Here is a 576,716-nt window from a genome sequence, read left to right on the forward strand (position 1 = left end):
TTGGAAAGTATGAGACCTGGGCATGACACAAATGGCATAGAATAAGGGGTGGATACTGTCCTGGTTTCAGCTGGGATAGAGTTAATTTTCTTCCTAGTAGCTGGTATGGTGCTGTGTTTTGGATTTAGCATGAGAATAACGTGATAACACACTGATGTTTTAGTTGTTGCTAAGTAGTGTTTATTGCTACTACTTAGTGCTACGTAGTGACTTAGCGCTACTAGTGTGTAGTGTTAAGTCAAGGACTTTTCAGCTTCCCATACTCTGCCAGTGAGGAGGTGCACAAGAAGCTGGGAGGAGGCACAGCCAGGACAGCTGACCCAAACTCGCCATATGACCAGTTTGGTCATATGACCATATATTCCATACCATATGACATCATGCTCAGTATAGAAACTGGGGGAAGTTGGCCAGGAGGCAGCGATCACTGCGCGGGGGCTGGATGGGCATCGGTTGGCGGGTGGTGAGCTGTTGTATCCCTTGTTTTTTTTCCTGGCTTTTGTTTCTCTCTTTCTGCCTTGTTGCTTTCCTTTCCATTACAATTTATTATTATTGTTGTTGTTGTTGTTGTTGTTATGATTATTATTAGATTTTATTTCAATTATTAAACTGTTCTTATCTCTTCCCATGAGTTTTCTTATGTTTTTCTCTTCAGATTCTGTCCCCCATCCCACCAGGGGGGAGGGTGAGCGAGTGGCTGTGTGGTGCTTAGTTGCCAGCTGGGGTTAAACCATGACATTTAGTAAAAGTGGAAGTTGTGGGAGCAAAGGGTACTGATAAGGGTGAAGGAAGGGACAGAAAACAACCAAAGGGAAAGTCTTTGTGGGAAAACTTCTACACTCCCTTTACTAACAGCTGCCAAAGATACCCACCATGGCCCTGCAGGTAAAGACAAACTAGGACACTGTCATTTCTCACTTTCACAGTGCCACCAGTATGTTGGTCTTTCCTTAAAGGGTGAATTATAGGTTGCATACATGGTGCAAGTGACACTCAGCTGGCACTTGGCAGTTTTGAAATCACAAGGGCATACACCCCTCACCCCCTTAAGTACCCAGGCGAACATACATTTCCTTCTAATGTAACAAAGGGGTCATCAGGAGAGTAATAGATTATTGATTTTTTTCCACTGGTAAATTTTATAGAGGACAGACAGATGGAGCTTCGAAGATGAAAAGAGTAACATTGTCAAAACAAACAGATGATAAAGAAGATTTATCTAGCGAACAGCTCACTTTAAGGCATTAGTTTGGGGCAATCTATGGAGTGTAAGATGAACATCTATCCTCAACATGCCATCAGTTTCTAGACAGCCTGTACTGAAATAAAAATTGACTGCAATTCCACCACCATGACGAATGTCTTCTACAGTGTGAGCATCTTAAATATTTATGTTTTCGATCATTATGGTATAGTCCCATGCTTTATTACATTTACATAGACTTGCAAACATCTAATAAACAAAAAGAAAGATTAAAATCCCAGTCCTAGAGAAATCTGGACATTTGTTACATCCTTTAGTCATTTGGGAGGGAGCATGGCAAGAGTCTCAAAGGGCTGGGCCTCTGTTGCATAGCTTATAGACAATGTCTTATCAACAACCAAAAGGTCTTAGGTACTAGTTTAGCAAAGCATGAAATGAAATCAAATCCTGATTAATAAAACACCTGAGTACATGCCTAAGTTGCACTTTTAACATCAAAGAGTTAAATGTGTCCTCAAGTCCCTCACTGGCCAAGGACATGAGGTAGGTAAATGGCTGCAAGACACTGTTAGCTGCCACATCATGCCCGACCCATGCGTCACTGCCGTCTGGCTTGGACCCAAAATGCAAGCAAAAGCATTTTCATCTCTTCCCAGCAGACTGCAACCACACCTGGAGTCCGAGGATCTCACCTGGGAATGTGACAGCTCAGTGGAAGGGCAACAGCCACAGATTATTGTCACAGGAGGTACCAACCTCCCCACACAGCTTTTCTTCAGAAAACTGAGTCTTGCTCTTTCTCTGAGAAGCTATAACACAAAGGAAAAAGTGTTTGTTTTGATGAGGTTATTGAGATGTAGTCAAGTGTTTGGAATGACAGCAATATAGCATCTAAATTGTGGTTAATCCAGCACATTGGAGTAGAGCTGGAAGTTCATTTCAGTCATTTCAGAGGTAGTCATAACGCAGATTCTTACTCGGGTCTAAATCAATTGCTTCCTTCAAATCATTAAAGGGTCTTAAATATGTACAGATGAGAGGCCAAAGTAAATTTTTATTTATTCATGAGCCTCTGTCTCTACTAATTACTGTGTTTTCAAGTATAACAGAAAATGCAACACAGTCCTTCCTTCCCTGACTTCCTTCTTGATTATAGCAAGATCTGATGAAATAATTAATTGCTGCAAAGATTGTACAATTAAATGCCTCGTTATTATTTCAAAAGGTATGAAAATAAATCAGGATTAATTTCATTGTATTAAACATGGCTATAAAATTTACATGGGTGGCATCAGTACCAGACCTTATATACGGTTAATTCAATTTCTATGTTAGTAAGCTTTGACAAAATTAGAGCTTCAAAGCAGTTTATCTGGCAGAATGTACAAATTCCACTGGGCATCCCAGCACCAATTACAAACTCCACAAGTACTGAGCTATGAAAAAGTTCATAAATACTACTGAGTTTTTAAGAAGTTCTCAGAGGTCCAAGTATTTGCTGCAGATTTCATCAAAATGAATCAGTCAGCCTCCTGGGTAGATAGTCGAAGATTTTAGCCAGGAATGAAGCAGATATTATATATATATATATATATATAGGCTAGTTTACATTATATATATATAATATTTAGGCTAGTTTACACTAGTTCTGAGACCGAGAATGTTAATTCCTTCCTTTTTCCCCTCCCTTCCCCAAAATCAAAAAGAGAATGAAAAACCTCTCATTTTTCATAGTCCTGCCCCAAAAATGCCTACTCTGATTTAGCTAAAACTTCCTGGAGAACAAACATGTTTCTCACAGGAGACCATGCACCAGAGAGTAGAGCAGAAATGGAGGGGTTCCAGGAAACATTTCTAAATCAAGCTGGTACTGCAGAGTGAGCTTTAGCCAGAGATGGCTGACGAGTTCTGCTTTTTTGTTTGTTTGTTTTTCTCACTGTTGTAAAAAAAATGTCATTTCATCAAAATGTATACTTAACAAGGAAGCCTACTGATTTTTTCAGGAAAGACTTTGGTGCCTTTCCATGGGCAAAACTGGAACAAAAGCAATTACTGTGATGCTCTGAGGCCCTATAGTTCGGGCAACAGTATGGAATAAAGGTGAAAAACAGTAGGTTCAGTCTTTCCTAACTTGTGACAACAAAACCAAACCTTGGTTCCCCACCATTTGCCTGCCTAACTTATTTTGGCTGTAAACTTTCTAAAACAAAAAGATTATGTATCCCTGTATGCGCAGCAAAACAGGAGCCAGATTTGGATTGGGGCTTCTGACGTGGATTATTTTACAACCAATCATGCTCTTGTGCATTTGTTTCTAACTGTTGCCAACCAGCTATCTGGACACTGACCATGTTGTGCATGATGTGTTCAATGGAGAGACTCTGAGTGTCTCTGCTGCTGTGGGACCCACACTGGCAACCGAAGGAGTAGAGACTGGAAACAGCCCCCAACCATACAAGGCTGCAGGTGCCATTTCGTCACAAGGACTCACTGCAAGGAAAGACTAAGGATGCTACTTCTCTGTTTCAAGGACAGAGATGAGGATTGGAGTTGACCTTAATGAATCTGCTCTTCTTAAGACACTCTGAGCATATAATATTAAGCTAGGTGCTGGCAATGCTAGGGTTACCATGGTAGTTCCTCGATATTTAAAAAAATAGAATCCAGCCTGTTCCTGATTTTCTCCCTCTAGACACAGACTCTAGGACCTTTTATCTTTGCAGTAAAATCTTACGCAGTGTTTCTTTATCGACCTCCAAACACAGTCCATGTCAGGCCAAAAAGCTTTCATTGAGAATTCTTTGGCAGATAAACTAATTTTGGCCTCGCATGTAGCAGGGCAAGTGTCGGCGAGAGTGGATCTGAGGACGGGCGCTGTTATCCTTGGATTCACGACTCGCTTCTGCTGCTGCTTTTGAAACCTGCCTTGCTTCTGTTCTCCAGTCCCCAGCCTTCAGCTACTTTAGGCAGTGTAGTGTCAGCTCGAAGTCACACAGTGACTTTAGCTCCCAGATCCAAATTTAAGCTGGTTTCTATAATCTGACTACAGCAAACCTGGGGGTTTGGGCTCAGCACAAAATTGCAGAATGTGACACAGAGAGGTAAACCTAGCCAAGGAATATTTGGGTTTGTTTTCTCTGCTAAAAAGAAGCTGTAATCCATTCAAAAAATTACCAAGGTATTTTGGAATCAAGCTAGCTCATTTCTGAAGTTCACACTGAGGTAATGTGTTATTAACCTCAATTGTTCTGTTTTAATCTTTTATTTCCATGTGAACAAAGTTCGGTTTTGGCTCTGGCTTAATTAAGAAAATATTCATCTACCATCCTGACAAAACTCAGAAGTGAAGGGAGCTGTGTGAAGGAGAGGACAGCAAAGGGCATGGCAGTACTATATTCTGCTGAGGCAAAAAAAGAGAAGGATAGACACTATTTTCCAGACCATTTAATAACATGGGCTTATATATCATGGGCTTACTCAAGTGCGCGGAGGTTGTATCTCTCACAAAGAGTGTCTGATCACTTCAACCCTTGGTGCTGGGTGGTTAACCCTCCCTGGGGTGCTCCCAGTTTGGGAAGCAGGGAGGCAGCCAAGAGGGAGGGGAGGCTGCTCTGCTCTTTCAGAGACGAACATAACGGGGAGCCTCGAGTTCTTCACACATGCCACCCCTTAATCCCCTGTTTTATTCAAAGCACCAGGGAGCATGACAAACTAATAGTGACTGTGACTGAAGAAGTTCTCCAGAAGCCACCAGTTGGCACTTTTCAGCAGTAGTTATTATCCAGGTTTACTGGCCAATTCCTTCTGAGCTGATTTTTTGCCATGTAAAATGGGTCTGCCTGCTCTGCTGCACTGATAGGCAGAAGTAAACAGGAGCCAGAAAGCCTGGGAGTGGAGCTAATGGGAAATGCCAGTTAGCACTGAGAGACGTGATGTGCTTAGTGCAGAAATGGTGGTGTTTCAGGGCCTGTAGTATGCCCCAGGTCGGGCTAGAGGATCTTAAAGACCTTCCTATCTAGGAAATATGGATAACTATTTTGCTATTTCTTAAAAAAAAATAGTTGTTTACTTGTCCTAAAAAAAAAAATCAGAGGCAGTGTCATAATCTGGGAAGAGCTTCGCCAGTTCACCAGCCCTCCTTGCAGCAGGAAGGAAAAGGTGGTTAGGGCAGATGCCAATAGGAAAACATCTGTCACAACACCTGGCAGGGCTACAAGGTGGGGATGTGGGTGGCTACATCTTCCTGAAGGGGGCCTCAGCTCTCAAAAGACTGGAAAACACTTTTCAGGACTGTGTAAAAGTCTTTGACAGTAACAGCGCGATATAGTCTACGTAGAGTCTCCAAATAGTGGCTCACATCTCTTCTCTCTGTCCTCTTGCAGATGCTGATTTCACCAAAGTCAACAGATTTCACTCTCCTTTTGCTGTTTCCTGTGAAATGCAGTTTCTGCCTTTGTCTTTCTCTCTCTTTAATTAATTCAGCATCACCCCACTGCCCCTTTTGGCATTCCTGATTTTTAATGTTCTTAGACTTATACGGTTTTCAATGATAAACCTTAAAACTGAAGTGTATAGCTACCTACTTGATCTGTTTTTCTGCATCCCTTCCTTTTCATCTGTGTAATATGATTCTCTCCCTCCTTTTTTTTTTCTGCAGTCTGCCAATGCCAAAACAAAGCTAGTCTTATTACTCTGGTCATACATTTTTAATGAATTTTTGTTTCATGCTCACTATTCCATTTTTGTGAATAGATTTCTATCTTTCTTTCATGTATTATTATTTATAAAGCTTTCTCACAGGTCTCCCTGCTGAGCCTCTTTGACAGTATGTCTCGGAGAAGTAGAAAGATGAACATTAGCCGGCGAGAGACCAGCCGGTTCCAGCACACAAACTGGCTGTTTTCACTGGGGTTGTTGGGAGCCCAGGCACTCAATACTGCATCTTCACTCAGGCTCAGAGCGACATGGAACAGAGCTCCACAGTTTCTTGCTGGAGGTAGCTCAGGTGCAGCCAGCTCAGAAGAGTGTCAGAGTGAGCATGTGTCTCTGCACCCATCGCACAACTACACCCCCATGTCATTAGTCTTAGAGGTAGACTCCTCTTGGTCCTAATCCCAAGGCTCTCTGGTGTCAGCAAAGATGGAAATCGCCCCTGTCCCCTCAGCCTCCACAACTGTATACCATCTGGAGCTGCTTTCAGGACTAGATGCTTTTTTCAAGCAGCATTGTATAGACTATCACTCTGTCAGCTTTTCTGCCTGTTAGGTGTGGTTACTCCAAGAACATTTTTTGCATGCTGCCTCCATACCTTCCATTCAGGCCTAGTTTATGTTCACTTAGTATTTTGTTTCTGAACCTCTGGCCCTTTGGTTTGCTCTTTCCCAAGAAGCCTGCAAGGGAATTTGTCTTCAAAGTCCTTGGAAAGAGTCATTTCTCCATTATGATTCTGCATCCTTTCATCTACATACTTGACTGTAATCATGAAGGTGCAAAGTCTTTGGATTCTGGCTATTCTTGCATTTCAGACAAAATAAGTAGCAGTCTTTTCAGGTGGACAGAAGGCTTCACCTTTCCATGCCAGAGAAGAACCTGATAGAAAAGTCTTTTTTCTGCTCCCCCGCCACTTTTGTGCTCAAATATTCCATTGCACAGAGATCAAATAAATTGGTCAGAAAACTTCAAATATATCACCTTCAGCAGGACCTTTCTTTAGCAGCTAGGGCCCAAACCACTGGTTTGTCAGTCCTTTTCATGACTCTAACACAGTACTATCTAATCTAATTCAAAACCCCAAATCTAATTTTGAGGGCCCTCCATGGACTGTGGTTAGCCTCTATCACATATCACATCCGTGTCTCCAAAGCCATTCTGTCTTTAAAATCTATTCAGACAGAAAGACTTATCCAAAAATTCACATTGAAGAGGCTGGGAAACCAGTCCATGGCGTCATATTTCATCTTCATTGGAGATGCGGTTCAAAATTTCATCATTGTGAGCAACAAATCCCCCTGCTTTGCCTCAGAAGCCATAAGCTAGGCTTAGATGTTACAAAACAAGAAAAAAGAGAAGACAAAAGGTCTAAGGGTGTTCTACAGTAGTATATAAGAAAAGCAAGATTCTTCAAATATACAAATATGGATTTTTCTATGTCCTTTATTTCACACAAAGTATTTAACTCATCATTTCTTAACTTCAAGTTTAAGCTATCTAGGCTGTCTTCCTGAAGTGCAATTTTACAAAATCAAATATCAGTAAATAGATTTTATGTGGACAACCTGTTTCCTGGAAGCCGGGCAAAAATGTTATAGGAAGAGAACATTCTCACAGCATTTTTACTTTTTTAAAAGAAAACTAGAGTTTCTGGAAAATTCTGCAAGTACACTGTAAATCTGGCTGCTCTGTTGGCTTCCTCTTCCAAATTCCACAGTGATACGGAGGACTTTGTACACAATGGCGGCTGACATTTGAATAGCTTGCAAGAGGTTTTGCTGTTAGCATCCCAGCCTCAAACACCCAACAGTATTTCCATTTCCCAAAAAAATGTTTAGAAGGAAAATAATTCAGAATTGAGTTGTCTGGAATTATTTTTGGCCTGAACTTGAATCACCTTTGGCATTAAACATGCCTTTCATTTTGGCACTTGAACTTTGCTCAAGGAGATGGGGAAGAGCACAGGCACAGTGCCATGTTTCAGAACAAAATACCCATTTCACATTACATTCCCACTGTCTGTATCTAATTGCATGTGAATATCTGACAGGAAATGGAACAGGATACATAGCATTCAATGCTTTTAGGAAACAGATAATCAGTAAATTGCCCTTTGCTATCGTTAAAGGAACAATTGTTTCACTGGACTGACCAAAACCAAATTGCACCAGGGATGCCAAAGAAGACTGACAATCTGTACCCTACTGGGTGAAAATGGGATAATTCTTTCTTTTTTTTCCAGTTTTTGCTGCATTTCTTTCCCTAGTCTGATGCTCTCTCCTTGTACGTGTATGATTGGTATGGAAAAAAATTTTAACTTCAAATGGTGTTAAGATAATTAGCTGTCGTGTACAGTTTTTGCTTATTCTCCAGCCAGGATAATGTCATTTATAACAATTTATCAGGGTTGGCCCTACATTACAGAAATGAGCTGTGTTCCTCATGATCATTTTCCAGCCTTTGAGATAGAAAGAGGCTTTGCAGTTTTTGAGCATATTGAGACAGTGATCTATTTGAATAATGGTAATCAAGTGGTTCAAAGACATGTGAAACGTTTTTTCTTTTTTTATTTTTTTTTCTTTTTTTTTTTTTTTCCATGCTTCCCTGATAAAGAAATGAGGGTAAAGAATCCTTCTGAAAAAGAAACTTTCCAAGGAGACACAATACTCTTAACCTCCACCTAATGGTAACTGTTAATGATCTTCCTATGAAACTTTTCCCTACAGCAAGTTTCTTCTAGGACATTCTAGTGTGATTGGTGACTCCACATTTGAATACCAGGCTTCTTCTTATGTAGGCATGTTCAACCATTGCTCAGCATGATGGGATCTAAAACGTTGTGGTTGGGTCCTCACAGGTCCATGACTGACCTACTTGATCTTTCCTTTCTCATTTCACTAGAGATCATATTCCCATCTAGTTCAATGAATTACAGAAACAATTGAAGTGATTTTTTGCTATTTTCTTTGCAGGAGATCACTAAAAAGAAGCACATCAGCTGGATGGCAACTTTTCTTGTCTTCTTTATACAACATGAACTGCAAGTGGCGCAGATGTCATTGGAGTGGATGTAGTTTGTGTACCCACCGCAGTCCCAGCCTAGGAGATGTAGCACTGTTTTCTTGGAGAGTCATCAGAACTTGTCATTTTGCCCAGTGTGGTTTTGTTAGTGTTCATCACATTAAAATATAAAACACCGATTAAGGAGCAAAATTCTAATTGAATGATACAGCCAGGTAGGATAATTCAGAGATGAGCCCAGGGGACAATTTGAGTACCTTTTGCAGTTCTAAATCATTTCCCTGACAATGAGAAAAGGAAACAGTGAGGAAAAGAGTATTGATATCTAGCAAATATATTATGTACGACTTTAAATAAGGCTTGTGGGCAGCAAGATTATATTTTACTTTGTACGTTCCTGCATGAGAGAAATAAAAGATGTATTTTAGAAAGCAGAGGTGCAATTTAGATTAAACCATTTGAAGACTGATGTGCCAGATGACAATGAATTTAATGATACTTTACAGTCTTTGGCATCTCTAACAGTAGGATAGTGAAGCACTTCATTAAACTTTACAATGCCCCTGCCAGGTATTGCTATTAGAGACGACTAAAAGGAAGGTGACTTGCCCAAGGTAGCACTACACTGGCAATAAACCTCAGAAGTCTGAGATTTATTCCCTAGCCTAACTATAAAACCTGAACTATGTCAGCCTGGTCCCTCACCCTGGGGTCTGGCAGCGTTGTCAGACCTGCATATCATGGTGTATACGGTGGCTGACTCCTGCAATCACACCTTGTTGCTGTCTCTGTCTTCCGCTGACTTGGTGTGTCTGTTTGCTTCCTAAACATCATCTCAGCCGGAGATGAGCTAATTTTTGTGGATTTTGTATGGACAACACCAAGTCAGCAATCCCTGTATGATGTATGATTGTATAGCAGCTAAGAGACGGTGTTGCTGTACGGTGAGAACATTGGCTTTTTCTAGTAGGAGCAGCAAACACAAGCAGCTCTGAAAAATGATACAGATGTCAATTTGTTTTTTAAAGATACATTAATCTTTCAGAAAAGTGTTTCTGAAGTTGCATTTGGACTTGGCTTTCATTAACATCCCATACTGCTAATTGATTTTTCTGACCTTCCCAGCCTATATGAAAACAGGGCGTCTGGGACTGCTGAGGGAAAGTATTGTGTGCTACCACCAGAGCCACATGGCCAGCAGCCAGCAGCACAATTACACCACGTGCCTGGAATGATAATTGAGATATTGCTCCCTTCTTTACTTTTAACCTTGATGTTAGCACTGATGCAGCCTTCACTTGACAGAGTGACAGATAAGACGGGCCACAAAGATTTACTATGAAGGCACTATATAGAAGGTCCTCAGAAGGCACCACAGTGAGAGTCCACTTGGGTTCACCTGATGATGGATTGCCTCTGGAGAAAAGAAGACAAATCTATGTTGTTATTATTAGTTATTACTGTTGCTGCTACTGCTGCTACTGCTACTGGTATTACTATTATTACTTGCTGCACCCAAGAAAGATCTGGGAGGTGCTAAGGTGGTAGTTTCTACTAAGCAGGGAGCAGGACAGAGAGGAACATCTTGTCCCAGGCGGAAGATCTACCATTTTTCACTCCTCCCATCCCCTTTGTACAGCTTTTCCAACCTCTCCCACAGCCCTGTTTCAGTTTTTTGCCTTCTCTCATCCCCATTTGCCTGTAGCCTGACCTCCACTCCTCATCACTGGGGCTGCAAAACTCCTGGGAAGCCTGAGGATAGTTCCAGAAGTTGGGTTTGCAACAAGGAATGAAGTCCTGAGCTGAAAACTGAAACCAGAAGTGGGCCACCAGCAAGGAATTTGGCAGCATCTTTCCATTAGACTAGCCTAGAGAATTAGACCCTTTGGAGATCTGTGGTGCTCAAGTCTGTATAGCACATAATGAGAGGCAGTTCCTCTCCTCCAAAAAATTTACAGTCTAAGCTTCAGAGGGGAGGCCAAAAAGTGGGAAATACATGCTGGGCAATAATAATCAAGGACACAAAATGAGATTCAAAGAGAGAGAAAAAACTTTGCTTTAAAATCAGAAATGAGGCAAAGGGGAGTAAACAGTGGTAAGATTGCAAAGCATTTCGTATAGACCTAGACTGAAATAGGACTTCCACATTTTAGAATTCCTAATTTTCAGAGGGCTTCTTTTCTTGTATTTTGGTGGCTTTTGGTTTTGGTTTGGTTTGTTGGGGGGTTTTGTTTGGGATTTTTTTGGTGTAGAAGCCCCAAATCTGTTCCTTTTTAATTTTTACTTTTCTTCAGGCAGGATATTTTGCCTTTTAGGTATTGAGATTTTTTTTTCCAGTAAATCCCCAAGGTTTTCTCTATCTTTAGGTTCAACATGTGTAAAAACTACTTCTACATTAGTTTAGACCCTCTATTCTCCTTAGCAGATCCTTTTATCAATATTTTACACCTTTTACACACATCTCATGGGTACCAGGCTGGTAATTTTGAAGCCCAAATTTACCATAGGAAGTCACTCCAAATGTAATAATAAAATAACTTAATAACCATACACACAATACCAGCTGAAAAAAAAGCCTCTGAGGCAACATGAGTCATAACGATCCATTACTTGCTGTCCTTTGCTTTTTTCTTCTTCTGCCTTCCACAATTAAATCCTAATGGTCATGAAGAGATTCTCTGGGGCTTTTTCACAATGCAATTTTTCTCAAAAGCATCTACAATTGCTCGTGCGGTATTGTTCAAAACATACAAATAAGCTGCCCCATCCAATATTTTACAAGTAGGATTTTACTGCCAGTTGGAGCAGGTTTAAAGCGCTCTTTACCAATTACCGTTTGAGAGAGGCCAGGGAAGAGATGTTTATAGAGATGTACTGCACTGTAGGGGTGGATGCAGCCACAAAATTCGTGGGGGCTGTGCAGCATTACTGCCTCTCCCGTCAGACTGAGCCCTGCACTGAGCACTGCTGGTGGAAAGATTAAATCCCATTAAACTACTACCATTTCTTCCTTTTATTCTCTCTCCCCCAGGATATTCGTCCTGTAACAAGGTAGAGATCAAGGCGTACAGGTCACATTTGGGGACTTCTCTGGTTTTGCACTGGGGCTCTGAGCAGTTACTACACAGACATGATCTCCCAGCTACCTCCTGACTCCTTCTCTCACTGTCTCATCTCTGCTCAGCTTCAGAAGCTGTAAATTTCCACCCACAAATGACACAAGACCTGAGTGAGGATAGCTGATTTGGCCACTCCTATTGGAAAAAAGAAAGGGGGAAGGAATATTAAAAACACATCTAATAAATACAATGCCAATGTCAATTAATTAGAGAGAGGGAATAGTTTTGAGTTGTCCAGACAGAGCAGCACTGATTTAGTGACAATTTTTTCTTCTTTAAATAATCAAAAACAAAGTGTTGAGATTTCTGGATGGGATGTGAAGGAAAATCCAGGGTTTTAAATACATAGAAAAAGAGGAAATTCAACATTCTTATGGACCTAGTCTGGCATAACACACATAGCTCAGTTCAGTATAAGCACAAGAGTTCAAGTTCAGACCAACACTCTATGCTTTGCTCATCATCGCTGCTCTCACAAAGCCACAGCCTACCATCTCTTCTGCAATACTGCCAACCTCAATGTTTTTTATCACACCTCACATTACTTCATTTTTTTCTTAAAGACCCTGCTCCTGGAAACATGCATTGCACAAGAATCTCAGCTTTCTCTTGAAGAAAATTAAGTTTCCAGATCTCACTGTTGCAGGACAAGGCTTGGAAAACATGAATCTTAGTCAAACCTAAAAGCCTCAGAAACCAGAAGGAAACTCAGAACAATCCAACCATCTCTCTCTCTCTCTTTTCTTTTCTTTAACACCTCCTTGCTTTTAAACCTGTCACATAATTGTTCTGATACCTGACTCACGACTTCTGAGTGCTTGAGGCTGGCAATCCAGCTTCCCAAGATGGGGAGGTTTGCCAGAGACAAGCCTAGCAGTTCTGAGTGAGAGGCAAAATGAACGCAACAGCATCCCAGAGCTACGCAAAACTTAAGTCCACAGGGACGACTCCTTACGTGCTTTGAAACCAAATGTCAGGCTGCATCTGCTTACAGCTTCCCTGCAGGCTGCCTTCCCCTTCGGCGTCCAACTGCATGAGCTGAGCAGGAAGGCTCTGTAAATATTTAGCAAATGCACCTGAGTCAGGAACCTCATCTATGTAAGTATTAAAGAGGGAGACAGAGGCTTCTCCAGGATGTAAATCCAATCACTTTCTGGAGATGCTTCCATTGTCTGTAGAGGAAGCCTTATGATGACCATGATCCTAATCTAGGCATATTAATTAAGTGCCTAAACTCAGGTTGAATGAATCCAGGCTGAATCCTCATGCCTTCAACAGCTGCCTCTTGGAAAAGTGAGGACTGCAAATCTTTACTGTAGTCAAGGAGTGATTCTGCAACTAAGAGACAGCTCTTAAGAAGCAGCTACCTGAGACTACATCACAGAAGAGTGTAGATAATCCACTACTCAACATACATATTTCATTTTTCAAAGTGTGTCATTTGGATTAAAATATCTGCCAGGTTCACCCGTCATGCCTGCAGGAGACCATGGTGGTACGCAAAAGAAAAAAAAAAGGTAATAACTTCCTTCAGGTATGCATTAACAAACACATGGGCTTCATACAGAGGTGCCTTTAAAAAAAGTCCTTTTAACTGGGTATTTCAAACAAAAAAATATTGTGGTGGTTTGAGAGGTACACAGTATCCCTCACAGCAAGAAGCAGGGACTTTGACTCAGGGGTCACTAAGATAGCAAGAATATGCTTTCTGCTACTCTCCATGAAAATATCTAAAATATCTCCTTCTGCACACACTCCTCTCAGACTTGCTGAGTCAGCTGAATTCAGCAGTGGTTCCTTCCACATAGGCCGTGCTCTGGGCACCAGATGCAGAGGTTGACCAAACTATTCTCCCCAGTTCCACCCCAAACATATGTGGTTCCAAATACTGGAAACAAGAACCACGCATCTCTCCATGCCCAAGCGCTGGGGAGGAGAATGTAGCGATAGCCCTGTGGGATGTGGGTAGGTGGGATTTAAAAGGATAGCAGAAGAGGTTGCAGAAGCACAGGGATGCTTAGGAGGAGGAGAGTAGCATGATCAGAGACAGAGGGCAATACATGCATGCAAACAAACAAAAAACAAGAAGCTGAACAGAAGCAAAAGACTTTCCGAAGCCTGAAGTTTGGAAATACCAGAATTAAGCTTGGCAGGGCAACCATAATTGGCCCCACTGTGTATAAGTTTTATGATACAGTCTTTAATTAGATGACCACATACTATTTTCTCCACAGGGCCTAAAGCTCATTTTCAGTGTAGGGATTGGGTGCAGTGCTGGGCGCAAAGGCTGTTGTCCCCAGCAGTCCTGCTCATATGGCAGGGGACAGCGGCAGGGACAACAGGGCAGAGCTGTGCAAGCAGCAGCAAAGATGCTCCCACGGTTGAGGAAAGCAAAGCCTCAGATCCAGCAAGGCAGGGCTCTTCCCCTGCCCTCTGACACCATGTGGGGAAATCACTGATTCCTATATTTTCACAGCCGGATGCTAACTGATGTTTTTCTTTGGTTATGTGGCTTAATAGTCCTGGGTCTAGAGAGGAATGCATGCACTTGAAGCCAGCAGGTGCTATGCTGTGGGGCAACCTGACGCATGAGGCTGACCCTCCTCAAGCACCCCGCTCCGTGTTACAGCAGGCTTTGGACAATTATGTCCTTCTAGTAAACCCTCATAGAAGCACCAGAGAAAAGTATCTTCAGGTCACTTGAAGGCTGGATGGTGCACCTTCAGTACTGGGGTCACAAAGTGCCCAGAGAAGATAAACTAGCTGCTGGGGCTTGGCAGAGAATCAGCGCAGGACCCTCATCCACACACATACAGGTGTTTGAGAAGAGGCTGCACAGCCACCTTTAACATCGCCATTACCTTTCCTTTTGTGAGCACCACCCAGCAGCGGCTATGTTCCTTTGATACTGCAGGCGTGGATATAACATCAGCACAAAGCACGTAGCAGCACTGGGCCCTGGCTATGTTACAGTGCTCCCCTTGCTGCTGCTGCTGGGCTCAAATGTGCCTACAGCCACTGGGTGACCTTATGGAGGTCATTACCCTGAGCCCCTGCATCTCCTCTCCTAGTACTTTGTCTCTCTTTTTTTTAGACTGGTAGCTTTTAAATCAGGACTTATCCTCACTGCCTTTTCACACAATGAGACATGATTTTAGTCTGGGTTTTTAAGCCCTCTCATAATCCAAGGAAAACCATCTACAGTACTCCCAGGTCTTTACTATGTCACCACTGTTACAATGGTATCGGTACTGTCATTTCAATTTTTCTGTTCAGCTCCGACACTACAGGAGCACTCTGGATGCACCCACAAGCATTTGTGAAGGCATTTTTTGCTGACCCGAAAAGGAGCACATTATTTTGGACCTTCCTTTTAAAGGTTAACACAAAGAAAAATGAAGGAGAACCAGAAAGAAAGCAAGCGGCTCACACAGCAAAATTGCTTTCGAGCAGAAATGACTCAGCCATTTTCTGCTTAAACACAAACACATACACAAAAATATCCCTGCCACATTATGCAGAAATCACCCTTATTTCAGCTGGAAAAATAAAGAGCCGCTGAAGCATTATGAAAGCAGCCGGAGCCAGCCAGCTCCTGTGCCGAATCCACCGTGCTGCCCTCCCCCTCCGCTCTGCTCTTCTGCAGCTTAAATCTGACCGAAAGAAAAGGGTTTTGAAAATCAGAAGGGGAGGGGGATCATTCCTGGCCTGAAATCAGACTTTTGCTGCCAAGTTTCAGCCAGAAGCAATTTCTTACAGCTGAGTTATAAAACTCTGGGAAGAAAAAGAGGCTGGGAGAGAGCGAGAAGGGAGGGAGACAGAGGGATTTATAATGGAAAGGCAGGCATGACCTTCGCTTCAGCAACGCCAGTGGGTGATGCTGGAGTCTTCCAGGGGCAGAAAGGTCTTGCATTAAACCAAAAAGATGAGACACCTTCTGACAGCAAATGAAAATTTCTCGAGATCTTTTCTTTCTTTCCTTTATTTATTTATTTATTTGTTTATTTATTTAATTTTCAGGCCATTCTTGGTCATTTATCTGAGTTGTTTTAAAGTACCTGTCAGTTGAACCACTGAGTCATATAATCAGATATTCTCATTTTACTGGTGACAAAGTTTCTTGAACTGTGTTTTTGGCCTGTGTTTTACCTTTGGCAATTATTGAAGACCCCCCAAAAGTTCAGTGAGCCCAAGGCCAGTAGGTATCAATTATAGTTCACCTGCAAAAAAATTGCTTCTTAAAAATAATTGTCCATGTTTACTAAGGTTCTCTATTAAATGATAAAAAGCTGGACCTGTCTAACTTCAGACCAGTGGCTCAAATTCCAGCCATTAATCTTTTTGTGACCATTTAAATACAAGGCTGTGCTTGTAATTCAGGACTCTTCTGATGCCCCAAGTGTATGTATAAACACTGAAGAACAAGATGTGCCATAGACATAAGAGGAGTCGTGAAGCAACTTGGCTAATACCACACATAGGCTTTTGGCAGATGGAGGGCCTTTGTCCAGAGCTGTGCACTTTTTATCGCTGCTCTGACCTCAGGACAGTGTTTCCCACCCTTGTTAATTAAAGGGCACACCGTTAATTTGGAAACAAAATACAAAATATACAAAGAAAAATATTCACAGAAAGTTTGCTGTAATGTTGTAGCAATGGTTGTTATTTCCAACTGAATAAAAAATAGATTAAATGTTAAACATTCATTTGTTACTTTTATTTTGCCCCTGTTTTGCTTGCTTGCATGTTTGAGGGTTTCTGTGTAGGAGGATTTTCAATGGGTGGGAATAGTGTTTACAACATTTGTGGAAACGCCTCCTGATACTGCACGCCAGTCAGCCTTGCACAAGGGTTTTGCTCTAGCATAAACTGCTGCTTAGTGAGCTTGAGGTTGACCCATGCTGTCCATGCTGATACACCCTTGCTCTGACCTAAAAGAAAACACCACAGTGCACGAAAGTGGCAATTCTGTCTTCAAGACATTTACGTCTTCGGTCTTGTGGCTTATACCACTAAACATGACAGCATCAGTGATTTAGGCAGAGGTTTACCAGAGATCAGCTACCAGAGGTCATTGAGCAGTCATCGATAGCATCAAAGAGGCAGGATCTGATTTAGTTAGGAATGGAGATTTCTAGTCATTGCTGATCTTTAAATGTTTATTAGTTGCATTGTATGAGCACAGGGCAGGGCCTCGTACTTTGCATCTTATACACAGCTGCATTCGGGCTCGAGGTACCAGAAGCACCAATGTTAAAGATAAAAGATGTCTGGCTTGGATGAACAGTTCATTTCTTTTCTGTTTTGACAATGCTGTGAAGGGCTTCATGTGTCCCTGGGCCAGTTTGGGGAACTGGCTGCAAAAGGGAGCTACTCATTGTTGGACTTTAAGGAAGCAGTGACTATGCCATAGCCTACAGAGACAGATCAGTTCAGCTGATGCTCAGGAATCATCCCATTCATCTGCTGGTGGTTGTTCATATGCATGGTCATGTGAGAGTCACTGATTTAAGGCCTGAATAAGAAATGTGAAGGAAATGCTCACCTTGTAGTAACTGGGATTACAAGTCATGAAAACTTGTCTCCCTCCTCCAGACTTGCCATATCTTTGTGTAAGACCCTTCAGTGCATTCTGCTGCTCAGCAAGCATTTGCATAGCTAATTTCCTTTATATTCTCTAAAAATAGTTCACGGGTTTGTATCAGGTACCCTCTGCTCTCTGTCAGAATTAGGAGTGGGGCCAGACCATAAAACTTACCAAAGCTACCATTGGTGCTGGAAAGAATGAAAAAAATAAAATCCAAAGTTATCCTTGGATTTCATTTTAAGACAAAGTTTTGCCAAACCACATTTACATGCTGCACAATTTGAAAAAGAAATAGATTAAAAAATTTTGAAGATCTTTCAGCACTGAAGCCCCATTTTTATCTATCACTTCAGCCAGATCTTCAAAAACAGGTAAGTGTCTTACTCCCACTGAAGTCATTTGAAGGCAATTGGGTTCTGGGTGTCTTAGATATTTAAAAACTCTGGACTTCAAAAGTGCTAGATCTTACAATTTATTCAAAGTAAAAAAATTGGGCTTGCAAGTGACTTGTCCTCACTGAAACCATTTAACTAGCATCATCCTGCTGTCAACAAGACTTGGGGTTTGAGCTAAAATGATGTCCCTTGCACTTTTTCCCTTGGAAAACTGAAAATAAAGCCCCTCTGATTTTGATCATTCATAGCCTATTCTTAGCCTATCTTCTATGCAGCTTCATGTTCTTATATCACAGCTGGTGTAAACTGCCCTCAGTCCTGGATAGAGATTCAAGGCTGAACCTCTCAGTAAGTTCTAGGGACTTGTATTGTCACTGTTTGCCACTCTAATTCCCTGTGTTTTCTTCTTTTTGAAGTTTGGTGCCAGTTTCACATGTGAAATGTCCAATCCAGGATGCTGGTTTGACTTTGCATCTCTGTCAGCTCTGCAGAAAGTCAGCAATTACATCCTAACCCAAAACCAAAATGTAGTTAAAAGCAAAATGCAATGCAGAAGGCTAACAGAAATGCTTCTGTCTGCTCCTACATTATTCAGTCAAAAATCATTTTTAGATAGCTGGCCACTTCCCAGCCTTTCCTAAATGAGAACTCAGTCAGCTCTAACTCCACTCCTTTCAGATGTTTGTCACCGAGTTGAAATCGACTGGAAAGATGCAGGACAAGAGGCTGTCTGCCAGGAGGCAGGGTTTTCATCCCACTCCTACGCATAAAGCTATAAATCATATTCTGCCATCAGATCATTATTTTTCTTCTGTTTCTTATAAACACAGCAGCAGCATCAAATGAAATATGAGCTTTCCAAGGCTGTTGGATTTCCTTGTACGTACTGTAGAAGGCAACATTTGCAGACATATGGCACACAGGCTACTCTTAGAGAAGCATTTTGAAAACTGTACTTGGACATTTTTCAGTCCAATAATGTGTAGGTGGTCTGGGTTACTAACCCTAAATCGCTTCAGTGGTAACTATTTTTCCTAGTCCTACACATCAGTCTACATGGCATTAGGTTTGAGGGGTTTTTATTAAATAGAAACCTCAGATATAATCCCCTGAAATGAACTGCAAAATATTATCTTCTGGATGTGTGGCTCTTTTTTTTATTATTATTGCTCATTCAGTTACAACACGCAGGAGTATGTGGGTCAAGCACCCACCACGTGCAGTGCTCTGGTGAACAGGCTTGGGGCAAGCTGGATCTACCCCCTGTTCCTCCACCAATTTGTCTTTCTTCCTGCCTGTTTCCTCCCCTTTTGTCACAGAGGCATTGTTTGGATAATAACACAAAATTTGTCAGGACTTCCGTTTTTATGGGAGAGGAGGGCCATGGAAGTGCCTCAAATATTTTGTTAGTTTTGTCTTCTTGGCTTACATTTACCTCCCTATCTATATATGTGGAGATATATATTTATATAAGTAAGTGGAGGTACATACACACATATATTAATATCTAAAGATAAATACACAGACCATATATTTTATAATGAATTGCTTTTACATGATTGACTTTTACATTACACTCTTCTATATGGGAATTGGGCTGCATAGGCCTTTTTGGAAAAGGTGCATTTCAGGGATGGCCATGGAAAAGAGCAAAGGAAGAACAGCAATAGGGGGGTTTTTTTGGCACAGGGAGCTATATGCAAACAAGCCTGGAGACTGCAAAGGGTGATGCAGATTGTTGTGGCAGGCAAGCAGGTGTGAAAAGCTCTGTGAAAAGACAATGAGGCAGGAACCAACCACATGGGACCTTGCGTGTGAAGGTGGCAACATCGTCCTGACAGCAAGCACATCCAAAATCCTCCTATGAACTCTCATAATCTTCGCTTCTTGCACACTCTGCCTCTGGATGCTCCAAGCTTGCTGTGAGCAGTGCAAGGGCTGGACCCAAGCCCAGAGGTCCCTGATTGCAGGAGTGGGGACAGGGCACCCTAAACTACACTTGTATCAGCATGTCACATGTGGCCAGGGTCTTTTCTCAGCTTTTGGAGAACAACCCATGCCTGCCCTGCAGAGTATTAGAGTGGCTGCACCCAAACCACCCGTGAAGAAGGACCCCTGTCCCATGCTGTCCCCCAGACCATGCCCAGGGGACGTTTAAGAGACAACCAATTTGAGCCAAGCCATAACAGTGCCGGGGGCTGGGCTGGTATTTTCACAGCACAAATGATCAAATTCCAGTTCCTAGAAATGTTCCCCAACACCATTTAAATTACTGGTGTGAATACAGCCCTTCACCTTGCTCTAGCTACAGCGGGGTCCTCAGACACGCGCCTGGGAGGAGCTCAGTCGCAGCCAGCGTTCCTCTCTATAATTCCCTGCCATAGCGCACAGCAGATGTGGTCCATCCACTGCGAGATTGGTCTGAGGCCACCTTTTGTGCTGAGCGTGCAGCCGGTTTAATCACACCATGCACCCTTTAACATGATTGCATTCATATTTATTGCTGCACTGACACAGGCAGTTTAGCTACATTGCTGATGGATGCCCTAGAAAACCTCATACATTAGCTGTTAGAAAACCTGATTTCCTGTCCCTAAGTGAATGGAGAGATGCTTTAGACGCTGATACAAATGTCTTATAATCCAGCTATAGCATACCATTAAGGAAATTGTCTTGAGACCAGATACTGCCAGATTGATAGTCTTTGTTTCATTTGCCAATAGCGCAGGTGCAGATGCTATTAACAAATGCATCGAGGCCTTTTTAAAAACACTAATAAGCGATTTGCTCCAAGGCTAACCTGCAGCAAGGAGTTCCTTGTGTTCTCTGGTTCAGTGCAGACAAAAACCCTAAATTAGAATTAATGAAACACTAGAAAGTTAACCCTGAAGGGAATGCCTGAGAGAAGGACCCTACATTGACAAGGAGATTGAGTAGATGGCCTAATATGAAAAAGTTAGTTCCTTTTCTAATTTCTGTATTAAGATTTCACCATATGTGCTCAAATCCCAAGCACATTACATGCTTTGGAGAACTTATCCAGCCCTGAGTGCCTCTAGAACTAATTTTTTCTTTGGATGTAATATTCCTCACCACTGTTTCTTTGGCCTTACTACTGCTGACAAGCCTGATGTGTGCATTCACACTCAATTCAATTCAATTAACACTTCCTGTTTGTGCTCGAGTTCATAGTGAAACAGCTTTAAAGAACACTTCAGATAAAGCATGAAATCTTATTAGTTATTTGCATCTCTTTGTTCTCAGCCCACCTCAGCTTTTTAGTCATGTCTACAGAATTATAGGTATTTAATAGTCATGAAGTAAGGAGCACAGGCAGAATCGAATGATCGAATAGGTCTTCTTCCCGGCTGAACTCTGAGATTTTAAGTGGTGTTTAAAATTCAGCCAGAGCTGCGACTGCATTTTCTTGTGCTCACTCAATCCTTGATCTTGAATTGGAAGCATTCATTATTTATCCACATCTGTCATTCATAAATCTGTTGTTTATTATGAAAGGGATTAGACACTTCCCCCATACAAATCTCATTATTCCATAGGATTTATAGTCGTACCAACCTTCTCCTTTGAAAGTGCCACTCTCTGTCCTTTAGCAACGTTGAGCAGTTGCTGCCATTTACATAAACACAGGATAAATTCCACATTGCAATGGCCCTTCTCAAAATAGCTGCACTCAGCCACACTGACCTGCATCTCACCAGCCACTTGCACCGAGTAAAGCAGTAGTAAGGCCATACACAGCGCAGGAGAAACACCTGAGGGTCCTTCCTTCCTCCCGCACATGTGGTGGGGGCAAATCAGACCCTCAGACCAGGAAGGAGGAATTGCCCTGGACAACAGATCTACTACATTGACACAACCGGTATCACCCTTGAGACACACTGGGGCAAGTGGCACAGGTCCACAGACTGCACGGGAATTAAATACTGGTAGGAGAGTAATGTCTGTAGTAGGAGTGAACAGGTGACAGAGAAACAGCACTGGGGGATCAAAACCATGGCAGACTTAGAAGTTGTCCATAGAAACTGAGCTAACAGACAGTTCTTACAGGTAGCGAAGGCAGGCAGACAACCATGCCAGGTTTTTTCACCTGATAGGAGGTTTATGGTACATACCATTCCAAAGGCAGATCTTTCTTTGAAAGGTAAGCATTAGAGCAAATATGCCTTTGAAATGTAAATTGTCTACGCAAATGTCCCCAGTCAGCAGCATAGATCTGAGATTATTTTTTTTTATTGTCACATTACTGCTGGACTGAATGGGATGACAGCACATTGAGTAACAGGGCAAGATCACTTAGTAGAAGTACAAGGAACTGTGACCTTCTTGACAACAAGCCTGTTTTCCTTCGTTCCCTTGCCCCAGGATACTGCGGAAAACTACTGATATATAGCCTGCATTCAACTACTTCTAGGCACTACCGCAGGCACTCAAAAGCAGATCTGGTGGTGCTACTCCCTGCATTTTCGAGCACGCTGTTGGCTACATGTCTGAGCTGGGTGTTGTGCTCTGCTCCTCTGATCAGCCAGCTCCACGCAGCCAACACAGCTTTCCCCCAGCAAGGAAGCAGATGGCTCCTGGGACCAGAGTCATCCCTGGCATAAGTCATTGGGTTTCACTGAGGTAGGACCGCAGCTACACTCATCCCAGGGGTCCGGACCTTGACTGCTCATCTGCATTGCCATATGCTCTGCTATAATTGTAAACCGTAAAGTAAAAACCAAATATGCAGCTTAAAGAAGCCTGCTCTGTGTGGTGTTATTTCACTTAAGGATTAGGCGAATCAGCCTGACTGAAGAAGGCAATCTCTTGCCATATGCCCGTACAGACCCACAGCTCCCCTGTGGAGGTGCTGCAGGGCAGAAGGGAGGTGCATGCTGTAAGCTATGTGCCAGCTCTGTGTCTCTCTGTTGTTAGTGCCTGGCTATAACAAATGGTATTTAGAGAAACAGATCTATCTTTAAATGGGCCTTATTGGGTAAATACCCAAAATCCAGCAAGGACTATCCTGAGCTCTCAAAGAAGGAGTCTTGCGCCTTATTAACACCAATGTCAAAATTCCCACTGTCATCAGTGAGCTCAGAGCATCACCTTCAGACTCCTCTATTTCAATGCACAAACTCAGAGCTATGAAATTTCAAAAACAGAATAACCACAGATCTTCTTAGTGTTTGCATCTCTGAGGCAGCACTTAGTTACCTAAAGCTCTCCTTTCACACAGAGGAGAAGCAATTAGCACAATGAGTACCACACCACACACAGGCAGCCTCATATATATCACTGAGCATCAAGCTGTGACAACCAAAGTCATGGGGCACCAGAAGACAAATAGGCAAGCACTGTATTTGCTCCTGAGACAGGGACATACGAAAAAAACCCAAACAACTAAAATAACCCAAACCTGCCTACCAATCAGGTACAGCAGAAAACACTGAGAAAAGATTAAAAATAACAGCCAGCTGTTAAAATTGTAGTACATCTTGGGGAAGAAAAGTTTAACCTGTGTATCTAACATGAAGACAAGTGATACTGAGAGTTTCATAGGCAGAAGCAATATCCTTTGTCAAACCCATTAGAATAATGGATAAAAAGGAGGCAGACTGGTGGGCACACAGCCTTCCTTCAAGTCTGTGGACTTCTGTAGTTGCTTTTCATGGATGCTACAAGCTTACCTCAGACTTTCAGATATGTGACGGTTCCTATCCATGTTCCTTCAAGCTGACAGAGGGTATGGCCTGACTTTGACCTGTGCAAAGCTTCAAATCATTGTCTGAAATACAACTTTGTAATTCCACCACTTTTATGGCTATACAGAGTGAATCCTTGATGGGAAACTAGTCAGACATTCCCTCCATGAGGCAAAAGGAAGAGCAGAATCCTGCTTCCCTCTCCCTGAAGTGCTGTTCTGCACGGCTAGCAGAAATAAAACACTATTTATGTGACTAGCAGTGGCATATTTTATTCTGAATCTTTGCAGGAAACAGAACTCTAGAGTAATGAAGGGACAATAACTATAGTAATTTCTTCGGAGGAGAGAGATGATTCAAAATTACAAAAAAGTACTGGGCATGTTGCTCTTACAGGAACCATTTATCTTGCATATGCTCCCTCAACCTTCTCTTGAGCTCCAATTATGTACAAACACACTCGCATGCATGGAGAGTACATATCCACATGAGTCCAATAGCCCAAGAATTAAGAGTCATGTTTTTCTTCCCTTTGATTTTGTATTTCAGCTCTTAATGCACCCCTACTTACCCTATGGGCCTGACTTCAAAAACTCAGGCTGATAAAGTGACAGAAAATCTTTCTGCAGCTAGCACAATAATTCCTATTGTCTCAAAATAGATCCCAAACACAGCCAAAAGTTTTCAGACAGAGAAGAATGGTCTTAGTATTAAAGGAATTTGGTTCATTACAGCTAGAAAATAGACAAATTTTTTTGCCATCAAATTCTACTTAGTTGGCTGTAAGACACTCATTGAATTATTTCACATAACAGTATCAGAAAACCACAGTAGGTATTAAAACAATAAACAAATGGCACTGATTCTCTTCTCATTTACTTTAATTTCATACCACTTTAGCTTCAGTTAACCAGTTTTTCAATTAATATAAATGAGTAGAATTCTATTGCAACCAATAACTCCAGAGTGATTTTATCAGTTGATGTTTAGGTCAACTGAGCTCAATGAAACTACTGCTACTTATACCAAAGTAAATAAGTAAACAATCTGGTTCCATATTTTATATTTTATTATAATTTTCCTTATGAAAATATTACTAAGTATATATGAAGGCAAGTATCAGAGAGGTAGGAATGGACAAATGCAACACATCTACAGGATTTCCTAAGCAGAAAGATAAATATGTTTTATTACGTACAATAATTAGCACTAAAAACATTCTCGGCACTTCCATGGTACGGCTCACACAGCAGCTTGGTTACAGCTATCTTTTTGAGCTTGTTTTTTCCAAGACAGTTTAGATCTCAGTGTGCTGCATAAAGATGAAAAAATTAATTTAGATTAAATGTGTCAACAGAGGTAGTTCCATCACTGAAGTGCAGTTGTTGCATCTTAGCCTCTGCAAGATTTCCAGTAGAAACATGCCCCTTTACTTGTTTCCCTACTCACTCTGTAGAGCTCTGTAGGGTATAGATAATTTTCTTGTACCTCTGTATGGCTTTGATTCTGAAAGGGAGAGGCATGGATTAAGGAAACACCCCAGCTGAGCAGCTGTTATTTGTGAATTTATCCCTCAGGCTAATCATGTAGCTCAAGACCTAATAAAGCAATGAAACAGGAGCCTCAGTGCTGGCAGGGCATTTTTTGGCATGAATTGCAACTCATCCTGACCAAAAAGGTAAAATGAGACAAAACTAAGATGTTCACTTTTAAAGCAGTAAGACATTGTTCGTAATAAACCAGATTGTGAACCTCTTACCCCCACTTTGATGAAAAAATAGAGACAGGACAAACCCCAACAGCCTGAAATTTCAGGTACTTTGGTGTACGGCCAGGAGAGATATTTTTCTGCTAAGTTTGAAGTAAATCCAAAGAGTCATTTCTAAAGCAGCAGCAATACTTTGAAAAGCATGGGTTCAGAAATAGTTCTTATTGGAAAGGTGTCGTGGTTTAACCCCAGCCAGCAACTAAGCATCACACAGCTGCTTGCTCACTCCCCCCTCACTGGAATGGGGGAGAGAATCAGAAGGGTAAAAGTGAGAAAACTCGTGGGTTGAGATAAAGACAGTTTCATAGGTAAAGCAAAAGCCATGCACACAAGCAAAGCAAAACAAGGAATTCATTCACCACTTCCCATGGGCAGGCAGGTGTTCAGCCATCTCCAGGAAAGCAGGGCTCCATCACGCATAACGGTTACTTGGGAAGATAAACGCCATCATTCCGAACGTCCCCCCCTTCCTTCTTTTTCCCCCAGCTTTACATGTTGAGCATGACATCATATGGTATGGAACATCCCTTTGGTCAGTTGGGGTCAGCTGTCCCGGCTGTGTCCCCTCCCAACTTCTTGTGCACCCCCAGCCTACTCGCTGGTGGCGTGGGGTGAGAAGCAGAAAAGGCCTTGACTCTGTGTAAGCACTGCTCAGCAATAGCTAAAACATTATCAACAGTGTTTTTAGCACAAATCCAGAACATAGCCCCCTACTAGCTACTATGAAGAAAATTAACTCTATCCCAGCCAAAACCAGCACAAAAGTTCTGCTCCCCATGTTCACGGACCCAACAACTTTCATGTGGAATTTCTGTATCTACCAGCAAAGGGAAAAGAAACACAAAAACTTTTATTTTGTAAATGGACCATATTTGATCTTATATCATCAGGAGACAATCAGAAGGCAACTCCAAAATTGCTAACATCATATTTCCAACCAGTGCTTTTTGATCTTCACATTAGACAGCTGCAATTTTATCTTACCTTCCCTTGATATTTTTCCACCAATTATAAGTCAGGAGGCACACAAATTACCAAAATCTCCAGTTTGGGAACAAAATCTGGTGAGGTCCAATGAACTAATATGAAGCATTTACAGGTTTTCTTAATTAAATGGAAAAATAAAGCAATACATTTCCATTTTGGCCTCTTTCATAGAAAAAAAAAATTGAAATAATATTTTTTTTAAAATGCCCTAAACAGGTGCTGCCACGTCTTTACTCAGTGGTTGCAAAGTCCAGCCAGGAGGTAGAAGATTGGAGTTCTGTTCCCATTTTTCACACAGAGATCTTAACCTAGAGAAGGAAGTTACAGCTATTGCACAGGGGAATATTCTGCTAGGGAACACTTTCTGTTCTGTTTTTTTTCCCCTGTTGATGTTGTTCCACTGTATATAGAATATTGAAATATTCATTGAGCCAGAGAGAACAATTCTATATCATGGTGTTTAGGCTCTGCAGCAGAGAGGCAGGACATCAGTCTCATGAATATTTCAATATTGTAAACAAAGTAGAACATACTCTATCGGAGGTATTGAAAAAAGCAACCTTTCTTCTCTCGCCCTCCCGCACTGGGAGATACTGAATGGTCTGGTGATTAGGGGCTGTTCCTGGGAAATTAAGGTGGGTTCAGATCTCCTCAGGCAGATGAGGAAACTAAAGCCTTATTTTCTGCATTTTGAATGAGTCCCTTGCCAAATGAGCTATTGAAAGGAAGGAGGCAGGTGGCTTTTAAATCAAGTAATCTATCATATATCTCTTTCTCTTTTCTCCCTCTCACCTTCAAAAATGACAAATTTATCTTGGCTTTTGGAACTGTTCTAAGCTCACTGAAATGCCACTCTTGGGCAGAACACTTAACAACCAAAGCTTACTCAAACCTGAGCATATTTTATGTTTTTTGTATGTTTTTCACAGCTTTATGTTCAACCCTAGCATTACACAAATCATGTTTGGCTTCTTTCTACACCTCCCCAGATTCTACCCCATATCTCGTTGTGCACTGCAGCTCGGGTTAGCAAACTGATGGAAAAAATGGTCCAGAAGGGGCCTCTGGTAGGTGATAATTTCTATTTGGAAGTGGAAATCTCTGATTTGGTGGAGAAGTAGATGGATGGGTTTGAGGGAAGGAAAGTGGTGCATAGAAACCCAAATACATCTTACTGTAAGTAAACAGAGATCTATTAGAATTGACACTTATGAAAAATATTAATCTGATTTCTATGTTACAGGATTACAGCCTTAAAGTTGAAAGTTACTACTAACTGTGCCAGAGACTGGAATTAGTCTATGATGTATTAAAGTCACAGCATTGGTAGCTGAAGAGGTAAAATTCTTGTGAAGTGGCTCAAAAAAGTCCTAACCGCTATTACATTTCTGTCTTTAAAAAAAGAGAAAAAAATCAACGTGCTCTGGTGAGCAAGGCTTCCTGAATTATGTTTGAGTCCACATTAAAGGCACAGCATGGTATTTCTGCACAAGCTATATGGAATATGGTGCTCCTTTCCTACCTAAAAGTAGCTAGCCTGAGAGAGTAGAATTTAGGCCAACCATTTAATTTGATTGTGAAGTTTGCTTTTATGCCTATACAGTATAACTTGGGGGCATGAATAAAGTCAGGTAAGAGCTGGAACAGCTGAGGACTTAGCAGAGCCTTTGGATGTTCAAAGCTTTAGCTTCCCTGGGTCTGAATGACAGACATACTTAGATCAGGACAAAATTCCTTCTGTTGTCTTCAGAGCTGAGAATATCTCTTTAGCTGGCTAAGAAAAATAATGTTTGGAAAATCTCTGTGTGAGATTATATTATTTATATTATTTATTTTCCCTGATTTTGTTCTGTAGCAAGCATTCTGGAAGTAATGCAAGTAAAATAACTCTGCAAGGAATGATATAAATGCAGTGAACTGTCATTGCATATAGCTCCAAGAAACACTTTCCAGATATATTCACCTAGTTTTCTTCAATGCAGTTGTCATAGGACAGTTCACTAAGAATCCTAGATGACAGAAATTTCACGCACATCTTCCTACTGCAATTTATTCACCAAAAAAAGAATCCCAGGCTCCTAAGTACCAAGGGAATCATTGATGTTCTGGGAGACAGGCTGTTGCGTAAAGGCAATGAGCTTGTATGTATGTATATGCTCCTTACACACACGGATTCAGGCTATATCTGCATTCGCGAGTGAAGTGGTGCAACAGGAGCATCAGGTTATCCTATTGCAGATTGCAATAGAAGCAAGACCATTTGTGCTAAGGACCTAGCAGCTACACTGCTCGCCTCATGTGATTTTACTTCAGGACAGCTCTAATCTGGTCCTCAGGACAGAACTCCTGTTTATTGCTGGAGCACATTAGGTGCTTGGTTGCCTGGAGCACATCATTTGGCTTACTTTCATCCTAAGGGATCTGGCTCATGCACCCTGAGACAAATGATGCAAATCAATATCTGGAGAGTGGGGACAGTCAGGAGAGTCAAAAGCACAAAGCTTGAAGCTAAAAGCTTGCTTATTCCTGACTTGAAACCCATCATCTCTACACTGCTAGCTCAACTCAGAAAAACATGTGCTTCATAGAAACCTCCAATCTCCTTTCTCACAATGGTGGATAAAATCAAACAGTATTACAAACCACCAAAGCCAGGACCACAGAGCGCATTACAGCCCAGATGCAGCTCCCGTGGTACCTGTGAGCCATCCTGGATGCCTTTGTAATGGCAATTGGAGTGTTATGGACTCCAGGCTGGGAGGGATAGCCATGGGGTGTCTGCCCAAGGTCCCTCCCTGGGGAGGAGCAGGTGAATTCATCCATGCAAAGCACTCTACCAAAATGCCACTAACGCTGGAGTCACTTCATCGCACTAAAAAAGCAATTTAGATATTCTGCTAGGATTATACAGCTATGCGGAGTTGGTGGCTCAACCACCCCAACTGGCCAGAGACTAACATTCCTGGTCAGTTAATATCAGAATGAACCTCAGACCAAACCTGTGTATGTTGAAAGAGAAGCTATTAAAATTTAAGCTAGGGATATTAAAATGACCTGAGAGATGTCTGATGGCAAATTGGTAGTGGTAGTAGTAGTAGAAGTAATACTATGATCTTTACTTATTTGGTGGTTGTGCTGAAGGACACAGTTCATACACTGGGAAACAGCTCATGCCTTGTAATGCCTAAATTGAAGCAGACGGAGCATTCACAGGGTTAGGACAATACCCAGGGAGCCTCATTTTATGTGGTTATCCAATCCTTTGAAAAATTCACATGGCTTTGGTAAACCAAAACATCTCACCAGCTTCACTGGAGGTTCAAACCGATCTGTTTTTTGTACCTATACACAAAGAAAAAACTCCATGATGCTCAAGTTTTCCATGTCAAAACAAAAACACATACACCTTTCCTTCTGCAACTCTATCCCAGCCATGGGAAATGCCCTCTTCCACTACTCAGTAACATCCTGAAAAGGTGCTACCAGAACCAGATCCCATAATTGTCTGATTCAACATATAAACTCATCTTTTAATGCTATGTCAAAAAACTACAAAGAAAGAACTTTACTTGAAACTCTTACAGTTATAAAAGAAAATTGTCCTAAAAATGCATCTAAGCCTTTTGGACTTGGGACCCACATCTTGGCAGGCACAATGGGGTTGCAGCACATTACAATGGTTCCTCAACATAAATAAAAATAATATCTAAATCATTTTTGGTGTCTGCACATCTCACACAGTAGGGATCAGACCCGACTGGCCTCCTGATGACAGTGTCATATAAATATTAAATATTAATAGTACTGTTACTGTTAATTTGGCAAAACATGATACTGTGTAAATGGAAGTTTGTCTCTTTTGGCTGTGCTGCAACAAGGAAAACACATGTTCTCAACATTTCTAGCTGGATGGCTTTCTTTTACCAATGTTTGCTTTTCTTAAATTAACATACACGAGTGGGATGGGGGGGGGAGGGGAGGGGGCCTGTTGCCTTTACCTGAAGTCTTTCAGCCCCCTTTTTTGTGAGTCACATTTACACCTACCAAAGATCTGGGCTTGGGTGACACTTGTCTCTAATTCAGAAACAGTCTGTTATTCATCAGATAAAAACTGGAAAAAGCTATCTAAAACCAAAGCTGTCTTTCACTTTGGTATGTTTTAATGCAGGTCTTGACATAAATGTAGGTCAGAAACTGAAGCTAGTGGCTGGAGCAATTAAGTGCTCCATTTGACAATTGAAAATCAAATAAAATACTTGAGTGTTCAACCATTATATATACACATTTATTCTTATGTTTTCTATGTGTTATAATTAGGAAATATTTATTTTCATGCAATCTGGAGCCACAGTATCAACAGCGAGAAATAATCCTCATGAATATGGCTATCAGGATATTTGCCAGCATTCTCTCTTCTTTAGCATAACAAAAATGTTTCTACTTTACCCCTTCATAAATGTACTTGAATCTTGGAAAATAAAGTACAGACTGGAAGAAGAAAAAGTCTGGAGGAGGTATCCCTAACCCTCTTTAAGTACATATGGGAGAATATGAATTGCACTCTTAAATAGCTCTGCTACTAAGAGCTTACAAACAGCTCTTAGCAGCAGAGCCATGGAAGCCTAAATGTTATTAGCTGGAACACAGCACAAAAAGGTGAGATTTTGTTGGCCATTTAATTTTGAATGGGGAGAAAATGAGAAATAAACAGGAAAATACGGGAACAGCTGTGGCCTCTAGAAAGAAAATACAAAGGCACAATGAAGAAGCACAAGCATGAAAAGAGTGAAAGCTGGTAATGACTCTGTGTTCAGAACTGACTATTGAATACTGGTGAGAAAATCGTGGAAAACTCCTTCATTATCTCACTGAGGAAAAGGGAAGAAACAACGCACCACAGAAAAAAGTAACAGTGTTTGTGGAGATATGTGGCAGATTAATCAGCTGAGATAATGCTCTGGCACTTTGTAAATATGATGACATAGATGCAACTGCCCAAACTGGGTGCCCCGTGGAATGCCCAGGAACAGCAACTGGACGCCAAGCAGGGCATCCAAGGGCATTTCAAGTAGAAATGCCTTCCTGATAATGAGATAGCCAAACGTAGGTGTCTACAACATGTGTGGTAGATGTCTTACATGTGTGGTAGATGTCTAAAGTCCTGTTTGTGGAGGCTGATGTGTCCAGTGTCATTTTAGGTTCTGTGGAGTCTCTGTCTGCTGCTCTCTGTCATATTGGCCAATCCACTCCGTCTCAGATATCCTAGGGGATCTCAAACAGCACTAGACTTTTTTTGAACAACAGCGTTCCCTCCTTGGTCACTACAGGCAATGGAGATTGCAGTGGAGAGCTATTCAGCCATTCTGCCTCAAAGTAGGTACCCAAAGTTGGCCGGTTGAGTTCTTTCAGCTCTCTGGACTGGACCTTCATTGACTATAATGTAAGCTTAGACACCTCATGCATGTGTAGACCCCTACAGGTAATGTATATTTAAGTGTTTTACTCTCGAGGTGAATTCACCCTAAGGAAACAGAAGCTTGGAGAAATAAATCTAAATCTGGGGCGATTCTTGGAAAATTGTGAGGGCTGCTGATCTGTTGAAGAGAGAGGATCGGACAGTAGCAGCCATGAGGTCAGCAAAGACAGGTTAAAGTTAAAGCTAGTTAAGAAACACAATACAGACCTGGCTCAATTCAATTGCCTGATGTGGCCTCAAGTTGCCTGGAAAAGAAGGCTGCCAGCCATGCAACCAGTATACCCACCTTGAGGCTGCAGGATCAACAACTGATTCATTTCCATGCAAATAGTGGAGTCAGCTGCAGTGCTCATCCCAGCAACAATAAACATCAGTATAAGGCTGCAAAAATGTGACTACATGTTGGTGGTATACAAAAAGCCATGCTAAAACCATCAGATAAATACAAACCATCAATAAGAAACTCTTACAAAATACATTGCCTGGGGTTTATAGGACCCAACAGGAGGCAGGACAATGTAAACCCTGATCTGGTAAAGCAGAGCCAGAGAATGTCCTCAGGGTGAGACAGCAGCCACTGTAGGTCAAGCACTCTAACGGACAAGAGCACAAGACAAGGAAGTGAAGCTATAAATAAACTTCTATGCAGCCAATGACACATGAGAAATGCACAGTGTAGTCACTAAGGAAGGAAGTTACAAGGCTGCAAAGAAAATGGATTATTACATCTCTGGAAACTAGCACAGACTGACTCACTAGTCTAATAGCACTAAAAGCCTCGCAGATACTTGGGTATCTGCATCAACCCAAAAACACTGAACAAAATCACAAAAAAAAGTCACTGCTGATTACCAGTAACTGAAGACAGAGCATTTGGTTAGTTCAAGGCAAAGCTGTCTGCTGACCATTGCATCAAGACGAGCCTTTTGGGGAAGTGCTGTGGATAATGAATTTTTCTGGGCTTGAGCTTAGCCTCAGTGAGCCACAGGGAGGGTCTAGTGAACACTGAATCTCTAGTGGAAGCCCAACCAGCAACAATTACACGTCTTTCAGAGTGCAATCAAGAGTCTGCTGGATTAGGGGAACCTCTCCGAGCACACAGTAACATGGCTATAATCTGATGGGGCAATAGTACAAACAGTTGGCATTTGGGAATTACGTGGCTGGCCAAATCACAAGGAGTAAATCCTCCTGAATGCCCGGCAATATACAGAAAGAGCAAAACATGCAAAAAAGTATTCCAGCTATCAAATCCCAACCAGATTCTTGGAAAAGACCAAACCAGACTTTTAAGAGGGGGATTACATCATGAGAGAGAACTTTCCCAGCTTCTAGTAGGTGGATAATTTGGAAGCCATTCAGGCAAAACTCCGATGGGGAAACAGAAAACACATTTTGCAAGATATGACATAACCAGGTCCTGTACTTAGACAATTGAGCACATGACACAGTAGCAGAGTTCAAGTGACTCAGCACTCCAAGAGAATTTTAATACAAAACCTCTTCCCCCGGGTACACACAAAGCAATAGGAAAACCAGATCAGCACTAAACAGCCTGAGCTAAACATCCATCTGGACAAAAGAACAATCATGCAGGCAAATCTGGCAGGCTTATATGAAATAGCAACAGACTTGGGACAGCAGATGAAATGAAACCAGTAGCAACAGGAGAGTGATGGCAGGGAGCTGGAGCCCTTGTAGGACCGAGGCCAAGGCCAGGAAAGCACTGCAAGATGCTCACCAATCAGCTGAGTCAGAGGAAATGGGAGGTATGAGAGGAGAAGACCCTAAGAAAGACTGCACTGAGCTGCCTGGGACAGCAGGGACGCAAATCCTGTGCTCACAGCGAGCACACACTGGTAGTGGCATCTTTCTTCAAAGACCCACGCATGAGAAGGACTACACAACTTAGTAGGCCACAGGAAAATGACTGTGAAAGGAATAACCATATACCTGGAACTTCAAGTTAGCAAATGTTTTTTTTTTAAAAAAATAATCCAAAAAACAGAGTAGTTAGTGCAACGACTGTCATAAAACCAAAAGGGAGAAGTACAGGTCGCAAAAGCAAGCATTTTGAAAGAGTCACTAGAGGAGGCAGTCTGGGTGCACGTGACTGGGGTGCTGAACCAGAGAGAGGAAGACAAAACCCTTTCGGGACCTCTGAGTAGGCCAAAAGGAAACATAAACCTGAAGCTCAGATCCCTATCTTTTTTTTCCTTTCCATATTCCCTCCTAGCTCTTGCAATACATGCTGTCCCTCTGTGCACCCACAAACTCTGTGGGTCAGTACACCAAGGAGATACCACATATTGAGCTGGAAATGCTGCAGTCTCTCTTCTGCTGCTAAAAGCCTCAGTGATACATTCCTTTTTGCAGTTCTGCTTCAAACTGCGCAGAGACACATCAGCACAGTTCCTCCTAATCCTCTCTTGCTCAAACATCCCCTCTTGCTCAGGTGCATTTAACTGCCTATTAGGCCTCCGCTACCTTAAGGTCAATCATGATTATGCCGTTCAAAACTTCCGAGTGTTTCTTTCCTATTGACTAACCACATCGTACAATGGACTAATTAACCCACCAGGTTCTCATTAAGCAGTATTCCTTCACTCTCCTCCAGGACCACCAGCTGTGCTGCAGATTTCCTCTGAGTTTAGGAAAATAACAAGATTCATTATCAGAAATGGATTTTTTTTTTCTTCAGCATGTCACGAGGCCCACAGTCAGGTTTAAAATAGCAGCCCCCAGACCCTGGGGCTTGGGGCAGGATTTAGACAGCCTCCTGCAGGAGACCGGGATGATGTTTCAGCAATGCTGTGGGGAGTGAGGGAAGGATCCCATCACGAGGAGACCTGGATTCCTCTCCACATGCCCAGGATGGAGGAGAAAGCATGTTCTACTCTTTCACAGACCATGATGCATTAAATACCACCACTTAAGGTAAAAATCTCATTTTAGAGGCCACAGCAGGTCTCCAGCCAATGTGTTCTCCTGCTCTTGGGCAGCCCTTCTACCACTCCAGAATTGATGCTCACCAACTGCCTTGTTTTCCAGAGGAAAAACTGCAATACAGATACCTAAGCCCACAAACAGAGAAGGGTGCTGAGCCCAACCCAGCCTCAATTTACCCAACCTTTAGGTGTGTAACAGCTTCAGATACTATCCAGGATTGAGCAATTCCTACATCTGGTTTGGGCACCCATTCCTCAGCATGCCAGCTGCCCTGTATCCTGATAAAGGAGCATCTCTTACCTCTGTCGAGCCCTGCTCAACCCGTGAATTCACACCCAAACTTCAGGCCTTGCAGCACAGATCATCAGGACACCAATGTCCTCTGGTCAGGCAGCCAAAATATTTGATTCTCATACTTGGTGATGAGAATCATGAGAATCATGTTGGTGGTGAACAAATTAGATGCCATTGTGTGGACAGGTGCCTCGGGTGTGAACTGGCTTTAAAAACTTGAAAAACCCTTAAAAAGTGGTTTATTCAAAACATAATGGACCATTTTGTTGTGTCTCAATAACTTCCAAGTCAGCGTGGACAGTGTTTCTGATATTGCTTGCAGCCAGTTTAAGAGAGAAGGTTTCTCAGTTTCTCAATCATTGGCCTAATGCTGTGATTTGCGGGATGTTAAGATTGTAAAGGAATGTTTATTCACCATTTAAAATATCACTGATGTGTTTCCGTAATGAAAATTTATGTTAATTTGTATTAAGTGTAAAAAAATATCTATTGTAAATAAAAATTTCTATTGGCCTGTTGTAAGAAAAAGAAAGAATTGTTAAACTAATTTGGGTATAGAAGTGGATCCCCCATTTCATGAGAATCAGCAGCATGTTCCCATTTTGAATTGCAAGAAAAAAGCCAGACTTCAAAAAGTTTCACTAAAATACAGGAAAAAAAATATTTTGATCTGATGTGTTCCCTGACCTCAGTCACTTTGAAATATTTTATTTAAAATTTAATATTGCTTAGCCATTCATGAAAATGTATTATTTAAAAATTAAGTTGTTTTGACTAAAATAATTCATTCTCAGCATGTTTTCCTTCATATTTTTTTGATTCTGATTTTTTTTGAATGTGACACTTGTAAATGAGCTATTTCCTTTTTTCACTAAAACAGGTTGGGTTTTTTTTTCCAGTTGGGCTATCAGAAAATAAAGGTATACTGGAAGATTACAAGTCCACTTTTATCCCCAATAAAAGATTTCCCTTCCATAGAAAATTTTAATTTTTAAAGTTTCTAATTTTTTAATTAAACTGTGCAAAAGGGAAATACAAGGGATAAAACACTCATAAGAAAGAAAATCCATATACAGCTAAAAGGCTGTATATTACATGAAGTACATTAGAGTATATCGATTTTATGAAGTTATCTTTCAACTGCTAATTATATATTTGTTACAGGATTATAAATCTTAATAAAGTGATTGAGTCGATGTATTAGAAGGAAGAAGCCCTTTGATTACATGATTTGCAAGACCAGACTGTGGGTTTCCAGCATCACACTCAGGCAAGGTCTGCCATGAGAACAGGTCTTCAGGCTGTGTAAGATGTTTGGGTGAAGCCAGGAGCAGCCTGATGGGGCTTCTCCCTGCCTATGGGGGGAGATGGGTGGGATTTCCTACCCTCCAGCTCTCTCTGCAGAGATGGAGCTGGGACTATTTGAAGAAGGGCCAAGCTGCAGAGCGATACAACAGCTCACCAGGAACCTAAAGACATCGAGTAACGTGTGTAAGAGGAAGCAGCTTCCTGAACACTGAACCAATGACTAAAAAACTTTTTTAACAGACACTTACAGTTGCTTGGGAATATTTCCTGTTGTTCCAAAATCCCTAGACAATCACAACTCAGTCTTCTGCAAACCATATTGTGCAGCATAAACTGTTAATTTTGAGAAAGACAAATATGCACATCCTAAGAGTACATCCTTATTCAAATACTGGTTTTAATTTGGCTTCCCCAAAAATCACAGCACCATGCACTATTTGGTGCTAAACAGGCAAAATGAGACCACTGATCCTGCAAAAATACCGCTGTGAGCCACGGAAGTCCTGGGCACTAAGAACAAGAGAGGCACATTCAAGTAGTTTTAGCTGAGAAACTTCTTGCTCAGATGACCCCAAAGTGGGATGCCTATGCACAGGTAATCCAAGAAAATGTGGATTACATAAAAATATAGTCCTGAAAGAGTAAGGACTACTTCAGTGAAGCATATGATATTGCACTTGGATCCCAACACAGTCATTCAGGGAAAGCTTAAACCAGTAGTGTCCTTATTTGTAAATGACAGTGGTTCACTTGTGCACCCTAAAAGCCACATTTAACCCAACTGGTGAACTCTGCCTAGCTCTGATTTACAGTATGTTCTGTTTTACAAAACCTACTCAGTCAACATATGGGAACAAGGACGGAGGAGGAGCCGGCAACATCTGCTTTCCTTGTCTTGGGATTGCACTGTTGCTGCGTACAGCTTTTTGCTCTGGAAGACTGTCAGTCCTGTAATACTCACCAACCACTTGGATGCAACAGTGTGCTCTGATGTTGTTGCTGTCTGTCTTCCTGCTGTGACTAACTCGGGATTTTTCTGGTTTTGACAGAGTGCTGACGTGCCTGGCGGTTTGCTTGCAGTCCTCGCCAGCAGGGCTGGTGGCCAGGGTCTCCACACCACACATCCACCAGCCACCTTGTGCTCATGCTAAAGGTCATCGATGTTACCAGTGAAACAGCTGCTTCTTATTAAAGATTTCCAATAAGATGATTCGGAAAACAACTCAGTTTGTCACAATCTATACCACTGCTGTTACTTTTCTATGTACATTTCTGGGACGAGACTATTATTTTCAAGAAAGACCAGCATTATCATTTCAGAGGCGGCAGAGAGGGAGAGGAAGCAGCCCGATGTGGCATTTGGCTTTGGAGTGCGATAGGGCTTGGGTCCAGCAGACAGAGCAGACGTATGGCTCTGGTATGGTTGTGCTGCGGAGACTGGCTGGCTTCTGTCAAAAATAAGATGTCGCCTCAAGAAGAAATTGGCACAAATCTTATGAAAGGCTGTCCCTCAAGCCTCTTCTGCCCTAGGATAAAAAGGCTTGAAATGCTCTTTCTAGTCCTTGTGGTTACATCTATGAGCTCTTATCCTCAACACCATAATTTGTTCGGAGTGCGGCAGGAACTTGACCCTTCCCTTGACAAAACTTTTGCCCCAGCACATGCAAGTGGAGCAATTTGTGCTTGTCTGAAACGCCTGGCTGCTCTTGGTCAGAATAATGTGTGATCAGCAATTGCACGGAAGCAATCCCCATGTCTCTATGTCAGGCAGAGGGCTTTCCTCAGCCTCTCTGCACACACCGCAGCTCTCCCACAAATATTCTTGCTCCCTGCTGCACTCCCGGTGGCACAGAAAACCTCGGAGGGGGGAGCGAGGGGGCTGCTCTGCTTTGCTTTATTACCTTGATGATCAATTATGAAATCAGTGTCTCCCAAGGCACAACAGCAAGCACTCTGTGACGTGTTAAATCACTGTAATGATGGCCATGAGAGATGGGTTTGAAGATGCCAAGAGCACGGCTGACTTAAGGGAAAGAAAATGGAGCAGCTCCTATTGTTCCCACAGGGCCAGATCATGCCACTCTCACGTCTGGTCCTTTGAAATCTGCAGCATTGAAGAGTCGGCAGCCTATTTGGCTGGCTGGTAGGTGGTGAAGCTAGTCGGGGCTGAGGAGTAACCTTGAGCAAGGGAGGAAATGCAGCCCACAGCCAGAGGCTCACTCAGACACTGTTTGCAGACTGCATGACCAGGATGCTCAGAGAGACACCCAGTGAGAAGCACCAGTCTGTGAACTGGAACAGATTGCTCAGATGCTGGTTGTCCCACGGAAACAAATCCCTTTCCAGTCCCATGTCCTCCAGCCAGCAGACCTGCTCCCCAAAGCGATGATCTGGGCTTCTGAGCACCACAGGGAAACAGGAGAACCGTGAACTGGAAAATGGGTCTGAGAGCAGCTGAGTGCACTTCCCAAAGCAGCCTCTGCTCCCAGCCGTGTAAGCACAGGCTTGTCTGCAGCTCAAAACTATTGAAAGTCACCACTAATGAGTATCTTCAAAAACGCTGCTATTTTTTGTCTCCATTCTGTTTCTCTCTCTCTTTATTTTCAATCTTTCTGGGTCACACAATGCCAAAGGATGTTACTTTGGTTGTCGTGCATGTTTTCTCTTAGTGCAGCAGATGAAAGGTTGCCCAGACACTGGGGTTTGTCTCCATGGCTTTGTCATATTTCTGGCAGGTTATTTCCCACATTGCAAGGTCATCCTGTACCCTTCAAGCCACTGAGCCGAAGGAGTACTTGGTCACCACTTTTCCAGTAAGTAACGACTATGATTGCAGCTGTAGAGAAATTAATATCTCTCAGGCTTCCCCATCCCTCTCCCAACTCCAAACAGAAGTGTTTGTCAGAGTGCAAAGTACAGACCAGGACACTACCCCAGGTGGTGTCATTTTTGTGTCATTCACATTTTTCTCACACCAACAGTAAAGCAAACAACGAGGCAGTTTGATGCAGGAGCCCTCGCCTGTCGCATGGCTCTGTCTTCCTGCCTCCCTGCATTAAACTCAAGCTCCAAACCCCTGCCCTCCCTCCTGGTGCATCCTCCTTCTTACTCCCCCATGTGAGCTCATACATTTATTTCACGTTGTTGATATGCTACCAGTTTCTCATCTCCCCATGTGTTGGCTTTTGGGACCCGCTGGACCCAGAGGAGGGAGCACGATGTGCCATGGAGACAGCAACCTGATGCCTAGGCAGAGCATAGCATTAGCGAGAAAAGGGGCCACAGTCCAAGATCACAGCCTCCCTCCTCCTGCCCTGCCCTACTCCTACATCATACCTGCCTCCATCCATATGTTCAGGCTCGTTTTATTTATTAGTTTCCCCGTTAACACCTGGCTTTGTTGCATTTTCCTGAGGAACCTGGTTGAGCCAGTGGGCTTTGGCATTGCTGTAACAACCAGCTCCTTTTAACAACTATCACTGGATTTTCTGAAGACACAACTTTGCTTGGACTCGTCATCTGCGTGTGTCTCTGTGTGGATCCTCTGAGCCCACAGGCCAATCTCAACCAAGTCTGGGAGGGGGCAAGACATCCCAAAGTGATCATATCATTAGCCACATTAGAGGTGAGAGACAGCTAAGGAGAAGGCTGAAAAGCAAGCTCAGCCCTTGCTGGATACAGGGGAGAGAGCTCATTAATACTTGAACCAACATCAAGAAATAAACATCAATAAGCCTCAAGGCAGAAGAAGAATTTAGGTGCATCATTTCTGATCATGAGATAACTACTTGCTTTCAAAAAGTCGTTTGAAGTCAGAGCTGCCAGGGCCCACCTATTACGAAAGACTCTGCCTGTGATTGCAAGAGCTGACTTGGCTTTCCCCAGCCCTATCCAGCACTCCTTCCTCACATGCCCCACACAGTCACACATCAGCTCTTTAGGACCAGGGTCTGTCGCACAGGGCTCAACCCCGCAGCCGCTCCAGCAGCCTGTAGGTCTCAGCGATCTCCACCTGCACCTGAGGGGCAAGGCTGACCTTTGGCTCTGGAGTTATTGGGCTTATCTGAAGGACATTTAATTTTGTTTTCTCCAGTGGGATGGCATTTGGCTTCCCAATCTTCTGTGCAGAGGAAATCTGCTCTTCAGAAAAGTTTCTAGGGGGGGTGATAAATGGATATTTCTGTTAAGTTAGAATTTTAGTTTTGTTCTCATTTAACATTGCTGAAATTCCCAGAGCCATTCCAGATTATAGCCCTCTAAGTCTCAAAACTGCCCTTGACTGTTTACACCCTGTTTTCTGGAGCCACTGGGGTGAGTGGAAAGCAGTGGGGACGAGGGTTGTAGATGGTCCCTCCAGAGCCCAGCACTTCTTGTTCTCTCACCTCCAGCTACTTCATCACCCCAGTCCCGGCCTTTTCCTTTTAAGATAGTGTTGCATAGTTTTACTTGGGGGTTGATAAAGTGGTAAAAGAGAGAGGATCTGGATCTGGGCATCCAATTGCACATCCACAAAATTATTGCAGGCTGTTTTTTAAAACTCAGTTACTATCCAGCCTGCTTGTCTTCACATCCTGGACGTTAAGCCTGAGCAGCACTGTGACCATTAAAATATTCTCAAATATTTGGCCAAACAGCTTGAAAGAAGAAAAAATGCAAAGCACTCTCAATCAATCTGTGCTACCCTGAGTGACTGACAGAGGAAACTCAGTAGCCTCAAGGATTTGTCAGATAAGGAACAAAACAACATGAAGATGTGTCCTGAGGAACATCTGCCAGTCTCAAAAATGTGTGCACATCTCCATCATGATGGTTTTCTGACACCTTCAATAAGATCTCAGTGTGTTTCCATGGGTACTTCAACTTTGATTTTTTGTGTTATCCTTCCTTCTCTGGTGCTGTCGCCTGTGCAGCCAGTAAGGAGACATCACAGTGGGCTTCTAGAGTTGGCTTGTACACCACTCTAGGGAAACAACTTGGTCTGGACTGTTGTCTCTCCTTGTACACCAGTGGGGGCCCACCCCTGGCCTTCCTAACTCAATGGTCATCCCTTGCGATGCTCCTTTGAAGCAAGGAGCCCCAAAGCCTGGTCCAGATTGAGAATGACGTGGTCTCTCTCAGCCTGCCTAGATCCTAACGTCATCCTTGGTGTTACCATGGTACCATCTGCTGAAATACCATGGTATTTTAGGCCCTCCAGGGAAACACAGGAGGCAGCTGGGTTTCTGTTCACCTTCTCCTAGAGTGTTCTCCTGTGAAAATGGAAAGGAAATGCTGGATTGAGGAAGAAAGGTTAGAAAAAAAAAGAAAAAAAAAAATCATTGCATCTGGTTTATATAGTTACACAGAATGTCTAACAAAAAACATTATCTTCATTCTTTGATTCAACACCATACACATTAAGTAGAAATGGCACCAGTGACTGGAGCATACAACATAGACTTTGTTTTATGGTATAAATATCTGAAGCTATTCTTGAAGGAGGAATGAGCTGGAGTTTTTGTGACAGCACTAGCCAAAGGACAGCCCGTAGAAATGCAGAAACCCACGCAACCAAAAGAGACATGGAACGAAACCAAACAAGAGGAAAAGGCAAAATGTTGTGATAAATGCACCAACTGTATTTAAGAAAAATTAGAAGCAATATTTTGCTTGTCTTTTTAAGTGACTTAATGATAGAGAAACATAGCAGAGGCAGCCTTGCAATTGAAAGCCTTCCATCTCGCCACAGAAATGATTATCACAGGCATTGATCCTCCTAACACAGCTTCTACCAAACATACTCCTGAACTAGTTTGCCATGCCATTTTCCAAACCAGGTAGAGCCACTAAGAGCTAACAAGCTGAAATGGATTGTCATTTACTTGGAACAGAGGTTTGATTCAGCTTTCAGAGAAAGCCCAAACCTCTGTGAATTACAAGGAAAAACTACAAATTACACAGAAATCACTGAAAGCAAGGCTTGACCATTCAATAAATCCAGCTTTAGGACACCTGGTATCAAATAAAGACCACTGCAGCTTCATAATACAAAACACTTATCTGATAAAAATTCACTCTGCCATCTCAAATTTGTTCAAAAACTGTGGGCAGGTTGACTTCACCATGATAGGCTTCCGGCTGGAAAATGTTATCACTTGCTTCTACTGCTTAACTTGATGACGGACCTCTACCATCCCAAAGCCAAGCTTAAACCTAGCATGAAATCACAGAGCCAGCCAGAACTTCATGGTGGGTGCTCAGCTAATTCAATGGAAAAGTGGTTCTCATACTTGTTTTTCTGTGCTTGGTCTCAATCAAATTTAGTGCTGCTGGGTAACACGTTAATGCACAGTCCCCGTAGTGGGACTGCAGTCTCTGTGTTTTCCTACCTCTATCTGTGGTTTGAAGGAGGTGAATTTATTTTTTTTCAGGGAATGCTTTAGAAAGATAAAGTGAACCAATGCCAAAATAACAAGCAATCATAGTCACTACAATATTATGTCACTTTGACTAGGGACAGCAGCAGCATGCCAGGTTGCTACAGCCCCTCAGCAATTTGGATTCCCTCCCGTGAAAATTCAGGTATAAAAACCGGGGCTGTGTCAGCTGGCAGCGTGCCACCTCCCTGGCACTGCACGGAGTGAAATCCCCCTCCCCGGCATCCTATTTACCGCGACCCAGCAGCCGGGCGATGGGAGCAACGCAGCCAGCAGCTTAATGGACAGAGCGGGCACAGAAGATGTCTCTTCGCTCAAACAAGCTTTTTAACCATTTTCGCCTGCAATTTTCCTCCCTTTTGCCTCCCTGTGGTAACGTAACCCATTTTGTGAAAAAAAATAATCTGAGACTCAACAGGCAATTACCCGCTTCTCTGCTGAAGTCCATGGCTTTATTTGCGACCAGCCTCTGCCTACAGCATACAACCAAACCCACCCGTGATGTGTGAGGAAACAGAAGGTCCTCACTGTCTTTAAAAATATTTTTCTCTGTCCAGGCCTTATATTCAATATCTTAATGCTGGAAGTTGTTTCTTTCTTCTTCTTTTGCTTGTCGGGGAGCAGGGTTATTTCTGAGATAAAACCGATGTGCATGTGTAGGGACATATCACATTTCAGCGCCACCTGCAAACAGAGCATTTTCACAGGTAAATAAAGAGAATCATCAGTTTAAAAAACACAATACCCATTTAACAGAGTTGGGAACTGTCTTCTAACGGCTTCTTGATACCTGAAGAGGCCACCCTAGGAAGATGCACGCATGCATTTTTGGTAGCAAATGAAACTGAAATGAGCTATTGAACTCAATGCGTTTTTCACCTGATTGAATAAGCTCTGTGAAAAGTGCTTGTGTGTGCACAGGCTCTCTGCATCCACATGCAAATAAAGAAAACAGCTACCTTCCACATTTCTCTTGGCTATTCCTTTTCACCCATCCTACAGCATTTTCTTTTCTTTATTCTTCAGGCATTGCTGGTAACAACAGCACTTTTCAGTTCTTAGTAGAGCTCTGTGCGTGCTAGAAAAGGCAAAATATTTGGCAATGGAAAAAGACTGGCTATCTCCATGTTACCAATGAAGAAACTACTATAGGAGGAGGACTTTGGAGGAATATATCTTATTTGCAGCATATTTCATTGTTCAGTTATCCCATTTGTAATAACTGTTACAACTGATAAAATAAAACTTTCCTTTCACTCAAATATTTTCAGGAACTCAGAAAAATATACTGAACCAAGATGAAAAGTCAAAACAATGAAAATACTTTGCGGATCAAAAATCCTAAAAATATTTGTGTTTGATTGCAAGCTTTATTTTAAGTATTTGGAAACTTTTAATTTAGTCTTTACCTTATTTTCCTTTTTATCTATTAGTGCCTTACTCAAAAAAAAATCCATTAATTCATATATTAATGTATCCATGAACTCCAACAGCGAGCATCTCAGAAGTAGCTGTTACATGTAATGTTTATTTAGATTTATGCTACTTAAAGTAGAAACAACAAAGCAAAACACCAATTCAGAGATTCAGGATCAGCAGAATGTACTGGTCCCATCTTTAGTTAAACAGTTAGCCTTTTTCTGTTTCTCAGCACCATGAATTTCCCTCAAACAATTCAACACACCTGGACACAGTTAGGAAGAAAAATATAAAACACCTCCCAAGTATTGCAATTAGGTTTGTTCTGGCAAGTTCTGCATCTGTATTCTGGTGGCAATTGGCTTCTGGTGTGAAAAGTTGTGCCAAAATTAATGTTTTCTTTTGCATACAACATATGGAGCTTTTTTGCTGAATTCCACCGTGCAGCATGCTTCTGGTAATGCTGTTGTCCAACCTGGGAGCGGGACAGCCCAGCACTGCTGGTTACTGCTGGGAGTACCAAGATGTTATCAGTGCTACTAAAAGGAGAGAGTGGCTTGCAAGTTGGTGAAATGGCTTTAACGCAGTCAAAGACTAACTGGCAGCAAAAGGCTTCTAGCAGGGGGGATTTCTGATCTACATGTGGTGGCCATTAGGACCCTCAAACACAGAAGGTGGAGACAGGAAGGGGATTTATTGAAATGTGAAACCAGGAAAATACTCAATTTGCAAAATTTTCCAGCCTGAGCCTGTACCTGCAAATGGCGAACCTGTGCATCACGCTGGGTGTAGCTGTATCTCTAGCTATCGAGTATTGTTTTATGTGACATATCTTTGGCCTCAAACACAAAACAGATTTTCCATGCAGAGCACTTGCAAAGAACTCGATATTATTTGCAAAATATTTGCGTTGTTTCAGTTTCCTCTTAAACTGATATTAAAGCACTTCTGAAGATGGTTTTCAGGCCTTATTCATAATGTAGTCATCGGGTTCAGTAAGAAGTATTTTCTTAATGAAACTCTTTAGAAACTGAAAGTAAATTGTCACAAGCCAACCTCAGAGCACTCATTTTTTCCTCAACTTTCCAAAACCTGAGGGTAGGAAATGAGAGTGTCACTGCACAAACTGACCCTTGGAGGGGGAGCAGCATCCAGCCCCCTCTGTGCCCACTTGCCCATCTTCCAGCTGGTGAGTTTGGGCTTGGGCCAGGGTTGAGGCATCACATAATGGTGGGACCTGATTAAAGGGATCCAAATATTACAAGAGAAGCTTTGTTGTCCTTTCTCCTATGCCCACAAAAACTCTGCTTTGTGGCTAATGTAACAGAAATGCACTTGTGGGAGAGAGCCTGATGCAGATCAATGTGGTCCTGGAATAACAGCCTGAAAGTACAGGGGAGGGATCTGCAGAGAGACTTGTGCCCTGGATTGTGCCCTGGACCTGGATGGAGCTTGGGAGGAGGCTCTACCTGCCAAGGTCTAGCTGGAAATACCCACAGCCCAGGCTGGGAGAAAGGTCTGAAGAAGAAATTAGGACTGTCGAATCTGTGTTCAGTCTGGAGAAGAAACTGGGTAATCCAAACTGCAAATTAAAACAGCCCTTTCATGTTCAGAAGCTGAGCCAACTGATCCCAATGAGATGTTGTGAGCCAAGGGAATGCTGCAAGGCAGGTTGGGGGCTTTGAGGGCCTGCAGGGAGTTTAGGGCCAACAACAGCATGTGTGGGCTAAACGTGGATGTAGGAGCACGGCAGAAGCCTGGTCAGCTTGGCTGAAGAGTAAGAAGAGTTTGCTTTTCACCAAAGCATTTGCTACAGCCCCTGCAAAAGGAGAACTGGGGCAGGAGCTGACGTGGGCTGAGGAGACGCTAAGCCACAACGTGACCTTCCTGTGTGTATGAAAGGCCCAGCAGCTGGCTTAAGATAAGGAATAAGAGCAGTAATGGGGACTTTGCCAGCTTTTAGGATTAATTTCAGTGACTCCCCAACACCCCTAAAGCAGTGGCCTGTGTGTGGCTTTTTTGCACGTGGAGTTTTTCAGTGTGTGCAAAGCATTGAGCACTGCAGAAATAGGAAGTTGTATTATTTCTGAGCAAACCAGTCCCTTTCAGACCTACAAAGCTGGCCTTCATGGGGCCCTGGTTCATACTTCACCATCTTTGGGCACATGAGGCGTCTCGAGCAACTTCCAGAGGCCAGAGACCTGTGCCGAGTGCACCCAGGTTGTGCCATGTGTCCCCACTCCTGGGAACAGCAGAACTACCTTAGCTGGCATTTTTAGAAAATGCTGGTTTTCACAGACCCTCAGCAAAAACTGCCGTATTTTAAAAGCAGGGTGTTATAGTGGAAATGTTTGGTAACCTGAGCTACAGCACAGTCGGAGGCAGCTGTAAAGTAGGGGTGGGAGAAGGCTGTAAAGCTGCTCCATCCCTGTGAGCCCTTTGAGTGCTTCAAGAACCGAGGAGGGGATTCAGTGTCCCCAAACTGCTCTTGGGCAAATCTGTGCATTAAAATGGCATTTCGTTTGCCGTCGAGAATAGATACACCAGAACATTGATGAATCCATCCTCAAAGAGATTTCTGAGATGTGAATGTTTGGCCTTTTTTCTTCTCTTTTTTTTTTTTTTTTACTCCTGAACTTTTTCTTTAACTCTTGGGTTGGAAAAATAAGACAGTAATGTTCACTTTAATAAAAAAAAAAATTGGCAGAGATAGAGGACAGCTTGGGAGCCTTAAAGCAGCACTTGGCCTCAGTTCTGTTCCAGACCCCTTAATCTTATCATTGATTGAGGCATTCTTAATGGGCTTTTTAAAAAAAAATAAATAAATGAAAATGGATAGTTCAATCAATGCACTATCTTTAATTCAATATTCATCCCAATTGATTTTCACTTCCAAGTTTCATTTTGTCATGAAACATGGCATTGTGTTAAGGAAGTTGTGGGGGAACTTGTAGGTTTTGGCAGCTGGAGTGAGGGGAAACTGTGGTTTTTAGATTAGAGGAAGGTGTGGGAATCAGCTCTTTAGCTAGCGGTCAGAGCAGTAGGGCTTGTGCACGTTGTTTGTGTGCATTTTTGTTGTCAGCCTTTAGAAGCTGTCGCTTGGCGGAGGTGAGTGGGATGCAGAGGCACCGATGCACTCACGCTCCGGCCATGGTCCTTGCTCTGCCGCTGGCTCGCTCCGCAGCAGCGATGGCACCGTGCCATCCCGACATCCCCGAGCTGCTCCCCAGCTCTCCCCTGCCCCCTTAACAGAGGCAAAGGACTTCCAGGCACCATCCGATCCCCATGCCCACATTAGCTGCCTGGGGAAAAGAAATTCCCTTTCCCAGCTGGGGCATCTCCATTTACAAGGCTGCCAAGCTCCTGAGGACTGCAGCTCTCGGGCAAACATATTTCCAGATATTTTCTGCGGCTGCACTATATATTCTGTGGTTCAGCCTCATGAGATATGCAGGGCTTTCCATGGCAACCACAGAGATAGCTTTCTTCTTAAAGAAACAGTGAGTAACAGAAAATGAGAAGTTTACACAGACAAAATCAACCAGTTTAAGGACATCAGGAAGCCCATCAAAACAAATGCTGCTCCCAGGAATGCAGCTCTGTTCCCCTAGGGAGCAGGAGTTGGGGAACAGCACCTGACAGACATTAGTCACAGTGCTGGATGAATGATGGAAAAAGGCAAATCGAGAGCAAGAGGAGCCAAGCAAAAACCCACCCTGTTTGTGCCTCGCCTGCCTCTGCACCTCCTCACCTTGCCCAGCTGAGCCTGTCCCAGTTCCCTCACCAGTGCCCTAGGGTCTGCTTTTAAAGTGCATTCACACTTATTCCCACCAAAAAAATGTGGTTTGCCTGTGCTTCACTATGCCTGCCCAAACACCTATCCAGATTGGCATCTTGACCATGATCCCAGCTGGTCTCCATCGCCTTTCTCCCTCCATGGTCTATGACCTCCATTTCTCCGTATCTCCTTCAGAGCTCTCTTGTTCTATGAAGCTCAATGACCTTCTCTCAGCCACATCAATAGTTGTCATTGCAACAGCTGGACCATTTATAATGGTCTGTGTAGCACTTAGTGCTTTGCTGCTCCACATTTTTACTGGGACATGCTTTGGGAAGGCATCTTTTTACTTTTGGGTTTGGTGATAAAAGGAAGGAGCAACCACTCCTGAATTATTCTGCTAGGTATTGTACGTGCTAGATATCATTTGAGTTGTAATAGAGAAAAGAAGTGTTGACAAATTAGAGGGAAATTCAGTAAATGACAGCAACACAAAGGGAATAAAAAGGACTAACTTAGGATCACTGAAATCTCTAAATATCCTCCCCAAGAAAGGGTATAGAAAAAGCTTTGCCCAGTTCACAAGGGCATAAGGGGTACAAACAGAAAGAAAATCCATGTTCAGGGTGGAGCTTGGAAAGTAGCTAAACTTCAGAGGATGATATTAAGAAACAAAACCCTAAGGGAAACCTTCCTCCTGGTAATCTCTAGTGACTCGTGGAGTTGCCACTATGGCAGACAGCAGAAATCTCTCTGTTGACACTTTCCCTTATTGCCAGTTTAACTGTGTGATTTTGAGCTTCCATCTCCCACCATCCAGAAGAGAACCACAGCAGCCAGTTACAAAGCCTTCTAGGATGGCATGACTTGAACCTTTCCTGTCCAAAGCACTTCTGCTCTACGAAGCAGCGACACACATTGATGCAGGGATCCATCCCAGATCCATGCCTATACCATTATGCTACTGGAGCAAAGATCCTACTACTTCTCTTTCCTATGAGCCTTTGCTGCTGCAAGTCAGTACTTACCCCCCGGGAAGCTCTGGGATGAGACTCTCTAAAATGATTGACTTGCCTGAAGTGATTTGTCCTCACCAGTGAGAGATGAGGCCTAATCTTGGCAGTTTCTGAGAATGCTCTGCCCAAGGACTTGGCTCTCCATACCTGCCCACATGGCACAAAGATCTGGAGTACCTAAACCAAGGGCTGCCACAGCTACACTCCCTTGTGAACACTGCTCTAAATGCACAATAACAGTCACCCACGTCCCACGGATGCTGAGGATTTGGACCTAAAGCAGTCTGGATTTTACCCCTGGGAATTCAACCTCAGACTCTTGAGGAAGCACCCTTAACCAGAATGAGAACCCAGCATTTCCGTAGGAGGCCAAATAATTACCCTCCCTGCATGTTTTGCCTTCAAAATATGGGTGTGGTCATTTGGAGAAGTTTATATAAAAACAGTGAAGATCATTTGTTTGATACCAAGCAGAGGATGCGATCACAGGATGCAGTGACATGGTGCACTGAGTAAATACTACGGAGCACATTGGAAAGCAAGCTACACGATTTGCTCTGACTCGCATGGAAACAGAGGACAGGACCGGCAGCAGAGCCCTGGCATCCCAGCTTCCAAATCTGAGCTGTAACCACAAAACTCTCCTTCCTTCCTCCCATGGCCGCTCTTGTGCAGCTTCACTGGGGGAGGGAAAAAAGCAGTCAGTGTTCGCTAACTGGAAAATGAACTCAGTAGCAAAAGCAATTTTATTTCCAAACTTTTAAACTACAAAGAGTCAAGAGACAGAAGGGGGTAAACCTGTAAAAACAGATAATCTACAGTGTTCTGCTAACTGGGATATACTATAATCTTTATAAGTGAACTGTTTTCCAGCTAGAATATGTATTCATCCTCACAAAATGTCTGGAGTAAGAACCACAATAAATTGTTGCAGCTCTTTTGAAGTCCGCCAAGTTTCTGCAAGCTGGGCAGGCCGAGGACCAGCTCTGGAAAACTTTCTCTTCATTTGAATATTAAGAGGGGTAATAAAACAAAGAGGACATGGCAAGTTCTGGAGGTTTTTCTTTAGTTGCCAAGGGACAATTTGGATGTGAGCATGGTTTTTAATAGCTCTCTTTACTCTAGTCCGTTAGTCGTGCTTACAGAACCAGTCACAAAGAGCATCTCCTGCTGCTTCGCAGATTAATTACCCAATGTTTGGATGAAGTGCTGTGTCAGTGCTAAGTGTTATTACTTCCAGCAGCACCACTCTGCAGTGCATGTGAGCAGCCACTTTGAGAGGGCCATCGTTGCTTCTGCAATACCTCCGTGTTTCTCAAAGCAACATCCTGCCCTCTGTTCCAGTGAGTGGCATTTCTCTATAGAGCTGGAGATACTGGCCCGATCCAGCAAGCATGAACATGGATCACAAACACCACATGGTGGTACAACCTTTTGTGCACGTTGACAGACTGAATAGGAGCCTTCAAGGGACAAATCCTGATCGCTAGCGTACACCAAACCCTATCTCACTACTCTTGTTCCCCAGCTTAGCTGCCCAAAGTGCTTTTGTTCTCACACCTTCAATTTGCTGTGTAATTGGACCCTATATAGTGATCCCCATGGAATTTATACAGCCACGGTGTCTAGTCACACTAGAATGTTAAGGTGATGGCTGTCCTATATTCCGTGACGAATGAATGGATCCTGCCATGATGATGGCTCGCTGCAGAGTATCTCTAGTGCCTGGCCATAGAAAGCAGGATTTTAGGGTCAAGAATACCTGCTTCTCACTCTCTCCAGCAGTGGCTAATTAGAGCCACAACACAGAGCAATTTATGTTTTTTCCCACAATCCTTGGGACAATGCTATCTTGTCTGCAGAAGTCCATATGTGTACTTTTACAGTAGAAAGTCATAAAAAGCCTTTTTCTCTCCTTGCCTGTTTTACTCAAAAGCCAGCCATCATCACATCCTACACTCAAGAGACGTGATCTGTGGTCAGCCTGCATGTTCCCCTTTCTCCAGCTACCTTGAACTCCTGTTTGCACTGATATCCTGGCAAGACCCTGGGAAGGTGCAGCTCCACTTTTCCCTTGTCAGGGCATTATTTAAAAGAATAGCCTTGGCAGTTTCCCCTCCTACATATGTGATGAACCAGCCCATGCACATTCGTCATCGTTTCCAGGACACAGGGGAGGAGCGTACTGAGCAGATCAGAACCAGTCTTTGTTTTCTCACCACCTTTATAGCAGAAGTCTGGGAGAAAAAAGGAAGTAGTTCTGAGACCTGAGGTTCCTCTTTATGTTTCTATAGGAATTTCCTATAAAATGGGGTGTGTATTTTCCAAGGAAATGAGTTACTCACTCAACACTTGCGCTGAGAAAGTCCTGCGGGGAAGAGACATGGGAAGGGAACACTCATAGAAAATATATCCATCCACAGAAAACTTGTATTAATGCAAAGTCACAGCCCGTTGCTGAAATACACATGGAAAAAATTTCACATCACTTTTACACTGCTCGCTGAATTACTATATTCCTAAAAGGAGCATTACAGAGAAGACGGAGCCAGACTTCTCAGAGGTGTACTGCAAAGGGACAACAGGCAACTTGATCTAACTTTGAAGCTGGCCCTGCTTTGAGAGATCTCCAGAGGTCTCTGCCAACCCCAGTTACTCTGTGGTGCTATGATATTTAAAAATGAAATGTATGCTATGGAGAATGTCTATTAAGAGGTAACATGCTTATTAAAGATGCTTGATTTTTTTCTGTATTAAGCTTCTATTTAAAGTCACGAATATCTCCCCAAAATTACCCCTGAAATTTTCTCCACTTAGCTCAAAATTTCCCTGGTTTTCTTCAGAAGTCAAAATGAATCAGCTGTCTCTGCATAAGAGCGTAAGCTCATTAGAAATACCCTGCTGTGTCAGATCCATCATCTATCTATTCCACCAGTAACAGCAGGAGATGCTATTTAGGGATAACACACAAGCCCAGATACTATCTGTGGTTTCTTTCCCTCACAATCCCTCAGCATTGACACTCACTGGAAAAGGAATGTTCAAGTTCCCTCTGGTTGCTGTTCATGGTCTGTTTCACAGTCCCCCGTAGCAGCAATGCCAGAAGTTCAGTACACCCTATGTAAAGCAATTCTTTTATGTGTTTTTAAAAGATCCTCTACTGGTTTCAGTGAGGGTCCGGTAGTTCCAGTATTGTGGGATGTGGTCAGTAACTGTTCTGCAGTCACATTGCCCACCACCGCCCTGAGGCTGTCAAACCCAATCATATCCCCCCTTCAGCTTTCTCTTCAGCCAGAAAAGATCCAGCCTTTCTAGTGCCTCCTCATAAGGCAGCTTCTCCAATCCCTAGGTTATTTTGGTTTCCTTCCTCACCACTTCCCCTAACTCTTTAATGTCCTTGAGATGCAGAAACCAGGATCACACACAAGACTCAGAGCACTGGAGCACCAAAAATGTAGCAGCAAAATGACTCTTTGTCATGACTGCAATATGCTTCCTGATGAGCTCCAGCATTTTATTGACTTTCTTTGTTTTCACTTAGCATTAAGTCAACGATTTCAGAGATCTGTCAATGATGGCTCCAAGACCTCTTTCCTGAGTTGTAACAGCATCTTTACTTTTTTTGTTACAAAAATCCATAGAGATATGTAAGAGCAAGAAAGCTCTGTGAGTAGGTGGTGTAAAATCAGGAGTACCTAAAAATACTTAACTCATTTTTAAATAATGAGCTAATAAGTTAAATAATTAAAAATAACTACTTTAGGACTACAATAAAAATAAAGCTTAGCTGCACATTCTTAATGTCCAATGTCGATAAATGAGCTGGCCTGGGCTTTACCTACATTATCACATATTACCTCTCAAGCAATACCTTTGTTCCATTACTGGAGCTCGGTTGGTTTTTCCTTGCAGAGTTACATTTCATTCTATGTACATTTTCCTTGGAAATGTTCTCACGCTTTGCTTTCTTACACTCTTTAGAAGAAATTGTGCACTCACTGTAAAGATGCCTAAAGTATCAACATTAGTGTGGCTTATTATAGCTACATACATGCATTTTACCTGGACAGTAGTGATATTCCTGCCATATTTTTCCCCCGTGCATGTCCAGCACATAAGCATGACAGATCTATTTCTCCTACAGTTTCCATAGATTAAATGTTTGTCAAGAGTTCTACTTGAAGAAGATATAACATACCCTTGAGGTGCACAGATCCACCTTGAAGTGCACAGAGAACTGAACCAAAGAAGGGTGGTCTTCTGGGTGAAAAATTGATGAACAATAATCATAGACTCTAAAACCAATATCAGAAATGTACTGTGCCTTGAACATCAGTACCTTTGTAATAAAAATGCAGGCAAATAATCAGATAATTGACTATTATGACAATGAACATAGTGAAAAAAGAGTAGGAAAAACGTTACTGAGCAGTATCTGAAGCTAAACTAAAGTAACATGTTTACTATTTTGTGTTTATGTCATCACTCAGTCACACCAGCCTGCTGCCTGTGCAGGAGATATTAATTCTCAGTGTTTGGTAGCTGCTGAGTTCTGAGCTATGGATTGTGCTGCCTGAATTTTTTAGTGACTTTTATTTTTTCATGGCCTACAATTATGAAACATTTGTTCTAAAGAGCTCTTAGTAGCTTTTCACATTGCTGCCTCTTTCATTGCCATAAAATGGGAACATACACAACCTAAGGCTAAATGCTGCTCTACACTGGACAATGGATAAGTTACCATGGAGAAAGCCTTGTATGCAACTCATTTCAAAATCTGCCTCCAGGTCCTGAACACAAACTAAAATCTTCTTACACTGACTTATCAGATTGCAGAATAAAAATGAATGTGGGTGAAGGGCAGATTCATCCATCCTGGGATTCAAGCGCCTCTCAAAGCATTGCTGGTGCTGCAAACCTGAAGGCTGGGCTGCCACACCATGATGAAGAGACACAGGAAACAACACAAAAATAGAAAACTCCATGGACTTCAGCATCAATGAGAACAGCCAAGTCTTTTATAACCCAATTTTGTTCCTCCTCTGAGAAAGTCCAGGTCACTTCTGCACTGGCAGCAAGCTGGTGTGGCAACAGCATTTCCCTGCTGCTGCTACATGGAAGCATTCAAAGCAAAGACCTGGGGGTGGGGGTCACTGAGGGTCTCTAAACCCACACTCCCCCTCCCCGTAAATTTCTTTGAAGTTGCCCTGGTAGGGAATGACTCTGTGATATGATGGCAATGGAAAGCACATGCCCAAATTCCCCAAGGGACCAGAACAGAGGATGAGTCTCATCTGATTGCTGCTAATTATGCCTCTGATGACAAGTCTAAGGATCTCAGATAACACAGTGGCATTTAAACCCCAGATGAGGAATCACTTGGTTCTGGCAGAGTCTGAACTCCCAGCCTGTCCCTCACCTGTGCCAAACACTGAACCAATGCCTTTCCCCAGATGAGGGAAATCTCCCTCCAAAACTCCATTTTTTAAGACCTTGTCTTCACTAAATAAGACATTTTTCTTTTTCATCCACTGAATGGCTTTCACAGACATACACAGAATGCAAAGGCTGATCCTAGAAATCAATCTGTGCTGGAGAAGGCATGGGGAGCCAGAGGAGTTAGGACCCTGAAGCTCCAATACGGGCTGCAGTGAGGCCGCCTGAAAGCAATTAGCTCCTGCCTGAGCTAGGATGTACTCTCCTCTGCCTTTGAAATCACTGTGGCCAGGCCTGCCTCTGCTACCCTTATGGTAACTAGCTTTAAAAAAAGATGATAATAACCAGATTAGCATATTGACATCATAAACCCAGCTACATGTGAATTAAGGGTATCCATTCTCAAGCTGTGAAGTTATTTAGTCTGAACCACTGTACCAGCAAGGAGAGGAAATATTTATTTTTTTTATGATGTCAGGATCAAGACCTGGAGTGGTTGCGGCTGGTGCTGCTGCTGCCATAAGAGTCAGTGATTAAAACAAGATGATGTTTATCCACAGCCAGCACTGAAACGAACTGTTTAAAAGGGAAGTTTGTTTACAGCACAGTAGTACCTAGACTTCCCCTGAACATACTCCCTCTTCCAGGACACATCTGCTCTGCGATGTGCAGAACTGCTTGAAAGCAGCTCAACATGGGGGCTACACTGCTTGGTGAGGACAAGCAGCCTGCTTGACTCTAACATCCTTCGATCCCTCCCCATTTAGCAAAATCCTAACATCAAACAGGAAAGAGAATGACTGTGGCTACCTTTTCAGAGGTGATGTGTTATAAGAATTTTTTTTTTTTTTTTCTCCCAGCAAATTCTGGATGTCAGAGGTTGGCAATGGATGGAGATGTCAAACAGTAGCAGGAATACTCACAAGGAAGGAGTCACACATCCACTCTTGGTGTTGGGAGAGAAATTCTTTGTGGAGATGCAACCTGAGCTCCAGGATGACTTTAGAGATGTCATACCAAGAGTGTCAAGGCAACCTTTGGAGTCTCCTACAGCTCAAGCAGAAAAAGCTTTAGAAACGCTATGGTACTTTAAGATCAAGGCATAGTCAGTGATGCTACTACAGTCCACACCTGGTGGACACCTGGCCTTACATCAGTGGTGTTTCCTGGCTCTTCTCTTGGTTTGAGGAAAGCTCTGATCAGCTCAGCTTCACACACCTTTCTGAGCCTATGTGCCTCCCTTGTTTGCAGTGTACTCTGTACATTGCTCAGTTTGTGGTGTTCATATCTTTGCTAGGAGAACAGGACAGCAACCGACTCAAGAACCACAACTCCATCTTCCACATTCAGCTTGTTCTCTATATTTCAGTCCCATCAGCTTTCAGTAGTATGACATGGCCATAGCCATCATAAGGGAGACCATTAGCCTTGCTTGTCTTTGCTAGGAAAAACATCTCTTGATCCATGGGCTGGCTACTGCTGTGGTAGAGTTAACAGTATAGCAAAACGCCTGTACTCCATTTCCTTCAAGTTCATTCTGTTCTTATGAGGAAAACCCTTTGTGTCTTCTATTAAACACCAGTTTGTGTCTTGCCATTCATGGGCATGCAAAAACAAGTGATGTTATTGCACAAGCCCATATCATACTCAGCTGCGGACACTGTTCTAGTTCATTTGGAAAAACATACACCACATCTGGCAAGACTGGTATTCCTTTTATTAAAAACAATGAGCAACATTTTGGTCTGACTCCTGTTTTGCTAAAGCTGTGCAGCTGTTAAATATAATGCATGTGAGTATTAAATAGTGCTTTCTCCGTGCTCATGTGAGCACACACATGGGGGGAATTGGCAAGTCTTCCTGCATTAAAAGACAAAAGGGAAGCATTTGAGCCTGGGACAACAAATGAAGAACTTGGACAACTGGATGTATTCATGAGCAAGAGGGAAGTTCTCTCTGCCATGCTGTGAAGTGTGGCCAGATAGCCTTGGGCAGACTTGTCACACGTACAGAGGGAAAAACAATCCATCGCTTCTTGCCTTAGCCATAATTTTCATCTGGCAAAATAACTTTCACCAAATAAAATAACTGCTGATGCTGTTCCGTACAACCAGACCACAGAAAGGTTACCCTCAGAAGCCATGTCTGACACCAGGTGGTGCATGAGACAGTAAGCAAAATGCTGGTAGACGATGCCCCACATCTGCCTTAGAAACCTTACAGCCCCACTGCAGCTCTTCCTGGAAGCAGTGAACTCCAAAATAAACCATGCTGAACATGAGGAAAAATTCTCCAAGGTTGAGCAATACTCTGTGTCACATTGCAGTCACATTCAACGTCTGCCAGCGTCCTCACCAGGCTACTGCAGTGCATCTTGCTGTAAGAGAAGCAGGACTTGGGTTACCTCGACCCCAGGACTGCTCTGCTGGTCAAGTCCTCTTAGACTGGCAGCTATACTGGCAAAGTTACATTTATGTTGGTACAATAAAACCAATCCCTTGAGGGAAACAGCCTTTACCCTTAAAACACCAGATTTTTCCAGTAAGAGCATCTACAGCAGGGGCCAGGAGAGCAGCGTTGTTACGGCCAGACCTCCACACCCAGCCCTGATGTGACTAAGCAGACAGAAGGGCACCATGGAGATATTCACCTGGAATGTGCTTCAGCTGGAGTAAAACCCCAGGGACAACATTAGGGCTATACCACTCCCAGGCCAACACGAAAGAAAAAACAGAAAGAAAAAACAGATCAGTGCTGTGCTTTCTGAAGTCCCACTGAAATATTAACACAAATCCTTATCCTCCCTGCAAGTAGAGGTGCAGGCTGCCTCTTCTTCTCCCCTCTTTGTGGCCACTATTTAATTTCTTTTGCTTGAAATAAAGTCCAGGACAACAGTGGGGTCAATATACTCCATAAAGATGGAGCCTGCTGTCTTCATTGCTCTGCAGTTCCCTGGCCTGGGACATTATCAGAAAATACCAAATTATAGACCTAGACTTCAGAATCTAAGCATGACATTTTTAAAGAAACCCAGTTCCTAGCCCAAGCAGCTGAAACAAAAATATTTCATATGTAAACCTCTTTCATTGTCCTGCAATCAGAAGGGATATTTTCTCCTCCGTTAATCTCATTGCAGTCGAAACTTAAGTTACATTTGGCACTTTAATCATGACATCTAACATAAACATCAATTCTGCTAATTCTTTCTGTGTGGTCCAACTTAACAGAAACCTCACAATAGTTACTATTATCATGGGCATATTCCACAGCACCCGATTGCTTCTCATTGCATTTGCACGTCCAGAAATCTCCGTCTCCCCCAGATCTCTGTGATGTTGCCATGACCCTGCAGTAAAAAATACTGTACTCAACAGAAGAGGAAAGCAAAATATTTAGGGCAGTGTAGAATAAAAATAAGACTTCGTTTGGCAGCCACATCTTTTTAAAAATTTAATTTGGGGAAGAAAAAAAAAACCCTTCATGTTTAAGATTTTGTTCAGTCTGTGATCTGCCGCTTAGGTAAGCTCGGTAATGCAGGTGTTTTGATGGAGAAACTAGGTCAAGTTTCTCTGAGACGTGGGCAATGCCTCAGATGTTATTTAGCATCATAGGAGTCTGTGGTACTTCCCAGCACTGTGGTGAGGAGAGGACACAGAGGCAGAACCGTTCTTGTGTGGGTACCACAGAAGACAGTGCTAGTGGCTGGGGAAAGGGTCTACAGACCTTTAATTTGCATGTCTCCCCACCCCTGGGAAATCAGCTGCTGAGAACTAAGGCGAGGTGCCCTCCTGAAAGAGCTAATTTGCATCTAGCAGAGAGCAATAGAAAATGGAGGCTTTCACTAGTTCTCTCTTTGGGTTTCATGTGTCACCTATTTAATAAAAAAAATAAGTGCAGCATGCAAAGCACCACAGAGCCTGCAGTGAGATGAAAACCAGCTTCTTCAAAATTAGTCCAGATATTGTCAGACAGGGCACAGACCAGACAGGGCTACTTCCTCCATCAGAGGCATCTGCCTCTTCTGACGGCTAGCAGATCATCATGAGGCCATCTGGGACCTGGGCTCATCCTGCATGGATGCAGGGAAGCACTGAGAAACCGTCCCTGCCATCTTCAGCCCAACCAGAAACTGCCCCGTTTCACCTTGAATGGGAAGCTGGGTCACGCCAAGAGTAGGAGAGGTCCCGGTGGTGTTTCTGTCAGGCTGCACACCCTGGCCATGGCCAAAAAGAAAACACATTGAGCCCTGTGGTTGAGAGCAACCTGATTTCCTGATCTTTCCTGATTTCCTCCCTTTCCACGTATCTGCTTCCTTTCAGAGCAGAGCAGAGAAGGCCGGTTAAGCACTCACATCCAGGTTTCACCCTGGCACGGAGGCAGAGGGACAGCAGAAGGCACCAGTGCTGCTCCACAGTCCCAACACAACCACCCTCTTCTTCTTTCCTCAGCTGTAGGTGACACCAGACTACAGCCATCCCAGCCATCTGACCGGACCATGCAAGAGTGGCACGTCACCTCGTGGCATGGATGTCAAATGCGTCCACAACACCAATTCCCCAGGTAACATGAGCTAGAAGACCCCAAGTGCTGGACCATGACAATTAAAAGATGGAGGAGCAAACTGACTGCCAGTCAGGCCAAAGACCCTTCATATTAGGTCATTGCTTCTACCCCAGTGGTCTGACGTTGCCAATCCATTTCAGGTGGTGACTGAAGGATCTGCTTGATTGAAGGATCTTCAGCAGCCTCTCCATTCACAACTCGCTGACCCAGCTCTGCTGGTGATGATAAAACATTTCCAGACAAAAGCTCCTTCTTGACTCACCCCAACTGACAGGAAAAGAGAATGAGCCTGTAAGCATGACCCTTCCCCATGCACATGGCACATGACTCACCTTCTTCACAGATCTCTTTCCCAGAATAAGAAGGAATAAAAAAAGGAAGTACAGCAAGAAGAAAACCTCAGAAACACAGCAGGAAAATAAGAAGCACCAAATACGTAAAAACAACTACTACAGACAGCTCTACAAATCTTCATTACAATATCATCACACAAGGTTATCATGAAGAATTCTTGGAAATACAGACAACAGCACGGTGCAGTGTGAGTTAGTGTTTGCAAGAAGACAGTAAATCTCAGCATCCAGGAAACTGCTATTAGTGAGATATGTCAGGCGACATTCATGCTGCAAACATCTTAGTGACCTGCAAAAAACATCCAAGGGAGAGGGTAAATGAGCTTCTGAGCTTTGTGTCACTGCAGCTTATATCCTGCTAGTAGCTAACTCAAACTCAGCTGAATATCTCTGCCGAGCCCCAGCTCACTGCCTGCAGCCCTTATGTGAGCAGCAGTCAAGAAGAACCACATCTCACCAGTACTATTGCTGGCAGTAAATTAAAATTTGGTTTAGCCAGGCATTTATGTGGAAAGGAAGGGTGGGATTCATCTGAAGAACCAAATGTAACTAAAATATAGAGAAGTGCATCTAGCTCATTACTGAGTCTCGTCTAGTAATGAAACAAGAGGAACCGACACTTGGAGGCAGTAATTCACCCATCCTAAAGCAGGCAGCAGATCTAAGGGAGCTCAGAGGGCTGATGTCTCCCCATTGGCAATGCAGGGAGGACAGTGGACAAGCTCAGGTGCAGATGTCAAACAGGAGGGGACGATCCCCATTCCCACATACACTGCAATACAGCTGGCCCATGAGACCACTGACCCCCAGGTCCAGGTCTGGTGTATGAATGAAGCCAGCCTGAATGAAGCCAGCCACCAGACTTCCATTTAAATCAACGTCACCAAAGAATTGGGGGAGTTGAAATATGTTGCCAGACTGGTTGAATTTAATCTGATTTCGTAATTTCCTAATTCTTCTGACACCTGAAGATTTTTCATTATTTTATTTCTTGAAGCAATGGGGTTTCTCCCCTTTGCTGGGGCTGCCATGGGACACCCATCCAAAATCTGACATGAAAACCACCTGGATGAAAGAAACATCAGCGGAAAGACATGGAGGAGAAAGAAAAGACTATTCAGAAAAACAGCAAAATGAAACTGCCTTGGCAGCCCTGAGCTTTTCACACTTGCGTTTGCAAAGATAAATTCCCTGGTCAATTCTGGAGTGCTGAATACATGGAAAGGGCTCTTTTTATCCCATACGAGAACTAAGTCCAAATAAATGCCAGCTGTCCCTTATGTGAGGGCCCCCCTCCTTACTCCTTCTCTGAGGAGTCTGTACTGAGCAAACTTGCACCAACTGCTCTCCCGCTGCGATCCTTTGGGAACCCCAGCGAGGGGGGAGAGAAGACCTCTGGTGTCATTACAAAGGCGGAATATGTTGCATTTATGCCCACGAGGAGAACTGCTCACTAGGCACCATCCCCACTCCCCGAAAGAGGCAACAGCTTTTTCTCTAATGCTGCTGCCGTGTGGTTTGTGCTGAAATCCCAAAGCCTCTCCTCCCGCAGCTGAGCAGACAAACCGCAGGCCAGCCACTTTCCTTGTGTTTCAGTTTTCCTCTTAGCAGAGGGGATAATAAAATTACCCAGCACTCAGGAACGTTGTGGCTTTAATTCATTAATATCTATATGGAGCTTAAGAGATCCTCAGCTATAAGGGGCTCTCTGGAAATGCCAGCAGAAATGCTTTGCATCTTGTTGCTGTGCTCCAACTTTCAAAATTTCCCTACCGAATCCACCGATTCAAATAATTTGAGTTCTGAATTTTCTTACTTGGCAAATGCAAATCAGCTTTTCACAATGATGCGAGGAGTCAAAACGTGCTCTTTGTCAGTGAGAGGAAACGGGGAGCAGCACTAGGTTATCTGTATGCTGCATGAGTCAGCCACAGTTTACGCACCTGCTGTGACTTACAAGTCTGGATGCACTCGGAGATGTTGGTTTTGCAAACAGATGGATTTTGTAAATCCTGTTAACGTTTCTGTGTTTAAGAGCTTCCCAGCAGAAAAGGAGCATGTCCACGTGAGTATCAGATCCACTTAGCCTTATAGATTTTAGAATAGCAACTTCATATGACTCAGGCTGGAGATATAAATAGATTCATCGTAGAGTGGGCACCCTGGTTGCGTTTGTGAGAATGGCGACATTCAGGAAATTAAATTTTAAATTAGCTGCTCTAAGCTGCAAGAAGGGGAGAGCTGTGTGCCTCTAAAGACACATCGGCTCTGGAGGGCTCAGTTCAACCATACTCCAGCAAAATAACCAGTTTGGAGATAACATGGGGGCTACGTGCGCAAAGTGCTTGTTGTGCTCTCTCTCAATCACAGGGTTTTATTCCAAAAAAGTTACTGGAATGTTTTGTTCTCCTAAGGTTTAAGCAGCTTAGGCAGGGAAAATTGCATAACCCGTTTGCTACGTAAGCTTCAGTATTTGATGTGTACTGAATTCCTTTTGCTTCATGCATATACAGTTGCCTTTTGCATGGGACAGGGCCAGAGAAGTAAACAAGGAAGCCGAGCCCGATAAGAAGGGAAAAAGGGTCCTGGGAGCTGCTGTTGTGAATACAGGAGAAGGCGGGGGGGAGGGCAGCAGAAGCACAGCCTGTGTGTCAGCAGTTTACACACGGAACTGCTGAAATCCTTCCATTCGCCAAGGCAGGGAGGCTGCCATGGGGCAGGGCACGCACATGCCGCGCACCTGCCCGTGCATGCCGTCACCTGCCGAATGCACTGGCTGGCCCGAATTGACCCAAAATACACAGCAAAACAAGGCAAAAATGGAGGGTGGCAAAGGTTAGCGGGCTTCAGCAATCACAGTGGGACACTCCTTGTCACCCCTGGAAGTGGCCTCTTAAGGCTATGCAGTCAGCCTTCGTCAGTGGGTTTAAGCATGGCCATAGTTTGGGAGGAGGAGGTGGGAACTGCTAAAAAACTCGCCCTTTTCTATATTTGTGAAGGGACTCTCATACAGGTAGGTACTGAGGTGCTCAGGCAGGGAGGCAGCAGTCCGGCCATGACCCCACTGCCTTAGTGCAAAGGAGATTATCGGAAGTTGCATTAGAAGTTGGTATCCAACAGGCTGAACCCAGCTCTCAGACTCGCCTCTGTTTAGAGAGACTTACTGGCCCCATACTTCCCCACATTGCTGTGAACATCAGTTATTGAATGCTAGAAACCCGCTGTATACTGTAAAATCCTAGCTGTTGTTATCGGAATTTATTATGTGGGCAATTAACATAGGCAATCCCATTACCGCTGATGGGATTTATCTGAGTAAATCTCGCGTGTGTTATTCTGCTAGAAAAACAAGCGATCAACTTTTTGGCTTGGCCTAAGTTTCCAAAGATAAATGTATTCCCTCATTTATTACTAACTACACAGCTTGTGGCCATGTGGTGTGAGTATAAACAAGCTGAACAAATGTTAGTATGGGAAGGAATAAAATGTTAACGCAAAAAATTGATTTGGTGATCTCTTTGCAGCCAGTGAGATGGATATTTCATTGCCAGGTCTGACTACGTAAAACAGTAATTGTGCGATTAGCACTTAATGACTGGAGTTTGGTTCTTTTCCTTCCCAATCATTAAAGCCATGTTGATCTGCTCAGAACATATTGATAGTTTCTGAATATATAGGCAAGCAAATTAGAAACCACAACAGCCTACTCAGGCTCTGTTTATTTCTCTGCATTGACATGCAGTAGACCTTGTCAGATAAAGATGTCTCCAGCAGGGTAGGGCAGAGGACAAAGAACAAGGAGATGGGGCAGCACCTGAGATATTTCCCCTCAGAAATACCAAGTCACAAGATTACATCCATCCAGAGGAAGACGACTGGGGCAATGCTGCTGTTAAAGCTGGGGGACAGTGTCGTATGCAGCTGCTGAGCGCACGGAGCAGCCCCCCGCTTGCCGTGCACTGCACACAGCTCACACCCCTGAGTACAAACGTTAACCATATGAGACTGCCACAACAAATCCCCACCTGTGCAAGACCCAAAACACTTTTCCAATCCATTCTTGGCCACAAAAGACTTGCTTTGCGAGGTGGTTTCATGCTTCCCTCCCCCATTACTTTCTGCAGCATTTCAAAGCTTGCAGAGCAAGGCTGCACTTCATGCAAAGGGCCCGGTGTCTCTCTGCACCCTGCGTAGGTATGCCTTTTAGCACAGCTACAGCTATTATTTTGCTTTTCACTATGTCTGTAGCATTTCTGGGAGATCTGACTCTTCACCACCACTCATGCTGCTACAAGTGGTGCTCGAAGTAGGGCTCTTGCGTACCATGGCTGGGATTTTCAAAGATGTGTAAGAAGGTTAGGTGCCTACCCGCTGAGGTTTTTCAGGAAGAAAGGACAGCTAATTCCTTTAGTTATGCCCGCTTGTAAGAAAAGAGGCTCTCCGCACATGGCATGCAGCAAGGACGCTCTCAGGCACACTGTGTACTGACCTGTGTGAGCACACTTATGTCCCTGCTCATCACTTGGCCAGGGCAAGATATATGTAGGCTTTGTGCCAAAATCACTGCAGAGATTCTTGTTCTTGTTCTGCAGGAGGAAAATCCCAAACCAGAACAAGCTACACTTATGGAGAAATATTCATCTGGCATTCAAGAGAAATGCATAGATGCATCTTGAGTTGGTTTCCATCTGTTAGTGATTATGCCAAGCGCTGTTACTAGAAGCAGAACCCAACCATCCAATTCGTCCCTATTGCATTACACCTCCAATGCCAAAACAGAAAGCCTGTTTCCTAACCCGGGTCTGCGTTACCAGGCAAACTGTCTGGCTGAGTGATGGACTTTATTATGAGAAGGAACAGTGCCAGTGCTTTGACTCTGTAGGCAGACGATGACCACAGCAAGTAGGTGGGTGGCATGGTCAAAAGGAGCAGCGCACCGCTCCTGGTCTGTCTCCTTGCTAAGGGATGCTCCTGCAAATGTGCATGGGCGGACAAACCAGACCCCACCATAGCGGTTAGAAGCAGTACTGTCACACAGCCTAGATGTAAAAAATGATGCTTGGCTCAAAGGAAAAGCCTGTATTGGTAAACAAGCCAGGATACTTCTTAAGTGTTGCATGTTCTTAAGGACAAGTGAAGTGATGCAGCTCATATCCATTGAGCTCTGCTCCCCCAAACCAGACCAGCTTCGTCCTTGCTACCTGCTGGCCCCTGTTGTCCTCTGAGCTGTGCCACAGCATCTGCGGCACCAGTGGTTGGGACAGGCCAAAACCTTTGAGGGAATGTGTTAATTAGTAATTAACAGGGAGGGTCTCCAGCCTGTGCCCTGGCCCTGTTTAGCTCACTAGCCTAGGTGTAGCCGAAGGGCCTGACTCAGGAGTCAAGCCCTTTGGACTCAGGAGTCCAAAGCTGACTTTTCTCAGCGCTGTGAGTCTAAACTGGGAATTCCCAATGGGACCTGAATTCCCCCGTAATTAGTAAGGGAGTCTGGAGACCGCGTACTGTCCCACTTACAGCCCACTTCCACTGGACAGGCAGTGAGCCCAGATGGCTGGTTTTGATATAAAACATGTTTTCCCTATTTTTGTCGCTCCCTCCCTGCTGCTCATGTGTTTGCTTCACCCGGCTGTGACTCCCTCCTTATTGCAGCCTGACTGTGGCTGTGACTCCAGATGACATGGCAGTACAGCCATAAATGCGGGGCTTAATACCCGAGTTTGAGCCAACGCACCACCGCAGAGCAGTACCAATCAATAACACAAAACTGGGTACACGGTAAAGGAAATGGATAGAAACCTCCCTTAATCCAACTTCAAAAAGCATTGAAAATAACCTACTAAAGTCACTTTATTTCTGGTTTTGTATTTCCGCTTGACACTACCGTAGGTGGACATGCAAAAAATTGTAGGTGTCCTGCTGAATTAAATTTGGAGGCAACTAATGATGTCATGTTACATTATAAATAACGTCTGTCTAAAGCAGTTGAATTCATTCTTATAATGCCTCTTTTTTCCTTAAAAGCCTGGTGACAAGCCCAATAAATTGAGAGAAGAACTCCCACTCACTTCAGTAAATTTTGGATCAAGTCCTGTGGGATTAGCCCACATGAGCTTTACAGAGCAAGGACTTGTACACAGCAGTAACAGATTAATGAGACCATTTCTGTGACCAAGCATTTGCCGACAGGGGTTAAGTTTGCATGGCCAAGCACTAACAGACTTAAGTCATCATCTTAATAGCCTGCGCATCCATTATATTGAAAGTGAAATGAGCACATCTGGGTGCCTAGAGATGAGAATGATTAATAAAGAAAAAAAAAAAAGGCAACTCAGACAACTGAGTGGGTAAAGTGAATAAACCAAATGAAGAGTATGGGACTGTCGTTGAAAGAGTCATTCTCAGCCCTGGGGAGTTTGTGGATCCGATGAGTGGCGTGTGCTCTTGCACAAACACATCACACTGACAAATGAGCCCAGTGTTTGATTTCCATTTGAGCACTGGTGTCAGAGCTGTACTGTTGACACAGAAGTGCAATTCCTGCTCGCTTTGGTAGGAGCTGCCCATACGTGATGGAGAGCACAGTGGGAGCAGTAGGGTCCAGGTCGAACCACCTAACGTGAGGAAATTGGGAGCTAAATCTAACAACTGATTGCATGTGCAAAGAGAGGGTTTAAATAAACACGCTTCAGTGTGGGGACAGGCGATATGTTTGGAAATCTGGGCAGGCTCTTTCTGCCGTCTGTGTTTTGTTTCTGAATCCAATGCTATCATAATGAATAAGCTGTTTGCTCTTTCGACTGCACACCACATGACAGCTAGTTTCCATCCAAAAGCTTTGGCCCCTGCATGTAAATTGATCCTGTAAAGTTAACTCCTTTGTTCAAGAGGTTAAGTATGTGATGTATCAATTGGGCTTTTTGTGTAAAAGCCACAGAGCAATATACTGAGCCATATGTGTATTGCAGAATAATTTGCAGTAAAGGTATGTGGAGGAGCAAAGATGGATCATACAAAAAAATGTAGGCTCCAGTTCAAGAAAGTATCCATTTAGAACAGAGCAGAATTTAAGCATATGCTTAACTCCCACTGAAATATGGTTTCTAATCTTATGTTTCAGGTTAAGCGTGTGGTTAATGCTGGCCCCAATAGGGAGGGATTTAGACACATGCTTAAAACCTCTGAACTGGGGCAGGGGTTACAAAAAGGCCTCTGGAGTCTGGGCTGACCAGACCAGGAATCCAAACTTGCACCCAGACTCTACCAAACGGGCCAGGGAGACACACAAGGGGAAGAAAAAGTCTGAAGAAAAAACCAGGATCATCTGGAGACACTTCAGAAGGCCAAAAATGCAAGCTAGGTTTGATCCTAACCACAAGATATGGCAATTACACCTCCCCGGGATGCAGCAGCACAGCCAGGAGTTGATGACACCTGGGGCTTCCCCACTCCCATGTGGACCCCCTGCTTACAGGGCAAGTGGTTGCTGAGGACACCAGCCCTAGACTGACAAGATCCATTTGTTCTTTTGACTCATGCTTTGGAAATGACCTTGTGCTACATTCCCACTGCAACACGGTGACTCTAATATCTGTCCCAGCCTCCCACGTGACAGTGGAGGACCAGGAGATGCTCTCAGACACGGGGAGCCACAGAAGTCCCTTTTGTAGATGGAAAAGTATCTCCATCCTACATCCCAGTTGCTGTCACTGTAAAGACATTCCAGGGAACAAAAAGGGCTTCTGTAAAAGCTTTAGCAGTATATTAGCCAGTATATTTAGCAGTATATATAGCTTTTGAGTATATTTGCCACAATGGAGAAAGCAGAATGAACCACGAGGGAAAATGGAATCTTCCTTGCAGGAAACGGGACTGTCTCTGCATTGTCTTCAGTGAAATCAACATTGCCTAGGTAGAATGACGTCTCCTCTGACATCTTAATCCCTGCCGCCTACCCTGCTGGCAGCGGGATCATATGCATCTTTGGCAACAGACAACTGGCATTTTCAAAACATGTTAAATTCTTCCCTTCTGCTGCAGTGCATCTGGACACAGAACGTACTGGCAGCCTCGCTCAGCATTATCATTTTATTAGAAACTCTTGAAGGAGCATATTTGTCTTATCCCTTCAGCTTTTTGTTATTTCTCTCTGGTAGCAAGAACCAACAGCCAGCGAGGTACTTTCCAAAGAAAATAGAGGCACAGCCTCTGCCTTGCAGAGCCATCAATCCCTTTAAGATCCTTTGCAATGCTGTGAAATAAGTGAATCAGAAACCTAACCCCACTGTTGTGAAAATGTAAAGGTACTTTTAATGTTTCTCTTTTGTGTGTGTCTCTGTGTGTGTGTGAGTGTGTTTAACCTTTGTCTCTTTAATAAGGAGGTTTATTTTTTCCATTGTAAATGGGTAGACTGAGAAAAGTATTATCCTTGATTTCCCTGCCTTAATCCAGTTCCTGCTCCAAGGTGGAGCATCACACCAGCCGTGCTGTTAAACACCTAACATGCTTTTCCTCCTCTGCACCACTGGATTAAGCAATTCCTACGGATGCACGAGCAAAGCCTGGAACGGCACCAGCTCAAAGGGCTTGCAGGGATTTCAGGAGCGCAGTCAGGCTCTCGTCTGATCTAAACCGGCCTTCCTGCCTTCCTCAGAGCTCTGCCAACTCGTACCAGGTGGGAATCTGGCCCTCAGCCTTTATTAATTATCATACGCGCTCAGAGATGAAAAATACGTTTACCACGAAGCAGAGAGAAACCCCTCAGCTGCGTCAGCTGCCAAAAGGGAAGGTGTTCTCTCAGCTTGGCTCAAAGGGGCATCACCTCGGAGGCACTGGGTACATACCTGCCAGGAGCAGGTTAGCTCTCACTGACGCTAACCGGAGGCGACAGAGAGAGACCAGACAGCTCTTTGGAGTCCCTCCCTGCCCTATTTTTCTATGATGTCTGTTATTTAACAAGGGATCAAGCCTTCCCCGTTGGGACAAATTATTCCAGCTAAGGCCAGGCAATGTCTTGCAGGATCAGAGGGCTCAGCGGGCTGTGTGGCTCGGTTCGGACAGGATTTTGAGGACAAAGTTAGGCTTCTGGGGATTGGAGCTACGGAGGGGGTGACCGGGAGCTCCCAGCAGAGTAGGGCAACAGGCGGTAAAGGTTATGCACAAACTCAGAGCAGCTGAGTTTCCCTGGGCATTTCTCTGCCTGGTTTGGGAGGTTTCGCATGGATTAGCTAAGGATTTGTCAGGCTGCACTGCCAAACCAGTGTTTATCCACAGAAGCCTTTTTATTTTTTAATTGTGTAAGAGATCTCTAGCTGGCATCTCTCTCTCCAAACCTGGCCAGTCGGTGGAAACAGAAGATTTATTCCCAGCCTTTGTTTCACAGCTGGGGGGGGCGAGGGGAGGGCTGAGGGTTTTTTTGTCTGACTTTAAAGAGATACCCCCTCCTCTTCATATGCTTCCAGCTCATCCTCCTGGCTGGCAGACGTGGAGGCTTCTCTGCCAGGGCTGGGGAGGGAGGGGGAAGCTGACAATGGCTCCCTTGGTGTGAGAGCATCGGTAATAACACAAGGCCCCCTCAGATGCACATGTGCCTTTCTGTTGACTGCTGTGGGAGTTGCCTGCATATTTTAGGAGACAATTAGGCCGATGCAGTGTACACTGCCTATTCACTCTTCATCTCCAACCCCAGGGTGCAGGAGGAATGATTTATTGAAGACTTTATTGAAGAATGATTATAAGAAGACTTAACGTCTTCTGGCTTTGGTCAGCTGTGATGTGAAAATAGCCTCATTGAAGGCAATTAGTATCAAACCCTAATTAAAAACAAAATCTTTTGTTGGTTTGCTCGCAGACAGCTACTGCACTGGAAGCACAGCCTTGCAGGGGGAGGATGAGGAAAGCAGGAGAGGAGGAGAAGGGGAGAGGGCAGGGACACAGCACAGAGCACCCCGAGGTGGCCCATCACCCTCAGCTCCCACTCACACTAAGGGCAAGCATGGGCTCAGCCCCTCACAAGGGATTGCCCAGCAAACGGAAAGTCTCCGCGCTGCTCTGCTGGGGCTGTGCAATGACCTGAAAGGCTCAAGAGAGATGGTTTGGGTCAGCCAGTGCATATCCAGACAGTGCAGGAGAGCTAGCACCGCTCCCCGTGACAAATCCTCGCTAATCCTCCAAAAGCAGAAACAAAAACTAAACAAGTGATGCAGCCTGAGCTTGCGAACAGGCTTGGGTGGCATTGTTCGACCTTTGGCTCCTGCCCAAGTGGGGCTGGCTAATCCCCCAGCACTCCCACAAGGTTTACACCAGCAGAAAGCCTGTCTTCCCACGGGCGCCAGGATGAGCTGCACACCCCTTTGCGCTGGCTTTGCCTGCCAGACCTTATGCCCTTGCTGCTGCCGTGAAGCACAGCATGGAGCCCCACATTAGCTCTCTCATTAAAAATGTGCTTGTTCTGCCCTTGCGCCTGGTCCTGTGTCAGGTTCATTTAGCGACACTGATTGAAACCACTGCAGCAAGGGTGTTTTGTGCCTTTGCACTTAAATTGCTCTTTGCACTTGCTCTTTCGGGTGTCCCACCCTGAGCCAGAGGCTGCAGAATGGGAGACCGTGTGTGAGTGATGGGGAAGCCCCTCTGAGGCTGGGTTAAGGTGACCAGTCCCCAGGAGCCCTGCGGTGCGGGTGGTCCCCTTGCCCACCAACCGCCTGCAAGCGAGGAGCCTCTGGCAGGGCTCCTCACTACGCACAGTGCTGCGGGGGGCATGGAGACTGCACCTACACGAGTAAATTAAACATGCCCAGGACTCTTCTCTGGCAATGAGGCCAACCAGTTTGGAACAGCCTGCACCTATACTCCTAACCTTTTTTTTCTCTCCAAAACAGTGTAATCTCTTTCAGGTTGCCTACTGGGAGAGGTGGTTGACCCATGGTAATTCCTGAGCTGTGCTGGCAAACCTTCTAACAATATAATAGTGCAGACAAGTTCCAGTGCTTGGGAAAATCCCCTGGCACTATTTAATTTATCAGCCAAGATGTAGATTAGACATTATCAGTATATTTGGGTGACTGCAGGACTTCTGTGATTGAAGAAGCCTCTCCGAAAAACCAACGGCGTAGGAGAATTTTGTAGGGCTGCTGTTCTGGGGAAAGCAATCACTGCTTGAGCCAAAGCCACTACTAATCTGAGCATGAGTCTATTCAGCATGTTCACATCCACCGCATCTGCTGCAGCCAGCAGCTGTGGGCTTCTCGGTGCACGTCCGCCCATCTGCTAAGCATCGCACTGCATCGCGCGCCGCCGCTGCGCTCGCACCTCCCTGCCCCAGCCCGGCTTCCTACACGCAAGGAAGGAGCCAGAGCCGGGGACCGCAGGTGTTTCCAGCACAGCCCCGCTGGGATGCTGCCAGCAGTGCCTCGGATGCCCGCCAGCAACGTCAGTGAAGGGATGTGCCGAATGGGCTGGTCATGCCGTCTCCTTCCACACCACCCGTTTGCTCTGCCTGTGCGACTGCCTTTGCACTTGCCGCACATTAGACCTGTGAACAGGCTGAACAGAAACCCAAAGCAAAGCTGTCCCACAAATATTACACATTGTTTCTTATATTGGAACATAGATTATTCCAAATGCTAGGAAAATTTGGATCTGGAGTCTGCTCCTTGGGCTTATTTAGAGCTTTTTAAAAATTTAATATATTTCAGTTAAGTCTCCATACGCCTCATCATAGCTTAATAAATCAGAAGACACATTGCAGTCAATTAAACCAACGATGTTACAGTAAGCAGTAATGTACAGTGTGTGGTACGGTATGCAGTAATGTATACTGTGGTAAGAGAAACTCTTTGACGAGTCTGTACTAAAGCAGGCAATCCCACTCGGTTCTGGTAAGATTTCAATATAAAGAAGAGGCTTCCTTATTTGAGGTTTCAATAAAACTTGGGTTCCTGTTCGTAAAAGGAACTGAGGTATGTCATCGTCTGTCCAATTTATTCTGAGATGTTTTTCACCTCAGGTCTGCCCGCATCCCTGTGAATCATTTCCCCAGAATTATGTGCGGACATTTAAAATGTACACTTGGCATTTTAAAAAAATGAGCTAATTGCCAGTTTTGGGTTCCTTTAGCACAGGCTACCGAAAAGATTTTGACAATTAACTGTTTTATTAGATAGCAAGGATTAGATCTTCAGCTGTGTAAACTGGGGCAGTCTCACTGCACATTCCCAGCTATGATCCTTATCTCACTAATGCATACGTCTTCAGCCTTCAGCTACACTTACTTTTTCTGCATCCTGGGAGAAATCCAATGGGAGGAATAGCATGTTATGTATCCTAGTGTGGGGGAGATACTGTCATAGCACCTGCCCTAGAGACCATTGAAGGCAGTGAAAAGCTGTGCTTTGATTTTAGTATCAGGCCTAAGCCTGACACAGTAAAGCACTGCTGAAACAAGTAATTAACTTTTACCATGTGCCTCATTTTCAGGGACTTCAACAAGACTCAGAAATGAGATTTTCCAGAGACTGATTTGAGGACATGGTAAGCGTGTTGCTGATTCAGAGCCTGGCTGCAGTTGTTTCATTTGCAGAAACTGGAACAGGGGTTGCACTGAGTGATGCTGCTAAATACCTGCTGCCTTTCCAGAGCAGATGCTCTCACTGTCCTCGGTCCATCACACGTGAGAGCCTTAGCTTTCTGATGCTGCAGTTAACCTGCCACAGCCCCTGCAGAAAAGTCCTTCACAACTTAATAGGAAATTCCAGCCTTGCCAATGCTTATTTTGGGGCTTTTAAATAATTTTAATTTTAACAGGAAATTACATATAAAATGCTATAGAATAGATAGGGAATCTGCTGAATTTCAGGGGGCAGTTCTGATTTTTTCTATGGTCCCCGATCCTTGAAGATCCTTATGGTTTTGCCAATATTAAATTCTGCAGGACTTTTCCACAGAGAAAATCTGTCATTTATTTTCTTTACGGTCCTGACTGAGCAAATACAGGCAAAATAAAGTTTACTGTGGCACAAGGGAGACTTGAATTTGAAGTTGCTTTTCAATTGCTTGACATCATTACAAATACCTGGAGCTGTGACAGATATCTCATGCCCACAGCTGAGTATGTTGCTTGAAAAATCCTGTTACATGAGCAAATGAGGAGGGGAAAGAATATTACACAAAGTTTTTCACTTTTGCAGGGTTTTTTTTTTATTTCTTCCTTTATCTGCCTTGATTTTAAGAGGCTGACTCACAAAAAGTGTGCTTTTCCTAGTAAGAGAGAACTGTATCCTCAGAATTATCACATCTGGTCCAAACTGAATCTTGATCCATGCATGTGTTACCTCCAAGCCCCAGACTGTTTCAGATTCAGGGTTGTGATTCAGATGTGTCTTCCTAATCAAGATTAATTACATATGGGTTTCCTTGCAGTTTCAGAGACCTAAAAGGCTGTAGAGAGACCAGCAGAGGCCGATTTTTAAATGAGGGAAGACCCACTGGTGCGCGTACAACTTTATAGGCCCAGTTCATATATACAAGAACAGGATGATTAAGCATTTGTCTATGCCTTTGTCTAATTGGGAGACTAATTATCCAGGTACAGATTTATAAAAAGAATGGAGAAAGAGGGCTGAAAAGAGGTAGAAGAGTGGATTATCAATTCCATCATACGTAATCTACGCTCCTGCATCCCAAACACCTACTCTATCTCCTTCCCAGTGTTGGGCTCCATCCACTCCTGCCGTTCAGGCACATTTTCATGCGCACAGAGGTGTTTTACGTTACATTGCTACGTGATACAATTCCAAACACCTATGTGCTATCTGGATGCGTCCAGCTTTGAAATTTGAGTCCTGCTATCAAAGCTGACGGATAATGATAACTAACGTAAAAATCAGATTCAAGAGGAGATTTTATGCCTTGAGTTATCATGGCAGTGCAGGGGACCATCCACGGTTTTGGAGTGGCTGCTGCAAAATGCACGTTTTGATTCAGTGCCCTGGGAGTCTCAAGTCTGCAGCTAATATTTCTTTTCCAATTATTGCTGTGAGTGGATAAAATATATTTTAATATCTTTGTGCTAAGAGTCCTATCTAGAGAGAGAAAGGTATTTCCACTGCACTGCAAGACCATTACATTTATTTGCACAATTCACTTAACTCTGGTCCATGATATCGCAAGAAGCCCTTGATGGAATTATGGTTCCATAGTTATAGCTTTATAAATTACAGGCCTTAATAGCTTTAGGGCTGGATTCTCACTTGCAGTAAATCATCAAGGCTTCATTGATTTTGTTGAAGTATTTGGAGGTATGTCAACTTACACCAGATGAAAACCGAGGTGAGATCTTCACCCTTTGAAGTCATTGGGAGTTCTGCCATCAGCTTAAAGGCAGCCAGGAATTAACCTTCAGTCCTCATTTTTCATAGCCACTTAGCTACCATGAACTGCATCGATACAATAAATTTTCGAAGATAATGATAGCACAAACCAAGATGATGTTGCTAATTAAAATCTATCATTAACGCTCATGCTCTAAAAGGTTGGACACTAAAAGGGTTTGATTCCCTACCGCTCTGCACCTTAGACTCCCTTTGCATAGACTGAACACAGCAACACACCCTCAACTCCTGCAATACCCTAATACCTTTTTATGGACGTTCTGAAATATGCACACGTAAGTATAAAGTTTCGGAGTATGTCATTGTGCACTCTCAGCTAATTTATTGTTCATACATGAGTCTCAATGAGATGAACAGATAAATAACTGAAAGACATCCAGCATTTCAGATGGCCAGCAAATGGATGGATGAGTTCACTCAGACTCCACAGGCAACCTGCATAGCCTTCTGCCAAGAAGCCAGACAGTGGAAGAGGAGGTTAAAATACCGAACGTGGGGGAAAGCATTGCACTGGGTGAAGTAAATATAATATTCATATGTAAGTAGTGAAAGCCACTCACTGCCACGGGTCAGATTTGACCTAGTATTGATCACTCGGGATGGATGCAACTATCATTCACTTAAAGAATAAGAAGTAGAATACACTGTCAAGTCTTTCCCATTAAAATAACATATATAGCACTTATATAGCATCAGTGTATTTTAATGACCATAAGACTTTTGCGAGCTTAAATTCAGCTATCTGCATTTTCAGTTATGGAAACAGAGCTACTGAATGTTTCGGTCCAAAGTAGCCATTGATTTTTTTGGCTACTAAAATGTGCACGTCTGCGCCTTGCCCAAAGTCAGTTTTGGCAGGCACATCAGAGATCAGCAGTTCCTAAGTCCAAGCAGTGAACTCTCGATTACAGCTTATTCCCTCTGAATGTAATTCCTTTAAAAATCAAAACAGGTCCTCCAGAGAAGGATTATTAGGGGTCTGTTAAGGATAGTAAAGCACAGGCCCATATTTACCAACAGATGAGGCGGCTGTGGCGTAGGCGAAGGAAGGCATAAAATGTTTATCCCTTTAAGCCACAGTGACTGATGAAGGGTAAGCTTGAGAGAGTGCTCTCCTGAGACAACTCCTGCGCTGCACTTCTCCGGTTTTCCTTTCCTCTGTGCTTATGGTTACAACTGTATTATTTGTCCCTCAGCTAAGATAAACATAACTTTCCCACATTTGAATCCGTTACGACAAATTTACTGGTTTCACTCAGAAAAAAGCTATCTGTTGCTTCTTGATAGCTCCACCACAGAAAGATAAGGGCAGGCTGCTGAAAACGTTGAACTTCTCATAACAAGAAGGGAATTAACGGCCACGAGACAGGCAGGCGATGAGGGAGCTCCTGCTCCAGGGCAGGCTGTGCTCTCCTGTGCTCTCCTCGAAGAGCCTGGGACAGCCGGAGCACCATTTTGGCTCTGATGCATCAAAGGTCACATTTGGGGAGAAAGCCATTGCTTGACTTGTGTCAGGACCATGACAAAAAGCAAAGACAGAAAGTCAGGAAAAGGGTAGAGCGCTGCAGCCAAACCATATCCAAGGAGTGGAAAACTGAGAAGTTAAAAGCACTTGGCCAGACACTTACAAATGGACATCTCAACTTAGAGGATGATGTGCTGATGCCACAAGCTACCCTGCAAGGGTAGAGCGGCTTCATCGCAGCGGGCAGCTGGAGTCCTTTCGGGTCCACTGCAGCACGAAATGCGATGGCAGGGAGGAGCCCGCTCCAGCAAGCACTCCTGAACCCACATGTTTTCATGTGAACTAAGCCCTAAAAATAACATGACAGCGATACGAAAAGTGAATTGATAAAGTCAATCCAGGGGCTTTTTTTCTCCGCTGTTGCTGGAAGGATGTTGTAAGCACAGTTTCATCTCAGTCTTTCAGTACTAACACATACCTCTGCTCATTGTACTGATGGAGGAGAGTGAATTTTTCACACAGGGAACGCAGTTACTCCAAACTACCTGCAAGGCAGTGATGAATACAGCCCCAGGGACTGCATTTTTCTGGGTACAGCGCATTAACAGAGCGTCAAGCAGGAGAACGTTAATTACATATTGTCGCTGCTGCTCACCCAAAAGGAATTCAGCCTGGCAAAACACGATCATAAAAAGGAAGGCATTTGGAACAAATTGATGTGTGTGTGACATATATAAATGCCATTTGCATCCTGCCTATGAAGGCTCCGCAAGTCTCGTGGCTTGCAGCTGGCTGCCAAGGTCTCCGCAGCGCCATCAAGCACACCCTCAGATGATGGTCCAGTGACTCTGATCTCCACTTAATGAGCGCTGACAGGGAGATTAGAACAAAAACCAAAATACCCTCTGGTAACATTTCTAGATATAAAACCTTTTCTGATGAAGCTATAGGCTTGAGATCTTTTTTCTCTTAATAATTGTATTTTAAGACAGACTTCAACATTTCAGTGACCGTGGGCCAAGACATCTGGGTCTCTGGGCTTAGCAACGTGCTGTGAGGACACAGCTCACTGAGTCTCTGCCCAATTTCATCCCCAGAGCCTCCCGACCTGCTTGAATCCACTCTGTCCCCGGGGCCCACGAGCTAGCCAGGGCCAAGCCAGCGCAGAGCACCCCAGGCACTCAGGGACCCATCCACCCCACAGGGAAGGAGACCAGGAGGTTTGGTCTGCCACGTCTAGGTCTCCTGGAGATGCCACAGCGTAGGGAGACAGCCAAGACAGTCCTCAGGGGCCAAATCAGCCCCTCTCAGTTATGGAGGAGTACATTTGGTTTCCACTCAGACCAGTTGTTTAATGGAGCACTAATGGCATCCATCTCCAGGGCACTTTGAGCAAAAGCATATCTATCACCACCACCACTACCAGATGGCCAAATAGCTGTTCAGAAGAGAAAAATGACACGTATTTTCAAATCTATACAAGAGAGGCAGCGAGTTACGTTCAACAGCTGGTTACATTACTGAAACGCTATGTTGCTAATGTATGCACGCACACGGTGCACAGCCTGGTGTGAGCGTTGCAACTTTGGGTTAAAGCCACCATCATTTTATAAATTGTGCACAATCATCCGTAATCTTTGCAGAATACAAAGTACAGTTTGCTCTCTGTTGCCTGTTCTGCACAGCCCTTTCATTACAGAAACATCTGTTAGAAGCGCTTTAGCTAAGGGTTCGTCAGAGTTTCCATTATAAACCCCTATATTCAAGGGGTTACTGCAACTGAGCCGTAAAAAGTTGCTCCAGGCTCAAACTTGGCATAAAAGGTCTCCAGTGGGAGAATTTTTTTGTTTTTTTTCTAAAACCAAAACATTAAAATACATGCAGTTAAACAAAAGAAATTCACCTTCCCTCACAGACTGCCTCTCCCAAATCTGTATGTTAGACATACTTACATGTACACACATTGTGCATGGGCCTTTAAAAGCAAACTATTGGTTAATTTATTTATTAAGCTATTTATCAAAATAAAGTCACTAACTTCACAGCCTTACTTATTCATTTAAAATATAAGTGGCCAGGTGATTTCAGATAGAAAAGCAGCAACTACTTAGAAAATAAAATAGCCTTCCACGTAAAAAGCAGGGAGGGCAGCACTTTTAGGACATTTTTTCGTCCCCAGCTTTAACTAACTTTCCTCTTGCAGACAATGGGTTTGCCCTTGGGCTGGCAGTAGGATCCAATGACCAAAATGACCTGAGGGCAAGTGGAGACAGTCTTTCTTGTAAGAGGCAGTCTGCTCCAGCAGGATGGAGGAGATTAGCAGAAAGATGTTAAGTAGGAGGAAATATGCTTGTTTAGAGAAGATAAGCAGAGGGGAGAGGCTCACCGGACTGTACTGATCGAGGCAGTTAAGGTGATCCATGAGCAGTGGTAGACACAAAAATCCTCCATGCAGCCTGGGGATAATGAATAAGAGGCAGAAACCATGGGAGAGTTCAACTTAGGAAAGTCTGCTTTCCAGGTAAAGGAAGATGAAGCAAAGCTAAAATCCAGGAGACCTTTGAACTGAGGAAGGGCTCATTTTTCAGGCTTGAGGATATGAACAGTGGTGATGTTCAGCAAGTCAGCCCTTGGTTATAGAAGGAGCAAAACTCTTGTTACACCATTAATTGTGTTGCCCCCGGCAGCTGCAGCAACAGACCTCAGTGCTGATCCTGCAGGAATTTAAGCCCATGAGTAATCCCATTTAAATTAATGGGATTATGCCTCAGAATTGTAGAGTTAAGCATATGTGTATGCATTTGCTGGAGCAGGCCCTGAACGACAAGTGCGCTTGCAGAGCGCCCAGCCTGCGGCAACACTCTTTGTGTTGTCCCAGCGGCTCCAGTCCGTCGGGCAGGACGGCTCCAGAGTGAGCTGTAAGGTCTCTAAGGAAAACCCCCAAACTGGGGGAAGTCATGCAGTTATTCACTGAGTGGCACCCTTTCCTCTGAGTCAGTCCTGAACAAAAGTCCCAGCACGGCTTTAAGATGGGAAACTACAGCTGGATGTGCTGTCCCTTGGAGGAGATGGAAAACAAACATCCTGCCTGTGACCGGCACGTAAGGTCTCAGCAGCTCTTTTGGAGAGTTCGGTTTTTCGCCCTGGTGTTTCTGGCTGAGATCCAACTGCTGTAATTTCAGCGCTCTGGTTCACCCTCCCAGCGTGGGCTCCTGCTCTCTTGCAGCCTCGGTTGGATTTCCGAACACCAATAAGCAGCTGCTGCAGCTCTGATGGGTGAGGGACGATATCTCTGTACACACAGCAGATCCCTCAGAGAATGAGCGTGATGCAAAGAAACAGCATTGCCTTCTTCACTTGCACTGAGCAGTGCTTTGGTTTGCATTAAAATCAGATATTGCTCAGCATGCTTGACTCCAGCAAAGTGGCTTCTCAGCATTCACTGATGTTGGAACAACTAAAGATTTTACTACATGCAAATGGTTCCTTTTAATTGCCTCAAAAGCTTCAGCTCTAACACTGAGCTCAGGGAAAAGCTGAGAACATGGTACAGCATCTTATGTGAGTAATGCACGTATTGTGTTCTCCTGCTTACGGACATAAGAGAGGAAAATTTCTCCACTGCATTTTGTTATCAGCATACAGCATGCTTGAGAGGCTTCTGATTCTTGGGAGTTGGCCAACCTCCTCCAGTGCTCTGGAGTCAACACTACCATCACCTGATGTCTTGTGGCACACCCCTCTTGAGCATCAGGAGCTCCTAGAAAGGAAAAGCTCAGATAAGGAGTCAGTCACTTAAGTCATAGGTTATCCGAAGTTAAGGCTACCCGTGGTTTCCTCCCTTTTTTTGTTTTCTGTAACCTTCTTCTAAGACAGTTGTCACCACATTTCTTAGATCAAGAATGCTCAGATGACCCCTCCTCATATTATTAATTATTACTACTAGGAAATCATGAAAGTCCTCTCTACTAGAGAGAATGTCCCAAATGAAAAAGCTTTAACTGGATTGCTCCCAGCAATTCAGTTTTCAGCTTTTGCTTTATGCCAACCATGCAGATACATGTTTTGACTAGTTCAATAACTCTTCTTGAAAACATAAACAAATATTAAAAATCTGACAACAAAGTTGACATTAAGTAGCTGGAGAGCTGGGATAGACATCAGCTAATAGGAATTTCCTGCTGCTACTACATGTATTTCTGCCTTTAATCACTGCCACATTATTTTCTTATCCCAGATTGTCCTACATGGCATGATAGGAGCAGACATCTGACAGGTCCTAAAGAAGCCCTTTAGAATAGACGAAACTTTAAAGATTTGCCTTTGCTGTAAGAAGAGAACAATGTTTACAAAAGTTATATACATTTCCATGTATTAAAATATTTTTCCCGGGCAGTCATAGCTAATATCAACTTTATGTATCATTCCATTTTGAAATTTCCAGCATGCCCATCTCTATAAGTCCAAGAAAAAAAAAAGTCCTTATCTTTGCACATTCTTTACCTGAAAGTGCTGAAAATCATTTATTTAAAATGAATGGGGATTGATGTGAATCTGTTACTTTAACAAGAAACAATTTGGTATTTCCATAAGCAATTAGACTATGGTAATAGTCTACAATCTATCATGCCAAGAAATGACAGAAGCAACTTCTTAACTATATAAAAGTGTCAGGGGTTTTGTTAATGTTTCTTCTTTAGAGAAAAGATAACTCACACTTCTATCTGGATCCAACTCAGCTGTTGTGAAAGAGCAGCATCAGCGTCCAGAACAGCAGAAACAGCAGAGAGTCAGAGTTCAGGTCCCAGTGCCATCCTGTTGTTTCTGCAAGAACAGGGCAAACGATCCCAGAAAAATACAGCAGAATGCATCAGGGAGAGATGTTATACTTGGCTGTAAAGCTCTCTCTTAAGTAATCACTGGGGGTGTTGACTTGCCTTTCTTTTATTTTGCTTATTAAATATGATCTGTGATCCTGTTAGCACTTTGCATGTCACACTGAAGCTTCACACTAGAAAACGGCTGGGATGGAGATTCCTTAGCTGTGGTCCACAGCGCACTGGTGAGCTCACTGTGCCTGCGGTATGCTGGCTTTCGTCCTGGACTTCAGTTGAGAGGAACAGAGCCAAGGGAAGGAGAAGAGATGAGATAAACAGCAAAAGCAGAAACCATGGTCAACTTTTACAGGAAGGTCAATACCCATATTCCTCTAAAGACCTCTTAAAAAGAGGCACAAATGCTTTTTCAGTATGGTTTTCCATGTAATGTAAATTGCCACAGGGATGTTACACAATGACTCGGAGGATAAGTGCCCATGAGGCAATTTCTTTATTGAGATGTGGAGCTCATCGCAGAAAAGCTGGAAAACACCTGTAGGCGTGGGATTGTTTCTACTCTCACTGGAATAAAATATACCCTGGTCATTGCTTTTCAAGATCTCACAGTGTACAACATCTATTTCTGTCTGTACTCTGCAGGATCCTTTCATTTTTTTCACAGACGAGACAATTTACCTGGCTTCTAGCAGAAGAAAAAACATTAAACCACACAGTTAATGTGGCCCACGATGAAGAGAAGCCGAGTGACATTAGCAAAGTGAGGAAATGAAACGTGTGAAATGCAAGATTATGCTAATCCTGAGATGCAGTGTTAGAATTGGCTTTTGATGCACCAAGGTATTTTCTCCAACCACCATATATGTTGTATTCCCCATGAATATAATAAAAAGCACAGCACTGAATGATTCAGATGTGTGACTGAAGATCACAGATGTTGAGGGAAAGTTTCCTGTTGACTCCAGTGGCCTTTGGATGACAATCTTTTGCAGGAAGCACCATCAATGACTAAAATAGCCCCAACCATATCAAAACCCTGAGAAAATTAGTTCACTAAGCTGTATCTATTTGTGCCACATTTTCTACCTTAGCTGTCTGTCTCAGGCCGACCTATTTTAAATAATTATTTCTTTCTGGAAGTTTAAAAGCTTGAGTCATTCGAGATGACGAAGTTGTAGGGAAAGCTCCTTTTCCACCTCCTCTCCCCGCCCCCATGTTACAGCACTGTGGAGGCCTTGTTCATGAAACTTCACTCCTTCCCTCCATTAGAAGAACTTGAAATTTGACTGTAAAATGGCTTTTCAGACAGAGATGTGCCTTTCACATCTTTGAAAGCCAGCATAAATGCAGAAAAATCTAGTTTTCAATGACAAAAATTGCCTGAGACACCTTTGGTACAAAGGATTTGCCAGCCCAGAGCTGACCAGGACTGATGTAGACCACAACTGGGCCAGTGCACAGACACCTGAGAGCTGCAAAACTCATCCCTGCTGAGAAGTGAGGGAGGGAAAATCAGAGATGATTCAAGGACAGAGAAACACATACCTGCATATCCAACAGGGATAGGAAGAAACTTAGTGGCCAAAGATGGCGAAAAGGCAGGTTGGCAACAGCTCTGCCCACACATCTTTAAGTGACCGATCTACAATCCCTTACAGTATGGCTATGGTACAGAGTATTCTACAGTACACACTGAATTTTCATTTTTCTGTGCAGATTTTCACAGCCTTTCCTTCCTCCTGTGGGTTTTACTACCCAAGAAGGGAGAGAGGCGGAACAAAAAGCTGCAAACCGAAGGGAGTGTGGGTGTGAGGGGGTTTATGTGTGCTTTGGTTTCGAAGCTTTGGCCTGAAAAGAGATATTTGCGTTAACAGACTACAAAAGATGGATGATTTGCTGTACTGAAAAAGTTAGAAACTCCTGCAACGTCAACACAGTTCATTGAAAGTTAAAAGGGGGGGCGTGTTATTTTTAGGTGCTAAGTAATTCACAACATTTTCTGTTTAAAATAAAATATTCATCTGTATCATTATGAGTCATCTTTGTTCAGATAGTTTACTAAAATATTCTCCTTATGTAATACTATCACCCAACATACCTGGGATCTCTTTTATTGTAAAGTTGGTGTACACCGGAAAGTCTACATATATATTTTTGTTCTTAAGGCTAATAACAAAGTGAAACAATATTTCAGGTATAGTCACTATTAACAAGTTGTAAAATGTTGACTTCTCTTGCTATATTTTCAAATACTCTGTGTCTTTTCTATTATTATTTTTCTTCTGCAGTTTATGTGCTGTATGCCTGCAGCCAGGAACATGTGTTTCCAATTATCTGAGCTTTCCAAACCAGCTTTGCGTTCAACAGCAACTTTTTTTTTAAGGTACAGCTCCTCCTCCCATAGAAGTTAATATTCCTCTCCTTTTTCACACAGCAGACAGCAGTGGCTCTTGATTTCAGGCCCATTTTAGAAATCATTTAATTTGGAGCTCCCCAGACAAGAATGTTATTTTCTTCTAAACTTCTTGTACGTTTTATAAGGCAAAACCAAGCTTTCATATTGAATGTATATAAAGTCTTGAAGCAAGAGGGGAAAAGTGATGTCATCCAGTCCACCTTCTATGACATTTTCTCTAGTTTCCTATACAGTGAAGAATCCAATTTGACCACTAGAGCCGTAACAGTAGAAATGTTAGATAGCATCCCATCTTTACAACTCATGCTTAGGCCTTACAAATCCCATCCCTGAAGCACCTGTGCAACCCATGACCTGTAGTGTACCTGAGTCGTGTAATAAGGTCATAAATTGTGATTATCCCCATTTGTACATGGAGAATTGAGGCAGATACGTTTGTGCCTCTGTGTTGGCTTAGGGCTCAAGCTTGCATTTGACATTTCTGTGTGCAGCTCTGGGCCCCACAATTTAAGAAAGATGTGAAGGTACTTGAATGTGTCCAGAGGAGGGCAACAAAGCTGGTGAGAGGGCTGGAAGGCATGTCCTATGAGGAGCGGCTAAGGACCCTGGGTTTGTCTAGTTTGGAGAAAGGGAGGCTGAGGGGTGACCTCGTTGCTCTTACAGCTTCCTGAGGAGGGGAAGTGGAGAGGGAGGTGCTGAGCTCTTCTCCTTGGTATCCAGTGATAGGACACGTGGGAATGGTTCAAAGCTGTGTCAGGGGAGGTTTAGACTGGAAATTAGGAAGCATTTCATAGAATCATAGAATCATTTAGGTTGGAAAAGACCCTTAAGATCATCAAGTCCAACCATAAACCTAACACTGCCAACTCCACCACTAAACCATGTCCCTAAGCGTCACATCTACACATCTTTTAAATGCCTCCAGGAATGGTGACTCCATCACTTCCCTGGGCAGCCTGTTCCAGTGCTTGATAACCCTTTTGGTGAAGAAATTTTTCCTCATATCCAACCTAAACCTCCCCTGGCACAACTTGAGGCCGTTTACTCTTGCCCTATCACTTGTTTCTTGGGAGAAGAGACCGACACCCACCTCGCTGCAACCTCCTTTCAGGTAGTTGTAGAGAGTCACAAGCTCTCCCTTGAGCCTTCTTTTCTCCAGGCTAAACAACCCCAGTTCCTTCAGCCGCTCCTCCTAAGGCTTGTGCTCCAGACCCTTCACCAGCTTCACTGCTCTTCTCTGGACACGCTCCAGCACCTCAATGTCTTTCTTGTAGGGAGAGGCCCACCCTTCTTTACCAAGAGGGTGGTCAAACACTGGAACAGGCTTCCTAGAGAGGTGGTCGATGCCCCAAGCCTGTCAGCATTTAAGAGGCATTTGGACAATGCCATTAACAACATGCTTTAATTTTTGGTCAGCCCTGAAGTGGTCAGGCAGCTGGACTAGATTAACATTGTAGGTCCCCTCCAGCTTAAATATTCTATTCTATTGATCATCTGCATCAATGAGACATTGGCCTCCACTCAGGCTTCTGGGGAAGACCATGGGCCACCACCCAGAGAAATTCAGGCACAGAGCTGCAAATTGAGATGCAGTCCCTACAGACAGTGCAAACAAAACCACTGTAAAGCACCTAACAGGAAAATAGACACACCCCCCCCGCCCCCCGAGGCACAGTTCATCAAGATAAGAGATGTAGCCAGAGAGACCCAGGCTGTGTCTTGCCTGAGCAGAAGGTGTGGGACAGTGTTTGAGGAGAGCAGGGTTACTGCACATCCCTGGGTCACGCTCCAGGTTGGGATGAAGCCAGAACACAACTGGACACAGCGGTTTGGAAGTGCCCTGAGGTTTGTCAGTTTAAATGAAGCCTGAGTGATTTGCGCAAGGCCAGGATAAGAGCTTGAACTCAGCATTATCCATGACTCTGCTTAATGAATCTTCATTAACAACTCAATCTGCTTCCTTTGTACTGGGAAAGGACTGGAAAAGGATCAGAAAGAGCGAGCCACTCCAAACATCATGGGCACTGCTGGGGCAGAGTGTGCTCTGGGCCCCAGGCAGCAGAAAGGCTGGTCTGAAGGTGTTAAGGTGTTAGGAATAGGTTATAAACCCCTGGCCTTTAGTCACTGAGTAACCAAAGACTGAATAGCAGATCACCCATCTGACCTCCACATGAGGAAAAGGGCACGATCCCTCATTTGTATGAGAAGCACCATATGCATGGTTGCCCTGAGCACCAGGAGATATGGGTACCTCCTTCTAAAGGACAAAGCTAGTGGGGCAATGTGTGCTACAGTTAAAAGGTAGGAAAGCAAGATGTTTACCCCCAGAAGAGTCATTCAGCTGGAGGCTTAATTCATGTTTGGTGTTGTATGACCCTTCTCCACGGATGTGCTGTGTAGCCCTAAAACAGATGTGTGGTCAGCATAATACACTGCAGCGTTTAAAACCTCCGATGATAACGCAGCAGAGCGCAAGTGAGATATCCTGACTGAGTCAGGATAAGCGCTTCAGCCAGTGAGCACTCGCGGAGGGACTCGCAGCAAGTGAGAGTGGGATGAAGGCAGCCACCATCTCCCACAGAAGAGCTGAAGGAGCCTCTCCCAAGGAGAAGCCGAGAACCAGAGCATAACCAGCCAGAACAGTGATACGATGGGGAGAAAGATGGAAATGAGACATCTGCAGAGCACTTTCTTCCTTGAGGGAAGTGCTGCAGTCCTTCTGTGACGATAACAAGTCTCTTCTCTAGTCATTACGTTCTTCTCCCTAGGAGCCGTCAGACCTCTCTGGTGATGGTCCCCAGTGCTTAGGTAGCGGAGGACAGGAGCTGCAGCCCTTCTGAGTATGGGATACAGCACTCTCTGACTCATCGGATCTCATGAAGGCAACTACACCATTTTCTCTTCACCATCCTAGCTTCTCCTTGCAAAAGTCCCATCTTCCTGCAGGAGTCCCAACCTGCTGCTGGGCCACCTCATTTTTACTTATGCACTTCAGGGCCATAACAGGTCATTTTACCCTGCTGCTTTGTTTCTCAGCCCTGTTTCCTCATGAGCATTTGAGGGTTTGGATTTTGACCACACACAGGTATGCATACACATAAAAATCTGAAGACCTGAAGGATTACAGTTGTGGGGAAACATTTGGCTTTGAGTTTATCTTCCTTGTTGTAGACATGTTGACATGATGGTCATCACCTATTTCCAAAAGCTGTAACTGGAATTAGAAATACCTTTTTTTTTCCTGTGGCCTTTTGTTTTCCAGACCCCACTAAAGCTCCCTGGGCTAATAGCTCTTGTATATAGTCTACGCTGTATACAAATATACAGTGCTTCTAGCATATGAAGTTTGCAGCATTGATACCAGTGTTGACTCTCAAATGTCTATGACAAGTTTCATGGCACCCATCCATACTTTTAAACATTCAACTCCTGGTGATAAGGGATTGACAAGAATTTTAGCACTAATTTTTATGTATGCATCTAGTCTTCATTTGTAAAAAATGCTTAAAATTATTGCTCATATGACTTCCAAAGACTCAGATCATGAGAAGCTTACATTTCTTTTTTAAAAAAATCCCATAATTGCTAAACAAATCTGGTGATCATCTGGGGGTTTGTCATAGTGTTTATTAATGTCTGGAATTCACGTGTTGTGTTTGTCATTTAAATTTTCTGCAACAAACCAATGACAGCACACCGAGAAGGCATCTTTTTCACCCATTTTTAGAAAGGAAGCTGAGGAAGACTTTAGTGGCAAAGGGAGAACAAGCCTGGTGTGACGCTCACAGCATGTCCAAGGTGTCCTCCTAACTCGGCCCTTCCAGCATGGCTGAAGGCCTGAAGCTTTATAGAGAATGATGCAAAGTGACACTCAGAAATTCAAATTTCAGCCTTTTCCTCACTCAGCAGCATTTCGTTACTACTGATGTTTGTAGTGTATAATTCAGCTTACGGTTGTCTCTGAATGTTATCTGGAGTATCCACATATCTCTGGCAAATGATGGAGCCAGCAGCTACCCTCACACTATGGGGATGTCTTTAGGTGATAGCTGTTTTCCTTAGCGCCTTTTACTGATTATATACCTATACTGCATATTTTGAGCAGAGCTGGTTAGAAAAAATTGTTTGGATATGTCTTTGGTTTCCTCTTTTCACATGCCACCTCAGAAAAACAAAATTAGGGGAGAAAAAGAGAACTACGAAAAAATTCCCCTTTTTTTGCCATTGCAACAAGGAAGGATGAACAAAACAGAGAGGCAAAAAAGGAAATGCTTTGGTGTTTTTTTCCTGTTAAAAAAAGAAAACTATGATAACATAAAAACAACTGAAAATGAAATGTGCACAGCCTCCTGCGCATAGGTGCAGCCTGTAGTTACCACCAAGGGTGAAGTGCTTCTTGTCAAAGCAGTTTCTAATGCCTGGATCTTTTCGTAACGTCAAGAGGTGCTATTTGCTTAATAAATGTACAAACATGTCGTTAAACCTGTTAGAACACAGCTTCTGCTGTATTTCACTGAATGAACAGTGGGGAAAGTGGCAACGTTTCTTGTGTAATGTAAAAGCACATGGTTTGCTGCTGGATGAAGGGGGCTCGGTGCTTTTCCTAATGCAACGTTGCCAGCAGGGATGCTGATCTCAAAAGTAAACCTCCTTGACTGCTCATTTAGGAAGGAGTGGACTAGTAATAAAATTGGCAGGGATCTCCAAGCAAACATGTTAAAACTGAAAGCCAGTTCACAAAGAGATATGTTTTGTAGCACAGCAAGAAGTCTCTAAACCAGTTAATTACTGAAGTTTTGTGAGAAAAATAGTGTTTATAGCTTATGGTAAGTTGTGTCAGTGCTTATGAAATCCTTTTGGTTAGTGTTTTCTACTCATTTTCTCTAATGTTTGCTAAGTTTTAGCATATGTTGTTGTAAATCCACACAGAGTCACAGTGTGAATGGGGAACTTTGTTTAAGCGTGTTGCAGTATTTCTCTGGCATCCAGTTTCTGGTAGCTACTGAGAGGTCTGGGATTGCTGAGCACACAGGGCTGGCCAAGCTCTAAAGGGAAAGTAAATTAGTTTCACGTGAATATCTTAAGTAATTTTTTTCAAGGGTGTAAAGGCTCAGGGTGACTGAAGGGTGAAGAATGACAAAACTGGGACCTGCGATTTTTTTTTTCTCCAAATGTTTTAATTATTGTGTTGAAGTCTTCACCAAATCCAATAAGTAGGGTGGTAAAGACTAAAGAACTGATCTTCGTTTCAAATCTATACTGGAAAAAATATTCCTAACTATTTATAATGATAAGGCTTGTCATTGAAACATGAAAAATAACAGAGCTTGGGGCCTCAGAGGTTAATGATAACTCTTTCACGAGCATTTTGTTCACAATCTCAATTATAATTCCATGTGCTTTATCTTTCACATACATAGCTAAACCCTTTTAATCTTTAATGAACTGATTTGTCTTAATTCAGTAGCTATCTTTGTGGAAGAAGTGAGAATTTTGTTATCAGCTCTAGGACTCAGGAAAGTTACATCCTGGGGATACAGAGGAAGAGGGCAGAAAGCTCAGCTGCTGTGGGTACATCAAGGGTGGATGTGCCGAAAGGGGTTTTTTCCAATTTAAAAGCAAGCATCTTCACATCTGTATCGAGTAAGGCCACTGGTTTTTTTTCTCAGGTGATGGTGGATTTTTTGCAGCTGCTGTGCCCGTTCAGGAATCTTTATCCTCTTTTAAGCTCAGATAACTCTGCTGGCCTGAGTTTGAAGTTTTCTCTCTACCCTGTTTCTGCTGAATGTTTCTGTATGGTTTATTTTTGTCAGCTTTGTTATTCTACCTACCATGCTGTCCTTGTTCTCCCTTTTACCAAGACTGACAATAACACCTTTCTGTAGAGCTTTTCAACAGAAATTTCTCATCAAATGAAACTTTTCACAATAAGCACAACCTTTTGTCACCTTTATTTTATAACTAGAAAAACAGAAAAGTATAATACTTTTTGTAGTTCTGTAGGGAAATTGTTGGAGCTGTTTTATAAACTGATAGTTTTCCATTGAACATACCAATGAAATTTTTTTCCTTCCTTTGAAATTTTTCTAGACAAAAAGCAGTTTTGCAGCAAGCACTTGCTCTTCTGCTTACAGCCTCTTGAAGCTAGCCGGGGGACGCTGGTCTTTTTAATTATTGCTTTATCCCCTCTCACCTTGACCTAACTGTGCCCTGGCAGGGAATGTTTGCCTACCTCTAACTGATTTACAGCAGATGTTAGTGGTAATAAATTATATCCCGCTTCCCCCAGCTCCTTTTTTTCTAGAGCTGCTTGAATGTTTTCAAATGAAAAGTCTCTCAATCTTAAAAGGCATTTTTTTCAAAATGCATATTTTGAGGGTTTATAAATATTTTCTCTTTTTTCCAATTATAGTGAAAAGCAAAGGCTGCTCTTTGTTCCTTTCCTCTATTTTTGCTTTCCTTTTGCTACTGGAAAGAGTTGCACTAAGAGGAAAATACAAGAAAAGGGAAGGTGAAAAAAAACGTGACAACAGAAGAACTTCTATGGAAAAAAGTGAATAACTGAAATAGCTCACTGGCAAAGCACATGGAACAAGAAGAAAAAAAGAAGTCCAACCCTGACATGTTTTAATTTTTCCCTGTTTTTCCACCAGTTCCCTCCTGACATCATCAAACAACCATTTGGTACTTGTTTCATGTAGCACATGCTAGGCAAGGGGAATGACTTCATGCCTCTAAAGCCAAGCCTTTGTTCTACCAGCTATTTGTGCAGATGCTGCTGCCAGCGCTCCAGCCACGCTCGTAGGGACCGACCTCCATCGCTGGCCTCATGCATCCTAAAAACTAGTAGGAGAATGACTGGCAATGTGAGGACCCAACTTGAAAGATGTTTCCTGACTCAGAACTGGGCTGGAGACCAGAGGAGATTTCCTGAGGCAGGGATGCCCCCAAAGCCCCGTTTTCCACCCCAGCTCTGCTGCCAAGCTCCCCGCGGCGTCGCTTGGCCAACACAACCCATCTCAGTAGACCAGGCGTGATTTCCAAGCCTGGTCACTTCCAGGGAATGCTGTAACCGATGCTGGTTTGCCAGAGCTTCTGTCTTCGAAATAATAAGCAGAAACACACCGTAAATAGTAGAAGGCGCTGAAGGAAGCCTTTTCCGATAATGATCCTATTTTGTTCCTGGTGGGTACCTTAATATAATGATATAGGTTAATATTGCATGTGGGACTTACATTAAGGCTATTTCAGACGAGTTAATTGCCAATGCCTTAAGCAAGGGCACCAGTTAGTGGATATTACCTCTGTGTCTAATTACTTCCACCAGCAAATGGCAAAGTGAAATTCAAGGTATTAATTTTTATCTTTTTTTTATTGCTAGGAAGTCCTAGGAGAACCGGAAAATTTGAAGACGTGGCATTCATGCTATGTAGGCAGGCCTGTCCCAAAAAGTCAATTTTAAGAGAGAGGAAGCATTTTTGGAAGCGGGCTCTTGCCTTAGGAGTCAGTGACCGCTGAAAAGCAGTGAAGGCTGCAATTGTCCTCCTGCAGAAAACACAGTGAAGTCCCCATCCTGCAAACACACAGGGGCTTAGTTCCGTGTGTGCGTGCGTTCTTGTAGTGCTATGGATTTCAGTCGGCCAACTCTCACGTGAACGTCACTTTGTTAATTACATCTGTGGGAGCGAGGGGTCAGCTCTATGAAATATTATTGCTTCTTCTTACTGTTGTAGCTAGCTAAGAGTTTTACATTAATAGTTTAACCAAGGTAGATATAAAAGAAATCAATTAAGCCTCAAAGAAAAAAAAAAGGTGATGATGTTAATGTTAGGGAGTGAACTACAAGACACAAAGAGCAAAGTCTATATTCCAGAAACAAGCAACCAAACAAGCTTCATCTTACTTTTACTAAGGACTGCAGACTTTGATCCTCAATTCCTTGACAAAATGGCATAAAGGGAGTTTTTAAACTCCCCTGTTCCTTTAAGAATGCTCTCCCTCTAATTTCTAAGGTGCCCCCCCAACCCTGCTGCACCAGCCCTAGAGCAAATGATCACTGGTACCCTGCAAGTATCTCACAGAGAGCTGTATAAATCTTGTGTTACAGCAAAAGAGAGGGGAAAAAACAGGTAAAACTAATTCAGGACTACCAAGTAGCCACGGTTGGTGGCACACAGGCGTTCAGGCAGGTTGCCCTGCTGTTGCAGGGCTCAGGGTGCAATATCATCTCCTTCTCAGAGGAGGAAAATCATACACGTTTTAACTAAAGCATCACTATGTAGAAATAAAGCGAGGAAAATCTCCTCGCCGGAGCAGTGAGGGAAGGAGAAGGCAGGGTTGGACGCAGGGCTGCTGCTCAGACTTTGGAGCGCTCAGACTTTGGAGCCCCCCGGGCAGCTTGTGTTTCCAGGCGTTGCATATCTGATTTCAGCCTCAGCCATGGGCAGGCTAAGGGTTAACGGGAGACGCAGCACGTTAACTGTATCTGTGGAGATTATGGCATGTTTATCCAGTGTTCAGATTTCCTGTCTGAGTGTTTGGATTTCCTGAAATCCCTGCTATCAGCCCAAGTGCTGTCCACTGAGCAGACCTTTCTCTCTCTCTCTCTCTTCCCCCCCCTTCTTTTTTTTTTTTACTTTGCTCACATGGTAGGTTTTCCTTCCTGCTCTCTTTCCAGTTGTAGTGCCTGTGTCTCCTCACCGGTTAGGACATTTATGGATGCAGCTCAACACCCTTAGACTCCAGAACTCTGGGGATTGCCGCACATTGGATTTCCTTTTTTATTATTATTATTTTATTTCACTTTATTTTAGCTTTTTGTGGCAAGAAAACCTGAAGAAACATGGTCTTTTTCAGCTGCCCATGGGAGAATATGTTTTAGTCTGAGATGGAATAATGGCCTTAGGTTCGAGGACCAAATCTGGAATGGGAATTCAGACTGCACGCATCCTGGTGAGTTACGGCGCGTTGGGGCTGAGCATGGTTGGTAACGAGCAGCTCTGAGACAGGGACAAAGGCTGAGCGCGTCCATTCAATGTGGCTGCTGAGCAAACTGCAAAAAGCAGATGGGTGACGCTAAAGTTAGAACTTTTTCCAAAAAAAACCAACTGAAGTCCATTTTTAATTCCTAAAAATACATGCTGCTCTACAGCCCAGATAACGTCTAGGTAAACTTTACTGTAGTAAAATGTATAAGGCCAGATTCTGCAAGTCCTTACTCATGTAAGTAACTTTTACTCACGTAAACAACCTCAGTGACTTTAAAAAGAGCTCATGTGAGAAGACTTGCAGAATGGGGCCCACATTGAGTAAATTGCAATGTCTCAATCTCAGCGAAAATTAATCTTAAAAGAAAAATTAGAATTTTCTGAGTGTCTTTGCATGTTTCCTTGGCCTTTTATGTTTTATTGTTGATCTAGATTTAAGTTTTAAGAAGAATCCATGTGCCAACTATTTCTCCTATTGTCTCTTAAATAAGTTTGCAGTAGGAGTGAAAACGTATTTCATGCAGCCGTGTTCCAGGAGGCCAGAAAGGGGCTTTCTGTTGTTGGAGGGAAAATGCTGAGTACTATGCTGCTCTGAATGAACTGGAAAGCTGCATTCAGACATGAGGCTTAGCTAAGGTTTTAGCTTCGTTTTTGGATGTGAGAGTCCATGACAGAATCATTAGCCTTAGGCGGTTTTAGTTAAACTGCAGTCACAAATGCAACGAGTTAACCAGTCTCAAAATGAGTGACTCAGCATTTGAAAAGAAAAAGTCTTCTTTTCAGATCTCTCTGAAGCAGATTTCATTGCTGGCACCCATGGAAGTGTTGTTGGAGTAAGATGTGGAAGATAAAGCATCACCGCTGTTGCAACTTTTATTCTGTCCCACAGCTGGAGGCTGTGGTTGCACTGAACATTCCTGAGCTGCTCCTTGGAGCTGCTCCAGGGATTCGGTTCTCTAATTTTAGGGAAAAAAAACTTGATTCAGAAATTGCTTAGATGTTAGGAAACATCTATAGGGAAAACAGCTTTCTATAGTAATTTTACTTTGGCCCTGATTTTCATTAGACTATTGAAAATGTCCTGAATCCCAGTATATAATACTACACGTCAATCAAGAGACTTTAACATTTAAATTCTTGGGGTTTAGCAGGAGAGAATACTTTCCTTTTTTATACCAATAAAGGGAAAGAGCCATTTTCCAAATTCTTTGCAGAGCTTCCAAATCTGAAGCTTTAAACTAATTGCCTGGTGTGCCAGCTTTCCACACAACCCTTTGTGATCCTGCTGCTCTTCTTCAAGGTTTTCTTTGGTATCAGTGGAAGGTTTGTGTGACACCAGCCAGACCAAACTCATGTCTTTTCTGCCTGCGAGCCTTCAGGAGTTCAGTTTTGGTTATGAACATGAGGCAACATTGAAACTGATGGCATTTTATGCATTGAAATGTCGGTTCTTGCTGCGTATGTAGGTTTGTACTCTCATTGTAGGGGATTGATCCCCCAAAAATGAAAGGGAGGACAAGGAACCCCTCACCTGAGTTAGACTGGACTGTGGTGCCCTGCCTTGCAGTTAACATGTAATTTGGTGGTCTGTGGTCAGAGATGCGATTAAACTGGCTACAGCAGAAATGTACTCCTCTCAAAGCTGGCAGAAGAGTCAAAATCTCACCAATGATCAGTGAACCGCAGAAAATACAGAGTACAGATGAGGACTCAGGGGAAATACGAAGACTTGTCTAGATCTACCCAAATCTCCTAGCTTTGGAAATTTTGTTGGCTTTCCAACGAGCAGGAGGCTTGGGACTAGGTCAGTTGTGGGTTTTTTCCCCCTTTTTTGCAGGACTGTCAGAAATTTCTGGTCTCAGTCAGGTTGGAAATGCTGTGGGAATAGTTTTTCTGGTGGTATTTTGGTATTTCCTCTTCTGCTCACACCCAGACCAGGAAGTGCAGAAGCACAACCTTCAGCTCATTGTGTACGTGTTTCTTTTTATAAACCTGAATTCTCTTCCCTCCTCCCCCCTTTTTTTTTTTGTCCTGATAGCCCTCACATAGGTTTATGGTTCTGTTTGATTTAGACTGTGGAAATTTTTTATATGTCTCCCTATAACTATACCAAGCACTAAATAGTTCCTTAATAAGTGATTATCACATTAATTTTGAATTATCTAAGTGCAGTATTCCCAACTCAGCTACCCACGGCCAATAATGTTAATGTGCCAGTATCCCCCAGCAGCTGTTTCTGCTGGCATTTACTCCTGTACCTTCAGCAGCATGAGGACTAACTGGCCACTAAGACCTATCTACTCAGTTGCCCATGAAGAAATTCTGCAAAAGGTCTTTTTTTTTGGTAACCGACTGCACCATTAAACCCTCTGAGATCAGACACTTCATGCCTTAATGTTCTTTCCCTCGCTCTTTTTCCCTTTCTGCATCAGTGAGGAGGTTCAGCTCATGCGCCCTCACTCCATGTGTCCAACTCATTCACCATCACGACTGCCAGTCCTCCTGCCTTTCTTGCTGTTGTTGGCACGTATGGATGAACAGTTTTGACAGGCATAGAGTCCTGCAGAGCTAACTTCATATGCACAGTGATGTTTCTCTGCTCAGATGATAAATGGACCAGAGGAACTAAACCACTTCCACTGAAACTGTTCCCCACATCCAAAGCTTTTAACCCTCCTTTTCGCACTGTTTTCTGCAAAAAGCAAAGAATGCAATTTTGTTTTGCACCTGAGCAAAGTGGATCATGTTTGGATTGCAGCTTTTCCCTCAAGACTCTTCTAGCCACCTAGTAGAGTCTTTAATCCACCATTTTATAAATGAAAATAAACTTAAGATGGATCTTAAAGTTGGCACATAGCAAAATAATTATCTATAATTCCACTTGGGTCCACTCTCATTAGTGCTAGATGAACAGCTATGCCAATTGTGTTTGGAAACTGTCGCCATGTAGGATTGGGTTTGTAAGACAATTTGCTCCTCAGTGGCTTCATAGTCCTCAAAAATACAAGGAAATGCAAGCAAAGGGAAATTAATTTACTTCACTAGAAAACTCTGTAATTTAAGAAGGTTTAAGCAGAGGCAATGGAATTACTGAGGGTTTCTGAGCTCTGTGCTTGTTTTGGGGTGTTTGGTTTTTTGTTGCTGTTGGCTCTAAGTCTCTCTCTTGGGCTTTGGGGAGCTGCAGTGCTTCAGAGAGAGGGCACGAGGTGGGGGAAGGAACAACAGTATGGTTCATTATTTCAGACACTGATTAGCAGCAGGGCTCAGCCTGGAACACGTATCACTCTCCTCCCATGTGGTACCCACAAGCCAAGCTCCATCCATGCTGAACAGGGCGTGATGTGAAGCTCCTCGCTTGGTTCCCCTGAACCCCAAAGCTGGGTTCAGCCCCGGCGAGAGGCAGCGATGCTTCTCCTGTATCCTCCTCTATCTCGGCTGGAGTTAACAAAATCCATCTGCCTCTGTGAGTCAGCAGAAAAGTATTCAGCTTTTATAAGAGTTAAGGGACATGGGATAGGGCAATGTCAAAGCACTGAAGTCTTCCCCTGGCTCAGCATTTGCACAGCACGCATGGAGAGGAGGTCGTGTTTTCAGTTCCCATTCACCAGACGAGCTGATTTACACCAGCGGAGGACTTGGCCCGTGGTGTACATGGCCATGGCTGTCGAACAAGGCTCCTTTCATCAGCGGTAAATGCGAACAAATGCCCAAACGGCAACAACCAGCGCGCACCGCGACACAGCGGCTGCTAGCAGCTTGGAAAAGTCAAAAGAAAACTCTATTTTCTTCTCATCAAAAGCAAAATGAGGAAGCCTCCCCCCTCCCCTTCCGCCTCCACCACTACCACCCTGGCTCAAGCAAGTTGATCCGTAGGTATTTGTGTGGGGGTTTGTTCTCAGCGGTTAACCACATAACAATTTGAAGCATGTGGCTAACTCAAAAGAAACTGCCTTTAAACGTTTGCAGACTGTAATTGCGTTAAGGAGAGCGGAGCCCTGGCCAGGGGCTGCTGGCCGCCCCGGGGACTGCGGCAGGAAGCCCTGAACATCCCACAGCAAGGTCCGGCAAAGAGGGAAAAAACCCTGATTTTTATCTCTAGGAGCTTCTCTTCTAGATGATGCTCTGCAGCCAAGGCCAGATGTTCCCCACCTCCTGTTTCATGTCTTTCTTTGGTGTGTCAGGGCGAAACACCCGGCAGGAAACAAAACGGAGAGAAAATGGGTGGTGATGGGTGTGTGGGGGGGCGTTTCGGCACACAGCTTTCATAAGTAAAGCCAGCGGAAAAATAACAAACAAATTGGAGAAGCTTTGCTGTGAAGCCGAGCGTGTCTGAGACCGTTGGGTGATCCCCGGGGGAAGCAGTGAAAGGCGCGCGGCTTGGGGCTGGAGAGCCAGGCTCCGGGGGGGACGGCAAGGAGCAACCCTGCTCAGGGCGGTAAAATGCCCCAACTGAGCTCTTCCGTCCCTCAAAACCTGAATTTGTTGGGCAGGGAGGAAAGACTGGAGGGAGGATATGTGTGAACGAGAGGTGAGCAGTTGTGTTTGTGGGGGTGAAGATCCTAACACCTGCATGGTGCCACAGTGCTCATCATCACAGAGCCACGGGGCTATAGCATCATCCAGTTTTAAAGAATTTGGAGCTTAAAGAAACCAATAAAACTGAAGATTGCAACATTTCCCCATGGGAGGAGATGTCTGTGAGACATTCTGCAAGTGGCTTGTGACGCCCAAAGGTCATGGGCTTTTGATCTCCATCCATTTCCAGTACATCCTCAGTCTGTGATTAGAAGAGCCTCTCCTTGGCTACAAACAGACATGCTCCTAAGTGTTCATTGTGCAAATAAAATAGTGCAATTAATCTTCTTCACCCAGCTGCAAGCCTCATTTGTAATTCAGCAGGTAAAAATACCGTATCTGTACAATCACCAGAATGGCCTCTGATCTAGGAAAGCAAATGACTTTTGGAGTGTGGCCTTAAGGTTGAAAATTCAACCTCCTTTGGAAAAAGGGCAAATAAGACCTTGTCAAGTCTTCTCTCTTGGTTACAGTGGCTGGAGCTGTGGTCTTGTGGCACGGGGATGGGGTGGGATTGCAGCTAGAAACTGAGTTGTGCCCCAGGGTCATGGGAGGATCTGCAACCACATGCATTTCTCCATATCTATTCTCCAGTCTGGGGAGAAAATAAATCAGCTTTTAGTTAGTGGCTTAACAACAGCCCTGGGATTGCCACCTTCTGGCACTGAATTACAATGTGACCATAGGCAAGTCACTGCATGGCACTACCCAGATCAGCAGCAGGAGAAGCATGGCTGGCTCCCCATTTCTTCTTGTTCATCTCTGGAGTAGCCAGAAGGGAGCACGTAAGTGGGAAATGCAGGGCACGTGGTTGATGTGCTCCTCAAAAGTACTGGGCCAAGAAGAGGGAGATGTCTCCTGCCAAGGCTGGCACAGCTGCATGCCCTTTTTATAGCAGTTGGCCAAATGCATAGAAAGCAATTGTCTGGCCAGAACTGCCAGACAGAGAGGCAGCAGGATGCTTCAGGCACTAGGAGAAACCTTATGGTATCTAGATTCAGCATAACACCAAGCCCTTAGCATAATACTATGGTTCTATATCAGAACATAAAACCATCGGAGCCAACACTTCAGGATCCTGTCTCCAGTAGTGGCTGTCGTGTGTAGGATGCAAGAGTTGAACAGGGAGGACATGTAGCGGCATTTTCCCAGATTATGGTCCCAGCTTTCCAGGATTTCACCTGGAGGGTTTTCTGAGTCAGAGCTCATACTTAGGAGGAACTTGTCCTGCAGATATTTGCAACATGGATTTGTAGGCTTTTTTTCTATTTAAACTAATAAACATTTTAAGCATCTATTTAAAAAAAGGCTTATATGGGTACAACAAATTGGTAGACAAAAATGGGTAGACAAAATCATGGAAGGAATTTTGTCCTGAATTTACAGCTATTAAAACATTATTGACAGTGAGGGTCCAATCCTAGTCTCCTACCTGATTTACAGTAGTGCTACAAACTGAATTTTGTGGAAATATTCCAGATTTATTTGTGGGTAAGTAAGATCTATGCCAGCACCGTGGAACTCTAATGTTTATTTTATCTATCTAATTTAGTGTGGAACTATATTGCTACTTTCCTTCTGCATTCAAATCCAAGCCCTTCAGTAGTCACCCAAATTAATATGCTTACTGATGTAATCATTTACCTAATGGTGTATTTGTCATAAAATGTGTAAGACTGCATTCTCTGCTGATGTAGGATACTGGCTCCATCCATCTGATCAGAGGCAGGTTGTAGTTGCATATCCTTTAATAATTATTTCAGCAGGTGTCCTTTTATTCTTGTTCTTAATTAGTAGCTGAGTACATAGCAAAGCTTGTCAGGATCAGAAATTCCTACAATTCAGTAGTTATGTATATTCATGAACAAAGAAGATCTCTACCTTGGTAGAATAATTTCTGATGATATTTTATTAAAACTAATGGGTACCATAATTCTACATTAAATGTAGAGCTTTTAAATTATGATGAACCAGCAGGGTATAATTCTGATCTTACACTTGTCCTAAATCAATGTCACAATCTGACTCCAGATGTAATCAATGGTAAGACAGGTCTTAGCCAGAATCCCAGATCTCATGGGTCATTTAAACTTTATTATTTTTATTTTCTGTGTTTATGAAGTTGTGGTTGAGAAGGAGCTATCATGTTCACATGTTGACCAGGATGGGGTTAAAAATCTACTTCTGACCCAAGATGATCTACAGCTGGTATTTGTTCTCACCACCTAGACAGACAAATGGGATTTGGCTCAGTTGAAACAAATTTCCTTACCATTGAGAATATTAGACTTAAAGGGCATCAGTAGCAGCAGGAACAAGGATAAAAAGGTGATTGTAAGTCATGTTTTGCTCCTGTATGCTGGAGCCATACGACAGCCTACCTGACACCTGGTCTGAATTAGAGAAATCGCTTGACTGTTGAGATTTATGTTTTTCTTTCTAGAGATCCAAGGAAGCTCAGAGCAGTAATTACACGGTCCCCCCTATAGGGTGGTATATACATGTATGCACATGGTATATCATAAACTCCTATGCTTCATCTTTTCCATTGCCTTCAAGCACAGAGAACAGCCTGGCTGTAAGGTTCCTCTTCAGCCAGAAATATCCTTCCCCCAAGGATCATTTCCAACACTAATTCTGCCCATTTAAGACCGTTTCATTTCCCAAACAGTCAGGAGGCCCTAAGCAGCTCCCTCTCAAGGCTGGAATCTGCAATACGCCCATGTCCTGTGAGTCATATTGGCAATTTCCTAAGCCAAGTCCTCCTATCGCTACAATTCGAGCAAGAGAGTTAGACTTACAAGTAAACTCCTACAATAGATTTGCACCATTAGGCAGATCAAGCACAAGAGGGGACATGACCCCAACCAGTGAGACCAGGTTTAGCCTGGCCCTAAGGAAAACAAGGAGTGACAGACAACACTTTTTCATGATGCTGGATGCTGAGGGACACCTTATCATTTAAGGGAATCTAGTTCGTGTCGTGATTTACAACCTGGGAGAAAAAAATAACTTATTTCACGGAAATTTAGATCATTTAAGTGGTGTTTACATAACACGTTACTGAGAACTCTGCAATATTTGTAGCCTGGTCTTGTGGCACGGGGCCTGTGAATCAGGCTGAGGCAATTGCCCTCGCTGTGTGTGCACGTGTCCCCCCAAGACTTTGAACCCCCCTCAACCAAGACAGATGGAGGAACAGAGCTCTCAAGCGCTCCTACACATTTTGTAAACAGGCTGATGGCTAGAACTAAAAAACACTGTTTGTAACCTCTGACTACCTGCTCCCCAACGGAAAAGCCACAACTACTGTGAGACAAAAAGAGAATGTCCACGGGAATGCTGCACTGTGCTCACCACAACCTGGGGGAAAAGCTTCCACAGGCATTTGCCCTTCAGGTGCCCACGTGGGGTTTCAGCTCTCCCAAGTCCTCTTGGTGTTCATGCAAACCTGCATGTGCCAGCGTGGCTTTCGGAGCAATAACAGTTAGGTGAAAGGCACCTGTTGTTATTTATCCCAGCACTTAAATTCTCTCTCCTTGGAAGAAATACCTTCTTGCAATATCACAGGCCATTAAACCACCATGTTAATGCGAAAAGCGTTTCCTGGGGATAATAATATCCTCACATCAGAATTGCTTGCATACTAGTGCTGGCTGCTAGTACAGCGGCAAAGTTTTGCTTAGACAAGCAATACCAGGAGAAGACCCTGTTTGCTAAAGCTGCCCATTGTAGATAAAAGCTTAAATCGGTAATTTTCAAAAGCTGGTTGCCTAAAATTCAGACCCTCAGCTCATACCAAAGTCCTGGATAAATTATTTCAATGTCCTTTTGAAAGTGAGGTCAGTTATTTCAGTCCACTAATTATGGTTTCGGTAGACGGGAGTTCAGCGCTTCCTCTTCAGTTTCCCAGTGCAAGACAATGTATCTCAGTCCTGAGCTGTGGAACATTTGTTTTTATAATTAAAGGGCCTTTCTAAATAGAATTCATCAGCTGGGCCAGACTGTTGAAGACAAGTCAATTTGCGTCTTGGATAAAGACACTGGGCTCCCTCCAGAATGTGAACTTAGACGGGAAAGAAACTCAGATCCCCAGAAAGGACCGCTTAGTGCTTTCGCTCCTTAGCACCTCCAGCCATCTGCAACGTATATTGGTTTACCAGGCTTAGCAGGAGATGGGCGGTGGTCACGAACACCAGAGCTGAACAGTCTCATCCAGCTCCTACTCCAGATGCAAACTGCAGCGGGCTTTGCTCTGCTTCCCACAGATGCAACACAAGGGAGGAGAAGGACCGCAGTGACCAGGCAGCATCTGTGTGAACGCTGGCAACACCCTCTGGTTTCGACAGTAGTTATCACAAGAAAATATGTTTCTGCTTTGTTCTTTCCTGTGCATGACAAAAACAAATAAGATATTTGTTTCCCAAAAAGGAAATAGGTTCATTCTGGAATGCGCTGGGCAGATCAGGTTCTTCTAAGCACTGAAGGATACATATGTGAGATTTCAACATTTTTAAGCCCTCCTAGGATATTTGTGCAATATTAATTGTGTCAGCTACTGCACTGTTTTTGCAGCAAACAGTAGACCTGATGTAAGGAAACCTGGCCTCATTCGTGCTGTTAATGTAGTCTTTCTTAGAAGCAGAAGCTATTTGCAAGATCATAATTTCCCTCACAGATACTATTTTTAATTGGGGAAGAGTTCTCTCAGAGGAGTAATAGTCTTACTTCTGTTCACATCTGCGCAGTATTTTCCTGATCAGGAAAGGGGATCTGAGCAACTGCTTCTCTAAGTAATAATGAACAGAGAACTGTGCAGTAAATCATAATGTGCAATAAAATAAAAAACAAAATTTGGCTGGAGATTAATGACTGGAATGGGACTTACTGAATTAAATTGGATCAGATGTTCCCTGGAAAAAAAATCTGAGTTAGATTCACAGTGCTCTATGGTTTTGGTTTTGTTTTTCACAAAGGAAGATTTAACTTGATTGTTTTGTAACTACTAACAATTTCTAGGCCTTGCAGAAGTGGTCTTAGGGGCCTGGAGGAGAGGACAGGAGGGAACTGAACATGGAGCCTCCCCAACACACAATGCCATTAACTGCTCAAGTGCTACAGAGGGCATCACATTTTTACAAGACACGAAGGGCTGACTTTAGTTCCCACCTCCAGGGGCAGATTCACAATTACAGGTCTGCTACAGAGACAGATAACCCTCAACTCTCGATGGCTGCGATCAAAGCCCAGTTGCACCTCTCGTGTTCCTTGTTAGGTGGTTAGGTGCCTCCTTCTTACTGTGCCTTCTTCTGTGAACCCACTTTTAAGTGTCAAGCCTTCCAGATGTTGGTTAAAGAGACATATGGGCAGCTGACTCAGGTTTTGAATTTTCCCAGGGACCAACACACCCAAAACCGACACTTGTGTTTCACCGAGGCTTGGTGTTTCAGTGCCAGATTTGCTTGTGACTCCAACCTCAAGTGGCAAAACATTTGCGCTTCTAGCATTGTTCACTGAAGAAACAAACTTAAAAGTGTAAACCAGTGATGGAGACTGACATTTCCTGTTGGTCCTTTTTTTAGCCAGAGATGTTTCTTGTTTTGTCAAGATCCAAACTCAGTTCATTAATATATCAGAGGAAGGAAACCAAAGCCGCATAAATTACTACTGATCGTGCTAGAGATACCGAAACTTTTTCCCCCTTTAATTAATTTTATTTGCTTAACTGAAAATGAAACAGATCCCTAACATGACAGATAAAAAGGCTCACCTCGGTAGGCACGATGCTGAAAGTAACACACACACACCTGCCTTCTTGCCTGCTCTCAGGCACCTGGCAGCTCTGCAGCAGTGGGTTTAGTGACTTTGCCTTATTAACTCAATTTCCTTAGGCTTTTGTAAAAAATGGACTTAACAAGAGTTGCCTAGAGCCAGAAGAAGAAGAGCAAGGCTACGTTATTAAAACCCAGAATGCAATACCATTTTAAAATTCATCACAGTGCTCAGAACAAATTCTCCAGAGATTGGGGGCTTAGTCATCCCAGGTTTCTCCAGCTCATTTAGATAATTGCCCCTTGAAATAGTTGTCTTTCTTTTTTTTCTTCTCTTTTTTTAACATCGGCACTTGGCAAGTATTCACTGAGAAGGCAGCTCAGCTCCACAGCTGCAGAAGGGCAGAAGAAACCTCAAGACTCCCACCATGCACATCTCTACTTTCTATAATGTGAGACAACCACATCTGAGTGCATCCAAAACAGTCATCTCACTGTCACTTGCTGAGATATTAGCAACTCATTAGCCAGTTTAACTAACAACTACTACATTGGTAAAATTCATTTCTATGGGAAGTGATTTACTAAATAATAGGAGATGTTTAGCGAGTGCAACGTGTGAGTTATTCAGTATTTTTAACTATCATCGGGGCCTGGAGACACTCAGTCTCAATGCTTTCCCACCTTCTTCAAAACCATGTGATTTAATTGCTTCTGTCTCAGTATAAATTCATGCTGTCACCAAGAAAGGCAGTCCAAGTACTGTCACGTGAGCTTGATCAGGAAACTGATACAAATGAAATTGAAAAAAGAAGGTTATTTTTCTGCTGCATCATTCTTCTCTTGGTAAAAATATAAAACTTACATAACAACATATAATTTTATTGTATTTTATTTGTGTAACTTCTTCTATCCAAGAAAATCTAAAGATCATTACAACTTCCCATTAGATTGCCAGTGGAAAGTATGTCAGCATCCACGGTAGTGCACCAATAGGTATTTTTTTCTGGGGATTTCCATTAAAAGTTTCATTCTTTTTAATTTGTTTTCTTCCTCCTGGCACCTCTTCTTGAATGTAGAATTAGGGGTATTATCTTGTCTCTGCCCACAGTATGGTTCAGGCAGAAATACGAAGGACCTTCCGCAACATACTTTGGGCGTGGAGCATCTTTGGGGTAGGTGTCTACCTCTAGGCTCAGCACCCTACTCTCTCTCTTTTAGTCAGTAGAATGAAAGAGACAGTTTAGGCTGTGATTCATCTGACCTTTGTAGACATCTAGTTTAGTAACTCTATTTTAAACATCTACTTTTGTAGGATGAGGTGAGCTGTAACCTAGTTTCAGTTGTCTGTATTGACTGTATCATCAGTAACAATAAAGGGAGCCTGGGGTGAACAGCCCAGGCAAAGACGCTTTGTCAGATACATTCCACTTTTACAGTCTAAAAGTTGAGTTAGAGCTCACTAAAGTGGATGCAAAGAATTCCATTTACAGGGACTGAGTTTGGATCAAGTTTTAAAGGCTCTGTTCTGTCACTTACTTTGAGTTAATCTCATTTTTCTATATAGATAGTACATACGATTTTAAAGAGCATGCTTATGGATCTGGGCATGAGTCCCTACAGGAGTAGATGCAGACACGAAGAACAAAAGAAGAGGATATTTAGGAACATCTTTGTATTCCTGCATTGAGGTTTCTATGTGCCTTGTATTTTGGGATATTCTGTAGAGATGCTTTGATAGTTCTGCACTCCGCTGAAGGACAGGATGGCTAGCAGTATTATATCAACCAAAATACGTGACATTTTCACAGGGCACCTAAGTAGAGCGGTACTGTTTGATGCACGCCGAAGGGGAAGGCATGAAAAACACAGCACTTTGAAGGGCAGAGCTGTACCAAGACAAGAGGGGTTGGCAGAAGACACCGTGGAGTCATCCTTGTGATCAAAGCCTGGCTCTGTACTTCAGACCCCAGACTGAAGATGAGCACATCGGGCTCTGGTTCACTTCAGGAGCCACGAACTGGAGCCCGATGTGCTCATCTTCTGTGATTCTGTGCTCATCAATCTGTGATTCTGTGATCTTCAGTCTGGGGTCTCAAGTCCAGAGCCAGGCTTTGATCACAAGGATATAAAGTCATCCTACAAATATGTATGGGATATATTCATTAACTTCTGTGAGATGTTCAGACACAAGGACAATGCAAGACCTTATTAGTGCCTGACTTATCAATGAGGGCTAGAAGCAGGAGGTGTGCCACTTGCTTTGCTTGAGTGCTGCCAACACAGAGTAGAAAAGCTGCTGTAGGAAGGACGTGGAAAGTTCATATGCACCAGACTTTTCATGCAGAGACAAGTTGATTTTCAGCATGGCTACACCAGGTTTAGTTTCTAATTTTTATAATTACTTCTTCCTAAAAACACATTCAGCAAATGGTTGATATTGAATTCAGCCCACAATCAGTGGCTATTGAGAATGAGTGGGGGCAGTGACAAGAGGACTTGATGTCACATTCAGATTATATTATTAATCTATTATCCATATACCATGTACAGGATATTTTGCTATAGATGACATACTGAGTAAATAATTAAGCAGTGACTAACCTTACAGAGAGGGTGGGAAACACTCTCATGTGTAATTAGCCCCTCACAGTCTTCAGAAATGGATTGTAAGTAACTCAAAATCTTGGACTGTGGATGGCGGCCTTGTCATCAAATATAAAAAAATACCCTCGATGAGATCAGTGAAAGCTCTCCAGAGGTCTGAAGCCAGGCAGCAGGCACTCTGAATAGCTACTAACTCCAGAAAATGAAAATTCTTCCCTGAGCCCAAGAAACAGCTGATGGATGTAGTCAGAAGTGATAAAAGGTCACTCTTAAGTGGATACAAGGAGATTTAAGTCGCAATACCATCATCCTGAAGCCCTCAGACAAATAACAAAAGACAGGCTTCAAAGACTAGAGAGTCCTTCAGTCTAAATACTTATACAAATCTCTTTGTCATATATCTGAGTCTTAAAGAAAATTCACCTTTGAATGAGACTGCAGAAAATTACCAAACAAGTACGCGTAAGCCCTCTGGCCCTCTATAGCAATGTATTGTAACATCGTACACCAACAGAGTTGGTATATTACAAAACTGTTCAGTCTTAGAATTATCATGTCTTGCAGCATGAATTCCTAAACCAGACTTAAGCTGTCCAATGCAGCTCTTCTATAGCACTTGCACAGCCCAGATATCCTATCATGACCATTTCACAATCATATAACGATCATATCATCAGATGAGGGTGGAGAACTAACTTCCATACTAACAGTAATGCCATCTCCTAAAACTAGATTCTTTTTTAATCAGCTGTTATTTCTAAGAATACTGTCCAAGAAACTATCTGAATTTTTAAGTTGATTTTCCATACATATTCAAACACATGGGTATTTCAAGATGAATGGAAGAAAGCTCATACTTTGCCAATATATTTAAGAGTTCAGTGGAATGACCTGAGGATTAATAATCCTCTCAGCCTGACATCAGTCCAGTGTAAAACACTGGAATGGCTAATTCCAGGTACTATTCATAAAGAATCAGAGAAAAGTAATGCAATTCATGCCAATCAGTATGGAATTAAGGAACATACATTTTATTTCAAGAAAACTATCTTGGTATTTTTTGAGTTTTTACATTTTCCTGAAAAAAAAATCAATACTATTGATGTAATACTTTTGAACTCTGGTAGAACTTCTGGCACCAAACAACATTTTGATTAAGAAATTAGAGTTACCTGAAGTCATCAGTGTAATTATTTAATTGATTAAAAACTGAGCAATTGACATTTCTCAGAAACCATTATAAATAGGGACTTATCATCAAGAGGCTGTCAGTCAGCTCTTCAGGGTCACTCCTGGGCTCTATGCTGGATTCAACATTGTAATCAGCAATTTGTAAGGGAAACAGAATTATCACTGGTAAAATGAGCAGGAAATGAATGGGGCAGTTGTAAATCCTGAGCAGAGCAGGCGGTCAGTTTGCAGTGCTCTGACCATGCAGTAAGGTAGGTACCAGTGCACCAGGTGAGATGAAACAGAAAGACAAGTCGTAGATGTTGTGACAAGAAATCCAGTCCTGGTGGTCGCCAGCTGCTGTGGTTTTTGCTGAGTACTGCCTTTCCCTACCTTGAGTGCTCCGACCAGGCAGGGACCATGCAATGCATTTTGCGCTTGGATTCCCAAAGGTCAATTACAGCAACTCCTCAGGACCTCTTCAAGTCCTCTGTTAGTGACAGCTATGCACGGACATCCAGGGTAAACCAGACTATTTAATAAACACATACATATACTGCCTTGGTTAGTGCAATTCAGTGATGACTTTTCCATTATTATTTCTTTCAGGATTTAGTGCGTGCCTGTAAGCATGCTAGTATTTTGATGGTGTGTTTTTATGGAAGCACTGAAAACACATAAAACTAATGCATGAGGTCAGGATGGAGCTTCTATTGCTTAGGACATACTAAAATCAAATCTGAGGTGACTTGTCCACAGACAAATATCCTCAGGTTTGCTTCACTGAAGTTTGTTAGACCACATCCTAATAGTGTGACCAAAATCATGGATTAGGGAGAAGCCAAAGAACATGTTTGTTACATCTTGTTTGGATGATACCAACACAGACACAAACAGAACAAACCTACAGCAGATTTTGGCATGAAATGAAGGACATTTTCTTTAATCTCACAGTTGTTCAAGAACATGTCAGTTAACCCATGAAAATAGCTTCAATAGCCTTTGCAAAACGTGATCTGAAGACAACCTTTACATTTGTAAGATATGCTTTTCAACAGAATATAGATAGGGCAGTGACTTGATTCTCTGTAGTTCAAATAACCAGCTTAATTTTTTCATTTGCAGGAAATAAGATTTTTTCTACCTGCTTTATTTTAAAACTTCTTGGGATATAAAAGCTTTCTGCTCAGTCATTAGCTGTAAATTGCAGAATGAAGCAGTATCCTACAGCATTTCCAGATGAAGCAGTCTGTTTATACAGAAAGCACAAGAGCTATAATTACTACATGATCACATTTGTATATCAAGGTCAGAATTCTGTGATTCACACTATTGTTTGGACATAAAGGGAGTTGATTTTCAGCATGGTGGTGTACAACGACTATTATTGTTACATCAGTGACTGTAGAAACAATATTAACTTTTGCTTGTTTGAGTTTTTCTAGTTAGGTTAAATCCAGTTCAAGCATACATGAAAATTGGCTGGTTAATATTTGTCCTAAAATATTCATTAGACATGCAAAATATGTATTTTTTATATTATTGCTGTTCAGGTTGCGTATTCTACTATGAAAGAAAAAAAAATCCTCCAAAATAAAAAGCAAACCAAAATAGGTCATTAAATAACTTATGCATGAAGTCACAGAGAGTTTAAGCAGTATCAAATGCAGGTAATTGAAGAGTGTAAAAATATTTCCTGATCTTTTCCTCTCCTCTGTAAAATCCCTGCATAAGATTTTCTTCTTGACTATTATCCAATATATTGGCAATTTTTATATTCCATTCCTGAGAATCTGTTGGCTTTCCACACTATTTAACCAGTTCTAAAAGCTTAAAAATATGGGGATTTAATTCATTATACTTACTAGTTAAAAGCGAGGGTTAGTCAAGCACTTAGATTGTACCAATTAATTCAGTATGATTGTATGTATTTATAATCAGGCACAAGAACAAACGCTTTCCTCATCTGAGGACTAATATAATTTGCTATTGTATTATTGTATTGAATTGTCACCCAGCTGCCATTAAAGTCACCCTGTTCTCAGCTAGGACTCTTTCTTACTTAAGCCCCAACTAGTCTTTCTCTTTTCAGGTGTAGGTGTCCCTATGTAAAAAGCAATCACATTTCCCCAGCTTTTCATTGTTCTCTATCTGTTCTGGGGTATTATATTTCCTATTCGCTCCCTGCTCCCACTCACATACTGTCATATATAAGGACTTTACATAAATCTGATAGTGTTACCTTCACATTGCCAAGGATGGTTGGAAAGCACTGTTTTTCTTTTTTTAGGGGGTGAGAAACAGAGTCAAGATGCCATCTTGACACAGTCCGAATTCTACTACTGTCCTTGGGTCGAGAGTTTCATAAAAGTTGTATTTAGCCTCAAAAGACTCTTTACCCAGACAAAACACTCACATGGGCATAACGCCTGAGGAATTTGTCATCTGAATGATGTCCTAATAACTTGTCCGAGGTCACCGAGTCGGGATGTTGAACCCACATGAGCATATTCATCACTGGGCCACCTTTCTTCTCTCTAGGAGAGCCACACATGTTTCCTTCTCAGTGTTGTTTCTCATCAATCAATCCTGATAACTTCAACCAACTTGATTTCTTTATAAATATTTTTCTGGATTTCTTTCATATTTCATTTTATTTGCTGGTTGCTGTAGTAGTGAGAGGCCCAGAAATTAGTAGGAAACCTAGAAAGGGAATATAATCATCCTGAGCCACTCAGATCGAACCACAAATGCTGGTAACGCTGCCTATAGCAAATGGGTAATTAAATAATATTCGGTAGCTTATTATTGCAGACGTAAGGAGATTCTGTGACTTTTTGGACTTATGAAAAATAAATTACCATCAATTCAAAACATCATGTAATGTAAATCATAGTTACTTGTGAACTTAAGTCAGCATTCAATTTAGAAAGCAATGAGCCATTATATATTTTTTCTTTTTGCTTTGATTCGAATAGCATAAACCTATAATCACGAAGGTGACTGTTTTGCCTAAGGAGATGGATAATATCATTAAAAGCAACAGATGTGCTGTGAAGTTAAACAACAAGCAGACATGTCATCATGGGTTGAGCCAGATCCGGGGTTGCCAGTGGCTATGATTTTGTAAGACTGTGGTACTCGGTTGTCTGCTGGTGGAGGCCTTTCCCAGCCCACAAAAACCAGTGCAGCGCCCAGGTCTTCTTCTAACACCTTTTTCCTGCATGTAACGTAATATTCAAGCATAATATTCTTGGTTTAAGGTAGATACTTCCCTTCTTACACCCTTGCCTTCATATCAAAGGACACACCTCTTCCTTATGGGTAGAGCCCATAACCATTCTTCTCCTGTGCTGCCAAGCTGGTGGCATACTTGGTAGAATCTCAGATCCTTTCCAGTCAGTATGTAAAAATCTGAAATCTGCTGGCAGGCAGAAGGCAAAAGGGCTCTTGACGACATCACTTGAAAGTATCCTAAAGTCTCAGAAATAGAAGGGAAAAGAGATAAAGTAACATCCCATCCAAAAACGTTTATGTCGCAATTTTTAATTGAATCCCATGTGTCTTGGAGACAGGGATTATTCTGTTATTTTTAATGTTAGGGGTTGGCAAACCTCCAAACCCACATGACATATTTGGAAACATAAAACAAACAGAACAAAACCCGTAATCAATCTACAGCAGTCTCTGGGGAAATAGGTCAACAGAAGTAACAAGACTTCTCTTAGAGAGAAGGTAAAAAAAAAGACTTATACAGGAGGAGATGTGCTTTTCCTTATGGAATCAAGTGGTATGCTCAAATGGAAATGGGCAGACTGGCTAAGCAAAGGGTATGATCTGGAGGTGGCCTCCCTCCTGCTCCCCTTCTGCCTTGGCCCCTCTGTTCGATCCTCATCTCATCCTTATGGGTCTTTGTCACGTCTCCTGTTCTGCCAGCCTACCTGGTCCACATCTCTCTGTCTCATGTGGCTTGTCCCAGTCTCCTTGCTTTACCACTTCATCTTTAAAGGCAGCGGCTTCTGGGTAGCCTTCTTCCCAGTGACAATATCTGGCCCCAAGCCCTGGTCAATCTTTTTCCACCTTGTCCCTTTGGACCTACCATGGAGATCAGCCCAGCAGGTCTCAAAGTGAAAGGTATGTCCCAGTCCTACCCACCTCCTCCAGAGGCTTTACAGCATCTCTATCACCTTCCTTCTACCGCAGCAACGCAAGTCTTAAACTTGAAATAGTATGCAATATAATGGTGGAGAAGTCTGAGGAAAAACTGTGAAACCACTTGTCCGTGTCCTGATATGACCGTCTCCCCACACCCTCCTCCCCTGTCCTACACGCAGGATTCTTCCCTGTCAGGCCACTTTTTGCTCCCAGTCTCTTTATCCTTCAAATCGTATCTCCATCTTCTAAAAAAAATCAGTCTGGTGCATACACCTGACATGGAAATTTTCAGCCTGAATGGTTAGACTGAAGTTATATCTGAAAACAGGGTCTTCTGAAGTGTCAGACAACTTGGACAGGCGACGTTACCAGCTCTGCACTCAGTGCAGCTGAGTGAGTAGTTGCCACATTTAGTTAGACGAAGAGTTTTCCCCGTCAGCTAAAATGGAAGCTCTCATGCAGCAATTTTTTCAGGAGATTTCTAAAGGATCTGTTTACAACAATGAAATTCACAATATCAAATGCAGTAATCAAATAACGTATGATAAATTGCTGTCACTGAAGAATTAATAGACATTGTTTCAAACTGAGTGTTTGAATACGTGGTCTTGTCAGTCCTATAGCTTTGGTCAGTTTTACTTACTTGACCTTTTCTCCTCATCTAGGTAGGTTTCTGGTCGTGACAGATGAGACATGAGATCGTCAGCTTCCAGGCTTTCAAGTTTTTCTTCAAGAGATTCACTATGGAATCGGTAAGAAAGAAGAAAGACATAAATACAAATAACTGGTTTAAAGTGTAAAAAAGCAGACCAGAATCTTTGAAAAAATTATCCCAAAAGAAATTGGTTTTATCAATCAATTGCAATACCTGCCAGTGGTTTTTTTTTTACTGTGCTTGATGCCATTTTGGACATGACTACAGTGGGTGTTTTTCAGAGAAAGTCTAACCTATTGATCCTTCCAAGGATCAAAAAAACAATAAATCAGTAAATCCTTAGAAACCATTGACTGCTTGAGCAAGTACTGGAATGAACACCAACATTTATTATGTATTTTGCTTTGCTTTCATAGATTTCAAAGCTGGATGGGGGGGCAGGGTATAAAAAGGACACTTTTTGTAACTCTTTTCAACTCATCTAGATCTGATAACTGATGTTGTTTTAACTTTGAAAAAAACAAATCTCTGAGATCAGCCTGAAAAATCTATGGCAAGATTTGTGCGGGGGCTTGAAAGAGGAGGGACTCTCTTCTTCTCATGATGTAAAGTGCTGAATAGCACACAGTTGTCTAAATACGCTTTTGTTTATTCAGTCTCTGGATGGTGAGTGCTCTTGTTTTAAAGTTTTTACTGTGTTTCATTGAACCACTAAAAGCTACATTTGGATTGCCTGACTTGAACCCCCTACAACAACAACACTGACGGTTAAGGCTGAATTTTTCTTTGTACCTGGTGCACTGGCTGGAGCTATCCTGGCACAGGTCACTGCTCCCTGCGTGGCCATCGCAGCAGTGCGGGACTTTCATCTTTTCTTCTTCCCTGGGGGAAATGGTTCACCACCGGGGACTCCAGCCCAGCCAAGAGGGGTGAATCACTGCTGCTGATCTTCTGAAAACTGAATAAATCTTCCTTTGGTGCATTTGCTTTGTCACATGGCTACACATACTTTTCCTTTTTAAGCCCATGATGCCTTAAATAAGCAAGAGTTCAGAAGTCAAACAATCATCTTTTGAAAAGTATGAAGCTATTAAGCTGGATATTTCTGTTTGATTTTGAAACAGGACTTAATTTTTTATGTCCTATTGCTCCTAGATTTTCTTGGAGTAATATAATAAAACACAACCACCACCAAGCAAATAAGTAGTGGTGAGATCACTGACATTAATGAAACCTGATTTCCTACAGATTTCGGTCTTGATTGCAGCTCCTGAGGAGGTGCAAAATATCAGTGAATCTTTTCCCATGATTGGGACGCTTACAGGATCTTTCTCCTACACCGGTTCTCTTGATAAAGAGCAAGATGAGGGTGAACCTTTTCTGTCCATGGGGGCAATAAACATATTTTTCCTCTGCTCATTTTTATTTTCCCACAAAACTTCTAGGAACTGAAGAATTTTGACACCTTTCCTGCTCCCCTTTCAAATTTGCTGGGATCAGCAATGCATTAAAAAACTCATTAGAGGCAGGACAGATGAGGAGATGATCACCCTCCACCCTCTAGTCAACGGAGAGCCAGTTAGCTTAGGAAGCAGCAAGCTCAATTTCAGTGGTTAAAAGTAGAAGCAAATGAGTAGTCAGAGAGAGGCGCTGCTACGATGGACTGAAATTCCAAACCTCTTTATTTCATTTAGCGCCATGTGAACACTGACCCAATGGAGACTAGGTCCATGGAGCAAGACCAGTTTCCAAAAGCTTCCAGATGGTTGTCTGCTGGCTTTTAACAGAACCCCACAACTACAACATTCAAATGTTTACTTTAATAAAACATTCAGATCCTAAGTTTAAATTTGAGTAATTTTTGCTTGATGACAAACCTTTGAGCATTAAAGCAGATATGCCTCAAATTATTTCAGGTCTTATGTACTGTCAAACATATTGATCTCCTTAATAAAACAAACAAACACCCCCCCCCCAAAAAAAAAAAAAAACCCACCAAAAAAAACCACCCCACCAAAACCCAACAAGACATCACTCCTAAATTAAAAATTCCTATGCTAAGTTCAAGTCTAGAGTCTGGCCAAGTGATGCATCCTTGAAAACAGAGGCTTATATAAAGGAAATGCAGATGTGCTAGTAAGTTCAGTGGCTGCAAGGGCCTTTTTTATAACATCCAACATCTGCAGATTTATTTCCAGCATTTCTCTAACAAGATGCTTTTTAGGAAATTAAGAAATGAAGTATGCTCAGTCAACACTATAAGCCAGCTTTTGAACTTCAACTCAGTAGGTCCATACACATGCACATCTGCAAACTGTGTCTTAGAAAAGCTTGCGTAAAGCCACAAATGACTTCTATGTATCTGTTTAGCATGGTGGGGTCTCAGTCCCTCTTCTTCCACTACATGCTGCTCTAATGCTAATAAATTCATCATACAGAGGGGAAAAAACCCTCACAAAACCAGATCTCTCTGCTTCATATTTTCACATCATGAACAACTGGTAGAAAGCAACCCTTTCATTTACCTGCCAATCCTTTTTGTCTGTCCAATAAAATGCTGATGAAATTGTCTGGCCTGAGAGCCCTTCTCATCCTTCAGCTGTTCTTTGAAACTCTTACAATAAAACATGTAATAAAAATACTTAGTTCTGAGATAGCACTACTCAGCTGGAAAAGCCCAGTGTGCTTTCACCTAGAAAAATAAATGTAATTGTCTGCATTCCACAGATTGAGAAACGATGCACACAGAGATCAAATGCCATGTCAGAGCCATGAGTGGCAGCTCAAGGACATGATCCCAGTCTGCAGAGCCTTTATTTCATTCTCAGACTGCTTCCCAGGTTCATTTTGGCCTGAACCTCCAGTTTCGCTGCAGACAAAACGCATGCTGCCATCAGCATACATTTAGCAGCTTAGGTAGAACCAGAGATGTGCCTGGATAATGACACAGCCATATCGTTTCCAAAGGGAAAGAGAAAATATTGAAATGTTTGCAGTGCGGGTTGAGGCTTTATTTCATTCTCTTTTTATTTTGGAGAGCCTGCTATGCCAGCTGCCCTGCAACATGTTCATTTCTGCAGTATCGCTTTCTGATTTTAGTCATTCCTATTTCTCTTATTAAAAAAAAAAAAATGTATTCAGCTACTATGATTCCTGCTTTGGAAGGACTCTTATTTCTCTTGTTTTAATCACAGAATACCCCTTCATGATATATTGGCTTTGCCTTGTGCTTTGCAATCCCACTAGCATGGCCTGCTCTCATGCTAATGTGTCTGCTGTGCCCTTCCCGACAATCCTCCAAGGATTTGGTCAGGGTCAGGGATGCAAGGATAACCACACACAGGTTTCCTCCATGCTCGTCCTCACCCTCACTGACACGGCGTTGGGGGAGCTGCTGGGAGAGCAGCTCCCGTGGGGTCGGCAGCCCTCACACGACTGTCTCCGTGAGGAATGAGCAGGCTCCCATTTGCACCGCGGGCAAGGGTTAAATTTGCCAGAGGCTCCACTGACAGTTTTCTTATCCATCAGCATTCATAAGAGTTTGCTATCTTTGGACTCTCCAAAATATGGTCCTTCTAGAGGAATATACTGCTGCATTTTTATATTCCGTAGATGTTTTAAGGGCTTTATTTGAATCTGATCTCTCCCAACACACGCAGTATTACACTCCCTATGAACTGAAGTAAGGTTTCTTAAATGAGCATCTCTAACAAAAAAACCTCCGTGCAATAAAAAAATACCAAATTCAGGACACCTGCAACAAAAAAAAGAGCATGCCTTCCCTGTCCTTAGCCTGCTGCCTCTTGCTGCTGGTGAGCATCTTGCTGTTTTTCTCTTTGGAGGATGCCGAAGTTGCAGGGGAACAGCCCGTTGCTTGTTGTTGTGAGCCTGGAATGCCATGACGTGTTTGTCTGCATGACTCTTGATCTTGCATGACAAAACCAAAAAACAAAGGCAAAACTGAATCAGCAGATTAGTCAGCTTAATCTTGTGTAACTCAATGCTGCACTTCATTTTCAGTGCTGTTATTTTCAGATGTCCTTTGAGATGGCTATTTGAGCTTACCTATCATTCAGTCAAGCTCCTTGCACAGGACATTCAAGTAAATAAGATGCAAAATATATCATTCAGTGGCATGTTTCTGATGTTTTGATTTAATCTTTTTCGTTTGGTACATACAGTGTTAAAAATGCAAGATCTTAATGTTATCAAAATGTCATTTATAATGAGAACACAATGGGTTCTCTTTTTGCTATCATATTAATATTGAAAGAATGCAAAAAGAACTTTTTGTTTAAGCCACTGTTGCTAGTGCTAAAAGGCTTTTAAACTAATACTGTCGTTTCTGAGAGAGTTACTTGTGTTTTCTTATGTAATTTTAAACACCAAATAAAGACAAATCCTCGGAAATGCCAGTATTAAAATTGAAATCAGCTGATCCTTGTATTCAAAACAGTCACAGCAGCAGCAGAAATTGTTGATGCAGCTCATGTAGTCCATAAGCCATATTGCTAGATACTGTCACTTAAAAATACAGAATTGCAATCAGCCTGTTTGCTGGGTCTGGATTTTGGTTTTCTGCATTTACAGTGATATGATTTAGACAATAACATTTTACTTTGACTGGAAAGTTACCTGACGATTCTGTCCCGTAACATAATAATTTCAAAGGTTTGTTTGCAAATGTCAAACCCAACAGCCTTGTTTCGCAAGTAAAAACACTTTGCAGTTTACCATATAAGTTCCCTTCAAGCAAATTAACACCAGTCACAATGTGCGATGTAGGCTTCAATGTTTAAAATAGACTTTGCCTTTTCCTGTGAGTACATCATGCACTTATGTGATATTAAAAGTGTAAACATGCTGCAGGTTAAAGTATGTAGTTGTTACATTTCATACAAGGCTCAGTCAGCCGACGGGACTGTCCTCGGAGAGGACACTGCTCCTGGAGCTAAAACTCCTCCTGACTAAACATTTCCCGCTGAAGTACAAAGTGATGATGTTACGTGTCCTTACATAAATGGGGTGGTTTTATTTCTCAAAACAAAACTAGGGGACTTCCATCAACAAAAAAAGTTTACCAAGTTTTAGCACATGAGATACTCCAAAACCAAAAGCCAAACTCAGCCTGCTGAGATTCTTGTTGATTTGAAGCTCCTTTTATCCTCCAAGCCCAACATTCAACTCAAATGGGAAGAGCTGATGTTCAGAAATATTTGTGGATATTCTAGTACTTATGGACACAAATTTAAATAAACATTTCCCATTAATTTTGTCAGAAGTTATCTGGAAATTAAATTATAAAAATGTAGCAACAGCAATTTACTATATATATGTTTTCTCAAGGAATGTCAAACCAACTTTTTTGGGGATCAATTGCCATGGCTGCCTTAAGCCATACAGTGATCCCACACAGTGAGCTAGGATAGGAAGGAGGATGGGAAGTAATGCTGACTGCTGTGTTTAGCTGAAATGGATGAATAGAACACCAAACCACAAATTTATTCAGAATAGCAGTTTAGTAGAGCAGCATAGCCTAAGGATATTTTCCTGATGAATTTTAGCACGCCACTAGTTCTGTTGCTATTTGCTGCTGAGCTGGTGATACTCTGCATGCTTGTGAAGATGCTAAGGAGCATAAAAAGAACAACTATACAGTTTACTAACAAAAGCATACGTGTTTCAATGATTTGATGTTTTAATTAAACACTAATGCCTGATCTACACCACTTTTATCAGCAGTAATAGCCAAGATGGGAACCTTGAAAGTAAAGAAATGGGAGTAGGTGTAAACCCTTACTTGCAAAGCGGCATCATCTCTTTCATACTTGGGAAGAAACAAAAAAAACAATTTGACATGTGAGATCCTGGCATGACTATGTCTGTACTAATCAAGAGGAGTCATCTGCACAGTAGCCATGTGCACAGTGATTTCCGTCTTCAGCTAACAACTCACTTCACCGCCACGCTGACAGGTTGCAAATGGCCCTGGAGGCAGCTTGTCTGAGCATGCTTGACAGCATATTTGGTGCACAGCCAGGGATCCGGGTCAAGCTTGTTTCCAAAAATCAAGAAGCAACCACACCTGAGCTTGTATTTGTGAGCTATGCTCACTATCTATGCAGCAGGCAAGCGTGGCCTCGGGGCGGTCCCGGGGCTGCTTGCTGCGGGCAGCGTGATCGTATCCCGCGGGAGATCCGCCACGGGCTTCAGCACAGCTGAGGTGTTGATACCCCGAAGAGCTGACTTTGCATGACTAAAGCTAGACAGCCAAAAATATAGCCCTGCTTTTGGTCAGCAGGGCCATGGCCTCCTGTATCTGTCTCCTTATCTATAGTGGAAGGATAATCTTGCTGTTCTCTACCTCACCACTGCGTGGTTTAAACAGTTAATTGCATTGACGACACGATGAGCTGTGCCAGTGCAATGTAGCTGTTCACCCCTGGCACATATCTGTAATGTTTGAAAGTTCACAGTGATGGCAATAGTCATCATCACCTGATGACTACTGCTCAGCTCTTGTGAATGAACTGATGATCTCAATCTAAACATGACTAGAGTACTATAAAATGAAAAATACCGTAGTTGCTATTCAGCTTATTGCAAAACACCTGTGTTAGTAGTTTGTGCTGTCGTTGCTATGTTCCTTAGCCTCTCCCTAAGCACGGTGACTATCACCAATATCGCAGAAATATTATCAACTTGCTGTAATTAACTCTCCTGTTGGCACTCACAGTAAAAAAGTCCAGGGAATCAAATGGATTTGTAGACTGAATCACTGGGTGGGATGGCAAGAGAGCACAACTTCCTTGACTGCAATGTATCATCAGCAAGGAGTGTGCTCTCCAGGGCTGCTTGGACTCTCCTCACCCGCGCTAGCTTGTCCCAGGATGGGCATGGAGATGCATTTCACATCAGAATACCAGGAGGAGTGAGATAAGCATAACTTCTACTGGCAAGCCTTACATGAGAAAAAGGCTGCGGCACAGCCTCCCCCAGGATCTAGCACAGACTAAGATAGCATTAGAGCAGACGCCGTGAAATATAACTTTCACACTCTGCTGATTATTCTTTGACATTTGTGAAATGAAACAGTGATTTCAGTTAGTGACAATTTATAGAGAGGTGCATCTTACAAATTTAGAAGTGAATCTCAGATACTGATCGCAATTCAAAACAGGAAACATGGTTAAACCTGAAATCCACTAGAAGCTATCTGAAACAGTTATATAATTTGACTAGTTTAAATGTAAGCACATTTTTACAGGCAAGTTGTATCATTTATTTTTTATTAACATCATATTAATTAACTAATCCTGCTTCCAGTGAGTTGAAGTGAACATAATCCAAGCCTAAAGAGGTCATCCCCATAGGGTTATTTTCTCTACTAGCATTTGTATAGGGGAAGAGGAAATGCTGCTTCAAAGCAGCAAAACCGAGCACCATATTTTCTTTAATGGAGTTAACAATTCCAGAACTGTCAAAAAACCAGACTAATAGGCAATTATGATCAGTAGCTATTGATCTTCCTTTTAAAGGCCTTGTGCTGTTCTCTATTTCCCAGTATTCTCCTGTATTCATGCTATTTTTTAAAAGAAAATATTAAATATATAAAATATCATTTTTTCCTGATGAGGAGACATAGAAGCTCAGCTATTGTTACTCTCTGCTATGCCTTCATTTCTGTCACTCTTCACTGCTCCACTTTCCCTGGCCTGCCTCCTCCCTTTCTTTCTTGTACGTGCTCTTCAATTCTGCAGTTTAAATTTCCTCTAAATGGTATTAGAGAATTTATGTCTGTAGCAATATATCCAGCTTTTGTCCACACTCTTTGGGGTAGGATTTGTTTAAGATAGCACATGAGGTTATTTTAGAATCCAAAGACTAGTGCTCAAACTCAATAACTTCAGCCTGAAGAGGAACAATTCAACTTTAACAGTGGGAGTACTCAATCATTTAAACCAGTTTACCCAGCAGTGCGATGGATTTATCCTTACTTGAAATCTGCTAGAGAGGGATCGGGACTCCTCCTAATGTGAACGCTGTAGCTGACCCACAGACCGTAGGTCTGGCTCAGAACAGTTGTGTGACAGCCCATGATCGATGTTCTGCAGGAAATTACAGGGGTTGACCACAGAAGTCCTGTTTGGCCCTCGGGCCATATCCCAGCCCCTCACCCATCCAGTTTCCATGCAGGCTAGGCACACTGAAACAGCTCTTTCTGATACTACTAACAGCTCTTCCCTGGCCCAAACCCCCAGACAGTTCTTCACTCTCCTTTCCATACTGCTTTTGATGCCACCAGCCATTTTTATCTTCTTGATCTTTCTTCCTCCTCCACTGCTCTTATGAACACGATCCTCAATTCATTTTCTTCCTACCCCTCTAGTCGCTTCTTCAGTGCTTTAATTTTTTTTCGCCCAAATCCATTTTTCAGTGCAACTCCCACGCGGATCTTTTCTTGGCTTCCTCCTCCTCCTCTTGCCTACTCTACCTTTCAGAGTCTCATGACGTTTAACAATCATCTGTACGAGCCCGCAGCTTTGTGTCGGAAAGCCAGATCACGTGAAGCAGCAGCAGCAGCAATCACATGGCCATATGGAGGGCTTCTGCTAAGGCAACGAAATCAAAGAAACATGTTCAGGCAGGACCATTTCTCAGGAGTATTGGTCATATTTTTGCTGGCAGAACTGCATGCAAATCATTTTTGATGGGTATACACAAATCAGGTATCTCCTTTTTATGCTTACTCAGGCATCGCAGCCTTTGGTTGATATTTTCAACTATGTTTGATATTTTTGAGTTGTACAGGCATTTTATTAGAATTACATAGAAAACCGTGTAAAAGCCTAAGCACACTGTAATACAGGAGTAGGTCCTTATATACAGAACATTAAAACCTTTGAAATGGACATATCCAGATAATATTGCTCTTTTTCAATTGTTCAGATTTGAGAATATTTACCAGTCCTGAATTTCCCAGCTTCTGTGGAGAGAATCCCAAATACAAAGAGAAGGAAAACACATAGTATGACTACATAAATCAGACTGAAACAGCAGATGACCATAATTACTTGAGCCTCCTGAGACCTAGCCTTCTTTAGAAAGGCACATATGGGCCCCCAAATCTAAGCTTAAAAAAAAAAAAAAGAATAAAAAATCTCATTAGTGCTGTCTGTCAATTCCCAGAGTTACATGATGCAGTAACGGGTAAAGGGTATTTTAACTTACTCAGAAATACTACTTGTGGGAGGATGCAGGACTGGTAAGCAACACAAAGGAGGATACCAGGGATGCGATTAAGGTTTCAGGCCAGCGTTGCTGCTGCTGTTTTCTCGGTTGTAGGAGGGCACCGTGGCGAACTGTGCAATACAGCCATTTCCACAGTACCGCGTCCCTCTCCCGTTCTCTTTGAAAAGGCTCGGGAACAGAATTAGTTAATACATATCAGGAATAGCAGCTTCAAGGGTGTCACCGAGACATAGCAGGACTTCTTAAAAACTACCTAAGTATACGGAGGGTAAAAATCTATGCAGTCAGATTGCTGCAAGGGATGACTTTATGAGCAGCGGCTGTAAGAAATGTGGTAGCTTCACGCTTTACATCGTGGAAAGCTTGTGGCGCAAGGCCTGGAAGCAAAAGGGCTTCGACTGGCTGTGACGGGCTTAAAGAAGGCAAAGAAAGAAGCCCGCTGACTTGCCCTTGGGGTTCACCCGCCGTTGAAGCCGGGGTGCTCGCCGGGCCGGGCCGGGCCGGGCGGGCAGGGCCGGGCGCTGATCCGCCGCCCGGGGACAGGCCGAGTCCCCGCTGCCACACGGCTGCCGGCACGGGAAGCCCGCTCTCCCGGTCGGGGACGGAGCTGGAGCCCAGCACCCCCCCGACGTCCTGTGCTTCCACGGAAAAGCCCTTTTTATAATAAAACCGCAAGAACAGGAGAAAAGAAGCACAGGGACCCCGCGGGCTCCGCGCAGCCTCCGTGCCGCCCCCGCGCCGCAGCCCCCGCGCGCGCCCCGGCGCGAGGCGCCCCCCGCGGGGTCGGAGCAGGGGGAGGTGGGGGGGGGGGCGTGCGCGAGGCCGGGGGAGCCGGCGGTGCCGGCGGGGGAGGAGGGAGGGGGAGGCGGGCGTTGGCGCCTGCGCAGAGCACTTCCTCGTTGGCCCACGTAACGGCTGCGGGCGGGCGCTGGGCAGCGCGTGTCAGTCACCGGGTGACTGTCAGCGGCGGCGGCAGCCCCCGCCAGCCCCGGCCACCGCCGCCCCCGCCGCCTCCCCCGGCCCTTCCCCTCCTTCCTCCCGGCCGGGGGGCGCAGCCGGAGCCCGCACAAGTTAGTGCTCAACTTGGCGGCGGGCGGGAGCGGCGGTTAAGGCGAGGGGCGTGAGTGGGGTCGGCAAGCGGGTGGGGAAAGGGGCTGAGCCCGGCGGGTGGGGGCTGGCGGGCGCCGCTCCCCTCCCGCCCCCCTCCCTCCCTCCCTTCCTCCCGCCCGCCGCCCTCCCCTCAGCGCCGGCGGCGGGGCCGGGCTCTTCAGAGGCGGCCCCGTCCTCGCAGCCGTCGGGGGGCCGCAGGCAGCCGAGGGAGCGCTCCCCACCGGCGGGGCCGAGCGGCGCGGGGCGAGGGGGGACGTGTGGCGGCCTCTCCCCCCTTCACCTCCTGCCCGGGAGGAGGAGGGGGCGGCCGGGGGAGAGGCTGGGTGTAGAGGGCGAAGCCTCAGCCTCTCTCTGCGGCTCCGCTGCTTTGATGCTGCGGGTCTCTGCTGGCTGTTAACATCTTCCCTCTGCTTCTTTTTTTTTTTGTTTTTTTTTTTTTTCCTTTTCTTTTTTTCCCTCCACCTTCCCCCCAAAACTTGGTTACCCCTCCTGCGGATCTGTGTGCTCGGCTCCTCCTGGGCTTTACCGGTGGGGTAGGATCATGCCGGACCAGATCACCGTGTCGGAGTTCATCGCCGAGACCACAGAGGATTACAACTCCCCGACCACCTCCAGCTTCACCACCCGCTTGCAGAACTGCAGGAATACGGTCACACTGCTGGAAGAGGTAAATCATTCCTCCCCCCCTTACCCCCCCCCCCTTTTTTTTTTTTTTGTCTTTGAGAGAGCATCAGGGACGGGGCAGTACCACCCGCCCAAATCCACGGGGACTAGAGGCATTGGTATGCAAGTAATCTGGTCTTTTAATTGTGGGACTTTGCTCTTGTGTTGAGCTAGTTACAGAAAGCTTTCCTGCCCTGGCGTCTTAAAGATTAGTGCGTAAAGCAGTTGCCTGAACTTAAATCTTGGTGTTTTTGGTGTTGGCGGTTGTTGCAGTAGAAAAAAGTGTGAATTTTGGGGTTTTTTGAGGGAAGATGAAGGTTGAGTTTTGTTTGGGAGCGCTAGTAGAGGTTTTCCCCAGCCACTCATTAGATCAAGTCAGTGCAGAACTCTGACTCCAGAAACCTGCCAAGGGAGACTTCATTTAAGAAATGAGGTAAGGAAGAAGGGATGAATGTGGAGTGAGGAAAATTATACGAAAACAAAATAGGTGGTGGAAGGAGAGGAGCAAAATAATGCAGCAGAAGTGATTATACAGTCTCAGTGTCTCAACCTTGAAGCCTCAGTGTTGGGTTTTTTAATGCTTATTATGAGCGTCATTTAAATGTTCATCCCGCTTCGCTATCAAGAAATAGGAGTGTGAAAACAGGTAAGTTCCAGAGCTGGTTTCTACGGGATATCAGTCCACTGCTTCCTATTTGAGGTTTCAGTGTGATTTCCTATAGGCTAGGTCAGCAGTTATGAGGAAATGTCTTCCAAATGACTTTAAAACAAGACAGTGTGTAGCTCTTCTCTTGCCCTGCGCTTGGTTGAAGGTACTAGCATAATGACACTGAGATAAGACATTTTTTTGCTATTGTTTCATAGATTGCAGTTAGTTGTTGTTTTGGATTAGTTCTTAGTACTTTGGATTATACACTTAGTTCATCAAGTATTTATCAATTCTTCAGGAGCCAGCGTGTATCTAGGAGGTGGATTTAATAGGTTCTTTTTATTTTTGCTGAATGTGTTGGCATGAGCAAAGCATTTGGTATGCAAGGAAAGAGTATTAATCATGGCATTCTCCTGATAGTCTTGGGTATGGAAAATCTAATTCCATAGGATTAAAATTAGTTAATGTTTGCTTAGTAGAAAAACTGTCTGTGTTCAAGATTTTAACAGTGCCATTGTTTGCAATAACTGACTAGGTAATAGAGTGATTGTAAGATTATGTTTAGAATTATATATTTTATTTTTATTATGTAAATTAGATTAAATTCTGTAACTTTTCCATAACTGTAACTGCTTTTTTCTCATGTAACCAAGCCATGGTTGCTTACAGATTTGTCAGAAATCAACCTGTTTTGGTTTGTGTTTGACAGTATTGCTGCCCCCTGGTCTTAACTATGTGGAATAGGTACAGCCATTGGTATACTTATTAGTACAGTTGACAGCATTCATAGACTGAAGTAAAAGTATGTATTCTGCTATCACTGGTGACTTCTAGGGTAAGAATACAGTATAATGCTTTCATGATTTGGAAGATACGCCAGTACAGTCTGAGTGTGGTAATGCCCGTCCAAAGAAAACCAAAATATAGAAGATAAATACACAGTGTTCAGCACCATTTGTGTGGATTGTGCGTATTTTGAAAGTTTTTATGTCTGATTTGACAGCAGTAAATCAGAGGAATAGAGAATAGTGGGTGCTTCTAGTGCTTGCGTTGCTATTTCTTGGATTTCTTTTGTTTGTATAACTATTTTATGTGCCCTGTTTAAACTCTTTGCAGTTTAAATTGATTCTGGACTTGTTTTGTATTATTTTTTTATTATCTGTAAATATAAAACAAGCTTTATTTGATGGGAAACAAGATATAAATATGCTCAACTGTTACATACTGCAAAAAATCTGCAACTCTCCCAAATCTGTTTTTATTGATTTGCATGAAGAAATGCAGATGGTCAGAATGTGGCAGGCGAAGTGCTCTGTTAGTCTTTGACTGTGTGTCTTCACTGTAGTTGTAGCTTGCACAGGCAGTTCTGCTGCTGCTACTTTAAAGCTAGGTAGGTTTCTGTACCTCTGCCTACCTAAGGCTGTGATTCATATGAAGCAGGGGATCGAAACTGAACGGTTGAAGTGGCTGTTATGTAGCTCTTATTACCGTTGCTATTGTCCATGCATCGTGGATGACTGAAGAGCTCTTCAAGCAGCTCCTGAACTTCAATTTTGAGCCCACTATATTAAGGCAAAGGGGGTGATCCCATCTTTGAGCTGTTTGATTTTTAACTTAATGTTGGATGTGGGTTGGAGCCCTCACTGGGCTTTTGCAGGCAGTGTCAAGCTCTGTGCTGTTATGGCGCTGCAGCCTGAAGTATCTTAGGTTGTTATTTTAAAGCTAACTTAATTCAACCCAACCTGCACCTACCTCAGTGACTCTAAGGTGGTTTGTGGATAAACTAATTATTTTCTTTATTCTAAATAAGATTGTGAACTAGAACTATTTTCTGAACAGAAATGGTAGGGAAATTAAACAGATGTAACAAAAGTTAGATCTGTTTCGTAGCCTCTCAGTCAGGTGTAATTCCTACCATAGCTCAGATCAGAACCACCTTTTCATAAAGAATGTGACAAAAAAGACATATTGTTTTGTGTCTGTGTCTCTAGTTCCGTAAAGGCATTACAGAATTGTGAATTTACTGTTCCTTAATCATAATTAACAAGTTTTCTGAAATAATAAAATAGATGATGGACTCAATTGCTTGTTTTTTCACGTGGTTGTCCTCCAGTAGAAGTGCAGTTAGTTCATCTGGGTGGTTTGATATATATTATCTCCTAGTTATGACTCTCTTCCTATTATAACTAAAATTCTTTTCAGAGGAGACTTTGGATCCAGTTAGAAGCAATTTTGGGACCAAGTTTCAGATGGAAAATCAGAGCAGGCATTTTTATTGATTCTGATGACTTTGCATTTGTTAAGTTTTTAGTGGAAAGCCCAACAAAATGTGAAGGCATACCTCAAACAATCAGAACCCTAGGAAAGATTCTCTGAAGGACTTCTGTGTGTTTGTGGGTGACTTATTAAAAAAAACAAAAAGCAACTCCCCCCCGCCCCCCCAAAAAAAACCCCCAAACTGTAAACTTTTTTAAAATCTGTTGTAACATTATCAAAGGAGAAAATAGTAAGTACATGCTGCTATGTAGCGATTTATTGATTAGAAAGGTTTCATGCTACATTGTTTAAAACCAGTGAAACTTTTGAAAATTTGCAAGCTTTTTTTTCCTCTTAAGAGACAAAACTTATGGTTTTTGTCATCCAGTCACACCAGACCAAAAAAAAGACCCTGTCATCTTTGTAGCCAAGCTTAGGCATCTTATACAGTAGTTACCCAAGAACTGCAAGTTTTATTTTTTTTAATCATAATTTTTTTAAAAACATGAGTGTTATCTAATGGCCATCAGTAAACACAAATTTTAAGGTTCATTCTATTGCTAAAATAATTTATTTTTTTTTCAAACTCGAAGGGGAGGGAACAAAACCATTATATTGTAGTCTAGGTATAGTTTGCAGTCTGTACTCCTTTTCCATGTTGATTTCTTCAGCATAATGTTACATTAATGCAAGGAAGACATTTTTAACTTCATATTTCTGCATGAAACTGGGAGAAGTTTTTTATAGTTTTCATATGAAGAGGTGGATTATTGCATATGTAGATGGGTGGTTAATTGCTTAAAAAAAAAAAAGTTGAAATCCTAAGATAGTATAGACAGATTACTGATACAGTGTCTTAAAATATAGCCTCTGCTTTGTTCTTACGAGACCTGCTTTTATATCCACAGTAGCTCCATGATTTGTGTTACTCAAATAGATTTTGAAGGGTTGATTTTAATCCTTGAGTTGATGTTACTGTGTGAGCTAGTTGGAATTTTTAGGGAATGATGACATCTGTTCTGAGAATAAGTAGTGCACATGTGGGATCACCACAAGACTGTCGTGATTACCATTCCACTGTGTCCCAGCTCCAGCTGAAAGGACATCTTTGCACTCAAGGGATAACTTAGTTATCATGACCAGGCAGTTCTGACTCTTTCTCCTAAAGCAGCAGATGTTTTTCAGGACTGTCTTGAGATACAGAGGTTAAGCTTAAATGTTTAAATTCCCTTTAGGCAGGCTGGTAGATAAGAAGGGACAGTTAGAAGCTGATGATACAATAAAGAATAGCTGCAGTTGTTCCTGATGCCTGTTTTACTGTTATACTTTTGTAATACTTGAGCATCTTTAATGATTGATGTTATTTCTTTTTTTTGCTTTTCAATGAGAAGTTGAAAACTTAGAATGTGCTTTCTGACAATTAGATCTTGTCATATGCATTCTTTTTTAATAAATGTTTAACTGATGAGTGTAATAAATATGGCTGCAGATTTTTTTTTCTTTTTTTTTTATTAAAAAACCCTAAACCACCATTCCTGCAATGACTGTTGCTCATTTTGTTTCTCATTGTGCTGATCTGCTCAAGCTTAGAGGTCTGTTAGTCTAGACTGGTCCTGTAGCAGATATGTGCATGCTACATCAGTGAAAGAATGACTGTTTGGCTCCTGCTCAGCCTAACATAAATTGTGTTGTTCTCAGTGCAAGTCTGGTATGATCTAACATAACTTGAAGGGGGAAGATTCCTCAATGTTCTTCATCATGTCATGGATGCTTATCCAAGATTAGAGATGGGCAAGGGGAAAGTATGGGTGTGTTTTTTGTTTTGCCCCTTTTTTTTTTTTAATTTTCTTTGGAAGTATTTTGTGTAGGAATCATTTTCACAGTTTCCCGTGTGTAACTTTACCTTCGTGCTTCAGTTTCTGTGAGGTTTTTCTTATTCTACTGGGGGAAGGACTTTTGGGACAAGGGTAATGGGGCAGGGTGTTTTCTCCTTATGATTTTGTAGAAACTTGTGTAGCACTGAAACTGCTATACAGTCAGTTCATCTACCGTGATTTAATATACTTTTCTACCACAAGATCCTTTTCCAGTGGCAAAGTATTCTATGAAGGGAGGCAGGTGAAACCATGCAAGAGAACAGGAGCACTTCCATTCTAAATCAACTTTTTGTTTTAGTTGGCAATACGTACAGACTTTGTTCATTAGCCTGAACCATGAAAACTGGCAAGATCTATTTTGTGTGTGTATGTCTGAAGAGAAATAAATTTTTCTATCGTTTCTATCACTTAATTTCCATTCAAGCATCACCTCTATATAATTACAATGTGTAAATTGTAACATCCTATTCTTGATCCTTCTTTACTTTTTTAATTAAAATAGATTTGGGGGGGATGGGGGGGTGTGGAATCCAGGAGACTCCAGCAGCACTAGACGTAAAACCAGCTTTTCCTAACCTCCTAACCTATTACTTAGGGCAGTCAGAAACAGCCTTGCATCATTGAGAAGCTTTGTACTTAAGAGCTGGTCCTTACGTAACAGCCCACAAGCAATCTTCAGTTTTCGAAGAAATATGCTTTTGGTAGCAGACCATCCTAAAGGAACCAGACAAGAAAAGTTTATTTGACTAGTAAATAAAACTCAGGATAATTATTACTGTTTTTACACTGAATGGCAAAGTGCACCAAAGATGTAAAAATGGATACATGAGCGTTCTAAAATACAGAGGCCACAGTGACAGCTCGTGGGTGACTCCTGATCATGATACTGAAAATGTGATGAAGGAGGAGACTTGACAGCAATATCCTGTATTTACAATAGCGTGTTTCACAAAAATGCAGTTGAGGGTGCTTTAACACTTACATGCTACAGTACTTATTCATTTAGTATGTAATCGGTTTTACCCTTCATTTGATAGTAGTCGAAACATTTGGTTGTAGTGAGCAGGCAATCTCCTTTTACCTAAATGTGACTGATGAGAGGAAAACAAAAAAAAAAAAATTCACTGGTAGCTGAAAGTTTCAGTCATGGCAGATTAATTAGCTTTGCCTTTTGAGAATTTGTATTCATTTTAGACACATTTTTGAAAGTACTTATTGCTTTTTGGTAGCTCATATGTTTTTTTAGAGAAGTACTGCTTCTTGTTTTGAACTCCCAACAGGCTGCTTCATGTTTGCTCATCAGTTAGGAAACTGTGAAAGTGCTCTTTGGTGCACTCTGTTCAGTATGCTGTTCAGATAAATCCTGACAGAGTGTGTACCATGTAGTCATGGGAACGTGGGCCCTGATGGAGGAGAGAGACACGCTTAAAGTGGTTTTAGTGTTTAGTGACTTAAAGTTGGTTTTAGTGTTTAGACAGGAGTCCTGTGGTGGTATCTTCTGTAGTTAAAAAGCAATAAAAGGGAAAAAGTTTTTTGAAGAAAAAAGAAAGGGAGGGAGGGAACAACCCACAAACCCATGTTTGTAATCCAGCATGGTGCCACGGAAAGACTGCAGATGAATGATTCGGAACAGAATTAGAAAGGTTGATTTAATTTCTGGTATTTTTCTCACTCCAATGAGTAAAACTCAATTTTTATAACTGTTGTTGTTATTTGTAATGATGTGAATGAAGGTGTTTGTTAATAATTTTTAAAAACAAATGTGAAACAAATTTACAGAGGAGAACTGTAAGAAAGAACATAAGGTCTAACTTTGAATGGAATAGTACCTTGCAAAAAAATCATGAGGCAGAATCAAGCCAAGAATGCTAATTATTAGTATTGTTTCAGGTGCAGAGGTAGGCAATATAAGCATGTTATAAAAAATGCCCTAAACTAATAATATATTTTTATATTTCATGGGAAACTTTTCAGAATCCAGTTAATAGCATGTGCCATGGTACTTCTCTTAGAGACTGTTCTGTCAGGTTTGATTGATACTGGCCAAGAGGCCTAAAGTTTATTGGTGAGTGTGAAGGAAAACTCCTGAGATAATAGCATGAGTTTCCTTTCCTGAAGGAGTACAGCTGGAAGTACATTCCCTGCTGAAAAGTGCAGCAAACAGTTATTTTATACTTCTAAAGAGACAGTATTGACCTGTGTTATATATATTGGGTTTTAAATACCAGTGGGCTAATGCTGAGGTTTTGTATAAGCATTGTGACAAGTAAGATTTTTGAGGACAGTGGGTATGATTGTGTGGTGATTATGGGAAACTTTTCCTTTAATGCTCCTGTGAAAAAGCAACAAAACGCTGTTGGGATCCCGTTTCCCCTTTTATACACATAGATGTGCACGTGGGCACACATGCAGCCTCCTTGTCTCTTTCACTCACTGGTGAAAGGATAGGCCTGAAGTTGTGTTGTTACTATGGTTAAGCCAGAGGATGTATACCTCTTCTTTCTTTTTAACAGCTACCTCTATCTTGACCTTACTTGTTTTATCCTTCTTGTTACGTTTGTTATCAGGAGAAATACAGAAGTCTTTCTAGTGCAGAAATAGATACTTAATGATACCAATAGAGTCTTTTCTTTTGTTGGTTTTTTCTTGCCTAAGAACTGAAAATCTAGTGTGATGCTGGAGATAAGTTTCTGCAAAATAAGGGTCTGTAGGACTGCAAGGCCTTTGACATGGTCTGCTCTGGTAGCCTTCTATCCAGGTTGGTGAGAGATGGACCAGAATAAGTGACTTGTCAGGTGGGTGGGACATTGACTGGGTTCCCAAGCCCAGAGGGTGGTGATCAGTGAAGCAAAGACCAGCGGTAGCGGATTGCAAGTGGCATCCCTCCAGGATCAGTTTTGGGGCCAGTACTATTTAGTGTCTTTTAATTGTCTGGATGATGGGCTGGAGTGTGATCTCAACAAGTATATTTGGATGATACCAAGTTGCTCGATACGCTAATAGGTAGAGTCACTGTTCAGTGGGACCTGGAGAAATGGTCTGACGGAAGGAGCCTTGTGGGGTTCCGTGAAGAGAAATGTGAAATCCTGCTCCAGGGATGGAGTAGCCTCTTGCAGCAGAACAGGCTGGCTAGAAGACAGTGTTCCAGGAAAGGACCTTGGACTCTGGTGGATGACAAGTTGAATGTGGGTTGGCAGTGACAAAGGCCAGCCACATACTGAGCTGTGTTAGCAAGAGTGTAGCCAGCAGCCAGAGAACAGTGGTCCTTCCCCTCTGTTCAGCAGTTGTGAGGCCACATCTGAAGTACTATGTTTGAGGTTCATCAGTACATGAGAAAAATGACATACTGCGAGGTCCAGGTGAGGATCACCAAGATGATTAGGGGCCTAGAACACATCACTTAAGGATGGGAAACTGAATTTCTTCAACCTTAGAAGAGAGGCTAAGGGAAGTTAATTTTGCTTTCTTCAAGTGTGTAATGGGAGGAAACTGAGAAGGCAGAAATTCTGATTAGATTTGAGGGTTGGGGGGGCGCTGTTTTTTTAATTATTATTATTTGGGGGGGAGGGGTTGTTTGTTTGTTTTGAACCATGAGTCTGTTGAACAGGTGCCCAGAGAGGCTGTGGAATGTCTGTCTACAGAGACATTCAAAACTCCACTTGAAGGTAGAAGTAGTCCTTCTTAAAATTGTTTGGACTGCATAATTTAATCTTTTAGAAGATACACAGGCAGAGTAAAGTGGTTATTTAGTTTCGTGAATGTGGTGTTTGTGTTTTCGGGTAAAAGTTTGCACTGAGCTTATTCTTGGAAAAGCTGCACATTTAAACCTAATAAAACTGATGTAAGCAAAGCTGATAATTTTTTTCCTTCAATGAAAGACTTCTTTAATAGAGGAAATGGGATCACATTTTTACAAATTTGATAAGCTTTCTGAAATACAGATTTGGGGTTTTGTATGATTTGTAAGAATAGTTTGAATAGTTACCAAGTGGTTGACAAAGGTATAGTTCTTTTAAAATGATCAACCTGCACGTCTAGAAAGTCAGCTAATTTATTCTGCAAAGTGGCAACTATGTTACAGCTTCAGTATGTCTCTGCTGGATTAACTTTACTTCTATGAGGAAGGTGATCTGAATTTTGACTTCTGGAGCTTCCACCTTCAATTTAGTACACTAATTTCCTTTCCTCTTGTATTATAGTTTACTTTTCAACTAAATTATCTCTTGAGTTTTGGATTCACAAAGCAAGAGTTGAAGAGAGAAACATACTTGAAGAAGTGTTCTTGATACACAACTTAGTCTTTTCCATAGCACTTGAGAAAAACTTCTTGGGGATGAGGCAGTGAGAAGGAATAAAATGTAGCAGGTTTTGTTTGCCAGGAGAGTTGTGGCTTTTTATGAAACCACTAGGATTTAGATATCCTATTTTGGTTAGATCCTTAAGACTTCATTTCTTTAAAACAAGACAGAAACCCCCTAATGATTACATGAAACTCACTTAACATTTTTGTTATGCTGTGGTCCTGATACATAAATGTCAAAGTTCCACATTTTATTTTAATTATTTACATCTATTTTAGAATTCAAAAATTTTCCTGTTGAGCATATCGCCGAGAAAGTGTTGCAGTATTTAAATCTCAGTGTGCATGCTTTTGATGCTATTGACGGAATTTGGATTTGTTTTATTCAGGTCATCTTAGAATGAGACTGTGTTACTGCTGGGTGTAGAAACTTGGATTTCTGAGATACTTCAGGTTGTAGTTAATGAAGACTATTTTTACTCAAGCAATATTTAGGTTATTACACATCTTCTGGAAAAGTGATACTTCTGCTGTACTCAAATTTGGATTGCATGGCGGTTTTGTAGAGCTGTTTTTGGTAGTTCTTAGTCATGTAGGTGGCATGTAGCACTACGTAGCATTTAGTAGCACTGCTTGCTAGTAATCATAGAATGGTTTGGGTTGGAAGGGACCTTTAAAGGCCATCTAGTCCAACCCCACTCCCATGGGCAGGGACACCTTCCACTAGATCAGGTTTCTCAAAGCCCTGTCCAACCTAACTTTGAACACTTCCAATGATGGGGCATCCACAGCTTCTCTGGGCAACCTGCTGTAATGCCTCACCACCGTCATAGTAAAAAAAAATTTCTTCCTTATCTCCAATCTAGATCTACTCTCTTTCAGTTTAAAACCATTGTGCCTTGTCCTGTCACTACAGGCCCTGGTAAAAAGTCTTTCTCCGTCTTTATGAGCCCCGTTAACTATTGAAAGGCTGCAACAAGGTCTTCCCAGAGCCTTCTCTGTTCCATGCTGAACAACCTCAACTCTATCAGCCTTTCTTCATAGGTATTCCAGCCCTTTGACCACTTCCATGGCCCTCCTCTGGACCTGCTTTTACAGGTCTATGTCTTGTGCTGGGGCCCCAAAAGCTGGATCCAGAAGTCCAGGCAGGGTCTCATGAGAGCAGGGTAGAGGGGGAGAATCACCTCCCTCGACCTGCTGGTCACTCTTCTTTTGATGCAGCCCAGGCTACAATGGGCTTTTTGAGCTGCAAGCGCCCATTGCTGTCTGATGTCCAACTTTTCGTCCACCAGTATCCTTAAGGACTCCTCTGCAAGGCTGCACTCAATCTGTTCATCCCCTGGTCTCTTGATATTGGGGATTGCCCTGACCCAGGTGCAGGTCCTTGCACTTGGCCTTGTGGAACTTCATGAGGTTCACAGGGTCCCACTCCTCAGGCCTGTCAAAGTGCCTCTGGATGGCATCCTGTGCTGGTTTTGGCTGGGATAGAGTTAATTTTCTTCATAGTAGCTAGTATAGGGCTATGTTTTGGATTTGTGCTGGAAACAGTGTTGATAACACAGGGATGTTTTAGTTACTGCTGAGCAGTGCTTACGCAGAGTCAAGGCCTTTCCTGCTTCTCACCCCACCCTACCAGCGAGTAGGCTGGGGGTGCACAAGAAGGTGGGAGGGGACACAGCCGGGACAGCTGACCCCAACTGACCAAAGGGATATCCCATACCATATGACATCATGCTCAGCATGTAAAGCTGGGGGAAGAAGAAGAAAGAGGGGACGTTCAGAGTGATGGCATTTGTCTTCCCCAGTAACCATTACGCGTGATGGAGTCTTGCTTTCCTGGAGATGGCTGAACGCCTGCCTGCCCATGGGAAGTACTGAATGAATTCCTTGTTTTGCTTTGCTTGTGTGTGTGGCTTTTGCTTTACCTATTAAACTGTCTTTATCCCAACCCATGAGCTTTCTTAATTTTACCCTTCCGATTCTGTCCCACATCCCACCAGGGGGGAGTGAGCGAGCAGCTGTGTGGTGCTCAGTTGCTGACTGGGGTTAAACCATGGCACGTGCCCTTAAGCTAATGAGCTGCACCACTCAGCTTGGTGTCATCTGCATACTTGCTGAGGGTGCACTGAATCCCACTATGTCATTAATAAAGATATTGAACAGTACTGGTCCCACTATGGGCCACTGAGGGGCACCACTCATTACCGATCTCCATTTGGACATTGAGCCATTGATTCAGACTCTTTGGATGTGGTCATCCAGCCAATTCCTTATCCATCGAATAGTCCATCCATCAAACCTGTATCTCTCCAAAGTAGTGACAAGGATGATGTGTGGGACCATGTCAAAGGCCTTACAGAAGTCAAGGTAGATGACATGAAAGTACATGACAATGAAAATACATGAATGTGATGCTCACTGCAAACCAAACAAGACTGTTTTAATAAATACTTCTACATGTCAATGTTATTGTCTTGAAAGCACAATACAATGAAAGTAGCTGAGCTGTTTTGTCCAATGAGTATCAAGGAAGCGAAGGCAACTGTTAGAAAAATGTAACAGTGATGTTAAAACAAACTTGAACACTTTTGTTCAGTGATGACAGAGTGCCTGTTTACAACCTTCAAAAACTATTTGTTAATTGTCAGTTTATGAAACTTGAATTTAAATAAAGTTGAATGATGCTGGGATGGGTCTGGGAAATTGAAGTCCCTTGACATGTTGAGCAATCCCTTCTGTGCTGAAGATGTCTGGAAACTTGAGAAAAGTGGTTTGTAAAGTATAACAATGTGCAAACTCTGTGCTAGCCTGTGCCACGTTGTAAGCAGCAGGACCATGATGGTCCATTCCTGTGTTCTTAATAATGTAACGTACGACAGTGGTGGTAAGTGTTTTTCAAATCAGCAGGAATGGGTGACCTTTAACTAAGAATTTCTAAGGAGGTAGCTTAAATGTAAGATATACTGACATTCTTCTTGGTTGTGTTCTGGTTTTGTATTTTTATTCCCTTACTAAGTGTCAGAATTATGGGCAAAATTGTAAAACTAAGAGTGATGATGCTATGACAATGCAAGTGGGATATCCTGATTATGTCTGTTGTCTAATCTAGCCTCTTATCCTAGAAGAGTGTTTATACTATCTGTATTAGTCAGTAAGATGGAACTCAGTGTGACGCATGAGTGTAACTAACTTTAAAGAGAAAGTTGAATGAAGTTGCCTTGAATGTTTTGACAAAGTTGTTTGTTTTTACTGTAAAACTGGTATTGCACACTACGTTTTCCTAACCTTATAAATGATGCTTTGATTCCTTTTGCAAATTGTTCTTCATATGAGGCCTTGCTGAAATTAAGCTTTTTATGATTTGATTTGGGAAAAATTACTTGGGCAAAATAATATTGATTTTTTTGCAAGGCAGGGGGATATATATCATAGTTTTTGGTATATTGTCATGTCTGCAGCACCTTCACTGGTGTCATTTTTTTGTGGGGTGTGGGATTTTTTTGTTTGTTTGGTTGTTTCCCCCCTCCCCACCTTGTAGCCTCTTCTGGGAGGGATGAAAGAAGCCTGCAGAGGCTCTTTGATGTGAAGACCTACTTTAATTAGTTTTCAGTGTTACGATACCAGGGCTGCCTGTACACAGATTTGCAAAAAAATGGTGGTGTTATATAGCTGATGTGATTTAAGCGTACAAGAGAAGTAACATCTTTTGGGGTGGGGTCACCTTCAGGAGCTCGAGTGCCTGAAATGTTGTCTGCTCACTAGTACAGTTACAGGGAAAGGCATGCTAGTTCTCTTTAAAACCTCCGTATTAAAAATGTTTATAGTCCTCTGGTGGCAGTTTTGTTGCCAAGCTAGTGTTGCTTTCACAGGAAGTGCTTGGAAGGAGACCTTGTTTAAACTGGCAGAGAAAACATGAGAAGAAATGCAATTTTTTTCTTTGCTGACACTTTGCAGGTTAATGAAGCTCTTTGTCATAGATGCTACTGACTTAAACCCTCAAATTCACTGCCTGCCCTTCCTTGTCTCCCCATTTCATTTGAAGTGCTTTGAATGCTTCCTTACGTGCTTTGTTCCACCATGTATAGGATAGGTTCTTCAAAAATATTTTTGCCTATGGGTACCGTCCTTTCTGGTTAAAATACCTGTAACAGTGTTGCTTTACTTCAGCAAAGCCTAGTCTATTTGCTGAACTCATTTGTAGTTTAGTATAGCTTCCTGTTTTTCTCATCTTACTTAATTGGGCAACAAGTTGCAGCAAAGCAGCTTCCTTTAAAATGAATCAGTGAATTTTGTGCATGTTCTAAATAGGGAAGCAACTAATGTCTCTTTGAATCTTACAAAATTCTTGGACATTTTTCTATAGCTTTAATGTCTGTGTGGAAGGCCAAACCTGGTTGCAAATAAAGCAATTATCTGCCTTTCTGTGTAGTCCTTTTCAATTTTATTTCATTTATTTTTTGCTCTCTATTGTTGTCCTTCGATAGTAACAATAAAGAGCTGGCCTACCTTTATTCTCTTCTGTTGTTATCTCCATTGCTTCATGTCATATAACTTGTTCCTACAAGTAATGGTGCTACTTCATTGGGTCTAGATGTGTGTACTACTACCCTAAGATAATTATGCAATAAAATTGACATGTAGAAGTATTTATTAAAACTGCCTCATTTGTTTTGCAGTGAGCATTGCATAGTGTGATTATCTTTATAGCAATACAGCTATTTCTTTGAAACACTCTGTGTGTGTGTGTGTGTGTGTGTGTTTTTGCCTTGAGAAAAGCAAAGGGAAATGAGGAGAGTAAATACAGGCAATCTAGCTAGGTGCAGAGCATAGTTCATACTGTAAACCCAGGAAACAACGACTGACTTGGGAATTAGTATGAAGTCATTGAGTTAAACTATATAAGTGAGCTACTGGATGGAGCGATGATATTCTGGTGGTAGTTGTAGTGTGCTGGAAGCACACGTACGATGTGTACAAAGATATTTGGATGGATGCCTCTTCTCTGATAGAATGATTCTGCCCATTGTAAACACGCGGGCCGGACCTTTGTCCATTTGCCAAAAGTTAAACCAGAAGGCTGTGATTTATGACTCACTCAACAGGGCATTTTGGAATATCTTTCATCCAGTTGCTGTATGAATCTCTAATTCTGAAACAATCCTATAATCTGTGGTAGAGGAAGAAAACCTGAACTTTGTTTGTCATAAAACAGAGCTGGAGCTTTGTTTGAGGTTTTAGAAGTAAGTAGATGCACCTGTAGAGAACGCGTTAGGTGCAAGAAACACGGTATCTGTTTGTGATTCTTGAGCATCAGAGAGTGAAGCACAGCGCTTGGAGGATTTCCCAGTCAGCATGGACATACACTGTGCTACCAGCCTGCTGAGTAACTCCACCATGTGGAGAGTTTCTCATGCTTCTGTTGGAAGAACTGACAAAGGAAGTTACAGCCTCACCATGATTGAGAATTTTTAAATAAATATTAGATGGCTCTTAAAACAACTCTAGATGAACTAAAGGCATATAAGACTACGTTTTGATAGTGTGAGTTTTTAACTATTGCTTATACAAGCTGTAAGACTATTTCCTGTCTGGCCTCAAAACCTGTATGTGAAGCGAGCAATTGCAGGAAGAAAAAATGATGATCTCTTGATCAGTTGAATGCTAGAGAAGTGGGTTTTGTCCCTGTCCAGTTAATGAATTTGCCTGAGGTATTAGAAAAGTCATGTAAACAATAGATTTTCCAGGTGACCAGTAATTGGGATTTTATAACTTCTGAGAGTTTGTCTTGAAGTTGAGTAGTCTAGTTGAAGGAAGACAATATTGAGGTCTCCACCTGAAGTCAATTGAATGTATTCATTGAACATACAAAATTCTATAAAATGCTTTTGTATTGGGCACTTAACATTAGTGGAAGACTTTAACCTAATCTGTCATCTTGCTGTTTTTGACAGGGGTCCAGGCAAATGCATTCATATTGCAAAGCTCTGAGATTGTAGTAGAGTCTCATAAAACTGCAAGAGGAAATTTAATATTTCTGTTTTCAGAGCAGGGTTTGAATAGCATGTAGTTTTAACAGGAAGGAAAAAGAATGTAAGCCTATAAATGTATGATCATAGTAGACTGAAAATGCTTTAAAAAGCAGTTCATTGATTGAGCACCGCCCAGTGTTTATACAAGATGGGCTGGGGTAAGTTATAATAAAAAGCTATAGAGACAAGCATTGATTTAGTGACACAGTGTAGGTGTGTGTCTTGCACACTGTAATGATTGAGATGTGAATGGAGCCTGCAGTTCTGTGTTCTGTATTAACCTTACTGTTTCACCCTTTGTGTGAGGGTATATGCACAGACATCAGTACAAAAAATATACACACACATCAGGACAAAACTCTTATGTGAATGGAGCGGCTTCTCTTCTGTTTCTGTGCTATGGTTTCTGGCCCACTAAGCAAGGCAAATGTAGCATGTAGAGAAATGGTGCTCTTTCTTCAGCAATATAGGCATTTCGTTTGAATCAAGCTGATGTGTAAAGAATAAGCATTGCCCCAAGCATGTCACTTCTGTCCTGAAACTTACAGTCGATCAGTTTAGGGTGGTACAAGTGCTTTGGTTTATTGGACTACATTGTAGGCTCAAACAGGCTTCCAGTAATCAATGGTTTTATTTGTGTTGGGCTTTAATTTTGTGAATTAATATTCAGATCCACTTTGAGCCTTTCTAGGAAGCTTTCAGTTGGGTTTGAAGAAGCCCTACTTACTACTTCGTTGCTAAAAGTGAATGTGGTCAAATGCGTACTTGGTGTGTTGTAGATGGCCTCTACAGCCTGTGTTGGATCTACTGTTCTGCCCCATCGAGTTTGCAGCCTTTGAAGCATTTTTTCTTTCTTTTAATAAAAGAGTTGACAAAATAGAATAGAAGAATATGTTGGTTGAAAAGATAGTTTGTCTAGAAAAACAAAAATGCAGACAGGAGATTGACAGGTCAAAGGCAGACAAACTCATGTGCTCCTAAAGCGCATATGAGATATTGGTGTGATGAGTTGTGCTGTCTTGGACATTGCTTTCCAAAACATTGCATGAGACACATGATGAACTATAAAGCAAAAGGTAGATGATGAAAGATTATTAACATGTTTCATGGCAACCAGATATAGTTTAGTACTTAATAGCATGATGCTTCATCTCATTGCTCCAGAACGTTGGAGGCAGAAAACTTGGTAATTTCAGCTGAGGAAAGAGGAAGCGATGTTTAAAAACTTCAGCAGTATTAAACTTGAGCAGTACTTTATAATGAAGTTATATGAATTTCTGCTCTGACTTTGAGCAGAACATTTGGATGGTACTAATTTATAGCCCATAGTAAACAATTTACTTACAGAAACAACATTTACTTGCAAGATTTATTTAAGATTTAAGTATATTTGCTACCAAGTATAAAAGTTAAATTCTTACAAGGACAAAAATCCTTTCTTTTCCTGACTCAGTTTTACATTGGTGTTCATGCTTTCCACCCAGCTTTCTGTCCTTCTGTTGTACCTTGTATCTTGTCCCTTCCTGAGGGGCCTGATGTTGACTGATATCAAATCTGTGTGAAAGGCTTTTATATGCGTCAGTGCCTGTAGCGAGATCTCCAAAAGACTTGCCTAACAACCTTTTCTATAAAAAGTGCTTTTATTTTGCAGAAATAAAGTTGTTATTCACAACTTAGTAGATTCTGTTTTGCTGGGTAGTTTGTTCTGAAAGACAATATATGTCCCTCTAAATTGTACTAGTTATAACTTTTATTCTGTTATCCATTTTTGTAGTGGCTTTAAATTAAAGCTTCTCAAACTCCCTGGCTTATGTGAATATGACCACCTGTATTAAGAAATTAGAAAAGTGAATTGGTAGGAATTGAAACACGCTGTGTGGGTTGAGAAACGTAGTTGAATTGTGTGCTATGGTTGAAACAGTAAAAAGTTTTTTGCACAAGAAATTCTCAATAGTTTTCTAGGTTGTCAATTTTTTTTCACCAGAAACTACCACCACATTGAGTCAAACCACAAGTTCACCTAACCCTGTATCCTGCCTTTTAACACTCAGTGATCAATAGCAGCTGCCTTGGGCAGAACATTAAGAACAGGGAAACTTGCAGTGATACTGTTCCAACAATTTGCAGCTCAGAAATTTTCTGAGCTGAAGGTGATGAACTATTAAATGCACAGATGTCTTGGATATCCCTCTCATTAATTACGTGAGTTTGGGAAGAATTTGTTAGCATCCATGGAAACCTAAATTTCACAGCTTACCTAGGTGGTGTTTAGGGGGAAAAAGCAGGCTTTTAAATGAAGCCTGCGTCCTGATGATTTAATTTGATGTGCCTAGTTTTAATAGTATGAGAAAATAAGTAATCATTCCCTGTGTATTTCTTCTGTTCCTTACAGATTGTAGGCCTCTCTTGTGCTACATCAGTCACTTCTTCTTGGGGTTGAAGAATCTTAGCATACATGGGGTTAAACATGGTTGTACCTAGTTGAGGTCAACCTGGTTGCCTTCCTTTATCCCTCTTTTACGTTTTTGAGATACAAAGAACAAAATGCAGATGTACTATGAACTTGCATCTTGGTATAATGATGCCCTCTGTGCTGCTCTTACTCCATCCCTGATGACTTGCAGCATTATACTTCTCTTAGAACCGCAGCACATTTTTGCCTACCCTGGTAATGGGGGATTCAGAGACTCCTATTATATATGTAAATTTACAAAACTGTTTTTCCTGTGTGCATTGCTTTATGCTTATGTATATATATTTATTTTTTTAATCTACTGTCTTAATGGGGAGCTAGTATTTGTGAAGCTGTACTCTCCACACCTAGTTTTCATTTTTCTTACTTGAACAGCTTATATCATCAGCAAACTTTGTCACCTCACCACTTGCATCCTTTTCTAGGTAATGTATGAATACATTGAGCTGCACAGATGGTAGAACTGCTTTCTGATGCCTTCTCTTGAATGGCAAAGCTGACAGTTTATTCCTGTTTCCTTTCTTTTTAAACAGTTGCTGCCCCAGAAGAATGGTTTCCCCTCACCTCATGTCAGTTTATTTTTTCAAGAACCTTTGGTGTTGAACATTGTTAGATCTTTTTGGAAATTCAGAGAGACTGTGTCAGGTTGCCACCAAACCTATTTGCCCACCAAAAAGTGGACATAGTATATTAAATGATGTGGATCTTGAGAGATCTCTTTACGAAACTCATGGTTTGGGTTATTTTTGTTCCCCCTCTCCCCATGGTTTGTCAGTTTCTTTGTCAGTTTGAGGTGTGTGAATGAGAGAGGAGATGCACAGCAGAATTAAGACAAGCTTTTTGCTTTGAATGTGTTTGAAAAATATACTAGGTTTTGTGCATTTAGAAAAAATGTTACTAAAAATCTCCTGGTTTGTGATTTTTACATTTAATTTGCGGAGTACTTGTGTGGTTTCCTCATTTGCCCGTGACTTCAACTTGTTGAAGGATGTCCTCTTTTGGTAATCTCCTTTACTGGGTCTTTTGTCATTGTGGTCTTTCTGAAAAGATATGTTTGAGAGACAGCCATTCATTGACTTGGGAACAATCACTGAAAATATTACTGTCAAAGAATTGAAGTTGTATATCAGAGAGGATGAGAAGATCTCCTTCAATATATCTTGCTGAAACACTGTAATATTGAAAATTATATGCGAGTACTAATTTGGTACAACTAAATATTTATAGTGTTTCAGCAGGAGACCATCTCACATTAAACTTAATTTTAATGTACTTTCAAAAAGTTTGTGTGTTTCCAAATAAACTGTTACAATTGGGTTAATAATGCCCATGCTAGTATATTTTCAAGAAAAAAGACCTTTTTAACCAGCTGGCCTCTGCTAAAAGCATGTGTGAGACTGGAACGCTTATGGAAGAATTTTAGCTTAGAAGGATGCTGAAGACATCAGCTTCTAAATTTCCTTTTATTGTTTATTTGAAGAGGTTGTGACAACTGCTAGCAAATGGGATTGGTGAATGTGCTTTCCATGCGTTGTCCCTGTCTGTTGACCTGATATTCAAAATGTTGGGAAACTTCCTTCTTTCCCCACAGAAGTGCTGGAAAATTAGGCAGCACTTCTGTGGGGAAGCTAATATTAGAATATCCTGGTACAGAGAAAATGGTCTTAAGTGCTTTCTTACATCATCTGAGAATTGGGCAGAGGCCTACTTCAAAAAAATGAATAGTACTTAAAAATGGGTAATCCATTAGTAAAACGAGGAGTGAGATTCACAGTGTTACTGCTTTTTCTCTTACCTACTTGAATGAGTTAAATTAAAAATAAAACAAAACCCTTTATTTTTTACAATGTCATCTTTGTGTCTTTACTAAGAAGATTTTGGCCGCCTTTTTTCTCCTCTCCTTACCTCAGTACGTTGCTGTCAGACAGAGTTGCTGGAGCTTGCATTAACCGCATAAGTGCCTGCACAGGAAATGGAAACTTTCTTGCATGCACTGCAAGAGAAGTTGTGACATGGGTTGTGTAGGTGGCATTGCTGGCGTGAAGTTCTGCCTCTCTACAGGAAGAATGTACCTTCTCTGCTCCCCTCCTGAATGGGGTTGATCAGGGAGAAAGGTCAGATTACCAGACTTCAAATGGAGATGAACAGTTCAGGATTTAAAAAAACATTGCCAACTGCTATTAGTTACACTGTTAGTCAAAGAAAATTGTAGCTTTGTTTTTTTCATATTGCCTTTGGGGTTGTTTTTCTCATCTTTCTTTTGATCACTTGTGTAGTAGACATGGAAGAAGTAAAGGGTGTAGTCCTCCAAGCTTAACTTGTTAACCAATATGTGTCTTTGTTCTTTGTTTCAATACACATCCTCTTATCAAAGGGTAGGTGAACCACTATGCTGGTGTTACACAATTCCCCTTTAGCCAGTGATAGTTGGGTGTACGGCAGGAGTGGCATTTGCTACCTGCCTTCTTCCCAGCCTGCTTTTCTTGACTTGCTTGTGTGCCTAGAACTGGGAGCGGGCAGCACTGGACAGTATAGCAGCAAGGGCTAGTTCCTTGGCTCTTGCTGCCGAAGAATGAGGCTGCTTGCCTCTCCTTGCTTTTATTCCTGTTGACTGGACATTTGTAGTTCTTTTCTAGTAGAATATTTGTTTCCTGAGCTGGATGTTTTGGCTGCCAGTTTTTAAGTGTGGAAAAAAAAATACCAAAAAAGGCATCTACCCCACAAGTGGAATTGCACTGGAAATGCAAAATGATGCAGTTCCGGGAGAAGAAAAAGGGAAAAGGGATGAAAAGGGAGATTATGTTCTTCATGCATGGTGGGGGAATATGCTTCCATGATATCTTCAGCATGTGGCTCTCCTCATCTTGTTTCTTCTTTTCTTTACAGAGGTAGCAAAATGTATCATTAGATTTAACTAGGAATTTGTTTGAGGCCTGAAGGTGTTGAGAGTATAGGGGTTTTTGGGACCTTTGATGTTCATTAGGGAGTAGTTCTGTTTCTATGCCAGGCAATGTTTACTTTATCCAGTTGCTTTTTTCTTTTCCTTTGCAAACTGCAGTCTGACTGTTTCTTACTTTCTCCCATAACTGTTAATGTTTCTTATTTAGGTTTTCTTCCCCAGACAAGCTCCTAGGCTTTAGAAAATTTGGTTATCTGACTTCTGTGGGATTAAATTTAATACAAGGGAAAATGGAGTATTATTTTTTTGATATTGGTTTTCTTTGTGTTTTATACAAAGGTCTGTATTTTTTTTAACAGCATGTTAGTTTAAAGTTGCATATGAATGAATAGGTTATCGCCATATGGTCATTAAAGCCAGTACTTAAAATATTACAGTCTTGATGTCATGCTCTATGCTTGCTTTTTTAATTTTTCTTATGATAGACAGTAACTTGTAAGTTAATTTTATTTCCTGTTTATATTCTAAGTATTTCAGTGGTCAGTTTCCAGATAATTTTAAATAAATGTTTGGTTTTTAAATCTAATGGAATCACTTAACAGTTTTAAGAGACAACTCTTCATAAAATTAGGACAACTTTACATTTGGTGTCATATTTAAACTAAATTAGGCAGAAAAAGAGCCGTTATTGCTTGCAAGCCATCACTTATAGCAAATGGAAACTGTTACTTTATTTTTAGCTTGCATGGATTTGTCTGGTTGAGACTTGCTTTTTGCTGTGTTCCCCAGTCTCAATATATTGAAACCTCTCTAATCCTCACATTGTAAACTTCTGTATCAAATAATGTGGGTAAACTGGTACTACAGCCAGGTGTCACACATGCTTGCTAAACAGATTAAAAGAAACTGAAACAGAGAAAGGAACTTGCACGGAAGGTCAGAGTATTGCAATAATATTAATGAAACATCTACGTAGTATGTATAGGAAGTTACCAGGTTTCAGCTTAAGGCCAGAAGCAGATGAGACACCTGTACCAAGGTTACTTTGTGTGATTGATAGGAGGATTGCTCTTTGAAGGTTGATAAATAAACTAGTTGCCTGTCTCTGTAATCATGTTATGACCCAGGCTGGCCTTGAGAGGTCACAGGGCACCACTGTGGCAGCTGGGAACAGTTGTTGTTTTCAAGCAGTGATACCACTGAGATGTTGCAGGTTGTTTAAGAGAAGTTGTATCTTCTATGGATTCTCACTAGCCTTTCACATGTGTAATTTTTTCTGTTTCTTAATGAATATAATTTACTGGTTGTTATGGTGTTTCATTAAAGGGGATTGTAAGGAATGTACCTGAAGAGCTTTACCCAGTTTATGAAAGTGATAATTTTCATGATAAAGTTGGATGAATGATAAATTAAATGATAAATGAAATTGTAAAATCACTTTAAAAAAATTACTCCCAAAGTCAAAGACAAATTCAACAGTCACTTATAACTAAAAATATATTTCCAAGTGTATTGGGTCCTTTGTGGAATTGGAGCTGTCTCTGTCTGACATGGAGGCAGCTTCTGGTGTCTTCTCACAGAAGCCACCCCTGTAGCCCTTCTCCCTGCCCTGCTACCAGAACCTTGCCATGTAAACCCAATACACCAAGTAGGACATCTACCTAGCAGTAAAGTTATTTTAATGTTGAATTTGAAAATGTCCATAGCCGAATGGTGGTAACACCAACTGCCAAATGTGGCTGTGGATTAGAGAATAGAGTAGTGAAAGACTGATCAAAATGTGCCTGACATCAGCACACAGTTTGATAGTGCCATGCTTTTTGTAAGACTCTCTAACATGAAATTGCCTAGCAGTATTTGCCAGGAACTACTTTGATAAGTGTACCTAAAGGACGTTTAAATCAGTTCTCCAGGATTATTGCATGTGTAGCAAGTTTGACGATTTTGGGAGAACTAGGCTTTCAGTAGAGTTGGTCTGGAAGTGTATAACAAATGCAGTGCTTTTAGGAGTTACTGTGCATGCCTTGTACATTTTGCAGAATGGATATAATGAGTGGGTGCTGATGTCCAGATGCCCGAGTATATACAGGCCCTGTAGGAGCTTCTGCGGCACATGTTGTGAGATGGTACTTCTGTTGGGTTGCAAAACCTCTGGAAATCTAGTCAGCTGCAGAAAATCCTCAATTAGTGTGGGCTCAATTTCTGAGTTTCTTAGCCTGTCATACGACTTCACTGCTTGGACCATTCAGTTGAAATGGGAACTTGTGCTTCTGATAGCCCCTTGAGTAATCTAAAGGATATAATAGGTAGCTGGGGTGTTTGGTAGCATGCCCCTCTTTGGTAATTTGCTACATGGTGGAATGAAGAATTTGTTACTATTTCTTTACCTTAAAATCACACTCAACTCAAACCAGGGTAAAATAGAGTGCAAATGTAAAACATTCTTTGTGACTTTGAGAATGAACAACAGAATTGCAAATGTTTCTAAATGATGTAGGAAAAAAAAATGGGAGAATGATACTCAATGGAGTTGCACCTGATTTCACTTAGAGCCTTTCCTCTCTCTTTCTGAAGTTAGCACACTGAGTCAGTTGGAGAAGTGCCTGTCCTGGATTCTTTCTTTCATCATACCTTCTGCTGCACCTGGTAGAAAGCACAACCAGTCTTGATGCAGAGTGTTTGTGTGTATGACTAATCTTATCCTTGAGGTCGTGGGTGGAAAAGAGGGAGGGCTCTAGACTTTTCATCTTTCTCCAATTTTTTCTTTCCTTCTTGGAGATGCAAATATGGGTCAAGGTATCTTGCAAACTAGCCTGTTGTATTTGACAGGCTGATTAGCAAATGTTTGCCTGAGAGTGTGCTAAAAATTTTCCTGTCCCTTTTTGTGACTTGCTAAGTATGTTATGCTGCCAAGTCTTTCCGATTTAACTGGTTTTGGTGGTACAGGCTTTGTCATTCTGTACACCGATGATCATGTTTTATACAGGGTACTGAACGGGATAAATGTATATCATTACAGGCATTGAATTAAGTCTAGCCGCAATGAGGTCTACAGTTTTTGGGGTAACTGACATCCAGCTTTTTTCCTAAGCTTATGATAACAGCAAACAGTAACCCACACCTGCTTATCAAGTATGAAGGGGGCTGTGGAATGAATATTTAAGCAAAACAAAACAAAAAACGCTATTCCTTTTATCCCTAATTGTTTTTCTTCTCTCAGGATCAGGTGTATTCAATTCTTTTTAACACAACTGTAATAAAAGCATCATCTTGGAAAAGAATAACTCATTCAAGAATTCTCTCATATACTTTAAGGGTATTTTAATGTATAATAAGATACACAATTCAGAAGAAATATTTATATTGTATATTAATAAACATTTTGTTGCAAATATTCCCTATGTGATGTGATTTATGATGAATGACTTGTAGCACAGCCAGTTAAAAAATTACTCCTTTAAGTTTACTGATGCCAGTGTTAAGTGAAAAATTTCTGCTTTTAGTTCAGTAGTACAGTAACTGCACCAGTGATGACTTACCTGGTGTTAAGACCACATAGATGTGGTGTTCTTGTGAACACTTAAGATGGCTCAGATTATAGTATTTACAGGCAAAGCAAAATAGTGGACAGCTAGTTTTTCATACCCTTCTACCAGCAGTTTGGATCGATTGGGCTCCAAGCTGACAATTATGTTTCATCTTTGGAGTGCCTAAAAGGCACCTTTAAGGTACGTATGTTTTAGTGTCTCTCTTGGTACTTTTTGAAAATAATGCTTCTCCTAACAAGTGAGTTGCTTGGAAACTGCTAGGCAATTTGGAAAGCGTACTTTCTGGTCATAATACTTCTTTGTAACCTATGGTGCAGATGCAGTTAAAGCCTGTAGGTTAGGTAGCTGCAATGATTTTACAGTGCTGTTAATGGACAGTAACCTGTAAAAACGTGGGCTAAGCTACTTTGAGTTTGCTCCAGGCTAGGAGTGTGCACAGGGGTAGTTATTAACAGTTCAATTTCATTTTACTTGTTAAGACACTGTATGTTGGTTATATATGTAAGGTTTGGAAAAAAGAACCCAACTTATATTGTATGGTCTATGGACATTCATACATTATTAATAAACTTATTGATTTTTAAGACTTGCTTTTATTTTTACTAATTTGGGTGAATTATTTCTACAGGAGTTGTTTTGTTTCATTGTATCACAAGAAATAATTTTAAAACTGCTGCTCATGCTAATAAACAACAAAAAGCTGTATACTGACTCAAGGCATAAACAGAACAGAGGTCTCAACGGAGCATGTGACTGTTCAGGCATAACAAAATCAAAGCAGCTGGTTGAATAGCTTGGGGTTTTTTTTAGTGCCAACCTTGCCAAGACATCTGTGTTCTGTAAGACATGAAGGGGAGAAGTTGATTTCAAATAGTGTTGTTTCTGTATACCAAATAGTGGTATGTTTTTACAGCCTTGCTTTTGAATAAGGGGTCTGTACAAGTTGCCATAGTCAAAAAGGCAGGATGCCATGTGACTGTCTCTTCCACTGCAATCTTTCTAAACTGCAAAGTGTTTTAATAAGAGTCTGTTTTAATTTGAAGTGTCAATTTTGTATCAGCTGTTCTGTTACCAAGCAGGAAGATACTTTGGATTCCTTGCAACAATAGACCCAGCACTGAGTTTTGTCTTGTGAGAACTGGGGGGAAAAAAATCTTTACTTTTGGGGTTTCAGATTAGCTGTTGTACTACTCAACTGTGAAATTAAGAGGCGCACAAGGTATCTGTTTTTTAGCTATGAATTTTGGAAATGTATACTTGGAAGAGTATCCTGTGGTAGTTTCATGCGTGCATCTTTGGAAAATCCTTTTTATAGTTGAAAATTGCCTCCAGCTAATTGTTTTGGTATGTTTTTTTCTTTCAGTTTCACAAAGTTTAGAATATAACTGTGATTCCACACCCCACACCCCACCCCCCCCACCCCCCCCATTCCCAAGACATCCAATACACACTTTATAATCCCATGTTTAACCTAACTCCAGGAGTCTGTGATAGCTTACTTCACTTTAAATGACATGTGTAGGGATTGGAAGATACTGCTGTATCATAGAAAGGCTTGCTTTCTTATAAAACCAAGGATTCTCTGAATTACTTGAGCTCAGTTGAAGTCGGTGACACTTTGTCATAGGAATGATGCTTTATAAATTAAGAATCCTCACCAAAATAAAGTTATATACTACCACAAACTGCCCAGGAAGTTTTAGTTCTTAACCTCACAGGACAATTGAGAAGAGGAGCAAAGTTGCTACTAATTGTTGTGGAATAGTGATGTTGCAGTGAAGTTCTTTTTTAATTTTACAGTTCCTGTATGTAAGATCTTGCATACAGTAGTTGCAGCAGGTGAACATGTGTTGTTATCTGAGTGACCATGTAGTCTTACCCTGTTGTCACGTGAAGCTAATTCAAGGTAGTTTAGTGTAATAAACAATCTGAAATAACCATTGGAATTTAAATTTCTTAGTTATTAAAAAAAAGTCTTACTGTAAATATTGGCAGTATGAAACATTAAGTTTGAACTAATTATTTGTGGAACTCATAATTACAGGCCAAAACCTAAATCATCACTTTTCAGAGTTTCACAGACAAAGTTTCTATAGCATCTCTTCTTGCAGGGTCAGGCGCCATGACCAGCTGAAGGCACTCTCTGTTCATCAGACTGCGTGGTTCGCAGACAGAGTGGTGCAGCCCTGCCTGCCTTCCAGCCCTGGGCTGCAAATTCTCTTGTGCTGCATGCAGGTGCACACGTGGAGAGCACAGCAGCAGTATGGATTTGGTTTGCCTAGCTGGGAAACCATTTCTTGAATAAAATTTGAAAAATTGAATAAGTTCTGCATTTTTCCCTTTTACTTAGTTAGTAGTGCCTATGATAGCACCTTGGGAACAGTGACTTTTTTTTAACTGCACAGTTTTTAGGTTTGTATTTTTTATCATATTCATTTGTTCTAAATTTGCGGTCAGTTAATCTATGAATTCACTCAACTATTTGGTTAGTCTGTGAGTATGTGACGTGTTCGTTGGCTATTTTGCAGTTATCTTGAAAGTGTGTTAAAATGTGTTACTTGTCTGTTAGCTGTTTGCGTAGGTAGTGGAATTAACTTTTTTTTTTTTGGAAGGATGTGAACTTTTACTGAGCTCTCAGCCAGAACAGTTGTAGCTAAATGCATTTTGTAAGCTATCTGCAAGGCACTGATAGATTGACAAACAGAAAGATAAAATTAGAATCATGGAGACTTGAGGAAAAAAGCCATGAAATTCTCAAAGTGAAAGTGGGAGGAGAAAGAGACCAGATGGAAGAAAGACTAGGCATGCTGGGTAAGGTTAGACCAATGCAATAAGGATTCAGAAAAGAGAGGAGCCCAGAGAACCTTAACAGCAGGCGGAGAAAAGGACACAAAGTGTTACGTGAGTAGGCTGTAGATCTTTCAGGTAAGTAAGTTAAAACAAATATTATCAAAGGTGGTATATTTTTAACGGCATGCAACAATGCAGACATCAGGAAACCATGGCACTTTCAGAGGTGCATGAAATGCAGCATCTTGGAGCTCGTGAATCTTGCCAAGGTCTGAACTTGGTGAGAGTGAAATTCTCTGCTTTTGCAGAGATTTTTATGAGGTGGTTTGTGGGTTTTTTTGGTTTTTTTGTTTGTTTGTTTGTTTTTTAATCCAATCCTTGACAACTTAATTGATCTCTGGGATACAGATGAAGAATGTGTGTTATCTTGAAGATTGTTCTCGTGGGAAATGGCGGTCTTGTGATTCCTCTAAAATAGTTGTGGTCGCTTGTATATATGCCTTCAGCTGTTTAGTTTTTCTTTGGGAGGAGGAGTACCCTTACAGCTTTCCAGTTTTTCTTAACCTATTCTCTCTTGCTGTCTTCCACTTGCACTCATCCTTGACTCTGGCCTTCTGTGCTCATTTGCTTGTAGACTTAAAGGGAGCTTCTTTGACCTCTGTGATACCTCTTACACTTGCTAGGGACTCCCTAAGAGTGTGCTCAAATGTTACATATTTCTCTTTCATGATGTCAGTAGAAACTTGAAAAGAGTGCTGTCTGTCTTGCTATCAAGTGCAGTCTTGTTGTACTCCTCCTTTGTGTAAGAGAGTGTATTCATTTTCTTTCATGTGTTGCCTCTGTCAGATCAGAGGCTTTGTTCGGCACTTGCAGAGTTCTTACCCCAAAGGAGTTTGGCTTATGCTTGGGCACTTTGGTAATATAAATAAGAATACTTCAGCCTTTGCTGAAGCTGAAGATTTGACTTAATTTTTTTTGTTTTTAATTGTTAGACTATACTATCTGTGGGGAAGCTGTCATTAATTGGTCAAGGCAAGTCCTTATTGCCATTACAAATTAATTTATTTTCTTCATTTTTTTAAAAATGAAGGGAATGGCAGGTACATCTTACTAAGTTTCTGATTTGATTTGCAGGCTTTAAAATAAATCTTTATAAAAAATAATTTTTTTTTTCATATCACAGCACCTTAAGTCCTGAGTATTTAAGGTACAAAGTGTACAATGGTGCAATTATCTCTGGCTTTACTTTTAAGTGGGGGGAGAATGTTAGGTTGTGTGATAAAGGCTCATTCCCACAAACACAAAGGAACCCAGTGGAACAGTGACAGGTGGGGAAATCCTAATAATCTGAGAAGTGGAGCATCCTGACCTGGCTTTTCCTCAGTCTGCCACATGAAGGTGATCAGCTCCATGAGACTCATTACAGGATGGAGGGGAAGAGCATCATGGAATTGTTCAGGAATTATTATGGAATGTTTAGGGGAAGGATCAAAGGCAGGGAAAGGGAGGATTCAAGGGGGTTTGGGGAGGAACAAGTGTAGGAAAATAGAAGGAAAGGGGGATAAAGGGGCTGGTCACATGTGAACAGATTGCTAGTCAGTATGCTTTTCTGTGCTATGTGCCTCATCAGCACAGTTTGTCCTGTCATTTTATTAAGCTTAATTTCTAGCTATTTTCCTGGGTGAGGGGGCTCTCATCTGTGTGCATGTAGCTCTAAGTGCCAGTGTCAGACCACGGTCCAGACTGGATTTGGACCACTGGGTCAGAGGGGCCTGTGTGCCTTGGGGTGTCAGCAACTGATGTGCATGCATACTGCGTGGATATGTATGTCAGTGTGCAAAGTTAAGCTGACAAATATTAAGCAGGACTATTATTAGGCTGCTGAGTCGGTAAGATGCTTGGGAGCCAGGTATTGAAGCAGCCATAAATCTGGGAGAGACTGAGAGAACAAGAGGTCTGCCAGTTAGCTGCTGGAGGGACCAACAGGTCCAAGCCAACTACCAGAGACACTGTAAGGTCTCAGGGCTGGTTGCGAGACTCATTTGCATGTATATGTCTCTGTGCATGAGGCACGTTACATTGCAGTAACATACCTTTTGTCCTGGTCAGCCATCGTGGAGACCAGCATGAGGAGCCCTTTGTGTGTCTGCTGGAAATATGTGCTCAACCTTGGTACTGGCTGGAACTAGGAACATGGAATCTCGCCTTTATCGAGCTACTGGAATCAGCAACCCATAATCCATTTGGATGGAGTTTGTGTGTATGGTCTTTTTCCTCTGCTTTCTTTTGCGTGTGGCTAACAATAGTACAAGGTAGACTCTTGGGATATAGCCAACATGGCAAGGAGGCTTTTTCTAGACTTCAATTCAAAAGAGGTTTACTTACCAAATTATATGTCTAAAGATAGAAAATCTTTATTGAGATCTAACAAGTATCACTTTTGGCTTTAGATTATTATTTTTTTTGGTGGAGCCCTCTGAAGATCATACCTAATACCAAGAGGGCCTCTTGCCTCTTCCTTTAGTGGCCTAGTGATAGCTGCCCTTTTCTGCACAACCTGTAACCCGCAGTTCCCACTTTCAAGGAACAATGAATGGGTATAATTTTGTATAGAAATGAGCACAAAATTTAAAGAACTGGAGGATGAGTAAGCATATGGTAGTCTAACTCTATTGCCTTCTGAAAATCAGACTCATCTGACAACAAGAAGTCTGATAGTGGTCTCAATTTTCACCATCGTTTGCTGTGTTCTGGTTTGGAGCATGAATGTTATTTTTAAGGGAATTTCCTAATTATTCTTCTTATGCCATGTCACATGTCATGGAGCAGTTTTATAGTAGAAAAACTGGCTTACTTTTGGATAAAAATAAACTGGAAGATGCACTCCCAACTGCTACTGAGCATTCGGTGCACAGAGCAGTTTAGATCTGAACTGGAGTAAACCTGTCTGAAATGCACCTTATGTGGATAAAGTATGTTTTGTTTTACAGATCCTGTCCTAATATTGTGCTCTACTTGTGGCTATAGATATGGTCTTTATTTTATGGTCAACCCTTTATTTGAACTCAACCCACAAATGTGTCTGCTGTGGGTTGTTTGTTTGCTTTTCCTCCTTTAAACAACAGCAAAGCTTCACCTAGGAGGAGTTCCCTTCCCAACCTGTCTAAGGTGGCTTTGTTTTTGTGCACCCTCCTGAAGAGGGAGCTGCAAGTAATAAATATCACTTTAAAAGATTCTGGATTGCAAATCTGCTTTGTCTTTTCCTTATTGTGGTGTATATTTAAATGCTTTTCCATTGTGCTGCTGCTTTTGCTTCACTGTTTGTATTATTTCCTTAATACCAATTTTCTCCTCAGTGCCTATGACTTTGTCAGTTGAATGTCTATAAAATAATCCCTTGTTTATGGTCCTCAATCTCTGTCTTTCATCTTTTTATAACTATTGTTAAATGTACCATACAATCACATCCACCATGGGAGGTAGTTATCTACAGTTGCTATCACCTACTGTATCATGTGTCTTTAACTATGATTTCTATTTGTGTACCTTACACAAACTGTATGTAACATTGGCATTAAATCAGTCTATTTCCAAATTTTGGAACTCTCCAATTTTGTGATTAACAAGTGTTGCCTTTTACGATTATTCAGTATATAACTAGAGTTTGAATATGTTCCAAATGCGAACGCTTAGAAAAATAGTTCTTTACTGAATCTTCTATTTATATTCCTCATGTGAATGAGCTGGAGGTTTTCTTACTTTCTTCCTCGTATTCAGGCAGAATACAAATCAGCAATAGGATTTTTTTGCATCACTGCACACAGCTTCCTTTTCTACTGCTCCATTCTATTTGTGTCCTGCCTTCAGCCCTGCTCGAATACAGCCCTTAGCATTCTGTGCAGTACTAGCTTCCAGAGAGCCAAACAATGCGACGTTGATGAAAGCTTTGAAAGACTGCAGTTGCCAGGTGTAGGATTTACTCTCTTCTAGCTGCCTACTGGTAACTTGTAATAGGTCGAGAAAAAAATAGAATCCTACAATATTCTCTTGTGAATTCGTAAGGAAAGATTTATGGTCATGGGAATGTAAGTACCTTTGCTTGCTCGGCCCATAGCTGTCTCTAACCAAGGTGAGAAATGGATGCTTATGGAAAGCGTGTAGAAACAGTATGCAGTGATATTTGTCTTGCTATGCTGTTCCACTGGTTTATGAACAGGGATGTTTTGAGCTGGAGTTCCATGAAAGCTGTCGCAATTGAACCAAGACTTTCTGACTTAAAGGCAGCATCACTACCGTGTCTCTTACCATTTCTATTTTCCCTATACTCAATCCAAACCTGTGATGATGTAAACTGGAATTTTTTTGTGGTTTGCCTGGTAGATGTTCACCAATAAATTTTTTTTTTTTTGGTCAAAATAATCTGGGTCAAGGTAGATGTTTCTCAAATGCAGCATACGTTGTTATCCTCATTGGTAAAGGAGATCAGTAAAGGGCTGAACTCAGCATGGTGGGTTTCTTCAGTGTCTGATGCACCAAGATTCTTTCCAAAACAGTATATGTCTAAAGAAAATCTATACTAAAAATGTTACTCTTAAAAGGCTAGGAGCTAGCTTAATAACAGTCAGTTCATTTTTCTGTAAAGGATTATGGGTTTTATTAAAACAAAATGGCTTTCTGAAAAGACTTTATACTTTCAGTGTTTCAATTAGATGCATTAGTTCAGTAAGTTTCCATTCACTGCATAAAGACTGGATGTTCTGGAATAATATAAAGAAGTTAATTGGTTTACACTTGGTGGGTATAGGGCAAAAGATACAATATCAAACAACTGTCCTTGTTAAGACTGGCAATAAATCACAGCTTTTCTTTTTCTATAACTGTAAAAACAAACATTCTCCAATCTATACATGAAACAATTGGCTTTTGTTCTCTTTCAAGTTTAAGACACACTGTAAAATATACAATGGAAACTTGAACAAATTGTTTATTTTGTTTTAAGTTTAAACACTTGATTTTGCTAGAGCACATCAATATAATTTGTGAAATGTGGACTAATGTCTAAGGGCTATGTAAATTTATAAACCAAAATGTATAAAATGTTTAATTGGTCCAGTGAACATACTTGTTCAGTTAATACCTTACTACTTAATTATTACCAATCCTTTCAGAAAATCTTTCCCCTTATATATGTCAATAGCTTTTTAGGGTTTTGCAATGATAGCTGATATTCAGATCTGAAGAAAACAAAAGCTCTATGAAAGAAGAGGAAAAATTGTCCTAGTTTGCTTACAGGGTGGTTTGTTTGGGTTTTTTTGGGAGGGGGTTGTTCCCCCCCCCTCCCCCCCCCCCCCCCAGTTTTTCACTGAGGTTTGTTTGTTGCTTGGTATTGTGCATATATGGTTATTTACTGGTGAATTCCTTCCTGTTGCAGCTTACATAACAGAAATACCGTTAGTGAGTGGAAGAACAGCTGTGCTGGGATAGTCCAGAAGTTGATAAAAGCCTAGGATCTTTTCTAATGTTGTGTGCTGGTTTTGGCTGGGATGGAGTTGATTTTCTTTATAGTACCTATATGGGGCTGTGTTTTGGATTTGTGCTGGAAACAGTGTTGATAATACAGGGATGTTTTTGTTATTGCTGAGCAGTGCTTACACAGAGTCAAGGCCTTTCCTGCTTCTCACCCCACCCCACCAGCGAGTAGGCTGGGGGTGCACAAGAAGCTGGGAGGGGACACAGCCGGGACAGCTGACCCCAACTGACCAGAGGGATGTTCCATACCATATGGCATCATGCTCAGCATATAAAGCTGGGGAAGAAGAAGGAAGGGGGACATTCAGAGTTACTGTGTTTGTCTTCCCAAGTAACTGTTATGCGTGATGGAGCCCTGCTTTCCTGGAGATGGCTGAACACCTGCCTGCCCATGGGAAGTAGTGAATGAATTCCTTGTTTTGCTTTGCTTGCACGTGTGGCTTTTGCTTTCCCTATTAAACTGTCTTTATCTCAGTCCATGAGTTTTCTTACTTTTATCCTTCTGATTCTGTCCCCCATCCCACCATGGGGGAGTGAGCGAGTGGCTGGGTGGTGCTTAGTTGCTGGCTGGGGTTACACCACGACACGTCGCCAACAGCAGATAACAAGGGAAGAGTGCAGGAAAAGGGCAAGATGTGGGGATGCTTTCTCCAGTATGATCTCCCAGTCTCCAGTAACTTGCAGCTCAGGGTATGGCAGAACAAAGTTGTTAAATTTATATTTAATGGCCATGCTGAATTTCTCTTCCATGACTTTATCCCTTTTTTGTTCTTTTTTTTTTAAGTATATAAAATTTTAGGATCCACAAGGAGTTCCACAGCTTACCATATGTGGTGCAAAGCACTATGCTTTTCCATTTTTTTTATTTTTTATTTTGCATTTGCTACCTGCTGGTTTGTTTAAAGTCCTCTGCCCTTTGTGTTGGAATAGGCTGTGTTCAGCCGTTGGATATCCACCCCTCCTTACCATTTGGGATTTTTATAGGCTTAAGAGGTCAGGCAGGGTGCTTGGCCTCTGTCTTGGCATGTGCTCGTCTCCACAGATGCAGCTTGTGCGTGCTGTAGCTGCTCTGCAGAGATCTGAAGGGTTGCACTTACTGTCTCAGGTAATAAGGAGGACCAGGTGGAACTTTTGAAGGGGCTGCTCTGTGAAAGAAAATTCAAGGTAAAGTATTTCTGGAAAAGCTGCTGTCAATTTCCTACAACTTCTGTTGCACCACAGTGTTTAATGTTTTCTTTCTGTTTAGTTCTCTATCAAGGCCAGCTTCTGGCCTTTAGAACTAAACTCACCTTTACTAAATAATGCCTTCTCTCTCTGAGTGAAAAGCATGCCAAGAGGAAGTGCTGCTTGCTTGGAGTGATGTGTGGTGTAGGGGATAAATGGTCCTGTAAAAGTAGCAGGAGATATTTAAACTAGGTTACTAGAGAGTTAATAATACAGCAGACTGAAAGTTGCATAAAGTGCTTTTCAGATTTTGCTTGATTGGTATGAAGTGCAGTAATTCTTTATAGCTGCAAATGTAAAACTTCAGTCTGTACTTCAGCAATGGTTTGTGCATTTGTGAAGATCATGAGAAAAGGCATAAGGAACTCCAGTTAGTTACTGTAGTTTAAGTAGTTGACTGAGTTTCTGAAGGATATAACCATTTTAAAATCAAGAGAAAGAATGTGAGATTAAAAAAAGAAATCTGTAGCCTGAGTCACCCCTTCTGGTGAAGGAGAAAATTGAGTTTAACTCCTACATGCATGAATATTGCTGCTTTTTCACAGAGCTGGTTTCTAAGGATCCAAGTTTTACAGTCTCAAAGTGTATCTTCATGGTTCAAAAGTAGGTGGATTATAAGGGATGCAGCTGGGATGGAACAGATCTCAATGTAGTTGAAATATTAAATATCATCTGTCTTCTCCGGTTATGGTCGCATGCCAATCTTAATCTGGTATAAATGTGTGCATCCATTGAAAGGGGTAGAGCCACCATGTGTGTAACTGTCCTCCTTTGTTGTGGCCATAACACAATGAAAAGGACAATTTTCATCTGATCTAATTTCTTGACTTTGTGGTTTTCTGAACATTAGTGTGCTGGTACAGAGGAGGTAGTGGGAATGAGTGTTGGCAGAGGGAAACAGAAAAACTATCTCTTTTAGGTCCTGTGGAGCAACTGAGCACTCCAGCTTTCCACAAAAACCTGCAGAGATGCCTGTTGACCTATTGCTTCTGGTCATAATTATACCAGCTGGAATGTGGAATGCTATTGATTTTAATGTTCATTTGCTTAACCATTTAATCTTTCATGTCCAAATCTTCATGATATTACTCACCATTTTTTCTATACATTCGTTCTGCGTTCCAAGGAGAATCTTTAACCATACGCATACATTTAGTGTACATTATAAGACATCTATTGTATTTTGTAGACATCTGAAACAGTGAAACGATTGTTATTTCCTAAGGAGAAAAATCCATCTTCATTCATATACCTCCAATGAATTAAATTGCATTTGGAGGTTTTAAATTTTTATTAAAAAAAACAATGAAGAAGCTGCACAAATTTAAAAATTAAGAAAGTGTCTTTCTGGCTAAGTAAAAGCGCTCATGAAAAGGTACTCCATTTATTGGTGATAACATTGTGGCATGTCCCATATTGTTTAAGCCTAAGGTTGTTTGTCAAGAGAGTACACTATTGAATAAATTTAGAAGTTTATGTTCTGTTCATAGCTGCTTCTTTGCAACTTTGAGAGCTACTGTGCCATTATTTTAAAATATCGCAGCCTATTAATCTACTATTGTTCTAGTACCTCAAGCTGTCTAGTTTTTATGTAGAATCATTCATCAATTGTGTGAGCTTCTTGAGTATCTTTAAGACTGTTGATATGCTAATTTTAATTTAAGCACTAACTGCATCAATTAGGATTAGCTAATATAATTTTTAGTGCGAGCTGGAATGAATAAATAGTTTTTGAGAACCAAGGTAACTTTAAGAGAAATGCCATAAATTAACAATTTTAGTATTTGTCTTAATTTTGTGCTTGGTGGGGGGGGACTGTGCAGTTAAAAGAAGAAATCGTTGGACTAAAATAGGAATAACTTGGTTTCTGATTAAATATACTTTATTATGTAATTACCGCTCTTTTGGGTGGGTTTTAAACTATGCCATTGCTTTGTCCTATGTTTAAGTGTAACCTATATTTTCTAGTTACATATTATACAAGAATTAAAAACTACATGGTAACCATCAGCTTTGTCCATGCACTCTTGTTACCCTGTGGTAGCAGTCTTAGTTTTCATTAGCTTTCCCAAATTCCTTTCCCAAATATATTCCTTATTTTAGAGAATAATATTGCCAACCTGTACTCTTTTGAAGTGATATATATCCTTTATCCTCTTCAGCTGTAAGACTGCTGTTAATAAAAAATAAAAAAAAACCACCAAAACCCAACAATATTTTCCTTCTCACTGGTGTTTTCCGATTCTTCCTGTATGCAAAAGTGTTATTTCCAAACTTTGTTTTGCCCCAAGTGCTTTAATTTATATTGTAGCTAATCCTGTGGGAAATGCTGTTTGATTTACTGAAGCTGATTCTACTTTCACCTTCCTTGCTGCTTCTTGCAGACAACAAGGTCCAGGGACCCATGTGTTTTAAATCTTCTTAAATAGGTAGTAGTTATCTGAAGAACAGACATAGGAATGCCTCTTCCAAAGGGGGAGGGCAAGAGTAAACAGACTGAAAACCTACTTTCTATACCATATCTAATATCACAAGGAAATGATAAACTCAGTGCATTTTGAAGGTTGGTTGGTTGGTTTGGGTTTGTGTGTTTGTTTGTTTGTTTGGTTTTTTTTACTCCCAGCAAAATAAACTAAAAGTCAGTAGCTGCTGCTTGAATCTGTCTGTTACTGAATAATCTGCTGTTGCCATTAGTAGAGCAAGAACATTGATTTCCAAGAAGTTAATACTTATTGCTGTGTTTAAGGTCCCTTATGTCTATGATTCACTGTATGTGAGTTATGTACAAAGCCTATGTTTTATCTGACAAAAATGCACTGAAATAATATTTTATAGAGCAGAGATGATTGCACAATTACTTGATATTCAGCGTGGGTGTATGTCTGGGAGTCTAGCACAAGTGTTAGCAGAAGTGTTTTAAGCCCTAGCCTGAGGAAGAGAAGGATGACCGTGCATGGTCTTCTCTGCCTCCACTGAACTTGAACCTTCTACTTAGGTGCTGCATATATGGAGAAGTTGTTATCTTTGACTAATTTTTGCTTTTGAATTTGTGGAATTTGAATGCTTTAGAAGCCCCAGGTCCTTAAAGAGTCACCTCTCTCCCAGTTTATTCCTAAGACTTTTCCCTTCCTGAAAACTCTTTTACTTTTTGCTAATTTGCATGAGCTGCTTCACAGTGTCTCCCAAAATGATTAAACAATGTAACTGAAAAGTATCATAAAATTGGGATTTATCTTTTTTTTTGGCAGTTAAATACTCCCTGACAAAACAGTTATTTGTTCAGCTAGTAGCACAAACTGTATACTCATGTTATAAATGTGGCATTATTTATATTAACAATATTCAGTCAAATCTGTGATCAGACAAATCAGTTGCATTTTCTAAATGGAATACATTGCAGCTATTTTTATATCTGACAGTGAGTATTTTAAAGAAAGTTGTTGCTAGTGTAATTTAGTTATGTTTAGGATCTTGGCTGTAAATTATGTCTGAAGCTTAATATTGTTAAGGAAATTTATAGAATATTCTCTAAGGGCATCTGTTCTCCAATACAGTCAAAAGAGAAATAGCGTAGGACTATTTTTACCAAACACAATGTTATCTTAAAAAGTGCAGTGAATTAAGTAGCAGTTTGCTTGCAAAGCACTCATACTGTTTCCTAACATACTGGAAATTACTGCTAAGTTCTTTTAAGTTTCATTGTGGTTTTAAAACAATACCTTTAAAATCAGCACTGTATTTAAAGTGTCCTTCCTATGGAAGGGAAAGTGGTAGCTTCTGTGTCCTCCCAATGACTTTGTCAGGTCACATACACAGTTCGGGCAAATTAAAGTTACCTTTACAGTATAGGATTTTAGTGTTGTTAGTATATCCTTTTCTTTCACCCTTGATTGATTGCTATAGCTTATGCATTTGTACGTAGGTCAGAAGTTCCTTTCTAGACTTAACCAGTTTGCCAATGGTCGTTATGTGTGCCAGCGTCTTCAAAATAAACCCTGGAGAATCTGATTATAGGTCTTTGCTTTAGGTTGGATATCCCTTCTCATTTCACTGTATTTTACTTGTATATTGAGAAAGCAGATCTCACTCTGGTCTTACGTTGTATATAGAATGATTCTGTTAATGAAAGCATATATATCATTACATAATATGTATTACACACATATTTATGGGTTGGGTTTTTTCAGCCTGTATTGTTTTTAGAGGTCTGTGGGTTTTCTGTTACCACGGTAAAGATGAGATGCACACCTTAGTTTTCTGACGTACAGTTATGCTGTTTTTGCATGTGATCAAAATAAATGAAAGACAATGTAGGAGAAAGTAGAGGTTTTTAGATGAGGCTTTCATAAAAATATTAGAATTGACTATTCCAATTACCATGTTTCCTTTTCTGTAATTTCCCCCACTAAATTAAATATATTCAGAAAATATGTTTCTATCAAAGAACATGACATTGAAATTCAAAATTAACTCTAATGCTTCACATCTAAGTTATGCTCTTGTGGCTTTATTTTTTTTCTTCCTTTTGTAAGGGGAGACTCAAAACCCCTCTTGTGCATTTTGTAAATCATCTCTAGCCCAAGTCTAATCATAATGATTAGAAACACAACTCCTGTTATATATTGTAAAACTTCTCGTTTCCATTTTTAACTTTTACCTTAAAAACAAAAAAAAATTGTGTGCTTATTTTCTAGAATGTTTCTGGATTTGTTGTTATTCTCCCTCCTGTTCTTTTCCTATAGCGTCACTCTACATTATACACTGTAAGAAGGATTAGATGGTAGACTCTCCTAGCTGGTCATCCGAGTGTAGCTCTGAATTTCATAGTAAGTGGTGGTGGTTAGGTTTAACGTGATGTAAGATGAAGTCTTATTGAGTCTGTCAGCATAGCACTCTCCAATAACAAAATGAAACTGAGCTGTAAGCAGTGTCCCAGAATGCTGTAGTAGTCTTCAAGGTCTATGTTGTAATGGAAATCCTTTTTTTTTTTTTTTTTTTTAACCTAATGAAACTCTTGAAATTTACAGCTTGGAACAAATAGGCACAATTCAATTTTATACATATATATATATATTTTACATAAAACAATTTTAATGCATTAATATACCTGTTTTTTCTCTCTGAACGGAATAATTCTGAAATGGAATATTGCAGTCATGTCAGTGTATGCATTTAAGTATTTCTTCAGGGGTTAGGAGGAGAAGGAGCATAGGTTGTTTCTGTTCTCAAGTAAGGGATCATTCCCTTCTACCCCCGCACACCCCCCCAGTGGTGCAATTTTTTAAAGAAAAAGGGTTTGTAGTAGTAGTAGTAGTAATGTTTTGAAATGGCTTGGTCTGAAACCATGTATGTGTTTCTGATGTCCTCCATATCTCTTCTGCTAGCTGATACCAGGTATTGACAAATAACAATACTGATCGAAACGTATAGAGCTAGGAGGTGGTAAGTGTACTGTGTAATTGCAATGCCGCTGTGAGCCTGGCAGTGGCTGAGTGAGGGAGTACTTTATCTATCCCTGAGTGTCACTTTTGAGCTTCTGTAACATTCATAGAATCTGTGTACAATAGTTGAAGAATTTTGCTGCCTGAGACAGTGGTAATAATCATAACTCACAAGTCCTGATCTAGTGCCTCTTCTAGTGCCTCCCTGACTAGATAATGCCTGTGAGTTACTGGGATAACAGCTTAAATACAGAGCGTGCTGCAAAATATTTTGTGGTTTCAAAAGAAGAAGAAAGAGAAGAGTTAACATGGGAGGAAAATATTTTGTGGTATTTAACTCTGGTACAGCAACTGAAGGGCTCTCCTGTTACTGAAATTTATGGTCAGATATGGAGGGGGAGGAGCAATTCTCCAGAGACTTTTGTGCTTTTTTTTTCCAGTTCAAGTTGCTAAGAACCACATTTCTTTCTGATAAATTTATGTCTGCTAGGACATCTATTTAGTGCATTTATGTTTATGCCGTTTGCATGCCATCTTCTCTTCAGTTTGCTTCCTTTTGAAAGACCTTAGCTCAACTATTCGCTGTCTTCTGATGTATTTAGTTTTTGATTGTTCTAGAAAATAAACAATCTTGTTCTATTTTGGGCTGTTTTATAATGTAGGAGGACTCTTCTATCTGTGTTCTGTGCAACCACTTGCTAGTGCTATGCAGCTTTAACGCTAGCAAAAGTTGCGTGCGCAACTTGAGAATCTTGTACTGTGGTATCTTCAGGAGCTGTGGGCCTGGCTATGGGTTTGCTGGTTTCTGAGCTTTAACCATATTTTACTCCCATTAATCATGCCAGTGTGTTTATATGCTGCCAGAGTAAGAAACAGGTAAAATTGTGCTGCAGTGACATGAAAATTAGTAAGTTTTCTTCACTGGTTTTGTTGTCTTAGGTTTCTAATTAGTAGTAGTAAAGCTGACTGGTATAATGCAGTGAGTTTGGATATAGTGAATGATAGTAGAGCTGTTCAACCAGTCGTCACTAGTTCAAGGCATGTTGTTGCCAGTGTAAAGGTAAGAATATTGTCACTAAGAAGTCGTGGATGCCCCGTTGTGCCCAGGGAAGTTGTGGATGCCCCATCATTGACAGTGTTCGAGGTCAGGTTCAATGGGGCTTTGAGCAACCCAATCTAGTGAGAGGTGTCCCTGCCCGTGGCAGGGGGATTGGACTAGATGATATTTAAGTTCTCTTCCAACCCAAACCATTCTGTGTTATTTATCACCAAAATTAGGCTCTACCCAGGGGAAGCTGGTTTAGAGCCTGTGCCTGTGGGGAAAATTTTGCATCTGTCACTGGATGTTTTCAAGTGTTGTCACTAGTTGTGGGCTTTTCAGCATCTCCTACACAACAGAAGTTAGAAAATGAATCTGATCTGTGTCATCATCATATTTGGAAACAAATCTCATAGTTTTATTTTTCATGTACCTTGTGCACAAAATGAACTAAACTCAGAAATACTAATGTAACGCAACTGAGAACTTGAAGGAACTGCGCAAAATGCTGTTAAATATTTCCAAATGTGTCAGTGTGTGCACAAGATCAAATATCCACTGCATGCTCATTAGGAAAAGTGTGATGCTAACTTCATTTTACCTACAAGTAATCATATATAGATAGCAATTAGTATCTGCATTCATGCTCTTGCAGAAAAGGCTTCTGGGTAGGAGTGTGGTTGCAAAGAGGGATCCAAAGATCAATTGTCAAAACAAATTACAAGTTATCAATACTGAACTTTTGAGAGAGAGATTTTACAAACGATATCTACTGTGCTGCCATTTGAGTAATACTTGAAGAATAATTTAGTGACTATTATTTTTGCAGCTCTTTTTAGAGACTACGCAAATGAGCTTGCTCATCTCATGTGACCTTTACAGCACTGAAGGGCTGATGATTTTTCTCACATATGCCGGTTTGGAGAGAGACTGTTGAGTTGTATCAGGCCATGTAACTAACAGCAGGAGATGTGAGGGAAGTTCAGCTGATGGGATCTCTGTTAAGCTTTGGCATTACTTGAAGAAATTATTTTCTGGAAAAAAATGTATTTCCTATATTTGATTACTGATGCTCTTTTCGTTAGTTTATGGTTAAACACTTGAAGTTTCCAATATTCAGGGAAATGACAATTTTTTAAAAAGAATATTATCTTTTAATTGGTCTTACTTTGGGAGTAGCTGGTAAATGATGGTGTACTAAATGATGTTGGTGGCAGTTATTACAGTAATAAGTGTTTGTTGATGGGGGTTTTTGGTTTGCTTCCTCTCATTTGGACCCTTTGGGTTTTTAAGTAATTCAGGACAAGTTCAAACTGTGCCTGTCTATATCCATCTTTTACACAAAGGCATTAAGTGTCCCTAGAAAATTCTTAACCACTCCCCTATTTTTGTCATGTAGACATGTGCTGAGACCAACAATTGAAAACAGGCTTCAAAGTGGCGATTGGCAGGGCCAGCACAAACTGAGCAGAGAGGGAAGGACAGGAAGGGTGGTTTGAATCACTTTTCCATTTACAGAATTAAGTGAGTTTGGTAGTCTGCTCGTTTCTGTGTGGGTAAGCTACGGGAGACCAACACTTGACTCTTATCTTCTCTTTTGGTTATATTTCACTGGGGAAATTATGGATTTTTGTCTTGTTGCAATTTCAGTGGCATGTAGTATCTTATTAACCTGTCTAGTCTGTGTTTATTATCCATCCAATAAAGTTTGGATTTTATTGTGAAGAAAACTGATACTGGTGCTGAACAGGCATAACTTTGTAAGGTAGCATTGCTCTGCTTCATTACATGGTTATTGTAACTGGGACTTGAGCAGACGGCAAGCATATTTTCTAGTACAGACAATGGTAACTGTCAGTCACTTCTGTGCCAGGGTTAGATCAGTGTGTAAATCCATAAGTGAAAGACTTATGTTTTTAGTCCCTTGAAGCCAATATATCATCCATGTATTTTCCATGAAATAATTAATCCTGTATCTGACAATACATGCATGTGGCTACCAAGCATTCATTATACCCATTTGTGTGTATAACCTCAAATATTTTATACTTCACATGAAATGTTTTTTTAATATATTAAAATAATTTCTTAAAATACATGGAGGGGTTTTTGTCATGAGTGCATAGATTGTGCATGCTCTGATAGCCTTCAAGCTTCTGTCACGGGTTTGTCTTGTGCAAAATGTTGTAATTGTTTAAAACACTTCTGTTCTGGTATATTACTTTTGTGGGTGGGTTTTGGTAGTGGTAGGATATAGAATTTTTTAGGGCAAACCTCCTACAAATGGAGTAAAACTCTAAACCTTCTCTGGTATGAGGATGAGCAGTTTGTTCTAGTTGGAAAATGCATCTCCTCTGGATAATAATCTACTTAATAATGTATGCTGACATATTAATGTGATTGTCAGTGTCTTGAGTCACTCTTGTCTTTTTACTATTGTAAGGATGAAACAGAAATCAGTGGGGGTTTTTTCCTCTTAAAATTGTAAAGGTTTTCAAGGTACACAAAACATGTTTGATGTTTTAGTAGATCTAGTGGGCTGAAGGGGCCCTAGCATCCTCTGTGCAAATGTGTGCTGCTGGGATGATGCTGATTTCTAGAAGAGCTAAATTTAATATGTATATTAAATGCTTTTGTGATCAGTTTCTGTAATAGTACTTTTACATCAATCAAGAAATTAAGATTTTTGTGTTGCTCAAACCATGCTTTTCATGTTTATCGGGAATAAGTACATCAAATATTTTTAAGTGTGATCTCAGGTATATAGACTTTTACAAACACACACACATGCATACAAATGTATACATATTGGTGTCTACACACACGCATGCACACAAATATATACATATCTATACAGAATAAAAAGACATAAGGCTCTAAAGAAACAATTAGTGGTCTGTCCAAGTGTGAGTTTGGCAGTTTGTAGTACATCAAAGATAGATAGCAATCCAGAATCTAGCACTTTACACACTGCACAGCAGTACAACTTCTGGTTTAAAATTTAGTAGCTATTAAAACAGAGCATGGCCCAAAAATAGAAATACGCTTTACTGAGAAGAGATCAGGTTCTATCGGGTTGAAGAGAGGCAAAAGCAGTGTCTGTCTGTGTGAGCAACAGTGCATGGCTCTGCCTCGTCTAGCAGAGAGGACTGCGGTGTCGGTTATGGGATGTCAACATACACCTTTTCTGACCTGGTACTGACTTACATGGTGTGTCATGCTGGTAAAAGTGTACGTGCAGCTACCCAGTGATCTACATCAGTGAAATGATCCATTGGGAGGACTCGCCTTCCCTCCACCCCAAAATTAATTCGATTTTGTTTCCTCAGGTGGACAAGTTTTCCCATTTTTATGTTGATATGAATAGCTACTAGTAAATGTACATCTTAAGAGGGAGGGTGCTGCGGGAAGTCTTGCCTCTGAATGTGAAATGGTAGCTGTAAGTACAAATTTCTATCAATGTGCTATGTGCTGATGGAAAGTGAGATAAATCCTCAGTGCTCAAAAGGAGCCCCTGGTTTTCATGGAGCTGAGGCCACCACAGCAGCTCCTGAACTGGATCATAGCATAGCCAACATGAGTGCTCTGGTATGAGGGACGGGAGACACTGCTTTCTTCAGTAGTACAGATTTGAACTAGGTTGGTGGTTTGAAATTGCAGGCTAGGTTCAAAGTAGCTAAATTCTAGCAGAAAGGAGAAATTAAATCTGGGGTGACTGCCTGGGGGATTCCAAACTGAGTACTTAGAAGAGCTGATCTTGCATGATCAGGAGGCTTTCATTCTGACTTAAATCACTGGCTCCTTCAGGCAGCGGATGTCATCTCTGTATATTGCTTTTCTCAGTGTTTGCTCTCTTCAAATAATGAATGTTCCCTTCCCTCCTGCTCCCATATTAGTGACTAAATTTAATTCTATATCAAATCCAATTTGGAAGATTTTTCCAGTCTATTTGTCCTAGTCTTCTAGATTGATATCTTTAGGAGTAAATACCATCTTTCTTGGAGTTTTTGTATTTGTTTTCTCCTCCCGAGTGTCCAGTTTGCTTCAGTATTAGAACTTAATACAAAGTTTTGTCTCTGAATCTCATCAACGTTAACTGTTGTCTTATTTGCAAAATACTAGTTTCAAATTCTTATACGATCCTGCGTTCAAACTCTCAATAGACAAGTGAATCATTATTTTTTTCTGGTCACTGGAGATGTAGAGAACTTCAGTAGAAAAGTATGATAACAACTGTCTTGCATAGAATACAAGCAGAAGCAAAAGCTTTTGACAGCGTTTGCAAAGGAATCTAAGAAGAATCATCTGCTGTGCACTGTCTTGAAAAGAAACACAGTTCTTAATATTTTTTTAAATTTAAAAATTTTAACTCTTTCTGTCAAGATGAAAGTCAAGTAAAATCCACTACTTTACTGGGGAGCAAAAGAAATAATGATATTTGCAGTTCTGAATGTTTGAATCCGTTGTTCTGCTGCAAATGAAAAACTAGAGATAAATAATATTAGAAAGCACTTCTATAAATTCCGTGGTTCCAAACTTTCTAGTTTTAGCTACCACAGAAGTGGTTGTGTAATTTGAGAATATGGTGGGTTTCAGTTAAATAACAGAAACACTATGTTTTCTTTTGTAACACTTTCATGTATTGTTCAACTATAACATTTTGCTTGGTTAAAATTGGGCCACTTCAAAATAGAACTATTATATAGTAATTGGTTTATCTCTATATAGGTTCCTACTGTTAGTGTGCATACACCAAAACACTCAGCGTTTTGAACTTACCTAGGAGCGGTACTCTCACGTATGACCATCTCCAGTGTTTAACGCTCTAGTTGACCCGGAGCTCCTGCTGTGGCTTTTTGGAGCTTCTCAATGCCCAGTGCGATATACTTTAATCATCTCAGTTTTGACAGCAAAAGCTCTGCTTATTGATTAAGTTTTCATTCATAGTGTTGCTAGTGATGACCCTCTCTGAGGTACACGCTGCTGTAGGAGTAGCTGCCATTCTGCCTTGGTCTGCCAGTCTTCAGATACCAGACCCACAGAAGTTCCAAGCTGTAAGCTCTTTGGATAATACGGCTACCCAAGGGTCTCTGCAACATGAATTTTGTGTTCTACAACAGCTAATAGGCTCGGCTGGGCTGCTATCCTGACACTAATTCTGAGTACAAGTTTTCCAGTCTACAGTGATTTGAATGTGAATATAATACGGCAAACACTGCCAGCTTCAATAAAACTTGAGATTATTGATTCAACTTTACTTATGTGATGGGAAATTGCCTATGATCTAAATGGGGAAAAAATGTAGGAAATTATTTAAACATTTCTCTTTGTGTGCTCCATGGATAGCAGGGAACCGTGTACAACAGGCTAAGTATGCCGAATATCCAAAACTCACACTTAAGTGAAATTAACTGGATCACTGCGCACAGTATCAGTATGTGGCTTTTAAGGTTCTTAATTCCACAAGTCTAGACTAATGTTTACTTTGATCTTCTTTTTGCTGTATCATAGTAGTTCTTTCTCATGTTAATTTGATTTCTTACATCAGATTGCCAGTGGGTAGGGAGAAGTTACGTTGCTTAAAAAAGGAAGTACCTAGAAATAGAATCCTAAATTCATCATTACTTAATAACATTTTCTTCTGGATTTTGAAACTGTTGCAGAAAATTTGAAATTCAGAATAATGGAATCCTGAAAATGCATATTTGAGTATTATTATTATAAATATTTCCTCAGTCACATCATGTTGCACAAAATCAGATCGTAGTCCTTTTTCTTTTGATTTGCTACTTTTCTTCTTCTGTATTTATAAAATTCTGTTGTGGAGTTTGGGGCAAGAGTTTAGTGTGATAATCTGTGTCTATAGTTGGAAGACTACTACTGTGGGAAAACCATAGAAGTTAACAAGCAATTTAGTTGTAGTAAAAGCTATAGAGCTATAGTAGAAGCATCTACTAACTATTTATTGGGGGTTTTTTTTCAAAATATATTACAATTTGAATAAATGCTTTGTCCCTGGCAAAACTAAAATAATGTTTTTCTTTTAGTACTGTCACTGCTGCTCTACTCTAAAAAGTGCTCTACTCTGCCTTCTGAGCACTTTCAGTTCAGTTCTTTAATTCGTCGTGAAGGGGTTGAATGATCTCAGGCCTTCCTGTAGGCTGAATGTGTTGTATCTGCAGTTTTTTCCAGCCTGTGAAACTACTTATTTTGTGGGTTTCTTTTTAAATGTTACAGTATATTCTGTTGATCAATGAAGTAAATATTTAAAGTTTGTTTATTTGTTATTATTGTAGGCATTGGATCAAGACAGAACTGCACTACAGAAGGTGAAAAAATCTGTGAAAGCAATATATAATTCGGGACAAGGTAAGACATTGTTTTCAGTTTTACATGAGAACCTAAGCATTGGATTTCAAGTTTGAGAAGCATCTTGCAATTTATCCTGTTGAATATACCATAAGCGATGCTTATCTTTTAGGAGTGTTTGGATTGTAAAATTTTCTTTCTTTGCTTCTGATTATATATAAGATTAATGTGTTCTCCAGTTCCTTCACCCTCATATTCCTTCTCAAAGGCCTCTAGGAGAATTTCCATGGGTAAATTTTCCTGCTGTCATAACATTTCAAGCAGTTACCTTCAACTATTCAATCTAGGCAATGTCCTAGATTGAATTTATGGAGTGTACTTCTAACTGAAATAAGTATGAGAACTTGTTTAAAAAGTTTTAAAAGTAAATAAATAAAAAGAAATATCTACAGATAGATGTGTCTGTTCCCTCAACACTTGGCTCTCCCCTCATAACATGTACAATAAAAATGACATGTCTCTCTCCTGAAAATAGTGGAGATTTATCTTTATTTTGCTTGTTTGAAGACACTGTTGATGTTTTATTGGAGCTATAGTAGTAACTTTGATGAGAGGATAGGTGGCTGGAATATGAATTGATAAACAGTTTGAGTTCAGTATCAAATGATGATCAAACACAGATCAATATACAAATCAGGTTTTTAATATGTTATAAAGTATACCTGGCTTCTACCTGTGTTTCTCTTAAGGTCTAAAAACTGTGCCAAAGGCAGATAGGGTAGCAGAACTGTATACCTTCCAATAACCATCTGGTTGTAAAGACTGGATTTTGGAAAATCCCAGTTCCTATTCCCTAGTAATAATGATCAGTTTAGCAAATATTTTCCTTATGCAGAGCTGCTTCTGAGTGGTTTTAGTTTCTGTGTTGTTTTGTGTGTGCTGTCCCATTAACTTGTGTTTATGGAAGTGTGTGGGTTTTTTAATATATTGTAGAGTCTTAACTTTTTTTCTCTTCTGCCAATGACTAATACTGTTGCTCTACTAGCACCATGTTTTAATTAGCTTTTCTGTAACTTCAGTTGATGATGAATGTTTTCGCAATAGACTGTGAAGCCTGATAAAAAGTGGAAATAGTATTTGGTACATGTGTATTTAGTTTTAAGCTTTTAGAAGTATTCAGATGCTCCAAGCAGCTTTTCCATTTGAAAGTACCTACTTATTGAATTTCAAAACTGATGACAATTGTAGAACACGTGAGATGTGTTCTGTTTTCAAATATATAAATGATACTAGAGATTTTAGCTATCATTTGATTTGAATCTTGTAATAAAAGTAATATTGTTTTCAATGCCTGTAAGTAGGCCGTACTATATCATGAACTAGTCACACTTGAGCAACAGCAATAGAAGGTTGGTTAATGGTTTCAATTGGCTGCCTCTGCACTTAAAAAGGACCAGAGATAGTTAGGTAGCTGTTTTTCTCTCTTTTTTCTTTTTTTGAACAAGTCTTGTTTCAAAGGTGCAAGTTAGTAGAATTCTTTTGGATAAAGCAAGCACTATACATAATACTCTAGCTCCCTCTTCAGAATGCTGTTGTGATAGGCTACATTATAATTTGAAAAGGTGTGCACAGGAGGCAATTCATGCAGTAATTGATAAACATAAACTAAGGTTAGTAAGAGCAAGACTAAAAGCATGTGTTATACATGTGAAACCTTGTAAAAATAAATATAAAAATAAAGTGACTGAATTAACTCATACTCATTTTGCCTGCTTGTACAAAGAGAATTCCTAAGCCAGCTATTTTCTTATGCTTCAGTGATGAAAGTGGATTTCATTGATGTTTAACTTAATGTAAAACATACTAAAACCAGCTGTAAAATGCATTGTTGTTTATCAGTTCAAGCAAGAGCTAGATGACTATTTTCGTATTTCAAAAGAAAGCCTCTAACTACATTTTGAGAACTGAAAATCAGAATTCTGTTTTACAAATTTAATTGTTTGCTAAAAGGTGAGACTATATTTAAACTACTAGAGTAGGAAACGTTGTTTTTTTTAAACTTCCCTGCTTCATAATCTCCTTTGAGAACTCTAGCTGAACTGGTGAGAAATGGTTATTCAGGGGCAAAAGAAATTCTTCTCTCTTCAGTTCAGTAATCCAATTCCTACTCTACCAAAAGTCATAGCTAGGATTTTTTTGGGTTGTATTGGGGTTTTTGTTTTGGTTTGGTTCTTGCCTGAAGTAACATTTGAAGAGTGACATTCACACAATGCAATGTCTCATAGACAATTATTCAGAAAAACTTAGCCCTCTGGTGTGTTGGTTTGTTCCCCTTCATTGCTGAATCATGAACCGCAAGGGACTCTCTTCTGTTATGAAGGGAGCTTAAATGTCATCCAAATACTTTTTGCATTTTGTGCACATCCCATTTGTCATGTTTAGATTTAGATCTACTGCTGTGGAAATGAAAACATACCAGCACAGAAATGTGGAAATCCCTTAGAAAGATCCTGTCCCTTTTTCCCTATCTGAAAGTACTGTTTGGGAAAGTACTGTTCATGAAATCATGAGACATACAAATTCATACCTCTTTCTCACCACTTCTTCCTCATCTGGCGTGCTGTTTATTTCTGGCATGACAGATTGCATCTGTAACTAGGAACCCATCTTACGTGAATGGTGCTTGAACTTAATGGAGAATCTGTTCTGACTAGCTTTCCCATAACATTTGGATTGAATTGTAACCACAGTAGATTGCACAATCAGTTTTGTTGTTGATTTTTTAATAGCTCTTTTTCATTAGTTCCCTGGTATAACTCCCAAATATAGTCAAAAGAATTTACACAACGGAGAAATAAAAACATTAAATCCATGCAAGACCAAAGGTACTGAGTTGGACTAGCAGTGCACGTGGTCTCCCGCAATGATCAACAGCAGATGCTTGAGGAAGTAGAAGAACGGTGCAAAGATGGAATGATTTTTTTTTAATTTTTTTTTTAACACTTTCTCAGCTCACAATGATATGAAGGCCAGGAATTACCTGAGTCAGGACTGATATCGTGATGCTTGATACTTCTTAATGGACTTTCACAATTCATTTTGTCTAAGGAATTTAAATTCATGTAAATCTTTATCATTCATAGTCTTGCATCAATCTAGTTAAATGTACCCTTGCTCCCTCGCAAAGTTGTTCCATGCATGCTCTTCAGGCCTCAAGTCCCCTGAGGAGTGATTGGCCCTGTCCATGTCTCAAAGCATTGGCCTCGAGCCCACCAGAATGACTCATTTGATGTGAAATTGAGGGACTTCTGCATGTTCTGGGGCATGAGAATTTGTAGGGGCTTTGAAGTCCCAAAGCTTGCTAGAGTAGCATTGGAGGACTTTTTGTTGGATGAATCTAAACTTGATTAAATGTCATCCATTCTACCTGTTGAAATAAGTTTCTGGATTGAGTTGTTTCTGCAATCACCCACAATGTCCCTCTTCTGAACTCGGCAGCCCTAGGGGTTTTGGGGGGTGTTTTTTTTGTTTGTTTTTTACAGAAACTATCACATACATTTAATCATCTTTACTCTCTTTGTCCAAAATGGTAGCATAGACTTTCTTTTTTAAAGCAGGGAAGAGGAGGAGTGAATTTTGGGCAACAGTCACAGGAACTGCACACAATATTAAGGGTTTAAGCACGCTATGGCAATGTTTTTATGTTGCTCTATTGCATGCTATGTTTCTTTCTGAATAATTTTCTGGTGTTCAGCTCTGTTTTGCTTGGTACTGAATGTCGAGGTGATATAACTCCAGAACTTTTCTTTATAATGTCTAGTTACACAAGAATTTCTTAAAGGTAGTAGTGTTTTTCCTTGTGTGTTGTGCTACCTAATGCACACTTTCATGCATTGGCCATTCAACGTGGGATTTCTCATCTAACTTGGGAGCTACTCGGATGCAAGCCTGTTGCCATAGTCTCCGTGCACAATTAATGGATGTATGTATAGACTTCTAGGGTGAGATACATCTGAATTCTGTGCAGTTAGATTAGGATGAGCTGAACTGGTATGTTTCCTATGCTGAATGTAAAGGGAAGGGTAGACTCCAAGCTCCAATATGGATATCTTTGTTGTAGAAGTCTGTGTTTGGACAGATTAATCTCACCCTTGGAGTTAGCTTTTGTTTCTATTGCCCTGAATAATTTATAGTATCGTATGGAAAGGAAGAACCAAGTTGATCACTATGAATCGTGTTTCCTAACTCATTTGTATGTTGTTAAACGATATGCCATACAGGACTTCACTGGTGACTTCCCTCTGTTGAGAAAATTAACTCTTTATTCCTTCCTTTCCCCCACCTCATCTTTTTGACCTATTTTCCCTCTGTGAGGCTCATCCCTGTTAGCCTTTGTTTGCTTAGTTCCTTTTAGTGTTTTGGTGAGAGACAGACCTTTTCAGAAATCCAAATAGAGAATTTAATGTGGATTTCCTCTCCCCACATGCTTGTTGATCCCCTGGAGTGGGGGGAGTTTTGTGCAGTAAAAATTTCTCTTTATAAAACCTGTGTTTCTTGTTTAGCATTTTGTATTTGCCCACATGTCTACCAATTCTGTTCTGCACTATAGTTTCTACAAATTTGCTTGAGGAATATATTGGCATTACTGCTCTGCTGCTATGTACTTGAATTCTCAGTTCTCTCTGGAGCTCTTATTAAAAATAGCTATTATATTTGCTACTCATTCTTCCTGTAGTATTGAGGCTGTTATAAATAAGAGGCTTTACTTTACAACTATGTAGTTTGCCTGTTTTATTCTTCTGTACCTGGATCTAAGTGACTTGCCATTGCTCATTTTGTCAGCTTTTATGAATTCTACTGTTAGCACTTAGATTTGGTATAAATCCTCTGAAGTTTAGGAGCTGAAAGAAAATTCTTCCATGAGAACTTCTTCAAGCACATCAACGATGAACAGAGAGGCAAAAAGAAGTCATTTGCCTTTCTGGGCTGGCTTATCTCTCAGTGCTCTTATACCATGACGATCTAGAGAACATTGCAGACTCGCTGAGATGCTCCTTGCTCTGGAAATCTTTGAAAGAGGCTTTTATTACTTTTCCCTCCAGCAATCTCAGTCCAGAAGGCATTATTGTTATCAAGTCCAGATAAGAATATGGTGGTCAAATATTTTTTTCTTTTCCATTATTTTTTCATTAGATTTCAGCTTTGTGAAGGATGAAATGAGAAAGGATACTTTCTTATTTCAAATAACTTATCTTGCCATCCTTTTTGACCTTGCCAGCTTTCTTGCTTTTTCTAAAGTCTTTCTGATTCTTTTTTTCCTGTGTATGTTTTTCCATTCATAAATGCAGCTTGGCTCTGACCTTGGTTATTTGTCCTCTGGCTACCCATGGAACAAAGCCATTTTATAAGTGCAACATGAAAATAGTTTCAAGTTGATCAGGATTCTAAATTGTGATTCTAAATCGTAATTTAGATGTTCCTCGGGTTTATTTTTCTTCTGTAAACTGTTTTAACTATTTAAGTTTTGTCGTTGTTGTTCTTCAGTGTTTGCAGGGTAATATACCTGAACAAAACTTTTATACAAAGGGAATTTAAGGCTTTAATTCTAGTGACGTGTTTTCTAGCTCCAGTATATAAAGGCTGTTCTTTAACCTCTCTTCACAGTATTTGTTCTTCAGTTTTCTTACTTAATATGCACAAGTAGACATGAATTTCACTGGGTTCAGAAGCACATGCTAAAATTTTGGTAGCTTTTGAATGGGAGAGAAACATAGTACTTAATGTTGTGGGTTTCAATGACAGAGTACAAATTCTTTGTACGCCTTGGGAATTTGACCTAAGTCTTCTGTCTTTGTCCTGGGAAAAGTTTACCACAGGGTGGTTTTAGGCATAGACAACTTCAGGTGACCGCCTGGGGCAGCAGAACAAGGTGGGATTCAGCCCTGGGAGTCCTTAAGCCTGAGCCTCTGCAGTGCTCGGGGCCCAAAGCAAGAGTGCTCCCTGCTTCTGGTGAGTGCTGCTGTGTAGCAGAAGGCTGCTGTAAGCTGCTGTGGCTGTCGTTTCTTCCTCAGTTGCTTGGATTTGTGTCTTCAGATGCATTTGTATTATTTCCTCCTCTTAACACATAGTCCTCAATATACTCATTATAGCGCAGAAGTGAGGGTTGCCGCAACATTGCTATGCAACGAGCCCTACTAGGGTTTTCTATAAAACAAAGGTAAGTTCTGTGCTGAGTGTTTCTCAGAGTTAGAATAGAATATTTCAGTTGGAAGGGACCTACAACGATCATCTAGTCCAACTGCCTCCAGTTGAAGGTGTGAATTGTGGAAAAGAAAAGATGCATCTTTCAGCTCAGAAAATAACTGCTGTATCCAGTCCAGTATGTTGCTTCATACTACGTCTGCTGTTCTGTAGTGAGGTCCTCAACATGGGCTCAGGTACTGGCTTCCTTGCCAGATCCAATCGGGGAGGTGGTGATTAGTGAGGCTCCTTTCCCTGCTCATAGCCCCTTTGAAGGGAGCTCCCTTCGTCAGTGGGAGCAAAGCCCATCCTCAAATACCCGTGATTCTGGCACCTCTCGGGGAGCTGCTGAAGGAGGAGGATGTCTGTCTGGGGAAGCTGTTCTATTTTCATCACAGTACTGAGCTTTGTTTACAATATTGAGAAGACATGAGCCAGTTCTAGAAGGCAAACATCATCCTTTGTATGTACTGCTGTCAGTATTCGTGTCGACCTCTCTAGGGTTATTAAAGTCCTTCCTACAGTACTTGTATCTAAGGAAGTAAACATCATCATGGACACTGTGGCTTTCTTCATGCAAAGGAAGTTCTATTAGGACACTAGGAAGTCATTTCTGTGTTTGCATGAGGCACCTACAAGGAGGTTAAAGCATGTTCTTTTCTCTAAGCATGTCAGTTTTCATATGTTGCATTTTAACATAGGCTACATTGAAGATTTTTCATCAGCGTGCCTTTAAGGACAAGTAGGGAACTACCTTACCTCTTCAATAGAAAATATTTCTTTTCCTTTTACAAGACTTACATTGATACTTATGTAAAAATGGAAAATTTATTTTTCTTACACAGTACTTGAATTTTGTGGGTATATGTGTGGTAATTACAGAAGTATTCCTTTTACATCGTAATCAAAGCCTCATTTCTAGATTTAGGTGATTTGCGATTTGGGATTCTTGAGAATTTCCTATATATTGTTCTAGGACAATGATCTGTTTCCTGCTTCCTCTTTCTGACCGGGAATTTCTTTTGCCATTCCACAGATAAAGGAAACGGTCTTCTTCAGCTCTTTTTCAGTCTCTTTACAAAATTATTTTTGAAAATGCTCTATGAAACAACATGGTGCTTAAAATCAAAATACTAGGAAATATGGTGGGGTTAGAAGTGCTTCACAGACAAGGACAGGGGTTCCGTGACCTAGCAGATTTCTTTACGACCTTGTTCCATTATCCTTGCTTTTCCTTCAGCACAGTAGGGTACATTTGAGCTTTATTAGCTCAGGACTGCATAAGCCAAAGCTCCTTTTTAGATAGTCTTCTGTGTATATTTATGCAACAGCTTTTACATCAAAACAAAATGCATATTTTATTATTATATAGTGGTTTCCTTGGTTTTAATGCTAAGGTATTTGATTAAAACCGTATGCTTTTGGAATGGTTTTATTAAAAACATACTGTTTGAGTTACAACCCATATTAACATATGATTAAATATTTGGCCTTTTGAAAACCTCAGTGTTAATGTCTGATTTTAGAGTGTAACTTGTCTGATGTGTGGGGTTTGGGGTTTGGTTTTGGTGAATAAGCATTGTGGGTTGTTTGGTTTTTTTTGTCTTTTAATAGGTTTTCACTTTTTTTTTGTTGGAGCTTCAGTGCACTGTTGTTTTGAGTACCCATAATACCTTAGAAGTGTTATTGTTTAACTCTTCATCAGCTCTTAGTTAATGTCAAAGTAGATGCATGCATTGTGGGACATTATCCATGAGCCTTGTTTGAAACATGTCTCTTCCCCCCCCCCCCCCCGCTCTCAGGCAATACAACAACTTGAAGAATATAAAACTCATGGGTCTTTTGGGGAAAAACATGGTACCTACTGGCAACTAGTCTCCCCCCCCCAATTGTACAGAACTTGTTCTAGTTGGAATAGCTCTGTGGTTTCCTGTTTGTGGCTTACAGAAAAAAAACCATAGTAAGACTAGGAAAGTCATTCAAGTGAAATGTTGATTTAATTAATACCAACAATATTCCTCTAAGACAGATGGAGGTGATAAAGTGTGTGTCCCAAAGGGCTGTAGTGGAAAATTTTCTATTTAAAGTTGCTGAAATGGAAGTAACAACAAAATATGCAAACAGAAGCCAGAAAGGAAAGTAATAGAAGCAGGAAAAACATTTCAGGCACAATGGTCTGTAATTCAGAATTTCCTTCATCCTTGAATTAAGGATTTTGCTTGCTTTCAGTGACTTCAATTTCATCTTCTTGGTTCTGACCTCTCTGTATGTCCAATTTTCTATTAAATATATTCAAACAAGTCTTTGGCTATATACCAATATACCTTCTGTTCCGTGGAGTAACTCAGTTTTACAAGGCAGGTGAAAAGGGAATCTTTGTCTATAAGACGTGTTTCTTCTTTTAAACTTGCAGTCAGATTCAGACTTGGTCTCCTTAGTTTTATATCTGATACTATTGACTTTATTTGATCTGCAAAAGTGTCCTACATTACAATTAAAAAAAAAAGTTTGCATTACAGGAGACAATTATAAATTCCTATGTTGTTTATGAGCATATGTACTTATATTGTTCAATTGATCTTTTATTGATCTTATTACTTTATTAAGAACTACAGAGCTTTTTTCATTGATGTATTACAAATTCCAGTCACTAATTTAAAAGAAGCATGTATATGTCTTGCTAAATAGTTCTTTTTAATATTAAAATTATTGTAATTTTCAGTAAATGCATTAACTTGTGGCTTTTTTTGAAAGTGCTGTTTGTCAGTTGGTTTGTCACTATATTGCAATACATAAGCTTAAAATAATTGACTGTCTACAAGATAGAAACTTTCTGACTTTTAATTTTTCTTTGCAGATCATGTTCAAAATGAAGAAAACTATGCACAAGTACTAGATAAATTTGGAAGTAATTTTTTAAGTCGGGATAATCCAGATCTTGGCACAGCTTTTGTAAAATTTTCCACGCTTACTAAAGAATTATCAACGCTGCTGAAGAACCTGGTGAGGAGTTTCAAACTTTCTTAGTTTTTCCCAAAATAAAGTATAATACAACAACCTCATGATCCTGATGACTGATGATAACTTTAGAGATGCTTTCCCAACACAGTAATTTCTGCAGAGATTATCTCTAAAGGGTGTTATTACACACTCGCTGTGATTGATTGTTAATTGGCAGTTAAGAAGGAAAACATAAATGTTGAGACATCACTTGAGGCATCATTCTCAAGTGACTGATGGTGTTATATATCTCTTCTTATGGACCTTAATTTTAAATCATTCCCTGACTTGAAGGCTTTCTAGTTAAAAATCCAATAGCATTAGTTATGGCTTTTCTGTCTTACCTCAAAAAGATAAACTTTCACTTTTTGCAAGAAAAATAACGATTTGGGGAGTGTGCTTAAATGGTGTTAATAGTCCATGCTCCCTGTGTTATACAAAGCATCCATTGCTTAAATATTAGGCTTATGAAGGTGGTTTAAAGGTTTGTCTCATCTAAAGTCTGTCTTAGGCCTTTTACTTCTGAAAGCTGGATAATAAAACTGTAGTCATAGCAAATATCTTTGAATACAGAAAGTAACGAAGACACATTTCTTGTGAAATCATGTTTCATGGGTTTGATAGCTGTTGTATTCAGAAAGTGGTATCTTCAATTTTATGTTTTCCTTATAGTTGGGCTTATCTCCAAGCTTTTTGGTGTGTAAAGTATAAGCAATATTACAGGCTTTCTTTCCTAGAGTCCCTAGCACGAGCACAACTGCTTTAGGTCACATCAAAGGTCCATGTAGCCAGTACCCTGGCTTTGACAGTTTCCCAAGAGTGAATTTTTAGGGAAGAGTGTAGGAAGAGAGCAAACATATAGGGATAACTTCTGTACTGTGGTCATGAAAACAGTCTTCAGCTCGGAGATGTTGGAGCTGGAGGCAATATCTTTTGCTTTGTAGTCCTTGTTAAGTATTACTTCCATTAATTTGTCTAAGGATTTCTTGAATGTATGCTGTGCTTGGCACAGAATATGGTGGTTCCTCCAGGGCGCTAGAATGAACTGCTCTCTGAAATGTCAATTCTATTTATTTTGAACCTGATCCTTTCATTTATTGTTCCCTGATTCTTATATCTTACAAGAAATGTAAGAATTTCCCTATTTTTCCCAGGAATTTGCAGACAGTTATCATTCTTCCTTTCCCTTTCTTTCGTTACTTTTTCTAGCTGAGTCTTAGTTATTCCATAACTTGGATTGTCCTTGTTGGTCCTTTCTGTATCTTCTCTTAGTACAATTATGCCCTTTTCTGAAATGAGGTGAGACAAACATAAAGATGGTTCCATTTCTTATTCCCTTTTCTGAAGGCTGATTGCTTTATGATTACTGAGCATTGAGCTTGATGTTTTCAAGGGATTCTATGTTGTAACTTCAAGGTATTTTTTCCTTGAGACATTTTTCTTGATGATTGTTACATCATAAGCATGATTCTGTAGGCAGTTTTTTCTCCTTATGCATCACTTTACATTTTTCAGCATAGACTTCAATATTTAATTTCATTTTCTCAGCGGTGTTACAAGGTTCTTATGCAACTCTTTATACCTGGCTTTTGCTTTACTACCCAGAGTAGCTAGTATCAGCACACATTCTCACCTGACTCTCTGCAGTCCTCTGAGATTCACTTACAAACATCTTAGACTGCGCAGGCCCTAACAGCGCTCAAAATGGGGTGTCACTTCTGACCTCTCATGCTTGTGCTTATTTCTGCCTTCTGAGTCTTGCTTCTTCTTCATCACCTACTTACTCATCTAAGGATGATCATGCTTACCCTAATGAAGTTTGCTTTCTTTAAGAGCTTTGCTCCAGCCTATTACCTGGATCATCCTGTTTCAATGTTGGCAGTTTTGAAGACCAGTAGATACGTGACGGACTTGCTTTCCTCTGTAAAGACTTCTGTCATTCTGGGTTATTTTGTCCTCCTTTAATCTTAATTTAGCACAGAATTAAAAATAAGTATTTTAAAATGTGTGTTAAAGTGCAGTTTGAGGACAGTTTGGGACTAGAACTCAAGTTTGTTGGAAGCTCTCTGGACCTCATAATTTCTTGCAGGTCTTCCACAGAAATGTTTAACTTGTTTCAACTGGCAAACAAGAAGTGGAGGATTATTTATTTAATTTAAAGTAGTGCTGATCAAGCACTCTTAACTTAAGAAACCACACTCATTCAAAACAATGTTATACTATTTCAGCTAGACTATGAAGCATTATCTCTCTAAATTCTTGTTGACAGGATTTAAAATAGGCTATTCCCTAATTTACTTCATTCAGCAATCTCAAATAGACAGTGAGATTATTTTACAAATGTTTCGGTGTTTTAAAAACACTTATTTTTCACCTTTCTTCTCTCCAAGATAGCTAATTCTGCTTTATTGACCCATTTTTGTTCTTAAGCATCATTCTGATTATACAATTCCACTGAAAGAAAAAAGTTTTTATAATATTGAAGTAAGAGTTGAGGTCCAGTGAAAAAGCAGTTGAGAAGAGGACTGTATAATGTCACCAATAAAGCCCCACAAGTAGGTACTGAGGCTTATGTTAATAAAATTAATTGAAAAAATGGCAGTAGGTATTAAGATGAATGGCAAGCTAATAGGCTTTTTTTTTAACATAGGGCAGATCGCTGCCTTATTTAATAAATGTACAATAAAATAATGAATGGTCTTTAAAGACAGGAAGATGAATAAGGAATAGAGCTACACAGTAGGCAACAAAGAAAACCCTTCAAAAATTTGGATCTGTTTTTATTAAATCTTTTTAACTTTAATTATGATTAATTAAATATTTTCCTATGAATTGTGATATTATGCATATTTCCTGAGAAGGAGGGTACAGAATAATTTATTTTCTTCTGTGTGAAGGAATTAGAGTGATCACTTTGAGAGTGATCTTCACTTAATTGCTATGATCACTTACTATGAAGTAAAGCCAGCAACTTGTATTACATACACAACTCTTGGAAACCATAATTTTGAAATGATTGTTCTGCACACAAGGTCAAGAATAAAAGCATATCCGTTAATCATTTTAACAAAAACAAATAAGTAGCTATGCAAATTTTACTAAAACTGTTGATGTTATCACTAAGTATAACATCTGAAACTTAAAACATACAAATATCATGTTATACTTCTGAGTGTCTGGGGTTTTTTTTAAGATTATATTATAAGAATGACACACAATGACCACTTCTGTAACATTTTATAAAGGTAATTATGTTGTGATTGGCCATTGTCAACATTGGTCTATGTTTTCCGCAATCTCTGAATGTCCCACCAGAATTGGTTTGTCTGCTTTTTACTACTTCTACCTCCTTTCCTATTCCAGGTTTCATTCTTTAAGCAGTAATTCATTATAATAGTGCAGTAAAAAGCTGTATGAAGATCTGTGTATGTGAAACTGAGTGTGTCAATATCTTTAAATTGATCTAGATGAGGTTTTAGAAGAAAATTTGGAGCACTTGCTGATTAATTGGCTTTTATTTTTTTGAAATTTTGCACAATGCTTGGCTTTTTCCACGTGTTTAAAGCCTGTTTTTTCCCACCTCCCTTTACTGTAAATGTCCTCAGCTAATCTTTGCAAGCAAGTTATCTTTTGTTCACATTCCTCCTCCCCAAATTATCATATGTATTTCCTTCTGTTAAGGGTTTTTTTTCCTTTATTTTGCTCTAGATATGAGACTGTTTTGCTTTGTTATCAGACGTGTTTCCAATTCATTTCAGCTACTGTTTTATCAAGCCTTCAACTATGTAATAAATGATTCCAAAATCATACCATATTGGAGTAATAAACTGCTATTTAGTTTTTTTTTTCTAGCTGACATACTAGCTGGCTATTGTTCAGTAATTTCAAGCCAAGTATTAATGGCTCGAATTGGTTATCCTTAACGGATACACTTGGAAAAATAAAAAAAAGCTACGGTAATGTACTGTTGTTCATGCCTGTCCTGATAACTACTTTGTCTGCCATATCCATCCATATTGCAGAAATTTGTGTTCTCACTGTTTTTATGAACTAGACTGGGATTAAATTCTTTTGAATATTCTTTCTCAAAATTCACATTTGAGATATGAACTTCCATTAAGGTTTTTAAGTGGAAAATTATTAAAGTGGTTGAGAATGAAAATAATACTTTTTCTTTAATCTGTGTCTTGATAAAGTAGGTATTACCTTAATCACTTGTTGGCTTAATATTCATAGTTCTTTTCCTTCTCCAACAAAATCGACATTGCTAAGGAGTTGGTAGTTGTGATGTATTGAGAGAAAAAGAAGCCAACAGAGGACAAATTGCAAAAAGGCACAATCCTCTACAGATTCCCTAGCTCCTTTTATTTCTGTTATGGAATAATATTATGGGAAGGGGCATGTGTAAATGTTTAACCTAAGAAGAAAGAAAAACAGAACCTAGCTCTTTAAATAGAATCAAAGCTTAGACTGTCCGCTATAAACTCCTTCAGTGAAGCCAGGTAAAGAAAAAAATAGTTTGGGGTTTTAATCACTGAAAGTGATCAGGTTGCTTTTTTGCTTCTTACAAAATTAATATTTGAGCATTAATTATGTTGCTGCAGTTAAGGAGAAAATCCTTTCTCAGATCTTGATCTTTTAAGCCGTGAAGAACTTTTGCTCTGTGTTCATGTTACTGTTTGAGGCTGCAGCTCAAGGTTTTCTACTGGCTGTCCCTCATCTTGCTTTGAATACATTTTGAATATAAGGTTTTGTGAATTTAAAAAATACAAAATATTGACACATGAAACAGTTGTCAAGATGTCTTGAACATGAAGATACAAGTGTGTGTCATACGTTTTCTGAATTTGAATCCATCTCATGCTAAGAATAATTACCAGTTATGATATCTGCAAGCTGTCTAAAAAGAACAAAATTCGAGGGGTGGCTGACAAGCTATCAGGTGATAATTAAGTAACTGTATAATAGCCTGTGTTCAAAAGATCCACCTTCCCCTCTGTCATGCTGAGACCCCCGTGCTTTCCAGAGGATAATGCGTATCAAGTTTGAGAGCCGTGCTTTGTAGGGCTGCTTTGTATCTGTTAGAACAACGGCTGCCTGAACTGTGCTCGAGCTCTGGCAGCCCGGTTTGGCAGTGATCTCTAGGATACCTGACAAATTATTTCTGCCCAGGATATTTGGAGAACGAAGCAAGAACTGGGTTCTTTTCAGTTAAGGACTGATAGTGAATCTAATGAAGGAAAATACACTATTTTATGTATAGTGGATATAGTCCTTGTAAATAAGGACATGGTACAAGAAGTTGCTTGTAAAGAGGCACTGGCTCTTAAACCAGCAGTGAATGCACACAGATCATGCCTTGTTTCATCACAACTTTATTTTACTCCTATGAAAGAAATAAACCATGATACAAGAGCACGATTTATTTGATTTTATGTGCATGTATTTAAAAATGCATAATGTCACTTCTGAAAAATCAAATATTTAATTTTTCATACATGTCTTTTGAATATATAAGGAGTTTGTGAATGGAATGTTATACCTGGAGAACTTGTTTGAGTGATCATTTTGATATTCTCATCTGTGTGGATTATTTGTTTCACAAAAGTCCCTTAAAAATTAGTTTCATGGACTAAAATATGCTCAGAAGACCTTATAGGAGAGGGGCCATATATATGGCAGATTAAAACCACTAACGTAACACTTCCCGACTCCTTTGGTTTACAAGCAGAGGATGTGCTGTCTTGCAGCCTTCCCATCATTCTCCCTATCCTTGTTAACAAGGAACTGAAGAATTCATGGAGCGTTTTGGGGGAGAAGCGAAGGGAGTAGGAGAGGCAACAGACTTTTCACTAGACTGAGATAAAATTGATACACATCTCTTTCTTGTGATCATGACTCTTCAGAACTCTACACACCGTATGTGTTCAGATAGGATCACAGCAGTAGATTTTTCTGCCCTCAGACTGGCAAAGACAGATGGAACGTTTCCACACATATGTAGTCAAATAGGCATGGACTTAACGGGGTGGCATTTAAACTCTTGAGAGTTTAAGCCCATGTCAGATTTCCACACGAGAGAAGGAAAGGAACAGTCTTCTCAAATAGTTGGGAATAATCAAAGGGCTGTTGACTCTCTTTCCTCCTTTTGTTCGTGGTTGAATTAACATGTGCCTTGCGTGTTATCTGCCTGTAGTGCAGCAGGTCCTTGCTTCTTGCTCAGGAGGCTATAAGAAACATTTGCTCCAAAAAATAATTTGCTTCCTAAATAATTATGCAATATTCAAATGTTTGCTTCAAGAGACTGAAGATTACCTTGAGGTGCTTTCAGAGCTTTGCTTATATGCTATTTTTAAAATTCTGGTTTTTATATCACCCTATATAAGTAAAGATTAATTACAATGGTTCTATGTCTGATGCAAGTAAATGTTTATAAATTCTTCCCAGACTTGAATTTACTGTCAATTTAGAAATGTTGAGGTGATCACAACTTCATTAGTGAAGTTCAAAGACTTGTTGGCAGTAGTTTGATAAGATCAGGCCATCTGAGGTCAATTGTATGAGGTACAACAAGGCCAAGTGCCGGGTCCTGCACTTGGGTCACAACAACCCCATGCAACGCTACAGGCTTGGGGAAGAGTGGCTGGAAAGCTGCCTGGTGGAAAAGGACCAGGGGGTGCTGGTCAACAGCTGGCTGAATAGGAGCCAGCAGTGTGCCCAGGTGGCCAAGAAGGCCAACACCATCCTGGGGGGGGGCTTGTATGAGAAATACTGTGTCCAGCAGGAGAAGGGAAGTGATTGTCCCCCTGTACTCGGCACTGGTGAGGCCACACCTTGAATACTGTGTTCAGTTTTGGGCCCCTCACTACAAGAAAGACATTGAGGTGCTGGAGCGTGTCCAGAGAAGGGCAACGAAGCTGGGGAAGGGTCTGGAGCACAAGTCTGATGAGGAGCGGCTGAGGGAACTGGGGTTGTTTAGCCTGGAGAAAAGGAGGCTGAGGGGAGACTTTATCGCTCTCTACAACTACCTGAAAGGAGGTTGTAGAGAGGTGGGTGTCAGTCTCTTCTCCCAAGTAACGAGCGATAGGATGAGAGGAAATGGCCTCAAGTTGCATCAGGAGAGGTTTAGATTGGATATTAGGAAAAATTTCTTTACTGAAAGGGTGGTCAGCCATTGGAACAGGCTGCCCAGGGAAGTGATTGAGTCCCTGGAGGTATTTAAAAGACGTGTAGATGTGGTGCTTGGGGACATGGTTTAGTGATGGAGTTGGCAGTGCTAGGTTAACAGTTGGACTTGATGATCTTAAAGGTCTTTTCCAACCTAAATGATTCTATGATTCTATAATCATAACAAATCTTTTTGAATGATAAATAACAGTATAATGTTTTTGTTTTTAGCTCCAAGGTTTAAGCCACAATGTTATTTTCACATTGGATTCTCTCTTAAAAGGAGACTTAAAAGGTGTTAAAGGGGTAAGTGTTGAAACCCAACTTTTTATTTAGGGAAATGTTTTCAGGTTCAGCGGTCTTGTGACTGTTTTCCATTCACCCATGAAATTATTATTATTTCTTATGTTGGCATCAGTTAATATTCTGTATGTAGTCCAAAGAACAAATTAAAAAATGGTGTGACTGTGATGCTTCTTTAGAATTTCATTGTAAATTCCTGCACAGGAAAGCGATACTTTACAAGATTCAAAAATAGTATTTTTTCCAACTGCTGTTTGAAAATTTTTAAAAGAAAACAGTATTTTTTGTTGCTATTTATCACTTGATAACTAAAAAAGACAAAGTTTTACAAATGTTCTAAGCAAATTTTCTCTTTCTTAAGGACCTCAAAAAGCCTTTTGACAAAGCCTGGAAGGATTATGAAACCAAATTGTAAGTCTTTTTCTCCCAGTCTCTTGCTCTCTCCCCGCCCCTGCCTTTCTCCTTCTGGTCCCAAACTATGTAATATAATCTGTGGATGTAAATGTGAATATCAGCAAGGCATGTCCTCCGTGGATACTAATAGAAATAAAATATTTGTATGTTCTCTGTGAAGTAGTTAAATGACTTCCCAGTGTTTCTTTAGTGTAAGGAAGGTACTTAATGCTTAGATACTGAACAGTGTAAAGTCAATTGTGGAGGTTTCAGATGGCATTTACACATTCTTATAACCATATACATAAAATCTATCGATAGTAAAAATTATGAGATTTATATGTTGTCCTGTATTGCAGATCTGTATGTTTTTGAGAGGCAAGAATCTTAGTGCAGTTGGTGTGACTTCTAAAATATCTGTGGTATGAAAAATATTTTCTTGCTGTAATACCTGTCTTCTGTGGGTAAAGAATGATTTATAAAAATAGAAAGTTGGAAACAAGTAGTATCGTAGTTGCAGAAATGTTAGTGGAATGGTTCAGAATGCTCTCAAGAGTGATGGGCAGTTGCTTTACCAGAATTCAAGAGCTCTCAGGAGTTAATTCATTTTTTTTTATCCTTTCATTTATTCCCCTTTTTAATCCTATTCTTAGCTTTATTTTTCATTTATGTCTAAACAAGAGGGGAAAAAAGCAATGAAAGAAAAAGTCAGGCCACTAAGAACTGCTGAAACATTTATTATCAGCATAATTTTCTTACCTTACATATAGTAACTTTTGCCTTCAAAATTCATTACAGTGTTAAATCCTTGTGAACAACTGAACTGGAAATGAGGTTATTACTAATCTAAGGCAAAAAGGAGATTCCTGTCCCCAGGAGATTCCTGTACTCAGTTGAGCATTTAGATTTACATGCAGATATTTTTTTTTTGTTCTATTTTATTTATTTAGTTCTTACAGATATTACATATTTTGCAAAATTATTGAATAGTTTTCTATAGACAGGAAGTTGGTTTTAAAAAAAATAAAAAATTATTTCTGCCTCTCAAATTGCTCTATGTAAAATCAGGGCTACCTTTGCCAGTCTATTCATACCAAATGCCATTAAACAGAACTTAAGAGACAGAGGTATCTCATACATACTCAATACATGGAATCATCTGTGGGATTCTGTTCTGAATTTGGAAAGTTTGCAGAAAGATGCTGTTGTCTTGTAACTTTTTTTTTCTCTTGTGAGCAAATTTCATTTGGACTCATTAAGACTAAGAAGATGCCCCTTAGATTTCTCAGAGAACCCCATTTCCCAGGATTTGTTCAAGACCAAATATCAAGTCAAGTTGAGAGGCGCAGTGCTGAAAAGTGCTTTGTTCTATGTGCAAACATTATGCCTTTCTTAGTTGGAGAAAAGCAAAGTTCAAAACCAAATAAATTAATCCTTTTAAATTTATTTTTTTTTCCCTGGCAAGGAGCACCAGTCTCAAACACACAGTGTTTTGTCACCTGTTTTACAGAAGTACAGCTTCAGTGTTTATTTTTCTCAGAAATGCTTCTAGAGAAGAAAGATTTATTTTTTTTTTTTTTTAAAGAAATCAGAAAATTGTTTAGATTTTTCTACTCTGTACCGGAAATCTAAGTTTGCTTATAAATGCTGTATCCAGTTAGTCTGCAGAGTAGATAGGTAAGGACAGCCACACTATAACACTCTAATTAAAGTCACAGGATGGCCTCTTAGTTCCATATTTGCATTTCACTATTTCAGAATTTCAGTGTTGGCTTTCTCTGAAAATGTAATGACTGGAATCATGTCATTTAGAGTAGGTGGTAAACTTCATATATGCTGCCTTATTATTTTTCTTAATTCCTGCCTTACGAGCATGAAACCTATTTGATTAAGTTATTCTGCCAGGTCAGTAGTTTCTTATATGTATGCTTTCCACTGCAGTATATAGAGATGAAGGCTATGGAGCACAGAATGAGGTGGGTTTTTTCCCCCAAGTAGCACACAAACTAGAGAAAAGGGTTAAAGGATGAAAGGAAGGAAGGGCAGCTTCATGACTCTGTTACTTCTAGACACTTAAAAACAAAAATGGGATTTGGTATCATAGAGGAACTCATCTTCAGAATGGCTTCTTTACTATTTCTTGATTATTATTTTTTCCTAAATAATACTAGATCACATGATATTAGAATAAATTCTCTAAAATGTTTTCTAATTAAAATTTCAGTACAAAAATTGAAAAGGAAAAAAGAGAACATGCAAAACAGCATGGGATGATAAGAAATGAAATAACAGGAGCTGAGATAGCAGAGGAGATGGAGAAGGAAAGGCGGCTATTTCAGCTACAGATGTGTGAAGTAAGAAACAAGTTTCAGCTTTTAATTATGACACCATAACTTAGTGGGCCTTGCTTAAAGGTGGTGAAATCTACTTTGTTGTTTAATGGGGGTGGAGGGAGGAAATTATTTCAATGTTACATAGTACAGCAGTATAAAAATAATTGTTTTAGCAACTCTGTACAAAACTTGGCTTCCTTTTGTTTTATTCCTATTCTTTGTTTTTAGGTTATTATGCTAAGGTTCTTGGGATGAAAATATACTATGGAAATATTTCTTGTTTTTTCAGGGTTATGGTTGAGCAGTTTAGGAAGTATTTTTGATATCTTTCTTCTAACATGCTTTCTGAAGCCTTCTAAAATTTCTAACAAAGTGATAAATTATAGTGATAGGTTAGTTCCATAAAACTGCTTTTTATATTAATAGTTCTCCTTATTACATTTTAGTGACGATTCCTTTAAATAGCATAGTTTTTATATTTTTAGGATATTTCAGTAATTACTGCAGTAGCATTAAAAAAGGGACATCTTCAGACAATCAGAAAAGATTAAACCTTTTCCTGAATTTGTTTTATGTTTTGTGGTGTTTGAATTTTCTAGGAATGGCCAAATAAACTGTTATCTGTTTTATATTTTGCTTAAATGTGGTGGACTGGTGGCTTATGAATCAGCACCCAGGGTAAACACAGAAATAGTTAATTTGCTGATCAAATGATGTTTTATTGACTGAAAACTGTTGAAGGTTGTGAGGCATGATTATCAACATGTTTTTCATTGTCTGTACAGTATCTTATTAAGGTTAATGAAATCAAGACAAAAAAAGGTGTGGACCTTCTGCAGAACCTTATTAAGTATTATCATGCACAATGCAAGTAAGTGCAATGCTTTTAAGCTTTAGTTACAATTGTCTTTTTTACACAAGTGTTTGTTTCCCTTTGTTTTGAATTTGTTTTGGTTATATCAGGAATTTTTATTGTAATTGTAGTCTGCCAGCTGTCTGCAACTTCATCTTATTAGGCTGTAGTCTTTCAGTAGAGAGTATTAAAGTGAGTGGGGCAGGGGAGTGATGGAGAAAGAGGCCAAAGGAAAACCCTGCATGTTGCGTATAAAATTAATTTTAGTTCCTGGGGCATAGATCTAGAATATAATTTTAGCAATAGCTTATTTATTCTATTTAATAGCTTTTATTTTTGTATGTAAATTAAAACCATTGTGAAAGCCAGTAGTTTCTTTGAAATTCCTTGAGGTGAAACTGGTAAGATATGACCTTGTTATCAGTAGAACCACAGAGGCAAACACACAGGAACTTTTACTTAAGTTAAATACAGGAAAGAGATTTTAGAAATTACTAAGGGGAAACACGTTGACTAGCAGTGACAAAAAATAAGCTAAGCTATATTCTCTCTAATTTGATATTTGTTAAAGTCACAATGGTATATCTCTACTGCCGAAAGATATCATACTTTAAAACTATTGGGAAGGCTTTTAAACCAAAAAAAACCCCCAAAACAAAAAAAAACAACCAACCAAACAATAAAACCCAAAACAAACAAAAATCACCCCAAAAACAAAAGAACAACCAAAAAAAAAGCTTTATAGTGATGACTATCAATTGATGTCCTTCAGATTTCTAATTTAGAATAAATACTTGAGGATAGAAGTTAAACTTCTGTTTATTTATAGCCTAATCCTTCCTATGTTGCCACTTCATATACTAACGTGAAGTGCTTATTTGGCTCATTATATTTTTATACAGTGAGACTAAATCATCAAAGTGAATTAAATGTTTCTGGACTGAAATGCAACTGTCAGACTTTTCTGAAGTATATTACATTAGAGGAACGTGGCAGCTATGCTATCATGTGGTTAGATTGATAGTAAAACTGAGAGTAAAACAGAAGTTGATAGTAAAACACACTGGGACAGAGATTTAGTTGTTTCTGAACATGGGAGCAGCTGGATAAGTTTTATTGGTTTTGCTGGGTTTTTTTTCACAATACAGTCTACTTTGTGTTATGAATTATATGTATTCCTGATAAATCACAGGTATTTTTCATTATAGTTTCTTCCAAGATGGCTTGAAAACAGCTGATAAACTTAAACAATATATTGAAAAGTTGGCTGCTGACTTGTATAATGTAAGTTTACATATAAGTAGTTTAATGTCTGAAAATGCCAATATTTTGTTTATATGAATACATTTTAGATATGACTACAAGGGTGTATATTTCATTTGTAACTTATAAATGAAAAGTGTGTTCTTTGAAACTGAATATAGCTAGACTGAGGAAAAAACATCTTGACTATCTTAAACTTCGTGTTCTGTTTTTACAGTTATTGGGAAAAGCAGCTTTCATTTTACTACTAATTTAATGTTGCATTAAAATAAAACTAATTTAAAGCAGGAGTCTTTGAATCAGATTATATTAGTAGCACCAATTTTAGCTACCAGTTTCATTTTTCTATAACAAACTGCTTGATGATAGCACCACAGTTTTTGAATTAATTAACTTATGCTGTTCATGGAAGGCAAGTAATAATGTGGAAACAAAGCTCACGTGTCACCCAAGTGCTTTTGTATTCTATAATAAGAATTATAATAATCTCATTTTCTATTGCAGTTTGTGGCTAAATTAAACTGTATTTTCATTCCTTAAGTCATCTGTCGAGCTTATTGGAGTTATGTAGTATTTCAGAGACTAATTTGGTTGCATTAGATGTAGTGAACCATTAAAGCATAACAAAACAGAGCATGCGGAGTTGTACGTTCATTTTAGCTTGCTTTTCAAGTAATACCTGCATAGAAGGTGAATACATAAGAATGGACTAGTCCGTGAAGATAAACTCAAATATTACAGAAACACAGAATAGTTGAGCTGGTTGCTCAGGACATCTAAAATGGTATAGTGGAATGCATAAAAAATTAAAATTAAAGTTGCATCCAGAAAGCGTATGATGGCAATCTCTTTCCATAGATAAAGCAGACACAAGATGAAGAAAAGAAACAACTTACTGCTCTTCGTGATTTGATAAAATCTTCTCTGCAGCTTGATCAGAAGGAGGTAAATAATTTAGACATGTTATTCTCAGAGATAATGTGAATTTATGAATTCTGTATTCAGAAACTGGTTTAATTGATGTTCAATTTGTGTAGTTATTGGTTCAGAAGAGTTGGACTTTGAACATTGTGACGAAACTAATATTTAGAATGTCCAACTATCAACAAACAATAGTTTTAGATTAATTTTCCTTTTCCATTTTATATATGAAAAGAAATTATTTCCTTTTTTTTGTGTAATTTTGTATTTTTATGTACTTTTTAAATGTACTATAAGAACAGTTGTAATGGATCTATTAAATGCTTCATCTAGCCCAGTATCCTGTCCTTGACAATGATAAAGAATGAGCGTTGAGAAAAAAATACAAAGGGATGGGATGCACACTTTTTTCTTGTGTCCTGCCATCCTCCAGCCAGATTGTGTTCACGATTTTCCTGATTTGGGAGATCCTGAGTAAGCCAGAATGAGAACTGGAGGCTTGCCTTTATGTATGGTTTCCATATTACTATTCATCTGCTAACTCACGTGGATTTTGTGATGTTGTTGTCCTTCCCAAACCCCTTTTGCTGATACTGTATCATAAGGAAGAAAATTTGTATGTCAGCCAGACAGAAGTGGCTGAGACAGGGCAGTTAAAAAGAAAAATACATCATCAGTTACACTGGTATCAGAAGTGAACCGGGAACATGCAATGTTCATTGCAGATATTCTGGAATACTCCTTGAAATAGGAGATAGGATATAATATATATCTCACACTGTTTACCTGAGATAATATAGTTACTTTTTCCAAATCATAGTGCCCGAGAGTCAGAAATACTGAATATCCCGTGGTGAAGCTGAGCGTTGGGGGTGGCAGTGGGGTGGAGAGGAGAGGGATGGCTTTTCTTTAGGAAAAGATCGCTTACCCTCTGTGCAGTTTTCTCTTAGGTAAATAAAACATTAGTATTTGCCAAGTGTCTACTCAGCTTACTAAATATTTATTATGAAATATGAAGTATTATTATAATTAAACATTAGACAGATGCCATTCTGCTGCATGTATATGATTGGGCAGTATTGCTAATATCAAATATACATAAGAATATAATTTACAGCCAGATGTACTGAGTCAGCCAAGTTTCCAACAGCTATCAGTCATGGATGTTTACAGTAAAATGCAGGGCAATAAAGACTGATACTTCCCCAGAATACCCTCCCATTAGTAGTTTGACTGTCTTTGCAGTCTCTCCGCCACCCTGTGGATTTTCTCTCTTTGAATTTGTGCGGTTGCTTTTTGAAGCAGTGTGAACTGTCAGCTTCTGTTACAGCTGTGTCTTTCCCACCATTGCTACATGTTGTGTGGAAAAATCTTTTTCCTTTTAGTTGTTTTGAACTTTCAGATGTGCATAGCCTGCTGAAGATGGAAGTGCTTGTGAATTTATGATAGCATCACTAGGTCATTTCTATCTTTTTTTTTTTCTCTAAGTTCTAACATTGACTTGCTTTTTGATCAGTGCTTAGTGCAGAGAAGGTGTATCATGTTTAATCAGCCGTAAAGCTATAACCACATCATCCTCTTACTGAATGTTTATAGTCAACTCACAGTATCTTATTTTTCCCCTCTGCATCACTTTGCATTTGTTTATGCTGATCTTCACCTGTCATTTACTGTCAAATTACTCAGTATTGTGAGGTCCTTGAGAAAATCTTCAGTCGGCCTTTCTTGGGTATCCTGAATAATTTAATACCATCTAGCAAACTTTGATAGTTTACTGTTCACCCTTTTCCAGGTTGTTTTTGTGTTAGACACCATATGTGCTGGCACAGCTTTCTGTGAAACTTATTTGTTTTTTTCCTGCTTTTATCTTGTTAGTTTATTTGAGGACTTTTCCTCTTGTCCTGTAGGAACATAATTCTTTCCCTTTCATAAGGAGCACTAAATTCCTCTTGAAAGTCCAGGTAGACTATATCAGTCTGGTTTCTCATATGTATCTACTGATTCCTTCAGATAACTCCAGGAGATTTTTGAGGTATAAACTTTCTGTACAAAAGCTGCACTAATTTTCCAGTGTATATAATACTAAATGTACTCTTAAAAGTAGTTTTCATTAATCTTCCTTATGTGGTATGAAGCTTACTAATCTTTACTTTCCTAGAATTCTTCTGGAACTTTTTAAAAAATAGGAATTTAGTAACTGGGGCAAGTAAGTATTTTTATGGGCTTTCATGCAGTTTTCTAGTAGCACATTGTGATTAAGGCTACTGCGTGTAGATAAATGGCTTGAAGTTAGTAAATTATTTCAGGTGGAATCACAATTAATAAGGAATGATTGATGAATAAATCCTTACAGTGTGGTGGTCATGATTTTGTTCTTTTGAATACTTGCCTATGTGTGCTTTTGTAATGTAGATGTACATTATATAGCAGATAAACCTTGGCCAGAAAGCTGTTCCTCTCCCTGCATCTTTAATCCCATCGTTCTGAAGGACAACACAACCTTACAACACACTGTACATGGGTTTTAGAATTTCTTTTATGTCACAAATGATGACAGGAGCACTATAGAGCACCTTTGAATAGATCCCAATTTATTGTAAGACCTGCCAGCTCTTTCTAGTACTCAGTTTTCCCTTATCTCATACTCTACAGTCCTTCCCAGTGCTCTGTTTGGTATTTTTTTTCCTTCCATCTCCACTGTGCACATGGACCTACTAGATCTCTTCCATAATACTTACAGAGCTTCCCATACATGCGTTACATTTGTAATCTCCCTAGTATCTAAGTCACTCTGAACGTAACTCATGCTCTTTCTCCATTGTTACCCCCAAAAGTTGAACAGAGAACATTAGATCTCAAGAGCTATTTGGAAATAACTTTAGAATTTAAAGTATTTTTATGAATCGATTTCCAGTACACAGAGGAACAAGACCCGCTCTCTTCTCACGTACCTTTTTATTCCACAAGCTGATTACGTGGGAAGCAAAGAAAAATATCTCCTCCTCTCCTGGCTGCTGTGTATGTTGTTAAGTTCAAGCTACTTGGTAATCAGCCAGTTCCTGGAAATAAATCGGGACAAACGGGTTGTTCTTCTCTGGTGCCATGTATTGTACATACATGGCTGCATACAGTACAAGTCAAGTTTCAAAAGTTGCTCATAGAGTATTATGAGGTGAAATAACTAAATGAAATATAATGTTTGTTTTTTTGGTTACCTATTTCCTGGATGTGTAATAAAAATTATTCTGTTTCAGTGGAAAGTAACCTCATTTAAAATATAAAAATTAATTAAGTCAAATTCTGAGACTTACATACATGTTGTAATAAAGTAGCTTCACAGGCATCACCAAAATAAACTGTGCAACTTTTCTGACTTTAATTATAGTGTAGACAAATCCTAGGACTCTTGAAAAACTGTGCGTGTATATGTATGATATCTACATAAAAAGTTATAAATATAGAAATAAAGTGTTTGGCTCAAAGAGAATTGAAATTATGTCTTGGAAGGAAAAGGAGCAATATTGCAATTCTCAGATATTCAGGCAAATCATGGAGGAGAGAGAGAGAGATCTGCTTTTTAAAGGAGAAGCCACTGCCCGAGCACTCTCACACCATTCAGGGAGTCACCCACACACCACCCAAGACTTTAACTGCTCGGACCGGAGTCCCTTCGCAGTGGCAGCTCCGTTGAGCTGACGGGTGCCCCTGTTCGACTTCTCACTCACACACACCCTCACTCTCAGGCGCTTCCTCTCTGCTCTGGCTCAACCCTAGGTTTCCCAAAACAGAGCCTCTGATACGACATACGCAGACCAATTTATTGATTGGTACAGCCATGAAAAACAGCTCGAGCTGAGTGCCTCCGGAGAGGGACCCTGCACAAAGAAATCCCTGGGCAGTTATACCCTTAGAAAAGTTCCCCTCCCCTCATGAGACGGTTCAGACCAATAGTAATATTAGGGTCTGGGGTCTTCCCATTCTTCATTGGGTCCCTTCATTGTCTCTAGGCAGGCGGTTTCCTATCTCTAAGGTTGTAGCTTCTGCTGAGATTGTAGCTTCCTTATCTTTCTGGTTTGCAGTGGTTTCAGGAGCCTGCCTTTATGTAGCTACGTATATGGTCAGCGAATCTGTGTGACAGTTTACAGCTTGCGGCCTAAGGCTTTAACAAGCCTTGCTACTAATGCTATGTATTGGATTCCGTGTGGGCTAGAAAGTGACTGCTACAACAGGCTGTAATGGAAGAATTCACTGTTTTGGATAAAATAACTATTTGATCACATTGATGTTAAGTGTCTTTTTCAAAATCAACGTGAGGACTTTCACTCGTGATTCTGCTATATTACATGAGTCAGGGCATAATGATGCTGGCAGATATTGAGGAGCTTGATAAAACAATGACTCTGTTATTTAGGTATTCAGTGTTTTAATTCATTACTCAGCATTCATTACTCCTTAGTTAAGTGACAACAAAACTTGAAGAGACATGGCCTGAGCTTCACCACTCAGCTCTCCATCATTGTTTACATCCGAATCTTCAAGTATGTAAAGCTGGGCTTTATTACTGTGACAGATGGCTTGCTTGGTTGTGATTAAGAATACGTTTCCCCCCCTTATGTTAGTGCATTATAATCTCACTGTTGGAAAGTTTATGGATTAATGGAAATATTGAAGAACATGAAATGAATGGGATTTTCTCTGGTGGATTTGTAAAGATTCAGAAGTACTCTTACAAAAAAAATTACTTTGGCAGGGAAGTGGTTTGAAGTAATAAAATTGAGGACCTGGCTGTATATAGTTTTAAGTTTCTTTGACACTTTGTGCAAGAGAAGGAAGTTGAAACTAGCGATTCCTGTCCAAATTGTAAATTCTGCCACCTTTAACCTCTTTGGAGTTGCCATTAGATAGGCAAAACTTCCTACCCATCTCGCACTGACTTGCTGTCATAGACGACAAAAGAGATTCCTGCATGGCTGTTAAATCTATTAAAGCCCTTAGGATCTTTTTAAATTTAATATGTATGGAAAAACTACTCTTCAGCGTCCATACTTTCATTCAGGAAAAAGCACTGAGGTACTGAATGAGCTAACCTTGTTCCCTACACTTTCAAGGTCTCATAACGCAACTCTTGTTTTACTGTTGCATGCATTCAAGTGTTTATTTAGCATTATGGGCATCTGTAATGCTCTTAAACATCTTTCTGGCATACCTGTCCCTTCATCGGTGAAAAAACTGTTACTGTAATCTTTGCAATTACCTGGTTCTTGGAAAAGCACACCCTGACAATCTTTGAATCTTGGGTTGCACAGAAGTGCTAGTGCTGTAGCTTTGCTACGGGAAGTACAATTTACTGTGGCTCTGTTACATGCAATGTCTCCTGTTGTCACTATGTACTGTCTTGTTCTCGAGTTATGGCAGTTTCTGTTACTTTGCACAAGAATTATCTGATTTTGTAAAATCACTATGGTTTAAAGCTTTGGGGAAAAATATTTTAAGGGATATTAGTGTAATTTTAGTTGTGTAAAGTATTTATTTTATATGTTGAAAAATGCTTACATGTTAAGAAGCTTAAATTTTAAAGGAAACGAGGCCTTTAATACAGGCTTCTATTCCCTATCTTTGTATATTAGTTATTGGTACAAATGTAATTTAACAGCTTTAAGTTGAATATAGCTAGTCTCTAGAATCATGTTTTGTGTCTGTTTTGTTAACTATTTCTTTATGTTTTTATTTATTTCCCCAAATCTCCACCTGATATGCTCTTTGGAACAGGAATTATATCTCATTATATTCTTTCCTATGCTAATACCAATAGGACCCTAATTCCACTGGGGGTTTGAAATTTACTTACAACAAATTAGCTGCTTACTGTGATGGTGTGAACACCACTGACAGCACATTGCACATAGAAGCCTTCATGCTCCTTCCAACCACAACTGCCGGTTTTACCAAACCACTTCTCTCTAAACTCCTGTGACAAATTTGTTACAAAATGAAAAACGGTTGTAAGGACCGTAAATAAAATAGGAGGGAGTAATCTTCAATATATATTGGTTGTGGTAATTGTAAGAAACTGTGCTTTGAAAGAGAAATGGTTATTGCCAAGGGAGTAATTGAACTTCCCATTCTTCTGAAAATTTTTTTTGGTGGGATTTTGTCAGTTGTTTTGCAGATAATTGTTTCACAGATACATTTAAAACCATATCAATGTGTCCTTAATCATACCTTTTTATATATATTTGCAAAAATTAAAAGTTAACTTTGGGCCTGATCTTTTTCAATGGAAATTCAGAATTAGGTCCAGTTTGGTGGCAGAGACAATATAGATATCATTTTAGACAATTTAAATGTAATAAAGACTGGAAGCAGTTTAGTAAAATTTGATCCTGTAGTCATCTAAGTTGCTTTTTTAATCCAATGTCACATATGCAGGATTGCACAGAATTTTGTTATGATGTTTTGTTACTTGATGAGAAAAAGCACCAGGGTGCCTAAAAAAGTAATTCTTTCTAGTAGAGTTCTTAGAAAGGAGAAAAATTGTTTTACTAGATATGGGGGCTGTAAAATTTATGTTCGAGGAACATGTTTTTTAAATAAAATAATAATTCTTGTTTTAAATTATTTGCTTTCTCTTTCCTCTATTGCTTTTGCCTTTCGTGATCGAAGTCTAGGAGAGTAAGTCAATGTTTTAATGAACTTTTGGGGATTTTTTTTTCTGATGTGCTTATAACAAGTTAATCCATTTCACTTAATTGTTTCACTAGATCAGGCCAAAAGTTATTTCAGTTGACTTCATTCACTAAAACTCATGAATTATATACATATTTTTAATTGGATAAAAAAAATAGTGATTAGTAGCATTTGTTTTTGTTTATATATGTGCTTCTGTATATATGCATGCTATATTCTGTTGCTTTCTTTTTGAAATTTTATCTTAGCCTGTTACTCTTTGATTATAAGATTATTCAATATTAAATTTCTATATTTTAAAAAGCCATTATTTTGAGATGCATATTTGCATCCATACTATACTTCAGATGCCTAATGAAGTAATTGAATCTTGAATGTGCAGTTAGTTCCAAGATCATGTGATGTAAAAGCAAGCTCTCCTATGGATGTAAAACATGCATTAGGAGTTCTCTCTCTTTTTTTTTTTTTAATCTTTATTAATTTGTGAAGTTGTGGTAGAGAAGAGAAATAAAGTAAAATAGGCTTAAAGGTTAGAAAAACTTACCGTGCACGTCAGGAAACGTTAATGGTGTTTTTCCCTTTTTTAGGATTCACAGAGCAGGCAAGGAGGATATAGTATGCATCAGCTTCAGGGGAATAAGGAATATGGCAGTGAGAAGAAAGGTTATCTTTTAAAGAAGAGTGATGGGTATGTTTTTGGAGTGCATAATACATAGTGAGAACTATTACTATGTTCATGCACTGATTTTTATTGTTTTCTACTGTGGGTGCTTAAGGCACATTCTCCTAATGCATACGCCACAAGAACTCAAGAATTTCATAGTTCAAATCTGAACACAGATCTGAATTTAATATAGTAAATATAAAAAGCATGACAAGCAATCATTTTAAAAAAAGTCATATTAAAAAGAAATCTGTTGTCTTTTGTAAGTCTCTAAAAGGTGATTAAGACCTTTCATAAATCTCCAAGTTACTTTTGGTGGGGCATTCAGTAAAATTTTGACTGCATCTGTTTGTTTCTCAAGGCTCTTCTCAAAATGTTAATGGGATTAACGTGTGTGTTGAAATAATGTCTAGTTACTGAATTTGTTGATGTTCTTATGTAGGTTAAGGAAAGTATGGCAAAGAAGAAAGTGCACTGTTAAAAATGGAATTCTTACCATATCACATGCAACGGTAAGTTATTTTTATACCTTTTTATCAAAAATAATAAATTAACATTAACCTTTCCTGGTGAATCTGTTGGTGTTAATCTGCTATTACAAAAAAGATGCCACTTCTGCTTCTGACTGTTGAAGTTCCATAGATTATCAGAAGTTGGAGACTGACTTATGGAAGTACTGTTATACTTGCACTGTTATACTTGCACTCAGAAAACTTAGTTTTCTGAGTTGTCTGCTGCTGACCACTAGTGGGAACAGTGCTTCAGGTTAAATGGAGCAGTACATCTGTTCTTACTATACCTTTGAGATATGGGATGTGATTCATCTGAATAAAATCAAGTGTCTACAGCGTAGCTGTCTGCGTCAGAGCAAGATCCTGTAGACTTCTCTCTTAGCCGCTGGACAGCTAGTCAATGTAGTCAAAGGAGTCTGCGTAGATTTGGTCAGATGTCTTGTTATAAACTCAGTTCTGGCTGTTGACTATACTGAAAGACCAATAACTAGCTCATACATAGATGTCTGTATTACAGATGTTCCTACATAGGATGTTTACTATGTAAAACATTTTAATGCCTACACATTCATTTTGTAAAAAAATTAAAATCGTTCAACTAATCAGAGTGAGAAAATGAGAATAAAGGCTGGTTTGAAATTAGTTTCAAAACTTCCTGTGGACTGCATGAAGTAAGTGAACTCTTCTTTAGCCTTCTAAAATTTTTCTTCAAATTTTTTCCCCATTCTGCTATAGCTTGTAACAGTTGATTTAATACTTAAATGTATTTATCGATAGCTTGATAAGAAAATGGCAAATATATTGAACAGACTTTGCAATGAATACTTCAGCTGGTTTTGCTCGTAAGGATTGTCATGGTATATCTGTGAAGCACATAATTTGGAAACTTGGGAAGTGTTTGATATTAGATGTTATAGTCTGACAGATGAGTGAATGTGTTAATATTTTGAGTGCTTTCAACTAAAAGTGTGAAATTTTGGAAAGTTTTGATCATAGTGAGTTCTGGGAATCGGGCACATATCTGAAGTATCTTCCTAGGAATGCTAAATCATGAGGAAGCGACAACATTATCTTGGTGGAGGCAGTCCTAAAACTGTCTTATGGCAGTATGACACAAACTTGTTGCAAACAAGAATAACTCCTGTTACTCTTGTTAAAGGAGATGGTCCTATTTCATCACCCTTTTTTCCCCCTTTGCCCCAAATTCCACTGGTGGCCATGAGTATCAGTGTCTAAAGTTAACTACCTATCTTAAGCAAGTTAAAGGGAAGTCACTACTTTTTGTACTGGAGTGTTGGGGTTTTTTTTCATGGCTAGGAAGATATCCTCACCTCCTTTGAGGAGTCACTTAGTCAAATATTTATACCTAGGTTAGTAATGGTTCAGTTATTACCATTTTAAAAAATCGTGTATTGTCAAGCTCAAGACTTGCCAATTTAGAATTCTTTGAATTGCACTATTGGTTGTAGTTTTCTTATATGTAGCTGTGTAAAAGCAGTCCATTTGCCTTTTCTGTTGCAGTGCCAAGAGGAAAGTAATTTTCTTGTTTTCAGTGATTAAAAGTTCAGATCATGACAGTCTATTCAAGACTAAACTTTAAAAACTGAGACTCCAGTCGCATATTTACTCCTTCAAGGAATTGTTGCTCCTTAAGTATCAAAAATACTGTGTTGATGAGCTTGTTCTGACAAACATTTGACAATGTGGGAAATGCACTTTGAGATTTTGTTTGTTTGCTGGTTTTGCATTACTTTTTATATTTGGTTTACGGTTTCTAACATGAACAACTTCCAAAACTCAGTTCAGAAGTACTTACTGATAACTGACATCTCATGTTCAGTTTATATCTGCCAGCTGTAGTAGCTTTAATTCAGTATCTCTGTGGTTTCTGATAAACCTGTATAAACACAAAATACTTCAAAGACACATTTAGTTTTCATGTCTTAAGTAATGTAATTACAGCAGAGAATATTAGTTAGCTGTATTTATTCCAAGTTCTGAAACTCCAGATCTCCAGCTTCCCACTTCTGTTTTAAAATGGGAGGACAGTTGGAATATGGGCATGCTGTAAGGAAAAATTGCATAATAGTTTTACCAATGTTTATGAAATACAATAACAAACTTCAGTATTAGCATATTCCAATTTAAGGTTTATTCCTTTAATCCCTTTCAAATAGTCAGGAAGAGTTGCCATTAAGATTTTAATTTTGTTTAGATTTAGCAATCTGTCCATTCTGACAGACGAAGTCAGACAAAGTCACGCTGGTCTTGAGCATTTTGAGGGTGTACATGTGTGCATGTCCATGCTTTAAATTAATATCATACATGCCCACTCCCCAGAAAGGAACAATAATCCTAAATCAAGACATTTTTAAAGTAAAGTAAATTTTCTTTTTAGTCCAACAGGCAACCAGCTAAACTGAATTTATTGACCTGCCAGGTGAAGCCAAATGCTGAAGATAAGAAGTCTTTTGATCTAATATCACGTATGTAGCAACTTTAGTACCATTTTGTATTATGTGGGATTTCTAAAAATGTCATTACAAGATACTCTGAGTAAAAATAAGGCTACAGTTCAAAATTTAGGTCTGTATCCAGACACATGCAGTGCCTCACGAGTGTTCAGATCCCTCTAGTTTTGAAGATGGGTTGAATGGAGAGATGAATAAAGAACCTTTTTTGTGTGTGTGTGACATAAATACTGTTCATTTGTGACAAGCCATGAAATGCAACATATGTGCTGTTCTCCTAAGTTCAGAGAGATGTTTAACAGCTTAGTGGAACCTGCATAAGCTATATCTATCAGGAAATGGAAAAGACCTTCGGCCTCGTCTTGGTTTTCCTTCATTGGCTGTTCTGCTTTTTGAGTGCTATTTGGGGGGGTTGAAGAAGGCAAGGAGAACCGAATTTCTCTTGTTCTCTTATCCTGCTTTTAAAATATGCTTCTGTTTGTCTAAAATTGGTAGGGACTTGTCTTCTCAGCATTAAAGCTCCTGTGATTTCCCTTCTTCCCATTTTGGTCTTGTATAGCAGGTATTTGTATCCAGTCTGATTTTAAAAACTCTTTTGAAGTCGATGAGTCAACTTACTATTTTCAGTCTTTACATATATAGTATTAAACAACAAACAGTTCCAACATTCTATATTTAAAAGGACAGTCTATGAAACCTTTGAATGTGAGGGATAATACCCAGTTCATATCTCATCCTTTGGTTAGTAAAAAGAAGTTTCTTAACCCAAACAGAAGGAAAAGTATATGATAGGAACAAATTCATTTTGCTCTTTTCTGCTACTTATGTTTCAGATTTGACTTCAGAAGGGCAAAATTTGATTCAAACGCTTATTTTTCTTTAATATTTCTAAACATAAGACTTTTGAAATATGTACATTTGGTGTAAATCCAAATTCACAATTTCATCTTTCTCTGTTTTTTTATGATTGTTTTCCATAGCTATAAATAAAGTATTAATGTTGCTGGTTAAGAGCAATTGCTCTTAAAGGCTTTAGTTGCCAAATAGGTTTTAGTAACAAATATGTAAATATTTTACAATTTATCATGTGCCAAATGAAAATATGTATTTATTTATTTCAGATAACAGAACATACCACTTTCAAGCAGAAGATGAACAGGAATACGTAGCGTAAGAATGTTTACATTTTTTCAAGTTTATTTTGCCAATAGAGGTGTATAAAATCACACGTAGCAGTGGAAGTAGTTATCTCAGTTAATGCAGAAGTAGTGCCTACTGTCTGTTTTTCTGCTCTTGTGAATCTGTAAATGTAAACTATTTTGTGTCGCACTACAGGGCTTTTTGAAAACCTTGTAACATTAAAAACAAAACAAAAACTCAGCCCGACCAACCAAAAACCCATTTAGATTGTGTACCCTGCCTGCACATGGTTGGGTGATCCCATGCTTGGCATGATATAGTAGGTCAGGTTATTAGGGTTCAAATGAAATATTTTTAAATTCTTCTTAAATCTTCTGTCAGCCCTGTTTTGCAGTTACTTCTTTTCCTCCTAATTGTACCTTTTCCTTTAAATTAAAAATAATAAATAGATAAAAGATCTCCATATAACACATAGAAAATATTTACAGGTAATGCATCTTTTCTACTGTAGGCCTAGAAATAAACAGCAAAGCACACCTCTGAGATTTGTGTACTTCAGAATCCAGTAACTTGTTTCATTAATGCGTGTTTTCAACCTGATTATTTCCTTTAAAACAATCTTTTTCTGCTACGTCAGAACTACTTCTTGTCCTGAGAACTATGTACCACTTTTTTTCCCCCTGAATATTGCTCTCGGTGTCATCAAAAGTGTGTTGTGCAGATCACTGCAATCTAATGCTCATCACCTGATAAGTATAGCAATAAAGTTACTAGTGAAGAGGGCAGCAAGCCTGAGCCTTCCAGGCTGCCTCATTCTTCAGGACTGTTGTGCTCTTTGGCTTCATGTCCATATTCGAATGGAAGACTGTGTTGCTCCATGTGTATTTTAAAGGTACAGGGAACATTTGTAGGGTATTTCAGTTGTTTGGTAGTGTTGGGAGGCATCAATGAAATGGGAAGGCTGGAGATTTCTTTGTGATGCAACTCTTTCCTTCCAGAGTCTTCCACAGATTTATGTTGGCTCTTGGAGTGCAAAGCTGACTTGCTAGTCATGGTTACTGCATTCATTCTGGAACTTAATTATTCCAGTAAGTTTCTTAGTCAAGGAGAAAATATTGTATTTTTCTGATCAGTAAGGCACTTGATGAGTCAGAAGTTTGTGTCGCTGCTATAAATTAGTTTTTACTATATTTGTTGGTTTAAAAGGTGAAGGGTTTGGGGTTTTTTTTGTCTTAACGCATGAGCAAGGTAGGGAGAGAATACATTAGTAAATGAATTCTTCTGATTGGCAGGTCAATAAGTTTAGTTTAGCTGGCTGCCTGTTGGACTGCTTTGGAATTCCAGGCTGGTTTTGTTTCCCATTAGAACTCTAGTTCCCATTTGTTTACCACTAAAGTCTGATTTATCACTTTAAAGTCCAGTGGCTGAGAAAATGACTTGTACTGGAATATTTTTATGTTGCTGCAAGTTTAAAAAGTTTCATCTAGCTAAAGAGACGTTAGTTGCATCCAAGTGTTGGAATACATGCAGACAAACTAGTAGACACTAAGTGTATTTTGCCTGTATTGGTACTGCAATCCATCAACAAAAAGGTATCGTTATGCTACTCAGACAAGTGTTCTGTTTCAGAAAATTCGTTAAGTGACCCAAGTAATGGTATGTACTTTGAGATGCACACGGAAACTTATTTTCTTTTTGCTTCAGGAAAATTTGTGCAATATCCCTAGTTAATTAAAGTTCATCAACCAGAATGACTGTTAATGTGTTGATGAAAAACTACAATATAACTAAATGTTATATGTCTTTTTTTATTGTGCAGCCACTAGTAAGTCCTAAATAGCTTTATTATCTAAGGTGTCATACAAACAGCACCCTTTGACTTCCAACCTTGTTGATTTAAGAGCGTTTTGTAGAAACTATGTGATTTAGCTCCTCAATTAGAGTTGTCATCCTCTTATTCCAATTTCCACTTGACCTGTATATGTGTATCCCTCTCGTCCCTTTCTTCTCTATCTTGTTGCGTTTTGTCCTCCCAGTTTTAGTCCTGCCTCTGTTCTGTCTTTTCTCTTTTTGCACCAATTGATTTTCAAATCACTTTTCTTCCAGCCTCACATCTAAATAGAGAAAAAAGCAAGATGCATTTCTTCGTACTCTAGTTTAACTGACCTTGCATACATTGTCCTAGTGATTGTTTTAAACTGCTTCCATAAATAGGTCCTCAAACTACTTAAAAATAATAATAAAGCAGACAGTTTAAATCACAAATCAGTGAAGCCTACATTCTGTTGTAGGTCTATTATTGCTTCCCCTCAAATATTTCCCTTAGTCCAGCGCATTTCTTGATTCTTATCTAGCCAGCTGTCTGTTGACCTTTAATTACTGATTGACTGTGCTTCAAAATTCTCAGTGGATTATTAGTTTCCTAGTAGATAAAGTATGGGGCGGGGGGGAGTGTGTGTGTGTGTATATTTATGTGTATATTATAGAAATGTAACCTCAGATCTCTAAACAGATTTTTTTTTTTTTTTTAAATATACAATAATAGATGCTTTCTATTTTTGATAATTGTGGATAGGGCCAAATGTACTCTGGACGTGACCTTTTAGTTCTCTTCCACTCTCTTTTTGAAGGTCAAGAGTATATCCATTTCTATAGGAAAAGCCTGGATTATAAACAGAGCTATATTCAGAAATTTTGCTATGAAGAAACACACATCTGACTTCAGTCTAGTGTTTAGCAACAGTGTTCAGACATTTTCTACTTTGGGAAGACTGAGTTGGAAGGTCTTGATACTATCTGTTGCTTGTTCCATGGAAAAAAGTAGTTTCTGAAAGCTTGAAAATTACTATGCTAGTGTTCTCTTTATGCATTTACCTGGAAACAACAATGTTGCAATAGGGATTGTCAGAAGAGACAGAGATAAATTTTTATTGCAAACCAAAAAAACTATTAACCTGAGAGGGCTGTAGTTATTCTGGGAGGGCTTTTATTGACTTAGAAATATTGAAGAAAAATAAGAGAAATCTGAGAGTCTGGTCCACCTGAGGTTAATGAATACTTCTGTTGCCTTCATTGGATTCAGAAGTCACCCGTGATGCCAGATTTTTGTTTAGCCTCATGACTTTCTTCAAAGGTGGGAATCTCCAGCAAACAAAATGCCTTAAAGGACCATGAGAAACTGCTGAGACTCAGAAAAAGAAGTGTAGTAGAAGACTGAACAACCTGTTCAAACCTCTATTAGATAGAAGACAAAGCAATTCTGTGAGACTTGAGTAATTTTTAAATTATTTGAAAGAACACTACAAAGTATTACCAGAAGGGTTTTGACTGTTAGCTTGATGCTGGTGAAATAAAGCAAATATATTTAAAAAAAAAAAGGGGGGGTTGGGGGGGGAGGCTAGTGCAGATAAGAAAAAAGGGGAAGAACAGCAGTCACGAGACAGTTTTATAAACTGTTGGCACTGGGTTAATATACTGTATTTACTGATTTGACTTGTTTATTTTGGAGTGTACAGCCTGTCAGGAAGGCCTGGTGACCAGCTGGAGACTTCTTGTATAAATGGCACTAGTCATTAAGAATCTGTCTGTTATTGTGCTCGGGTTAAATGGGCCTTGCTGCTGATGTCTGGGAAGAGCTGACACTGTGGTGCCTCTTGCTGTGTCTCACAGATGACACCAGTGACGTGCAGCTTGGCCAGTGGGTTCCTTCTAGTTAAGGAAACACAACCAAAATAAGTTCTTGCTCTTACAGTTTAGAAACTCTTAATATGGAAATCTATATCAAACTAACAGCTGGCTCAGTCATGTCGTGTTTATTTTAATTGCATCTAATAATTTTTTTAATTGTTACTGCATAGTTGAGTTTTATTCAAATTCTGCATTTTTAACAAACTAATCAAATTGTAACCCTGAAAGAAATTGTCAACGAATGTCAGAATAAATGTTGTCTGTCTGAGTTTAATGATTATTTTACTGTGTGTTTAACACAACATTACTATAATATTAGAAACAAGACACTGCCACCTCTTATTTTTTTAATAACATTGGATTTCATTAGAAAAATTGCAGAAGAATGCCATCTAGTGTGGGTTCTTATATTGTACCATATACCTAGAGAAAGAGAGAGATTCGTGTAAATATATTTGTTTTCAGCATGTAATCTATGGAGCAAATTTGTTTTCAAATCTTTCAGTTTCTCTTTTATTTTAAGGTTGATTTTTCAATATTTTTTTAAAGCTTTTTCTTTTAAGTACAAGTTCTCAGATTATTCTCTGCCCATAAAAATTTAAAAAAGGTATGTGTATGAAGTGCATAATGTACAGTGCCATATACCAGTTCAGGCTCCGAATCTGTATTGCAAGATTATGTACATAATTTTCCTAGTGAAATCCTTTAAAGCTTATCTTTGCATTATTATTTCAGTGAGAAATTACGAATTTCAATCTGAAGTTCTAGTAGTTTGTTTAGATGACAGTAGCCATTTTAGCACATTTGAGAAGACTGATGATTGCAGATATTGTAAACACGAAATGGATTGAGGACACTGCCAATTGAAAATATTTCTGTGTAAAAAAAATGTGTATTTGCACTAGATCTAAAAACATCTAAAATCACTATACCTGGGAGGATTTTTTTAACTTACTCTTTTTCTAAATTAGGCAACACTGCATCTGCAATGTGCTTGTCCTGAGTATAACCACTTTCCCCTCTTTACTTCCATCTGTAGGGCAGCAGCCACTGAGAGGTTTTTTGTTTGTTTTTATTTAAAATATTATTGTGTAAACAAAAACTTGCAGAGTGGGTGGATGCAGGGGGGAACTAGTGCCTGAAATATTAAAGAGTCTTGATTTGTTGCAGTCAACAGTTGCTTTTAAAATTTTATGTTGGCTATCAATATCATTACTCTCCTGTCATCTTTTCTTCCTTACCCCATTTGTTGCCATAGCAATTTTCATTAATTTGGACATTACGGTCTGACTCTGATTAGTGCACTGAGACCTGCATTTTGAAAGGCAACTAGACATCAACACATTCAAAAATGTGCTTGCTGTCTCCTCTATGAAGAGAGAGATGCACACGGGCGAAAGTAGTGGTTATAATTTTCTCGTTTAATAATGGGGTAGACTTCAGGAAGATCTTGGGCACCTACAGTTTACAGGAGCTTAATTGCACCCTTTCTCTTCCACAGCTTCTGCTTATTTGAGGAACCTGAGAACTGTACTGCTTTGACTTCAAAATTGTTCACCAAAGGGACATTAGAATTGAGACTCTTTGTCTTTTCTCATTCTTACTTAACTTATCTCAATTCTTTCCTTTCCATCTCTCACTTTTTCCCCACTCAGTCTCTCCCACGATACAGTCCTTCCCTATATTCCCACTAATATTTTGTTCCTGACAAGCTTTCTACAGTTTATAGATTAACGTGTATTTGCAAATGCAGATCTTCATTAAGGTCTTTATCTTGTGCTAGATGGATATCAGTATTGACTAACAGCAAAGAAGAAGCATTAAATATGGCATTCCGTGGAGAGCAGAGCACAGGGGAAAACAGTTTAGAGGATCTGACAAAAGCCATTATTGATGACATACAGAGATTACCCGGAAATGAAGTCTGTTGTGATTGTGGCTCACCAGGTATCTCAATTTATTAATGTCATCAACTTCTTGTTGGGAGCAAAGTAATTTCTTTAAAGTGTTTGTAGAGTGCAAACTAATTTTCTAAGTGATGTGTTGATCAGTCTTCAACCTGTTTTTAAAAGAACAAATATGACTTTCATATGTTAGTTCCATTTAATTCACTAAAATATTTTTGTGTGTTGTCTGTGCTTACTTCCAGCAGTTCAAGCCCCTCTGGAGTTTGAACTGTTCTTGTTGCACTGTCTCTAGATGCTTGTTGCACTTGAATGGAAGTTGCTTGGCATCACTGATCCTGTGCATGCTACTAAGTAGAAGTGAGTAATGCTTAGACAATGATTGTGGAAAAATTGACCTGGCCAGGATCTTACTCTCAGGTTTTATCTTGGCATGAGACTACTGGAATTGCAGTATCAAAAATACTCAGAGGTGGAATAAGTAGTCTTGTGCAAAGAATGAGACCCAGAGTTGGAATCCTATCAGATTATATCTTCAGAAGTACAGAGTTACAGGTCAGTTGTATGTCACTTAGAGCTTGAGAAAAGTCAACTTGTCATAGAACTACTGAATCGATGTGGTGGTTGGCAGCTGTTACAGCTTTCACATCTAAAGAGACACTTCAAGAAGGTGATATTCATTTGGAACTGAGTAGATAGTATGTATCTTCAACATGCTTACTGATGCAGAACTGATCCAAATAAGAATTACCTAGATAAAAATAAAAAGTGGAATATAATTATGTCAAATCCTGGAATTGGTTCATTCAATTATTTCATCATGTAAAGCTACAGCAACTTCGGATTACAGTTCTCATTCATCTTCTAATTTACAGTGAAGTTTTAAGCTTCACTCCTGCACCCCAGCCTACTGCTTTAAAACTCTTGACTTAATGCTTTATCAGTTACTATTTAAGATCAAGGAAGAAATTAATTTGAAGACATGTATGTATACAAAATATGACTGGAGCTTTTTCTTTTCCTTAAAAGCTGGTCTTGCTTCTTATGTAGCATTCATAGTATAAGATCTATTTGAATATTACATGCAGATCTCCTCCATGACAGCAATTTTTTTTCTTTCTTTCTTTCTGGACTAGCCAGTGTTCCTTAAATTTTCTACAACATATTACTATTTTACATATTGGAAAGTGCTAAGGTTATTCTTTTGTGAAGAAAGACTATTTAAAGTTTAAGAAGTAAAGATTACAACTTCAGAGGTTGCCAACAGTGGTGTTTAGGAGAGCTGTTCCTTTTAAAAACGGGAAACAAAAGCCTTACCTTCTCTCTAGAAGAAACAAATCCTAAATGTATTCAAATACGGTCGTTCAGTATGGATTTGTAAGTCTAAATTCAGTGCCTTTGGGACTGTCCCTAAATCTGAAGAACTTAATTCTGATGGTAGCAATTTGTGGTTAAATTTGCACTGCAGTTTGGAGAAAAGTATGGAATATTCTTAGTTTATTTCAATTTGTTAAAACATTAAATGAGGAAACATTTCAGAATACATTGGGATTTCTTACCACCATCGAAAACCTGTTCTTGGACTTTGATTAAATATTGTTTTCAATTCTACAGATCCAACATGGCTATCAACTAATTTGGGCATTTTAACATGCATTGAGTGTTCTGGAATACACAGAGAAATGGGTGTCCATATTTCTCGAATCCAGTCTTTGGAATTAGACAAATTAGGAACGTCTGAACTCTTGGTAAGTTTCTTTAATTTGGAAATTTTTTTTTGTCAAATGTTGACCTGTATATAGGAAACACTCAGGTGTATAATTTACAGTTAATTTTTTTCAAGGTATGGGTTTTGCAGAATGTCGTCTTCGTATTTTTGCATATATCTTACAGGAGGGTTTTTACTGTTATGTATTACTGATGCTTTTGACCACTTGTCACTTCTCATATTAATTTCCTGAGGTTTTGCAGAATGAATATTGACATCTGTTGTGATTAGTGCCACCAGAATGTTGCCTGTTATTAGCTGATCTTGACCCTAAATCAGGACAGTCTAAAATCTCGTGTGATTAAAAACAAATGAAAGCTAATTTAACTTGACAAATGAGAATGACCATTGCTAATTTTGACAGAAAAATGTTGGATGAATCTTTCAATTTGATGGAAGAAACCATGTAACATTAAAGTTATGAAAGGAATTTGATGTGAAGTCACAACAAAATGGGGGAGGGGGTGGATAAATAAATAATAATAATAAAAATAAATAATAATAATAATAATAAAAAAAACAAAAACCCAGTTACAGCAGGTTTATCTCCCCAGCTGTGTTTGGCCTGTGAGAAGACACTTGTTACAGAAATTTTGTATGGGAACATTGAGATAAGATAGAAGGAAATTCTGGGTTTGTGTATAGGTTTAACATTAGCACTAGTATTCTTTTTGAAATCTTGAGTTGTTTGCAAAGTTACTATTCATTTAAATCAGATTCTAGTAAGCGCGACTTTCCAATAGGTCTGAGCTTCTTTCCAAAAGTAACTTCCTGATCAGTGTACTAGCACTGTTTCAATGTCCATGCTGTAGGTCCTCATTCTGTTTTTATATTGGAGGCAGATTGTCTTGAAATACAAATAATTAGCTGTGACTGTGAAGCCTATTGTACAAGTTCTGGGATGATATGATTCACACTTCAAAATATTTTTTATTTGTTTTGCATTTAAATGTAATCATCATGCTTTAATTTTGCAATTCTTTGTGTTCCATCTTTTATTAATAGTGTGGAAAATGCACATTAATAGTCCAGTTTTTAGGTTGTTGTTAGACCCCCAAAACCCCACCCTCATATATATATATATATATATATATATATATATATATATATATATATATATATATAATTTTTTTTTTTTCTTATTGCAGCTGGCCAAGAATGTAGGAAATACTAGTTTTAATGATATTATGGAAGGGAATTTACCTAGTCCTTCACCTAAACCCAGTCCATCAAGTGATATGTAAGTTTTGAATCTCTAAATTCTTTAACATTAAGTTTACTTTGGAATATATATGTGATGTAAAATGTCTTGCAGTAACCAAGCCAGAGAAGGGCTAGGATGGCAGAAGACTGGGGTTTTTTGCTCCGACTGTGGAATTTCTTACAAGTTCAGTCTCTTCTCATGTAGTCACATTTTAGCTACCTCAGCTTATCAGTATAGAAAACTTTAAGTTTGGGTTTCAAGATTCATTATTTTGAATCTTGAATGTTTTTGAGTTTTGTAGTATACCCTCAAGTGATAAACACAGTTGGACTAAATGACGCTAGCTTCAGGTACTGTCTTGAGATGGTGACGAGCTTTTTCTTCCTTTCCCTGGTGTAGGAGTCGCACAGAGAGCGTAACAGATGTGGTTTTGCCACAGAAGACCTTTTAACCTATTACGCTGTTTTCTAGCTGACTTAGTATTTTTTCTTTTATCCTATTTTTAGTATGCTTTTAATGCTTTTATCCCATTTTTAACATGTAGATAAGTTTCCATGAGAAATCACACTTCAGGCTTTGTTTTTTCTTTGGTCTTAGTCCCCAGAGTCGGAGTAATTTTCGTATGTAACAAGAAGGCAGGATAAAATTGAATATGTACCTTATTTTGGGCTTGTTTGCAAGAAGGACATGCGTTATAATAATAAATAACAGTCTTTATCTGATAGTTTTCCTCCTCCCTTCTCAGCTCCTGAGTTAGGCAAGGTGATTTTAAATTTAAATCATTGACCCATTTTTCTAAAAATTTCTAAACCAAGCTCTATTTTCACACCCCACAGGACTGCACGTAAAGAATTTATCACTGCTAAGTATGTAGATCATAAGTTCTCTAGGAAGACTTGTGCATCTGCAGCAGCTAAACTGAATGAATTACTTGAGGCTGTCAAATCCAGGGATTTACTTGCACTAATTCAAGTCTATGCAGAGGGGGTAGAGCTAATGGAGCCACTGTTAGAGCCTGGACAGGTAAGCTTATCAGGTAAACAAAGCAGAGTATTTTAAATAATGTGTATTTGTAAAATGTCCAGGACCTGGGGCTGCTACCTTAGATGCTAAAACAAGAGAAATAACAGATGAAAATGGTGGGGTTTTTCTTACTTTCTTTAGTGTGGCATCCTTGTGGGGAGGGAAAAGAAGATTCTATCTGTTGTCATCAGTTGGTCAAAAGGAGTGTGAAATGCAATAGTAATATCATACACTGTTCTAGGTGCAACTGTAATATGTTGAAAAGCACCTGTTCTGCAGTATGTTTCTTTTGGGAAAAGGCCTGAAGAGAGAGGGCTTGACTTGATAACCCAGGGTCACCTGATATCACAGGCAGTATCATATCTGCTTTTTAAGTAGTTGCTGAAGGAACACATTATTGACTGTATACAAAGTTTCTGTTTACTCTATATAAGGAGAGTAAATCTGATGCCTTCACAGCTTCTGATGAAACATGTACAGAAGTACAATTTCTTTCAACCAGGAAGAGGTTTGGTGGTTTTTTTTCCAATAAAGTTCTGAATACTTGGTCTTCCTTCTGAAGTCAGTAACAGTTTTTTGGAAAAATCAGTCCTGGCTGACCTCAAGTATCCATGTAGAAATGTTGCTCAAGAGCAAGGTAACCTGTTTTTATAGATAATTGATGCTGCGTAACTACTTGGTCAGCAATGTTTTCTCTCATTACTTTTGAACCGAACTTGGAGAGATCTCAGAGAATGTTTTCAACAAGTTCTGTGAAAATAGCTACCTTGGCAAAGGACAGAGTGCTTGTCTCTACTGAGTGGAGGGAATAAGTTCAATATAGTCTCAGCACTTGAGATATCACAGAATGCTTATCATGGAAACATGTTACAGATTCTCTAACTACAAGGTAAACTTTCTATATTTGTCATCCATAGCAGTTACCACAGAATTAGCTCCTTAGCGTTTCTCAGCTATTACAGTCAGTGATTCCTAGAAAGGTATGAACACCAATTGAAACGTAGTCTGCAGTTAGAACATTTATAGCAGCATTCTCCGTTGTAAATTCTCTGATGTTTAATAAAGTCATACTTTTTTTTGAAGTTGTGACATTAATTCTAAATATATGTATTGTAATATACTTTTTAAAAAATGCCCTTTATGAGCAATAGCAGTTAATGAAATCTGGTTTTAGATTAATTTCTCATGCAACTTTTAAACTGACTTAAACAGCATTTATATTTTCATTTAAATGCATTAATGCATATGTTATATGTATAAAAAATAAAGTATGACTCAGTTTAAGTTCAACAAGGAGAAATCCAACCCCATGCACCAATATATGCTGGGAAACACACAGCTGGAAAGCAGCTTTGCAGTAAAAGACCTGGGAGTCCTGGTAAACACCAAGTTGAACATGAGCCAGCAGTGTGCCCTTGTGACAAAGAAGGCCAGTGGTATCCCAGGCTGCACCAGACAAAGTATCGCCAGCAGATCAAGGGAAGTGATCCTTCCCCTATACTCGGCACTGGTGAGGCCAGAGCTGGAGTACTGTGTCCAGCTCTGGGCTCCCCACTACAAGAGACTTTGACATACTGGAGAGAGTGCAACGAAGGACCATAAAGATATTTAAGAGTCTGGAGTACCTGATAAACGAGGACAGGCTGAGAGATCTGGGACTGTTCAACCTGGAGAAGAGAAGGCACAAGGGGATCTTATCAATATATATATAAATACCTGAAGGGAGGGTGCATAGAAGATGGAGCCAGGCTCTTTTTTAGTGGTGCCCAGTGACAGGATCAGAGGCAGTGGGCACAGACTGAAACACAGGAGGTTCCTCTGAACATCAGGAAACACATCTCCCCCACCCCCACCCCCCCAATTGTGTGGGTGACCAAGCAGTGACACAGGTTGCACAGGGAGGTTGTGGAGTCTCCATCCTTGGAGATATTAAAAAAGCCATCTGGACATGGTCCTGGGCAGCTGGCTTTAGGTGGCCCTGCTTTGGCAGGGAGGTTGGACCAGATGACCCCCACAGGTCTCTTCCAACTTCAACCATTCTGTGATTCTATAAGAGATTTAATGTATGTAGGACTATGATTTTTGTGGATTTTTTCCCTGGTTTTGTAGGAAATAGTGTTGTGGCTATGCTTGGTGCTCACCAAGGTGTCATAAAGCAACAAGTACTGTAAACTCACTCAGTATTCCTTGACAGGATTCCTTTTAGTTACTAGTAGCCAAAATGGTTAAAGGCTCCTCAGGATTGTTCCATCCAGCTGGGAAAAAGGGAAGACTGCTTTCAAGAAAGCTATGATCTCAGAAAGTGTGATGCTGTTTCCTTTGAAGCACACAGTGTCTTGTAGAGATCAGAAAGGCAATAACTCTGTTTTCATCATAATTTCCTAATAATGTTTTTCTGTCAAGATTTGTAAAAAAGTGAGTGACATATATCTTGGTAGGTCTGATACTGTAAGCTTTTTGGAAATAAGACACAAAAATCTAACTTCTGTTTACATGTCTTTAGGAGCCAGGTGAAACAGCACTTCATTTAGCAGTCCGGACTGCTGACCAAACCTCTCTCCATCTGGTTGACTTCCTTGTACAAAACTGGTATGGATTGCTCATTTTTCATTAAATTGTGCATGAAAAATGTAGATGTTCAAAGCTATCCTTGCGGTGCTTTGGATAGTGTTTGCTCATCTTGAGAGCATCATCATTATGAGAACATCATAATTGTTCTCCTTAGATACATTTCAAAAGAACATAATTTAATTCCTTTGAGTTGACCTTTGTGCTCCTAATGAGTAGAGAGAGGGAAGGAAGAGTAGATTAAAAACATGGAAAGCACTTATGTAAAAATAGGATGAAAGGAAAAACTATGTAGAGCAAAAGAGAGCATTGATTTAGAACACGTGACAGTATGAAACAATGCAAATGAATAGTTCAGGTAAAGGAGGGATGACAAGTAAACGTTCCAAATACAGGACGTGTGCAAAGAAATTGTAAGAGTAGAAAACCAGGATCTTTCTCAGAAAATTATGAATAGAAGCTAGGTTGACTTTGAAAAAGGTGTTTGATTAGTTAATAAACTGTATTAAAGCTATTGAGAGCATAATGTTCTTAACTAGTAATTTTCAACATCTAGTTTATTGGCTGAGCTATTCTTTGTCATCAAGAGGTGTGTTCATAGAAGTGGAAAAACCTTAATGAAAACATTTTCTTAAAAAAAAATCAAATGGTGTAGTGGTACAACATTATTTTTTTATGTATTTCACAATACAGTTAATGATTAAATGAGATCAATTCCAGTCCACTTCTGTAGTATGCTGTTAAGTGAAAGAAGCAGTAGTCACTTGCTGTGTCAGATGGTGTTTTTTGCAGAACGATGAGAGGAGGGTTGGGGAAGCACGGAAGACTCATCACAACTTGCTTGAGCTGGTGAGGGGAAGGCTTGAGGATTTTTTTTAATTTTTGTTTTCCCCTCAGAATAATGAGCCATACCTGGTATTGAAATGCAGAGAGTGAACACTTATTTGTTTTCCTTCCCCTCTCTAATAGTTTATGTAGCGTATATATGGAGTGTTAGAGAGAAAGTTTGGTCTTCCGGTAACAGCACAGACTTGGAATCCATGTTTGAGATCATAATTTGGAAAATGTTTTAGAAGCCCAAATTATTATTTTGAGCATTATTAAAGGATTTGTTATTTTGGATGATTATTTAAAATTATTTTGTTTAGTTATGAAGCTTCATAGTTTCTTCAGACAACTATCATCTTTTACGTATTTCTGTCAGCTGTCTGTATTTTTGTCTCCATCTCAAATTTAAGAGCATCTTTACAACCATATGGGCTCTGCACTTACTGTTCAATATGGGTAATACTGAGTGGAAGAAAAGCTGTCATCTTCTGAGCTTTCCTTTTCATTTTTATAAATGTATTACATTGATCCCAATATGTCAGTAACTTTTTTGAGAAACCTTGTTTTAGAAATTGAAAAATGAAGGAAGTACAGTTTTTAAAAGCCCTATGAACCCCTTTGCACAGCTTTTCTTTCCCTAACTCAGTGTGTATCCTTATATTCCTTCTTAGGACTCTCTTGTGCATCCTCGCAGCCACCCTCTTCATAGTTCCTTGAATGTGTGGGACTTATTTTGATACAGTTAGAATAGGTTAATGATCTTTAAGATATTTTTTTATTGGGCTAATTTAGCATGTTTGAAAAAGAAATTCCAGTAAAGTGGCAGGTGGCAAACAACTGGTGTGACCTTACAAAGGATTAAGTTTGAATCTTTGAGTTTTTTTTTTTTTTTTTTTTTGAATGAATATCTGTAGATGCTCAGTCCTTTTCAACCACAGCTCAGGAACTTCCATTATGCTTGGAACTATTCTTAATAGTCTTTGAAAGTAATGTTTAATTTTAAAATATTTCTTTCTCCTTCTACGTCCTTTTTGTCCAGTAAAGTATTTATGCATTTATTATTTATAGGGATGCTAGATCTGAAATGAATAGCACAGCAGACTATACTTTTCTTGATTGTTTTTTCTTTTGTGTTTAGTGGAAACCTGGATAAGCAAACAGCATTGGGTAATACCGTTCTACACTACTGCAGTATGTATAATAAGCCTGAGTGTTTGAAATTGCTTTTGAGGGGGAAGCCAACTATTGATGTAGGTAAGTTCATTATTTAAAACTAGGAAATAAAGATTTCCTAAAATTTCTTTCCTTTATTTTAACCACTTTTATTTATGTCTCACTGTGTTAAGTAAACTTTTAAAAGGAAAAATAAAACTGTATTAGAAAGATGAAGACTTTGCCACCAACAAGCCTAAAGGAAGCATTCAGTTAAGAAATGGAACTTAAATTCTTAGAAGTTAATAGTGACAAAAATGTTCTAATACAAAATACTAATGGTAAACCCTAGTTTTTCTGCAGAGTTTTATTTCTGACACATTGTAAATATCCTGGAATTTAGGTTTGTTGTTTATATTTTAAAATTCATCTAGTACTTGTATGTTACAATGCTTCAAATGACTGCTCACATTAATCCCACTCTAAATGTATGTAGGCTTTGTGTACACAACAGTTAATTCTTCTTTAATATTAATGTCAGTTGGCACTGCAGCTTCACCCAGCATGCCCTAGCTACCACTGTAGTTGGTTAAGGAAGGGATTAGCTTTTTCAGATGCCTTTCTTCTGTTTGCCATCTACATGTGTGAGATAGGTATAACACTTGCTGTACCTACATCAGTGCATTTTTCATCATGGCTTAGCAAAAGTTTAATGAAAAATAGAATCTCTCTAAACTGTTTGCTCACACTTAGGATAATCTCTCGTTTACTAGATGCTGTCCTTTCCCTGCCCTGTTTTGAGAGTTAGGAGGGTATTCCATGAATCCAGCTTGTCAGGCTCAGGAGCTGAGTGTCATCAGCATGTCTATAAAACATTTGCATTCTGTCAGTTCTTGGTATAGGAGGGAAGCTTTCTGAACTGTTGGTGCAAACTGAAGAGTATGAACTTTTATTTATCACTCTTTCCTCATCGCCATCATTTTCCTCCACTGCCCAGTAAAAAAACTGTTGCATAAATTTAAGTTCGTAGCTCAGTGGTGGAAGTCATTGGTTTCCTTGGCCTTTTCATACATCCTTAGAATATGTTCTAATATTATCATAAACCAAAGAATTTGATGTGACCTTTTTTTTGCAGATATGTCCCTAACTAAGAAAATGGGAAAGCTATCTGAACAAGCTTTAAGCATGTTTATTGGTTCTTCCATTGAACTCTCTCCTAGGTAGATACCAGAAGAGGGTTCTTATCTTTTTGGGTCCTTTTTTTTTTAATGCTCTCACATAGGAACTGCGTATCTTGTTTAGGCCTGGAAACATCAGGTTTATACTTAAAGGTTGAAAGTTTGGAATTTATGTAGTCTCTTAAGCTATCTGTGTGTTAACTTCAGTTAAGAAATACTATATTTTCATTCCTTTTCATATTAAAACTCCTGAACCATCTCAGATCTTTCCATAAGGAGCCCTCCTTCTAGGGATCTTAATTCTTTCACATTCATAGGCTTTTCTAGATGACTGCTTTGTATGTTCTAGAATTCATGACTGGCATTCTATATGTAATATTACACATAGACATATTTGCTTATGAGACCTCAGTTTGACTGTTTTCAGTTCCCAATCACAGAAGTGCTTTACAATCTGGGTATGATGTAGAGCATGCTCTGTTCCAGCTCCATGGCATTTACAGCTATACTGCAAGAATAAATTTTACCTAAGGTTTGTCCACATAAGGTTGGAGTGTGTGGGTTGTTTTTGTTTCTTGAGATTTGCTGCTGAGCATCTAGGAAGGATCCCATTGAATGTTGTGCCAGAGGACCTTCTAGAGTGCTCAGATATCACTTTCTTTCTGATCAGGCATTATTTTAAAATGTAAAGCATTTTATAGCCTTTATAAAGATGAAATAGCTAGAAAGTTTTAAAATTAATCTTGTTCAAATGTCATCTTAGAATAGGACTTCTGTCTTCAAATTGAGGCTTCAAACCACTACGTATTAAAGTAAAACATGCTTGGATCAACATTTGCCTTTTTTTTTTTAATCTTAGAATAGTTTTCTTTTTTAAGCTATCTTACCCTGTCTGCTTGCTTTTCCTGCTTATTCATGTAAGAGTTTAACTGGCAAAGGAGTTGAGTGGAGATTGAAATGACTACGTTTCTTTATATTCTCTGCTAGGATGGTTAGGAGGGATTTGGGAACTGTCTCAGCAGATGCTGCCGTTCAGAAAGAACCTGATGATACCTGAAATGCATGAGCACTTAGAGTGGAATCTTAAAGAGTTGCAGCTGCTGTAGAGTAAATAGACATTTTTGATCACTTTTAGAAGTTACTCTGCTAAAAATAGTGAAAATTAATGAAGTGATTCTTTAGACATCCAAAGAATCGTTCTCTCTTTTTATTGTTAATTTTGTAGTAAACCAAGCTGGAGAGACAGCTCTGGACACAGCAAAAAGAGTGAAAGCTGTCCAATGTGAGGAACTGGTAAGAACTGGGGGTGAAAAGGCTGGAGTGGGGAGAAGGTTTACTTCCTTAAAGATGTGATCTACTTAGAATATTGTTACCACTGTACCTCAAACTTGGTTTTTCTGCCAGCTGGCTGTATGCTGATCTGAAGGCCTACCATAGATGAATATTTTCTAACTTCAAAACAAAACAGTAATTTTCTTTGCAACAGTTTAAGTAAAAGATCTTACTTCTTTTGGAAGTACTTAGTTATTTTAACAAGTGTATTTGAAGACTTTAAATACTGGAGGGTCAGGCATTTGAATACCAATTAATGCATCATTCTAGGACATTTGGGCTTCATCACCTCAAAAGCTCTTCTTAGAGACATTTCTATCAGGAATACAAAACAACCCCTGAAATATTAAATCTGTCAAGACCTTTTAGGTTTGGATCTTTTTTTGACTTTTCCTGCTTTGGCTTTTTCCAGTTCATTTAATGGGACAGATAGTTCAGAGATGGTGAATTAGAAGGAGAATTGAAACAACTTGAAATTAAACCTCCTCAAAGGAGAAAGAAGCAAAAGTGTAATGGCTGGAAGTTAGGGTATCAAAAAATGTAAAGCACCAGCTTCTGTGGGACTTTGTCCCTCTACTGAACAGGATCGGAACAAAAACTTTCTGGAATTTTGAGAATGTATGAGTGATGTTAATAGATGCCACTCAAGAAAATTATTGGAGTTCAAGAAAAAAAGGTGTTAGAGTTAAAGGATTTTCCCAGGTACTCTTCTGAAGCAGTTAGCCAGGAATAAGGATTCTACATGAGACCAACAAGCTTGTTTGTTCTTAGCCCTCTAAGGTGCCTCTCACCAGCATGCATTTAGTAGGCAAGTGAATTCAAGTACTATCAAGGGATTAAAAAGTCTAAGTAGTGTGGCAGTTTCACATTCAAGATAAAACCAGAAGAACTGACAAAACAGTTGTCACTTCCTGCTTAATTCTATTTCTCAGAATTTTTTGCCTCATTTTGATGATCCAAGGAGGATATCTACTTTTTCTCTGCAGCTGGTAATTTTAATACGTTTCCTTTGACAATTGAAAGTTCTTGTCATGTATTAATTATTGCATAATGAAGAGAGCTTGTCCTTCACAAATCAGAATAGTTTTCCGTATTTCTGGGATGCAAGTCAATATTTTGCTATGGTTGATAAGGTGGTACTCTCACTGACTTCCCAATTACTCCCATGTCTGCTGTGTAAATACTGTTTCCAGTGTTTTGAGTATTCTGTCAGCTGAAAAACAGATTAGCTGTAGAACATACAATTGGTATGGTTTGCTTTTTTCTTTGCGGTATATATTTAATAAAGTAACATCTGCCATTAATGTGGACCAACTGATTGTGTTGTAGAACAAACAAAAACAAGTGGATGTTATCAGTGAGCTTATCTAGCAGTTAATCATTTCAATTATGGTAATCGAAATTCCACTAATACCTCACTGATTATTTCAGTTAACTATAATAGAGCATTTACACCTTTTCTCTTTTTTTCATTTTTGAAGAGGAAAATTATTTCTGCATTTTTCTCAAAAGTGGCAATGAGATAAGATTAAAAAAGAAATATGAGTGAGCATATTGTTTACCATGGGCAATAAAAAAGTACAAAATAAATATCTAGATGTTTGCGATATGGTAGATGTACTAAACTAATTTCTGTTGCTTAGCTGGAGTCTTAACTGTGTAATTAAATTCAGTTTCAACTCAAGTGGGTTCATTAATACTTACATAGCAGATTGAAAATCTTTCTTTCAAATTTTATTTTGGGATGATAGTTAAAGGCTCTCCTGAATCAACTAGTACCAAGTAGACTACATTTCAAAGGATGTGAAGGAATAAATAATGATGGGAAATCTAAGCATTGAAAAGGAGAATTTATCTTCTCAGAATAACAGTGAACTGCAATTTTCTTTTTTTGCTGATAGTTGAAGTAGTAGATTTTTATAGAATGTGAATACATTATTTGGGCTGGCAAAGTAGAGGAATTTTGTGCTTAAGCACATTGGCCTCATCCAGTGAGAGGGAGGGAAATATTTAAATAAACGGTAAATACCTTTTATTTTGATTCCAACACAAAGATTGTGATTTTTGGAGGTGTAATAGTTGTATGTACCAGAATTTATAAATAGGTTTTGCCTTTCCTTTTTGGAAAGGAGGGCTCCAGATGCATTCTGCTTTTGTGCATCTGGTTTTGCTTCATGTCATCTTTTCAAATGCTTGTCAAACTTGGCAACTTCTACTCATTTTGAGAAAATCTTCCCTTTTTGCCTTTTCGCTGTTTTTCTATACCTCAAATAAATGAAGGATATTTGTGTGATTGCCCTGAAATTTTTTATTTTTAATGTCTAGAAAAGTTTTAAACCTCTAAATGTTCTAGTTTATTGCTTGCTGTTACAAAAATAACTGTTGACACCAAAGGAACAGCAAGTATTTTAACAAGAATTTTTATTTCTTTCAGCTTTCTCAAGCCAAGGCAGGAAAGCTAAACCCACACGTCCATGTAGAGTATGAATGGAATCTTCGGCAGGAAGAAATTGATGAAAGTGATGATGACTTAGATGATAAGGTAAGCATGAATTACTGATACGGCTATGCACAGAAACTGTCAAAATTTCTGTTTTGTGGAAATGGATGGAAATTAGACACCCACTTTAACCTTTCTTTTTCTTACAGATTTTTTTTGAGAGGAAAAAAAGCTAGTTTTGAGGCCTCTATTAAAGACTGCCGAAGTGCTTTTTGAATACACTTTGTCAGCCTAGTTATGGGCTTGAGTTTCAGAAGTTTTGCTTTGACAAGACATACAATATAATATAAATCAGTAAATGTAGATTACTTTGTCATTTTATCCCCTTCTGAATTCTAGGCTGTTCATTTTTAGCTGGAGGAAATCCAAAGTTTACATACTTTTTTATCCCTTAAATTAATTAAAAAGCTAGTTGTTGAATCAATTAACTCTATTTTTCAAAAACTGTTTTGCACGTTATGCCTGATTTAAAAAAAGAAGCAATGGAAAGACAAAACTTGAGGGCATAGGATAATTGCCATCCTAGAACATGTGAAATCTTAGCTTCAGTGTCCTACTTTAGCAAGTCAGTTAATTATTCTGTGCTCTGTTTCTGTAATAAATGGGAATACATACACCTCTCCTATTTTATATGGGTGCTGTAGAAAGAAATGTGGTGAACTTTTCATTTTTTTTTGCTACACTTGGGGCTGAAAAATTCAGAAATGCAAATAATTTACATATCCGCAAGGACAGTAGAGAACAAAATTATTATCTGTGCGAGGAGCCTCAGGAGGATGACTAATGCTGTATTGGAGTTAATAGCCTGCCTGAACCAGAGCTGCAGAAAAACAGATCGTGCTCCATATGCAGCTATTAATATACAGGAGTCAAAAATTGCTGTGTAAAATTTCTTCAAAGAGCCATTATATACGTTTAAGAGAGCCATGTCACTGAATATATTGCTAGTTCAGTCAGCAAATAAATATGATGTGTCAGAAGTGGTTATTTTATTTTTAATATGCATCAATGGGGTAATATACTTCATCTTTGAGGATAACTGTCTGGTAAAGAGCTTATTTGAACTGAAAATTACTCTTATATTCTAAAAACTTTACTAGGCTTTTATTGGTATATTATTTAGTATATTGTGTATCTCCTGCTTTAAGAAAATATCTAACTTTGTGTATATGATGATTTGCAGATGGTACAGTCTTTATTTTTTAGTTAGAGGAGAGGATCTTGCAGGTTGGATCACTGAGAAAGGGAGCATTGTGAGCTTATTTGTCCAATAAAGAAAGAAATTATGCTCATGTTCACTAGAATATGTTGTTATGTTCTTTCCCAAACACACTAACTATATTTAGTATTTTGACAGCTGTATAATATATTCGTTTTTCTATTCACAGCCTAGTCCTATAAAAAAAGAAAGATCTCCAAGACCCCAAAGTTTTTGTCACTCTTCGAGCATTTCTCCCCAAGACAAAATGACTCATCCAGCATTTAGCACTCCTAGAGACAAGCAAAGACTCTCCTATGGAGCTTTTACCAATCAGATCTTTGCTTCTACAAGCACAGATTCACCCACCTCTCCAACTGCAGACGCTCCTCCTCTTCCTCCTAGAAATGCTGGCAAAGGTAAGTCTGTCTTCAAACTATACTTGCAAGCAGTAATTTTTCCACAGTTGTCCTTCCCTTAACCAGGTGCATTAAAATGTTTCAAGATGTAGCGTGTTTTTCTTATTACATTGATGTGGTAATATGGTACAATGCACATTCAAAACTTAAAAAAAAAGGGAGGGGGGACGACACACACTTTGTAATGGACTCATTCATAACCGTGTACATGAATGGGTGAAAAAATAAATTAATACTCTGCTAAATAAAAGTTGGTTTATTTTATGTAGAAATTCTGTTCATATTTTGGAGAAGCATTTTTAAGCATTTGCAGTCACAAAAATACAAGTTGTTTTAGAAAAAGGCTGATGGTGCGTAGTGCTATATGATGATGTGCTGTGTAGTGTCTGACAGAGTGTGTGAAGAAACAAAGCTATGGAGGAGAGGAGGTGTAAGAAGACTCCCTCTCCTTGCAGTCAGACAGTGTGGCAAAAGAAAAATACCAGAATGACCTGTGAAGTGCTGAGCAGGTTGGTATTAAACTTCCTTCCCTCTCAGTGCATCAACACTCTCCTCTTCCATTTTGGTGAGTGCTAGAGGGGTGTAAACAACGGCAGAGAAAATACCAAGCCTATTGCCAGATAGTTAACAAGTCACTTACGCACTGAAGATCTAAACTAAACATCACCCATTCTTCCCCGAGTGAAACAACCATTTTGCTCTTGTAGAATTATCCATAAGGAAGGTTTGTGCAGGTTGAATCAGTTTTGCAATCTACGTTTAGTTGAAATGAATGAGATGCTTTTTCTTCTTAATAATTGTAGTGACACTCTTGGTAGTGCTTGAAAGGGAAGAGAACTTTATTTCCATATGAGACTTACTCTTGCAGCTGTAGTGGATGGTGGTTCTTTGACTTAGATAGCTATAACTTCAAGTTTAGAGGATGTATTTATGGAACAAAATCTGTTACTTTACAATAATTTGTGCAAATCTACTTTTTAGAACAAAAAACCCCCTTCATTTTTTCCCTTTTTTATGTATTTAATTTAGAAATAGCCAAATTGTGTTTTTATGGTAGACTTGTTAGAGAAAACTTTAGTTGTGATGAAAGCTACGGTATAGTTTAAGGCTTCAGCAGTTATGCTGATGCTTCCTTTTGTTAGCACTGCTATAACTTCATACTTAATTTCCTCAACTGGTAGTTAACTTTTTTTTTAAAAAAAGGAAGAACACTCTCACTAAAATGTGAAAAGTGTAAAAGGGACAGAACAGAGTGTGTTGGCATCAAATGTCTGCTTTTACATGGTTCAGATGCTGTGCTTAAGAACTACTGTTCCACCATCAGTCTTTGTCATGTACTGGCAACTTTCAAATTAATCCCTTGGCTCTCTTCTTTAAATGGGTTTGTTTTCTATTTAAGAGGAAAAGCAATTTTGCCAGGGTATGCGTTTTTCACATGAGATTTCATAATCCAAGTTTCTTTCCATCAGTTTCACTGGGGACTCATTTGTATTCCTTGTAACTTTGTTGACCTTCCTGATGGCATTACAAGATTCTAACTTTTTCCTTCCTCTCCCCCATCTTTTTTACATGCTCTAACAGTCAGCTACTGATTGTCCGTTGTCAGACACAGTATACTGGCTTAGATGTTCCTTCAGTCTGACCTAGGATAACTTTTTTCTTTGTCATGAAGTTGCAAGACTTGGAAACTAATCATGGAGCCCATTTCCTTAAGAAGGTTAAGGAGCTTATGTCTTGTATCTGTCTATACACTGCTTAGTATGTTGTCAGCTTTCAATGGATTATAATGAACATCATTTCTTCATCATTATATAGTGTATCTCCCATACGGACTTATTCAGAAAACTGTCTTTTCCTCCAGGACAGGGAATATTTACCTACATATTTCATTCTAAGTATGTATTCAAGTTTCAGAAATGTTAGACGTTTTCCTAGGTGTTCCTGCAAACTCCTAGATGACTGAATCAACATAACACCAAAGCTACTTGGAAGGAAATAAAGCGTTGAGTTCTTGTGTGTTTTCATGTCAAGGATTATGCAAAATAAATCCTTATTTATATTACAACAAAATAATATGATATTATTACAAAATACAGAGAACTAGTGCTTTCTAATCGTAATCGTAACATTAACTACTTAATCAGAGTGGAAAATGCCAGATTCACAGTGTAAGTCTGCGTGAGAGGTTGAATGGAACTACTGTTACTTTAGTCACTAGGCTTCTCTGCTCCAAACATGCCAAAATTTTACAGTCTGTGAGTGATGCTGGTTTTTTGGTTGATTTACATGCAGTGATATTGTAAAGTATTTAATCAGTTTTAGAAGTTTCCATTAAATACATGCCTGTGTTACAGGAATAATTTAACAGACTCAAAATAACAGGGGAACAAAGTGACAAATGCATAGAACATTCATCAGTGTGGGAAAGTCACTCTAGAAGCATCATTGCAGATGCACTTATGCTTCATTATAAACTGTGCTACACCTTGTTATCTCCCCCCCTTCCAGCTCCCAAACAGACTGTTTAAAAGAAAAAGAAGCATACTCTCCACTTTCATAAGACACTGGTGATACATCTTAATTTTGAAACAGTCTGAGATGATTTTGTTTCTGTAGGAAAAAGTAATCCTTTAGAATTTATCTGCTCTGTTGAGATTAGTAGTAATGGAGTATATCCCTTACATCCAAGTTTAACATAAAGCTTACTTACCAAATGGGTTTTTTTTTGGTTTTTTTTGTTAGAAAAGTTCATTTTAATAGCTACCTATTTGATTTAAGATTATATGAAAACATAGTATTATATTTTGTGCTAAGTTCCCTAAATAGCAAGAGTAAGAAGAGCACTGAATCTGTAATTAAATTTAAGCTTACCTTCTGTCCCCAAATGTAATCCAATCTTTGTCCCTGCTCTGCTGAGAGGCTCCAGTAGATACCATGGGACCCTGCTAGAACATGGAGACAGTCTGTAGGGAGTGGATAGCTGGTGGGATCCATATGTCAGAAGGAGGCAGAGGTTTTTAAAGTTTCGTAATCTTTTATATCCTTTGAGACATACAGATAAAACTCTTTTCCAAATCATGTTGTATATTTAAACAAAACCACCTCCCTTTAGCCCTCTGTAAGTTGGCTTCATTGGCCAGTGAAGTTCTTGGTAGCAAGGTTCCATGGTGTTTGCTGAGATGCCACAGTGGAATGGAAGCCATCAAGTCTGAACTTTGTGTTGGGGAAAGAAGGTAAATTTAGAGCAATTTATGTAATGCACACCACTCTTGCCCATGGTTTTTAGTGGATATGGTGTCTAAAAATTAGTTTGATTAATCGTAAAAAATGTATAGGTACAGTTGTTGGAGTATGTGTATACGGGGATTTTTAAGTTTCTCCATATATCATTCTCAGGTAAGTTCAGATTTTCCAGTTTGATAACTTTTCAAAAAATTCTTTAAAAAGCTGGAGCAAGATTTGTCTTTGGGTTGGTTTGTTCACAAAGCAGATAGCTGTGATGATTTTTAAGGTACTACTACTCCCTTAGTATTTGCTATCAGTTCTGAAGTTGAAGGTTCCTGCAGCAACACTGTAGAAGATGTGCCTGCATATCAGCTGATGAGTGAGCCTGAACTGATAAAGCATATTGGCTAAGACAGTGTTACTCTACACTGAACCAGTTCATCTGTGGATTCATCTTGCTTTCTGCTATCTCTGCTACAGCTTTAGTTAATCCTAATAGAATGCAAAGTACAGAGTACTTTTACAGAATACAGTAGCTGCGAAGCCAACCACTGTATGCCTTTTCCAGTCATTTATATAACCTTATTCAGGTTCAACTTACTTGTGTTGTCATTCAAGCCTTTAGTCTGTAACAATCTGAAAAATCATCTTTTTCATTAGTCTTTCCAGCTTACACCTGCATTATGGCTCCAGATATCAAGCAGGTCCTCTGCCTGTTGTTTTACAAAAAGCTTTCAAAAAACAATCAACATTTAAGTAGTTGCATGACTCAGCACATAAGCTAAATAAACTTTTGCACAACCTTAATTGCAAATCCAATGAGAGGGCAATGTTGCTAACTAGTTTTGTAGAAGTGTTAGGCAATCTAAGCCATGTTTCCTTAATTTTAGCTGAAAGAAAATTGATTTTTAATGGTTCTGCCTATTTGTCTTATATGGGATGAACACCCAGGTCAGGGATCAATTTTATGTCATGAAATTACGATTGGATCTTCAATACTTAGAAGTTTGCATATTTTACGCTCTCTTTCACAGCTCTAATGTTAGGTACATAAACCCAAAGGCATTTCCTTCGTGGTTCCAGTCCACTGCTACTGCAGACACCATGTCATATAATCTGGTTCTTCGTTTGATCAGACTCAATTTCTAACCAAATTAGCTTATTTGCATTTACTAGTAACTTCTAGAAGTTGTCTGACTGCATTGCTCGCAGGATTAGAAATCTTCTCAAGTCCACTAAATTACTTTGCTATGTACCAACATTGTCATTTAGCTTTGGTGATTTTTCTGGCATTGGTGTCCGTATCAAAGCACTACCTGGAGAGCAATCATACAGGTCTCCATTTCTGTTTTGTTAGACTGAACCAGGCATTTCACCTTTTCTGATAGGAGAACGAAAATATTCTTCTATCATTTAAGTTGTCATTTCATCATCCTAGCCCTTCTCTGTACCCTTGCTGTTTCAATTGGCTTTCTTAAGTATAAGTGACTGGAAGTGTAGGGACAGCATTAAAACCTTGCTGTTTCTGCTGGAAATACTATGTCAAAATATCCTTTCATCCTATTTATTTTTTCATGATTGCATCATACTATGGTGTACTGGGCATTACACAGGTAGTCTACTACCATTTTCAACCGGAGTCCCTAATTTAAAGTACAAATGCTTTCTTAGTCTAGAATTTTAACATTGTATATACTGTTGTATTTAATCTCAGTTCCATTACCTCTGCCTTTGAGGTCATCCAGTTTCTTCTGTTCATTTTGAATGCTTTCAGGATTCTACGGTGCTCTTGAATACACTTAAAGACTTAATTTTTTAAATACTCTTATAAATGTGTTGTGCATTTTGGTTAAATAATACTAGTTATCCCACTCAAACTCTGTATTTTTTTAGTACCATGATAGGAAGGGAAGGCTGACAACTATTGATTTCATGTGGGTTTTTTTATATTTGTGTATCAACCCAAAATACAACATTCTTTTATATAAATTTTGGCTCTTTTTTTTTAATGGGACTTTTTTTAGCATTAATTATAGAATATACTTCAGATGCTAATGTTGAATCAATGTATATTCTTAGCTTTCTTGTTCAGAGTGATTGTGATATTTTTTTCTTTAATTATGGTCTTATTTTTGTTACTAAAGACATATGATATGAAGTAAGACAAACTGAAGAAGGCTTTTAGTAGTATCTCTGCAAAAATGTCACTCATAAGAACATTAAAAATAAGTATAACAACACTTGTTAATGAAAATACTATTTTTAATATAAACTTACTTTCCTTTGCAGTACCCATTCTGCCATTAACTGGAATACTGGGTAATCAATATGTCTCATTAAGTGGTAAAAAAATAAATACAAATGTGAGGTTTTTACACTCTAAACCCACCATTTCTTGCGTGGATGGTAACAGCTTTGCATGGTTTCACAAGTACACAAATTAACAGATACTATACTAACTGCTCAAAAGCTGAAGGGCAATGCACTATTAATTGTAGATCTTTTCCAGTTATTTACCTTAGTACAATAAATTTGAGATTTAGTCTATTTGCACATGGAAGTGTGATTATTAAGAAAAAAGTGATAAAAGATGACTACAGCTTTACTGAAAGCAACTGCTCCCCAGCTAACCAAAGAAAAGAGAGCCTAACGGAAGCAAAATTAAAAAAATCTAGGTCAAGATTTTATTTTTTTTTTGCTTGTGTGAGGAAAATGATTTACATGAAATGTAAACCGCAACTATGTGAGAAATCATCGTTAAGATGACTGTGGAGAAGAAATGGTTGGCTTACTTGCTGCCTGGTTAGAATCACAAAATATCTTGGACCTAGAAAAATAACCGCTCTGATTATTACTTAGAAATATCTGGCTAGCCTTGCATAGTTAAAAATACCATGTAAGAATTTTTTTCAGATTTTGTGTGTGTGTGTGTATATATGTAATACAAAGTATTTTATAATAATTTTACCGACACTTCGTATGTCATCAGATCTTTGTATTGTTCCACCAGTTGTTTCCATAAACTGATGTAGATTCTAGAATGCTTCCCACGTTTGCTTTATTCCAAGCATGATGTGACTTTATACCTCTTTCTGAAAAGATGTTTTGAAGTTTTCCTTTATTTTCTGTTTATTTGAAAATAAGTTATTTTGTATTTCAACCACCTAATCATTAGTGTATGAGTTCTAAATTCATCTTTATTCCTTCCATTAAATTAATATAGGAACAGATGCTAGGAGTCGGAAAAGGTGCACTGTTTTTAATACCTTAACTTCTTTTCCCTGTAACTGTTGTATGGCATGTGAACTTTTGAAAGCTATGAAGTGATAATGTTTTTCAACCCTTCTGTGATGTCTGGAGATATACTACTAGTGTGAAATATAAAATACATCCACATAACCACATTTAAAGAATTTTTAATCCTACTAGATTTTATTTTTGTAGAGAAGGATTCTTCATTTTATTGGCAATAAAAAGTACAAATTTTACTTCATGTCCGAAGTTTTGTTTTTGCAATAAGCGCACAATACTATTTCAGTGCATTTCCTCCACTTTTTTTCCTTTAAGCCAAGTTTGAACTCTTTGTCACTGGTGGCAGGGCTGGAGACCCCGTCAGCATAGAGCGGTAAGGCTGTAGTGCAGGAGGAACAGCAGGACACTAGGTGGTGGTAGGACAGAACCTGTGCGCTCTTGGCCATTCCTACTTGCAGACATTTTGGAAGCGTGTAACTCCTTTTCGAGATGTCAGGACAAGAGAAAAATACTATCCTGACATACTGTCTATGTTTTCTACATGCTTTAAAAATAATGTTACTGTTAACAGTGGATATTGAATTTTCCTTTCCCCCTCGCCACTCCTAGATATGCTCTGAATTACTTACAGCTTACAGAACAACCTTTGATTCGTATCTATTTAAACAAACTAAAGAATTTATAACTTGCAGAAGTCTAGGGGATCGTCAGTCAAAACTTAGCATGAGAAAAGTTTTTTATTTTTGCTGGCAGAAACATTTCAATGCATGGTTTAAATTAGCTTGCTTTCTTAAGCTCATGGAAGAAATTAAAATGAGAAAGGATACAAACTGGGGAACAGTCCTGTTAATTTGCACTAACATTTGACTGCTTGTCAATTAATGATTTTGTGAACTTGGAAGTAAATTGAGAGGAATAATCGCAAAATATATAATTTGATTTACAAGAGTAAGCAATTAATGGAAAGCCGGGCCCAAAATACCTGCTGGGATTGTGGTTGAGATATTCTCCTGAGCAGCAAAAAGGCCTTCCAGGCTTGAATTTGGAAGAGAGTAGATTGAATCATTAACTCATTAGGGGCAGTTTTATTAATCTTTTATTTAGGAAGAAAGGGGTTAAGAAGAAAGAGGGCGGTCACCCACTGAAAATATCTTGCAAATGTACATATGCTTATAGGATAATTGAAGTTACTTTTTTCAATGCTTAATATTTTACCTAAGGAATTTTAGCAAAGATTATTCTTCACTGATTTTAATGCTTTCATGATATATAGTAATTTGGGAAGGAATGCAGACTTCGGTAACTTTCAGTCTACCTACAGAGACTGGTAATAAATATTTTTAAAGAGGCAGCTCTAGTTCTGTGTGCAGGTTAGGGTATAAGCTGATTAACAGTGAAGATTTTGTCTCAAATACTGTTCAAATAAGTTAGGTTTTAAAAAATAGGCAAGTTGGTTCTACAGTGCCACAAAAATATGTGGCGATAGACTTGAAATTTCAGGTATAAATAAACTCTGCTTTTAAAACTTTATGTCAATTTTCTGCATTTATCCAGAGCCTGTGATAGCAAAGCTCTCTTACATGCAACACTTATTGCAAGATCATGACTACAGTGAAGTGTTATTTCTTGGTTAGATTAAAACAAAACAACAAAAAAAACCCAGCAAACAAACCAAACCTCAACAAGAAAGCCCTTAAAGCTATTCTACCCTAATGTAGAACTAATTTAGATAGGTATTACAGTAATTTCTTTTGGCGGTAATGGCAGCTGACTTGAGCAGTTGTCTTCTCACTGCATGTTTGCGCCCTGCACTGCCTGCTTCCTTGAGCTTCTTATTAAAGACATTTTTGAACGTGAATGGTGAGGTTGATTAGGGAAAATTCTTGTATTCCCTCAGGGTTATTTTGTCTTTTAATCTGTATCTGTTCCCATATCTTGTAAAACATGCATTGTGTTGAATAACACTTGTGCCAACATTGATGCAGGGGGAAATAAAGGGCTTAAGGGTAGGGGTGACTGCATAAGCTCTTATGAGCAATGCTACCATTAAATATCTAATCTCAGCCTTAGAAAGGGCTTTTCTGATGTTTATTTTATACGCTCTGCATACAACAATTTGCATTGCTCTAAAAATGCATGTTCTAATGTATTTAAGCCACAGAAAAATAGGGAAAATAACTACAGAAAAACTTATTAAGTTTACAATCCTATTTTCAAAATGCATGGAAAATTTGTAGATAGATTTCTATTCCTGCCCCCCCTTCAGTTTATTAACAGAATTTGTATGGGATGCTCTGGAGGGGACAAAAAATCCCCACATAACAGAACATCTAGAAAGCTATTTCATTCTGGTATAAATTAATAGTAATTTTAATCCCACATGCTAAATATTACTTAATTTTGAAATGTCATGCTTTTTTTTTTTTTAAACAATGCCTAAAATTAGAAATCCTGGAGTGATTGATCCTGTATTTTTTAAACATAAGTACACGTGTCATTCTATTGTCAAGTTGCTTATATTCCCACAGCTAAGATGGTTAAAAATGTGGTGAATGTGTCGTTTAATCTAAACAGTGTTTTGGCATGGCTTATCTTTTTATTTTAGTCTTTTGCTGCACTTCGCTGTGGGTCTGACTGTGAATTTTTCATTGCTGCTTTGACGTTTATGCACATGTATTTGTAAGAAGATTGTTTGTTATTTTGCAGGCCCACCTTCAACCCTCCCTCTAAGCACTCAAACCTCTAGTGGCAGCTCCACTCTTTCCAAGAAGAGACCACCTCCCCCACCCCCAGGACACAAAAGAACCCTCTCTGACCCACCAAGCCCACTACCTCATGGACCCCAGAATAAGGGCCCAATTCCTTGGGGTGAGTTTTGAAATGCAAAACAAAAGGGCAGGGGAAAACCTTTATGATGGATGATATATGATCTTTGGTTTCTTTTTACCTGGTGCTTGCTTTCCAATGATTGCAGCTTGATGTAACGTCAGCTCAGATAAATCAACAGTTCTATCTTCTGTCACTCTAGCTTCCAGGCTTCTGTATCTGAGTCTCACTTGAGAAAATTGAAAATATTCCATGCTCCCCTGGGGCCCAATTCAAATCTCCTCTGCTGCCTCCCTCTCTCTACCCTAGCTGCCCAGGCTGCCCTCACCCCAGCCCCCTCATCTGCTGCATCTACTCTGTATCTGCTTCCTCACCTCTGCTCCTGTTCTGACCAGCTCATTGATCTAGATGGATTTTGATTTGGGGCAGATAGACCTCGATGAATACATACGGTTCTCCTGATTGCCGGAAGAGCTTGTTTCCTTGGGCTCTATGCCAAATCTCTCCTGTAAAGTGTTCACACCTAGCTGGTGGGGGTGTGTTGTCTTAATATGTTTTCAGGTTTTGTGATGTTGTCTGTACATATACAAAGACTGATAGGTTTGCATCCTTCTACCTGCAGAAGTTATACAGAAACAGTACTTTTTTTTTTTTTAACAGGATACCTTTCTGACAGAAACTTTTTAGAAACTATTTTCCAGACTACTCAAATCCTTCCTCTCCTCAATAAACATTGCTCTATGCAGTCAACTTCTCCCGGTGGCTATAAATCTCAGGCCCATGTAATTTTCTGTAATTTTAGTCTTGGTGTTAGGATTTCCATAAATCTGTAAATGTTTGAGCTGGAATCCAATGCTTACATAGGGGGGTCATCCACACACTACCTATATCTTAGGAGTATCTTCTCTCTGTTCTAATATAAACACAAAATTACTAGCCTAAAAAAAAAAAACCTGGAAGCCTAAAAGCACCATTTTTTTTTCAGCAAATTGAGTTAAATGTGGTCAATCATGGAGTACTTTTCTGTAGAATATGTGATTTAATCTAGGATTTAATATGAAGAGAAGTACAGAGTCCAATGAAAAGCAAAGTCTTTTTCTCAAGGAATACAAATAATGGCAATCTTTTCAGTTCTCTACTTTTCAGATGTCTGGGATATGGAGAAATGTTTCCTTTGTTCTGGAATCTAACAGCCCTGTACTATTTCAGAGGTCATAAAGACATTTTGAAGAGCTTGGACTTAAATATTTGGGCTTTTTAAAATTTTTGAAGTCCAAAACAGCACCTAAAATACCATATACTAGAATACTATATAATGTAACACTATTAGAATGAAAAGTGTGGTAGGCACAGATACTAAGCTAGTGCCAACTTTTCTTTAAAAATATTAGACAACGGATAAATGAAAAGGAAAATCTGGGAAAAGTGCAGGTGTGGAGTTGAAGATGAAGAACCTTATAGCAGTAGAATAGCTTTTCAAAGCAGGGCCAGAGAAGAACATTGCTTACTCTGTCTCTTTTCTGCTCTACAGTGCAGACTAAACTTCAGTGGATGGAAGAGGAGCCTCTTCTCCCCTTTTTGTTAGCTGAGATCTGTAAAAAAAAAAACTTATTTCAAAGTCCATTTGGATTTTAAGCAACCATTAAGTTTTGTGTTTATAAAAGAGGGAGTTTCTTGTATCTGCCTTTGTGTTTTTGGTTTAAGAATATTGTTGGATGTTCACTGCTTTCCCTTTCAGAAGCTTTTTTCTTTGTTGTTATATTTCTTGTTATGTTGAATTTCAGCATTTGTTATCTAATCTGTGCATTAATTGAAGTTTCAAGCAGAGCAATCCTTAGCTTATGTCTAAGCAAATCAAGTTAGTATTCAAAGATGTTCTACAAATGTCACTTAGATTTTGGATTTCCACAGCAACCATGGTATATTTTTCCTCGCTTTATCCATAGGATCTACATGTGAAGGGTTTGCTGTTTGTCTTACCTTTCTTCTTCTTTTTTCTTTTTTTTTTTCCCTGAATATAAACATATTTTTAGCAAGGCTCAGCATGAGCCTTTTCTGCTGTTTCATTTAGACTTCAGTGCACTAAGAATGGTATCTAGGCAGATACTTCATTCTTTTGCATGGGAAGCATTTTGTGTTCCTGGATCATTAAATGTCACTTTACATCTATTTCAGTGACAACATTTACTAATGGTTGTTGAAGTTGGTTCTAAGATTGTTTAGACATGCTGTAATAGATAAGGGAAGGGGGAATGATAAAGGCACTAAAACAAAGTAGTTAGTATGATTGTACCTTGGCGATGGTGATGGTTAATGAAAGAGAAGCCTTCTGCTGAAGGTGTTCAGAACCACTTGGGTTTGGATTTTGCTGCCTTTTGACAGAATTGAGTATACCCAGGATCTTTTCTTTACCAACGGTTAACGTTCAGGTTATGGTAACATACTGACTTAGTCATTAAATCGGCAAAGGCTATTCTTTATGTAGGATAAAATACCAATCCTTAGAAATTTTAAGTTTTGTGAATAAAGTCACATCCATGGTCTTTTTAAAAAGACGTGCCTCATAACACAAAATGTAAACATCTGTGATAAATTTATTTGATACTGGCCTGCAGTATCTCCTTTTATTCAGAGAAAATTGAAACACTATATTCCAAACAAATGCCCTACAGCAGTAACTCAGCGATGTCATTCAATCTTTCCTTGCCAGCAGATGTGAGCTACCAGTGAGTTGTTTTAAAATGTGTTATATGAAAGGTCAAATTGGATTATTATCATCCCTGCTGCTTTTTCAGTTACAAAATTATTCATAAAGAATGATCTTTAAAATCGTTACACATGTTGTATAGAGGATACTTGGAAGAATGTGTACTACACTTTAAGTTGCACCCTCTGCTGATTTATATTTCAGTTATCCTAATCATTTTTTTTAAATTGTGCTTTTTTCACCTCAGGTAATGATTTGGGCCCCCCTTCAACTAAGGCTGCAAACAAGTTTGAGGGGATGTCTCAGCAGTCAAGGTAAAACCTGTATATGAAGGCAAAGATGAAAATTTATCTAAACATAACTAATTTGTAAATTAGAAAAAAAATTGCCTTTCATATGAAGCAAAATCCTAGCTATGTTTCTTCATTAGTTTTCTTCGTGCCTTGCTACCATACAAATACTTTGGCTTCATTGAGCTTCCTACGCTTTGTTCATAGCTGTCCATACACAATTCATTCTTTGAGCGGGACGGACAGAACGACTTGTACCAGAATCTATCTACTGCTCCTACAGAAGTGCTCTCTGAGCTGGGGAATGTTGCCTCAGTCTGCAGTCCAGCAGGACAAAAGTTTTATTTTCATGTCTCCTGGCATTTCATTTTATCTGCTTCACTGTGAAGTCTCATGCCTGTAGCTGCAGAAGTGTCACTCTGGGTAGAGGCTGGCATCGAAGATAGCTATAAGAGAGAGAATTCATCTCAGTCTTCCAGCTTAACTGTTTTCCAGTCTGTTGAGCTTGTGTGCTGACACATAGCCTGTAATAACACAAACAGCTTTTAGCTTGTAGTTCATCAGGTTCAGTACATTACAAGTGTCTTTTTCTATAGCTGGAGTAGTAAGGATAGCCATACATTCCCTGTCACTTAGTGTTTGTTACTTCTTTGTCTGTGTTGTGATTCCAAGGTCCTGGGGTTCAAAGCATGGTAATTCTAATAAACGTGTCTCAGGCAACATGACAGAGACCTTGCATGACCACATGTGTGCGTGATCAGGCCATGACTGGAGATGGATGTGTAATGTCAAACAAATCACAGTAGAAGACATGTAGGTAGAGTTTTTGGACACTCCTCAGTCTGTGATCCACCTTGTCAGGATGGGCAGTGGACGTGTTGTTGGTAGCACAGCTGACTTGCTGTGTTTGCTGAATCCATCCAGGTGGCACTGGGTATTCAGGGAAAAAGTGGTGATGTTCTACAGCACAAAGAGCTGGTGCCGTACTTGATACTTGTAAGACAAGGGTAAAAGTGTGGTACTCATGCTTGATGGCATTAGATAAAGGCCGAGGTAATTATTTATTGAACCAAGATTGAGCTTGGCTGTTCTTTCAGTTTTGTGTCACGATATATTTTGACTATTTAAGAAAAGCTAGGAAATTAAGATAAAAGTGTTTCGTCATACTCATTTTGAAACGTTAGCTTCAGAGACAAATACCAGAATCAAGGCTGTTGATGCGGAAGACTCTCTGCTCTGTTGAACATATTCTGGCAACTTCCTCACTTTTCCTTGTTTTTTGAGTAATTACTTTGAGGTGATACTGATTTTTATTTATTTATTGCTTGATTTTTATGACTTACATCAATTGGCTTTCTTCTTTTCTTCCACAGTCCTTTTATAGAAAAGTGACTCGTGTGTGGTTTTGGTGGAAGAAATTGGGTGGTTTTTTTTGAAACTTCTAATGTTTTGCCCTCGCACGCCATGTTTGCAAATTTGAGCCAGCCTGGTGTTAATTCTGAAAAAAATTGTGTACAACAGAAAGCATAGATGGAAAGTTTTGGCAATATGCAACTATCTGGGATTTTTATGCTGTAATTAAATTACTCGCAACTGTCCTGCTTGTATTGTTGCTTACAGCTACGAGTAGCTAACAAAGCTGTAACACAGGTTGACAGAGTAAAGCATGTTGTTTTCCCACAATCAGTATTTCCTTGGAGTAGCAGAGACTTTGTCTCCTAATGCAGCTGACGTTTGTGTGTAATACAGTATCATACTCATGCAGTAGGCTACAAGGCATAGGCTCAGTTCTGGAAAACTTCAAACCACTGACATAAAGGACAGGTTATGTTTTGAATGCTTCAGTATAATTATTTTAAAGACCATATTTTCCTTAAAGTTCAGCATCTGCCCACAGAGCTGGTCTTTCAGCTTCACCTGTTTTCAGAGTACATTTTTGCACGTACCATAGTTTGTAGAATAAATCTGCCCTGTAGCATTAAAGCTGTGTGGGGTTTGTATGTCTTTTTCTCTGAAAAAACCAATTCATTCTTAACAGTGCTTTGAGTTTTGGGATTGATCCACAGACAAGATGGTTATACACATTTATTTTGCTTCTTTTGTATTTCTTTTTTTTTTTTAATTACAGACATGTAGAGGGGAAAAATGGGAAAGAAAAAGTATATTTTATAACAGTTGTAAGCACTAATAATTCATATCTATTGATTTAGCACTGGGACTGCAAAGACGGCTCTTGGCCCTAGAGTTCTTCCCAAACTACCTCAAAAAGGTAAGAGTTCTTTCTGTGGTTATTCCCATAATGATATCTTTTAAATGTGTGTGAAAGTAGATACTTGTTTTAAATATATGGATCTTTGCAGCAGAAGTTTTATTTCTAAAATGCCGCAAAACTGAAAGGATTTTGGAAGATTGGGAAAGTTTTTATTAAACTAAAAAAAACAGTTAGACCTATGGAACATAAGGAGGAAAGAAAAAAAAAATTATAAACTAACTGAAGCTGGAGGAGACCTCAGGAGGTCAGCTGGTCCAGTCCACCACTTGGAGTAGGGTCAACTTGTTGACATGAGAGCTGGTTGCACAAGGCCATGTCCCGTCGCATTTTGAGTATCTCCATGGATAACCTCTCTGGGCTCCCGTTTCTTTGACCACTCTCGTTGGTAAATTCTTTTTTCTTCCTAATATCTGTAAGTCCAATTTCTTGATACCCTTGAAGCAAGTTGTGTCTGTTGCCATGTTTTGGCAATCAGGGTTGTTGTCCTTATAAATACTTTGAAAAGAATCAGGTACTATTACATGCTCAGTTATATATTGGTGACGAACTTGCAGAGACCATCATCCCAGTGAACACCTTATGGCCCTTTCTTTTTAGAAATGTTTTTTTTTTTCTAGTCTGTCTTTAAACTCATATGGCAGGTTTTATATAGCTTTTTGAATTCTTACAGCAGTTGACTGTAAAGTTGAAAGCAGACCTACCTTGTAGCTCTGTCTGATACAGAATCCATCAAAAATAAATTATATCTGAATGAGTGGGTGATCACTATAGAGCCTGAAGATCAGGAAATGATGCCTGTCCAAACTTCTGAAGCTAGATGACTGAGAGTGCAAATGATTTTAACTGAAAATGCAAATGTGAAATTTCAACTTTAATAAATTACAATTATTATTACATGGTATCATCTTTTGAAAGAGACACCAATGACGCGATAGGGTACCACTGCAAAGGAAGTCAACACTTCCTTGATTTAAAATTATATAGGTGAAAATATAAGATGGGCTCAATCAAAGCACTTTAATAAGGGCTACTGTCAGGTTTTTTGTATCTTAAGCCTCAGACCAATGTGGGATGATCAGTGCTTGTACATTTGCTACTCAATCAGTCTAGGAGACAAAGCCATATACAAGTATCAACATAGACATCTTTTAAAATGAGGCATCTGATAGTAGCTATACAATTTCTTTCATGGAAACTATGTAAAGTTTTTCTTTTTTAGTATAAATAACCATAAATATAGCATGGAAGTGTTACTGCAGGAGGCGATATCCATAGCGAGTGTTGTTGCTTTCGTAGTAAAATGTCAGGCTACCTTTTTGGCTGGTATTATATGGTAGGAAAGCAATGCTGAATACAGTAGGAAATTATTCCTTCTAGTCAAAATGTGTTGCTTTCGTCATGGGTCATAACTTTTTTCTTTCCTATCCCCCTTCATCTGCTTTAATACAGAGTTGTTTGGTTTAGGGGTTTGGGTTTTTTTGTTGTGTTGTTTTGGTTTTGTTTTTAAGGTAGATTTCAGTCAAGTTTTCTTAAGGAACTTAGCAGTAGAATCAATGCATGACACTGAGAAAAAACTATTTGAAAAGCTATTTTCAATTTCCTTCCATAAAAACTGAAAAATACACTGTTTTAAAACTTCTCATCTTTACTAAATTGTAAATATTTACAATAATTTATTTTTTGTTTTAGTTCGAATGTCTATAATACTGTTTATTCTATGCATTATACATATACATGCTCACTTGCTCTCTTCTTTAAGATTTTACAGGTACTAATCCTGACACTCCGTGGGTTTTTTGTATGGAGTTCAACTGTATATATGAATAATTGGCATTAAAGAGAATTTTCATTGCAGTCGCATCAGTGGGTTGATAGGTTGTTTTGCAAAATACATCTTTTCTTATATTTAATATTTTTCGGTTTAGGTCCAAAAAGCAATCCAATCACTTTGTTTCACCTTAAGTGCTTAATCTATAAATTGACACCTAATAACTGTTGGATTAAGCACTCCTGGCCTCCAGTAGGAGCAATGAAATGAGACCTCAGTGAAAGAGGGTTAAGTAAAGATGTATTACCTTTCATTTGTCATAGACTAGGATGACATATGGACAGTTATCGGGGCTCAGTGAACATGTGGTCGTTACACACTTACAGTTCTGATATGTGCCTAAGTTCTTTAATATTAAGATAAGGTTGTGAAAAAACATTGTTGTGCTCTTTTGTTTTAGTGGCACTAAGAAAAATAGAAACCAGTCATCATCTTTCAATAGATAAATCCCATCAGCACACGGAAATCTTTCAGAAGCCCTCACTGTCCATCGATATACCACAGAAACCACAACCTGGAGACTTGCCCCCAAAGCCTCTGCCTCTGGAATTAACTCAGAAACCTCAAGTGGGAGATTTACCCCCAAAGCCTGGAGAACTACCCCCAAAGCCTCAGCTAGGAGACTTGCCACCAAAACCACAACTTGGAGACTTACCTCCAAAGCCACAAATGAAGGACCTTCCTCCAAAACCTCAGCTAGGAGAGCTGTTAGCTAAAACTCAAGGCGGAGAAGCATCACCAAAGCCTCAACCCTCAGAGGCAAATCAAAAATCTCACTCCTTAGATCTTTCTCCAAATGTACAATCTAGAGACACCGTCCAAAGGCAAGCATCTGAAGAATCTAACGACATAACACATACCCTGCCAGAAACCCCTGTGCCGCTTCCCAGGAAAATAAATATGGTAGGTATTATTCCAGCTAATTGAGAGTATCCGTGGAAGGCCTTGAAGTTACTGTAGGACTATCTGTGCAAAAAAAACCCACCCCACCCTTGAGCTATGCACACAAAGCAACATAAGGTAGTTTGCTGGGATGGGAAATGAGGTGCTCTTTTTGTGCTCCCAAGGATCTTCAGCAAATGCTGGGGGTTTACAAGGCCTCTTGCATGCTGAAACAAATACTAGTAAATGAAACGATAGCCTTGGGAGCATGACAGTGTATTTAGATTTATTAGGGAACTTGGGCATTTTTATGTGTGCCAGTCATAATTCTGAATTAATTGGTGGTTTTCACTGCTGTCGTTGCTCACTGCTTTGTATGCCTTAGATTACTAGAATATTTATATATTTGATTTTTGTAAGCTTTAAGAAGGGATGTTAGCACCTATTGTCAGTAGTAAAGTCAGCTGTGACAAACTGGTAGATGTTCCTGTCGTGAGTATTTAATGTCGATGTACTTAAGTGGTTAACAAAAGTTCAGATATATTCCTGAAGTGGCAGAATTGACATTGCTGGATGGTGTGTAGTAGCAGAGCTGTAACTATAACTCAATTTCAAGTCTCCTTGTTCAACCCCCCAATTCATCTTGCTAACCAGTGCAATTTCCGTCCAACAGAGGATTCTTCATGCATATGTATATTGAAATCATTTTATGAAACTCCAGAGCTCTCTTAAGATTTTCATCATTAAGAGTACATCAAAAAGGAGATGGGTTTGCTTGTCAAATTGGCTATGCAAAGCACTTATGTAAAAGGAAATAAGACTTCCGTTCTTGTAGTGAAAGCAGAGGGTGAGTTTCTCCCTTCTTGTACTTGTCTGAGGAACAACACTCTTTCTCTGGAGCCATCACTCTGCTTGGCTTCTGTCATGGACTTGTCCGTAAGCTCCTATCTGAACTGAGAACGACAGGGTTGTTGCTTGGCTTCCGGAGTGTTCTGCAGATTAAATAAAATAGTACAGGGATCTGATCAAAAGGTGTCTGCAACTACGGTTTGTTTACTTATGTACTTTTAAATAGAAGCGGGCAAATGATGCTGGACATTCTCAGCTATTCGTCACCTTATTAAAGAAGGAAAGAAACCAAATAGTGGATTAGTTGTTTGCTTTGGGTTTTTTTTTTTTGAACTCTCACCTTACTTTATACAGAAAAATTCTGAGGAAAAATCCAAATTCAGCCATGTTCACATGTGCAGTAAATTAAATAGTTCCACTGTTTTGCAGTGATCAAAATTATGATGTATCTGTGATATTTACTTTGCATTTTTCTACACATCATTGCACGCACACGTGTATCTCTTCTTGTTCACTGCAGTCTTTTTTGCTCAAGTAATAACCTGCAAGATTTCCTCTTAAATGTATCTTGCCTCCATTTTCATTCTCTGGCTGTATCCTCTCCTCCCAAACTGGTGAAATGCTGCGTCAGGGTGCAACCGTAAGACCCGTGACAGCAGCCACTAGTACTCATGGGTACTTCACTCTTGGTTTTGACTATTTAGCCACTAAATAGATGAGCACAATTTTTTTATTGTAAACTTTAGAAAATCAATTGTTCAGAATTATTAGGTAAAAAATACCAATGCTGTTAATTATAAGGACTTGAAAGGATATTTTTAGAGACATGAAACTTGGTCTGAGTGCTTCTAAAATCACATTGAGCATTTGAGTGTTCTTTTGTGTGTGTGTGTGTCTTTTCTATAAAGACGACAAAATATTTCTTTTTAAACAAAAAAAATGTTGGATGTAAATAAGAACATGGAGGGATAATTAAGGACCTCAGCAGCTGATTATTATTCAGTCTTAAGCATAGAAGTCTCTTCTTAATAAGTACTAATATTGGATACAAAGAGTGTGGGGTGGGTGATATTTGTTTTATAGTTGCAAACTGCATGTCCTGAAATTGCTTCTATTTCTTTACACACCAGTGCTCCAAACTGTGTTCTGGAAAATATATACTCTTTTCAGATCCATCCTTTTTTAAACCTTCCCAAGATTAAATACACCTCGGGCTTGAATTCTCCTTTTTACCGCTCTCTTAAGTGAAAGGAATAGAATATTAAAATGTCATCTGTGGTACTAATCAGAAGGAACCAGGAGCAATTGCCATAATTTTTCATGTGTTCTGACAAGCTGAGTTGCATACAGTTCTCTAAGTTTAGAGGAATTTAACTTTCTTTAGTCTCTTTATTGAGTGAGACAATTTTTATTTGGCAGAAGTAGTTGCTTCCCTTCATCACCGCAGGACTGATTGGAAGTGTTCTTAGTTTGTAAAGGTTCTCTGGAGTTGAAAGCTGGGACTGCCCTAAATACCCATTAATATTGAATTCCAATCCCTAGTGATAGTTGAGATTTTTTGTTCAAACTATATGAATTTGTTTAAAAAAGAGAGAAAGCGTTCTTTGAAGTAACTTCTTGCTGCAGCAAACCCTTGCTGTAAAAAAAACCCTTTGATCTCATATGATCTTCATTTCGGGTGTTTCTGTTCATTTGTCTTAAGCATGGGTTTTTTAGTCTTACGTAGTCGTGATAACTGCTTTGTCCCTTAGATCCCTCTATAATTGTTATTTTTCTGTACCTTGTATTTAGTGTGAGTGCTCTTTGCAGTGTGTCTGTTCTGCTGTTGATCTGCAGGATTTTTTTTTTTGCCAAAACATGGAGGTATTTCAAGTGGGTAGGTAGCAGCAAAGAGAAGGCTCCCTAGGAAATTTCCTCTGTGAAGTTACTTTTGGCTCAAATTCCTTTAAACCTGCTGACTTTTCCTTCGTAGCCCTTCTGCTTCTCATCTCCTTGTGCTGCTCTTGGTTTTTTGCATTCTTGTTATCTGACCACTTCTGTTCAAAGAAGGAACTGTAGTTTTTGAAGAAGTGTGGGTGTGAAAATACAGGAATATAAAGTAGCAGGAGTGTTTTTGCTGTGAATATTGCTTCCTTACTCTATTTGGAAATAATTTAAAGCATTTTCCCTGCCATGAGAAACGTGTTTTGGGGAGGAGTCCATGGCTCAGGCTTTTTCATATGAATTAGCAGCATGCAGCAAAGTATGACCTAGAAAATACTTGGACTCAGAAAGGTAGAGCTGTGAGAATATCTATTGTGAATTATCATCACAAAATAGTACTGCCATCTGAAATTAAGATTATTTTAGTAAGAAATTGCTAACATACTGGATGAAAAATCATTCAAAAAATAACTTCCAGTCCTATAAGCAGATCTGAAATCAAAGGATACTGTATTTTTGCAGTAGATCCAAAACCAAAACTGTAAGGAATACTGGGATTTCAATGCAGCATTTTCCTCAGCCCTTACCTCTCTTTTAACATTCAGAGGAGACTGGATTTCATTTTCTGTTCATGGTGGTTTTTTTAATGAAGTATGTATTAAAGGAGAAACAGTGTGTTTGTGGACTGGAACAATGTAAAGATTCTATTTAAACTTCCTTTACTGGAGGAAGCGTAGGTTACTTAAGCTGTGCACTACACGTTAAAGTCTCTTGGGAATTCTGAATCTTAAGAAAAAGAAAACCTATACCTGTGTAGGTTGTTTTTTTGGTTGGTTGGTTGGTTGGGTTTTTTTAAATTTCCTTGTTGAAGCAGAGTTTTTGATTTTATGTTCCCAATTGCAGGGAAAGCAATTTGGTAGTCTTCACCTTCTTGTAAAATAAAACATAACTAAAAGGCAAAATTCATATATATTATATGTTTTCGTTGTTCCTTATGTCCTTCATCTAAAACTTCATTCTATTTTTAGGGGAAAAACAAAGTTAGGCGAGTGAAGACGATTTATGACTGTCAGGCAGATAATGATGATGAACTCACATTTGTTGAAGGAGAAGTAATTATTGTAACTGGTGAAGAGGACCAAGAGTGGTGGGTATGTATCTCTTCCTTTTATAGTTCTGCATAACTTCTTTATGACTTTTAAAGGAAAGCCTCTTTTTCTGAATTTTGGGGGTTTGTTATTTTGGTTTGTGGGTGGTGTTTTTTTATTTTGTTGGGTTTTGGGGAGTTTTTTGTTTGAGCTAACATCCAGTCCTTAAACTTGTATTAGAGAAGACCCCCTTTCTCTGGTAGGATCTGTCTCTTCTGGGGAATCTGCTAGAACCATCCTGACTAGGTCTGGCTTTATTGCTGGCTCATAACAACACATATTTACATATGTCACTCGTTGTAATGCACACTAGCTTTTCATTAAATGAAGAGGTGGTGATTTTTACCCCATTTAGCATGCTCACACTCTTCATGAAAAATGAGATACGTAATTATCTTCAGTTCACCAGAAATGTTAAGTTATACCTACGGGGGTTGCTGGAAGTCTGAAAAACTATTTGTAATTAGTGCTGTAAGCTGATGGTTTTCCTCCTTAAATAAGAGGTAGTTAACCTTTTCTTTCCCTTCCTCCCTCCCATGCCATTGGTTTGTATCATACCCTTACCTACTCTGGATTGCATGTTGTTCTTTGGTTCTTGAGTGCTAACATCAGGTTTTTCTCAACCGTACTTGAAGGCTCCAGCCCTCCCTTGACACTCTACTTCTTACCTCCAAAGCCCTGCTACATCATACTTCCCTACCTAAGAATTATTACTGGGGAAAATGAGACAGATTTCATTTTGATTAAAACAAATTCTCATCGCAATGCTGCCTATGATTTCCTAATTTAAGTGCAGTGCAACCTTTGCCGTTTTGGTTCTAGCTACACTGTTTCCTCTCACTCATCATTTAAGTGTGGAAGATTTTCAACTGAAAAGATGGTATCAAAAGAGCAATGCCCAGTGAAAAGCTGGTGTATTAACCTTATCATCATCCAGTCCCTGATTATAGTTGCATTAGTTGCTGAATCTGTTTTGTGAAGCAGCTTTTTATGATCCCTGGGTACATGCCCGACAAGTTCCATGAAGTGCTCCAGTCTGAGTGTTTCTGAGAAGGGAAATGAGGGCTGTTGACTCATATGCTTCAAAAATTTGGCTCTACAAGAGGAAATGGCCAGCCCTGCATGTTTCCCCTTCCCATTTTGTTAGCTTGTGGAAGAGGAAGGAGGTACACTATTATTCTGAAAGTAGTGAGCAGTACTGCAGCAGGATGAGAAGAGGGTTTTGTGGTCAGTCAAGACTGCTACTCCAGTGCTATCAGTTTGACAGTTGTTTATAATTATGCATTTTAAACATGTAAAGTTCATATAGAAGGTGCCATTATTTTTTTTTTTTAAGAAATTGCTTGGCTATTTCTTTATAAATGATTATTATGTAAAACATGTAAGAAGTTGTACATGAAGGATACTTAATCAGACAATACTGTGATTTGTTATAAACACTAGTATGCACATAAATCATTAGGAATCATACTAATTCAATGAGAAAATAGCTGAGCCTTTATCACTTCAAATGAAGCATGCAGATTATCATAAGTAACTTCACAACTGTAGCAGACATTTCCCTTAAGTGAGATGTTTAGGGTTTATTCGGTTAACTAAGATGAATGGTTTTCAGAGATGTATATATCTTGTTACTGAAAGCTAGTCTGCCAGACAAAAGAAAATCAGGCTTCTGTTTTGGTGAGATTCTTGAAATTCAGTGGTGTATGTAAGTTGCCAAATAAAACTGTAGTTTCGTTCTCTTTAGATTTAGTTGGCTTAATTTGTCTTATTTATAATATGCTTGTACGGTTTTATTTTGTTCCTTTACACAAATTCCAGTGTTAACTAAGGTTTGCTTTAAACTGTCCAAGAACTTGCAAAGGCTCTGTAGGATCCATGCAGTTCTGCTGCTTTTGAATGAAGTAAATGCAGTCTACGAACTCCATGTGTACACACACATATGTATATATGTACGTTTTTCTCCTGTGTTGCAGATTGGCCACATCGAAGGACAGCCAGAGAGGAAAGGGGTCTTTCCAGTGTCCTTTGTGCACATTCTGTCAGACTAGTAAAAACAAACAAAAAATCCTAAACTTGAGCATTGCACATTCTTCATGCAAGACGGGCTTTTTAGCAAAAGCGAACGCTGCTGCCTCCCTGTAATCCTGTGCACAATTGTATATATAGCTGCTGTTACAAATTAAGAATTCATTTAAGTTTCACCTCATGAGGTTGAATTATATGTATTGTAAATATACTGTGTTATTCTGCCTTTGCCAGTATTATGGTAGCCTTGGAACCTGGCACGCCTTATTGGGTTCGTTGAAGCCATCCTCGGCATCTAGCACTTACATCTCTGTCTATGCTGTTCAAAATAGGTATGAACTGCCAGCTTTCCAAACATAGGTGGTCTCCGTCAACCATGTAACTGTACAGAAATGACTGTTCCTAATAACTCGGTATTCTCAATATACAATTAGCAGAAAGTTAGAATGAGTGAATGGTTTTGGACAATTTAAAAATGAGTCTGCAGTTTATAAGTGTATGCAGTTTACAGCTATGAAACCCACTTCGGTATTTATTTAATATAGTGCTCAGTTAAGTGTAATTATGAAGACAAATATTCACTGACTTTACAGATAACAGTAATGTTTTATGGTGTGCATACAGCATTTCATGTTTATATTATGTGGACCTATGCCAAACTGTGATTGCAGTTCCCCTGTGATATTACCTCACTATAAAAAGTTACAAATTTATTTCATTCGAAAACTTATTTTAATGAAAATTAGTCATATTGTTCTTTAGTAGATATATGTGAAATTTGCTGGTTTCTTTCACTGAATTCTTAGTAACCAAGGACTTCTAGAAAATGTTAACTGTTGACATTATGCATGCATTTAGACGCTTACTTGAAACCTGCCTTTGTACAAAAGTAGTACTGTAGTCATATAGCTACATTTGAAGAAAAGAACATTTTAACTTAATTGCTATTCAGATTAATGTGAGCTTGCAACAGTATTTGTTTATAGCTAAATTGGCTCTTTGAAAAATGATTTTGTGGGGGTTTTTTTCCTCTGTCTTCAACCTTGCTAAAAGTTAGTTACCTAAAATAAAATTTATTAAGTGGTGATATAAGGATAAATTTAAATTATTTTTAATTGCTCTAAAAAGTGGAAGTTAGGATGACCTCTCATGCATTTGATCAGGCTGTTAATGATAGAACTCAGATCACAAGTATCAGGCTGATTTTAGTAGAGTTCACTAAACTGTAACTGTAATAGTCTTAATTCAAAGCACCAAGTAACAGATGTACTGTTATAAAGCTAATTTCTAAGAAAATCTTTGGAAGGCTGCATTTGGCCTGAGGTTTCTTGAAAGTTGGTGTAAAGTTGCATTGCCAGAAAACACTTAAATGTATTACTGAAAACTTTCATTTCCTATGTCACTTTCAACATCATTTTTTAACTTTGAAACATAATGCAGTTGTGTTTTTCCCATAGTTTGTCTGTAGCAGGTTCCATGACTTTCATACATAGTTTTGTATTTGCTTTAAATGTTATTTTGGCTTCAGTACCTAGTACTGCTATTTCAAAGCAGATTGTCTTGGCTGCATGGGAAGATTTTCATTTCATAAAAATACATCTCAGACTTTCTGAGGGCTTTCATTTTTTAATTCAGTTTTACAAGACTGTAGTCAGTGAATATTTAATTCTGTTTGTGGTTAATATAGAAACAAATATCAGTCTAAACCCCACATGGAAAAAAATGCAAAACATTTATCAACTGTTAATGGTTTTATCATTTATAACAAAAGTTTATTAAAAAAAAAAATTATGCAATGAGTGAGCGAGCCTGCTGGCATCTAATCCTTCAGTATTACCAGCTCCAGTATTTCAGACTTTATTCTGTTTTTTATGGAAAGGAAGTCAGGATTAGCATTTATTTAGCATTCCATTTTATCCATTACTACAATGTTTTAAGTTGCATTAAAGAACAAAATCTATTCACTTTTGTGGTCAATTGTATTTTTAAGTGATCTTGAAATAAACTGATAAAAGCAAATCATATAAAGAAAACCTAGGCATGTAAAATTATGTAGAGTCAAATGTCTATTCTTTTCTACGCTCTTTAAAATAGTATACATATGCATTTTATAAAATTAAATGAGTTCCATCGGGAACACTAGTTCTGTTTATTCTGGCTTATTGTGGGTCATAAGAAACCTGAAAATGTATGATATTGATTGAGTTTAAGTACAGTATTCTATTTGAACTCAATGAGCCACTGTCTGCAATTTTGTACATGACATAGTATTTGGAAAGTCTAAATCTTTATGGAAAATTAGCTGATAAGGGGTTGGGGGGAGGGGCAGGGGAAGGTGCCCCCAGAGGGGGAAGTATGCTCTGCAGATGATGTCTTATTTACTGTTGAACAACAGTTGCTATTTATTTTTTTATTACATAGTACATCAACGTGTACAGAAATCAGATCTGGTCATGCCACTAGTTAAAATCTTGACTTCTCATTGAATGTTAAGGTAAAACATCAGTACACATGTCTATTCACATGTATTTAATGTGACAGTTTTTGAGTACTGTATGTGTTAATTTCTACTTTTTTAATATTTAAAATTGCTTTTAAATAAATGTATTCAGTTGATCCCAGATATCTGAACAAGGCCCTTTTGTCAACTGGAATATCTTCTAGGGAGAAAGTCTGGATTCCAAACAAGTAGAACTAAAACACTTGAAATGTTTTCTCTTGAATATAAAGCACCCCTTATATAATGCAATTAAGTGTGTATCTCTTTAACAGCTGTTAAATATGGATGCAATTGCCTTTATCTGGAAAACTTTACTTACTAAAGTTAGCATCAAACCACTTATTTTGTCCATGAGTTTCGATTGCTTTCTCTCTGGCTTCAGTAGGCTCTATGGAAAGCCAGCCCAGCGTGTCTTGTTTTCTACAGCTGGCCCTTCAAGTTGAAAAGAACCACTAGTTTTGGGCTTTTAAATTTACATAGGCTAAACATATGGGGCGAGGGGTGTGTGAAATATGGACGTGGGGCAGGGGAAGCAGTCTGGTGTTAAATATTCTGCTCTTGCTCAGTTTCTACCTTGTCACAATAGTTCAGGTAACAGCATTCAGAGATCCGTTGATTCCAATATCCTCAGTTCTCTGTCCTATTTGTATTACTTGTTCTTCATGACATGTATTGATTGCCTTTTGCAAGTCAAAATTGAGGTGGATATCTCATATACTGTTTAGAGCAGAAGAGACCAAGACAAAGACATGCCCAGAGAACTCTATTGTTGTTCGAAGTTTCAGTCTGCTTACCCTTTTCCTGGCAAACTTAAAGCTCATAGTTGAACAGAGACTGATTGGTAATCAAAACCAGTGAAAGTGGTGCAAATCTTAAAGACCAATCAGTGAAACTCAGAGATAGCTCCACCCTGCCCAACAAAAACCCAAATGCTCCAACTCTATAAATATGATTTAATTGTTTTCAGATGCTTCCCCCCCTCCCCAGATTCTGTGGTTGTGTGACAGTTCACCTGAGCATCAACAAAAACCAACTTTATGTTCCCCTGTTATAAGTTTATAGTTTCATGCCCTTCACACCCTAGACCAGTAACCCTCCTATGCCAAGAAACCTTGGGAGCAATGTCCCTAAGGTAAATAAAGTTCAGCTTCAGGCCTTAAATTCTTACAGACAACTTATCAACTTAGTCTTGAGTTTAAGGCTGTTGGGGGTGCTTTTATGAGACACTTTAGCCCTTCTAAAACACAGCTGGAGGCTTTTCAGATGGATGGCAGAATGCACACAGGACTGTAAGATGTTCTCATCTATATAGCTGCAAGCCAAAAATGTTCTTATCTAATACAAACTAACTATTTCAAGTTGTCTTAATGATACTTTTAGGGCTATACATAACATGATTTACAGTTCAGTCATCTGCTGAGAGAGTGCTCAGGTTTCTTCTTGAGATAAGCTGAGTGCTGTTTGTCAATTTGTATTTAAGCTTACACCCCCACCCCCCCCCCCGCCCCGCTGCAGCATGCACAAAACCTGTGAGTCTTGACTAGTTCTCGTCAGCTGCTGTTCGAGTAACACTAAAAACGATAGTGTGTCACAGTACAGGCTTTGCCTTGTTCCTCTGTAAATTACAGAACAGATCCTCCTGTCTGCAGTGAGGCGGATGTCTGCTCTAGTCTCTTTTTGTAATAGTGGGGGCGGGGGACAAACAATTTGTGACAGCTGTCACATCTGCTAACCATGTCAGAGCAGAGGAGAAGCTGATCTGTCATTTGCTGTACCACCTGAAGAATGTTTTGAATGAGCTTTAAGCTTACCTGGAACTTTAAATCCAGTGTTAATGCTACTCCGCAGTTCCTACCACTTTGCTCTTGGTTCTTGTAGTGTCTGATCAGAAACATCCCCTCCCCTAGTTCTTGCTGCTTTTTGCTGAAAGGCAGTGTGGGACTAGGTCCATTCCCCCATGGGATTTTTTTTCCCCAAGGCTTGAAGATGTTTCTTGTGCTTTAGTTACCACCAGAAATTTAGAAATCTGATTTTTCTCTCACAGTCACATTGTGTAGGTGATTCAAGGGAATCACCCTTGAACACTCAAACTAAACTGCTCCTGAATGGCTGCATTAGAGGTGATTTCATTGTATTTACCTTTTTTCAGTTCAAAGCAATAGTGTTAGGCTTGGTTTCTTGGTAACTAATTAATTTCCCCAGTTTCTTCCCCAGGGAATACTACAGGAAGAACTTCCTACAGCTGCCTGTAAACTTACAAAAGTAAGGAGTAGTGTGCAATAGCTTAAGTCTGAAGTTGCTCTCAAACCTAGTTTAGCAATGTTTTTCATCTCTTCCTGCTGCCACATCCCTGCATACAGTAGTAAGTGTCAACATGCCTCTGAGCTGCAGTTCTTAGTGTTTAAATAAAATCAAAAACTTACTTATCATAAAGGATTGAAACATGCTCCTGAACTTCAGACTGAAGAAAGACAAGCCTCCTCTTGAGCTGAATGTGCACAGAAGAGGTCAGCAACTGTTTCTTGGCTAAGCAGGGGTTTTGCAGTGGTTTTCTGATGCAATCTGCAGACTTCCTTAGTGACCTGGTCACACCAGTAGCCACACACTGCTTCAAAGACACCTCAAAGATGAAAGCAGACATTTATTCAAATTGGTGAAGATTATACTGCCTGTAATCACCTGTCCATACTGCAAGCCATCCCATCCGTGGCTCTAGACCTACACATCCACATGTCCTAGCCTTTCCTTTATGCATTGTAGATTTTGAATTCAGAGCTGTAGCTCTACTTTAGTAACGCTAGGCAAGAAAGCAAGAGCCCCAGGTAGCTGAGCAGTAAGTCAGCTGCAGCCAGCCACATGCTCTTGTTTCAGATGAGACTTTTTATTGTGTGGAAACCCATCCAGGAGCTGGAAAAAAGCCTTGTGGAGCAAGTCCAGGACCATTGCAGTAGTTCTGACCTCTGGATAGAAGCGTGGGGATGAAGGGCAGATTTGTGATCCAGGATCTTCCTCAGTCCCTATCCTCCCTACAGGAACTGGGCCAACCTCTGCAGAAAGAAACAGGAGAACAAATGCTAAACCTGCCTCTATAGGGTGCACAGAGCTGCTGGCCTACTTACAAGAGAAGTTGAGCAGCTTGGACATCCGGAGAGCAAGGAGCATTGAGCTTCATGTGAAGTGAACTTACACTGAGTGATGCTGGAAGATGGGGACTTCCGAGTCTTCTGCAGAATATAAGAACAAATCTGAACTCCACATGTGCTACAAGGTGGAGGTGTGAGAAGAGAAGAGCAGGGGCTGGGGACAACAGAAACCACAACTTGGACCTCTTTGAAAGGGTAAAAATTACTCCATCATTGATGTGAAGACCAATCGTAAGGAGTCAGCAGCTCTCCTGTGAGCACTGCCTCTAGGTGGGCCATGTACTCACCTCAAAGCTCAAGGTAATGCAGAGATTCAAGTGACATGAAGAAGTGAAGGTCCCTTGTCCAGGAGAAGCAGCAAGATCTTAGCAGGCAATAATGGTGGAGGGAGGGCAGGAGGGCAGTCAGACCATCTGGTCAGCACTATTGAAGTACCTGCTGTAGTAGCTGGGCCCTGTGAAGCAGCAGAAGGCACCAGATGTGCAGGCAGGGTCTGTGGCCAAGATGCAGTGAGCAGGAGCATTTGGCTGTAAGCAAGGAGGTGCCAGAGCCCTGCCAGACCAGTCCCTGGCAGCAGCCCCACGCAGGGCACAGGTCCACCTTAGACGTGGTTCTGGCACTCCCACTGTCTCCTCGGAGCAGGTCTGGAAGGGTTGCCTTGCTTAGGGATGGATTTCGCTCAGGATCATCCTTTAACGCAGCACCTGTGTTCCCACCAGGTCTGTCTGAGTGAGATGCTGCCGGGTCCAGCAGTTAGCTCCTTCTGTTCCCCTTTCCCTGCCAGGATCCAGAGGAAGTTCAGATGAAAAAGAAAATACTAAATTTGGTGGTGGAAAAACCTTCTCTACTTCAAAACCCTTGAGAGCAGGATTTTGTTCCTCTCACTTGCCCATAGCAGTTTTCTGCCTAAATGTTGTTCATGCAAAATGTGGCCCCTAGTAGTGTTTGTTTAGAGCGGGGTCGCCACCACCCTCTCTGTACAGTAAGCGCCTGGTCTGCCCATGATCCATAGCTTTAGCTGCTTGTCTGGTGGAATATGAAAGAAGGCACCAAGTTTAGTACTTCTGTATCGGGGTCCCGTTATCTACATGACTTCTCAGCGCCCCGGCCTCACTGCTGCCCACGTCTCCGTCTGCTTTGGGCCAAAGACAGGACTTGTAGCCATTGTGGCCGTTGCAGTGCGACCCGTGCCATGGCATGGGGCCTCTGGGGCTGCAAAGTGAGCTGAAGCACTAGAGCCCCCCACCAGCGACTGACAGTAAAGCTGGGCAGCAAAATGCCATTTAGAGAAATTACCTTAAGACGTTACCCCTGTCTAATCCCTGTCTCTTCCTGAAAGGGATTGACAATGCAGGAGAACAACAGCATCTGTTGCTGGAGGGAGAGCTTCCTCAGGGGCAGACTGGGATGGGGATCCTGTGTCCTGGGGGGACCCTCGCTTCTGCGACCAAGATGCCTTCAATCGTCAACACGAGATGGTGGAGAAACTGAACAAAGCACTTCAGGGATGTCACAACTGCTCCAGTGCCTCAGTGCACCCCAGAAACTGAAGCAGCTGTTCAGCTTTGATGAGTTTTTTCTTTAGTTTGGCAGGATCAGTCCTAAAGGCAATGTCTCGCTGCAGGGGTACGACTGCCAGGCCAGCTAACCAGGCTCTGACTGTAGCAGGGACCAACACCTGCATTTAGAGTTGCCAACAGCCCTGTCCCCAGGACTGTCACCTGCAGTGCCCTTCCCCAGGTGTCACCCTGCAGCCCCAGCCTCCTGCCAGGCCCGGGCAGTGCTCCAGCAGAGTGTGCAGCTAGAAGACTGTTGTAGAAGGTTGGTTTTGGTGCGCACGCATTTAAAGTTTGCAGGGTACTCCTGCACGTCGCTGGCTCCTTCCTATTTCTGCAAAACCTCGCTCGTGCTCTGCTTTGTCGCATGCTTTGTCCATGCCTGCCCAGAGCAGCCTGCCTGTCCGAGGCTGCCCTGCTGCGTAAGGAAGGGCTCCCCTTACCACCGGGACAGCGCCGGCTCCTGGCGAAGGGTCCCTCCTCACTCCCTGGGACGCGGCCACGGACCCCCCCGCCCCGCGTGGGGGCTGAGCCGGAGGGCTCTGACCTGCTCTCATTCCCTCCCCCGGCCCGACGGGCCTCCCTCCGCGGCTGCAGAGAAACACGCAGAGGGCAGGGGCACCCCACCCGAGTGCCACCTGCCCCACGGGGGCTGCCCGGGGTGAAGCCGCTGCTGCCGGGGGGGGGGGGGGCGGCACACCGGGGATCGCGGCCGGACGCGCCGAAGGTGCCGGGGCCGCCTCTCCCTCCCCCCGCGCCGCTTCCTTTTATAGCGATGCGGCACCGCGCCCGCCGCCGGCAGCCAACCTGTGGCCGTGACGCCGCCGCCCGGCAACCCGGAAGGCCAGGCTGCGCCCCGCGGGCTGCCCCGCCGCCCCGCCGCCCAGGTAGGCTGCCCGCGCCCCCCGCCGCGGGCGGAGCGGAGCGGGGCGGGGAGGGGCGCGGCTCGGCGGGAGCGGGGCGGCGGCGGCTGCTGGCGGGCGCCCCCCAGCCTCGGAGGCTGAGGGGCGCCGGGGCGAGGCACCTGAGGGGAGCGGGGCGTCGCCTGAGGGGAGCCGGGGTGGGCGCCTGAGGGAGACGGTGATCGCCTGAGGGGAACCGGGAGTGGGCACCTGTGGGGAGCGGGACGTCGCCTGAGGGGAGAGGCGGATCGCCTAGGGGAACTGGGGGTTGGCGCCTGAGAGAGACGGTGATCGCCTAAGGGGAACCGGGAGTGGGCAATTGTGGGGAGCGGGGGATCGGCTGAGGGGAGGGCAGAGGGGAGCCGGCGAGGACCCAAGCGGGGGCCGAGGTAAGGCTCGCTCCCGCCCCGCTGCTCCCCCAGGGCGGGAAGGCGGAGGGTGGTCGCCGCCGCCCGGGGCAGCCCTGCCCCTTCTCGGTCCCCTGCCCGCAGCGCCGGGCCCTCTGTCAGGCCGCGGGCAGAGCCGGTGTCGGCAGCAAGGGCAGCCGGGGGGAGCCCCGCGCCGAGCCCCGTGTCGGCCTGAAGGCCAGAGCCGCCGCCTCAGTTTCCCTCCGTGCACGGGGGCTGCGAGGCCGCCCGAGTCAGCAGGGGCTGCGGGGGCCTCGCTCGTGTCTGTGAGGGGCACGGGAGTGACAGGCTGGGGACAGGAGATCCTCTGTGCCCTGGGACCAGAGGACGGAGGTGCCAGATCCAGCAAGCGGTGTAACAGCCCTCGCGCCAACTAAGACGATCTCCGGCAACTGCCGGGTTGAAACCGAGCAGCAGCGAGCTGGGGTAGTCAGCTTCAGGAGGAAGCCGCAGTTTGGTCCTGCGTCCTGTGCACAATGGGTGCTGCTCATGGCCGTCCTGGGCTGGGAGCAGTGGTGACAACGTTAGCTGGCTGCCTCTTGTACTGGGCTGGGTGAGTTGCATTTGACCATCCCCTGATGCTCGGGGTGCCAGGCTGGAGACTTTTCAGTCGTCATCGTTCATGCAAATCTTGCACCTGCTACTGACTAAACGTCTAAAAGTTCAGCCCAGCAGCCAGAAATGCACTGGACTGGCCGGCAAGGAGGCGAGCACTTCTGCTTTGGGGGATTTGGTACTTCCTCGTCGGGGCAGGGATGGTGGTGTGGTTGTCATCGTGACTGTGTGTGAAAACTACCCCTCTCTTAAGCAAGTTGTAGCGTTTCAAAAGGATTAGTGGTGAAATAGAGAGGAAATAGCACAGAGCAACCCCTAAACCATGAAAATTAGCTGGCTGTATGGTTTATAGTGGCATTACCCTTTTGCCATTTAAAAATGAACTCTTCTCGCTAATAATCATTCTTTACTATACATGACCCAGAAAGCCATGAGGGGTATACTGTTTATTCGGTGTTTTGTTAGGTGTGTGATTAAAACAGTAGAGAGGCCCTTTTTTTCATTCAAACAAAGCAAACCCCACATATGCACCCTGAACCAAGACGTGTTTTGAAGAGATGTGGGATTTCATCGGAAGTGCACTGTCGTCTTTGTTTCAGTGCTTGACTGAAACCAAGCCTGGTGGCAGACTCCCTCCTGTTTAATGTTGAGGATGCCAGTACTGCTGCTGCGGGGAGGGGGTAGCATTCAGGGTGCCTACATGAGCTCTGAGCGACCCTCCTGGGTGCATACAGGCAGCCTGGGTCACTTCGGTGCTCGACCCTGTATGGAAGAGCTGCTTGGGGTCCTCTTGTCTTAGTGAGAGGCAGCACTTCGCTGCATGGCTCCTTCTGCCTTCCCTGCTCGGCCGGGACCAGGAGCCCATGCCTGTCCAGGCAGCAGGATGCTCTCAGGCTGCTGTTGCAGGTGGCAGTGCCTACCTGCTGCTCTGCTCTTGCTCGCTTCGAGCACTGCTCAGACCGAGGGGCCTCATGAGTGCGTTCTCTGACAGTTGTCACCACTTGCTTTCCCAGGGCACACCGGAGATCAGTGGTGCAGTTTCCTCCATGGCTCAGCAGGAGAAACACCCCCAGCACAATGCAGTTTCTGAGAGGCAGTGCTCTGCATGGAGACTAGGAAGTGCTTAGGGTCCAGCAGGAACAGTCATACCAACAGGACTTTTAAAAACACTTCCAATAAAGTCTAGAGCATCTGTTTCTCTCGCTGAGATCAATAGTTCAGACTGCTCAGCAAGGAGCATGTGCAATGGATTTTCAATAATCTGCACGGCACAGCTCAGGCTTGAGGAAAAAAAAATTAGGCCTCATTCTGTGCCTCTAAATGTGAGTGTGGCCAGTAAGAGCGGTGGAAGAAGCTCAGGTGTTGAGGGTAGTTAAAAGCTTAATGCTGTTTGTAGAGTGTGGGAGGACACGGCCACTCTTAAATGCTATTTGTTTTTACTTAAAGGTATCAGAGGATAAATAGCGGCTCACAAGAATAAAGACTGATGTTTGACTGAGATACTTCCTGTACTTGTTGGAGAAGAACAAGGCCAAGAGTATTTTGAAAGTAAAAGCTTATTTCCTGTGAAAAACTTGCTGAAGTGAAGGGTGAGATCGTTTTAGAGCTGGAGTCACAGCTGTAGTGATTCAGGCCAGCCATGCTGGCACCTCAGTGGGGCTGGCTGGGTTGGTCTGAGGCAGAGTGGAGGGCACCAAGCACTGGCCTGTCTAAACCTGCAAATGGGGAACAGGCACAGCATCATGTGCTCCTCTTGCTTCACTGGGAACAGGAAGAGAGGCTGTGTCCTCTGCCTGCAAACAGCCTTGAGAACCTGGTTAGAGACTACAGGTGGGTTTGTCTGCAGGTAGAAACTGGCCTGCTCTGGTTGACTAAATACATGCTCCAGAGGCTCAGCTGAGGGCCAGTGTCGGTCTCTTGGCCACCCAGATAAAGTAGATGCAGGAGCGTCATCCCATGGTGGGTATCAGGACTGTTTCTGTAAGCTGAAGGTCATTCCAGCAGCACTCCCTCAACCCTGACTTAGAAAGGCTTGTCTCTGAGGTTAGCTCAGTCCAAGACCTATCTTCATGGTCATCTGGTTTAGGTTTTCCTTAGTGCTTACCATAGCTGTGAGCTTGCTTCTCTGCCGAATCACTGTCCTCATGCAGACCGGCACGGTTCCACCAGGAGCTGAATCAGGCTCCCTGGCTCCCAGGTGCTGTCTTTCCCCTACAGCAGCACAGCTCTGGGGGAGGAGGCAGCCGGGAGCGCTGGGAGCAGAGCTCAGCACTGGCAGTCTGCTGGAATACAGTTGCTGGAGCAGGGATTTCAAATTTGCAGTCAGGCTGTATCTTGCAATGGGTAGAAAGCACTTTGCATGGTGTCTGCAGTTACTCAGCTGTTGGAAACCTTTGTTCTGCGCTGCTCTGCGTGGAGCTTGATATAGCTTGGATTTTCTTTTGGTGCCTGAGTTCTATTACTGTCCTTGCTGGGTATATTTTAAAACTCCCCCCACTGTTTTTTTTTGTTGTTGTTTTTTGACTACTGCATGTGAATTTATTCCTTTAGGATTTTTGTACACTACAGATGAGTGGATGTGTGACCTCTGGTATTAGGTGGGATAAGTCTAATAGGTAGCTTTGGTTTCCATTCCCAGCAGTTTTTTACATGGTGCAAGCTGCTTTTCTATCATCAAAAATGCAATTTTTATAAAACGCTGGGTTTGATATCTGCTTTGCAGAAATGCTGTAAGATCTACTCCAGGGTATCTACTGGACAAACCCTTTATTTCTTAAAGGCTTGCTGGATAGAAAGGGAAAAATACCAAATCTTCTGACTACAGCAGAAAACTAGGAATTTTATCTGAGTCTCGCTAAGACAGTCTTTGTCTTAGCCAGAATTCAGACTGCCCCCCCCAGCATCTGCCGTGTTCCCAATCTTGAGGTCAAACCTCCTGGCCACAACCCTCTCTATTTAAGAAAAAAATATAGGCACTAGTTGTAATCTGTGCTATGAAAATCTAATCTGTGACCTAATTTGTTGTGATACCATGAAGAACCTGTCAGTAGCAATCACTGTAACCCGTGGCAGGGACGCGCTCCCTGCTTTCCAAGAGCGCTCGCTCGTCATAGCCTCAGAGGGAGCAGTGTTATGCGGAGTGTGTATGTTTGGGCTCCTCCACTGCCAAATTTGGGGAATAATATACAGGCAACTCTCAGATCACTTTTGTTATTCTTTTAAAATGAAAGTGGCGTGGGCAGTCTTATTATGTGTGAAGTGAACCTCTTCTATAGGCGATGCCTGCAGAACAGGCTGGTTTGAAATGTGTGGGAAGGAAAATGAGATGCAACCAAAACTGGACGATTTTCCATGCATGTTGCAATAGCTGTTTACCTGTTAATTGCTCGTTCACCTTGTCTGTGGCAGCGACTTGGACACAACCAGCTCACTGGGTGAGTGGTTAGAAGAGCGACTTGTCTAAATAACTTGGCACCAGTGTGAGCTGAGGTTTCATGGGCTAATTCTCAGAGGGCAAAATTGGCTGGCTTCTGGTATAGCCCCTTTGAGTCAAGTTTGTTGTCCATTAAGGAGAAAAACCAAGATCTGTGGTGTGTTACTGAAACCATAGCGCTGCCATAAAACATAACAATCTTGCTCTGTAAGGCTAGAGAAGGAAGGAAGGTTTTACAGGTCGGGAATGCACAAATAATAGGCTGAAGAACTGGGAATCGTATTCCTAGGTCCCTGCACTGCTACATCTGACAGGGAGAAATCTTAACTGAGGAACTACTGCTCTATCAGAAACGGACAGCAGAGCTGAACTTCCGGTTTGATTGTTCTAGAAATAACAGTTCCTTTTTTAAAAAAATATTACCTTTAAAGTGCTTTACTTGAAAGTACTAAATTAAAATGTGCAGGGGCATGCAGTCTATTAATAACTGCTAAGATCTGTGTCTGTGCTTAGTGAGACACCATCAGTCCGTTTGGACTTTGAGAGCCTCCAGGTTACTAGCTGGGTTTTTGGGATCCAGTAAGATGCATGTCTAAAATGTGGCCATAATCTATTGTCGTTCTCCTTCCCTGCTTACCCTCACAGGAGCTACCTGTGCTGCCATGAGAGCATTAGCTCTTACAGTTTTTATTCTGAGCCTCCTCTTTATTTTCAGTACTTGTACACCTCTTGTTCCCTAGCATATGAGTCGTATGTTTGCATAGAATACATGTATTTGTGTAGTATTTTGTAAACTCGGTGTCCTTTTACCCATGCTGGGCACTCAGTGCTCAAGTTTCAATGTGTTATTTGTTGATTTTTGTTCACTCCCAGTTTTTCCCTCCACCCACTCACTTCCTCTCACAAATGTTTCTTCACTTCACCACTTTTTCACACACGTTTCGCGTGCAGGGTTGCCGCCTGTTGTGGGCAGGCTCAGCACTTCATCTGCCATTCACCTCTGTGGGAGATGGGTGACAGATCCGTGTGCGAGAGGAGGAGCAGACGCAGGGAGAAGGTGCTCCCACGCAAGGGGGGAAAGGTGCAGCAGCAGGGAGAGGGGGTCTGGGTGCAGGTGTATTTTGGGGAAAGAGGAGCAAAGGCTTGTAAACAGGGTGCATGTATGGATGGAGAGAGCGAAGGCAGAAGAGGGAGGATGGTTATATGTGCGTTCAGGGATGGGGCGCAGCGGGGTGTCTGTGTGTACGCAGCTAGGAGATGGCAGGGCATGTAGAGCTGGCACATGTGCAAGGTTTGGAGAAGGTGCATGCTCCAGACCAGAATGCAGCCAGGCCAGAGGCCCCGCTCCCTTCCTCAGCCCAGCACAGGCAGGCTGGTCCGCTTCCAAGACTTGTTCTTGGAGCTTAACAGTATGTTTTAATGTGCAATGTTTTTTCTGTCTGCTTCTTATTTCTAACAAAGGTTTCCCACCTCCCCTTGGACAACACAAATTTCTTAACAATGCGGGGTGCATCTGGCAGCTTACAACCTGTTAAGAAGAGGAAAAAAGCCACCATGAAAATAGCATGTCTGTAGTTTTAAATTAGGCAAGGGCTAAAATTAGTAAGAACAGGCCTGCTGTGGCTGTGCAAACCAGCAGAGAATTAATATTCATCTGATGCTGAGCAAGGCAAGCAGAGGTTTGCAGCTTGCACTTCCTTCGCTTTGTCCCACTCCTGTCCTTGCAGCTTCTCTTCCCTGTAGGGCTCAGTCGCTAGTTAGCAGAGCGCTGTACAAATGCTGCTAACCTTGTGCCAATACCAATGCTACTTCAACGTGAAACGTTAGCAATAGCCAGAGTGTTTTTACTGCACTCCTTTCATTTCTTTGCTCGGCTGCTATATATGCAGCTTTGGCTGCATCGTGCTAAGGTCACTCATCAGAGCCCTGGATGTGGCCTGAGTCCCACGCTGGGGCCCACGTCCACCCACTGTTTCCTCAGTGAGAAAGGTGCCCCCAAGACACTTGTTGTTGTTTCCTCTCCCCAGCTGTGGTTTACTTTCCTCTGCTGTAATTGTGTTGCTGTTAATGGGGCTGCGGTATAAACCAGTTGCTGAAATAATTGATATCACGAGAATACCTCTAGGTTGGTTTGGTTCTTTGCAGGTCCATGTTTCATTTTACATCCTGGCATTGTTTTCATTTGCAGCATGACCCACGCAAACAGGTTTATTTGCGCAAGTTAAAGTGGGCAATAGACTGGTGGGAAAGGGTGGAAACTTGCTGGTGGAGGGGAAGATAACAGGAAAAAAGGATCTTGGGTTGCTGGGCAAGGGAGTTGCGGGAGGGGTGGTTGAGTTGTTTTGGCACTGCTGGTGGAGGTGACATATAGCTGCTGATCTTTGGCGGGGCGGTGTGTTTGGGGGAGGGAAGAAGAGCAGGAGTCTTCTCCTCTCTCCCCCCTCCCCTGGGAACTGCTGGGCTAGGCCCTGCGCCCGCTGCCACAGATAAACTCCTGGGAGTGGATGTTCTTCCACCCCTAGCATATCCAGAGGAATTGGAGGTCACTTGGAAATCAAAATTAAACAATGCCTTAGCACAGCTTTGAAAAGTTTACTCAAAAGGCTGGCGTTACTCCAGTACGGTTAAACTGATGACCTCCCTCCTGTAACAGTGCAAGAGAGAGGGCTCTGGTTTGGCTGTCGGCAGCCAGTGGTGACTGCAGAGCTTGACGTTAGGTGGCAGGGCTGGATTCCTGCCCCTCTCACCTTCCTCCTATCCGAGCACGCAGGGTGCAAAAGCAGGGAGGGCTGGACTGCATCAGGCTCATTGCTGCCCAGCAGTCTCTGGCAGGGATTTGTGCTGGAGGTTTGCGAAGTGCCTGGGCTGCTGCAGGCAAGGGGCAGCCCTGAGGGACCCTCCCAAAATGGGAACAGCCATGTGGTTGTTCTCTGGAGGACTGCAGCAGCCCGCAGAGGACCTGGAGTTGGCTTGTTTCCCTGGGCTGTGCCTCCTTTGAGCTGCCCCATGGAAGGACAACTGGAGCCTGTCTCTGTAGGCATCATCCAGCGGCATGCTCCTGACAGTGGACAGCTGCTGCCATTGGGGTAGACTTACGTGATGGATGATTTATGTTCCCCCCCAACTCAGTGTCTTGCCAGAGACACAGGGACAGGGAGTAGCATGATTGGGGAGTATCTCTGCAGTCTGCAAACTCCAGGGATGATTTGGGTTTTCATGGTGGTGGGTCTGGACTAGTCAACAAAACTTAAAGCGAAAAAATAGGAGCTCCATTCCAAAGACTGTTCTGCCAGTTCCAGAACTGAGGAGGACAGATGCTCCTGCCTGCGAATCCTAACTCCCTCTGAAGGACTAGCCGTATGACCAAATATGATCTTCTGTGCATTAGTAGATCTGTCTGGCATCCTGCTTACGTTGAGGCCTCAAGAAATATTTACTGTATGCAGCAGTGTTCTCGTGTTAGTGCGCTCTGGGTGTCGCAGATACCCACTGGCAATGGCCTACAGCAATCTGTCAAATGAGAGCATTGGTAGGATTCCCTGTGAATGAAGAAGCCACTCACATCTCTATTTAAGGGTTGGGACCAAGTTCCTTTCCCAGGCTTACCGCTTTGCAAGGAGATTGTTTTTTTAGGAGTGACTTTGAGTTGCAAAACTTGTACCAGGACTTCTTGCACCCAGGACAGAATCAGAGAATCACAGAATCATTTAGGTTGGAAAATACCCTTAAGATCATCGAGTCCAACGGTTAACCTAGCACTGCCAAGTCCACCACTAAACCATGTCCCTGAGTGCCACATCTACACATCTTTTAAATACCTCCAGGAATGGTGACTCAACCACTTCCCTGGGCAGCCTGTTCCAATGCTTGACAACCCTTTCGGTTAAGACATTTTTGCTAATATCCAATCTAAATCTCTCCTGGTGCAACTTGAGGCCGTTTACTCTTGTCCTATCACTTGTTACTTGAGAGAAGAGGCCAACACCCACCTCGCTACAACCTCCTTTCAGGTAGTTGTAGAGAGCGATAAGGTTTCCTCTGAGCCTCCTTTTCTCTAGGCTAAATAACCCCAGTTCCCTCAGCCGCTCCATCTTAAGACTTGTGCTCCAGATCCTTCACCAGCTTCGTTGCTCTTCTTTGGACACAGCTGATCGGACATTCTGGTTATTGGCATTACTGTCATTGCATTTATGAGCAAAAATTGCTTTAGGTCCACTTGCATCTGTTCTAGGTCTGCTGCTATCCAGATGTATGCCTGGATGTAACATGAATCGCAGTGCCTCTAAAATACGTTTATGCATTCAAGGTATGATTATGCCTGGGACTTGCAGCTGCTGTTCATACTGAAAAAACAGTCTTTTTAACTTGTTGAGGTTCTGTTTGGTCTCTCATCTTTTTCTTAAAAATAAACTACTTGATGTGAGAAGCAGTTGGTGGATGTACTCAGAACTCTTGTTCTGTGGGGGAACACCACCTGGGTGGAGATTGCGAACCCTTGCATGCTTTTGCACGGGGCTCCCATGAGATCATGTGGCTGGTACAGGACCAGTAAATTCTTCCCCCTACAGACTCCTGCAGTACGTCAGTCAGTTTGAGGAAGCAAGAGAGGGGCGTGGGGGCCCAGAAGGAAAACACTGCTTGAGTGAGCATGTAGAAAAAGACTGATCTGATAACCTTGTGTGCCTGCTGATCCCACTGGCAGGCTTATCCAGAGCCCTTGGAGAGGACCATCCGATACAAGGCCACCAAAAAGATCATGGCTTATCAGCACGTTGCCCAATGCTGCGCAGGTTTGGAGCTGTTCCTGGGCAGTTGTTTTCATAGAGTTGAATATGGTCGTTTGCATATTGCACAGAGTTTGGGCTTTTCCTCTTCCTCTTAACTCTGTTGCGCACCGTTGTATGTGTGTCTGCGAGGGAAGTAGCGTTCTCAGTCAGTGCTGAAATTGGTGTAACTTCCCCTGGGCAGTGGCTCCCAAAAATGCAACCCCCTCTCCGCCAGCCCTGCTGGGGAAGGGGAAGGGCAGAGGCTGCTCTGCAGGGGGACCTCTGCAAGGAACTTCCCCTGCGTTTGTTCTTCTCCTCTAGTTCCTCATGCATGAGATGATCCGAGTCCTCACACTCCCCGTCACAGGACATTCACTAGCTGGTGTTTCTGCAACAGGGGATGCTCATGTCCACTCAAGAGGAGCCATGGGCTTCCTGTGAAATCCCCCTGTGAAATAATAACACACACCCCATCCAAATTACTACCAATGTGTCCGGCATGCCCCGACCTCTCATCAGCCCTGCTGCTGGGGAGACTTTGGGGTGCAGCCAGAAGGTGTCCTTGCTGCTGGGAGAAACCAGAGCCAGCCCTCACCGGCCCTGCCTGCTGGGGAGCAGCACGGGGAGCGGATGCCCCTTTCACTCCCCTCTGCTGGGAGTCGTACCACCTGCTGAAGTGCAGGGGGAGAGGAGGAAGGCAAGCCTTGTTTCTGCCCCCTGTGCCCTGCCTGCAGCCGTGCCAATGCATCCCAAGCCTTGGTCCAAGCGTGGGTGGTGGTAGTGAACACCCAGCTGACACTCAGCAACTTGCCGAGTTGGTCATTCTCTGAAGCTGCTCCAGGCCTGCCCTACCCTCTTCTGCAGGACAGAGCCCAAACCAACACTCAGGCTTCATTGGGTTTCATTAAGGTTTGACTTACCAGGAACTTGTTATCTGTAAGGCAGCTGTGGATGTGTCCTAGATGTTTGTTTAGAGCATCTTTCTCACAGTGTGCTGAATAATTTCTGAGCTGGAAGAGTGGCCAGAGCCTTGGCCTGGGAGCCAGGCAAGCTCCCCCCTCTTGGTGTGTTTTGTTTTGTTTCCTGTGCTGTTTTGTTGGGCTCCAGTCCTACCATGAATTTCACTGACATCAGTAAAACACTGACAACTCCCCCAGGTGGAGCTCAGCAGGATCAGGGCTCTTCGGAGATTAAAGCATATCCAATAGTGCAAAAGACGTATTTTCAGAGGTCACTGAAACTTGGTCCCTTATCTCAAAGCCTCCTTTTGCCCTAGACAGTATTATTGCGAGTGCAATAGGTAAATTTAGGTTCCAGCTCCATGAGAGGATGTACCTGTTAATACAGAGAACTTTAGAAATTGCCCTTCCTTTCTCTGATGTCACTTTAATCCCTTGCGTGTACAGAGATTAAAAGATATTTGATGAACATACTAAACATTCATCGCACATTTCTCTTCCAGTATCCAGCTGACCTCAAATCCTGAATGAAATGAATTTGCATGTGTTTCTAAAAGTGTCTCATTTTCTGAATCAAAATGTCAACACATTTGAAAATGGTCCCACATGAGACGTTTGTATCTCTTGGAGTTTAAATTGCTGGATCAATTTCCCATTAATACTAAGGGTATTTAAAGGACAAATTCTCTGCCTACTGCAGTGAAAATTTACCCCGAGGTATGACATTTCACCTGCCACTGAGTGTAAGATTGTTGAATATAATGGACTGGAATAGCCAGATTTGCACATACTGGTAACAAAAGAGGGTGAGCAGCGGATCCCATTTCAGAAAACCTTTCCTCTCTTTTTTTTCCCCCTCCTCCTTTTTCAGCCATCAAAACTTGCATCCTCTTTGCAATTTATATTACTGCACTATTCAGAAGCCCCTGCCTGAATTGGGGCACAGTTTAATCATGCACCATATGAGTGGATAAAGAGAGCCCTGAAGAGCTTCCACTAAAAAGGGCATGAAGAAATGGGAGCACCAGGGTACATCCAAGGTCTCATAGCTGAGCAGCAGCCACAAAGCCTGGCTCCAGCTTCACCGGTTCCTGTGCTGGACCACAGAGCTGTGAGCCCCACCACAGGCTCTTCTGGTTGCAGCTATGCCGACTGACAGGGCTTCGCCACGGCTTGTCTCTGCTCCTCAGCGTGGCTGTGTCCCAAGTCAGAAGAAAGGAGGAGGACTGTTCGAAAGCCTTGAGCCCATCCTCCTCAAATGAAATATGGAGGCAACTGGAACGAGCTATCAGCAAGCTAAAGCAGACAGTATAGCTGCAAATAATTTGAACCTAGGGGCATGGGGAACCTGAGCCTGCGCTAAGGCATGTTTACCCGAGGAAGTGCCAACATAACCTAGGAGAACATACCATAAAATTGCACCATACTGTCCCTCCCTTGCGCTATCACGGAAACCAGATGCCAGGATGGAAAAGCACCAGGAGCTGAATAAAAAAGCTTCAAGTGTCAGAGAGCCCTGTTCAGCCCTACCTTCTGCTGCAGGCCATCTATGCTTCCCGGCATTCCCTGGTCTCTTGCCAATTCCCATCAACAGCTGTGGTTTGTGGTTGTAATGCTCAGCATTTGTCTCCTCTTTCTCCTAGCAGACCTGCATCAAAGCTAGATGTGCAGCTTGTAGCAGTTTGGGAGTCCCAGGACTCCCAGAACTGGCCTCCAAGCATGAAATCAAATCCTTCTTTACTCCTTTATCTTCCCCAAGGTCTGAGACACCGCAAGTATGGGTTTGTAAGTCTTCTGGTCCCTTCTGATGGAGTTTGTGAGGAAAGGTTATAAGAAAGTGGTTTGTAATACATTACTTTGTTTCTTTTAAAGAACAAGAAAGTGCCAGTAGTAAATCTAAAGCTGGATTGCCAGTGCAGAAGCAGCCTACTTAATGCATTTAGCAGATAAAATGTTCTTCACTCTACCATGCTTATTCCCAGTTTCTGTGTCTATGTATTACTGTTGAGACTGCAGTTTGAGTAGGAGCGGCTCCAAGATGTAAGTAAGTGTCTGTTAGGAATCCCACTCCTTGTTTCAGGAGGCCCCAGAAGTTCATTAGATGTTTAATAGCTTCCAGTCACTGCTGTGCTGAATGGACCTGAACTGGTGACCGAGAGGGGAAAGGTTCTCTCGCACATTTACAAACCCTGAGGCATCTGTTCCCCAGACACAGATTTGTCTAATTCCCCTAAACCACTGATGACCTGCCCTGAAATGATACTTTCATTCCCTTAGGAAATCCCTTGGGTTGATATCAAGTAGATAGTTATTTTTGGGTTCTTTCCCAGAGAGAGTGCACTGTATTGCTCTGAACTCTACACACCAAATAAATATATCATTGGACTGTAGTAAAGGTCCAAAAAGCTTTATTGAAGGGGAAACAGATTATTAATAATTAAGGGTAGTTCACTGTATTGTTTTTGAGCCAAGTAAAGCTAATAGAGCTTTTTTTATAGCAGAGATAAAAGTGTAGAATATTGAGACTGAATTGATCGCAACATTTAATGGCAACATAAAAGTCAATTAATGAATTGCAATGGTTAACTCTGCATTAAAGTGAAACATGCAGTGCCCAAGCAATGTATTAAACATTTTTAAGGATTACAAAAAGCAAGCAGACAAAAAAACCCCAAAAACAACCCAAAACCTTTCATTGACTAGTAAATGCCTGTATTATTTTTTTTCCTGGGAGAGAAACTCATATGACCATATTTTTAATTCTTTTATCCTAAAGCTCTAGGTGCATGTATGTATGTGTGTGCTTTTCCCATAGCACCTTTCAGAATTAAATAAAGCCTTTACAAGAAGTTGATCGGTAATTAATTCTAACAAAATTCTCTAAGGGCTGCCTGCGATTTCTCATAGCAGGAAGGAGGGTAGTGCAGAGAGAACAGGCTTCGACAGATGCCTTTGTAAGAAAGGCTCTAAACGAGGAGAGTTCCAAACTGCTACATGTTTGAACCGCCCGCCCGGTGTTGTTTATTATCTACCCAATTACAGTTTCCTAATTTAAAAGTGTATTTTCTATTTCTCTGCAATAACAGAATAACATAACATTGAAAAGAGAATCATTGGGTGGAATAGCTGTACTTCTGGAGGATGAGGAAGGTTTTAAAATGTTCTGCATTGAACAAATTAAAGGTTTATTGAAGAATAAACCTGCAGCCATTCCTTCTCGCCGACAGTCATTATATTGTAATCTCGTCCCTTTGCAGCCTTTCCAAAACCATCCATTTCTTCTGAAACCTTTGTCCAAGCCTCAGTCTGACACGAGGTCTTTTCCTGCACTGCAGTCTCCTACTCTAGGCCTTATTTCGTGGTGGCCATTCAGTCTTCCAGTGGGGACACATACCTCCTCTTTGCCATCTGGCCACATTCAGGTCCTCTGAGCGCAGTCCCCTCTGCGCTAAACCCCAGTTTGCCACACTCATCTGCAAAACCTTTCACAAGCTCAGGGCCAGAGTCTGTCATCCGAACGGTAGTGTGTTATGCCTTAGGACAGAAGTGACCCCATTAAAACCATTTAGAAGCATGCATTCTTAGGACTCTGGCTGCCCTTGTGTTTCTCTCTGCTCTCACGTGGTTCTCCAGGTCCTTTCGCATCCCTGCTTAAGCTGGTCTTCTTTGAGCAAACCATAGGAATGTTATAGTCTCTACATGCGCCCCTACCATTCTTTGAAAGTAAAATTCAACAGATAAATAATTAGGATTAAAATAATAACGGGAGCATGAAGAAGCCGGTACCATTTGCCTTTTCTTAGAAAAGAGTGAGATATAATTGAAAAATAAAGAGTCCTGTGAACAGTGTAACTAATGAATTCTAATTTTCTCTTGATTTGGGTTCCGTGTGCCCTGCATTTTCCACTGGGGCTTTCTCACTGCAAAACTGCTGGGCCCTTCCCTGTTCCCAGCTCTCCTCTTCCCTGCCATGCTCCCCTGCCTCCGCTGCAGTTCCCCCCAGTCTTTCTCTTCCATCTTGCCAGCTGGGCAAGAGATGACACATGCAGGTTTGTTTACTGGGCAGTGTACACATGCTGTTTAGTGGCCAGCATCATAAACCAGGTTTCCAGGGGAAAGCAGGCTATATGTCCTGGGCCAGGGAGTATTGCTACCTGGCAAAGGCCAAGGGATCCGTGGCAAGCTAGAGCCAGCTCTGAATGATCAGCCTTGCTGGGAAGCATACAGTAGAGATGCTGTACTGCTTCGTCTTTTGTGCTCAGGTTAGTCAGCTTAGGACTAGCTTGGTGACCACTGTAGGACATTGTATTTTGCCATGTGGAGACACCTCGCTACAGTGGTAAAAAACCAATGCGTATAACTGATCTCAGTATTTGTGTTTTCCTCTCATCTGTGACAGACTGTGAGCTGCTTGGAGCAGGAATTGCACCAGTGTTTCTGTAAAGCACCATACAGATCTTTCCAACTTAGTTTTTTATGTATGAAGTTATTGAATTTTAACGGTATCACTTTAGGCACTTAGAAATTATCAGAATGGGAGGTACCAATGACAGGCTACCTAGTCTTCTCGCTTAACATCATACAAGAAGTCCAAGGCCAGAAACATGGTCTAAGCTTCTCTGAGTTACAGCCTAGTACCTCACAAGAGAAGACTCTTTTGCTTCTTTCCACTTTTTAGCTTGTTCACTGCCTGAGACAGGAATAATTTAGAATAAGGATTATTATTATTATTATTATTATTATTAAGGAGTATATGACCATGTATTTTAAAAAACCCACTGGTTTGTGATGCATCCCTTGTAGAGGCAGCATGGTCATGGTGGGAAGCTGCTTGTTCTAGTCTGATCACTAACATAATACGCACCTAAGCTCTGACTCCAGGAGCCCAGATGTCTCAAATGGGCCTGTATCCAGGTTGGTATAAACAGGCACAGAATGTTTCCCAGCTCATGTGTGGGGTTTATCAGCTGGACATAAAAAATACTATCTTTTCATCAATTGGGTTAGCTCAGAATAAGTTTAAGTAATCGCAATGTGCAATGTCAGCTTTACTCCCTTTTCTTGCTAACTGAATATTAAACAGCTGCATCTGGTGCTAGATTTAGTCCTAGGTGCCATATTCATGCTCAGGAAAAAGGAAGAGAAAGACGTCTGGTGTGCAGTGTTTCGGTTGCTCAGCAAAGGAAGTGTTTAAGTGCATGCCTAGATGCTTTGTTTTATGGCAGCCTTCATCTGCACCCAGTCTGTGCCTCACAGATTACAGTATGGGGAAAAGTCCTGGCTTTCCATTTCCTCTGCCAGCAAACTCTTTGCAGTTAGAGAGACTTTTGCTTATGTGAGCAGTAAGGACTCTTGTTTCTATCCTTCTAGCTACCCAGGCTTCTTAAAATGATAACTGTCAAAGGCTTTATTTTGGAAACCAAATATACCTACCATGCAGGTGATGGGTGACTGGGAATTTCTTATCCCACAGAAAAAGAGTGCTACTTACCCACTTCATATGAGGTCACTGGATGGTCTGCAAGAAAATATGTGTACTGAGGGGGAAAGGGTTTGTTCAAAGTTCTTTACATTCAGCAATTTGGTGCACTAAAATTATTTTAATGTCTGCTGCTCTTTGGAGCATATTGATGGAATTGCATGAAGGTAACAGTATAATGGGATACAGCAGATGACTATATCACAACAGTGTTACTTTAAAGAGGTAGATATAGTTGATGAGCCAATAACTAAATCATAGTCTTTTTTCTCTCATTATTCAGTAGCCTTGTACTCAACATCACTTAGGTCACAAACGAAGATGAATTTGGTTTATAGTAGTTCGAGTGAATGTTGCAAGAACAGTCCAGGTTTTGATCAGCTAAATTGAATTCTGCTTTTCAGATGGGAATAAACAGCCAGGTCCTTTCAAACCGAACTAGTGGTGCAAGGACAGAACAGTGGCAACAGTGACACAGCAGCCCCGTGGGGCGCTGAGCACCCTCAGCTCGTGGTCATGCCACCGGAGATCGAGGAACACATCCTATGGGTTGCAGCCCAAGGGCTCAGCTTGTCCTTGTGCGTCTCGCCCAGCAACGCCTAACGCTGTTGTTTTGTGAAGTCCGCGTTTGTTCACTGCATTTTGAAATTGGCCCCTGAGACTGACACTCCCCAGAGGCCCTTCCCTGAGGTGCTTTAATTAACTTACCTATTTCCCCACCAAAAGATTGCAACATCCCCTGTGATCCAAAGAGGAAACTAAGTACCGCTGTAGCAAAGGAAACAGCTGAGACAAAGTGAAATGGTCTCTTCACAATGTCCCTTGGCAACACCTAGACACAGCCCAAAAATCACTTACAAGCCAAATGCTACTCTGAGGGTTTCTAATAACAAATAAATTAAGCACTTTGGGGAAAAAGGAAAAAAAAAGGCAATAAACAAAAACCCTCCAATTATTACATCGCTACAAAGGATGTGATCAAAATAAAATACCAGTCTCATGCTCCTGAGGTAGGCAGAATTCTCAATGAAATCGATGAATATTTGTTTCCATCAGGGCAGCACAATTGCGTTTGCTCAAAAAAAAAACCCCAAACCAAAAAAAAATTGGGTTCTCTTCCAGAGAGTAATGAAACAGTCTAGCCCTCTTAAATATTGCCTTCCCTGTTCTCTGAAACATTGATTCTGTCCATTAACTGAAATACTATTACGCTGCTGATTGATCTGAAACATTGCGGGGGGGGCGAGGGGGAAGGGGCGATTGCTCACAGCAACTTCTCAGTGCAATGTGTCCGTGCGGTGGTTGCTGAAAAAATTCTGGATTTCACAAACTTTAATAAGCGGCTTAAAGATCTTGATGCCTAGTACCATGTTCTGCTCTATTCTGTAACAGGTCTACTACTATAATTTATCTTTCTATTTTCCAGTAGAGATAAAATATGATTAAAATAGCTGCAGTTCCTCTTTCCACCTTCCCTTGTGCTTACTGGTCTACAATCTTCCTAATGCAGGCTTAACACCCGCCATTTTATCTTCATTCCTCTTTTTGCTTCCCTGTCTCATACAGGTGAGCTGTACTGTTGAGGAAAGGCAGCAAAATGTAAAAACAAAAGAGCTTTATACTGTAAAATCTCCATTATCTTTAATCGTGGTCCGACACTGAACTCTCCTGCATCATTTGACTTAAAGAAGTGTTCATTAATTGAGAGCATGCTCCATCTATTAGCTGAGGCTCCCCATCTGAAGAGGCCATGCTGATCATTTGCAGGGAGCAATTGCATCAACAGATGAGTGAACTCAAAAATAATCTCAGACTTTGTAGTGGCAGAAGAGGAGATGACTAATGTAATTAGTCGTGAAGTGACTGGGGCACAGCACGAGGAGAGGACAGACTTTCACCAGGTCTGTCAGAATAAAAAGAATGAACTTCTGAAACGCCTCAGTTGCCCCACTTGCCACCTAAATATCAAAATGACCATTTTTTGGGGGGAAAGGCATTTTGAGATTGTGAGTGCCTGTCTCCATGCAAGTATAAAGCTTTGTAATTGTTTGGGATTACAGTATCTGGAAGCACTTCAGGCATCCTTGTAAGCATCCAATGATTTGACCTTGGCTTTTTGTTTTGTCTGCGCTTTTCAAAATTTATGTAGATCATTCACATTTTGTTGCAACCGTTTATATTTCTGAAGAGCTAAATTTATATCAGAAGATTTGTACTATCCAGAATGAAAGCCCTAAAGGACACTGTAGTGTGAATGTGACTGCTTCTGCAATCCCTCATCTGCTAGCCGTGCACTTGAGAAGGTGGAGAAATCTGGAAGGGGGAGGGCAAAACCTGATGTTGGCTTTATCCGAACTGAAAGGTGCTATGAACCACAACAGTGTAATAAGGGATCTCAGCAAAGCTGCCTCTCTTTTCCATTCCTGAAATTTTGCTGTAAGAAATCTCCTCTCTAAAAAAAAAAAAAAAAATCTTTGGGTATAGGATGCTTACTTTCTATTTTCATCCGTGTAATGGAAAAGTTAGTGGTGTCCTCCCCCACAAGACAAACAAGGCTGTTGTCAGTGGACAGTGCGTCCTGTTGTCCCTGCTGAGTACAGATGGGAGGCGATGAGGATGACTCCCTTTTCTCCTTTTGACTTTCTCCCCTAGGCTACCATTAAGCTTAAAAGTAGCCGAAGTATTCTAACTGTGCGTGGCACCTAAGGGCGGGTTTGCTTCTGTGGTTTTATTTACCTGTCTGGCCGTCTATATATAAAATAAAGTAACCTTTTGTCACTGTCACTATACGCACATGTATACAGTACATATACCTCCAATAAACATATGGAGCTTAATAATCTTTGCTCTATGAAAATGCTCTGACCTGTTTTCTTTCCTAAGTGTCAGCTATACCTACCTGGCAGCAATACTCCTACTAACAAAACAATCTACAGGCATTTAGCAGCATAAGAGCAGTTATGTTCTGTTACCACTCCTTTGTTTTATAATACTAGCTGGCAAATATAATCTCTAATTTTGTTTTTTATATTTATCGCAGTAATAACCTGGTAAAATAATTTTCTATTCAGAAGAAGCAATTAAGAAATTAAAGGTGAAAGCAGAACTAATAGAAAATTGGTGGGTTTTTAGTCATGCAACATTTTCCAGAGTGTTCAGTAATTTTTTATGCTTCAATTATTACGTGGGATGTGGATGTCTTAGTACGCAGCTGCTGTTAAAGCATCAGTGATGCTCAGGGTCTGGGCATTCTTACTTGTACTTCTGAAAGATGAGAGATCCAAATCAAGGGTGCCTTACAGTTTTGGAGAGCCCTAAAGATTAAATAATATTATAAACCTGCTTATGGTTTCAGTTGAAATTTTCCTTGTCTCACCCCACCCTGCCAAGCCCCAGGCAGTTTATAATGTTAGGAGCATCAAAAATCGTTCATCCCTGAGGCTGGTTGTATGGTTTCCTTAGCGCTGTGCAACAGGACAAAGTTCTGTAGTGTGAGAGGTGAGAGCCCCCCAGGTTTGTATTAAGCCCACACGGTCACGAGTCCAATGTGAACTCAGAGCATGACTCTGCTTCCCTTGAATTCAGTTCAGGGGGACCTGGGTCGCTTCCTGCCTGACACACAGACTCGCAAAGGTCTGCGGACTTCAGAGGAGATGTGGTAGTGACCTGCCATCACCTCAGGAAGGAGGGTGCATCGATCTACAGTTCAAGATTTGTATCCGCTAGTTGCAAAAAATCTTTTCTGAAGCAGAAGTGAAAAGTCATGTCAAGCACTTACTTTAGCCTACCCACTTACACAAATCAAGCACAAGCAGAACTGGGACTTCTCTTCTTCTGCCATTCTGCCCATAAGCTGCTTCTGTGAAAATCTCATTTGATATCTTCTTGGACATCTCCCCTATTTGTTCCAATCTACACTAACTGCCAAGAGCCTCCGAGGCTTGCCCTTTCCCTTCTTAGGTGAAGGCAGCAGGCAGGTACGTGCTCTACCAGCCCTGGTCTTGCCTGGATGTTACCCAAGGACCAAAACTAAGGTACAGTGATTTCCTTTGAGTTCAGCAAGCAGGTTTTGCAGCTGAACTATACTCACAAATGGCTTCCTTTATGTCCCAGGATACTCTTTTATCTAGAATACTTTAAAGTTATTAGTGTAGTGAATCCGTATATCTTGAATCCTACCATGTTATGAGAGGAACTAAGTTTATCAGTTTTAAGTCAACATATATACAAGTATGAAAATAAAAAGAAGATAAATATGTTGACATATAAATAAAACTCTGAGGTCCTTTCCATTTTTGTTTTCTCAAAAGTGGGTTTGGGGGAACTTGGTATTCACTAATACTTGGCAGTTATCAAACTGGTATTTGGCTTCTGAAGAGAAAGTAGCAGAAGTGGTTCGACTTTCAGGTGGTTGGTTTGCCTCTTTCAGATTGAATAATCACCTTTGTCAGTGATAACGTTTTACGGTTTGAGGCTGCAAGGAGTTTTGTCTTGGCTGTATCCGTATGCGACTGTATCTGCTCCTAGCACAGCCTCACCGAACCGGCGTGAGCTGTCCCTCGGCTTCAGAAGAACCATTCAACATGAAGGCCAGATGAGACTTCATGGCAAAATTTTGAAAATCGTTGTCCAGATTCCAGGTTACTTTAAGAAAAAACCAAGCAGAACTTTTTATTTTTCTTTCTCTGTGTGTATATGTGTAATTTTACTAAAGAAGCAAGCCCCAAAACAGGGTATTCGTGCTGTCCCTCTGCTTTGGCAAATTTATCCATACCAGAGGTAGAAGCAGTTCAGGGTGTGCGATGTCCCAGTGTAGCAACACCAAAATCCGAGTCGTGATACAGGCAAGGAAAAGGTGAAACCTTCATCAATAGGATGTGTACATAGAGAGGAAAGTACGTAATTAAGTCCATGAAATGCCCTTAAAATCTATTTTTTGTTTCTCAACACATTTTGCCTATTTTTTACATTTTAGGGGAGATGGAGAGCAGTATGGCACCGGCCATGAGAGCAGTGGGACGTTCTTCCTGCGCGGGGCTCTGGCAGTGCAGAGCTCACTGAGGGATGTAACTTTCCGCTTTTTTTTGCTTAGATCTTACCACACGATCCACCTGGGAAGAAATTTATGCACGACTTTGAATCAGCAACCCTGCTTTTCGCAAAGAAGGAGCCTTATTTTCTTTCCCATCACGGCTTTGCCAACAGCAAACATTTAAAACCCCTGTGTCAGGCCTCAAAAAAATATCAAAATCACACAACTGGCTTGAGCAACGATCCATAACGTTAAGTTAGTGGCTTTAATGAGCTGTTAGTGGAGGCTCGGGAGGCAGCGGGGAGTCTCAGCCCCGCACCCTGGGAGCTGCGGGAAGATGGCTGCCCCCTCCCAGGGCGGCCCCTTTAAGGAGGTTGACCCCCCCCCCCTCCTCGCCGTCTCGCCTGCCCGCCCGCCTCTGTTTCGCTCCCCGCCCCTGCCCGAGACACTCGGAGTCGAAGCAGGTGCATGCGCAGTGCGCTGGCAGCCTGGCGCGCTTGCGCAGTCACCTGCTGGCCGCCCCCCCCTCCCCGCCGGTACATCCGGGTCATCGCACGCCCGCCCGCACGGCCGGTCCCCCGTGGTGCTGTGCAGCTCGCTCCCCCTCCCCCTCCTCCCCCCTCCCCCCAGCGCGGGCGGCTCCGGCGCTGTCGCCATCCGCGCCCTCCCCTGCGCGGGGCTCCGGCCACGCTGCTGCTGTCGCTGCCTCCGGCCGAGCGGGGGGAGGCGGCGGCTCCGGCTCCCGCTCCCGTCCGCATCGCCGTCCGCGGGGCGGCTCGGTGAGTGTCAGCGGCGTGGAGGGCGGGGGGCCGGGCGGGGCGCCTCGCTTCATCCCCCGCGTTCCCCTCAGCCCTGGCGGCGCGACCCCCCCCACGCCCCGCGTTCCCGTCGGGGCCCGGCCTGCCCCTGAGGGGACGGGGCTCCCCCCGCCCGCCGTCCCGGCTCCCATCTGTTGCTCTCCCTCCTCCCCGGGCCAAACCCGCCTCCCCTCAGCCCTCCGCAACTTCTCGGCGGCTCTGCCCTCCCCGTCCCGCCGCCGCTTCGCCCCTGCAGCGCCGTCCCCGCTCTGCCCGGGGCGCCCGGCCGGGCGAGGACGGGGGCTGCCCGCCCGCTGGGGCCTCCCGCCTCGGGGTAGAGGGGGAAAAGCGGCGGCCGCTGCCTCCCTCGCTTGGGGAACCCACGCTCATCGCCAGGGAGCTGCCCTGTGCTAAATAACCCTCCTCTGGGTTTCCCCTGCTCTCCGGCGGGGCTCCTTCCCCTCACGGCGGCGGGTCGGAGGCAGAGGATCCGGTTTGCTCCCTGGTGCAAGTGCAGGCGACTCCCCTGGCGACCGCAGCTCGACCGGCTTGTGGCAGTAGCTGGTGGTCGGAGGAGCGCGTCCTCCCCGCCGGCCTTCAGGCTGCCTCGTGTGGTGCAGCCCTGCGCTCCCAGCCCCAGCGGGATGCAGGTAGTGCTTCGGGATGTGGAGCAATGGAGTGACAGTGTTAATGGTTAACCAGGAGGAGGAAACCTCTTGAAGGGACCTCCGCAGTCCTTCAGACTGTAGCTAAAACATGCAGTGGGTTAAGCAGAATACAGAAATCGTTGCAAATTTGTCGTAGTTGGGGTGCATCCTGCAGTTTTGTGTGCGGTAGCTGTGATGCTGGGACTGTAATTCCAGGTAGGGTTAAGGTGAATTCGGAAGCTGTTACAGGAGGGTGTTGTTTCTAACGTATTCATTAAATAGCTGATAAAATCAGATTTTAATTGGATTTTAATTCTCTCCTGTGCAATTTAAGAATAGGACACGTGCAACTCAGTTATATTTTGTTACTTTTTAATCTGGTATCATCTCTTACATGGTAATAAAATATAAGTTTCTTCACAGCAGCATTTCAGATATCAAAGAAATCAAGAGACTGTGTGTTATGAAGGTTCTTGAAGGGTTTTTTCTTTCTTCTTTTTCTGTTCCATTGCATCGGCATCCTGGATCCAAATGTCAGTGACAGTATGACAGCTGTCTTTCTGCTGTGATAGTGGAGTCTTACTAGCATTTAAAATCTGTCATTCTGAATTTCTCATAATGTAGTATGGAAATGCAAGTGTTGATTAGCATGTATGTTAATCCTCAAACCAGTAAAACATTTTCTAGGTTGATCTAATAATCTGTGTTCTTCCTTATTACCGTTTCTGTTGTTAAAAATGGCAAAGTCTGTTTTGCTCAAACTCTCCCCCCCCCCCCCCCCCCCAATTTTTCTTTCTTTGTGCTCTGACTGCTTGGACTTTAAATATACCTTTAAATTAATATGTTTTTTTTCTATAGTAGGTTGTGGCAGATAGGGGTATTGGACAGGACACATTTAGCAATTAGCCTGAGGTTACTATTATAAAGGTTGGAATGTGAATCCAAACTTAGAAGGTTCCACCTGACAGGTATCTTTGTGCGTTGTTTTGCAAAACATCCTCAGTTCTGTGTGGCAAGTTTAACAGTCAAATCTGAAACCACGTGAATAAGATACTGCTGTTCCATGAAGTAGTAATGTTTTTTTTGTCTGGCATACAGAGCGTATTCTATTGTTGAAATGGAAGCTTTCAGTGGAAGAGTCGATAGCTTTTTATCCAATTCAAACTATCGGATCTCTTGCTGCATATATTAGTTCTCTGAGAGTAGCAGCCATAGAAAGAAGTGATCCTGGAATCTGTTTTAAAATATCCCTGTGAAGAAGTACTGTGGTTGTATGAAAGTAAGGAATGAATTTGATCCTGTCTGTTACACAACTTCCATTTGTCGTCAGGTGCTCTAGATTTTCTTCATTGTTTGCGGTTTAGCTGGGGCCACCTGAGGTGACGGATTATTGAAGAGATTGTGTTCTGAAATTCTCTGCGTCTTCACATGAAACCTTTCCTGCAGGAACCTCTCTGCCTGTAGAAACGTGACATTAGCCGCTTCTGTTCTTGCATGCATAACTGTCCTGTCGCCTTATCTGAGTTTTGCTGGAGTCTTAGTGTCTGGATAAAGAGAAGAAGGAAACTATTTTGTGTCTTTCAGTAGTTATATATCTTAGCAGAATTATTAATTTTGAAACTAATTGAATGCAATAGCTAAAATAGTTTAGGGACAGTGATGTGCAGAACTTAATTCAAGGTGTCTGTCACCAGACTTCTCAAGGTGCTTACTAGACACCTGGAATTAATACTGTGAAGAGAGAGAGAAGGCTGGGGAATATTTGTATTGCTAACTTCTGAATTATTGAGTAATACAGTAACAGAAATTGGCTTTGTCACTTGGAAAAGCATATGTAGGGGCCACTTCGGATTTCTGTAGCTGCTTAAGCATGGTAAATGTAAATGCAGTTTTTTTTTCCCCTCGCTGTGTATCTGGGAGAATATGGATACACAAACAGCCTGCAGTACCCTTTTTTTGTTGTTGTTATTGCCTGCCAGCTGGGGGAATAGATGGAACTAATGCATACCCTGTAGCAGAGACAGGCAAAATTAAAGCTTATGTGCAAGAAGTCAGATTTGGTTTTTAAACAGTCAGGTTTGTGTGTGTGTGTTGGTTTTGGTTGGTTTCTTGTTTTGTTTTAAGAAACAAGGATGCTAGCGTAAATCAAGGTTGCGCCTTTGCCTGTCCTTCTTAAAAGCTTGCTCTTTTATAATTACACTGAGAGTTTTAGTCATTGATGTAGATGGGCTTAAGTTGAGAAAAATGACTCCTGTTTCTTAAGGTAATGTTAACTACCCTGAAGTATATTATAAATCAGTTTTATGAGACTTACTCATCGTAAAAATGTTTGAAAATACATCTTCAAAGCTGAAATATTTTAAGTCTTGTCAAATTGCATCTCATGGACTATCAGCTGTCAAGCAAATGTGCTACAGGTGAGGTACGCAGCCCAAGTGAATATATGTGCTGAATCCATACAAGGCTTGAGTGTCTGTGCCAACTCCTGTGCTTAGTACCAGGATGCAGAGAGTCATCCTGGTAGTCATTTTGGTCCAGCTGAATCCCTCCAAGTCTATCAACATGGCTTCAGAGGTGATGAGAGCAAGGGGACTGGGGATATGAAGGCAGCTGTGCTTGGATTGCAAGGAGTTAAGTGCTGGGGAAGGTGAAGCATTGGCACTACTTGCTAGCTGTGGCACCTGAAATACATGCATCAATTAGGCAGAGTAAGATTTATTTCAAAGTGTTTTCCAGCTGTAAATGATAGCTAGTTGTATGCACCTTTTGATACCTTTTCTACTCCCATGCATTTGCATGTATCAAGAGCACTTATGAATAAATGGATGGTCCTCTTGCATACCTCATAAGTCATCGTTTAATATTAATCTATGGATACATAACCTTTACTTAAAAGTATTAATATTTTCTTCCTTGTGATTGTGGAAAATTTAACACCTCTACCCAACGTGGAGAAGTCTGCTTTTCTCTTCATGTGTATGAAGACAGGGGCTTACTTGATTGCCTTTAATTTTGGGATCTCTTATAAATTCACCTCAGTTTCCCCCCTTCTGTGGTTCAGGAATGTTCTCTCGAGTGCCACAAGTTGGCTGCTGCAGCTGGCAGAGTGTTTCAAACTGTCTACAATTTGCTGAGAGTAATAGGCTCTCTTACATAGGCGCTGTTTTACATTTGCGATTCCAGTGCTTACTGGAGGTACATGTATTGCAATTATGTAAACAGCAGAGCTTAACAGAAACCAACAACAAAGAATGAGCAGTTTTAGAATTGAGTAGGTAAAGCTGAAAGTATTTTTAGTTACAGCACTTTCTCCTGTGTTCCCCATCTCCTGTGGTTTTAATTGCATTCTTCTTTTTAGAAATGGCATTTGGTCTTCTCTGTCATGTGAAAGCCTGATGCACAGAGAATACCTTCACTGTGGAAATAGTGAAACTAGTTACAGACAAAGCATATTGAAAGGTGAAACTAAAATGGTGCGTTCTTTTGCCTTTCACTCATGATAATTTGAATTTCAAGGTAGTTGTAAGACAGTCATAGATGTGAGATACACAGGACGTTGTCAGCCTTTATGTGGCTTGTGAACTCACATCTGTTACAACCTTTGTCATCTCGTTATGCTACCATCTTCATTTATTGCTACTGAATCAGGTGGTCTTGGTGAAATGTTTAGTAATTTATTTCTGGTTAACTCTGGAAATGTTAATACTGGCCATGAAATTGATTTGTAAAAGGACTTTTGGTACCAGACTCACTATTTTTGAGTGTTCTTTAACACTACTTTTTCAGCACCTAGAAAAAGAATATGTTTCTAGTACCTAGCCAAGTGTTGGCTAATTTGCATATATCGGGAAAGATTGTTGTTTGCCTTATTTGCACTCGCCTAAAGTTCTAGTATTGCATTTAGGGGATGACATATGACCTACCAAACGCAGTGTTTTTTTCTACTACACGGAATCGTTGTGGGGCTGTAGGAAAAATTGGAGACTAAATATCTCCGAAACAATCTTCATAGTGTATAAATTTATACACGGTTATACAATCTTCAAGTGTATAAAACTAGCTTCCTCTAGTAATGTTTGTATGGGAGGATTTATTTGTATTCTTTTACTCCTGTTCAGTGGAAATGTTCTATGGTTTGTGGTGCTTTTTACCAAGTGTTTAGCTGATTCTCTGGCTTGTATCTACATCACTTGGGATTCCCAGGTGGTCCCTGTGCAAATAGTATGTATAATTGGGTCTGGGACAGCTTAGCTCCTGAGATTGACTGCATGCAGTTTGGTGTGGCTGTAGCTACAAAAATAGCATGCCTTGCAAAACAGGCCTTCTGTCTGCCACCCACACCAAAACCTAAAGCTTGATCCTGTAGGCAGTTAATACGTTTGTCTGGAGGGCTGATTCCCATCAGCAAGTGCTTTACCTGAATCAGTGACCACCAGGCAAAAAAAAGTTTTATATTGGCAATCACTTTAAGTATAAGAAAGTGCAGCTGAACACTGTCCTAGATACATTTTTAAAAGCACTTTTTACTTCAGACTATGGGGCTTAACCATTACCCAGTAGCGGGAGGCTGTTCTGTGAGCAAATTCTATTTAGCTGGCGTAGTTCAAAAGACTCTTAAATTCAGCCATGAGGCAATTCTGGTTCTCCTTCAGTAGTAGATGATGAAATGAAATGGAGTGTTAGCGTGAGTAACTTTTTCTGGTGTACTATGCAAGGTGATAGACGAGTTCCTAGGAGCCTTAGTTGTAAATTAGCTGACTGGAAAGCCCTGTTTCTGTGACTAGTGGCTCTAGCAGTTGTATAACTTCAAAAGTTAGATCTAATTGCATATGCTTCCAGTCAGGTGTGGCACTGGATGATGGCTGGTTCTCCTTTTTATTATAGCAGTCTTGAGGGTAACATCCTCCCAGGGAAAGGGAATTCATGTCTTTTTGTGTTGGACAACAAAGGTGTTTGGTTTGGTTTCTGATGTACAAATCAGTTTGATGTTTCTACTGCAAAAAAAGGTTTTCTGAACTCTAGCGCTGCTAGTCTGGGAAAAAAAAAGCTGTAAGAATTAATAAGAAATATTTTCATAGCTCTTATTTTTTTAAAAACAAAACCTTCCTGTTTAGTGTCCCTGAAAGTGAAACTTGTCAGGCAAAGTACATTCTGGGCATGAAAAGCCAGTTCATGTCTTTGTTATATTTGCACCTTCTATGTGCTGAGACATACGGTTATTTGAAACTGTTCCTTCTTAATGTGGAAGTGAAATATGTAACCACTAGACTTCATAAGGCTTCATCTCAAAGATAAAATTGCTGACCTTTTATAGAAATGAGGATCATACAGGCAAGGCAAAGCGTTATGTAAGGATTGCTTATGGACAGTAGTTAATTGATTTAGAGCTTAGATTTCCTGCTTGTGTATAGGAGTCTTACGCGGGAGATGTGGATTTGTCAGCTGAACAGGCAATTGAATTGTAATGATAGTCTTGAAGTTTTTTCCGCTGGGTACTTCTTGTAGAGGATTACTTGCTGTTTGTTCCCACGTGCAACTGGCTAAAGTCATATTCTCCTGAACACTAAAATAGTCCTTTAAATGCTTTAATGGTTCTTACCTTTGCATCTCAAAGTCCAGAGCTGAATTAATTTCTTAGCAGTAGTAACAGAATAACATGACTTAGTTGATATCTCCTAGCCTGAAGTTTGGAGGATGATCTTACAAGAGCTTTCAACTAGCCTAACAAAAGCTAAGTTGTTTTCTTATCTCTCCTGAAGTTTTTGGTTTTAGCAATGTTCAAACTTGTTATGGAGAAACTTTCTGTTTTTCTGTAACTATGGCTTCTTAATAAACACGGGATAGAATAGCATCCTCTTAATAAACACGGGATAGAATCGTGTCCCGGTAGGGAACTTACTGTAGGTGGGACTGGCAGTAAAGTCTAGTAAATGGCAGTGTAGGAGACTATTGCTACTGGTAAGACCTAATACTTTGAGCAAATAATATTATATAGTATTGATGTTAATATTGTGTCAGGTTTTCAAAGGCATTTCAGTCAAATTACTTCAGTAGCTGCCAAAAGTGAGACTTGGGAACAGATGTTGTAACTGTAGTCTTAAAATTTTTTGACAGCTCTTCAAATAGGTCTAGTGTGTCTCAGCTTTACAGTGGAGTGTTTTTGCAGGGCTTATGCCTCTTGCTTTGCTTCTCTCCCCATCCCTTGCCCAGAATGGGCCTCAGTTTGACCCTATCACAGTCCTGTGAAGACTCATGCTCTAATAAACATGTATCCAGCCAGGCAGCATGGGAGAAGGAACAGGTTTGGATGGAAGACGACAGCTGAGGTGAGGAGTGATGGCAATTAACCAGGAGGAGGAGCAGCTTACTTTGAGCTGAAAGCTGGGAAGAATATTAATTAGAATCTGGGACTGAGTTGGGGACAAGTTGTTTAAAAACTAGTGGAGAGGTTGGGTTGGGAGCTTGTTGGCTGTGTGGAGAATGTCAGTTAGGTACCGAGGGAGTGTGTGGAAGTGATGCTGCTTCTCACCCAGCATCTTGGGGACATCAAGGGAAATGAGGACTTGCTGTACAAAGAAAATATGGAAAAGAGAGCTGATGGGGAGAAGGCTGGACAGGAGAAGTAAGAGTAGAAGCTGGGATTTTGTAAAGAATGCTGATAGGTCTGTTGGACAAGGAACTTGGGATGGTAAAAGTAGAGTCAGAAAAACTATAAGGAAGGGACTACAGTGAAATAAAACATACTGAATTTTGTCCATTGCCATTAGTAGCCATCATGTCTTTACCACTTAGCTTGATGTGTAGCTCTCAGTGGTAGAAATTGGTGTAATGAGCAAATGGTTCTGATTTTGGTGATGTGCCGTGTAGCTACGAGGATGAATCGTCCAGGCTTATCTCCTAGTTAAGAGTTTATACTTGGTCTTTTCTGTTAGGCTGTGAAGCAGTGCACAAAAGTAAAGAAACTGAAGAAAGAAAGCATCCTTCAATACGTAATTGCATGCCATTTCTTCCATTAGGACTCTTGCTTTGTCCCCAGGATGAAGTAGCTGGTGCTAGTTTAGTGAAGAAGTGCTCAATAGTTTGTCTTCACTGCTTAATACCATACCATGCTCTTGCTAGTTTGCTTCAGAGATGCAATTAATTTCGTCTTGGATAGTGTGGTACTGCTTTCTGTACAGTTATTTAGTATCAGAATGGTCTAGTGAGATGAGGAAGTGGTTTGCTTCCTATTTCACGCATGAGGAGCAAAGGCACAAAGAAGAGAAGTTCAGCTAGTTTTGCATGGTTAGAAATGACTGGAACCTGAGTCTTTTTAGACTAGTTTACATATTGCAGCCACATCCCCATTGAACTTGCTGCTTTTCTCTTGCTATGATTCCATTTTAATACTGGATACAAACTTCATGGTTGTTTCTTGTGTTCATTTATAGTCTCTTTGGACGTGTAGCTACCGTAACAGAATTGGAGAACATGGCAGTGCTTGAGGTCATTCTGTTTATCGCAGCAGCAGAACATGGCCAATTCATTTTGTCAAAAAGGCAAAGTTATTTCTAGTTTCTTCTTGTGTAAATATATTGTTTGTTCAGAGAAACGAGGAAGGATTAATTCTGGCATTGTGTGACTCTCAAGAACTCATACTCTGGTATTAGTAACTCCCACAAACTTTTGGTATTGATGCAGATTGATGTATTCCTTAGCTGTACTGCATTCACACAGCTTTAGAGGCAAACTGCCGCGTGTTGTAAAAAGACACCTATTTTTAGTGTTTAAAAGTTACGGAAAAGTTGAAGTGGTGGTGCTGCTTTATTAACAGAATTGTGGGCAATTAATTCCTTTGTATCCTTTATGGTGAAAGAAGGAGGAATGAGCTGATTTTTATTTTTCATTTGGGACTCTCAATCATCCAGGTTGCTCTGCTTAGCTGTTTAATTTGACAGATAGTTCTGTCCTCCTCTAGCCACTGGAACGAGGAACCATGAGCTCTTTCTGTTTTGTAGAGCCTTGTGGCTTCTGAAGTTTCTCTTTAGAAGAGAAACCATATCAACCAATGTAAGAAGTATAAAGCTGCTGTTTCTTTTGTCATTAGGAGGAAGGGTAAAAAGCCTTTGCTACCCTGTTGGGTTTTTTGAGAGGTTGTTTGTTTTTTTTTAATCCTCCTACTAGCTTACCACTCAAAGTTTTTCTTGGGAGCTTCTTTTTTTTCAGAGAAATACTATGAGTGAGGCTTATGCTGGTTAGAAAACTGTATAGTATTTTAAAAAAAAAAAGTGTTTACTCCTTGGTAAAGAAAAGAACAGCAGCCTCTGCTGATGGAGCTGTGGTTTTTAGCCTTTTCTTGCCAGGCCTACTGTGTTGGCTTATGTTCCCTTAATATTTGGCTGGTCAGCTTTGCAGCTAGCAGGAGTAGGAATGCTTTTGCTGTAGATTAAATTTGGTGGAAACTTGCTTTCTCTTGGAAGCTTTGCATTCATTGGTAGCAAATCTCTTTTCGGGTCTTAAGGTAGAGATTTGTCTCCCCTGTTAGGGAGGGGAATGGTCACAGGCGTGCTTTTGATCTGAAAAGTCAATCTGTACTCTGGGTTTCTTAGAAGCACAGCTGCCTTCTGATGTGATGTTGGGTATGTGACAAACATTAATGTTCAAACTTGAGGTACTTTCATGTGGAAAAGGACACAAAGTTTTTAAACAATGAGAGCCTCAGGGGCTGTTTTCTAGCCTTATGTAGGCTTTTTGTGTGTTTAGTTATGTGATCTGTCGGCTCTGCCCACCTTTACCTCTGTGGGTGGATTTATGCAATTGAAGTATCTTCAGTTCAGGTAAGAATTGTAGTGACACTTTATAAAACAACACGAAGTGCAACATGCTGAAGCATAGCTACGTGTGGGTGAGTCAGGAGAGAGCTGCAAGTAAGTAGCAGCACTAAAAAAGAAAAGGAAGTACAGTCATGATAAAACTTTGTTTAAAAAGGGGAAAAAAAAAAAAAAGAAAACAAAAACCCAACAGGCCAACAACCGTCTGTCTCCAGAGGATGGGAAGGCAATAAGGTGATATAGTTTGTATCTTATAGTTACTCTCTGTGGGTATAGATTTTTATATGCGTGTGGGTATGTATCTGTAAAAACACATGTGCACCCACATACTTGCATGTGTGTCCACACGCTGTTCGTTATATCTCAATACAGTACACAAGCAGGGCAGTTTGTATCCCAAGCAAATTTGAGCTGATGTAGAACATACATATATAGTTTTAGGAAACTAATATTAATTGCTGGCCAAAATGATTTTCAAGCATCTATTTTGGTATACCAGTTATACAGGCTTTGCTTATGCTCTTGTTCCATCTGTTGAGGGCAGATCCTGTCTGCCAGGGAACAAGCATGCATGCACTCACTCATCAGGGCATGCTATGTGCTGCTGACAGTTGTCAGGAAATAAAAAAATACTGAGTACAATATAGTTCAATTTTCACAATATGTTGGGTTTACAGCACTGCCAGAATGATTCAATGCTGCTTAATTTTGTGTTGGAGAAGTGTATGCAATAACTGCAGAAAAAGAACTAAAAATCACTTACTAACTTCAAGTAATTTGTGTTTAGCTTCCACAATTATACAGGTTTAACTTCCTCAAAGAATGTGTCATCTTTGGTCTTAGTATTTTTGCATGTTAAAAAAAATTGAAAGCCAAATGCTTTCTTTAAAATGATAAGCACAATTGTTGCGCTTAGAATTGGCCTATTTCCTGGTTCTGAATCAGGGTGTTAGAAAAAAACAACGAAATGTATTTACTTTAGTCCTGGTAAAATGCTGTTCTCTGCAAAAGGATTGGGTGTTTCATTTTTATCATATGTTGTAAATGAGCACAGATTTGATTTAAGAGGTAAAGATATTTCTTAATATAATTGTAAGAAAAATAAGCTATTTTATATTGGTACTTAAGTGTATCTTTTTTTCAAGGGCAGTGTTCAGTCTTAAGTTGAGCTAGAGTTAGAACTCATCTGTGGAAGTTCAGAGAAAGGAAAAAAAAAAAAGGAAGACCATGAGTGAAAGCCTTGTTGGATATGTCTGAATAGTCATCTTAGTATTTTATAAATACCCTAATTCTTTGAAGTACATTTTGATGCTCTTGTGTAGTTTTTTGTTTGATTTAAAGCTGGTCTAGTTAAGGTATTCTTTTTTTCCCTTTGCCTTAGGAGGTCCCAGAGTATGGATTTCTGCGCTTCATCTGCTGCCCTTCAGTGAAGGAGGGCACCTCATAAAAGTATTTTTTCTCTTATCAACCAGTTATTGTGTGTAACATCATCTCTTCCTTACTGCTGTCAGCTGTGCTTTGCTTTGTAAATTGCTGAGACTGCTATTACAGGATAGGCTTGTAACGGAAACGCGGAGGCTGTGTCCTGCCTGTGAACAGTGTAATATAAGTAACTGGAAGGTAGGGTTCATGCTCTTGTTTTACGTCTGATCAGATAGTTTCACTCTTACTGCTCTGTCCTTTCTAATCCTCTTTTATTTGGCATTTATGTAGAAAGCTCTTCTTGCTTGTACTTCAGGAAATATCTGACATAGATAACATTCTTTGTGTTTTCTTTTGCTTTGACCAACCACACTTTTCTCTGCTTTGTACTCCCCTGAATACTCCCCTGAATACTCCCCTGAATACTCCCCTGAATACTCCCCTGAATACTCCCCTGAATACTCCCCTGAATACTGAATAAAAACAAAATATTTAGAGTAACTGCTACTGGTAGCATCTAATTCAGTAGTCCAGTGGCTCTGGTTGTTATCCTAGTGCTTCCTTCATTTAGCATCATTAGTACTTGTAATCATCTCTACAAAGCTGAGGGTAGAACTGCCTGAATTTTGTCTTTGAGCTTTCCTTCCCCACCCCTCCCCCACCCCCCACCCCCCACACCCCCGGACTGAGCAGGTTCAGGGATCCTGGAAGCATGCTTGTTAGGGTCTGTTTTTCAGCTCTTAATGCAGGGCCAATCGGGCCAGAAGTCCAGACAGGTTTTGTTTGAACTGTGCTTTGGAATTGGGGATGGCTTGTTGCACAGGTCATGACTTTTTTTTTTTCTTTCTCCTTTATGCTGTGGTTCTCAGGGTTTCTCAGTACTTGTAATTGGGTCAGACTGTGTGCCTGTAGTAGTCTGGTTTTCTGACAAATACTCCTTTTGGGTCTGAGTAAAGTTTACAGTGCAGAAGCAAACCTTTATTCTTGTGAAGAGCCATGAGCACTACTCTTATGCTTTCCAAAACAGTGCTTCCAGAAGAAAAACCAAAATTCTCACTTTTGCAGTGAAACTGATCTTCAAGGTCAATACTTCAAGCTTTTCTAGTATCATTTGAGCAGAAGTAGTAAATTCAGCATCTCCAATTTTTTTTGTTAACTAGGATGAGTAGTGTTTATCATAGGCAGCAAATAATACTCTTGAAAGATGCAACTCATTTATCAGTGTCTGTTATTGCCTGAGACTTTATAATGGCATACATTCTCAGTTATATGGGAGTAATTCTGAAAATCTGGCTGGGCTTTTGTAGTCTTGAACAAGTTTGAAAAAGGTATTCTTCTTTTCTTAGACAGGTGGGTTCCCCTCTTCCACCTCCCCCGCTCCAAATTTTGTAGGTTAATTATGAAAAGAAAACCTTTTGGGGAAGTTTGTCTCTGACACAGCAACCATGACCTCATCCCGGAAACTTAGTGATCAGTTCCTCCTTTGCTGTAGCACCTGCACAAAATAGTTGACTCTCTGTACCTTGCAAAATGGCACTGACTTAATCTTTAAATAGAAATAATATGGTCATGGTTTTTAAATATGCTGCATTGTTGTTTTAATAGCTAGCTAGACTTCAAAGAAATTATTTTGGAAAATATTTCTGAAAGCTACAGCCCCAGAACTGTCCCATGCTTAATGAGGCTTGCACCTTTTACAATTAACTTACATGTATTAGTTTTATCTAAACCTGTGTTTGTAGAAAACTACAGTACATATCAAGATTGAAACAGTATGTCAGGGCCTTTAGCCTATCCAGAGCAGAAAGGATGGAAATGTGTTGTCTAGTCTATTTGCCTGGTAACAGGGGATCAGTTCTGTCTGCTTATCACATTTATAAGAAAATTATTACATTTGCATTTGTCTCATTGCCCAGCTTCTGACTCACTGGAAGGTGTGGATAGTAATGCATAATCTAATGTGTAATATTTATAAACATATTATTTATACCATATCAGTATAAATATATATATTTCAACACAGTATTAAATACTATGCAATATGTGAGTAATTGTTTGTTTCAGAATCTGATGGACGGAGTATGCAGTTGAAAGTTGCACTGACAAAAACAACTATACCAGCAGATCTGGGATATTACTTCGTTGTCTTTGTTGACTGAGGTGCTCTAATCCCAATTGCTTAATTGTTCTGATCATACAAGTGTGTAATGTGGATGATTTGAAGAGGTCTGTCTGTTTCAGTGTGATGAAATGAACTGTAGTAGTACTTTGCATAAATAGAAGTAGCTATCTAAAGCTTGAACTTGTTCTAAGTTAGCAGTTTTGCTTGCCCTGGCCTGTGTACTGGTTGGGCTGTGCAAAGCAGACTTGGGAAACTGGTCCAGATTTCGAACTGTGGGGTTATAGTAGTTTTAACCAGGGAACTTACCCACCTTAACCCAGTGGTGTTCATGCTGGTACAATAGAGGAAATAAGGCACGAACTGTTTCTTCTGCTGGCAATCATGGCTTAAAATATAATGGGATAAAAGCTTTATTTTATTTGAAGTGCTAGAGAGACCAAAGGAAACAAATACAGATCTTAATTTTATACTGAACTTGCTCTTTAGAAAGGCATTGTTTTTAAAGGTAGTTGAACTTTCTGCTTTCTCCCATATGTGAGGTGGGTTTTTTTTTTTTAAATACGGTAATTTCAAGGAATTTGTTTGCACTAATTCACTCATAAATGTTAAAGCCTTTCATTTATCTCTGAAACCCTTTGACAAAGTTGTCTGGCTGTGAAGAGCACCAGATTTTGCTTCTAACAGGAAAAAAAGTGTGCAGTTCTCTTGTCTATGTCGCTACAGAAAATGAGCCAAAGAATTGAACTGTGGCCTGTGTCAGTGCTGTACGTTCTCTTGAATGCGAGGCTTCTCCATTAAAGATTTTTTTTCTTCTAACATGGTTTGTTAGCTTTCTAAAAGGAGACATAAGGATGTGACTCAACCTTGCAGAAGGAAGGAAACGTGAAATGTAGGCTGTTCTCCTGTTCTGAACTTACAGCAAACCTTTGCAGAGGGCTTGGTATGGTTGCTAAATAAATGTAGAACTGCTGTACTGTGCATGGAAAATAGGGAGAGCATAGCTATGTGTGAGTGTTCTTGGCTTTATGAAAAAGACATTGCAGTTAATGACATCTTGCATGTAAGTAAAACAAAAAAGCAACCTACTCCCTAATTTAAATAATTTAAATCCAAAGGAGTGTGAAGTCCCATTCTTCCCACCCCTGCTTTCTTAGGATGTGGGAACAAAATGCTATGTATCCTTGTTGGTATGAGATGGGAGTTTGAGACGGTGGATTCACGTTTGATGACACTGGTGTACGAACAAGTGAAGAGTGGACAGGAGGATGATAATACTGCTAGTTCTCCATTTTTATAGATACTTGAATCATTTTGTCATTTATAGGTCTGAATATGATGATTCCTATCATCTGTTGATCCAAAATGAATTTGTGCTTAGTACAAATTTAGAAGCCAAAGTGGTGAGCATCAATATTAAACTTCTCGTTTTATGGGACTTTTTTGTCTAAAAATAGTGTGCTAGCTAAGGAATAGAAGATGCAGCAGCCAAACATTTTTGTCTTTTATTCCATTTATTATACAGTGAGTGCTGAATGGCCTTTCTATAGTCATACAATGACACCTTCTTCATCATAATACTGTAAGGGTGGGGTTTTCTTCTCCAGACCGGGGTATGGACAATGTACTGAAGTACAGTTTTATAATAAGTAAAAAACCAACAACAAACCCCAAAACCAGTGCCCACCCCACAAAGCACAACTGGTGGCCCCTCTGAGCAGGGGAGAGGCTTGCACAACCATACAAACAGTTCTCCTGGCATTTGCTGCAGCTGAGAAAGAGTAGAAATTCCCAGTACTTTGAGGGTAGGAACAAAAGGTTGTGATGTGATTGAGACAGGTGATTGATGGCTGATCCAGGACTTCTGCAGTATATGCTTACTCTTGATCTGTTGTGCCGCTTGATAAATCTACAATTGGAGTCATAGGGTTAAGTGAAGAAGGAGAGACCTTCAGGAATGCAGAGATGGGAGGAGAACAGGTGGCAGAAGATGGACTTTGTTAAAGGTGCAGCCGTGTTGGCTTGATAGCAAATTAATGATCTGTTCAGATGCCACTCTCAAAGAGTACAGTCATGCAGGGCGCTAAATTTTAGCAAGGGATTAAAGAAAAACCATGAAGCTTCTGAAGAATAGCCTTGCTCTAATAAAGGCTGAAGAGTTAAAATCAAACAAACGAAAACCCACCATACCGTCATCGCCTGTTTCTGCTTGTTTGCAGAGATTGAATCTGCATGGATTTCAGAAAATAGTCGACCTAGTTTCTTGGCTAGTAAATTAATATACGTGCCTGCTTTCTGTAAAATCTGGTCATAGACCAAACTAATGCTTAAGGTGATTGAGAATCTTAAATAGAAAGATAGGATACTTTCTATCTAAATCAAGGCCTAAACATCTTAGGCCTTGATTTTAAGGAAATTGAGAGGTGATGTGATAAAGGTATATGAAATAAATGATATAGCACAGGCTGACAGGGAATGGGTAACTTTTCTTCATGGCACCTGAAGTTGGCACCCAGTTATCAGACAATAAGTGTAAAATAAATCAGCCCCCCCCCCCCTCCCCCGAGCACCTAATTGGACTGTGGCACTTGCTGTCAATATTGGTTGAAGAGGCTGAAGATGTGCATAGCTATCAAATGTGCAGACATAACTTCTAGTTCAGGCAGTCTCTGCACTACCTTTGAAGTGGTCCTGAGGATGTTGCCCTAAATACCTGCTGTTGGACTAGGTGAGCATTTGGTGTGAATAATTTTGGCTGTTCATTCCTTGCCAAAAAACACCCATCTGCATTCAGTAAATCTGAGATCTGAGTGCAAGGGGTAATCGTTTATGTTCAGTGTCAAGATCCTTTAACTTTCTTCTTAAAATTTCAGGGCTTTTGTTTGTTCTCAGATTTTATCAAGTATAAAGGCAAAGAAAAGATATTCCTGGAAAAAAAAGCTTATGTTACAAAGAACATATTCAGCTTTAAGTAACACTTGAGTTTATAACTTCTGTAAAAATAGGAATACGTGGGTACTTAATCTTGTATCAATGCTGAAAATCAATGTATTTAAAGTGAGTGGTAGTGCTGGTTGCAATACTGATTGTGAGATTTTTTGACACCAAAAAATAGAGGGTGAGGGAAGCTAGTCTCCTTATCTTGATAAAGGACACTAGATATAAAATCCTGTACCTCGAGAGCTGCTTCTGAAGTAGTCCTAAATCAGGATCTAATGTCCTTCCTGTGGTAGTCTTTGTTACTAAAGATGCTGAATGATTATTCATTTATCACTATTCTGTGGAAGAATATTCTGTGGAAGACTATTCTGTGTGGAAGGTGACTTTGTAAAGCTGCTGATGTGTGGATCTTAATCAAACACACTCCCCCATCACTTGCATACTTGCATCAATCTGCTAGTTAGCATCTCTTGCTCTGCAAGTCCAAATTTTGTGGAGTCTTTTTTTTGTTAGTCTTTTTGCTACGGTGTGCAGCAAGAGAAGCAGGCTAACCTGCTGAATGGAAAAGAAACAAGTTCTCCCTCCTTTTGTTTGTGTGAAGTTTACAGTGCTAAAAGTGGGGGAGAGAGGGGCAGGAAAAACGTACTTGCCAATTAACAGCTACTGTAGTTTTCAAAGAGCGCTTCACTTAACGTTATTCAGTGTTAAACAGTCTTGTTTAGTATGGAATTGTACAATTCTGCATAAGGATAATGCTTTACTTATGGTGCGGTTACTTTTCCGTGCCAGTATTGTTTTTCTTCCCTTTATGAGCATACTATAAAAACTGGATTGTTGATACTGGTCTGCACAAAACTGAACTTGATGGTTTTTACTGCTTGAATGTGGGATTTTTCTGCTAGCAGGTGCAGTTCAGATTGGTTTTTAGTTATAGTGATTCCTGTTTGTATTAAAATATTGTGTAAACTGACTTTTTTTAGCTATTTTGGTGGCTGTTAAATCAAAAAACAAGAGCAAAGGTGTCATGAAAGCTATTATATTATAACACCCCCACCCCCCAACTATACCACCACTTCCCATGCTCCACCCCCCCATCTCCATCTCATCCCTGCTGTGGGTCTAATCCCACCTTCCCACCCTAGTGCTGGCTGCGAGAGCCCTACGCTTGCTGGGTGGGTTTGGAAAGGTGCTTTTCCACTTTTCCCCCTGCTTTTCTAGCCCACCAGACTGGGGCGGTGGCAGGTCCATGCCCGCATCCCACCATGGCTCCTGGGGCCCCATCCCGATAGTGTTGAATTGCTGGAGGCTGAGGACTGCATTGGAGGTCTCAGGGATGCTGTAGTTGGGGGTGAGCAGCTCCATGGGCAGTGAGAGTGAGACAATGTTGCAATGGGAGATGGCGCTGCTGGTGCCACCAGGATCCCCAGCATGGGGACACTGCTGGGACCGTCCTGGCTGACCAAGGAGCAACCCAGTATTATGTCCTCGGGTAGTGGAAGGTCACTTGCTGGGTCCCCAATGGCTTGGATGTGAGGGGCAGCACAGTGGCTGAGGATGTCACTGCCCGGGGGGATGTTGCTGCCCAGGGCTGCCCCCACGGGGGTGGCCACGTCAGAGAGCCTGAGCTATGTAAACTGCCTCTCCATGTCCTGGTACCTGGGAAAGCATGGCAGCAGCACCGGGAGGGCTGGGGCCGCTGCTTTCCCCAATGGTTGAAGGGTACAAAGCGTTGTGGTTGTCCCTGAGGGGTCTAAGGGGCTGCCCAGGCTGGGGCGGTCCTGCAGCCCTGGGGGCCCCACAGGGCAGCACCCGGTAGAGACGCAGTGCCATGGCCGACCGTGGAGGTGGCCAGTGGAGGCAGGTTGGTGCTCGTCCACTGGATGCAGAAGACCCGGGGAGTCAAAGAAGCAGCTGCATTTAGCCATCTACAGACCTGTGCAGGTGAGTGGGAGCCATGCTGGGCTGAGGGGGACCCTCCAGGGGCACCCGCCAAGCTGGTCCCAATAGCTGACGTCCCCCAGCTCTGTGCCAGGCATGTGGGGAGCTTGTGGCTGGGGTACTCCCCATGGGGTGAGCTGCTGTGCCGGCGGGATGGGGTTGCAAACTGGGGAGGAGACTCACTTATAGGAGGTGAAATGGGAGAGATGGCCACAAGTATTTGGGAAATTCTCTGTAAATTGTATTTATTGGGCATCCGTCACCCAGACAAGGGCAGGGATGCTTGCACAGGATTGCTGAACCCCTGAGCCAAAAATGCCAGAGGGACAGGGATGCTGAAGGTGCCCGGGGGTCGGGGATGCTGATGGTCCCAGGGTGCCAGAGCAGGTGGAGATGCCATACCTGCTGGGGGTTCCTGGGGTGCCACCCCTCCTAGGGGTGCCCAGGCTGTGGGAAAGGGCTGCTCCTGTCTGGCCAGCTGGCACAGGTTGGCTGAGCCTGAAAGAGAGATGGGAGCGATCGCCAGTAGTCACCTCCGCTCTTGCCGCCAAGAGCATCCCCAGGCTGCAGCAGTCAGGGTTGGTCCTTGCCTTGGGGGTAGAAGGTTTTAGGGTTTGTAACACAATGCGAGCCACAGTGCTGGCAGCGCCATGGTCCGTTATGTCAGTTGGCTGCTAAGGACTCTCTGGGGTTGCCAGCTCTGGCCTTCTGTTTGAGGGTCTCTCAGGAGGGAATATACGGACTTCCCCTGTTCTGCCCCATCCCCAACAGCCTCCCCAGCTTCTCATGGGGAGGGAAAGGGTTAAGGGGGCTGGGGTGCCCCCTGACCCTACAGGCAGCTATGGGTGCTATGGTGCAAATGCCTTTGGCTGGAAGCCTTGGTCAGTTCCCAGAGCTGTGATATCATTGGCGTTAGTAAGACTTAGTGGAATGAGTCTCCACTAAGACATGGAGTCTCCACTCCATGGCTGGAGTGCTGGGCTGGAGGGCTACAGGCTGTTCAGGAGGGATAGGCAGCACAGGCGAGGTGGAGGTGTCGCCCTATACATAAGGGAGAGGTTTGATTGTACAGCCCTTACAGTTAGCAATAACGTGGTTGAGAGCCTCTGGGTGAGGATTAGGGGGATGGAAAACAAAGGAGATGTTGTAGTGGGTGTCTACTACCAATCGCCCAGCCAGGATGCTAGCACCAAGGAGTTATTCTGTAGGCAATTAAGAGAAATCTCTGGATTGGCAGCCCTTGTCCGTACGGGAGATTTCAATTTACCAGACATCAGCTGGGAATATAGTATTGCTGTGACAAGCAGGTCGGGGAAATACTTGAAGCTTGTGGAAGGTAACTTCTTGTCACAAGTACTCAGTGAGCCAATGAGGAAAGATGCCCTCCTAGACTTGCTATTTGTGAATGGAGGAGGACTCCGTGGTCCCCCACAACATCCTTCTCTCTAAATTGGAGAAGTATGGATTTGATGGATGGACTGTTTGGTGGATAAGGAATTGGCTGGATGGTTGCACCCAGAGGGTAGTGGTCAACGGCTCAATGTCCAGATGGAGATCAGTCATGAGTGGTGTCCCTTGGGTCTGTATTGGGACCAGTACTGTTTAATATCTTCAACAACAGTGGGATCAAGTGCACCCTCAGCAGATTTGCAGGTAACACCAAGCTGAGTGGTGTGGTTGACGTGCCTGAGGGACGGGATGCCATCCAGAGGGACCTGGACAAGCTCGAGAAGCGGGCCCGTGTGAACCTTGTCAAGTTCAACAAGGCCAAGTGCAAGGTCCTGCATGTGGGATGGGGCAACCCTTGGTATCAATACAGGCTGGGGATGAAGGGACTGAGAGCAACCCTGTGGAGAAGGACTTGGGGGTACTGGTGGGTGAAAAGCTGGACATGAGCCAACAATGTGTGCTCGCAGCCCAGAAAGCCAACTGTATCCTGGGCTGCATCACAAGAAGCGTGGCCAGCAGGTCGAGTGCCCCTCTACTCCACTCTCATGAGACCCCCCTGGAGTACTGCATCCAGCACTGGAGCCCTCAGCACAGGAAAGACATGGACCTATTGGAGCAGGTCCAGAGGAGGGCCATGAAGATGATCAGAGGGATGAAACGCTTCTCCTATGAAGGAAGGCTGAGAGAGTTGGGGTTATTCAGCCTGGAGAAGAGGCGGCTTCGGGGAGACCTTATTGTGTCCTTTCAGTACTTAAAGGGGGCTTATAAGAAAGATGGGGACAAACTTTTTAGCAGGGCCTGTTGCGATAGGACAAGGGGTAATGGTTTTAAACTAAAAGAGTGTAGATTTAGGTATAAGGAAGACATTTTTTACAATGAGGGTGGTGAAGCACTGGAACAGGTTGCCCAGAGAGGTGGTAGATGCCCCATCCCTGGCACATTCAAGGTCAGGTTGGACAGGGCTCTGAGCAACCTGATCTAGTTGAAGGTGTCCCTGCTCATTGCAGGGGTGTTGGACTAGATGACCTTTAAAAGTCCCTTCCAGCCCAAACCATTCTATGATTCTGTGATTCTCAGCAGTACGCAATGTGTTGGGAAGACCTGTTTTCAGATGTTTCTCTGATCTGGTGATTTGCATTGGCTTTGCGTTATGCATTCATGGTCTGAATTGCATGTTTCCACCTTGTTCTGTTAAGGATGAGTAGTTCATCAGAATCAGAAGAACAACTTACAACATGTTAATTTTTGGACTTGTGAGTGGTTTAATCACTTACGCAGCTTTTAGCCTCCTTTAGTGTCAGTAAAGAAGGAGCAGTTTCACGAACACATAGCTGCTCAAACAGCAAAATTGAAATGAACTGAACTTTTTTCCTAGCTAAAAACTGTGAACAGTTTGTCCTAATCTGAAGGTCATCAAAAGGCAGTCAATAACATGCTGTTGAGGAAAGCTAGAATTTAACTTGCCCTCAGATACTAATTGTGCTTGTTCCTTTCTTGTGACACTGTCCTGCTAGTGAAAGTAGCCTGGGAAACTGTAGGCATATGTAGTGCTGGCAGTTAGTAGAATATCCTACAGATCCTAGATTTTGCTGATTTACATTTCATGTTAAATGTAAGAAGAAGTACCAAGAAGTTAAACAGCATGTTCTTTCAGGTTCAGATTTGTTTCAGACTCATGTTTCACTTCTGATCCTTTCAGAAATCTGTTCCAAATGTGACTTTTTTCTGCACTGTGGTCATTATTTAAGACCTAGTTTTACTAACCCGTTGTCTCAAAGCAAACTTGAGATAAGTACTAGCCTCCCCAGATAGTTCTGACAGACTGTTTTGTTTAAAGATAATTGGGAGGCTTATCTTTGTAGTGGCTTCATATTCACAAAGAAACCCAAACCAAAACTCTAAACTGTATCTTAGTATAAAACTGACATAAATTGTGTATGTAACTGAAACAGTAATTTGGCAAAAGAAGTATTTGTTAATGACTTTTTTACAACTTAAAAGAATTTTGGTTGCTGAGCAGCAGCTTTTTGTGCATGTGTATATAGATGAGCAGGAAATTATTGCTGTTCCAACTGTATGGCAGATTATTGTGCTAGCTGCTGTTAAAATAACTGGCATAGTGCTATAAATGGTGTCGGGAAAGTGAAAAAGATTTTACATATTCCAACAAACTCTTTTTGATCTTATCTCCGTTGTATACGGACAAAGTCTTTTTCTTCTTTTCTGTCTCAGTATTCATTAAGTACCATTTGATTTGATCTGACTTCAGATGGTTACATTTAAAACTATCTCATGAGAGTGGACAGTGTTTTTCTTCCCATGATATAGCTGGAAGCTATGTTAAGTAGGACTAGGCTCAGCTGTATGAAACATAGGGTGGAAGGTTTTAAAAAAAAACCAAAACAACAAAACCCCAAAACTCACTGAAAATAAATCTCTGGTCTGTAAAGTCAGAAGATAAGACAGTCTCACGGCATGAGCATAGGGTTCATGGTGGCAGAACTGAGTTTTCCGGGGAACTTCCAAGTACTTAATAACCTCAGTGCTGTTGCAGTCTTCAAAAAGCCAATGGAAGAGAAATCTTCGGTTATTCTTAGGAGTTGGGAGGAGTTGTGTTGAATAAGCATGCAAAGTAAAACTGAAATCTGTTTGAGTACATAACAGTAATGTGTTGACTGACTGTCATGCATTTTGTGTTGAGGGCTGTGTATTCTTGGGATTGGAGTTACTCTGAAGCATGGTTACTTGTAAGAATGGTAAAGCGTTTAGAATAAAAGAAGGTTGATGAAAAGTCGCAGTTTTGCCTCTAACCTTCCAACAAGAAAGTTGAGATTATTTTTAATGGTTAGATGGAGGAAAGCTGTAAGTGTATACAGATACTGAAACCTGCAAGTGCTTGACAGGCAGAACTTCTCTGTTGTAACACAGAAGTTGATGAAAGTTTAACTCCAGTAAAAAGACAGGCTGCTACCTAACCCCTAACTGCAGCTGCTTTATTGGAACCAGTTACAATTCTCTTCTCATTTACAGCGTGGCTCTGTGTTCCTGGCACGACAGCCTTCCCCCCCTCCCAATTTTTATAATGTTTTTTTTAATTTCCTGCTCTTTCTTGAAGCTAACATTTTTGTGTTCTATAGCAATAAAAGATGTGTCTTCCTGTCTGCCCCTGGGAGGTAATGGGGACAGCTGATAAAAGTGGTTGATATTACCTCCTACCACTACCTCTGTCTAGTAGCTCCTTCTAAGCTTAAATTTGTAGCAGTTCTTGTCAATGTTTATAGTTCATTATGTTAATTTCCAATTTTAGGTGTTTAAGTCTGTATATCTCAAGGCTGCTCCTCTGACGGTATCAGGCTTGCAAAGAAGTGGCAATAATTCTTACTAATCCAACTTAGATGAACTGTTGTCACTGACAAGTTGCTCATGGGGGACCTGAGAGGGTTATGTCTGTAACTGTCTTAAGAAACTGCAGCATCCTTCCTGCTTTTTAGATGGTTTCTAAGGGGAAAAAAGCTGGTAATTCAGGTAAACTGATCTTTCTTTTGTGGGGAGGAGAAACAGGCATTTTCAGGTCTGATAACAGAACAGATCTTTAAGCTAGGAACCACTTACTGTCTTGCAAATACCTTTTAAAGGATGTCCTCCCATCAAAGTTGTGAAGGCAAATGCTTTAAATAAAAGTTTGGAGATAAATATAATCCTGTGATCTTTGTCACAACCAATCTCCGCTGTCAGTGTGAATTCAGAAGTAACATGGGATTGATTGCTGTGATGCCTGCCTTTGAATTCTGTACATTTGTGCCAGTTTATTTAATATTAGTTTTGTATGTACTTCAGGATATCGTGGGAGACTCCCTTCACCTACAAGGAGGTATTTCATTCACCCTTTTCCTTTGCAGATCCTTGGTCATATATGTACAACAAAATCGCTTTTATCGTTTGTATGCTGTCTCAACATTGAAAGCATCCAGGAATGGCATTCCTTGTTTTTTATCTCCTTTCTGCCATGGAAAGGAACAAACTCCCAAGACTTCTCTGCCAATAAAGAATACTTTTCTGCGTTTCTTTGTGAGTATAGCTATATAGAGACAGTGTAAATTAAAGGATGTTTTAAAACTAGAAGTACATTATTCTGGACTGACGGAGCAGATACTAGGTCTTGCTTAACTTCCCCTTTTAGTCAAGTACCAGTGGTAGGCTGAAAGCCTGCCTGCACTTAACCTTAATACAATATAGCTGTATAAATTCATGGTTTGAATAGTTCTGAGTTGAGATTTATAAGAACAAGGCTGGTAGCTGCAGATACTTCTACATTTTCCCTAGCACCTCAGGTAAGGTCAAAGTTGACCTCATATTTGAATAATTTGCCCATGACTTGCTTCCATATACAGAGATTTCTCCCAGAATTGTATTATTTTGGCCTGGTCTCTTTTCCTCAAATAATTGTAGGACAGTTTTTTGTGTCTTTCCTAACTAAGCTGAGCATCTGGAATTGTTTGCTCTCTGCCTTCAGAAATGGAAAAAAAAAAGATCTATGCATGTAGACAGGTTTTGGTTTCTCTAACTTACAATAGTATCTATTTTAGTCTCTGAGTATCTATTTTGTAAATAGGGAAAAGTAGACTTGGTTAGAATTTTTGAAAGCAGAAACAGTCTTAAAGGTCAGTCGCTTCAGAAGTGCTCATTTTTCCTTAAAATATCCAGTTAGGTACTTTTTAAGAGTAAACAGGCCAGAAATAAGTTTCTGTTCTTCCACACAGGGCTACAGGCTAAGGAAAAGGCTGAAAGCTATGAATTTGCATGCTGGGATTGGTGTTTGTAGTAGTGACTTTGAACTGTGTTGCAACACTTCTGAGTGCTTTACCGATTTGAATATTTCTGATGATAATGCCTATCAGAGAAGCCTGTTGAGGGTGAGAAAGTGTGCAGCTCGATGGCAGATAAAATTTGCTGTCGACAGATTCAAAATCATGAACAGTGATACAAATAATTTAACTTATTAAAAACATCGTTAATTCTTAAGCTTTCAAAACTTTTTATTATTAAAAAAACTCTTGGGGAGCTCTGATTTCTGATGAAATGCAGCAATAAATTCAGATTAAAACACTAAACTATTACGTTGTTCTCTTGTAGAACACATTTCTGACTGTCAGCTCATGAAAGGTACTGATGTGGCTGAGTGAAATTTAGAGTAATTTTTGTGTAAAGAGAGTGGTGTTTAGGGTTCTTTGCTTCACTTTTGTTTTTTTTATTGGTAATATTTAAAATGGTGTAAGAAGTGAAACGTATATCCCATATTTAAGCATTTTATTTACTTACTAGGACACAGAGCTGAACTTTGATACATGTAAAATTGGTAGCATGAAATATTAATTCAGTTTAAACCAGGAATTTTAGAGCTGCTCTTTTTTGTGTGTGAGACAGCAGCTTTGAGGGAGCTCAGGGTATTCTAGAGTACAGTGACTATGTTGAAAACCTTTTCATCAACAGAAGCATTCAGAAGAGTAGAATAGATCAGGTAAAGCCATCAAGTGGGCTGGTCTCTCTCTCTCGCCCCTCCCTCCCCCCCTTTTTTTTTTGGCCCTGTCTGGACTTAAGTACACTTCTCGTTTTCACCTTGTGTGTCTTTTGAACTTCTATGTCATTCTGCATAAGCATGACTTAATTCTACTTGAGTTTGGGTGCTGGGGAATGATCCCTTTTGCCATTCACCTGCTCTTACCAGTGACATAGATGTCCCAGAGGAAGTGAAGTAAATATTCTGCCTTTGGCCTTTCAGAGTATGGGTTTATGACAAAAAGTAGAAAGAGCTGCAGCTGGAAGGAGGTTGAGAGTCACTGCCTTTTGGTGGTAGCTTTTATTGGCTAGTAGAAAAGTTATAACTATGTTTTCTGAAATAAATCTGTTTCAGTGGCTTGGCACTACCCCAGTGTGCCTTTTTGGAACAGTGATCCTTGACGTGAGTGAGTGCTGAAGCAGCCCTTTCCTGTTACAGGCAGAGTGCTCAATGGCAGAAACTAAATGTCTGTAAAATATTGTTTGATAATTCCTTATGATAATCAAAACTTTGACAGTTTGTGTACAGGCTTTTATGGTAATGAAGAAATTGCTTCCTCATAGTTTAATTTCCTACTGTGCATTGCTTTTGTAGTGCTGTATATGTGCGCAAAGGCAGCAGATGAGGCTCGCGAAACTGCCTAACAAATGTGGGGTTTCTCACAACTAGCATAAGTTAGTTCTTGTTGATCTCCTTCATGTTTGGTGCTGTTTTCCAGTATCAATAGGATGTGATACCATCTAGGGAAAGTTCTGAATGCCTGAAGTTACGGATTTTGAAGCCACTTCTTGTGGGAATGGTACATTTTACTTGCAGGTTTCAAAGGTGGCAAAGAAAGTGCAGCTGCTAATGCCCTCTGCTATCTATCAGGAATGTGACATGGAACCCAGAGTCAGAGAGATGCCACCTTTCTGAACTAGCCTTGTTTCCCTACCTAGTTTATCGCGAAAACTCTTTTTCCACATTCTCACGAACTGCTCAGTAACTTCTCTACTATTGTATGTGTTCTCTGTTGTGTCGTAAGCATGGTGTTCGTGATCTTGGAGAATACTCTGGCTGACCAACAAACCAAGAAGCTGGTTGTACTTTTCCAGGGTTGTTTATTCTTCAGACTCTTGCTATATGAGATAGGATAGAATTTGTGTATCCTGTTAATGGTTTGAGTCTACCTCTGCATCGTCAAGACCATGAATTTATCTTTGAATCTAAGGCTTCCCCATGGGAGCAGTTTTTTCTATAAATTTTATTTAAGTACACCTAGCAGAATGCAAATTGTACACTTACTCATTTTTCATCTTAGAAAGTTGTCATAATGTAAGTTCATTGTTGTTTTTTAACAAGTACTTTCTAACTACAGGATGTCTTATGGCACTCCTCTGTCATAATCCAACAATAACCAGTGTTGCAGTTGGTTGACCTGGATGAAGCTTGGTTTTTTGATTTTTTGTTTGTTTCGTTTTTTTTCCTCAAGTGTGTTAACATGTGCATCTTTTCCTTTTTTAAAATTATGTTTATTTGTCATCTCAGCGAAAGGAAGATCAGCAATTTGGAACACCTGCATGATGTTTTTTTCATTCAAAATAGTCTTAAAAGATTTTATGGGCAGAACTATAATCCACATATTGAAGTGGTTACTGTTTGTTATGTCCAGGATTAGACTGGACTGTCTCAAATGATTAGTTAACTTCATACTATCTGTAAGGCCTAAGAAGCTTAATTTTTCAGCAGTAAAACAGTAACTTCCATTATTTTTCAGGTTGACGCATGAGAGTTTAACATGAATATCTTTGCCAGCTAGAAATGCCGTATTTGATTTTTGGAGTCTGTACTGCTTCAGCAATTTCTGTTAGTAATGTGAAGTAGTGCAGAGATTTTGGAGGTATTCTGCATGTATGCTTCACCCAGTGTATCCTCACTGACTGCCTTGAGGGCAACTAAACAGCCTCTTCTATGCTTATCCCCCAATGCTACCCTTACCAACTTTTGCTGTAGCAGAATTCAAAGACTACGTACCTGGCTAAAGTCCTGCTAGGCTTAGTGTTGTATGTGTTGCCTCATTACAGATAAGAAACTGAGGTACAGCAACATTAATTATCTGAAAGCAAATAGGAAGGTCTGTAGTTAAGAACTGGGATCAAATGCGTGTTTCTGTAGTTACTGCCACATTAGACTGAGTTTCTGTAGTTGAATAACTCCTAATAAAACATGTTTATACGATAGGAGCAAGGTTAGTAATTCCTTGTGAAACTCCTTTAGTTTCTCTGCAATGATACATTGACTGAGAGTATATCCAAATGAAAACCTTTAATTCTTTCAGATCTGGTAGATCTCAGTCATTGTTGGGGTTTTTTATACTATTTTTGCTGATATTTGTATAAGCAAATTTCCACAAAAATATGGGAGATGGAGGCTCAGAAGGCCAACATCCATGTCTAGATTTGGGTGATAAGACACTAAGTTAATTATTGTCCTGTTATTAAATATTTGAAAGCCAGATTAATTTTTATTGAAAGACAAAAAAGTTACTGAAAGCGTCTTGATCAGCCAAAGGGTTTTTGCATTGCTTTTTATGAAGTTGGCTTGCCTGCTTTAGTATGCCTTCTCTGATGCTCATGACAGTACCATAAGGCAAAAGTAATTTTTTAGTTTAGCCAGAGTGACAAGCTTATCTTTATTAATGAGATTTATTGTTATGTAAGTATTCTCACTTCCTCTGTCTTGTTTTTGTCATATTCCAATATTCAGAGATTGCTGGCAAATGTCTGCTGTGTTGGAAAGCTCCTGGTATAGGAGGTTCTGCTATAAGACCACCCATAAATCATCCAGTTCTTTGGCAGTGTCTTTGCCACATGAGATGTCCCTGATAACTTGCGTAAGTTCATGAATGGCAATGCAAATAATTCCATAGTAGGTAATGTTTGTTCTAGCCCATGCTAGGCATGATGAGCCTCGAACTAAACCCTGTCTATCGTGAAAGTTAACTAGCTTCGCTTATTCTGAGACTCCTTACAACAGAGATGGTACAGAAGATTTCTGTAGTTGCACTGAGTGAATCTGAGGCCAAGAAGGCTTTAATCAATCTTGTTATAGCAGATGATTTAACTTCTCTGAGTGCTCTTAATTGCGCGTGTGTGTGTAGCCTTTTTCTGTCAGCAGCCAGACACGTATGTGGTGTACAATTAATCTGTGCATCTGCACTAATTCCAACATGCCCTGTAGGCACTGAATCATAGTCCTTGTACAGCTCTGTAGGCACTGAATCATAGTCCTTGAACAGATGAGTACTACAGCACCATGTGATAGAGCCAGTTTCTTCCTAGAAGGCATGCATCTATGGTGCATGTGCACGCATTTTCATTTATACCTCTTGCCAAGCTGGAGCTTGCTTCTGGGCTTCTGTTACACAACTCGTGTAAAGCTTTTCTGGATACCATGTTTCTGAAGAGCTCAGAAGTCTCTGCCTTGCATTTGGTTGGAACGTAAACCTCATATGTACCATTGCCTATGCTCTGGTTGCACGATGTGGTAAGGGCCCTGTGGGTTTCTCGTGAAGGAGCAGCCTAAAGCACGTTCCACCTGTAGAGCAACTATCTCATGTGGTTTGAAAGCACTTTGCAGATGGAGTCCCTGATCTAAATTTGGAGACTGCAGAAGCCAGGCACCTTAATTTCAAGTCTGGTTACATTTATTAGTACCATTTATCCTTGTTACTCTGTTACTCTTGAAATTCGTGGTCCTATGACTTTGTCTCAATGCCTGCAGGTACCTGCAGTGCTTGTACTGATGATACTGTTGTTGCATGTGCTTGCATCAGCTTGCAAACTCAATGGTAAGTGGATGAAGGGAAGCTGCTATGTATGCATGTCTGTTGTTGGAGTTTTACTTATGTGCAGCAACTTTGTGTTTACTGGAGTTATGCTGGGCATGACTCTACAATGTGAATTTTATGTTGTTACGTTAATTTTATGTAATACAGTTCCTTTGCTTCATGTGTGTATTTAACTTCAGTTTTGTGGCTGCATTTCTTTATGAAAAACGGTACTTCAGAATCTGGTAGTCTTCAGGTAAGTCTTTCTAGCTTTATAATAGGAAAAAAGTTTTGCAGTGTGACAAGTCTCTAAATAAAAGTAGGGTATTTTTTTCTATGTGACTGCTGTTCTGGGTAAAGTTTGATTTGAAAAGGATGAACTGACTCCCTTGTTGCAGTCTCTAGAACATGTATGTGACTATTTGAATGTTGGTGTTTGTTATTTCACTTTAGCAGAAAAATATAAGGCTTGTTCTTAAATGCTTCCTTTGTTACTCCAGATACAAGGTTATATAGAAAAATTGTTGCGCTCTTATTTTGACTGAGGTTGTAACATACACATTAAATGTAGGAAAAATGCCTCTAGAGGTGATGGCATCTGCAAGTACACTTTGAACAAAGATCTTGTGCTCTCTTAATACAGACCTAAATGGGAGGATGTGGGAGTGTAGGAATGGCTTAAAGTTAATCAGATTTCCTGTGCAGAAATAGGAGTCCAGTTGCCTTTAATGTCTCTCTAGTGAGAAGCGGATGTAAAAGCTGAGATAGTCTGCAGACAACCTTCTGAGGGTGAGACTTCCTACTCAAGGTCTCAAACATAAGCTCTGCAGTATCTCTTTTTTTTTTAAAGTAAATATTGGATCCTAAAAAGATCATTCAGACTGTTTAACCTAAGAGCTTAAACTATTTACACATCAGATAGAGAAAGGTACTGTAAACATGGCTAAGAGCTAGAAGTAATACCTGCCTCTCTGTGAGCTAGATAACAAGCTTGTCTAAATCCAGGTGATTAGGAAACAGGAAAAAAAGGATATATTGACCAGCTATCCAGATCCAGGGCTTCATAGCATCTCTTCTCCTCCCCTCCCCTCCTTCAGAGTTTTTAAATGGCAGACTCTTTGGCATAATAACCTACTGACTGTAGCATAAGGGAAACCTAACTCTAATCTCTATTTGAGGAGTCTTGCATTCAATATCTACTTGTGAGCCAGGCTGGTGCCTCACTCAGCTGAAGCTGGGACACTTTATGAATAGGGGTTTAAGGCGTGGATCCAGGAAAGACTAAGCACAGCAGAACCTGGTGAGGACGAATTTTTATGGAGTGGGAAAGTCTTTGGATTTAGTCTTTGCTTACAATAGATCTTTGTCCGGTGGAGATCTTAAACTGTTCTTGGAGTTAGGATATGCAACTTCTATCCTCTCGTTATAAGCCTGAACTTATTGAAGAGTTCATGTAGATTGCTCATACCTTTAACCATTAAATTAGGCTCTTTGAAAGCAGTCCTACTGGTCTGCTGGTTCTGGTCACATAGGGACCTTCTTTTATTGTGACTCTGTAGAGAGTATAAAAATTAGGACTGGTCCGATGTTCATTCCATGGGTTAATTTCTGGTTTCTAGAATATAATTCAGTCCCTTGGTCAGGTGTTGTGTATCCAAGGAGCAAACATATATTAACTGAGATCTTAGGTCAAAAAATGTGGCATCTGTACTCAGAATGAAGAAATCTTCTAAGTTGTGCCTGTTTCCCTATACGGCTAAAAGTTTGCAAGTCAAAGGGTACATATAAGTAACTTGCTCCTGACATCTGATTGCCAGAATTATTAGAGCTTTTGCAAGGGTTGTGCATTTCTGACCAACTTTTTATAAGTTATGCGATCTAAACTTAATTGTCCTCCTCCTTTGTATTGTATCAAGAACATGTTCTCACCAGGAGTAGGAAAAGATTACTCCTCTTTCGGTCTGTGTGTAACTGTATTTACCTGCCCTTTTCACCCCGCTATGGAAACCTGTTCCATAACTAATCTGGAGAACATGTCATCTGTGTCCTGCCTCTTCATCTCCAAGTTGAGTCACTCTAAGGACTTCAGTTGCTCTCTAAGAGTAGCTCTATTTTAAAGGGGGACTGATGAAGTCATTGGTTGTGTTTAAGTCCTGCCTCGAGTATTTTCTTGGCTGCCCATAGTTAAACAGTCTGTCTTACATTAGAGTAATCAAATGATTGGCATCATTGCAGTTCCACTTCTACATTTGTCTTTGAAACAGAGGAATACGCTTGTTTTATGGTTAAATGGAATAGGTATTTAGCAGTTTCAGTTTTTTGTTTTACACGAGAGCTACATTCTTCCGAGTGCTGCATTTACAGTAAATGTAGGCATAGGTTCCTGAGCTCCAAGAAGCTGGGTGAGTGAGGGCTTGAGGGTAAGAAATGGTCTGATGGTAGTCAGAACTTCTGAAGTGTGAGCAAACTCTCCCGCATCTGGAGAACACACTATTCCCAATTGTAATTAATAAATAATTTTTAAAAGTTGATAAGGGTAGTCATCTTCTAAGATTCAATCCTTCTGTAATACTTAGAGTTATTTTGAAAACCTGTATTTTTAAGGGAAGTTGCTAAACCATGCAACACAACTGAGCTCAAAAGATCAAGTTCAGTGTTTGAAAGCTGAGAGATGGCACTGACAGGAGAAAGCATTCACAGTTGGAAATCCTTTCTATGACTTTGGAGTAATTAACAGAGGAAAAGCTGGTCAGTGTTCTGTTTGGTAAATTACATGTCAATTAATGCATTGTGTTGGACTGATAATACTTTAAACCTGTGCCAAATGCTTGCTGTGGGGACAAGGGAAGGTTATGTGTGAGTCTTTTCCATCTCTTTGCAGCTCTTAATTAACTGGACAATCTTCATTTATGTACAAAATTAGCTTCTAGTACATGAATATGTTTTGATGTTGTCCAGATCAAACCTGTAAGGAATATCATGTTTAAGTCCTGTAACTGATGTTGTTCTGGTGAATGAAGAAAAGTAATAATTTCATTTTGAAAATGGTCAGGGTATCTCTTGAGTGCTGTGGTGTTACATGGAAGCAGATCTGGTCAATCTTCTGGAGGCAAATAGTTTTAACTTTGTAAAGTGTTATAGCATTGTCATTATTAACTGTATGATGTACAGTTGAAGCTCAAACTATTGAGTTTTAGTATCATTACTTTGATCTTAAACACTCGATTTCATTGCTGTCCTGAAAATAAAGGAATGAGAACTTGCTTTTTCAGCTGTGTAGAAGTAAACTTCTGGGGATTTTTTTAATAGCTCTCCACCAATCACCACCAATCACAGGAGAAGTTCCTCTTTCAACTGAAAATTAAAGTTTTGGCAATATATGTTGGTAAGGGGAAAAAAAGTAGTACCATTTTAGTGAGGGATAAAATTTTCAAACAAGTTTTGTTTGCCATGGAGCTATCTGAATTCTAGCATTTATAGATTTTCCTATTTTTGTGAGACACTGAATGTGTTACTTCCTGCCTCTTTTTTCATACTGTGAAGTACTATGAAGATACTGCCTTACTATGAAGAGTGGCCTGTCAGAAGCTCTGCAGGGATTATTTTGACTGCTCAATTTGTGTGCCATCTTATGTCTGGCAACAGAATTCTTTATAAGCTACCATAAACCTTCTGACAGTTATCTTTATGGATCTTTATGATTTTTTTTTTAATTTGTTTTGTATACTCTGCTTTTCAGATATGTCTTAACCTGTTGATGGGCTGTTGTCACTAGCAGTCTGTTGTGGTCTGCATTGGGGAGGATACATCACCTCAAATCCCCGTTGCTGTCTCTTCTGTGCTTTCTATGTTTTGGGCTAAGCAAATTCAAGCACAGGCGAAGATCATGTGTGTAACGTGATTTTTACATGTGGTTCATATCTATACAAGAGTGTTGGGTATACAAGCTAGGTGGAGTTATTCCTAAATGTACTTTAGACAAAGCTTTTGAGTTGAAATAACCTGCATATTAGGTTGTGAAATCTGCATTTCTCTGGGCTTTTGAAGATGCTGTGTAAGTTACCAATCATAGAGGAAATGAAATGTCATCTCAGGCCACCCCAGATGGTCACCTCGATAGTACCCTTGGAAGGCGACTGTCTGATTGGAGCAAGGCAGAGAACTGGAGTGTGGGTTATTGGGTCGGCAGTTGAGGGTTTGTGCAGAATTAAAGGAGATGCTTTGACCTTAGTTTCCCTCTGCATCTCAGCCTTGACTCATCCCTGTTACCTGCTGGTGAAGACTTATAGCCAGCTCTGACACAGGGCTTACCTGGGCTGTGAGTGGCAGTCTTGCTTCAATGGTGGCAAAGGCTGGAAAATTAAGATAACTTTAAGCCCCTACCTAGAAGCTGCTATATCTGGCAGTAACTAGCTGTTTTGCCAGTGTTGCAGCAAACTGTCTTGCATAGAGTACACTGAATCTTTTCAGTAAAACCTATTAACCCCTGTGTTACTGGCTTTACCATTCTCTCCTGAGAACGTAGCTGTTAATAAATTGCTCAGAGGTATTCTTCCTTGTAGCTCAAATGAGTGCAAAACTTGGAGGCTTGGGAAGCAGTGGCTGTGATTCTGCCTGTTGAAACATGTACACCAGGGAAAAACACCATGCAATTCACAGAGACTCTTTGCATCTTTATGGTTAATAGTTTTCTTGAGCATGAATTTTGTGTGGAGAACAAGATTGAATCAGGTGCTGTACTGCAGAGTTTAATTCGACCTTCCCCTTAAGTGACAAAACTAATGAAGTAAGGGATGGTTGCTTAAATGAGTAGGTGAAGTCTCCCTAGTTCACCAGGAACAAGTAGGTTTATTGTCTGCTTCCTTCTTTTGAACTTACTATCCTACGAAGCTATGCCAGCACAGTGTGTGGAGGGCAAGCAAGGATATCTGCTGAGAATGAGCTTACTCTTTTGTTGTTCACCTGCTATTCTCATTAGCCTGTCAAAGAAACAGTGTTAATTTACTCCACAAAGGTCTACTGAAGTAAAGAAAATTCATTTTTGAACAAATATTGAGTGAAAACTAAGACAGCAGCTAATTAGTTTTTCTCAGCTGTTATTTATACCGTAGATTACAGCTTGAGGATCCATTATTTTAAATAGAAAAAAAAAAAAAAGAAAAAAGTTCCCTTGATAGGTCTTGTCAACTGAACCAGATTAATCTAGATCATGTATAAGGAATTGTTTCCTTGAAAGCTGGGAGACCTTCCAAAGGGATCACATGTCTGCAGCTTTCTGTGCGTGCCCTCACATCAGCACCTCTGTCTTTTCGATGTACAGTGCTGGCCAGTTGCTCCTGGCCAACACACCTATGCAGCAGCCTCTTTCCCCTCCAGTTTCTCCTGTCGCACCAGACTTTATTCTTTGCCCGGCACTGGCAGATTACATAGTTACTCTGCATGTGGATGTTTCCGAGATCCCTCCAGTCCACTATACCTGCTGCTGTTCTGCCACATTGACTTCTCCCATCCAGAATTGCTACACAGCTGTAGCTGCTGGTACTTGCTTCCCTCTCTCACCTGAAGGCCAGTCTGCAGGAATGGGTTGTCAGGGAGGAACTACGGCATGGGAGATGCTGAGCAGCCAGGAGAGGGAGTGGTGCAGAGAGCAGTGTGGGAGAACCGGAGGGGCAGAGGAGTCTCCATGCAGGCTTAGATACTGCTTTTAGTAAAACGAAATCCTGCATGCTACTTCAGGTAGCTATGAGGAAGTTTAAACATTCAAATTTGGCAACATGATGATATGTGAGTTGGTCCAGTGGAAGTGTAACACACGTTTTCTGTTTAATGAAATGATCAGTCATGCTTGAAAAAATCAATTCTCTGGTACTGAATAGGAAGCTTTTCATACTGTAGTGTAGCAGGGTAGAAGGAAGTATTTTTGTTGAGCGTGTTGAAGGAAATTGCACATGTTGCAATTGCATAAATGGTTGCTCAGCCAGGAGAACTTTCAAATCCTGTTACCAGGCTGTAACAGTAACAGTGCCGCTCTGCTCAGTGACTTACCAAGCAGCGTACGAGTATAAAACCTTATGGTTTCCATTCAAAAGTTTTTAACTGAATTGTTAACTACATACAGTTGCTTGGCAAGAGGACCATGAATGAAAGGGATTGAAATAGGGTAGTGGAACAATTGTTAGAACAAAACCTATGCTTTAACAAAGTGAATAAGGTGTCTAAGATGTTTTTTAGATTTCCCTTTCTGCAAGAGAGAGTAGTGCTTCATACAACAACACTTGCGGAGAGGTGAGGGGGGGGGTAAACCCCACATTAATTTGCCAGGCACATGCTTATCTTAGATGCTGCCTTGACACAAATTGGCAAAAGTTATCATTGACTAACATTACTCTCTTTTTGTTTTTACTTTTGAACTCTCTGTTGCAACTCTCTGCTTCAGTGTAGCTGCAAATAGGATCCCTTGATTTTATTTGTCAATTAAATTTTGCACAGTAATGCAGAGTCCTTGCCTTCTCTTCTCCTCGCTGTGCTGTTCAGGTTGAAAGGTTTTCTTTTGCAGAGAGGGGAGGAGGGAATGGGTGGTATCTTTTGGTGATATTTTTCACTGTGACTAAAATAATCCCCCAGCCTGGGAACTGCATAGCTCTTCCCCTTCTGTCCACCCTTCCCAAGCTGGGACAAATCAGTAATACTATGGCCTTTGTGATTAGAAATTTCACTGCAAAGCAGCGTATTTTTTGTTAAATGCTTGTTAATCAGGATTATCTGATGAAAGAGGAACTGCTGATAGCTGATTAAATACAAATTAATGCCAAGTATTTCATACCTCTTTGGCTGGATCTGCAAAGGTCATTAATATGACAGGGATTTTATATTTCTAAAACAAGTTTATGCTAAAAACGGATGCATTGCAGAATGTGGTTGACTTTGCTGTAGAAGCAGAAAAAGAATTGTAGTATGAAATGGGAATATCACTCTTTTTGAAGACTGGAGATGCGACACATTGACAGGGTAGGTTCTGGTACCAGGAACAATACCTGAAGTAGGAGCAACAGTGGTTTTACTGGAGACGGGTTAGAGTGGTGACAATCAAGTATTTAAATTAGCCGAAATCCCTGAAACAGAAGCAGCCTACAAAACCCCAAATGGAAAAGACTTGTGAACCTTTCACCACAACAGAAAGGTGCCAGGTTTGGCCAGCTCATCATGCAGTTACTGTACTAAAAAAGGTAGACTGTTCACTCTATAAACCTACTCCAAATGAACTTAAAGACCCTTAGAATGCTTGCAATAGATCTCAGTGCCATATTTTCATAGGAAATGCTGTTCTGTCTGACTACGCAAATACTAATTTTCTAAACCAGAAACTTAGTTTTGAAGCAGGAAATCTAAGTAATTCTAGAGTAAATTCAGAAAGGTAAAAACTACCATTGGCCGAATTTGTCTTTAACTGATGAAAACTGTAGCAATGAAGCATTTTTCCCTGTGCGCAATATATATGACACTAAATAAAACTTGAACCGAGACCTACTTTTTTCTGCTGCAGCTATGTGTAACTTGGCTCAGTAATGCAGAGATGTAATGCTCTATTTTTTTTGTGTGTGTGCTGTATCTATGTGTAACTTAACTCAGTAATGCTGAGATGCAATGCTCTATTTCTGATGCTTGTGATCATGGATAGCTAATTGCCTTACTGAAAAGTCACAGAAGAGTTCGTAAGGATGCCTCTCCATTTGCTTGTAATGTCACTTCCATAAAATCACAAGGGCTTTTGAAATCAGCATGTTTTATTTGCATTCCTAAAGAATTATGCAGGTTCCTTGGCACTGTAGGATTAACTGATTTACCTCTGGCACTGGCTTATGTAACTGAAGTACTATGTATTGTTTATGTTTAATGGGATTCTTCTGTTTGCTCAGATTCTGAAGACGAGCTGCTGCATCGATAATCTGAGGAAGGGAGTTCTCTGTTAAGACTGCAAGAAGATACTACCAACTGGTAAACGATTCCTTAAGTGTCCTTACTTGTAGAATGTTTCTTTGTTTTCCATAATATTTCAGGCCAAGGAGTACAAAGTATTTTGATCTATTGAAAGCAAGAAGTAGTTCAATTTTTTTTAAATTAACTATAGCTTACCAGACAAAAGGCTCAGTGGCAGTGGATAACATGTGGGTATTTAAATTGGAATACAAAATTGTTAAATTCCTGCACTCACAGTAGGAGAAAAAAAGACTAGTCTTTTTTTCTGTAGTGGGACGTTAAACATTGTCTATTTGCCTTTTCCACTGAGACTAATACAATGTGTCTGTACCTCTTACTATATAAAGGATATTTGAAGTCTGATAGTGCAAACACTGAAACTTCAAATCTGATGCTTCAGAGCCTGGAGAGAGAGAAAAGAGGAAGCATTAAGAAAATACAGTTTAGAAGTTGAATATCGTTAAGCATGTGAATTTGAGTGTCCAGGTACTTTGGAAGATGCTGTTAATATGCTTTTAATTATTCGATCAGTATTTGTTGAGGAATATTTTTCACTGAAAATAATATATGATAATAAAACTGAGGATGTATCATAATTCACAGGCATTTGAAGTCATTTGTAGGTTGCCTGTAGGTTCAGAATGATAAAAGCATCATCAGTGAAGAGCTATGACCCCTTAGCAGTTTACCAGCCCATAAGTTAGGATGTTGAGCTATACTATTAGAAGGCAATCACAAGGAAACATGAGAATTTAGGACATCTGAATATATCTTGACATAGCTAAATCATATGCACATTGATAGTAGGTACCAGATTTACAGCCCACTTCTCACATACTTGATGTTGTGAATGAAGTAGCAGTCTTCAGTATGGGGGAAGACATCCACAAAGTTGTAAACTAAATATGCATTCAGTTTTCCTCTGTGATTATACCTTACTACATACCTTCTATAAAGCTTGAATCCTACCCTTCTGTTTACTACTACCATTTGAGCTACAGGGCTAAGTAAACTTGTGTCAGGAGAGGGTTCTTAGCCCGGAATGGGGTGATGCAGCTGGGTCCACGGGTGAACGTGGAAAGAAGCAGCACCCTAGCCAGTAAGGAAACATTAAGCTTTTTTGAGCCAGATATTTACAGATGCTTTATTAATCTTCACATGCCAGTTAATTTGCCTACATTTTATAAGCAGTTGAGGATAATTTTATGAAGTTGTGTTGTGTAGCTGTTGCTAATAACCAGGGTTCACAGAGAATATTAAAATACTTTGTTCTGTGACTCTGCCTCTTGCCAAACCCAGACTAATGACAGGAAAGTTTTGAAGGCTTATAGTGGTCAATAATTTGCATCTGTCAGAAATGACATAGTGAAAACAATGTTTGACTTTGTAGTCTTTTTTTTAAATAAAGATGACTTGTATAGTACAGCCATTTGTGAGCGATAATTTCAAGAGCTTTGTTGCCTGGCTCTGTAAAATAGCGGCTCCTTACACTAATGCATATGAGACTCCTTCCCAAATACCCAGTTTGAAAATGCATGTCCCTCAATTTACAGGAGAAAGAACCATTGGCGTGTAGTATGTCACAATTTGAGGTACCAAAGCACTGTATTACCCACACAAGTTTTGAACTACATTGTAATTATCTGATAGTAATTTTTAGGTTAATCTTTTGGATTATTCTGATCATGTATGATGTGAATAAATAATGTATGTCTGTCACTAAATTTGAGTGCATAGCTTGCCCCATACAGAAAATTAAAAAGCTCATTAGCCTAGCAGTGAGGGGTCCTCTGTCCATGGCGCTACTTCGGCTTCCCTTCCCACCCCATCATCCCCCCATCTCTCTCCAAGAGACAAGTTTAACGGGATGGCCATGCTGAGTGAAACTGAATAATTCTAGAAAGTAGCTCTTTGTCTGCAGCTGTGGTAAAGTTATTTGTCTTAATTCAGCATTTTCTTTAGGACCAAGCAGTGCTTTTTAGCTTGGGGTGGTGCTGCACAAACTTGGTTTCACTGTTCCCAGCATTAACTTTGGTCTGGGAAGACATCAGCCGAGAGCCTACTGAGCTCTACCGTATTTTAGACCTGACCCAGGTCTCAGCTCAGGCCCCTTACTCTGGGAATATGCTGAAAAGACAATGCAACACATGAACACTGCATCCCTTGGGGCAGAGTGTCGCTTGGTCTTGCATGACTGGTGCTGAGATAGAAATGTTAATGTCTTAGCCTAAAGCCGGACCTTGGTGTGGTGCAGGCCAGCCCAAATGGCTGGTAAGACATGCGTGCCTGTTTTATCCAGGTGGTGTTTCTTTTGGTTATGATGTTTCAGCTGTCCATTATCACAAACACTGAAGGACATAGAACGTTTTAGTGTTTGCCCTATTTTTTGTTGTATTAGCTTTTCTTTTTCATTACATTAACTTGTATGGGATTATTTTTCCAGAGTATCAGTCATTCAGAAAAGATCTTGATCAGTATTTCCTTCTTTTGCATATAATCTCTGCTAATTATTCATTCTTATTTTATAGCTTTATCTCTCATATGCAGCTTGGACTTGTCTGCATGCTTGAAGATTTAAAAAATTATCCATGCAACTTAGAATTGTTCCCTTGTAATGATGATGGGGAGGGGTTTCGAGCAAACTGATTAGCATGTTGTGGAGTCCCTGCTCCAGCACTTGATACTGCAGTGTGTGTGGATTAACAGGTTTTGCATTGTCTGCTAATTTTAATAAATATGAAAACACCTTCAGTATTATGTTTGCAAAGTGGAAGCAAATAGGTACCTATCATTTTCTTATTAATTCTGAGAACTCTTTGTTGTGGCTTGTATAGCTCTTACAAGAGGAGCATTTGTCTGGCTGACACATCTTTAAATGTTCTGCTTCCTTGTGGGGAGAATCTTTAAAATCTCTTCAGTAACTATTTCAGTCTTTTAGTGCAAATCCTTTAATATGTGCTAAACTTAAAAAGAGTAGGAAAGTTTGTTTCTAGTTGTCCCCATACCCCTGTGCCTACAAAAGGTTAGAAGTGAAGGACCTCATTCAGAAGAGATACTGTATTGAGTAAGGCTGTATTGCATGTGTTACGGAATTCTGTATGACTTTGACTGTCTGGGAAGTTTATATAAAGTCAAATGTGCTGCAAGAAATATAAAGCAAGGTTCTGTTTTGTTTTACTCAATGCTAAATGTTTCCTCTATTAAATGAGGAAATAGGTGTTAAAAAATGTGCAGCTTTTAATGTGTGCTTTCAGAAGGATTTTTTTCATTTGGGGAAACCTGTGTAACCGACATAGAAAGTGGTGAAGTTACAAATGCTTCTGAACAACTTGAAAAGCTTTCACTGCAGAGCCTACCAGTTACCAACAGTAGGGTAATGTGGGAACCATCGGGGTAAAAGAATAGTCCTTCACAATGAGGCTATATACTGTAAATACATGAAGAAAAATTAATGTCTTTCTGACAGCTGAAACCACTTTTACTTCCCATTTGTGCCACAAGTTAAAAACAGTCTCCTTTGGTGTAGTGTTGCTGTAAATATATTGCTGTAGGTTTGCCTTATAAATTCTATTTGCAATTCAGCAGAGCTTCTTGAATTGTCATCCATGTGAAAGCAGGTTTGTTCTTGGTATATGGAGGTTAAGTACTTTTTGTGTTTTTGACACTTGCTATAAATATTTTGGTAGAAATTCTGATCATTTTACTGATGTTCTACCAGCATGCATTTATTTTGTATTAATGCTGGTATCTAAGGCAAGAAAGAGGAATAGCTGACAGGTTTTTTTAGGTCAACTGAGCTGTCTCCTATTTATTTGCTGTGTTTGTATCTTGGGGCTTGTTTAATGTGGCTGGTTGTGATAGCGTGGGAATAGATTGAGAGGCTAAAAGCTTTTGTGCAATCCTGTGGTTTTTAAAGTCTAATAGTACGTATTAGCAATTAATGTAAATAATCTGCCTGTGCTGACGCAATGTAATGTGGTATCTTTTCTCTTGCAGTGGCCATAAAATTACTTAAAACCTTAAATGAAGGTGGTAGTAATCTGCAAATGATCAGTGAGAGGAGTTTTTTACTGTAATCAAGCAGAATTCAGTGTAGAGCTCTTTCAAAATATCCTTTCTTTACATGCAGTAGTCCTACTGCTACAGTTAGTAGGGTAAGTTTAAAAAGTGAGTTTTGAATCTGGTTTAATGGCTCATTTAGTAAACTGTGTTCTGCTTGAGACTTCAGCAATGCCGATTTGTTTATGAAGGTAAAGCTGCTATTTTTCTCCACCTGTAAATAATTGTGCAGGACAACATGAACTGTTTAATTCTGTTTGTCCAATGAGCCTTCAAATCAAAAGACATTAATTTAAGGGTTGTTTTGACGTTTTGAAAAGTCACTTTTAAACAGACCAGCAAAATATGTAAACTTTTTCTCATCAGAAGGACATTTGACCTGAAAAGCTGTGCTTGTTGGGACAGGTGACTGGACTTTTGTTTTATGTGGTCTGTTCTATTAGGTTAATGTCAGATGTTGCTTATTTCACTTCCTGACTTACAGAAGGACTCTTAAATGCTTGTTAAAGGAAATTTCTAGTTCTTGTGTGGGCTTTTTTTGTTGGTGTTTTTTTAACTCTGTAGGGACTTGGACTATTAACATGTAGTCCTTCAGTTCTACTTAATACTCACCTTACTGCTTGACCACATAGCTGCACTTTTATTATTTAGTCATAGACTATATCAAGTTGGAAGGGACCCATCAGGATCGTCAAGTCCATGTCCCTGGTCCTTGGCAGGACTACCTAAAACTAAACCATATGACTAAGAGTATCATCCAGATGCTCCCTGAACACTGACAGGCTTGGTGCCGTGACCACTTTCTTGGGGAGCCTGTTCCAGTGAGCGACCACCCTCTCAGTGAAGAACCTTTTCCTAATGTCCAATCTGAACTTCCCCTGATGCAGCTTGCCTCCTTTTAGGTCATCGTGGAATTAATTTTGGAAATTATTAAGCAGAAATACTGTGCAGCTGCTGAGACTTAGTATCATTAAATTATGATGCAGGAATTAAGACCTCATTGTATGGCTCCTGGGTGGTTTTTTCCTCACTGTGAGACAAAGCTGTTGCATACACACAATGGTCCCTAGGAGTTGGGCCCAGACATTCCCGTATTATGTCTCTTACATTTGTTACCACGTATTCTGTAATTTTTGTGCATGCCTCCATCTTAAATGTTACCTAATAAACATTTGAAGTCACAGGTTAAAATAACTTGGTTACATTCTTCCTTTCTAGACAGCTAGTGATATTATTGTTTTGAGTATTCTTGTTTATCATTTTTACTGGCATCTAATCACCCATGGGTGTTTTTGTATTAGAATAGTCTGAAACTCCTATTACTGGAATATTACTGTTTAACTGATCTATAATCTTCCCTTTTTTAAATTTATCTGAAACAGTTATCACAAATCTTTCCATGTAGGTGTGTAAGTGGAGCTCAGGGCACTCCTGGGCAAGCTGGAGGTGCTTTCAAGAGTCTTAGCACTATGGGACAGTTACTCTGGCCAGAGCAGGGCTCCTCTGATCCTTCTTGGCAGAAATTACTGCTTGTCCCAAGGCTCTATCATGGAGTCAGTCTTGCACAGTGTTGCCTCCTGGCTTGTGCATGAGTTACTACTATCAAGGAGCTGCCTCTACTGAGACTTGCTTAGTGGGGCAGTAGTAAGGACCTCTGGGAGAAGGAGCTTGAAAGCAAACTGCTTATGTATCCCCTCTTACCTGCTCAGCTCTCGAGTCCATGAGAAGCATGTGGCAAAATTTACTGCTGTTGGTTTCCATAGGAAGAGCTTTTCAGGCTTTTTAAAAGCTGGTCTGTGTTCTTTGAAATCTGGAATAAACAAATCCATTGCCTCTGAGTAGCAGAGGTGTTGTCGGTGAAACTTCTGTAGCTCTAGCCTAATTAGCTTAGGTCTGGATTCATGTTACAGTTTTACCTATCGGAGCATAAAATATGGCTTCAGCTCTCAATTTCTGATAGTGTTGAGGAACAAGTTTATGGTTAGAACTCACTAAAACCAGTAAAAAGATGTTTTAAGTGGTAGGTTACTCTCTTCTCTGGTTGGTTTCCTTTCATGATAGAAGTTCCTTTTGGTTCGTATGACTTAGTATAGTCCTGAGCGTAAAAATCTAGATGCGAAATAACTCCTCTGTTTAAGTGTTACTGAATAAGGCTATGGGTCTTGGGCTTGCTCAGAGCTGATAATACACTACTAATAATGTTGAATGGGAAAGCCCTTTTGACCTTTTATTGTCTTACTGTTTTTATTAGGCAAGTGGGTGAGTATTGCTACAAACTTGCTGGGACAGGGTATGGTTTTGTTTCTGTTATGCTGATATTGAGTCAGAACTCTCAATCTTAAACTTTGCCGTATTCCTAAGAAATTATATCATTTGTATAGCTGAGATAAAAAAGCTGTTGAATCACTTGCTTGGTATTCAGGAACACTTTACAACTGGGTGTTAACAGCATGACATCAAAGGAAGCATCAGCTGCATAAAAATAGCAATACATAGTAGTCATAGGGAAGTTAAACGTGCAATAGATAGCAAACGGCAATATCATGTAATGTAAAGGTATCCAATATCTTGTCCTAGCTTAGGAATACTTAAGTACTTTTTTGAGGAGTGAAAACCTGAATGCTATGTAGTTCTTCAAAATTCTGCTCGTGTAATATACCTGGTACTAAATCACTTCAGGACTTAAATTTGTGAAAGTTCAAAAGAAATACAGTAGATAATATGCTACCAGAAATAGCAAGTTCAGTTGTTTGAATAATTGACTATTAGACACAGGACTTGCTTCAATAACTCTTGCAGGCTTCCCCCTCCCCCAGTAAAACAGGAAGTTGTGTAGCCTGGACTAAAATATCGCAGTTCTATCCCTTACCCCACTGCCAAAGAAAACAACAAACAAACCAACCCACCCCCAATTAAACAACCCAAAGAAGTCCCATCTCTGTTTTCCTAAAAGTCCTTATTTGTCTTCTGGTTACCCAACATTTAATATTCTCACCTGCTTTGAGAAGTGAAAAAGTTTATTGGAAATACTTAAATTAACTTTCTGATTTGGTTAAAAAGTCCCTTGTACTTGGTCTTCAACTTGCAGCTTTTTTTTCTATGTAAAGCTTTGACAAGATGAAAAAATTAGGATTATGATAGTTCATTTTATTGTTTCCACTAAGCCAAAGTAATGGTTTGTTGTGGAAAACATACCTGTAAGTGGGTGGAATATAAATTTTCATGCTGAATATTAGTCTTGTGTATGTGTGAATATCCTCTTATGCCATACAAGCTTCGCAATTATCTGTGGTTTTCCCTCTTTTTTTTTTTGTTTTGATAAAAGGGCTATATGTATATAACCTTGTACCCCTCTTGCTAATCTATAGTGCAGCATCTAAACTTCCTTGAAATATTTTCTTCAAAGGAAACCTGATGGCTCTTAGCTACATTCCTTCTGAAGCCAAATCTTCAGACTAAGCTTTAGAGAAATGGAAACGGTGCTTTCTGGACCCACTTGGAGTGAGTACGCCGAGTAATTAATTGCGCTCCTAACTTAGCACATGGAACGGAGAGTGCCACTAGATGTTTGGATGCACGGTATGAAGAGCTGTATGCCAATGTAGCTGTGTAGAATATGACTTATATTGGCATAAATGCGTTTTAATCTGTGAGTAAAGGACAGAAAGCATAACGTGCTTTTGGCAGGTGTCTAACACAGGTTGAGAACTGCCAAGAAAGAAAGGGTGATCTGACGTGAAAGCTGTCATTAATTTATAAACCTAAAACACAGGTTTGAGTGTAGCAAGTAATATGAGATACTAGAAGACAGCACTGAGCAATTATATAGGATGGGGAACGGCTTACTGTAACACATAGACTTTTAAGATACAATTTAGCTTCAGAAGGATAAATAAAAATGAATGGAGAAGAAAGATTTGAGCTGAAGCTTTCTACAGCCAGAAGTAAAAAAGGTGGTTTTATAGGCAACCAGTAGATTTACTTTCTTATAAAGAACTAAGGTCACTTTGCAGTAGTGGTAGACTACCTTTGCATAGACTTAATCTAATGTTTTATTGCCATACAGATATAGCAGCATCTTCTTTTAGAAGCACTGATGTTAACATTGGAGTTTTCATCCATTTAGCGTTGAACCATGGGTTCATCTGCAGATGCCCTGAAAATTCCTTCGAAACATGATCTTAGTTATGATTGATTTTTTTATAGCTTAGCCATCTGTTATTGTTACTAAAGTAAAAATCAAGTTTTATTACTAAACACTTCTTACAGTTCTTTTTTTATTACCCACAAGATGTGGGATGTATTTGACTTGCGGTTCTGTTTTGGACTGGGCTTGTCTTCTATGTTTTAATGTGTGCTTCTAAGAGTAACCAGTTTTTGGAGTGGTTTTCTGGAACTTAATTTCAAGTCTGTAACTGAAGCAAGAGAGCAGAAATGTCTAAAAATTGCCAGAGCAGTGCAGTCTTTGAGCCAGGGCCTGTTCTGTTCAGCAATATGCAAAGGGCAGTCAAGACTCATGGACTGAGAACATCTGTGCTGTAGTCCACCTCTGGCTCACACAGAGTTCAAGTTGGTGATGCTTACCAAGGGAAATCCTAGTGCAAGCTTGAACTTCAAACAAGCAATTTAAACGTTTGCTCTGTGAAAGCAGCAGAGTGGATTGTGTTTTGAAGACTGCTAAAATTTGGGTGCCTAATACCTCACATGGAGTACATGAATCCTGTGCAAGCTTTCTTTAATAAGTGCTGTAAGCCTTATGAAGTAATTCTTTCTGAAGTTCCCTGACGAGCTGAGGTACTGATCGAGTACACAGAAAGTAATTTTGAATCTTACTGTAAGGTTGTCGATTCTTTCTTACTACTCAATGTTTTCAGTCCTTAATAGGCAGAAAAACCCGAGTGTTGGAAAGCCTGCAAAATCACCATTCTTGTCAGCAACTGTCAGTCAAAATTTGCTACAAGTCTGTGCTTGTGTGTAGAGGGTTCTTAGTTCAGTCAGGGTTGGGCAGAAGACACTGGTTTCATACTGGACGTTAATGCTTAGCTTTTCTGAGATCTGTTTTCATGTACTGCCGAGTTAGGCAGCATCAGATACAATACGAGGTGGATACCCAAAACACAAGGCTTATTCAGTGGTTAGCCAGTTATTAATTTTTTTCAAGTTTCATTATCCACAGTGATGCCAAGTTTACTTACGTACATCTTTTATATTTGGGTACCATTTGCTTGTGTCAACTACAGACTTTTCCTCTAACAAACTGAATGATGCTTGGTTTTGCTTTCTTCTGGAAATGAATAACTGTACTTTAGATGATTCACTGTCCATCGCTAATGGATGTAGAAGTTTTTCCACATTTGTTCTCCAACTATTGTGACAAATTTTTGAATTCCTGTTGTAGCTGGCCTGAGATGTTAGCATATGCTTTGACCTTTTTCTGCTGTGGTGAAGTTACGCTGCAAGTCAAGGGGGGCGAGGAGGTCGTGTGTAATAGAGATTCTCAGGATGGGATGCATTAATCTTTCTGCTGTTTGACTCCATAAAATGGTAAAAAAAACCAGGCTAAACAAAATCCATGTGCTGTTAACCCATTGAATAAAAGGTAATTTTCCTGTCCAGAGCTGCTTCTCTCTGTATTACGTTAAATATTTGGCTGCCTCAGACACACCAGCAGTTGAAAAAATGCTTGGTTCTGTATTATTTAATTTTCACTACCTATTAAATTATGTAGTATACATGTCTCATCTTGTGGCTGTTGGTATTCTTTCTATATTAATCTGCAGATCCAAACCTTGAGAATCAGTCAGAAGGAAGCTCAGATATTTTGCAGTTCCTCTGTACTAACTGGAAGAACTCAAGTAATGCACTCTGAACCTGACAGTAGGTGATTGTTCATTTAGATACGCTTGTGTCTGAATTAAGGTGCATCCGGAAGTGCAGAAATTAATTGTGTAAAGAATCCGTCACACCATTAATTTCACATCTGGCCACTTTTAATGGATGTTCACTGATTATTCCCCACTGACTGCTAGAGATCTGCAAGTCAATGTCTTATCCATTTAGACAGTGCTTCATCATATTGCATAGTGCTAACCTCTAAATTCAAAATATCGTATGATGTGAAGTCACACTGTGCAAAAATCAAATATCTATCAACTTGCCAGTATAAACCAAGTTGATAGCATCAAATGTGCTCAGTCTGATTGATCTGTTTTACATGAAGGCATGCTCATCGGTACTAAAAGATAGGAATCCAGTTAATGGATTCCTGTGCTAACATGTCTTTGCCTATTATTGATGATAGTCCAGCTGACCTATAATTCTCAGCTTTCCTGGTTGCTTCCTTTTTGCCTAATGGCTCTACTAGACCATTCATTCATTCATTGAAGCCTTCAGGACAAGCTACCTGAGCATCAGCACACCTTTCTTGCAGGTGGTAAGTGCTTGTGATAAGTGCAGTATTCTGTCCAGAAAGATGTAAGAGCTGAGCAATTCTAGGTTTTTTTCTAATAATTTTATGAGTGGGAAATTTAGACTTTTTTTTTTTTTTTGGGGGGGGGGGGGGTGTTGTGTTTTTTCCCCTTCTGTTACTTTTGCATTTATTTATATAGTCTGGTCATTCTAATGAATTTGGACTTATCCTTTTTGATTATAGCTCAGTGAATTAAGTTGGATTCTCACCCAAAATCATCTTAACCAGAGCTCTTGACCACCCCCCCCCCCCAAAAAAAAAAAAAAAATCTTTTTGTAGGTATAATTTTTTTGTGTTCTTAAATGTTTTGTCCTATTTGATTTTTATTTCACTTTTTTATTATTTCAGGAAATTAGCTTTTTGAAGTCATGTTGGGTCTAACTTTGGTTTCGGTTTCTCTATTCGCAATATCAGTTAGGTTCATCCCTGACCTGCAGGGGACCAACGTTTTCCAGTCAGTGATTGATTTTTGTTGCTTTGTCTCAAAGCGTGAATTGAGAGCAGTCTGCAGGCGGGGGGGGGGGGGGGATATACTTAAAATAAGTCTAGTGAGAACGGGTGAGTTTTAGGGAAGTTGCAACAGTTCATACGAAGGTAGTGCTGTTAACCATCTTTTTGTCCTCTGAGGTAGTTGTTGTCCTGAAGTACTAGCTGTTGCTTACTGCTGAGAGAGCAAAGGGAAGCTGAAGCCAACTGGCAAAGGAAAAAGCAGATGCTACTCAAAGAAATCCTAGTCAAGGGGGAAGCCTCTTTGAGAGAGTTGCATACACTGGAAAGAATAAATAAATAAATTCTTACAGTTGTAACAGTGTCTGTTCAGTTCTGTGGGCTGTGAAGAGTCATTCTCACTCACTAGGGTCTCTGCTCTGCTTCTTGCCTATGGTGCTGTAGATCTTCAGAGCCTTCCCTATCTAATGTTACACTGTTATTTCCTATGAAGCTTTATGAGATACTGTAGTACTCCATATCTTCTCCTTTAAACTGTATTATTAACATAATTATTTCACAAGCCTTAAGATGGTGGTTAATAATGTGTATAGCAGACTGAGGCTGTCCAAGAATGCTAGTTTTCTTTGTTAAGCAAATGATTTTCAGTGGTGACTTGAAAATGCCTTCTCTGGAGGTCAGCATGCAAGCCATGAATTTTTTAAAGAGCTAATTTGTGTGATTGAATTAAGAATCTTGTGTTACTCTCTCTCTTTTTGAAGTTTGTGTCTGCAAAGTGAAATGCAAGTGGAACAATTTGCCATTGGTATTTTATTGCAGCTTTTGACTCTTTAGTAATTAAATTTATTACAGGATATGTGTTCTTATGGATTATCTAACACCAGCAGCCTTTTTCCCTAGAAACACATGTGTTGCCAAATAATTGTGTTCCCTATTTATTTATACGCCTAGAGATAAAACACAGTTCTGCATTCTGTTTTTTAACATTTTTCAACAGTCACAGTGGCATATAGATCCAAAACTATGTTTATGAAGTAGATCCAGAAAAATAGTAGTGTCTGGAACAGATGCATGTTTTCTTTTTACAAGGTCATGTAGCATTAAATTTAAGACTTTTGGGGCAAAAGAATGAATTTTCATAATCTCTTTTTCTTTTAAAACAGACTGGAGGCCAAGAACAGAGTGCAGCACTGGCTGTAGGTAAGAATACAAACTTAACCTGCTTGAAAACTCTCCTGACATACAAGAAGCAAAAATTATCATGTGTTAAAGGGCAGAAAATGGGACTGTGCTGAATATTAGCAATTTTCTCTTCAAGAACTCCTTTTCCCTCATTTGCTTGTACAACTTCTGAAATTCCTAGTGTTGACTGGGAAGTCCTGATCTCTATAACCTAATTTATGCCTCTCTCTGGTTAAAGATGCTAAACAAGATTGCAAGTGTTTGCTTTTCTTGCTTGCACAGTACCTCACCACACAGCCTGGTAATGATTTTGAAAACTCTTTACCGTAGCGATGTGAAGAAGTCCCATTGTTTCAATAAGGCATTTTTAGTGTGCACAGAGTATAGTAGTTTGGCCACATTTAAGAACTTATCCTGGAAGATTGTGCTTAAACTTCTTAGAAGATGTGAATGGAGAGATAATGTTTTGGTGATTTTTCTTTCTCAGTCTCTTTAGTAAAGTTACTGTGTGACTTCAAATCCTTTCTGAACCAGATGCCTTATACCAGAAACCAGTATTCTGAACCGGCTTGTAAGACTGAAGAGGTAGCATATGCTCATGTGAAGGTTTTAGGTTTTAGTTTTATAACCTGCTACTTGTCATCTAAGCTACTGCATAAACTGTGTGTGTTACACGTCATGTTTATTGTGCTGTGCCAGCATAACTAACTATCTTCAGTCAGATTGGGAAGGTAATGCTACCAAATGTGAGGTAGGATTTATTTTTCTTCTGTTGCTGATTAATCATCAAAAAGTTGTTTGAATTCTGGGGAGCTAATTAAATTGATTTGTCATCAATTTTGTTGACAACAGTAGAAAACATTTCCAAGTGCTGTGTCCAAAACTAGTTGAATACTCCCTTCAGGAATTAAGAATATACAGCATTATAAATGTGTCACTAAAGTCCCTTATTTTAGAGCGTGATTGATATATTAACATACTTGTTTTGCAGGATCACTGGTTTTGATGAGATTTATATCACATTTTTGTAATTCTTAGGAGAGCTTATGGCAGTGCTGGGTCAGACCAACTGTTCTTCTAGCCTACTGTCTTGCCTCTCTGGGGTTATGGAATGAGTCTAGGAACTGGGCAAGCATACAGCAATATTCTCCAAATTTACAGTAAACTAATGGAAAAACATCCCGTGCCAGCAGTAATAGTACTTTTTTGATTTGGTAGCCTTTACTTCCGAAGTCATGGATAAGTGTATTAGCAATGTTGCAATTTGAACTAGCGCAAACTTTTATTTACAGCATCATGTGCATTTGCAAAGGATACATTGTAAGAGTCACTAAACTGAGTCAGACCATGGGTTCATCTAGCCAAGTACAGTCTCCAGGAATCACCATCTTACTTCCCTCTGCATGTGTGCACTTGGTTTTGCTCACCTTTTCACACCCCCCACTTACTCCTCTACTAGAACAGTGCTGCTTTTGCTTAGGAAGATGAGAGTCATCCAGAAAAGCTAGCAAAGCTCAAGAGGCATTGCTGGGAGTGGTACTGCCTGCAGAAGGAGGAAGGCTGTCCAGCAAACAGCTACAGCACATGGCAAGAAACTTCTGTTTTCTTTGAAGAAATTCTGAATCAACAGTATTTTGGGTATTGAAGGGAAAATGTTTATAAACCATGGTGGTGGTGGTGTCCCCTTCAGCAGCCCTAAAGTTCAGGTGTCTGACTGCTGATGCTTTTACCTTCTCCAGCTGTGCTGAGACAAAGTAGCTCCCAAGTGCTTAACAGCATCTTAAACCAGATGGGAATCACCAGTGTGAAGGGTTTGAAGGGACTGGCAGAAGCCCTACCCAAGCAACACTTTCAATAGGAAAGCACCAGGAAGGTAACAGTCGTAAAGATCTGGAGGCTATTGTCAGTTAAGCTTCAAAGAATGGGGCAAACTTAACTAGATGGCACTTTCTGAATAAGGTTAAAACTTGAAAAAAGCTTAATGTTCAATAAAACCTGAACCTTCAAACATGAGCAGATGCCTAGGGAAGAGCAGGAACAGGGAGAACATATATTGGTGGTTCTTCTAGAACAGGTCAAGTATTTTTCTGAGCCAGATGTGATTCTTAAATGTATTCAGTATTCTTTAATGGCTTTCTGTACTGCATATGTACCTGGTTTTTCCCAAGAACTGCTGCAAACTCCTTGTGAGATGAGATGAGATGGACTTGTAGAGCTTACAGATGGACTGCTGCTGGAAATCATAACCCTGCATGATATTCTGCATACTTGCTACTGATCTTAACAGATTGCAGGTTGTATAATATCACTGGAGAATAGCAAATGTTCCTCTGTATTTCCAATAGGTGGATAATATGAATTGTCTTACGATATTTTACACTTATGGGACACCTTTAGTTTGAATTTAAGATTAAAAGAAAATCTGAGGTATGTTGGGAGGGATGGAAAATGAGATAAAAGATGATCAGATTTAGCACAACTAGAGTAATCTAGACCAATGTGGTCTGGTTTGGTGTTTTGTTGCTTGGTTTTTTTACACTTGCTTTCTAACAAGAAAAACTATCTGGACTCAATAAAAGTAGTTGATACTATGCCTCATGAGGCTATCTGAAGAAGTAACTGAAGATGACAAAGATGGCTGTAGAATCTTGATCGTGCAAGAAATCTCATGTAAAACTTTAAAGAAGCAAACAACCATACAGAGACGAGTTTTTATCCCCCTCCCTGCCCTGCCTAATGCCTGTCTGTTTTGTTACTGTTTCTGAAAACAGATGGGATGGGAAGGAGTATCATTCTGCTACTAATCTTCTGTTGTACCATCAGTAACTTGATGTGTTTCATTAGCCTTCTATATTCTGCAAACATACTTTGACTGGTGTCTCAGAAAAAGGAAACTCCACAGAATGATCGGAAAGCTATCCTGAAATATGGACATTTGCCCTTCCAGCTACGTGATTTGGAAGGCCATGGGACTTCCCTCCTCCTCGGTAGTTCAGAGCTGGTGTGTCACTGAACTGAATTAGCAGATGGACAGTCAGTGTCGGGTTCATACACACAAGGTTTGCGGTTTAGTACTGTGCCATTCCGAAAAAAACCTTTGAGAGGGAACATGTCAATGAATATTTATATCCATCAACTTGATGACTAGGTAATTTGTCATAATATTCCTAGCGTAGGATTTGCAAGCCAAGGCACTGAAGGGGTGCAACAGTTTGGAGCCAAACTAAAAGGAAACATTTCATTTGAGTATTGAAGAGCGATGCAGACGATTGTACTCCTTGTCCTAGTACATTAGATGGCAGTATTACCAAGGCTGTTTGTCAGAGCCTCAGTGCAACTTCGTCCAGCTTGGCTGCTGAAATGTATGGGAATCTGATTCTTATAGGTAGGAATTCAGCTATTTTGAAAGAAGAAGCATTTCCAAATAAAACTAGGCTTGAAGAGGAGTGCTTTTTCACAAGTGAAAAATCAACTAAAAAGTGGCAGATCAATTGGACTAGATGCTATAGTGAAGTTAGGGATTGAAAAGATTTTTTTGTCTAGCAGTTAGGTAAAATTTGCATGTTTTGGGGTTGTTTTGGTTTTTTCTTTACACTGAGATGAAGAGCTGGCAGGAGGAGGACTTATACAAATTACTGTTATTGTTGGGTTTTGTTTGGGGTTTTTTTGGAGATGGGAGCTTGACAGCTGTTAAATTACAGGCTGACATCCTTGAAATATGAAACTTAGCAATGTGGTAGTATAGCACAGTTTTAATACACGTACCATCTTTTGTAGAGTAAGAAGCTTTTCTGTAAAATAATAAAAAAGCAGTCTGTAAATCTACCACATCTCGTGTTAAATGCTTTTTTGCATCTTTATGTACCTGATAAAAATAGAATGTTCTCAGCTTACTTTGAAAAAAGACAGACTTGAAGATCAGCCACTGTTTCCATGATAATGTCACAGTATCATGGACTAAATCCAGTATTTGGGCTGGAAGGAAATAGCCGTCTCTGAGCTGTAGGCACCAAGATAGTAGGAACACATTTGTTAAAAGCCTTCCTTTCTCTGGAAGATCACGTTGTAAGGTAGTGACCTCTGTTGGAGGAGTTACAGCACTGCAAAAGGCTTCCAAGATTTAAAACTTTAAGGGAGAAAGCAAAGTGTAAATTGCATTCAAATGTAAATGTCCCTGAACTAAAAAAAGTTTTTTTTTTTCCTGATGGTTGCAATGTAATTGAATCAAAAAGAGCGTTATGCAGAACTAAGCTAGAAGGCATTATGAGCTTGTATCATTTTGAAAGAGGAAAGCATATCTAATTATTTTTTTAGCCTCAGATTCACTTTTGGAAGAATTGTGCAGTTACTCGTTGAAGGGTAAATCAGAGCAGATTTTTGGAGCATAGTCTCTCCCCTTTTCAATACAAGTTCTGTTTTAAAATTAAGAGTAATCCTTCCAGACAAATTGGGTTTTATTCCAGACTTGTGTGGGCACACTTAGTTATTTTATTGTAGCTCCTGTCAAACAAGTTATTCAGTGTCAGCTGTGCCACTAAAGTATTCCCGAATTAACAAGGCTTTAAGACTGCCTTTTCTAAAGGAACTGTGGATTCTTCAGTGCCTTTCCCTTGATTTCCTCTAAGTGGAAAAATGGACTGAATAAACACTGACCTGACCATACTTTACAATTCTGGTTTTGAGGAATGTGAGCCTTTTTTCACTAGACTATTTTCCCTGGCAGGCCTCCATTTTCCTGATATGACAAGTTTTGAATTCGGTTTTGTTCAGAAAGGAGACTTTATTGATGATGTGTGATCTCAAAAAAAAGTAACTTCAGTTTCAACTAAAACAGTTTATTGTATCTAAGTCAGTTTAGCCAAAAGGACTGACATCAGAGGCAGCTTTAAACAGCTTTTAAGTAGCCTGGATACTTACTTTCTTATTTTAAAAAAATATATATCTATATATCTGGCAGTATAAATTTTCTCTGATGTTCAGATAAGACGTTGATGATTGAAGCCCCAGCAATCGTGGAGGAGTTTGGTTTTTTTTTTGGCTTGCATATCTTTTATTCTTCTTATTATGGTTGATTTGCAGTTGGTGATTTGTGGAAGAATAACCGCTAGGTGTCAGGAGCGGAAAGCAGTGCACACATCTTTGCAGAGGTTTAGACTGTGAAACATGTCATAAAAGTGTATGTAAAAACTGATTAAATCTTATGTTTGCTAGAACAAACTGTCCAGCAATGAATGAAATCGCGTGTTTTATGCAGAACCGATGACTAGTGTGGCAGTTTGTGTTTGATTCGGCAGTTAGATGTCAGTATCTGAACTGATCCCTTTAATAATGTTGCTATAACTATGATGACTCCTGAAAATGAGACCAGCTTATCCAAAATCTAACTTGTTTTAAGCTAATAGCACCAAGCTTTTCCTTCCTAAATCTAAAGCTGATAACTTCCATATTTTGATCTCTTTTCCAGACTATGAGTGATAACTACTAATTCTTACTATTACCTCAATAATTATTTCTTGTCTGGGCAATGTATTTTATTACTTTGGGGTTTTGTTTAATGACAGATCTTTAATACTTTAAACACCGGTAATATCAGTAGTAGAAATTAGAAAGTGTCAGAGGGCATTGTTGTGGTTTAACCCCAGCTGGCAACTAAGCCCCACCCAGACACTCGCTCACTCTCTGCCGGTGGGATGGGGGTGAGATCAGAAGGGTAAAAGTGAGAAAACTCGTGGGTTGAGATAAAGACAGTTTAGTAATTTAAATAAAATAATAATAATAAAATTGTAATGAAAAGGAAAATAACAAAGAGAGCAGTAAAACCCAGGAAAGACAAGTGATGCAAATGAAAATTGCTCACCACCAACTGACCGATGCCCAGCCAGCCCCTGAGCAGCAGCCCCCCTGCTAACTTCCCCCTAGTTTTATTGCTGAGCATGATGCCATATGGTATGGAACATCCCTTTGGTCAGTTGGGGTCAGCTGTCCTGGCTGTGTCCCCTCCCAGCTTCTTGTGCACCCCCAGCCTACTCGCTGGTGGGGTGGGGTGAGAAGCAGAAAAGGCCTTGACTCTGTGTAAGCACTGCTCAGCAGTAACTAAAACATCCCTGTGTTATCAACACTGTTTCCAGCACAAATCCAAAACACAGCCCCATACTAGCTACTATGAAGAAAATTAACTCTATCCGAGCCAAAACCAGCACAGGCATCTACGCTTCTCTAGCACTATTCAGAAAAGAAATAAATGTGCATTAGACTAGAAAAAACATGTTTGGATCCAAGGAAAATGTTACGACTTTCTGAAAAGAGTGATTCCCGCAATGTGGCTTACAAGCCTGTTTCCATCTCTGCAGCACTCTCTAGCTTTTAAGGTTGAGGGCAGATATATTCTCACTGCCTGTGAACCTTAACTGCTTCATCAGGAGAGAAAATGACACTCAGTCCTATAGGCTGCCCAGCCTGTGATACCATGTGTTGTCAAGGGCTGCCTTGGATTCCAGCTGATGTGGGCAGCCACCTATTCACTGTCTTTTTTTTTTTTTTTCTTCCCCCTCCTTGCTCATGGCTGGATACTATAGGCAGAACATGTTCAGTAAGCCTTGAAACAATTGCCAGACTGATAGGATTATTGTTCTAGAAAGGCAGTATAGGGAAACATTCAACTAGGGTTTTGTTTATGCAGTAACACTGTAAGTGTTATAACACTAGTGTTATACTGTAATGGAAGACTTAACGCTGTAAGTGTTTTTCACTTACTATTTTACCAAAATATCTCTGAATCAGAGGTTTATGCCACACATACGTGACTAATTGAAAATTTAAAACTCAGTCCCTGGAAGAAAATGTTTGCTCTTTCATTAGATGTGCTTTCCATATAGTGCATGCCTAACTTCCTCCTCCAGACTCCAGAGCATGGATATGAGGGTTTTGTAGAGTACAGTTTTCATACTCTGGATGTTCCTGTTCAGTCTTAAGCTTTATTAAAATTAGTCTTGGGAATAGTGTATGCTTTTCCAAAAGGTGAGCTGATGTTTTCTTGAAGCAGGCATTCTTCAATGGTCACAGACACATTTTTTTCATCTATTTATTCAGCTGGTTTTTTTTTAACTAGCTTGGAAGCATGCTATTCTTCCAATAGAACAAAGCAAAATTAAAAATGTCACTTACAAATGTCTTAGTTGTATTTTACCTTTAACCAGAGTAAGTTTTCCATCTGCTCACCAGTTGCAAGCAAAATCCTTGTTAATGTACAGTTTTTCTTTCAGGTGTGAGAGGGGAAAATTTCTTTAGTGCTTGGCTGAATTTAGTTGCATCATGTATTTCTATTAAATTTCCCCTGGGCTTAGCTTAGGAAAAAAAAATATTGAAATGTGTCAGGATGTTTTCAGCATGAAGGGCATGCGTGCAAGGCTTGTTTTGAAAATATGCCTTTGCTTTCCGCTTGTCTGATCATGACACTACACGCAACATCATACAACCCCATAAGGCTGTAATGGGCCAAATCATTGTAATCAAATGTGGCATTCCGTATGTCTTCCTCTGCAAGTAGGTCAAGTTTAAACCATGTTCTTGGCTCGCGCTCTGATTTCCCATAACCTGCTCCACGTGGCTCGAGTATTGTGCTGGAGTGCAGAGCATGCCAGGAGGGATTCTGGGCAGCTTCACAGGGACAGTCAATTTTTGGACAGAGACTAGTAGGTTTTTTTCTGCTCTGATTTTATGATGTTGGATTTATGGCAAGAGAAAACTTCAGTGGTCTAAAGTGTGCTTTTACTGAATCTTACACTGTCAGTTTACCTAATGAGTTACCTTTGGACCCACACTATAAAATCTTAAAATCAAAGACCCCTGGGAGAAAAACCCATTTGCAAGTTTTGACGTGCACTTTATTCTGAATTAGAGTACGAAATAAAATTGGGCAGACGTTAACAATCTGAAGCTGTATAAGAACAAATAGGTAGTGACCCAAGCCTGCTTAAGGCTGGGCATGTGAATATTTTCATGTTGGTGACTGCAACGTGCAAAATCCTTCTTGATAAGGATTGCAGCTTCAGTGTGGATTTTGTTCCAGTTGCACTGGGTCAAAAGGTGTGTTACCAACAACAAAAGTCACCTCCAGTCAACGTTTGTCTCTGGGACAAAACCCAACTGTGTGATATAAAACTCAGCTGGTAGTAGTACTTGCTATTGGCTTTGGTCTTTATGCAGGCTGAAATCTTTCTTGAATTGGGGCTGACTGATGTGGCAATGTGCTCAAGAAGGATGCAGTTAGTGCTGGAAGATGTCCTTGAGTAGACAACAGTAGCTCAGCATCAGAGCTAGTTAACTGGAAAGACATCTGACTTTCTAAAACAGTAATTCTACTTAATTCAGCTGAAGTTGTGGACTTCCAAGGAAATTGAAAGAGTGCTTGGTAAATCAGTACTGACTGGGCATGCCACTATTAGTGGGTTAGTTACCAAGATAAGTCTTTGTAGAACTACCAAAATATTCTGTGCTGGTGATGCTTTTAAAGGACATCAAATAGCAGAAGAGGTCCCTGAAGATAACTCTAATGGCTAGTTTTGTAGACTGTTCTTTTACTACATGCAGATTGTCATCATCTTTAATATTAGAGCCAGTAGTGGACCCTCTTTCATGTGTTTTGGGCCCAGCGGAAATGCAAATGACAAGCTGTCCTGGTTTCAGCTGGGATAGAGTTAATTTTCTTTCTAGTAGCTGGTATAGTGCTGTGTTTTGGATTTTAGTAGGAGAATAATGTTGATAGCACACTGATGTTGTAGCACAGTTGTTGCTGAGCAGTGCTTACACTAGTCAAGGACTTTTCAGCTTCTCATGCCCTGCCAGCGAGAAGCTGGGAGGTGACACAGCCAGGACAGCTGACCCAAACTGGCCAAAGAGCTATTCCATACCATATGATGTCATGTTCAGTATATAACTGGGAGGAGTTGGCCGGGGCAGGGGGCGACCACTGCTCGGGAGCTGGCTGGGCATCAGTCAGTGGGTGGTGAGCAATTGCATTGTGCATCACTTATTTTGTATATATTTTTATTATTATTGTTATTGTTTTCCCTTCCTTTTCTGTCCTATTAAACTGCGGTTGCTCCAACCCTCATGACAGGCACTGCGGCTACTCAAACCCTGGCAATGGGCACTGCAGCTACTTCAACCTCCACAACAGGCTGGGCATGAGAAGCTGAAAAGTCCTTGACTAGTGTAAGCGCTGCTCAGCAACAACTAAAACATCAGTACGTTATCAACATTATTCCTGTACTAGGAAGAAAATTAACTCTATCCCAGCCAAAACCAGGACACGAGTCCTCTTGACCAAAACAAGAATCTCTAGTAAATCTGGATCTGTCAGGAGCCAGAAGCTTCTCTGAGCTAGTTTGCTTTACTCTAGATTGATCCAGGTATTCTGCTGACAGAGCAGCCTCTCAGAATGGTTGGTTTTCATTTTCCCCTTTGTAGGGTTCCACCTGAGTGCATCAGGGCAGCTCTTCTTGCTGCCTAGCTATACCTTTTGAAGCAAAACAGTGCATGCAAGTGTAGAGCCATCTAACCTGAGCTATTGCATGTTGACCTACAGCTGCTTCCATGCATCTGGGAAGTTCCACACTGTGACACCACGATTTTGTTTCTAGAAGGCCATTTGAGAGCTTGAGAAACTAGTGCTTAGCCTTACCAGAAGAGTAAATTCCTATGTGTTGGATCTTGCATTCATTAACTTGAATGCTGAGAAGAGAGAAAGTGTCCTCCCAAGAAATGCTAGATCAATTATATCATTTAAACTTTTGTCTAAACTGAGTTTTCAAGCTCTTTTTCTAGCTTCTTAAAGTCTAACTTTGTGGATTACAACTTGGAGGAATGGTCATCTTCACAGTTCTTAAAACACAGCAAATCTTCCGGTATTAAGGAATACTTGAGATTCTTGAGTAACTGTTAGAATTCATCTTGATAGAAGTTTCAAAAATACTGTGTTTGTTCAGCTTCTGCTAGATTTCCATTCACTCCATAAAAACTGAATATACAGCGGATGTTTTGCCACTAAGAAAGCAAATGTGATCGTGTATCTTGTGTGAGAAACTGACGTGACTAAAGTTTATCAACATTTTTTTCAGTATGCTGAATGCACAAGGGAGGAGGTCTGTTACGAACTTTACTACAAACAAGTTTTCATGCAGCTTTGTATTCCTGTAGGTTGAAATGTATTCCTATATCACATTATGTCATCTTGTTGCTGTCAAAGTTGAATTAATCCATTCTCATCATCTTCAGTTTCTCTCCTTTTCTGAGAGAGGCTGTTCACTGAACTGTTACCGTTAGGTCAGTTGCATCTTCTGCTTGGATTTTTCATGTCTGCTGTTTCACTGTAGTGCCAAACGTTTTATTGTGCTACTCTATTTGTTAAACTCACTCCCAGAAAAGAAACCATATATTCTTATTGGCAAACTTTTCTGAGAGATGAAGGTCTGAATGAAGGTATTTGTATTGCAAAACTGAGTCCCCAGCCCCTTACTCATTTTAGGAAGTGGTAGGGATTCAATTAAACAGTCAGTTCTGCAGTGGCTATATTCTCTTCTGTAAACTTACTTTCAAAATATTTCAACCCTATAAGCATGCCCCTACTCTGACCTTCAGAAGTAATGTTATCCAATATTTAAACCAGATGCATGACCCTGTAAACTCTTAGACTGGTTAGTACCAAAACAAAGGCAAAACTCCATAGAGGTGTTTACTTGAGGTTCTGAAAATGTTTTGGTGGAGGAGGGGATGGTGCAGCTGAAGAGCTGAATCATGGCAGTAATTGTAGGTATAGTTAGAGTTCTCTTTAGGCGGTTAACGCCATTCACTGCTATGTATTTGCTACTTGCTTGTTAACATTCAAATTGACATATGTAATACACTGTTGTGAGATTGAGGTTTCATTTTGAAATCTGAATCTACAGACTCAGTCAGTGTTAGGCAGCTTGTACTTTTGGCTTTTTATTGTCCCTGTTGAAAATATTTAAGAATGCCTCTGTATTTCAGCTTTTTCCAGATTATGAATGCCCTTGTTGTTGGGGAGTAGACTAAGTGGCTTTTTCAGTCCTGTGTTACAGAACGTGCTTGCGAGATACAGAAGAGTAGTTTCTCTGCTTTCTGATGTTGCTTGTTTACACAGCATTGGCGCACATGTAGCATTTCAAGATTTCACTAAGCTATGGAATAGAAAGCTCTGGAAAAGCTGCCTCTTTGAAGAAACATGTTTTGATGGATTAACTTTTAAGATAAGTGTCTAAACTGAACACCCTAATTTAAAACTTCCTTAAATAATAGGTGTTTCTCATAGGCTTGGAAATCTGATCAGACTTCCCAGAAAACTAAGTTCAAAGGCTAGAAAGCAGGACTTGCATTTTTTGGCATTTCAAAGAGAAAGTTGAATGTGCAAAAAAGCAAACGTACACCTAGTGATGAAGTTCTATGTGCAGAATCCACTGTGATCAGTTGGATTACACTCAAAAGTTGCTTTTCCGAAAAATCTAGATTTTTAACTGTTGTTTGGTCATTCTGTAGAAGTTGTTGGAGCAAAGACTGAATAATTTTCAACAATCTGGGATTAATTCCCACTTCCTTCTCTAGCTTTTGTTGATTGTGTGATTTATTGCTGAATCTTGTGGATCCTGAAAAATAAATCGCGTGCTGTTCTTAGTTTGCGTTTCCTTCACACACCAGTTGCATCTTTCTTATGGAACTCCAGAAATCTGGCAACACAGGTTCTGAAAATGTGTTTTGCCAGACAATTTGTTTTGACTTCACATTGTTTCATTTTTTTTTGATTCCTAATAAATTAATAATTCTTACTGTCATGCTGCCTCCCTCGAAGTAAACATCACTCTTCACTAAAAGTAAAAATCGGGGAAAAAAAAAATGTCATACACTGGTAGGTTGGTATAGTTACACTAATTTGAAACTTTATTTTTAGATCTTATACTTGAATCCAGATGTCAGACTGATGGCTTATTCTTAAATAATTTGAAATCAGATTTTCGGGTAGGGTCTTGTATTTGTCTTGCAGCAGCACTCCAGTGAAGTCCTGATATTTCAGGGCAATGGTTAAGTATGTTTTCAGCCTCTGTAAAACATGGGAGGGTCCTTGAAAAGGATGCCTTATTATGAAATGCAGTTTTCATAGTCCTGCTGAAGGTATTGATTTCTGAAACTTACGGTAACGTTTGAAACTGTTTTGTTAATTTATCTGTCCTAGATTAATCTAATGACTATTTAATTTTTCTTCCACTTTCCATTTCTTTTAGCTGGGATGTGACAGCAAACATACGAAGAACTGTTGAAACTTGATTATCTCTCATTTTTGGAAAAGTCTAACGCATTTAACTCGTCACTTTATGTGATTTGACAGGAAAAGCTGTTCATTGGCCACAGATGACTACTACTAAGAGGCTTTCCGAAATTGGTTTTGGATTATGGAGAGATAGTAAAAATCAAGCTTATGATGACACCAGCTCCATTTGAGGTTGCTTTTGTCCTAAGCAGTGATGGCTTTGTTGGCTGTGCGTTGCTGCAGTTATGCAAAACAATTGCTCAGTCATAATAGGTAACATAAATCTTTAAATGTATTAAAGATGAAAAAGAGCCAGTAATTCAGATCTTTATTTTTGTCAAAGCTATAACTCTTAATTTTTTCAGTAATCACTCCTCTCTGAGAAGAGGAGGAGTGGAAATGCACTGTAAAGTGCACATTTTCTACTTCCCACCAGAAGGTGATGAATCCAGTGTGCAAAACCCAACGGGAGCCCTGCTCCGGTGAGCCCCAGGCGTGTACTTAAAATAGGAAATGGTTATTGGAACTAAATTATTTTGCCATTTTTATTTTTAGGTTTGCTGGCATGGGTAATCTCATTAAGGTGCTAACCAGGGACATAGACCACAATGCAGCACATTTTTTCTTGGATTTTGAAAGTAAGTCTCTCGGCCCTTCACAGCTGGTGCATTTGAAATGGTAACAGTAGGGTTGCTTATACCTGCTGTGGTGAAGGCTAGGCGACTCAGTTGCAAATCTGCAATTTGAAAAAGAGTTGCATGTGGTTTTTTACGTGTTTCCCCCCCCCCCCCCCCCCCCTCCAGTAGTAGACAAGCCACCATCATGCTATTGTGTAAATTTTCTTTCCTTGTGCTTAGTCATTTTCAGTCTCTGTGGTCAGTGATGTCCATCCATCTGCCTGCAAATCAAGTAATCATAAAACAAAAAATTCTGTCAGTATGCCTTAGTAATCTGTGCTGAGCAGTTGTTCACTGTAATCCTATCTTATATGAAAGTGAGTACTAAATCAGTCCTGATCCTGGTTTGGTCATTAATGGTGCAGTTCATGTGCATTTTTTACATCCAAAAGTCCAGAGTGGAATAGTCTGAGCTTCAAAAATGTTTTAGGCAACTTGTGTAAGAGATCTGTTGTATACTTGTGTTTGCATTTTCTGCACGCTGAAATGATGTATCTTGATGCAGTTTTCTGTAATGGCTTTCTGACAAAATTATAAGGGCTGAGAAGATTAAAGCTCTTTCCTTCTGTTGTCCCATCAGGTAAAAATCTGTAGCATGGCTACCATGCCAATGTTTGCAAATATGGTACTTAGCCCTCAACGTGGTACTCCTGCTCAGGACACTGGTGCTAGGGTGTACCGGGACAGAATTAGTCATTGGCAATGCCTTCAGTTGGAGTTCTGCCCCTTTCTTGAAGGGGCGGCTGTGAAGATGGTGGTGACGTAGTCACTTCTTACAGGAAAGCTGCATTGCATCTCTGGGATCACCAGCTGTACATCCTCGAAGTGGGGGTCTCCCTCCACCCATCAGGGCGGCAGCCTGAAGGACGGGTTCGTGCCTGATGGAACTCTCTGGTCTTCTTTCCCCCACCGCTTCAATCAACTATATTTGAGCTGTTCCTTCTTATAAAAAGAAAATTTTCTTTTCTCTCATTCTTGTCTTGGCAGGTACCTTAACATGGGGAACCTTCTAAAAGTTTTGACATGCACAGACCTTGAGCAGGGGCCAAATTTTTTCCTTGATTTTGAAAGTGAGAAGATGATTTTATATATCTATTACTCTTTGCCTGCAGTAGACTGCATTTGTCATGTACTAAATGTACGTTTTCACTTTGCCATCCTTCTAACAGCTTTGCATGCCTGAGCTATGGATAATTGTTCAGCAAACTTTTGTAGAAAGCAATAATCCGTTTTAAAATAACCTCAGTTTCTAAAATGTAAAATCTTTATTTCAGGGAGGGCTTTCAAATTATGTTTTACTGTTGGAATCTGATATGGTTCTTGTTTTAAACCAAAATTCTTTCTGCTTTTAATCAAAACTTTAAAAAGAATTTTAATTATTTGAAGGCTTACTGAAATTGCAAGGAGATACATGCATTTTAAAGGAAGGACTGAATATGAAACCTGATTCTATTTTCTTCCAGTGTGCCACTGCATACGGAATAATGCTGCATATACAGATTGGCTCACAACAGCTATTCATAGCTCTCCAACGTCACGTTAAAGGTGTATATGTGAACCTTATTTGATTTGGCATTGAAATGTGACAGTTAACCTCATCCCTCTTTAAAAGGAGGGCTCAGAGAGTATAGAGACGAAATTGCTTTTGAGAAGAGGAGACCTATAGCTTGTCTGATCAATGCCAAGCCTTCTGGAAGGTTTACATATTGTTAGTATTTCTGCTTTTAGTTTTTGTTGCATGATATAATGTAGTCTAAGAATGGCAGGTAAGTGGTGTTGGCTGCTGCTATGCATGTTTAACTACTTTCTTTTGGGATATGCTATTGCTTTACCCAGCTGCACATCAGCAAGCGTAAAATAAGAAAACTAATGTTCAAGTGCATTTTGACCATGTAATAAAATACAATGGAATAGCATAAGAAAAAATTGATGAAGTGTTGTGATATGGATAATTTGAGATTCCTTATATCTTCTTTTCTTCCCCCCAAATTATTTTTCGGTTGTGTTTGATGAAACAGTAGCAATTGGTTCTATTAGTCCTAATGTGAAAGTTCTAATGGAGAAACAGCTTTTTGTTTCAGTGACATTTAAAGTTATAACTTCTCTAAACCCTTATCCTGTACTGTTGATTTTATCAATTGTCTCTTCTGAATATATTGTTACTGGAAGATGATAGCCATACAATTATTCGTAAAGGGAAGATAATCAAGGGCTGTGTTAAAGTCAGAAAGCAAAACTGTTTAAAACCACTTCAAATCTCACATATCATCAGAATAGGTACGCCTTAGTGAAGGAGGGAGAACTGATATGGGAGAATTTTGGAGCTGTGAAGCTCCAGCTTAATCTGCAAATACTGACCATTTAATTGGACTAAATTAAATTCAAGTTTGCTGGATACAAGAAGCATAATTCTAAAATCAATTCCAATAAAAATTGTTGCTATTTTTTAAAAAATATTGATTCTTTAGCTATCAATTTTGTTTTAAAGTGCATGTTTTGAGCATGAACAAGACTTGGCATGAGAGTAAGCAGGTTGCTGACATGAAATGTTTACATATGCGGTCAAATTAAGTGACTTATATTATGGCTGAATTGTTAGACTGTTCTTTATTCATTTTGGACCCTGTCCTGCGTTTGTTTCTGCTGCTATACTGTGTATCCATGCTTCTTTCTACTCTGTTTCAGATAGCTTGCCTTGACAGGATCTTGGCTTTGACACAGTCAAGATCTTTCTTCAAGACTTGGCACTTAATCTTGTGATACTTAACATTGTGTTTTTATGTGGAAGAGCAAGTAAGCTCTGTATTAAAAAAACAAATTTGCCAATTCTGTGTTATGCCTGGCCCAATAATATACAGTTTGAAGTCTTTTGTTCTTAAATCCATATATATCTTTGGAGTAGGCAGGCTAGTTAAACGGTTCTTGCACAATACCATAAAGAGCTAAAAATCTAATGTCCATAAAGCTTTATAGGAATACAAACTCCAAATTTAGAAAGGTTTTAGGCTGATTTCTAAGATTCGCCCCCCCCCCCCGCCCCCACCCCGATATTTATCTCAGTGCTAGATTCCAGTGATTTGTGTGACTGACTATCAGAATACATGCAAAAAATGTTCTGATAAATGATATAATGGGCTGTTGGCTTTTCCTTGCCTTAACACTGGTTAAGCTTATGTTTTCTTTGGTCATTCACCTTACCTATTTGAAAGAAATAGTTGTCTTAAGTATTCTACTAAAGTCTCTGCAGTGCCGCTTTAACATGAGCAGAGGAGAATGCACAGCTTTGTAAGGACAATAAACAGCCACCTACAATGTTTATGTTAACATAGCCACCTACAATGTGGGAAACTTACAGCTCAACTTTTACGTTGGTGTCATTACTGTCACAGTGCAAATCCTTTCCAAATTTACTGATTTGAATAGTAGCTAAAATACAGAGTCCTTTTGGTTGCAGATGGTGATCTCAAGCTAGTGCTGAAAGTATTCTGCATTACCTCCAAAGAACTTGGCTAGGTTTCAGAGGAGCCACAAAGATAGCATTCTCCATAGTAATGATGATAGAGATGAATAAATTATTTCATCTCCAGCAGTCTGGGATTTTTCTCTCCCTTGCTTGTGAGTTTTGTCCCAGCCAGTTTCACATGACTTGATGTGTTCTTCCCTGGGAAAAATCTCAGTTTAAATAGTGTTTACTGTGCAGTATAAACTTTTAACCCCAAATTTCTCTCCCTACTAGTTCTGTAGGCTAGCCAAATGTTTTTTTAAATAGTCACTAAATGTGTGTGTTCCCTGCATGCAATATGTTGTCATATTTCCATAGCATTTAGTTCACATAACAGCGTTTGTATATTGTTTCAAGTCTACCCTTTTGTCTTTAGTACGTTATTGTGTGAGCTTTCTGAACTCTAAATGTATGTGGCATCTAGTGTAGTAATGTAGTTCTGATAAAATTAATTTAAAGATGAACTCCCCATTTGCTTGAGGGACCTCAGTCTTCAGTTTTCTTACTATTGGATTAGAAATGGGAAAGTTGCCCTGAATAACCAGGGGTCGGCTCCCTTGGCAACAATATCAAACCTGAGAACATTTCGGTGAGCTGTGCTGTGCTTACTGTATTTGTTCTTTCTATGGAAAATGTAGCCGGGTAAAGGCAAAGCTTTGTCATAAAGTTGTAGCAGGAACTTGCATCCATGGAAGGGGAAAGGGGAAATCCCTGAAATCGTATGCGCCTCTCATCCTGCTGTTTGGATGCCTGGCATTGCTGGTTGCTTTTTCTTAGTTGTCAAGACTAACTCCAGAAGTACAACTCCCTTTCCTGTTCTGTGCACTCCATGTTGAGGAAAACAAATTCCACAGTTAGTGATTCTCAAGTGAAAGTCATGTAGCTTGAGTCCTCAGGTACATACTGATATGTGGGAATGCTACCTCCATCTATTCAAGATTACAGTAGTGCTTAGGAAGAGGAACCTTTCCCTCTTTCTCCATCTGTAATGGGCTTTCAGAATACAATGCTGTAACCTGCACTGAGAAGCAAATAAACCAGTTGCTCTGAGCCAGCCGGCACTGGGGCTTGAAGATTTTCTATATTGTGCCTTTTAAATCTATCCTAATACATCCTAAATGTATTGTGAAGTGAATGTAGAAGGATTTAGGTTTACTTATTAAATTTGAGCTCTTTTCTAGGTGCAGAAGAATTACAGATGGGAGAAGAACTTAGTTGGGACAAACTAGGTTTACAACTTTCTTCTACTGGAGAGCACTAGGTGCACCAAAATGAAATACATATCAAAAGAAATAATCCAGTGCTGACTGGATTTTAAAACATGTATATTTATAAGTTTGTTATAATCAAAAAGAACAAGCAAAAAAGCGCCCAAAAAACCCCACCACCCCAACAAATTAAATATAAACCATTGGTTTAGGTTTCTTGGAACATTTTAGGGAAATGAAATACAGTGGTTGGCTGATTACATCCTAAGTGAAACACACTAACAAGATGTTGAAGGTGTTGACTTGCATAGCCAGCTGTTCAGTGAAGACCGCTTAATTTGTATCTGGAAGATGATTTTCATTTCTAATCTTGGAAGGTCATAGCACTACATCTGTTCTGCTTGTCGGTGTGTTTCAAAATGAGGAGGAGGAGTTCTTGTGGCCCCTTCTGCTGTGCCCCTCTGCCCCCCGTTGAAAAATGAACTCTCCTTACTGGAGAGAGTAAAGAAAAAATGGCATGAAAAATTAAATAGGCAAGAGATGTGCTCAGTGTGAGACAATCCAAGTGGCAAGTCTTGATTGCATTATTTAACAACACAATCTGGAATGCTACAGAGCTTCACGTTTTAGTCTGTATTTCACTATAGCATTTCATGTTTGTGCATGAACTGCTGCCACTCAACTGGTGCTTACCTGTCTGCTCTTTTCCCTCATGTTTTTGTCTTCATTTCTTACAGCAGTCTTCAGCAGCTTTCAAAATTATAAATGTGACCTTTGTGATGATCTGAAAAGCACTGGCCACTTTTACTTGATGCCTAATCAATGTGGTGCTCTTATACTTTTTTTTTTTTAAAGCAGTAACCAGCTTTTTTTACCTGTGCTAATTCTTGATGGTTCTCAAAATATCACAGTTAAACTGTTGCAAGGTCTATATATAGGCATATTTCTAATAATGCCCACTCTCTATACATTAAACCATAAAAATAAGAAGTATTATGCAAAAATTACAGCAAAGTCCAGACAGGCAATGCATGTGAAACTTACCTTCTCCTCATACAAACTTAATTTTCCAATGTTTTTTTTCTAGTGTGTAACACTAGGACATTGTGAAAATTTTTTTTCTTTAATATAAGTATGTACCTAACTTCCATCGCTGTTAGTGGGAGTTATACATATGGATCATGGAAAAAGCACTTTAAAAAGACATTTTCCAGACCCTTTAAACTGCATAAAATCATGAGGATATATTGTCCGTAGATAGCTTTTGTTTGTCCCTATAAAAAAGAATCTATTGTTAATACCTTGACTTTTGGCATTGGAAATGCTGGATTGAAATATCCTGATACTTATTTCATAACATATTTTGCCCATGTAAACAGAGAAGTGTGGTTTGGTTTTTTTGTTGTAAGAGTTTCAGTAGCAGCTTCAGTAAGTAAATTTTTTTTTATATTTATGTAAAAGGAACTAACCTTATAGCTTAACTACAGTCAGAATTTTAAAAGAAAAATTGATGTCATATCAGGTAAACCAGGTCTGAGATATTTGTACTAGGGGATTATTTTTAAAGGTTAAAGCCTTTTGTTGATTCTTCTCAAAACATACTTCTTACTGAATGACATTTCTTTAAACATGTATGTGTAGCTTTTTTGAAATTATGATCAAATATACTTTTGTAAAGTCTTTAGGTAATTATAGAAAAACTGGGAGATGGCATATGTCCTTAAAGAGTGGGGAGGAAAAAAAAAGAGAAGTTCACACTAGATCTTTTTGTTCTCAACTCTGATTTTGCAATTAGTGCAATAAAGAATATGTTTTGAGAATTAAATATATTTAAAGAGACAGTTCCTTTCCCAACCAGTAAAAGGGGAGGCAAGGAAGATGGAAAATAATCTGATGCAGTGTTTCTAGATAACAACAGACATGAACACCTTCTGTAATATCTGTAGTGAGTGTGTCTTAAGTCTCTTTCACTGCTGCACTCTACTGCACTCTAAGGTGAGACTGATATGGTAGTCATGTCATATAAAGATGACTTGTGAGGATTTCTTTTCCTAACCCAATTTTAAATAAGTCAGGAAGGATGGATTTGAGGTGGATTTGGGGGATGCTAAATGAAGCTAAAAGACTACTAAAATGAATACAGCTACTCTCTTGGAGTTCTTCATACATTGTAGTAGCTCTTCAGGGAATGAAAATTCTTGATGAGTCGCTGCAAGAATTTGTCCCGTAGGTGATGGTGTGCCTATTGAATTCCATATTGTTGTTAAATATGTATATATATATATTTAATATGTTCTGCTGTTTAGATGCCCAACCTACAGAATCTGAAAAGGAAATTTATAATCAGGTGAATGTAGTGTTAAAGGATGCAGAAGGAATACTGGAAGACTTGCAGTCATATAGAGGAGCTGGCCATGAAATACGAGAGGTGAGCTAGAGCGTTATGATTGCACACAACCTGTGGTTGTTCATTGTCTAATCCTAACCAAATACTGCTGGATTTTAACTTTGCTTGCAGGAGCTGTTTCGGCAGAGCATGTTGTCTATTAAAATTGCTGTCTTGAATGTCTGCTCTGGAATGTTCCTTCTTAACAGTGAAACAGATGTCGCTTGTTTCAGTAATATTAACCCACAAATGTAATAGCAAATGATGCTTCTCAAACTTTTTATGGAATTGTTGTTGTTGATTTTTCTTTATATTTCCACGTAAGCTCTTTTTGAGTTAGTGGCAAGTTTGGAAACAGCATGGTGTGACTACAATGCAATATTGAGTAGTGTCAACATCTTTTTGTATGCTAATTGGAGAAGTCTGATGTGTGGTATTCCTAACACAAAAGACATCTAATTTTCAATCCCTTTTAATTGTCTTTTATTTACTAAAATAGATGTTTGGAATAGAAACAAAGTTTCTTTACAGCATGTCACTCCATTTTTTTCCTTTACCTTTAAGAAAGGGTTGAATAAATACTCAACCCCCTTCCCTTCTTCCTCAGATGCAGCAATGGGGTTACTTTACTCCTAAAGTGAGGAGTTACTGTAATGTACTCTTAAGAAATCCTAGTACATAGGAGGAGTCTCTGCTCACTCTAGATGAATTTGAGATACTCGGAGCCATTCAGCTTTAAAGTACCATGAGTTTTTATTCAGTCTCTGTTGAATTCACAAGGTAGGTTTAAGGAGGGTAACTATGTCACACAAAACCCTTAGGAGGGGAGGTAGCTTATTTGTTCTTCAAGGAAGGAGCATGTTCAGGGAGAAGCTGTAGGATCTGGCAGGAATGTGTGTCTAAGCAACGAAACCTGCAGCTCCCGTGGAGAAGGAAGAGAGATGCTCCTGAGATGAGGTAGACATTGCAGAAAGGAAGCTTGCTAGGGACCAGAGGAGTGTGCTGCAACTCACAGCCCAGGGCTGACTGAAACAGATTTTGGAATCGAGGAGTTGACTTTGAAGATGCACCAGGAGAGTTATGAGCATTTTTATTTCTGTTTTCTTAGTAATTTTCAGTTGCAAAGTAGTCCAGTTTTTATCTTAAAAACCTGAAGAGACTGAATTTAGGGCTTTATCTGTCTGGGAAGCTTACTGTAAAGACAAGGTCTATGCATATATACCTCAAAGCTCTGGTATACACCATGTCTTGGTGGTGCTTTATGTTGTGGATTATGCTTGAATGTTCCTGCTGTAATATTTAGCCTGAATTTCACAGCAAATTTGTTTTTTTTTTCCTCCCCCACAAATTCAGAAATTGGTGATGTATACCAACATTAGGATGAGGCTTTGATCACTAAACTTTTTTGCTTGGAGGTACCCCAAAAATTTGTTGATTTTAATTAACTAGATCTGGTTATGTAAACTTTCTTATTTGAGTAGCTATATTTTTAATAATTTCTTTACGCTCTCTCCAAGTTGTTTTCCTATTCAGGATAGTTAGTTTCAACACAAGTATTTACAGCTTTTTTGGAACAGACATGGGGTAGTACAGGCTTGTCTGTCAACTGGAAACGTCTCAGTAGGTAGAATTTTTAATTACTAGCTCCTCAAACAATTGTCCTGCACAGATATTTTTTTTCCTAGTAGCGTATCAGTTATTCTTAATCTAAGCATACATTTTTCCTCTTTTTTTCTGTCTTAAGGCAATACAGCATCCGAATGATGAGAAGCTGCAAGAGAAGGCATGGGGTGCAGTTGTTCCACTAGTAGGCAAACTAAAGAAATTCTATGAATTTTCTCAAAGACTAGGTAAGTGGAGTGGTATTAACTTGGGGGTTTTTGTCTTCATTAATTAATACATTTGGCATATTCAAATGTGATCACATCTAGGTCAACCCCTTGTTAGTAGGTAAAAGCTCATATTGCATAGATTCCTTCCATGCACTGGATTGGATCTTATTTATGTCTACATACTACCTTCTTGCATGTGAAAGCAAACTTGCTTCAGTGGATACCTGAGAGGAGAGAGAGAATCAGAGCATACTTGTCATCCTCTTTCTCTACTCCTTTAGTAACTCTGGAAAGTACTAACAAGCTGATTGTTTTGAAAATTAGTGACAAATGCATCGGGAATGAATTCTGTTAATGTTTCTGATACCACAAGTCATTAAAAGTGACTGTATTATTCTCCCCCAAAACAGCAGAAATAACTTGGTCTGTGGAAATGCCTGATCTTGGTTCATGCAGGTGCAATACTTAAGATGGCACTTCATGCCTCTTACAAAACCAACTTGACTGATACTCTGTCGAAGCTGATAAAACCTATTGGACTTGATTTGCTTTTTCACAAACTATCTGTTGTTACCTCACTTGTAGACAGAGTTATTAGCATAGCTCCTGAAAAAATGAGCTCAAAAAATCGAAGCTTTTTGCAGGCAAGTTCTGCTCTGTTAAAGAGGAGACGTATTTTTCTCAAGAAGATGAGCAGGAAGTTGGATTATAAGTTTATCTTAAAAACAAATAAAACATGACTTTTGCTGATAAGTATGTACCTCTTGAATTCTGTGTTATCTTAAAGGCTGCAGTCTGCTAACACAGATTATTGAAATCTGTTTTACACAAATGTTGCAGACAAAGCTTGAATAAAACTTTTCAAGAAGTTTTTTCATGGCTGTCAGTGCTGATTAGACCTAGTCTTTACAGCAGTTTGTAAGTAAATAAGATAAGTGGCACATAGAAACAATTCATCAAGCTCCATTATTATTAACTATCATGTATTTTGGCAGACTTCTATTTTAATTCTAGCATGCAGAATATCAGTCAATAGAGATACAAGAAGCAGGTGCAGTTGTATATTGCAAAATACTCTCCTCTCATTTAAGAGGCAGGATTGCGAGGTCTGTTGGGAGCCCTGACAAGCACTCCATATTCACCAACGCAACACCTGGAGCGAGAGCAGGCTCTTGCTAAGCAGTTTGCAGAAATTCTTCACTTTACACTCCGATTTGATGAGCTCAAGGTAAGAACTTGTTGCAATTTTGTAAGCACAAAGGCTAGCAAAAAGAAAACAAGTCTATTTACTGAAGCAGTCTGGGTTGTGTTCTGTTCTAGAATAGAGCATGCAGTAGATACTCCAATATCTACTATGCTCGGCTTGTTCGCATGACCTAGAGTTAGATTAAACTGGAAAGCAGATGAAATACCATATTAGCTGTAGGCAGTTATATTTCAGTTCATATTAATCATGTTTCTTCATGTGAATTTGGCATATCTCTTGGGATTATGCTGCTGCTGCTTTTAGTATGTGCACACCCATAGTCCAGCTATTTTCTTGCTAATGTGCAAAGAACTAAGCAGAAATGGTATTAATTTGCTGGTCTGATGCTTGGAGTCAAACTAGCAAAGCCATTTTTTTTTTTTTCAACCTACTAATTTCAAACTCCTATTTAGGAGACTGCTGCTTTTCTTGTTCTTGTTAGATCTTGTTCTGAAAAATCTGAGAATTTAACCAGAAAGCTTTATGTTCTACATATCACTTCCCAACATGTCACAGGCCTTTTTACTTCAGAAGGGTGAATATTTTCTTGTTCTCAGTATTATATTTTATGAAATCTTGTCCTTACATTTTTTTTTTCTTGAGTTTGTCACCACTCTTTTGCTTCCATATCTATATAGATGACAAATCCTGCTATTCAAAATGACTTCAGCTACTATAGAAGAACTCTGAGCCGTATGAGGATTAACAATGTCCCAGTAGGTAACCCTTGGATGAGATGAAATGTAATCTTATACTACCTCCTATCTTTTTCATGTACAGAACAGCTACATTCTTTTTTCCTTCTGTTTTATAGGCAGAGGGAGAAAATGAAGTAAATAATGAGTTGGCAAACAGAATGTCTTTATTTTATGCTGAAGCAACGCCAATGTTGAAAACCTTAAGTGATGCTACAACAAAGTTTGTGTCAGAGGTAAGAGTACAAATTTATGGCTTGGATTGTGTACTTCAAAGCACTGCAGGGCCAGACATCATCTTGGAACACAAAACTTTTCTACCAGGCTTAATCTGGCATCCAGAAATCTAACTTGTTTTTTGGAGCCTCAAGAAACATGAAGTCTCCTTCTCAGATGCCATAGAGGTTAGAGTAAGTTCAGCTAGCCACCTTGTGGATGTGTCGCAAAAAGTTAATGGATAGCCTTACAACATTGGTAGTGATAGCTTTCCTCGAGAAAGGAGGTGGGAGAGGTAATTATGTTGCCTGCATTTTGGTGGTGGTTTAGAGCAGAAACTTCAGAAAACGGAAAGGGAAACAGCTTGACTCTCTCTGCTTGAAATAAGGAACAGAATTGAAATGTAGCTTCCTTTTCTCCGTCCCAAGACGCTTTTGTTTTGCTGCATAAAGTTAAGTACACTTACAGTATTGCAGGAGAGGGGAGAAACCTAACCTGGAAAAGTATTCCAGCATTTTGACACATCCCGATTTTATCCTTAACTACTTCAATAAATTTTAGTGATAAAATCCAGTCACTGCAAGTATTTTGCTTGTCTTCTGATAACTGTGAAGATTTTTGTCTTACATGCAAAGAATGCACGCTATTTCTTATAAAAAAATTTGTACATTACATGATTAATACAAAGATACATTTGTCTTATTAATAATTTTTCCTAAGTTCTGCTTTACACTTCAAATGCCTTGGGAAAAATGGCCTCTTATTTTATATTTCTTTGAGGTGTTTGTCTGCAACAATTTTAAGGCTTACTATTGCAGCAGATGCATGTATTTGACTATAGAAATTTCTGTCTTTAAAGACCAAGTTAGATGATTCCTTTAAAACTTCCCAAAAGTCAATAGTGTCAATGGTGTGTTTCTTTAGCTACAAACAAGCAAGCAAAACCCATATGGTAAACTTTGCTCTGTAAGTTGCTAATCTATACTTAGCATTTTTAAAAACCAGTGCAAGACTACCTGCCTTACCACAGTTGTGTTGATGTTTTTAATTCTTCCACATTGCCATGTGAGCAGATCACTGATTTGATTTAGGTTTTGTAGTAGTATATTTCATAATAATTTAATTGGAAACTGTTTATCTTCTTCTGCAGAATAAAAATTTACCTATAGAGAATACTACAGATTGCTTAAGCACCATGGCTAGTGTGTGCAGGGTCATGCTGGAAACCCCGTGAGTATAAACAGTCCTTGTATTGTGTATGAATGATCTCTGTATTTAAGACATGACTTGTGATGCATAAGGTGAAAGAAATATAACTGGGATAATTAGGAGCTATGGTGTTTTCTTTTTACCAACTTAGGTGTTTACTTTGACATGAAACTAACTTGTCTCACTTTGCTAGCCATGCAAATCATGCGGTCTACTTTTTTGAACGTATTAATATTTAAAAATAGAATGGCTATGAAAGTTAGACAACCTCTTGGCACTCTTTATAAATGGTTTTCTCATGTATAATTCAGGAAAATATACTATTTGAGCATGATTGCTTAGGGCCTCTTGAAAGAGGGGTTATGGGCAATGCATTGGATGGTACCTCCTTGCAAGTTGGCTTGGCTGATGGCTGTAACAAAATTACAGCGCCTCTGTCTGGGGAATTATGAGATGACTTGTAGGCATGAAGGCAGTCTATTGTCTGCTGTAAATGAGAGAGGCACTGGGAGTATGAACAAAAAGTCAAACTAAACTTTGGGTTTTTTATCTGTTTCTTCTGGGTTCTAAATAGTTTCCCATTGGTAAAATTACTCAGGGATGAGGTATGTCTTATTTAAATAAAAGTTTCTGTCCAAATACTGCAGTACATTTTTTTTTTAGCATATTAAGAGCTCCAAACATTTATATTCTTACCCTTCTTAGGAATGGTCTGTCTTATTCAAGAAAGTAGTTAAGCGTTGTTCATTAAGCTTGCCTTTTTTTGCCTTTTTTTTTTTTTCCCCCCTGAGTCAAAAGTTTGGGTTGCGTGTATATTAGAGGGTGGTGGGGAAAAGGGTAGGAAGCACTGAAAACAAAGTTAGTATGTATTGTTTTAATCTTTTTTTTTCTGTAAATATATATATATATATATACACACACACACGCCCCTGAAATGGTGTAGCAGCAGGGTGCTATTTTAGGTTTGAGAATCTTTGTTAATCTCCAGATAACTCTTTCTAAGCAGCGGTCTGACTTGTAGGCAGGTTATTGAAAGGAAAAAGGAAAACTCAAAAGTTTATGGGGTTGGTGGGTTTTGGGGGTTTGTGTTTTTTTTTTCCTCTGAGGATTTATAGTAGGATTTTTCTCTTTAATCTTATTTTGGGCATTACTAGTAGGTACTCTTATCTTGTGTTTGATAGATAATAATCTGTGTTTTTAAATTACAGTGAATACAGAAGCAGGTTTACAAATGAGGAAACAGTATCATTCTGTCTGAGGGTAATGGTGGGTGTCATCATACTCTATGACCACGTGCATCCGGTGGGCGCTTTTGCCAAAACTTCAAAAATTGATGTAAGTTTATTGTTACTAAATAATCTTTTGAGTATTTAAATTGTGTGTAGGCTCCTCTTCTGCCCTCCAGGTTCTAGTAGCAGATGTACACTTTGGATTGATGCTAAATGGATAATGGTAGCTGTTAGCAAACCATATACATAAGTAGTGAGAAATACAAACTAGGCCTTCAGACACATAAATGGTCATTGTTAGGTCATGAAAAATCTCTTTTGATGGAATTCAGGTAGTGTCTTGAAATACTTGTAAACAGTGGTTGTGTTGAAAGATCCAAATCGGAATGACAGGAAGTAACAACGGCATCTAGCTTCTTCCTCGCTATGGTAAAAAGATAGGTTCATCATCCACCAGTCTTCAAGTTTTTAACTTTCTGCTGTTGTTTGATAGTAAGTGTATGGAATACATGCTGTTACTGTGTGCTGCTTCGTGGTTGTTTCAAATGCAGCATTGTATTAGCTACAGAGTTTGTCATTATTTCACTGGCTGAATGTAATAATTCTTAATGGATTTATGATAAACAAATATTTTTGTTTACAGTTCCTTTTTTTTAAGGTCAGTAAAGCAGAGCTTGACATCAAAGTTGCATTGTCTAAAGATATACAGATTTTTAAGTAGCTAAGCCATTCTGTCACAGGAAAATGTAATACTGAAAGCTTAATTCCTTTCTCATATCAAGAAAATGTCTTTACACTGCTGCAACGTTTAAATACTTATTTTTTTCTGACAAACTGAATATAAAACACTTCTGTAAACTTAGAAGGTATTAGCATGAAAAAAACTGTTTAATTTTTTCAACTCTTAGATGAAAGGATGCATCAAAGTTCTTAAAGACCAGCCTCCTAACAGTGTAGAAGGCCTTCTAAATGCTCTCAGGTACTCTTATTCTTTTATTTGAAATATTTTAATGTGAATTTTCATAAATCATCCAGGGCACTTCCTTCAGCAGCGAAGCATTCGGTCAGTCTTACAGGTAAAAGATGAATGTGATTATTGCAGTTTTCTTTTCCAATGTGTCTTGAGACAGGGATGCATGAAGAAGCTACTGTGTTTTAAAAGCTGGGTCATAAACTTGCAGTTGTTTATTCTAAGATAACTTTTTGCATACTTTAACTGCATACATGTTAAGAACGAGTCTGTAGAGGTAAGCGTGACAGAGTAGATATTGTACCTGAAGTTAAAACTGATGATAAGGTATAATACATACTAAAAGCTAACTAGAGGTTACCTGTGATCACACCTACTGACTGAACTACCAAACAAGCAAATGAGCAGCTGCAGTGTGTGCACTGTAACTTGTGCCAGCTTGCCAAAGAAATGGCTTAATTAGTTTGCATTGGCCATATCCTCAGCTGTGTGTGGTTTGACCATGGCTTAATGATTTTATTTATTATTCGTAGAATATATGAGTAGTTTCACGTGATTTTTATGTTTTGCGGATAGCTTCAGACATGTAAGGCAGATAGTGTTTTGGTATGTCAATAGAAATTGTTCCTCTCACAAAGTATTTATAGGGAGGTACTTAAGGCAAGAGTCTCAATGTTTTTGCTGTAGAATAGGCGGGACAAGAAGTTGCCACATTAATTGGACAGGTAAAGAAAAATTAATAATTCTGTATAGGAACCTAAAACATGCTAATTTAGGTCATAAAGCTGTACCTGTAGTCAGTAACATGTTCTTCACGTGGGTGTCCAGCATCAGAGGAAGTGGCAAGAAGTGCCAAAATGTGATACACAGGTGAAGGCTTCATTCTTGTCTTTACTTGAAAAAGTATCATGTTACTTCGGTAACAGTTAATTGTAACTGGGTATTGGTATTCATGCGCTTACTTTGAAATGTGGAAGCTTTAGTTTGTCTTGCCTGAAAGGGTGCAGTTGTACTTTTGTTTTTCTTCTGTAGTGAAACTGCTTTAATTTCATTTGCCCCTTTTTTTGTGTGTTAAGATGTGGTACGAAGTGAAATAATGTGGTATCATAAGTGGTTTCACTTGCAAAGTTTTTTCAGATTATTAGCTGGAGAAAAAAAACAAATCTGGGATTAATTTGAGAGTCATGTGAGTATTTCCATGCCTAAAGCATTGTTATTCATCTCTGAGCCTCCTGTATGTGATCAGTAAAAAACACAAGCTTCCAGAGGGAAAATGCTATATTAGCATTTATTTTCTGACAAATTTATTGTGATTGCAGCTGCAAATGAACACCGATCATCACTGGTACGCCATTTTTCCCCATCATGATTGACACTATTAAAGCACATGGGAAGCGTAGTGCAGGTTCTCAGTTGGTTGTGCGTTATTTTGTCGTTAGTAGTGTAAATTCAGCCTGTGCTGTCATGCTGACCTTTCACCAACCCATTTCGTGCATACATACTTTAACAGTCCTGATTTCATACATTTGATAACTCGTTTGAGTAGGATATTTAAATCTTTTTCAAATCACATGTGGAATTGTTAGGAAGAGATGCAGAGGTGAGCTGCTATGTGCATGTGTGGTGAAAGCAGATTCAAGATGATGTCATGAGAAATTAAGTCCAAATCTAAGTCTTTGATTCTGGAGGAGTGTTAGAAGTTCTTGTGTTTCTCAAGAGATAGATAATGTGTCTTAAAAGCAAATGGAAGGTGGTACGGATTTTGGAGGGAGACCAGCTGTTTATAATTTGAAATTCATATAAGTATTGTAATCATGCTCAGCTTTTTCACATGGGCAGAATACCAAGTGCAATAACTTTTCAGGATTTTAGAAAACCTTAGGCCTCCTGTTTGTGGAAAGTATAAATTACCAAAAAGTGCTGGAATCTATATTGATACTAATTTCCAAAACAAAAAGTCATCGTATATTCTTCAAGTGAACAACTAAAATATCACTGCAGTTGTGGATAACATGTTAAATTTAAATTACAGAGTAAGTTTTTACTTGCTTTTAGATTACAGTTAGGGAAGGAAGATCAGGGAAGTTAACCATACAAAGAAGCCAGCATTGAGGAGATACAGTACTTTCTTTTAAAATAAGAGATGACTAAGGTTTTTGTCATGATTTAAAAATGTGCTAAGGTCCTAGAGAATTTTGAAGGAGGAAGGGCCTGGAATAAACACATGTATACCCTGTAGTTTTAGCAGCACAGTTACTTAACTAAACAGGAGATTAGGCTGAAGAGCAATTAAATCCATTCTCGTTGAGGGATCTTAGAACAGTTTGGTCACTGGAAGTTTTGAAGAAAACTTTCTGAAGCTATGTTTTATTTGAAGAAGTTTCCTATGGACAGAGACCTCAGAGTTTTAGTCTTACTGATAATTACCTATCACAAGTGGTAACATGAGTTTACTATGAAATGGCCAATGAGCACGAAAGCCAACATCCATCTGAGGTTTATTTTTAAATCCCCATGGTGCAAGGCTATTGGGTTATAGTTCTGACTGATAATAGCATTTTTCTGCTCGGAATGTCTGGTTTGTGTACTTGGTAGCCATGGAGTGGCTGATGATCGGTGGCTGAGGGTTGTACTCTGGTACAGTCAGGTTGAGCCATAAACAAAGAAATGACGTATTTGTTAAGCCAAAGTAAAATAGCATCTGTGCTCTTCTCAACTTGATTTTTATTTCTGTGTTTAGGTACACAACAAAGCATTTGAATGATGAGACTACCTCCAAGCAAATTAAATCCATGTTGCAATAACAATTACCTGGAATTCGCACCTGCTGTAGACAGACCGTATTCTGCAATGACTGAGATGCACAGATTTTTTTTTAGTGATTGCAACTACTATCTTGTTCATTCTTGCTTTTTATTTTCTCTCTTCCTGTTTACCCTTTTTTTTAATCACTTTCTTGTTCTTAAGTAAGCTCAGACTTCTTTTCTGTGCCAAATCAATGAAAATTATCAGTCCTGGAAAGTATTTCTACTTTTCAGAATAGCCATCCTAAGTGGCAGCTAATTATGCGTTGCATTTGGATTTCTCTGTACTGGGGAAAGATTTGTGACTTGAACTAAATATTTTTAAACTTGTGGTTTTTTTCTTTTTGAAAAACTAATATTTAATATTGCTTCTTCTGCATGGCAAGACTGCCTACTTCTGCTATTTAAAAATCCCTTGATGACTTCATTTTCTATTGCAGCTTATTTTCATGTGCAACCATGAGGAAACTAAAAGCAGATTTGTTTAAATTAACTGTGTTTGTACAAAATGGTACCCAACACAAAGGTTTTTTTTAAATGAGTAAAAACTGTTTTGTTTAAAAGTTACGTTTGCATTTTGACTCATTTTTGTAAGGATGTATGTTGTATGTTTAACCTTTAATAACTAACGTTAAACTGTGGTGTGTGCGTAGCAAAATTACGTATGCATGTTCATGTCAAATGATTGGCTGTGGATAAGATAATAAAATCAGCTTTCATTTTTCTAAGTGTGGTTTGATTTACCAGTATTTTGAGTGAGATGTCTTCGTGCTTTTTGGATTTTTACAAAAAAATAAATTTATAAATTTTATATAGTGAAAACTCTGCTGTTTCATTACCAGTAACCACTAGTCTAATTCACTGATTTAAGCCTAGCGTGTTTCAGGGTTCTTGCTCTCCACTCTGTACTGCTTCCCTGTCCCCAGAAATACTAATTGTACAGGGTTTGGGGGGAAGAACTTTGTGCAGTCCATATAGATCCCAGTGGATGTTGCTGAAGAACCTGCATCTTGGCTACCCATGCTGACATCTCAGTACCATCATCAGAAATGGCGTTCCAGATTAGGCTGCCAGTTTGGCTCTTTCCATACCAATGGTGGGGAGATTAACTTCCCTCGCTCTATACTGGTGTATACTCTTGTGAATCTAGGTATTTTGAGCTGTATGTAAAATCTGAATAATCTTAGCATACTAAATAATGTTTCCTGTTTGACTAGCACTTATCGCAACAAGTGTTAAGCTTTGATTAGGTTGGTGAAGAAAATAAAGCTTTTTGGGAGGGAAAGAATTGAAGGGGACAGCAAGAATTGAGAATTACTAGAAAGAACATCTCTGGGAAATGGCACGTTTTACATCGATGGGCAAACATTAGCGCACCTTGTGTGGTGCTGTTGTGATTATGCCTAAAATGAGTAGTCAGCGTTCTGGAAAGGAGATTTGAAACCTGCAAGCAAGCGTGAACCCCCTCAGCTTTATTTGCTGGACAAATAATATTTTGTAACTTTACGTGGCACACTAGCTCCAAATATAACATACCAGTGTGACCATGCTGGATTTCTTGTGGACACCCCTTCTGCACCATCAGGAAAGATTCTCCTTTTTATCTTTTGTTTGTTTGTTTTTGGAAATGAGATCTGCAAAATTTTATATCATGACACTTGAGGAAGCGTTTTAAGGAGGTACAAGTGTGTATTGCTGGTACCTGTACATGCTTCTCTGTTAGGCAGGGTAATCGTTTTTTTCTTTCCTGCCAAAGGTGCTTAGCAGAGGTCCCCACTACAGAGAAAGCAAAGCATGTGCTGTGTTGGCTACAGGAATAAAATACTCTTCCTTTGACATGATATTGCTCTCTAGTCCTTTTGGCAGCATCACAGTTGAATCCAGCTGAGAAAGGACAAAACTTGATTTGGGTTTTTGGTTGGGTTTTTTTTTTCTAAAGAAAAAATCTTTCCCGGAATTGTATGAATGTTACAAACTGTATACAACCAACCATTCTGCATGTATCTGAAAGGGTAACTGTCCTCATCAGTTAATTACCCCTAGGAAAAAAATAATTTCATCTCAGCCTTGTTACTGTGAATACAGTTATTGAATAATAATCACAGGAGGGGCAAAGCATACTCCTGTCTAGTGTTACTTTTTTGGAAACAGAGCTTTCCAGAGGAAACCTAATTTACGGAGAATAGATTTTAAGCACAACTTGGGTATTTGACAGTTTTTGTTTCCGAACTCATTAGAAAACACTTGAAACAGTAAATCCATCCTGGGTGCCATTATGCAGGTTTCTAGCTATATAGCAGAATTCTTCTTTGTCTGCCTCAATGGCTACTAACTAAAACAACACGGAATTTCTTCAGTTGACTGTTTTGGACAGCTCTTCCTTTCTACTGCCCTGCCAATATCTTTCCTTTTAAACATCGTTGTTCTTGTGGTCTGAGGATAATTGGAGCTTTCCTTTTTTTCCTCTGGCATTTGTGTTCTGCAGTTTCTCTGTGTATGCAGCTGGGAAAGGAGATGAGAGCTGGCTTGCCTTTGAGTTGGCTGGCCCACAACTCTGCAAGCTTCCCTCCTTGTGAGCTTTCCAAGAGAAGAAAACAGGCCTTCCAGTGCATCAGGCATCAGCTGTTCACATTTTTGAACTGGAACTGCTGTGTGTTCGCTGCTCAAGCTTTAGTGCTTGTTCCTTGCAAAACCACTCTTTAATCTTCTCCCTCTCTGTTTCAATTCTTTTGTTATCTGTGGTAGTGGACAGAAGAGTAGCTGGCAGGCTCAGCACCAAGTATTGGCCACTAAATGGCTTTTATGTAAGTTTTGGGGGAAAATGGCTCACTTTGGATTGGCACCACCCTGGCGTACGTGATAGCCTAGAGTCTTGGGCTACTGGGCTGGGTGGCACTCGATGGATTAAATAACTGCTCTGCTCAAAGTAGCCATCCTCTTTCTGCTGTCAGCTGGTGTACCCACCCTGTAGCTGTCGTGGGTGGAAGGCTTCTCCTCGTGATGCTGTGTCTCGGAGTGTAAAAGCTATTGCTGCTTTCTTATGGGCCTCAAATTCCGGGCACAGCTGTGTCTCGGGGGGAAATGGGTCCACAGGGGCTTGTGTGATGCATGTCACCGTTCATAGACAGTAAAGTGGCTGCGTAGCTCCACGTCTGATCACAGGGCTAATAGTGTGTGCCACCCCACAAGCCCTGCATTTTTTTCTGCAGTTCTTTAGTACCGGCCTGCTTATATGATACTAATTTGGTTCTTAAAATTTCACATAAAATGTACACAAATTACAGAAATGTTTGTCCTGAAAAAGTCCTAAAATCCTTTCCTGTCTGTATCTTCTGCTTATAAACCACATCAGGATTTCACTTGGCCAGGAATGCTGTCTGTTTCCTAGTAGTTTTATTATGGCTGGAGCAGATCTGGAGGGGGAGATCCCAAAATGGCTTGTTGCAGGTGGACTTGAAGCGTTCCCAGGCAAACATCTCACTCTGGATGCACCGTCCTCTGGCTGCTCTCTCCTGGCTCGCAAAGCCCATGCCAGTGTGTCTTCTGTAGCGGGGATGTGCTGACTCTTCAGGCTGTTGCTTCACTCAAAGGATGCTCATCCTCCTTTTCTTCGGGTTTTCTAAACTTAGTGTTGTCTTTCTGTCCCTGATAGGACTTGCACCTGTGAAATAAATGTAAATCATTAACAAGGAGTAATCTATGCAGTCGCTGTGGGTTTATGGTTAGTTGTGGCATTTCAAAAGTGTGTCTGTGTGGAAACCCGCTGTGATGCTTACTGGGTGCTGCAGACACGTGTGCTAACAAGTCCTGCTTGAGGCAGGAGGCATCCTTGAGGATGCCCTTCTTGGCTGGGGCTGGGGTTGCTTGTTTCTCAAAATTTTGAGAAACGCCTCTTTGTGAAGCAGCTTCTTTTATCAAAATGGAGAACTAGCTCTGAATTACCAGGCTCTTTGCTCTTGTTCTTTCTTTTGGTCTTTTTACTGGCTTAAGCGAAGTTTTTGCACTCCTTTTCCCAAGTCCGGTGTAATGTCTGCTGGCTGGTCCATAGTAGCAGCTCTCTGTCTGGGGGCAGTGAAACAAGGACTAAAGCAATCCCAGTATAAAGTTCGTGCTATCAATTTGCATATGAATTTTGTAATTAATTGCTATCACATAGGATATTTAAAAACTGGATGATTGCATCCAACTCGGTGCCCTGGATCTGGGGCAGTGCTTTGCTTCAGGTTGGTCTCATCCAACCTGATCCTTTCAGGTTGGTCTCATCCTTCTGTTTTCTTACCCCGATGATACCAGGGTGCCTGGACAGGCTTATCGCTTCTGTCAAGGTTACGACACAAGAAGGGCTGTACCTGGTGGGCAAATCTAGCCAGGTCTAATCTGACCCTGGCTCTCGAATCTGAGCAATGTTCTGGTCCCTTTTTGTCACAGCTGTAGTACCATGAAGTGGGTGTTGGTGGAGTTGCGTGGGGCAGAAGGGAAGTCATCTAGTTACCGCGGGGATGTTACAAGGCTTGGGCAAGAGGTAGAATGTGGAATAAAGCTTTCAAAGTGCTGTAATTATTTCACCAGCAAATGCTTGAGTGCACGGTAGGCTGACAGCAAGTTACATAGACTTGGTGTGTTACAAACATCCTTACTGAGGTTGCCCTTGCATGGAAATGGTCTTGGAGCTCCCGAGGCCACGCTTACTTGCAGCCTTTCCTTGGCTGCCATGCTCAGTCATGTCTATGTGTTTCACAGTTACAGCTCCACGCAAGACCCTTCATTTTTGAAAAGCATTCATCTAATAGATATGGAAACTTTTGAAAAGTTTCTTTTTGAAAAGCATTCATCTAATATATAGGGAAACGCATTGGTGCTGTTACCTTCCATGTGCTGCTATGATGAGTGAGTGAGGACAGGTCCTAGGATGGCTCCTGAGACCTCAGTTTCTGCAACAGGAGTTGGAGAAATTCAGAAGGTGTATTTGTTTCTCCCCCGTAGCAGTCTGCTGTGAACTACAGCAGCCTGCTACCCCCTGCAGGCTCCTGCCCTGGGGACCTATATTCTCTGCTCACGCTTGAGCCTTATCCAGAAGCCAACATGTTACTGCAGGGGTCAGAGGTGTCTGATAAATGAGGCGAGGAGTTACAAGCACCTGGTGACCGTGATGATGAAGTGGAACACTGGAGAGCTGTGCCCTCTCCTGGCTCCTGCCATGGGGTTCCTCATTAGTGACGGCAAATCCCTTCCAAGGTCTCTGGAGGTGCGTGTCTGCACGTTGTCCCCTTCCTCGCCATCCAGGGTGTATCGCTGATGTCCCCATCTGCAGAAGCATGCAGAGCTCCTGCTGCAGGTGACATCTATATGTTCTTTATGGCTTTTTTTCTTGCTGGTGACCATGTACACCATGAACTGACTGAGACAGAGAAGAGGTGGCCTCTATAGTCATGGGAGTCTTAAGACAACCCCAAGTCAGAGCTGGCCTGGCAAGAGCATGTATCTGGCCTGAGCTGTCGCCCATCTTTTCCTTGGATGCAGGCAAGGAAGAAACTGAGCTGCTTACTTTATGCTGGCTCCCTATCTTCCCGCGTTGCGTGATTTCACATGTGCCCATTGTGTCAAAGTGGTGCTCGAACATTGGCCAAATGATGGGCCGGTGTCCAGGCTTGGGAAAGGAGTGTGCGCGCACATCCAGCTCATCCCACGCGGCTGGAAACACACCCATCATGTGAAGGGGCACATGAGACACGTGTCTGATTGCAGAGTGGAGAGAGACGTTGCAGTATAAAGCCGATGTCCCCATAACCAGCTATGTGACCTCTGGTCGGCATTGGTGTAATTAAAAGCAGTGTGGGAGTGTGTTTGCTGAAAGACTTGAGCTTAAGTAATGTGGAAGTCTTAACTGTGCTATTTCCTAGCTTTTAAGCAATTGCCTTTATCATCTTTATCATTCTTACTGTTGTTTTTAAGGTGGTATACTCTACATTCAGCACTGTGCATCTTTGAAATGGCTTATAGTGCCTGAGAGTGAAATGCCACTGCGAGACCTGGGCTAGAGGTGCTTTCTGCGTTTACCAGCTGATTGACTGCATTCTGGCTGGAAGAATGATGATCTAATGCCATGGGAAGGAAAGTTGGCTGATGTCACGAGGAGTTTCCTAACACATCTCTTACGCTAACATAAACATCTTGCAAGAGAAGTGGAAGAGGATGGGTCCTTGGAGACATTTAAGCTAGACTGAATAAAGGGCGAGAGGTGTCTGTTAGGAAATGTTGCTGCACTGAAATGGGCCGGGCTGAGTGACAGGTCTTTTCCATCTTAAACTGAAGTTTGCACTGGAAATTATGCTTATGAAGTGTTCCTGCGTGGGCAGTTTGAGGTGTCAAAATTCAGAAGCTGAGAAGGATTGGACCAAACCATCATCTGCAGAGCGTCAATAATAACTAAAAATATAACTTTGGCCGGAGTTGCAGAAAACGCTTTCTTTTGTATTGCATAAACCAAAAAAATGCTCCCGGGAAAGCTGCCGCATGGCAGGAAAGAGAAAGGGGCTCTCCTGAAGATGGCAGTGATGCTCTTCTCAAACGAGCCATGTTTACTGGCTGAATGCCACCGTTCTTTGAGAGCGACTGTCCCACCCACAAACTCTCCCTTCTATAAATTACAGCAATATTACTTTTCCCTTCAAAGGCTCAGTGATCCATTGCTCTCTTTATTTCTCCTCTCGTTTCGACACATTAACACAACTAACTTGCTTCATGCTCTGGCTTTGCAAATGAGGAACAATTGATACCGTGGCGTTATTGCGTATCTACTTTCAAGGAGGGAACTAGTTTAAAAAACGAACAGCCCCAGACCCCAAAGTTGTGCCTCCGCTGATCTGCAAGTCTCTAAAGAATTTTGAAATATGCTGTTAATCAAAAGCTAATTAAATGTTTTAATTAGTTTTTACAGGGTGGGTTTGGTTATGGAAGGTGCTGTCTAGGTCTTTGCAGCACAGGAAGCTCTTGCTTGGGGAGTGGAGCAGGTAGAGCAGAGCAATAGGGTTTCAATCAGTCACTTTGCTGAAGGACCTTCAGCTTCGAAGGCACCATCACCTTCAGTGTCTGTCCCCCTTCAGCTCTAGCACAGATAGCTGTCTCTCATCAGCAAGGCTTTGGGGATGATGCTGTTTGCAGGGGCGGCATCGGCTGCTTTCATCCAGCCGAATGGCTGCTCTGTGCTCGGCAAACTCACGGCCCCTTCCCATGATTTGGACTCTTATTTACTCTTCGGGCCTGAGCCCTGGTCTCTGTAGCCCCAAGCAGCTCCCCAGCACAGAGATTGCTCATCTGAGGCTCGGATCTGGAAACCCTTAAAAGACAGATCCGATGGGAGACCAAGCCCACCCCATCTGCACCAGGGATAGATTTCGTCTGGAGTCTGGGCGAGTCAGAGATCAGACCATGGGAAATTTCTGTGGTCTGAACCTAGATCAGCATTTGCAGCTATTGCTATGAGAGAGCTAGTGCTCTCTCTCTCTGTGTATATTATATATCTTTTAAATAGCCTACTGTATCACTACTGTAAACGCTGTAAGTTTACAATAAAACCTCTGTTGCAGGTAAGGGAGGAGCTAATATTGTGCACTGCAGTGATTTCTTCAGTCTGCTGCATCTCTCCCCTGCCCCTGGGCTGGGACTTTCTTTCCCAAAACTTTTTTTTTATTTTTTTAATAATGTCAATAACAACAGACGCAGCTTGAGACTACATCCAATGCAGAGAAATTTCTGGGGTCTGATTAGCCCGAGGTTAGGAATATCCCACACTCGTTTTCTCTCGTAAAGGAAGAGTTTGGCTCTCTGAAACCTCGCCCTGTTTTCGGGTCTGAGCAAGCGGCCGAGGGCTGCGCCGAGCTGCCCGGGGAGCGGCTCCGAGGGGCTGTGTAAGGGGATCGGAATTTGGTCAGTCTGCGCCGCTTCCTCTTCAGAAAGGCGTTGGAGATGGAGGAGGGCTGCCCGGAGCCGAGCGCTGGGCTGGTTTTTGGGGACATGCCGGAGGAGTGGCAGCGGGTAGCAGGCATGCTGAGCACCGCTTCAGGTGCAGCCTGATGCTTTGACAAAAAAAACCAATGTGTGAGCATCAAGGAGCAGGGCTCTGGAGCCCAAATCACATCCGTGTGATCAAGTTGCTGATGAGATTTGGGGCACCCTTTTTAAGGGGATTTTTGTGCAAGGATAACGTGTATGCTGGCAAGCACAGGGTGGGCTGTAAATGGGGAAAGCAAGCAAACTTGCATTGCAGAGGTTTCTGGGGTTGCTAATCGAATTGCATCCGGAGGCAGTATCTTCCTTTTCTTCTTCAGGAGCGATTCAGCCACTCAGCAGTCCTGTCACCTCTTCTAACCAACAGCCCATTGCCAAAAATGCCTGTTCCTCAGCAGGCAAACAGCATCAATGTTCCTCTGGTTTCAAACACAGGCTTTGGATTCAGACCAGGAGAAAAGGCTGGTAACTCTTTAGTAGCATCATTGGAAGATCATCACCTACTAGGACTCAGACCAGACGCTGCTTCCCATCCTATTGGTGTCTGTTAGCGCTGCTGACCATTAGATGCCATCTTGCTGAGGAAGAGTGTTGCAGGAAAATGCACCAAAATAATTTGAATTTTTTTGTGCAGGGGTTCACACAATGAACAGCAATGGCAAACAGACTGCCCAGGATTGGTGTTGCTAAACTTGCCAAGTCCTGCAGGAATCAGCCTCCCACTATTTTCTTTTGACGTTGGCACGCAACCACTACTGAAACTCTTTAGGCGGGATCAGACCTAGTGCAGGTGCTGCAATGATTGCAAATCGCATTGCATGGTCTGTACCAAAGGCAGACCGTTGCTCCCAGCATGCCGGCTCATGAGTGGATGTGCACAGCCCCAACTGGCTGACACCGCTGGTTTGGAGATAGTGGCACTTCATGGTGGCGTCGTCAATGTCACCTGGTGCTGCCATTGCGTCCCCCTCGGCTGTTGGTCATGGCGCTGACTGGTCTGGCTTGGAGTGCTTGTGCTGTCCATGCTTGGATTGACTCCATGGGCTTGGCAGATCTCAGAGAAACCTGTTCTCCTCTGTCCTCCTCCAGTTCAGCCACGGCTCAGCAGGGAGCCCAAACAGGACCCCAAACAGGCACAAAAACAGGCTCCAAAAAGGACAGGCACAAAACAGGCTCCAAACAGGCACAAAAACAGGCTCCAAAAAGGAGCCCAAACAGGCACATTGACTGGGTGTCTCTGCTGAGCTCGCCTGCTCCCTGTATCAGCGCTCGCTGACCTAGCTGGCTGGGGTATTTCTACACCTCCTCCTTGCAGACAGAACAGACTCACCCTTGGTGAGACTATGGCTGTAGGGTAAATCCGGCACAGCCTGCAGCACGTAAGTAGCTCTCACTGGTACAAAACGCTGCCATGTGTCGCTGGACCAGCGCTGGCTGCCCCAGCACATCTATTCTGGCTCCTGCCCTGTGCACCGCTTTCCTGCCGCATTTCTCATCTTACACGTTCTCCAGAGGACTGGTGGGCCCGAGTCCATAACATCCAAAAAATCACTAGGTGTTGGGGACAGAAGTTTGGGGTTGACCATTAAATTCCTTTGGTGACCTGCTACAGCAAAAGAACACACATTTGGGCAGGAGGTGAAACTTCTCTGTGTTGAGGTTGTGGGTCTGAGGACCACCATCAATCTTCCCAGCTGTAAGAAGCATCTTTTGGCCCTTCTTTGTATAAGACTTACCCAAACCCAGCCGCTTCCACAACATACCACTCCACTCATTCCTGCCTCGGCAGACTGAAAGCAGAAGGGACGGTAACCTGGGTACGTATAGCTACGTATGTTGTGAGACATTTGTATTAAAGGACCCAGTCGAGGTTGGAGAGCGATTGCTTTGGTCATTACAAAATGGGTGGTGAAAATAAGTTTCCCAAAAAGTTAGAAAAAAACAATTAATGGATCCAAAACTATATGGAGGAAAGAGAAGTAAAGCAGCCTCTGTATAATAATCAAAGTTTCAGTGAATCAAACGGTTCATATTGTAAATCAATAAGTACTATGGTCTTTACTTATTTTCTTTATACAGTTGGTCTGTAAAGGTGTTTGAGCTCAGGTCTCCTGTGCTGGGAAACTCATCTCTCATTCTAGCTTTCTCATACGCTAGAAAAGCACTTTAACAAATAGTTTGCAGCATCTAATTTTTTTGTGTGTACATATATATATAATGTATATATTAAATAAATAAAAACCAGATGTTTGTAATGGACAAACTGTTAATTGCATCTCCTGGGAAGGAAAAAAGGTAGCTATGGTAATGGTTGGCCTGCAACAAAACATCTGATTTTCTGTAATAATATATTTCTATAATTTGTGTAGAAAATCAAATGTTCGTAGCAAGCAAAGTATAAGTTACAATTGCTTTTCTAGGAATTTAGGAACTGCTAAGCTCGCTCAGACCTGTGAGCCTTCTAGCCCAGGATTTTGACAATGACCAGAACGAGGCAGACCGAGGGTGTTCCAAGAAACCCTGCAACAAGCAGTTAGGTTATCCCTTATCTCAGAAAAGTTTCCATTCCTCCCCTTCTCTCTGTAATTAGAGGTTAGCTAATGCCTCAAATCATGAGAGTTTACATCTTTCCTGAGACTTCATTTCAAAAATAACTTTAAATATTTACTGCTGTAACTCTGGTCATGCACTTTACTCATCAAAATGTCTAATCATGGTTGGAGTCTTGCCAAGGTTTTGTTATCTTTCAGCTTCATCCCATTTTCCTGCTGCATGATGATCTAAGGATGAGTGAGAGCAGTGATCTGTAGAATGACCAAATAAAGAATGGTAAGAGTTTGGGGATATTACCAGGAAGCAACAAAGTTTTCCTATATATAGTTTCTTCCGTTTCATGTAACTTACTGTAGCAGGAGCAAAAAAGTACAACCACAGGCTTTGACACCACATTTTGGGATCGTTTTCCACCCTGAAAACTCTATGTTGATGGTGGTCCTGAAGCGTGCTGCACAGACCAGGCCCGTCCCGACAGGAGCTGCGATATGCTGATCACTCAGAGCCGTCTCAGGGGTGGGGGTCCAAGACCTTGGCTGGACCAGACCCTTCCCCATTGCCTTCCCTCTCCTTTTCATGTGCTAAGGGCAGGTCTTGAGGGCAGAGCTGCAAGTATTGCCCCTCAGGGAGCAGACAAGAGGACCACTGATGACTCAGGCACAGGGAGATTCAGAATGTGGGATTTTGGAGAGCCTGGGCACAGCACGGTGGGGACCTTGAGCCGTCTGAGGCAGGTAAGTCATGCCAGCGTGGAGGTGGATGTGGCCCTGGTGGGTGACTCAGCCACATTTGGCATAGAGGTGATGCAGTCAGACACGGAGGTTGGCATCGTGGAGATGCACAGCAGACTGGACCCGTCCGGTGTGCCTGGGGATGTGGGATTTATCTGCATGCATGCATCCAGCAGTTGCTCTTCTGGTCACTCAGGAGCCAAATGTCATGCTAGTGCTGATACATGGCACCAAAAAAGCCTATGGCCATGTCTGTTTTCCCTGTGAGCCATAGGCTGTGACCCTACATAACAGGTATCCGAGAGCAACCTCATTAAAGGGTCAAGGTACGAAGTGATGGTCGTTCATGTGCAAGAGAAAAACTGTAGCTGGCAGCTCCTTAGAGCTCAGAGCTTTTCTGAGACACCTCGGTCCCTCTGGGATCAGCCTTGTGGGGTCCGGACTGGTCTCTCTGCCAGGCATGCTATTACTTGGATGAAAGCAAGGCACTGGGGAAATGAAACAAGGTTCTGGTAGGATGATAACCTCATCACAGACTGCCTGTTTGGAGGTAGTGATGGATGAGATCTTGCTGATAAACTATCTGTCGTGATATTATCAGGATGGATCTCAGTGTTAAAAGCTGGTTTGATGTAGTGGAGTTTTGTTTCCTTCTCTCTCCTATCACAGTGATAAGACAGCGATGTTTAGCTGGGATAAATACTCTGCTGCATTCCACAGCCTGGCTTTTTTTTTTTCCTCATTTGTATTAATAGCAAGCATTATTATAAATGTATTATTGTGTTCAGGAGGGAATTGTGAAATTGGCAGTTGAGGGACTCTCTTGCAAGAGGGAGACAGCTTCTTCTCAGGCTGAGTGAATAATTTAGTCTTGGATCCATCCTTTCCCATATCTCTCTCCATGGTCAAAGATGCTGAATAGAAGGGAAAACAAATTTAATCTGACTTTGAAAGTTCAGTGAATATTCAGTAAATAATCCATGCACTATTGAGGAGGCCTTGCATTTGCTAGAAAAATTCATAGGTGCTTTCCTGTGTTAATGGGTGGATATTCAGAAAGCAAAGCATCTTTCTAAAAATCTACTAACAATATTGGAGTGTTTGTTTGTATTTAAGTACAAATCAAGGTACCTCAGGACATTTGATTTAAAAATCAAGCCCTCATAATGCTAGAAGCTGTAGAAAGAAATAAGAAAGAGGAGAGTTGCTGCTCTAGTCAGACCAACATGATTAGTAGTTACATGGAACGGAACCACTGGTTCTATTCAGCAACATGGAATGGAAGAGACGAACTAAGAACTGACCAGTCATAAAATGAAGTTTTTCAAAACAGAAAATATCGTGTTGACTTCTGGGCATGACTTAGTGGTCCGCGCGTGAAATAAGCATAGTGGCATGATTTAAAGTAGGGCAATGTGGCCATGTAGCAAATTTTGATGGGAAGTTTGCCAAAAAGTGGGAAAAAGCTGCGTGACTCAGCAAAGTCAAGTCTCACAGCTCCCGGAGGTGAGGAATGATCTCCTGGATCCCTTGTGACCTCCTGGGCTGCCTCCCCAAAGACCTTGAAGGTAAAGGCAGACACCTCAGGCCAGCACTAGAGAAGATGCTCAAGAGTGAAGCCGAGACTGTTCAGGGTGTTGTTCTTTATCCCATCTTAACTATTGCTTAAAATCACACTTGTTCTTCAGGCTTCGGTTATTGCTCTAGCAGGCAATTTATCTGAAGGAGCAAATAGCACCACGCTCTTTTCCTTCAGCTACAGCTGATTCAGATCCTATTAGTGTCTCTGCCTACTTGAAATTTCTCGTTGTCAGATGCATTGCCTGGTGCTTTCCTGCACGCAAGCGTAGGGGCTGATGCAGCTGCAGTACGAGACTTTGGCCCCCGTCCCCGCTGTTCCTGACAGAGAGGCTGAGGTAGGACATAAACCCGTCCTCATGCATTTAGATGTCTTCATCAGCAGAGAGCACTGTTTGGGAAAGAGACATTTAAAAATCTCTTTGTTGGGTTTATAGGTTCTTTAAAGCCACTTAGTCATCTGATAGCAGGTTAAAATTAGTCCATACAAGATGAGGCATCAACACAGTCTTTTCCCAAAGCTCCTTATTAGCATTGATTTTTCAGTCAGGAGAAGAGTTGAGTAGTGGAAGATTAAATTAATGATACTGCAGTCTGTACGGTTTGCCTGGAAATGCCTGTCATCTTGTGTAGGGACCTTATCACATGGTTTTCCATGATACAAAACCTGAAGATTCAGCAACAAGAACACAAAAAGGTCATTCCCGTTTTTAGGGCATTATTTTGACTGAGATGAAAACCATTTTTTCCCTCTGTCTTTCGTTTCACTATTAGTTGGTTGTTGACATGACATGACCCTCATTATTCAGAACTTGATTTAGATAATCTCCTGGTGATTGTGGTCTTTGAATTCATGAGTGTAGTTAGAAATAATACATTGATTCTATCAGAAAAATCCAGTAAGAATTATCATGGGTTTTTGCTTTTGTTTTTGTTTTTTAAAGCCGCGTGTGAGGGAATGCTCTGCAAAATGGTGTGCTGGAATGATGGGGTGTATTCCTAGTCGTTGTGTCTCGCTGCTTGGCTGTTGCAGACAAAAGGGCTGATGCAACATCTCTTGAAACTAATGGGACTTTTTCGCCTGGCGTCGGTGGGCAGGTGAGCCTGGCGTCGGTGGGCAGGTGAGCCCACCGTTGGTGGGCAGTGTGACAGGAGGAGGCAGGCTGGCCGAGGCAAGAGCACGCCCTGTACTCCCCGTGCTCTTGGACAGGCAGAGGTCCATGCGTTGGCACCCTGCAGTATACGCTGGAAGGAATTAGTTGTTAAAGAGATGAAGATAAAAGGGTCTAAAGGGTAAGGGGTTCCTCCAAGCACCTTTATTTCTGGCAAGTCTTTTTGTCTTGGGCTAGTCAGACCTACCTTGAACGATACTGAAGCAGGAGTCCCATCTAAGCTCTCTTGATAGAGTAAAAAGAGACGGGTGTGTCTCCAGCTTGATTCATCCTGTCCTAACATCATTAGACAGACAAGATTAATGTCTTTCTGAAGGTATCTCTCTCTCCCTGTCACTACAGGGAGAGCCTAGGTGGCCATGTTTATTTCTGAGATAATTCAAGTTGTCAGGTCAATCCTGTTTTTATTGCTGCCTTTTTCTGAAGGGCCACACTTGAACCAGCACAGGGGTATAGTATATACTCATGGCACGCATGCTTGAGCTGTGAGGTATCTGCAAGACTAAAGAGGTCACAAAACTCTGGTGCAAATATATCCTGACATTTCCCATTTTCTTTTTTCTGCTTTGGAAGCAGCAGGGACTGGGTAGCCTGAAGTCGGTGTTACTGGTGATGTTAGGTGATTGGACCATAAGAGTTTTTTTGAGAAAAGTCTGCAGACCAGCTTGTTTTGCACCAGTTTCTGACTGCTGAGAGGTGAGTGAAATCACCATAACTGTACTCTTGTGCAAACCTGTAATTGCAAACTTTTTATATGAGAAACAATTATGACAAAAAATTAATCATGAGCTTTGTCTGCCAACTGACCAGTCACCAGTGATCTCCACAGATAATGCCAAATACCTGTTGATACATGAAACGTTCTTTTTTGGTTAGTTTGTTTTTCCTTGAAGCATTTCATGGACCCATTTCCAGTTCCTCGCAGCCCATCAGTGGCTGGTCCATACCTTGCAGGCTGCAAACCACTGGTCTAGCAGATATTTGGGGATTGGATTTATGTGTCACCTGGGAAAAGGATCTCAGAGCCTATGGAAGAACTGAGATCACTTCTTTGAAGGAGCAGGCCTGAAGGTGACCATGAGAGGACCACAGTAAGGAGCCAACCCTGTTTATTAACTGTCAGTGGGGTGATGGTGTGCTGAGCCCAATGGGGGTGGTGGCCCCTCTGGAGAGAGGGGACAGTAGCTAAGGAGAATTAAAAGGAAGGAAATAATGACTGCATCTCTCCTTCTACTTATTTATTTTTGCCTCCAGGCTCTCCCTTAGAGGGTGATGCAAGTTTCCAACCCCAAATTTTGCCTTGTGGGAAAAAATGTGTTCCAAGTGTTGTTTCTTGGGATGCTAACATGCCAGGCTGGGGTCCTTGAGGAAGATGTGACCCACTGTCTCTGCAACTTCATGAGCTCTCCTTCTGCCTCTCTCCACAACCATGTGTTCAAGCACTGCAGGAATATCATGTCATTGATGCTGTAGCAGCCAGTTACTTTATCCTATTTGATGCCATCATTTCATAAATCAGATCAGAAGATGACACTGGGTCATTCTGTCCTGACTGAAGTGATTAAGTAGATCTGTGCTATTAACTGCGGTTATCTTCTGAAAATGTCAGACTGCCTGCCAAGATCTTGCCATGAGTTAAATAAGATTCTGCTGGCTGAGGATTCAGATTCCAGAGCAGAGGCGATTGTACATAACTGCGAAATGAAAACCCACGGGTCGAGCAGCTGCCTCGGACCACCAGATCCTGCATCTTGCTGCCCCGTGGTGGTGTGGTTCTGCACAGAAAACTCACGTGCCCAGCAGTTTTGTCCCAGCTGTACAGGTTTTGTCCAGCTGAGTTATCATGTAGCTGACAGTCATTCCTTGTCGGGGGGAAGAATTTCTGAGGAAGTTAAATATTATTTTACAAAGACAGGACTTTTTCTCTGTATTAACTGTATTAATTCAGTGGCTCCCCCAGACATCTGGCAAGTATTGTGGCTGTGTCTGAGAGATTTTGGAGGAGCCTTGGCACTGATATTAAATGCAGTACAAGAAAACAGAGAGGAGAAGAAATTGCTGCTTTAAGGAGGGAGAATGTTTGCAGCATTGCAAAATGGCACCGGGAGCTTTTACTGCAGGCTGAGATGGGATTAACAACCCTACAGCAGTGTTTTGAGCTACCTCCTGGTTGTTTGGAGGTCGTTCAGGACCTGCTGCCCCCCTGCCGCGGCAGTGCCGGCCGTTAGCATTCTTCATCCACAAATGGATGCTGGCTCACACGTCGGCTCTTTAATAGTTCCCTTTAGGATGTGAGGATGTAAAGCATTAGGAAACTTGCAGTGTTGTAATAAAAGGCACTGGGGATGCTTGGTAAGACAAAGTATTAGACGTTTCCTTCTGCATAAGTAGTGAGTGTATATATATAGAAGCGTGTGTGTATGTGTGTATTTATATATATATATACACACATACATTTGCTTCAGGTTGCATAGGATGCATAGACAGAAAGTCAGGGCTTACCACCCTTTCCTAGGTTAGGGAAAGACCATTGATGTCCCTAACACACAAAACCACAACTGATGATGAATGTTGTGCATTGTTTTTTACTGGTTTCTTAGGATTGCTTTGCAGGCACATGAGGACGCTGAAGAAGTACAAATGAAGAGTCTTTACAACAGAAATGCCTTTTACGTTGACAGTGGGAAGGCAGGACTCCCAGGTTTTATTTCTCTTGGACAATTAAATGTTATCTTGCCTATTGCACTAAACCTCTCCAGACCTCCAGTTAACTTTGTCGCTAAAACAGGAATTCCCCTGGCACTGTGAGGCCGCAGGAAGCAGACCAGACTGGTGGGACAGTAGGAGAAGGACGATTTGTGTTGTTTGGCCCGTGCCTGTGTCCTAGCCTGTCACTGTCCCAGGACATTTGCTATATTTACTGTTAGCTTTGCTTCCAGTGGAAGGATTCAAAAATGTGGGTATTTGGGAGAGTGTGTTCACTTGCAGGTGGTTAAAGAAATGGCATAAAGTCATTGTCGCTAAATTCCTGAACATGATTTAATGGCAAGGTTCAGCTAGGTTTGCTGGGTTCAACTTCTTGTTTATAAGGGTGTCTGCCTCAGCGAAGAAAGAGCATCTCTAGGAGCATCGCAGCAAGAGCATCTCAGCTTTAGAAGGAGTGGCCAAGGGAACTGTGAAGGACGGGGACGGTAGCTCCTCCAGCCGCGTGGGCTAATGGGGGTCTCCCACACGAGTCCTACAGGATTAACTTGTCTCTCCAGGCAAGGATTTTCCATTTATGAAGGTAACAGTACCGAACTGTGCAGGACACATTTCTTTCCTGCTAATTCAGTGCTGTGCCAGGAGAATTGGCCCCTTGTGGGCTGGTGTCAGTGGCTACAGGCATTTCCCCTCTCAGCATGTTGCAGCCATATGGATGCAAGGACACACGCCGCTTTCACAGCCGGTGGTTTTGCTGCAGCTGACTTTTTTCCCCTTTAAAGTTTTGATTGCCTGAGATAATACTCAAGCTCAGAAGCAGTGTGGCAGTGATGATCTCTTGCTTGTTGGCCCTAAGAATTTATTTGCTTGTTTATCACCCACCCTTGTAATACCTTAAGCGCAAGGTCAGGACAAGAAAAGACTAAAAAGCCTATTTTATAGGTTCGTGTAAATACCAGTGCCATCAACAGCATTATCCCAGCAGGATGTCAGACCTCAAATGCTTATATAGAGTTTTAAAATAAATTCCCAAAATAGGACATAGTTCAAAATCAGTTAATTTTCAAATTCATTTTATTGAAATTTTGCATAACTTTGTCGACATTCACAGGGACTGAAAGCTGTTGTGTCACATCCTCAGCTGCTGCAAACTGGCACGACGCTACTGAAGTCAAAGGGGGAACAACGATTTACATCAACTGAGGTTTTTGGCATTGTGAAGTTGTGAGGAAGGGACCCAAATGGTTTCCCCACATGCCCCATAGTGAGTGACCTGCTGTGTTCAACTTCTGCATGGCAGGTTTATAATTTTCTTTTGCTACTTGGCAGTTTCAGTCTAACCCCTTTTCCCCACTTCTTCCTGCCAAAAGCAAAATACGAGAAATGAGTCAGGTCTCTCTCGCTCTGGATGCATATCAAAATCCCTTGGAAATAATGTTACTGCATTCTAGTAATAGTTGGAGTAGATTTTTTCCATCCACGGCATATGACTACTAATTATGGGCCTGCTTTTCAGGCAGTTGCAGAGGGCTGTCAGTGGGAGTCAAGAGTACTGAGCACCTTAAAGAACGTAATTCATCTCCATCACAATTTGGGGTGCCAGATGTTGTTTTGTGAAATATTACAGAGAACCCCAAAGTGCACTGGGAGACAGGGACACCCTTCTTGCATTAGGGGTTTTAACAAAGAAGTGCATATACATAGATATATTTAACTTTTTTTCCAACTTTTTTTCCTCTTTCTCTGGTTTATCACGTACTTATCGTCTCCTCTGAAGTTCCTGGAAAAATTTATTTCTTGACCATGGAATTAGTTTTAACCATGTATTTATTTCCTTAAAGACCTCCACCTACCAATTATTTTTTTCTGCTTCTTCCCCTCAATTTCTTTGCTTGCCACAAACAGACTCATTCCCAACCCCTAATATTAGTGATATCCAAGGGTAAGTCTGAAGTTGGTGCATATTTGCCAGTTTTTCACTGATTTCTCTGGGGAGAAGGAATGGAGAACGTTATGCATGAGCTGTGAGTGTCCTTTAGCCTCTTGTATGAGTAGAAGTGCTTTATGTGGGCCCAGGCACCGTGATGATGGAGCACAGATGGGGCTTGGACACATGGGTATGGAGCAGGGAGCAACAGCGGCTCAGATGCCAGGACCCTGCACACCTCACCTCAGTGAGAAGTTCTCACCTCTTTCATGCCAAAAATTGTGCTGTTAAAGGGAAGAGCAAAGCAGCCTCATTTGCTTCTTGCAAGCTGCCAGTGTCCCACATGTGGGACCGCCTGAGGTTGGGCAGATGATGGGGAGAGGAGATGCCCTCAGATGAGGTCAGGTAGAGAGTGAGGCCAAGGGAAATCTGCTTTACTTCAGCCTTTCTCACCTGGTTGATCGGAGCCACCTCTATTTCAACTGTTTGAGGGTTTGCAACACACTGAAATGTTGTGTGAGAGCTGGAAGCCCTCCAGGTGTCTTTGGTAAGGAAAAGCTGCAGTGGTTGCATCTCCAACCTTGGGTTGACTTGGGGACCCACCAGAGTTACAGACATGCTAAGCTTGGTTTGCATGAAGTAATGAGCTATTTTGCTGCATTCAAATCATATGTACACCATATGCTGTGGATGAAGAGAAGGCAAGTCGTACCAGGTTAAAGTATAGCTTTTTCACAGGCTTTCTTCCCTCCTCCTGTCCTTCCCCCAAACCAGGAGTCTTTTTCACTCTCCTGCCCTTAACTTGAGCTCTGTAGGACACCAGCTAAGGGAACATACTTGCTTTGTATGGTGAATTAATGAGTTCAAATGGTCACCTTACACAACAGAGATGTGTGGGAAAGAAAACCTGTGTCAATGTGAAACATGTGTGCGTCTGTCCCAAGGATGAGGCATCCGATTCATAAATCAGTGGCAGGGAGGTAAGGAGAGATGTGTGGGTTTGGTAACAACTGTCGGACTTAAATGGTGCATTTTACTCTTTTTCATCTTAGGTCTCCCAAGAAGATCATATTTTTGACTTATATGTTTTCTCTCTGCTGCTGTCCAGAGTTTAAAGCATCCAGAAGGTCAGCGTGTTCCCGTTTCATGTCATCTTGTGATTCCCAGTGATGCTCTGTGCACACGAGCACTGTCACGATCTGCAGGGTACGTGTTTGGGGGAACAAAGGAAGGCTGCAAAAGCTGTCAAAGAGCTGTGTCTTGCCTGCCCCTTTGGGCTGGTCAGTTACTTGGAGTGTGTTAATGCTGCAGTGAGCAGGACATGAGGAAATTAAAAAAATGCTTATCTGTGCTGGAAGCATTTGCAGCAAAGACACATGAATGTGTCTTAGGGGAGGACACAGAGAATATATTGTCCTGCTTATATCAGTTGCCCCTTTAAAAAAGACTCGGACAGAACTCGCAGTAGCTCTAGATGTCAGGCAGGGAGTTGTCCCATCGCAGTGAAATCTGCAGCCCACCAAGAATGGGGATGGGGTTAACGTGGGTCTGAGATCCAAAAATAGCTTTGTGACTGAGCCTGTAGTTCGCAGGATCTCCTCTTCCTTAGTGTGATTTCACGTTAGTTATCGCAGCTGTAGCAGGTGTGGAGGTTGAGGAGAGCCCCAAACCTGGAGTGCTGCCCTTGCCCATGGAACCAGACTAAGGCAGGAAGAGCTGGTCTAGGTTAGAGAGAAAATAGGTGGAAAGAAACCTGCCCATTTTGCCAGAAGTCGGCAATTCCATCTGGTATTTTAGAAATGCCTCCCTTTTTACCCTTGCACTATCTGCATTAGCAGTCTCTGAGCATTGCCTTCTGGGCTGAGGGAGAGGAAGTCCGTACTGAAGCAAACTGCACCGTGTCTTCTCCCACACCGCAAAGGTCAAGCAGGTCCTGCCAGTACTCTGCAGTTCCTGTTTACGCCATACATGGTGTTCCCAGTTCCTTCAGCACTCATGGTAGTTCCTGCGGCTCTTCCTCGATAACTAACTCCAACTGGCACAGCTGAGACATCAGCAAGATGAATCCTTGGAGAGCAGCCAGCTCTTGCTTTTCTTTTGCACTTGTGTTGCTGATGTCAAGCCTTTGAACGAGGCCTCAGGCCCCTGTTACAGCGCGGGGCAGACGAATACAAAGAGGGGGGTCTTGTCTTGTGGGGACGACACAAGTCACAAGATTTCCAATGGAATGCCAGATTGCAAGCATTTGTTGTGGTCCAAGCCACCGCTTATTTCCTCCAGTGACGCAAACTTGTGTCAGTCCTTTTCGGTGGTTGAGCGCGTGCAAAGGGAGATGCTAACCTCCGCAGCATTTCTCTGCTTGTACATGCACACATGTTTGCGCAAACCCAGAAATGACAGGCTTGATTCAAAGATGACTGGGTGGGGTTGTTTGGTCTGTGGGCTGCCGGAGGTCTGAGCCAGGTGCTGTTGGGCTGGAAATCTCTGGATGAAGATCTGGAAGGAGTGTGGGGTGTGTAGCACCTCACGTCACTGAGACCAGCAGAGGCTGGTTCTTAAACTTCTCAAGCTGCAAGCAAGAGCTTCCTGGCAAGAGCTAAACATTTGCCATAGACATCTGTAACAGACGTGGGAAAGAAATAGCATATTCTTAACTAGCCTATGATAATAATCATAGTCTTGGAGATAAATACCCTCCTGCCAGTGGTTTCCAATGCAATCATTTACAATCTGGTTAAAGCAGAGATTAGGCTTCGTGATTGCATGACATTGAATTTGCCTCCTACTCTGCAAAGAGGAAAGAAAACTCTTCATACTGAATGGTGCCGACAGCTTTAGACCTTATAAGCTATCTGCTTGTTTGTTAAGAAGAATTATTTAATGCTCAATACCCCAGCAGCCTCTTTGCCATTTAATAACAACACTGCTCTCTGATCTCTGGTTTTGATGTAGTTTGTTGGATGTTTTTCAGGGGTAAAACCAGGGCAGGACTATGTGTGAGAGCAGCAGCATAATGGTCATTGTTGTTGACTTGCACTGCCTTACTGAATGTTAATAGTTGAAAATGCACCTGCATTGTACATGCAAAAGGATTTTTCATTTCCAGAATATTCTGTAGAACTTACTGTTTTCCAGGTGACACTGACCCGTCCCTTCCTGTCCCTGACATTGTACAGCTCTTTGAAAGCATCACCCTGTTCCTGTAAATAAAAGCAATTCCCACTGATTTGACTGGTCCAGGAGTAACAACCTGTACAGAAAACCTATCTGTTTTGGAATTTAAAAGTCCTTTTTCTCTGTGGGAATCAAAAATCTAGTACATGTAAGTTCTTCCAAAGAAAGTTGAGTTCTTTTCTTTTATAATTTTTTGCTATCTTTCCATGTAATGGAAACTTGCCCAATGCTTTTCTGGTTTATGATGAAGATTTCTAGATGCTTCAGCAGTAATGAGATTTCCTTGGTTTTCTTCTGTTTTATATAGGCAAGTGCACATAAGCTGCAGTTCTGACCTGACATCCTCAGCAAGACATGGGACGACTTCAAAAGCCTGTACCTAAGCTAAAATATTTGGTTGAGATATTTGCCCCTGCCACCTGCAGCTGTAGGGCTCCTGTGCAGAAGGACTCCACGATGCTGAAATGGATGTGGCTATGGCCCAAATAGCTTTTCCAATAGGAACCTTTGCTCTTATATTTGGGAGAGAATGTTTCTACAGAGCCAAAGCACCACATGCTTTGATTTGCCCTGGTGTGAGTTGGAAAATATGACTAAAATTACTGTAAACATTTTCTTGCCTGCTAGATTTTTTCCTTCCACTTTAAAATATTGTCTTTTTATTTCTTTAAGTCTCAGATCTGATGCTTGAAATAAATGATATTTTTTTTGTCTGATTCCCAGAGGTTATAAAGAAATAGATTCTCTGCTATTATAAATTAATTAAATTACAGATCAGACTGAAGTGTTCCTACAGGTGCAGAAAGCTTTTCTCTGCCTTCCTAACTTCACCAATCTTATTATCTGGCATGACAAATTTCCTACAATTGACCTACCAGCTTTCCAGCAGCTAAGTGTATGGCCAGTCATTCTTCTTAGCAAAAATCAGCCAATCCTTTTTTAACATGGAATTAATGAAGTGATGAAAATTTACATCAGCAAAGGATTTATCACAGTATTTTACACACAGCCTTACTACTGAATTAAAGACATTGAATGGTTCCATAAATACCAGGCATTGTTGATAATCCAAGACTTGAAGTCTTAATTCTGCTACTTCATAGTTAAGCTGGTAGAGAGTAAGCATAAAAGAGAGATTTTTTTTCCCCTTTAGCTCAAAATATGCTTATTTTCTTGCTCCAGTAAAAAGAAATTATTACTTGAGCAAAAATTATGATAATGCTAATTGGTGATCTAAGAAATCTAGTTTTTTTAGGCAGAAGGTTTTCATTGTATGCAACAAAAAGATATTCTGGTATCCCTAAATCTTTCCTCTTTTATCTTTGCATCTGCTATACAGAGGAGTCAAGTGTCAAATGCCAATATGCATACGGCTAAATGGGCCAATGAGTCCTCTTCTTGTCTTCTTCACTGACTCTGAAGTCTTTATTTCACTTTAATGAGTGGAAGCTGGAGGTAATTCATATGGCCTGACACCTGACTGATCATCTATAGCTTAAATGAGACCCTGAAGAACATGAGTGTCCAGAATGAAAGAATCTTTGTGGTCATTGTGAACATACTCAGGAAAACTTGACAGTCCCAGAAATAGCATTCATAAAATATATACTCAGCAATTATTCATTTTTTCAGTCGGATGGGTGGGTGCTGTAGGGTGTTGCTATTGCACACTATTCCAAATTCTTTCCTGGTGTTTTTTTTTAAAAAACACACGTGGGTTTGTGCTCTTACCATTGGATGTAGGTGGTGTCTGTGTAAAGTAATCATTGGAAGAGAGTGAGAGCGCACAGGCCGGCAGTGAGATAAATAGTAGGTGCTACCTGGACTCTAATTAAGCCAGATCAGGATACAGTGAGTGCTTCTGGACTAATAAGCAAAGCCAAGTCCCAAATGTCATAAAGAAACTCTTTCTTCTTGTCTTCTGCCAAACAGAGAGGGCATATCCAAAGAGTCCTGAGAAAATACTGTTCCCTGAACTGTGCCCAGATGTCACCTGGGAGGAAGATAGTTGGCACAGGTCAAACCATGTAAGGGAGCCCAGCAGCACTTCCATGGTGAGGGCAGTCATGGTTCAGTGCGCAAGCCTCTGCCCTGACCAGCGTCCATTTGCCAGTATGGATGTAAGGTTGCTAACCATGCATACTGATTTTGGGCAGAAGGCAGGACTACTGGGCGTTACAATAATTCGGAATTGGTGCATGTGTTAAGAATATACTTAGATTTTATGGTATGCATTTCTGTGTCTCTGGGAAGTCTTCATTCAGGGTCCAGATATGGACTATTTCTTGGTTCCAGAATGATGCTGATATGATGCCCAAACATGCTATACCAAAAAAGACCAAGTCTTTAATATTCAGAACAACTGAAGGATTTCACCTTTTTCTTCTTGTTTTGGGTTAGTGGTTTAAAAGACAGAGGAACTGAGAACTGGCGGCCTCTGTCTTGGTGTAAAATCAGCCCATTCACCTCTGCATCAGACTTTTCATCTCTGAAACAGACATGAAAGCCACCTCTACTTCAACAGGTAACTGGAAGAGATATGGGAGTGAAACTGCTTATTGCAGGCTCCTTCCCAAACCCCCATCTTGGCTCCTGAATTTGTAGACTCTGGCAAGTCACTATTCATGACTTCATAAGAAAACAGGAGATGGGATAGCTTTTTTATGTGTATTTTATCTTCCCAACTACCTAGGAGCAATCAAACGTAGGACCTACATGTCTATTCAAAAGGGCTGCTGTTAACTTCCCTTGGAGAAGCACTCCTGACGCTGGACTTTTGCTATGTGCATGTGCAAATCCCCCCCTGTAAACTGTAGAAATGATAGATTTGGGACAAGAACAAGTAGATCTCTAATAAAAGTGGGTGTTGACTGCCGGCTTCAGCCCAAAGCCACATCCTTTTGGTGCTCCCTGTTCTCTTAGCACCTAGATCTGACCTTGATCTGAACTTAGCATAACTTCTCCGTCCTAAGAATTGCCTTTCTGGGCCCCTGGTGTCAGCAGAAGATATTTCCGTAGCAAAGTGATAGCTACATGCAATTTTGTAATCTTTCCAAGCCAACAGGGTCATCCACCTTGTGTTGTTAATGACTGTTATACTCTTAAAAACAAAAAAGTGTGCTGAAGACAAACTCTGAATGGAGTGATCCATCACATCTGCTGCTGGCCCCATGCAGACTGTCTGTTCAGTGTAAACAGGGCTTATATGAAGAGGATCTCAAGACTACTTGTTGCTAGTAATACTCTGAAATAGTGGATTAAGGCCTTGGAAGGAGTCTTCCTGGGCACATTGTCAAGAGAAGCCTGCAGTGGATTTATTGAGCTCACTCATGCTGTCACAAAACAGTAATGCTGAATGTTGATCTCTTGTGACTGGGACACAAGGAACAAGGGTTAGCTCACAGAGAACCATTCTGGGGTTTTGCAAAGGAGAGGTGTGAGCATAGGTTCATCCCTTTGCAGGACATGAAGAGAGATCTGCACTTGCATGACCTGATGCTGCAGGGGAGTCCCTGTGTGTCCCGGGGAGGAGAGGCTGTGGCCGCTGGAGCAATGAGTTTGGACTAACAGGCTTTCATGTGCTCTGAATCTAGTAGGATTGCCAGGGGAGCAGGCTAGAGTGTTTTTGCCTTGGCCTTGTGGCAAGTTTGGCTTGTACCTCAAGATCGGTGGTGTGCTGGGTGTAGCTACAGTTCTGTGTTCATGTTTTACTGTTGCTTTTGCCTCTCTGAGCTTGAGGGGGGACATGCATAAGGTTCTCGATTCTGGATCTAACACTGGTATGCAGACACCTAACTGTAAGGTGGTGTACCCAGGCATTTGACAGCAGTCGTATTACCAGGCTTTCTCCAGAGAAGGTTCAAGGTTTAGACCCTTGGATTCAGGGACTCAGGAATTCACGGACCAAATCCCAGATCACAGGTCATCTTCCACAGTGAAGCAGCTACAGTTGCATGGACTCTCTTTTGAAGGCTGTTTTGTTCTCTCTAAATGCTGGTGTTCCTTATTTTTAACCCTATGCTGCTATGAAGTAACTCAGAACTAAGTATACTATGTGTTTTCCTTTAGCTTGAACTCTCCAGCTTCTTTGGCCATGCCTCAGCCTTGTTTGGCTCATGTGGGTCTCCTCAGTCCACCTCGGTGGTAGTAATGCTCAGGGGTATGGTGCGGTGGTTTGTCTTGGTGGTGGTCAGGCTCTGAGGCAGGCGTGGTGAAGGGCACTGGAGTTAATTCACACAACCAGCACTTGGAGTACGGTGTGTCCTTTGAGACACACTCACTTTGCAATGGCATCCACAGAAAATACCCACTTGCCCTCTCTCCATATCTAAGAATCTCCATATCTCCATATCTCCATATCTAAGAATCTCCATATCTCCATATCACTAAGAAACTAGAAGCTCTTCCTTTGCAAAAGTGAGAAACTCCTGCTGGCACCTGAGAGATCAACATGAAGAAGATGGAGTTTGTTGGATGAGACGGGGACAAGTGCCTTCTTCATTGCCATCAAGAGAGCCTGGGAGGACCTGGCAAGAAATTCCCCTCCTCCCTTGTTTCTCAGTGGAGGAAAGACAGACATGAGCAAGTGCCTGGATCCGGAGCCCAGCTTAGGCCAAATCAGGACAAGGGCTGAGCTCAGATCCAAATTGTTCTCACTGGGGTTTGGCTGCCAGTGGTGGATATCTCCCAAGATCTGATGGTTGCACGAGTCTTTTGCAATCTTGGCTGGAGATCTAGTGTAGTGGAGACTGTTCAGCTTCATTCTGGTGAAAAAGGCCCTTTTCCGAAGTGAAGAGTATAGAAAACATTTTCTGGAAGTGTAGACACAGGTTGGGAGGAGTAAGGCAAGAGAACGTTTTAATTCAGGGACCAGTATGGAGTAGTAACAAGTGCTGCAAATAGTCCAAGAAAAAGTTTAGGTGGGAAATGAAAATGTTTGTTTCTATCATAAAAAGCTGCTCTAGAAGAGATTCCTGGGGGACCAATGAGCTCATGGGCAGATTTTCCCAGAGGAGGCTGTGGCTCCCCTGCTATTACTGCCTTCTGCAGTTTTTTAAGCAAAAGTCTTTGTAAAAGCAATATCCCAGTGTGGACAGCTGTGACAGCAGTGGATGGTTACCATGACCCAGCAGAGACACAGTCGTGTTGGGAGAGAGTCTAGGCAATCAGGTAGGAACATGCAAATGTGAGGTATCCTCCAGCAAAGTCACCATCAGTAACATAAAAAATGAGGTAGTGTTTTGTGAAGAGAGAACGTTGGCTGGCTGTGTCCATTTGCTCTGTGCTGGGGCCTGTGCCTGTGCGCAAACTCAGATGTCCCCAGGTGCACTGCTGGCCTAAATTGTGTTGGTTTTTTCTGTGTAGTCCAAGACCTACATGCTTTGCTGAGTTTTGTCCCTCAGAGGTATCCTTTTTTTTCTCATCCTGGCTTCATTTTCCTTTGGATTATTGGCCTTTGCCTTAACTCAGTACTGCATGATGGTACGTAGCTCTCACCTTATTTCTAGAAATGGGTCAGAAATAAACAAAAGCTATTGACACTTCTGTTAACATGGTAAAGCTCTGATGACTGTGGAGATTTGGGACAAGGAGAGCGGGGCAGGTTGGGTTCATTTCATGCTGTAGGTATCAGTGACATGTAAACCCCTCCCTCTCTAACATACACTCGCCTCTTTGGTTTTACATTTCTTCAGCATCACTTCGGGTTAGCTATGGTTGCATGTACCTTGTGGATATGGTTTCCCCAGCTGTCTGCCTTGTTTAATCTGCTTGCTAAATACATTTCTCTGGCATCTTTGCAGTGCTTTCATGACAAGTTCTCCAAAATTCTAACATAGTGCAATTGCTGAAAAGACTGTTTATGAGGTTGGGATCTAAAGCACCTTTGAGTGGGCAAGGACTTTCATGTGATGAGATTTCCTGGCTCTGTGACTAACTGTGCTTTTTTTTTTTCTTTTTTGCCAGGTTGGTGCAGTCCTACGATGTAATCAAGTGGTTGAAATGTGCCAGTCTTGAGCTGTGTTTGAATGCTGTAGGGTGTGCTGGGAATCTCAAGGCATAGACATACAGAGATACAGTTTCTTTTCACCCCTGATTTGTCTTGATGCCCAAATAGGCAATGCTCATCCAGAAAAAGGGAAGGGAAGAGGAAAGGGGAAAAATGGGGAAGGGAAGGAGAAAGGAAAGGGGAAAGGAGAAAGGAAAGGAGAAAGGAGAGGAGGGGAAGAAAGGAAAGAGGAAAGCAAAAATGTTTAAAGAAGATGGGATGGCTTTCACTGAAAAGAGAAATTTGTCTGACTTCTTGTTTACTGTCTGAACATACCAGTAGCTTTGCTAATCTCATCCTGATACTTTTATAGTGTGTACTATTAAAGTGCATGCATTTGATTTGAAAAGGAATATCACTTATTATGTAAAAATTAACCTTACATTAAAGTTAATTTTCTAAGTTTGCCATTTATGCCTGTGCATATCAAGACAGATGGGAGCACATATCTCCCAGTACATCGGCATCAGGCTTATCTCTGCATGGGTGCTCTAACTGCAGAGCTGAAGTCCAGCCTCCAGTTTAATCCTGGGGAGTCCTCAAAAGAGACTCCTGCCCTTCTGTATCCAGGTAGGGTGATATTTGCTGGGACACATGGAAACCTACTGTGAAAGTCCTTTCTGTAGGAGTTCATGTTTCTTGTGTTTTTATATTGGGGTGGTGCTGTGACAAGATGCTGCTGGGTACCGAGGGAAGGGAGGATGACGTGGGAATGCACCCATTTGCAACATTAAGTAATTTGGAGTATTACGGGGGGTGCCTGGTCTTGACTATGCAGGGTCTCATTCAAGTTCCCACTGCCTCAGTTTCTCCTTCTTCCTCAAATAACAGCAATCATTCCGCCTACGAACGCATGGGATTAGGGGTGAGTATTAGCAGCATTAATTCATGGTCTTTGTGAGAGCTCCTTCATTCTTCGCCCCACCCCAGAGTGGTTAAACCTTCTCTCTGCCAAAATATAATAAATTGCAGGTCTGGCCCCTAACGATTCCTCGTCCTGGAAGCTAGGGATGCGGGCGATTTATCTCCCACTGATTAAACCTGCAGACAAAAAAGGGCGAATTGCCTGAACTAAATTACTGCCCATGCATTATTCAGCCGGCTGTGGGGAGCTCTGCGGGGGGGGGACAGGCGGAGACCAGCAATCGCCATGGCCCTGGGGTGGGTTCCCGTGGGGTGTGCACCCCACGCCGGTCCCCATCCTCATCCCATCCCCCCCGGGGAGCCGTGGGGCTGTAGATGGCAGCAAAGGCTGCGGGATGGGAAGGAGCAGTCGGGGCTGGTTTCATCAGCTCCCGGGGAGGTGGCGGGTGTGCAGACGATGGCCCGAGCTTTGCAAGGCAGTGGGAAGAGCAGGAGTGTTCACCCCACTGTTGAGGCCGAGAAGAAGACATTGGTCAGGATCTGTCCTCTAGACTGGAGGGAGGTGACAGGAGGGGAGAGGAGAGCACTCTGCATTTGTGTGTGTTTAACCTTATGTTTGACTGGAAAGCCCACTGCCCTGTCCGGATTATCCATATCCCATCTGTACTTTTGCTGCTGTTGGCCCCTCTGTTGGCCCATGTACTCCACAGAGTGGCCCGGAGGTCTTTGCCTCCTCCCCAGGTGCACATGGACCTGCCTGCTGCTCAGGGACAAGAGGGGACAGTGGAGGAGGTGCAGCAAATCACCTCTCCTGCTGCTCTGTTTTGACGGTTGCTAAACTATCTTTTTCCCCAGCTTTGATTATAGTGCCCAACCGTATATGCGGATGTTAAGCTTTTGGTTTTAGATGCAGGTCATGAGGTCTCCCCTGACCTGCACCTGCAATGCCTCAGCCTCTGTGGCTGTTTGACCCTTGTCTCCTCAGTTGGACAAAGAGTCAATGGGTGGGATGTGATGCTCTGGGGTGAACTCCCTGGTATTTGCTCCTAGAAATGATGGAGATCCTAATTGAGCAGGGGCTAATGATCAGTGTGTCACATCTGGCACATGAGGCTGCACAAGACTTCAGGGAGCATCGCTAATGCCCATCCTGGTTTAGGGGTGAGCTCTGCTGGCTCTCCTGACTGATGGGGCAGCTTTGGTGCATTAACCCCATACTACCCTTTTCCCTGCAGGGTGACCAAGCTGGGAGCCATCTTATCCTTTAAACCCATAGGGTTGAGAGATGCAGGTACAGGGGAATGCACCCAGATAAATGCTCTTCAGTGAGCTCGGATGTTGGCTTTTCACCTTTACACTGACCATGGTGTCCTGGCACTGCTGCTGGAGAGCAGAGGGAATTTACCCACTCGGCCGCTCCTTTCCTAACTCTTCCCTGTGCTCTTGGTTGCAATGCCCTAGAAAACTGATCAGGGGCTAGCAAGTGTATTTGATAACATGAAAAACTGTATTTTCCTCTTGGACAATCTGATGAGAAATCCACATTCAATCTTCAGCAAAATCACCTTAAATCTTTCCCTTTAGGCTCCTTCTAGCTTTGTGTGATGTAAGACTAGGGCAGGGGGTGTGCACAACTGCTAAAGAGTGAGCACTGCAGTGCTGTTCGCTGAAATAACGTTACTTGGCAGGCTAAAAATCTGAGTGCAAGCCACCTTTAAACTGTGCCAACTGGCTATTTTAAGTCTGAGAAATAGGCAATACCTCTAGGGTGCTAAAAGTTCAGGAATTCTCTTTATTTTGATTGCACATAATAGAGAAACCAGCACCCTTTGCTCCAGCAAGATGTAAGCAAGAATTGAAAAGTAGCAGGGTCCTGGCTGATGTCTCTCCACGGTGAAATGCATCTTCTACTTCCCAGTCTCCAAGTATGGGAAAGGGTTTTGGGCAGTGATCAGGATCAGGAAGAGTTTTTCATCCCAGAGCAGTGAGGAAAATTGCCTAGCTGTGGGTGAATGTGCAGTGACGGCACTGTAGGAAGTAGGTCGGCACCTCTGTGCCAGGGATGGATGGCAATTCCAAAAGGCTGCGCCAGTGCAATGTGTAACCTCATCCCCTGTGAGTCAGACCTGCCTCATACCCGAATGACTTCTTTCCCCTGGGCAACCCTTATGTGGCATATCATGTCACTGAGGATCATGCAGTTACAAAACCAAGCCTAGCTGAAAACGGGCAAGAAGCACTTTGGGGTCTGTCATTACAGCTCTTCTATAACAGCCTGGGGACTTGCATGACAGGGTCTGGTGTTGGTCTCACATCAGTATCTGTCCAGACTTACTGGAACTGGTTGAACTGAGGGTCATGTGAGGGCTGGATGGATGCAATTGTAATGTGAGAACAAAAAGAAATGGTATTGCACCCATCAGCTCTGGTCCATGAATAAGAGAGATTCCTGGTTTGCAGGATGTGGGGCAATTGTTTAATTATCTCAGTGTTTGCTGGGATTATTTTTCCTTTTTGTCGCTTCTTTTAAAGCAGCATGTTTAAAAACAATGTTGCAGGAGTTGGGGTGAGTCTGTGGAGCCCTCATGCCCCCTCCTGGGGTATGGACCTCCACCAACAGTGACCCCCAAGGTCCATTCCCTGGGGACATCACCCTTCCCATCTCCATGGCCCAAAGGTACCGTGGAATTTGTGTGCTTCTGCTCAAAGGGCCTTTGAAGGAGACAGCGAGTGCTAAGGGAGAGCTAACAAATGATCCCTCCTGCTCCTCCTTGCCCTCCCGGCAGCCTGGGGGCCGCGTGGCTTTAATTAATCAGTCGGCTCATGCAGCGACGCTGACACAAATGGCACCTGCTGTTGTCCTCTCCCACGTAAGTGCTGGTGATAAATGGCACGGGGTGTGCTGGCCAGTGATTCCAGTTGGCCGAGCGGAGATGGATGCTTGTGTCCCTCTCTGTGACGGAGGAGTTAATCATAATGAAGAGTGAACATGTAGGGCAAGCGGCTCCAGCGTGCTCTTCCAAGGAGGGTGCTGTGGGCCAGTTTACAGACAGCCTTTGCCAGTGGTTTAGAAAAGCATAGAAGGGACCCTGTTCTCCCTTGTGTGCCAGCAGTTGGGTTTGACAGAGGTTAGTCACATTTTAGAGGATGTTTTAGATACCTGTGTATGGGAGGCTGGTAGCTGCTGCTCATCCTTAGCCCTTCCCGGGTGCAATATACTATGAGTTCCTCTCCCTCAGCAGAAATGTCCTGGATGGTGCCACCAGGAGTACAGCTCTGCTCCAGCCTGTGGGAGGTGGAGACACTGCTTCTGCCATGCCTGTGTCTGCCAGGCAGGACTTCAAGATGGGTCTAGGTTCCCCAGAAGACATGGGCACTAGGTACATCTTCAGATCCTGCTCACCCAGAAGGTTTTTCATGGTCCTTTTGGTATATCCAGAGGGAGGAGTCCAGGTTGTCCAAGTACCCTGAATCCCCCTTTGCTCCTCTCCCTGCCAGCACTGTCTCACTGTGAAATCCCAAAGCCCCATCCACCATGCATATACCTTCTAGGACAGGAGTTCCTATGAACAGGAGTGTGACCCACCACAGAGCATGTTGTGAGGTGATGCAGCAAGGACTGTCTCTGTGCCTGGAGTGTCAGAAAAAGGGACAATGCTATCAGAGGGCTATGTAGTCCTCCCCACATCTAGACAAGGAGATGTGCAGAAGGTCTGTGTCAAGCATCTGTGTGGCTCTCAGTGCAATTCTTCCCCCAGCACCTGAGCTCAGCCACCGCTTTCAGTGTCAGTGACTAGTAACAGTAAAAATGTTTTGAAAGGAGCCAAGACAGAGGGCACTTACGCATGTGCCCAACTCCCCTTTTGCAGAATTGTTTCACAGGTATCAAAGATACTCAGGTAATGGGATATCTGGTGGTGGAAATGACATGGGGGCTGGAGGAAGAGCATAGTGATGGGGCCAAGGGCGGGCCCAGTTTGCCAAGGCTGAGCTCCGTGGGATTTGTCCTGTCTGTGGTGTAAGGGACTGGGTGGGGAAGACAAAGTCTGGAGCACAAAGCCTCACTCTCTGGTGCTCCGACTGGCTGCACACAGGCTGCAAAATCTCTGGGGTCTCTCTCAGGCCTGGCCTACCAGATATAGAAAGATCATGAATGGCTTCCACTGAGGGATTCATTGGAGCCTTCTCCAGAGGCCAAGGAGGGAGCTTTTAGTGTCTGCGGTGTTTTTTGACTATGCTACGTGACTGAAAAATTGATATTTGTATTGTTATTGACTTCTCCAGGATGATTTCAGCAACCCCTATTAAGGATCTCATTCTTGAAGTAATTCTGTTGTTATTAAGAGTAATCTTTATAAATGATGCTATGCTTCTGCATAATTTCATCCAATTAATCTTACTGTATCAGCTATGATTTTTTTTTTCATGGGGGAGTTGGTGCAGAGTTCCTTGTTGTTTTACTAAAAGAAGATCCCGAAAAGCCTTCCAAGCACCAACTTTTTTCAGCCTGTGCTGAGCAGTGTGATTTAAGACTGAAAATACATGTTTCTGTCTGAAGCTTTTGACAGTGCAATTTGAATGTGAAGAAGTGTCCAGTCTTTTCTCCTCTGACAGCTCATTGTACAGGTCTGTGTGTCAGTGCACCATATGGGGACGTTACCCAGACTGGGGTCACCAGGGCGACCTTTACTCATCTCTCTGCCACTGAGCTGGACATGTGGGGAACTGGAGATGCCGTCTGCATGCCAAATGAGATCAGTGTTCTCAATCTTCGCTTTTCTCTGCTTCGGGACCCATTGATCACTGTCAGTGAGTGTCTGCTGAGTGTCCCCTGAAATAAAGCCTTTTTCTGTTGCTTGCTGTCCAGATTCCATCAAGGGCTGAAAAATCCTTTTAACTTCAGTGGTATTTGGATCTTTTTCTTTGAAAAAGAGAAAATAAAATACATGATTAACTCTGCTCCAAATCCCCTGAAGAATTAGAAATAATATCAGTAAAAAAGGTGGAGTAGACTCAAGAATGACACTGCTCTAGGCACACAGGACAGGTTTTGATTTGCAATGCAGTTGCCATTAGAAAGCAAAGGACTGTGTGGTCTGCAGGCGGCATGTTAGTCAACATCCATGAACCAGTTTGGTTCTCCTGCCTTCTTCTCAGAGTCCAGCTTCTGGCTGCTGTGCAAGATGGGACACAAGATCTTGCACCGGATTAAATGTTCCACAACTCCCCATTCATGTGAAACAGAGAAAGCCCTTTCTTTCCTCTTATTGCTCCAGGCTAGGAGTTGTTGAAACTCGAAGTGCTGGGTGTGGGCTGCCCAGAGTTTTACTGTTAACCTTCTTTACGCCGATGAGAGCTGAAGGAAATTTTGAGATATGTGGGGATGTGCACTCCAGGGCATTCCATAGCCTTGTTACAATGACCCCAGATTGCTCGGGTTTCTGTTCTCTCTTGCAACACTGGACTGCTGGTCCTCCTGTAGCACCGCTCCTAGTTGATGCTGGTGTCCATAAGCGCAGAGATGACCTTGCCATCTCATAGGTGATGCCTGAGCAAGCTGACACAAGGGGTTAGAGTTGTATGGATATCTCTCATTTCCAGCCTGCACTAACCCCTTCCAGGCAGTGGTCGAATTTTCCCTTGGAAAGTAGAAATGGAAAGTGGAATGAGATGGTGGGGTTTGCCCACTTTTCGGTGATCACACATGTTTTCATCCTAGGGTACACCAGACCTGTGGAGCTAGATTAGCAGCATCACTTGTGTTTTCAGCAGAGAGACCTTGATGTGACTTGACTGTGGAAACTGAACTCCTCCTTTGACCACTGTGGTGCGTCTGGGGGCAGGAATTAAATGACCACTGGTGTGGTTTTGTTGCATCAGTTTTGTGGGTAATCAACAGTCTTCATAAGCTACATGGGGGAAAACTCAAAGGTGTATTTGATCCTTAAATAGCTGAGCTTTCTTCATTTTTCTAGAGAGACCTCAAAACACTTAGGATTAACGTAGCACATGAGTGTAACTAGACTTTCCCAGGGTATTCCCTGTACCTTCAGTTCCCACAAAGTACATTCTGGTCTTTTCCCTTTGGGCCACTTTTAAAGTGTGATCCCACTGTAAAGACCCTTTATAAATCAACCCTTATGCCTGCGGAAAGATAATTTAGTACTATGGCACACTAACCATTTTGTTCAGGCACTGCCACCAGAGCCTTCTTAATGAGCTGATGGAAAATTCTCCCCAGGAGAAGGAAAAAGTTTGGAGAGTCGAAATATCTTGAGCAGATTCTTTCCTTGGGCAATATGGCCATGAGTCACAGTGAGAGGAGAGACACTGCCAAGACTTCCTTTCACCCAGTGCTTCCTGACCACTCAGGTGTCTCCTCTCCTGCAGGCTCCTTCTTGTTCCTTCCAGGGATGTGATGGATGCTTTGGAGATCAGAGTAAATCAAGAACTGGCACAGTGCTGCCTTTGCTATCACCTCCTGAGCTGTGCATGACATGGGAGTGAAATATGAGTGTAGAAACTTTACTGGTTTAAATTGGGAACACTTACAGAGCCCCAGATTTCACCTCTTTGTGTAAATCCTTGGAGCTATGTGAAGTCCCAAGAAACAAACTGTCTGTGTTTGCCTTTAAAGAGTCAATTTTTGTATTCCTCCAAGTTCTCTATTTGAGACACTTAGGCTTGATTTCCCTGGAAGTGTTCAAGGTCAGGTTGGATGGGACTTTGAGGCTTCTGATCGAGTGAAAGATGTCCCTGCCCGTGGCAGGGGCGTTGGACTAGATGACCCTTAAATATCCCTTCCAACCCAAACCTTTCTATGATTCTATGATTTTCAGTGGGTCTAAGCATCCACAGGTTCTGTTACTGCTTAGCCATGTACTTTTATCCAAATTCCCCTTTGCACCATGTTCTCCCCAGTTGCAAACTTTGGTAGAACTGTGATTTGGCTCTGCTTATACAAAACCTACTATAAATATACAGCCATTCCCTTGCTTTCTCCCCAGTATTTTTACTTTATTATGTTTCCCAGACGCATACATTTTAAAATCCCTTGTCACGTTACTATCAGACACGGGGGGAAGTACAGCCTGCTGCGTTAAATCACATAGTGGCAATGAGCCCAAGCAATACTCAGTGGTGCATGGATGTGCCAATTAAGAATGCATCCTACTAGCACAGTCTGGACACTTTTCTCCTTCAGAGGGGTCTGATTGTTTGCTTGCAATTATTTGGTAAGTCTAATGAGGCTGAAAAGAGGTCAGATCACCTGTAAATGTCTTAGAAGTGTGGAAGCAGATGTGAATCTATGTCTGTAAAATTTAATGTTCCAAAGACTTCAAAGTAAAACAGAACAATTTCCCTGGAGTCCTGACTCTGCAAACTGAATATAAAAATAGTTGTCTCCTAGTCTGCATAACCTTTGGGACTCTGGAAAGAAACTGCATGCCAGAATCAAAGACTTGTTGCATTCAGTCTGTCACTTGTCAAACCCAATGCTGTCATTTCAGAATAAATACTAATATGCTGACATTTCTGTTGATCATGCCCTTGCTGTAGACATCACTGCTGGAAAAAAAACCACAGGGCTAATGATATTTTACTTTGGCCACAGGTGGTTTCTACTGAAATTAGTGGCTAAGCTTCCATTGATTTTCCTAGAAGAAGGACCAGGACTCTTGCATGTGTTTATCAATCACAGTAAACTGTACTTTATGCAAGATTGAGGTTACAAAGACTGGGGCTTCCTATCTCTGTCCTGGGAAACCTTCCTATCCTGGAGAGATAAGGGACATATATGAGCCTTAGCCCTTGTTTGAATCAGGCCTTCTTTCACCTTGGGAAAGCTGTGATGACCTGAGCTGGAGAATAAGCATAAGTTGAGTTGAGTTTGCCACTTTAAAGATTAAAAAGGACTTGCCTTTTTAATGTTGCCTCTTGTTATTACATTATTAGTAATTATCTATAGCATTGTTAGTCCTTTGTGAGTTTGTTTTAGGCATGGAATTAACATATAGGTTACTGACCCTCCAAACAGCTTAGCTCCTAGACAGACAAGGGAATAAGCGGACAATATTAGCAACTCTAGTTTACAAAGAGAGATCTAAGCATAAACTTAGTGAGACCTCAGGTTGATATATGTATAACAAGAAGCATTCATATAGTCTCGGGGGCTAATCGCCAGTGCCAGATTCAGGAGGTGCTAGAGATACTTTATTCCCAAAGATTTCTGAAAATATTTTGCACTAACTTCCCTTAAAATCAATAAAGTCCAGCTATGGAGCATTTGAAGATCTGTCTGGGTATCCAAATTTTTTTAAATGCCTTTGAATTTTGGCCTAAAGTAGCTTTCCTAATGTCATATCGGGTATTTCTGGTGGACTGACACAGGAATCCAAATTCCTGCAGTCTCATTCCAGTACTTTACAACTTCCTATCCTCCCCTTACTTTACACAGATATGAAATAGGGACACTTGTACCCATTCAGTGTCCTTGAAGCTTTGTAGAACTACGTTGCACAATGTTTGCAGAGTGCCTGGAAGATTTCTAGTTGAAAAAGCATGGTACTGGAACTAACACCTTTTTTCTTTCTTCCGCTTTCTTTTTTTTTTTAAAGAGTTATAAATCTACTTGCCAAAGTTACATCCTTCTGTGGCTTGGTCGTTGGTCAGTTCCACATCAATGTGTTCATTATATAATATGCTGATGTGGAAATTGCCGGAAATTATTGCTTCCTATTACATAACTGTTGCTGCGTATCTGATGTGTTTTCTGATGCTCAGGGGAACAGAAAGAGCGGTGGCTCTAATTGCTGTTACACTTTTTGCAGATGCTTGACTGTAGATCGTCATTAGCTTTTAACAGTTGCACAACATGATTTTCTTGAGATGTCCCAGGTTTTTCTTGAAACATCTTTGTGTTTACAGGTTCCTTTACTGTCCCTATAAAATCAAAGCTGGTATTTGTATTTTTGCATAGGTACACTGGAAGTTGTGGAGAGCTAGATCCCCGCATTACACAGGGATCTCAGGCAATGGGATCAAGCAGCTTAAATCAAGTGTACATAGGGCTCAAACATGCAATGGAGACATGGCAATTGAACCCACTGAAGTGTAGGAGCTGAGCTGCTGTAGCTCTCCACAACCCCCAGAGCACATGCTCTTGATCTGATGATGAGGTCAAGTCTCTTATCTTAAACTTTGATAAAGAACATTAAAGTTACATTATATTTCCACATATCTGGAGATAAGCAATCATATGGACGGTCTCCACAATTCAGCTGATCACTGATAACTAATGAAGCCACTGTTTCTCAGCTGTGTGCACCAAGTCCTTGGTGATATTAGTACCCGATAGGGCTACTGGCTTCTGTGAAGTGGTATAACGTCAAGGTTGTCACAGTGGCAGCCCACGTCCTCTCTTTTAATGTACTGCAGAACTATTATACAGCAGCATCAGGCTAAATTGTGCCAGTGGAAAGTATGACAGTTTCACATTTCAGCAAACTGAAATCAGAGTTGTGTGCATAGATTTGAGTAAACTTTGAAGTTCTCAGCCTATTGTGACAACTGTAATGAACCCAACCAGAGCCTATGCAATAAACTCTTGTGGCACAGCTTATAGCACATGATCCAGCAAACACTTAATCAATCAAATGTGGCATGCGACTGGTGCATATCATTTTGGGAAGACAGTCAGCACATTTAAAGTTTTCAGAGGCAAATAATATGCTGCATCTAACAGATATAACACGTAAATATCCAGTAACAAGCAAGAAAAATAATTTTGCCAATTAGGAACTGTTAAGTGCTCTTGGGATGTGTTGAATATTAATAAATGAGCCTAGTCAAAATTCAAGACCCTTTGTAGTAGGTGTTTTATAAACCGTATAGATAGGATAAAGACTGTCTGGCCTAAACTGTCAGACCAGTTATCCCCAGGGAATTCAGCCCCCTGAGCAGGAAGACAGGGACGGAGAGCAGAAGAAACCCCCCATAATCAAGGAGGAAGCAGTTAACAGAACTGCTGGACACTCACAAGTCTATGGGGCCAGATGGGATCCACCCAAGAGTACTGAGGGAGCTGGCGGAGGAGCTTGCCAAGCCACTCTCCATCATTTATCAGCAGTTCTGGTTAACAGGGGAGGTCCCAGATGACTGGAGGCTTGCCAATGTGACGCCCATCTACAAGAAGGGCCGGAAGGAGGATCCAGGCAACTACAGGCCTGTCAGCCTGACCTCGGTACGGGGGAAAATTATGGAGCGGTTCATCTTGAGTGCGCTCAACAGGCATGTGCAGGCCAATCAGGGGATCAGGCCCAGCCAGCGTGGGTTCATGAAAGGCAGGTCCTGCTTGACCAGCCTGATCTCCTTCTACAACCAGGTGACCTGCCTAGTGAATGAGGGAAAGGCTGTAGATGTTACCTACCTGGACTTTAGTAGAGCCTTTGACACTGTCTCCCACAGCATTCTCCTGGAGAAGCTGGTGGCTCATGGCTTAGGTGTGTGTACTCTTTGCTGGGTAAAAAACTGGCTGGATGGCCGGGCCCAGAGAGTTGTGGTGAATGGAGTTAACTCCAGTTGGCAGCTGGTCACAAGCGGTGTTCCCCAGGGCTCTGTGTTGGGGCCAGTTCTGTTTAATATCTTTATCAATGATCTGGATGAGGGGATTGAGTGCACCCTCAGTAAAATTGCAGAAGATACCAAGTTGGGCGGAAGTGTCAATCTGCTTGAGGGTAGGAAGGCTCTGCAGAGGGATCTGGACAGGCTGGATCAATGGGCTGGGGTCAATTGTATGAGGTTTAACAAGGTTAAGTGCTGGGCCCTGCACTTGCATCACAACAACCCCGTGCAACGCTACAGGCTTGGGAAAGAGTGGCTGGAAAGCTGCCCTGCAGAAAAGGACCTGGGGGTGTTGGTTGACAGCCGGCTTCATATGAGCCAGCAGTGTGCCCAGGTGGCCAAGAAGGCCAACAGCATCCTGGCTTGTATCAGGAATAGTGTGGCCAGCACAAGTAGGGAAGCAGTCGTGCCCCTGTACTCGGCACTGGTGAGGCCACACCTCGAACACTGTGTTCAGTTTTGGGCCCCTCAGTACAAGAAGGACATTGAGGTACTGGAGCATGTCCAGAGAAGGGCAACAAAGCTGGTGAAGGGTCTGGAGAACAAGTCTGATGAGGAGCAGCTGAGGGAACTGAGATTGTTTAGCCTGGAGAAGTGGAGGCTGAGGTGAAACCTTATTGCTCTCTACAACTACCTGAAAGGAGGTTGTAGTGAGGTGGGCGTCAGTCTCTTCTCCCAAGTAACAAGCGATAGGACGAGAGGAAGTGGCCTCAAGTTGCGTCAGGTGAGGTTTAGATTGGATATTAGGAAAAATTTCTTTACTGAAAGGGTGGTCAAGCATTGGAACAGGCTGCCCAGAGAGGTGGTGGAGTCACCATCCCTGGAGGAGTTAAAAAAACATGTAGACATGGCACTTCAGGACATGGTTTAGTAGGCATGGAGGTGTTGGGTTGATGGTTGGACTAGATGATTCTAGAGGTCTTTTCCAATCTTAATGATTCTATGATTCTGTGATTCTATGATTAAATGCATTAACATGTGTAAGGCAAGACACCAGTGTTACCTTCTGCTATGGGCTTGTGGCCTATTGCCTTGCCCTGACTGACAACTGAAAAGACGCAGCTGGCCCATGTGTTTTGCAGTTCAACAAGTTTGTGCAGCAAATCATACATATTTCATCTGAGACCTGCACGCATGCCTGCATGCACAGTGCTTAGGGCTTTGAGATGCTTCAAGTGGCTCTGCTGGGTGGTGTGAGTTGATACAGCAGGTAGACAGCAAGGGGAGTACAAGAGCCAGGATGGGCCAGGACATCAGGTTTCAACACCCCCTTTAGCACACTGCTATCAGATTTCCTATTGAGAATTATACACCTGTGATCAACATTAGAAGGTGATTAGGAAACACTGCTGCAGGTATCAATAACACAAATGACTTTTTAGTGTCTAATATCAAATTAATGTAGACAGAAGAGTCACTTTTATTTCTGTCTCTTCTAGTGACACATAGTTGAAACCGAATCATATTGCAGAATTTGGTGCATCTTTAAAGTAAGAATCCACTTTCTGTAGGGCTAATAATCTGCCTCACACAGTAAGATCATAAAATCATGGGATGAATCCAGCTTGGAAGGGACCTCAGGAAGTTTCTTGTCCAACCTCCTACTCAAAGAAGGGTCAGCTATGAGAGCGGAGCATGTTGCTCAGAGCTTTATCCCATTGGGTTTTCAAAACCTCCAAGGATGGAGAGAGCACAACCTCTCTGAGCAGCCTGTTCCAATGCTTGGCTGTCCTCATTGTGATCTCTTATTGCTTTTTGAAAAGTGTATTTCAAGAGTATAATTCTGCTTGCTTTCTTCAGACCATCCCATCCAGTCACTGCACTGACACTAGTAATCTGAAAAAGGTGGACAGATCCCTCAGATTTTAGGTAAGGGACAGAAGTGTTTGGAGTAACACAACACATAAGCAGGAATATTTGGTGACCACCTAAAAGGCCCATGTCAAAGGAAATCAGGGATCTTAAGAGCAGGAATTAAGAAGGTATCTGAGAACATGCTTAAGTGGGTTTTGTTAGAACTAAGTGGCAGCATTTCTTAATAATTTTTTACAATGTTCATAATTTAAAAGAAAGCTGATTTTTTTAAGTGCCCTGGAATGTACTTTTGTTTGTTTACCTTCCATTTTTACAGGAATTAGAGGTCTGAGTAAGAGAGCGAGTTGTAGTCAGGGAGGGTTAACGTGATTAATGTGGTAGGTCAGGTGATTACTGTATCAGTAGTCATCTACTAGTGACTGTGACCAAGGAGCTGGAATCACATCAGTGCCTTGCTAGTGATTTCTGCAATGTCTTTGGGCATGTTTTTAAATTTTTTTTCAGTTCCTCATGCAGAAAATTATGCTGCTTGCTTTCTCCCTGTATTTGTCATGTCTATTTAGAAAGGTTTTTTGACAGGTAGTATCTCACAATGCTTGTGTGAGGAACCTAACGCAAAGGACCTTGTTCTTGGAAACCTCTATGTCCTACTGTTGTACAAATAATAAATAGAACAAAGTGCCACACTAGTGCTTAGCTCATGCTGAAAGGATTGTTTTAAAACAAACATTTTTTTAGTGTTGGATTTTTTTCCTCCTTTCACACCTGAACTCTGTGTGCTCCAGAGGCCTCCTCTACTCCTATCTGGTTTTTTTTTCCCTCTAAATGTATGAGGAGAGCCATTGCATAGGAAAACTTCCAGTCACTTTCTCTCTCACAAATCTTTCCTCTGCAGGTGCCTTAGTGAAAGTGAGGGAAACTTCATGGCTGATCCATTTGGAGTTATAGACGTGCTCCACTGGGTCATGTTTCCTCTCAACTATTTTTCCTAGGCTTTTCCTGGCATACTCTGATTGCCTTTTATGTCAGACCCAAGAAGCAGAATACTTTTGCTGACTTCTCAAAATGTTGCCAAAATCTCTATGTAGGAGAAGGTCACAGGTGAGCTGAAAGAGATGGCATTTAGCTGGGAAAGTGCCCACCAAGGCTAACCGCAGGTCCCCAGGACTTGAGGGCTTAATCCTCTGTGATATGATTTGTGAGCTGCTTTGTGGGGGATGAAAGGAGGAGGACCGTCAATTCTTGCATTTCTTCCTGGAATATTACAGCATCATTTCCTAGACTGTTTACAAAACCTGTCATCAAATAAGTCTGCATGAGGAGTATTGAAGTAAGCTAGCTTCCCCAAACCCCTTGCAAGAGTAAGGAAGATCATCCTTTTGAGACACTATAGTTAGGGAATCTTATAAAAGTATTGAAAGTTCTTCTTCATGTTTTTTCCCAGAGTACCCTGGATTTCCATCAGTGTATTGCTTGAGCAAGTCATTCATTTTGCAAAACAGGGTCAGAGGGTTATACATGTACCCCTGTATATACCTGTCTGTTGAAACCCTGAGGACCAGAGATGGTGCTGCTAATTATTCAGGTGGGGTTACCTATAGAAATCTTGCCTTGAATAATAATATTTTGTGTCTACTGCTTCTTAATTTAGATTGTATTATTTGTTCTTGCAGTGATAATTAGATAATGACTGGTTATTTACAGTTCTGAAATAAAAGTACTTCTAATGGTAGGCTGCGGTTCATCTGTAAGTAATAGGACTCCATATAAGAATTATCAAATCTGATGGCTACAGTGCTCAAGACTTCATTTAGAACTACTTTAAATTTATGCCCATATAAACCTCATGATGGTGATGAGATAGTTTATGGGTCAGCACCTGATACTTGATTGAATATTGAGTAATACCTTATTCCAGGGGATGCACTATTTCCTTCAGTCAGGCGTGAAAGATAGCTGCAATGTCATGTAAAGTCATGTCTTAACAGCTGCTTGTCATCATTGTGCATAAGATCCTTATAATCTCAATCTTGTTTTTCCTCTATTTATAAAATTCAATTGAAATAGAGATGCTCTGCTTTGGGTTAACATAAAAGAGAGTTTGTATTGTCTCAGTATTGCCCACTGCCTGATGGAGGGATGGAAGCATTATGAATAGTAGACCTTAAGAAATCTAGTTCCTTACGTGTTTGTAAGGAACTTGTTGGAGGATATGAGTGGTACCATCTCTGTGGATTCTTGGTATCTAAAATAAATTACTGCCTATTGACCTTGCTGTCATTAAGAAGTCTTGCTCCCTTACTCAGCTACCTATATCGAGAAAATCTGTAGGAATGCAGCATCTCTGAGGTTGCTATTCCTTTGCCACATTCAGTTGATGTTAGTGAAGGACTGTCTGATGGAAAATTTGGTTATGCTAAACCTTATTTATTTAAGGAGACAGGTTAGAAAGAAATATAAACTTTGGGATCAGATTTTTCAAACCAAGTAGCTTAGACCCTTTCATCTATAATGTATGGTGTATTGGTGACATATCATTTTCTACATGGTGCTCATGATTTAAACCAAGAGTAATATTAATGGGTTTAAAAGAAATCCAAGCCTTTCTAAAATGGTCTACCAACAGAAAACTTGGAAGCAGGTATTGGATTAGTGAAACTGAGGTATAGATTGAAAAAAGCCCTTGATAAGACCATGGTTCTTCTACTCTAACTTGTATGTTCCCTTCTGCTGAAGCCCCAGCAGCAGTGCTAACATGAATGCAGGTGTCGTGCTCTGGTAAGAGCCATTCTGGCCACAGACATTGAGACCGCATTTGGCACCTCCTTCTGACTGAAATGCACGCGATTACCCTGTGAGGAAACTTCAGTCTAACTTATGTGAGCAACATTACTACAGAGTTGAGTGTAGTTTTTCAAGCTAGATGTTGATGATTCTTGTCTATGTCAACAGATCAAGTGCTGAGCAATAGAGGAAAGAATTTTCAAGGGAAAATATGCTCATAAGCAGTAGTTGCCAGGATATTATAATGCTCACAGATTCCTTGACAAACCAACAAATATCTTGTCTTTGCACATAAAAAGCAAAGACCTTTGAATGGTAGAATTTTAGTTTCATATCGCACCAACACTTCTCTAACAACACAAATATAGTCACTGGCAGGACTGAGATTTTGATCACTATCCAAACTGCTTAAGCATTTTGTTTACCTGCAGTTACCAATTTGTTGAGAATAGAATCACTCAAACATGCAAAGTTTTACTGCAATAAAATAATAAATTAAGGCAATTGAGAGGCTCCTGTGGAATCTTTATGGCTGTTCTTGTTCTTATAGTGGCTGTCCTTTAAGGCTTAACAGTATTTTGTACAGCCTATAAAGTGTGAAATTTAAGTATTGAACACAAGGGGTGTTCTACTTAAACTGTAGGAGAATCACAACACAGGCAGGTCTGGAGTCAAAAGGAAAAATGAACTAGAAATACTCATAAATATATTAAACATGCATTGAGAGAGAGGTGGAGGTAGACGAGGCTTGTTTCACCTATTTATTCTATTTATAGAGAATTCTTTGCTTGTGTATATGTCAATATATCTGCATTTCTAACACATACTTTAACAGAAAAGCACGCTGTACTGATGATTGCTAGGGCTATGCTGGTATTTTTCAGAGATGGGCTACAGGATGAGGAGTCAGAAATGGGGCAGTGTCGAATAGGGTTATTTATTACTTGGTGCAGAAATGTGGCTTACTGGATGCCAGCAGGACCAGCTCAACTCTATATGCTTTGCTTTGGGTGAAGGTGGATCTTGCTGATTATCCCAAGGCTGCGTGATTTGTTGCCCCTAGGAAGCTCATTTCTCTATTAGCCTTCATTTTAGTCCTAAATGTACTTTGCTTCTGTGTAGGACTGTCTCAAGGACTGAACAAGTGTTGTATACATTGTGTTTCAAAGAAACATCCTGTCATCACTAGGTCTGAAAAATCCTGCAGCTTTGAGCTGTGTCACTCACAGGGCTGATTCTGTGTCTCTGTCTGAACTGAGTGTGTTTCATGTCCGGATTCCTGCTTGCAATCATTTGTTCAGGACCTGACACAGAGATTTTTATCTTAAGTCCTGCAGTTGCCACATTGATTTGGTGCAACAGTTTCAGATGTCTAATTATTTTTTTTTTCAGTATTCCATCGGGTTGGAATTTGATTGCATAATTTTAGCACTTTTCTTCTGGCAATTACACGGTATGATTTTGCAATTTGTTCAATTTTACCACTCTGTTGGAGAATGGCTACGCTTTTTCTCTTTTACAAACAGGGAACTTATGTTTAAAAAAGAGGTTCAAATAAAATAGATAATAACTACAGTATACATCCCAACAAAATAAAATAATCTTTTTGGTAAATCTGTGTTTCCCTCAGCTTTGCCATAAGGAATCTCCCAATTTTGCTTGGCTGTGAACAACGTGGAATTTGTTAGTCCATATGTAAGTCCAGTGTAGTTGTGATCTGCCATATCATATTCGTAGTTGCCAGCTGTTAAATGATATAACGAGATAAGCTCGTTGTCACTTCTAATAGAAAGCACTCTGGAGCATTTCTCCGTCTTTCTCACAACATCAGTAAAACATTTTTTTATAGCTAGGGTAATGTTCCTCCAACCATGGAAATAATTAATGAAAGTATACCATTAAACCTAGTTTGTTTCCAGAGTGCTGCAAGCCTGTGTGGGAACAGATCAAGGCAGCCTCTGAAAGACACTGTGAATGCACATCTCATATCTTTATGACATTATTCATGAAGGTATAATTTTGGTTTGAATTGTGGTAGGTTTGTTTTTCAAAAAGTGTATTATGAATGAGCTTACAAATACAAATTTTCTTTAGAGGTTTCAACAAAGCACACGTTGAGAGCAGGATTTGTGTGACAAGTGTTTTGTATAACACCACAACGTTTGACTTCCTTTATTCCCATTAAAAAATCTGAAGAAACAAGTGTCTTCAGTGAACTCATCGTAAGGGGTTTTGGGAAAGCGATGGGCAAATAATGGTATGGCACATGCAACCATACATAGATATTGACACTGACACATGCTTGAAGACACAGACAGTGGGACTGCACAGATATTGTTTCCCAGGAACTAGTTATGGGGGAAAAAAGAATGCTGTGATGAGGAGGGACTGGCCATTGAGATTAGTAGAAGAATATTTGGAGAGCACAGCCTCATACAGCCTTATGAGAGGAAACAGGGTAAACTAGATCTTGATCAAGCGGAAGCACTATCCTTGATCTGAACTCATTCCTGGTATGATGTATTTGGAATTAAGGATCTAGACCTGTGGGTGGAAATTGTTGCTTTTAGAAATATGTGGCAGGGGTGCAAGAAGGTGTGAAGTTGGAAGGTGATTTTGAGAAGGAAAACTGCTGAAACCTTGCTGACTTCTGCCTTGTCCATAGTATTAAGCTCAGCTGTCATAAAACTATGACTCTGCATCACCCTATTTGTGCCACTAGCCGGGAGTATTTTGGGCACTTTTGTTCATGCTGGCCACATGTGTTGTTGTGGTGCAGCCGAGAGACACGGGGTCCCGCAGGATCACCCCTGCCTCTCTGCTGGGTAGTTAGCTCTCCCTCCAGTCTGCCAATGTACCCACATGTGAATTTGTACCCTCATTCAGTGCTGAGGGGTCAAACAGGAGGCTGTGCTTTGACTTGGATCATTTGAGTGGACCTGTTTACGCAGGAATTACCCAAGCAGGTTGGTTGGTAGATCATAGGAGTAGCGACTTCAGATGGAGAGAAAGGTGACAGTGATCTGCTTGGGGTAGGCTGGGAGAGTAACCTTCTCCCAGGGTGGACCTGCAGCACAACAGGGTATTGTTATTCCTATGTCCTGCTTGTTTCTACTCTGCTAGACAGCTCACAAGCCTTGACCCCGTCTGTCCATGCAGCCTTTGCATGCAAGCCTGCTCTTCGGCTCAGCTTCTCTGCCAGTGCAGTCTCTCTTCTCCCTGCTCTCTCTTGCCTTTTCTTTATTCCTTATACCCTGTGGCTTTCTTTGCAGCTCATTAGACACAAAATATCAGCTTAACTTGACACTCTGGGAACAGCAATTTACATTTTTTTTCAGTTGATTTCTCCGCTGCTTCTCCTGGATTTCCAATGAAGTGGAGAGTTACAGGCACTTTGGCCATCTGAATGGTTACTAATGACTTCAGACTGAGGAGTACCTGAAACAAACTCCCTGAATTACGAAGCAAAGCTTAAGCAATAAACAGAGCAAGGGTCACCCACACATAGGCATATTTTTCCCCTACTGCCTCAGGGTTAAGAGTCAGTAATTGGTATTTCCAGTTTGGCTTCTTTCTCATTTAGTGTCATCCCATCATGGCATGCCAGATGCATTACATTAAATGGCATCAAATAGTTGGGGAGTGTGACACGATACATTATCAGACATGTCACCTCACACCCTGTCATAACACAGTGAACTCAAAGATCAGTGGGGACCAAAGATTCATTTGTCTGATTCCATTTTATCAGTCAACTCAAGGGAGACAAGCATGTTAATTATTTGCACGGTGGTTTGCATCCAGTGCTAGTGGGAAGAGGATGGGGTGTGATGGGAGAAGGACACTTTCTGTGCTTCAGAACAATTTTACACCTACTCTCCATGCATGTAGGTGGCAGTGAGCAGGGTGTGATAGTGAAGAATCAGTCTCTAAAACTTGATGCATGATGCAAAATTAACAAAAGGATGAAAAGATACCTGAAGAAGTGCTGGTTCCCCAGCATCAGCAGGCACTGGAATTTGAATTAAGTATCCTCTGTGCTCTGCAAGAGAGAGTGATTACACAAGCCAAAAATGCAAGTTTTTCTAAAAAACTTGTTTGGAGACAACTGATCTTAATACGTAGATTCAGAAAATTCACTTCAATAGACGTAAAGGCTCTGATAAATGAGCCTTCAATGGATCTAGCTGTGATGTTTTAGAACATTTGTTCCTTGTTCTTAAGGTCCAAAGTCTGAGCAGAAGGCAACAAATGTGTTGGTCTCAGCTATACCTGTATATAATCTAATCTGTTAGCTAATATCCTCAGAAAAGGTTGGTTTGTCCCATGGCATCTGATTCTGGATATGTAGAAAAGGTGAGAGCACCTGATTTGGACAGCTGAAAAGAAAAAATGTTCTATTGCCAACTGGTTTGCTAAACTAGAAATCAGCCTGGGCTCTTCCTGACTTCTTGGTGTGCTTTTTGTGAGTAATTGTATTTCTGCGATCACATGTTTGGAGCCCCAAACTGAGATTTTTATGAATAAATGAACAGAGGTTGTTTGAACTCATCAAACAGATGAATGTCACAGCAGCTTAGAAAGTGTTACTTTAAAAACTACAAATGTCACATGAACTTATAGACATCGTGCATGACCAAAAGAAGCAGTCATGCATCTCAATGGGTGAATTTAAATTGAAATACAGAAATATATGCTGCAACCAGTGTGAGCAATGCTTATCTATATGATTGCTTTTAAAGAAAAAGAGACTGAATTATGGAGCATGTTGCAGGAATTTGTGCCTTAGTCTTGCTGAAGAAGTTGTTGCTGGTAAATTGCACATATGAGCAAATCACTGGTGGTGTCTTGTATCTCTGGCTGTGGAATGAGGCTGCTCTAGTGCATGGTTGAATTATATCCCCCATGTCACTCCTGTTCTGTAATGTTTTAGCATTATTTTTAAGGCACTCCTTGAAATGGCTTGTACAGTATGATGTAAGTAGTAAGTAATGTTAGCACTGGAGTAACACAAAGCTGTGTCCAATCTCAATGGTCCGCATTTCTGGTCCACATTTCCCCATGCTTTTTGGACTAGTATGTAGTTTGAATTGTGGATTAAAGTTCACATTGGTTCTTTGATGTAAACTGGGTTGTGCATTCCTAGTCAGAACAGATCTGCAGAGAAGAGTACACATTAAACATCCGCACCAGCAGCTCCGTTTCTTGTGGTAGGAAACTGTGTTCCCCTCCTTTGGCTGCAGATATCCTTGGCGATGTCCCAGGTTTGTGGGGTGGGATGATGGAGAGACCATAGCTTCCCTCTGGGAAATAGGATGGGAAGGCGTTGCTGACTCCAATGGTGAGTCTGCAGCAGGGAAAGGGATTTCACCTGCCTCCTTCAGGGTAATATCCTCAAAGTGTTTCAGCTTTATGACTTGGATCCGTGGAGGCTGCACAGTGGAGAGATGGGTGAGATCAGAATGTCAGTGAAAAGTATATCCCCATCCTGTAAAACCTGTGCTAAAGTATATGGGAATGTAAAATTCTTGTCCAGTAGATGACAGTTCCAGCTGAGTACTTTATTTCGGAAATGAACATTGAAGCATTGGTAGACATGCAAACCCAACAAAGACCAGATCTGGTCACACAAACTTGTGAGCAGAGACATGTTTGGGTGGAACTCATAATTGAGACCATGCTCTCATCCCAAAATGAGACAAAAACAGTACCCCAAAACATCCTTGGGATGTAGTAGTCCTGTTCCTGAGTTGTTAAAGCAAGCTATGAATAGCTATATGGCAGATATACTGTATGGGGTATTCTCAGCTGTTTTCAGAAGAGAGCTTTCCTGTTGGTGCTGCTTGCTTTGGTCCAGATATGACACATTATGAAAGGGAAGAAAGGAAATTAATAGGTTTTATCAACCATGATATTAAGCCAGGAAGGAGAAAAGGAAAATTATTTATAACTTCCCAAAGAAGATTCTCTGCAAAGAAATACTGAAAGTGGGAGTGAATTCTAGGAAATCGGAGTATTTTATATAGAACATTACTTAAGACTCTCTTGTGGTTCAGGCCACAGAACAACAGGGCTGCAATCTTTAGTGTAAACTCCTATAGGCATGGTAAAGGAAAGAGTGGGAAGGAGTGTGGCATGGGAACTTCATAATGTGCAGACTTAGAAAGTGTCAGAGGAGAGGAAAGGATTAAATGTGAGTTGGAGGAAGAGAATAAAGAAGAAAATACACTTGGAGCTTTAAGGTGTGTGAGTTTTAGTGACACCCCTGATGCTCGCCTGTGTTATTTCAGCTTCTGGTGGGAGAGTGTATCTCTGCAAAAGCAGGCGAAGGCTAGGATTTTGATCACGATTCGTACTGCAGAATTTGTACAGCTGACAGATCCAGGTGCTGCAAAGAAATAACTGCAGAGAATGTCAGGAAAGCAGAGATTTAGCCTGCCTCATTTCAGTCATTCAAGTGAGGTGTCTCATTTAGGAGCCTAGTAACTTTAGACCCCTTCAATAACCAATGAAGGCAGGGAAGGATACAGATCTTGGTGGTCTCACAGAGGATAAGCATCCTTCTTCATGCTCTTAGCTTATGTTTTATCTGGTTCGAAGCCAAGTTAAGCCAATAAAGTGGATTTCAGTAGGCTTACTGTCATATCCATTGAAAACTGTCCTCTGAAGTCAGAAAGTAAGGATGTAATTCAGTCCATCTAACATGGCCATCTGCACATTCGGTCCCCATATGTCATCAAAGGAGCAAGACAGTCATCTCCCTGAGACACCTCTGTTGGGTTGGATGAGCTGCTCTAAGATGAATCCCTTTCCTTTGACTAGATAGAGTCCAGACAAATGGCTTAGACTGGATAAACAGCCAAAGACAGATGGCTTAGAGGCTGTGCTAGAAGTTATGGTATGGTCATCTGCTCAGGGTTAGTCCATATCATGGGCAAAATGAATTGTTTCTTAAGGAACCGAACTTAACAGATGACAGTTCACTTTTCTGGCCTCACTAGTTAGGTGGATGTGCAGGATGGAGTGAGAAAACATGTCGCACTCATGTCCGAGAACTAGCCAGACTCAGTTCAGGTGAATCTGCGGTCTACATGGCTGAAGGCGATTTGAAAATTTGGGGGTTTGATTTTCAAAGAGGCTTTCTCACAAGCGGTGGGGCTGTTTCCAGGAACAGTGCTGTGATGGCAGGGCGTGGGGAAGACTCCACGTCCCCCTCATTGTTGTTTTGATTATGCAACATTCCCCGCTGCCCACAACACTTGGGTCACTGTACCATAACCCGTGAACTGTTTTTCCCCTTGGCTGCATTTTATTGCTGTTATCCCTCAAGACAGTCAATATCTAATTGAATGTGGGTTTTGTTGTATGCTCAATGAATTCCATGTGTTCGTCTCTTAGAAGCAATTTGACAACAATGAAGACAAGAAAAATTGCAAAAATAATGAGGACTCCTTTTTAGGGAAAAGTAATTGAAATGATACAAGCCCAAATCCTGAGTGATGTTGAGTTGTATGGTGCCTGACTTGGCTTGAACAGAAAGTGCCAGAGGTTCAGGCAGGGTTTGTTCCAGAAACGTTTGAAAATGTCCAGGAAAAGCTGCATCTATCATCCAGTGCAGTGTTGATTCACTAAAATACAGATACAGGTTTAACCTCTCTGCCTCTTACTAACTTGAGAAGACCAGTAAGTGAAAGAATTTTATTTACCTCAGATGAGTTAATGTATAACAATAAAAAACCAAAACACATAAGATACCCTGATCAAAAATGGAAATTAAATAACTCAGAAAACCATGTAACTGCTTGAGCAGACTGAGAAAAGGATGTGGTGTTTATACCAGGGACCTTTCACAAAATACCAGTTTTCCATAATCTGGGATGTTATATTGAGTGGTTGCTAGTCTTGTTTGGTCACTGACCAGCTTGCAATACTGAAGGATAAACACTCACTCACACACACACAGAACAAACAAACAGACAAGGCAGGGGAAGCAATAACCTGAGAGCTGGCTGAGGACAGAATATATTTTGCTCCGAAGGAGAATCAGTTTCTTGTGTAAGGGATGAGAAACTACCAAATTTACTGTTTCTCCCAATTTCTTAATTAATCATGACTGAACACAAGCATTTCATGCCTTTATTCTCTCTCCGTTCTTTTGCTCTAATAGACATTTTTCCTAATGGCGTCTGGCTCATTAAACACTCAACAGCCTATCGCACTATGTTAAACCAGTGCTATCTGACCATGGACTTTGTGTAGATTTCCAGTTTATCATATTTTTCTCCCATATCTGCTCTGCTCGGTGCCTGTGCTCCACACAGTAGCTGTGGTGATGGCCCATTCATTCACACTGTGTTGAAGAGCTGACTATAAAATTCTTCTTTCTTTCCCTCCTCCTCTTCTTGCAACCTAATGCCTCCTCTTGCTCTTTGATTCTGGCTGCATTCTTATGGGATTAAGGGTTTTCTGTTTCCTAGAAGGAACAAAATATGGCTATCATCAGAGCCAGAGGAGTAGGAAATCTCTCCGTAAACTCCTTAATGGGAGTTTTTATGGGATATATTTTCACCTCATTTAGCTTTTATTTCAGTATGGCTCTTTCATCAGTCTGAGCATCTGAAGGAAATTACAACTTTATGGGAAGGCAGGGAGGAATCGTTGGATTAAAAGAAGATATGAAAACAGAAATCAAAAAATGGAAAGGTTTAGAAAGAATAAAGGCCTAATAGGTGGCTCACTGAACTCAAAATAAATGCACTTCTTGGATGGAGAGATTCCCGAGAGACTCTGCATTGTGACCAAGACGCTGTATGTCATGGTCCATAAAAGTGGGCAGATTAGCTTTCTTCACAGGTTTTAAAATCAGTAAAGGAGCTTTGATCTCCTGCTTTCTTCTCAGCGAGGGCCCTGGTCATTCCCATATCAAGATGAATACTTCCTTCAGCCAGGTCATGTAATTATGGAAGATACTTGGCCTTTCAGACTTCATGAGACTTACAAATCTACCAAATCTTTCCTTGGTAAATTGTTTCAGTGATTATCTGAACTCATTATCAAAAATGTATATTTTATTTCACCTGAATCTAATTTCAAATTCTAGCTGGTCAGACTTTGCATGCCTTTTGTCTGCTAAACTGAGCAACTTTTTATTATCAGAAATATTTTCCATTCCCCAAATACAGACTGTGATGCCATTGCCTCTCAACCTTTTCTTAGAGAAGTTAAAGAGGCTGAGCTTCTTAAGTCGTTTGTTTTAAGGCAGATTTTCCAGACATAAAATAATTGTTGTAGCCTTTTTCTGATCCCTTTCCAGGGTTTCAGCTACCTCCTTGGACTGTACGTGTTATTTGAGCAATGGTCTCACCAGCACTGTATGCAGAGTTAATAATAACATTTCACTTTGGCACAACATGGTCTTTGTATAATCAAGCATTGAATCTTCTGTTTTACAGGATAGCATACAGGGGTTTTGGGAGTGCCTACTTCTGAATACGCTCTAAGAGTGACTTTGTCTTAAATGTAGGAATAGTGTGTTTCGTTGCAGAATGACATTCAAAATAACACATTTTACCAAGCTGTGAGCACAATTGACCCATTCCCATTATTGTTTACTGTTCTCTAAATGTTTGTGTCCTCTGAAAACTTCACCATCCTGGCTAAAGATAGTGAATAACGTTGGACAAAAAGAGATCTCTGTAGGACCCACAGAAAATACCCCCCCGCCTTTGATGATGGTTCCCCATTAACAATTGCTTTTTAGGAGTATAACTCTGGAAGAGGCCTCCTGGGTCATTGAGTCTAATCCCCAGCTATTTCAAGTAGCCACATCATACAGTCACTATTAGAAATCTAGTTCAGTTTTAATCCATTTAATATGTGCTGCATTAATGTAGTGCTGCTTTTGTAATCTGAATGCCATGTGATAGTAAGTCATTAAGTCATTATTTTATTTCTAGTAATGACAAAAAACAGCTGAAGTGATTTTTATATAATGCAACTTCAGTCTAGAAACAATGAACCAAAGAAAAGAGCCTGAGGATTTTCTTCTTTACTAATTTCAAATGAAATGTTTTTTAAAATTAAAATAACAAATAAGATGACACCAATAATGCACTGGGACACACTGCTGAAAAAATTACACATGTGATGTTTTTAGTAGGATGGTTCAAAGTTCCAAATGGATTTTTTCCTAAGGATGTTGATTCACAAGGACAGGAAGATAAAAACCTAGATGGCAGAGATAATTGCCTTCCCCAATATTTCCTTCCTCCCCTCTCCCAGAGGTTGCTCCTTTCCTTTGCAGGGAAGCTGGATTGCATGTGAAGTAACTTTTGGACTACAGCCATTTGCATCTGCTCTGTTAGAATCACCCAGGTTGTAGATGATGGTTTGGGAACTGCATCACATACAGTTTGACTGTATCTACTGCACTGCAGTAGTCTCTAGGAAATGAGCGGACAGTCGAGGGAGGTATCTGCTCTAACTGTCCATGTTTAACCTGCCAGTTGCCACGAATCAACAGCCCTAGGTCCAGGCTTTTGTAGGGCTGATGATGCTGGAAAAGGCCAGGCAGTCTCTGAAGCAGTGTCCTGCAGAAGTAACAATCTGCAGGGATGAGTATCAGATGGCCAATGTCACCTATTGCTGAGGTCAGTGACAGCTGAAGGCACGTAGCACCTTACGGGACTGACGTTGTGCTTCCTCCTGGTGTGCGAGTGTGTATCCCTCTGTATTACAGGCCCATCAGTGATCAAATAAGATGCCGTTGTGTGTTGTGGGAGGAACGAATACAGTACTCAAGCCAGATGCCTGTGTGTTTTGAGGATTTTGCTATATAACTTCCTTTCCGTTTGGTAACTGGGAACTCGATGGAGCTTATTTGTTTATAGAGATATACTTTAATCTCTGGCTGTCAAAGTGGATTTAGGCAAATGTATATCCTTCTTAAATGTTGGAGGCTGAGCAGTTCTGAGCTTGTCTTTAGAGGTGGGGATGGGAGAAGAGTGGGAAAAATCTCTTTAATGTTTTCAACACGGTAGGTGTCAAATTTATCCCAATTTCCAAACTGACCACAACACTGATGCTAATGTTTGAGTGATTGTCGCAAATAAAAAAAAAAAAAAAGAAATGAGTGGAATGCACTTGACTCAAAAGAGAAAAACAACAGTATGTTTTATTGAGGTAAAAAAATAATTCGACAGAGTCCAATGAATTTGGTGGATTTTTACAAAGTTTAACAGGGGTTTATCAAGATTCAATAAGTATGTTGCAAATAGGAATTTTTACACAGCTCTGGTTTAACAGCAATTTAGGATTTATTAATATTTTGAGACAGATCACGAGATTAGGTTGTGTAATTCTTAGCACTTAATCATCAGCCAATTTACAAAGAGATTCAAAGGAATTTATTACAATCAAGATAGTGACTTAGTTAAAGATTTCAGAATGGCAAGGTTCACCGAGACTTACAGCAGGGTTTCCTAAATCAAATCATACACACACAGACAGAGGTTAAATCAAATCACACACACTCAGACAGACAGACACACATACAGCTCTAAATCAAATTATACACACACACATACACAGAGGTTAACCTATGATTAACATTTCCCTTTTCGTGAGTGTCATGAATTACTCACTTTTATGTGCTGGCATTTGTCAACGAACAATCGTTGAACCTCACCAAATCAGGCCTTTGAATCCTCGCGAAATCGTCAATGGACAATCTTTGAATCCTCGCAAAATTTACCCTGAGAGGTGTCCCAGTCCAGGGGGAGATGCTGGGTCACAGCCCGCTGCGATCCCAGAGAGCTCAAAGGGTCTCACTTCGGATCGCTGTGTATAGGATCGTGAGATGATTGGCTTTGGTCAGTATTATCCCTTCGGGCCACAATTCGTGCTGAGTCATTTTGGTACACAATTCAGGCAGTAGATGGTCCAGGTGGTCCCAGCTGGATGTTCCCAGCTCACTGCACTTGTAGCAAAGATAACAGCACAATGGGAGTTTTCAACACAATGAGAATGTTCTAAGTGTCGTCAGGGAGTGCCTGATCATCCCAGCTCGTTGCACTTGTAGCAAAGATAACAGCACAATGGGATTTTTCCCAGAACATTCATGGCTTCTCACAAGATTGCAGAGTGGCCTGGGGAGTTGAGGGCTGTACTACCACAACGATTTCCCACAACGTCTGAAGCAAATGTAGTTCTGGTCTATTTCCATGTTGCTATGAGTGAATTACTGCTTTTGGATGCTTTGGGCTGTATTTCCCTGTGAGATTATGAGTTTCTGTTGTTCTGAGCAAAATTAGTAGGCATAAGGCCTTTGGCAATGTGCCAGCGCATTGAATCTGAATTGAAACCCATCTTTGTGTGAACCCAACTGAACAACCCTTCCTGGGTCTCAGACATATACTCAACCTCATTAATTTGGTGAATTATACTTCTAAAAACCAGCCCACATTATGCAAGACTTCCCTGCCTTACTGTCATGTCACACGTGCTTAAATGAGTTGCTTTCATGTCAGTGACATGAGTCCAAACAAAGAGCAAGGGTTTGGAAGCTGCAAAAGGAGAGTTATTTGCTCCTGCTCGGTAACCTCAGAAATAGCAATCTTGCAACTTCTATAAACGTATTTAATCAGGGACCTGTTCAGGTTGGGCATCAGAGTGGAAAACACTAAGGTATGTGACTGAGCAGAGTTCAGTCACTCAGGTGAGCCGTTCCCCGCATAGCTGAGTGCTGGTGGGATGAAGGCACTGGTGTGATGGTGTGGGACCAAGGGCAATGGAGCATAATCGTAATCTCAGAGTATTTTCCCTTCTATTTGATGGGGCTGTTGATGCTCTTGGGACACAGCAAGCTTATCACAGCCTTCCCCACTCACCTGCAGTGTCTTAAGGCAGAATTCACAGAGGCTACTTAGGCAGAATTTAGGACGTGAAGTATCTTTGTGATCTGCAAAGATTGTGCTCAAGCGGTCAAAAAAAAATCAGCTGATTTCTGGATCTGCATATTCATCAATTGCATTTTACTTGAATTCTGCTGGGTGGCAGAACTCTCCCATTTTGGCAGAGTGTTCCAAAATGTGAATGTCCTGGGGAATTTAATTTTATTTTAGATAGTTCTCCTTGCTCTGTCCAAGGGGGCATGTAGGTTTTCCTACTGACTGGTTAGGAAGCTGTCTAGCTCTGGCTCTTTTAAGCACTCCGATGTGGCCAAATGCCTAATTTCTAGGCATCAAAATATCCAAACTGAAGGCAGCTTAGGCACTTTATTGTCCATAGCCTCTCTTGTGTCTTAGTTCCCATCTCAGCATTGGGACTGGTAGCCCATCCTCCCTTCCAAGGATGGTGTGAGGATAAATACATTAAAAGAGGTGAAGTGCTCAATTATTATGGTAATAGGACTCCTATAAATACCTAAGATATATGTGTATATTTGGATTTTAGCAGAATCTAACTTACAACTGCAGCTTAAAAAAACTACCATAAACCCCCATATAAATTCTATCTGTGCATATTTGATCAGATGCTATGTGGGTGGAAAAGTATGTTTCATTGCTATTGTGATTGCTTTCTTTCTTTAGCTTTTCATGAGTAATAAACGTGAAGAATGTCCCAACGCTTTTATGCTCTCCCAGTCAGTAATATTTTCTCTGAACCCGTATGCGAATGTTTAATTCATTAAATGGTATCATGCAACTTTATGGTGAAATCATAAATCTGTTCTGTTACATTGCTTATTGGAAAATCTTCAACTCCAAGCAAACCCCTAGCACTATAGCCTGCTTCCCTTGATTACATATGTCTTTTATTGGCAGCTTCCCACTTTCCCTTAGGTTGCTTTCTCCCTCTGCTTCCAAATTCTCCATTCCACTTTATAGTAGAGAATTTCACTGGTTTGAGAAGAGGACTTGTTTTCATGTGCATATAGCTGGCAAAAAGGAAGATACAATATGTCCTGCATTTTACTTCATAGGGCTTTTGTGCTCAGTACTGCTCAGATTTTCAGGATGAAGATCAGTGCAGAGGCACTGGAAAATTCACTGTGGGCATGACACACCTGTAACAATACCTGAGGTGAAAAAAAAAAAAAGAAAGTGTTCTTTTTACTTTCTTGTTTTCTTAAGACAGCTGTTTCCAGTGTTAGCAAAACTGTGCAGGATGGTGTGCCACGTGATATAATACATTGCTGTCCTTCTCAGCATCATGCTTTGCTTTGCAGTTGCTCATGGTCATGACTAATCCTATAGGGCCCTCAGGAAACATCTCTGGAGACCTGGAGGTGGGTATCACTACTCTGAAGTGCTCCTAGGAAAGCAGTTGGATAGCAAGAACACAGGCTGCTTAAATCTCTGCAGAAAAGTTCAGCATGCAGCCTGTACAGTTGATCTCCCAGAGGGGTCCAAGTTTTGGCTATGATTATAGACCAAATACCTGTTCAGATTGATGATAAACAAGCTTCTTTTTCCAGACTGCTGTGGCCTTACCTTTTGCCAGAATCCCAATGAAACTGAGTCAAAACCAGCAGGCCTGTGAACAGCACCCAAGGGACAGATGAAGATGCTCTCTGCTTGTGGCTTTGCAGCTGGCTTATCTGCAAGACCATCAGCATGAGCAGCTGTGAGACAGACAGGGCAAGTTGCCTAATGCTCGGCTGTCCCAGACTCTCTTAAAAACTACCTTTGAATCCTCCTTCTTGAGCTGCACTGTGCTTTCTGTGGTCACAGCTGAGGTTGTGGGACAGTAATTATTACTGAAGACTTGTTGGTGGACCTTCGCTGAGTTCTTAGTGGTCAGACGTCTGCATCACAGAAACTGCCCAGGCAGTTGAGGATAGTTGGCAGCTCCTTGGCAGTGTCAGCAGAAACACTCAAAAGAAGAGATTAATCCTTAACTCCAAAGCTGGCTCAGGGACCCATAAGTTATAAGTAAATTTCCTTTCTCTTGCTATGTCTACTGCTCATCCTGTGGCTGCTACTGCCTTGGGTCTCATCTGTCCCCATGCTCTGATTTCCAGAGCGGGCAGCAGTAAGGTTTCAATCTGACAAGATAGGTTGCCACTATTATGGCATCATTGGGCATAATAGTACAACTCATGTCTGTGCCTAAAAGCAGCTTTTCTAAGTGTCTAGGCACTACCAAAAGCAATAGGATACAATAGTGATTAGGCATCTAAATGCATTAAAAAAAACCCCAAACCACCACCCCGTTTTCTCAACCCACACATAAGCTCATGCTTAGTTTTATTAAATCCAATGAGCTCCTTTTCTTTAAGTGGACATGCACTTAAGTGCTCTGCTCTTTTTTTTTTTTTTTTTTTTGAACTGTCCTGTATTTTAAAAGAATCGTTATATTTGCATCAAGGAGTGTCCTCTGTACAAAGGATGGGATTCCAGTATATTTTCAGGAAAGTGAACCAGACAGTTATCTTGCAGGACTGGTGCAGATGCCAGAACGAGGAGGTGTGGTAAAGGGGAATGCATGATTGATTTCTTTTCTATTCCAGAGCTGGATGAAATGCCTGACACAGCTGTTAGCTCACACTGCTTACAAGAGCGAGGAATCAGTCTCACCAGATGTTGTTCATTTCCTCTGTTGCTGTGTGGCCAGCTCTGTTGTACAGAGGATGCGGGGGGCGGAGGGGAGGGAGGGAAAAGAAAGGAGAGAAAATCTCAGTCTAAATTACACAAGAAGAGCCCAGTGTGGGAATTTAACGTAAGCGAGGAACACAAGAACGAGCCACGACTGGGAAAGTGGAAGCTGGAAAGACAGAGCCCACTCATTCATGAGTCTGGTTCATTCACGGGGGAGCAGAGCAGACTCCCGTCCCCTGTGGGTCGATACATGACCATCTTATGAGTTCTCCTGAAAGCTAATGTTTTCCATTAAAAAGATGCAGGAGGTACATGGGGAGGGTTCAGTAGCAAACAAGCCAATGATTCAAGGCCACATCTGCCAGCTGCATTGTGCACTGTGTCTGATGAGTCTGTGGAGCACTTACTCACATGTGTACAGTCTTTGAGCAACATTTGGGGAAGGGATCACAGTGACAGTGTGATGTGCTGCTACCACAAACAAACTACCTGGGTGATTGCGGTCCTGCGTGTGCCAGCACCTTTTCAAACCACCTTCTTTCCCAAGGCTGGAACAAGCTCCTGTGCTGGGAGATGCAGCAGGGGAGACCAGTCATGACATGCGAGGCACCTGGTGCTGGAAAGCTACTGAGATGTTACACCATCTCTTTGAGCTTTTTTCACCAGAGCAGTGCCTTCTGTAGACCACTTAAAGGTTTCTTTGCATGTGTTGAGAAGGAAACAAAGAGAGAGGCAGAGGAAAGGACCTTTAAATAAGGAGGGCACTTTAAGCTAAGGGTAAATGCTTCAGGAAGAGAGACATGAAAAGAGAAAAGTTTGTAGATGGGCTGTGGAGGTGCCACTGGCCAGGAGAGGGCATGGTGATATCTGTTTCCCATGGAGAAAAGCTATTTTAATAAGCCAGTTGAACTCTTACTTAACAATTATCATTTGCTCTGGAATACCCACTTCAAGGAGAATTGATTTCTGTTGTATATTTTTTGACACCTTTTTTTGCACTTTCTCCATTTCTTTGCAGTATGGACCAGGTAGGTTCTTGTCTCTGTGGCTCTACCCGTCTTGAAGGAGAGAGCTCATGGAGCTGCTGCCATGGGAGATTAGACCAAGCCACTGCTCACAAAACAAGCTCTGGCTTGAGATATTTGGGGAAGGGCTAGTGCCATGCTTTGTGGCCTTTCTGTCTAAAACACTTTAAAATAAGCCCTTCCCTTTCTGCCGTGTAGCATTTAATGCCTTATTGGTAAAAAAACCCAAAGACCTAAAAAACAACCAAACAAAAAGGATTCCAAAAAATAAAAAAGCACAATGCTGTTTTGGTTTTGCCTGAAGTGTTTGGCCTACAATAGGGTAAAAAGTCTGTGGGAGAAAATAACAAACAGGCTGTCACTGCTGAAGTCACTCTGGAGAGACACAGTGACAGGACCGTGATGGACTGACATGTTCCTCTCTTGAGATATGACCGCCACCACTGAGGAAGGGACAACCAGCTTCTTGCTGTTGGGCCTTAGGACAGATATATACTTATTGAGGTGGGAGTAGGGATGGAAAAGGGACCATAATGCTCCCAATAACACTGTTGTGTTGCATGATGTGTGGCCGCATCTGGCCTGCAGTTATGGAGCAAGATGGACCTACTCTAAGATGTCTTCTCATGAAGTAGTTCTGCCAAGGGTGGGAGACTGGGTTATATGGAGCACTCATTTCACCTCTGTGCCAGTTTCTGTAGTTTTGGTTAACAAAGGAGTATAAATTAACTGGAGAACTGTTGGGCTGAAAATAATGCAAATATTCTGTTCTCCAGTTGCAAGGATGCTAAGCTCTGACTCAATCTGTTGACATTTAGATTTAGAAATCTAGGTTTACACCAGTGCGAAATGTTGTCATTCAGATGGATTAGCTGAAGTGATTCCTTAAGGGTGAATAAACTGCTCTCACAGGGCATGTTACAGGCTCTGATGAAAGGATTTATTGTACGGTTCCTGGGAATGTGGCTGAGACATCCTGATACTCTATAGTTACATTGATCAGATCCTCGCTATTGCTCAAGGCAACCTGGGAGTTATTCCTTGACGTGCCATCAAACAATTTCCTGTTTTGTTGCAATTATACTCAACTGAATCCTACTTTGCCACATTGCTTGAATAGACTGCTCTGAATATCACCTAGCATATCAATTACTTGCTGTAGTTTGCAAACTCTTTTATGCAATCTACGAGATGTGCCAAGGGGACCTGATCCTTCAGTGCCAAAGCTGGCAACTTCTAGTAAGTCCTTCACTTTATGCAAGCCTCCTTTTACCATCACTGAAAAGCAGACAATGCATGTGCAGTTTGAAGTTACAGTTAAAATTACATGGAAAGAAAATGACAGGAGCAGCTGTCATATTTTTAACAAAATTTGGTCACTGCGGATATGAAACCTGAGAACTTGCATAAGAGACCCACTCCACTGAGCGTTGGTTTAGTCCACAGAGCAGCTGCACAAAGGGGGGCATTTCATCGCTTTTCTGGAGCTCCTTGCCTGGGGAATTGTGGCTGCAGGTTCCCGAGGGCCCCCTGGTGTTTTGCGCAATCTATCTTTAGAGAACTGCAAGTTCATTTCTGAGAAGGCACTGGCTTTGAGCAGGGACTACCTCTAAACTGACAAACCACTTCCTGCAATCGTTAACTGAATTAAGAGCTTGCTGTCCCCTTCAATCCCCCAAAAAGACCCCCCTCCCACCCCTTCACCACCACTTGGCTTGGCATCAAGAAATATTGGTAAAGATAAGAGGGAATGGAGGGTTGAAGTGATACTAGTTCATAGGCCTCCTCCTTGCCTGCGTCTTCTACAAAGAGCTCTGATACCAGTCCCATTCGGTTTCTGCAGGAGCTAAAGACATGACATTTCCAGAGTGTTTTCCAGTCCTGGGAAAGAAGGCGCCTCATATGTCTGTGCATTTGATGCTTCCTTTGTATTTCTACGAGCACCGGTCTCCTCTGAAACTGATGCAAAAGGATATTGTAATTTTTGGCCAAATTCTGGGAAGTAATAGAGCACCTGCAACTCCTGGGACATTATTCCCTGCTAAAAATATTCCAGATCTGGTCTGTATCAGCTTCCATTATAGGATATGGCAAAACCTTGCAATCATCAGTGTTGACTTCAATGATATATGCTTGTAGCCATTGAGAAAAAGAACTGCAAAGCTACTCTGAATTCTTCCTGTCTGATTTTATACTTGGTGATGGTGGTGGTGGGTCTTTTTTTGTTTTGTTTTGTTTTGTTCACAGATTTGTGGTCTTCTAAAATCTACTTTACTCAGTCTTTGCATACATGTGTCTCCAAAACCTCTTTCTACTTGGCGAGATTGACAAGTGTTTACTTAGTACATCGCTCTCTCCCTAGGTTCCTGGTCCTCCCTCTCCGAAGGTGTCCAGGCAGGCTTGTTCACCGTGGGACTTACTTACAGATGCAGACTAGTATTTTGTAAACCGGTGACAGACATTGAAATGTTAGCTAAATAACATTTTTCAAGAACTTTTCAATTATGGGCAAGGCAATTTATTAGAAGAATGTTGTTCTTGCATTTTTAAGATTCCAGCATAATTTCAGAAGTCGATTGGTTCTATACACATGAAACACACAGGTAGTTTAAGACTATAAACACACCGTAACACATGCTCTTCTACTTAATTTTCATTAGATAAGCTCCATTAAAACATGACCATTGCTTCATAACTTAAATGGTCATGAAAGATATTCTTCCTGCAGACATGTCTACCTCAAAAAAGAATATAAAGGCTTTGACTGTTTTCACATAAAAATATAAAGAAAAGTTTGTCTTGCAAACAAATATTTTCTCTCAAAGCAACTGTTTTGCTTCTCCTTTGCCACAGACACGATGCCAACAAGAATTAAGGAAGAACTAAATGGGGAACATATGCTATATGTCAGTATCCAAAGACTGGGAAATTCATGGAGGAGTGCATAGCGTGAGCCGAAGAAGCCAGAATCAAGAATATATGCAAATCTAGAAGAAGTCATGTGAATTTCCATTAAACTTCAAAGGCTACTTATAAGTGTTTCCTTTTTATACTGAGGACGTTGACAGAGCTGAAGTGCTATGTATAGAAGACCTTCCAAAAGTTGCTATCTTCTGTCCCAAAAAGCAGCCAGAAAAGGAACTGGAAGCCTCTACTACTTCTACTGTCTGTGCAGGATGAGCAAGAACAAATGACCAGGGACAGTTTGTTGTCCCTCTCCAGCTGGAATGGGGACCCACAATGGTGCATTTTAACTCTTGCAGAAGATGGACTGCAAAGAGTATACTCACTGTAGTATCAGGTGTTTCAATTCAGTATTTCCTGAGTGTGCAGGGCACTTGAAGGCAAGATAAGCCTTTAAATTAGCTCAAAATATAGAGCCAGTGAAGAATTTTTCAGCACAACAGTTTTTTCATTGGGAAGTGACATTTCTTTAAAATAAAAACTTTCCCTGGGAACACACCAGTTGGAAAAAAACTTGTCATTGTCATTGCTGACAAAGCTGCAAACTCCAGAGGTTTATAAAAACTGAAACTGCATAGGAAATACATACAGGCACGTAGCTTGAATACAGTCTACAGTATATACACCCCAGGAGGCTGGAGTGTATAGAGGCAGGCGTTTGCTCCCACCAAAAGCACTTGGAGTGTTTCCATCTTTCTTAATGGAAGCAAGATCAGGCCCCGAGTATGGAAATGCAAAGAGGCAGATAGTGTGAGTCCAAGGGAGTTGCTCATTTGTTTGGCCATTGCTGCATGTCTTTTGGATACTCACTTTAGCTGCAATATTCCCTGTTCAATAGGAAGCCATCAATGCCAAGGGTGCCATTTCCTACACCCGTGTAAATTGAGGTTCCATCCATAAATGCACTGGAGCCTTCACTGGCCCCTTGGTAAACCTGGGAGTGAAAGTTGTATCTGTTTCCATTGCTGTAAGCAGGATGTAGAAAGCTTTTTGAGATAACTAGATAAAATATGCTATGAACACATGCAGAATTGTGTCACTTCATGGTTCGCACAGTCCTGACTGTGGCTGGCTATTGAGCTGTTTCATCAGTTAGTGCCTTTCTCCCACGTAAACTCACGTGAGATCAAACGGCTGTGGCTCACAGCCAGTCATGCACCCTGGAGCACTTGAACCTGCTGTCCTCACGTCTCAGGGAGACTATCCTGCCAAGCATGCCTGGAGGGCATTTGCAGGAAGACTGGGCACAAGTTGCATTTTGAATCCATCACTAGGAGTGGAAGGTTCACAGGTCCCTGAGAAGAGCAGGAAGCCTGAGTGAGACTGTGCAGCCCGGTGGCTGTGGCTCTGAGCGGGGAGCCCTGGGCTGGGCAGTGGGGAGCCCCTGGTCCATCAGCAGTGTTTGGGCTTGATGCAGCGGCTGCCTGGTGTCACAGATGGAAAGGAGCATTGACAGCGGCACTGAGAGAACTCAGGCCAAGAACATGTCTCTGTTAGGACTTTCTGAATCCTGCATCTCCAAATGATACATTTATTGTCCCTTTTTGCATTTTAAATTCTAACTTGCAAATACTCCATTTGATAATGGTGGTTTCTAATGGCATAATTTTCACCTAAACACTTAGTCATCTAATGGAAAGAGGAGTGTATTAAACTGCTCTTACAGTCTCTGACCTAGGACTACAAACCTCTATCTCAAGAGGCAAATTAAAGTTAGACTAAATGCAGGTATGCTGGTTCCCAGATCTGTGTACTAACATATTTCTCACCCACCCACTGCCAGAGCCTGCCACTTTGAACTTCATGTGGTGTAAAGGTCTTTGACTCCAATTCCTCAACAAAAAATGCATGCAGAAGAGGATCTACTAAGACATTCAGACCTCAGTGGAAAGCTCAGCTACCCGTGATGGTCTTCTCTGGGCTACCACAGCGAGCAGCAGTGACTTTTAAGGAAGGTCTGTAGATCTCATTTACCCTTTTCAAGAAGACAGACATAATGTCCAGCCATCTTGGCCAGAGTTTGTCCCCACTGCAGCAGAAGTTGTCGTTTTGCTAAGTTATACCCCCATCTTGCTTGTGCAGTCAGCCATCCTTGGTGCTCTGCTTTTTTGGCTACTCCTCCACCCTCTTTATCTCCCCCTCTCTGCCCTCATTTCTTTTCTCTTAAGAAAGTTCAGCTTCTCCGTGTAAAGCAGTAGAAATCAGGGCCTGAAGGGATTTCATGGGAGCTGTCTAGCCCATCCCCCTTGCCCACAGAAATTCAGCTATATCTAAATTTGTATATGAGGAAGAGGAGGAAGGAGCAGAGAGGCTGTCAGGCTGCAAGCTACTTTTGGCTTGTCCCTAATTAGCACCAAGCACAGGTGCTAAGCACCTCTTCACTGTCAGATTTTCCATTCAGTGTGTGTCCTTAATACAGGCAGAAACTATTTTTGGTTACAACACAATCAGCATCTTTATCAAGGGGTTTTCTACAGTGCCCATCTGTATAGCAGCCAAGTACTTCCCAGACAGATTCTGTCTTCATGGCATGAATGAGAAAGCATTTCTCTGACAAATTATTTAAAAATAGTATGGGTAGATTTATTAACACCTTATAAAAATCTAGGCAGCTGCAGCTAAGTATAAAGTCAGGCAGCAAAACGATGGGATAAAAGCTGGTTAATGTTTTACAAGTTTTCTAGACATAAAAGATCACTTCTTTCAAAACTGCTTTTTTAGAGAAATGATGCCTTTGAAAAGTTTTGTTTGCAATGCATTTATACATCCCAGATACACAACCCACATAATAAACATCTTAAACTTGAGAGTCTCACTTCAGTTTACTTGATTTCAGTCAGTAATTATGGATATTAAATTTCTGTAAGTAACATCTAAGCTAAGTTTACATTGTCTGCAGAAAGGTTTGCACCATTTAAATCAATTTAGAAATCTGTTAAGTAAATCTGACGCAAGTTTAGTTATAGCAAATGTCTCAGCTAATAAATTTCTTGGGACTGGGTTGTATCTTTTCTGCATGCATGGATGAAACTCAAGTGCTCTCAAGGCCTCAGTGAATAAATAATAAATGATGCAAAATAGCTTTTTGATACATAATAATATCATAACTTTAAAATGTGTTTTCCCAGGACTAGAAATTAGTGTGGTGTGTCCCTCTGGGAAGTTATTAAACACAAAGAAAAAAGAGCGATTTCTTGTGTTGGAAGCCGGTCATTGCATCTCTCACCACGCCCTGGTTCCTGGCAATCATTTACGCTCATCTCTTACACCCTTTCAAAGGGGCTGTAAATTATTGCCAACTCAGTATGTTACACCCACCTTATCACAGGTGAAAATCAATTGGAAAGCAATGAAGATTCAGATCTGTGGTACATACACAGACAGAAAGGCTGCTGCTTTAGCTTATCAGATACCTTTATCTTCATTCCATCGTAACCTCGTGTTTAATACTCTTAACCCTCTCTCAGCTGATATTTGGTCCTAGGTATCAGAAGTCTGTTTCTCCCTTGTTGCGCGTACGTAAAGCTTTCTTGCTCAGATTAATCTCCATTCAGACTAAGATGTTTCCCTGCTCACTAAACTGATGTTTAGTGATCCTTTGTGACTGCATGGCTTATCCTTGGTGCTTCTTGGGATTTTAGGTGATCCAAAGCCTGGCCAAAGCTGAAATCACTTACCGCATGTGGTCAAGTGGAGTATAGTCAATGTTACAAGTGAATAAAGTTTCTTAATCCAGTTTCAATCATGTGTAAGTAATTTTAAAATATCCCTTAAAATGACTTTATTATAACCCTAGATAACCACTTAAAATGCCCATTTTTTCCCCTCTGTGGTAGGTTGAAATGGAAGTTAGACTTAACCCTTGATTTTCCTTCCTGGCAGGAGCTGGAGAGGCTGAGCACATTATACCTGTTCCTCTCTTTCCCCTTCCATTTTGTTGTGGTTTAGCCCCAGTCGGCAACTAAGCACCACGCAGCCGCTCGCTCACCCTCCCCCCTGGTGGGATGGGGGAGAGAATCTGAAGAGCAAAAGTAAGAAAACTCGTGGGCTGAGATAAGAACAGTTTAATAATTGTAACAACAACAGCAAAATAATAATAAACTGTAATGAGAAGGAAAACAACAAAAGAGCGAGAGAGGAGCAAAACCCAGGAAAAAACAAGTGATGCAACCGCTCACCACCCACTGACCGATGCCCATCCCATCTCCGAGCAATGATCGCTACCCCCCGGCCAACTCCCCCCAGTTCATATACTGAGCATGACGCCATATGGGATGGAATAGCCCTTTGGCCGGTTGGGGTCAGCTGTCCTGGCTGTGCCCCCTCCCAGCTTCTTGTGCACCTGGCAGAGCATGGGCAGCTGAAAAGTCCTTGACTGGTGTAAGCACTGCTTAGCAACAACTAAAACATCAGTGTGTTATCAACATTATTCTCATCCTAAATCCAAAACACAGCACTATACCAGCTACTAGAAAGAAAATTAACTCTATCCCAGACGAAACCAGGACACATTTACAGGGGAAATATCCTTCCTTTCAACAAACCTGATGTCCCCCACGCAGCCCCCCTGCAGCGGTTACTGCGTAAAGCTCAGAAGCCAGGCGCAGTTTCTTAGCACTGCAAAGAAGTCTTGCCTGCTCCTCTGCTGCTAGCCGTATCTCAGCCCCTGGGACACTCCTAGGACAAAGAAGCAGCTACTTGGCCATCGGCTCTGACAAATGAGACCTGTGACCTCAGGCACAGTAGTTCAGAAGTGTTCCTTGCAATATTTATTAAAGCCTTTGAAACAGTCCCTTTCGCAAGTATTGAAAGAAGCCTACCGTGGTGGCAAATTTAAGTACTCCCAAATTAGGAGATAAAGAAGATAAAGTTGTCTAGGCAGCCCCAACTTGATCTCTTCATATGAACAAGTCACCTTTAATGATGTGATCGCAGACCCCTGGACCTCCTGGGGCTCCCATGGATGATGCTCATTTAACACTGGACAGCTCAGCATGGTCAGTGTAATGCTCATCTTACCAGACCCACGCAAACCATCCTCCGCGGGCAGCATCGCTCATTTTCCAAGAGCTTTTCTATCATGTTAGGAGTCAAATGCTATGCCAACTCTAAAGAAAACATTTTCTCACTAATGCCGAAAGATGAAGTTAAGCTATTATTCTCATTTTTGGTGGCAGAGATAGATTCAATAACCACTAATTACGGGCCATGGCTTTTCGGAGCCCTTGGTGTATTGTGTGTGCTCAGGCTATGGCTCCCTGCACCTCCAGTTACAGCTGAGGCAGCACCAGCTGCAAACCAGTTTTGTCCTGTGCACTGAATGAACATGGGAAAAGCAGGCTGAGTATGGCACTATGTATTTAAAAGTGGATTTTTAAAATGTGCAAAAAAGAGGCTGGGTATGTGACTGTTATTTCAGCAGGTATTTACTAACTTTGTAACCTAAATATTCCTTCCTATCTTTAAGTGGGTACAGGGTGCATTTTTAGGTTTTATTTTCAATACATTAAAAAATTCAGAAACACTACTTGTAACATCATGTAGGAATCTGAACTTGGTATCAGCTGGACCAAACACTTTAAATTCACTGTGTAAAGCCCTGCCAAGTGTATTAATAGGGTAATCCATAGCAGCAGCGGGTCCCCATCTTCCCTACTGCCTTGAAGGAAATGGAACATGTGGCCTGTAAGCGTCCCAGATGTTTGTGGAGAGCAGAGGAATAAGGAGATTTGAAAAAGGAGAGGCTTGGACCATGGAGAGGAAGTGGTTTTAGGACAGCACTACGGAGAATTTGGGTCCGGAGTGTAGAACTATGATGTTTCTTTAATGCAACAAGAGATCAGCAAAAAGGCATTTTAGGGAAGAGCTTGGAAGGAAGGACAGGGGATCTTTGTGTGCTGTTCAAGGCACTGACATCAGTGCTGACTCCCTCGACAGCTGCTTTCAACTCAAACATGCTGGGAGGGAGTATGTCATATTTTATCTCAAGCTTCCTAAAGAGCCAATTACTCTAACAACTCATCCCCACTCAGAGGCAAAATAGAGATTTCTAATGAGGCATCACCAGGTCTCAACCAGTCTCCGAGCTGACCACCTCTGTCCTGTGGATGTCTGAAGCATCTCATGAGTTTTAGCTCTGCTTTGCTCAGCGTTGTCCCTTCCCTTGCTTTATCCCTCACTTCTGTTGATTCTGGTTTTGATGTCAAGGGTTCCGACTAATTCTTTTTTTCCCTCTTCCTTTTGTTACAGAAGCTGTAGGTCTGTCTTCCATTAGTAATCTCTTTGTGGGAGGGAGGCTACTTCACAAGAGACTATTGTCCTCTCATGTAATATACTAGTCTGGTGTCCTGTGGCCCCATTAAATTCATGTTATTCACGATCACGGTGAATTTTCTGGTTCACTTTTTTTGAAAATGCCCCAGCGTTTAGTATCAGCACCTAAAATAACCTGCCAGTCTGGGCTGAAGTGTTCTCTGCAGGTGGCAGCCCTGTTCAGAAGGTACTGCTCTGAAGTTTAGTAGCATCAAATACAGCTCCAGATCTGGTTCTTCATCTCTTTTAAGCACCCTTTTAAAAGTATTTTTTTTATAGCAGCAATAAAATGTAGCTATCATAGAGCTGAAATAATGCTATTTTTAAATCAAACTTTTTTGCAAAACAGAGTCATGGCAATTGTGGTCCATGACCCATTATTATTGCAGATGGTATTCTGTGGCTCACAAAGAAAGATTTTACATGTGAGACTGCATGTTTACTGGTTGTATTCTCTAATAATGCTATTTATGGATAAAAAGGATAATAATCTAGAATGAATAGGTAGTTTCTTCCCCCAGCATATACAAATTAATTGATATCAGTCTTGGATCATAGATTTAAATTTTCTGGAGTTATCATTCCAGGCTGCTTCTGTTTTACTATTTTGGTCCTTTAAAACTGCCTTTTCTTTACAGCATTACTCAGAGCTTATTAGTCTGTATTGTTTTCTTTACGGTATTTCTCTACATCCTGGATATTTTGAGTTTTGTTTTGTAATTTCCATATTTTAGTCTACTTTTCCTTATATTTTAATTTTATAGAATTAATTTTAATCTCCTTATCTGTGTCTATTTTTTGCTTTCTCTTTTCCTGTTTCCCTGAAGTCCTCTTCTGATCTGCACTCGCCCAGTGGCAGTCTGTTATGTTTCAGGTGCACCTTCTCCCAAAGTAATTGTAAACCTCATCTTTTAAAGATTTTGTTTTATCTCAATTTATGTGCCCTCATGATAGGGGTGTTTATTTCTTTTGGTTTTCACAGATATGCTTATGATCCTCTAAGGAGACTGGCCAAATGTTGTTCCCATCCCTGGACCCTTTCCTTCTCCTTTCCATCGGGAGCCACCCAGGGCATCAACAGGTACAGAGGCTGTGGCATTATCAAGGATGCAGCTGGACCCTGGGAAGTTGCAGCTGTGATGTGCTGAGTCTGTGATGAGTTTGGTGAGGCCTCAGGAATGAATGGAAAAACCTCTCTAGAGAGCAGAGGGCACTGGGCAGTGTTTGCTGCCACACAACAAGTGATCATGCTGGCTGGAAGCAAGGACCCCCTGGAAGAGCAGGGGCCATGGCGAGGAGATAGTTGTGTGTAAATATTGCTCCTTCCATCCTGGCTTACCAAGCTGAGTTTTCTTAATTTAAAAAGCGAAGTTTTTACTCAAAGCAAGGATACCTTTTTGGGTAGTACACTTCCTGGGAAGGGTCTGGGCAGTTCCACCTCTCCAGCCAGGTGACTGTCCCATCATACTTACATGCCACCTCTTCACGAGTGATTCATCCCCTGTACGAGCTGAGCATTGATGGTATTGGTTCTGTCTTCACACTCTGTGTTGTAAATCAGGTATCACACTGCTCTGTGCACCCAGTCTAAAATTAATAAGGAATCTGTTAGTGTGTAAGGTAAAACTCTGCTCCATTTAGGTATCACTTAGGTATCCACTTAGGTATCACTCTGAATGAGACCTGGTTTCCTTCAGAGCTTTCAATCTCCAAATGGTGTTCTCCACTTATGGTCTAATTGCCTTTTCCAAACTGAAGTCAGAATCTTTTCTGCAATCTTATTCTTGGTTTTGGCTCTCCATTACAACTTTTGCCTCAAATTAAGGATTCCATAAACCATCCAAACAACACAGTTGATTCACAAGTTGCAACTCTGTTCTCAAAGCCTCAAAAGCGTCATTTTCCTTCTTTTTGAGTTCTCATATGATATCTTGTCAGATGTCATAAGATCTCTCTCAAAAGTTTCATTCTATCTAGAATGACGTTTTTTTTCAATGTCTTGGTCATAATCTCAGCACTAGTTTGATCTTCACTTACATGCATATTATCAAATCAGGTTTGTGATTCTCTGATGAAAAGGCTGCTTTTAGCCACCTTTTTCAGTATCTTTGCTTGCCTTCATGAAAGGACAATTTTCTAGCTTGATCGGATTGCTTGCTGTGGATTGATGGGGTCAGAGCTGTTTTGGCCTTTTCAGTTCCATGTTCTTTGCTCTTTTTTTTCCCCTTCTGTTTCTAGGTACACTCATTTGTAATTACCACCACCTCTGGTGCCATGTAGCGTTGCAAATTCAGCATACTGCCAGTTTGGCCCCAGAATTTTCTAAATAAAATGACAAAAATCTGCTAGTACCAAAAGAAGGGTTTTCTTGTGTTGGGGTTTTTTGTTAGTTTTTTTTGTTTTGTTTTTGTGTTTTTTTACTCAATATTTGCAAGGTGTTGGCCGGCTTTTCCAGAGATTCACTGGTTTGCCTCTGCATATTAAAAAATAAGCCTAAATAATATAAGTTTCACAAAGGTTATGAGCACCTGAAGTAGTTTTTAGAGTGGGCCATATAAAGTAACTAAGTTGTACTTCCAGCCCACCATAAAGGGTACCTCTCCCACAGAAAAAGGACCTTGGGGCAAGGTGTATTCTGCTTGTTGAAGTGTCAGTAAGGAGCATATTGACCTGCAATACTTCATCACCTTCCCAGCTTTTTACCTGCAAACTCCTGATCCTACATCCCTGCCTTTGGCTGTTACATGCTCTGATTTTCTGTATCACAGTATCTGTACTGCAAGTCTGTAATCAAAGCTGTGCTGGGCTTCACGTGCCTAGTAGTTGAGTGTAGGAATAGGCATCAGGGTGCTTGGTGTTACACCCTTGTGATGGCATTCCTTTTGGCCTGAGCTTATTCCCGTACCTTGTGCTGAGCTGAACTGGGGAAATAAGGGGATGCTGACCTAATCCCACCCCCTGGCTGGCCTGGCTGCAGTCCCTGGATACTGAGGGGCCAGGTAGCTCTGCTAGGGAAAAATCGTCTGAAGGCAATTATAAATTTATTGTTCACTTATAGCATTTTAGCGTTTGTAGAGCTGTTTTGCTTCTTTATTTTGCTCTGTGCAGGCAGAAGCGGGAGAGAAGGAAATGCTCTCAAGCAAATAGCTGTGCAGCAGGGTTAAGGGAGGACACATCCTCAGTGTGAAAGGTTGTGAGAGTTCAGACTCATTTTGAGATCTAATGCTTGCATAATGCATTTCTAATAACTTAAATAGGTAGCAGGTCATGAGAAAAACTCACATGTTTAGAGCTGGCTGGAAACCAAAGCTGTTGATCATATACAAGTAAAGTGAGCAAGGGTCACCATTTGCATGCATTAGGATAAATCCAGAGCTGGTTCATTGTGGATCACTGGGCGTTTCTAAATTTGTACTAACAGGATGAAGAAGGCTGTGATTCAGTGGCATTTCACTCACTGAAGTTAATAAGCTCTTCCTATCCCCACACTGACCACAGGATATCAGGAGATGAACCTAAGCCTAACAAAGGTATGAAATGGAAATGAATTTGTCAAGTGTAACTAAAAGCCAGGACAGAAGCTCCTATTCAGAGTTAAGATGACCTTAATTCACATTTGTTTGACTAACTCTGAGTGCGCTAACCACTAGCTCTCCTGTGGGTGAGGACGTCCAGGTTCAGCTGTTTCATATGGAATAACATGTTGAGGATACGTGGGGTAACTCCAAGTTTCCTTTTAAACAGCTGGAGTTGTACATTAATTACATCTGTCTATAAACATACTTTCTTCATCCTTCAACAAGAACAAAGAACAGCTGTACTGTTGTTAGTTGTAATGTGAGTATGCACACATCTCTAGAGACTATCCCCTCCTCGGCCTATGTGCTCATCTCAGATCTGACTTTCTGAGGCAGTTTGCTCTGTTTTTTGTGTCCAAACTTTTCCAATTTGCTTTATATATATATACGTCCTTACAGGACCAGCAGCAGCATAAGTCTTTCCTGACACAGCTGAGTGGCCAGACCATTCCTGCTCTGGTCAGTGTTGAGTTTTTTGTAATTCAGTATCAGCAAGGGGCAGTGTAAAGAAAAGTAGTTTCTAGATGAAAATGGCACTTTTACTTCCCACTAGACTCTGGCCACATGAAGTGAGCCCTGAGGTTGTGCAACTCATCCCCTTGTCCTCAGCACTTTGTTCTGCACTGTGACAGTGGCTTAATGAAGCATGCTCTTGCCTTGGGCAGATGCCCTCTGAAATTTACCTGAAATTAAATTTATTACAGTCCTCTGTTTCTTACTTTTTATCTGGTGGTCTTAACTTTAACCTTAACCTCTGCTTGCCATAACAGACCTCTCTAGCAGATGTTTGTCTGTAACTGTAACCTTGACACAAGGGAGTTGCTACCTCGGTTGTCACAGAGCAGGTCACAGTTGGCTTGTAGTGGGTGGGAACCAGGCTGCTCTTCCTCTCCAGTGATGGTCCAGGAGGCTGGAGGACACAAGTTTGGGAGTTATTACCCAACGTAATAACTCACAAATGGATGAAGGGATTGAGTGCACCCTCAGTAAAATTGCAGAAGATACCAAGTTGGGCGGGAGGGTAGAAAGGCTCTACAGAGGGATCTGGACAGGCTGGATTGATGGGCTGAGGTCAATTGTAAGAGGTTCAACAAGGCCAAGTGCTGGGTCCTGCACTTGCATCACAACAACCCCGTGCAACGTTACAGGCTTGGGGAAGAGTTCCTGGAAAGCTGCCTGGTGGAAAAGGACCTGGGGGTGTTGGTTGACAGCCGGCTTCATATGAGCCAGCAGTGTGCCCAGGTGGCCAAGAAGGCCAACAGCATCCTGGCTTGTACCAGAAATGGTGTGGTCAGCAGGACTAGGGAAGTGATCATCCCCATGTACTTGGCACTGGTAAGGCTACACCTCGAATACTGTGTTCAGTTTTGGGCCCCTCACTACAAGAGAGACATTGAGGTGCTGGAGCGTGTCCAGAGAAGGGCAACGAAGCTGGTGAAGGGTCTAGAGCACAAGTCTGATGAGGAGCGGCTGAGGGAACTGGGGTTGTTTAGCCTGGAGAAAAGGAGGCTGAGGGGAGACCTTATCGCTCTCTACAACTACCTGAAAGGAGGTTGTAGAGAGGTGGGGGTCGGTCTCTTCTCCCAAGTAACAAGCAATAGGACGAGAGGAAATGGCGTCAAGTTGCATAAGGGGAGTTTTAGATTGGATATTAGGAAAAATTTCTTCACTGAAAGGGTTGTCAAGCATTGGAACAGGCTGCCCAGGGAAGTGGAGGCACTATCCCTGGAGGTATTTAAAAGACGTGTAGATGTGGTGCTTAGGGACATGGTTTAGTGGTGGACTTGGCAGTGTTAGGTTTACGGTTGGATTCCATAATCTTAAAGGTCTTTTCCAGCCTAAATGATTCTAAGGTTGTCACAGAGGAGATCATGGCTGGCTGGGATTGCGTGGAAACCAGGCTGCTCTTCCTCTCCAGTGATGGTCCGGGAGGCTGGAGGACACAAGTTTGGGCAGACACACTTGACTGGCATCTGTGTGGGGTGAAACTTGGAACTTCCATTCCCCAGGAAGGGTTGAAGTTTGTTTTGATTTCAAATGTGATGACAAAGTAGGAAAATAATTGCTATATAAATAGGTGACACTGAGCTAGAGAAGATAAGCTGATTACTCTTAATGGCTTAAAAAGCCAGACCAAAAAGTGACAATAGCTTTGAGCTTTTCTGTTGTATTGTGATACGTGAGCAGTGATAGTACAGTATATCATTCTGGAAAATTCTCTAGTGAAATTTCAAGGTTTTTCCACAATGAAACTTTTTAAACTTTAACTTTTAATAAACTTTTTAATTTTTCCTGCAGGAAAATGAATTCAATTTTACATAATTTTACAAGCAAATTTGTTTGATTTTGATATTTTTCCTTCCCTGAACTAAAGCTCCCAAACCCAGACTGTTTTGATGAAAATCTTCCAGTATATTCCAATCTTAGAAAAATTACACAGTGACATCTGCAAAATTTTGAGAAGATTTGGTGCAGGTAATACCACTACTGAAACAGGCTGCCCCTGTCCTTGCACAGTCAGAGAAATTTTTTAATGCTGTTGTTTGGATTAGTGTGCAGTCAAAGAGATGGTAGGAATTTAACCATATAGATTTTGGAAAAAAATGTTGTGTGCTCTTAAACCCTACCAGCTTTATGTGTTTGTGCTCACACTACCACCATGAGATATAAATCTAAGTTAAGTCAAGTGAGGTAAGACTCTGGTCTCTAGAGAATAGTGTAGGAGCTTCTGGGAGGGTGTGGGTGATTTAGCAGGAGCATTCTTTCTGCGCTGACTGGCACCAAAAGTATAAAGCTGATAGAGTTCCCAGCTAACATACCAGAGATAAAAAAGAGCCCTGACTATTTGTGTTTATAAAAGATCTCCTAGCATTTTGCAAAAAAACCCTGACACTTCAAATCTCCGCATCCTGGCTAAGTTGCAACTTGTATTCTCCTCCCATAGACATCCCTCTTCTCTCAAGAGGAGAAGGGTGCTCTGCTTCCTATCTGCAACTCTATCTTTTTACTTTATCTCAGTAGGAGCATGCACAGCAAGAACAGTGGTGTGAGCCGCAAAGATCCTGCATTTTGATGATGGTGCTGAGGGCACATCCTAGAATTTAGGTGCCATGGCTGTGTGTGTCAGGAGAAGATGAGTGCTATAGATTTACATTAGCAAAAGCATCAGGGAGTTCAGATTATCTTCTCTGCTTTTGGTCTCCAGGCTCTAGGCAGGGTGCATAATGCGTTGTAGATGCTAGTGGCCATCCTGCACAGACTATTCGTAAGTCTTAACACTTCTTGGGCCCCAAATCAAACATTTGATTGAATTTCAACCTGTTACATACTGTGTTTTGATGCCTTTTGCTGTCCATCTTAATTTTTTTCTAAGTTAAGATGAATTGCATTGAATGGAAGAGATGGTGATATTGCATGTGTGTGAGACATATGTGGGTACAATCCCAGTGTTCACTGACTGTACAGTCTCCTGCTGTCTTTTCCTAAACTCTACACGGCACTGCTTGAAGGTATCATGTAGCCTTTTAACCAGCAGATACTGGTATGATTTACATCATTATGTATATGTGATTTGTTTGAACAATCAAGTTTAGATGGAACTGGTTATAAGTAAGCAAGTACATATGCAAGAAGATGAGGTCCTTTGCATCTGGATTGTAAACCTATATATGGGTGAAGCCCATGTGAGAAGTGGAGGAGACTGAAGAACACTGTTGGTTCCAGTCCATGCATCTGCTTTGAAGACTGTTCAGGCACTGCAGGATCTCTGGACAGAACAGGTATGCTCCTCAGGTACAAGAGTCAGACACTGTCTGTGGCCCTATGGGGGAGCTGAGCCTGGCAATATGGAAACCAGGCTTTATTCTCTCCTGGGACACAGATTTCATTTTTGATCTTGGGCAACTTTTGATCGTGGGCCCTAGAAATGCAAACACAGTTGGACCTCCTTTTGGAGGGGGAGGGGGGAAAGGGAAATATAGAATATTCAACCACCAAGATATGAAACAACAAGGAAATAAAATCATTATATACAAGTGACGTTTTCTTTAGTTTTACCAGTTCACTATGAAATCATCAGAAGTTCATGCCAATCTTTCAATCTATTGTGTCTGTCTGACAAGTGATATTTATTTCGGGTGATTAATGGAGGTAGATAAAGATAAACCACAAGAGCACATGTGTTTTCTTGATTATGTCTTATAAAAGAATGCACTTGGATGAAACAATTTTCAGATATTCCCAACTGTAAAAATACCCATTGCAAAACCAACTGAAATTGAAAGCATATTTGACTGAATCCATTTTAGTTTTTCATTCTCCAACTACTTTTGAATCTTCTTTTTTCTGTTTCTTTTCAATTCGCATTAACACAGTTTCTCTGCCTGGCTGGGTGAAAAGTACCCGAATTTTGCCTCAGTACTCACTGCAATGCCTCCAGTGATCAGCAGGGGCTCCTCTTGGACTGTGACTAACTTGGCTCTCTGCTCACCTCACTTGCCATTGACCAGCCCTTGGTGTATCCACACTGGCTACCTGATGTGGATCCTATAGTATTGGGGAAACACATTAGTGCAATATTGTGTTCACAAATTCTCTCTAGTTTTTAATCTCACAAATCATCTGAAAAGGGGAATGGATGAATCACCATAGATGTGTTGTCAAAGGACACTTTGTGTATTCCAAAAGCCAGGCAATGAAAGAGCAGCAGCATCACCATGTTCAGGAGATTATGATCACTGATGGATGTGGACAGACCTTGATATAGTTTTGCCACACCTGCAATTAATGCATGATGAATTTCATATCTGGATAATAGGAAAAAAAAACCCCTACACAGATATCTTCTCTGATGAAGTATTACATCTTCACAAATGTGGAGCTGAATTTAAGCATATCCTGAATCTAATGCTCTTGTTTGTCTGCAATATGTTCAGTTTAACTTCCACTGACTTCAAGGATATTTTGACTCAGCGCTCGCGTTTCACGCTCCACTGGGAGCCGAGGAGTTTAATCCAGATGACAGGGGGGATGTAGCTGACTGTGGCGGCCAAGGTGGCTCATATGATAGGGTGACCCGCATACCCAGGGTGACCAAATGACTCAGGTGCTTTCCTTCACATGCTGCAAAAAACAGGAACAGAAAGAAATAGCTCCATTCTACCAAAAAGATTGACTAATTGGTCACAAACGTATGTTACTGATATATAGGTAGCCTGGGGAAAATACAGTGCAAAGGTGCAAGTGCAAGACCAATGCCAACGAACCTGAACATTTGGTAAATTGTAGTTAACTCAGGTGCGGTTTAGGAGAGAGCCAGCTTTCAGAAGAGAACTGAAGAAGGTGGAAAAGGTAAGTCTTTTACTAGTTAATGTTGAATAATTTATTTCATTATTGAAAATCTGAGAGGATAAATTATTTACTCAGCTATTTTCCAGCAGACAAAAAACAAATCTAGTAATAAGAAACATTCCTGGAAGGCTATTATGATTTATCATGAAGAAAATAAGACACTGAGAGCAGTGGCTGTAAACTGAGTTGTAGATATGCTATACAATATAAATTAATAAGTTGCCTTTTCCATCTTGTTACGGAAATACAAAAAGCAGTAATGATCACTGGCCTAATCTTTCCTAGCCTTTAGTAACATAAAATTTTTGATTTTTTTGTGGGGGAGAGGAAGGAAGCAAATTTATGGAAACTAGCATTCATGTGGTCTTGCTTTCTCACTCTGCCATTCTCTATATTGTCATTGTTCACCAAGGCTCAAATGAGAGTTTTTAAGGATGGGTTTAATGTGTTCTAACTTTAGATGTTAACAGTGTAGGTGTCTGGACCCGAGCTGGCTGGCAGTAGATCTCTGTGACAGTCTATGGAGATGTGTCAATGCAGCCAATGGAGTTCAGGGTGAGATTTGACTCACCAGAGTCAGGGGTCTATCTAGGCTGAGGTGTATGGCACCCTAAAGAGCGTACATGCTATTGATCATCTCTCCACTGACTTTGTAGAGGTGTGTTCAGGTATATATGCCTACATTATAAGCAACTACATTTAACATCACAACTCCTAGCACTTGCATTCCAAGTGCCACTTTGGGACCCTGGGCTCTTTGGAGGCTGCTCATTCTGCCAGAGTGGACCTGGATACCCTTCCTGGATGAGTGTCAGTGAAACCTTTGGATAAAATTCTAGCTTGCATGGCAGTTCTCTGTGATTTGCTCTTACTTTTGGTGAGGGTGTGATTTCATTCCATTCCATGTCATATGTTGCTTAAGCTGACAACTATGTGCCAGACGTTACCTAGGGCAAAAATAGCGGAGACTTTCATGGCACTGTACCTAAAAATGGGATTTTGGTGCATAAAATACCCTTAGCAACCCAGGCTTAAGCATCTGCTATCAGCTCATCTGAATGAAAGTGATTAATTTCTTTCTGGCTTGCTTAGCCTGAGTGTTGTATGGGCCAAAAGTGAAGAGGCTTCTCTGTGGGTCTGGGAGGTGAGTTTCAGGTTGGCTCCAGGCTTGTGCTGAAGTTCATTCCTCCTGATTTGCATGTGTGATAAAGCTCACCATGCACCTATCTCTAAATAAGAACCTACATGTCACCTTGTTTTGCACACCCTCAACTTTGTTTCCTGAGACCTGGGCTTTGCCAGGAAGAGCATAGCACCAGCTGCCTAACATGTGGAGAGAGTGGAAATCAGAAGCACAGCCAGAAGCAACACCACTAGATCAGACCTGGCTGACTGCTAAGGCCAGCCACATAACCTGATGTGGCTGGTTCTGTTTGTCACTGGCTGAGTAGGTCATTGCCATAACCAAATCATTTATCCTGTCCTGACTCCTGTAACATCTCTTATGCTACAGATCTTCTGTGGACTTGACTTCAAAACAGTTTGGAGGAGGTTCTGTCTCTTGCAGAGTTCATCTACAGTTCTGCTCATGCTGGGACATGTAGACACTACAGCTATGCAGATTATATCTGGCTAATAAAAACAATCCCAAATGTTGTGGTTATTGCAATGAACGCAAACCCATTGTATTCCCTATTTCTTCATACTTGCAGTATGATAAATATCAATTACCAGGTAAGGATATGTTTTGAGTATGGTTAGTGAGGAATCAGCCCTGCTGTTCTCCTGACAGGCAATAGGATCTGCATGACTAATTCGCTGAGAAATGAAAGGACAATGTTCTTCGTTAATAGTAGAGAGAAAGAAAACATTTGCATGGTGAATGCAGTAAATTTGTACGTGAATGTAATCGGCTTTGCTCAGTCTATTGCACTTAAGTGATTTCTGTGTCTAGCAAGCAGAGCAAAAAAAACATTTCACAGCTCCTCATGAAAAGTGGCCAATCATTACTGCAACCCTTGGGACTAGCTCTGCGATATAACATTAATCATGATGAATCGGTGTGGCATCTATGGGACCATAATATGCAGCTCTATGAGAATACCATTGGGTTGTGTTTCTGAGTACTGCAGACTAGTTTATATTTTTCTCTTCACCCACAGAGAACTTTTTTCCAGTCACTAAAATTATCTTATTCACAACAACATCTCAGTTAACTGTTTGCTATAGTGCAATGGTTGGATTTTTGCTTTTGTAAGGTCAGAACCATGAACTTACATCTTCTGATATAAAATGACTTAACCATAAGCAAACTCCAAACCATACAATCACTGACGAATTTAGAGTCCTGAAATAATTTTAAAAATCCTACAAGTGAAACTGTTAACTCTAAAAAGCAAGATCAAGGGAAAAACTTATCTCTTCCTGTGTGATTGATCTTTTTCTCTTGCGATTGCCCTCTGACCTACAATAAATCATTTTAGAGTGTGTCAGGAAAATCTCTTCAATGGCTTTAGAGCTGGGAGGAGAAATGTTTTGTCTCTCAAAGTATTATCACACAAAACATCTAAACAATTGCAGCTTTTCTGTTATTTTTCCCACATCCAATGAGATGATGGAAGAAGGTTTTTCCCCATGTTGATGTGAGTTGATAGTGTCTAATGAATGTTGCCATCTGAAATCCATATACAATTTTAATACTGTAGGAAGTATATAGGAGACTTGAATTTCCTTATGGATGAAGAACCTAACAGGAAAGAAACACACTGGAGAAATCATAGCCCTGCTTTATGGAGCTGGTGCTTATTTGAAAATAAGGGTATTTTCAAAATAATTCCCTATTTAAAAAAAAAAGTATATTACTGAAACCATTGCCACACTTGGTCTCAGAAGGTAGGAAAGGGTGTGAAGGCTGGCTCTTCTCTGACCTGTTTTCAGGTAGTCTGAGCCCTCATGGTCATTTTTGTGGTAAGTTGCTTGTAGTTCTTCCACACAGAAAACCACTCTGTCTGCAAAACCACCTGAGCTACATCACAGCCTTGCTGTGAAAACGATGTGCAGTAACTCCACTGCAAGGGGTGGCAATGCCTTCTGACATGTTAGCCTCATAAAACCTGAATTTGGTGGCTTTTGATGGATGCATCCTGCACAGGACATCCATTTGACAAGCAATTTGGAGGTGGCTGATGCCTCCTATAGTGGCAAAAACCTGGAAAAGACTTTCTATAGGAAGCTGAATTAGTTCCCATGAAAATATTGTTGAAAGTTATCATTATTATATTGTTATTAAACATATGTTAGGACATTTGGGATGGGATTCCTGTGGGTAAATACAGGCATCTAGAGCACAGATATCTACATCTGGGCTAGTAACCACACATTCCCGCTAGCCACTGGAGACCAGCAGAAGAGTTTGATGCATCCTGAAGAAAACTTCTGAAACTGTCATCCTAAGAACATCCTAAAAGTGCCTATTTCTTTTATTGGGCTTTTAATTTCTTTTTCTGGAGCTCTCAGAGATTAGCTCAAAGATAGATGTCAATATTTCAGATGTGTGATGTTAGAAAAGATGGATCCCTACGGATCCCAAGCAATTTTATAGGCATTTTCAAAGCAGAATTCCCAGTCTAAATACAGTAATAGATTCAATAGTTTTTAAATACTGACTTGCTATATTTTACTTATACAAATATATGTGTTTGTTGTACCTTATAAATGACACGAATTTGTTAAATTGTTCTCCCATTTAAATTCAATTTCTTGTGGTTTTGCTATCCGCAACCCCCACCCCTCGCTTCAAAGAGGCCCCCCACATCTTTACAGTAAAACAGCCCAGAAATGTCATTATGTAACTCCGATACCCTCCTAATCAGTTGAGCTCTGGCTGGGTGGGTAACCCCAGAGGCAGCGAGAATCTCCCGCACCTACGGCTTGTCCAGCTTCCCGTTCTCAGAACTACCAACCACAAGAAACTCCTGTGGTTACTAACAGAAGAAACAAGTTCCCTCCAATCTCCCAGTGCACCTTGTCAGTTGTGGTTTGTGAGAATTACACTGAGCTCTTATCCAAGGCAGTCAGGACCGGTGCAGGCTTTGCGCCCCTTCATGCTGCCAGTTTGGGGTCCTTAGCCTATGGCTTCAAACTTTCCGGCACGGCAGCTCTGTTCTGTGGGAAATTGTTCAAATTAGTCCCACAAAGAAAACCATTGCCTTGTGAAAACTACCTGTGCTCAATCACAACCATTCTGTGGGAATGAAACAAGGCTTCCCTTGAGATTTTTTTATTTATTTTTCATTTATGTCTCTGCTAACGTGAGAGACAGTTTGTGGTGAAGATCTTGGTGCCTTCTTCCGTCTAACACTTTCTAAATAAAAATGAGCAGCCTCTGTTCATGTATATTATTGCTCTGACATTACCTTTACTGTGAGAACAAGAAGTGAACCATTTAATAGCAGTGAGGTGAGAACTGGGTGATGTGAGATGACATGTTTCCTAATTAAACCACTAATAACAATAAAAGATGCCACCAGGCCCTTCTATTAGAACACGTAGCTACAGCAGGAAAACCTTTGTAATATAGCTAGTCTCTCACTCTTTCCATTTCCTTGAGGCTTCTGTGTACATTTGTTTCTCAATATGACCCGAAAGATCAGGCCTTGCAAAACACCCTGCTTTTTAAAAAGTAACCCCATGATCTGTCAGTGCATCTCTCACATTGCAGCTTTGTCCTGTGACTGCTTGGCTGTGATCCCAATGGGATTACACCAGCCTCTAATGGGCATGTTTTCCCTGGTTGCTCCTGGCTATTCTGCAATAGCACCACTCAGCTCCATCAAGGAAATAACTGCAATTTTCTCTTCCCTAATGAATTTCATAATGTAATCAGTGGCAGGCCATGACTGAGAATGAAACTAAAAATTGATGCAATGGTCAGGCAAGAAATTTGACTTGGAGCTTTGTTTTGACTGGGTCCCAAATGAGGAGAGGCATTGCTGACAGCTCTGCGTATACTCTGTGGATGCTGATGGCTCCAGTGGCAATAAAAATGTTCACAGTTTTTTGTTTTTGTCTTGTTTTCATTACCACTGTCATGTTGCTTCTTTCTGTGAAGTCTGGGTTGCCAGCTAATGATCTGGTTCCAGGGGCAGGAACAGCCTTTGGTTTTCTGCGGAGATTAAAGAAAATACAATGAAATCACACTGCGAGTTACTGTGTGGAGGCTCAGCCTCCACTGGGTGCTGGCTGAGAGCAGGTAGGCAGCTGAAGATGTCACCAGGCACCCGGGCATTCTCAGAAATACTCAGCTATCGAATGTACTTGGGATGTTGAATACAAGTTATTTAGGTGTAAAGCATCAGGGACAAACTGGTGAAGGGCCACCAAGCTTCACCCACACAAGGGCACACCTCCACATTATTTTTGTACTCTTCAGCATGATTCAGTTTATGTTTGACCTAGCAGGGTGAGCAACAAATGGTCAAGTACTGACAAGCCTGACTCCTGCTCCCTTCCCCTCTTCTCAGTCTGCTGGGCAAGTTTAGCAGCAGCTCACCACTTCAACCAGGCTGGGGCAAAATCCAGTTTGGACCTGCACATATTTTTTAGCTTTGGGACAGGCCAGTCCAGGACTCCCACGCCAAACATCTGTGGGAATCTGAAGACTTACAAAGTCCAGCTCCAGAAGGTTTTAATGTAAGAAGCAATTTGGCTAAGTCAACATGTGCGCAGGGGATACATCTGAAGGATGCCAGATCAGGAGGAGGCCACCCTAGCAATGAGTGGGCAAAGCAGAATGACTATTCCTTCAACACGTCAGCCCAAGCACATGCCACGTACCACCGTAAGTGCTGCAGCTTCTCTAAGGTCCCTTGGTAAACCTGGGCCTGGCAGTGACAATAACCACCATGATTATTGTCTCTCTGCAAACACCGATTTCCCAGGCAGGTGGAACAGGGTGAGAATGCCTGGGAGCCCTTGCAGTTTGCAGCCGGAAGAACAAAAGCCACTCATAGTTTTATTGTGCTCAGTTGTGGCTGCAGTTACTGTGCCAACCTTCCCCTGCCCCGGAGCCTGGTCCAGATGCCGTGGTTCCTTCCCCTGGGGCTGGTGGCTCAGGAGCTGGAGAAATGGGAGCCTTCTGGAAAGGTAGTTGGGGTTTCTCCTTGCTGTGGGTGAGGTGGCTGCTGCTTTAACACCACTGAGGGTGGTGGTGAACTTTCCTGGTGGGTTTTTGCTGGCTCATTGTGCTGATAAGCAGAATCCCACACTTCTGGAGTGCTTTGGAGGTGCAGGGCAGGCTGTAATACTTTAGGTGAAGTGCATGCAAGGCTTCACAGAGTCATTTATTATGACTGCTGTTCTGCTGCCAAAATCTCTGCTATGGTCATTTGGTACCTGTCCGTGGAGTTAAGCGCAACAGTGCCAATTGCCACCAACACAGACTTGGCCCTCCCTGCTGGAAAATCCCAGCCTTCCAGGATATGCTTATCTTGCTAGAACTATTTTATTTTGTCTGCAGTAAAGCTGAACAAGTGATTTGGCATTGCTGGGCCGGGCTGTTAAAAGCATTTGTAAATGTGAGGAGTTTCATTACTGCAGAGGACCCAGCTCCACAGCCCACCGAAGACAGCACTCTCACTTCAGTGAAGGCAAGCAGTCAACAGTGCTCTGGTTATTGTGCCCCCGAAAGAGGCCAACCTGCCCTGCTCCTTGTCCTAATACCATTATTTTGGACATGTCTAACCTAACACCTTGCATACAGGTCTGCAAGGTCTTTCCATACCCCATGGCTCACCCATTTGGGAGTACCTGCCATCCCCAGCGCTGTGCTGACCTGCTTTCCCGCCCCTGGCTGGGATGCGCTGATGCTGTGCGCTGATGCAGATGTGGTTCTCCTAGAAGGGGAACCTTCTAGGTGGTGGCTCATTGCTCTGGTTACACCACAGGTGTATGGGCCTGCACATAGGGAAAAACCCTATGAAACTGCTGATGTGCATGAACTATTTCTGTCTGGGTCCCAGACAGTCTCTTGGGTGGACTAAACTCAGAGGTAGTCCACAGGACAGTTTGGGAAGGTGGTGTTGCCACAGACAGACACTCAGCATAAGGCAGAAAACCGAAACAGTTCTTTCTAAAATATGCAGATCCTGACATACTATCTCCTGCTTCTGAACTGAAAAGTGAATATTAGTGCTAGGCAGTGTTCAGGACCTTGCTGGTTTGGGTCAGTGATCAGAGAAGCGCATTATAAGACTCACTTGGTGTTCCCTCCAGTTCAGAGGGAAGGAGGGAAGCTCTCTCACACTGTGCAGAGCTCAATGCTCTCAACCAGGCAAGGGTGATATTGATGAATGCAGTGTGCACTGAAGCACCACGTCTTTTTTAGGATGGCAAATCTGCTCAATACTAAGTATGTATGATGAGATACAGCAAACGTTAGCAGTAATGGTAAAGGTAAGCCTTGGAGGGCTATCACCTCCACACAATCCTTCTCCTGTAAAGAGGGGAGCTGGATTGCTGAGATGAATGATTCAAAATAACTGCAATAGTTGTGGATTGTTTTTTTGGTTGCTCTTTGTGATAATGTGATTGCTTCAAGGTACATGCTGCCTTCCCTTCCAGGGCTTCAGTCAAAACATGACTTGTGGAAACCAGTTCCCTTTTACACTTCGACTGCCTGGTATTTACATTCTCCGCTCATTGTTTGTTCTCACTTTCCTCTTGCCTCTGTAGAAGTACCTGCTGAGAGCCGTGCCATTTGTTAGGGACAGCTAGAAGATGTTGACTCTACTGCCTTCCCCGCAGGAGTCTTCTGTGCAGTGATGCTCACCGCAGCTGCGTCCAATTTCCTGAATGATGTGCAAGGTAAACATGCAATCAATTAGCTGTACTGCATGAGTGATGTGATCACATTTGCTAGGATTCACTGATTTTAAAAGCAGAAAGGACTGTTATCATGTAGCCTGACCTTGCATTTTCAAGGTTTTGTTGCACAATTTATTAAAAACCCTTTCCCTCCTTTGTGGTCTGTAGGACTAGGCACTCCTATATACAAGGCTGATGCCCACATCCCACTTTCCACAGGCAAGCCCCAGGAGGGCACATGAAGTTGGCAACTAGGTGAATCAAGCTGGTGTTTAGCTGCTATAGAACTTAAATGCTTATTTCAGTAACTAGCTGGAATATTTGGACATCCTTTTTAGACACTTTGAAAACTGGACATTTTGCACTGCAGTTTCCTGGCACTAAATCTTTTAGAAAAGCAGGCCAATGACTTCCTATAGATCCTCAGTTTCAGACCTATAAGCATTTTAGAAAGATTATCTGTACGTTTTATCATTAAGCATATTTTTGCAAAGATAGAAAAAAAATCTTTCACACACAGCAAATTAACTAAAAAGGGGCACTTAGATAGTAATCAGAAGTTTCTACTCTTCTTAGAAGCAAGCATTTCCCCCCTCCCCCATTAACTTCTCTCTAGGCAACTTACTTATTCTAATTAAATGCCCACTCCCGCAGTTTCTATACAGTCAAAACTCCTATTAGTTAGATTTTGTCCAAGGTAGAGGCCATGGGGTCTTCATGAGACTATTTTTAACTTATTTTGATTTCATAGGTCTTCGAATCAGGCAGCAGTTGCTCAGGAAACAGAGCAGGTGGGAGAGCTTGTTCTTTTGGGCAGTTTGCAGAATAAGCCGTAGCTGGGAGTAGAGGATGGTCTCCACTGCATTGCACATGGGGTGTGAATCGTCAGTGTGCAAATGGTGCGAGTGGATGTGATGTTCTGCCAGATCAGAGCTGCAGCATTTGCCTTCCACTTTGGTCCGGTGTAAAGGACCCTACATACCCTACAGCAGTGCAGACCACACTGAGTAGTTCAAATTAAGCTTAGGTTACTTTCAGCACCAGACTAAGGAGTGCAGTTGCTGTGGACTGCTCTTAAGTGACTGTCTTTCCTGGTTGACTGAGACCAAAACATAAGGAGAAAAGTTTCTTGATTTAGTCATCTTAACTGACCTCCTACAGGTGTGTGGGCTGATCCCAGATCATCTAAGCAATTGCTGGTCACCATACAGCACTTACTAACATAGATAAAAGTAACTAGTGCTGTGTAGTTGGGAACCTTGATAGCTCCAGAGGGTAGGAGTTCAAAAGTGTTGTAGAAAAGGAGCCTTGTAACCTACCCAAAGGCATTAGTGAAGCAAAGACTAGAAACCAATGAACTTTTTGTGCATGTGGTAAGTTATGTTTGGCTTTCTCCCTGGCTATGTGAATCAAGAACTATTGTCAGCCGTACTCTCCCTGAGACCACCAGAAAAACTTTTGCTGATTTCTGTAGATGTGAGATCAGACCTTAAAGTGTTACCCCAAACAGGCAGAGCTCAAAGGGAGAAAAAAAGCTGGAATAGTATTAGGTGGCTGGTTCAAAAACAGCACAGCCAAGTCAGAAATGCCCCTCTCCGACCTAGGCAGTGGCCATCCTTTCAATGCAACCACAGTGGCACTTGGCTTTTCTTTCATTGCACAGGCAGCCTTGCTGCTGGTACCTATATATGGTTAGTTTTCTGTGTGTAGGTAAAGGGGTTGCTTCCATCAACAACTGAAAGTCAGCCTGAGCTGCTAAAAGTGCATGTGTGTGACTACAGCAGTTCAACCCCTAATCTGTCCCTCCTGTTAAAATACTGTTTATTGCTGCTTGTCAGTGAAGAGTGACCAGTAAATGGAGATGCCAGCTCCATCTGGGTGCCAGATTACTGGGCGGAGAGCTGCTTCCTTTGGATCTTCCTGACACATTTCCTAAATTTGAAGCAAGGATCTCTCCTTTCTTGAGACTGACATCCAGCCATCATTAGAGGGAGCTGTTGCCCCAGCAAGCCCCAACCTCCCTTCACGCTCTTCACCAGACCTGCTCTGAACTGCTGTGCAGCGAGGAAATTCAATTGATTCATGAGTTGGCACCTTTCTGTACAGCACTGTCAATCACGTCAGCTCTTGGGGGTGCTTAGTAAATAAATATCTTCATTTTCATTTGTTTGGCTTTCTGTACGCAACAGAAGAAAGATGTCTGAGCTAAACTGTGGCGGCACTGTGATCTTCCACTGCTGGCTGGGGGAGCCAGCGAAGCCTTTTAGCCTTTCTGTTAACCTACATTAAAAAAGGAGGGGAGAGCTTTGACATAGTTTTCTTCTGTCATTTCACCAGCCCTTTGTTTGAACTATCAGTCTTTTCCCTCATCCTGACCCTGTTCTCATTTCCATCACAACTGGAGTAATTCAAACCAAGCCAGGGAAGTTACATGGGTGCAAACTCCTGTGAATGAGATCAGAGTTGGACTTTTTGTGAAAAAGGACAAAGGCCCGGGACCAAAATCTTAGCAAAGTATAGCATCTGACTCAGTAGTTAACCTTTGCTTTTAACTTGTAACCATTTTTCTTGGAAACAAATATCAGGATTGTGGCTCAGGGTACCCTGTCTCCATGCATTCTGTGCTTGTTTCACTAATTGGGGATGGGCATGTTGTTTGTTAGGTTTTGTTTTCTGGCGAGAAATGTGTGGAGATTAGATACACGGTGTCACTGGTGTTATTCCAGGCTGATAACATCACATGGTGTATTTCGTACTAAAAGAGGGTGTAGATTGAATTACTGCAGGCCCAGCATGGGTTGTGCACCAAGTGTGTAAGAGCGTATTTCAGCTGCATGAAGCAATATGCAGGGTATTGTTTTAAATGTGCATGGGCTGAACTAAAAATGTCAGCTATCACATGAGGGTTGTTTTTTAACGGACAGGAACAATTGTGTAACCAGATCCCCATGCTTATTAAACCAAATTCAGATTGTTGGATAAAATTTAAATAGGAATGAATTTGCCTGTTTCCTTTTAGTACCTCGAAGCTGGGAGTTGGCTCACTTGCAGCAGAGGGACTGTGCCCTGTATACCTGTAAACCACCATTCTTAAAACTATGCAACTCATTTGAAGCAGATAAGGTTATCTCGGTATTTGCAGTTTTCCCTCCACTCTTCTGTTTTTCCTATGGAGAGCACTTGGCACTGTCCCTGCTCTAAGGTAATACTATTTAATTTTCCAAAGCAATTTGTCAGGTTTCTAAGTGTGACCATTCAGCATGTAAATTCAACACATAATCCTCGTGCTGTCATCTTACTCATTTAAATGGACTGAATACAAGGCATATTTTTGTAATCTGTCTGTGCTCTCTTGGGACAGCTTTGTAAATGACATGTTACATTCCCAAGTCTCAGCCAGGCAAAGAGGTTCATTCAGTGCCAATAAAGAGCAGTTATTTCCTAATAAGTATATTAGCTGCTCAAAATGCGGTTGTGAAGACCTGAGAAAAAGCTTTGTCAGAGAGAAAGCAAACGGGAGCGAAGCAGTGAGTGCCTCTGCTTGGAGCGTGTGTCCGTCAGGACAGCATCCAGCACGCTGCTGGCAGGTCTGCTGTGTTTGCTGCAGAGGGGTGATCCAAGTGCTGTGAGTTAAGCTGGTCTGCGGTCAAAGGGCACACCAGCAAGCAGACGGTGCCCAGGAGTCAAGCGCTGTGTTTCCAGGCTCGCTGTAAGCTAGCAGCAGCCACCGTTGCCGCTAAAAGAAGCATTTTCCTACCCTTCCTGTAGCCATCACTAAGAGTAGGTTTTTCTCAGCCCTGCAGGCAACTGGGTCTTGGAAGTGACCTGGTTTAAAATCATCCAGGAAACAGCAACAGAAAGTCATTTTAACTGATCTGATTTATTGTACAGCCACAGATACTGGCCCCAAGGCATGGTGGCACCAGAGCAGAAATAAGTTGCAGGGAGTAGCGAGGAAGACCAGGACTACTTCTGGTTGCAGTGCTGGTTTATGGTGGCTTAAAATAAGCAAGAAGCTCCAGGTTAAGCTAACTATGCAGTCAAAAGCTCCTGCCTGTCTCATCTCCGCAGTGCTGGGCCATTAACTCCCTAAGTTAAAGGGCGTCAAATGGAGGTCTTCTCTGTCAGCCCCCCTGGCTATAACCCCTGCCCAGTTTTGTACCTCCACGCTGTCTTGGGCAGTTTGGTTCAATCAGTGCCAGTATCTCCTCCAGTGAGTTCCCTTTGCTGCTTCTCCTTTTGCTACCTAGGGCTGTCAAGTCATGGTCTTAAATTTCAAGCAAAGAAAAGAAAGTATTATTTTTCACAAGGTGCAGAACTGAGCAGTGGAACTCATTGCCACAGGATGTTGTAGATGCCAAAAGCATGAAGGAGTTTTTTTTTTAAAAAGGCTTAGATAACTCAAGGAGGAGGACTATAGTGACAGCTATTAAATATGATGATCTCAGGAAGGCTGTTATTAGCTAAGTGATGTGAAAAGGATCATTCTGTGCATAACCTGCTCTACTCTGTTCCTTAAATATTAATGTACCCCCTCAATTCCCTCCTTAATCTGGCAGGGGCTAAAGTTCAGGACAGCAAACTGGGATATTGGACTTTTGGTCTGATCTGGCACAGCCATTCCTACACTTCATAAAGAACACTTTAATAATCTGTGAGTGGAACTTAAAACATGAATGTGCATCGTCACACTTTGTGCACAAATTATCACCTGCAAATGCAGTAGCTTATCTGGCAAACTGTATGGTCATATATTCTCAAGGAAGAATAAGATCTGGGTGTTAGCTTACAAACATGAAGCTATCCAGTCCTGCACAGCAAAGATAAGACCAACTATGTTAAACTTCCGGTGCCTTTACTCCAGCTGGTGTTCTGCTGCAGACACCGAGAGCTTGGGAAGAAAGGAGGGATGTGAAACTTGCTCTCTTTGGTATACAGCTTTAATTATAATCAATTATTTATCCCACAAGCAAGTGTTTGTAACTGAAAATCTGCAAGGAAGATTTGGAGACTGAATTTGGTTTTATTTGTATGGGGATAAATAGAGAAGGATTCCTTTGCAGTCGGTGGATGTGGGCCAGTGTGACAATGAGCAGGATCAGGCCTTCAGTATTTCATGGGTACCTTGGTGCCCTTTCTGCCTGAGTCAGACACAGCAAAGCCAGGGAGGGCTCCTCCTGTCTGTCCTCTACCCGTCCCGCTGGCAGTGCAGGTGTAGCTCTCTAATGGCATTTAGGAACATTTGGATCAGTGTGGGTTTTGTTGCAAATGCTCTGTGAAACCTATGTCCTTAAGTAAGAGGAAAAGACAAAAAAACCCATCATCCCTCCACCCCCAAATGCTTTGCAGTTGAGAAGGTCAGCATGGTTGATTGTGTTCCTTTCTTCATGGTCATCTCCAGACCATGTGAGAGCTTTTCAAACCCATGCCATGACCTACTGCTGGCCCACGTGTCCTGTGTGCTTACAAACACTATCACCCTTAATGATTTTGGAGCTGTATCAGGTGAGAGACAGTTTCTTCCCTGCTGGGAAGCCCTTGGCAGTAATACCAGGTGGTGTGCGAAGAAGGGCGAACTTGGGGATGGATCCCGGGGTCCCTTGAGCTCCTGGGGGTAAGGATGAGACCTCTCAGGGTGTGCTTCAGATACGTGACCTCCGGTCCACCTGGCACACTGAGGGCCTGTGGGATTTATCAAGAAAGAGAGAAAGGGCCATATCCTTCCACCGTGCAGTTTGGAGGACATGCACAGCACGGCATCGCCGTGGTTTCCAGCGCAGCACCCAGTGCAAAGCCCATGAGGCACGACAAACATTTTCAGTAATAAAATGCACAGAGAGCTCCCAGGTCTCCTGTCACAACAGCCGCCGACAGAAACGCGGGAATTTCAGCGCTGAACTGAGCTGCAGCAGGGCATGCAGCAGGGTGGGGATTCTGGCCGCTCAAACACAGCAAAATAAGAAGTGGTTTCATTCAGAAAGGCAGTTTCTGCTTTTCATTCAGAGTGGGAAGCTTGTGACGGGATCCAGCAAGGTGACGGAGGGAAGTAACCTTCACACACAGTGGGAAACTGAATTCATTGAAGAAATACCTCCCTCGTCCCTACCCATCTCCTAAACCAGCCTTCTGCCTCGGGAGAGATAATCTATCAGATACCAACCACGCTCTCATTTTTCTCAATGAAAAGTAGGAAGCTCTAAGTGCCACGCAGACAAGTCCTGCTTCCTTGTGCTGGCCAGGACAGCGGGTGTTTACAGACTCGCTTGTGGGGGAAGAAACTGCTCTTTGTGGGGTTTGGCCTTCACGGTGGCGGCTATCGCTCTTGTCTGCGAGTCATGTGCCTTAATCCTCCAAAGTGGACTGCCCTGCAGTTTAACATTCCCCGAATTCCTGCCGCCTGCTGACACCCAGCCCATTCAAAGGCAGCTCCAGAGGCCGGCAGGCTGCAGGAAACCTTTGCACCAGCTAATGGGGGCAACTGCTGCTCCCGCTCGTGTCCCTTGTGCCAGGCATGCCTTTCTATTCGGAGCTGCTGGGCCACCCGTGCTGGGGACGGATATAGCTGGGGAGCAGCTGGAGAAGGTATCTGGAGAGTCACCACCAGCACCCGTGGGCTGGACGTCCACGTGCTCCCAGAGCCCCGGTGCAATGTAAATCCCACTGTCTGCTGGAGAGCAAAACTGGGGCAGGGTCGGGGAGGATTTTTTGGGAGGCTGGATCTCTGATCACAAGGGGACAAGGAAGTGGAACTGGGAAGGGGAGAGAGGTCTAGAGAAGAGGACAAGTTATGGTGGCCCCCTCTGCCTCAGCCCCGCTGATGACACCCAGCAAGGTGTGAAGGGCACTGCTTCTGTCTCTTGAGCGTACTGTGGGCAAGGGCTCATACAGGCTTAAAATTCAGGAGAAAGTGGCATTTTTTGCTGTCCCGGGAGTGTGGAAAGCTTCATCTTTGTTCTGACTCTGGGTGCTTGGCAAACCTTAACTTCACTGGTCCTGAGCAGGACTGACAGGGAAAGCTATCCTTCCCTCATTCCCCTGTTTCTAAAGTGGAAACAATAAAAATAATTAGAAGAATTAATAATTCTGTCACATAGGGAGTGTTTTAATGTTGGCTACAGACAAAAAAGTCACCAAGGTGTCTGCAGCCTTTGGAAAGACGTGCAGGGCTGAACCTCATCTTGGAAAGCATGAGGTACATTAAAATACATTCTCCAGAAGTCGGAAAGACTTCTGAATGGAAAGACTGAAGAATTTGCTTGGCCATCTGAACTTGCAAACACTTAAAGAAACTAGAAGTCTTGAGAGTATCAGTAAGATGGCTCTGCTGAGTAAGGATTATGCTTGCAGGAAAGGGCTGGGGACCCAGGCGGTGGCAGGATAGGAAGGATCACAGTTATTTTTTTCTCAGTCTGTTATGGTTTCTCGTTTTCTAAGAATTTCAGTGACAGGTAGGAATTTGGAAGCTTTTGTGTGCTGATAACAATGGCCGTTAGGATTTGACAAGTGTGAAAGACAGGCATATGTTGTCCCCAAAGATATGCAACACTAACCATCCATGCATCATCTGTGGACGAGTGTTTACATTTTACAACTTTCTGAATCAACTGTCACTTTTTCTCATTCTCTCTCTCTCTTTTTTTTTTATGAATGAAGTCTGAAGCAAGCCAGACAGAAAGGAAGGCTGCAGCATGTTTTATAGCTTGTGTTTCCTTCTGGTGAGGATGTTACATTTGCTGAAGCGAATTTCTGAAAGACATGTGGAAGGGTTTTCTGGTCAGGGTTAGGGGATATTTCATTCATGCAGGAAGTTGCAAAAGCTGAACAGAAAGTGTATATTTTAGAAGTTTCAATTAAAAAAAAAGTAGGCTGGAGGGTAAAATTGCAAAATACCAGCTGAGGCTCAGAAGTTGAGTTCACTTCATAGTCCTGGTAAAGTTTAATGTTAATAGTAATAACAAAATTCCTTTAAATCCAAGACATCAGAATACCTTTCTATCGACTGTCTTCTACTGTAAATTTTTGAAAACTTTTATTTCGATGATGTATTTCTGTGACAAATAATAGCTGCCTCTTATGTAATGTGTTCCAATGCAGAAACAGTGCAGAAACTGAACACTTTCTTCAGGGAATTCTTCGGAGCAGGGATGGATGGGATGGACATACTATCACTTGAGTTTAGGTTTAGGGAGTTTCAACATGCTACTGCCAAGCAAATCACCCACACAGCAAGAAACGGGAATGCTACTCTGTTGTCCAGAGGGGATGCTCGAGCTGATTTGAGCAGGGATTGTGGTTCAAATGCCTTTAATAGTCCACATACCAGTGCATCAAGGAGTGGAAGCTGATGAGTTTTAGCTTTGTTCTGCTAAACAGTTAGGTTTTCCCTTTCATTTGTCCTAGACCCATGGCACACAGCTTTTTTTACAGACGTGTAGCCTCAGTGGGCCAGATGCCCGGGGGATGGGAAGGGAGTGTTGGCACAGGCATTGAATTAGACCTTACTGAACCACATGGATTCATGGCTTTATAGGTTTTAATGCCAAGAAGAATTCATTGTGGGCATCTAGGCTGGCCTGTGTCACACAGGTGAAAGAAACTCACCCCAAACTTTCTAAACCAGGCTCATAGTTTCTGTTTGAATGTCTGTATTTTTAGAGAGACAAATTCAATCTTGATTTAAAAGACTTCCAATGAATTTGTCATGTCTGTAGTTAAGGTTATGCATAGATATAACTCAGGCTGTGCAAGGCCTTTATGCAGACCAGTTTCACCCAGTTTAATCCTCTTTTACTTCACTATTCCAAACAGATAAATTTCCAGATCTGAGCACATGATAGGAAATAACTGAGTTACTGAAGATGTCCATCATATGAAACCTGCTAACTGACCATGTGCATGCTTTAAGCTTGGCCCAGGGAGAACTGTGTCAGTTTAAACTGTCTCTACAGTGGATTTCACTTTCATTAGGATCTAAGCTATCACAATTTACTTTGCAGCTGCATTATGCTAAGGACACATGCACCGTCAGGCACCGACCATTACTGTGGCTCAGCTGATAATCAGTAGCTTGATTAACTGCCTGAATTCACTCATGCACCCCAGCCCAAAAGGAGCGTGTAGAAAAGATCTAAATAGCTATATTGTTATCTCATTTAGTTGTCCCTGGACACATTTTATAAGCTAGAGGAGGTCTTGGATGCACTTCAGAAGTCAGTTTACTGTGTTATTTGAAAGTGAAGGGCAAATGGAGGCAAAATTTACATTTCTCCAACAAGAAATGGGACCTCTAACTTAAGCTTTTTTTGTTAGAGAAAGCAGACTGTGATCTTCAAAGGCCACAAGCATTCACAACAGCAGCTTGGTGTCTCATCCAGCAAAAGAACTTCTCCTATAGCTTAGCCGCCTCCTAAAAATCACGAGGGCACTGCTGTGAGGCCTGTAGCTGCTTTGCCTGTGTGATCTCATGCGATCAGAGCCTGGAATGGCATGTAAAGTGACAGGTTGACCCAGCAGATGGTTTCATTAGTACTGCACAGGTCATGACAGCAATGCCCGCAGTAGCCTGTAAGCATATTGAGAACAGAGTGCCAGGAGACATAGGGAAAGCAAAGACAAGCTCACGAAATCAGCAGATTAAAACCTCAGAGGAATGAGTAGGAGAGCAGTTGAAACCTGTATGCAGAACTGGTTTTCTCCTGGTATGCAAACCTGCCTTTCCAATACACTGGTGTCCAAGTGCCTGACATGGACCCGAACAAGCATTCAAAATTGTGAAATGCTTGGACATCTCTGCTTTGTGTTTGCCTTTGCCATCATTCTAAAACACTTGCAGGTAGTTTACAAAAGGGATATTTGTTCAACAGTTTGGTGTCTCTCATCTGCCTTGCAGCCTAATTGAACCACCACCCCCAAGTCGCAGACCCATGAGCCCCATTCAACATGGGGCCCATGATGTTTAACGGCCTGTTGTATGGAGCAGGGACTGATCCTGGCTCTGTCTCTGCTCCACAGGATCCCAGAAATGGTGGGTGGAAGGGAGCTTTAGAGGTCGTCTAGTCCTTCCTCCCCGAGGAAGCAGGAATATTTTCAAGTGGAGTGAAATACAGAGCCACTGCATGGATGGGAGCATAGCTCAGGGCTTTCAAGAACAGAGCATCTTCATGCAGCCAAGAAACACCAGAAAGCCCCATAGTTTTCCCAGGAAAAAAAGACACCCTGAGAGCACTTTTTGACATCTATCGTGGAGGAAATATACTGGGGAAAGCATAGGACTGGAGAGAAGTAATTAATTTTCTGTGTAATCTGGGTGTAAAAATGGAATTTTTCCACTCTCATGGGATGAAGGTTTGGGGTTCAGCAGAAATTTGCAACCAAGACCCAGCTGCATTGGAAAAAAGTTTTATCCACTGCTGGTTATCATCCCAGCTCTGCCTACACACATAGTGGAGCAGACTGGCCCAAAAAGTACAGTCTCTGTCAAGGTTTTTCCTCTGCTGAATGTGAATGCTATTGATCTACTGAGCTTAATTAAACTGTCTGGCTATTTCAGCTTGCACAATTTAGATAAGAAAATGACTATTCCTCCTAGACTCAGAAAGAAACCACTAGCCCTCTTCCTTATTTGGTGTAAGTCTGTCATTGTCATGCTGCCCAGTTTGTAATACTGAACTGTCTGTACTCAAATTGAAAGCTGCTCCCCACCACAGATCAAAATTCTGTCTTGCTTGCCCTCTAGATGGCAAACTCTCCTTAATTTTGGAATGGAAACAGCCACAGAGGTTGCTGCTGGGTTTTGCAGTCGATAATTTGCAGCACAACTTCAGTTTGTATTTTTGAATCAGCCAGACACAAAAAGAGCAAATCCCAGCAATGGTAAAGGAAGAGGAGGGGAAGGGGGGATCAGTGGTGACATATGCGAGTTTCATAGAGAGACTTCTTGCGAGATGAAATGTGAAATAACAGGCATTGATCTACCATACGCATTTGGGAAGTGCTGGCAGTCCCGCACAGCTGGGTGCTGTGGATCTCCAGGAGTTACTCTTCCAGGAGTGCTCCATAGTTCTGCTTAGGTGCTTTAGTTGTGATTGAAGCAAGAATAAAACTGAACTTTTATTTATTTGTTTATTAATTTATTTTGCCCATGAGAGGAGCCTGAAGCAAGGAGTCAGGGCTCCCAATTAATCTGTAGGCAGCGAGTTCTCCTCTGTTCTTCCCTTGGCAGCCCATTCCCTGGGTTTACCTAACCTCCTGTCTCTAATTCTGTTCCTCATTTTTAGCTCCTTTCTCCTGCCAAATGCTTTCTTCTCTCTTTTTCACCTGAACCCAGCCCTGGGACTCCTTCTTTAACCCCTCCAGCTGTGCATCCCCATTCCCAAACCCCACCTCCCCTCTCTGCCCAATTCCCATCTCCCCTAAACATTCAGATCTAAACCAAGATCAGCACTTGCACAGAGCACTGTGACAAAGTCACAGATGACCATCTCCCAGTTGCCTCTCAATATCTTACCCCACAGAAGATGCAGATATTTTAAGTCCTACAAAAAGAAGAAAGTTTGGTGGCCCAGGTCTTAACCATCCCTCTCCTTCCCAGAAGCACAGGGCCTCAGGGGAGTGTGTGGCCTTCCAGGGAGGGATTTATCTGGTTAAAGTTGTTGTCTACAGTCCAGGCGTCTATATCTGAGCTAGTCACCTGGGCTGCCTTTACAATCAGTGGAGAGCTGTCAGCAGAGTTCGGGGAATCTAGGGCACTTCCTCAAGTGGTCAACCACATTGGTTAGAAGTGTTCTATTCCCTAAAACTGCCCATAAAGAAAGCCTGGACAGTCTGCTTATATGGAAACTCATATCACAGGCAGAGTTAGGGAAGAGTGATCTCATTCTTGTGCCTCTGGTCAGCAGAGGTGACATTTTTATTTTATCTATTTCTTGGAATTCAGAATATTTCAGACTTCCTCTTTGTGCAGGAAACAGAAGAGTTTTTGACATGGCTAGTAAGACTTCCTCCTTACTTTCCCCTTGAAAGCTTTTAGAAATCAATTCTCAGCCATTGTAGTGAAGGTAAATAACAAAATATGTAAGCTCAGCCCTTTGGAAGATAGAGAAAGAAGGTAAATTTAGTATTTTCCAAATCAGAATTGGGTAAACACCATTTCTTATGTATACTCTTGATTATAAACCTAGGCAGGGGTACAAGATTTCAGAAAGGAGCTAGTTCTTCTTTCATTTTTGGTATGATGAGGGGGATGAGGAGATCCAGACAAGTATCTGCATTCACTATCCTATCTAGCACTGCAATATTTTCCTAGGGCAAGTGAAACACCATTTGTCTTTTCTCATTCATCAGTTCTCAGGATAGAGAAAGAACAAGTGATTTCCAGTCCATATAGAGTCAACACGACAAATGGATCCCCTCCCCACTGAAGTATTTGCTTATTTCCTTTATGTTGATATGTTGGTACCAAAGGAAGGTGCTAGACATGTTCCTAGATGGGAACATGTTCTCAGGATAACAGAGATTTCAGAGCTGCAACAGCCAGTGGCTTCTCTGTTCATTGCTCATTTACTGCGTTAGTGCAAATGTCTCCGTTTTCAAGCAGCTGAGCCAATCATCTTTTATTACAGAGCTTGATTTCTTATGCTTCATATAATCTAGTTGGAAAACAGTCAGTTAATAAAAAGAATCAAAATTAAAATTGTTTGTACTAACAAGAGCTGCCTTCTTAGTATGCTCCACCTACAAAATAACCACATTCAGATCTACGGAGATTTAAATACAGAGCTATGGTGGAAAGCAAAGGACCTGTGAATGTGATGGCCTGGAGGCCACAATGATGTACTAGAGTGCTCCTTTGAGGTGTTGCAAATGCAAAAGGTAGGGTTAGCAGCTGCTTTGAAAAATGTATGTAAAGTCACATCAGCTCATGGCATCTGTGCTTTGGTTGTATGAAGGTCTTGACATACATACATCTTGACGTACATCAACTGTATGTGATTTTTTAGTTGCAAATTGGGCTTAGTTATCATGTGGATATGGTATAGAAGGCTGGACTTGTATTTTAAATATTTGCTAGGACCCCTACAAGCAGGCTAGCTCTGTACGTAAAGCAAGAGATATTAATGAAAGAAATGTAGTGTGAAAGGCGCCAGTGTTAAATCTCAATTTATTACTTGTTCCAAGCAAAGAGACCCCCACCAGAATTACACTAATTACATTATTATGAGCACACTGCGGTAGAGTTCTTATTACTCATGGGAAACTATTATTTTTTATTAATTGATATGTACTTAATGATTCCAGATGTGAGTCAGTGCCTGTGTCCCAGGGATTATATGAGTGCAGAAGAAGACGACAAAAGTCAGAGGGAGAGGGGCTAAGACTGTCTTTCCCAGAGTTTGTCTTTGTATATAAAGACGGCTGGGAATTTTCCTTCTAGGAGATGCTATTTTGCAGAACTAAAATTTACATTAGGAAAAACATAAATTTTACATTAAAATGTTGAGTTTTCTTTTGAGAACTTGAAAATATGGTGGGTGCCTACTGATCTGGGAGTCCAGTGACATGTTCAGTTGCTCTCACTGACACCTGTCAAGGAAGCAGCCTGTCTTACATCTGAGCTAGAGACTCAGTGGTAGAAGAAGAGATGGACAGGATAGTCCCAGATAAATCAGCTTTCCTATAAAATGTAATGGTCCAGTACCTCCACATACAATGTGCTCTGGGAATAGGTGGTCGGGGACATTCAGCATTCAGATCTGGTGGTTATTTTACTGTTGGTCCCATCTGGCACTAATATTTTTCTGAAACTCTGCTGCTTTCTGTGGGACAGAAATTTCACTGATGGACAAGTGTACAGTATAAACCTTGCTCTTTACAGTGCCAGTTACTGCTGACTGATAGTGTTACGATAGTTCAAGCAAGCTAGCAGGTACATGGTTTAACCATTCATCTCAATTGGTTTATCATATCTCTGGAAACACGTTTAAATCCAAATTGATTACTTCTATTGCTATCTCAGGATAAACTCTACACAAGTTAGTCTTTTGATGCTTTGTAAATGCATACCTCTCCATAGGCTGTTTATCTGACATGTCGTATGGAATTAATGATGTTTATTCCCAGTTGACCAATTTGCATTATTGCCACCTTTACCCAGTTGCAGGATATGCTTGAGCTGACCCTGCACAATTAATCACACCCATCAACACAGCCTGTGCGATCTTCACTCAGTCACATTAACCAGCTGGCAGCTATCGATTCCTTATAGGTGGATGTACTTGTAGAAGTCCCTGTTAAGAAAAGCAGAAATTCAGTCTCAGACTATATTTTTCTAGATACATGTACCTCACAAATACTCTGGGCTTAATTCTGGACTAAAAAGGGAGAAAATTTCTCCCTTTGGAGAATCCCATGGACATGGCATTCTCAACTTAGACCAGTAAGCTCTAATACTTGGACTCATCTACCCTGTTTTATTTACTTAATTCAGAAGCCAAACTGAAAGATTTTACCACCGGAGCTGTTATAGTCAAGGGAGAGAGATGGCGTTCTCCAGGGAGTTCTCCCATTCATTGAAAATCAGACCAAAGGAGGTACCTGTATCTTTCCACTGACAAGTCTTCAGCATATAATCATGGGCCAAAATGGGTAGGAATGGCGTAAGAAAGGGCAGAATGGAAATCTTAGGAAATCTCCATTGGCATGTTTCCAAATGAAGTCCTAGGTGAAAGTTAAGCTTCCCCTGAAGGATGGTGGGAGTCAACTTTGCTGGCAGAGAAGGATCTTGCTTAGGACAGGTTTCGAGTTGCCTGTATTCCACTTCAATCATTAGCCTAAATATAGGGTCTGGTGACATTTCACATGCCCTGCCTTGTCCCACCTGACCTTCAGCTGCTGAAGAAGGGCACAAGTTTCCCGTAGCTTATGTGTCACATCTAGCAGTGTGATCACATCTATCTATTTCAGATACACAAGGGCATCTCAAATGGCATCACACACCTAGGTTTAAGTAACCCAAATCTGCTTGGAAGTTATTATATAATAGTCCCTTATCAAAAGGTTAAAGAAACCATCAGACTGAAGGAGAGACCCTGGTATTCACAATCTTTTGGATAGGTAAATTGTTTGTGTCCATCCTCCATGTCTGCAGCGTACTTTGGAGGAGATACCCCTGCCATAATGTTGAGTGACTGGATGATCTCTGGGGTTCTTCATACAGTAGTTGGGCAAGGTGTCTGCTGACAGATTCAGTTCTAGGTGGGTTGAATTACCCAGGTCTCAAAGACTGATCAGAAAAAGAGAAAGGGAGAAGTGTGTATTTTTAGTCATAGTCTTGTAGGGTGACTTTGTTTCAGTTGCATTTAAAAACAGAATATTCAAAATTTAAACTACATTCTCCCACTTAGTTGAAAACAAGAAGAAGTATTCCTTTCTTCCATTTTCCTTCTTCCTCCTATATTGCTCCTCCTGTTCTTGGTAAGATCCTTTTTGCAAGGGAATGCCACCTTTGCCAGGATGTCATTGCTTTTAATGGTGCAGGAGACTGACTCTAGGAATGACTCAAAATTCAGGGTCTTACTGCTTGTTCTAATTACCAGGAAAAACCAGGAATGTGTCAGGTTTCTCTTTGTTATAGTCTTCTTATACCAAGGGGGGATGAGGTCATCGTTCCTTGGTGGGATCAGTAAGAGATGCTGAGGATGCTCACAACGCTTCACTTTAGATACCTGTTTTTGCAGCCTCCGCCCAGCTGCTGGCCTGCAGGCACACCTGGATGGAGCTTAGACACATCTGTACAGGCAACGGTCAGGTTTCCATTGGAGGAGTCAGACTTCCTAAAATAGATGCCTAAAATCAATGGCTTGAATAGTGTCTGCCTCATAGAGTATCTTCTCTGACAATTTCTCTGCTTTCTGCACCAGCACTTGCTCCCTCTCTGTCTGTAAGCTTCATTTCATAGTCTTCTCTGGATTGGATCTGGTGCTTTTTGCTGCCTTTTCTGTCAGCCTTTCTCACAGAACACATTTCTCAGTGGAAACCTCTTGGCCCACATACACTTTCCATATGCCCATGATTGGAGTGGGCTCATGCACTCAATGGGGGTCGAGGTTGCAATTGTTTCTCTTTTCAGGGAGGCTTGGACCAAAATCAGCACACACTACTTCTCTTGAGCACATGTCAGTGTTTTCCCCGACAAACACGGCTGGGCAACAGTCACTTTTAAGTGATGTTGAAACAGCATGAACTAGATTCTCCTTTTATCAGACGTGGTTTTAGCCCTCCCCCCCGCACCCTCGTTATCATATCATATCATATCATATCAACACTGACAGTGTTTTCTGTGAGCAAGATCAGGTAACAAGTGTGTTTTATATTCATGCATCTGTGTGTATCATATCATTCTTTCCTCATGCCAATACACTGATTTTCTCAGGCACACATTTAAACCCTGTGGCTACAGTCTAGCATTAAACTAAACCTTTGAAACTGCCAGTGCAAAATTTAGAAAAATCAGATTCGCTGTTTAGCTAGAAAAGCAATATTTTTTTAACTCCCTTTATCACTAAACTTGTTAATTTCATGATCCCCCAAGGAATTTTCACTGGTGGGTGAAAATTCAGTCCAGAGTTATTTGGTCAACAGCTGCTTCACTAGCAGGCTCCAGTAGATTACCAAGGCTATGGGAATTGCTCTACAGTAGTGTTATCCATCAGTGTGTACATACCTGTTTACTGTTAAAGGTGGAGTGAGGTTAGCAGAAGCGACAGCTTTTTGGATAGGAGCGTGAGGGAAGGCCATGGGGATGCACCCACAGGAAGACATTTGGCCACCTTCCAGTGAAAAGAGATTGTCAAAGAAAAGAGAAGCCACTTCATCATGTGGAAAAGAGCCATGCAGAAAGGCAGAGAAAAGATGGATCTGAGAAGACTCTGAACGTGTGTAAAAATGAAGGCATTAATTAGTGGATGGAGACTGCCAGTCCAGAATTGTGATTTTTCTGTACAGGTTAGCGAGTGAATCTAAGAGTTACTTAAGTTCTGTGTGTGTGAAGAACAAACAGGTCCCCAAAGCAGTGTGGTGACATTACTGCAATGCCTACCCTTACACCCAAATTCAGAAGCTCTGCAATGTTTAGGTGCAGTGATGGTTATGCAAGATTTCATTCCAGAACTGGTGCATTTGATGGGCTAGACATGCCCATGGCTTCTGAAAAAAGCTGGATTAATCTTGCTTTGGTTTAGATGTCCACAGTGCAGAAACACATGCATATGAGCCAGTCACCCATGGCTTTCTTCATAGTCAATGGAGAGAAATAGTAATTTTCAGAACATTATCGCTGTGATGTATTTTAGATGTCTACCTCCCTGTGAGATGAATTATGCTCCAGAAGAGCCTGTTTCTCTCCACTGATGATAAAGGAAATCTAGATGGTTAGCTCAGAGGTAAACAACTACAAGGAACTTACTGGAGTGCTGCCTGACAGAATACGCAGAAAAAATGAATCCGATGGCTGCAAGCTGTGTGTATTCTCTGCACAGCCACATTATTCTGGCAATGGACCCCTTTCCATTTTGTTGTGATTAATGCCACATTTTCTGCAAGTAAATTTTGTCCGGGCCATTTGCTGACCTTTGCAGCCCATCTTTGCACTTCGGTATGCATTTTTAATCGGATTCCCTTTGGTCTTACTGAACTTTTCATTTAAAAAGCAGAGTTTTGACTTGACCTGCAAATATCAACTCTTTTTTTCAAAGTCAAGTCCATTGCTGCAATAACCTTGCTCTGACCTTGTTATCAGTTATACTACAAATAATCTGCTAACTAATCCATTTCCTAAACTATTCATTTTCAGCAGTCTTGTTTTAGCAGCTTCCAGTAGTCCCCATGCTTCTTCCAAAGCATACTCTCAGTTTCCAGTGCCTTTGGAGCTGCCACATCCAATACTGGGGAAGATTTCAATCTAACTTCCCTGCAGTAATGCTTGCTTCCAGGTACAATTAGAAAACTGCAACCATTTCTTCTAGTTCTGTGTCTCAAAGGAAGGACTTGAATTTCTTGGATGTTACTGGCAGAGTTATAGAAGTGCACTGCTTCCATTAGGTCTGACACCTGTAGTTACTTTATTTTTGAGCCCCACAGGATCCTGTTGAAAGTGAATAGAAATCTTCATGTGCCATTAAACATTAGATACACCGGACTGAAGGATCATGTTGGTGATTCAGTCCAGGCCTTGGAATCAGGAGTAAGGAGGGTCCATGGAGCATCCAGTTTGCCCCATTCCTGACAGCCTACATCCATGACAACTTCCCAATTATCTTTCATTTATCAAAACCCTCTAGGAAAACAGTCTGACAGCCATCAGAACTAGAGTGCCATAGAAAGTGAACTAGAAAGGAGAAGAGCAAGGAAATGAGCAGAAGAGATCAAAAGCATCAATCAAGTTCGGTATACAGAGTTGAAAAAGGGAGAGGCTGAGGCTATTTGGACCACAGGATGGGGAACCAGGAGATCTGGAAAGTGTTGACGTCATCTGCTTCAAGAAAGATCAGTAGATGTGTGAAGCACTCAAGGTATGAAATCACTGACTCAAAAATGGAAACAAACCATGGTACTGAAAATTGCTCATAATATAAAGGGAGGATTAATCTCACTGAACTGTAACTAAAAAGTCAGACATCAGGCTGGGCTACCTCCCTTGTAGTCAGTGGAGAACTGGTCAGTACCATTAGCAGAGTTTAGGGTGCCGTATGGCCTTTTCTAGGAGGCATTGATACTTGGCAAGTGTATTTCTTCTGGCCTCACTCTTGCAAGACTGCATAATTCCATGATGCCTCAGGCATTTGTTATTAGAGAGAAAGCCAAGTACTGTCCTCACTGTATAACCAATTTATAAATGTTAGTTTCCTGCATCGTAAATGGCACCTTCACGTGTTCTTCGCCAAACACACTGACTTTAACTTTATTCAATTAGTAATGAAGAAGCATGAAACATTAAAGACTAAGAACTTTGGTGACTTTATGCACCAATGTTTGGCACTTCATCAGCAAGCAAACACTGGTTTCCTATGGACATAGTTACACACTGGGGGGGGTGCAGAACCAAAGTCAACAAACATTTTAATTACCCTAGGTACCATATCCGCAGGTATCACATTACAGACCATGTACTTCAGAGAAAGCCGCAGCTCAGCTGCAAGAAGACCAGAGCCTTTGCATCAAGGAAGGTCAAAAGTCAAAGGAAATGCCAGTAGAAGCAGTAGTCACAGTAAAGGAGCTTAATAAACTCCTCACCTTCTTGTTTACCCTTGATTTCTCATTTATTGTATAATAGAGGCAAACCTAAATGCATAACGACACAAGAAGCAGCTGGACTATGTTTGCTCAAGAAGGGGACTCAGCTGACAACGTAGACAGGAACTCAGTTAATCAAATCACACTGTTTTTCTGCTCATAAGTGCCCTGAGGCCACGCATGCAGTAGCTGGAATTAAGTCCTCACATTTGCACTGATGGATAGGATGTCTTTGACAACTCCATGACAGAAGGAAAAAATTGGTACTGATGTTAAGTATATGTAAATAAAGTCAATGGATGAGATTGATGCAATTGCATGTCTAATGTGTATACATAGTTGCTTTAATTGGATGTGGGTCCCAGATAATGATGGATATTGCTGGACAACTGCATACCCACCAGGCTGTCTTCCCACCTTCCTGTAGCCAGCCAGGCCTGACTCTTGATCACCAGCTATGCTGGTATAGTCTTTCTCTCTTAATGGATTTAACTCAGATCTTACATAAAGGCCGTTACAACAAGGCCCAGATGTGCTAAGGCAGGACTTTGAGTAGATGTGGTCAGGGCACAATTATCTCATTGTGCCATGAGGGCTTGGGGTATGAGGTGGCCGGAGCGTTGGGCAGCTGCCTTTGCAGGCTTTGTACCAAAGTCCAACTGCCCCCAAGCAGCCTTGACCCTCACTCCAACCTCTGTCCTGAACCTCGTCTATGTGTTATCTGCTCTAATTAGTGGCCTTCATCCTCTGCCACTGCTAAAAATGTGAACATGCCAAAACTACCACAGTCTATTTCTGTTCCGCTTAACATGCTACAACTGGACTATCATAGGGACTGCCAGGAGGTGCATCTTAATTGCCAGCACTTTCAAGTGGTCTCATCGCTGTAGTGCAGACGTGTGGTGCAGATCTAAAGCAATGAGCAACCCCAAGTGCATTTTCTTCTAGTTAGAAAAGGTTACTTTTCACTGTCTCTCTGGTGATCTTGCTTTCTTCCTTCCTGAGTGACCCCCGGGGATGCTGCTGGGATGGAGCATGTATGACACATCCTTACAAAAAGCCAGAGCTCAACTACTGGGTGAAGGGCAGTACAAGGTCTCAGTTAAACCTGATGCTGTGCCATCGATTTCTTACGTGGCTTTGGACAGGCCGCTTGGACATCCAGAAGCCACTAGAAAGCTGGGTCTCTGTCTGTCTGTGTCTCAGATCCTTTGTGCACAGCCTGCCCTTCACTTCTACTCATGTCTCCATATTTAAGGGAGTGTTGAGAGGGTTGACCTCCTGCCATGCTGGGCTGAATGAAGAGCAGAGAAGTGATGGCCACAGTTAACGTAGCTGCTCCAAGGAAGTGATCTGAACATGGTGTCTTAGGGACTGCGAGGTGCTCAGATGCTTCACTGACTGATTTAAACATTCAGAATTTACCAAAAGTGTCACAACATTTATCTGGGTTAAATGGTTAATTTTGATAGCAAAATTGTCCATTTAGTTATGTGACGATTTCAAATATTCTGTTATATAATAAATGATGCACCTGCTCTCAAGTCAGTAAGAGTTACTTACGTTTTGTGCTCTTTTAATGTATCTCACTGGCATAAGCAGATTCATTCCAGTAATTAGATTTATCCTGGTACACGATCTGACTTTTCATTATTACCCAAAAGAAAGTTGATATTCAGACTGACTGCAGAATTAGATCCTTAGTCTTACAACAGGAGATGGTGGTTGTTTATCAACATCCCACAGAAATTAAAGCTGTAGATTATGTATTATCTGTTAAATGTAGTCATGCAACAATTAGTCCGGGTTTCAGAACTTGGGAGGTAGGCGCTTGCAGGTCATGCCTGCTATGGAAAAATGTGAATGGGCAAAATGACTCTTCTTCCACATTCATGAAAGGTTTAAAAAATTGCTAAAGCTGCTGCCAGGTCACCTGTAACAAGTTCCAATTCCCAGAAGCATGTGGGAGAATTTTCAAAGTCAAAAATCAATGGCTATGAAATTACACATTAGTCTAGGGGAGTGTACTTTGCCTGTTTTCACAGCTAACATTCATCTTCCTATAGTAATAGTGGTGCAGACAATTTGCCATGGTAAAGTTGATCTATAAGTGTTTTAATTAAAGTTCTGACAGCAAATTGAAATCTTATTTTACTTACAGAGCAGACAGAATTTATCTCCCTCTTACCTGAGAACTCAGGCTTAGAGGAGGACCTCAGGACCGGCACAAGTCTGGGAGGAACATTAGGAAAACACACACCCTCATCAAGCTCTAAGTTAATGCTGTTATGTCTTCTCTCCCACAATGCAGATGAGAGGCTAGAAGAATGGGGATGTTGTGGCTTGGATACTTCTTGGACATCAAGACTCATCAGCACCTTAGGATAAGTCTCTGGGCACTTCAGAGTGCTGGTTTGTAGGAGGTAGTAGGGATTTTTTAGGTGGCTAACACATAGGCAAGAAATGAGGTACACTGCCCTTTCTGAGGAGGGCTTGGAGACTGAATGAAGGAAGGAGATGACAGGGAACAAAATGTCACATCTGCTGTGAGGAATCTCCGATATCTTCCCTCATGCCAGAATAAGGTGACAGCAGAAAGGAAAGAGAGGATTCTCACAGGGTTTTGACAGGCCTCCAGCAAATGCTCAGAAATGATCAGGAAACTGAGGCAAGAATCTGTTGCAAATTTTATTGATTTCTGTGACTCTGGTTTGCTGTGTAAGACAAAGCACAAGGCTGAGCAGGTGTAAGACAAAGGCAAAGTAGGTAGTTGCCCTGGGTGGAAAAGTGGAAATGACAAAATTATAGTTTTGAGACACAATGAGAGACACCCGTCCGGTCTCAGAGCAGCACTGGTGTCTCTGTAAGAGGTGTGTGCTGCATTGGTGGTGGGGGGGCTCCCCAGACACATGCAATGCAGTGCGGCAGGACAGAGCGAAACCCCCAGCAGCACTACTAAGTGCTGATGTACTCAGCCCCCAGGGCTGCCACCCTCCTGGCCTCTTTGCCTCTTCCATCGCTGAAAAAAAGGCTGTGCACATTCACGGTTGCATCCACAGAGACGGCAATGCGTGGGAGACCTGGCTCCTGGCTATGCTCATCACTCCTTCACCCCGTGGGGCAGAGTGCACACCGTCAGCTGTGGGAGAAGAATTGGTTGGGGACAGGTAGTGCAGAGCCATGATGGACTGCTGTAAGAACAGGGCACTGATTTTTGTCCTGAGTCATGTAGGTGATGCTGGTACTTAGAGGAGCTGCTCTGCTTCCCCTGCCAACATGAACTTTGCCTTCACTGATGAGAAATCCTTTACTCTGTGAGTTTAGAAATCCCACCTTTTACTGATTTATGCATGAGAGGTGTCTGTCCCTTTCCACTGACTGCAGAGGGGATCTGTAAGGACATGGGAAGGTGCTGAAGAGTGTCTCAGAGGTCCTGAGAAAAAACTAATATAAATCAAATTGTGTAACCAAAGCTTTGCAGACATAAAGAGAAAAATGTTAGCTTCCAGGAGTTCAGCAAGAGAATTAAGTGATCTAGAACATGATGTATAATGGTCTCAACTAAACTTGCACTGGGATCAGCTGAGATGATAACTTGATTTTCTGTGTTCCCAGTTTTCCCTGTGCAAAAGTGAGTACAAAGCATCAAAAAGCAGAAATCTCCACTGGAATGGATGCCAAAATTTTGATTAAGTTTTCATTTTAGAAGTGACCTGAGAATTGGCAAACCATAAGGCCATACGCCTTTGCCTTCAAAAATACCCTCTGCAGTTTATATATATTTTTTTAAATTTTTTTTTTCAGCCGGGGCAGAAAAACCCTAGAAAACCACCAAAGTGCATGCTTAATTTTCTCAAAGTGTGAGACCATGGAAGAGATCCATGCCTCTTTCTTGTGGGTTAACCACTAAGTCTGGCAGCTCCTTTTGGGACTCACATAGCAGCTTGGTTTTGTAATTATTTATAGAACATTAATTTTCAGTCAGGAAAGAACTAATTGTTTACTATTAGCATAACACTCAATTTGAAATAATTAAGGAGAACTCTGTTTTTCACTAATCTTAATCTAAGTCTGAAATGTATCCCCAAAGTCCATTAAAAACAAAGCAAAACCCACTGTTAATTAGTGATTTACTCCATTACAATAGCTGGGAGTTTTAACAAGTTCAACCAAGGACCATACAACATTATAAAATAAATCTCCTGGTTTGTCACATTTGAGAGTTACTAATAAAGAGGGTAATTCAGCATTATAAAAGTGCTTACTTTGTCTGGGGAGGCCTCACAGTATGTCAGTATTATATAATTCACATGACGGTGGATCAGAAGAGAGATATAAATTGTTTGGTTGCAGAAATTAACTGAGGATTGATTCTCTCTGTTTTAATTTAGCATCAGAATGCTAGAAAACTCCTAAAAACAGATGGGCTATTGATCCAACAAGAGGATAATCAATGCATCAAAACAGGGGGAGGACAAGAAATGGGAACTCTTGAGGCTCTTTAGTGATTGCTGCCTTAGACAGAGAGGTCTTATTCACAGCGAGTGGGGGGGGGGGGAGAGGGAGCTGGGGGAGGAGAGGCTGCTTTGGGACAAACCCTTACCTGTGTAAGTGAAGCTGAAAAAATACATCTAGCAGAGGCTGAATTGTAAAATCAAAGAGGGAAGATCTTAAATTATAAGAGGATGGGGGAAAGAAAGACCTCACAATCACTCACTGAGGACACACAATCCATCAATGTCCATCCTGTCTGCAGGGCATTAATTGTCACGTTCATGAAAAGAACTTGAGAGTCCTGAGGGGACAGGCTCCCAAGAAACCGAGTGTCTTTTGCTATGTGAGGTCTAAGCCCTGGCATGAGCTTCCATGACTATTTATTTCTCCGTGAAGTTTCTGAACGAATGGAAATAATGAGCTGGTTGTGTCTCTTTGGCTCTGGGAGCAGAGCATTTCTGTGTCCATGTTAACCACACATAAATGATGCTGTCTGATGGGAGCCTGCATTACGGCCAGAGTCAGGACGTTCTGACTCCTGGCATGGCAGACAGTTATATGCAGTGTCCTAAAAGCAGCATGGGGTCATCACTGTTTGAGGAGGAGAATAGGGAGGAGAGGGATAAAATTCTTATGTTCAGCCAGTGGTACTTAACACAGATCCTGGAGGCAATCCAGGCAGACTTAAAGCAAAATCTATGTTTCCTTGATCTTGGTTGCCTTCCTGACACAGCTTCTCTCTGGCAAAATTTGGATGACCCAAGAAGGGGCTCTGTCTTGGGCACATCCTTGTAACCCCATAGTCCTAACACAGCATTTAAGAAATAGTTGGGTAAGGCTGCAGCCCTTTGCCAGATGGTGCACCCTACTATGCGGTGTCTGTGCACACAGAGGGGGGCTATGGGAGCGTGGTCTGTTGAATGATGCACCAGAATGAGACTGATCTACGAACCATAGACTTCCTCAGTGACTCTGAGTAAACCACTGTCTCTTTCTGCTTGCTTATGTAAAAACAGGATGATAATTGCTTTCCCCTTAACCCTCATGTGGCTGTTTTGATTATAAGTCTGTCTAGGAAGATATGCTCTCTCATTGCGTAGAACACCTCACACAAGAAAGTTTGTTGTCATTTAGTTGTCTCTCAAATGGGGAGTTAGCACCATTTCACACGTCACTGGGTATACTGCAGATCATGGTCTGCTGAAGGTCCTGTGTCATACCTGACAGCCCCCTGTGGACATCCTGGATGCCTTAGGGCACCTCACTGTGCAGTGGCTCATGCCCTGTTTGCCGTGGTGGAGCCATCAACAGTCATTAGGTCACTTATTTGTGTTTCTAAACATTTATGAGGCACAAATCTCAGAAAGCAATATCATCAGGAACTAACTGACATTTAACCCTTTTTATGACATTGAACTTATTCCAAGGTATTTACTGACTCGTTGATGCTTTTCCACAGCTTCCACTAGGTTCCAGTGACTCCCAAAGTTTTGCTCATCATGGGCTTTCTTTTAATAGCAATGGATTCATATGGCTATTAACCTATGCCCTGGCATTGGTGTAAGCTACTTCTCACCAGAATACTCTTGGAATGGATGCAATGGCTTACACTCAGCACATTGATATCAGGAAGGTTGCAGGATATTTTCAGTCCTTTTGGATTCAGGAGCATCCCAACCCCTATGAGACAGTAATTGTGCCATTGACATCAGCTCTTCCTCTCCTCCCATCAGACACCCAGAGGAGAAGCCATCATCATACACATGACTAAGGTCTCTGTAGACCACCAGCAAGTGCTCTCCTGACCACAGAATTCTGTGTTTGAGCTGGAGAGCCATAAACCAAGTACAATTTGTCCTGATTTTGATATTCTGAACCAGTTGCTCTGATATTGCTGGTTCAGAAATAGCTATGTGAAGAACAAGTGGGCAGGGTTGGAGATACTCCCTGTAATTCTGAGGTTTGCCCCTATCTGGGGCCATTCAGTTTGTGGTATCAGTCATAAGAGGAAGCGATTTCATATCACAGGGACTCTGGAAAGAGCAAGCAAAATCTGCTGCCTTCCATGGGCTCAACCTAAATGCTTCTGCCTCAGAGACACCAAATAGCTCTCTCTTAGTTTGCTCTTTAAGTGGCAAGAGTGCAGCTGGTTGTGTTGAAACCAAGATACTGTGCTTGCTGAAGTCTTGTGGACTTGAGTCTACAAGCAAGCCATAGGCAGAGGGGATGCTTAGGGATTCACAGAGGAGTGGAAAAGATTTTTTAATTAATCTTTTTTTTTTCTGTAAAAATCTCATAATGTTATGGTGTTTTTAGAGATTTCAGATGTTTTGTGACAAACTGAAATTGTATTTATACTTACATTAAAAATGTCAGTTTCAGAGTTTTCAGGGAAAATTTGAGTATTAACAGAAGCTGAAGCACCTGAAAGCAGAAAAATCCCTACCCTAAACCACCAATACTTAAAAAAAAATCTTTAGATTTTAACAGGATTTAGAATTGTAATAGCTTTGAAGTAGGTTGATCATGCCATGAGGTAGTAGACAGAATGTAAACCTCTTCCTTCTGCTGGTCACTGCTAGCTAACTCAGCAGCTTGCCAATCAGCGTTGGTTTCTTATATGACAGACTCTTCCCTTTCAATGTGTTGACAACCTGGGTGCTTACCTTTGCTCCGAAACCTCCACTAGCCGGCAGGGAGATGCTCTTCAGAGAAGGGCACTGAAATGTCTATGGTCCAAAGTGATTAATGGGGAAGACAGATGTTACTACCTTCATTTTAAAGGTAGTGAAGCCAAAGGACACTGAAAAAGTAACCAGTGGCAGAGACAGGGTTCAAAACAACATTGCATGCCTTCTCCTGCTCAACCATCTCACTGATGGTTGCATTTAAATGTCCCTGCCACAACTAGTTGTTATGAAGCTTAATTTTCAATCGTTTTAGTTGTCAATAAAAGATGTTTGAAGAAGTTGAAACTGCAATGATGATTTTAAATTAAAGGGCTTTTTCTGAGGGAAAAAAAGGAGCTTATGTTAATAATTATGTGCATTATAATGGTATCTTCAGGCTGCATGCAAAAGCCACCTTTGCCAGGGAAGAATTCAAGATCCTGCAGGGTGTTAATCCAAGCAGACTAGACAAAAAAATTATTACCCCCTACTTATCAATGGAGATTTGAGGGATTAAAGCTGAGTTCTAGAGACCCAGGTATGACCTTGAAGTATCTAAACCCAATAATCTAAAACCCTGTTCAGTGCTATCATCTACTAACGTTATTCCTTTTGCCTTAATAGTCTGAAAACAAACAAACAAACAAACAAACAAACAAAAATAACCACACAACTGGTCAAAAACAGTGAGACAGTCACTTATGGAAGCATGATGATATTGCAACAAGCACTTCGGTTCATTCCTCAGAGAAAACCCCAGGGAACTGCTGTTCCCTCGTTTATGAAACTGAGGAGTTGACTGTTATGGGTCAGTATGAGAGATGTGAGCAGCACATTTAATAGCGAGGGGTAAAATCTTAGACCAGCTGAGATAGCTAGAAAAAGCAGACAGTATTTTAGGCAGTCCTTCCACTGGTCAGCATGTCATAATTAGATGATAATGGTATTGCTAAGTATTCTTTAATGGCTTTTAAAATATTGCAAGTCATTCCCTCCCAGCTAAGCAGTTTGTTTCCAGCAATTATGTAGGCTTTGTTTTCAAATGGTAACAGAATCCCAGTGCAAGAGACTCCCTGAATACAAAACCTGGCACTGTGGCAAGGAGCACTTGTGGGTTTGCACAAGCTCATTGGTGTGAAGATTGAAACTCTTTGGCTTTACCCTCCTGGACCACAAGAAAAAAATGTATTCTGCTTCTCTTGAGTCTATTTATATGACCCAGTGCAGTACTGGCTTTATGTGAGCTGGTTCCTGTAGTGATATCATCAGTTCAGCATAATATCCACTGGAGCAAATTAACCTATCAAGGAAAACACATCAGCATGGGAAAAGATGGTCTGAGCGTGACTGCACTGTTTCTGATTCAGCGCTGACTTGACTGTCTCCTCCCAGCTCTGCACAGTGCCTGTGGGATGGATATCCCCTGTGAGGACCAGAGCTGTCTCAGGGCCCTGAAGGCTGCCCCAGCAGGTCACAGCAAACCCTCCTGAGAAGGAGCCTATTTCTCTTCTTGGGCTTGCATTATCACTAGAGGGGCACAAGAGAGAGCTGGAGGCACAAAGCTCAACTACATTATAGGTGAGTGGACCCTAAAAACTTCTACAGGATCAAGCTGCCTCTTCATCAAGTCATGTACATGGATACTAGCCACCCTAGGTCTTGCTACACAGTACTGCACGTAGGGACAGGTAAGTGTATGGATAAGGTAACTACAGGTGACTTACTGCACACTGTCCAAAGAATAGCATTTTCCCTGGTGGATACTTGACTGTGAACATTGCCACCTTCTTGCCCTACCTAAATCACAGTATATGAACCTTCTGCCTGAAGGACAAAGTGAGCCCTATGTTACACAATACCAGGAGGAAAGGCTTATGATGGTGAAATCTCTTGGCTCAACATCTTGTTGCAAAGTATCCTAGACCTGACTCAGCACCTGAACTTCAGAAAGGTTCATTGGAAAATTTTTCCATTTTCATTGGAAAAAGTTATTCACATGAATAAAAGTTGTATGTGTGCTCAAACACAGGAGGCTTCTTAAATGTCCCATTGAGGGAGGAATAGCTAAATTCCTTTAAATAACAATTGAAATTTTGATTGTTATTGCTGTTATTGCTGTTAAAAAAACCATATATTTTAATACCTGGGGCACATTATGTCCAATTTGGAAGGGACTAGGACATCTGAAAGAGCATAAGAACTCCGACAGCAAAGATCCTGAGTTTTGTGTGCACCTCAGGGAAGAAAATTTAAAAATTCCAGGTAAATAACTGACTGTGTATCTGTGGGATTCTTGCAACAGTTGTTTTAGGGAGTAAGAACCTCCTAAGACTTACCTCCTTTGCTATCTGCTAGCCTGTCTATGCTATTGCCCTGCCAAAAGAGGCTGCTGGGCAACCAGAAAGAGAAAGGAGAAGAGAAAGTTGGGATCTTCCAGTGTTAGAAATTACTTTTTCAGTAGATAAAACTACAGAAGATTATGGCAGCCAAAATGGTAGCTCCTGGTGTCTGGTGGTTTTTGTATACACTACCCACTAAGCCTGAGTTAGCAAGTAATTTCCCAGTTTATTGTGTTCAGCTCTTCAACGTTCAGTGACTTATGGAAATTTATGTGACACGTTCACAAAGGAAATAAAAATACTTCAATTGGCTTAATGCAACTAACATAAAGTTTATAGCAATTCTTTCAATAAGTAAAAGTATGAGTTTATTGGCCAATATTGAAGTAAGAAACTGAGTTTGATTGCTAAATCATCATGCACCATTCAGTCTGGTTATTTTGAAGGTGTCCTGATAAGTGCCACTGTAAAACAGTGTAGAGCATTCGTGGTGTGTTGTTCACATCACAGGCCAGTGTTTTAACCTACACAGTAGTCAACTATTTAATGATACCTGTATCATCACCAAGTCTCAGGCTTTGAAAGAAAGCATCCTAATGGAAATTGGATGGAAACCAGTCCACATATAGAAAACTTTGGTTTCAAAATAACAGTACGCCTTGTTAAAAAGCCATTCTGGTCAGCTCTGTTTGTGCTTTTGGGCTGTTATTTGTAGTTCCAAAACAAGATTGCTTTAGTGCAAGTGAGCTATCGAGTCTTGCTGTATCCATGGGATGGGAGTTACCACTTCTGACTAAGGCTTTTCAGCACCAGCCTTCACCCAGCTGTGGACTGCATCACACTTCCAGAGGTGAGGAACACCATGAGCATAGGGGTGGGGATGTATATTAATCCCAGTTTGGCTCAAACTCATGACCTCCCTAGAAAAAAAACAAAACCAAAAAACTGAATGCAGACTGTAAGATCAACACATTTCAAGAACCAAACAAAAGCAGCACAGTGTAATTGATTTACATCCTTAGGGCTTTGGAAAAGCTTATTGCTTTTAAAGGACAAACACAGTAATGGAATTCCTATTCCTTCATTCTCCTTTTCCAGGCAAGCCCAAAACTAAGAGTTTTTTACCAAGCTCTTAAGGAAGGAACATCTTGTGGGAGATGCTTGTTAAAATCTTGACAGTGTATCATTGCAATGCACCTTTCCAAACAAAACCACAAACCTAATGATTGCTCCATGGTGTTTAATGTGTAACAAGGAGTTCTGCTGCTATTGTAAAACTACCAGCTGACTTTTAACAGGACCATTAATTGATACTGTATCTTATTAGAACTCTTGTTTAAATCGCAGTAAAATGTTAAACATTCTTGAATGTATTAATAAAGAAGGGCAATTAGACATGCTTGTTTCAGGAGTCTTGATAAATTAATAAATCTTGAGTTAATTACAGTGCTGGGCACTGAGATTTATCTCTCAGAGGCTGCAATCAGTACATTCCAAAGAGGACTCTTATCACAGTTAAGTACGTGTGTGCAACAATGGTTAACTGGCATAGTAAATCTGGCAGAAATGATTGTGAGGCATGACAACTCTATGGTTTATTCTTTTCATTATCTATCATTAATTTTTTCAAAGTTTAGATGAGATCAAGTTAGCACTGCAATCTGAACATCTCCAGAAGTGTGGGGTGAGGTTTGGCCACCTATTTTTCTTCAGATCTTTCAGTACCATTCATTACCAGAGGATTTTGATCAGAACTAAGTCACATGAAATAATAGGTGACACTGTAGATAAACCAAAGCCATTTCCCACCTACCACTTTCATTTCACTCTGTCTCTGAGGTGGAAGAGCAAAGAGATTAGACTCATGGCTGAACATAGACCTGAAATGCTGACTGCTTTCTTATTGGAACCACTTGCTCTAGAACTGTATCAGTAAATACAGGAGGTGTTTGCTTAAAACTTGGTATATACATAGTGACTCACCTTTCATTTAGCACTGCTTTTAGCAAGTACATGTATTTTTACACATAAGGACTTCGATACAATACAGCCTTGCTAACATTTTGCAAATCTTCGTGCTGCAGTTTTTATGCCTGTCTGCCTGAACATCTGGTCTGCTGTAATTGGTGACAATGTTCTAGCTGATTTTTAAAGGTGCTTATTGATTTAATCTATATGTTTATGGATATCCTATATCCAGTAGTAATGCTTAGTAGCCTTTCTACTTTTACAACTGTTTCATTCTCTTTGAAATGTTGAGTTATTCTCTTGAACTTTGCCTGTACTGGCCAAGACCCAATGGGACTATTCTACACAGTATAGGGTAACTAATATGCGGATTATTTACTTTTTTATTTATCTGTTCAATAACACCCCACTCTCCCTCTGATCACCATGAAATTCTCCAGAACTCATTGCTTTTCAGACCTTGGTTTCTTAAGCGGAATTTAAGTAAAACTTGATGGAAATGCAGAGGGGAGAGAATACTCGCTCCAGCTGTAGGACACAAGAAGCCTGGACTCCATACCACTATTCCCCAAACTCAAAAGCAAGAGAAATAATGTTTAGAAAAGATGTGTGTGGTTAGTAACACAACAGTTCCAACAGTATACTTCTGACATGATGCAAACTGGAAATGACCCCATGCTGAGTACAGCTCAGAGTGTAAAATTCATTTTAAGAACACTATTCTGCCATGGTCATGCAATTTAAATGATACATTTTGCACTATCTTTTCATACTAAGGATCATTTTTTGACTGACGGAGCATGGATTTGAAGCTGAAGAACAGTACACAGGGCAGAACATAAGCAGGAGCCTTTCTTTTAAGACTGTGTGAAGAGGAACCAAAGACTTTTATTAACTTAACGTAACTCAAGACTCAGTGAAAGCAGAAAAGCTGTATTCCTCTGGAATAAGCATGGCAAAAATTGACCCACAAGCAATCACATGGAGATCACATTTTATTAACTCTGCTCTTTACTAGGCAACTGGCACATAAATACAAAAGCTTAAGTGAGTCTTTACTTCAACTGTTTACTAGAAAGATAAGACTCTTAAATGAACTCTTATAATAGAAACCCTTATGAAAGGCCATGAAAAGAAAGGTTGAAAATCTAGTTTCAATTTTTCATAGCAAACATTTCCATCAGTTCCTTTTAACCAGATAGTTATTCATGTTTGTATTAAATAAAGCCAGTGGATACACACTATATTTTGCTTTTGGTAAGCTATTGCTTTACCTGGATATTTTTTTATTAATGCCTCCAAGCTGGAGATTCCTTTTGCTGGATTCCTGCAGTAACTGACAGTCAAGTCTGATAATAAACTATTGGTCTGTGTTAGCTAGTACTAAAGAAAGGTCAATTGTTTTTGAAGCCAGAAGAGAGATTTCTGCTCGCTCTCTCAGTCTTTGAATACAATGACATTGCTTCAGTTTTACAACAGTCTCCCTGAACCCGGGGATCTGTCCCAAGAAGTTTACCTTTGAGAGGGGTGGATGAAGAATGATGATTATGACTCTAAATTCTAATCGTTATAGCCTAGCCTAGCAGAATGACAACAGTGTGGATAGCAACAGGGTCATTTCTGTAATGAGAAAGCCAGTGCTATTTGTATTGTGTAGTTTTTTATGATTAGAGAAGCAAATCTAACCAATTTGTAAGGAACTTAATTACTTTACAAATGTGCTCAGATTTGCTCATCTGCAAAGCTGTATGCCAAAAGATATTTACCCAGGTCTTGCTTGGATTAATGGTGAGAGGCCAGGCGATCAGTGCAATGTTGGTGCAGTGCAGAGCTGTGGGAAGGAGCCCTGGACTCTCCCTGAGTGGGTGGCTGCAAGCACGCTGTGCAATACTGCCTTATGCAGAGAAGTTAGAGTTCAATTTAAGTAGGCGTCTTGTTTCTGTGAGCAATCACATACCCTGTTCCCCTGACTTTCTAAAAGGTGGGATCAGGAAATCCTTGTCTCATTTTGGGGCAAGATACCACCTACTCAGTGCTGTGTTTGCTCTGCTTAAGGCAGGGACTCCCCCTCCTGCTCCATTTATGAACTTTGTGTCTTGCTGGCTGTCTGGCTGGGATGCTTGGCTGGTATCTGCTGTCCTGGGCACAGAGACAACCAGATCCCTTGGGCTGAACAACTATGAGTTAGCCTGCAGCACGTCAGGCATCACCATGTTCTGTGTCTACTTGTTTCTATCTGCTTGTGTGGATACCTGTTTAAACACTATTCAGGAGGAAAAGTTAGAGTAGTCATGATGGAGGTTACCATCCAACACACTGGAGCAGGAGTACTGTCCTCTGATGGAAGCGAACCTGTACATACTCTGGTGCCTCAACACCACCCACAAACCAATGGGTTGAGCCTCTGCATGGACCTATCCAGGTACAGTGGCAGCTTCCTCACTCCTAACCAAGAAAGTCTGCACAATGCTAGCGCAGCCTGTGGGGCTTACTTGTAAGGCTATGATGCATCTTCATCCATATTTATCAGAGGGTCTGGTGATCTGCAGTTCAGGAGAACAGAAACAATAAGTATCAGAATTGCTCAGCTGAAGTGAAACCAGTTGATGCCTCTCACAGATCTTCTCCTTCCAATTAAAATGGGAAAGTGCCAATACCTCTGCCTTGTGAACTCGGACTGTCCCCAACAGTGCTAGGTTGTAGGTCCATCTCCAATGGCAGCATCAGCTCAGGGGTCTCCCACTCTGTCACCTGGCCTGATCTGAGATCTTTTACCTTTCTTTTCTCCACCCATTTCTATTAAAAAAGGAATTATCACTTTAAACCCAAATGCTGAATAACAGTGTTTTTAGCTGAAAAGTGGAGGAAGAAGAAAAACTGTCTTCCTTACCCAACGCCAGAATTACCTTCTTTCAGAAGTGAAGTTTCTCTGACCAGTTCATCATACCACATTCCTCTTGGAATTAAATTAGCAATTCATTTTAAAACAGAAAGGATTGAGTGTTGATTTTCTTTAAAGCCTGTATTCCTTTATATAACTCCACTTCCCTTGTCCAATGCTTCCTTTAGCTTAGCCACTGAGGTTAATGGCTCTCTGGGACAGTTTTCCAAAGCTATGACAATGTCTTTTCTAGCCATATGCTTGATTTCCATGCCAGATCTGACAACTCTCAATTTCAGATGAACCATCCTGCTGATAACAGAACAACAAAAGTGAAACATTACTAACTGCATGGGGAAAAGAAGAGGTCAAAAGGTTCATGCTTTAGCACTTTGCTTAAACCTTTGCTTTCTTCACCTCACTTATATCTTTGTACAGGCTGTGGCGTCAAAACTGATCTGATTTAATTTCTGTCTTAGAAGGTAGCTTTTAAAGTGAGATGATTGTCCAAGCAATTTTTTGCCTGCTTGGGAGATATTCGCAGGCAAGTGGCCACTTCTTTCACCTGAAGTTAAGGTCTAGGTGGACCTGAGGCAGTGCTTTTTATTTTATACCCAAGGGAAGAGGATATGATCAACAGAGACAGTACTGTCCTGAGTACTTACTGCTGTCAGGTCCTCCAGATGGTGCTGCCAAAATAAGAACAGCATGTCCATCCTGGATCCCATCTCCCACTTGTGACAAGCTGCCATCCTCACAGGGATGTCACCCTCCTATTCCCATGTCCCTGGCTGGATCCTATCATGCTTTGCTCCTGTGTAATTTTTTGTGTGTTCAAATAATAATCTTGCACTGTTTATATACTGTATATGCTGCTAATAATATATTTACAATAACAATTTACCCATGATGATGATGGCACTGCTTTTGCTTGCCCCCGGGATGGCAGAAAGGGTTAAAATTAAGAGCTTCAGAAACAAGATTAGTTCATTAAGGGGGCTCCATCCTTGCAGCACTGGTGAAGAAGTGGGAAAGGGAGGTGATGATTGATAGATTTGCATGAGGAAGGGAACCACGTAACCAGGAAGACGACTCATTGCTGCTTGCATGCTGTGAGACCTGCATGGCCACAGATCTACAATGGACTCATGCTACGTGTGTATGTCATACACTGCCCACATTCCACATCTGGGGTTTGGAATGAAATCTGTGCAAGCCCCCCTGATTCACACATCCTCTCACCTTGATTACCAGAGCACGGACACATAAGTGTGAGGGCCAGCTGATTTGAGTGGCGGTGTTGCTTCAGCTGGTGCATGTTGCTCTGTCGTGCTGCTCCGTGATGTTGAATTCAGACACTGGGAGAAGCAGAGCTGTCACACTGCTGGGCATGGAGTCCCCTTGCCTGGCTCTGAAGGGCAGTGCCAAAGAGCCACCACAACTTCCCTTCCTGCATGTGACACATGGCATATGCCATGCCAGGTGGAGCTGAAAGGAGATTTTCTTTATAAAGCCTCAGTAAAACTGCCCTCTAGGAGCTGTGTGCATCCAGTTTGGAGTCTGCAAGGGAGAATGCAAACCTTGTGCTGTGGTCAGAGTTCCCTCAGGTACTGCAGATGTGCATGGCTGTCAGGCTGAAATATGGGACACTCACACATGTGTGTGACTGGTTGCAAGTGTCTTCTGTAAGTATATTCTTAAGTATACTAGTGTAGCTGTGAACAGGGCTGAGAAGCTTTCTGCCACAACGAAGGAAAGTGAAGCAAACCCACCTGCTGCATTTGCAGCAATGTAGCAGAGACAATTCTTCAGCTGGGAGAGCTCCCATGGGACTAGTATGTATTCATCCACTGTTAAAAATTGCACTCCTTTATGCAGTTTTGGAAGCATCAGTTTTGCTGGGCATGGAGTCCAGACTCCTAGGAAGGTGATCGATAAGCCCTAATAGTTGCATCCTCTTAGGAAAACTGGGTGGCAACTAGGGAAGGTTTCCACATTAAATGATGAAGCTGAGAGTTATAGCATTCTCTGATAGACAGTAATGTACCTATTGAAGGAAAACCAAACTGAAACCCGGTGGAAGCTGGGGTCTCCCATACATTAAGGGACTCATACCCACTTCTACAGGGTCAGACTGGTCCTGCCTGGAAACAACTTTAGAATTCCACAGTGATCATATATAATTGCAACAAATGAATTCGCTAATGTCCCTAAAACGACAACAGACACTGGCAAAACAAACAGACAGATGTTTGATGTAACAAAAGTTAAGCTGCCTCTTGTCATCTCTCTGTCTGTGAAAGGTTTCTTGCTCCATATTCTGTGGGAGAGCTGTTTGAGGTCTCCACTTAAAACCAGACTGAAATATAATCTCTACCCTAGATAGCCATTGACAGGAAGGTCTCCAGACAAATTAATTAGGTCAAAAAAGGAGAACATTCACCTTAAAATCAAATTCACCATACGCTTTTGGTCCCGCCAACAAGCTGGTCAGTTTGAAACAGTAGACAGGAGTAGGAGAATCTAGGTTTATTTCAAGACATGTGGAGTTATTTGTCCTTTTATTTGGGTTACGTTTCAGAATTCACAGCCACTGAAATTCAGGCTTATGCATGTGGTCCATGTAAGCTGTTTTGTACCACTTATGGAGAATGAGGACCAATCCCATGCATGGGAATCAATTTCAGCCACTATCCTTTCCTGCAAAAGTCCTCAAACATAAAGCTGTTATCAACAGATTTAATTCTCATTTTATACCACCTAAATATTGCCCACTACTCCTTAGAGCTGGATTTCACCTCAGATCAGGGCACTGCCATTATTAGCTGTATGGTAGCCAGGCAACAAACAGAAAAGATGTTGATGATTTTCTATGATGCAGGTGATTATAGTTACCCAAGTATTTAGATTAATATTAACTCATCGATACTTATGCACAAACAATTTGATGTGATTAAGTACATGAGGAAAAAGACAGTTCTTGAATTCAAGGCTTTTCTTTTCCTTTGAAAAATGGCCAGCTAAGCATTCAGAAACAGAGTGGTTTAAAATTATGTGTCTGCCCTGGTGTGCTGAGAAGTATGAAGCAATGTTATCTGCAGGGCTATGTCCTTTTCCTTCCCTGGATGCCCAACCTGTAAATGTAAGGATTCAATCTGTGGGGCAAAATTAACCTGAAGTTTAGAACAGAGCAAAGATTGACACTGAGAGCTGCATTTTTAATATCTTATTATTTCAAGCTGCATAGATATAGGGTTTTGATTCAAGGCCACTGCTGGTTTCATTGCTATTGAAAAGCAGTCAGGCTCTGAATGTAAGCATCTTTTTACAAGATATTGTAATAATGTTATCAATATTCATACTGAGAATTTATAACTAGTTTCACAAGTTTCAAAACCTTTAAGAGTTATTTACCTTCTGCATTCTGCTGTTAAAAACCTCTGCAAATTGCTACAGATCTTTTAAAAACCCCAGCCTCTTATTGGTGATTTTACATTGGCAGCAGTCAAATTCTCTGTGCTATAAGCCTTCTGGGCATTACAAGTTAATGGCTGAAACTGAGTAGCAGTAAAAGAATGATTAATGGAAAAATCTCATGTCTCCCTATCGAAGCTGACTCAAGAGCTATGCTCATATAGCAGCAGTTACAATATTTCTCAGCGTTGCAATCTCCAGACAATGAAAAATGGCATCTTACATATTTCTAAGATAGATAGTTCCCTTAATATTGACTCTATTATATGAGAAAATTGTGTTTTAAATAAGGATAAATATTGACATATTTTATTATGGAATATAAACTCACATTTGAGTCAACACGCCACAACTATCTTCTTTAGTGAATTATCGTTTAATCATTATTTAAATTTTGGGTTTATTTACTAGAAAAAAAAAGGCACTTCAAAAGCAGATCGTTTAAGAAGCCAAAGCAGCACAGAAGTAACAAGAACCCAAACATTTCAGAGACACAGAAAGTTAAGAGTGACACAACTGGGAAAAATACTGTGAAGGGATTTTAATGAGAAGGAATCAGGTCATGTTAATACCTCTCAAAACATGTGCCATTAGCTTTGGGTTTAATATATTTCATGTAGGCAGTTTCAGAAATGATGTGGGTGAAGTTCCCAGGAAACCACACCCGACGTTGAGTCTCATCAAACCCAGGCAAGCTTTGAAGGGTCATACCTGGGTGAGCATCATGTAGCTGTCTCAAAAGTTATCAATCACAGCCCTGGTGACTACTCTGCCATGAGCTTGATGGCCTCTGCAATCCCACACCCTGATGAAGACCGAAGAGGAGCTTCTGGTGTGGGGTATAGTGCTGTCCATGGGTTCTGGATCCAAATGTAAGATTATAGAACAGGGGGCCTTCAAACTTGGGAGACACTGTATGATATTGATGGTATAAGCTAGACTCTTAAGTTTGCTGATGACACTGGGATCTTTTCCATTGTATTATTGCTCACTGGATTTCTCTTCTTTCCCAGGAAAAAGAGTGTCTTGTCTTGTCTTGTCTTATCTTATTTTAATTTACTGTATTATTTTATTTTATTTTATTTTATTTTATTTTATTTTAATTTAATTTAATTTGTGCTAGCATTGGAGTTGGGATGGAAATGTTTCTTTCCACCACACAAAATACTTCATGGTTTTGAAAACAAAGCCCTGTTTTATATAGAAATGACCCTCAATCCCTTGGTGTTTTGTGTGTAAAAAGTGAGCAATAGGTACTGTGCCCATGTCCTGTGGATTAAGGCACTCAGGATACAGCAGTTCAGTGCTCTTGTGATTACTGGGCAGATGACAGATCTGAACTGGCTTTTTCTAGGTTACTGATTTGTTCTCAAACGACTTTCAGTCTCCCACTCTTTGAGCAGAAATAGGACCCTTGTCCTGATCTTTGCTGATAGATCTTTCCCTGGAACTCGCACCTCTCTGTAAAAAGATTTTGTTTCCCAGACAGGTGCTGTCATTTGGACAGCATCCTTTCTCTCCTCAATCTATAAAAAAAGTTTAATTAAAGACATTTCGAGCTCCTTGGAGAGCACAAGTACTCATTCCTATCTGGCAGCATCCTCGCTCTCAGCAGAGACGACTGTCAAAAGAAAGAAATGGCAGCTGCAGAGCAAAAGATGAGCTTCCATGTAAGGAGCGCCTAACTCTGAAAGCCTTTGAATATCAACACACAGACCTGGAAATTAATTCTCTTTAATAGTGAGAGGACCACAATATTTTGTTTTTAGGACATGTCAAGGTCTACAGCATTTCCTCAACAAATTGCAACAGAAACCTGGACAGAGAAATGGACTCTGTGGTGAGGTTCAGGTGAATATCCAGATGGCGGTATCAAGTCTTGTAATTGCTACAGCCTCCAGTAAAATTAATTTGTAAGCCATTGGCTTTCTAAAGGCCACATGTCTAAAATTACTTTTTTTTTCCCCTTTGTGCCAAGATACATTCTTTCAAGAAAAAAGTATTGCTAAGCAAAGGGCACCTGTCTAAAATTACTAAGGCTCAAGTAAGAGATTTGCAGATCAACTTTGCTGCCCTTTTCCCCTTGCGGTAAAACTATACGCTTTGCCTACTGAAAACAAGAGAACATGCCCTTGCCTTGATTTGTGAACTTTAAAAAATGCTGAAAAAAATATCTAGGAGGAACTAGAATGCAAAACTCTCCTTCAGCTGTGAAGGCTTTATTTTTCCTCCTTTCTTAAAAAGAAAATGAGGATACCATAAACATATCTGTCTTTATTTTTGTGGTCCACTGTTTTTCCTCAAAATAATTATTGCAAGGATTTATTTACAGAAATAGAATTCACACTTGAATTTGTTTGTTTCAGTTGCATTTATACCTAGTCAGAAAATCGAATTTATAACCTTCATGGAATTGTGGAATATCTGTATTTCATTTTGGTCTTCACTCAGTATAAAAAGACTAACTATCACTAGTGGAATAAAATGCTGCAAAATAGTTTGATTTAGAAATACCTAAACATTCTTTATTTTGACATTGAAGTTGAATACAATTTTCTGCTGTGAAATAGCCATCTGCCTACCTCCTCTCTCTATGTGTCTTCTCTTGTGTGACTTTAAACTGAAAAAAGGTTAGCTGTATGACACATTTTTCCACTGAAAAGAATTATTTTATTAAAACATCTTCCATCAAAATATATAATTGCCAAATGATGCTCATTAAGACCCTGATTATATCTTAGGGATAGTAAAAGTAAATTTTTTTTAAAGCTGATTTCCTACAACCGCTGTAAGAAATCCAGGAAAGACTCTGCTCAGATGGGCATGACCCGTCTTCGCTCACATCTCAGAAGTTTACCATTTAGCAGTCTGTGATATGCCTGTGCAACCTCTGCGATGTCTCATGCGCCGGATCTCAACCAACTGAAATCACAGCTCACAGTGCGGTCACTGTATTTGCTGCAGCATTAACCTGTCAAAGGACAAGAACAGCTATGCAAGGCCAATGAAGGTATTTTGTGTTCTGGATTGCTGCAACACCTTTTTCAACTTATTAGGATAGAATCATAAAAACAAACAAAGAGTTTGATTAGTTGGCATTATAAAACCTATGACAAAATACCATTTCCTGCTACTGATAAAACCAGTCATAAAAGTAAGCAAATATTTTCGGCTTTTGGAGTGGATCTGTCATGAGTTAAGTGTGCCCAGTGTTAGTTCTTACCTGATGCATAAACTGCTAAAGAGCTGGTTCCTGAAATCCTCTGTAATAGAAGAGATCATCAAGTAATAATGGCTCCATTTTTACTAAAGTTTATTTTGTGATAGTAAACATTATTATGAGACTGCTTTGTTCCCACGATAATGCCAGCAAAAATTGCTGTGCATTATTGTAAGTTATAAATCACTTTTCCAATAAAAATATCTTAGCAATTGGAAATATCACGGAAAAAACCTCAAGAAGGTACACACCTTAGTTGTTCTTAGCATATGTTAACCATTGCCACTCTATGCTGTGCATGAAAATTAAATGTACAAAACTGAGGACCGAGGGTCAGTGTTGTAAGGGTGCAGCATTGCTCCACAGTGTAGAGATTGTCCAGTGTGCTGATAACCTTCAAACCTGTGATAATAACTCTTCAACTACTGTAATCAGCTGAACTATGGCAATTTACTCCATTGCAAGATTTGTGCTCCAATTCAGATTATTAAATTCCCCTGGGCTGGAGATAGCTGTGGATCAGTCTCTCTCTTCCTTTCTCTCTCTTGCCAAGACAAATTATCTCATGGTGCAAAATGGTGCAGCTTTATCCACATGAGTTCTTTCTCCAGACCAACTGTTCCATGAAAGCAAGCAAACAGCTTGACAATCCAGAAGCTGCTTTTCTTCCCCAAAATAAAAAACAAGCTTTTCTGTTCATCCCACTGTGTGCATTCACCTGAAGGAGAATTTAGCTCCAGTTAAGTCAAAATCAGTCTCATTTTTCATAAGACCAAAAGGCTCCTGTAGGTCATTTCCTAGAAGTATATGTATATGTTGCTCTTGCAACATGTGTGGGTGTCACGTAATGCTGTAGATACTTGTACCTGCTTGTTTCGGATGCATAAGAGTCAAGCACATGTACTGAGAAGCTTCCAAATTTTGCACAAATACAGATTGTCCAAGGAGTTTAGCAGCCACATCAGACACATAAAAGTGGTATTAGGGTGGTACCTGGGTGTAAAACAAAAGAAAACAAAATAAAACTGCTTTGCAGGTTGTTTTCTTTTTCCTTAATGCTCCCTACAACTCTGTGCAAAGTAACCAAAGGAGCAAAACCAGGCTACAGCCACTGACATGAGAGATGGCTCAAAGTGTGACAATCAGCGAAGCTGGGAAGCATTTCTCTCTCATGAAGTAATGTGTGCTGATAATCCTAGATACACTTCAGCAGGAAGAACAGCTTTTTATAGGGCTCAATTTTCTGCTTTCAGTGAGATTTGCTGAGTTGTCTGGGTTACTGTGAACCATGGGAGACATTTTCAAAGGCACCTCAGGCGCCAAGGAGCTCAAAGCTTGGTGGTTCCTGGATCCTTAAGCTGCTTCTGAAATGTTCTCATTTAAAAAAAAAATTAAAAAATTATTAAAAAACCCTAAAACATGAGAAACAAATCCAAGCACTCATATGGGACAAGTGATATGTGGTGTGGGGCCAAGAGGTGCAGCAACAGGAAATAGGTCAGTGTTTTAAAGCACAGATTGAAAGCATCACTATTATTAACATTACTATTTTTGCAATGATCTTTTGAACCGGAGATTGCAGGTAATTAAATAATACTGTTAAAATAAGATATAAAGGTTCTCCCCATGTGTAGTGGCAGTGCCTGAAATGATGGCAGCAGCAGACTGCGCCCAAACCCTATGATTCTCAGGGAGCCCTGTCTCCCCTTACAATGCTCTGCAAAAGATGCTGCAGGTCTATGAGCAGTTTGCATTGCATCTCCATGCACTTGGATTTCAGTGTGTTAGCTCAGCTTTACAGATTTGAGCATCGGCGCCTGGTGTGGTTATGACTCTGACCTGGCACACTCACCCACTGGCTTTTGGCACTGAGCGCATTGCACCCAGAAGGAGTCAGTAGCTGATCCAGCAGTTGCCTGCTGTTTATAGGAACTGCTCGCAATCCCACAGTAAATTGCCAGAAAGCTGCTTTCATGACAGACCACATTCCTTTCCCCCTCATCGCTCCCCTCTCCACACGGCGTAGCTGGATTTCCAATTATGGTTGAACACTGATGTGTCTTTTATGCCCCTTTTATTTTTGTTTCTAACCTCAGAAGCCATTGCCAACCTGCTCTTCTCTTAACTAACCATATTCTTCCCTCATCACCATGAACAAGTGCGGCACCATTGAGCCCTGTGTAAATGGCCACAGTGACATCTGAAACAACAGAAATGTTAGTATTCACTTGATGGGGGTTTTTAACAACATACTTGGAGATGTCGAGGGTTTGCTTTACATCTGCAGCAAATTCACTATGTGATCTGTTGATGGGTTGCAGATGGCATCGTGAGCCACTGCTTGCAACAGAAGTAACAACCCTGGTCACATTTTACCACATTAAACAATTTATTTGGGTGGTAATTACATAGCAATTAACTGCTGCCTCACAAATGCTATGTGAGCAGTCTGTCTTTTTCAGTTTTTTCTTCTCCATCAGCTTCAGTCTTTTATCTATGGCTGGGTTCAAGTGTTCCTGCCAGAACAAGCTATTAGGAAATGAGGGCCAGCCATGATCTCTTTGGGAAATAATGTCTGCTCCTCTGGGCAGGACTGGGAGATGAGCGACCAGGGTAGTATTTTAGCTGCCACTGGATTACTGTTTCCACTTAAAGGACAGGCTCTGTCTTGATCGAAACATTTGATATCTAGTCAAAATCTATTGCCCAGGCTCCTTCTGCAGTCACTGGATAGACTAGTACCTCAACAGGGTGATTCACTCCAGCTATCTCGTGGTGAGGTGAATTTCTTGAGCTGAACATAGGGGTGATGTGAATAAGATGCTACTTTTAGATAACTATATGTTAGGTGAAAGGAGCCCTGTTCTGCATGATTACAATCCTAAAAAGTCTAAAGAGTACATGGGTGTGGAGAAAGTCTTTACAATGAGAAAGAACTTGACCTACCCGTCTTAAAAAGAAGATTTCCTTACAGGTGATAAGACGAAGTGGCTTTCTGGTATTATTAGGCTTTATAACCAAGAAACTTGCAATGGAAACATTTGTGTGGAACTGAGGGTGGTATCAATCACTAGGACACTCTGTGGTGCTTTGTGGTAGATTCCTGAACACTTGACATGAAGACTGGGCATCTTTCCAAAAGATGTGTTGCAATGCATACAAATGATGTGCTACATATTAATGGACTGAGTACTGTGTAGACAATTTTACAATGGATGGCCATTGTAATCTTTCTGAAGCAAAGTCTATGAAAATCTTCTTACATATATGTTTTTTGTCTACAAGTTTTGCTGTGCTTTTTTTTTTTTTTTTTGCACAGCTTGATGTCCTGGTAATAAAAACACATACAGAACCCTTTGGACACATAGGTTATCCAATGTTGATCCAACCGTAGGTTCTGGCACTTAGGTTGTAAAACTTTAGGGCATATGACACATCTTTGTTGCGTTTAACATATTTTCATCACTAAAATTATTAATAACCATCTTTAAAGAAGAAAGGTGATCATGGAGGAAGGCATTACATGAGGACAGAAGTGATTCAACTTTCATTCTACCAGGGGTTTCCTTTGTGATTTTGTTTGACTCACTCAGGTTCAGCACTTCCAATGCTTTTAAGATTCTTTTTGAAATCAGTAAGAGGCTGATCCATAGCTGGGTTTCAGGCTATATAGGCTGCATATAGACTTTCTGTTATAAGAGTGTGACAACGCCATCGCTACTTGTTTGACATCTACACTCAATGATGAGCTACTGTGGCTGTCTGTTATCCAGAGCTGCCAGAGCTTTGATCCCTAATCAGTCAAGAGAGAATTAGTCTCAGCTCGTAGTTTGGCACCTTCAGTAGGATGTGATCTTTTTTTTCTGATTTTCTTTTCCCGTTCCTCTTCCCTTTCTACAGAGACTGTAATCACATTATGTGTAGACACTTCCAATGGCAGATGTAGCTTTAAGTGCTACTTTAGCATAACTAAAAGCCAACTATGTAGGGCAGTCACACTTGATAAGTTTCTTCCAAAGCCTTGGCCATTTTGAGCAATGTTACTGGACACTGTGGAATTGCCTACCTTGTACAGAAGGGACTGTAAATTGATAAATTTTGCAGTATGGAGGAAAGGTGGCATCTGCAGAAGACAGGAGTTTAAAGTCCATGAAAAGTCAGTAGCATTGTTGTTTTATAATCTCCTCATGTAGCTTTTATTATCCCTGCCCATCTGTTCTGACAGAACTTCTCTATGTTCTGAACAAAATCCTGAATAAGATATTTTTCTAGTGCCATAAACTTAATATAATCTAAGCTGTGATTAAAGTAGGATTGTGGGTTTTTTACCTGTGTTTAGATAATCACTGTGACAAAACTGCTGTAAAGCAAGTACTGTGCTGACTGCTTAGAAAACTAGACAACTTCAATTTTTCTCCCTTTCTAATATTTAGCAACTGTCATTTAGCTCTGTGGCATCTGGAAAACAGCAGTCCAGCAAAAGCTGTTAACGTTATTTTGATGATATGTTTCCATCCCTGACTATCTTGCTTGCTATACCAGCTGCTGGCAGCAGTAAAATGCAACTTCTAACAGTTTTTAGAGTTGCTATTATTATTATTATTATTTTCCTAGTGTGACACACACAGCAAAAAAAGTTTTGTAATAGACAAGTTAATCTGCAGCTGGAACTTCCTTTGTGGCTTATTTCTTCCAAAATTACAAGAAGTTTCTCAGATTTATGCCAGACACAGGTCTGGAAAGAGGTTATTATTTCTGAGATTACTACTAAGCTACTTGAGCCATCACTGCTGGTGGAGATCAGAGTTTTTCCTAGTTTATATACAGGACTGGCCAGGAATTTTTTTGTGAAAATAACTGTGTTACAGAAAATCCAGTACTAGCAAAAGGGACCTTGCTACATTTTAGTTACAGATTGGGTCAACTAAATAGAAAATTCTCATTTGTTAAATTGAACTGAAATTTTTAATGTTGGATCATTTTGAGATTAATCCATGTTTGCCTAAGATTGTGACAACATTTAATAGATGTTATCTGATAAGTACTTTTTGCTACTTTCCTTTTCTTTACAGAGCAGCATTTCCTCGCGGGATAGCATAGACATCCTAATGTACAATGAATTAAGGTTTGTGTTGTCTTAAGGTAGTCTGGACTTGTACTAGCTGAGTATCTAACCAGGCACTTAGGCCTTATAGAGTGAAAACCAAGAAATTGCCTCATCTTCTAGATACGTGGTCTTCTTTAATATGGTGTAAGGTCACATCACTATCTTCCTTCTCAATATCCATGAGAAGCAGCAAAATGCTAGTATTTCTGTTTCATATATGAGAATTGAAGGACAGTTCACAGACTTGCTCTCTGTACATGAGTGTGACCTGGAATAGACAGCAAGCTATGCTGCATGCTCAGCTGCTGAGCTGACTGTAATGACAGTAAGAAGGAGCTTAGGCTTAAACCCTGTCTTTGCCAAATAGCTGCCAGAAGTAAGAGAAATGTAAACTGTTTTTTTACCTAGGCCAAGTTAGCTCTTCATGGACAGGGGAGCTTCAAATCCAATCTCTGAGCATCAAGTCTCCCTTCTCCAAAGTGAGTGAAAAAAACAGTCCTTCTTCTGGAAGAGTTCCACTTTATCTAGAATCAGCCTTCATCCTGGCAGCATCTGGGCCCCACTAATTCAGTGAAGGACCACAACTGTTAGGATGGCATTCTCTTACTCCCTGTGGCCTCCTGAATACTTACTTTATACAAAGTTGTACAGCCCCATTAAGATAAATAATAGTCTGGTGACTCAAGAACTCTCCTAGAGCTGAGTCATGATACCATGTTCCTGCTTTGATCTGGGAGAGTGAAAAGCTATGTTTCTCCTGACGCAGAGATAGGCTGTGATAACTGGTCATGGAGGACAGAAGTGGTGCCAGCCCTGCTGTCAGACTGCTCACCACCTTGGGCCTCAGAGGTGTGAGGACAAGGAGTGGTATACAAATTGTGAATACAGATGAGGTTTTGCAGACCACCAGGTCACTTTTCACGTCACTAGAAAAAGAAATGTAGCTGCTGGAGGGCCTTCCCTGCAAAAAAACTTGGGTGCCTTCAGGGTAGGCAGAAACCGAGTGGCAGGTTCAAAATTTCTGTGATAGTAAAATGTTGGACTTTTTCATCTTATGGCCTGAGGTCAACCTGAAAAGTTTAACTAACCTGCTTTAGAAGCAGGTCGTTTTTTCATGTTGCTGGTTAACCCCTTAAATGAAAAGGACTGTAACACTATACTTGTCTATGACCTTTCTGGAAACACTCCAGAACGTGACTTTGTCCCACGACTGTACAGTAAGAAACTTCCTCTTCTACTGTGGTCTAACCACTTTACGTGGCTGAGATTTATAGACTGAGCTAAAACATAGGTGTGACTGCTAAGGTGTCAGCTTGGAGAGGGGGCACAGAGGTGTCCATAGTGCAGAGCAACCTGAGCTGCTTCCTGCACTGACGATACCAATGCTACCCCAAATTTGGGCATGGGGAGCAGAAAAGAGCACCTGAGAATTTGGCTCTCCTTCTCTTGATTCCTGACTGCTGAAGGTGGAAAATCTTTAACTCACTCTGACATGGCTTCAGAGCAGCTAAGAGAAACAGGATGTCACCAAACCTGTAATGAAACTTCCATTTCTCATAGATCTTCTCCTCTACCTGAGAAATCCCAGTTTAGAAAACCTGCAAGATTACTCTGCAGGGGAACAGAAAAAGAGAGTGAAGAAAACAATGGGAGCCACATGAGAGGACAGATATGCAAGCAAAAGCTTCATTGTTCGGTTTTCGTGCTGCGCTCACCCAGCTTAGCTGTTTGTCCCCTAAAATCACAAGATCATAAATCACAGGATAGTTCAGGTTAGAAGGGACCTCAAGAGGTCATCTGGTCCCATCATATGTGTCTTACACCTCATTCAGACCTTCTCCTGACCTAAGTGTGCCAATCTGTGAAATAACATCCTTGTTATTAGGCGTCACGTTATAAGTGCATTGCAGTGATTTGCATGTCTCCAATCTGAGACATAATCCTGAGGATTTTCCTGCTCTGAGGAAGCAAACACAGCCTCAGTATTCATAAAAAGACAGGCATTAAAATAGTATAGAGTAATCTTTTAACTGTAAACAATGTGGTCACGGGATTATGTGTGAGAGGAGAGGGGAAGTGTAATAAGGATTCACATCCATGTTATGCGTGCTCCCTATTGTATCCATGGCCAGAGGAAGAAAGTTATGCGTGGATGACTGCTTAGTGGCTCCAATTCAGAAACATAAAAGAAACCCCATGTGAACTGTAAACACATGACTAATTCTGTTGGCCTTAATCTGAATTTTCCTAGTTATGCCTCCTATTGTGCCTATATAATTTATGCCTATATCGCTAAATAATCTGCATATATGTAAAAGGATACATCTCACAGATAGAGTAACTATGTAATTCTAACCATCTGGTAGAAGGCATTACATGTCTATGTATGTGCTCGTATGTTTTGTGAGTGTAGATTTCTGTGTAAGTGTATATTATTTACCAAATTAATTCCCTCATCTGCTATGTAACTGAGGGTACGTTAGGGACCTGGTAACTTTATGTTCATGCCATTTAAAACTGAAAAAAGCCCAGCAAAATAATATAGATAATTATGCAGCACTGGAGGAAGAGGGACAGGCTGGCTGCATTCCTTATATTCATTAAGAGTCTTCTGTTCCAGGCTTCAAAAATGTCAATACGATGAGCTCTCAGAGGAGTCCATGACAGTTGAACTGCATGCAGGGTCAAAATAAAGGTCTGTCTAGCTCAGTATCTCTCTCCTGGCCATCTTACACTCAGTATAGGACAAACAAGATATTCTTGGGACCGTGCAAGAGGTTCAGGAGAAACTCCTTATAAGAAAGGAATCATTCACTGGCTCGGTCTTTTATGTGATGCTTGCTGAAGGAATCGATACAGGTCATTTTGGGGTAAGGCATGGAAGGAAATAAAGGGAGGTGTCCTGGAGTTCTCCTCTTGTTACCCTTCACCCTCTTGCTTAGTTTTCAAGCCAGATCCTTTGCTGAAAAAAGCAAAACCAAACACAAGAACAACAAAAGCAGCATCCCAGATAGGGCATCTCCTCAAAGGATAACTGCTCAGCTACTTCATTTCTTCAACACATTCCTTCTCAAAACTCTCCTTGCCTGCTAGTTTCCAAGACCACGGTTTCTTTGTTCTCACACTTCCGAGTCTTGACTTACTTTGTCCTCTGCCCCTTGGGGTACAGGGCTGTTTTATTCTGTTTGTACAGTGCCTCTGATTAGGGGATGCCTAGGCAAGGTATCCCCTAAGGCCCTTTCTTCTTTCCTTGTCTCTGCCTGACAACTCAACTGCTCTGAGAGGCTTTGAGGTGAAAGTAGCCTCCTGGTCCTCCTGAAGCTTCCTGGACATGGTCCTTTCCAGCCTGAATTAATCCCTGATTTTGTGGATTTGTCAGGGCGGGATTCAGCGAGGGAAAAAAAGCAATTAGCTGTATCTTGCCCTGGTTTCTGCACCTCAGGAACAATCACTCCAGCTTGTGATGAAGCACAATCTCATCACGTCATGCCAGAGTCTACCATGTGGTTGCTTACATCTGCTCAAATTAACATAGGGTTAGGTTCAGTTGGCCAGACGCTGACACCAGCTGTATTTAGTTCTCACAGCCTTGGCAGGTGCAGTAATTCGATGAGGTTAACCACCAGTTAAAGGGATGCAGAAACCAGTTCTCATGTTTCAAGCTATTGTATTTTGTGTGGTAGGAAATGTCCCTTCTGTCTATATGGTTATTGATCATATCATTAAAACGTAACAGTGGCTGGAAACTAGAGCTATGCAAAAGCATCAGCAGTTTTATTTCCCAGAGATATTGTCAAGAAATATCACCTCCCGTGCCCTCTCCATCAGGTTTGTATTAAGGTGAACCCAATGTTTCTAAATTTAAAAAGAAAATGCATAACAATTGATATGCATTGAATTTTTTCCTTTTTTTCAGGCACAAATTTAGCAAGGATGAAAGAATGATCAAAGAAGCAGACTTATCAGAGTCAACCTGAAACCCAGCTCAGGTATCTATTGCTTTTGCAAATGTTGGCCAAAGTTTTGGATCAGGAATGAAGTAAAAAACCAACCCAAAGACCTCCATTCCATCATATTAATAGCAGGAGTGTGCAGGGAATCCTGAGCACAAACACTGCGTATTTCATGCCAATTGTCCTTATTGGATATTTCCTATTTTAAGAATAGCATTTGAGTCTTATGCTTCATCATTCCTTTACAATTGATTCCAAAACATGTAAAATTCTCACTAGAGTAGATCAGAGCCTGATCTACAGACCACTGTATTGTTGGGAAAGCCTTTCTCATTGGCTCAAGGCCTCTGGAGGTGGCATACTGAGATCACTGTATAAACTCACCATTTAGGTACCTGATCATGGGTGTTTCACTGACAGCATGACCTCCCTCAGCGGCTCTCACCTTCTTTTTCCTACTCTTGCTAGGAGAGAGCTACCTTATTGCCTCTGGGTATAGCACTTTGCACAGTAGTGCCTTATAATGTTGTGCTACATATGTAGGGCATCACTCGTGGTGTGACCAACAGCCCTTTGGCTGGATTGATAAGTTCTATGGTGTGCAGCTTTCCCAAGTTGTATTATGTCTGGTTTATGTTTAATTGTCTTTTTTGCAATCTCTTTCAATTTCTGAAGTTATGGTTAAAAAAATTAATACATTTCTAAAGGCTACTAATTGCTAATTAACCCAGCATGGGAAGAGTCCTGGTGAAATGTGTGCTGTGTGTCCCCATACATGCCAGAGCTCTCACAGGGTTCACACAGTTTGCTCACTAAAACCAGTCCTATGTATCTTCATTAAGCCAGAAATTATAGGCACTATCACAGCTCTAATTCTGGCTTTCCACATCCGTATCTGAGATTGTGCGTAGCAAAGGTACCACTTCATTTCCAAATAATTTACAAAGAGTGTATTTTTCCCCACTGAGAAGTTCCATTGTAACACCAATCAGCAATTCAGAGCTTTCAATTAAATATCGTGCCGTTTAAATGGCAGTAAAAATGAAATGGTAGAGCAGAATGGGAAGGAATCTAAAAACAGGTGCAATTACACTAATTTTTATTTCAGACTCTTAAATTTTAATGCCTTTTACAGGCACATGAATAAATGAATTATGCAGGATTCACAACTGTTGGGAATTAATTCATACTGTTCCAGAAAGCTCTAGTTCAGCAGAGGTAGCAAAGGGAATAATAGGTTCTAAAGGCGCCAGCTGTTGGCCATAGGCCTTCCAGTGATTCCAGGTACATGCCAACAAGTTACAGCACCCGCTGTTTGGCTAGGGATCAGGGGGAGCGATCCCACCATACCCTGACAAAATCACTTCCTAGCAACATCAGTGGGAGATAGCTGGCTTCTCACTTTGTCTCCATGGAGAACTGTGGTGCCTCTTAATATTTGGCACACTTCCCCCGCATCCTCAAGTACTATTGACAATATAAGTTGCTTTCTCTTGACAAGCGAAGTCCCATACTTGTGACCTTGGTAATTGTCATTATTAGCTCAGTTGCCTCTCATGAAGATCCAAACATTGATTTGCAGTTAGATTCACACTGCATAAGCGTATCTGTAACTTGGGACCATTTCATTTAGGCTCCTTGTGGGTTGCAAATTTCCTTCAATTCAAGGCTGTTTACACCTAACGGGATTTACACTTGCTAACTGTAATTTTGGAGCTGAGGCTGCTGCTGTGGTCAATGGAGTTTGAACATTCCTCTGAGGATTTGATCCTCTGATTCTGAGGTCAAGTTTGAATGTTCCTCTGAGGATCTTACTTAGATGTCTGAAGTCTGATGACATGAATACTACTCCTTTAACTCTCTGAGGCAAAGGATACATCTCAAAGCACAGCTCCAAAAAGAAGCACTGATTTGATTAAAACAAGCACCTCATTTCTCTTCTAAAGGCCTAGTACATCCATGAAAGAACTGGAATAAGGCTTGACCTGGGTTATTTTATTGCTTTAGGCAGCAATCCAACCCTTTACAAATTTTAGGCAACACCAGCTGCTGATCTGAATCATACCAAGCCCTTTTTGCCATGTTTTGAGTACCCTGTGTTCTCACCAGTCAATAGAAATGAAAGAAGCTGAGAAGCTCACATGGGATTTTCCGCACCTTGCAAAACTAGGAGCTTATTACACCGTTGCTCCCTACCAGTTTCTGCAAACAGCTCCAAATGCCCAGACTGCCTTTCTCCAGCACTTATTCTCTGAAGTGATCCAGGGTTGTCAACAGAAAAAACTATTTTCCAGCTGTGTTTGCAACATATACATGCAGATCATGTATTCAGGTATCTTTTCTCAGGTGTGAAATAGCAACATAAGGTCAGATGGCCACAACACTAGTTTGCAGTGTGAGTCTTGTACCAGACCTGAGATGCTGCTAGGTGTCTCTTGCTCAGCAGCCATCACCCTCCAACGCCATCGTACCCTCCACATGCATCTGAAGGTTGGCTCACAGTGAGTGTCTGGCACAGTGGACATGGTGCCTGAGCAAGGCCATAGCATGCCCCATTAAATTTTGCCCTAGATGCAAAAGTGTGTGAAGAGGGGACACAGACTCACATATGTAAATGCAACTTATTCATGCAGCTGATGGGTTCAGTATGTGGTCATCTTGGTCTATGTTAAAAGGTTCAGACAGGAACAAATAGGAACAGACACAGGAACTTTGCTGTTCAGCTTTACCTACATCCATTAAGTTAGTAGCCTTTTGGTTTCACGATCTTGATTATGGGCTTTGGAAAATGCAGCAAAAAAACCTCCCCCTCCCTTTCCCTGCCCAAGTTTCTACAGTGGGTAAGGAGCTGCAGACCAGCTGTGGTCACAGCACTGCATTTCTTTGTGTTGTTGTATTTTTATAAATCTTCATTATTATTCTTCAGGGCATTACACTGACATCACTGCCACTCCCATCACATCAGAGGAAACTGGTTAGATAAAAAGGCAATCCTGTCTGTCCTCTGTCTGCACTGAAGACAACAGTTTTAGGGAGGAATTACCATATGAGGCTATTAAAATTATTAAGAGTATCAGGTTCTAACTTTGCTAAGAGCAGTGTAACTTCACTCCCTTTTTCCATGGTGCTTTGTAATTTATTCTCATCTGAGAATATCCTTGATTCTAGGGCTAGGAACACACATGGAGTTCACACAATTTGTCTTTGAATTAAACTTGATGCTGCATCTCAGATGAAGAATTGGGATAGTGTTAAGAGGAACAAAGAGTCCCCCTAGTACTTCCCTCCCTTCCATCCCTTGTAGTGAGATCAAAGATCCCTGAAGTGTAACAATAGTTTATAGAGGAGGAAAAGGCAAATCTTCATCCCCCTCCTGCTGAGGCCTTTCCCTGATTTCAGGCTGCTTTCAGCATGCAGTCAGCGTGATCTGTAGAGTAGGGTGCTCCTAGAAGAGTCCCAAACTCTTTGATCCCCAGCTACTATGGTTTGGCTTTTTTGACAGCCTTGTAGTCTGCGTTTGCATTCCCAGCCACAGCACAATGTGGAACCTTTAACAGGAGGCTGGCTGATGCCTCAGGAGTTGTTCTCCCACTGATAAGCATTTGGTTAAGGTAAATATAAACAAGGAAGAATTTCTTGAGTGATAAAGGATTAGTGGCAGCCAGGGAGGCAGCTTCTTGTTGGTCATTCGCTGAAATGTATCTTCTGTTATTGCAATGGGATCTCCTGCAAGTAACTCTGCCTCTCCGCCAGCTGATCTGCAGCACCTTTCTCATTTGTGTGCATTTGCAAAGGGGATAAAAAACAAACCCTACCTTGCTCCAGAAGGCAAGCTACTCATCCGTATCAGCTCACTGTCACTGTCATCTTGGAGTTAAGCTCCTTTAGCAAAGGCATAACAAACTCTAGTTCAGACTTTCTCTTCCAGAGCCGTCAGCTCCTCCCCGCCACCCATCTGCCCTGTCCAGGGAGAGCTCTGCCTGTTCCTACACAGCCAAATGATACGTCCAACCTACCCCAGGTAATCTGTGGGAACCCCTCACCCAGCATCTCTGTTAGGGTAGGTCAAGAGGAGCCCACTGCTCTTTGCTCTGTCATCTGTGGGCAGGACTGGCTTCCCTCTGGGTAGAGACCAGGCTGTGTTGTTAGCTTCACTGGGAAAGAAAAGTGCTCTGAATAGAGGCTGAAGACCTGCTTTGGTAAGAGAGATGAGCATATGCCCAGCTCCAGGAACTGCTCACGTGTTTTCTATCAAAATGTTTCAAGTATGAGACTCCAATAAGTGTATTTTTATAATTTCCAAGGTACAGATTTTGTGAGTCAATACCTGTGAAAATCCTTCAGCTCAGTTGTATTCTGGTGTTTTTCTCACAGGGAGAAAAGTGCTTTTTTCAATCTTAAGAGTTTCACATACATAGATTGTGCTGGAGTTAGTTAGGAAAGATTTCTTTTTATAGCTATGTCCTCACACTGCTGACCTGCCATCAGAGCCATATTATTTCTTCTAGCACATCTGAGTTACAAAGATTTTATTTATGGAATTTTATCTCCCTTCCTGGTAACAGTAATTTTAAAATGTCAAACTTTTGGAAGCACTCTGAAAAAAAAAGGAAAGAGATAAAGGTAACTCTGTGGCCTGTTTAAGAATAGCTCTTTCTAGAATAAAAAAGCATATGAAAATAAGAATGTATAGAAATCTGATTTAGAGCAATGTACTTGGTTGGTAGCTCATTGACCAGTGGCGGCACATAAGTTTTAACAAGACAACCCATGAAATGTCTGCAAAAATATAAAAATGAAACAAACACCCCATTCCCACAGCTGCAAACAAAACGGGAGAAATAAGAGCGCTTTCATTGTTCAGCCTGATCCTTATTTGCTTTTAAATGACATGCCACTGGGGCAGCATTGCATAAAATTGTCCTAAGACTTCCTGTAAAAGGGGTTGTTTTTTGATTCAAAACAGTTGGAAAAACACATGTCTAAATGAAAGTGCACTCAGAGGACCAGCTGTTGAGATGACTGTGCCACTTGAAGTCTTGGAGAATATAGTGGAAAACTGTCTCAGAACTGGCAAAGAAACAAACTCAAGACTGATCTTCAAATCAGGAGTCAGCGTGCCAACAGGAGTGTAAATATGAGAGTGGGCAAGAAATTGGATGTGAAGCTACAGTCATAACAGAGAAGTAACAAAGACCTATAAACGTGACTATTTCTTGAAACATTCTGGTTTTGGTGCTTTTTTAATTTGGAAAATTTCACTAGGCAATGGCCATCTTACTAACGGAGGTACTAGAAAAAAGCAATTCAAGGAAGAGCAATCAATGGCAAAAAGAATGTGATTTCAGAGACATAATAAGGATAATTATGCAATTATTAAACACCACTGATTTATATAGGAAGTCATATTAACTATCACTTACCAAAAGTGTGCCATTGCCAGCCTTTAATGGACATAAGATGAAAATGTGTGACTGGAAGCTGTGTGCAAACAGAAAAGAAGAAAGAGATAAGAAATCCCTCTTTTTCTGGTTTTTGAAAGTAACAGGAGACATTGAGAAAACACCTGATGGTGAAATGCTATCAGGCTGTTGACTAATCTCGAAGGAAAATCTCTGGAAACCACAGGAGTGGGAACACTTATGGAGACTTGGAGGAAACAGCTGAAGGATTAGGCCACCCACCCCTGGCTCCTTAGCTGTCTTTAAGCACTTATCTTCTCTTTCATTCAGCAGAAGTTGGCATTTATCTTCTGGAAGTAGCTGACATATAGGAAAGTACCCTAATGCCCTTCTGTTTCCAGTCAAGATGTGCATTTTCACCCAAAATTTTTTTGGGGTCTTTTTGCATTCAGACTCTTCAACTGCAAGTACAAGATCCTCCTGGTCCCTGTTTGAAAAGCTCATGGAGGTCTGTTCTTGACACACACCAATCTAACACCCAAATTTCGAAACCCTGAGTGACAATATGCACATGCGTGGTGGGGAAGGGAGGGGGAGAAAGCATGCTACAGCCGTCCCTTTTGAGCTTGCAGAAAAGCAGTGCTAATAAGTAGGGGGAGAAATGGCAGCGGTGTCCAGACATTAAAATCAGAAAGTCACCATATCGCTGGTTCAGCTGTGCTCTGCACGCCGAGGACCTGGGAGAGCCAGCTCTGAGAGAAAGAGGCAGTGAGAGACAGAGGCATACAGCTGATGTAGACTGAAATAACCAGATGTGGAATTTTAAGGCATGAACAGGTGTGGACATCTCTGAATGCACTTTTGTCTGGGTAAGTGCTCTGCAGAGCCCAGAGATCAAAGTTAGGCTCTGGTGGTGGAAGAGAGGTTTGTCTTTTGAAGAACTGGGGGAAAGCTCATTTCATAAGCAGACAATAAGTGGATAAATGCTAGCTGGGAGGGTTCAGGGATGAGAAAATCAGAACAATGAAAAGTTTGCCAGGATTAAAAGCATCATCCTCTGCATGTTTCCTCATTATGTTCTTTCACTTGGCTGGCTCTAATCCAGCAGACTCTGGATAGTGCTCATGGTTACGTAAGGGAAAGCACCTGAAATCTCTTTGTCATAAGTGCACCCACACACGTATAGGTATATAACCTCTAGATTTAAAACTTGTCCTACTGGGAAGTGAAGAATTGCCACTGGACTTGCTTGTGAGGCATCACCCTTCCCTTCATCTCTATCCAATTGCTTTGTCTGTGACTTGACTGAGGTTGAAAAGGGCCTCGTACATTTGTGTGTCTGCCACTAGAAACAAATATAAAATAAAAAAATCTGGTGGAAGGAAAACAATGGGCTTTATTTAACTCCCAGAGCCTCTTTGTTTTCCTTCTGGCCACATGTGTAGGCTCTGCTACTGTCCTGCTTTCCACCAACTCAGTTCTCTATAGATCCCTTCTTGCCTGGATAATGCTTACCAAGTTCACACACATCTTTCTGCACATGCATTCACTGGTGATTTCTGCAGGAATGCAGGCTTGCTTGATATGTAGCATATTAAAGCATCACATTTAATCCCACTATTGTTACTATTGTTGTGATAGCATAGCGTGGCTGTGGTCTTAAACACTGCACAAGCACAGAGGGTAAAACAGTCCCTGCCTAGAAGAGCTTGAAGACAGGCAGACATAAATCAGCAACCACCACCACCACAACAACAACAGCAAAACAATCAGAAATAGAGAGAGCAGAGATTTTTTTCTCTTCCTTTGCCTTCTGCTAACCACTGCTCTCATCTCCGTCCAGCAGTGAAGACACGTGCTCCACCCTGCTTTGTCCAAGCAGAATGCTGCCCCTGGCAGAAAAGGCCTCATGCCACATCTGCGTTGCACAGGGAAGACAGAGGGAAAAGAACAATCCGGCATGCCTCTGACTGACCTGTCTCATTGATGTGGGTAACAACAGCACGCATGGGCTCTAGCAGGCGGTAACTCTCAGATGCACGTCCCCCGAGAAGCCCTGCCTATGCACTCCATCAACGCAGAGTGTACACAAATGAGGCTGCGCTGCTCCAGCTTTCAGCTCTGCTCAGTTATCAGTTATGTTATCACAGGCACAGTGGCACGCACCTACCTTTTGGAAAAGCGAAAAAGGAAAAACGGAAGAGGAATCCCCAACCTAGTCTCTCCCAGGCTCGCTCATCCCCAGCCCCAATCTCCCCTGAAGTAACTCCCAGCAGGGCAGAGCTGGGAGCTCCCAGCTCTCATCCCTCTGTCATGAAACCCACAGACTAAGGATGGACAAGTGCTGGTGCATCTGACTAGGAGCTGTTCTCCTACGTGTAGGGGAAGGCCTGCAATCTGAAGGCAACTTTCATCTCTTAGATGGGAGGCAGTGACTCCTTTCACCTCCTCCTAGAAATGAATGTCAATAATATGATGACACAGAAACAGGAATAATTTAGTCTGAATTTGAGGAAGCCAATCCTTGGTTACTGATGTTCATATTGCATTAAGCATAGGTTTTGCAGTCCTTGCATTGCCATTTTCCAACGTGCCACAGAATTTTGCACTGACAGTTTTTAAACTGCATCAAAGAAGCTGTCAGAGGTGAAGCTACATGTTTTGACAGCTGGATAGTTGACAGCCGATTCTTTAGACACCTAGGGAGGCCTTGGGAGTCAGTTTGCAGCTCTAGGATAAGCACATTAAGTGGATGTATTGGCAAAGTAGCAAAGTTATTAAGAATGGTGGGATTAAACTGTCATCAGAAAACCATCACCATCCTGGCTTGCACTCAATTCTTGTTTTGCAGGCTACCTGTGCAACGACATGCTGTTTCTCAGTACCTGGTGAATTCCACAGTGGTGGAGTCCCATAGTATCCCGGGGAGCATGTAGCTGGCCTGCTTCACCTGTGCTCTCAATAATTACAACTCTAGCTGGATTTTATACCGTTCGGCAGGTTAAAGTTGGAAGTGTCCCATTTTGCCTTCTGCCTCAGCTAGTCTTCTTCCTCATTCTTCTCTGACTAGCCTGCAACCCTGGTTTGCAAAGACTGCATGTAATAACCTGAGGTGATTTAAAGCAGTTGAAGATATTGTTACCTGTCCCATTTCACTGGATATGAAAATTCAGCACTAAATCTCCAGCAACCTTGTTTTGCTGGGCTTTGACAAACCAGGGTTCCTACCTGAAATACATAACATTTGTTGCACAGATGTAAGAAATCCATCTGTGGTGACATACAAACACACACAACCCAAACTCACTTTCTGAGCAATTCATCATCTTAGTGATTCTTTTCCTTTCCTTGTTTTCCCATGGAGATGATTAATTCACTTCAAAACTTACTCCTTCATCTTGAGAGCTAATGCAAGGCTTGTTTAGGAGTAGCTCTAACCAAGATATGTGAGGACATTTGTAGCTGAGCCAAGAGGCCCCGTTCCAGCTCCAGCCGACATACAGCCCTAACAGCTGATCCAGATATCTACCAAACAGCCGGCAGGATGCGGCCCACAGCTGTTAGGAAAAATGACAGGGAATGGTGTCTGTTTAAAGAGGCAGAAGAGAGAGTTTAAATCCTACGACCTAGGGACTAGCAATACACAAAGGAAGACGTTTTCAAGCACACTGTGTCATACATATGTGTATGAGCATATGCACACACGCTTAATTGCAATGGGCTATAATAAAGGAATTTGGAATGATAGTAGCCTCAGTACAGATAGTTGTGTCAAGGGTCTATGTGTTGTTCAGCTCCAAAAAAGAGGATCCCCTTGGGATCCTCCCTCCATGTGAGGGAGAGAAAAGCAGGGGGAAATGGCAGGGTCTGTGTGTGTGGCTGCTCTAGCTTTTAAGGGTGTGGACTTGCATTTGTGAAAATGTTTCCTTGTGTCCACATGATGCAAAGTCAAGCCAAGTGCTTTAATAGATCCCTCGTACATCAGGTTGCAAAAGATACTAAGGCCATCTGTTTGGCTGTTAAATAAGACCAGTGTTTAGATCTCAGAGTTGCTTAAGGTCAGATTTGAAAAGAAATTTACGATCCTAGAAGTAATGTGTTGCAATGCTTGAAGCCAGGTCTCTGGTGTGCAATACAGAAATTGAGAGTGTCTTTGCTCCTTACATGAAGGCTGAGGAGCTCTGGTGTCTCCTACCTGCTGCCCAGACAGGGAGGACATGCAGCTACAGACACTCACTGAGGAGACACTGAGGACAGTGGTGTGGGTGAAGTCCAATCCCTCCAGGTGCCCCACTCCAGATAACAGGGAAAAGTCAAAAAATATTGTACTGACTTGATTTGGTACCTAAGCTAATTTCCTCCAAGTGAGGTCTGACCATACACTGCATTGGGCTGACCTGGGATTGTACATAGGTCATGTGCGGAGATACATCTATCAGCAGCTTGCAGTCTCCTGTACTTTCTCACATAAAAGTTTGAGGATTAACTGCAGTCAGAGACAGAAAAGCCCTCTTAGCTGCTGAACCCCAGCCCCCTGCAGTATGGGATTATCCTCTTGGTAGAACCTGCTGTAGCTCAGTCAATAGGGGAAATGGAAAACCAAATGAAATGAGATATTTGGCTTCATGGAACTCAATTTGGAAGCTGCACTTTTATGAACATCTGGTAATGCTGCCTCCCACTCATAAATGTCAAATGCAGGACCCTCCATGTCCCTTTGCTCAGGATCTTCCCCTTCTGCTGCAACACTTTAACCAGGGAAGAATTTAGAGCATTTCCTTCTTCCCAGCAGGTTAGAAACTGCAGGCTTTTAAGGAAAGAAACAGTTTGTTTCCCACTACTTTATTTTTACTTTCTGGTCTGAAGGGACCATTTTATATCTGCTCATTCATTAGAAGTCCTCACGCATTTTCCTGGTCTTTGTGTCAGAAACAGATTTATCTTTCCTTATTATATTCTTAAATTTCAGTTGAGCGTGGAAGTTAATGTCTTTCTGTAAGTAACTGTAGGTCAGAGCTTTTACTTCATTATATAGCAATTATTTATTTAATTGGAGCTTTTTGAAAGGTCTAAATCAAGAAGGCCAGCTGGAGGCCTGTGGGTTGGCTCTGGCCTGTGGACCAAATCCCTACAGAGGAGACAGGGACATCTGTTTTGGCAGTGAATATGCTGCCGTAATTGCAGCTTGCTCCAATGCCAGCCCTTGGTGGACACATGAGCCTAGCCACCACAACTGTTGTGTGGACATGGGAGAACACAAGGACCCCTGCATACGAGCTAAGTCTGGCAGTTAGCTCTGGACTGGGTCTCTAATTTGGCCTCCAAAAGAGAGTCATGAAACTAGGATTTGGGTCCTGTGGTTGGCAAAGTAAGTCAGATGATCCAGGTTAAGTAAGTAAGTCATCTGTCATCCTAAATACAATAGAAATGTAACAACTCTTGGCACGTGGATCATATTGGAAAACAAGGATGGGCTCTAACACTTAGGCTGCAATGGATTAAACTTAAGTGGTTATTGCCATAGCTAACCTCAGGGTAGCCTCTTCTGCTATGCTTTGTCCTGTCCACATGTGCAGAATATCTACAAGATTTCCACCTCAGCACAGAAGCAGCAGAAGACAGCGTGTGCCTCTTCTTCTGTTATTGGGATACACAGACAGTTGGCCTCAGCCCCAAATTCACTGAAATCAATGTTAATTGCCTTCCATGGGCTTTGGTTTAAAACTGCTGAAGATAAATATTGTTCAGGAAAAAAAAATGCAGCCATTGATTTCTTCTTAAAGGTAAAGAACAATAAAACCATGCCAATGAAAACAGCCACAGGTACAAGGGTTCTTAGCTTGATGCTAGTACAGTGATCCCTGACTGTGTAGGGTTGCAGTTCCCAAAGGTGCTTTCCTTCCTTTCTCACCACAAGCAGCCATCCTGTAAGACCCTAATGAACTATCTTGTGAGGTCCCTAATGCAGCGGGTAGAAGTGAAACAAATCCATGTGACCAGACTATCCACAAGGGTTTAGCTTCACATTTAACATTTCTCCTTCTGTTACACAAGACTATCTGTGCAGTATCTGTGGTTGCTCCCTGGAGGCTGTTATATTAATGGTGATACAGGCCTCCATTGGAAGTACATAACCTCCATTAATGAACTCCTGTGTATGAAAAAGGGAAGATATTCTAAAGGATAAAACATCAACTTTCTTACTAACAAATTTATGCAGAGATAACCCAGATGAAATGTCTGCAAATCAGCTTATCCAAGAATCAACATCTGCATTTTTAATTTATCACTTGTCTTAAAATAGTGTTCAGTGGTCCTAGCCCAGAGGAGGAAGTACTTAATTAGAGACTGCCCTTGACTTAAAAAGCTTATAGACTAAGTTCAGATGGTACACAGTGTAAGAAAACTGCTAGAAAGGTCTAGTAAGATAACCTTACTGTAACCCTACAACTTAAAAAATGAGGAACTGTTTCTGTGTTCCTCATTTCTGCGTTCATGAGCAGGGCTCTTCAGAATCCCATTAGCCAGTGTTATTGCTCTTTTGCCTTTCCCATTTCCCAGTATTGGCTGTAGCTGTCTAAAATTTGCCTTAGCATAAAGATACGTTCTGCTGTACCTTTCTCTCAAGCAAAACACACACCTGGCTGAACCTCCTTCCCAAGTGGGAGTATACTGCATGTACTAAACAGAGTCAAAAATTAACACTCGTACTATTCTCTGAAAGCTACAAAGGGGTTTTCTGGCTGATGTAGCTTCATTTCCTTATGGAGAGTGTCTGTAAGACAGAATCCTGGCACACCATTAAGAAACTCTAGTGGCTAATCATTCTTCAACCAGCAGTCCTCCTGCTTAGGTAAAATTTCTTGTCTCATTGTCTGCTGCTACTTGCAAAAACATGGACCAGAACACACAATTGAGTGTTACTAAATTTTAATGCAAAAGATTATACTTTTAGACAAGCAATTCAGCAGAGTTTACTGGCTAAATTCAGGGAACTCTGCTGAAATATTTTATTCAATATTTCAACGGTTCTTTTCTTGACCTTTCTTAAGCATACTTCAAGAAACTTCAGTATTTCCCTGGCAAACAGCCCGCCCCAGACCTGCAGTAGAGGACACAGTTCAGTCCTGTTCATCACATTCACCTTAACAATGCAGCTGTGTTCTGCCATAGAGCATTTCCAAAGCTGTTTCCATGGATTAATTTATCCTCCACCTACTCCATGGCAACACTAGGTGACAAAAAAGAACTGTGGATATTTTAATGGTGGCCAGTACAACTGACAACATAACTCCAAAACCTTCATGTCAGCAAAGCACATACTGATTTCTTCAAAGCATTTTTGCTTAATAGAGTCATAACTGTCTACCAGGAGAAGTAATTTTGTTGTTCTGGTGTAGTTTGTATGTTTGCTTACCTACATCTATCTGTCTTCAGTCTTCTAAATTCAGCTGTTACTTCTTTGGGATCTGGACCAACCATTTATTCCCTATGACAGCAGAGTCATTAATAAGACCAGGATGCTTAGGCACATATGCTTATTTAACTGAAAACAGCTGAAAAATTGTCCCATGTTCCTGGGACATCCTAAAAAAGAATATCATTATTATTATTATTATTATTATTGTTGTTGTTGTTGTTGTTGTTGCTGCTGCTGTTGTTGTTAATAATAATAACAATAATTATAATTATCATCATCATCATCATGATGTCTGACAGTGAAAAATCAGTCCTTTAAAAAGTGCATTACAAGACACCCTTTAAAACACAGAAGTTGCCTATCAGCCAATCACCCCTTCTAGATGCCTATGGTAAAAGTACTAATAGTTACTTATACACATAAAAGCTTATAAGCATATATTCATATAAGTTTTCCTCATATCATTACTGCTCCACATGTACAAGGGACAGAATGATTTTTTGTACACAGGCTTGTGTGAAGCAGCACTGAGATGTGATGGACTGCACTTGATCTTCCTTCCTTGCCACCACACAAACAGCCCCTAAATGGTTTACCCTTATGCACAGCATGGTGCCTCTGTAATACTTCAGCCTTGAAGACTTAAGTATGTCTTCCTATGAAGTTAGTTAAAGCTGCATAGGTTTAAGATCACAATCTGCTAATGGGGAAACATAAGGTATTATTAACCATAAAACATGGAACTGATCAGAACTGTCAATATTTTTATGGAACATCATTTTGGTAAAATCATAAGCAATTTTCTGCTATTGTTTGGATAACACTTACACTATCTATATAATTTCTTTCCAAACTATAAGTAACCAGGGAATTATTTAGCTAGGTTGATTGAGGATGGGGGGAAGTGACAGTGTAAAATGCTAGGCTCTTGTTGGGAGGGAAAGGACATGGTCAGACTCGCAGGAGTGGGTGAAGTTCCTGGGCTACAGAAGTTCCACTGAATACAGAGAAACAATCAAATGGTTAAACACTTTTTACTATTTTTCTTATTTATGTTGGAGCTTACATTGGCCTCTTGCAGCTAAGAGCTGCACATGTCCCAACAGCTCACAAAGAATAAGGTAGAAAACAACATGAATACAGATAGAATGAAATCCTGAGGCAGTGCAAGTTATAGTACTAGACATAGTAGGTGACTTTATGCCATTTCAGTGGCAGATTCTTAAAAAAATTACATATTCCTATGATTATTTGGACTCACAGTATGGCAGCAAGGTCCTGTCTCCCCCTTCTCCCCCCAGTCTTAGTTTGGAAGATCTATATATTTCTGCTTCTCGTCCCAGCAGAAGAGAGAGCATGACGACCTGTAGAAAGATGCTCATTTAGAATACCATCAATTTTATAATTTCCACAAAAGAAGCAAAGTCATCATGAGTTCTGTAGGAAGGTCCTGCCTGGAGTGCTGAAACTCTTTCTGACAGAACGGATCTAGCCATACAGTTCAAATTTGATCTGTGAGATCACATTATCTGCAGCATGAGAGCACCAGGTTGGAGAATGGATGATAAAATGTGTGGACAGCTCCTGTTGGGTAACTACTAAGTGATTATGACTCTTGAGCACAGAGAACAGACAGTAATGATAAAAGTCTGTAAAATCATAAGCAATACAGGGAAAGTGAAAAAGTAGTGATTCTTCACTGCCTTTTGCAGAACAAGAGGACGTCATGTGAAAGTATCAGGAAGCAAGCCCAGAGACAACTCTTCACACGGCATGTTGTTAAGCTGTAGGACTGCTCCCCACAGGATGTGGGGGATCTGGGTTCAGGAAGGAACTGGACCAGTTCATGAAGGAAAAATCCATTGAGGGCTATTAAGTACAAAAATTCTAAGTCTGGTTTAGAACATCACTGAATTACAAATTATTGGCAGCTGGGATAGTATTCTGGGAAAGTATCCCTGAATGCTTTCCCTAGCTCTTCCATGGGGACCTACAAGAGGGCTAGACTGACCTTTGGTGTGATATGGTGTAGCTGCTCCTGTGGACTTACATCACAGAATTAGTTTAGATTCAAAAGAAGTGCCCAGCTTGTATGACGATTGTAAAACTATACATTTCAGGTTGTCTCTCTTGTGTTCTGCTTCAGAAAGCTAGTCAAGCCTGTAGGCAGCTTCCTGCATACATTTAGCTCCATTGAAACCAATGCCAAACTTAAAGCTCATGTTTAAGCTAAAATGGAACCTAAACTCCAGTTTCAAAGACACAAGTGGAAGGGTCTGTGATGGGAGGTATCATTCTCAATGTGGACACTTGCAGGACTATATTGTATTCAGCTACATATAAATTAAAATATGACCGAGAATTGTTCTTTTAAGGGCCTTGCTTCAGCCCTGCATATTTGTTTTGAAAGTTAGAAAGCTATTTTAAACAATGAACCTGGAAGATAATGTGGTTAATGGTTGGGTTATGTCAATGTCCCTGACAAAGCTTCTCAGGCGAAAAAGCACTAGTGGGTTTCTCTTCTTCAACTGAAAACACAACCATGAAACCCCATGGTTTCATCATCAAACAGAGTTTTCACACCTGTTCGGAAAAGGTAAAAACCACCAAGGAACCATCTGGGTGTCAGAAGCAGCATCTGGAGTTGTGGGCACTGTTGATTCACCACCCAACTAGGAAGCAGAGGTGTTATTTTTTCCCTAGGCTACTAACCTATGTTCCACCACCCCTTTCTTGTGCAGTTAAGAGATTACTCTATCCTTGCCCTCTGCTATATCTACCACAAAGAGGGCTGTGCAATGTGCAATGACCTGGGTGCAGTATTGCTAACTGAAGATGGTGGAAAGCAGGCACGTCTGCTTCAGCTGGAATCTGAAGCAGAACATTTCCTTTCCCTTGAAGCTGCCTAGCTTTGGGACAGGCATGAACAAACAGATTCACCTTAGGGAAAAAAGTGTGAATGGTTTTTTTTATTATTTTATTTATTTATTTATTTTATAAATTCCAAACAATGGCAACCTGTATTTCATATGCTTTTTATCTCTCTTCAACTGAGATGTTGACACTTTTGATTAAATCTTTGATTAACCCAAACCTGAACCCATTTTCTCAAGCACGGAACAAGGAAACACTCTTTTTTTTTTCATACCTTTTTGGATGGCTGGTAATTTTCTATGTCATTATTGTAACATTTTTCAGCATGTGCAGTCTTGCAATATCACCTCAAGCTTTTAATTCCACCCAGAAAAATAGATTCAACTCAGTGCAAATTATGCCAGATAATGTCTCTTTTCACACAGGATAAAAGAATAGCAAGTGCAAACAACAAGAACTTCGATTGTTTATTTAACCCTACACAGTGTTTAAGGCTACAGTGCTCATTAAAATGGGATCCTGCAGACAAAAACATCATTGTATTTTGAAGACATCAATAGAAGGCATCAGATTGGGGAAAAAGCCAAGAGCAGTCAGTCAGTGCTCTCAATGCAGAGTTATTTGGAAAGTGTGACTGTAGTTATCTAATAAACTATCTAATTTAAAGGCCACTAATTTAGGTGCCTAACCTCAGTGGGGAGACGTGGCAGTTAGGTGGCACTCTCCTAACTCTCTGTCTTGGGGATTCCGGATTTTAGGAGCGAGTTAAACAAGCATTAGAGGTTGTCCTTGAACCTTATAGAAACAGGGATACTCACACTGGGCTCTACAATGTCAGATATTCTGCTGTGAAATAATAACCAAAAAAGCATGTAATGTTGGAGTATTAATCCACTTGTTATTGTTGTAAGTCTACCAACCATTGTCATCAATCCAGCCTTTGATTAGTTATTATTACTCCATCACTACCCTAATTTGTATAGTGATGGGCTGTCTGATGAAGCTTTCAGCTTAAAGTTGGGTGGTTTTTGGAAGATTGCTACAAGTTATCACAGACAACAGGACTCAATATACCAGAGAAATTGAGCTTGATATGTATAGTATTGTTATGATATAATGTATTCATTTGCATATTTTGTACTTGTCAGACTAGATGAATTAATAATGATCCTGTCTGGCCTATTTGCAGCAGCATCTCTGTGGAACAATCTTCATGTAATTTCAGTCATTCAACTCTAAATTTTAGGCAGCCAACATTGTGAATTTTGCCCATTGCTTCCCCCCCCCGCCCTCGGTATTTTTTGACCATATAGTGCTGTTGTTTTACTGTTTGTTTTTTTTTTTTAAAGTCTTTTGTTTGCATGCTGGAAAATAAAAAGCTCTGCTTGCATCTTTTCCCTGCAGAACCAGTCATGCCGTGTTGTAATAATAACCAAATCCCTCCCCACATCAATGTCACAATGTTTGTTTTAGCAATCTTAAGTTCAGCTGCCAACTGTTCTGTTCTTTGGATTTTATTGCAGGAAGTATAAATTCCCTTTGGCTTGGCTGGAGGTGCTTTTAGAAGCCTTCGAGTAAGGGGGGAAGGGTAATGGAGGAGGGACGGGAAAGGAGAGAACAGCATGTCTATTTTTGTTGGGGCGGGGTGACAATCAGTTAAGGACTATTAAGCTTGATGGCCTTGATGTTATAGCATTGCATCTCTTTTTACCATTTCTTAATCACTACAGAGTAATAACATCTTTAAAATTTATTGGGACAATTAGGAGAAAGCACAGTTCCTTTGACCCCAGCTGTTTCAAAGACTTCTATGGCTTTCTTTTCTCCCTCCCTCTTTTTTTTTTTTTTTTTTTTTTAAAGAAAGAATAATCATTGGAATGAACTTCTTCTCAAGCAGTTTCTACCTTGAGATTTATGTCAAGTTCCAAGCTGCTGATAACATGATAACTAAACTCGAAAAGAGGAGGAATGTAATCATGAATGCTAGTAACATAGCTACCTTCATGCATTCAAACTTGTGCTGTGAATGAGCACCTCACTTGGGTAGAGAAAAAAAGTCCCTCCAGTTCTTGCCTGAAATTTGACCCAAAAACTTTTTGAAGAGGTTGGAAGAAAGGGAGGGGAATTTAGTTAACATTTCCCTTTGTTTATTATTCCTAGTGGCACTTGAAGTCAAGTGATACTGAAACACAGTAACAGAGGTTGCTTCTTGTCTTTTATCAGACTGTGTACTGTCCCATGTCCATTCTTCACCTCATTTCCTCCTTCCAGTTCAGCTTTTCTCCTTTTCAGTGCACCCTCTTCTATTGTGTTAGGAATCTGTGAATTTTGTGGTTCTGAATTCCTCTCTCAATTTTCTTTTTTTCCCTGTGTCCTATGTAAAAATAATTTCCAGTGTTCATTTTGACTGTATTACCCACACTAAAAGATACTTCACTTCTCTGCTCTGGTACCAATACAGTACCAACTGTATCTATCGTCTGGTTTGTGATCATTTTTACATTGACTTTTTATAGCTTTCATGTCAGGGAGAGGGAGAATTACACATTTAAAGAGGAGAGGTGAAACTCTTAGTTGAGAACATTAAACACCTAAGTGAGACAACTGAGTTATGAGTGTAGTCAACACTGCTTCACTAAATAGCTATCAGAAAGAGATAATTATCTCCAGAGGACTACGCAGCCCAGCTAAAACTTAATCTAAATTGCCAAATACTATCTTTTTCCACCATTTATAAAATGCTTACAGAAAAAAGAAGAGGCTGTATTTGAATTCAGATATCCCAAAGACAAAGACTGCACACGCCAAATTGTTGTAGTAAAAATTGTGCCAAGATGCAGTTTTTGTTCAAAGAGAAGCATGAGGCATCCTGGACAACCTTTATGGCTTTTTCAGAGCAGACAAGTGAACTTTGAGTTCCCACTTTCCACTTGAGTGTCCTAACTGGTGGCATCACCCCCTCTTTTGGGACCATTTTGAGCAATAAATTTCCATTAGGCCAGAATGACACTGACCGCACAGCCTCACTAATCACCTAGCACTTGGAGACCCTGTGAATTCATTAATTCACAGGGAGACCCCTGTGAGTTCTTGCATCAGATAAGAAGTTGTGTCCTGATGAAAGTCATCATTCCTTGAACCTAGTTAATGATGATGGAATGATCTTGGTTCTCTTTACAGTATGTTATGAAAAGTATATCCTGAAGCAATATGGAAGCAAATGTTGAAATATCAGCATTTTTTCAAATGCAATTTTTCTTTTCTAGCCAGCTTTGTTCTCATGTTTCTGCCTTAATCACTAGACTAGCTTTCTTCCATTGCTGTCCCAGGAGTAGTATTATGTGGCTGTCATCCTTTTATGACCTTCATGACTGAAATCATATCAAACCATATGTTTTGAGAAATACCATGTGTTTTCATAATATTGTACACATTGTGTAATCTTCTAGTTATGATCACATTGAGCCCCAACTTATTAATCACCTCCAATGTAAATCTAAGCAGTAACATTAAGTGACACACTACATAACATTGAGGCCTAAGTAGTTCACAGTAAGAAACATGAAGGACCAGAGTTTTTCCTGAGGTCCTGCTCAGAGATCTAGTTCAGTACTGTGAGATCAGGATTCACATATAAACATTTCAACATCTACATACTCCCCCAGAAGTCTATGCAGATTACAGGTATCTTGAAGTTGGGCAAGCATTGGTCTATCATAGCTTCCTCCATTCTTTGTTTCTCCTTCATGTGCTCAGATATTGTACTACCTGATAATCCAGCTCCAACCCATAATTGCAGAAATTTTAGAGAGTTAATGTCTCTAATTTTTAGAGAGTTAATGTCATAGTCTGGCAACAAAAACTCCAACAATACTTTATTCCTTTTTTTTCTCTGTTTTTGAAGACTGTTGTGATGGTTTTGGCTGGGATAGAGTTAATTTTCTTCATAGTAACTACTATGGGTCTATGTTTTGTATTTGTGCTGAAAACAGCATTGATGACACAGGGATGTTTTCATTATTGCTGAGCAGTGCTTACACAGAGTCAAGGCCTTTCCTGCTTCTCACCCCACGCCACCAGCGAGTAGGCTGGGGGTGCACAAGAAGCTGGGAGGGGACACAGCCGGGACAGCTGACCCCAACTGACCAAAGGGCTATGCCATACCATACGATGTCATGCTCAGCATATAAAACTGGGGGAAGAAGAAGGAAGGGGGGACATTCAGAGTGATGGCATTTGTCTTCCCAAGTAACCATTACGTGTGATGGAGCCCTGCTTTCCTGGAGATGGCTGAACACCTGCCTGCCCATGGGAAGTAGTGAATGAATTCTTTGTTTTGCTTTGCTTGTGTGCATGGCTTTTGCTTTACCTATGAAACTGTCTTTATCTCAACCCACGAGTTTTCTCACTTTTACCCTTCTGATTCTCTTCCCCGTCCCACCAGGGGGGAGTGAGCAAGCAGCTGTGTGGGGCTTAGCTGCTGGCTGGGGTTAAACCATGAGAACTATAAACTCAGCTTCCTCTACTGAAGTAAAATGTAGACAGAATGTCACAAAAAATACTGAAATGTTTCTCATTTAAAAAAGAAATATTAAAAATTTTGAACTGCATAATTTGACAATTTTGAGTTCCTCTAATTTCTACTTCTTTTTCCTTCCTCTCAGAAGATTCATGCTTTTCTGGCATAAGTCAAGATCCTAATCACTTAGTTAGATGTTTTGGATTCAATAAGGCTGCATAAACAGACACTATGGAGATGGCATATAGAGAGCTGGAAGATCAGTAGTATAAATAGGCATAGTTACAGTAATTATGTAGGAAGCACATACATGTGTCCATGTGCATTTATATATAATGTGAACAGTTTTTTATTGTTGTTATGCTTTACTGAGCCCATTGATTACATTTACATAATGTCATCAAATATCTCCACAGAGGCTCATCTGCATCAATATTGTTATAGCTCTAAATCAGCAATGGCTTAGGCTTTACAGCCAGAGTAAATAGCTCCCTTTAAAATATGCTATAGAGAAACAAAACCAAACCGTGAAATACCCCAAGATTTTGCTGTCCTACAAATTTAGTAGTTTGGTTTACTGCTGAGAGCTGAAGTCCGTCTAGTTGTGCACGCAAAAAAAGTTAATGGGAAGGAGGGAAAAGTATCATTTATAATCAGTCATGAAGTCCTGGAAGACCAATGGAGATCTCTGAATTTTCATTCAGCAATAAAATAAAAAGCAAGAAACTCGAAGCAAAGTCAAGGCTTCCATGAGCATGGAAATGAACTAGAAAGGCCATGATATCAAAAGAGCAGAGTATACAAATAGCACTTGAGAAAATCACCGGTCTAAAGGTAGCAATGTAAAACTCTTGAGCTTACTTAATTTACCAGAATGCATGCATGTACTAAGTCTCAAGACCCTGAGTACATCTCTTTTCTGGACTTAAGGAGTTCACCTGGCTGAGTCTACCTTCGCTGGTAAGAGCTGTTGTGAAGAAAGCTAGAAGAGAGGAGGTACAAGACCAGGCAGAGACATAGCTGTGATGCACCTGCAATATAGCATGGGCAAGGGCCAGCAGTAAAGCCTCAGCTTAAAAGCAAATCCCAAGGGAAAGGAGGGACAGGCTCTCACTTCTAGTTCTGGGGAGGTATGCTCAGGGCCCTGACACTAAGGGGAAAACAATATGAAGAATATAAAGCCCTATGTGTACTATCTGTCCCTGGTCCACATTCAAAAATCTTGAACTAAGCTCTTATATGGTGCTTGATGAGGTTTACACTAAAAATGGTAGGGCCATTGCCAGCTCTGAATCTCATAATTTTCAACATCTGAAGCTGGGAATGGTGGCAAGTGGTACTGGTTTTAGGGAAGTGGTCCAAAATGGCACCATATTGTTGCAAAGTTCATAATTTCCAGAGAAAATAAAAGCTTCAAGTGTTGCAGCTTCTGTAAAATGAGTTCAATAGTGGGTCCTTGTACATTTACAGAAGCCAGTGACATTTTTGTGGCCATTTGCTAAAATGACATTCATGACTCTGAGCTGTCCTTCCAGGGGGGTGGTAGGTTTCAAGCAATGCTGCCAGCAAGTATTCCCTGCCTGCATAGCATCGCTGTAAAATGAATGAGAGCCGCATACACGTCGACATGAGGCATCTGCCCGTGGCATTTCATACAGTGCTGGAAAGTACTTTCTGTACCTTGAAAGTCAGAAAACATGGAAGAAAATTATCGATTTAAACCTAAACACATAAGTTAATGTATAAGTGTGTGCATGTGTGTTTGGGTTCAACTGTGTATGTTATACACGTATTATGAGATGTAGAGGACTAGCTGTTTGAAAATATATAGTTAAGTTTGCCTGACATTTCATACCATGAGTCTCTGACTTCAGTACTTTAGCTTCACCAAGGGTAAGCAATTTTATTTAAGTTTCTAGGCAATTCTCTTTCAGGAGATTCTTTTTGTGAATATGTCTGAGAGGGATTTACTTATAAGTCCCAGTAAAAAGTGGTTCAGTTATTTTCATGAAAAATATTAGAGGAAAAACATGCAGTTTTGCCCTTATTGAACCATGTTTTATGGAAACCATGTTTTGAAATAAGTGTTTCAAATTTGGCAGTTTGTGAATTTTGTTAGTGATAGATCTCTTGCTGCTGTCATGTTGAAAACCCCAGCATAAGTAGCTAAGCTATAAATAAATGAAAAATCTTAGTTAACAGATGCTCTGAATTTTATTTTGGGCAGGTGACCTTCCAAAGCTTCTCTCCTCACTGAGCTCATGCTAAGCTGGTGCAGCAGGAGCTGAGCATGCCTCTCCCCACAACTTCTGCTCCAGACTCCTCTGTCAGCATGCATCAGCGCTGAGAACAGCGATCCTCCCTCCTCTGGTCTGATACCCAAAACCTGGTGAAGGGGGGTATCTTCCTTCAGCTTCAGATGGAATGAAAGCCAGACCAACAGAGATATGATGGCAGCATACTGATACAAGGACTGTCTCTGGATGTACCAATACAACTCAGGCAGTGCCTTCTAGTCTGAATATGGCTGATGAACAAATTTTGCTTGTTTTTGTCAGGACTTCAGCTATTCCTCCCTATGTTTCTTACTGTTCTTCTTATTGACCATGAAGTACGGCAGTGTGTCATCACTGTTCCCAGCTGTGAAGAAACCTGTAGTGCTTTTTCTTGTTAGGTAAATGACCCAGGGGACCTTGAGATAAATGAGCTGATTAGTCCTGAAATTTACTCAAAGACCCAATAGGGTTCATTAAGATGCTGTTAATCAAGAGTAAGACTGGCAGGAAAGAAGGCTAAAATGATGAATAGACCGACGTTGTGGTCCAGTTTCCCTTACTGTCCAGGTGAGGAGTCTGCTTTGAGTGCTTCACAGCTATCTTCTGGCCTACAGCTTGGGTTTTCCTTTCATGGAAACCAGGGGAGAAGCTGAAGAAGGGGGTGCAGAAAGCTGATGTTTCTCTGCTGTGTCATCTCAGTTTGGAGTTGGGGCATGGACAAGATGCATGTATGGACCACAGATGTGCTCCTGGGTTTGAATGAAACCAATACTCCTGGGAGAGATCTCAAATTGAAAGTGGTTTTCAGAGACTGGGAGAGATGGCGTATAAAAAAATAGCTGGACAACAGGAGGCTAAAAAATCATGATGACTATTGTCACTTCTTCCACCTATAGAGGGAGAATAACAGCTTCTTCTCCAAACAGCTGTTTAGTGAAGCAATGTTTTGCAGCATTGTTTCATTTGTTATTTAGTCTAGGTGTTCAAAGGATCTCAATCCACAAGTTGGGATACTCCTTCTAACAGGTATCACAAACATAGTGTTCCGATATCTGGGAATAGATCAGATAAAAACCAGAGAAGCTGTATTTGGAGCAATGTTGGAAGATGGTGTGCTAAACAAAGCATAAAAGCAGATACCAATTAGTGAGGTTGAAGGGGGAAAATGCAAGATGTTGATTCAATGAATATAATTGCTTTTGCATAGTAAAGAGGGCACATGGAAAAAAATCTGTCATTCTGTAATTAAAGGCTATTTGATAACATGTGCACACAAGGTTTAACCAAAGCTGTATATTCATCCTTAATGATGGCATTTCCTAACCAATGATTACTTGGTCGTAACATGTTATTGGTCTTTAAACTGAAGGGTTGGATTTAATGTATTTATGCACTCCAAAATATGCACATACCTCTAAAGCAGCTAGCCCTCTGCATACAGACCATGTACAGATAGGAAGTATTCATGACCTATCTGTACAATAAATAAAAAGTGTGGAAAAACAAATATATTTAAATATTTAAAGAGATTAAAATAGTGGCTAAAACTCACAAAACATCATGAACCAGAAAGAAAGATGAGACCAACAGTGTGTATGATAAAATAAAATGATACCTATGAGAGTTCAAATGGCTGATGACTTTCAGTCAGGAAGGAAGGCAAAAGGATTTTGAATAAACAAGTTTAATTACTAATGTGATAATGGTATATTAATAGCACAGAAAAACAAATGACATACAGGATTGTTTTCTAAATTAAAGTTTGTTATCCTTTTGTTTACTTGCTTGTACGTAACACTGAAGGTGTCTGGTTATCAACAGGATATGGACACATGCTTAAAATCAGGCATGTGTTTAAGTGTTTTTCTTTGTCCTTGAGAGAGTGCAAATGTGAACACACAACTATTCATCTCACGATGGAGAACAAGTGGGGAGCACCATGCTGCTTACAAAGGCTGGGGTTCAAATGAGTCAAAGGGAAGACCAGTGATAATCACTTGGTAGGAATAATTATTATTTACAAGAAAAAAAAGAAAGTGCAATGCTTATTTTTCTTCCCTAAAATTGATGAAAACCAAACCTGCCCAGAAAAGACACATTTAGACATACTATGCAAGTATCAGAAATAAAATTAAGTTCTAAATGTAGTGAGACATGAAATGCAAAACCCCTATCTGTAGAATGAGCCCATAGTATCTTGTATTGAGAAGATTATGTGGAGATTAGTTCCAGTGTAACTGCCATATGAAAATATATGATGGCAGGTGTTTTTAAATTACTGTAACAAGGTGGAACCTTCTCTCACAGCCAAAAATTTTGGCAACAAAAGAAACTGGGTTTTAAGGATAAGAAGCTGTAGACAGCTGGAACAAAGAGAAATCTATTGACAACAAGTGGAAGTCTGTTGCATATGTTTATCATAGACCTGAGTGTTTTCCATAAACTCAGACATGTATTGTTAAAAAAAAAAAAAGAAAAAACCTGTTTATTTCTGCTGAAAAAATTCCCCCTACTGTGTTGAAAGTTCTCCTAGCAGCACATTTCCTACCACCTTTCCTGAGATTACTTAACATTTCCACGTTGTCTGGCAACGAGTCACAAACAAAAAAGGAAAGGAAACCCCTCAGATGTGAGATCTGTGTCAAATTTAAGAATTTTGGTGTGGACGCACCAACTTAAATCCAACTTTCCAGATAGTGTCCAGTAAGTGGCAAAGATCCACGCAAGACTTACTGTCTCACTGGCCTGCTGTCCTTAAGGCATTTTCTAGGTCACTGGCCCACAAAGGAGTGAGCTGACTTGTGTGATGGCTTTCCCACACGGAAGGACAGGGTCCAACTCTAAGTGGCCCAGTCCAGAGTGAGCTCTGAAGCCCCCATTCCTAAACCTGTAATGAGACACCATCTTCGAACAACCACTGTGCTTCTGGAAAAAAAGAAACAAACTGCAAAACTAGTTAAAGTTACTTTTGTTGACACTGACAACTAAAGTCGTGACTTTAATTTTTAAAATGTGAGTTAGAGCCAAGCATTGTAGTGAATGAGTGAAAGGAAGGGGCAATTAAGTTCATGTATCCCCAAGGTTGCATCCTGATATGGAAGTGGAATAATGAGAACCAAAGATGGAGCAAAAATCACTCATACGCTACCTATTACTGCACTAGTACATTACAGAAACTTCCCCTCAATTCTACACTTGCCTGAACTGATACTATAGGAAAAAAGGCTTTTTTCCTTCTAAGTTACATGGATTTAAAGTTTCCTTTAGCGTATTTGAACCGGGATTCATCTCAGCTTACTTTAGGTGTCTATAGCATGGGTGTTTGCATCTGAGCTAGTCCTGAGCTACTTGATTGGCTCCTGTTAAAGGTCATTAAGGTGTAAACAATACAAGGCAATGGAGGCTGATTGGCATACATTTGATCTCATAGCAACACCTATTTAAGCTGAGATAACTTCCTACACTCCAGTGGCAGGCTCTCTACTGACTATAATGGGAGCCAAGATGATTTTCTCACCCGTGAATACCTACATTGTAGACAACCTCAGTTAGTCAGGTGAATCCCACAATGATGTCACATTTTCTTTCTTACTTTAAGGGTATGCAGATCTCTTGACTTATCTGTTGTGGTGCATGACATGCCACATGCCAGGTTACATGGTAGTGAATGAGGAACTGGCTGTTCCATGCATTATTGCCCTGTATGGGTATGCACATGGCCATATGCTGAATAACTCCCAAATGCTCTAAGTTTCATGGATGAGAAGAATCTGTAATGCTGGGCTGGTCCCTGGGGATGTGCCTTCTAGCACATCATCTCTGAACCCCTGTTGGTGCTGGGAGACATAAGCTGGTTGTAGGGCCTCCCTGTAACTGCTGTCTTCAGTTTGCTGTGAATACAAAAGGTACCAGTATGGGCAGAAGGAGCTGGTGGCCAAACAGATGAGCCTCTCTTTCACAGCATGAGCCTTAATATGGGTCATGTTGGATGATATAAGAATAATATAAGAAAAGCTATGCACCAGCTTTATCTTATCACTACTTCTAAAAGACCAGTCAGTTACTTTGGAAGAAAATAGGACTGAGTAAGGGTTGCTACAATTCCTGTAGCAAGCATTATGGAGAGGTTGTCCATGATACACAGAAACATGCCCACTTATATGAGCTACACTGCTCCGCCTTTTGAAACACTAAGTTCTGTATCACCACTAAAGGATTAACGTTAAAGAGGTACTATCTAATCCTTGGGAATTACAATGTTCACTTTTCTCAGTCTAAGAGTAGGGTAGCCCACCTGGACCAAAGATTTCTTAAGGACGACTCCAAGTGTTGTTTCCAATGCAGAATATTTATGCTCACACGGCTCTCAAGAAATCTGCAGAAAATGGTAGTTCAGAACCTCTTAGTAGGAGCTGAGTTCATGAATGTTCTCCAGCATCTTCTCAGTTGACCTATATATAACAGAGCTATCTTCTACCACCTTCACAGGACAATGACACAGGAATAGAAGTCATTCAATAGAAATGACACAGGAATAGAACAGCAGGAAAGGCCTCCCTGAGTTTCCATGCTGCTGCACATTGCTGAAGCAGTAACAGCAATCACACAGTGTAACACACCCCACACTTAAAACAATAGCTTAGAGAAAATTGTTTCAGCAGAGCTCAAGTAGAGCACACATACAGGTGTCTGTTTTGGAAGTATTTACCAGAGCAGAGCCCAAATTAGCCTAGGCTGACAGAGCTTTGCTGAAGCCAGCAGATTTACACTGCTTGAGTGTCTGCCTCACTAGTTTTATTACACTTCCAACATTTGTGTTTATACATGTGGGTTCTTTCGATTTTTAACGCTTTTCGGCATTGCTAACCTCCTGCAGTTGAATAGTTAAAAACCCTCTCCCCTATGCACTTAATAGTATAAGTGGCATTCACAGGGTTTTTAAGAGCACGTGCCAAGCAAAAGCACTTTCAACACCACAAGAAAGTGAGCTCTTACGGTCTCTTGGCTGGAAATGTATGCGGGGGCCTTGCGTGGTGGCACTGCAATCTGCAAATCCTGGCACCATTTGGTTTTGCATGTGCCTAGGAATGCCTGCCCTTCCTCTGCATTCAATTTTCTTGTCTCCGGCTTTATTTAGTCAGATGTTTCTCTTGTGCATCCAGTAAAACTCAACCACAAAAATGAGTAGTTGCTGTTTATAAAATCAGCACATTGTTATGTAATCCAGATGACAGGAGAAGTGTGAAATGCTGTTAAATACTTGACTATAACCACAGTTCAGTTAGATCTAGACAGTTAAAGTGTAGTGGCGTCTAGGTTTCCTGAAGAGCTGACTCTAGAAGTGGGAGGCCCACTTTACTTTCAGGGTGTAGGAAACAGAACAGCTCTCACAGAAATCTACACACTTATTCTGACTTTTCACTGGTCTTAATGAAGAATTCAAGTCTACCGGTGTAATAAAAAATAATATTAGATACATTCACAACTACAGCCTCTTGGGACAGGCAGTTTGATCTTACAGAACAACACGAGTGAGAAATATATTGGGAAAATAGTAAAAAATACAGTTTTTGCAACACATTAACTGTAAATTGAGAAAGTAGCATGGTAACATAAAAGGGATATCAAATATGGAAAGAAGAACAATAATATAGTCCTTAGCAAGTTTTCAAACACAACATTATTCTAGAACTTTTCCTTAAAAATATTACATTTCTGGGAAATTCCAGAATATTACCATTCACATTATCAGTGTGATCATAATCACACTGATAATACGGCAGTTTCATTAGCAGAAATATATTTGAATAAAATTCTTTCATCTCCTTACTCTAACAGGATCAAATTAACAATTTAGGAGCTCTGGACAGTGGGTTTTAGGTCTGGCATTCTGACCAGGAATAACAATTACTAAATGTATGTATGCTTTCTTGTTCATAATCTTTGATTTTTTTTCTTCAGTGCTATTAGTATGGACTGGAGGAAATGTTGTTCTTTCTTCACAAATGTGATTCCTTTACCTTAGACTGCCTGGCTGAAAATATCCTTGGTTCACAAATATATTATTTGGTTATAAACTAGCCACCTTTCTGTAACCAAGTAAGAGAGTCAAGTCTGAAAACGAACCAGAATCACTGAAGCAAGACAACTCCCTGCTCCTACTCTGGGCTCTGCCCACAAACACCACCAAAATGCATGGGGAGGAGTAGGGAAAGAGCTGGGTAAAAACCTTCTTGTCATCTTGCATTGCTTCCTAAAACTAAACACCGGACTACCTGGTGGAACGTGCAACCTGCTATAACCCCCTGTTGATGACAACAACCTCATTAAACTTACCAACATTTACACTTATTGTGGTGTGTTCATATGAATAAGATGGGACCGTTTCTATTAATTAACTCCACACCCAGACATATTTTATTTTCTGCCAAAGTATTATTCAAAGCAAGGAGAGCTGAATTCAAAACATCTACATTTCTTCCTAAAACAAAGAAATACTGTTAGCTTGAGCCTCACACCCAGAAACACAGGGAAAAGAAATACCTCCCCCAGGTTCTCTTCAGAAGTGGTGTTTCTTTAGCCCTAAGCACAGGAATTCTATATAAAACAGGAAATACTTTATAAATAAGAAGGACCTTGGGATTTGGGAAAAGAAAACCATGGTACTCTCAGACATTATTTCATTTCCCTGTCCAAGGCTGTGGGTTTCCTAGAAGCAAAACTTGTTTGCTTCCTTTCTGTCTCTGCCACATTCATCTCACGGTTTTGGAGGTGGGTCTCAGCACGGTCTAAGTATTCAGGGTCTGTCTTCAGTCTCTAGAAGTGTTGCTTGGATCACCATCAGAGACAGTTGCACTGACTTCAGTTTTGCTGATTCTGAGTGAATTCTTACCTGGATTTACTCAGTTTTGTTGCAGTCATCTGTAATGAGAAACAGAAGCATCTTTGATGCTACCTCCTGCTGCCCAGCCATCTTTAGAAAAATCCCATTACTAAACTCTCAAGGGTGTTGTGTCAAAAGCATGATTTGTCACAGAGTCAGTTCCTACAATAAGGTAGGAATCTTTGCTTCTCTTTTACCTTTCCCTGCCTAGTCCCGCTACCTCCCCAGCTCTGAGTTTCTGTCAGTTCTGGGGGCTCCTGAGGTTATCGGTCAAGGTAAAAGAGAAGAAAATTCCAGCTCTTTAGCTGCAATTTCTGCTATATCCATGTGGAGTGGCAAACAACTCATTCCAATGTGCAACTTCTGTCCATTGTTCCCCCCTCTCTGTAAAGGCTAGTAGCAAGCTCACCATTTTATGCATCATAAGGACAAAGAGCTTAGGTACAGACAGATCCCATTTGAAAGATACTACTCCCAAGACCATAAAAAGGGATTACAATTTCTATCTGTCCACATCAGCCATTTTCTATAGAACAGATAAATGCTATATTCCATACTGAACAAGTGCTGGGCTTTTTTTCTTAAAAAGTGAGCAAACATTATCCACTCAGACATAAAATTGAAGAAAGAGCAAGATGCTGGTGCCCATGAACAATTAGCTAGGAATGTTTACAGGTGCATGGGTATGAGCCACCCACTCTCTCTTGCTTTCTCCAACTCTCATCCAGGGAAAATTATTCCCTTTATATATGGCAGTCTCTTCTTTCCTTCTGGCTTCAGTCCACTTCAAAGAAGATTTATCTGATACACCAGAATGTTTAACAAAGTAGGGTGCTTCATATAACAGTAAGCAAGGACTGCGTGGTTCTGAAACTGTTTGGGATCTGGTTTAATAACCTACCAGCAGCTGCTGCAGATTGTATTTAATACGTTTGCTATCATTTCATGATTATTCTTCTAGTTGTGCTCACAAGACACTCATCTTCCTCTCCCTTTCCCCTGTGTTGATTGCTTCAGTGAGATGGAGCAGCAAGATAGGTCAAAGAGGTTTAGCCATAGGAAAATGCTATATACCAGTGCAGGCAGGTCAGCCTAAGCCCTGGTCTGGGCTGTGAGGTAAAGCTAATCCCCTTGGGCCACCCACACAACTGTTTTCTTTGGGACAGATACCCGGATAGTCCTGTGGCTGCCTCCCACCCTCTGGCCCTGCAGCAGACCCTCTGCCACACTCCTTTTTCCAGGAAGTGCTTTTAGAGATAGATGGGATCAAATGTTATCTCAAATCTAATTTTTGGATAAGTGCATTATCAGGTCATGCATTGTGAACAGGGGTTACTTTCATTTGAATGTTAAAAAAAAAAAGCACAAATATTTTATAGAAGAATGTTCTGGTGTACAATTCCCCCAGCAAATTATGACTTAATATTTCAAGTAAATGAGTAGATCATATTTATGAAACAGACCTTTTAAAGGTAGGAAATTAGGGACCTGCATGAATTTGTGTCACAGGCTCCATTTTACGAGCTACATTTTATCATTCACAGTACAAAATGAAAATAGAGAGCTCTGTTTCATCAGTTACTCATATCCAGCTGCTATGAAAATAATATGTTTGATATAATTCATTTGACATTTGATGGGTTTAAGGTTCCTCTGACAAGATATAATCAACTCATTATGGAGAAACAGAAGCCTTCCTTGTTACAAATAAATTATTCCTAGTCATGATTGAATTACTGTGTATTCAATGAAAGTGGGATGGCGGAGCTTCCAGTAGAAGTGGATATTTTATCATCAGGCCTGTGTGATAAAAGCCAACTCAAGTCACTTTATGTTTTCTCTCTTCAGTGCTCTGATTAATGAGTGGCATTACTTTTCTAAACCAACAAATTAGGTCTTTCCTCTCCATTTTTTTACATTAAAGCTGTTAGATCAAAGTATAAAAAGCCTGTCTTTCCTTTTTATGCACAAAGACTGGATCAACAGCTTGGACAGAGTGTTATTTTACTTTATTTTGTTAGTTTATTTTTTAAAATCTCACACAGTCTTTGTGAAGCAGGACTAGCTTTATGGGTGGGGTGTGAATTTTCTGTTTTAAATCAAAACCTGTGATTAATTTAATTTTGGTGTTAACATTAAATCTGTTGGACGCTCTGTTCTGCACCATTACTTTGGGGGAACAGGACAAAGTTGTATCATTTTTACTGATAAATCATCAAAGAATTAAAAATGCATCTCCACAGGGAGCTGTGGCAATGCAGCCATCCAGGACCACAGAGCAATGCTGAACATGTTCTGACTGAGGGTATGGCACAGTATGCACAGTCCTGCAAGCTCAGCTTCCATGATTTCAAAGGAACTTGCACATGCAAAACCTTTTCACAGTTTTTATGGCCTGTAAAATAGATCAAAATAATGTTACATGGTGGAGACATAAAAACAGCAATAAAAATAAGTCTGGGATGACAAGTTTGGGGAGCAGACTAACACATGAGGTGGAACCCTGCAAATACCACCAAAAGACCAGGTTGCCTGCTTCAAAAGCTTCTAATTATAACAGTGCTTGTTAGAGATTAGAAGAAAAAACACTTGGGCCGTTTTGAAGCAAAGGCACATAAATTACCCAGCAGCTACTGATTGTTTCTCTAGATTTCCAGAAATATTACCTCTCACAGGAGCCACTTATTATTTCTGCATATCTAAAACATTAAAAAAGGTTTCACATATAGTTAAAAGGAAGAAGTGCAGACCTGAGGGCTATGCACCGTTTCCTTTGTTCTTCCTTGTTCATCTTTAGAAGGAAAGTGACTATTTCTTTATTCTTTGCCATTATTATAGGATAAAGTGTATCATGTGTGTGGCTTCTGAGCTCATAAAAACATATCCTGTACTCTGCTTATTTAATGTTACCACACAGGGTCACCCTAAGTCTAAACAGATAAAAGCAAACTAAAAATGAACTACTGACACCACTAATACTGAAGAAAACTAGAATGATGTAATAAGCATAAAGTCACTTTAAGTCCACTTTAAGACTATATCAGTGGACAAGGGAAGAGCTATGGATTTTGTCTATCTGGGCTTCTGTAAGGCCTTTGACACAGTCCTCCACAACATCCTTCTCTCTAAATTGGAGAGATACGGATTTGATGGGTGGGCTGTTCAGTGGATGAGGAATTGGCTGGATGATCACACCCAGAGGGTAGTGGGCAATGGCTCAATGTCCAGATGGAGATCAGTGACAAGTGGTGTCCCTCAGGGGTCCGTATTGGGACCAGTACTGTTTAATATCTTCAGCAATGACATAGACAGTGGGATTGAGTGCACCCTCAGCATATTTGCAGATGACACCAAGATGAGTGATGAGTTGACATGCCTGAGGAACAGGATGCCATCCAGAGGAACCTGGACAAGCTTGAGGAGTGGGCCCGTGTGAACCTCATGAGGTTCAACAAGGCCAACTACAGGGTTCTGCACCTGGGTCAAAGCAACCCCTCATATCAATACAGGCTGGGGGATGAAGGGATTGAGAGCAGCCCTGTGGAGAAGGACTTGGGGGTACTGGTGGGTGACAAGCTGGACATGAGCCAACAATGTACGCTTGCAGCCCAGAAAGCCAACCGTACCCTGGGCTGCATGAAAAGAAGCGTGGCCAGCAGGCCGAGGGAGGTGATTCTGCCCCTCTAACTCTGCTCTGGTGAGACTCCACCTGGAACACTGTGTCTGGCTCTGGAGCCCTCAGCACAAGAAAGACGTAGACATGTTGGAGCGGGTCCAGAGGAAGGCTATGAAAATGATCTGAGGGCTGGAGCACCTCTCCTACGAGGACAGGCTGAGAGACTTGGGGTTGTTCAGCTTGGAGAAGAGAAGGCCCCAGGGAGACCTTATTGGGATCTTTCAGTACGTAAAGGGGGCTTATAAGAAAGATGGGGACAAACTTTTTAGCAGGGCCTGTTGTGATAGGACAAGGGGTAATGGTTTTAATATAAAAGAGGGTAGATTCAGACTAGACATAAGGAAGAAATTTTTTACAATGAGGGTGGTGAAACACTGGCACAGGTTGCCCAGAGAGGTGGTAGATGCCCCATCCTTGGACACATTCAAGGTCAGGTTGGATAGGGCTCTGAGCAACCTGATCTAGTTGAAGGTGTCCCTGCTCACTGCAGGGGTGTTTGACTAGATGGCCTTTAAAGGTCCCTTCCAACCCAAACTATTCTATGATTCTAGGTCTCACTAATTCCACATGTGCCAGTCCTGACACTGCTCTGTATATTATCTTATTGCTAGATACAAGCACTGCAATTCACCATGACACAGAGGGATTTAAAAATTAGCCTCCAGCTATTCCACTAAGTACCATTCACTAAAACGTGATGATCACTCACAGGAAAGTTTGCAAGATCTTGCAAACTGCCTGTTGAGACTGAATGGTAAAATACTCTCATGAGTCCCTGCTGCTTTTCAAAGTGCAGCTCTGTAACCCTTGGCAAAAGTCAGAATAATCTCACGTTGCCATACTTTTAACTCTCTTAGGTGGCTTTGAAAACCTCAGCATCCAATGTCTCCATCATTCTGACAGGTTTTAGTCTGCAGTTTCTTCTTGAGGGCTGCCATTCTTTGCAATTTTTCAGCTCTATCACTCAAGATAACTTTGACATCTTTTATTTGGTCTTTGTTTCTTCTGTATTTTCTCCCTTGTTTCCTCGAGCCGAGAGTCACATTTCTCACCTATTTACGAATGTATTTAAGGGGGTTTTTTTGCTGTGGGTCAGCTGATGACGCTTGCTTTTCAGAGAGAGATGTGAAATCAAATGATGGAAGAGACCTATATGCATCATTAATATACAGATTACTCATAGCATTATTTTCCCCATTTAGCCAAAATTAGATAACTTTCACTACGTGACTAAAACATGACTGCAGTCTATGGAGAACATAGACTTTAATATATATGTAGCTAACCAGGATTTCTTCAGTTCATGCTTTTGTTTCTGGTATAATTTGTAAGCAGATGTTACAATTGTGTCTCTGTCTCACTGAGCTAAATAGAACTGATAACCAATTTCAGGAATTCAAGCTCCTCTGAAACACAAGATTTTTCAAAATCTACTTTGCCTAGTTCAGCAGAGCTCATTCTTGGCTATCACATAGCTGTAGTGTTCACACACATATATATCTTTTATATATCTTGCTAGTAGACAGAGGATACCAACCATAATGAGTAGTTTCTGGCTTCTGCACTACCAAGTAGCCATAATTTAGTTATCAACCATAGCCTTTGTCAGTGAAATTAAAGAAGTTCCTGCACAGATGGGAGAAGGTTTGAGAGCAAGACCTCCGTGGATACTCTCTTTGCTTTGGGTGGAGGAATGCCCAGGCCGGTGGTGGGAGGGAGTCAGAGTTCATGGGGAAGGAAAAAGCCACAGCATGGGGCACGGCAGCAAAACTCATAGGAGGGGTAGAATTTATCTGCTGGCGACAGTAAAAAAGTTTGTAGAAAAAACTTGGGGTAAAACTGGAAGAACTAAAGACTCTCTTCCCACCACCCTCTCCCCACAGTGGCCTGCCACCACAGGAAAGGCAGTTGAATCGATTGGAAAAGAAAAAATAACCTTGGCAGTGAATGCTGGAAATACAGAAAATTTAAAATACAAGGAGGTTAAACCAACTACCTTGAACAAGTCTGTCTCTAGCTTGTCTGCAGTGAGAACTGCTGCCTGGGGTAACTCCTTTTGTTACCATGGGAATAGAAACAACTGATTTAGTAGCACAATAACCAGTCAGATTGGGTTAATATGTGCATATTTTGCAAAAAGATATTTTCTCAGCTTGATGATCTGAGTTGTCATAAACATTAATTGTTTATTTGACAATAGTCAACAAATTTTTTTAAAAATCACACACCTTAAAATTATTTTACAACAGGATTTGAACAATTATTTTGCAGAGGCTGAACCTGAAAAGTCTTTTTTTTAAAGAAAAAAAATAGAAACAAAGCAAAGCAAGGCTGGTAGATTGGTATAGATTTTTAACTGCTTCTTGCTGAAATCTATTGCATAGACAAGCTGATGCCAATTGCAAAGCTATTTCCTCTGATCAGCAATAAAAAAATGATTAGGGATTGGCAAATGGATTCAATAAGATAATTTAAACAATCATTACTTTATAAATGATGTTTTAACTGTCCTCAATAACTGTAGAATGTGATTAGCTTAGTGGCCTTCAATCAAGGCTTACTCTGCTTTCCCCACTTGAGACCTGAGCAGATTTTTTTCTCAAATCAGAAATTACTTTACCTAGAATTACAGAGCCTCACATTCCTACTTCCTGAATTAAGCTTCCATTGTGGAAACATGTTATAATTGAAATGGTAGGTGTGTTTAAAGTTCTTTAAACTCCAGGTTGAGAAAAAAAAAATTAAGACAGCTCAAATTCATAGATTTGGATTGTATATAATGGAATTGCTATTGCCATCAGGCTGTCTGTGCAACAGCTTTTAACAAGGGCAGTTAAAAAGACTGGGGACCTAAAAAATTAAATTTCGGGGTTGTCCATTTAAAACAAAATCCTTTTTATTATTTTATACAGAGCATATAGGTCAATTGTTTAATGTCTTTGTAATGATATTCTGGATGAAAAACCTGGATAATAAACCTGGATGACAAAATGGATTCTGGATGGCAAACTCACAAATTGGTTAAAAATTCAACTAGAATTTCATAGAAGAAAAGTCACCCAAGAGCTATGGAACACAAAGGTACAGTCTCTGATTTGGAAAGTCTTAAAGCCACAGACTTCAGAAGACAAGTTCCTAGGAGAAATATCACACTTTACATCCGTTACACTATCCATTACAATTTCATCCATTACAATATTATTTGCTATTAGCTTCGCAAAATGCTTAGCTAAGAAGTTAAGCATTTGCTTCTGGGTCCTCTCTTTGTTGTAAACAAACACCATTGTTTTGATCTTCTGGCTGATATTAATCAATCACAAAGGACTAATCAATCACCTCCTCCAGCCTCCCATGTAACACTTGAGCATTTCACTGACTTATCTTCAGATACATCTTTGCGTACAACGCTTTCATCTCCAGTGTCAGCCTGCCTTGTGCAGACCTCAGGGAGAAGAATCCAAAACTTCTCTTAATAGTCTGTCCAAGTGGAGGATCTCACTGGCTGATAAACATTTGTTATCTGCATTACACCTTGTCTGGCTTTAAGTCTCATGCCTTAGGTAAACATGCTTATGTCTTTTGTGAAGAGCAAAAAGGGTGTTTACAGCTTACATTTACTTCTGAAGGAAGTGTGTTTTGCTATCCTGTTACTGTCAATTTTAAATGCTGCTTTTTTTGTTTGGTGGTGTTAAAATAAGTTTCCAGGTAGGGGCTGTGGCACAGGTTATAACATTCACCAAATGTTAAGCTCAGCCCTTCTGCTGGGTGGTAGCAGCAAAGACTGCAGGACTTGAGGAAATCGTGAAGGCGCTAGTTTTGGAGTCAAATATCCTGCTGATTACCAAGAATGAATTTAGGAGTGAGATTTAGCATTTTTTTACATCTGTCTCATAACTCTGCATGATTTCCCCAGTCCGAAGAAGAACAGCATTTGGATGTCTGAGCTAGACCGTACATCTTATGCTACATGCATTGCCATGGTTTGTTTGTGCCTCCTAATAGCAGTGGGGCTGAAATCTTTTGCAATGAAGAACAGTTTTTGCTGAAATGGACACTCTTTCGAAATCATTTCAATCTCAGTGAAAAGTCCTCTGGCAAAACTTGTAAATTAAAGTCAAAACAAAAAAACTTTCAGGGTTTGTTTATATTTGGGAAAAGCCTTACAGGTTTTTTTGACATTTTTAGTTTCAGCTTGGAACTTTTTTCATTCTATTTTATCTTAATTACAGCTTCTTATTGTAATGACAGATTATGTTATTTTAACTTTATTTCAGAATCACTAGGGAATTGCTATTTATGTTTTAATATTTGTCCTTCTAGATCAAACTACCTCCTTTTTATTAAATTGTAGGAAACTCCATACACAGAACATAAACAAAAGGGATGTGGGAACAAATTTTGTTTCCACTTGGAACAATTATCATTAAATAGAAATTTCCTGTAATAATATTATAATAAATGAATAATAATAACATTGAACTTGAATAAAATTCTAGATTTAAAATATTATGCAATTAAAACATTCTGATTGTCTGTCACTAAAATATTTTTAAACTAGATGAAAACACATCTCATTATGACAGAATTTCTTCAGAAAACTGGAAATTCCCATTTTTCACCAGTTTCATTTTGTAAGCTCTTACCCAGCATCAGTTATACATCTAAATCTCCTAGTTGACACGGAACTTATTTAAAACATAACTCTGAGGGATAAGCTTATGAGATACACATCTCATTTCTGAGATGGGCCCAGTGGGACAGCAATTAAGCAATCATTTTCCAACCCAGTTCAATAATGGCAAATAGAGGCTTGAAAATCAACCAAAACATTACTTGAACATATTTTAGTGTTTATTATTAAATAAAATTGTCAATTATATTTTGCTCCTGCCTCTCAGGCATTCCATGAAACCCCAACACAATGTCTGGACCATCATTTTTATTAACACCTTCCTCAGGCAGAAAGCTGTAAATTTTTCTACATCGTGGGACATATATTGTGAAGAACTTAAGTGAAAAAAACCTTACTGGGATATTTCAAGTTGTGCCCTGTACTTATTTTTGTTGTTGTTGCTCTTTCTTTGGCAATAGAAATTGAGTCTTACTAAGTCCTGTGAATGCCCTCAAGTCCCATGAGTAACTTGCCAAGGGAATTCATGTTGCTTCCATCAATAGCAATATCCCAAGACCATCCAGGATTGCAGTTAAAGCAGCCTGGAGATTTCTTTGGCTGATTGATGTGGGTCATCTTGATCTGTAGGGACAGTTCCTGTGCTCAGATCATTTTGCCTTCAGCCACATCCATTTTCTCCCTCTAATTCTGACTCCTTATGTGTTCACCCCCTCACCAAGAACAGCCAGGGGAAATCCCAGAAGGACAAGTCTGTTTTAGCTTTACATCCCCTTTGTGTTGCTGCCAGGGTGCGATGTAGAGCTGGGCATAGCGTGTACACTGTGGTATTCTGCTGTAGGAGCAGGCACAGCTGCAAAGCTACTTTACAACCAGTTGCTTTTGATATTTATTTTTTCTTGTCTGCTCCTGAAGAAGGAGAGCATAGTTTTATGGATTGTACAGAATTTGTCCACTGGAAGATAAAAGAAAATATTACCACCAAGGGAAATAGGCAGACAAAAGATTTCACTATCTTTGTCCTTATGTTCCTTTCCAACAGCAGCGACAGTTGAGAGAGGCACAGAGAAATGCTTTGTTTACTTAACTAGAGGTGTCAGAGACATGCAGTTTTTTTCAATTAGTTTTGCACAGGATTTTTTTTTTTTGTGGAGAGAAAATAGAAAAACATTGAAAAATATTTCACCATTTGGGAAAGTTCCTATCAAGAAGACTTTACCAACAAAATTAGGGAATTTTCCCTCCTAGCTAAAAGAATAGCATTTAACTCTTCCAAAGATTAATAATAATTCCAGTTCCATTCATAATTTTCAAGAAATATGAGAAAACTGGCACCATTTAGCTCACTGGGATTTCTAACGTAGAATTGTATCACTTTGTTTAATGAAACATGTAATAAGACAGATAAGTGCAACTAGAGGAAAACTTGGACTTTTAAGGAGAATTATTCCAGCATCTTTAGAGTTAACCATCTGCATTTCCTAAAGGCTTTTCTCACAAATGTTATACCCTGTGTGCCTGATGTGACCAGCCAAAGAGCTGCTTATTGATCCAGAAGCCTCATTACAACTTGTACAATGTGAACTTACCATCACCGGTCATGCCATTAGTGTAATTATCTTATTTCATTAGTGATAATGCCATTTTGCATTACAGTATATTGGCTCACTTAAAAAGTAATAAAGATTTGCAATCAGGGGATGTATTTGTTAACTTCAGAGCACGTCTCTGAACTTGTCCTTGGTCATGCTAAGTGCCAGGATCTGCCCTGTGCAGCAATACTGAAGTCCATGTGGTTGTGGGGTGGCAGCCCTCACACACTGACAGTGTAATGCTATTTAAATAAGCGTAAGGCACTGATGGCCACACCTGGCTTCCTGGAGGTTAGGAGAGACAACTGTATCTCTGGAGTTTGTGCCTTAAAAGTCAGTTTCTTTGTCATTAATATATCACTAACTATAGGCCAGAGCCCACTGAGAAACTAATTTTGCTCCCAACATCATGGTTTCATATCAGGATTCGACCTTTCACAGTGTGATGGCTCCATTTCAAAGCAAACAAATGGCCGTTGAGCAGGATGCAAACACTGATGGGTGAAACGTCAAAACCGTAATGTATGTGAGTATCTATCTTCCACAGGGGTTTCCTCTTCTCCTTGCTTTCACACACTGACTTTGCGTAGAGCAAAATGGAAATTCCTGTGGAGACTAGCAACGCTGGTCATCTGCTTGGGTGCAGAAACATTAACTGAGGCTATGCCTGAGGTGTTTCATTGCAGGGCAGTAGAACTGGTGTCTGGATCCTGAATATTTGTTAATCTTAGTCAGTAACCCCCATTCTCAGTCAAGCAGTGGCTGGCAGGTATTTTCTACTCCTCCTTGGCCTCCTTGTTTGTCCTCCCATCAGTGAGTTCAGCAAGGAAGCAAGCTCTGGGATGGCTCCAATTCTACCTTTGCTCTCCAAGCTTTTAGTCAATGAGCAGAACATCCTCTTACAGGAGATGCTTTTGCAATGACAAGTCATCATCCCCTGCAGTGCTTGGGCTTCCAATCCCAGATCACAACACCCACTCAGGTTTGTCACTGGGATTGTCAAATATGTGAATACATCAAATATATTTTCATACATTTGATTCACCCTTATGCATTTTAACACTGGACAAGCTGATCAGTGTTTTTCAGCCAAGCAAAAAGCTGAAGTATTTGGAGACTAAACTGTTCAGAAGAAAAGTGGAAATCTATGATGATGACTGAAAACATATGCTATCACTCTCTTATTCTTGCTGTCAGTTATGAAAATACCTTATAGCCCTTCCCTGCCATAGATGAGAATCAACTTTTCTTAACTTGGCCTCAGAGAAAAAGTCTTTCGGAGTGGACAAAACCTGGGTCCTCCCTTGCAGTTACACACAAAAATAATTCACATTTTAAGCAGTCCCTGTGGTCTTTACTTTTATTTCTTCTGACTAGTTAGTATTAATGGAATCTGCTGTCTTAGCTCTTCTGATTTGTTCTTAATCTTTATGACAACATGAATAGAATAACGTTTCAGATGATTACTTATTTCTGACCAGCCCTTGGAAATACACTGACACCAGTGTGTTGTTTTCTTTCACTGGGCTTTTGCTGCTCAAGGATTACCATTAAAACCACAGTTAGTAGGCTGGGGTATCTCAGTTTGCTAGTTTGGTCAGTCTCAGGCATTTGGCATGGCATGTAAGGGATGCAAGAATTGCCATGTCCAATGTCAGCACTGAATTCTGTCTTGTCCAGTGTCCAAGAGTGCTAAAACCAGGTCTTTCAGAACCAAATATAAGTAGATTCATCATATATAATTAGTAAATCATACACAATTGTGAAGCCAGTCTGAGGCTGGAACAGTATTTAATAGTTGAATAACATTTCAAAGATGCTTTTCATCCAAGTAGAACTATGAATCATTTCTATAGTCACAGAAACATTGAATTCTACTCTTTGCCCTCAATACTCTTGCCACTATGATAGACAAGTACAAACCTTGTACATGAAAAAGAATTTGAGAAGATCAGAAGTGGAAAATAATTTATTAAAATTAACATGTAATAAATGCTTTTAACATGCTAATAACTTGAACAAGGATGACCTGGGACTTACCTCTTGTAATAGTGTTCAAAAAGAATCTTTAGCCATTTCATGGCAACTTGAATTCGCAAAATCAATGGCATCATTATCCTACTGTAACACCACAGATGCCAGTGACGAATCTCCCTTAGCACTTGGTAGTACAGTCCTTTAATGTAAACAGATGCTGTTCTTTCCTGGCAGATGGATGCAGTAAACTCACGTTCTAACTCCTTGACTCCAGGACACAAGTCAAGAAACATGCAAAGTATTTACAATGAAACATAAAATAAGAAACCTGAACATCCATATCTTTTTGCTTATCCAAGTTGTCACCTTATCATGTTCTTGTCATACAAAGAAATTGTCTTCACTGTTAAAACACATGGGATAAACAGCAGAAATCATCTTGCTTTTGACACATGTAGACAACACACTCACAAAATGCTCTCAGTTCTGCACAGACCATGGATCATTTCATTCTGTAAGTCTAGGCAGTATCAGAGCACTACCAAACACACTGTCAGAAACAATCTCACATAGTCAAAGTGATGGATTAGCAGATTTCATCACTCTTTTCTAATGCTGTGATTTTATGAACTGTGCATTGTGGGTTTTGATTTGATGTTATGAAAGACGGACTTGATAAATGCCTTGTTTGTGTGTATTTATTTTTTCACTATAGTTCTAGCTGGAACATGGATGATGATTTCTTTAGAGCACATGTGGAGATAGCACTGTTGAGGGTAACTAACAGTATGATATATATGCAAAGTGTCTAATTTTGTGGGGGAAACAGCTGCTCATTTCAAGATCAATCTCAGGTATCAAGAGTGTGAATTACTACTTTCTAATCTCCTCAGTCATGCCCCTAGACTGTAAACCCAAAGGCTTTATTGTAGAATTACTCCTAGAGAACCATCTAATAATTATCTGATCTTTGAAATAGATACAAACTCACCATATCCTTGGGAGCAGCAGGTAAAGGTCACATGCTGAAATTGCTTGCTAGTACACACAACCAGACATGCTGGCTATTGCCAGCTTAAAGATATTCATAATGAGTACTCAAATCTTACTGAACCATCAAAACTGTGTAAAATATTATGGTTAGAATCTGGTCAGGAACTTATTGCAAGTAACCCTGATGAAATTAATGGCAGATATTACAAGAGGATGATACTATTCTGTAAGTACTTTCCTAAAATTTTTACTGCATCTTTGCCTCTAGGGTTCCACTGTATTCAAAGGAAAGAGTCAGGATCCCACAGAAAATGATTCAAAGCAAGAACCTTCCTTTGGTACTTTGAATATCCCTATCAGGAGCCTTTTCCTCTGGGGAAGATAGTGGCGTGTTGTGAATATTTCACTAAGTGTCTTGCAAAGGCGTTGTACTATGTGCTGGGAACACCCACACCAATGTGCAGCTAGTTCTTTGTAAATCCACACCCCGGCTCTCTGCTGCTAACTTCTCTCCAGAGCTGGCATAAAGCTTCTCAGTGAAGGCAAAGCTGCATTTTGCTGTTGTAGGGCTGATGGTTCAGGCCTGGCCAGAAAAGCCAGGCTTGCTTTTCCCATTGCCCCTACAAGAACATGGCGCGGCTGAGGGCGCTGAGACTGAGAGCTGCCATCCCAAATTTCACACATCATGTAGATATTACTGCTTCAGGCACTCTCACATATGTATTCTCAGCCTGGCTTCTCTGCCTCCTGACATGCATGGTGGGGACAGGGGGATCATGCTGCTTGGCTTTGCCAGTCCTGTTTGCCAGAATGCTTTCCCTGAAAACCTGTGGAGCAGAGCTGTGCCCGTCTGTTTTATAAAAATCCATTCAAAGTCAATAGAAGACATATTCCAATGGATTACTACAGCTATGGCTGAAATTACCTTACTAGTGATCAGTGCCCCTTCCTTTACAGATTTTCCATTGGTTGGGAAGAGGGTATTACTGGGAGAAAAGGATTCACCTGACTAAAGGCTCGTGATGTTGATTTTTGCTCATTAAGTCTTTCCTCTGAGATTTGATTATTAGAAACTACAGACATCCAATAAAAGAAACAAAAAAAAAGAAGAGACTATAAGAGATAAAACAATAACCCAAAGCACATGCAGGAAACATGTCAGAAGACTTTGATGTCCTGCTGCAGGGAAGCAGGCTCTGTTTGGACAGACAGTGAACTAGGGAGAGTAGGAAGTTTGCTTCTGAGTATCTCTGTCTTGTAGGAGAATTATCTAAAATCTGTGTAAATAGCGAAAGGAGGAGGCACGGTGGAAAGGGCAAAGTGGGGCAAGACAACTAAAACAAAGGTCCAGATGAGAAAGTAATCATTAGCTCACACTTGAAGTAGATCTGTGGGAGTGCTCTGCCCTGAACAGAAAGTACACTGCGAGTCTCTTTTTATTGTCCGAGGTTTCCAAAGGATTTCTGAGCAAACAACCATGGGTAGTTCGACATCCTAATTATAGCCTGCTCACCATCCATTTCTGAAGTGTTGCTGAGTTCCCTGGCACTACAGCTGTTTGAGCATACTTCCCAGAAGTCTTGGGCTCCCTGCCACAGTAACACACTTGATTTATGTCAGACTTTTACCAGGGGATCTAGGGGAGGCTTGATTGCGCAGCCGATGATGGTTTTTTCCTTCAGACCCAGGAGCCAAGAGTGGCCCTTGTCCTGTTTTTTTCTGTAGGTGTCCGAGCAAAACCCCTGGAGTCAGCTGCTCCCTCAAGTGCTCTCTGGGGAAGCCAAATCTGCCTCCATGTGGGATGAAGAGCTTTTTCTTCTAGCTCACTTGACAAAGTGCTAGTCTTGTTAAAAAGGACTTCTTTTTTATTATGCTATTGGAGGGTTTAAAGCTGCTAAGCACAAACCACATTTTATTTTTATTTTTATTTTTTTAAAGAAAGAAGTAGAAACATGGGGCCAGAACACCTCACAGTTCCCCGGGGTGCAAGGCCCTGGCCTCAGTCCATGAAGTGAATGAGACTGAGTCCTCCACACTGGCAGCAGTGGGATTAAGCACAGTGAGTTTTGGCCCTATTTACAGTGCAGCCCCTATATTTTCTGCATGCCACAGAACCAACCTATTGAAAAGGTTTACAGCTCGGATGAAGCTGGCTAAGCCAGGCTTTCTCCTTTTTGTATATGGAGTAGTCCTTATGTTTCCACTGCGTCAAGATTATTTGTCTCTAGGAGGCATGGAAACATGTTCGACAAATAGTGCAGGCAAATCACACAGCTTGAAACTTTCTTGGCTGAAAGCTGCAGAGTGGGACTGTAACCGATTATAGTTTCTTTTATTTCTGAGAAGGTTCAACAATCCTTAATCCAGCTTCATAAATAAGAGCCGATCGTTACTTGCCAGTAAATAAAATTGATTTTAAAGTTGTGACTATCAGGCTTCTAGTGTCCATACCTTATTTATGAACACAACACAGGCTAAATGCTTCACTGCAAAGGATGTGCATAGAATAAATATCTAAAATGTGAATGAACTGTGATTGCAAAGTACCATATACCTCAAGGCTAAGTGCTCTTCTGAGTTAAGCACCATTCAATTGTTTGCTTCTGAGCTCCACAAGTGCAGGTGGAAACTGCAGTGATGATGTAAGAATAGAAAAACAGATAAAACCTTTTGGTAGTGATTGTGTAGTTGAGCTCAAAAGTAGAAGCTGGTCACCATAGGCAGTCAAAAGCCAAGAGTCAAGGAGGTTCAAACATGTTTTTCTTTCTCAGAAAGGGACATCAGTAATATCTGCAGCAGAAAGCACAGGATAAGAGGGTTGGTGGCCAGATTTTCAAAAGTCACAACTAACTTTGGATGTCTACCTTGGGACTATCAGACAACGTGATTTGGAGAAGGGAAATATTAAACGCTAGCTGGAAAATCAAACCCAAGATAAGCCATCCAAACCTGGACAAGTATCCAGTGAAATTACAGTACAGCTGGCAACAACCTGCCCTAGCATACGGAAGACTTCCGATATCTTTGTCTCCAATCCCACCCAAATACCTGCTCCAGGGTTTGGTATAAATATGGTCTTTTCCACAAAACTATCACTATGAGAGATTCAGTCTGATCAGAAAAGGTGCTACTACAGGGTAATTCATTTCAGCATACTAGATTCTTATCCTTGGATAAGATCAATAAAACTTTCCCCAGCTTATTGGCTTTACACACAGAAAGGAAAAGTTTTAGTCAGAATAAACCTCAATAATTAAGTCAGGGTCTTTAATTAAATGCTAAATGTATGCATGTATTAGAGACACACATGGTTTGTACACCTCTGAATGGTACTGAAAATCAGCACTGGCACCTCCATTACCAGTAGAAGGTTATGCCCAACACTCTTCTGTGAAAATGGCTATTGAAAGACAGACAAGACCAGCTGATCTCGGTAACCTGAACATGTACCCTGTGAACAAACCTAAGAAGTGAACAAGACTAATGTTAAAGGACAGCGTTTGAATGAAAAATAGAATGTACTTTTCTTGACTTTCTATAACTGTGCAGCTGCTGAAGAGTAGAATTAAATTGAATCATATAGGGATTATGCTACGTTGTTTTAAATGATGAATTAAATTATTAACATTACCAGCATTGTGTATAGTGATAGCTTTTCAAATGCCCCTGAAGCACCAGGTGTAGGCTACTGCTGGAGGGAAAGACACCTACAATTGTTGGTCTGTTTCAGTACGACATCTCTTTTCTTGAGTGTGTAACTTGAAACATTAATTTAGGATTATATGGCTAAATATCCTTAAAATAAAAATCAACAGAGGTCAAGTAGTATAATCTGAAGGAGGGTGAATGGAAAAAAAATCCTTTTGCTGTAGGAACTCCACCCAATTTTAACATAGGTCTTGGCTTATGTCTAAAAAAATTTCTAGAGATGTGAAATACTTCAAAATGTTAGGGGAATCTCCTGTGGGATGCATTTTAAGGGTGTTAGTGGTTGACCTTTGGCATTTACAGAGAATTAATATTTTTCCTCTAACAGATCAATCTTTCTTTAGTGAACTTTTGATCCCAGGAAGATGTTGAAAATACCATTTTGGTGCCTTTCATCACCAGCTGGTCCATACAAATGTTTATCAATGCCCTGTGGCCACCCATCCCAGAAATAACCAAGGTATAAGGCAATTGATGGAAGTACCGTCCCAAGACTGACCATGTTACTCTAATCATATGCCTTGCATTTGTGGAATCACAGTAGCTACATCTCTGTAAGTGTATTGTCAGTCCACCTAACCCAAGCTTTCTGAATTGTCAGGTTACATCATGTTATTTTGTGAGTTCTTACAGGATATGTGATAAAGTTTTCTCTGCCTGAGTCAAGACTAGTATAATTGTCCAAAGAACAACTGAGCGTAGGAATGCTTTTTCCATGCCACATATTTTGGCATCAATTTTTTCTTGGCTAGTGAAGGTTAGTGCAAAGAGTGATCCCACAGTTGGTGGAGAGAGCCAAAACATCCCTTTAGGAGAGAGATTTCCCAGTTCTTCTGAAGATTGTAACTATACAGTTGCCTTTAACCACAGATAAATTTCAGATAGGAGAGATTAGTTACACTTGCAAAACGGTCACCCAGGTAAGAGCTAGATGAAAACTTTGGCACAAAAGGATTTCCTGTTAGGGTGGACCTGATTTCAGTGTGCTGGCTTTTGCATGTCATTTAATAATAAATGGGGTGGTTGGGGTCAAGTGGAGAGAGTAAAAATGCTCTGTTCTCTGATTTCAGTGAGCTAGATGACCTCTGTAAGCTGCTAGTACTCTGAAGTAGGAGCGGCCTTAGGGCTGAAGATGAAGTCAAGGCCAGGAATAGTGAAGGATTTGAACACTTCTAAAATTGATTTCTTAGTCTTCAAAAGGCTGAAAAAACCCCTTTTGCTGATTTCTTCAATCTGATGCATAAGAGAGAAAAATATTTATATCAGAGCTTCAGTCATCCAAGTTCTGAGTCATGTGAGTAGCAATTTATTCATGTTAATTCAGTGAATGCATCAGCTTCAAAGAGATCACTCACATGACTCCAGATTTGGAGGATCAGGTCTTATTTATGTAATAGCTTGAAGAGTGAGAAAACAAAGGACCGTCTTTTCTAATATTCCCTTCCTGTATAATTTATTTACATTTTTCATAAACATTGATTAACACAGATGTTCCTAATAAGATTTTCACATCTGATCTGAATACATTTTTCTATTATTTTTCCCTTGAGAAGTTAGAAAAGAGGAAAAAAGATTCCCCACTCCCCAATTTCCTTTAAAGAAAAAGAGAGGTTTTATTTATTGTATGAACAAAAAAAAAAGATATTTGTGGGTAGATCTTGTGCGTGTTCTTTGGCTGAACTACCTTTTAGTCAGAAACAAAGACGTAACTCCAGAAACCAAATCTTAATCACCACATGTATAGCATTACTTTACCAAGTTATTTTCATTATGTATGAGATGGAATAAATACTAATACTAACCCTGGGCAAGAGACTTTAAAATAATTTCAAAAATAACGGTGTAAGTAAGTACAGTGACAATGAACTCATTGTCTAGCCTTAAGTATCTTTTAAGGAGCCAGCTTAATCAGGAAATGCTAGCAGGCTTTTCCACAAAGAAACAGTCCAAGGACTACTAGTGCAGCACTGCAAATTTCTCTCTTACACAGATACTGGCTCACTGCGACAGAGTTCCCCCTGTGACTGGGCTCTAGAGAACACATGGCAAAATGGCTAGTGGATCTAGCTTCATTGGTGTACTTACAGAGTTAAAAATTAATGAAAACCTTTTAAAATAGCATACAAATAAATTACTTTTACTTCCTCAGCACTATTAACTCACTAATTTGCAGGATTTTTTTTCCAGTGGACTGTGTTAATCAGGACCAAGGAAAAAGACTCCAGGGAAATTATAGCTCTTGGGTTTCATTTCTAGAAGAGTAGAGAAGTACATTTTACATTGTAAAAGTCCATTTTCCATGCCTGAAAATTTATCTGGAATCTGACTAGGCTCAGAACACTGAATTGCAACTTTGAGCATTTATTTCTGAGGGGCAAACAGTAAAACATATTATAATGACCACTACTTAGATTATTAGCCTTTTATTGGAAACATATGCTTAATTGCTAAGTATCTGATACACATGAAAACAGCTTTAATTGTAGAGACAGTGGAAACCCTGTTTCAGAACAAGCCATTATCCAGTTGTTTTGCTACGCACTTGGGTAGATGAACATTCAAGATAAGATGAGGTCTGAACCATGGTCTGTCATTCCATATAAAGATTACAGGATATTCTGGGAAAGTCTCAATGACTCTTCCCGTTTGGGCTTGCTTTGGAGTTCTTCAGAGAGGCATGCTTTGTGTATTGGCTTAAAAGGAAAAGCAGGGGCCTGTCTGAGGATGAATACATTGAGTTCCTCAGGACAGGCAAACTACAATGTCCTTGCACCTAAGGTTAAGTGATATGCACTGAGAGTCAACCAGTAGCTCAGACTTGGTCCTCAAGATCTTCAGCTGGGCAACACAGCATCTGGGCTCCATCTCCAGCCCTAATCAAGGGTTAATTATTCACACAAAGTGGAAGAGACATCTTTAACAATAGTGAGCATCAGTTCTGAGCCAGCCTCCTCTTTCTACCCTCATATTACACTGATGTTTGAAATTGGAAAACGGAAATTAAAGTCCGTATCCACCCTTTGTCTATAACAAGCTGAAATCACTTCAGGGTGTAGAATGAAATGAAGCAGGTTCTCCTACACCCAGGGAAAATGTTCTAACTGCCCAGCTGATAGACAATAAAAGGACAGCATCTTAATTGTACATATTTTATCAATCTGATTGAAGAAGGATACAAAATATTTGGTGAATTCAGACTGAATACAGTTTGATCTTTTTTGCTATATTGCAGACCTGAAAGTTGCAGAGTACAATCCCTCATCTCCCCCCTATACACATGTATACATACACTGAATAAAGCTTCCATTCAAACGAGTATGAATCCTGAAAAATTTGACAGCCCAAACTACAAAATGGACCAGATCAGATGATCACAATGGTTTCTTCTGGAGAAATTACTTCTCCCCTTTTGACTCATTTTTTGCATCCTGTGATGTAGACAAATGAGGCAGGTTTTATATCTAAGCAGGTTTGAGATTACAGATGAAAACTTCTTTCAGAAAACAGAAAAATCCCTATTACTGTGGTTAGGTAAGTTCCATACTGGACTCTTTACAGGATTGATGTAACAAACAAATTATGGACTAAGAGAAAAATGCTCCTTTTCTTCTAGATACAAGGTAACTTACAGCAGAATCCGACACAAATAATCTCTGGTCAACAGAGGCATCATTCTAGTAATCAAAAAACATGGATATTCAGAGAGCCATATTCTCAGAACCTTTTAACTACTTTCCTTGGGCTCTTCATTAGCAAAAAAGAGAGGCAAGCTTCCTGCACCGCCCTCTGGAAGTCTCAGTTTTGCAGTAATAGTGCTTGGACCTGGGACACTGATATTTAGTTTACGTGCTTGGATCCCATACCTTAAGTTAGATAGTGTCAATATCTCCAGGATGTCCAGGCATGACATAATATGCCATTTTAGGATCAATATGTCAGCAAAGTCAAGTTGCGTAAAGAAGTAGGAGTTTTAACAGAATACTAGGCAGTACACCTTCATCTTCTACGAAACCTAATTATCAAATGAAAATTAACAAATCTTTCAGATTTCAAGTAACTCATTTAGATTAATGAGAATTGAGATGGAGTTTAAGCTTGCTGACTCTTTGGTCTGACACTCTTTTTATATACTGGAGAAGAGTCTTGCCACCTACTCTGGATTTGCAGAGCAATGGCTTAATAGCAGGCTTAAACGAGTAGTTGTAAATCCCACTGTTGATCTCCATCTCACCAGGCTGGTGTTGACTGTGTGGCCAGGAGACTATGGTGGTGTTAATGACATTGAGATCTATACACAATACAGAGTAGTCATGAGCCTGCTGACTTTAGAAGAGAGAAAGATGACTTAACATTTACTTGAACAGGAGCTTCAATTCAATCTGTATTTTTTTGTTTGAAACATTATGCTATTTCACCAGCTCAGCTCTGAATCACATACAGTAATGTGTGAAGCTGAAATTGAGCTTGTTTTAGTTTTACTGGGACACAACTTGCACAGCAAGAGTTTGAAGTTCTATCTCAAAAACTGATGATTAGAAGAGCGCACCGAAGTATAACATTTTATAGACATCATTGTACTTAAATTGCTTCAGGAATACACCAGGCTTCCAGGCTTGCTAAATGGAGTGGAAAAAATAACTTAATTATGCAACTGAGGGCAAAGGCAAATTTACTTCACCTAATTTTAAACAAAGACAGAAGAAGTATTATTTAAAATTTGAAAAGGACTCAAGATATAAGCTTCAGACTTTAGTGTTAAGGTATTTTAAAGATGTCTCTCTGTTTCTTAAGAAAGCACATCATTAAGCTTTCTGGTTGTCTTAATGTTAGAAGATAAGATTCACCCTCTGTTCACATTTGAATGCAATTTTTCTTGTTAACAGCCTATTTGGGAAATTTAGTGTCCTGCTTCACAAGAAGAATGTGGAACCAAGAACAAAAGTCCCTGTACAAATAAATACCAGAGAAAACCTGAAAGGCATAGAATTTCATGAGTATTTCTCCATCTTATTATATTAAGAAGGTGAGGTCATGCCCAAAGAAACAACTGTTGTGTCTGTCTCTGCAACCCTATGCTGTTGCCAGAGGCTCTGGCCTAAAGGAGTTGTGGAAAGGAAGACCTGTTAGGAAATAGGGATGGAGGAATTAACTCCTAACGTGTAAGAAATACAGAGTATGCTGTTGAGTCAGAAGTTGAAGAATGAGACATGAGGTTAGCATAGTACCAGTGTACATTTGCTGCTTGTTTATTGTGATGCTCCAAAAGGCACAAGACCTTTTGTTCCTCACAGGGACCCACTACAGTCAGAAAAAACTGAGCAAGATAAACATGACAATTATTTAGAGCTGTGTAGTAAGATAAGGAATGGGGAAACCTTTGCCCAGGCTCAAGATTTCCCCTTTCCATGCATACAGTTTCATTTCATTTTTTTAAAGTTCTTACAACAAGACCTAAAGTCCAACTACAATAATGGAAACAAAATGTTTAGCAATTATTTTAAACATCACTTACTACATATGGGTGCAGATTGGTTTATCTTTAAGATTGAGGGATGACCACAAAATTCACAAGTGGTGAAGCGCAGAGAAACCATCAGTGCCAATTACTCAAGGCTATATGCCTTGATTGAAAATAAATTGGTTATTCCAACCACCTCACATTGCATGTTTGATTTATACCATTTCATCCTCTCTCTTTATATTTATTATAATGGTTTCAATACTTTCAATTACCAGTGCTGGCTACTGTCCTTGGGTTGGCACCTGAAATAATTTTGCATCTAACTGATAAAGCATCGACAGGAGAGATTTACAACATTAGTAACAATAAATATTTGTGCATAGTGTTATAACTGTTGCCCTCTGAAGATCTCAAAACACTTTATAAATGTTGATTAAGCTTCATAATTGGGCCCTCTGTGAGGTAGCAAAATTTATCTTGCACACTATATTACACCGAAAGATTAAGAAACAGCATTTGATCCCAGCTAGTATAAGGATCTCAGGTAAAAGGAGGAAACAGATGGACCCTGAGATCTAGCTGCTGTAAAAAGAACTGGTATGGACTTCTTTTCCCTTAAAATTTGGTTAGAGATGTTTAAGATCTTAGGTCATGACAAAATACAAGTGACTTTTGTAAGATGGTAGTGTGACTACGACCACTGTGGAGAAACCAGAAAGGAGAGGATACATATATTTTATATAAAAATACAAAGGTACTGTTACACTATTCCCAGTAAAAGGCAATCATAACCTGCTGATTCTTTAGAGCACCACACAATTAAAGAAGACGGTCATGAATCACTGGACTCAAGGAAGACTTCCTTCAGCTTCTACACCAACTACCAGGAAAGAAAGATGATTAGAAGTTGAAATGTGGATGTATTGCTTCTTCTCAAAGAAATCTAAGAGAGGTTGGAGCTGTTGCATTAAAATACTTCACAAAGCATAGACCGCAGTGGAGATTTTTTGAAGCATTAGTAATTTTGGAGGTCTCGGTTTTGGGACAGTTCAGTTTCCTGCTGATGTCTGAACAGATCCTTGAAAATATCCCAAACTGGAATTTAAGACTGCTATATGCTACTGTGTATGTGTCTACAATTTTTTTTCTGCCACTGGGAAGGCAATACCAAATTTCATACTGGGAATGGTTCACCACCAGTGCTAACACTCAGCTGCACCCAAAGCCACCTGGGGAAATACCTGCTGATCCAGGTCAAAATTGTTCAGCAGTTCAGGTGATGGAGATTCAATGCTGGAGAACTTTCCCTGGTACTTGTTACTGTACCAGTACACATGAAACCCCTAATACTGAGGAACCCTAAATTATGGCTCTCTTCTGAGTTACCTTGGTGAATACACTAAATTATGTATTGTGCATGGACTTGTTATGATACACTGACACATTCTCTGCGAGGATAAATTACGGCGCAGCTAGGCAGATTCAAAGTAAAAATGGTCTTAGGAAAATACTTGGTTAAAAAAAAAAAATTAAATACTATTTGAGTGTAATGAGAATACTATTACAGATATTGACCAAATCTGCCTTCAAAAGAGTAAGATGAAGTTTTCTGAATAGCATTGGGTTTGGGTTTTTTTTTGTCAGCATGAACATCCTGTAAATTAGCGTCAAGAGAAACAGGAAATAATATTTTGAAAAACTGGAAAACATTCTATTAAATGAGTTACTTTTACAACTTCAGTCTCCAGGACATAGTCTTCAGAGATAAAATTAAGCTGTTTAAGTGGCATTAAAGATTAAACAAGCCCCATAGCAAAACAGTATTTGGATACAGCCTGTTTCCCATGTGACTTTGAATATGAAGTGTCCCAAAGAGAAGCAGTTGTGGCCAGTGCATTGTTTGAAGCATCTCTTGTCATCAGTGAGGTTGGACTGAGTCAGGGACTTCCCTTAGCAGGACATCCTTGGGTAGTAATTACAGCTGTGAAAATTTGCCTTAAAGCAGGATTGTGAGGTAGGTGGGACAATGGCTTAACTGAGCAGTTGGTGGACTGATATATGTTCTTGTCTCCCTGATGTCAGTGGGACTTTTGCCATTGATCTCAGTGATGCCAGGAGTTGTCTCATCTTATTTTGTTTTCTAAGTTTTATCTACGGTTTCCATTAGGCTGGCTGCAGTTCAGGAAAATTATTGAACCAGTGGATGGTTTCTCATAGTTTTGCCTTCCTAATTCATCTCAGTAAGACCATTCTTAATGAAAAACTATTGCCATCACTTTAGCACAGAGCAGTACTTGTTACTAAGGCACTGTTTGTAAGAGAGAGAAGTAGTCAAACTAGAATTCAATCCTTTTCTTCCAGAACAAATCTTTACACCTTCTGTCCACCCTTTCCCTTAAGGTTTATTCCTCTTTTATAGCAGTCCCCTGTCTCACACTTCTAACTGACTGAGAATGCTGTTTTTCTTTAGGAAAGGAAAAAAAGTCAAGTTCTCTCTAGAGTTGGGTCTCTTTATAAAGGGTTGGCTGAACTTTGCAAACTTTACCGAAGGGGGAACCCTTTCCCACAATCCATTTCAAGACCAACCCCTTTGATGTCACAGCTGGCTCAAGTAAACTCATTTCCTCCTTCCCTAATGTGTGTCTGATGCAATTTTGGCAAGCCGTCTCTCCCTGCTGTTACTGCTGCCTGTTTTGAAATGAGGCCAAGTGCAATGTTTAATGTGAATGTTTGGTTTGGCCTAATCATCTGTGCTTTGTTTCACTGGTACTCTGCATTATATATTTATATATCCAGATCTATCTATAGAGATGTATAGGCAATTTTTTCCCTCTTTTCCTCCTCCTTTGCAAATAATTCACACCACATGTTTTCAGTTTATTCCTTTGTGGTCTACTCCACCCAGTTCCTAAATCAGTAAATCATCTTCATGCTTCTTCCCACACTGAATGAAAGCAAGTTCTCAATTACAGAGACAGAATAGAGTTTTCAAGCCTTTGTGGTGGATGTTGATTAGTTTCTTGGTAAAACTTGAAGGTGCTTGAAAACAGCAGAGAAGGTTTCAGAATGGCAAGATTTGCCCAATATTATACATACTGCTTTAATATCAATGGCAGTTTGAAGATGTGAGGGGCAAGTAAGGAGCAGCTTGTGAAGGAAATGACATGGTGCATCAAAATTGTGGAGATCACTTTCTTTCTCTGACAAGAAGATGTTGATAGCAGGGGGACCTCACCCACTACAAGAAACGGGCTGAGCAGCCCCAGCATAGGAGATGTGAACCTGCAGGGCAATGTGCGCTGTGGGTCATGTATGGGATTTACACCCTTGTGGCCTCCTGCAAAACCCCTTTGACTCAATACACTTATTCAAATTTGATGCAGGGATTAAAATTTGACTCTAAAGTTAAACCTATATTAGTAAATTAAACTGTACCGGGGGGGGCGTTCCCAGGCCCTGTGGCTTGATTGCTTATATTGCTGTACGGTTAGAATGGCCCTTGGCATCACTTTGGCCCAAGTCAACCCAGACTCTTCCAAACAATGCTGCGTATTGTTTAGGGAACAGTGGGGCCAAAGGCCATTCACATTAAATAAAAAGAAGACAGCCCTCACTGTTTTAAAAAATAAGGGAGTTTAAGACTATAGCCCTATAATCTTTCATGTTGCTTGGCATCTGTGCCAGAGAAGGTGCTGGGAATGGTTAATTTACCAACACAGACATAGCCTAAGAGGCTTTTTTACAGTATCTGGCATTAAACACCTTCTTTACTGCCTAAACGCAGGAATGAATGCTTCCCTCTGCATGTAGTTCAGAGAGACATATCCTCTGTCTCTTCCTTTCCTCTGGAAGGAAATTCAGAGTATCTATCTGAAGTAGTTTGCACTGAATCACCAAATCCGTTCTGGAGGACCCTCCTCCTCTTCACTGACTACAGAGAAGGAGCAGGCTCCAGCTCTCAGCCAGTAACTTTGGGATCTAAAAGACATCCTGCAATTGAAGTCTTTGGCAAATCAGTAATGAGACAGAAAATAGGGATGCTCCTGAATATGGATAAATAATATTATGATACACCAATGTAGCAGGTTGACCTTGGCCAGCTGCCAGATGACCAGCCAGCTGCTCTCTCACTCACCCTTCTCAGCAGGACATGGGAGAAAATAGGATGGAAAAGCTCGTGGGTCAAGATAAACACAAGGAGATTCACTTACCAATTACCATCACAGGCAAAACAGACTTGACTTGGGGAAAAATAATTTAATTTATTGCCACTTAAAATGCATTTGGGTAGTGGGAAACAAAGACAAAATTAAAACGCAACCACCCTTTTTCCCCATGCCCAGCTTCACCCCTCCACTCCCGAATCCTCTCCCCATGAGGGACAGAGGGGATGGGGATGGGGGTTGCAGTCGGTCCATCACAGCCCCTCTCGGCCGCTCCTCCCTCCTCACCCATCTCCTGCTCCAGCGCGGGCCCTGCCCCGGGCTGCAGTCCTTCAGGGACAACCTGCTCCCGCCCGGGCTCTCCACGGCCGCAGCTCCTGCAGGAAATATCCCCCTGCTGCGGCGTGGGGCCCTCCCCGGGCTGCAGGGTGGGTCTCTGCTCCAGCGGGGTCTCTCCAGGGCTGCAGGGGAGCCCTGCTGCGGGCCTGCAGCACCTCCTGCCCTCCTCCTCCTCCGGCCGCGGGGTCCCTCTGCTGCTGCTCCCTCCTTGGCTTCCTCCTCCTCTGCCTCTGCCGCCTTGTGCCCTTTCGGAAACCTCTTTTCCCCCAGGCACCCCCAGCTTGGCTGAGGGGCTCAGCTGTGTCCTGCGGTGGGGCCCTTGGAGCTGGCTGGGACCGGCTGGAACCGGCTGTGTCCCCGCACAGGGCAGCCCCGGTCTCTCCTCACAGAGGCCGCCCTGCAGCCCCCATGCTACCAACACCTAGACACATAAACTCGATACAACCAGCCACTCAAGAAAGCCTATGTTATGCAGGAAGGGGAGGAGAGGCTTTTACACTCCTATATTACAACTTGTTGGTTTTTTTTTTCTGGAAGTCAAGTGAGCTTTGACCACAAATCCAAGCAAATAGTGCCACACTCAACTGAACAGAAATAGCAAGTGCCCACCATGATTTCAGGGAAATGGGAAGGACTTACAAGGTTCAGGTCACATACAAGAGTCTATCAGAGAGTTGACAGAAACTTATTACAAAGTTAGAAGGTCAATGTGTTTACATGGTGCCAAGGGTTAGTTCTTAAAATAAACCAAAAAATCACAGACCACTGAATACCAAAGAACTGTGATAAAGCAAGACACTAGTGCTCTACTGCTGATCAACTTGCCAAATATATTTTCTATTCTCTTTAAAGTGAAGTTATTTACATTCATATACACTCACCATCTTCAGTTGGCATCAGGAAAGGATTAGTGTGGGAGGAAATGTGAACTCAAAGAGTGAGGTCCTCAGCTATGAATGAAGAGCATGAATGCATATGTGTCCACAGAACAGGAGGAACAAAAAGTCCCAAATGAGAAATACAGTAATAGTTACTTTTAATTGTCTAATTGCATCCAACTGATTATTTTTGATGAGTCAGTCCTGCCTGTTTATCTCATTTACTTTTCATCGGTTATATAAGAATGTAAAGAGACACAGTGATTTGTTTGACTAGCCTCTACAGGAAAAAACACTTTAATAAAAATCATGGCATTTAATTGGACAATATCAGTTTTGATAATTTAAAGTAGAAAAATTATTAAAGAGAATTGGCTTTTTCATTTTAATAAGGTGACCGTGTTTCTTTCTGATTCATGCACAGAGTATACTTAATGTATTTTAAATAATTTCAATTTCATTTTGACATTAGAACACCAACTGCAATACAAAGATAGCTATTTTATTATATTGAATATTTGGATTTTACTAGATGAATAATATAAAATAAAAAAGGGTTCCTGAATTAGGTTCTTGGGAACTATTTGCAGCTGTATTTTAGATTTCAGCTTTAATTCAGGAAAAAAATATTGATTTTTCAATTTCCTGCAGACTAGACATTTCTGCTTTTGACAAGGTATACTGGGAAACTCTTTGGGACAGGAACTCTTATTTATAGCAGATTTGCTTAGCACACAGTGACTGCAGTCATACTGATCACTAGGAATGATTGGAATGGATATAGATCAAATAAGAATTTATGAATTGGGCACATGTTCAGAAGATATCATACCTGACAACTTTAATTATCTGCTGTAGTTCTTGTAACTCCTTTAAGTCAGTAGCAGTGACTATATCATCTTTATTGCCTGTTAAGCATGAGGCATTTTAAAGAGACTTGCAGAAAGCAAAGCATATATGACTTTGTGATGACATTACCTACTGTTGTGAGATTGGAATCAGACTTGGGTTTGTGACACAGAAGTCGGTGCACTAATGTGGTCTGCTTATGGCATGAGGAAGAAAATTACAGTAATGTCATTCTTGTGCTGAAACCAGTCTTATTTGTTGTTCATAGACACTAACTGATCACAGCCGGTGACAGAGAATTAAGGATGACATGTGTTTGAAAGAATTTGCAGTTTTCTAACGAATTATATTAAAGATACAAGAACAAGCTGTGCAAATACAAATAAAAGGGAATCTAGGAAATTCAAACTTGGTTAAGTCATGTGTTCTTCAAAGAACTTGAGCCCCAGAACCAAACAGAGAAAAGTGGAAGTAGCATTAAAGTTCCCGAGACCAAGTACAAACATAATGGAAGAAAAATCAGAGAAAAGTCAGAAGAGCAAAACCAAAAATTAGATCCAACTGTAAATGAATGCAGGGCAATATTCCATAATGCATTATTGTAAGAGGAGGGCATAATGTTGGTATGATACTCAACAGAGAGGGAAAATGATTGGCAGATGGAGCTGAGAAGGCTTAAGCCCTTTTTTCCTAAATTCTGATTATGACACTGGATGAACTGTCTGGGCAGACTTACATGAGTGGGGTACATCCTCCCAGGCCTTAAGAAATTCTTCCTAGGGTACTCAGGTGACTGGCCAAAGAGATTTCCAAGGAAATCTCAAGGAAGTAGAAAACAATTTCATAATGTTTTGTGAAGAATTAATAATATTTTAGACCTACCTAGTTTCCTTTTACATTAGGAAAGAAACAAATTATTGTTGTTGCCCGGTGGGGTTGGTACAAAAAGTAACTGTCTTAAATCACAGTGAGGGTGATTTAGGTTTGGCAATAGGAAAAGGCTTTTAACAATAAGGAAAGTTAAGTTTTGGAATAGATTGCCTAGGGAAATTTTGATGTCTTCACAAATCAAATTTTGATGTCTTCACCACAAGGAAGTTTTAAAGAATATAGGAGACAAATATCAGGAGAAATTCAGACACAGTTAATCTCGCATTTGGAATACACCTGGCTACATAATTTATAATCCTTTGTCAACTTTACTCTACACTTGGTCAAATCATATTACTTTGTGTACTGCTGGGGAACTGGTAGGATACAAATCTGCTCTACCTTTTCTAAAACATATATTCCTATACACTTATACAGAAAGAGTATGGCGGGAAATTTGCCAGGGTATTGCTATTTCCACATATACACACACATATATATATGTTTCCATGTATATGGAAACAGCAATACCATGACACAGTAATATTTTTACATGGAAGTAGCAGCTGCTTTTACCTACAAGAGGAATGTTTAGTGGGGCTTTTGTGATGTACCCATATATACCAGGGACTTTTAATAACTCAGTTATTGAACTTAAACAGCTTGGTTTATTTCAGCTATCAGACACAGCTTCCCTAGTTTCATCATATTTCTTTATTTTTTACCTATTTTACTATTTTTTGAAAATAGTACACTATCAAAATTACTTTTACTTTTAACTTTCAATAAGACTTGAAAACTTCCAACCTCTGCAGTGGCTTAAGTCCTATAGTGTACAGAAGCTGAAGTAATGAAAATTTCCAGTAGCAGCAAGAAATTCACACAAATGTTGAAGAGAAGATTTGAGAATTTTGCAGCTTTGTCACTGGTCGATAACTTGATTTGGAAAAAATAGAAATAATCTGAATTTTCACCACTTTAAATTGAAATCAGACTGGATCTGTCAGTAACAAGTTCTAGACAATTTCAGACTCTTCATTCACCAGATACCTCAAATCACCTGGGCAGAACTGGCTTCACTTGATTGATATCTGAGCACCACCTGGTATTACTGCAATGAAATAAGTGAATTGTGAAATTCTGAATGAAAATAAATGTTGATACTAACAGACAGCAAAGTAAAACTGTAAAGGGAAAACCTGAAATGTGAAAGGTAACAGAAGTATGATCTAGGCAGGTTGTAGCCACTAACTTTGGAAGATCCACCTCCAAATATGCCAATCCACGCCAGCCCCTACAGCTGTACCCTATATACGTATACCAGCCCCTATTGCAGTGTCCAGCTGTGAGCCAAGCTGAGCACTAGGCCTTCAAAACATTGTCCTTCCTGCGAACACACACGTCTCTCTCAGCTCTCTTGTCCTGCAAGGGGGAGAGCTGGGTCCTAGACCTGTCTTTGGAGCTAAGCACCAGGAGGTCTTCTCAGCACAGAGCTTACAACCTGCCTATGCTCTTCCCTCCAAGAGAAATCCTGTAGGCCCACCCACTGCTTAGCTTTCTGACCTCACTGCCATGTTGCCATACACTATATGGATGTTAACTGTGTTTTCCAAGCTGTAGCCCAGGCTCTGCCAGTATCTGGATGCATGTCTTGAGGGAACTGAACCTCTCTGTACCTATTCCTTTATCTTTTGCAAATAGCCACACAGAAAGAGCTTACCCACTTTATAGGACTGTTGTGAGACTGAAGTAATTGTTGCTTGTACATGACTTTGAAGAGGTAAATGGTAAGCATTACTATTTGAGCATCACTCTTGAGCTACAAAAAAAACCCCTTCCTGCAGTCAGGGTGCTCAAATGAAGAGATAAATGCTGTGAGGAAAGAGAGGCCTTGAGCACAGATGTGAAATCGCTCTTGAAACCTGTGTGATCTCCCCACCTGCACATCTCTCTCCACCTGCTCGGCAGCCCCTGCTGTCACTGAACAGAAAACATTTGGCTTTTCTGCCAGTGCAACAAAGTGAAACAGTGTGCACTAAATATCCTCAACCCCTCCTCTACATCTGTCCTTACTGTCTCTGATATATAGACTGAGTGAACCCCTCTGAGAACATTTTTCTTACCTCCTGAATAGGTGTTGTAAGAAATGCTATGGAATACATCACCTCACAGGAATCCATGAGTGTTCTCTGAATCTCTATGTGCAAAGGGGGCAGCAACATCAACATTTCGATTATCACTGTGAAAGCAAAATTAATCTCTATTCATTTTCAACAGGATTCAGACACAGTAGAAAGCAGATCTCCAGCAAGCACTCTACATATTAAGTGATCATTCATACCACAGGTGCTTTACTCAGAGTTATTGAGTTGTGAGTTCATTTTAATCCATCAGTAAGGACACATTAAGAAGGCAGTTACCAAAGAAACAGATACATAGCCATAAACATGCATGGTTTCCCCATGGATTATTCCTGCTTGGGGTGAGATTGTCAAAGACAACAAATACATTGATATTTTGGCCAACTGCAATGCACAGTAAGGAGGCCACAGCCTCTCTTTGGCCAAGTATTTCAAAAAGGGGACTATTTATTTTCTGTCACAGCTACGGGACAGTGTTTTGTACTAACAGCGTGGGAATATGTCACCAGAGGCAGGGAAACAGATCCATGGAAAAGCATTAATGCTGCCTGAGCTCTTGTACCGTTAAACCATGACCTCAGCCCTCTGCCTCTTATGAGGTTATAACTTGATTAGTCCTCCATTGCCACAGTGCCTTTTAAGGTAGACAAGACAAGCCTTTAATTGCTGATACAAAACATTTGTGTTTTCTCATCTTGCATGAAGGAAAACTAGAACAAAAACACACAATTTTTTTCTTCCTTTGCAAGTCATCATTTATAAGGGTTCAGCTGATTGTAATGAAATGAAGAAATGTATCTTCATCTATTCTTTTAGGAGATAACAGATTAAGGTTCTTTCTAGTATTTATAACTGTAAAATTAACTCAGTAATCTGGTTTCTTATCTGGCTTCTACCTCCCACGCCTACCTCTTCTTGTACATGGAAGAAGTCAATAGCACTTAACTTCTCTAATTGAAATCAGCCTGCTGACTGAGTCCGCCCATGGATACAGGAGCTGGACTGTAATAATCTGTTCTGCAGAGAATTAATCTCCTGGGAGTCAGGCAGACCTAATTACCAACCTCAGTGAAAAGTCTGGATTTGCTATCGCGGCTTGTGGGCCCAGCTGGAGGAAAAGCTCCAGCATACCATTTAACTAATCTCTTCCTGAAATGTTTTAAACATGCCTAATATCGCATCTTGTGCAATTGGTTTTAGCAGCTCCAGTAACAGGGTAGAGGCTCTCTTTCAATCACACTTAACACTAAAAGAATCCGGGCCTCCCATCTGGCTCAGGGCAACGGTCTGAAAGTCTCTAGAACTTATGAGTCACCACAGGCTTACGAATGGCATTTAGACCATGCGTTTTACAATTACAAGTCAGCATTTCTGTGGGCGACAGCTATTTTGCTAGAAAGAAGAGTCTCTGCCAATGGCAAACTGGGAGCATAAACTGTTTCCCTTGCATGAATGGTGTATCAGCATATCTTTTCAGCTTTGGTCAAGTGATGTATCCCGCAGGATAAAAGATGAGGAGGCTGCAGCCAGCACATGCTTAGCTGCGTTGTTTTCCATGAAGGACTAACTTCTTCCTGAATTTGCTTCCATGTTTGTCCAGAACAGGCTGTTGAGCACTGTGAAGATTAATTGCTAACATTAAAAAAGAGTATAGAATCTAGTTTCCTAAGTATAAAATGAGAAGTCAAATGCAAAAGCCAGTTTATGGAAGGCACTCCAGGAAGAAACTAGCATAAACCAAATGTCTTTTGAAGGTGCAGTAATGGTAAATATGAATCAAACACCTCATACATTATAATGTACAATTCTTCATGCAAATATGAAATCCATGCAGGATTTATTTAACCTGTGTAGATTGTGAGAACCATATTGTTGAACACCTCGTATGGTTTCAATATTTTTGGCCTGATCTCAGTTCAACAAATTGTAGAGACCTAATTTTGCAATGTAGTACAGTGGTTCAAATGCAGTAGATGCAGGTGTCAGTGGAGCAGCACATCTGACATTTCTCTTGTTCCTTATGTGCACTGACTTTAGCTAGACTCTGGGAATTTTCTTGTAGGAGAGGAATAGGTTTCACTCCAAGCCTCCAGAGTAAAGATTACAGTATAAAATCAGTAGTTCTGTTGATCAGATGTTAACGAAACTCTGGAGTCTGGCTGATGTCGGGCAGCGTGTGCAGTGGCAGTCAGAAACAACGACGGATGTCAGCTAAGCGGTATGCATCATGGATGTGTTTGTGTAAGTATAGATGAACCTTTTTTACAGCTAGGCACTGCTGTATTGATGAACTGATGGCAACCAAAGGCCAGCATTTTGGAATGACATGATAATTCAGACCACATTTTCTGCTGCCCTTCCCCCAGTTGTGAAATTTCCCTCTATTTTCCCGTTGAGGTCCAAGATCTCACAACCCCCGTTAGAAACAGGAACTCTCTGTGTGAATGGAAATCAGAGACTTGTGTCCTGCTGTGTCCAGGCAGAGGCTTCAGCTGAAAGCAGGCAGCAACAAGATGCCTAATAGGAGGCAGCTTGCAAAGCAAGGAAAAAGGAAGTAGAAGGAAGAGAGTCTGAAGACCTCTTTAAGTAATTGGCTTAACTAATTATGGCTCCATTAGCTAGAGGTACTACTGAGCCTAAAAGCTAGAAACTCCTTATGACTGCTGTACACAGCTACTAATGCTATTGGAGTTCTTTCTCCATGTTTTGCTACAATGACCAGCTTGTGTGGGGATAGTAATATTAGTTCCCTTAACTGGAACTTGTAAAACATCCACAGAACAGGGTGCTGATCCACAAATCAAACTAGCGTGTTCATTATGTTGAGTTCAGAATCAGCAAGTTTCATAGTGATACAATAGGCTTAGTTATTAGTAATAAGTTTTTCCCTCCCCAACAGACAAGTCTGCAAAACCAGTCTTTTATTTTTCCCTTAGTGTGCAAATACTGCTTTTGCATCCATGTTTTATTTAGTTTGTTTTACTTGGCTGTATGCAAATCAGACCTCAGCTACCTCAAGTGCCAGCTCTCATTTTACAGTCTGCTCTCCCATGTGCATTTATATGACTGCAGGTATCAGATGGAAGTCGTTGGTTTTAACATTTTACTTTATCAATAGAAAGATGACATCCTTGTCACATGAGAAGGTCATAATTCATTCTGGATTGCTCTATTACTGTGTCAACACTCAGGCATCTGAAATAAGCTTCAAACTCCTTATTTATGAACTCAGAGAGACTGAATTCCAATTTTAGGCTAGACCTCAAGATTATAAGGCTTTGTCCAAGGTGAGCTAAGGCATGAGTTCTTTGATCGGTCCGGGGGTTCCAACCCCTAATACAGGACCTATAGGGATAAGATGTACTTCCCATTCAGACCATCCTTGAAAGTTGTGACATGGCAGAAGAAGGTACCCCAGAGGGAAGCAGTTGGTAGCTTACATGCAGCTGATAGAGCTCGCTCAAGAGAAATATGAGGACTAAGAGACGTAGGTCCATGGCAGGGCATTTTTTTAGATTAAAGGCATGCTTTGCAACAACAGTAGCTCAGATTTTACTCTGACTTATGATGGTCAGATTTTGCTAAGTTCACTGGAAGTACTTCATTTTATTGAGGCCACACTGATACCCCATTTTTCTCCTTTTTATGCTAGTTCACAAATGTACTATGAATTTACAGGGATGTGGAAACACAGACAGACAATTCTGTACATGTCCCAAGATTATTACAGTCTCTCCAGCCTCTTTCTCCTACACACAGAGACACTTCTCTGGACACATCCCTAATCTTTCCATGAAGCAATTCAAATATCATTAGCAAAATGATCTTTTAAAGCAAAAATGGTATTAACTCGCTTCATGTAAGAATATATTGTCCTAATAAACTGGTCTTAACCACGCTGTTAGACACAGTTGCAACACAAATGATAGAAATGAACCAGTAAAATTATCATTTATTTTCTCTGGCTTCAGGGCAAATTACTTGTATGCTTTGGAAATAAAACCCTCAGTGTACTGAACCATGAACGTTACCCAGTCAGAGGAGAACATGGGAAAACATGCTAAGGTTTTACTGAGGCTTCCCTCTGTTGAAGCCCTTCCAGAATTTAAGTAAAATAAAAGCATGTTGCGGTTTTCTGGCAAAAAATGAAATAATAAAAAGAGAAAATAACGTGACTATGACTGAAACCAGGAGAGAGCTGACAAAGTTGTTCTTTGGAAGGTAACCGTATTTGTGATGAAAGAAAAATTATGGTCTATGATTTTCAGCTAAGAAGCACCTAAATTATCAGGATTGTTGATTTAAAAAATCTAGTATTCAATAACTACCTGAAAAGACAATTAGAGCTCTTCTGGGGAAAAAGAATTACCGAGAATCCTTTACATCCTTTTACAAACATATGCATATTAAAGTCTGATTTTATCAGAGTGAGGTAAATATTACCTGAGTTAGAATTGAAAGTCTCTATCAGTGTCACTGCTCAAATATTAAAGACTAGTGTTACAGAAATTAATAAAATAATTATGAAGATGCAGAAATCTTATAAGATTGAGGAGGACATGTGAATGTGGCATATTTCTATGGGAGCCATTGCAATAATGGATTTTTAAGTAAAAAATCCTAAACCTAAAAAACATACAGAGAAACCCAAGAAGATATAGATGTGGATTTTTATGAAGAAACAACAATAATTGCTTTACGTTGACTCAGAAAGGATTATTTGATCCAAGCACTTTGGCCAGTGCTTTCTTTCCCTAGCAAAATCTTCCCCTCTCAGAACAACAAAAAAAGAAGGAATATTAAATTCAAAACCAATAAAACCAATCTATTAAAACAAAAAGTTCTCAAATGAAAAATTAAAATATTATTAAAATTGCTGAATAGAAATGAGCCATTATCTTGAAGGGCCTTCCTCTATCCCCTGTTTTCATAGTTCATTTCTTCCCTTTTTTTGTGGCAGAAACCACTCGCCATTTCCTAATTGCTTCAGTGACCTCTGGAAACTGCATTTTTTGTCAATTTACTATTCACTGAAAACATATCACCGAACTCTAATTATAAAAGCATTTATTAATGTCAACTACTAATGCCACATATTTCATTGCTTCATTACATCATCTTAAACTGTAAGGCCTTTGTAGCAGAGACCATTTCTCAGCGTGGAGAGCTGAGCTCCTGAGAGCATGATGGGATCCAGGGCTCCCATCCTGGGGACCTTATAAAAGGCTGCACAAATGGGAGAAAGATTGTCACATCACTTCCCTGTGGGATTCCTCCCTCAGCCTTGAAAGGGGCTCTGGTTGTCATTAAACCTTCTCACTATTTACCTCTTCCTGGTGTAGGCAGGGGAAGAATTGGGATAAAAGATTCAAATTTACTCTTGGCCTTTTATAAGAATACACTGATCTTTGCTTCGTTACCTTTGATTTTCCACACTGACTTGCTCTGAGATGTGGCTGTGCATCCACCCTTCACTCCAAAGCAGACGAACAGTGTCTTGTTCCTGCTTAAGCACCACTATGCTGCATTTAAGCACAACAGTAGAATATTTTTAGGTAGCATTTAGAAAACAGGCTTAGTGGGAGCTGAGAAAGAAAGGAGAGTCCTCTCCGTCCCTACTCCTTATCTCTGAGGGAGGGTGGGGCTGCATTTTATGTATTTTAAACAATCCAGCTACAGCTGTGAAACTGGTGATAGAAATGCTTATCAAAGGGCCTTGAAAATGCTTGCAATTTGTGCAAGTCTCCCCAAGGAGAGGAGGGGGAGGAAGGAATTCCACGGTAATCCATGTTATAGAAAATGCTCAAATGTATGTAATGCTGATTATTACCACCTGCTCAGCCTCTTCTATGTTACAACCCTCTTGGGAAAGGCATACTTAAGGGTCTTGTCAAAAAATGTCAACTTTATTTTTTTCACCAGATGCAATAACTTTCCTTGAAGACCGCCTGCTTTGGATCCCACGTGAAAATACCATTAAGCCTTCAGAGAAGGGGTTTGGGGATGGCAATCGATTTGGGACTAGTTTACGGCTGTTGCAGAGCTTTGAAGGGCCCATTGCTCCCCCCTGTCCCTTACTGAAAAGGCAAGGCTGAGGGAAATACTATCTGTGTCATTCCTTCTTTATTAAATAAAATCAAATAGGAAGCGCTTGATTTGACTGTCTATGATTTCTTTTAATTAGAACCCTGAAGCCATCTTTTTCCCAGAGGCTAACGCTGTTAGATAATCTTGAACAATGTGTGCATTGCAAAACCAGCAATTCAACCACTTTTCATCTACGGTTACGTGTCACAAATGAGTTGACAGCAGGCATTAGGAGGTGCCTCCTGTCAGCCAGGAACAAGGATGTTATACATTTGTACCTAAAGAAGTCAGGCAAGGTTTTTTTGGCCTCAGTAGCTTGGAAACAAAGAGAGTGTGTTACCAGGATTTCCGGCAGCTATAAAAAAAGTCCTTTCACCTTTGTGCTTTAAAATGGTGCTGTCCGTGATATTCACAGTGAAAACTGTTCCACTGAAATCCATGGTTTTCCGTATTTTTTTGCTTGGTAGTTCCTTTTGCCTTATGTAGTAGTTCAAGGCAAGGAAAGTCAGAGAAGTAGGTTATGTCTATTTAAATGGTTTCAAGTGGTAGCCAAATGCCAAGGAATAGATCAGACAGGGGCATCTTTGGTGTTTGCATGTCTGTCCCTGGCACACTGCGTGCTATTGTTGATCCATGCTTCAGACCAGCCCCTTGCAAGGTTTTAGTTCTTTGGCTGGTTAATGTTTAATGTTACATGCATTTGAAATGAGGGTCAGGGTGCGGTCACTGCTGGTAACTAACTGGGTTTTCTTCAGACTTGTGGTGGGTTCGCAGTGGCAAGCTTTGAAGAGTCCTTTCCTTTGAGCCTGGAGGAGGCAACTACAAGCGGAAGGCTTAGATCAACGTACCTGGAGGCCCCAGGCTCTAGATTCTAACGTTGATGCTGACTCTCCATGTGGCCTGAGGCAAATATCTCACTGTCTCATGCACATAAAAATCTGGCAGTTTTTGCTTCTTTCTTTTTGTATTTTGTCTTCCCAGTTATATCATGAGCTTCTCATCTCAGATGGAGGCCTTGAAGTTAGTTGTAGCACCTTATACACTGTCATAGTCAAATAGGAAATGGAAAGACAGGAACTCATAAGCTTTGAGGGAGTTAAATTCTTCTGTCTGTAAGCAACCTGAAGAGAAAGAGGACTTTCTGGCTTTCTCTTCAGTCTTGAGAGCCAATGTGATTTCTGTAAACCATAAAAAAAGACTTGTTGAGAAAGTTATGATATATATTTTTGACAGATAGAGAGGAGTAAAAGTAATTTCTCGTGAGATATGTATATCTGAATGAGATTCATATATATATGAATGAGATTTTGCATATGAGGTATGAGGTTTAGTGGCGGACTTGGCAGTGTTAGGTTTATGGTTGGACTCAATGATTTTAAGGGTCTTTTCCAACCTAAATGAGTCTATGATTGATTCTAAAAGGTCTTGATTGAGCCATAATGGTGAACTACCTGATACTGAGTTAGTATGCTAGTCTTTATAGTAGAAGATGGAAATAGAGTCTGTGACAGGCTACTGGTCACTGATCCAGTAACAATAAAAAGGTATTCTGTATTATTTTCTGCGAAGTAGTACGTGCCAGTGAAATCAGGTGAATTTGTGTGGGTAATATTTAAAAGGTTTAAAGCTTTCAATCAACTGGGTTGTAGTCAGAACTTGGCAGAATCCTTCCATGTGTCTAGAGGAGAACTTCATGTGACAGAGTCTTCCAGAGCTACCCACAAATGCTTGGGAGAAACTTCAGTGCATAAATCTGTTAGTTACTGTGTCATCACCCTGTACTGTTACTTCAAGGGTAATTGCCATTTGACAAGTAAGTATTTCCTTTTTTATCAGGCATCCTGTAACCCTGAATCTTCTGTACACATTTTGTTAATAATTTTTTCCATTTCAGTGAATTGTCTGCAGTGTTGCTAGTTCTTCTTAGAAAGGAAAGAAGGTAAGAAGGAAAATCACCCATCCTTCATATAACCTATGACTTTTATGCCACTAGATAACTACCAGAAAGCTGATTTTCCTGGATACAATATACAGAGTCTGCTGCAAGTGGATGCTGTGTTGACTGTCAGGGGCTGGCTGTGCCCTCTGAGAAAGGAAAGATGCAGTGTGTTGTTCAGCTGTTTGAAAGAAGTGGGGGAACTTTAATTCAATCCCTCCCATAGGGCATTTTGGTGATCTTCCCAAATGGCTTATGGCTAAATTGCTGTGGGAATTACTGGAATTCTCTATGAGTCTGGTACCAAACTGAGTGTATTTTCTCCCCTCAACAATACAAGGAAAGAGCTTTTCAACTGAGTATCCATCAGAAAAGGATTCTGTAATTTTGAGACAAATAAGAGAAAAACAGACATCACTTGGAAGAAATTAGAGAGACATATTCAGGCTATTGGTGCATAGCACAGCCCCAGATGATCAAGTCCAAGGCCATTTCACTCAGTGCTGGAACTGGAGACCATTACACACTGGAAAGTTAACTTGGCAAAAAAATGATCCTGTGGATATGGCATGGTAGGAAATAAATGTTCGTAGTGTATGAACTCTTTGTTGATGATCCAGGATACTTTCAGTGTTAGTCTGTAGACACCGAAATGAAGACTTTCAATATCTATATAATTTCATTTTATTCACTGTAGAGGGATTGAAGAATGATCTTGTGGTTAAAGCACAGACCTGGGACAGAGGAAATCTGAGCTGAAGCCAGACCACAATTGAAAACTTCAGAAAATAATTCCAAGTACTTACATCAGGCACCCAGAAACAGAGGTATCCCAAATTAACTATCTCTTTTCTAACTGCTGACTTAACTTCTCTTTACCTCCATTTTTCCCTACCCAGTGTAAATGAGTTTAGTAATAAGGAGGATAATTTACTTCCTTTATAAAAAGTTGCTTATCTGTGGAAAAGAGATGATAATACTCTCAGCATACTACCCCATAATATTACTAAGTTATTTGCTACTTATTTGTTATCAGTTCCATCTGTAAGGTATGCTGAGATGCAGAAGGAACACCCTAACCCAATACATATTTTCACAATATAGAATTTTACAAAAATATTTTGAAGTATTTGGAATAAGTATTTTCTTTTCTTCAAATTTCAGATTTTTGAACATTTCTGCTGACACAAAAACCTTCTGTATTTGATGTTGGTTTTAACCTTATTAAGGTAACTTTGGCCTTGCTGTTGTAATGCCTTGGCTTCTGCCACATTACAAATGTTGAATGTTAAACAGAATTGATGGGGGGTATTCTTACTAATTGCCACTTGTGAAAAGATAATTATATTCTCTGTCTTGGATAATATGCTGTGGCATTTGGGACTAGCTAAGCGTGACCTGCCTGACCTTTCCTGTTGTCAGTTTTGGAGTGAGTGGTGTAGAAAAACAAAGGCTAGTTGAGACTAGAAAGAGTGATTACAGGTCTTCAGCCCACCATAATTCATTTGGAGGAAATACATTTAAAGTTAACTCAATAAATAAAAAATGATGGTATATGTTACTAGGCATGACTGGGAGATGTTAGCATTGAAAGCAGTTCTATTTTATTTTGTGGTACAGTTCCAGTGTCTTTTTGAAGTGTGAATACATTAAATTTTGTACGCCGATGTTGCACAAAATTTTTGTCAGCAAATTACTACTAAGGGAAAAATTTGCTGCCAACCTGCACTGCACCCTGGTAAACAAGGACTCACAGCAGGTGAAAAACTTTGTTTTTTACAGAACAGTTACCTGGTGAAAAATGACACTTCATTAAAGCTAAAATGTCCCATCAATTCTGTGGACTGTTTTCCTCAGGTCTAGGATGACTCTGCAAACACAGGTGGACTGATTCAGAGTTTTAAGCCCTCATAGGTAACACTAGTCACTCTAGTTCAAGTCCCCACTTGTTTTCTGGAACATCTGTGAGCCTGGTCTCCCACATCACATGCAAGTACCTATTACCAAGTCTTCCTGGGGCTTCCCTTTCATTTGTTTCCTCCAAGAAATTCTGAAAAGTTTTGCTTTCCTTCTTTGTAGCAATGAAAACACATTTGAAGCTTTGATATGTTATATGAAACAGAAGGGCTATTTTATGCTCTCCCATACTTCGAACATTCTTGTTCTGCTTCCAAGGCACCCTGTCACTTCTGCAACCTTGACTGAAGTCTAAAGGACTAAAGGACCTTAGTGCTCCATGTATAGACTAGGGAGAATTCAGTCCTCTATTTATAAACTAGGAAGAGTGCCCCTTTCCCTCTTCTCCTTTTTATTTGTCCTGTTGTTGTTTTCTTTGTTTGTTTGTTTTTACATTTTTGACACTTACTAACATTGGGCAACCCACTTAAGTGAGAGTCTGATCTCCTTTAACATTCAGCATGCTACTATTATAATGCAAATAATTAACAAGATGCAGAAAACATTATTACAAAACTGCAGGGGAGCACAAATGAGCAAAAATAAAAAATAAATTACTAGATAGCTGTTATCATATCTTCACACCATTTTTTCATGTACTGTAGGAAGAAGCAAGAAAAGAGAATTTTTCGTTCATCCACTGGATTTTTGTTATAGACTTTGGCACTTTTCTTAGTGCCTTGCAAGTTTATGGTCCGTTTATTTTTGATTAATTTCTGCACTGTTCTACTTGTTGCTCTAATGTTTTGTTATTAGACTTCAGGCAAAGCTTCACTTCTTACACTTCACCATATTAGCCCTGTTTAATTCTTTCTTTCCTTAAAGCTCTGCAGACCTACTACCACTGCTTTTCTTCACCTCTCTCTGCAGTCCTCACTGACAATTAGCACATGCTTATTCTATATTTTTGCTAAGTTACAGTAAAAATGCACAAAGCTCTGCAATGAAGGGAACTTAAATTTGTGCCTGTTTTAGGCAGAAAGAGCTAGTATTTTCTGACAGACAATTTTTTGACAGGATCCTGACATCTCCCACTATATAATTAAGCAGTTCTAGATTTCATCCCTTCATAACCATCAAATTCCTGAAAACCAAGCTAACCAAAGACATGAGTCAGCAATTTCTTCATTCACTCTGCTCTTATTGCTCTTTCTAGAGCAGTGACTATTTCCAGCTGTGCATTGCTTGCCTCTGAGTTAAATGTGGGTGGCAACATGTACCGTTGCTGACTGGTTTATGAGCCCAAGCCAATGCTGAAAGAAACCACTTCAAACAATGCTACCACAACAACTAAGTGATATCAGATGGACATTGACTCAAATTTGGTCTATTTCGAAACAGTTCCCAAAAATGCAACCCTTTTCCAGATCTAAGTGTGGTGTCCTTTTGTACAGCTAAATTGGCTAATTAGGGGGGACACGTATCTTCATAGCTATATGCAACCAAAGGCTTTTCTTGACTTTATTTTAACAGAACAAGAATATGTGAGGAGCACAAGGCCCTGATCCCCTGGGTGCTGAATACACTCTGTTCATTCTCATATCCACGTGAGAGGAGGGAATGATGCCTGCCAGGATCCAGCTCTGAAGGTACATGGACTATGGACAAGATCACTGTGTGGATCACTGCAGACTCTCAGTGAATATGAACCAGTACTAACGAGTCAGATCCTGCCATATAAGCTAGACAAAAAGTTCCCACTAACGGTAAAGGCTGAGTAAAATCTTGATCTGTCACCCAACCAGTTTGCCTCCTCTTCATTTTGGCTTAAGAAAACTCATACCCTAGGATGCACATCTAAAGTGACGTACAACTTCAGTAAGTGAAAATAGACATGCTTTGAAGCCTCCTTAGCGTCTTCCAAGTCCTCAGGCCATTCCAAAGGGCGTTCTGGGAAAGGATTAGGTGCAAGAGTTGGACCACCTGCCTTGGCACCAGAACAGTAACGTACTTGTCCCTACCCAAATATATGAACAAGGCAGGAAGCAGTTTGGGAGTCTGAATTCCAGTTTTGCAAAGGCATCTCTCTGCCTGCCTGAGCTCATCGTCGCTGTTCAAGGGAGAGACAGCTTTTTCACACAGCCCTTCTTCAAATGTTTCCTATTGACTGTCTGGTGCTAGGCACTTACCTCTCTTCAGATGGTGCAAACAGAACTTAGGTGCCTCTTTCAGTCATTTGAATTATACTTCCCCAGCCAGCAACTCCAGATATCATGAAATCTAAACCCCCATATCTTGAAATCTAAACCCCCCTTTCGTATCCCATCTCCCAGCTTTGGCCATCCTCCATATATTTGTGTATTAGGAAAAGATGCAGGGACGTTGGGAGCAGAACAAAGTAAGTGACACTGAATGGCCTTCACATACATTATTAATAGTAGAGTGCATTGGAAATAAAATCATTAGTAACTGAGTCAATAGGAATGAGATACAGAGGGAAAGAAGAAGTGTTAGGAGGAAGAGCGAAGAGGAGAGCATAGATGGGAAAGACTTGGGAGAAACAGTAAAGAAAGGAAAGGACATGGCAAGATGTCCAAACAGAATGGGAAAAAAGCAAGAAATAAGTCAGGCTAAGGAATAAATGTCACAACTGAGCCTGAGCTGAGCTCTTTCGAATGTCTGGCCCCTGCTCTAGATGCTTGTAAATTTAGCTCTGAGCTCTCTCAGTAGTTTGACCCCACTTGTCTGAAGTGAAACACTCTCCTAATACTATAGAGTACTTCATAGAGATAGATGCAAAACAGTTTATTGGAATATTTATGACTGTTCACTTTGTCCAGGTTCACACCCCTCTCCTTATTTCCCCATGAACTTTAGAACAATGGCACAATCACATTTTAGCAGCATCTGCACAAAATCCCAATGTTGTCTGAAGCAAACCGATCCAAAAAATCTCATATGCCAATTTTAGCTCTTCTAGCAGGTATCATCTAATGCACTTCAAAGCATGTTTTTTTAGTATGCTTGAATCATGCTCAGAACATGATGAGTGCTTGTATCTCTCTTTTCAAAATACCATGAGAATATAAGGAAAGAGGCAGCCGACACACCGCTACGCTGTGATTCTCTGTGCCCACTAAATGTGCTGTTGTAATTTATAGCCCTCCTTGTTTGTATCTCCTCACAGTAATCTTAGCACTGCCATCTTGGAAAGTGATATATGTGAATCAATTACTAACTGAGGTTACTAGGATAGCGGCACCTGAGAAAATGCTTTGTCTGAAGCAGGGAGGTGAGTGTCTTGAGACCTGACCAGAAAGCAAATAAAAAGAATGAGAGAGAGAGAGGAAACAACAAAAAAACTGAGTTGTAAATGGAAAGAAATAATGTGGTTTAATAGTCTGGATTAGGACAGGTCTTTAGCCTTTCCCTGTGAATTTGCACAGTTAAACAATAATTACGTAAACCAATTCCTCCTATAAAACCAATGCTGACAATTGTTTGGACCTGGGTAGTGATCGATTTTGTTGCATACCACCTTGTTGGGCCTTAATTCGAGTTCATTCTCTTTCAGCAGCACACTGCAGCGATGGCCTGACCTCAGGTGTTCTGAAGTCCTAGTGATTAGTCTCAAAGATTTCACAACTTTTACCATCTGCAAAAAGCAGAAGAAGGATTCCAGCCCAGCTTGCTCATCATTTTAGTCTCCATTTTAAAATGGAGGAATAGGGAACATCTGGACAAACATCTTGGCCTCTTTTTGTTCTGATGGCTCAGGTCAAAGTTTGTGTTTCAACAATGCCTTGTAGCATCCAGTCACAAGGCACAGAATGACTTTAGGTCCTTAGAACTGAAAGATTTTGGAAAATTCCATACAAATGAGGCCCAGACGTATAAGTCTTAAAGCAATTATGGTGTTTCTTTCCATTTAGCTTTGAATTAACATTTGTTTGAAATAAAAAAGAGCTTTATTTTTCCCCCAACCCTGGTTTTTTTCTGAGTTTTGAAGATATTTTCTTTTTTGCATTTAGGAGATCAGATTCTGGCTGTTTGTGATTTTGTGAGAGGGCGCTATTGCTTCTTTTGATTTATTACCTTAACCCTATAGTAAACTTTTCTAAATTCAATCCAGATAAATATATATGTATAATCTGAAAAAAATTGAATGTTAACAGTAATAGCCTCACTCTAAATCAGTACCAAAAAGGTCTCTGCAACATCAGTGTAAGCTTTTGTTATTATTTTTCTGTATACGTGAATTAATTGGTTTCTGTATTCATAAGTCAGTGAAATGGAATTACCACAGTTTTTATTCTTATTTCCTTTAAACAGCTAACTGGACTGACTACAAAACTCTCTTTAAAACTACTGTGGAATAGGTAGTAGCAAATAACGTCTTGTTGAAAGCAAGTTTCTGTTCTCAGCTTGTAAGGGTGGAGATATTTTTGCTTAGTTCCCAGGGGTGAAATTCTGCCCCACTGAAGTTTTGCCATTAATTTCAGTTGGGCCAGAATTTCGCCCCAGGTCTGCAAAACCAGCTTCCAGATGTACAGTAAAATACCTGAGTTTTGGCCAGCTTTCCTCCTCTCTTTGCCAGCAGCATGCATAGACCAAATACATACAGAAAAGAAATCTTATAGAAAGTCTCACAGACCTGAACACAATTTAAGCACAAAGGATTTAAAGAAATGTGAAAGGATTCTATACATGCAGGAAAGAAAAGTTTTATAAAGTTGTTTGAAGGATAGAGCACCAAGCAGACATTCGGGACACGTAAGTCTTCTCCCAGCTCTGCCAGTAGTGTATTTATTTGGTCACTTTGGTCAAATCATTGCAGTTTACTGAGATGTTATTGCATAAAAAAGGGAGTAATACTTGATTTCCTCTAGAAAATACTTAAAGAACTACTGAATAATACCACTATATAATTTGGCTTTTTTTTTCTTCCCCCTAGTGAAAACTGGACATTCATTTTTGGCATTTTGCAACATGCAATTTAAAGAGTTGTCTTTACCATGCCTATAGTTAAAAAGTTATTTATCAGGTATCGTCATGATGCATAGCAGACATCCAATTCTATGCAGTGGTCCATCCAAAGCATCCTTGAGAGATTCATCCCACAAATGTTGGGTTCTCCTATAATAAAATAAAGATACCCTCTGTGGAAAGAAAGATGTAGGGCACATGCCCACACCCCAGTGTGATGTGAAGAACTCATAAAGTGAAGAGGGCTCTTACCCCACAGCTTTTATCTGATTTTGTGTTCACTAGAATTTTTTCAACAGCTTCAAATGCAGACTACAGTTTATGAGAAATGTTAAAAAACCACTTAAAAACAATTGTTCTGCTTTTTTTATCTGCAACAAAAGTAACTATTTACAGTAGTAATATCTGGAATGTGAATGGAAGATTTCCTACGATTCTGCATTGTGTAATTACTTTCTTTGGGATTTCACTTTGTTCATTTGATTGAATTTTATTTTTTAAAATGGTGTCTTGTTAACAGCAACCTATTTTATGTGAAGGAAATAAATATATAAATTGTGTCACTAAGAGAAGTGAATTAACAGAGTTTAAAGCCAAGAGGTACCATTAGACTATTTACCTAGAACTCTGGTAAATTACAGGCCTTTAAATGTCACCTACTTACTCTTATATGAAAACTATAATTTTTGCTTCTACTTAATCTTAAAGATGTATTCCAGAAAGACAATCTACCCATGGTGTCAGTGGTTTGTTATACTGATAACAATCCTCCCTGTTAAATATTTGTCCATTATTTCTTGTATTATGTGATGCCTTTCTCTCCTAGATCAAAGCAACTCTGTAGTACCCACTCTCTTCTCCCTGGGAAAGGGTTCATACTTGTAATCTCTCCCATTCTTCTTGTGATCAGATAAACAGATTGAGACGTTTTAAGTCTCTCCATGGACAAAATTTTCATCATCTTCAAAACATTTGAAGCTTTCTTCTGAACAGTCTCCAGCTTTTCTACAATTAACAGATGTAGGGTGCCAGAAAAGTGTGCATCATCCTCTGCAGAGGGTAGCGGAAGTCTGTGCTGCACACAGGGCATGGTGACCTCTCTCTGCTGGCTCAGTACTCTTTACTTGCACACTAAAGATGGCATTAATTTATTTTGTCACAGAATATATATCATGCTTGCACCCAATGTCCCCTAGATCCTTTTCAGACTCCTGATGCTTAGGACCTCAGCTAGAATGTTGAACAAAGGTAGCTTAGGTGTCACACCAAAAGCTACGGTTTCATGGCTACATATTTAACTTTATCCACCACACTCTAAATAGAATAATGACAATGGTTGCAAGAGGTAGGTATAATAGGTCGAGTTTATAATTTCTACTCAAGGAAAAATTGGGGGGAAAAAAAGGTATTTATTATCACAACCCCATTAGTCTACTAGATTTTCTACAGGTTACATTTTCCAGAGTACCTAGATCTCTCTCAGAGTTGTTAGGGTGTTCTGGGACTATTACAGAAGTTCAGAGGAATTATTTTGTAGCATCTTCTTCACCTAATCTCTGCCGAATTCTCCTGGAATGCTACCATTTTCCCAGTAGTTATTTGTGCTGCTTTAACCAGAAATGTATGGGGCATTCTTAGAAAGTGAGGGGCTGAGATATGAACTGGCGCTTGGGCCAACCCTTCAGTGGTCACTTGCATCCTTTGCCTTCCTGCAACGTTTCCACAGAAGAGTGCTCACCCAGGGGCCACCACAAGAGCTTTGCACCTGTACTCCACGAAAGGCATTTCCTTCAAAGAAAACATCAAAGCTCTGAGAAATAACCACAAGAAACATTTCTCTGAGCATCCTTCTAACTATTATCTTGACACAACTGCTGTGTTCTGGGTACTTAACCCAGGAGATTAAATCTTTATGCGCCAGTGCAAAAAGATCATATCCCTGTAATTTTTCATATATATAATTTCTCAGCTGCCGTAGTTTAAACCTGTCGTATTTATGGCACAACTGTAATTTAGGTGAACACTTTAAAATGCCATTCTCAAAGGACAGTTCTCTCGAACTACTACAACAAATGCCTTTCCTTGCAAGTATATTGGGTGGTGGAACTGATCATTGCAGTCAGTTATATTTCTGAGCCAGTGACTTCTTAATATTCTCTAAAAGAAAAATCATTAGGGAGTCTGTGCCAATAAATTACAGTACAGTGTAATTGAAGTAGGAACAAAAAGTAAGACTCCATACTTAACTGCATTTGCTGCAGAAGTGAGTTAGACAGGAATAATTCACCTTGGATGCCTAGAAAAAAATGGGCTGGAGGAGGTATCTGCTTTTGGTGATTCAGTACCTACTCTTCAAACTGTCTCTGCTTGTCCAGTGATAAGCTAATCATTTCCATGTCTCCTATCAATCACTGTGTTGCCTACTGTTAAGATCCTTTCTGCACTCTGAGGATCTTTAAACAGGCCACATTTTTGGGGGTCTTCAAATTGCAGTCAAGCCTGTGCTGTACTAACTGAAAGTGGCTGAGATGACTAATGTGGCTAAAGGCAGCTGACAAGAAGCCTGTGCTTAAATCTCACTAAATTCTGGGTGATTTAAGCATTTACTTACATGCAGTGCCAAACTGGGGCGTTTGTGTTCCTGTCAGCACTGAATTCTGAATTGAGCTGATTCTGCTCATCAGTCCCTAGGGACCACAGTGGTCAGGAAACCACATAACTGAGCACCTTTAGGCACACTGAGAAACACAACCTCAAAAGTCAAGTGCCGTTAGACACTAATGCAATGTGGGTAGCTACCAGGCAGCAAAACACACTCCTGGAAGAATGCTGTTGGTTTATAGAAAGTTTCTGGTTACCATCTCGTAAGATCTTTAAAAAAACTTGGAATTTCCAAGAATACAAGAGAATAAGGAAAGCGTAGACAGTTTTGGAGCAGCAGAGAGGGTACACCACATCACACAAACCTCCACCACCATTGGCATTCTTGCTGTTGGCCTTGGGTGGCAGCCCAAGGACTGAACAGGCAAAAGAATCTGAACTCATCTCTTTGACCCCCCTCACGAGGCTTGGAGCCCATGTGGAGAGCAGAGTCAAGAAGCTCTCATTGACACTGTTGCTCAGGCTGCTTTTGTTTTCAGGAGAATAGCTCAGTCTCCAGGGTTGTTAAACCGGTGTCTGGATCCTCATGCTTGTCTAATTGAAGAGGGTCATCTTTCTGCACAGGCTTCTCTGTAGGGAAATTCCCTGAACCTCAGTTAGGTTGTTGTTCTTCTGGTGGAGCTTTCCTCTTTGTGCAGCCAGCTTAAGAGACCTAGGGGCTCTGTGGCCTCTCAGCTCTTACCAAAAGTCAAATCTTAACACAGAAGTGGATCTTCAAGGATTTGGATTGAAAGACAACTTAATTCCTATTTAGGCCACTAAAATAATTAAACTCTTCCTTATTGGCAGCTGACAATTTTGTTTGAGGATGTGCTGCCATACTTTCTGTTTAAAAGATCATGGAGTCTGTGCAGAAACAGTATATATGGGCTTTACAAGGCGAGATTCAAGTTAGTATTTTCTGAGAGCAAAAATAAAGAGGAAACTAAACTCCAGCCACCAAACAGAAAAGCAGTGAACCACTGTGTTAACTGTATGGCATGAGGAGTGGGTTGGCAATGGAGTGCCTGCCCGATACAATGCTAAGATCAGTACTAAAAAATAAATGATCTCTTTCTAACTTCCAACCATAAGCTTCAACTCTTCTACTAGAATGTGTAGTTAAAAGGAAGATTGAAAAATAAATTAAATGTCCACAAGAGAGTGGAGTGTGGGTGTCTCATCTGTAGCAAACCTGACAAAAAAATGGCATCTAGTCCTACAGATGGGCAGAATTCTTAGAAATATAGAAGTGTAGTTCACAATGAGAGTTGATCACAACAGCTGTATTGGGCTTGCCACTGGCCTAAAAAGCACTCTTTCATACAAGAGAATATCCAAGGAAAAGGGAAAAAGCTTCTCCAGTTGGAAGGGCTAACAAAAGGCTGTCCTTCAGAATGACTCTTTCTGTACTCTCCTCTACGAATTTTGTGTATTATATTATTCCAATCTGGCTTGCACTGCACACAGATTGTGAGTGGTGTGGATTTGAAGCTGGGACTGAGTTCTGTGGCTAGTAATTAGGCTGTACCAGTATAAGGATTGCTGGACCTAAGTTTTCTTTGCTGAAGAAGTAGGTGAGACAGCAGGGTCTACCTCATTAGACCATGGTGCAGCAGTACACCCATCAGAGCATTTGTCTTGTAGTGAAGCAAAGGCATCACAGTTTCATCTCTCATAGATATGATTCTCTGTCAGTGATGATCAGCTTTTCTAGGTGTGCATCATGTGCTTTGTTACCATGTAAAGCTTGCATTCACAACTTTCTAGGTCAACAGGAATGCCTTCCTTTGAAGTGGACAATTGGCTCACAATTTTTTAGAAAGCGATATCTGGAATCTTCCTGGGATGGTTTTAAAAGAGATGTAATTTGCCAGCATAATCTCTTACAATATTGCTGAGCTTAAAAACAAATATTCATCTGTAAAAAAACCCCAAATCTCTGAAAAAATACTATTGAGTCAGCAAAAAATAATATCTTTGTAGGGTGTAACTGACCGACACCACCGAGTTCAACTTTGATTTTTCGTGATAGTCTTAGAAGTGTGCAGTCTTATTTGTCTGCCTTCTGATTATATTAAGTACTAGCTTTCAAGACCTTTCTTTATTCCCTGCAGGACTGTTCAGAAAGATTCTCCTGAGATTCAGGAGACTGGGCTTTTGTATTACTCTTCTGTATTACCAGCAAAATCAATGAATGATGATTGTAGCAAGTCAATTAGGATGAGAGGTTTTTCAGGTAGCTACCAAAGTTAGGGATTCAGTCTAAGCTAGTCACCCAGGCTCTATCCAGACTCAGTGCGGTGAGAAATGTAACTCCATAGAGTGATTCATTTCATCTGTCTCAGATATTAAGATGGGATGAATCACAGTTTTGGAGATGTCCATTGGTTTTTCTTGGAGTGTTCCTCAGTTTGATATTTAGATATTGTCCAGCCATAGGAGCATGGACATCCATGAGAGTTATTCCTAAACTTGCTGGAGCTTTGTGCCTCTATGACTAGGTCATTTCCATTACCTATTTAGTTTCTTCAGGCTGCCTCAAGTACGACAGATTTTCTCTGTCTTCTTCATCTGTAAATACCTCCCAGACGACCTTGAACACATAAATATTGTAAAAGTTGTGATGTGTTCAGACACCTAGCACTGTAACCTCAGCTGTGGTTATATAGCCATCACCATGTATCTATGGCAAAATAAAAAACAAAACCAAAAAAACCCCCTAAACCAGAAAAAAAGACAGATTTAGGCTGGCTAATCAAAACTATCTCATTCAAGCTAAAGTGCAATAGAAAGATGGAAGAAGTCTAAGGTGAAGAGTCGAAGTTTCTTTCCACTGATGTTGAAACGCCAGTTACTAATTTGAAGTAAATCTCTAATTCTTACATTTTATGGATATTCTACTGATCTTTGGTTAGACAGACAGAATATCTTACTTTATGCAGTTTCATCAATACTTTAGGTGGAAAGCATGATAATTATACAAATTTTTCAGACAAAGAAAGATACAAGTACAGGTAGGTATAAGAGAATAGATGAATGAGTGGCTACATATGAAAAAGCGAAAGGAAAAAAACTGGCGTGTGTGGGCATGAGACCACTGCAAAAGGAAAAATCTTGATCCTCTAAATTTCAGTCAACAGGCTCCAAAATGTGAGATTTCTTCTACTTTTCATGGACTTCTGTGGTGGGTTGACCGTGGCTGGATGCAAGCTGCCCACCAAAGCCACTCTATCACTCCCCGTCCTAAGCTGGACAGGGCAGACAAAATATAACAAAAGGCTTTTTGGGTCGAGGTAAGGACAGGGAGATCACTCAGCAATTATGGTCACAGGCAAAACAGATTCTACTTGGGGAAATGAGTTTAATTTATTACCAATCAAATCAGAGTAGGGTAATGAGAAAATAACTACTAAATCTTAAAACACCTTCCCTGCACCCCTCCCTTCTTCCCAGGCTTAACTTTACTCCCAATTTTCTCTACCTCCTCCCCCTGAGCGGCACAGGGGGATGGGAATGGGGGTTGGGGTCAGTTCATCACACGTTGTCTCTGCTGCTCCTTCCTCCTCAGGGGGAGGACTCCTCACACTCTTCCCCTGCTCCAGCGTGGGGTCCCTCCCATGGGAGACAGTCCTCCACAATCTTCTCCAACGTCCTTCCCAGAGGCTACAGTTCTTCACAAACTGCTCCAGCATGGGTCCTTTCCGTGGGGTGCAGTCCTTCAGGAACAGACTGCTCCAGCGTGGGTCCCCCACGAGGTCACAAGTCCTGCCAGCAAACCTGCTCCAGTGTGGGCTCCTCTCTCCATGGGTCCACAGGTCCTGCCAGGAGCCTGCTCCAGTGTGGGCTTCCCATGGGGTCACAGCATCCTTCAGGCATCCACCTGCTCCGGTGTGGGGTCCTCCACGGGCTGCAGGTGGATATCTGCTCCACCGCTAACCTCCATGGGCTGCAGTGGATATCTGCTCCACCATTAACCTCCATGGGCTGCTGGGGGACAGCCTGCCTCACCATGGTCTTCACCAGGGGCTGGAGGGGAATCTCTGCTCCAGCGCCTGGAGCACCTCCTCCCCCTCCTTCACTGACCTTGGTGTCTGCAGGGCTGTTTCTCTCACATGTTCTGTTCTCATTCCTCTCTTCTGACTGCTGCTGGTGGTGCGCAGGTTTTTTCCCCCTTCTTAAATATATTACAGAGGCACTACCACCATCACTGATGGGCTTGGCCTTGACCAGCAGCGGGTCCGACTTCGAGCCAGCTGGCATTGGCTCTATCAGACATAGGGGAAGCTTCTAGGAGCTTCTCACAGAAGCCACCCCTGTAGCCCCCACTGCTACCAAAACCTTGCCATGCAAACCCAGTACAACTTCCTTTAGCACTGATGAGAGGCTCAATTATAGGTATTCAGTTCTTACAAGCATTGACAAATTTACCCAAGGTTTGGGTATTTTCTTTGTTCTGAACGAGCTACATATTCTACTCTCTCTTTACAGCTGTAGGATGCCTTGGATTATGCTTAGGCAGCACAGGTGTAGTTGGAAGATTAATTTGGCCCAGAATGTTTTCCCACATTAACAATTCATTTGACATTTTAAATAAACCATACAAAGGCAACAGATTAATCAAGCCAGATATTGTAGATATGCCTGGAGCACAAAGGAAAACAACCCCACTGAGCTCAGAGCTGCATTGCCTGAACTATAAAGCAGGATTTCATTAAGTGTGTATGATTCAGACAAATTAGGAACTGAGTACAAGGAGAAAAAAATGAAAAACTATAATCATTGCTGCACACTAAATTAAGATTAAAAGCAATAGAGCTTTTTGACACATTGCTGACCATGTGAATTTCTGTCTAGATGCTCAGACTATTTTGTGTCCACCAGAAACTGCCAATGTTTTTTGTTGTTGATTTTTCTTCCCTCTCTTCTACCGCATTGTCAAAGACTCTTCCTTAACCCACAGAGTTTAGGCACAAATTAGGATCCCTTGCAAAGCAAACGTACTATGCAGTCACTAAATCACCAGGATTTCCCATATGTCTGCATTTTAAAATGTACCCAGCTTTTTCAGATGCGGCCAAAAATGACATCCTCCGAAGATGCTGTTATTTTATACAACACTGAGAACAAAACTAGTAGTAATGTGTGTTTTCCATTCCTTATTTGAGAACTTTGTAGTAACATAAATATGTGATAATAGTTTTTCATTTATTTTTCAAAATGCCATTAAATTTCACCATTATAGCAGTTAAGATGAAAGATGTTCTACTGAGTATGGGACTAATTTAATTCAGGTCCCTACTCTGTTACAAAAGCTTTTTGACCTTGGGTAAGACATTTAGAAATTAGTAGGCTACAGATGCCTAGGTTCCATTGAAAATCTGGAGCTTTTTATCCATCTGTGTTCTTGTTTCCTTTTTGTAAGATCAGGGTTAATGATATATCTCTACTTCCCAAATATCTTGAAAAAGTTAACAGTGAGCTATAAAAAATAATTAGGTTTTTTTTGGTTTGCAAGATAAACCAAAAAATTGAAATTTTTGCCTTTTGATTTATTAAATGCTTCTTTTTCAGTGAAAACAGTTAAACCCAATCACAAATTATATGTCAGAGATATCACACACAAAGATATCATCTAGGGTCAGTAATGTGGGTCACTCCATTAATTCAGATGAGAGCTATACCAAGAGCAAAGTGCTTAAGTAAGATGTTGTTCCTTGCATTTGTCCTATTTGGGTAACTAAATCTTTGATTTCTTTCTTTTTATTTCTCCTTTTTTAAAAAATATAGCAATTTTTTCCTTTTTTAAGGAGATTATTTTTCTGGATAGTTTACAAATCTTTTTGGCCACTGAAGCTGTTTGAATCTAAAAGACCATTCCTGCTGTGAGTGGCATCCTTCTTTGGAAGAGGTTGTGGGTTTTTTCCTTCTCTGAGAGCTGCAAGACTGCAGTTGCAAGTCTGCAAGTACAAACAGAAACCCTTGCTACTTTTGTGGCCTCTTAGAGGAGATAGATTATCTAGATCTCAATTGCAGTGCCACAGAGCTGGCATATGCTTTACCCTTTCAGATTTCACAGTATCCAGTAGCTGCAGATCTGATGGTGCAGATGTATTCCACTTCCACTGAAGGCACACCTCCATAAATGTATATGCAACTGCATTTGGTAGGTCCAAGAAGATTGCTATTGTAAAATAATTGAGATTGAAGCCCTGTGCTGTATTCTCTTCCTGAAGATTTTTAGGATACTTCAGATGAACTTAACAAGAGTAATAGTGGATTACTCTTGCTAGAGTAATAAATTACCCTTTCAGCCAAAATGCAGGGCTGAAATCAGCCTTCAGGGTCTCTAAACCCAGTGTCCAAGCACCACAGGCACAAAGCCAGCAGGTTACTTAGAAGGATCTGCAGAGCATTGGCTCCATGAACCCATTCAAAGCACCAGTTGCAAAACACTTCTAACACAAATGTAAGAGACTATCCGACTCTCTAAGGCAAATCAAACACCACAGAAATACAAAAACTCTGCCACTGTTTTGGCTCCTTAAAGTATAAACTTTTTTAGCTCAAGGCAACCATGATGTTCTGGGGCTTCCTACCCATAGTAAGAGAAGATCCAGTGGCTTTTAACAGAGCATGTAATGTTGCAGGGCGAATGAAACCAAAAATCACCTCAGTCTTTTGGAAAGGGTGTAAATTATGGTGGAATATTTAGTTATTTAATCACTACAGTAAGCAATGATCAGCAGGAGATCTTGATGATACATCATAAAAGTAAAGCTGTTAATTTTAACATGACAATTTTTGTGCAAATGCTAATAAACATCACTGAAACTTACAGTTATTATTATTGTGGTTTTATTCAAGAGATAAGACATAATGATGTAATAACACTGAGTCATTCACTTAAAACTTCTTCAGGCTCTAATAAAAAAGCATACTGCAGAATAACACATTAGAAAAGACTCTTACTGCTTCTACTTTTCGTCATCTCACAGTCCTCTGGTGCAGTCTTGTTCTGAAGCAGTTGGCCACAGCAAGCGAAGGAACCGCAGTCATCTGAGAAGAGGACACACTGAGGGCAGATGGAGGTCAACTGTGATATTTTAGGAAGAGGTCTGAGCCACAGTTTTCAGATACTGATTCAATCTTCCCCAAATTACAGAGGTTTCCAGATCCAAAGTTTGGCTTCAGGCTCAACTTTTCTGATTTTGCGTTTTTAAAAACATAAAGTTTGGTATTCACAGTGTGTGTTGATCTTGTGGGAATACTCAGAGGAGAGCGTGTACAGAGTGCTTGCAGCACGACTGGTTCATTTCCTCTCCTCCCACATCCACTTAGGAAACTTCCCTTAATGTTAACACATTTAACAGCCATTACTGAGTGTGAAACTGGAGTACGCTGAGAGGGTAAGGACAGGTAGTTATAAACAACTCTGATTTTTCTCTCACCTTCAAAACAACAATACTGTTTATCTGTGCTTCTTTATGAGGCTGTACTTCAGGACCTCATTGTTTTCAGAAAGAATTGCTACTGCTGTATAAGCTGACAAAGTCTAGTCACAGTCAGGAATCATTTATGACCCCAAACACTTACTTCTCCAAAGTATGTGTCTTGAAGGGCATCATGGATGCAAATACCTTTTTCCTTTAATACACTCGGAAAACATTCACAAGCCACTTTAAGAAAGATGGTTGGTGATTAGAAAGCATATGTCTTCCCCATCATTTTTTTAAACCTGAAGATCTCTAGACTACCTAGTTGATGTTCATTAGAAACCCATCATTATCTCTGAGTTCCCCTTTCACCTTTCCATGTGACTTACCTCAGTCCGCTCTTTGATGAGTTTACTGAAATAAACTATGTCTTGACTAACCCTGATGCAAACCGTGTGGATTTGAAAAGGGGCAACTGAGACTAAAACGGGGCTTTAAAATGGACCATTCAGTGATCTGACAGTGATGC

General features: G+C 41.0%; 2 protein-coding genes and 2 long non-coding RNA genes across 29 annotated transcripts; 3 read left to right on the top strand and 1 right to left on the bottom strand.

Annotated features, from left to right (window-relative positions):
• The first annotated feature begins 91,291 nt into the window (after positions 1-91,291).
• On the top strand, positions 91,292-312,064 carry ASAP1 (ArfGAP with SH3 domain, ankyrin repeat and PH domain 1). 3 transcript variants are annotated; one of them, XM_072851885.1, is made up of 30 exons: positions 91,292-91,556; positions 110,535-110,621; positions 121,424-121,553; positions 167,900-167,972; positions 177,010-177,155; positions 184,551-184,625; positions 184,984-185,033; positions 187,240-187,369; positions 188,134-188,219; positions 189,410-189,485; positions 190,323-190,409; positions 197,660-197,760; positions 198,179-198,248; positions 200,647-200,734; positions 201,841-201,889; positions 207,330-207,493; positions 209,065-209,198; positions 210,367-210,458; positions 211,259-211,445; positions 213,949-214,034; positions 215,980-216,095; positions 218,397-218,464; positions 220,938-221,045; positions 222,392-222,620; positions 231,804-231,965; positions 234,878-234,944; positions 237,131-237,189; positions 239,421-239,923; positions 243,703-243,825; positions 311,986-312,064. In XM_072851885.1, exons 2-30 carry the CDS (start codon positions 110,563-110,565, stop codon positions 312,037-312,039), a joined length of 3,372 nt encoding a protein of 1,123 aa, XP_072707986.1. In that variant the 5' UTR covers positions 91,292-91,556; positions 110,535-110,562; the 3' UTR covers positions 312,040-312,064. The 3 variants fall into 3 exon arrangements, with proteins under 3 accessions (XP_072707986.1, XP_072707985.1, XP_072707987.1); XM_072851884.1 differs by lacking the exon at positions 311,986-312,064 and adding an exon at positions 245,799-247,814 and having other exon boundaries at positions 91,298-91,556; XM_072851886.1 differs by lacking the exons at positions 91,292-91,556; positions 110,535-110,621; positions 311,986-312,064 and adding exons at positions 120,695-120,846; positions 245,799-247,814.
• Positions 312,065-324,185: 12,121 nt separating this feature from the next.
• CYRIB (CYFIP related Rac1 interactor B) lies at positions 324,186-355,287 on the top strand. 4 transcript variants are annotated; one of them, XM_072851888.1, is made up of 12 exons: positions 324,186-324,221; positions 337,078-337,160; positions 338,187-338,269; positions 344,216-344,337; positions 346,040-346,145; positions 347,219-347,355; positions 348,012-348,089; positions 348,188-348,304; positions 349,435-349,514; positions 350,702-350,828; positions 351,631-351,701; positions 354,433-355,287. In XM_072851888.1, exons 3-12 carry the CDS (start codon positions 338,197-338,199, stop codon positions 354,494-354,496), a joined length of 975 nt encoding a protein of 324 aa, XP_072707989.1. In that variant the 5' UTR covers positions 324,186-324,221; positions 337,078-337,160; positions 338,187-338,196; the 3' UTR covers positions 354,497-355,287. The 4 variants fall into 4 exon arrangements, with proteins under 4 accessions (XP_072707989.1, XP_072707988.1, XP_072707992.1 ...); XM_072851887.1 differs by lacking the exon at positions 337,078-337,160 and having other exon boundaries at positions 324,191-324,221; XM_072851889.1 differs by lacking the exons at positions 324,186-324,221; positions 337,078-337,160 and adding an exon at positions 337,925-338,069.
• A 2,615-nt stretch (positions 355,288-357,902) lies between these two features.
• Positions 357,903-359,693, bottom strand: LOC140647364 (uncharacterized). The gene is made up of 3 exons (XR_012040739.1): positions 359,634-359,693; positions 359,362-359,427; positions 357,903-358,157 (listed from the first exon to the last, which is right to left on the bottom strand). It is a non-coding gene; the product is annotated as an uncharacterized lncRNA (long non-coding RNA).
• Positions 359,694-364,154: 4,461 nt separating this feature from the next.
• Positions 364,155-433,252, top strand: LOC140647363 (uncharacterized). 21 transcript variants are annotated; one of them, XR_012040721.1, is made up of 13 exons: positions 364,155-364,320; positions 365,254-365,790; positions 369,114-369,233; positions 369,792-371,823; positions 372,352-372,504; positions 374,220-374,373; positions 376,303-376,489; positions 376,649-376,916; positions 378,742-378,865; positions 382,306-382,957; positions 383,219-383,252; positions 431,540-431,730; positions 433,238-433,252. It is a non-coding gene; the product is annotated as an uncharacterized lncRNA (long non-coding RNA). The 21 variants fall into 21 exon arrangements; XR_012040724.1 differs by lacking the exons at positions 431,540-431,730; positions 433,238-433,252 and adding an exon at positions 367,602-367,703 and having other exon boundaries at positions 369,111-369,233; positions 383,219-388,105; XR_012040723.1 differs by lacking the exons at positions 431,540-431,730; positions 433,238-433,252 and adding an exon at positions 367,602-367,703 and having other exon boundaries at positions 383,219-388,105.
• The last annotated feature ends 143,464 nt before the right edge of the window (positions 433,253-576,716 follow it).

This window comes from Ciconia boyciana, chromosome 2 (assembly GCF_034638445.1).
Source record: "Ciconia boyciana chromosome 2, ASM3463844v1, whole genome shotgun sequence".
NCBI lineage: Eukaryota > Metazoa > Chordata > Aves > Ciconiiformes > Ciconiidae > Ciconia > Ciconia boyciana.

Coding starts and splice junctions, on each gene's coding strand:
- ASAP1 (XM_072851884.1), top strand. CDS start 110,563: ATGAGATCGTCAGCTTCCAGGCTTTCAAGTTTTTCTTCAAGAGATTCA. Junction 188,220..189,409: donor TATTATCATGCACAATGCAA/GTAAGTGCAATG, acceptor TTTTCATTATAG/TTTCTTCCAAGATGGCTTGA. Junction 200,735..201,840: donor GTCTTTTGATCTAATATCAC/GTATGTAGCAAC, acceptor TATTTATTTCAG/ATAACAGAACATACCACTTT.
- CYRIB (XM_072851888.1), top strand. CDS start 338,197: ATGGGGAACCTTCTAAAAGTTTTGACATGCACAGACCTTGAGCAGGGG. Junction 344,338..346,039: donor CTGGCCATGAAATACGAGAG/GTGAGCTAGAGC, acceptor TTCTGTCTTAAG/GCAATACAGCATCCGAATGA. Junction 351,702..354,432: donor GGCCTTCTAAATGCTCTCAG/GTACTCTTATTC, acceptor TTCTGTGTTTAG/GTACACAACAAAGCATTTGA.